The sequence below is a fragment of the Carassius gibelio genome, chromosome B13 (genome assembly GCF_023724105.1).
Source record: "Carassius gibelio isolate Cgi1373 ecotype wild population from Czech Republic chromosome B13, carGib1.2-hapl.c, whole genome shotgun sequence".
Lineage (NCBI taxonomy): Eukaryota > Metazoa > Chordata > Actinopteri > Cypriniformes > Cyprinidae > Carassius > Carassius gibelio.
The window spans coordinates 11,422,672-11,938,577 of NC_068408.1; the positions used below are offsets into that span (position 1 = coordinate 11,422,672).

At 37.3% G+C, this 515,906-nt stretch overlaps 21 protein-coding genes, 2 long non-coding RNA genes and 1 pseudogene across 51 annotated transcripts; 11 read left to right on the forward strand and 13 right to left on the reverse strand.

The window, feature by feature from the left end:
- The first annotated feature begins 591 nt into the window (after positions 1–591).
- mapk8a (mitogen-activated protein kinase 8a) lies at positions 592–10,471 on the forward strand. 3 transcript variants are annotated; one of them, XM_052572432.1, is made up of 12 exons: positions 592–815; positions 2,340–2,508; positions 2,593–2,722; positions 2,811–2,869; positions 3,055–3,193; positions 4,139–4,304; positions 5,724–5,795; positions 6,004–6,186; positions 6,490–6,614; positions 7,348–7,411; positions 8,071–8,148; positions 8,281–10,471. In XM_052572432.1, exons 2-12 carry the CDS (start codon positions 2,387–2,389, stop codon positions 8,295–8,297), a joined length of 1,155 nt encoding a protein of 384 aa, XP_052428392.1. In that variant the 5' UTR covers positions 592–815; positions 2,340–2,386; the 3' UTR covers positions 8,298–10,471. The 3 variants fall into 3 exon arrangements, with proteins under 3 accessions (XP_052428392.1, XP_052428391.1, XP_052428390.1); XM_052572431.1 differs by lacking the exon at positions 5,724–5,795 and adding an exon at positions 4,665–4,736 and having other exon boundaries at positions 593–815; positions 8,286–10,471; XM_052572430.1 differs by having other exon boundaries at positions 594–815; positions 8,286–10,471.
- An 849-nt stretch (positions 10,472–11,320) lies between these two features.
- Positions 11,321–33,321, reverse strand: arhgap22 (Rho GTPase activating protein 22). Of its 4 annotated transcripts, none has more exons than XM_052572426.1 (10): positions 32,704–33,321; positions 27,554–27,753; positions 26,057–26,144; positions 17,664–17,792; positions 16,153–16,360; positions 15,555–15,687; positions 14,735–14,808; positions 14,487–14,608; positions 13,239–14,130; positions 11,321–12,608 (listed from the first exon to the last, which is right to left on the reverse strand). In XM_052572426.1, exons 1-10 carry the CDS (start codon positions 32,726–32,728, stop codon positions 12,392–12,394), a joined length of 2,088 nt encoding a protein of 695 aa, XP_052428386.1. In that variant the 5' UTR covers positions 32,729–33,321; the 3' UTR covers positions 11,321–12,391. The 4 variants fall into 4 exon arrangements, with proteins under 4 accessions (XP_052428386.1, XP_052428385.1, XP_052428387.1 ...); XM_052572425.1 differs by having other exon boundaries at positions 31,473–33,321; XM_052572427.1 differs by lacking the exons at positions 26,057–26,144; positions 27,554–27,753; positions 32,704–33,321 and adding exons at positions 22,994–23,112; positions 23,279–23,379.
- Positions 33,322–33,471: 150 nt separating this feature from the next.
- On the reverse strand, positions 33,472–39,163 carry si:ch211-223a10.1 (uncharacterized). Its single transcript, XM_052572429.1, has 10 exons — positions 38,770–39,163; positions 37,486–37,621; positions 37,244–37,354; positions 36,993–37,125; positions 36,053–36,231; positions 35,729–35,802; positions 35,484–35,646; positions 35,298–35,380; positions 35,019–35,209; positions 33,472–34,714 (listed from the first exon to the last, which is right to left on the reverse strand). The coding sequence occupies exons 1-10, from the start codon at positions 38,879–38,881 to the stop codon at positions 34,256–34,258; spliced, it is 1,641 nt and encodes a 546-aa protein (XP_052428389.1). The 5' UTR covers positions 38,882–39,163; the 3' UTR covers positions 33,472–34,255.
- A 1,299-nt stretch (positions 39,164–40,462) lies between these two features.
- On the forward strand, positions 40,463–85,136 carry wdfy4 (WDFY family member 4). 4 transcript variants are annotated; one of them, XM_052573082.1, is made up of 63 exons: positions 40,463–40,630; positions 41,413–41,658; positions 42,942–43,053; positions 43,409–43,515; positions 43,865–44,017; positions 44,265–44,454; positions 44,945–45,134; positions 46,254–46,414; positions 47,988–48,449; positions 48,549–48,650; positions 48,970–49,160; positions 50,828–51,417; positions 51,659–51,749; positions 52,164–52,378; positions 52,490–52,572; positions 52,711–52,930; positions 53,261–53,337; positions 53,559–53,777; positions 53,867–54,045; positions 54,281–54,512; positions 54,595–54,746; positions 54,830–54,941; positions 55,057–55,247; positions 55,329–55,481; positions 56,039–56,112; positions 56,273–56,434; positions 56,575–56,666; positions 56,770–56,860; positions 56,978–57,180; positions 57,295–57,461; positions 57,576–57,698; positions 58,364–58,525; positions 58,632–58,811; positions 59,297–59,423; positions 59,573–59,724; positions 59,802–60,040; positions 60,381–60,484; positions 60,599–60,790; positions 60,976–61,088; positions 63,839–63,916; positions 64,013–64,204; positions 64,530–64,614; positions 64,729–64,901; positions 66,745–66,893; positions 67,710–67,830; positions 67,970–68,055; positions 68,167–68,223; positions 69,117–69,146; positions 72,081–72,123; positions 72,328–72,447; positions 72,545–72,662; positions 72,872–72,981; positions 73,901–74,054; positions 74,190–74,281; positions 75,265–75,477; positions 75,886–76,018; positions 78,724–78,881; positions 79,072–79,230; positions 79,327–79,506; positions 80,750–80,932; positions 81,380–81,476; positions 82,124–82,244; positions 82,819–85,136. In XM_052573082.1, the coding sequence occupies exons 1-63, from the start codon at positions 40,610–40,612 to the stop codon at positions 82,874–82,876; spliced, it is 9,540 nt and encodes a 3,179-aa protein (XP_052429042.1). In that variant the 5' UTR covers positions 40,463–40,609; the 3' UTR covers positions 82,877–85,136. The 4 variants fall into 4 exon arrangements, with proteins under 4 accessions (XP_052429042.1, XP_052429044.1, XP_052429043.1 ...); XM_052573084.1 differs by having other exon boundaries at positions 57,358–57,461; XM_052573083.1 differs by lacking the exon at positions 69,117–69,146.
- On the reverse strand, positions 69,218–70,026 carry lrrc18a (leucine rich repeat containing 18a). The gene is given in 2 exon segments (XM_052573092.1): positions 69,218–69,457; positions 69,460–70,026. Coding segments are annotated over 2 exon segments (558 nt in total). The 5' UTR covers positions 69,890–70,026; the 3' UTR covers positions 69,218–69,329.
- LOC127970497 (stromal cell-derived factor 1) lies at positions 81,238–181,413 on the reverse strand. Of its 2 annotated transcripts, none has more exons than XM_052573093.1 (4): positions 181,245–181,413; positions 179,631–179,748; positions 177,660–177,743; positions 81,238–81,358 (listed from the first exon to the last, which is right to left on the reverse strand). In XM_052573093.1, exons 1-4 carry the CDS (start codon positions 181,309–181,311, stop codon positions 81,253–81,255), a joined length of 375 nt encoding a protein of 124 aa, XP_052429053.1. In that variant the 5' UTR covers positions 181,312–181,413; the 3' UTR covers positions 81,238–81,252. The 2 variants fall into 2 exon arrangements, with proteins under 2 accessions (XP_052429053.1, XP_052429054.1); XM_052573094.1 differs by lacking the exon at positions 81,238–81,358 and adding an exon at positions 174,899–176,174.
- vstm4a (V-set and transmembrane domain containing 4a) lies at positions 88,960–96,993 on the reverse strand. Its single transcript, XM_052573088.1, has 8 exons — positions 96,778–96,993; positions 95,258–95,653; positions 91,688–91,741; positions 91,139–91,246; positions 90,923–90,956; positions 90,687–90,811; positions 90,270–90,328; positions 88,960–89,397 (listed from the first exon to the last, which is right to left on the reverse strand). Exons 1-8 carry the CDS (start codon positions 96,827–96,829, stop codon positions 89,236–89,238), a joined length of 990 nt encoding a protein of 329 aa, XP_052429048.1. The 5' UTR covers positions 96,830–96,993; the 3' UTR covers positions 88,960–89,235.
- LOC127970490 (uncharacterized) lies at positions 102,531–116,884 on the forward strand. Its single transcript, XM_052573087.1, has 2 exons — positions 102,531–102,986; positions 105,293–116,884. Exon 2 carries the CDS (start codon positions 105,415–105,417, stop codon positions 114,844–114,846), a length of 9,432 nt encoding a protein of 3,143 aa, XP_052429047.1. The 5' UTR covers positions 102,531–102,986; positions 105,293–105,414; the 3' UTR covers positions 114,847–116,884.
- On the reverse strand, positions 121,209–126,319 carry LOC127970493 (dorsal root ganglia homeobox protein-like). The gene is made up of 7 exons (XM_052573089.1): positions 126,187–126,319; positions 125,947–126,042; positions 125,325–125,425; positions 124,602–124,703; positions 122,747–122,916; positions 122,544–122,656; positions 121,209–122,235 (listed from the first exon to the last, which is right to left on the reverse strand). Exons 2-7 carry the CDS (start codon positions 126,002–126,004, stop codon positions 121,904–121,906), a joined length of 876 nt encoding a protein of 291 aa, XP_052429049.1. The 5' UTR covers positions 126,005–126,042; positions 126,187–126,319; the 3' UTR covers positions 121,209–121,903.
- LOC127970492 (DNA excision repair protein ERCC-6-like) lies at positions 128,033–143,252 on the reverse strand (annotated as a pseudogene).
- On the forward strand, positions 144,007–220,009 carry tmem72 (transmembrane protein 72). Of its 2 annotated transcripts, none has more exons than XM_052573091.1 (5): positions 144,007–144,113; positions 217,541–217,607; positions 218,206–218,277; positions 218,399–218,538; positions 218,874–220,009. In XM_052573091.1, coding segments are annotated over exons 1-5 (669 nt in total). In that variant the 5' UTR covers positions 144,007–144,112; the 3' UTR covers positions 219,263–220,009. The 2 variants fall into 2 exon arrangements, with proteins under 2 accessions (XP_052429051.1, XP_052429050.1); XM_052573090.1 differs by lacking the exon at positions 144,007–144,113 and adding an exon at positions 216,227–216,559.
- A 1,133-nt stretch (positions 220,010–221,142) lies between these two features.
- On the forward strand, positions 221,143–254,964 carry rassf4a (Ras association domain family member 4a). Its single transcript, XM_052572217.1, has 12 exons — positions 221,143–221,614; positions 221,716–221,788; positions 235,164–235,249; positions 235,356–235,431; positions 249,141–249,286; positions 251,606–251,676; positions 251,902–252,062; positions 253,597–253,698; positions 253,767–253,818; positions 253,912–254,033; positions 254,350–254,447; positions 254,527–254,964. Exons 3-12 carry the CDS (start codon positions 235,194–235,196, stop codon positions 254,594–254,596), a joined length of 954 nt encoding a protein of 317 aa, XP_052428177.1. The 5' UTR covers positions 221,143–221,614; positions 221,716–221,788; positions 235,164–235,193; the 3' UTR covers positions 254,597–254,964.
- On the reverse strand, positions 222,450–224,865 carry LOC127970025 (C-X-C motif chemokine 9-like). The gene is made up of 4 exons (XM_052572218.1): positions 224,566–224,865; positions 224,349–224,475; positions 223,215–223,292; positions 222,450–222,678 (listed from the first exon to the last, which is right to left on the reverse strand). The coding sequence occupies exons 1-4, from the start codon at positions 224,636–224,638 to the stop codon at positions 222,606–222,608; spliced, it is 351 nt and encodes a 116-aa protein (XP_052428178.1). The 5' UTR covers positions 224,639–224,865; the 3' UTR covers positions 222,450–222,605.
- On the forward strand, positions 225,731–231,024 carry LOC127970023 (uncharacterized). The gene is made up of 2 exons (XM_052572216.1): positions 225,731–227,315; positions 230,402–231,024. The coding sequence occupies exons 1-2, from the start codon at positions 226,295–226,297 to the stop codon at positions 230,404–230,406; spliced, it is 1,026 nt and encodes a 341-aa protein (XP_052428176.1). The 5' UTR covers positions 225,731–226,294; the 3' UTR covers positions 230,407–231,024.
- On the reverse strand, positions 246,152–247,447 carry LOC127970026 (uncharacterized). Its single transcript, XR_008156479.1, has 2 exons — positions 247,339–247,447; positions 246,152–246,732 (listed from the first exon to the last, which is right to left on the reverse strand). It is a non-coding gene; the product is annotated as an uncharacterized LOC127970026 (long non-coding RNA).
- A 148-nt stretch (positions 254,965–255,112) lies between the features above and the next one.
- Positions 255,113–260,519, forward strand: paox (polyamine oxidase). Of its 2 annotated transcripts, none has more exons than XM_052572215.1 (7): positions 255,113–255,470; positions 257,762–258,254; positions 258,367–258,560; positions 258,887–259,142; positions 259,227–259,339; positions 259,742–259,896; positions 260,056–260,519. In XM_052572215.1, the coding sequence occupies exons 2-7, from the start codon at positions 257,866–257,868 to the stop codon at positions 260,200–260,202; spliced, it is 1,254 nt and encodes a 417-aa protein (XP_052428175.1). In that variant the 5' UTR covers positions 255,113–255,470; positions 257,762–257,865; the 3' UTR covers positions 260,203–260,519. The 2 variants fall into 2 exon arrangements, with proteins under 2 accessions (XP_052428175.1, XP_052428174.1); XM_052572214.1 differs by lacking the exon at positions 255,113–255,470 and adding an exon at positions 256,431–256,819.
- Positions 260,520–260,732: 213 nt separating this feature from the next.
- On the forward strand, positions 260,733–265,742 carry LOC127970020 (uncharacterized). 3 transcript variants are annotated; one of them, XM_052572213.1, is made up of 4 exons: positions 260,733–260,809; positions 261,066–262,153; positions 263,289–264,233; positions 264,451–265,742. In XM_052572213.1, exons 3-4 carry the CDS (start codon positions 263,297–263,299, stop codon positions 265,236–265,238), a joined length of 1,725 nt encoding a protein of 574 aa, XP_052428173.1. In that variant the 5' UTR covers positions 260,733–260,809; positions 261,066–262,153; positions 263,289–263,296; the 3' UTR covers positions 265,239–265,742. The 3 variants fall into 3 exon arrangements, with proteins under 3 accessions (XP_052428173.1, XP_052428171.1, XP_052428172.1); XM_052572211.1 differs by having other exon boundaries at positions 261,066–261,658; XM_052572212.1 differs by having other exon boundaries at positions 260,734–260,835; positions 261,066–261,658.
- A 694-nt stretch (positions 265,743–266,436) lies between these two features.
- Positions 266,437–299,220, forward strand: LOC127970780 (zinc finger CCHC domain-containing protein 24). Its single transcript, XM_052573515.1, has 4 exons — positions 266,437–266,987; positions 269,509–269,709; positions 292,880–293,044; positions 294,874–299,220. The coding sequence occupies exons 1-4, from the start codon at positions 266,751–266,753 to the stop codon at positions 294,985–294,987; spliced, it is 717 nt and encodes a 238-aa protein (XP_052429475.1). The 5' UTR covers positions 266,437–266,750; the 3' UTR covers positions 294,988–299,220.
- A 1,147-nt stretch (positions 299,221–300,367) lies between these two features.
- ppifa (peptidylprolyl isomerase Fa) lies at positions 300,368–303,093 on the reverse strand. 2 transcript variants are annotated; one of them, XM_052573516.1, is made up of 6 exons: positions 302,858–303,093; positions 302,435–302,465; positions 302,121–302,209; positions 301,868–301,964; positions 300,991–301,066; positions 300,368–300,916 (listed from the first exon to the last, which is right to left on the reverse strand). In XM_052573516.1, exons 1-6 carry the CDS (start codon positions 302,996–302,998, stop codon positions 300,781–300,783), a joined length of 570 nt encoding a protein of 189 aa, XP_052429476.1. In that variant the 5' UTR covers positions 302,999–303,093; the 3' UTR covers positions 300,368–300,780. The 2 variants fall into 2 exon arrangements, with proteins under 2 accessions (XP_052429476.1, XP_052429477.1); XM_052573517.1 differs by lacking the exon at positions 302,435–302,465 and having other exon boundaries at positions 302,858–302,909.
- A 346-nt stretch (positions 303,094–303,439) lies between these two features.
- On the reverse strand, positions 303,440–439,256 carry LOC127970778 (zinc finger MIZ domain-containing protein 1). Of its 11 annotated transcripts, XM_052573506.1 has the most exons (26): positions 439,020–439,254; positions 409,462–409,580; positions 393,063–393,137; positions 352,497–352,549; positions 341,962–342,081; positions 336,881–336,994; positions 333,126–333,231; positions 324,225–324,260; positions 316,262–316,397; positions 315,565–315,679; positions 315,264–315,481; positions 314,742–314,937; positions 314,358–314,648; positions 314,086–314,268; positions 313,821–313,889; positions 313,535–313,700; positions 313,046–313,187; positions 312,318–312,528; positions 311,947–312,052; positions 311,680–311,840; positions 309,312–309,379; positions 309,143–309,211; positions 308,765–309,015; positions 308,345–308,511; positions 307,001–307,258; positions 303,440–306,387 (listed from the first exon to the last, which is right to left on the reverse strand). In XM_052573506.1, exons 5-26 carry the CDS (start codon positions 342,028–342,030, stop codon positions 306,280–306,282), a joined length of 3,240 nt encoding a protein of 1,079 aa, XP_052429466.1. In that variant the 5' UTR covers positions 342,031–342,081; positions 352,497–352,549; positions 393,063–393,137; positions 409,462–409,580; positions 439,020–439,254; the 3' UTR covers positions 303,440–306,279. The 11 variants fall into 11 exon arrangements, with proteins under 11 accessions (XP_052429466.1, XP_052429467.1, XP_052429464.1 ...); XM_052573507.1 differs by lacking the exon at positions 352,497–352,549 and having other exon boundaries at positions 308,771–309,015; positions 439,020–439,256; XM_052573504.1 differs by lacking the exon at positions 352,497–352,549.
- LOC127970782 (uncharacterized) lies at positions 380,842–381,727 on the forward strand. The gene is made up of 2 exons (XR_008156679.1): positions 380,842–380,918; positions 381,410–381,727. It is a non-coding gene; the product is annotated as an uncharacterized LOC127970782 (long non-coding RNA).
- Positions 439,257–465,377: 26,121 nt separating the features above from the next.
- Positions 465,378–473,868, forward strand: LOC127969812 (uncharacterized). 4 transcript variants are annotated; one of them, XM_052571930.1, is made up of 7 exons: positions 465,378–465,506; positions 465,869–465,917; positions 468,455–468,568; positions 468,680–469,752; positions 469,858–470,013; positions 471,264–471,356; positions 472,923–473,858. In XM_052571930.1, exons 4-7 carry the CDS (start codon positions 468,694–468,696, stop codon positions 473,238–473,240), a joined length of 1,626 nt encoding a protein of 541 aa, XP_052427890.1. In that variant the 5' UTR covers positions 465,378–465,506; positions 465,869–465,917; positions 468,455–468,568; positions 468,680–468,693; the 3' UTR covers positions 473,241–473,858. The 4 variants fall into 4 exon arrangements, 2 of the variants coding, with proteins under 2 accessions (XP_052427890.1, XP_052427891.1); XR_008156359.1 differs by having other exon boundaries at positions 465,869–468,568; positions 472,923–473,862; XR_008156360.1 differs by lacking the exon at positions 469,858–470,013 and having other exon boundaries at positions 465,869–468,568; positions 472,923–473,868.
- Positions 473,869–499,270: 25,402 nt separating this feature from the next.
- LOC127970792 (40S ribosomal protein S24) lies at positions 499,271–501,902 on the reverse strand. 2 transcript variants are annotated; one of them, XM_052573525.1, is made up of 6 exons: positions 501,801–501,902; positions 501,079–501,144; positions 500,793–501,002; positions 500,315–500,428; positions 499,773–499,801; positions 499,271–499,348 (listed from the first exon to the last, which is right to left on the reverse strand). In XM_052573525.1, the coding sequence occupies exons 1-5, from the start codon at positions 501,801–501,803 to the stop codon at positions 499,796–499,798; spliced, it is 399 nt and encodes a 132-aa protein (XP_052429485.1). In that variant the 5' UTR covers positions 501,804–501,902; the 3' UTR covers positions 499,271–499,348; positions 499,773–499,795. The 2 variants fall into 2 exon arrangements, with proteins under 2 accessions (XP_052429485.1, XP_052429486.1); XM_052573526.1 differs by lacking the exon at positions 499,773–499,801 and having other exon boundaries at positions 501,801–501,901.
- A 522-nt stretch (positions 501,903–502,424) lies between these two features.
- On the reverse strand, positions 502,425–510,050 carry qrfpra (pyroglutamylated RFamide peptide receptor a). The gene is made up of 6 exons (XM_052571941.1): positions 509,621–510,050; positions 508,558–508,716; positions 504,863–504,924; positions 504,311–504,546; positions 503,653–503,750; positions 502,425–503,565 (listed from the first exon to the last, which is right to left on the reverse strand). The coding sequence occupies exons 1-6, from the start codon at positions 509,958–509,960 to the stop codon at positions 503,288–503,290; spliced, it is 1,173 nt and encodes a 390-aa protein (XP_052427901.1). The 5' UTR covers positions 509,961–510,050; the 3' UTR covers positions 502,425–503,287.
- Between the last annotated feature and the right edge of the window lie 5,856 nt (positions 510,051–515,906).

Genomic DNA, 515,906 nt, shown 5'->3' on the forward strand with positions numbered 1-515,906 from the left:
TCTTTATATTTAAATATAATTGTATTTGTCCTTGTCCTTGTTTAGGTGTCTACTACAATGCATGCACAGAAGTATTCTGATTCACATTCCAAGTCATGTATTGTGTTAAATAACATTCAGAAGTAAAAAAAAAAAAAAAAAGGATTTATGATTCATTTACTCCTTGTTTAGATTAGCAGTTTTTATTGTGCATTTTTAAAAGGATTTTCATATTTAATTAATTAAAGTATCTATCTGAGTGGGTAAAATATATTTATATCCTTAAAATGATGCACAACATAGTCTAATTTTGATCAATATTAGGCTATTTGGACAGATTTTAATAGAATAGATTCACAGACAGACAGACATATAGACAGATAGATAGACTGATAGACAGACACAGATAGACAGATAGACAGACAGACAGACAGACAGACAGACAGACAGATAGATAGATAGATAGATAGATAGATAGATAGATAGATAGATAGATAGATAGATAGATAGATAGATAGATAGATAGATAGATAGATAGATAGATAGATAGATAGATAGATAGATAGAATGCTGTCTCTATGAATAGACCGGCGTGATGATGGCACGGAAGCGCGTGGGGGTTTGGTGACGTAGAGCGCACGTCGTCCGCAGTGCACGCGAGGCCTGCTGCCAGTGGAAGAAAGCGCTTTCAATACGCTGAGGTCATGTTATCGAAACCAGCAGCCGAATAAGAGCTATTAATAATCGATAGAGTCTTCACCTCATCATTTCTGAAGAGTCCGGGTATTTAAGTGGCATTTAGGATAAAGGGAGTGTTTATATTTTAATCGTAGCAGGTAAGTGAGCGTTCTAAGGTGGTTTTAATGCGTGGTATTGTTTCGACGTGGGGGAGGGTGTGTGTTTACATCACAGCTAATTTTCTTTTATTTGAGACGATAATAGGATAATGTCGCTGTTTTGAATGATGAGGCTTTTTAACGTAGAGGCTAATAAATGAGCCGGGCTCCGTGGGTTACGTGAGATCGCTTATAATGGTATTTGTCAAACTGATCACATTGCCAGAAACCCATTGTAATCGGTGTGCGTTTTCTGGATGGAATTTATTTAGGAATTAAACATAAGAAAGGCTGATTTACTTATGTGTTTAGTATGTATACTGATCACTGTAAAAGACTTGAACAAAAACTATACATTATTTCTCGTGTATCTAATTGTATCTTACTGGCCTGTGCTGTCATATAAATTCGGATATATATTATCAAAATTATAAAATGTAAATATCACTCTTTGACAACAGGCTGATTGATTTCTGCTTGACAAAATTTGCCTATTAGATCTGTGTGATGAGTAAATTGTTATAACTAACAGAAACTGGGTCCTAATGTTAAATCGCATGAAGAAACCATAAAAGTTTGTCTTAATCAGGATTTTATCCCATTGTTTAGACCGTATATAGCCTAGATATCAAGCTAACTATACAATTATCCATTTAACTAGTGTATTTTTGTTTAGCCAGTAGTCAGTCATCTTTTATTAGTGAAACTGTCCTGAATTCTGTAATTTATAAATAATTTAATTACTCAAATGTGATTTCTATTCATTTATTTTATTGTTCATAATAATACTTGTGGTTTGAAATGATTCTCTTTGGCAATATTGTGACAAGTAGTTGTGAGTTAGTGTTATTATCCTGGAAGACTAATATTTGGCTCTGATTAAAATGAGAAATTGTGTTACTTGAATAACTGGTTTGTTTTTGTGCGTGCCTGATTGTGTAAGTATTGAATATTAGCCTGTATGCCAAAAAGTGGTTGGTTTATTTATTTCTATATTTTTTCTTGCTTGATTGTCAACCACAAATCAAAGCTTGTCTTGACAAAAGTCTCTCTCTTTTGCTATGGATCCAAAATGCAGTTTATTAATGCTTTCATATTTGGACATATTTAGTTCTACTTCATTTCATCACAGTGAATTGTGCCATTTTTAATATCCCTGATATTATGCCATTTGCAGAAACGGTTAAATATGTGGAAGCATTTTTCTGTGGAAGTGGGTCATGCTGTTTTAACTCAGGTTAAGAGCTATTAGGAAACTACCCTACTCTTTTGTGGCATATTTTTTTGAGTCCCCTTGCTATGTGTGCTTGTGTTTCTAAAACCTGTATGCTCTAGTTATTTTCTTTTGGATGACACCGAGATAAAGCCCAGAGCCAAAAAGAGGTTCAGGACCACTCTATGCTGTCCTTTCAATTTATTCTGCTGTGCCAAGAAAAAAAGATCCTGCAGGAAAATCGTGTTACGCTGGTGAAGATATCACAACAGTTGCAAAATTATAGTGGATTTTTTTTTTTTGTGGTCTAGGTTTGTAAAAGTCTGCCTTGTTCGGATGCTCACACTTCGGCTTCACCATGAACAAAAATAAGCGAGAAAAAGAGTTCTACAGCGTAGATGTGGGTGATTCAACATTCACAGTGTTGAAGCGGTATCAGAATCTAAGACCCATTGGCTCGGGTGCTCAGGGAATAGTCTGGTATGTTGTATTCCACCTCAAATCAAGGACGTTAGACAGTTGCCGCATCTTTTCATCTGCTTCATGCATTCTTTTCTCTTTTAGCTCGGCGTATGACCACAACCTTGAGCGAAATGTGGCTATAAAGAAACTCAGCCGGCCTTTTCAGAATCAGACCCATGCCAAACGTGCATACAGAGAGCTGGTGCTCATGAAGTGTGTCAACCATAAAAATGTAAGTCATGACTCTAAAATGGGCTCTTAACATGTTGTATGCAAAAATAGCATAAGCCGTCTAATAAATATGCTTTTTTAATTTCCAGATAATAGGCCTCTTAAATGTTTTTACACCACAAAAAACATTAGAAGAATTCCAAGATGTGTGAGTATATGTTATATATTTACACAGTAACAAATGCCAGACCCCAGCTGATACCCAGTAATGCTTTCTCCCCTTTCTCTCACATCCACACACACCCACTCCTTCCTCTCTGCCTCCCTTACACCCCCCCCCCCCCCCCCCCCATTGCACCCTCTTTTTTTGCCACGCCCCTTTCCCGACGACAGTTACCTAGTAATGGAGCTGATGGACGCCAACCTCTGCCAAGTCATTCAGATGGAGCTGGACCACGAGCGGCTGTCCTATCTGTTGTACCAGATGCTGTGCGGAACAAAACACCTCCACTCGGCGGGGATCATCCACAGGGTCTGTGCTCTTTAGCCTTTAAACCTGTCCGCCTAAACAAAAAGACTGCCATACACAGCCAAGGTTGCACGGACAGCAAAAGCTTAATAATCAGTTAAGGTGAGAGAGGGGGAGGGGTTTCATCCCTTGGGCTGATTACAAAAAGCCAGACCTCTGCCTGCCTGACTGCCTGATTGCAGCTGCTGCTGTGGACTGCATTGCGCTGTTGAGGCAGGGACGTGTTGAGAGACGACAGGAGGGAATCGCTCAATTGATCCTTAGTAAACATCGTTGTCCTGTTTCACCTTGACTTTACCTCTGTCTTATACAGTGTACTGCTTTTGCGCAGATATGACCGGAGACCCTTATGTTAATACAGTGAATTTCGTCATGTCCCATGAATGGCGACCTTTGAACATTAAATATGCACATTTCAATTGCAGCTGAGGATAATCAAGCGTTAAATGAATAAAAATGGTTTCACTCTGACAGATCTGTGGATAGCTGATGAGAAAACAGTGGAACACTGAAAGGAAATAAGTCATCTTTTTCAAGGTTAATATTGCGGAAAGACTTTTTTTTTGAGAGTGGAATACAGATCATTAGTTTTGATACACTTTAGCCCTATATACTGTATTGTTGGTCAGTTTTCAGTTAGACAGCATCAGAAGTGAAACCAAAAATAGTGAATCAATTTGCTCACAATTAAAACGCTTTCTAAAGCCCACACAATTTATTTAATTATATTAATTATAATTATTAAAAAATCATACGGACAGCAAACATTTAAAAAGAATTTCACAATTGTATTTTTATTTTTATTAAATATCAAAACTTTGTGTGTGTTCTTCTCAGGTTTTACGTTTTCTTAGATCTCAGACTTTTGGACTGCCATTTATATTTTTACTTATTTAAGCTCATGAAAAAATGGCAAATTGAGTAATATTCTGTCTTGTGATTCTTTAGGATCTGAAACCCAGCAACATCGTGGTAAAGTCAGACTGTACCCTGAAGATCCTGGATTTTGGTCTGGCCAGGACGGCAGCTACGGGTCTGCTGATGACACCATATGTGGTGACACGTTACTACAGAGCCCCTGAAGTCATCCTGGGAATGGGATATCAAGCCAATGGTCAGTGCTGCTGACAAACTGCAGAATGCCTAGTTGGTATATCCTATGCATGCTTAACGGCCAATATCATCCTCGTGTTGCAGGTTTCATTTCACGCTTTTATAGGCCTCTCTAATGCTTTCCTTGCACTAATAGCTTTGCGGTTTCAGCACGGGGGAATTCTGTTTTTTTGTTTTCACTTTGATGAAATGTAAAGCCTGTTCAGTGTGTGATGAGTTGACAATGGCTTGGCGTGTTCATTAATTTCTTACCCAAACTATAATGAATAAAGAAAGCTCTTATGCAACAGTACAAAAATACTAACACCCCTGACTTCCTGCTTAACTGTTTTCTCTCTTTCCCTCTGCTGCACATGCTTAGTGGACATTTGGTCTGTGGGCTGCATTTTGGCAGAAATGGTCCGTCACAAAATCCTTTTTCCTGGGAGGGACTGTATCCTTGAGTCCTACAAGTAAAAAAAAATGCATCTTCGACGCCAGAATTGTTTGTGGTCATTTTGACAGTTTACTCATGATGAGCTAGACATACTGTTTAGTCCCTCTTTAGATTGGTATTAATTTAATGAATATTATTTTATATTGTGTTCTTTGTTATGCATGCTGTATGTTCATCAAACAGTGGATGGTTGTGTTTTGATTATAGCTCTTTTATTTATTTTGCATTTCACTCCCTTATTTATTTCTGTGAGGGGCAGTTTTGACTTCTGGCTAATTTGGTGAATTATTTTTGTGAATGCCACTATTTTGAAGGATTAGTTTAAAATTTTTACACTGGCACCTGCTTGTTTCATATTGTATCATATTCTAATTCTTTTTAAAATTATTGTTTTACATTGGTACAAGTTGTTTTGATATTTATTTAGCCATTGCTCTGTTCTGTTCTCGTGACAAGGAAGTAGGGCATCCTTGGTGAGCTTAAAAGATGTTTAAAAACATTTTCAAAATCTTTCCAATTCGATACGTTTAAATAGTAGTGTATATTTCGGTAGATATGTGGGATCTTTCAGGCTTACCATTACAGTAGGTCAAGTGTGGCTTGATGGTGTTTGAGAACACACCGTTCCATCGTCCCAAAAAACCTACATCATCTGTAAAAAAAAATCTATAAATCTAAATTTGTATTAGTGTGCAATGTTTTTTCCCTTCCATCATAATCAGTTAATGAGTCACCATCGTGAGTCACAACATGAGTGTAAATGGTCAGGCCTGTAATGCACTGTGAAACTCGTTTCCGGGTTATTTATAGTGTTGCCATGATTATTCTGTTACGTCTGTGCTCCATCCTCACTGATTTTCCATGCTAGACATGGCAGATCCTGCATGACGCACATCACTCTTGCCATCTGATTTCATCATCATTTTGCCTCCCTTTTTTAAGCTCTGTGTTGCATGCTAATTTCACTTTCATTTCATTTTTCAGTGGATGTATGGTCTGTTGGCTGTATCATGGCTGAAATGGTCAGAGGTAGTGTGTTGTTTCCAGGTTCAGATCGTATCCTTACCTGTCTATCGTGTGCCATCCATTCCATGGTCATCACTTCTCTTTAGTAAACACAATACTTTGTTTCCCATGGTACACTATGGCATAAGCAATCAAAATGAATTGGTTCAATGTGCAGGATTTATCGAAAGCTTTCAACATGATCATTTTAGATATTGTAGGACTGTTTATACTTTTCTTAACCCTCTAATGCCTGAAGATATTGATCAGTGGAACAAAGTCATCGAGCAGCTGGGAACACCATCCCAGGAGTTCATGATGAAACTCAACCAGTCTGTGCGGACCTATGTGGAGAACAGGCCGCGGTACACTGGATACAGCTTTGAGAAGCTCTTTCCCGATGTCCTGTTCCCTGCTGATTCAGAAAACAACAAACTGAAAGGTACATCTGCTTGAAGATTTAAATGGGTGACAATATTTCTTGAGCATTTTGCTTAATTAGGCAGCTGTGCAATCGCTGCTTGCAAATGGGCATGTCAAAATGTTAATATTAAAGATTTCATCCATCATTTAACTGACTGATTTGCTAAAGAAAAACAGCCTAATTCAAAATTTGAATCATTTCCAGTGCATGCACAGTGAGTGGCCTGAATAATCTGCTGTGTGGTTGAGGTGACATGTCAAGCCACTTGAGAACAACTGAAGTACCATTAACACTTTGTACTGGATGTGATTTGTTATGCAGCGAGCCAGGCACGGGACCTGCTGTCTAAAATGTTGGTGATCGATGCATCCAAACGAATCTCCGTGGATGAAGCTCTGCGGCACCCCTACATTAACGTGTGGTACGACCCAGCTGAAGTGGAAGCGGTGAGTTTATGCGCATTCACACACAGTAATTTCCAATCCACTGCCGTCAAGTACATATACAAGCTCATTGTAATTTTGATGAAAAGTCTACAAAAATGATTATGGATTTTGTTTCCCCAAATCTTCAAACCAAGGGTTGCAATTTTTAAACCTTTTTATCACAAGTTGTACAATAAATTTAAATAAATAAAGAAATTATTATTATATTATATAACAGTTATGCTCAGCAAAGCCACATTTGTCTGATCAAAGATCAGTAATTTTGTAAAATATTCTAACAATTTAAAATAACTGTTTTTTGTTTTTTTGTTTCAGTGTATTTTAAAATGTAATTTATTCCTATGATGACGAAGCTAAATTTTCAGACGTAATTACTTCAGTCTTCAGTGTCACATGATCCTTCAGAAATCATTAAAATTCTGCTTAATATTTTTGTTAATTCTGTTACATTCAGATTTTTTTTTGTTCAAAAGAACAGTACTTATTTAAATGTTTTGTAACATTATAAATATAATTGACAATTTTTTTTTATTTAGATCAGTTTAAGTCCTTGCTGAATAAAATTAATTTCTTTCAAAAACAATAAATCTTACTGACTTCATACTTGTCAACAGTAGTCTATCTATTAGTTCTCACAACAGTCTCTGCCCCCCCCCCCAGATAAACTCATAATCAACACATTGATTGTTTTTCTCCCCAGTATAATTATATGTGCTTCTCTTTCTCTTTTCAGCCACCTCCTCTAATCATAGACAAACAGCTCGATGAGAGGGAACACACAGTGGAGGAATGGAAAGGTGGTTTGTTTTTCTAATTTAAAGTTCACAGAGTGAAATCCGATGCAAAAGGAAAGTGCCAGAGGCTGAGAACCAACATGATTTGCCCACTGCACCCGCAGTCGAAATCTTGTCTGCAGGGGTCACCTGATTGAATAGTGTTAATAAACTCCTCAGCATGTTTAAATGTCTGACGGCAGTTGCTTAAATTAGAAAGAGTGATGTTTCTTTCTACTCATGGAGCGTGTGCTATCAACTTAAACCATGCCAGTTTCCATGACTTCGTTCATCTGTTCAACGTATGACAGTAAATATCTAAGTAATAATGCAACTGACTTTTTCAGCTGCATGACAGTAGCTCAGCTGCTTTTTAAATTTCCAATGACAAACTAGCTTTGATTCATTTTAGTGAATCAGTTCGTTTGGAGTAAAACAAAACAATTGGTTTAATATCAATCCCTTTCATCCATGTAATTAAATGCTGGTGTTCATTACCATGTTTTCAAGTTACTATAGATATTTCCCCAGATTTTATGCATCTGTTTAATTTAATTAAACCCCAATGAAATTCCTACAAAGCTTTATTTCCTTAAATGGCTTATTTAGATAAAAAATGTCTAGGCGTCTGTTTTTTTTTCTCTCGAGTTATATTCAAATAGTTTTTTCTTTGTCTTCTACAGAGCTGATCTATAAAGAAGTCCTGGATTGGGAAGAACGGGTGAAAAACGGTGTCATTCGAGGTCAGCCTTCCCCTATAGGTTAGTAAGACGATTTTCTCTTAGTCTAATGCAAATTATGTTCATTATGTTTTTAATGAAATAGATTTTTACATTTGCATATACTCACACATCATGTTTGGTTGATCTAACCGACTGTTGTGTTTCACATAGCACAGGTGCAGCAGTGATCAACGGCTCACCCCAGCCATCCTCCTCTTCCTCCATCAATGACGTCTCATCAATGTCCACAGAGCCCACCGTGGCCTCAGACACAGACAGCAGCCTGGAGGCCTCTGCGGGACCCCTGAGCTGCTGCAGATGACTATCACCTTCCCCCGGAGATTCTCTGTGTGTGGCATGGTATCAGATTTAGGCCAGTCTAATACTTTCTTTTGGGTCGGGGATGGCTTTTTTTGAGTTCCGCTCTAGATGCTGTAAATAATTACACAGTTTTATCTTTTTAGCGACAGCCCTAACAGGCTCAGCCGATGATAGGGAACTCCTTAACAAATCTCTTCTTTTATAAGCTACGTTTAGAGTATTTTGTCATGTCGTCGTAGAGTGATTTTGGAAGGTAATCTGTAAAGATTGAGTTGTGAATATATTTTCTCAAATGTATTTATTTTGAGTCTTTTTCCTGGTCAGTGTTTAATTTTCTTGGTCACTTGGGATATGAAAGTCTTTAGAAACAAGTCCATGTTAGTATATTACAATGGACATAACCATATTGCACAAATTAATATCAGCTATTTAAGTACATTTTTGACATAACTTGCCTGAGGTGGCATTTTCTGGGTCATGTTGTTGCGCAGCACATATTATTTAAATTTTGTACAGTTGCATTTAGATATAACAACTCACAACATCCAAAAACAATATTTTTTATATGTACATTGATTTATTTTACCAGGCTGTTCTTTTTTCATGAATAGTTTTGCTGCTGATTGACTGTGAAATGTGATGTGCTTGTGCGTATGTCTGTGGTGTTCTAGTTCTTGTCCTAGTCCTAGTTACCTAGGATTTCAGCACCTTTTTATTTTTATTTTAATAATTTATATTAAAAAAAAATGTTTTAGCCCTTCAAAATCTGCTTATAGAACAAGCATCGCGCTTCATTAGCTGTGATTGTATCATTGCAGTTTTGCAGTTTTTATCTAAACATTTTTCCAAACCCTGATAAGGTTTGTTGCTTGAAATTTGAGTCCGAAATTTTGGAACACCAACAAAAATTTACACTGGTTCATTTCTTTAATATTCCGGAGTTGTTAAGCTACTTATTTATTTATTTTTGTACAACAGTGAAATTAACCCAGATCTTTAGATATTTAATTAGTTTTTTTTTTTCTCCTGTCAGGTCTTTAATGGCATGTAATGTGCTGTAAATGAAAGGGACCTACTGTTTTGGGGATTGACCTACTGTGTACGTATTTGCTTTGTAACTTATGACATTGAAAACTGTGGAGCTCCACACATTATTTGATAAAAAGTTTAAGATATATCATGGAAGAGGGTTTTTTATGTTTGCTTTAGAATTTGAAGGTGAGAGAATGTTGAATAGGCCTAAGTTGAATCTGAATGTTTATGACATATGGGGTTCAGCCCATTGGATTTATTTGCCTGTGCACAGGGTAAAAAACGAAATCTTTTGCTATTACTTTATATTATTGTTGTTTTGTTTTAAGTGCTCTTAACAGTGGCAATGATATTAAGCCCTACATACTTGCATGGGAACCCTGAGCCTGCTGGAACTGCAAAAAGCAAAAGCTTTTAGGCATGAAACACAAGAGCCATTTAAAGGTCGAGTCTGAACTACCTCACACTTGATGCCATACAGCTCACATTTTACAAGTATTACTGTAACCTTGATTTCATTTTATTTATTTATTCAGAAAAATAGGAGTGTTGAAGTGTCTGTAGATTGGATCTGTGAGAATGTACTGTATGTACAATTCAACAAGTGTGTGTCTTTATTTATTCTAGACTGTTTTTTGTTTTCTTCAGCTTATGTGCAGTAACTCAAAGCTGAACAATGAACCATGTTATTTCAGACTCGACATCTATGCGAACATTTTTGGAAGGGTTCTGTCCAAGAAAAGAGAATAATAAAAATGGAGAAGAAAAGTTTCTCATCCCCAGTCTCAACGGTGGTCAGTATCTTGCATGACCTTCTTAGCACTTGATTTTGAGTCCAAAACACTGTACAAGAACTATAAGATCATGGTGTTGGGTTTATTAGACTTCACAAATTGATGCAGTTGTTTTATATTAGGGTTAGCAGATTACCACCTCAATAGAATGCACTGAAATTCAACTGTTAACATCATAACAACTGGAAAAATGGAAATAAACAGTTGGAAAATTGGTTTGCTTGTGTGTTGTTTCTCCTCCCATCATTGTGTCCTCTCCAAGAACTTATTCTTAGTTTAAAATTCTTCACCATGAACAACTTTATTTAACTTTGGAAATTGTTGCTGCTTTCCACATATATTAAAGACTTTTAAGAGTTACTTCATCCAAAAATTATCATTCCAACCGCTTGAGACTTTCATTCATCTTCAAAGCGCGGATTAAAGGAATGGTTCACCTTAAAATTAAAATGTATCCCTTTAAGGTATAAAAAAAAATTATTTCTGTCCCTCTTTTTAAAGTCCATTCCACCAAAACTTTTGATGCATTTTAATAAGTTAATAAAGGATATTTATTTGAATCAAGTGGTTTAATCCAAGTGTTCTAAATAGACACAATTGCTTATATGATGAACAGATTTACTTTTAATCTTTTATGCTTTTATTCACATATAAACACTGATCAGAAAACAAATAGCAAGCACATGAAATATAGTAAATATAAGCTCAAATGTACATACTTCTTGAGGCAATTAAGTTTGGGTAGAATGGACTTTTTTAAAATGGAAATGGAGGAATCTTTCATTAAAAAAAATCTTCATTTTTGTTTTGAAGATGAACAAATGTTTAGAAAGATGAGTGTACTCTACAAATTTATAAGACCTAAGCCCCAGAGAGAATCTGTGGGGTATTGTCAAGCGGAAAATTAGAAAAAAAAAAAGATTTTATTTAATACACAAGTTTCACAATTTGAGTTGAATTACTGAAATAAATGAACTTTGCCATGACATTCCATTTTTCTTTTTTAGATGAAACTGTGTATGACTTATGTAGCATCAGACTTTCCTTTCAATAAAGTCACAAAATTGTTTTGATGACAACGGCAATTTATTATGAAGACTGGTCAGTCTTCATTTGAATTAAAACACCCATTTTTTTAAAGCCCTCTACTTTGGCACTTTCTGCATTCAGCAATCAATTAACAGAAGAAACAAAAAACGATAACACGAACATACAGTATGTGCATACTTAAAAAAAGCTACTATAACACATTCAAGTATATGTCAGCCTCAGTTCCATCATCTATATTATATAAAGACACTCATTCATTGAGTGTTTTGAAAAACACCACCTGAGAAATAGTTCTAGGTACATTAATAAGCTTAAATAAATACTAGCCTTGGCAATCTTGCAGCTGAAGTAATCTTTTGAGAGTTGAGATTTTAACAGTTTGGATGGTGTTACCTCATCTAATCTGAAATAAAATATTTTCTTCTAGTGCATTTTACTTACAATAAAGGGATTTGCTGAAAAGAGTTTGTGTCTGTGAGGTCTGATGGTGTAAAAGTTGATCTCATCTCATCTGGAAGTGCGAGGCACAGTGTGATGGGATGCAGCTTGTACGTATATGGTGACTGGTTGTAAATGATGTAGAATTTGGATGAAAAAGGATGGTGTGATCATTCCCCAAATCCTCAAGAGACAACTCAGCAGGACATATTTCATACCATGCAGGAAATGCCATTAAAATAACCTGCCTTATGTGAGAGGCCAATAATGAAAACAGTCTGGTTAGAAATGTCATGCTTTGGTATTATCTGTGCAGGTTAGGTTATGCAAGTGATGAATGCTACGAAATTAATGGCACCTTAAAGGAATAGTTCACTTGTCATTAAGAACATTGTATGTTCCACACACAAAATGTGCACTACATTGAATTTGTATTTTTGTGTGAATTATCCCTTTAAAATGTAAGACTGAAGATCAGAGAGAGAAGTGGAACTGCTACACATGATCAAGTCGCCATAAGAAAACAGCACAAAATTACCTCTGAATTCTCATGATGCATGAGCAGAGAGATTTCCAATATTTTATCTACAACAAACACATAGTCTATCAGTGTTAAATCAGGAGGCCTGTTAGACGTCCAGTCAAATCTAGCTTGTCCTTGTTCCCAATGTAAGATCTCCCAAAGTGGAGAAGAACTCCTCCATCTCGTTCTGAAGTAAGCGGTTGCGGGTCTCTGCATCCTCACGGGCTCGCTCAGAGTTACGGAGTTTAATTTCCAGCATGAGATACTTTTTCTTCTCCTGGTCCAGCTTCTCCTCTAGCCTCTCCATTTGGTTACGCATAGTGACACTTGATTCCTCCAGCCTTAGGAAGATATATTATGTACATTACATATGAAGATTTGTTTGATTTTGCAAACTAAATTTACATTTTGGTTTGTTCTTCACCCAAAATACTAATACACTATAAAAACACACTTTTAAAAAACATTTATTAATAAATTGGTCTTTATTGTAAGAGTTAAACTCTAATAATGTCTGTATATTAAAACTAAGATAGGAGAAAATATTTTATTGTCACCATAATATGTTAAGTCACAATGTAAGAAATACTGTTTCCGGGTCCAAGCCTCTAGTTGCTTCAGATGTTTATAAGCACAATTTATTAATATCACACAATTAAGCTCAGCTTTGAAAAAAAAAAAATCACAGCATACATAACAGTCTCTGGGCTCACGATTAATAATGATTAATAAAAGATGAATCACTGTCTGGCCAACTGAGATTTCACTTTTGGCATCTGATAGAGTGTTTGGACCCAGAAGCAGTAATATGTGCGCTTCTATTTATTTATTTATTTTTTGCAACCTGTCCCTCACATGAAGTCACAGCAATAAGGGACAACAATGCAATCAGTTCAAGATGTTTTAAGTAAACTTTATGAAGCCTAAAGACAAAATACTTATCATCAATGTGCTATGGATTTCACACGTACCTTTGTATTCGAGATTCGTAGTTGGCCTTCTGTTTCTTTAACTCGTCTTTCAACTCTGTTACCAGGCTGTTAAGTGCTGTCGTGTTAATATCAGTATCTCCTGTGACGTTCTCCGCGTCTTCTCCATTTCCGTTCTCACTGCAGCCTGCACTGCTCACACACATTTCCAGTGCTTCGCTGCTCTCAGTGACCTCCGAATTCCTGTCTTCACTTTGCCCTTGGACAGACCCTCCAGCTGACCAATCCACCTTCTCAGAGTTCAGTCCAGAGGGGTCACTTCCCACAGAGTCGGCCACTAAGATCTCACAGGAAGATGTGGACCAGGGCGTGCTCGCGACGCTGGGTACGCTGAGACTGGATGAGGTCACGTTGTCGTAAGTGGACAGACGGTGTGACAAGGCTGAATCCTTGCCCATGCGCTCTCCTGATGATGTACGGCGGTGGCTGCGCAGAGAGGAAAGCCCGTTCATCAACCAGTTGCCTGTACTGGGCAAGGTAGACACGTCCACAGACGAGCCCCCAATTTTTGCAGGCTGAGCACGTACCCCTCCGCTCTTGAAGGAGTATTTCCAGGAGGGGAGGGATTTCACCTGTTTGCTGGGGCTGACCGTCACCCCAGCTTTTCCCTGAGGTGTCATTTTGGCAGTGGTAGGGGCACCTGTATTGATATCTAAAGACGTGGCACTGCCACACACACTATCTGCCACTTTGGAGATCTGGCCCAGCGATGAGCAGTTCAGCATCTCCTCATCAGAGATCCACTCCACCATGCCTCGCTGACCTGGAAGACAACTTCCTGTCTGCTCGGAGGACACTTCTCCCTCAGTCCCCACATACAGACGCTCATGTTCACTGATCAACACCGTCATCAGCTGCTGAACCTGGGAGGTTCCTAATAATAATAATAATAAAATGTAAATAGCAACACTGTAAAAAAATGTAAGAATAATCAAACTGGCTGTACCAGGCATTTGAACTTAAATGATATCAAACTGATAAATATGTGACCCTGGACCACAAAACCAGACAGGTATATTTTGTAGCAATAGCCAAAAATACATTGGATGGGTTAAAATGACAGATTTTTCTTTTATGCCAAAAATTATTAGGACATTATGTAAAGATCATGTTCCATGAAGATATTTTGTAAATTTCCCATGATTAATATATATTTGATTAGTAATATTTCTTGCTAAGACTTCCTCAGATTCCAGATTTTCAGATATTCTCAATTTTAGACGAACTCACCTTCCATCATTGAAACAGGGTCCTCTACTTTAGGCCGAAGGATATTTGGTCCAAAAACTGTTGCAAGGTTCTGAACGCTCATCTTGTTCTCATTCGCGTGTGACTGCACCTCATCTAAGAATCTACAATGAATTCATACAGTGAATACAACACACATTCATTTATCATTCATTTAAATTAATAAGGGAATTGCTTCAACAACATCGCCATGTACAAGAAAGCTCAGGAGATGTTATATATTTACTTACTTGCAAATGTACTTTAACAAATTATAATTAGCCTGAGGAAGAGTGTTCACCTGCATCACAAGCTCACTGAGTCCCTTCAGAAGACACATGGGAACAAGACACATTACAAATACAGGAAACAAGGCTTTTGGTGATGGGGCTTTTCAAAACCACCCCTTAACTATATTTTAAAAAAATGTACTTGCAGATAATATCATATTAATGAAATAAAAATCTAATAAATTGTACATACATGTTCATGTTTCTAAACACATTGTAAAAATTTTAAATTAACAGTTTAGTATAGCGTTGTGAACTATAACACAAGTCCAGGGTTTTGGTAGCATGTCTTTTATGCGTTTTCTGAGGTTGAATTGACATTTCTAATCTTCTGTCATGCTTAAGTTTAGAGTAAAGCACTCATTTCACATGTAAAGTACTTGATTATAATTTTAACAGCACTGTTTTTTGATATTACATTAAATGTTCATATATTTTAAAGTAAAGTATATTTTAGTTTGCTTGTCAGAAGAAATTAAAAAATAAGAAATTCTGAAATTACAAATAAAGATGTAGATACAGTAAGTTCCACTTATGTGTCAAAAAGACTTTAAACTTCAATTACTTGCATTTAATATAAAAATGAAATACAATACGGTAACAAATTCTATATTATAAATAGCATACAATCAAGTTTCTGAAAAGAGTACACATTTAAGTATATTCTTTTAAAATGATATTATTTTAATGATAAATACTCTAATAAAACTCCTTTTTTGCAAGGACAAGCATTATTTAATTCAACTTCATCTCTTTGAAGACTGATGTATAGCAGACTCACCACTTCTTCATCTTTTAGCAGAAGCTGTGCACAGGTTAGAAAGTCCTCATATTTGTTAAAGGGGATCACAGGCTCTGGCAACTCCCTGAGGTAAAGCTTCAGGAGGGACGCCACTGTGTGAACGTCAGTGTTACTGAAAGAAGTCACACACAGGTCAGGGGGATACACAAATACATCAGTTTAGCTTTCCTGTCTAAACAATATTGTAAACTGGTCCAAGACACTGTCAAGCACCTAACAAGCATAAACCAACCTAGATATAGAAACTCATGCAGGTCTAAACTGGTAAAGCAAAGCATGTTTAAAACATCTTAACGCTCTTTATAACACTGATATCCACATCAGTTTAAATTGTTTCTATATAATCAGTTTATTGGACCCTCCAAAGAAAGCTGTTTGTCTGCATTTGACATCTGCTAATGCTTGAGTGCTACTCAAGTGCTTCTAGTGCTACTAGTTCATAACTGAAACTTGACATTATTTAGTAGAAATATTGATAAATTGCTTGTGCTTTTCTTCATTTGTAAGTCACTTTGAATGAAAGGGTCTGCGGAGTGATTAAATGTAAATGTAAAAGGAAGTTTTGAACATGTCTCACCTGTCAAACAGAGGTTTATCCCCACAGTCAAAAGCATCCTGCAGTTCTTTGACCAGGTTGGCCTGTCCTGGCATCCTAAAGAGACCTTCCTCTTTCAGACCCTGCTCCCGTATGAAATCCACACACTGCTCCACCAGCAGAGGGGCCAGTCGGGGTCCAAACTTTCTCTCATACTGTACTGTGTCCTCCAGGCGCTGGCCAAAGATACCTACAATAATACAAGAACCAGAGAAACATGTAAAAAGTGATATTGCATTATTACATTATCAAACTGTTAGAAATCAAAATATGCAAAACTCCAAAATGTACTCTTTCAAAGACAGTATCTGCAGTATCCTGTAATTCCTTGCAATAACCTACATCGTTTCTGCCTTGTATACTACAATCTTCAGCAAGCACACACAAGCCACGGTGAGCGAACAGACAAGACAGAGCTGTAACTTCAGGCATGAGACACATGACAGATCCCTGCTGGCAAGGGCAGCAGTCCACTTCAGGCACAAGTGAACAGTGATGCATGAGAATATGAGGGTGTGTGCACACCTGTTTTTGCCCTCTTTCATTGTAATGGTAATCCAGCCTAACAGAGAGTGTGGAGAGAATGTGGCATGAGTGCAAGCGATTACACCGAAATGTATCATATTGCTTAACCCATCAATGCCCAGATTTTTCCCAGCGATGTCTTGATTAAAATGATTTATACTATGATACTTACACTATTAAATATTCAGGATTATTTAAATAGACAACTAGTCATAGCAACGTTCCACAGGTGCTCATTCCGGCAGGACCACTGCTTGTATAACTCAGACCAATGATATTTTAGTTACTGTTATAGCATTTATTATTAGTCACATTTTTATTGTCACATTTGTGACGACGTCGGTCTGAATATCAAAGTATCAGAAATTATTTAGGGTAACTTAATGTAAACACATCTGTTGTAGGCTTATAGCATCCTGTAAATCAATAACAAGATTGAGATATATTTACAAGTGCATCAAGTTTGGCTTGAGAGGTGAGATTTGATGTGTAAGGGTGATGTTGAGTCTTGTTGATGTTGTGTCAATATAATCACATTACAATGGCTTCCTGTTGCAGATATTTAATATCATTAAAATTATATTCAAACGTTTGCCTTTATTCAGAGACTCCTAAAGAATCGGTATTATATAGGCTACCTGTAAAACAATGCCTAAAGACTCTGCCAGTGCTGTTTTTATTTCTGTGTGCCTGTATGTCAGCCATGCATTTACATTTACATTCATGCATTTAGCATATGCTTTTATCCAAAGCGACTTACAGTGTATTCAGGCTATACATTTTTTACCTAACATGGTAAAAAAAATGCAGCATGATATAAGTGTGCCAGATATAGATCACACTCTACCCAAACAATATGAGAATAGAAAACCAGACGTATGCTTGCTAGTTTAGTTTTCTTGTTTTCTTGACTATCTTGCCTCATAAGATAGAATACTTAGGTTTTATTTGTGTATGTGATAAGCTACCTCCTCCAAAGGGAGCCCAGATGACACGTCTAATGGCTTTGACCCAATCCTCCATGTCATTCTGGGAGTTTGCCATGAGCAGGAAAGCCTCATGGCTGAGAGCCGATCTGTCTTTCTCTCCTGCACAGCCTATGGAGACAGAGAGGGAAAAAAAGGACAAATAAATAATTTGATTGGTACTAATAGCATCCAGTCCCCTGACACTTGAAAGGACCAATAAATAACTAACATTTCATAATTGATTAAAAGCACATAATGCTATAGTGCTGAGGCATAATATAATTCATGATTGCTGGCATAGCAACAGCACATCAGCATATCAGAATGATTTCTGAAGGATCATGTGACACTGAAGAGCAATGACTCCTGAAAATTCAGCTTTACCACCACAGGAGTAAATTACATATTAAAATATTTTTTTAAATGTTAACATCATGACTGTTTATTGTATTTTTGATTAAATAAATCCAGCTTTGGTGAGCATAAGACACTTCTTTCAAAAAAACAAAAAATCTTACTTACCCTAAACTTTGGCATGGAACAAAATATATAAGGGCAGGCCATTTTATATTTATATTATAGTATAATTATTTCTACAATAATACTGTAATATTGTAATATTATCTAAACTGAGTATGGTTGTCTTTACAATATTTTTTATAGAATGCTCCACTAGGTGGCACCAAAGTCATGGGGAAACAGCACATAGACAAAACAGTGATTTCACTTTATGACATCATCCTTCATGCCAGACATTAACCATAGCAGCACAGGAGAACAGTGGTAATTCTTTCTAAAAGCAAGGACACATGAACTGAAATGACAATTGGAGAACCCGTCTTTTGAACTTAATTTTGAGCTGATTTTTCTTCATTTATTCATTCAAATGAACTAGAGTGGAAGAGTTCAAATTCAGTTGATTCTTTTGGATGGTTTTCAAAAGCCCAGCATGCTGTGTTAAATTCCTAGCATTATGGAACTGTGACTTCTTTTCATTTCCTTCCACAAACAGCCCTCCCTCTTCATCTACCCTAAAATATCTTCAGCATAAATTCTGTTTAACCTAGTTTTTGTGGATGGATGGTTCCATTATCGGTCTGAGCCTGGCTGCAGAATAAACTGAGTATTGTCAGGTAGCTAGTGGCTGTTTCAGACGACACACATAGGACTCCCTGAGGAATGCCTGACTGTCTCTGTCTGCATGTCTGAAAGACAGTGGGAGTGGGTGATGCATTGACTCTGTGTTTGTGCCCTTGGCAGATGCAGTTCCACTCCCTGTCTCTCGCATGACAATAATCAAAGACTTGACTTTGTAGAGAAGTAAGTGTGACCTCTTCACAAGACACAAGCTGTTGATTCTATTTGGACTGACCTTTATTTCTATTTAGAAATGGGCCTTTGACTTTGAAAGTAGATTTTTTTCCTCCACATTTGCTAACTGAACTATAACAGACATAGATGGGTGTAACTCTCATGTTTAGTTCGGTTAAATTTGACCAGAGAGGATTTTTTTAGTTATCGTTTTATAACATTGGACTAAAACTTACAGACTTTGCTTCACAGGGCATAAGAACTTGCCACCTTGTTACACCTGTGGTGTAAAAAAAATTGCTGTTAAATTTCTTGCTATATTATTACCAAAAATTGGATTCAACTTTTTATTCTTTTATTTTAAAATACAGATTTTGCATTTCTTTTTGCAACAGACAATGGGTCTGTGTGTGTGTGTGTGTTTTTTGTGCAATGAATCAATATGGTCAAATTTATCCACAAACAATGTTTTGTGTTTTTCTCTCAAAGTTGAGGTGCAAAAGTTTAGATAAATGAGGCCTACGACCAACCAATTCCAAAAAGAAATACAAAACTTGTGCTAACTGACAAAAAAAAAAAAAACAAGTTGACAATTTTTTTAAACCAAGATATAACATCAGGATGCCATTTCAATTATATAATATATATATAGTTTTAATTTATATTATCATAAATCTAAAAGTTTTATTTTATATATTCTTAAATATAACTGAAATCCATATGATATTGATGTTGAATTAATGAATTTGAGTGAATCTTGCTCATATTTGTGCACTAGTGGTTGAACATTTGTTCTGGTGTTGCAGGTACATCAGCCCTCAGATTTAGGTTTGTCTTGGTCCCTAAGGCACCAGTGGACACAGTTTTATTCTGTATTCCTGCAAGGCCAAATTCAAGGTCAGGAATAATCATCACTCAACATTCACAAAACACACTAATATCTGAATTCCCAGGATTTTAGATGTCCTTGCCGCCCCTTATCTGTCACCCAAAGCTAGGCTAAACTGCTCACATCAACATTCTCCTAGCGTGCATATCCCAAACAGTGATTTTACTATAACATTCAGCATATTTCCACGGGAAGGTCATGGATATGGACTATTTCTAAATTGAAGGACTGAACAGCGATGTGCATGTTTAGCATTCCGCTGGTGGAAAGAACCAAACAATGTCATGCCTTGCAGCCCACCCTTTACATGATGCATTGTTCAAGATAAAACATGTTCTTGGAAATTTCATCTCTTCAAGAGTTTTTCACTGGAACAAGACAAATTTTCTTCACTAATGTCCCATTAGTGAAATACGTCCGTTCTATCACTCTTAAAAAAAAAAATATTAATATAAAGTAATAATTACTTTTAGCTGTATTTGAGCACTACAATGCATTGTTTTGTTAAATCTTTGCACAGTAACAAAGATTTCCCACCTTGAATGAAATCACACTATAAGAGCTCAGTCAGCAGCTTTTAGGTGGCTGCCGCATATCTTCCTCTCTCATGTAGAGCAAAATGGGAGGCAACGCAAAGCCCAAGGCACAGTGTGCGGTTTGGCCAGCAGTAGACTGGGAGGATATCCAGCACGACAGGCCCAAGGCTTTCAGATGAAGATCTATATTTTAAATCCAGCACTTTGCAGACACACTTGCTTTCAGAGGTGAAAGTCTGTGCTTAACTTAATGAGAAAACTGACAGCAGGGTAAAGTTCAGCAAAACTTTTTATCAACAAACATCCTTTTTTTTTTTTTTGCTTAACATATGTATGTAATAACATATGTCTGGCTAACTGTCTCTCTCTCTGTGTATACAGTATATAATAATAAAAAAAAACATAGGAACCATTTAGTCGAGCATAACCAATCAGAACACCCCAGCAACCACGAAGAAAATCCCTAGTAAATGCCTAGAAAGCATCCGAAAAGCACGTAAACAGCTTACATTTCCTTTAATCGTCTTCAATGTCTCCTATATTTAAACTACACAAGACCTTGAAATGCACTTCCAGATGAGAATTTGTCAAGTCTAACAACCTTTCTTTTTTTCTTGTTGTATTGTGTTGCCTGAAATTCTTTTCAGAAACACTTAGTCTGGATCTAGAACATTCAGAATTGATATGCTATCTAGTTAAGAGTGGTCACAGACACATCCTCATCTTCTACAAATAACCGAACTAACCGCTAATTGCTAACACAATGTGTGTCAATTGTGTTTAAATTCTTGGTGATTACGCTAAAACTAAATCTTTACCACAAAACCAACATCCTCTAAACATCTACCATTTGGAAACTCTTATCAGTCCTGTTGGTTTAGCTCTCTCTGTGGGGCTGCTGTCTCTGGTTCTGATTATTGCAGATGAGAGCTGCTCTGTGGTGAGTTTCTGTTCTCCTGATGGGCCCCCACGACCCCCAATGGCTTCCTTATATTCTGACAGCCATTAGCTCTTCATGTGTGGCACAGCCCAGACAATCAACACTGTATCACAGAAGAGAATTACGTCAAATAAAAAATGTGCTTTAATGTATCAATCTAATGACTTGCCATAATACAAAAGGAAACATATAAAGATGTATATATGTTGCTAGCTTTATAAAACTCTCTTTAGCAAGGCATATTTAGAGCAGGAATTCAGACCCTTTGTCTTCTCAATTCTATGTTTTATGGTGTGGTTTTAGTTTTCAGTTTAATGGTTTCAGAATGTGAAAGGTCGCTTTAGCCAGGCTTTCTCAACTGAAAAGTTTTTGTAGATAATTGCAAGGATTATTCGGAACTATTGTGAACAGTTTTGTCTTGTGTAGAAAAAAGTGTAGCACAAGTACCCCTTCATTAATATAAAATAGCGTTCTTTGTATCTAATTTATTTAGGGATATCGTTTAGCATTATCATCATTATTGAAAATGGCCATTACACTTTTAAACTCAAATCTGCAGGTGAAAAAAAACAGAGTTTCCTTTCAAACTGAATTAATGTGAGAAACATAGAATCTGCTATTTATAACTACACTTGGTTTGAAGATGGTTTGAATGGCTAATTATCAAATGGGAATAAAAATGTAAAATAGTGATGATAATATTGTTGGGGGGTGAGTGAAACAAGTTCATAGCAAGTACATATACTGTACTCATACCATTAAAAAAGTTTGGAGTCAGTAAGATTTTTTTAAAGAAATTAATACTTTTATTTGACAGAATGCATTTAATTGATTAAAAGTGGCAGTGAAGACATTTATTATGTGATTCTACAGAATTTGATTTCTATTTCAAATACATTGCGTTCTTTTGAACTACACTATTTGTTAAATAATCCTAAAAAAGCAGTACTTTTTTTTTTCAAAGCATGACAATTTCAGCTTTGATATCACAGGAATACATTATTTTAATATGTATTCTTTGTAAACTCTTTGCAAAGTTTGCAATGTTCTTTGTTAGTCGTGTTTTGTTTAACGAAGCAAGTCTGCACATCTTGGAAACTACTCAAGTACACCATGAGGAATGGTGGTTGTCCTGGTTGGGAACTGCTGCATGAGATCATGAAATCTGTAAATGCACATCAGTATGACAGAATATCACAAAGAAACATCTGTATTGTTACCATCGCAATCATTTAGGAACTTCATTCGAAATGTGAATCTAAACGAGCGAGGAAAGGGTTAAAGTGTCAGTTTCAGATCAGAGAGCAGACGAACACCTTTCAGCATAGTTCAGGCAAAATTACAGGCCCTCACATTCATGCAAGACTACCTCACCAGCAGCAGCAGCTCCCCTCCTCAGAGCCTGTTCCAAAAATACACGGCTCACAAAGCCACAGCTTCCTGGATCTTTTTCATGCTTTTGACACTCCAGATGTTACAGACCTTACAACCCACAGCTGGATCCAACATAGATGATTTACAGGTTAAAAAACAAAACTCCCATCGTCCATAAATTCCTACCTTGCTATAAACGCCGTACTGTACTGTCACCACGGTAAATCTCATCTATCGATCCATACAAGTTGCTGTTTTAATGAGGAATGTGTATTCTTACCCTTAGCATGAACAGATCGGTGCTCCTGCAGCTTGCGGCAACCGAGCCCCATGTTGGCACGCGGGCGCCAAAGAGGGCAGCGCTACAGCTGTGCCATGTTAGTCACATCTCTGGCCCTCCTGGAAGGTGAATATGCAACATAGGTGTGTGCCAGGGGCGTGCGATTGAGTAAGAGAAAACAGAGAAAGGAGAGGAAAGAAAGTGTGCATGGGACGAAGAAAGATAAACAGAATAGAAGAGAAAAAATGAAAAGAGAAAGAGAGAACGCCAAGAACCCCACAGTACCATCACCGCCAGAAACCCGAAAAACAAGTCCTCCGTCTGCTTCATTCATTCATTAAAAAAGAGTTGCTGTGTTCTCTTTTCTTCAACCTTTTTCTTCCCCGCCCCCCTGGTCTGTCAGACTCGCCCTCGCTCACCCTCATGAGCGGAGCCACCACAGTGCTCATCTTTGCCAAACACTGCAAACATCCCCCTCCAAACACAAACAGACTCAGCTAATCAATCTGTGTGTGTGTGTGTGTGTGTTTGGGGGGTTGATGTCTTCTCATGGCGGGGCCGGTTGAACATTTCTGCAAGCCTGATGCACAAATCTCTGCATGTTCCCTGGATCTTTTCCCCCTATTAAATCTAACAGCTTATTAATTAAAACTTCCCCTCTTTGAAGACATTTCGAAGACCACAAGGGGCTTTGTGTGTTACACAGATGCTTTTATTGCACATTGCCAGAAGGCTTTAGATCAGAGCTTTTAACGTACCAAACTGCAATCTTCACAGACAGAGCGTGATGCTTCTGTCAGCTGTAAGGACATGCTCAGATCAGACCTCCCTACTCCAGTCTTGCTTTTGTGTCGAGAGCAAGCGTAAATAGAGCCATTGTTTGAGCGACTGATATAAAAAGACCAGGACTTATGGAAAGCGGGTTTAGTTTGGTGTACTTAACAAAACAGCATTATATGCAGAAGCTCACTGTGTCCACCTTGCAAAAGGATTATAGCGGTGACAATAATAATGTATGCAGTACAGAATAAAAGAAAAATATTTTAATGAAGGCCAGTGCAGAATCTCAACCACTAATGCATGCTTCATTCTCAGCAGAAGTTGCTAAGACTTGCCTTTTGTTTGGCCTATTTTTAAGAGCTATTCTTTCTCTAAGTCCTAAGACTCTCGGAAACAAGGGATTTAGCCTTTATTCACTTTTAGTCTTAATTTCAATAATCTTGGATGCAAGACCACCAAGACACATCAGAGGTTTTTGTGTCCACTCTTCATGCAAAACAATCAATGACTTCTCAGTTTTCATTTTTGCATTTTTGTATTATATGATAACAGAAAGTTCAAATGAACAGCATTTATTAAAATTAGTAATAATATGTAAGATTACACATTTTTACTTTCACTTTTAATTTAAAGCACCCTTGCAAGTATTAATTTCTTTCTGTCTTTTTTTTTTTTACTTACTGACTTAAACTTTTGAATGGTGGTAACATTAATGATTTATTCATTTTCTTTCTTTTTACCTTTCATTCCATCATGTACTTGTCCATGCTTAGATTTTGCTTCAGCATGAAATTAAAGTATTAAAGTTAATTAAAGTATTAAAGTCTCAGGAAAGAATACAGACACCTCAGTCCTGAATGCCAAGTGAAGCCACGTGTTTGTGTAGGTTGAACTTTTATGCTCAGGTTTGACTGCTGTAGCAACAGCTTGTGATATTTACTTGTTGTAAATGAAAGAATTCTCTCATCAGTCATTTTATGAAGAAGACGGGAGAGAGTCTGAGCGTTGCTAAGCACCTAAATAAAATATCCTTGTAAAAAGACAACAGCATTTCACTATAACACCACCAAAGCTATAAAAACTTGACCGTAGTGGATGAGTTTCATAATGCAAACTGATTTTCATATAGCATTTCTGCATAGGATGGGAATAAAAAACCTGACCGCTAGGGTCACAGATACATGGAAATAAAAAGTCCAGCTGTCATGCTTCAAACTACTTAGAGTGTATATGATTTTCTAATACTTGACAGTTAATGATTGCTTTCAATGGTTTCAACACAAGCAGCTGTGTCACTAAATGTATCTTGAAGGTCTCATTAGGCATGTGTCACTGCTGTGGACCACACAGGAAAATGTGTATCAGTTTCACCCATTTAGACTTTATTTTAAATCAAGGACCACCTGCAACAGCTCATGTTATCCTGACACTCCATACTGAATTCAAGGTCAGCTGGGTCACCTCCTTAGCTTATGAGATGTTGGGTCAGGCTGTGCAGAATGATGAGATATCTGGAGGTTCCCAGAGTACATGTAAACAGTAGATGCATCAGCAGAATCTGTCCCACAGGAACATACTGCTGCATCTGTAGCATAACCCATGTGACGCCACGGGGTGGATTGTTTGCTTGAATCGGAATTCAGGCTAATCGTATATTATTCCTGATATGCGACACTCAAAACAAATTAGATGGATTAATACACAAATAATCCAGATGAATGACTCAACAAAAACTTTACATTGTGGGTAATTATAAAGGTACCATTTGATACATTTGACCTCAAACAGTGGGTCCAAACAGCAGAATCGACTAGTGGAGACAATGTACTAACTAATCATTTATTTCCTTTTTTGTGTGTCATACATTTTTTGGTTGAATTTTGAAAAGAGTCAAATGAAAACAATTCAGATTTTCAATAAGGTCTCAGACTCTTTAACTTTACTGTAGGTGGTCAGCATTTTGTATTGGATTTTAGTCTTCACAAATGTCCTTCATGTATCCTCAGAGGACATCTAATGCCCTCTAGTGATTGATTCTGGTAATGAGGAAGCTGTATTTCATCAGTAACAATATGGAAGCCGCTGCTCAGAGAATGCATACACAGTGCCTTATTTATTATCTTGCTTTACCATTATATTCCTCCTTGAGTGACAAGTAGGATGAAGAGTTTAAGTAAGAATATAAAATATAACATGCACAGATTATTCCTTGATGCCATAAGGCTTTAAACGCTTTATTAAATCAGACCACAGAAGATTCTGGTAAATGTAATTATCTCCTACCTGGAACTATTTCAAAAAGGTGCCGCCCAGGTTCATCAGGATTGGCTGTCAGCTCGTTGACTTGACTACCCTGCAACGGGATACATCCCTGGAGGGAAAAAGAAAGAAAAGATTTCTTTAAGCAGTGAAAGCAGGTCTGAAGGGCACTTTTTAGAACAATTTGTGTTCATTCCGAACAGTTTTCTATAATTTTAAGAAGTTGTAAATGAACCATTTCTCCTCAGGGATAACTGGAGTTTAGTGTTCCATTAGGCTACTGTAATTTGATAATTGATTTGTTGTGCTAATAAGCATGTGCGGGGCACACCTTAAGGGCAGATAAGGCAGTGAGGGATTATAGTTCTCTGTTGTGTGCATGGCCCAATTTTACGCTGTAATCAGCAATGCTGAGTCATGCACAATTAGACCCAACCACAGTCCAATGATAAATTATGCACCAGCCTCCTTTAGCTCATCCTACATTCTTCGCCCGCCCCAGCATTAACACAGCGATGCAAGTTCTCATTGCTTGACTAAAATTCCTCTCTGCCATTCAGCTGCAGTTAAATGAGATTTCAGAGGGTATGCATTGATAAGGGTAAATGCTTATAGGTTTACTCACTCAAATGCAAGCTGGGTACATTTATACAGCAGAGATTGAATTTAGCTGGGATGGAGATTGGGTGGGGGTGGAGAAAAAGAGCAGGAGCATTACAGGGAGTTTACAGGCTCTAAAGGAGAATAATGCCAGCTGAAGGATGGATGAGCTAGAGTCAGCCGTATATTCTGAGGAAAGTCATGCTGCATTAGGGGTCACAGGTCGGCCGCTCTGTATCTGCTAAATGCTTTGACTTACACTACAGCCAAGCAGGAGGGCATGCTGTTTCCAAATTAGTTTGTCAGGCTAACAGCATGCTGATGTCATCCTGGTGTAATGGAGACACTGAAGAGGATAAAGCTTTTTATCCCAAAGCTATGCTGGGAATGAAGCACTAGCATATTTATTATATATATATATATATATGTATATATATATATATATATATATATATATATATATGTATATGTATATATATATATATATATATATATGTATATATATATATATATATATATGTATGTATATATATATATATATATATATATATATATATATATATATATATATATATATATATATATATATATATATATATATGTATATATATATATATATATATATATATATATATATATATATATATATATATATATATATAAGATGCTTAAATCAGTAAGATAAATAACATATTGATTTTTTTAGAGTTATTGATCAGATATGAAATAATAAGTCAAGGTCAATTATTTTTTAAACCTATTTTTACAACATTAACTGTCACCTTGTTTAGACAACAGGGACATATTTTATTTTGATTAATGTGACTGAAAGACAATTTTATATTCCAGATAAATTATATAGTAATAAACAACCTGTCGTTATTTTTGTTCTCAGGTTGCTCTGACGTCTTCCCACTGTACCTGTGGTTTGGTTTCCTCCTCATCTTTGTAGAAGAAGAGCTGGTCAGTTCTAAGCACAAACCAGCGCAGCTGCCAGTTCTTCATGATGCTGCGCTGTTTCTTAAGCCAGCCTGCTTTCAGAGCCCTGTCTTGGAGGCTGGGGGACGATGGCCTGCTGGAGCCGCGGGAGAGCTCCCCCATGACCATGCTCTTAGACCTGGCTGGAAAAGTAAACACAAATATGCACACACATTCCAACATGTTAGGACATATTTCATGTCATATTTACAGTAGATTCCCATTTTGCTCATCTGAGTGAATTAGACTCTACTAGTCTGGACAAGTATATACACAGAAACACACATAAATATGCATAAATGCAGTTGGCAATGCAAGCAATTTGCCCACCAGAGCTGAAAACAAGATGTATCATGCATGCTTTATGACAGGCTTCTCAGTGATGCAAAAGCCAATTTTTTTAGCTTATTCATGAATTTAAATTCCCCTTATTTTGACCAGGGACAGCCACAAACCACAGCAAAGCAGATCAGATTGGCCAGCTGTTTTTGAGAGGCATGCCCAGTGTCACAAGCAGCTGCTTTATACTTGTGGGCCGGAAGAGAAAAAAAAATCTATCCTTGCTTTCCTGTGTTCTGAGAGCAGCAGGATAGCAGTAAACATGAGAGTGCACTCCCAAGCTTTCCTCATACAGCCATGTTTAGATCACTCTGGAACGCCCTCTTTTTTCCTCTCGTCTCACTGATCTTATTTGTCAAGTCATGACTGTTTTTTTTTCTTTCTAGTCTTTATCAGAGTGGCCTGGGATATTCCCTCTATGCAGTTTTTTCATATTAAGATGTATGTAAAATTAACAAATTATTTTTATTTATTTTTATTTATTTTTGGAAATCAAACCATATTACCATGTTATCAAATTTGCACAGTGAACATTCATTTTAAATAATTTTATGTATTACTTTAATTTTAATGCCAATTTAATGTTTTAATGCTAATAAAAAAGAATTGTTGCAATTATACTTTATTTATATACTAATATATAAATTTTTTTATATATTTAGACAAAAAACATTTTTTATTTTGTTCCTTCTTCGACTTAAAGTTTTTTAACATTTTATTGGAAAAGTATTCGAATATCATTCGAATATTCTAATATTATTAACAATCAAATTTCCAATATTAGTTTCCATTCTGTTAGATTTTTTTTCTAACACAAGCCAGTTCCTCAGTGACATCATCCTCCAGGATGTGAACATCAACACAAACATCAGTAATAACAATGTATTTAATAAACTGTGTGATTATGTTTATTGTGTGTAAACTGTGTGATTATGAAATTATGATTTTTTTGTGGTTTGTCTCACTGTTAAACATTCTGCCCTGCTTTATGAAATTACATATATTATTATTATTATTTTTTTACAAACATTGTATTATATATATATATATATAAAAGTAACAGCATCATGCCACATGTAAGTGAAATCTCGTAAATCAAATACTCAAGCTATAATTACACTTCCTTAAATTTCAACACAAGTATATTGTTTTTTTCTGTTGTCCAGAGTTGAAAAGGTACTGCATAACAGCACTGACCTGACTGCTCCTCAGTCTCTCTGCCTGAATGAAGGGCTGCAAATGCTGCCACTCTGATTCAATCACAGTAAGTAATGGAGGCCTCATCAGTGTTAATGTACACCTCACAGTCTCGTGGAGAGAAAGAGTGAGAGAGCACAAATGGGACAAGGAGGGTGGGGGAAAAGCCCCTAAAATCATCTTGCCCTTTGAACAACAGTCTCCAGGGACACACAAGGTGTATTTTCCTATTACCCATAAACCTGATGGCCAACTCTCAATAACACAGAGGTTGCCAAACGAGCAGAACATTCACATTCAACATCAGAATTTTCCTCCATTTGTCTGATTTTAGGCTCTTGTGACATGCTCAGTCTAAAAATAACGGAAGTCTGACCAGACCCATGCATATTTTATTCAGACTAATTTTTTTTTGGAATGACAAAATAGCCTTTTTTATGTGTCTGCTCCTTAAATATTCTTTCAGGGCTTTGGTACTGAATTTGAAGACTTGCTAAAAATGATTAAGAATTAATATCAACAATCAATCTCTGCCTAAAATGATCATTGAGCTTAAAATAGCCCTGTAATAGAGTTTCGTACAAGACATGTTTTATGAGGACACCTTGAGTATGGCACGAGGAACAGAATAGTAATTAATTTTATGTAGCTTCTATTGGTTTGGATTATTCCTTATAGTTCAACTAATCCAGCTTTATTAATAACATCTCGTAGTTTACAAAAATAAATATATGCAAGTGAATAAATAGATCCATTATGACTTAATTTTTTTTCCACTTGTACTGCCAAAAACATCTGAAGTTTTAAAATGAATGTTAACATGTGATGTATTAAAAGAAAATCTAATTAAATTGTTTTAAATAGATTTAAATATAAAATAATTCTGCTATCTATCTACCAGTCCTACGTCCTGATAACAAATTCTGCATAAGTACAGCACAAAACTGAAAGCCTATTGTCAGTCGACCAAATGTTCCTACACTAAGAGTAAAATATCAGAGAAGTCAGCAAATGAAACCTGGCAGTGTCTTTGAGCCTGCTGTGCTGGAATATGTGCTGCAGCCGCTTAAAACACAGCAAACCCAATACCCTCATCAAAAGTGACACAATCCATATGCAAGATGACAAATGCAGAGCCCAGCAGACAGACAGTGTACTTCAAATGCTCCTGTTTGGTTTATGTTGCACAGCAGGCAGAAATCAATCCACAAATAGCCTTTTACTGCTGAAGCAGACAAGTCTATTCTCCAGGAGAAATAATCAGGAAAAACCATGCAGTTATCAGTTCAACTTTAAAAATGATATTGCGCCCGTATTTTGCAGCATGGAATTGATCAATGGTAACATTGTACAATAAGGTTCAATTAGTTACTGCAATAGGTATGATAAACTAACAATGAAGTATCTTCATTGCATCAACATTTATTAATCTAGGTTAATGTTCATTTATAAATACACTAATGTCCATTCATAATACTTTATTTATACAACTGTTAAAAATCCATTAATATATGTGGACATTTACATTAACTTAACATAGTTCATAATTTACTTTATAAGCCCTGATGTTATAGCAGGGTTTTACTCATGCAGGTGAAACTGTTCGACATTCAGCTGTTATGATTTATTACACCTGCAAGTGTCGAAACTACAATTCATCATAGACCAAAAATAGCACGTAGGTAGAGTTCATGTACAGAAAAAATGGCATGGCATTATAATGTTCACAACTATTCTTGACTTGTCTGCATCGTGTACTGTACACTCTTGAAAATAAAGGTTCTTTATTGGCAATGATGTTTCTATGAAGAACCTTTAACATCATGGAAAATTTCCATTCCACAAAAGGTTTTTCATGGTAAACAAACAAACAAACATTCTTATTATTAAAATCTTGTTCACATTAAGAAAAAAAAAAAAACTGTTCTGTGGGGAAACCAAAAATCATTCTTCTACATTGCTACAAAAAACACCTTTATTTTTAAGAGTGTATGAAAAAAATCCCACTATGAAATATCAGGCACGATCAGCATGTGATCCGAATCATGACTTCCTGGTTAAGGAGTGTGACACAAAGCCAAAGACCACTTACACTCATTAACCACTAATCAAGCTGAAAGATGTTACCAAGCAACCGCCCAGTCTATTGGAGCACTGCCACGGAGCCTGAGAAATATCCAGCCCATCACTGAGCTGTGAGATCAGCGGACTGGTGGAGCAGGAGCCGGTACTGAGCGCAGCTAATGCAGCCAGAAGAGGGTGTTGCTACGGATGGGAACACAGGACACTGATGCTGAGAAACAGCCGTGAGAATTAAAGGTCTTACCTCTCCTGGACTGTCTTATCTTGGGACTTAGCATGGTGTTCATAGCTGAGCAACACTGTCCTCCATCCACATGTTGGGATCCGCACTCTACTCTCCTCCTGAGCCTCGCCCTGTTGCACCTCTTCCGCCTGCTCTGGACAGCATCTGTCTTCCTCCCTCCCTTCCCCTCTCTCTCTCTTTCTCTCTCTCCCCTTTCATGTCCCACTGGCCCACTGCACAGAGCAGCACACTTCCTGGGCCCCTCCCACTCTCATCATGCAGAGGCAGCCGGAGGAGATAGACCTCTTGCACACTCTCATAGCCCTTACCCATAATGCATTATTTATCCCACACCACCCAAATTAATTCCACTCTGGACCAGCCATTAAAGGCCTGGATGATTACACTCAATAATTCAGTGAAGCAGAAACAGAAGGGCTTCTGCCATTTATCCCCCTTCGCTGTCCCTCCTAATTGGCTCTTTAGTATAGTGACTGTATCTGCATGTGCTTTTGTGTACTATTTAGTTAGACTTCTGTATTTCCCTCCTTTACTCTACGTTAGTTGTTTCCAGTCAAGGTTTTACTCATTGCAAATCACTTCCAAAAACGAAACAAAAACAGATGTTAAAGGGTTAGTTTGGCCCAAAAAAATACAATTATGTCATTACTCACTCTGATGGGTTAAAAACCCATATGCTATATATTTTTTTTTTTGTCTACCACAAAGTGTATTTTTGAAGAATTTAAACTTGAATGTCATTTATGAAAAGAGCAGAATATAAACTTTCAAAATATAATGTAAACAACATGGGGGTGAATAAATATACAATTTTTATTTTTAGGTACACTTTTTATTCATAGCTACTTTGATAAAAAATAAGTTTCCTAAAATAAATTCTGTCACACTTTTCATCCACGTTACATGTATTGCATTTCACAACAGATGCCACAGTAACAATAATTTGACTGCAGTGAATGTACATAGTGAATATACAGTATGTCAAAGGGTTTGAGAATTCATCTAAAAAGTTTATGCTGAAAGACGCATAGTAAGAGCTAAATAAACCAAGCCTCTTATTAATTAGGAATTCAATTAAGCATCTAGAATATACTACATACATAGTCATAGTTTGTATACATTTTATGACCTGTGTTACTCATAGTCAAGTTAAAAGAGATGTTGAAAATAAATTACTATAAGAACACTTTCAGTCAAATAAGTCAAATGAATAAAAAAGTAACTTAATTACCTAAAAATCTCAGTTGTCTCTCCATCGTAGTAAACAATCCGAGTTGTACATTAGGGCTTATGATTTAGCTTAGTCATTTATGGCATTTGAAACTAACTGCTTTAAATATCCTTGTAAGTAAAAGGAGAACCAATAGTGGTTCTCAGAAGAAACATGGTCCCTCTGATACAAACACTATGAGATCAGTGTTTTTTATATTCACTACTCTAGATTAACTAAAGTCTAGCTAAAAATATGTACTTAACTGCATAAAAAAGGGAAAATTTACAAAAGCGGAGAGCTGTAAAATCACTAGAAGGTTGGTAGACTGACGGAGACATCTAAGGAAATGACAACTGCTAATGGAGAAGTGAAAACAGCAGTGCAGTGTGCATGTGCCTCTTATTATGGCCTTATATGTCAGTTAGCAGGATGTTTTCTTAAACTTAGTACTGATTACACAAATTCAATAAATGAAGAGCAATAATATCAAGTAGGGTAAAGTGGTATGAAGAACATTATTACTTTATGGAATCGAGCCCAGGGCAGTGTAAAATGTGTGATTGTCCTGGAAAAGTCATGTAGTGTTAAGTGTAAATACAGATAAAGGAGGAAAATTCTTTTTAAATGAACATCTAAATGTAATTCGGACTCCAAGTAAGCCTGCAACTATCATTAAAATACAATTGTCCTGATCGAGTCTAGCATGGGACCAAATAAACCAGCAGTTAATCTGAATTATCATTTAATCCAATAATAGATATAGAGGGAATGAAGATGATGCACTGATTCACTGTGAAAGACTTTTTTTTTTACTTCAAAATATTAAATGAGAGATCAAAATGTATAGATTTATAGTGAAAGACATTTACAGTACTTAAAATGTTTCCTATAAAACTACATAACAAATTTACAATAAAGATACAGTTATGGCAAGACAAAACAGAAGTGACCTCTGTTCAGGTAAAGCACTGTTATGAAGATTTATAATCTAGTTTTACAAACTATGGGAGTCACAATTTAACAATCTTAAATTAAGGAAATATGCCCTGTAATTAAGGCTGGAAATATACTACACAATTTTTAGACTCTTAAGAGTTTTTAACATATGATGCATTATACACTTGCTGACATTGTAAATGGTTACATAAAATATAATATTATATATAATAATAATATAAATAATAACATTATACACTAATCGACTGTCACATCGTTTCGAACATAAACTGTAACAGAAGAATGCACCTCATGGCAAGATGCATGAGAAATGAAAACAACATTTGGTCTAAGATCAGCTCAAAATATTAATCAATCTTGACATCCTTCGAATGGGTAAGATGAAGCTAGAAAATATGAATCTGTGCCCATCATGCACTCTGCATCTTTTTGTGAAAGATGTAACATTGACTGTCCAAAATCTGCTGGTAAACTGGCTTTGACTTTTAGCAACTAGTCCCAGCTCCTTCAGACTGTTATTCAAAGCAACAGCTGGACAAAAGTTACATATTCAAGCCTTTATAAACAAAAACAAGAAACTAAACTGTGATGTTGCTTTGTTATTTCAAAGTCTCTATATGTGAAAAGACTGACTGCGCTTCGGTCTTCTTTTCCCTTGAAGCAGAAAAGAGAGGATTGCGCCCAACTGTTGCCTTTTAGAAGGCCCTTTGAGGTTGTACCGTCTAAAGTAAGTGGTGGTTCCCATAGAAATGGCTTGAAGCTGCTCAACTAGCAACCATCCCACCCAGGTCAGAGAGAGGAAGTTGAGCAGAGTCAGCAGGAGGACCCAGGTTTCTCTTCCTGCCACTGAGCTCCAGTCAGACAGCTGCAAACCTGAGAGTTTCAGGTAGAGGTAGTACACCGCACAGAAGATGAAGATGAGGTGAGCCATTACCATGGACATGATGAAGAGGATGAAGATGCGGTGGTTGTCCCGTCCCACACATTGATTGAGGAAGAGGCAGTGGTGGTCGTAGTCTTGGATGCACATGTCACATAAACGGCAGTGTTTACAGTTGTCCACTTGGATCAGCTGAAAGAAAACAGCTTGTGCAGTTTTGAAATTTGTATTTTGGTGACAACAATAATAATACATTTAAATATATTTATGTAATTTTTGTACATGGGTATTTAACCATCCAACATGGTTGGTTCAACCATTCAGTCCTATAAGGAAAACATATTTAATACTGTAAATAAATGAACTTCATCTCAAAATATGTCAGCAAACAGAGTAAGATCCATTTCAAAATAGTTCCAACCCTCTCAGGTAAACTATTTTGATCAAGTAAATAAAAAAAAGGTTCAGATACAGTGCTTGTCAAATAAGATCTCACCTCACAGTAAATACAGAATCTGTCCGGGCTCTTTCCAGCTTCTATTAAGTCTCCTATGCTGGAAAACTGGGAATCAGTGTCAGCTTCTTTGAGTTGTCCTGGGTTCTGGTTTAAAACTTTCCAAAAAAGTCCAGCGAGCACACAAAAATGGACAAGTGAAAAATTTAGGAGGGTATAAGCTGGCCAAAAACGTGAGCGGTCAAGGAATAATTGACAAGACATCCAAAAGATTTCAACTTTTGAAAGAGGTTGATGACATAAGCTATCTGCAAAGGATATTAGGTACAATTTTATAGAGAAAGCAAGCTATGGAATGAATTAGGCCTGCAGTCAGTGTTCCCAGGTAAACAGGGTTTGGTAACCTGTAAGTCCAAATGAAAAAGATTAAAAAGTTCATTATGCAATCATCATCCTTTATATTAGCAGTGATAAGCAATGCAATTTCAAATTACAACCCTCTCTAACCTTTGAAAGCTGTTCAGTCTATGATATTGAGAAAGAATAACTTTTGCCATGCAGGGGAAAAGCACTGCAGAAAAGATAGCCCCATATTCACCAAGAGCTGCAGCTATAATGAGAACAGCAGCCCCGGAGAGAGACGGCAACAGCAGCATCCAGAAGTACATCACTGCAGAACAGAACATTTCATGAGTTACAGCTGATCAACATCATTATACAACAAACCAACAAAGGAAAAGAAACAGTGATACCATATGATTCCTTAGGAATCCGATCTTTTGGTTCTTGACTGAAATGCATCAAAATCCTGGAGAGCTGCTGATGTCTACATAAATATTAGAGGAAAGAAAGTAGATAATCTAATTCTGTTAACAATTTAAAACTCTGTTAATATCAAAGTAACAATAATCACAACAAACAAAAAATAAAATACTGCATGAACTGTCAGTTTTTTTTAAAATGTGCCCTACTTAAAACTGAACATTAACTGCAGTGCAAATTGATTTTAATTTAATTATTTGTAATTCAATTAATTTCCAAAAAAATCTTTACATTTGCATTGGTTCTCAACAGACCTAAATGTATTCCCTTGATTACAGAGGTCTAGAGGTGAGAGGCCAGTGTGGTTTTTCATGTGTAAAATGTGGAGTCCGGCACTCTTCAACAGTAGCCAGCACACCTCAATCATGCCTTTCTCTGCAGCCACATGAAGTGCTGTCGCCCCCTGGTGGTCAACTGCCTCTGGCGTGCATCTCTGGTTAAAGATTAAAAGCAGAAGAGGCTAAAAACGAGAAATTCAGCAAAAGGCATGCAAGGGCTTAATAATCTATAATTTTATTAAATACATATAAACAAACTGTGTTTCTGAAAGTTAAAGATTAGCTTTAAACCATATATTAATTTAAGACAATGACGCAGCAAAGCCTATTATTCCAAGTCTCTGGGATGCAACACTTAAGCTGTGTCTCATTTAGAAGGCTGCGTCCTCTGGAGGACGCATTTGAAGGCTGCATACGTCATCGGGGAAGTCTAATTTAAGAAAAGTAACCGTTGAATTGCGAAGTATAAAATAAATTATAGTATTTTAAACCTCACAAGGAATAACAGTATTTTATTATAGTTACTTTTCTTAAATAAAACATCCTCAATGATGTATGCAGCCTTCAAATGCGCCTCCGGAAGAAGCAGCCTCCGAAATGAGATGCAGCCTTAGAGTGCGGGTACATTGTAAATAAATTCTCATTTTTGGGTGAACTATTCCTTTAAGGAAAATTTAAATCTTAGAAAAAGCAGAATTTTAACTAATTAATGGCATTGTTTTGGTTCTCCCACTAGGAATAGTAGAAGTGTAAAACCTGGTTCTGAAAGTAAAAAATGAAAGAAATGCAATGAATTTCCACACTAATAGGAGCAATTTATAGCAATTTTCAGGCATTCTGCATTTTCCTATCAGTGTTTTGGTGTCCATGTATTCCAGTTGTAAGACAAGCAATGCTGTAAAGTAAGGGTGCTTACATTAGCTTTAAGGAGATAGCGGACTACGTCAGTATTGCCTGTGGAAGCTGCTAAATGCAGCGGAGTGACCTTAAAGTTATCGGCATCTGTGAAACGGAACATTCCAGTCTCCCACAGGTACTGCGTGGCAATACTGAGAAAGAAGAAGAAAGAGAGAAGAACATAAAGAAGAAGTATATTTGAGTATGCAGTACACACCAAAACAAAACTACAATTCTTATAATTCTAATGTAATAGGCCCAGTTACTTACACGCTTCCACCACCCACTGCATGATGAAGACACGTTTTCCCTTGCTCATCTACTGTGTGTAAGTCTGCACCGTGCTGCATCATTTTGTGCATGATATAAATATTGCCATTTCTGTTAGAATAACACAGTAAAGTAAGCCCTCTTCATAGGACACTGGTATAAGGATCTTTCAGGGGAAGCAAAGTTTATGATGGATGTTTTAATTAAATTCACAAACATAAGATAGATGAGGTCTCTTTTACCTGCAAGCAAAGTGAAAAGGGGTTTGTCCTGCATCACAGGCAATGTTTGGGTCAGCACCGCTGTTCAGCAGAAGCTCAGCCATTGGCCGGTTTCCATGAAGAGCGGCAAAGTGAAGGGCTGTGAAACCTCCCCATCCTGCGGAAATCAGACAAAATGTACACAAATATCATGGCACTATGAAAAGTTTTTGACTAGCCAAAAGCATGAGTCGACAATTAACATGAATATAACAGATCAGCTATAAAAGTTTATAGTTAAGTCAATTTAATTTGTATATGAATAAATAGTTCTATTAATATATATTATACAATACTTCTTCATTTTTTTTTGTCTTTATAATAGGCCATTTAAGAAAACAAAACCAGTTCCATAATGACAAATCATCCAGGACATAACATGTTTTGCTGTATTATTTGGTTTGACTTTTACAACATTCTAGCCAGTCACATTGTAGAAATCAATATTATGTAATTATAAACATGTTATAAACATTTCAAAGACTTCAAAATGTGTTGACATAGAGGTGTAATAACTAAATTCTCTTGCTGAACAATTAGCCAAGCTCTTTATTTTCATCCTGTTTCCAGCTGTGTAAATAAGTTACATGAGAAATAAATCTAAACAAATAGCTTGCACTACATACTTAAATCACAACTAACATTGATTTTCATAGAGCTCAGACGGCTCATTCCCTTTTAATCAACATTTCTCTATTTATTCATCATAATTTAGCAGTTACTGCAGCTTTCATTGTATATGTAATTTTATCGAATGTCCTTTGTTTGTTTAATGACCGTGTTGACAATTTCGTTTTACTAACAATAACTGTGTGTGTGTGTGTGTGTGTGTGTGTGTGTGTATATATATATATATATATATATATATATATATATATATATATATATATATATATATATATATATATATATATTTAAAGTACTAACGTTAAATGGTTATCAAGGTAAATTTGTCGAGGGGTAGAACATTTTACAAAGTGTAACAGGTATCGGAAACAGATCGGAAGAAGCATGGCTATTGAAACATTGCATTAAAATGTATCGCACATCTAGGCATTTTCTTTTATCGCGTGGCCATAAATAGACAATAAAGCGAACGATAGATGGGTGAAAGAATGGAAAAAAACCCTGCTTTTACTCGACGCTCCATTGACCTGAATAGGATCAGGAAGGTTAAAGTGAACTGTTAACGTAGGATCAGTACAATCTCTGTCATCATCTGTCACTGTGGATAAAAAACAGCGCCCTTTAAAACAAAAGACTGACCTTTTTGTTTCAAAACACCTCGATCCTCCTGCAATAAATGGGAAACTCGATCGATATCCCCTCGTTGAATCGATTCGAAAATACTATCGTTACTTCCTGAAGCCTGCAGCATTCTGCCACCGTGTATTTACGCCTTCTGTAGGCTGAAGAAACTCTTGACTAACTGTACGAAATTCATTATAAAGGATATATTAATTGATCAGTGCAACGGAAAAGTCTACGTACACATTAATATCCTCCCGTTAGATTATCAAACAGGGAGGCAGCGATTCTGATAAAGCGTAAATACGAGGTATTGATTGAAGGGAAACTCCGCCCTCTGGTGGATCAACCGATGAACGATAGGCTCGGTGGCCCAAAATCTCAGACAATCTAATAAAAGATAATCATCTGAAATATCCAAAAGATTTAAATTCAAAGACTGGTAACTTATATTGTATACATATAAAATCTTGAGAGAGAGAGAGAGAGAGAGAGAGAGAGAGAGAGAGAGAAAGAGATGTTTTAATTGTTTCCTTATTATGCAATCGTAAACGACAGTGATTGGTTCAGGTACACCAGCGCAGGGAAACGTCACAGATACCACATGACATAGACACTGATTCTGCTTTAGGCGTCTTGGTAAAATTGTACACCTATATAACGAAACTGAAACTAAACTATTCTAATAAAAATAAAATAATAATTGTAATAAATAATATGACTCATGTTTCCTGGCCTATTATAATCAACTTCCATCATGCGCTAAGCCCCGTTAAATTCTAACAAATTTTCCCATTCTGTCTGCTCTTTTCTAGGTTGTCAAAACGTGTTTTTAGCGTCATAGTTTCAAAGTACAAATGAATAATATACTTTAAATCAAATCAAAATATACTCTAAATAGTAGAACATTGAGTTCCATTATGCACAAAGTTGAGGTTTGAGAATATAAACTGACTGTTTATACTGACAAAAGTTTAATAATTTAAGAAAGTCATGCGCTCAAAATAAGGGACACAAGATACTTTTTTTGTCTGACGGTCTGTACTGCAAGTGTGTATTTGGGTTCATTTATTTATTTTAATTGTGTTTATTCCTAACTAAACTAGTCAAGAACTCGAATATAAAAAATGTAAATGTGAAATTAGTGATGTTAAGTTCACATAAGTTTGTGAAATGTGAAATGTGAAATGTGAAAATGATCTAAACATACGAGTCTATCAGTTAAATATCGTACGAGTGTTTAATCTATTACTTCGTTTAGTCATTAGGTGATTTTTATTGTTCTTATTTTAGAAATGTTCTTTCTATTTTTAACAGTTTCCATGTCTAGTCTAGTGCAATATTTTTGTGCAATCTTAAATTTACACATGATGTCACTGTTGCTCAACATTTTACGTATTTTCAAGGCATTACCTGAAGGGAAATTACAATTCACTTTAAACATCACAAGGCATAGACACTATTTACGTTCCCTCAAACTCGTTTTTGATTGGTCAATTTTTAATCTCCATTTTTGAAAAATATAACTCAAATCAGACGTCTTGCGTCAATGAAATCTTCTTCACTTGATCTTACTTTGTTTATTGAATTGTTGAAACACACACACACACACACACACACACACACACACAGAGAGAGACATACAACGCAAGTCCTCCTTCTCCTTTTTTCACTAGGAAGTCAGGCACATGACCAGGGGCAGCTGATGTCAGAGTATCATACTGTGCAAAGTTTAGTCAACCAGATTAGGAGGCATGTCTCAGCCGGCCACTCACTGAGTGCTGCGACATGGGAAGCCAGAGGAAAACCTACTGTCCAGCCAAACGTCTACGTACACAAGCCTAAGAAAAGACTTGAGATGCCACCCACCAAACAGCAGGTATGTGTGGAGTTACAGACCGACTAAACTTATGCCTGGGGTTCATATGGGTTTGAAATGACTCAACCGACTCATTTTGACAGCTGTTGTTATGAGGTTGCGTGCTGTCATAATTCATTTGTATTTTCCATTTAAGTGTATTCAAAGCATTTCTGTTGCTTGGAGACTCCACTTCCAGGAGGACAGTATGCTAAAGATAAAAATAAACAAGGAAGTTTGAAGGATTTTAGTTAGATAGTTTGAAAGGCATGATTTGTTTGCCCTCTAACTAATTTGTTTGTATCAGGTTTAAACATTTCAGCAATAGAAAGGTCAACTATTGTGGAGCATTAAGAATATTTACCACAGTCAAAGCTTTGAATAAAGTAATGAGATTACATTCATGTGCTGTATTTAGCTGTTGAGTGAATAAACTGGTGGGAATGTGCAGTGCAAACATGTCATCTCTATAGGAATGTGAATTGTCCTTTGTAGCAAAACAGGCTCATGTCTTGACATCACAAGATCCCATTAACACGTGAACAGCTGATTGTAAGTTACAGGAAAACCCTCCAACTTACTGCTGTCTTTTGGTAACAGAAAGAAGGCAGTTGCAGATTTGCCTTTTAGTGAAAGTTTATTGACAGATGCTTCAGTTTCAATGTTTATATATAAAGTACAGTATACTGTACATTCCTTTGCTGCTACTGTTTTATGTTTAATCTCAGCAATTAAGTCTCAGGTGTTTTACCTAAAATTATACCATTTTATATATATATATTATTATTATTATTTTTTTTAAGGAGCCAGTTGGAGAAATGGACAAAATCAATAAGGACAATGGGGAATTTAGTGCATCAGGAGAGAGTTCAGAGAGCATAGAAGTGAAAACTACACAAATCCAAAGTGACACAAATGGGGTCCTAAAAGCACATGAGGATCAAGTGCTTCTTCTGAAAGATCAACTATCTCAGCTGGGTACTATGAGCCAACAGACACCAGAGCAAAGAAACCAACAGCTCACCCAACTTCTGCTTCTGTTCATCCAGGTACAGAAAATCAGTAAGAGGAGTGGAGGAAATCTGATTATTCAGTTGTTCAAACATCCATTGGCAGTTTATATTTATGCAGCATGTATTTAGTTTACAAATATATATACATCTATTATACAAACACACACAAACACACACACACACACACACACACACACACACATACATATACACACACTACTGGTCAAATATGGGGGCTGGTAAGATGAAAATGTTTTTAAAATCCCAGTGCTTTTTTTAAATTAAACCATTCTGTATATAATACAGTAAAAACAGTAAAATAATATTTCAGTAGTAATACATTTTAACATTTAATAGTTTATTCCTATGGTGGCAAAATTACAGTTTTTCTTCAGTGTCATATGATCCTTCAGAAATCATTCTAAAATGCTGATATGTTGCTCAAGAAACATTTATTATTATTATCAAAGTTGAAAATAATCACACTGTTTAATATTTTTGTGGAAACTGTGAAAAAAAAATTTCAGTATTGAAATGATACTGTATTCTTTGATGAACAGAAAGAACAATATTTAATTGAAATAGAATATTTCATATTTAAAAAGTTACTACCCTGAAACATTGAATGTTAGTGTGTATACATATATATATATATATATATGTTAGGGTGTTTAAACATTTGATTTATAATGTATTTTGGTCATATAATGTCGTAATATCTTAAAGTTTACATTATATTAGCTACTTATGAGTGACTGGATGAATTATTTGTTCCTTTGACCGAAGCAGATTGGATCACACTGACACAGATTAAACTAAAATCTTGCATTTCCTGTTTAAATTCCAGAAGTGATCCGTCACTACATGTCAGTTTGTCTAGTTTGCTGCTGTATTGACAAACACACATGACCTACTGAAATGCAATCATGCTCACAGGCTTAGTGTGTGCACGTGTGGGGGTTTACACACATGTGACTCTTTGATTTACACTACAATGGATTCTTACTGGGATTTAAGCAACCATAGGAGTAAGGAATAAGGCACCACATCTGCTTGGAAAGGCACACAAAAGTAGGGATTGATGCTGGGAGTGTTGAAATATTTACACAGCTTAGGGAAATGAAACTTGTGTAGCTATGAAAATATTTCATGTTGGAAGTTCGCCTCTGGTTAGAGGTTTTTGTTTCTTCCTTGTGATAAGTGCTGATTGTGCTATCCGTTTACTATAATCATGATAGCCTTTGTGAGAAAGAAACATGTCATAAACATATCAAACCTAATTTATTGTGTTATTAATTATTCCACTTACTCTTTATAAGGTCTCAGAGAGCAGCAGTGTCCTTGATGATCTGGACCTCCAGGGCTTGGCGCTGCAGGTTGGAGAAGCTCTTGCCTGTCACATACAGCAGAGAGTGGCAGAAAAGCCTGCAGGTATCCAAAAATAACATTTGCAAAGGTGCAGTTGGCAGTCGCACTGGGGAGGTCACTAAAGGCCAAACAACAAATCAAACTGACATGTTCTTTTGGTGTTTGAAGGGAAGTTGCTCACTTCTTTATTTCACAAACATGCAGCGAAATAAGTTGCATGATAATGTTGACCATCTTGCTATTACTCGTGTGATGCATTTCTGTTCATTTCTTATTATGGTGTTTAGTTAAATGATTATTCAAAATGGATGTTGCTGGTGTTGAAGGAACCGAAAACCTTTCTTAACTGTTGTGTTCTGATCTAAGATCAAATGGTTTTAATTGTGCTGTCTGTTGCTTTTGTCTTTGTTCGAAATAGAGGAGGCCCGATATGAATTGGAGCAGTTTTTTCAGAGGTCAGAGGTCAGAAGCAACCAAGGATGGCTTCTGCTCAAATCAATATCTCTTTTGTCCAACAGAGACTCTGTAAGTTTTACTATTAAACCTATATTATCTTTATGCAGTCAGCTCCATAATTATATTGCTATTCTTTTAGTAATAACTACACATTTTAAAAATGTAGTTAAAGAAGGTCTGTTGCTTATGATTATTTACTCATGATGGCTGAGTAAAAATGATTCCATTCAGTATAAAAGGTTACAAGTAATAATGAATTTCTCCTAGAAAATTAATTTTTTCCTTCTATGGTTTTGTTACAAAATTCAGTGTTCTAGATGTCCTACAGTACATCTGTCATTGAAAGCATTCCTCTGTTTGACAGAGAAAAATCCTGTTTAGTCATGTTTTGACGGGAAGTTTTTGTGTTCTTTAACAGGAAGTTGGCGTTATGATCAAGATAGGTCTTCCGGTGTCGTTAGTCAAGTGTCTGTACCTGTTTGTTGCTTTGCCTCCCAGAAAAGAGAGCTTTGTCTCTCGCAATGATGTCGAAGAGGAAGTCAAATGCTCTTTTCAGGACACTCTTACTCAGGTTTTTACATGTTTACATGTGTATTTGACATGTTTTATATTATGAATCAGTTACACCAAGAATGCACAACTTGGTGTAACCATCTAAAGGTTTCCCCATTAGCACTTCCAGTTTCAGAAGCAAACTTGCAAAAAATGATTTAGTTTTTACAGTGTATGACCAAAGTTTGCATGCATATCTAAAATATTTAATGCACTGGTGTCAAACTAAGAAAAATCTGTCTCTTCAAACCTTCACCTCTGCACAGGTGATCTTGCAGCTGTGCAGGCATGTGTGTTTCGTGGAGGTTCTGCTGGAGACCCAGGAGCTTTCAAGCGTGATCATCTCTCTCACCTTACTGTGGGATCAGTGCAGCCCCTCATGGAGACAGCAGGCGTCTCGAGTGCTCAGAGCAGTGTCTGCTGCACAAGCTCACAACACTGTACCTGCACTGCAAGGTCAGCAACTACACAGACAAGCCAAATAAATGCATCTTATGAGAGCATTCTTATCAGATCTTAGTATTGTTCATAACAGATAGTTTAAAAAGATTCAGAATTAGTTTATTGAACAAGTACATTGGTGCACTATAGGTAAAATCTAATTTTGTCAACAACTAAATTCTTATATTTTAGATAAATATATACTGTAAGCACATTGTCAGATGACAGTGATTGTGATTTACTTTCACATGATGCTTATTTGAATTACCTTGTTGTCTCAGTCCTCTGATTACATAACGTTTGTTTTATTTACTGGAGATCTTCATTAATTCTAGGCAGGGCCTCAGTTAGAAAACCCAGTCAGAAAGTTTGACTGGGGACATCTTGTCTTGAAGCCACTGAGAGGAAGAACAAATCTGCAGGCTAACTTAGGAAAACTTAGTTCCTGAATTGTTGATGATGTGTATTACTATTTACACTTATTTTGGTGTTTTGTTTTCTTTAGCTAGTAACTGCATGAAGATCTGCATCCAGAACATGCATAAGATCAGCGAGAACGTCCCTGGTCATGTTCTGTCTGAAGTGGCCGTGAGTGTTTTCAGCTTTGTGAAGGACTCTTATGCCGTCAGCCCTGCTCTTTTTGAAGAATTTGAGAACAATGACGGCTATGACATCTTTCAGACCATCTTGTTACGGTAAATTCATGATTTTGGGGAGGGGGGTCTTTAATATAATAGGGGACTGTCAAAGATTTTTGCAGATGTGAAAGGCACACAACTGAAGACTTAATGTCTTTGATGCATTAACAAGTACATGTAGGTGGACCACCACCTTCAGAAAAAGCATTTGCTTACTTCATTCTTAGGTACTTTCCATTCCTTTCTGTTACTCTCTTTCTTTCTCTCAGTCTCAGCTCCCTCCTCCTGCAAGTTTCTTTTCGAATGCTGCAGAATTAAATAATTAAAGAGCTCGTAATGAGATCAGCAGTAAATTGAGCTCAATCACATTACTGATCATGCCAGATCTCTCTAACTCACTGTGTCTGCGTTTCCTCACAGCAAGGGTCACTGCAGGACAAAACTGAGCTCACTGAACAATGGGTCTTATTCAATAAAGCATGCATACGCTCTTATTTGTTCATGAAATCTGTGTGAAAACATTATTTTGTTCATACTTATATCCACCAGAAATTTTCATGTTAAAAACTGTTCTGCTGCGCACATACTGTAAGCAAGAGTGCTTAGTGAATGAGGCCATTGTTATTCAAAATGTTGAGGGCGCTAAAACGTTTTGAAAAGAAGTCTCTTATGCTCTCCAAGACTGCATTTATTTGATCAAAAATACAGTAAATATTATTAAATATTATTTCCATTTAAAATAAATTGTATATTTTCATATATTATAAAAAATATATATATTTCTGTGATGGCAAAGCTGATTTTTTTGGCCGTTACTTTAGTCTTCAGTATCACATGATCCTACAGAAACCATGCTGATATGCTGATTGATGCATTTCTAATTATTTTCATGTTGTGCTGCTTAATGAATTTGTGGAAACAGTTATTTTATTATTATACTTTTTTATTTTATTAAAAAGAATGTTCAAAAGAGTGATATTTATTTTAAATTGAATTTACATTGTTAATCTATTTACTATCACTTTTGATCAGTTTAATAGGTCCTTGTTAAATAAAAGTAATAGTTTTTTTTCTTTTTTCAAAAAAATTGTACAGACCCTAAACATTTAAACAGTGGTTCATTTATACTGTGTTTACTTAGGAAGGACATATTTACATATTTTTGCTCTTCTGCAGCTGTGAAGAGGAAGTGACAGAGAAGCACTTACTAGCCATTCAAGACCTTCTAGGCCTCATTGCATCATTCACACTTTTTGGCAAGGCTGAGCTAAAGGTCACCATATGTGTGAACAACCCCCAACCACCAGGCTTCAGGTTCGACCCCACTCTGACTAACGGTAAGCCGCCATGACAGACAGTGAGTGCCACTCTGCATCTCTGCTCCACCACCTCATGGTTACAAAACAGAAAAGGCAATTATGTCCAGGATGATGAAGTGTAGCTCTCCTCACTAACCCAGTTAAGCCAGCCTGCATCCATTCTCCTCATCCATACAGCAATTCTCCATTCATCACCATCAGAGCACCTCACTTCTGAGAGAGAGAAAAACAGCCCCTTTTTTAACCTTTATTTCATTTGGCTTCGATGTGATTTTAATTATGGTTGAAATTCAATCTTATTACCCTCTGCAGCTATATTTATTTGCCATAAACATCAGATCACCTTTTTCCAAAGAGCGAATCAGTCTTTTTCATATGTTGATGCATTTGTTGATATAGTTCTAAATGTGGTGTAACTTCTTTAATGCATTCAATTTCACACACTTTCAGACAAGCATAAGTGTGATATATAAGTGTGATACTTGATGCAGAGTTTCTCATTTGCTTGAGCTAATTGATGAATATAATGGCATCAATAATGCTGCTGTCTCACTATATACTTTTAGGAATGGCATTACAAATTCTTATAAATATAAACTACAAATTGTGTATTTACTGTATAGTATACATAAAGTCAATGAATATAAGGTTTTGCTACTCAAACATACTGCAAAGTTATTTTGGGTCAGTCATGTTAATTATATCTCAAATCAGTATTTATTAATATCAGTTTTGGAGCTGCTTTTTATTTTATTTTATTTTTGCTGTACAAAATATTTTATTTGCTTATTTAAAGGTACAGGTTTTATGACCTGCCACTAGAGGGCGCACTACCAAAACAATAACAATTGCGTGGTTTGATGACGCTAAGAAGGAGTGTGGAATGGTGGGATTTGTGTCTTCTACCCAACCGCTGACGGCCATCAATCAGCAGGAAAGATAAATCATGGATTTAACCCCTACATACAAAGTCAATGCAAAGACGTGATCAGGCTATGGATCAGACGCGTCCTCGCGCGGGTCTAGAGATGCAATGCCCTGCGTTTGGCATGTATGCTCCATAATATTAATCTTGTTGATAGTTACAATAGCATACGGTTTTTTGTAAAGATACGAGTCAAAACAACTCACCGTCGAGTAAAACACAAGCGATATTGGCATCTCTTTCTAGTTGAAGTTTGTCGCGAAGCTATTTCCACATTTGTCCGCAACACTGTTGTCATGTGGTTTCTACGTCAGTAAAGGCGGTAACAAAGCGAAACTAATGTCATTGACAGGCGACTGCACTGCCCCGTGTCACTGTTTAGAATGGGAATTTTCTCATGATTCACAAGTAGTTGAAAACATTAGAGATATTGTTAGTAATCAGCTGGACAAAATATATAAAACTAGCCTAGTCATTTTTGGATATTTTACTGCAAATATCTTACAAAATATACCTATAATATAAATGTAATTGTTTTCTAATTGTATTCACATTATTCACTGTACATTCTGTTTTTTTTTACTAGAATATCTGTGAATAAAAGCTTAATTAGTTGTCTCTTTTTTACCTTACTTTCTATATGCCTGACTGTCTTTCTATCTTCAGATTCGCCAGTGAAGAACCTCACAGCCTTCAAAATCATCCAGTCCTCCTTCTTGCGGTCAGGCAACACGGTGATCTGCAGCCAAATCCTGCGCACCATCCAGATGATCTGGTCTTGGGAAAAGGCTAACTTCTTCCTGCTGGAGTGGTCTCTGCAGTCTCTGGCTCAGCTGGCAGAGTGTGTGTGGCAGAAACCGCCACCTGTTCACCTCATTTTCTTCGAACTGCTTGAGACTGTCATCCTCCAACTCTCCTACATCCCACACAAGACAATCAGAAAGGTCCAAGCTGTATTGAAGCAGGGTTGTTCGGAGGCCTTCAACGTTGCAGCTCTGGACTGCTTCTACAGGCTCATCATGCACAGTGGACTACTGTCTGAAGTCCTGAGTGATGGAGGACTGAAGGAACAACTGTTGTTTGAGCTTAAACGAAGGGCAAAGATAATCAGAAAGACAGGTGTTGCTGGTAAGTCTTTTTTGGTGTTCTCTGTACTTTGAATTACAAAAACAAGACCATTTGAAATGCAGATGCCTGATCCTGATTTGAGATCCTATTTATTGACAGTGAATGAAGTTGAGGAGAAGTCTGATAGCTATAAGACAAAGTTGACCACCAACATCTTAAATGTGGTTGCAGCCCTGGCCTTCCAGTCAGTCAGAAACACTGGTTAGTTGAAGTAATTTTCTTCAAAACAATATTTTACACTTAAAAAAAAAGTGTAGTATTTTTTTTTTATGTTTTTTTTTTATATTTAATTGAATGTGTTATTTGTCAGTTCTTTGTAAAAATGTACTGTGACAAATGTTTGCAGTGTGTGCAGGCAATAATTAAAATAAAATATAGTTAATTACTATTCAATTAATATAGATTATTTAGTTTTTATATAAATTAATTTATAATAAATTAAAAATATATAATTTGAGGTAAGGAGTCTGAAACCCAAAAGTCATGATATTGTATCTGATCAGTCTCTTTGATTTAATAGTGTTTATCAGGGACTTAGGAATGATTCCCTATGTGAAGATCTTTCTGGATGTTGAGCAGTTCCGCCGTCCTGCTCTGTGCATCCTGGAGCAGCTTTCGGAGGTCAATCCCGAGGAATACATGAGCACCACCATTGGAGCCCTCTGCTCCTCCACTGAGAGCGAGATCAGACTCAAACAAGATCTCTTACAGGTATTTATTTCATGCTGTTTTTCAGTTTTCGCTAACCCAGATACTTAATCACATATGCCTTCTGAAAGGTTGGTTTTCCATACATACAGTATTTACGACCTCATAGTTTTTCCTGATTTCTTACGCTTGTAAACATGTTGAAATACAAGTCACAGTTTATTCCAAAGCATGATTGGATTATAACTGAGAGAACTCCTACTAAAACTAAACTGGGCTCAGGTATCATGTACCTGTCTGTAAATTCAGCTTCCATTCCTAATTCTAACAAATTATAACATGGTTAAAGCACAATGAGCCGGTGAATTTATTATATCAGCTTTTGGGAGCCTGATTCCATTATAGCCAAATTCAGATTGATTTGCTAATATACTGTTAGCTGTTAACTCAAGCTTCATTTGATTAAGCTCGCAGCCTTGTGGTGCGACACACACAAAATTATGAGGAATATCAGATCAGAGAATGTGAGAGGAATCCAATTATGCATAACTATGTTATTCAGTTACTGTACATGTCCATTTTTTAGATTCAAGTGCAGGAATACTAACCTGCAGACCATTAAAGTATAACTGGGTTAAGGCTGATGACAATTGGATTCACCCCGACCACCCTGTGAAATGTGTCAAAGCCATTCTGATTACTTCTATTGGTCCTAATTAGGTTTGGGCTTCATTTTATGACACATTAGCTCTTTGATGTATTAGCATGGTAGATTGAATAAGGGTTAATCCATTTTGTGCTAGGCTCTTCGATACAGGAGACCTCTCCCGTTTCCCTTTTCGTAGTGATGCATTGTATCCGAAACAGATATTCTGAACACATCCTGGGTATTGTAGGCATAGTAAAAACTAATTCCAGTGAAATTGCTGATTGAAAAGCATTGACATTTGAAGTACACTACTGTTCAATTGAGGTCAATAAGGCATTCTTTTTAATTTAATTTAAAGTATTAAATTGATCAAAGTAACACTTAAGACATGTATAATGTTGCAAATGGTTTTTATTTTAAATAAATGTTGTTCTTTTGAAATTTACATTCATTAAAGTATCCTTAAATAGTATCATGGTTTCAACAAGAGTATTAAGCAGCACAACTGTTTTAAACATTGATAATAAAAAGAAATTATACTTAAGCTGTAAATTAGCATATTAGAAATTATTTCTACAGATCATGTGACACTGAAAACTGTAGAAATCTTTTTAATTTAATTTAAAGTATTAAATTGATCAAAGTAACACTTAAGACATGTATAATGTTGCAAATGGTTTTTATTTTAAATAAATGTTGTTCTTTTGAAATTTACATTCATTAAAGTATCCTTAAATAGTATCATGGTTTCAACAAGAGTATTAAGCAGCACAACTGTTTTAAACATTGATAATAAAAAGAAATTATACTTAAGCTGTAAATTAGCATATTAGAAATTATTTCTACGGATCATGTGACACTGAAAACTGTAGAAATGGCTGCTGAAAATTCAGCATTGCCTTTGCAAAAAAAAAAAAAAAAAAAAACATTCTATTTTCCATTTAAAATTGTTTTAAATTGTAATAATATTTCACAATTTTTACCATATTTTTGATCTAATAAATACAGCCTTCGTAATCATAAGAGACTTAAACCCTGGAAGTGTGCTTGTAATAATCCCTTGTACCTTGCCTTTGGACAGTCTATCATGAAAGTTCTGGAAAACCCGAACAGTTGGAACGCCTTCCGCACTTCTGGAGGCTTTACTGGCCTGCTCTCCATAGTCGTGGACATGGAAGGATCTCTAATGGAGGCACCGATGGGACCGTGGGCCTCTTTGAGCCGCCACAGCCTTGTTGAGCTGCTGCTCCTCATCCTACACACCCTCGCCCTTGCTGTGCACGTGCACCCTGTCAACGCCCACTTTTTCCACACGACCGGAGTCTGCGAGAAGCTGGGTGATGCCCTGCTGCAGGTGGGCTGTTTCCAGAGAGGGGTCCCTGTGGAAACAGACAAAGAAAGCTCAGACTGCAGGACTTTCCAACAGTTTGTGGAGGCGGCGGAGAGGCCAGAACCCCAGCTGCCACCACCTTTAGGAGACTGTGTTAAACTGCTGGGATTCCTGGAGCAATTTGCTACGGGCATTAGCTTGGCTGCAGATCCATGCACACAACTGCAGGATAATAATGAGGCTGGTGAGAGTCAGAGGACAGGGGAGCCATCCAATGAGGATGAGGCGTTAAATTACACTAGGGCCGCAAGTGTCTCATTTGAGTCGACAGATTCTGGGAGGTAGGTGCTCTCAATCAATTGTATAAATTTATAGAAATTAGTTTGCTGTCTGTTTTTGTTTAGTTTATTTTTGTCTGGACAATTACATATAAATAATTCCAAAAATAGCTAAACTGCACTGCATGGTAGTTTTTTGATACAGATGTCTATACCTGACAAGTCCATAAATCATTACTGGGACAGCTTCTGCTTTGCTTTTTCTGTCTGTCTATGATTGGTAAACATGTCATTGCTTATTCAGGACTTACTATGACCTCCCCATTCTTCATCCTGGAGCTGTTAAGCTGATCATGATTCTTCTGCCTAGTATTTACTGTCCCAGTGACCCTAGTGTAAGTAAAACCACAAACATGTTCATATCTTCTACATAATTTCTATTTGGTGTGATAATTAAGAGGCAATAGGATTAAATGAACAAGTAAACAGCATAGAAGTGTCCACAAAATGCTGAAAAAAAAAAAAAAAATGCCAGTCCAGTCAGTGTCACATAATCCTTCAGAAATAATTCTTATATGCTAATTTGGTGCATAAGAAACATTTCTTATTACTATTGGTGTTAAAAACTGTTTTCAGGATTCTTTAATAAATATAAAGTTCAAAAGAACAACATTGATGAAATACTTTATACCATTATTAATGTCTTTACTGTTAGTTTTGATCACTTGCTGAAAAAAGGTATTATTTTTTTTTTACTGACCCAAAACCTGAGCATATACTACAATAATTGCAGACTTTCTTTCCTTTAGTTGTCTGAAGAGCTACAGCTGGCTGTGGCTCATCACGTGCAGACTCTGGTGAAGTCAGAAAGAAACAGGCAGATCATGTGTGAGTTTGGACTGCTGTCCACATTGCTGACTCACTGCAAACACATCCTCATCGACAATACCCATTCACTACATCTGCCCACAGTCCGGATCCTAGAGAAACTCGCATCTCAGTCCATGGATCACAAGTGCCTCAGGTCAGCGTAAGCAGATGCCAATGCATGCCTCATGACAAATGTTGAATATATGATATGATGAATGTAGGTTTACATATTTGTGTGCCATTACAAAAGTGCGTTTTATCTTAGGCAGTTTCTATGTCTTGGGGATCCTCTGATGTGCAGTGGAGAAAATCTTCTTTCTGTCTCATGTGAAGAGGCCAGCAACTCAAGTACAGTTCCTCCGAATCCTCACAGACTTCCTTTTTGGATTACTTCCTGTTTCATGGGAGAAAAAAAAAATCATATAGTTACATCTTTTGTTTGAAGAGAGTGTTTAGATTTTCATAATTTTCTGTTATCTGTTGCAGACCAGACAAAAGACTCTGAAGAGGATAAAAGAAAAACCTTAATAAAGACAACGAAAAGAAGTTTCAGTTTACTGAAATCATCTTCAGACAGTGGGACGGTAGTTCCTCTTCATAGAATCATAAGTCTTGTCTCTATCACATCGCCACGGTGCTTTCTGGCACAAAAAGTCTCCATTTCCCCTTCCTTTGTGGAGTTTGACATGACAGACAGTGGCTATGGGTATGTGTTTCAACTCCCTCAGAAAACAATCGGTTTTAGTACAATACAGGTTTGTGTCTTTTAAAGCAGTGGTTGTCATCCGGGGGCAAAAATGATTGTGGTTAATTCATGCTTTATATTGGCACTCTAAGTTACTGTTAATATAAATGTTCTTTGAATATTATGTTGGGCAATAGGTGAGAACCACTATTTTAGGTACTTTTACATTTTAGAGGTTAAATTTACCATTTCATTGCCAAATGTAAGATGAGACTGTAAGTAGAGTTGCTGATATATTACTTAAGTTTTAGTTATTATGCTAAATGACCACTAACAATTTTGTCTCCGCAGATGTCTGTTTCTGCCATCTCTTGCCACAGTAAAAGGTGTCAGTGCAGATTTCATCTCTACAGGAGGCTTGGGCTCTGGTAAGAAAATCTGTACAATTACATTGTTGCCTAAAATAATCTGAGATACAAATGAAAACCCCGTCCAAAACATGAGGCATACAATACTAATAAACTAATAAAAGATTGTTTCCAAATTGATTTATCACATCAGAAAGGTCCCATTTATTCATGTATGCATTTACAATATACAATTCTTGTTCATCTTATACAGTATAATACCCTCTTGTTTATTTCTGCAGACTGCAGAAGCTTCCCTCCTTCAGCAGGCCTTTCTTTCTCCTGCTGGTTTATGATCGGTAGGTTCAGCTCAGCCTGTGAATCCCACCCTGTGCGTCTGCTCACAGTAGTGCGCTACATGTCTCGTGCTGAGCAGCAGTTCAGCTGCCTGTCTGTCAGTATCTCTGCCACCGACGGCTGCTTGGTGATCTCCACTGAGGAGGAACCTTATCAGTTCTTAGGTGAAAATGTTCACTTCAGATGACCTTTTATTTACACTTTTGTAATAGTTTTGGCATGTATTATTTACAGTATTTATTTTATTCTACAGACATGATGGAGCCAGACGAGCAGACTCCCAGCGCATTACCATCCTCAGTGAGGTTCAAATGTTCCAAACAGCTGATACCAGGCCAGTGGCACCATCTTTGTCTGGTTATGGCCAAAGGAAACAAGAACAGCTGTTTAGCCACTGTTTATCTGAATGCAACAGCAATTGGAACAGCAAAGGTTTGTTTACATATATATATATATATATGTATATGTGTGTGTGTTTGTGTGTGTGTGTGTGTGTGTGTATAATTAACACATTTTAAATAATAACGCCAAGGTCATGGGTTCAATTCCCAGCCAATGAAGAACCTGAAAAATGTGTTCCTTGAATGCAGTTTAAATTGCTTTGAAAATAGCTTAATTGTTAGTCCGCATTAATTGACAAAATCTGTCTCTGTTGCTCTTTTTGCAGATCAAATACATTCAGCCATTTCCCGGTCAGTCATTATCAATGGATCCCTCTGCAGTCATTGACGTGTGTGGGATTATTGGCACTCCATCTCTATGGAAACAGCATGCGGCTCTGATCTGGAGGGTTGGTCCTACGTACTTCTTTGAAGATGTTTTGAGTTCTGATCAGGTGGAGATTATTTATGGACAAGGCACCAAATATATTGGCAACTACCTTGCTCTCAATGCCCAAGGTGAGAAAGTTTGCTTTTCTCTGTCCAAAAACAGTTCTGAATTCGATGGAAGTCTGTATTTACACATGAACATTCTAATTAGGAGGTGAGACGGATGTTTCAGTGTCCCAAATAAGGATGGTCTCCCCAGAGAGGATTTCCTTTGCCATAAACATGGCAGTGTCTACCATCACTACAGTAGTAGATATTAGAGACCAGTACAATGAAGTGGACTGTCGCCTTATAGCCAAAGAGGTGCTTTAATTTTCCTTTTTTGTTCATGGATTGAATTATTTTGTTTGTTAAATCAAGTTACTCTTCTATTATTTTTATTACAGATGGGGATCACATCACGTGATAATTGTACTCCTGTCTTCCTGGCTCATAACATCAGTCAGCACCTTAGTGGAACTGCTCGGACAATTGGGGCAGCCCTGGTTGGTTGCTTTGGTAAAAAGTCTACTAGCTACTTCTCTAAAGTGCTTGCTGTATAACAAGATTGCAGCATTTTTGTTTTTGTAGTGAACCTTTAATTTAAAAGCTGATTTTACACTTTGATGACCAGGTGTAAGGACGTTCAAGTCATGCAGTGCTGCAAGTAGCTTCCAGTTCATTGGTGGACCTGCTGCCATTCTGAGTTTGGTGGCAATGGCCTCAGATGAAAGCTCCCTGTATGCTGCTGTCAAAGTTCTGCTCTCTGTTTTAGAGACAAATCCTGTGATGGAGCAGGAGATGAAACGAACTAATGGCTATAAGGTAGTGCTGTCAAATCATTTAAGTTAAGACTTACAGTATAACGAATCAAAGCTGTAGATTTGATTTGTTTTGTGTTTTCAGCTCTTGTCATTCCTGCTGAAGATGAAGTCTCAGCTGATCAGCAGGAGGATTTTCCAGCTCATTATGGCCATAGTGGGCACAATGGAGCTGGGCATTGTTGCTGTTCGCATTCCAAACATCACTGCCTTCCAGGACATCCTCTGTGACTTTGAGGTGAGTTGTAAGTGATGTTTCTATATAGCTACAATATTGGTCTGCTCTGGTGAGTAAAAGAGCATTCTGAATGGCTTTAAATTAATATTAATAGAGCTGTTCAGTCATGACGTCAGTTTGTAGACTAAACCAGGAGGCTAACATTCTGGCTGCCACTACAAAGTGAATCTGGTCATAGCTAAGTCTATATTTAGTGACAACATTGTTCAAATACTTTGAGTGTTGTTGTGAAGGTTGAAAGCCACTGCGCAAATCTAATAAGATGGCACATAGAAATTCACTTTTAAGAACTGCAGGGCAGGTTTATTTTATGTTCTGTTTCTAGTTTTCCTTTCAGTTATTGCATATGTGGACTAGCCTGTATAAAAATAGCGCTAACAGTACTTTCAACATGCAAAATAAGGAAGTAGTTAACTAGAGACCTTATTCTAAAAACCCATAGGAAAATTCAGAGGGAACTCTGATGCTAATTTTGTTTCTAGCTTTCTGTTGTTTCGCAAGATGTAAAATGTTAAAAGTATTGTCATTTAAGTTCTTTTTTTATTTTATTTCTGTAGGTGTGGCAGAATGCTCCAGAAAATCTTGATGTTTGTGTTTTAAATCATTTCGTTGATATCCTGAAGTCATCAAGGTACGCTGTAGGTTACTGATGTCACGTTGTTGTGATCACATGTTTAGTGTCTGGCATAAAGTTATGTGAAACATACGGCTCGCTTCCTGTTTTTCAATCTTGCAACCATGCCAGTGCTTTTGCTGTGGATAAATGTTTCTAATAGTGAGTTTGTTTCCAGTGGGAGTCAACACAATGCTGAAGTCATGCATAGACTCAACATGATGAGCAAACTCCTGATCCTTCTGCATGATACAAGTGTGACCCGCAGGAAGGTGTCGGTCATCTGCACCATCATCAGATCCCTCCTTGAGGAACATTTCAACACCACAGACATCAAGAGGCATGTTTGTTAACTTCTGTAGGCTCTTGCATTTTTGATTATCAGACAATATTGGGTAAATCACTAAAGATTTAAGACACTGAATTAATAATGATTATTCACTCAGTTTGATTTCTTGACCTTCCTGTTTGTTCCATCAGGCTTGGACTTTTCTTAGTTCATAGTCTTTTGCCTCCGACTTTGAATGAGAAAAGCACTTTCTCTGATTTGGATTTTGATGATCAATCACAAGGTACAAATTTTTACAATAAACATTCACTTGTTCTGCTAAGAAATCTTGAAACCTTTGAAGGAAGCTCACTTTTGACACTTTTTTACACTCTTTGTGGCTCTAGGCTGGAGTCAGACTCCTGGGAGATCCGTTTGGATCAGGAACCAGTTGCTCTCTATGCTGTCTTCTCTAATCATCTCAAACATTTCAAGAATGTGAGTCAAGTTTAGCAATGTAATAACACAAAATATTGCACTCTCTATCCTTGTTTCTATGAACCCACAGACAAATAATTGATTCCTGTGTTTTACATTATGTTTCTTAAATGACAGTAACCAGGAAGAGGTATTTTACGCATTGGGATCCGATTGGTTCCTCCTGTTCTTACAGGGCCACATCCACACCAGTACAGTGCTGCTGGTGCTCACACTGCTTACTCACTTCTTATCATATCCAAACATCCTGGCCAAGTTCAGAGAGGGTGTGTCACCAGGAACATTAGTGGAGACCATGGATATGCCCACCAGTATCACAGGTAATTCCAGAGGGAATGTCAAAAAGTACCGTCATTGTCATTGTTTGTGATTGGTATATACAGCACTGCGACAATTTACAATAACGTACCAAAATAGATTTTGATTTATTTTAGACAATTTGAAGTCTCGCTCGTGGTCATTTGAATGTTTGAGCTGTATCTGTCCGGGGTTTGAAGTTCTGCAGAAGCTTCTCGTCAATCACATCCACCTGCCTCAAGTTTATGGAGCTATCGCTGCACTGCTTATAGGACAATCTGATTTCAAGGTTCCTGCTGGACAGGTAGAGGTCACATTACCTAATTGTCTAATATGCCATATTGTATCGGCATGTATATGTCATGGTTGTGATGAATTATGAGAGAGTTTATACTATGCTTTGTCTTTTGGATGGCAGGTGGATGTTGACATGATGCTTCAGAGTTTGATTGACAGCTGCAGTGTTGGATCTGAGGGCGTTCAACTATGTGCAGATGCTGCTTGTGTTCTTTTAGAGTTGGTTAAAGTTATCATTACTAAGGTAAGTGTGTCTAAATTGCTTAATTGGCATAACATAATATATATGATATATTTTAATTAGAATAGCTAAAGTCTAAAGCCGGGCACACACTGTGTGAATTTTAGGATTGTATTTGTCAGACTGTACTACAAACATGATGATTATGCCAGATTGTGCGATCTCAGTTGTCATTAATGTCAGACTGTATGACATACAAATTGTGTGCAATCTTTTTGCTGCATGTTTATGTACTTTTTTACTTTTGGTTTTACTGCTTTTTGTTTTTCATTGTGTTATTGGTGTTTTTAGTCATTTGATTGTAAATCACATTGTCAACTCTGGTTGTAGTGATTAGTGCAATATAAATAACATTGCCATTGCCATATACTTTTACGGATAATATTCAGATTTTACTGTATAGCAGTTGGAATTGGAAAGCATTTAAAACATAATAAGGTATTGCACCACCTAGTGCTCAAATGGCAATAGACTGACAGTTGCATGTCTGCTGGATGTAATCTTGTACAAATTCTTTAAGAGGCAGTTAGCATGATTACGGTCACTTATTGGAAACCGTTTGCATAATCCAGTTACATACCTTCTCTTAGCTGTGTTGTCACAGTCATTAATGCAAGACCAGTAAAACCAGCTTTCCTCAGGTTGTGTATTTGTATTACTTTAAAAAGCATGTAACAGGAAGTACAGACGGCTGGGACGTTCATTACCCGGGTAGTGTGATGCAGTTTCTCTGCCTGGTGAACAGTTTGTTTCCTCAAGATCCTCTCTGGACCTCCAATGATTTCCTTAGTTCACTGGCCAGTGCTGTTTTCCCCTTTGAAACCCCAGAGGTGAGACTTTTGGAGACTGTACCTCTTTCTGTGCAATTTAAAAATATACCTAAGAGACAAGAAGCAGCAAGCAGTTTACAGAAGTGATATTCTGCTTCTCATACAGAGCTCTACAGGTGTCCAGGGTATCAAGGAAAGTGGTGAAGTAGTGGGGGAGCCCCCCTTGCTCCGCCCCTCCCATCCAGGCAGGAAGCAGGTGTGTGACTTTATCCGCATCCTCTTGATGGACAGCCTCATTAACATTCCTGTCAAAGATGGTTTTCATCCTTTAATACAACTGCTAGAGGTAAGGGATTTTTTTTTTTTTTTACAATATTTTGTATCTATAATTCATTTAGTACACATTCTATATACATTCATGTTGTTAATATTAATAACAATACTAAATAATATCATAACGTAAATAAATTACAATAATTTACTTAATATTATTTTTGAATTATAATATATTTATTTTTTATTTAAATAATAATAATTTAAATAAACACTATAAATGCTGTTCTTTTTATGTACTTATTTAATAATAAAAGGTACTGCTATTGCAATGCAGTACCATCTGGGCTGTTAAACCAGCATCTGATGTTGTGTATACTATTTTTCCTCCATAAGGTGCCACTCTTTGCTCAGTTTTGACGATGAGATGCACATTTCAGCTCACTGGGGGATGAAATCTAGCAGTTTATTCAGTCAAGCCAGTAGTGCTTTTGTGGACAATAGTGAAGACCTTTTTTCCCCAGAAATATTTTAACATTCTGAATGTTTTGTGTTTAGTTTTCCCCAGATGGTGTCTGTCAAGAGCAAAAGCAGAGCTTTCAGACTGAGCTCCTGGAGTTTGTGATGGACATCATCCACATGACGGGACAGGAAGAGGGCCAGTCTACTCACGTGACCAGAGATGGTAAAATATATCAGACACCATATAAAACTTCTTTCACTTAATTTCTTGAATGTCAGAAATTGATTTAATCTTTTTAGATAAGATAAAATTATGCAGGGTTTTAAGGATGCTTTTATACCACACACATGTCCCGTTATATTCTCCCCTAGATCCATCCAGGACCAAGCAGGAAGGAAAAACTGCCGTTTTGGTTGAGAATGTGGCATTCTTCAGTAAAATGCTAGTGAAAAAACTCTACTCTGGAATGTTTGTGGTAGAACCAGAGAACCTCCTGGTCTTCATTGCTGAACAGATAGCAGAGGTGAGTTCATCTTCATTGTATTACTGTTTAAGCCCAGACAAACTCATATGTACACCGCATGTTTGTATTGACATCAGGCACCGGAGAGAGGTCATGGTCATCGGGAAATAACGGTCGATGTTCTGTACAAAAACTTGAACCGAGCCCTGCTTTACTTCCTGTCTCGTCCCAGACAGACTCCAGTTGAGCAGGAACTCATTATTCAAACAATTCGCGTGTTGCAGCAACATTGGGATTTGATCATGCCAACATACAATGCCAATGTCCACTTCATCAACTGCCTCATGCACTGCCTCTTCCTTATCCGCTCTGGCAGGTGGGTTTCATTATTAGTTTCACTAACCGGTTACACTTTGTTGTCCTATTTCTTTTATAAAGTATTTAAAAGAACAAATCCAACATCTCATTGGTTGTTGTATGAAAAATAATTATTATTTTTATTAATATATGATTAAAATCCAGTGTTTAACATTATTTAGACTGTATGTTTTCCAGTAGTTTAATCGCAGGATTGCAATATATCATATAAAGATGTAACATAACATCTTGTTTAATATTTTTAATTATAATATAATAAATATTAATCAACATTTTCCTAAATTCTAACTTGCTGAATAATATTTATTTATTTATTTATTTTTACTGCTGCCTTTTAGCTTTCTTGAAGGGTTTGGCTGTGAAGTCCATAAAAAATCCCCAAGAAACATAAGGAGGCATATTTTCCCACACAAGAACAGCCAGGTCACAAATTCAGCAGAAGGTCTGTTTTTATTTTTTATACTGTATATATTTACTTATTAGATTTTTTTTTTTTTCTGTTCGCCAGGCACACAAGTAAAATGAAATGTTTTGAATATGGTTGTGATCTTTCTAGTGGAGTCAGAGCTGATGCTGCTTGTGGAAAGCACCTGGAATAGAGTCATGAGGGAGCGGAGACGGGCGCTAGAGGAGGCCTATAATATCGACCTGTCTGCTAAGCCGGGGAGCAAGGAGGGCCAGGTTTCTATGGGTGATGTGAGCCCTCTGTGGGAGGAGACGGCCATGAAAGCTTGGCAGCTCTTTATAGGTCAGTCACTGTTTGTGTGTCAACATTTGAGATTACTGTCAAGAATCTTTTTTTGATCCTATTGCTTTAGGTAGGTAAGTTACATTTCACTGACATGAGAGAAGAGATTTGAGGTGGTTATTAGTAATTTACTCTATATTGCAAAATGAAAAGATGATTTTAAGATTTTAAGATTTTTCTTTCAGACTCCCAGAAGAAAAAAGCAAATAATGGTCACCAGAAGAGGGCAGGACATCTCAGCAGTGCGTTGCAATCTGTGCAGAACAGGTTTGGGAAGGAGACAGTCGGCACTCCTGAGGTAGGACAGGACACATTTTCTGTTATATTCCAGTGCCTTAATGCAATGCATGTCTAGAACCACTTTACTGAGTGTGCTGTACTCTACGAATGATATTATGGACAGACAGGAAGTGACTGGTTTAGTCGATGAGAATTCCTTCACAGGTGCCCTCACACCATCCCAATGTCACTGTAACCGGAAGCCGCCACCTACCCCGTGGCACTGTCTCAATCCTGTCTCTAAATCAATTTGGATTATTACAGCTGAGTACACCTCAGTGGGCAATGTAATTGATATTTGTTAATTTTTTCCATGGGAACACTCACTAGAACATTGCGTTTGCTGTTGAAGGTTAAAGACGCTGTTATTGTTGTTTTTCCCCCCCGAAACGCGGCCCACATCATTAGTTCCCACCGCTGAAGACGTCGCCATCTGGAAAAGGATGCACAGAGATATTACTCAGGCACAAGGGCATGAAATTGCTGTTTCTTTGCAACTGCTGCTATCTCCGTCTCCGCCTCAGAAACAGGGGGCGGTAATTATAGGCAGTCCCGATCCGATGAAAACATTCATTTTGTGTTACTCTGTATCATATCAGCTTGTGACAGCCTATCAGCTGTCTTGATGAATTGTCCTCCTCAAAAACGTGCTGCTCGAAATTTGCTGAGAGTTTTGTGGATTTTGAATTCCTCCTGGAAATTCATCATAAACACATCATGAGGTGCACACTTTATTTTAAGTTCTTCAGGTTTTGATAGAAAGTTAACTTTAGCTCATTGAAGAAAATTCAGTTTAGCTAAATGATCAGCTGAGTTTTGCTCAGTGATAGTGATAGTCATTGTAATGTTTGGTCAAAATGCAGAAAATTCCATATAGACAGTATCAACATTCAGAAATATTCATACTGCTTCATTTAAATATTATGAATATGAAAATTTCCCTAGCTATTTTATGAAAATGTGAATAATAATGTAAGTAATATTTATATGGCCCTTGCAATGCTAATTTCACTTGATATTACTGTGAAAAATAATTAGGAATATTAGTTTTACTCATAATATTAGAATTTAATTTCTCCCTGCATGAAGGAAAACCTAAGTAAATAGAAAAATAAGTAAAAAGTGGCCTTAAAAAGCTATTTTTCAAAGGTTAATTGTCTTTTTAATTGGTGTTGACTATACTTATTTGTATTAGTTATTTGTTACTATTACATCATTTCTGTTTAATGGGAGCTAAATCGATTTCAGCATTTTAAAATGTTTATTTAGCGCACACAGACTAATCCAGTTGCCTGTACACCAGAGAACTTACCCTTACAGAACGGCACAGGGCAAACTTTCCTCTGTATTCATTTCAGATATATGCTTCGGACTAATTATATCTTCATAATGGAAAGATAATTAACATAGCTAATGATCAAGTTAAGTTTATTACACATTCACCAACAGCCTAAAATGAAGCTGACATTATGTTATCATCATAGGTAGTCTTTTTCTGTGGAAAGTAATTAAAATGGAAATCAGTGCGATGTTAATTGCAGAGGGGATGCTGTTTAATGTAGCGCGCGTACAAGGCCAATAAGTTTGCTGTTTGGGTAACTGGAGTAATTAATGCTATATATTACTTATGATTCTCTAAATAAAAGAATACGATTAGGCAATGATTCAGTGTTTATCTGTCAACACGGGGCCGTAATTTATTCCTGTGTACTCCTTTGTAACACCCCGCCATTCAACAATCCCGCCATTCATTTAGCACGCACAAATGCACAATTTTTTTTTTCTAGTTTAACTTGTCACTGTTGTTCTTTCTAAGTACCCAAATTGCTTTTTTCCAGAATTTGTGTTGGATTTTCTAATTTTGTTATGGCATACAAAGCAGCGATAGATATTTAGGTGAATTTTATTGCAATCCTAAATAATAATAATGTTTTTCGATTTTTCCTGTTTACCTGCAGAAATTATTTTTGCTGTGTGCATATAAAAAGGTTTTCAGCCCTTTGGAAATTTTCATGTCTTATTATATTACAACAAATGATTAAATTTGCTTTGTTTAAAACTAATAACAGGAAAAAATTATTTCATGTCAAAAATTTTTACAAATTGGTCAAAATGCTTTGTTTATAACTATTCATCAACCTCAAGTATGCATTTAGTAGATGCGCCAAAAAGATTATGTTTTAAAAAACAAAACATAAAATGGTCAGAGATAATATTTAGAAAACATTTTCATGCAGTTATACCTTTTACAAGTTTTTTAAATATTTGTTTCAGTTTGAGCTATAGCAGAGCTGGATTCAGTACTTTAACGGTTCACCTCTAGTCTCTGAACTGCAGTCAGTGTGGCTGTTGGGCCGGCTCCGAGAGGACACCACTGTGATGATTGGTTTAATGAGCCTTTAAGTAAATCTGGATATGAGCAGGTCGGTGGTGAAGTACACAGGCTTCCTAAAGGGCTAATGCCTATCAGTACAATAAATCAGCAGGACACAGAGCATGGCGCAGGGCCAGCAGCCACCTCACACTGCGCTTATATTATACTTTAAGTTAATTAGAGCACACTGTGGACTATTGGAGACAGCTTTATTGTATGGTTAAATAGCCACTAGCTTGTTTTTCCCACATGAATGCAATTTGCGAAATGTTATTGTAACTGTGTGCAAACCTAATAGCTACAGAGGAGCGTTTAAGTACATATAACTGTCTGCTTGTTCACCTTCATAACATACTTTCATGTGCGTGCATGTCGTGTGTGTTTGTTTCCATTAGGGGTTCATCTTAGACATGGAAGCACACTGGCAAACTTGTGAGACCATATTTGACAGCATGTTGAGGAATCAAGCACAGGTTTGTTAGTTTTTTTAACCTTTAATACCTATAATGCTGTGCCCCCGGAATCCCAAGAAAAAAAAATCATTGATTTTTCTTTTGTGTTTTGTGTAGATGATGCATAGTGAGAATGATCGTATGGCCATTCAGTGGCTAAGAATAGAGGAAGACTTGCTTAGAGAGAGGGGTCTCTTCGGCCCTGGTCCAGGAGTCTTCCTAAAGAGAGGCTGGGTGCAGAACACTGCAGAGGGGCGCAACCGAACACGATCCCGAATTCGCAGGAAGCAACTACGTCGATCCAAAAGGGTGCGCTATTATCACTATACATAAAAAAATATATATTTCTGGCTGAAAATTATTGGTAATGTAATATCCTGAGCTTTAAATGAAAGAAAGATGCATGTTTTATTTTGTATTATTATTATTATTATTATTATTATTATTATTATTATTATTGATTTTAAACTATTTTTTTCAATCACTGCTGAAAAATCATTAAATGCAGATTTTATTTTTATTATATTCATTTTAATTTATAACAAATAAATATACAAAAGTTTTCATTTGTCTTCTTTATCAATGTCAGTTATATTCTGTAAAATATATATACATCTTTTTTCATTTTAAATAGATGCCAACACTGACTTCAGGCCTCATTCAGAAGCATTTTGTTGAAGAAAGCAAGAGAGCTGCAGAAGTTACTGAGGCTGATTCAGGTATCACATTTTTCTTGTCAGTTTTATGATCAGTGTTGTTACATGTTTTGTATTGGACAGCTACAGCTTTATCTGCATACTTCTTGAAAAGGACATATTCTATGTGTGTCCCAGACCCCAGGATCCTGTGCGAGGCATGCCGGGAGGTTGAGGAGGAGCACAGTTTAGACTGTCAGCATTTGACCTTTTTTCCTATCTTGAATGAGGCCTCACCTATGCCAGAGGATTTCTCAGAGCAGTGCATGGATACTCAGCTCATACTGAAGGAGCTGAAACCCACCGAAGAGGTAAGAGTGACCCATATTCACCTGGAGCCACATTCCCTTGGTACAGAAAACACATTCTTGTGCGGACAGCTGTAGTGTGTGTGTGTGTGTGTGTGTGTGTGCTGAGCATGACAGCACTCTTCAGCATTAACAGGGCTGAGAGTGGCTGACAGAAGTATTAATAAGGAACAGTAGGGGGTGATGTCTGCTGTCTTGTATTCATTCAGTCGGTGGTGTGTCCTGCTGTGCTGCGTGTCAGCCGAATTGCCCTCTCCATACTTATTAATATAGAAATGCACAAGCTTAACGCAGCCTACGCCTCAATTCCAGAAGCAATGTGATGACTGTAATTTACAGGCACCATGTCTACAGAGGCTTAGCTTTTCATTATTGCTCAAACAGGAAATAACTTCAAAGATGCAGTATTATGTGTTGTTAATTATTGCATTTGTGTGGCGGTTGGTGCTCAAGTGGGCAATGGGAGTTCAAATCCAACTTGTATAATTTCCCAATCCTCCTCTTCCCCAGAATTTGCTGTACATCCTCAACTATTACTATCAATACTATTAATTACTATTGATACTTGATTTCTTATATAAACAGCATATTTTACGTAAATATATGCATTCATGTGTTTGTATTTATATATACATATACATACTCATATTATGGAAAAAAACTTTTATTTATTAATAATAGTAATAAAGGTTTCAAATATGTTTTAACCCTTCAATTGCTAAGCCACACACAAAGATATGGGGCATCTAAATAATAATAATAATAATTATTATTATTATAATTGTTGCCCCACAATATCTGTGTGTGTGGTTTAGCAGATGAAAGGTTCAAAAAAGTACATTCGTTTATATATATCAACATTTTCCACTCCTTTTCGTGTATAATATCATTTTAGTGAAGAAATAAGGATAGTAGGCATTTAAATAATCATTAACTGACTACCTTTGGTTTCAGTCATGGCCATAGTTTGTGACAGAAATTATGGCTGGTGCACATGTAATATTTTTTAAACTATCACTGAGCACTCTTAAAAAACATCCTCTAGCAAGGTGTAATATTTCGTTGTTGTAAATCCCCAAGACCAGACAGAATTAGGACTGACTCAGTTCAAGGCTGATTCTGTTTTATAGCTCCGTTTGAAACCAGAACCCCACCAGGTGGACCATATATTTGAACAGGGCCTTAATCAATTAGCGTATTGCTATTGTTGCTGTGTCATTGATTAATTCTGGTAATAAACAGTGGGGCCCTCTCTCTGCACCGGGGAGGGGGCGCTTGCACGGAAAGGAGGCTCTGATTTGATTTGTATTAATTGTGGAGCGGCTGGCAGTACGGCTGGACCCCATATGTTTTGGGGATGCGGATCCCCAGAGCCCAGAGTCGTGGTGACTCAGGGCTGAGGCCAGGTGCAGCTGCTTGGTGTGAAATGAAGGGAGACAATACAATTAGCCATGCATAATCGAGAGGTTTCGTGCGAACTCTGCCTGCGGAAGATTGGCCCCGTTTCACAAACACCCCATCCATTCAGCATCTTGCCTTTTTCTCCCTTTAATTTTTGTCTCTCCACCGTGTTGTTTAGTTAATGAAGTGGTAACAGTGATCAATCAAGACCGGGGTGGCGCTACTTTGACACATTAGCCCCAGGGCACAATTCAGAAGGCAGGCTGCAGTGACACTTCGTACAACTGTTGAAAACTTGGCTTGACATTGTGTTTACTCATTCATTGAATTTGGCAGCATGTAAAACAAATTACAGCTTTATTTTAACCAGCTCAATGCACAGTACAGATTCCTGTATGTGCTACTTGATACCCATGCTGTCTGCTGTAATGTGTCCGTACTTCAGGTCAAAGCCAAACACTGCGTGGTGGTCGTCAGTGGTCACGTGCTGACCGAAGGAGTGCTGTTGTTTGGCAAAGCTGACCTCTACTTATGCGAGGGCTTCACGTTGACCTCCACAGGAGATGTGTGCTGTAGAATTCATCATCAGACCAAGTAAAGCTACTGTTTTCTCTCTGCATAACTCTCTACTCCTATACACTTCTGTTCAAACGTTTGGGGTTGGTGAGAGTTTTTTAAAATGTTTTTGAAAGAGGTCATTTATGCTCAGTAAGGTTACATTTATTTATTTGATCATAAATACAGTAAAAATATATATTTTTGAAATATTATTATAATAAAAAAACCTGAATATTTTAATGCATTATAAAAGTTAATTTATTTCTGTGATTGGAAAGCTGAATTTTAAATATTTTATTTTAAGATTTTCACATTTTAGGAAACAAAGAAATTTGTTTGAAATTAGAATTTTCACCAGCCTTTACTAAAGTGTTCAGTGACACATGATCTGTCAGAATTATTCCAGTATGCTGATCTGGTGCTCAAGAAATATTTATTTAGACTTTTTTATTTATTTTTATTTATTAATTTTGTGGAAACCATTATATTCTTTTATAAACATAAAGTTCAAAAGAACAGCATTTGTTTGAAGTAGAAATACTTTGTAACATTATACATCTTTACTGTCACTTTTGATCAATATAATGCATGCTTGCTCAAAAGTATTAATTATGTATATTTATTTTTATAAGACTTTGACAAAAATGTCTCATTTATTTTCAAGTTGGAAATAAGGTTTTGGAATTTGAAATATATTTAATTGTGTATATTATTATGTTATAATTAGTTATTATATTATAATTAGACAGCAGAGGAGGTAAATATAACATTAAGTTTACTGCGATGGAACAGTTTGTTTATTTAGATTGATATAGATTTAACAGCATCTTACATTTTCTATACTTATTATAGTGTGAGAGACTCATATATTTGCAACATGATGAATAAAGAGAAAAACTCAGCGAGTCCAAACTGCAAACGCTGGTCATATGATGACATCAAAGAGGCCACTTTCATGCGCTTTCTGCTTGAGGTGAGATTCACAGAGACCATAGTCATATCATTTTTTTTAAATTCACATATTTTATATTTAACTCCGTTTATTCTATTCTGTTCTATATGTTTATCATGTTTGTTACAGTAGTTTAATTGTTATATATATTTGACGCTAGGACAATGCTCTGGAGATATTCTTAAAGAACGGAACTTCAGTTTTCCTGGTATTCTTTAACAATGACCACGTCAATGCATATAAAAGGTAAAACGAGAAAGTGCTTGTGCTTCAGGCAGGCGAAGAACTGTGTGTGAGGTGAAACCGACTAAATTGATTTATCTTGATTTTTTTCTCTCTCTTTGTCCTTCTTTCTAGGCTGTGCGCTGTGGTCTCCTCATTAAAGGGAAGGGGAGAGACTGTACTTAATGTGAGGTGAGTGTCAAAAGCATCTGCCCCTGTCTCGCAGACAGCTGCCATTTCAGTTAGAGAGACTGTGATGCTTTTATATTGAAACAGACAGAGTTTTGTGGTTTCAAAGTTTCCAGAAAACACATTCTCTTATGTGTGCGGTTAACTATTGACAGGAAGACTCTCAATCCCCTAAACAATATCCAGGCACTACACTGAAACTTCAATTACTGCTTCTTCAGCACTTCCTACCAATTAAAACGGTCTCAGTAACTTTTCAAAGTCATCAGCAGCCAATACAGCTCACAATTTTATAGTTGTTAATTGTCTGCAAGGGTGCAGTAAGCTTACTACCTTTTCGTTATTTCAGATGTTGTTTTGGTTCAAATTATCATTCCTTAACTCACGATTTCCATTTCTGCTCAATTTAGTTTTATCATGTTTAGTTCCCCTGATTTTTGACATGATGAAGAGGGAATGGACTTAATATTGATGTTTCCCATCAGCTTCAAAGCCAAAGTTGTTTTTCCACAGTAAGAAATACACAGTAATTTGATGAACATATTTTTAATGATACTATACAGATTACAGAGCCAGGAACCCCTTGGTTTATAGAGAGATTCATGTATATGCATATTTGTTGTTGATGTGCAAATTCAGGTATTTTAATTTTATAGAAAATGTTTTATTTGGGAGGCACAATGAAACGGTTAGCTTAACTTTAACTTTATAACTTTAGCCTTAGTTGAAGTTAACTTTGTCATAGTTTTGTTTGATTCATTGAGATCCAACAATATTTGGTGGACCTCCTGCAAAACTTGCAGTTTAGTTCCTAAAAGTACAGGAGGAGATATAAATGTTGAGTCATTTTGTATAAAGGTTGTTCATAAAAGACATTGTGTTGGTATCTCCGACAGGTCTGGCTTTTCCTTTTTGAAAACTTGGAGGTGAGCTAGTAGTCTGCTGGCGCCAATTTTCTTGATTACCTCGATCTACAGAATTTGGCGAGATCAGCCCTGAAAAATTATTCTTTTTCCGCGACCCCTCGAACAGCTTTTTCCTTCTGCACCTCTCTAAACAAGGATGGCACAAATCTCCTTCTCTCACCAAAAACAGATTTCCAATTGTCTTTACAGAGTCTGAGTCTTTGCCTTGGTGTTCAGCTTCATCAGGTTGGGCAACACGTTTAAGCATTCTGGTATCTGTGTGAACAAGTTATCAAAAAGTCCCAACTCTGTCCGGTTTGTCAGGGTGGCCAAGGTGGGAGAAAGGCCGGATTCATGCCCAAGTTGAGAACCTGGAGGTTTCTCAGACTTCTTATTTCAAGCAATGAACCAGCAGAGGCCAGGTTGTTGTTACAGAGGTTGAGGTAGAGCAGAGATGCCAGGAGGCCAATGCTTTCGGGCAGTTCTTCGATTTGGTTTCTGTGTAGGTCTAACCAACGCAGACCAGTGAGCTGGCCAATGAATTCTGAGATTATTTTCATTTTGTTTCGGCTCAGGTCAAGTTCCTCTTTGTTTCTTCGCTTTACAAGGCATTTGGGAAGCATGGCGATGCCTACGTTGCTCAGATTGAGAGCATTTTTAGCCATTTTCAATGTGATCTTCGTACCTTTGGCTCTGCGAGCTCTCTTTCCTTTAGCCATGGAGCTGTATAGACACAGATTAATGGTTAAGCGCTTCTGAAGCATCAATTTGATTAAGTCTTAACTGAAGTCATGTAATTATTATCTCAGGACCTCGTAGCTTTAAACATGTATGACTTAATGATGGGACAGTTTAGTTGTTTGCATAGGGAAAGAGGTTTCATGTATGCCTGCAGGCAGTATCGAGGGTGCGCAGTGTCGGGCCATTGGGGAAATGAGAGGGGTGTAATGTTTACAACCGACTCACTCATCCAACTCACCCTAAAGGGATCTTTTAGGATAATGTCGTTCTCTAATTAAGGCTAATACTAGATAACAGTGGATACAGCAAGCGCCCAACACATATTCTGGGAAAAGGGTTTGTGTTCGGTCTGATTGATCCGGGGCGGCGCTAGCAAGTCTGTGTGACTGTGTGGAGAGAGTGAAATCACTACTTTGATAAATGACACTGGAAAGAAATTTAAACTCGGTCCCTTCATATCTTCCCATTAAAAAGGAGGAGTGGCTGCATTGTAAGCCCTTTGGCGACTCATTAATCACATTGGTAGATGGGCTAATATGGTTCATCCTGTTTCTATTAGACCTTTTGTTTTTGAATCCGTTGCATCCGAGAGGTGCAATTACAGAGAGCTGACCATCGGCATGATCCATCTTCATGTTGTTTGTGATTTGCTGATTCTGAACCCCTACAAACAGAGAGAAAATTGGATGGTATTGCTATTTCCGTGACATATGAAATATAATAGATGCCGTGACTACATGATTTCAGACCAGAAATTGTTACCAAAATATACTTTCTAACAGATGAATATGCTTTTTAAAATGTGAGAGTAGAGTATTCATATTTTTACCAAAATTTAAATTGACACAAATTATTTAGCAGGTTGTACCAATGATACAACAACACTTACATGTAACTAAAACAGATTAGAGTTAATACAGTTAGACACTCTCTAATAATTTGTCCTTTTTGTTTTTAAATTTGAACCATATGGCTAGTTTTAAATATATGAATACTGTGATAGATGGACGGTGTCTAACTTTGCTAGTTGTGCCACTGTTTGTACTTGTATTCACCCAACTAAATCAGTCAGTAAGCACTTTTAAAAGAATATTTATATCTTTAAACATTTATTGTTAGTGACTTATTTGATATGTTTGCCTATGCTTAATCAAGCTTCTCGACAACTACAGAAAGGTTAAAGGATTAAAGGTACAAGGATTTATGCAAAAGTGTGTAAAATCCATCAGTTTGACCCAGCCAGCTATTGTTATCCAGGATTCATTTAATCTCCCTTCTGGTGTGAAGGAAGACTTAAATAAGTTTTTCTTACTTACAGTTTTTAAATGAGGTCCCCAACTGAATTGCTTGAGAATCAGAGGAGGATCTTCAGACTGTACTCCAAAAAGAAGCTTTGTCCTGTTTAACTTTTGTTACCAAGCAACGCTTGCGCGGGGTGCCCAGAGTTTTATTGTCCTGTGACTGGAGCACGCACAAAAGAAATGGGAGAGAGAAGTGCTGCAGCCCTTGTGTTTGTACACTCCCTCAGATTACATTTTCAGAAAGTTATTTGAAGTCCAGCACATTAATAGTTTCACCCATCAGCTATGATTGAACTTTGCATTTTTCTCTCTCTCTCGCTTTCTTTTCATTTATATATGGGATTAAGTGGTGATAAATGTTTGGGTTAAAACAAGTTGATGCATGAATGTCAAATCAGCTGTGATTCTGCATGTTTAGTGGCTGTAATCTTTGTATCTCACTAATGTGTGTTAAAGAGAAAACTAACTTCCAAGGTCATATGCTTCTGTTTACAGTTATTTTACAAAACCTATAGATGGCACTATATACTCCTTTAAAGGAGGAAAAGGCATGCCTGAATAAAGTCTTAACCCTTTTTTTCCACAAGAATGTATGTGTTTCTTTTGGCCCTTGTGTCTGAAGAAAGGCGGACCCTCCTTGGTTTAAATCCATCAGCTCTTTCTATTCCTTAACCTGTTGCTATGCAACCATAGTAGTCTTGGTTCGGATGACCAGTTCAGAATTCACCGTATTCAAGGCACTTAATTCTGTAACTGCTAAGAAGTACACAACTCTGTTTGCACTGCATGTTAGGTGACATTGCAGTAATTCGAACGGAGTATTTAAAAAATAAGTTAGAAAAATATCACAATGTTTTACAGTAAAATCTTTGAATAAAATGTCTTCAAATGTTATTTTGTTGTGTTCATACAGAAAGATAGCAGCGGTTGAGAAGAATGCCCTAATTAAATGGCAGGTAATGTGTGGGCCTTTAGCTATTGCACATACATGATTATTAACCATTATTATTTGTAATATACAGTACATCCTGCATCTACAGTGAATGGCTTGAATGCCGTAATATAAATATAAACTTTTTGAATAAGTTATTTAACATTAACACAAATGCATTATTTTGTTTCATTTTATTCTATTATTGACTGTATGTCTTTTTCCATAGAGAGGAGAAATCAGTAACTTTGAATACCTTATGCATCTAAACACACTTGCTGGACGGACATACAATGACTTGATGCAATATCCTGTTTTTCCATGGATCATTGCTGATTATGAATCAGAGGTAAAACTAACATGAACCCAAACTTTAACTGAAAATCCTTAACTTTTGATACTGAAATGTTTTGTTTGTTTGTTTCATCTCATTCACCGATTATTAGACTCTGGATCTGTCCTGCCCTGCCACATTCAGAGATCTGTCCAAACCAATGGGAGCTCAAAATGAGAAGAGAAAACAGAAGTTCATTCAGAGATACAATGAGGTGGAAAATACTGATGGTAAAGCATATGCACCTTTTATATGCAACTATTCTGTAACTGAGACCTAAAAACCTATTGTTCATACAGCTGAAGTTCATAGAGTTTGTCAGTTTCACCTGCAGACATGGAGCTTTTTGGGGGGGGGATTCAGTTAGCCAATAGCAACTTTAAAACATAATGAAATAAAATAAATGCTTTGATTTACTTAGTTAATGTCATGATTACAGGTGATCTGTCAGCTCAGTGTCATTACTGCACGCACTATTCCTCAGCCATTATTGTGGCCTCGTACCTGGTGAGGATGGAGCCTTTCTCCCAGACCTTCCTCCACCTGCAGGTAAACTTCTCACCTGTTTGACTCGGATCAATTACATCACACTACTGTTGTTACAGGGCACGCAGTGCTATAGAAACTCCAATAAATAATGCCTCTTCTTTATCAAATAAAGCACAAAACACGTCAGCGTGACAACTTCTATAAAATTGAATTTTTCTAAATTGAACTTACTTGATGAAATGAGCTTCATTGTTTTTGGCCTTGTTTGGGCTTGTGTGCTCTTTTTCTTTTTTCTTTAGAAAACCAAATTAGGGTATGATTTTAATATGTATGCAAATAAATTATTTTGCGTCACTTGCGTGCAAAACCACATTTTGTTTTAAAGAATATTTATACACATGGAACCAATTGATTAAAATAAAATGTCATGCATATTTGATAGCCGGTGTAACATAATGCAAACATTAGGCTAACACTTTGCAATGATATTTGCTTTACTTGAGCAGCTTTCCTCCGTACAGTAATATTCGTAATCAGATTTGTGCCACTAACAGTATATTACTTTCATTCAATGAGGGCATTTGCTTTTACTGCAAATTACATAACTTCTCCAGAGATTTTCACCAGGATGTATAAACTCCCTTGAAAAATAAAAAGCCTGAATCAATTGCTTGAAAATGTCTCAAATCTAAGCAATTGTATTTTGACTATGATTCATATACACACATGGGGCCGTTAAAGTGTTCCAGGCAGCCTTGCTGGTAGTGGAGCTCCCAACCTTGTGCATTAAACAAACATGTATATAATGGCATGTCTTTTTTCATCCTTTGTAATTTTTATTTACTTTTTTGCCATTTCTTTGCTAAATTGTGTTTTCCTCTTCACCGTGCCACTTTGCTTTTAAATAACATTAGGAAATGCACCCTTCCTAGAGTTTCAAATTTTGGTGGATTTAATCTTTTTTTATATATATATATAGGGTGGAACATTTGACTTTCCAGAGCGGATGTTTCACAGCATTCGGAACGAGTGGGAATCTGCATCTAAGGACAACATGAGTGATGTCAGAGAGCTGATTCCAGAATTTTTCTACCTCCCGGACTTTCTTGTCAACTCTAACCAGTTTGACTTTGGTAATATATATAAGTATTAGCACAACAATTGAATGGAACTGTACAGATTATTTATATTTAAATATATATATTTTTTAATTTTATTTGTAAATGGTCTGTTTCATTAGTCATTAAATGTGTGTGTTGATAATACAGGTTGTATGCAGGATGGAACACCATTAGATGATGTGGTTTTGCCCCCATGGGCCAAAGGAGACCCACAGGAGTTCATCAGAGTACACAGAGAGGTCAGTTTCTCTGCTTCATCAAACTCAAAATAGGCCTTATTCTTGACCACCAGCATCACAATATCTAATTTTGCATTAGATTATGCTTTACTTACTATTACCCCATATTGTGACAGAAAACGAGGGTCCGTGCAATCAGAGCACACGCCAAGTTTCATGAAAACAAGCATAGAGTTAAAATGGTATCAGTGTCACCGCACCATTCATATCCAGCTAAATTTGGCGATAGTTAAATAATTTTTGCAACTGCTTTATTTTTTGCCTTTCTTGAGATAATAAGCACTTGTTGAGTTCATCAAGGAAGCCCCATTACTCTGTTTAACGCCATTGTAATTAGAAGATAACAGGCCCAATTCAGCGCAAGTACAATATCTGCACTCTCCTATAACTCCATTACTGAAGCCTGCTGGTTATTGGAATGAATGCTTTCTTTCTCGCTACGTTACGCCTGCAGGCATATAAGGGCCAGGCTTTATCAGTTCCCAATCTACAGAGCAATATTTGTATCATTTCCAGATGGCATAAAATGAGCTCTTCTGTCTGCTCGCCTCCTTTCATATGCAAATGAAGGCTAATATGGGATCTTCCACAATTCAGTGCTTGTGACTTAGAGCTGCTTTGATTATACTTGTTATTTTAAGTGTTTTTGTATACATGTTTATGTTATGTTTGGACACTTTAGCCAATTCTAAAATACTTTAGATTTAAAGAGAAAAAAAAGGAAAATGACTTTGTAACAAGAAATAGGAATACAAACTTTTGGAATATAATTTTTATATCAGATTGTTTGATCTGTAATCAGTCGCCAGGATGGAATAATATCTTTTTAAAATGCATTATTGTGCATTCTCTCTCTTTGACCTGATATTTGTAAGCACAGCTTTTCCGCCTGCACTTCCATGGAAATAAAAGTTAGGGCAACACTGATAGCATATTAGCCCCCATCCAGAACTGCTGACTGACTGAGTTTGCCCACTCTGCAGGCTCTTGAGAGCGATTATGTGAGTGCACGCCTGCATCTTTGGATTGATCTGATCTTCGGACACAAACAGCAGGGTCCGCCCGCAGTGGAGGCCCTCAACACCTTTCACCCATATTTCTACACTGACAGATATGACAGAGCGAGCATGAAGGATCCTGTCCTGAAAAGCACCGTGCTTGGCTACATCAACAACTTTGGCCAAATGCCGAAGCAGGTACACCAGTTGAGCACACGGTTTAAAAAATATTAGCAGATCCTCTACGCCTCTTTTACATTTTTAGAGAATGTTTTTGGTTGAGCATACAGATACAGACAAGCTGATGATAAGTTTCATGCTATGGTTGATAACTGATAAATCTGATTAATATTAAAATTTGTTTTCTATTTTTTCAAAAAATACAATCTAAAACAATCAAAAACTACTCTTAAATTTTTTGAAGATGAACAGAAAATAAATATATAAAATTGACTGATACGATAAAATAAAATCTCAAACAGCCAATAAACAATGAGGTGCCAATATATGCAACATTTCCAATGTTTGGTAAGGTTGATTCCTTTAATGAGATGATTTACTGTATTCTACGGTGGATGCAATACTAAAAGAGGTTTATGCTTCCAGCTCTTCACCAAACCACACCCTAGCCGTACACCTCACAAGGCTGCTTCTGGGAAAGAGACATCGGTATCCAGTCATATAACCCCCTTTTTCTTTAAACTGGACAAGCTCAAGCCCTCCACCCAGGCTATTAAAGGTACTGCTTAAATTGAACATCCACAGTTCTTGTGGTAGAGACCCCCATTTAATCATTCATAGTCACCTTGTTATTTTATTCCATTCCTCAATTATTTTTTACAAGATGGGGCCACGTCTACAGGGAGCAATAGAGGCCGCGAGGCAGAAGATGCTGGCTAGACTTTTCACAGGCTCATTTTCTCAGTCACAGCTCAGCTCGGCTCCATTCAGCTCCTGCTATTTGTTAGGCTGCACTTGAAGATACAGTCACTGAGGCTTATTTAATAATCTGAATATCCCAAAAGGATCTCTCTGGAAAATTAGATGATTCTCTTTCACTGTGTTTCTAGCACTCACACTCTATTGTCTCTCACTCAATATCTTGTTCTCACATCATGCGTTACTTTATCATTCTGATCAGTAAATCCTACAAGGAAAAATTAAAGGGCATCTTGAGAGAAATTTGCAATCATCTCAGGCTTCATTATGATTTGTGTTACTGTTCTACCGTCAGTGAGAAGGGAGATTGACTGTGTCCTCACATATGTAGGTCATTTGAAAGTAGACTACTACTCTTGAACACAGTTTTTTTTTTAACACAATCCAACATATTTTTCAGAATGAAAAAATTATCAGTTAAAATGACTTAAATGCCTTGTTCAAATTTTTTTTGAGATTAATATAATAAGAGTGTAAAAAGACAAACAGGGTCAGTTCAACATCAAGATTGTTGGTTAAATGTATAATATATATTAGTGCTGTCAATCGATTAAAAAAAATTAACTAATTAATCGCACAATTTTTTAAAATTAATCGCGATTAATCGCGATTAATCGCAATTAAAAGACTGAAACTTTTTGGATATGTAAATGTAAAATGTAAATAATTAATGTAAACTCAAGACAAAGAAACTATTTAAATTCAAAATATGATTGTTTATTGGAATTTTTGTTTAACTTGTAACACAGATTTTCTCATGTAAACAACATACCTGCAATAAACCATCAATATCCTCCAAATTAACTGTTGGCTTGAAAGCCATATTTATTACAGAAATAAAAACACAGGCATGTAAGTACCATTTGAATTTCAAAACAATCAATGCCAATAATAGACAAAAATGATTTCCATGTTGAATTCTAAGTGGACTGCAAAAAAATTCCAAAGTATAGTCATTGCCAGTGCTTTAAGTGGGCCAGTATGCACCGGTACTCAGTACCGCCACTTTCAAATATAGCTCTTGAGCGTACCGCCACCTCTCTGTGCGCCCAGAACGTGCTTGTAGCGTACCGGTACGCTCATTTGGACATCTGTTTTAATAGAGGTTTTAATCTTTTACCTGCACTGCCGATTTTCAGAGCGCCCTTCACAATGCAAGCTTCCTAATTCATCCCACCCAGAGCAGAAACTACATTACCCATTCACCCTTAAGTTATACAAGTGAATAGCGCGTGTGTCGCTTTTCCCACTGTTAAGTGTCAACATATCAACGTGGCCGGAGAAGGTGTGTGAAACTCGTTGTGAGTTATACTAAAGCAAAATCTTGAGTATTTATTGTCTGATAAACATTAAAAACTGTCTGCGGAGGTTGAGTCGTTCTGTAGCCAGCCCCCGCTGGCGGTTCATTGGCTGCAGCATCTTTTTTCTAAGTTCTAAAAAAATACCGTAGACGGCAAGGCACAAATTTAGATATTCATTTATCTAATTAATCTATAGCCTATGCACAAAAACAATATGATCTTTTTGTCCCCTTTTTGTTTTAAAGCTTGATGAAGAGAGAGAGCGCAAGTTGCTGCAGCTGCAAGGACAGTGATGCACGCGCACAGGAGTGATTGACAGTTCGCGGCACTGTGTACAAAAAATACTCCGCTACACAATTATTTCGTTTATTTTCGTTTAAGCTTATTAACGTTAGCGTTACAGAAAGGTCTGATTTACGCACTGTTACAGTCATTGTTTTTTTTGTTTTTTAAACAATGACATTTGAGTTCATGATTTTAATGTTGCTGTTTCTTGTGGCAGACTGAATGAAGAGTAATGTTTCTTGTGGCAGACTGAAGAGTAATCCGGCAGAGTTTTATACTGAAACTTTCCGTCTAAAAGTCCTTCCTTGGTCTTATCCATATTTCTTTGCACGTTGAACACACATAGGCCACAACTGGAAATAAAAAAAACTGCAACCGCGTTAATTGCGTTATTTTTTTTTAACGCGTTAAATATTTCAAATTAATCGAATGCGTTAACGCGCTAATTTTGACAGCACTAATATATATTAAAATATATTAAATTAAATTACATTAAATTAAATTAAATTATAAATTAAATTTATGCATTTAGCAAACGCTTTTATCCAAAGCGACTTACAGTGCATTCAGGCTATCAATTTTTACATATCATGTGTTCCTGGGGAATCGAACCCCCAACCTTGCGCTTGATAGCGCAGTAGTCTACCAATTGAGCTACAGGAACAGCGAGTTGCAAAAAGTCTAAGACAATTAGTATTTTTTATTATATAATAGTATTAATTAATACTCTTTTTTTTTCATTTTAATAGCAAGTTTTACAGAATTTTATGTTTTGAACTTTTCCTTTATTTACAAGTTTGGAGTCAGTAAGATTATTTTTTTGAAAGAAATGTATACCTTTTTTAAAAACATTTACAAAAAATATATACATGGCATGTCACACTGCATAACTCTGCTTTTCTGTTGTTTCTCTACATAGAGCTCACACTGGGGCCTGTTGGTCAAATAGTGTGTAGAGAAAAAGATGTATTGTTCGTGGAAAAAAACAAACTTCTCATCCCACCACAGTGGAACACATATTTCAGCTGGGGCTCTTATGACCAGACCTGCTCTTTTGGGAACTACACAACTGAAAAGGTTTGCTTTTATAATTTCCCTAGATCCATAATACGTTAAAACCATGGGCCTGCTTGTATTTTTCATTCTGTAATTCTTTTTTTAATTTGATGTTTTCCTTTTCCTGTGTATCTGAAGTATTTATTATTAAACAAGGTTACTTCTGGTTGGCTGTTAAAGTTTGATAGCTTGTTTATTACTTGTGTTTCAGAGCTTTGCAGTGTGTGAGAGCGTGTCGGACTGGGGAGATGCTGTATGTGCTGCCTGTCCCAACAACAGCACCATCATCACAGCCGGGACCAGCACTGTTGTCTGTGTTTGGGACATCTCCATCAGCAAGGACAAACTTAAACACATGAGACTCAAACAGGTCATGTTCCAGCTTAGGTGTCACAAAGCAGTTTGGAAATGATTCATGTTAAGATTTTGTTTCTTTTTTTTAATAAATGTTTATTTTCCATATCAGACATTGTATGGACACACAGACACAGTGACGTGTCTGGTAGCATCAGAAGCACACAGTGTGATTATTAGCGGCTCTTTGGACAAGACCTGCATCCTGTGGGAGCTGGAGGACCTCAGCTACATCACACAGTTACCAGAACATTCCTCTGCCGTGTCTGCCCTGGCTATTAATGACCTGACCGTGAGTACCCTCCAGAAAAAACATACCCGCTCTGAGGTCAGCCTGCATTTTTCAACTCCCAAATCTCTCTCCATCCATCTCACTCCCGCACATTTAATTTGGTTAGGGCCGTTTGGCTCGTGTTGCTGTCTGGATGACACATTTATACCGGCTCATTTGCACCCGCAGAGTGGTTTCTGAAACTCCCCTCAGCCAGCTGTGTGAAGGAAGGGTGTGCACATCCTTCCCTTCAGACCTGCTTTAATGCTTAAACCCCTTTACACAGCGTGAAAAATACCTGGAGCTAAAAACACGGGAGAAAAGTATTGATCTATAGTTACAAACCTCCTTCCATTTAGTATTACAGCAAATTGAAAGTATTTCATTTTACCCATTTATTATTATTTCTTCACACATTCTAAAGGTTGCTTAAATGTCCAAAAAATCAGATTTGAAAAACAAGTTTATAGATTTTGTGAAGTTTACGCTTACAATCACTCTTAGGTGCTTGTACATCAGTGTCATTCATCTATCATTTCCTCTGATTTTAAGGATCACTCATGGTTAAGGTTATGTTTAGGTGTAGGGATATGGTCAAGACTACATTTCTTGAGTAAAATGTTGTTCCAGGGTCAACAAAATATGTTGACCTAGGAACACATCTAACTCAGCAACATCAGGACGTGCGACACTGAGAGAGAAACATTACCATTCAAATGTTTGTTGTCGATAAGTTCTTGAATGCAGTCTTCAGTGTCACATGATTCTTCAGAAATCATTCTAATATGATGATTTGGTGCTCAAGAAACATTTCCTATTATCACAGTTTTTTATTACAACAGCTGAGCAGCTTTTGAGTCTCTTTGATGAATCAAAAGTTCAAAAAGAACAGCATTTATTTTAAATAGATTTTTTATAACAACGTAAAAGTCTTCATGTCACTTCTTTTTTTTTTTTTTGCAACTTTATTTATGATTTTCAACAAAACATTGAAATAAGTTCAGCATTTCTTACAAAAGTTGTTAACTCCACCCCCCACCCCCATCCAGGTGGCATCCCCACAAAAAAAAAAAGAAAAAAAAAATCCTAACAGTCAGAATGCGGGCATTGAGGAGACTAGGGACAGCAGTCAGAGAAAAGAGCAAGAAACTAAATTACCAGAGTCTTTATGTCACTTCTGATCATAAAATAATTACTGACTCAAACAAAAACAGTGTCTTTTGCCTGGTATGGGACACATTAATCACCATTGTGTCTTTCTCAGGGTGAGATTGTGTCATGCGCAGAGACCCATTTGTACCTGTGGACCATGAAGGGGCAGCTACTGGCCTCTTTAAACACTTCCTGTTGGCCTGAAGGAAACATTCTGTGCTGCTGTTTCACACAGAAGTATGAGTGGGACCCCCGCAACGTGATCATCACCGGCTGCGCCGACGGCATCGTCAGGGTACGGCCAGATCTTCAGAACGGGCCTCTGACTAAAAGATGATGAGGCGTAGCGTTCACATAGAGAACTTTATAATGAGAGAGTTTAAATGAGAAGTCTTCTCCAAAGACTACACCTTTGTGTTCGAGCAATAAATCTTTCCTGTAGTGTTTCCTGCTTAATAGTCAGGTAATATAGCTGCAAAATATTAAAATATGGTAACTGGGATATTGAAATGGGGCTCACAGGCTTGGCTGAGAAGTCCCACAGAAGCATTAATAGTTACATGTGCTCACTTTAGATGAGGTAAGAGCAGTTATTAAATCAAAGTGCTTCTTAAATTAGGCATCAATTGGAGCCTGGACCTGCGACATCAATGGCCGGCAGATTTGATTTATGAATATAGCTTCAATTGCATTCGATTTTTTTTCTTCTCTTTTTTTCATTAACCGTGTGGTTCTTTTGCAGATATGGAAGACTGAATATACTAGAGTACAATTACCTGGACATGAGGAGTGCTCTGTGTCTCAAGGGCATGTTTTGTCATCGGCTCCTGAGGAAGCAGGTAACACTAATACACTTCACCTTAAGTGCAGAATTTTCTCGCCTCCGGTCATAGGACCGTTATAACCCACAAGCTTCCTTAATGGCCAGCATGAAATAACAGGAACTCGCTCCTGGAATATTGGAAAACAATGTGCTTTGTGACGTCAGGAGAATCGTTATTTTCTAATATACAAGTAATGTTTGAAATTAAATAGCCAGACCAAATACTAGACATCCTTCAAAAATGCTGTGTAAATCGGATTACGTCTGTTCTTAAGTGTGATGGTGCAGCCGCCCAGCCTGAGGTTCGTTTTTGAGCGATCCGAAGAAAAGTTCATAATGATCTACTGTTTTGTGCGACGCATTAGGGCTAGCTGCGAGGAATTATGGGGCAAAGTTATTAAACATACAGCCTGTAAACACTGATGAGCAATTTTGCTGATGTAGGCATGCAATTTAGAAAGCAATAATAACCAAATCCAATTTGGTACACATTGGTTACAGCACAGCGTCAGCGCGTGTAAGTATCAACACGTTTAAATTAAATTGGGGGAACTCGTTGTAACAGTGAAGGCTTTATATTAGATGTATTTCTCTCAATTTAGCAACGTGCTGACCATAAATAATCTCTGTCTCATATCTCACTCTTGCTTTTGCTTTTCTTAGACAGCAGCTCATGGAAGTGGGAAAGACACCTGGTGCTCTGTCGAGAGTTAAACCGCAATCAGACCGACTCTCGTCGACACTGCAAAAACAACCCTGCGATTACGGCTCTTGGCATATCAAGGTATTGAAGAAAGCGTGGTCTGAAAGCTGGTTTCAAATGGATCCTCTAATGTTTTAAATGATTCAGTACATGATTAAAGGGTAGTTCACCTGAATTGTAAAATTAAGTCATCATTTACTCATTGTTTGTTCTAATGTACACTCTTCATTTTTGGTTGACAAAAGGAGATAAAAAAAAAATTTCATGCTCACGTTTGTCTATATAATTGCAGTGATCAGCATCAAACTTGAAAATTAAAAAACAATGTATACATTCCAAATGTTCTGGATGTATTCTATACAATAAATTGAAATTTAATTTATTATTTCATGAAAATTAATGACCTTTGCTGTTGGTCTTCTGTACATGACTGCATTCATGAGACTCTATTAGCATCGCAGTTCATTCCAACAAAAAGCATGCCTTTATTTTTTTATTACTAATTTATTTATAAAATTTTAAAAAAGAAGAAAAAGGGCCTACGGCTTAAGAAAAACAACATGGTGAATATTCATTTTTGGTGAACTTTCTCTTAAAGCTTCAAATGATTACCAGTGTCTTTTATTTATTTTTTTATTTTAATTTGTGATTTCAGAACACATGGCACACTGCTGGTCGGTGATGCCTGGGGCAGGGTGTACAGCTGGACCTGAGAGAGCTAGGATCAATCAATCATCCGTCAGTCTGTGTTAAAGTCGGCAGTAACTGCAGCTGAATGCAGCCACATGCCAGTGGAGAGTCCAGCTTAAGTGCTGCCTACGTATGAACTTTGCTCTCACCACTTCCAGCAGGACTGCTGACTTCAGGAGACCCACTCTGGGTCTGGTGAATTACAGGGATGACGCATTCTTTCTTGGACTGGGTGAGGCTTGCTGGCCAGGGCCGGAAACACAACACTGCTTATTTAAGAAATTAAAGATGATGCCATTTAAAAAAAAACAAAGTAGGCCCATTTGGTGGATCAGTTTTATTGTATAGTAGCTCTCTTTCTCTCACTGGACTCTCAGAAATCCAAAGTAATGTTTATTTTATAAACACCGGTATGCTGGAGTTTCAAAGCCATTCGCTTGTGTGCCATTTCATAGTTTTGTTTTTAAACTACACCAGTGGACATACTGAATGGTGTATTTTATAAAGCAGCAGGGTTCTGCTTACTAGTTGTTTTTTATGCAGGAAGATTTTTTTATACAGTTTATACTGTATATCAAGATTTTATTACTTAACTTTAACCAGCTGTAATTAAATCAAAGTAAAATTGCTTACTCGTTGTGCAGTCCTGCTATCATTGTGTGGAACATCAGGGAAAATGCTACTGTTAAAGGGCTGAATCAACCTCCTCAGCCAATTAGAGTCAGAGTTTCCATTGGCAATGTGCCCCAGATTCCCATCTTAGAGGGTGTGGATCTGTAAAACTGCATTTACACGCATTCCATGATCTGAAGTATTCTGAAATAAATGGCACTAAATTATGGCACACATGAAACAACAGTGATGTGCTGTTTTGACTGTGTAATTAATTATTATTGCTAACACTCAGATTTACCTATACATTTGCGGTTTTCAATATTTTAAATGTATGTGAAAGAAGTGTCTTTTGCTCATGCTAAACTATAATAAGTGTTTTCTGTTTTAATGTGTTTTAGGATGATTTGGTTCTCAAATCAATGTTGATATATTAATATTTTTTTCAAGATTCTTTGATTAATAGAAATTTTAAAAGAACAGAATTTATTTCACGAATTTTTGTAACAACGTAAAAGTCTTTACTGTCACGTTTGATCAAATTAATTCCTTTCTGAACAGTATTAAACTATTGATTTCTTGGTCTATGAACTTACATCAAAAAAATTAGTACAATGTACTATTGTGTTCATATTGTATTGCAAAACACTTTTGCTGCTATTGAGGTGGGATACGGCTAGGAACAGGTTTAAGGGTGGGTTAAGGTGATGGGTCAACAGTGTTACAGTTATAGATGTAATTACAAAAATTAATTACAGATGTAATCGCATGCAGGAATTTTTACAAATATAAGTACAATGTGAAACACTTGTACATTAAGGTTTGAAAACCCCTTTATTTTGGTCTGAATGTCAAATCTGAGCGGCTTTATTATATACAATTTGAATGTGGATCATTTTGTCTTTGCAGTGTGGTAAAGGACTGGAAAGAGCAGTTCTTTGTTGCTTGGTTGAGAAAACGTGTTTATACTGTGCATCCAGTTTTTTCTCCCTCAAATCACAGGCTTCAATCCACATCATACCAAACCTCATTCCAACATTAGCAAACTATGCTTTGTTGTGGCAAATGCAACTATTGTTCATTTTATAATCAGCTTCACAATGCAGAATGTATCTGTTTAGCACACCAATGCATATTTAATCTGATTAATTTCACAGACGTTGTAAACACATAAAGTTTAAATGTGTAACATAATCTGCAAGGAATGCTAATCATTCTTATGATATGAATAGCATCATTTAGTCATGACCTTGAATGATGCTTCTGTTTGCATGGAGCCAGATTAATAGCCAGTATTTTCTGTTACCCTTAATGAATCGTGTGTTTATTCTACAGAAATACTAGCAAATATAAGCTTTCTTTGAAATGTCCAATTGTACATGTGTTCCCCTGGCAGCATCCAGCAGTTGATGTAATGTTTTTGGTAGTTGTCAGGGCTACTGCGGTAGTTAAATCCATAGAACCAACACAGATGTCCATTAGGTTTAAGAATGTAGTTCACTTCATGCAGAGCAACCCATGCATCTGCAACAGAATTGCAATTTGTACCCTGAACCTTTTTAAACAATTTTATGCTACTTAAATATGTATCGTTGTCAAATTTGTTTTAGATTTGTTTTGTTTTTTTCATGTACAGTGTTGTATTAAATTTCTTAAACGCTTGGCTACATATTCAGGCTTCCTGGATTTACTTGTTGAACAGTCTCACCAGCAAAACAAACTTCTGGTCCTTCTCTGTTCATCTGCCCAGATGTGTTGTATAACTTTGCTGTGTATTAAGGGGCTATTTGGCACATGGGTGGGACTGAGTCTGGTTCTCTCAAGCAGGCAGACAGCAGGGAAAGAGATGTGATTACTGGGAGCTCCCACCAGGCCACGCTCCACTTGCCTCTCTAGGGAAGAGGGCTAATTGTTGCTCCCCTCCAACCTTTGGAGACTGTCTTCTCCTAATAGCCGTCATTAAGCAGCATGAATAATCCAGCAATGGGGGTCGGGCCATAAAGAAAACGGGGATGGGAATCTGAGATCAGCCGTTCCATAACATTATATCTCCGTTGTGTTTTGGGAGAGCAGTGTTTGTTCTCAAAATGTGGAAAATAAAGATTTATTAAAGGGGTCATATGATGTGATTTCAATTTTTCCTTTCTCTTTGGAGTGTTACAAGCTCTTGGTGCATAAAGAAGATCTGTAAAGTTGCATAGAGTAAAGTCTCAAATCAAAAGAGATATTCTTTATCAAAGTTAAGACTGCCACGCTCCACATGGCTCATTCAAACACGCCCCACATGTCTACGTCACTATGTGAAAATATTTGCGTAATGCTGCCCAAATGTTCAAGCAAAGTGAAACCGCATAGTGTTGAAGCCATAATTTCAGGGAGATGCTGTGTGTGTATATTGGCGAAAGCAAAAGCACTTTATTTGGCCTTCTGAAAGTACATGCATTTAGGTTACTTACAACAGAACAGCAACACATTTTATGGACGACCGTTTCATGAACTTAGGAGAGGAGGTCATTCTGCCTTTGCTATGATATGGTGCTTCTGAATCAGCTACTGTAATTAAGTTTTGTTATTAGTTTAAGTATTTGCTATTGAATATTCAAATGCAGAGTTGTGTGTGTGTGTGTGTGTGTGTGTGTGTGTGTGTGAATGAGTGAGAGAGGGTCACACAGCTGTCTTGATCTCTGACGCTTGAGTTTCATCACTGTGTCTGTCACATGACTCTTTTACCCTTTTGAGCTTGAACTGATTGTAAAACTAAGGACATTATTAACTGTTTTTAAATTTATTTTGAAAGATGAAGCTCGCAATTATGGAAAGACAATTCCGATGAGTGCTTGTGATGATCGGTCAATCACAATGCATTGGGTCAGTTGGCCAATCGGAGCAGATTGCGATTGTCGGAAGGAGGGACTTTGTAGAAAATGACACGGGGCAAAGAGGACCTACAATAATGCACAGTATTTGAAAATACTGAATACTGTTTTTTGAACATTAAAGCATGTCAACATATAATTTACACCTAATACACAAAATAATGATCTTTAAAAAAAGCATCATATGACCCCTTTAAAAGTCCACTGTATTCAATCACTGCAGTAAGAATTTATGTAATGGAATTGTTCGTTAAAATAGTAATAATAATAATAATAATAATAATAAATAACTGTTTGTTCCATGCATAAATTTGTTCAAAATGTAGGCTATTGCCATGTAGTGGTTTATTTTATATGGTGACTTTAAATATGAGAGTTTGAATTTAATTTCGTAACTTTATTATAATTATTTTTAATAAAATGTATCTAGGAAAAATAGTTAATGTTTACTGCAATCGGTTACTGAATCGCAAGATGAGTCCGCACTCCGCACGCAGTGTGCCAGGCGACAGAGAGAGACAGACGTTATTTATTTATTTTTAAGAAAAAAAATATAGGCCTACAACATTATAAAAATGTGAAGTCTACACAAAAATAAGAGACATGAAAATAGCGCCAGGTTTTAATAAAGCTTTGCCACGTCCAACACCGCTGGAAGGCGCGAATCGGGTATCGACGTCACTAAGAACTTAATGGAGGAAAAGAGTGGTTAAACAAACAAACAAACAAACAAACAATCAAGCAGTTCTTCATCTTTGGAGTTTAAAATAAAAGCACAAGGAACGGCATGAGCGTGAGTAAACAACCATATACATATTTGCTTAGCCGTTTCTTTTAAAGTTGCAAGCTCAGCGCATAAAACGGCTGTCGTGTAAAAATAATATCTCCCTTAGGTCGCTATAAACTGCGAAGAAAGGAGCGGTGTAAAAATTCTTAAGATTTTCTCATTTTGGAGTTTCTCTTCGAAAATAACTGCAAGTTTGGAACAGCATGAGCGTGAGTAAATAATCACAGACATGTTCCCCCTTTTTTTGTGTGCTGAAGCCTCTTTATATTTGGACAAGGGTGTTGTTCAAAACAACAAAATTGAGACCAGAATGTGCTCTGCGTTAATATACGAATCTCTGTGTAGTTTGTGGATTTCTGTCCCCTGAGTACAGCTGCCTTTCTCGCTTTGTTCTGGGTTTTTGTGGTTGCAATATCTGCATATACTGTAGCTCCATACAAAAGAGCACAGAGGCCTCTCTGAGAAAATCCGGGGCAGAAAGGCGCTCCACTGCTGCAGCATACAGTATATAAACACTCCTGCAGAACAAAAACAAAGCGGGACAGCAGAAGGTCATGGTAAGTTTAGACGAGACGAGATGAGACAGGCAGGCTTTGATGAAGAGTATAGCTGTGTTTATGCTCGACGCTAATGTTTCAGAGTGATCCAGGGCTGAGGACGCAGGAGAAACTGTATCCTTCTCTCTCTCTCTCTCCCTCTGAGCTCCTTCCTGGGCCCCTCTGCCATCCTCACGCTGCATCTGCTCATTAATATGCGCTGTGACCACATTGAAGGGGAGAGTCGCTCTCTTTAACCTTTGTGCATGCGGCTAATTGTGCTAAGTAGAGGCGCTTAATAGACTGGAAAATAATCACCATATATCTCACGAAGAGAAGCAAATGACCTTCTCAAAAGACAATAGCCATCTCAATTTTAATACATCGGTGGTTTTATGACATTAAATGTCAAACCATTTGGTCTCCTCTGAATAATTAAATCAAATAAATTATAGCACCTAGGCAGAACCATCTTGTAGCCTAACCCAATTATAATGCACTGTAAAGCTAATTATTAAGCATGATTACAATTAGTATGATTTTAATAAATGTAACCATTAAAGGGTTCATCACAGTCACTGTGTGTGGGAGAAATGGAGAGAGAGAGAGAGAAAGGGAGATTAAACTCAAGAACGGACGATAAGAGAGGACAAGACGAACTGAGATGTCATAATGTGTGCATTGTATCAATGGTGTTATGCTTATAATAGCTGTGCTCTTGTACTCATCTTGTCTAAACCTAATTGTGTAGATAACAGGTTTTAGCTGTTCAAGATATTATATGTTCAATTATATTTGCCTATTTGTAGCTAACCAATAGCATGTTTAAAATGTTTAATCATCTTATGAATTAGAAAATATTACAGATTTTATTGTTGTACTGTATTATAGTGTTTGAAGAAACAGACTATGCAATAATGCTTTATCTCTTAATCATAATATAAATGTTCATGTTTCTAATATTTACTTTAAATAAATTAAATTATTATAAACTGTTCCAAGATACATCATAGTACACAAACTGCATTATATGCATAAATATAAGTGTATTATGTATTTTGCTTAAAAATAACATACCCCATATACAGGTACCTAACATAACACACTGTAGCTAATATGTGTATTTTCAGTTTAGTAAAGTAAACTACAGCAACCAAGTTAACTGATCTTAGGTCTTATTCTAGTAATATCATCAGAGGGTTAAAAGTTCTTTAATATGCTTAAATAAACAACACAATGACGACCTGTTTAAACAGACATAAATGAGACAAGAAATCAGTGGGCTTTTTGCTCATACTGTGTCATCCTCTGCTTTTAGAGGATTAATCTTTATTTTATACAACATAGCAAAAACATACAATTGTTACATACTTTACAAAATTGCATAATAAAATTATGCATGTTTGGAGTTAAATTCATAATGCAATCCTTACTTTTTGAAAGAAAATGCTGTTGTTGTATGACAGATTTTATACTAATACTAGTACACATGAAATAACAACATCAGGGTGTAGGTAAAAATATTTTAATCTCATAAATAATTTTGGTATGAAACTCTATACTGTACATATTTACACTTGCTTCTCGACAAAGAGTATTTGGGCGTATACAGTCCCCGTGCATTGTGTTGTAGGCTCAATTTGTGCACATCCAGTCAAGTCTGTTTTCAGCTCAGGCTTCGGTTTCACCAGCTCCAGCTCTGCGTATGTCAGACTGTCCTCTACAACCCTTGGCTTGAGGATGAGAAGAGAACAGGGCGTTTCAGATATATGAAGACTACAGTATGTGGTCAGAGGAGTTTCTCTGGGGAATGTGGGGTCAGAACAACATGAAATTATAGGTATAATTTTAGGATTGTTCATAGACGGTTCTAACTAGGAGTCTCAAGTATGTTGGAACAACCACTTCATCTGATAAACATATATTTCAGATGGTCAAAGGAAGTACTAAAATGGAATGCAAACAAAGCAAATGGACAGAGCAGTAGGATAGACGTATAAATGTTCTCCGATCCCATGCTAATCACACTTATGTAAAGAAGTCTGTGTTTTGCTAATAAAGAATATATCAAGCTTATCGTTGACCAACCAGATTATAACCGGATTTCACAATACAATGCTGGACCGTAAAACATTTTCTGTTTTTTTTTTTTTTTTTGCTACTTTTCTGCATTTCAGTGATGATTTCCCTGGAAACTAATCTAATATGAATCAAGCATGTTAAATAAATAATCACGCTTTGGAAAGCAATAATAGTAAATAAAATTATAACACCCATAAATGGAAGTTGGTATAGCAATAACTGTGGCGAACATAAAGCTCAATGAGAAAGCCACATTATTTCCCTCTTGCATGTTTCTAGTCTTTGAAAATTCAATTGTGAGTCTAAAGAAAGTGTGTCATTAGATGCAAATATTATCAAATTGTGAATAAAAAGATTACACATACAAAACAGATTACTGTATAAGACAAGTAATTTATCAAGATATATATTTAGGACAATTATGATACCCTATTAGCATCACTTAATTTTTTTAAAATGCTTTATTATGAAAGAAAATAATGCTATTATGTAAAATGAGTTCAATAAGTGTTAACCTTCCTACCATTTTTGTAGGTTGTGCCCTTAAAAGTTTGGTCCTACGTGGCTTTCTTGGTACAGGTGCTAGAAAAAAATATCACAAAATGTGTAATACTTTTAAGAGTTCAACATTTGGTAACATCAAATAATTTAAAGCATTTATTAACTTTGGTTAATGATAATTTTTACATGTACTAATTTCACTGTAAATAACAATTAATTCATGTATTTTAAATGAACAAGAATTAATAATGAACAATAGTACATTAATAAATTAACATTAACCTATATAATGAAATGCAATAAATTCTCTTTCATGTTTCAAAATACCTATTTTTTTAACTAACTTAACTGAATTGCACCTTCTTATACAGTGTTACCTAATATTTTGACCAGTCATTTTTTATTTATTGTTATGTAAGGCTTTCAGTCTGTTACGTACCTTTAGCTGGGATCTGTGGTGGTGGTAGCTGTTCAGTGATGTTTCTGAGCTGCGGTTTGTGTCGTCTCTCTTTTCTGTGCATTGCAGGAGAGGAGCTGGACACACTGGTAACTGTCTCTCCTGAACTGGATATATAAAACAGAACAAAGTTATTCTTCGAATCAATCTAAGAATCAATCATTCAGTCAATCACTTAAAACAGTAAAGCAGTGGTAAATCATGTTGCATAGCTTTACCTGTTTTCAGGACACTTCACAAGATAATAACTGGCTAGATAGAGATAGAATTGAACAGGCATAAGAACATAAATAAATAATGTGTGTCATAATAAGAAAATCATACAATAAGAATAAAATAATTTTTGATGTATTTTGAAGTGCATTTTGCTCTGATGACAGTATTTTTAAAAGTATCATGTAAATGACATGACTTTAAGTTAAAAAGCTCATCACCTCGTAGTCTTCGTTTGTGCTGCAGGTGCTGACATGTGATAGTCATGGCAAAGACAAGCATACAGACCAGACCGATAGAGCAGATGAGCACAGCACACAGATACAAATCTGAGAAAGATCACAGCATAGCAATGTGGTGTAAATATAAATTCAAAGCCCTGACCTTGCAAGCAAACAATGATGCATTACTTTCATTTACACACAATAATGTATATTTTTTATTTTGTATATAAAATGTAGTAGACTTTTTAATAATGTAGTGGAAATTGGAGTTGGAGTGGAGTTATAAAGTTTCATAAACCAAAGAAGGATCCTTATTCCAATATAAGCTTGGTCAGAGCTGACCACAAAAATAAACCAAACACTGCAAGCACACTTGGTTTACACTTGGTTGAATTTGGTTTGGTCTTTCTCCACCAGTAGGGGGGAGATGTAACACACTAGCCAAAGCTGTGATCCTATCCACTTTATCAGTGATAGAGACCAAACTCCAGACTGCAATAAACAACATGCTCTTATTTTATTAAAAATAATGAGATAACAGCATACCTTTAAACATGCGCCATATGACATCAGCCTTTCCTGTGCTCGGTATATGATGTACTGAAAACATTAAGAAAGACAAGTGAAGCGTGTAAAGTAAAAATAGTTAAAAGTAAAAAGTAATAATTTTATTAAAAAAAGAAACGAACATTTTATGAGAACTTAAATCAGACTGTGCTTTTATTAACCAATGGGATTAGGTGCTTTTTTTTTTTCTTCTTTTCTTTTCTTCTTTTTTTTTTTTTTTTTACCAAACTGGTTTTCAGTTGTGGATTTTGTTGTGCTTCACATTTGTATTGTAATTTAACAATCTAAGTTTAGGGGAAAACACAATAATGAAATGTATTAACATTGTTGCATATTTGGCTCAAGGCTCAGCCCAGTCATTCTCCCCAACATCTTGTTTTCCTTGCAGATTTTTTTTCAGGGTTGTGCTTTATTAGCTTCAGTATAACCAGGCAAGGACATTTAGTTTAAAAGGAATTTGTTTTAGAGTCCTCTAAAAAATATTTTACCTTTGACCCTGAGAAATGTGGCTTTAAAACTTAAACAGCTATTCACAATCACAAAATCACATAAAGCTTATAAACAGCTATTAATACATACAGCATCCATTACATCAATGTTTAAAAAACTTAGTCTACTGTTAATTACTGTTAATACTTGTTTACCTAGGAAACAAAACTCTGATTTCTGAGAATATATGGAAAATCATATTTTCTCTCATTCTTTATTTAATTGTTTTTCTTTAAATTTTTACTGCATAGCATTTTTTTTAAACATGTCAGGTCAGAGAAAATAGCTTACAGATGTTGAGGGCACTGCTGGACAGAATTACTTTCAAAGCTAATTGTAGGATATTTAGGTAAAATGTCAAATTAGCTGAATAAAATTTACATCCTTGTATGATGAAACACAATAAAGGTTCTCACTCCCTTAAAACTTTAATTTGTGTGCCACTAGCATTACAAATATATATATATATTTAATGAAGTTTCCGGAACACTCCCTTCATTGGCTATAGCCAAACAAAAACATAGTTACATATTCAGTTATGAGAAAGTATTTTAATGTAATTTCACATTGTTAATTACTAGAGCAGTGAAAAGCACAAGGCATGAGCTTTAAACAAACCCTTCAAAAAAACCTACAGAAGCCCTGATCATCAGCATATTAAAATACTTTTTAGCACCATTCTCTATGTGTTCTGGGCCCTAACAGATCCTGTTGTGCGTCTCCGCTCACATGAACTACATTAGCACCGACTCTGCTTGAAATGAAGACCAGAACAGCTGTGACTCCATCCGTAGCAGCTATACAGTTACACATCTGATCTGCATTTTCTTTCAAGTCAAAGCCATTCTATTAAACCCCTGCTAAGCTGAAGGGTTCAGCACATTTTCAGATCTGCAGACACATTGTGCAGTTTGTGCAATAACACTCGAGAATAATGTGCACAGATTCAAAGTCAAAAGGGTGGGGAAGAGCGTACAGTATGTTTAAGTGCCGCTTTTGTTTTGGGAAAGCATTAAGTCATTTTCTGGCCGACCCTGTGGCTGTAAGTGGTTAACCTAACTCTGTGGTCCTGCTTTGGTCTATTTTATTCATGGTATTTCAGCTGGTTGACATTGTTTTGTTGTATCTTTCACAAGACAAATTCCCCGGTTTAAGTCAACCTACGACCTTCATTTCCTTTCTTATTGCCTCTTGTTTGTTTACTCTCTCACTTGGTTTTATCTTTTATTTTTGTGTCTCCGATTTGGTTAAGTGTGGTATCAGTGGTTGTCTAACCCCTGCAAAAATATCCTGTTGCTTTTATTCAAAAACACAACTTTATATATGTGAAATATAGGTTGATGTTTTTTCTTCAAGTAAATAATCAGCTACATATGCACTTTATGGAAGTTTTTTTTTATTGCATTTATTTCTCTAAACAAAATCTGCTTGAATATATTCATATTTATATATAATATATATAATATATATTTTTTTAGCTTCTAAAATGTCAGTTTAACAAAACAAAAACAAAAAAGATGCAATGGTTTGTCATGGCCAGTGATGTAGCATAACTATATATAAATTCATTTTTTGAACTTTATAAATTATAAAGAGTTACTTTAAAGAAATAGCTCATCCAGAAATGAAAATTGGGTCATCATCCACTCACCACCATGTTGTTCCAAACCCATATGAGTGTCTTTCTTCAGTGGAACATAAAAGAAGAAATATGACTTGTGCACTGTATTCCAAGCCTTCTGAAGCCTGTAATAGCTTTGTGTGAAGAACAGATTGAAATGTAATTTATTATTCACTGAAAATCTTTACATCTGCCCTAGTTCTCATTGGCATGTTTTTGAGAGAACAAAACCATTTCACAAAATTTGACTTATTCATGGACTTATTCAGTTCTCAAGTTCAACTCTCGAAGGTAAAGATTTTTCAATGAATAACTAACATTTTAGTCTATTAATCACACAAAGTGATTTTTAAATGATTGAAAGCTTAAGTATATTCTTCAGAATATCCTTTGAATTCTACAGAAGCTAGAAAGTATTTAATTGCAGAAATTAAGTAAATGATGACAAAATCTTTATTTTTGAGTGAACTGTCACTGCAAGTGCATGCAACAAACACTTATTTGTTCTCTTTATTGTTGCTAGCATCAAGCAAATGCCATTTATCACGGAAATGATTAATCCAATGGACACTGAGGCTTTGGGGACCTCTTGGTGTCCGAACACCATAGGAAAACTCATAATGCAGCCAGAGTAAATGTTTTCAATTGCATTTTTGCCAAGTCTCCTCTCTCATTCCCCACAGCATGTCCAGTTTGCTCTCGTTAACAGCCTCATGGTCTGTTTGTGTTGGCCCAGAACACATTTATAGTGGAAATGATGTATATACGTGGAAGGTGGAACGCTGAGACTTACAAACACACTGAAGCTAGCATGTAAGACAAGGCTACAACTTGAGAAATGGGAACATATACGCCTCATTTTCACGTTGATTATTTGAAATTTTATGGACCATTCGAAAACTATTTAGATTTGGGCTTTGAACTGTTGACATAATGTCACTATGTGAACCTGATAGTCGTTCTTTTGTGATGTTCTGAAAAAGCAGACCATCCCATCTGTAAAAGAAGTTTACAAATAGCTAACAAAGACCTTTGTCACCAATTGTGGAATTGGAATTGACCCTCTGTTGGGTGAACTAAAGGATTAGTGAACTGGAGGAAACAGCTGTTGTGTGGTTAGCCCTGACCGTGGCAAGACATCACTCTTTCACTACATCCAACCCAACCACAGTGTCCGTTGGCGCTAGTGATTAGTTCCTGAATTGAACATTTGTTTTGAACTCCAGATTGGTAACTTGCTTTAAAAGCTTTCACATTGTGAATTTGGTCATTTGCGTTTTGCATATTTCTGCAGTATTCTTTGCCATTTTGTAGTACAAGTAGTGCAAGTATTACTTGCACCTGTGCTTCATTTCAGACTATAGTATCCTTAAGAAGTCATACACTGTACAGTGTATTGTACATCATTCAAGACACTGCTTTAAAAATCCTCAAGTTACCTCGTAATTCCATGCTCCCTGTTCCATTCGACGAGGCCTTCCACTTTTTTCTGTGCTTCCGTATTTCCTGCACTTTACAGGTATAGTTGCCCCTGTCCTCCAGGGACACATTCAGGATCAGCAAACGGTAGATCTGACCATCCATTTCTTCCCACAAGTGGAACTTGCTCTGGGGAAAGTGTTTGCTGTAGTTGCCATAATATTTGCTCTTCTTCATGCCCATCCTGACCACGAGGTGTTCGTCTTCAGGGGTGGGGAAGTAGAGCCAGCGTAGCACCAGGACATGGCTGCTTATCTTTCTCTGAGACACTAAGCAGGACAAAGTGATGTTGTCTCCCTCCATACACATGCTGATTGGCCCAGGTTTGACGGTCACATTTAGAGCGTCACTCAGCTCTGGAAAATACATGGAGTTAAAAGAATAAAAGCATGTTTACACTTTCTCTGTATTATTGCTACTGATGTAATAACTGTCGTATTACATTAAAACAGTATATCTGATTTTGTGGTATGGACTTCGAAAAAGTCCATTGCTTATCTAAAAAGGTTATTACTTGTCATGATTTAAATATGTTGGCAAAAGATAAATAAAATAGATTTAAATCATAAAAAGAAAACAAAAGAAACTAAGAAATTGCAAATGTATTTTTCCAAAATATATATATAAATAATATTAAATATATATAATTATATACCAAGTTATATTATTTATTCCTGGAGCTTTCCTATTTATTTATTTATTTATTTTTCCCCCTATTTATTTAATTTCGGTCTTCACAGACAATCAATCATACAAAAATAAATAAAGTTGTACATAATAACCGAAAAGGTGTAGGCTGGAGCCTCTGCTTATTAAGCCTACCCTTTGTACATAATTATCAATCAAATGCTTGATGAGTGATTTCTCCTCAAATCCATGACCCCTAAAGGGTATAAAATATCTGAATGCATCTGGGCTTAATATGCCGTGCCAAACAGAAACTACAGGTGGAAAATATTTGTCTGCCTTCTTGAACTAGAGGATAGAGCAGGGAACATGACAGCAAGATTGTATCCAGCTGTTTAAAGCCTTTGTCGTGTTTATGTTGTGTCCCAATTATTCGAGTCCCTCAGGGGTCAACCGGTGCTCTGTTTTCAATGCAAAAACCACATCACAAGAAATATTTGGACATAAACAAAAAGTCTTAATGCTGATTAAAAGCCTGACCTAAAAATGTCTAGTTGCTGAGACTGCTCAGATTAATGCAACATTTTGCAATACGTTTTTGCACTGAAGAAAACTACATCTATTTAATGTAAAATGAGGTCAGTGAACAAAAACAGAAGAGCTTTGTTTACTAAGTAAAAAAAAAAATAAGCATGCAAAATTGTTTTATGCAGATGAACGATGCAGTTACATACAGTTACGAATGTGAAGCGGTTGTCTGAAAAATCTCACTGATCATGTACCCCCTGAAAGCTATTTTGCAAGTTGTTTCGTCATTGCATATTAAAAGGCCAACATAAACAGACAGTCTTACCTCCAATAAAAGCTCTAGTCAGGAGAACTATCGCAACAGCAGAGAGCTTCATTTTGCAGACCCGTAGGCTCCATAAACCCAACTAAACGTCAAGAAAAGAAAGGAGTCCCTGGGATTTTCTCTCCTTTTCTTTCTGTTTCTCCCTCTCAGTGTGTGTGTGTAATCTGAAACAGTGCGTGCTCTGTTCCCAGTTAGAAACACCCCTCTTTCCCAGTCTTTCTTTTTTTCACCCACTCTCCTTTTCTTTTTCTCTTTCTCTATCCTGTAATCACTCTCCACTGCCAGTTAAAAGTACATAGGAAATGTCATTTCCTGAGAAAACCTTTGGAAGCAGCACAAATTTTCAGCTGGACCTACAGCATATGAAAGTATAGGAGAAGTGTCTTTGTAGTGTTTACGGCCTTTATAAAGAGTGGACTGTCACAAAGCTTAAAGGAATTGTTTACCCGAAAATGAAAATTAATGTTGATCCAAACTCATATGACTTTTTTTTTTTTCTAGCGATAAACACAAAGAAGAAATTTTATTATGTAGTGCAGTTTATTTCTTCCATGCAATTACAGTGATTGTGACTGAGGCTTTTAAACTTTAAAAAAGATACAGTAATCTAGTCTGAAAAACCCACAAACTACATAACTTAAAAAAAAAAAAAAATATATATATATATATATATATATATATATATATATATATATATAAAATAATATATATTTATATAATATATAAAACTGACCAAACATATAGATACATTTCATTCTTTGTATTCTATGGAAGAAATAATGTCACACATGTTTAGAAAGACATGAGGATGAGTAAATGATGACAATCTTAAAACTTTTGGGTGAACTATCCCTACTTTGACTTAAAAATATGGCGAAGTTGTAATGTATTTTTCTGTCTTCACTGCAGAGTTCTTGTCCACCCATCTCGTGGTTTGAAGCATAATGGTTTATTGGGTAGGGTAATATGCTGAGCTAGTGCTTTCTCCTACTGACAACTCCTGCCAAGAGGAGTTGAATTACACAATGTGCTTATATATAGCAACAGAGTATAGGACTACAGCTTAACACCAGTCAATACTTTTGTCTTTAACTCTGTATTGTTCAGAAAAAAACAAGGAAACTTACCATAATCAAAGAAAAATTTAAAGCATATTTACACTATGTTGTAATGGAGACAAAGCCTGTTGTGAAATTCACGGCCAGCAATAATAAATGAAACACGTTAAACTAAATGAGCACATAAGTATGAAAATGGCAGTTATTAGTAAACTTTGATATGATGGAATCACAGTAACTTTCATAAATCAGATGTTTTCCATTTTTCAAAGCATTTTGCAAAGCACAAACCAGAGTCTCAGCAGTCTCAATGACTAGGAATTCTGTATAAACAATTTTCAACAAGGAAAACAGGACTGTATTTTACATCTTTGGCTACATTAAAAATGGAATACTAGCAAGCATTTACTCAGTTTACTAAAATATGGATTTTTTATATATAAACATGTTAAATGAAATTAGCATCCAGTTATCATCCTGAAAAGAAGTAGTTACTGTTATATAAATAATTAGTCAAAAAACATAAAAAATCACAGCTGATTCTTTTACCATATTGAAAATGTAAACCCGATTTAGACAGATTTTTTTTAATGCATGAATAAGCTTACTGTACATACTGTATGCTGCAGAAATAGCAGTATAATGTGATGATATTCCAAAAAGCATTAAACAAAATAGGAAACAGTAGTTCTACCAGAAAGACTCGGGAGATAAAATGATGTACGAAGCATACATTTATTGACAGCTCAGCAAGCACAATTATAAATTTCTTTGGCGGAAGGCCCCGTCCATGGTTCGTAATCCGAGGGTAGCGAATCTGCATTTCCTGCCTGAAGACGAAGGCAGGGGTGCAGCCAACCCCCCTGGAAAGTAAGGACAGGACCATCCTGGTGGTGGTGGGGAGGGTGGAGGTTGTCGTCGCGTCGGCATCTGCGAACATGTGTAAGTACGATGTATTATACAGGAGTATAAAGACGTGATTGGATAATGATGAAGGTAATTAGTGACGAAGTGATTGAGTCTTCCTGGCAGAACTTAGGCTAAAGCTTCCATTGACATCACTCCTGGAGTTAAAATTTGTAATTTTTCAAGCTCGTTTATCAGGTTTTTCTTTGCAAAACACCTGTTTTTTATTTTCTAATTAACCAGTTAATCATGCCAGCAAAAAGCAAGAGAATTTCAATTCATTTTGAAATAATTACATACCACATTCATTCCTGCTATCAGGACTCTACACTGACTCCATGTGGTTACAACACAGCTACAACAATGACAGATCCTCTCACATGGAACCAACAAGTAGCTATACATATGCAAATATGAGATCCACTTTATGTTTATATACTGTATATGGCTTTTATAGTTAAAGAAGATGTAAAATGGTTCACTTTTTTCACAGGCTGAAAGCTTGTGTTCTGGGTGACATTTTGCAGCAAATGTGTATAAACTGGTGAGTGTGTGCGCCAATAAAAAGGGTAAATGGATATAACTAATTTCATGTTGCCCTTAGATAACGTAAGACACAGTGATTCTTTCACTTATTCAATTACAGTTTAAGACATTGCCCACCCGCAGACCTGACTCCTGCAGCGAAATCATGCATTTCATATCAGAGTAGATTAAAAGGGCTCATGGAGAGAAGCTCTCAGTCAATCAGTAAGTGGCTTGTTAATGTAATACACGAGTCAGCGGGAGAGATGGCACAATAACACACACATCACATCAACAACATCTTAGCTAATACAGGATTCTCATGGTCCGGTCTCTACTATGGACATCTTTGTTTGATCAGTGCCGGATACAGTAAGGTGCTTGACCGACCTCCACAGATGCCTCTTAAAGTTTTTAATGTGAGTCGAGGACCAGGGGAAATCAAAAGGAGATGCTCTCTCATATCTCCGGTATATGTAGCATCTCGAGGGAGCTCTTGTTTAACTCATTTGGGTCACTCGCAAGGCAACAAAGCAACACAAAGACACCCTTCCATTAAATCACTCGCACAGTTTGTTTGTTTATTGGCTCTGCCATTAGGGCAAATTATTCTCAGTTAATTGGTTTTATAATTATACCACTGGATATGCAGAGGACCAGCATTTTGGCACTCTAAAAAAGACCCAGTGTGGAAATGGGACTGTTTAATGACCTAGACTATTTACATATTATAGCCTGTTGCTTTTCCCCAGTATCGGTAAATCGTGATGTAAATTTCTGGGAATAAAAAACTCTGGTATCATGATCTTTGGATGTCAGCGATCCTAGTTTGAAACAAGGCTTATTAGCTGTGAACTACTGAAATTCTGTAGTAGGCCCAGGGGATCAGCATTTAAAATAAGCCCATAAGATTTTAGTAAAAAAGAAAAAAAAAGCTATGTTTATAAAGGTATTTGTCACTCCGAATTCATCACAATTTAGTTTTTTTCTTCTAAAAGCATGCAGAGGAAGATCTATTGACATTTTCATTCAAATGACTGTGGGGTTTTAATAAAAAGAGGCAGAGCAGGCCCCTCAGGAGGGAGTCATTTAGCTCAAGCTTTATTCAGATGGGGGCGGTGGCTGATTAAGTCACAGACCAGCTAATATCCTTGATACAATCAATATCCGAGAACATTACAGGCGCCATAAGAAGAGCTATGCGTTATTTTCTCTCAGCTGCATTTTGTAAATGAGCCTGGGAGCAGTGATGTTTTTCTAATACTTGATGGCCTAAGTACTTTCAGTGACTGTGCTTATTGACTGTTAATTATTTGTCTTTGATGCACACAGAGTTTATAACTTAACTTAACTTAGAGTTAAAACAACTGTCATTTCAATTAAGATACAACAACTCCATCACAATTCATTTTGTTTGTATTACGTGGACTTCATATGATGACAAAATGATTACACCATTCTCCCCATCTGCCATTGGTTAGATAAATAGATAACCTCACCCCTAATCTCACTTTATTGGTTGAACCAGTGTGTAAAGGCTGTGAAGAATGAATCTAAAATATACATTTTAGGATTGATATATGTTTTACATTTATAGTTGTACATTTTTACAATTTCTACATTGTAGATTTTTTATCAAAAATAAATTAAAGCAGGAGACTTCACAACAACTACATTTCAATGCAGCTGTGCAACAATAAACTAAGAGTGCATTAAAGGAGCAATGTCATCTGATGTTATATGATGAAGCATTTAAAAATATTTGTCCAGCAGAATGGCTGTAATTTCAGTATGATCCCATAAATGTCATGATGGGTGATTCACAGAGGGAATGACCAGTGCTTGGAAGATACCACTACCCTGTTATGGGGTTCAACTATACCTGATCCCATAAGAACAGACATGCATATGTAATATAAAACTCTTTTTACAAAGAGTGAAGTACCCCACTGAGCCCCCTTAAAACGTATTTACACATGATAGTGATAGTTACTCTAATATGTAAGGTTTTTACACTGAAAAAGCAAACAGAAAATCTATATATAAAAATATAAATAATAATAATAAATACAATAGCATTTTGTCTCGTAGTATAATAAGAATTATATGAATATAAATAGATCCCATCTTTAATTGTTTATTTTATTGTATATTTACTTGAATAAAGTGTAAATCTCATTAACTTTCATATATACATACATATATATATATATATATATATAAAATAGTAGTAATTTGTAATAATTAATAATTAAGAAAAAATTATAAAATGATTAAACACTGTCTGCTACTGGTTAGTTAAATAGATAGTCCCACTCTAAAACTCTCTCTCTCACACACACACACAATATCAATAATATGAAATATCACTTCTGATGTAAAATTTATTTTATAGATTTTTAGAATGCTTTCCACTAGAAAAATGTTCTTGTAGTGTAAAAAAAAAACATTGCTTTTCATGGACAACATTTTCATGATTGGATAAAAAATAAAAATGATGGATTTCTGAATTTTAACATTGTAACAATCTCTCATGTACTCAGCTGATAGTCTCATGTTGTTTTGGTCATAACATGTCATCTTGTTCTGCTAAGGATAATTAATTGCTCAGTATCAGGCAGTGCTGTAAACTACAGCTGTGAGTGGCGAGGAAGTAGTAAGTAAGGGTGCAACAGCTCTGATGAGAGCTTAGCAACAGAGCTCTAAAGAGGAGCCATATGTGAGTGTCCATCACATTTACACACTCTGCTACAGCCAAGACTCCTGGGAAAGAGCTCACTTCACTCATGTCCTATTATAGCAGTGCCTGGCTGCAAAGTTAAGACTGGCGTGAGACAGCTTGACATCAGGGGGACGTTTGAAAATTGATTGACTGAGAGGAGGAGGAGTTGGCTCAAAAATATCCCTCCTATTGTGACCCTTCTTTTACCCACTTTTATTAAGTTAACTGGCAACAGAGACTGTCTAGTTTAGACAATTTTCTTAGATTTTAATAGCTGACAGTTAAAGGGGCTGACTGGGACTGTACTTGTTTTATATTAAGTACAATTAAAAACTGGGGTAAAAATACTGAATGGACATGTTTTAAAAGGGATCAGATATCATCTGTTGACAAGTCTAATGCACGGTTCAGCCAAAAGAAGTGAGGGACACTTGTTAATGAAGCAAGAAGCTATTTTTACTCAGTGGGCACATGTTCATCTGGTTAGATGCATGCTATTCACCATAACAACTCCACAAGTGGATGAATGTTATGCCACAAACAACAGGGTTTTTTTTTTTTTTTTTTACTACTGGCATTGTATACTTCAATGGTGCTCCAATGTAATTTTGTCTCTTAAGGCCTGACACGGCCCAACAGAATTACTGGTTTGGGCTGTTTTCATCTGCTTGACACTTGACACCACATGGTTATTCCAATACGTGTGCTGTCTCAAGCCATCATCCCATGTTTCCAGCTCGATCGTCTCTGCCTGATGCAACTGCTATTTCAGCGTGTTTCTGCTTCTGAACCCTCGAATCTTTTGCCCCGCCGGGGCCCTTGTACAAAGTGGCCTTTATGTGTGCACTTAAGGAGACTTTATATCAACCTTAAGGGGAGCCCAGCAAAAGCATTGTTGAAGAGATTTTTTTGCTGCACATATGCAACGGATAAGGAATAGCTTCTTTCTAAAGCATGAAAAAAGTCCTCCACTAAAAAATGAGATATAAGAGCAAAAGGTAAGAAAAAAGCTCAGTTGTGTTCATAATGTTATGTGAATATAGTTTATGCAAGGTATTAAATTCTAACTCAGATATTTGTATTATATAGAAATATGTAATTGGACAACAGAATATGTTATTATGTTGAAATGAGTACCATAATACAAAATGTTTAATTGGATTAATTATGTTAAGTTGGAATGTTAAACACATTAGATTCAGTTGATTTCTATTGCAATCTAACCTTAATAAAACATAATGTACATCCAGTGTATGATTGTTTTCATACTACTGAGCAAGGATGTAACCAAATGTAAAATAAATAAATAAAGGTAAATGTGTAAGAATCTATCATTGATTAGGCTGAAAACTAAGTTATAATTATAAAATCAGTGTGTGTGTATATATGTATAGTGTGTGTGTATATATGTATATATATATATATATATATATATATATATATATATATATATATATATATATATATATATATATATATATATATAGATCGACACCAAGAAAATACATTCCAGAGGTATTCTCACTGAAATGTCTAGCATGTTTCAAAGGATCAGGGGAATTTATTTTTACTCACATGTGTTTAAATTTGTAAACACACTGATGTAGGGGAAGTATTTATAGCTGTTCCTCAGCAATTAGCAAAGAATCTAGAAATAATTGCTATTAAAAATTTTTTTTACTTAATACTGCTCTGCATAAAAGACAAAATATTAAAATAATCCATATTTAGTTATATTTATTCAATTTACAAACGTTAAACATGACTTTTTGGAATATGTAACATCAAAAATGTGTAAAATGAAAATTTCTACTTGCTTTAAAACATACTAACATTTTAATCTAATCTAATATCGGAAGCTGCGTTTCCACCGCTGGAACTTTACCCAGGAACTAGGGACTTTGGGCTGGTTCTCGATTTGTTTCCACTGCAGGAACCAGGATCTAAATAAAATTCTTGCTAAAAAAAATGACCCTCAGAAAGGCCCTGCTGGTGATGTAGTACTTTTTCAAAGTTCTGGAACTATCAGGGGCGCGACTTGGGCGCTAAACATCCTGATTGGTTGAGTTCACGCAGCATTTGATTTTAACCACCATATATTCTGATCATTTTCAAAATATTACTGTGTTATTGTGTTATGAAATGTAATTTGAAAAGTATTTCAGGCGATAATGTACTCATTTAAAACTCAAACCTGTGGTTTATTTATAAAGATACTGCCTATTTAAAAATGTGTTTCGCCGATTTCAGAGACGGTCAGCTCCACGCGATCAGTGGGAGCTCAGTGCTTATGTATGCGCCGAGAGCAGTCTCTACATGGCTAGTCCTTCTGACATTTGCCGCTGGCTCTGATGTCTCTTTAGTGGTTAAACATAAAATATAATTCATTTTGGGTAAATCTAACTGGTAATCTTTGATCTCTATTTCATTTATCTATATGTTAAAATGAAAATAAAAAAGGCAGTTAAAATAATATTTCGATTAATTTGTTTCATAATGGCTGTAGCTATATATACACAGTTCCCTGAACTAAGTACATTTCTGTGGCTATTATTATGTTTAAATGTTTATTGTAAATATACAGTGAGGAAAATTGCAGTAGCCAAGGCGAGCTGATTGAGGTTATCAAGTACGCTGCTGTTTGCCGAATTACCGGATTTGTGTTGTCGCGGAAATCACACTCCCGAGTCGAACTCGCAAAGTCCAAACTACCAAGGATGCAAGTCCAAAATTTGCATACTTTGTATTGCGAAACACGTGCAGACAAACATCACCAGACTATTTGCCTAATCTTCACTGTATTTTAGACCGCGGTGGAAACGCAGAAAGCGACATGTCTGGGGGGAATATAGTTCCTGGGGAAAAAGTTCCTGGTAAAATTGTTCCAGGTCATTTCGGGGGAAATGCGGCTTAATGTTAGATGTAATGCTTGAATCAAATATTTATATAATTCTACCAGTACTACCATTGAAGTCCATGTGCAGGGTGTTCCAGTGGGACCCATTTTAGCATGTAAGCAAGTGTCAGAGAAGGTTAATATGTGATCCTGTGTAAGAATGAGAAGCAGTTTCCTTCTCTAAATATACTTCACGTGATATATGCAGAATGCAAGGCAGAGGTGCGGCTCAACTGACAAATGATCAGATTTAAAGGTCAAAGACTCAGATCTGAGAACAATTTGGATGTCAGACTTCATAATAAAATCTGAATTACTACTTACTCAGCAATAACAGTGTGATTTTCAAGAACTCTGTCGAAAACTAAAATGAACTACAAGTTTATGACATCTCTGATACTTTTGCAGGAAAGGAAGGCATTTTGATCACCTCTTAGAAGGTGAACTACTTAAATGCAAGACACCCTGTGTCAGCCATCTCAAGACTGACAGGGACAACTGTGCCCTGTCCATGAGAGTGAGTGCTTGAAATGAGCTCCCTGGAAAAGTGCCACACAGGCCAGCGGGGAAGCATGCAGGGCCACCGCAAATACTCAGATGGCCTCAATGACATATCCAGCATTGACAGCTTTATGGACGACACAGACAGGGAGGTGAGCAACCTCACTGATCGTGCCTTCAGGAGCCTATGCATTGGAGAGGAGGCCATTTACAATGACTCAGATTTTTCCTTGTCTCCTACACAACGACATAAGGCATTTGCAGAAGAAGCCCAGCAAAAGACAATCTCCCACGAGGCATTTTCATACAGCGTTCAACAATATGGTGAGGCAGAAGTACATCCTGCGATGGCCTCAACATTCCAGCATTCCTATGTGGATGTAACCCATCAGGAACAGGCTTTCAGAGAGGGAAGCTTGTCTTATATGAACAATGGCTCCAAGGAGGTGACGTGGCAGCAGAGTAGGAGCACATCTAGAGTGTCATCGTTAATCAAAGCCTTTAGTTCAGGCGAGTGTTACCAAGACAGTGGGGCATGTGACGTTACTCTGGCAAGGGATAGGTATAGAGATTTTGGCAGTGAATCATGGGACAAATCAGCTATGCTAAACATCCAAAGGGAACTCTCTGAGTTCTCTTCAGGATACCAGCAGAATTTTAAGTCAGGCCCCTTTCATTCTTATAGAAACCATTTTTACACATCTGACTTGGCTGCCGCCGTGGCACAGATGGACACAACAGTCCTGATGAAATCTTCACAAAGTAAATTCAAGCCACTGAACTCTACAAACTGTTTCTTCCATAGTGAATTCAGCCCTTTCCAGCTTTGGGAAGAGTACAACAGGTTTTCCTTCCGAAGTACAAATGTGTCAGGGTTTATGTCGGCTAAGGATTTCCCACAGTGGTATGATTCTCCCATGTACAAAGAGCTGAAAGATAACCACAGAATGCCAAACTCTCTGTGTGAAAGTAGCCGCTTCAACCAGAGACAAATTCAAGACGTTGTGGCTAGCCAGCGATCCAGGTCCACGGTTGTCCAGAAAGCCTCTGCGATTGAAAAGAGGTGCGAATCTGAGACGGCTTCCAACTATCCGCCTTGGAAGAAAAACAATAACTTTATAAGGAATAAACTTTCAGGCAACCGGCCCTCCACTGTCTCGCCAACTAATGAGAGAACATGTAGGCCAGATTCAAATTTGTTTAGCAATAACAAAGTTACACATGAGATAGTGGTTGAGAGCAACTTGCCTAGCAGTGTGACACCGTTCAACATCACTCAGCTCCTCACACCGGTTATTCACACACGACAAGAAACAGAGACGTCTGAGATACTGCAGTTTGCACACACTCCTTCTGTTTCTGATTATTCTTCCCAAGGTGAAACTGACCCTAAACTTCAGACTGATGTCAAACATCTGCGTGACAGCTATAAATCTAAAGCTTCAAGTCTGCTTTTCAACCTCAAAGACAACCGAAAAAGAGTCAAGAGTACGTACAGTCCCACGAGATTTAAAGGGCTAGAAATAACAGATCTAAATAATCAGACCTCAAAGCTAGAGGGCAGAGAATCCAGATTTTCTGATATTTTTGTATCCCAAGAAACTGTTCAGGAGAATTTGATTGGAACAGATGCACAACCCTCTAGAAACTTAATTCGAGAGCCCAGTTTAGCTCCTATCACTCCTAAAGATTATACCGATGGCTTTGGATCATATGATAATTTGAAATTAACTTCACCTCAAATTCAGGACAGAGTCACTAATAACAAATCGTTCCATGGAAGTTCAGAGGGTCGCTCTCGTAGCACAGATCCGCTGGCTAACACAGAGCTCTCAACACACAATCTTTCAGCACAGGATAAAAGCTCTCTGACTTCAGAAGGTCAATTAATAGACCTCAACAGTACTTTTATTCCTGCTAGGCCTGAAATAGCAAATGTGCTCCCAAAGGCTTACCTACCGACACACTCTCTGCCTGCTCACACATCAGAGCGATACAACCAGAGTGATAACACAAATCAAAACAATCTAAAACAAAGAAAGGACTTTGAAAGAAAAACATTTACTGAATACAGTCAAAATGACACTGTTAAAGAAAAATGTCCTTGGGACCAGATTGGTTCATTCAAGGAAACAGACGGCAGATCTGAATCACGGCCATTTAGAGGAGAAATAGCAGCACTGATTGAGATGGACAAACAGAGAAAGGCCACCGCTAAGCAATATTTTGCCAATGACAGCTATTCTGTCCGAAAGGAAACATACATGCAAAAGGTGAATGAAAACATTAAACTTGGTCGACTTGCAAAGGAGGAAGAGAAAGAAGGCAGGGAAGATACAACATCACCCAGGAAAACATCTTACAGTGAAAAATCTATACATGACAGCCAATTAAACACATTTTCAAAGTCTACTGAATCATACGGAATACCAAAACACAGTCTCCAGAACAAAACATCTCCCCTAACAGAAGTTTATGGTGGTTTACAAAGCTTCAGTGTCAAAAATGATTCTGTTAAAGGAGTACCAGAGCAAAATTCTTTTAACCCCATGGCGACACAAAATACATTTTATCAGAGAGCTCATGCACCTTTACAAGACTATAAAGGTCAAAAGAATGAAGGATTGTACTCTTATCAGCCATACAAGTATGAGCCTAACAAACAGTGGCAAATATCATCAACAACTGAAGATAGACACAATAAGGACAGTGTATGTACACAGAAACAATCAGAGATGCTTGAACAATCTGGTGCCAAGCGTTATACAATCTACAATGCAACTTCAAGTACACTACACATGCTTCAAAATGAGTTTTCCACCAACAACGGTGCACCACATCGTGCTTTGCAGGATAAAGATTCAGTCATCCCAAACATTGACACCTCACATCAAAATAATACAAGTTTACCAACTAAACATGAAGACAGGTTCAGCATTAATGATATTCTTGCCATTAGAGATAATGAGCAAGCAAGAAGGTTAAAAGATAATACATTTGTTTTGGCTAAATCAGAAAACCCACAAAATCCAATTAAATATGATACAGCTGAAAAACTAACCACAGCAGAGCCTGTAAAAGAGCAAGAACAACAAGACTACAAAGTGCAGGATATTACAAGTCCATCACCTGGTTATGTGAGAAGGGATTTTCAAAATACAAATGAAACAAATAGTAGCACTGACAGAAAAGACAGAACAATTAGTAAAGATACTGACAAAGTCACAACAAGAGTGCTTTCTTACAAGGAAAGAGGCCAAAGTAAACAAGAAATGCTGACATCCAAATTGAAAGCACATGCTCAAAAGGAAATATCAGCAATTAAAGAAAAGGGACTTGCCAAACAAGGCATTCTTGCGAGAAATTCAACAAAAACAAGAGGGACTATCAGTAATGATGTTCAAGAAGGATATTCTGTAAAGAAGGAAATCACAGCTGACAAGCTGAATCATTTGTTTCAAGATATCACTTATTCCAGTGTAACCCAGTGCAAAGAACAAATTAAATTGCACAACGATCATCCCAAGAATAGATCTCCATCATCAACGGAAATACAACCTCTTCATTTTGAAGATATTCAGAATGCAGTCTCAGAAAAGAAGGATGAGAATGTGAAATACAAACATTTGGCTATAGAAAGGCAAAAAGACAAAAATCCAGCTGATAATAAAGAGATGAAAGAAACTATGGACAGAAGAGCAACAGTGGAAAATAATGCCCATAAAAACTACCAGCCATCCAGAATCTCAGAAGATAAACAAATAAGTATGACAAGCTCAGAGAATATAAACACTGAAAAGGAATCGGCAAAGCAAAGTCATGAAATGTCACCAGATGAATCAATGTCAGGACATTTGACCGTCAAGACCTACAGAGAGAACTACACTTCCCATAATTCACCTGCACTGCATAATGCAAAACAAACAATTCAGCATGATCAGAAAGAAAGTCTGTATGGAAGTAGACAGAGTCAGTATACTTCCTCTGAAAAAGCTGTGACTAAACCTACTGATATAATCAAAGAAGACTTACATGTTAAAAGCACTGAAACTACAAAATCAAGCAGCTGTTTGGATAAAGATTCTCTATTGGGATTGGAGAAAAACACACCCAGAGTTGACGAAACTAATGTACATCTTAAAAGTAAGATTACTGCTGCCATGGAGCAGTCTAAAAATGAACCAATCAAAAATAGCTCTGCGATTACAGCCAGTCAACTGACATCCTCATCAAGTGACATGACGTTTAAAAATGGAATTCCACCTGCCAAACGACTAATAGAACCTGTCAAATCAGAGCTCACCTCAAACCTTCTAACCAATAAACTGAATGTAGATCCAGAGCAGCTTATAGATAGAACCTACAAACACAATTCTGGGATCAGTTCAGAGGTGTCATCAACAGACAATACAGTCAGAATCAACTCTGGGCCAACAAATAACTTGGCCGCACAAAGAACTAGGGAGCCAGAAACACTAAAACCTTTTAATAATGACGATGGACAAGCAATAAAAAACAATATAACACAGGAAAATGACTTGGCTAAGCAACAAAATAACACTCCACAAGTAAAGACGGTAGAAACTACCTCTCTTAACCAAATGGTGGAGAGTCACTCAAAACCAGAAACAGATGAAGAATCACTAACACAAAGAGCTTCATCTGAAGCAAAAGAAAGCTGTCAGCAAAAAGAACTCCATCAAGATGATGAAAATACAAAGACTCTGTTCTCATTTGAAAAGAATGAACTCCCTAGAAGCTATCGGAGTATGTCAAGAATGAAAGATGATTCAGAAGTAGTAAATAACACTCAACAGAAAGAGCAAATTACAGAAAGTGCCAGCTCAAAACAAGAACAAGGATTTCCCAGACCATTACAAATATCACATGACAAAAACAATCCACAAAAATCTACAGAAAAGTCTCAAGAAGTGAACTCGACCAATTCCAAACCCCCAAAATCAGCTGAAGATGCAATAAAACCAAATGTTTGCCCCCAACATGAAGTAATAGTAGAGGAGGATGCAACTCAAAAGAATAATACACAGCCTGTTTTAACACAAAATGTAGAATCCACAGCAGATACATCAAACATCACTACACCAAGCAATGAGGAACCTAGAGAGGAACCCATGATTTACAGTATTTGTGTCTCAAGCAAAACAGAAACAGTTTCAGATGATGAACCTATGATCTACACTATTTGTGTGTCAAGTAAGTGTCATATTGATGAGCAACAAAATCCAGCAAAACAAGAAGAGGAGAGTTCTGTTGAAACTGAGAAATCTGTGAAGGATGAAAGCTTTTGCATTAAAAACAAGAGAGTGGAAAATGAACATGATGTTGATAGAGAGACTGAAGTTTTTTCAAACACTGAAGAAAAAGAAGACAAAACTGGAAAGTTTGAACCGCCGACAACTACAGATAAGTCAAGCATCCAAGGGAGAACCAGTACATCATATGAGGACCTCTTAGCTAAATATGGGTTACCGGTCAGAGATCATGGTCATCTCACATCAAAACATATGCAGGATGAGAAAGAACAAAAAGAAAAGGAGACTGAAACTCACCTGTCACATAAATCAGTAAATCATGGAATGAATAGACCTCTGCTTTTCAAAGGTTCAACACAAACACATCCAGATGACTCCAGACAGGTTTCTGATCAGCAATCAACTATTACAAGTCAACCTTTAAAGGGGACTGAGAGCAAAATCAAGCAAGTAGAAGTCCAACACTGTGATACCACATCAATAACTCCTTCCAACAACAGAAAAACTGAAAAGAAACACAATACAGCAATCAGTACACCAAAACTTGTCCATTCTATAAGAGATGCTAACCTAATACAAGATCAAGATACTTGCATTGAACCATCAAGGCAAAGTAGGGGAAATGATATTGAGTTGAAGGAAAAGAAAGTTGAGGAGCAAGTGAGAAACACTGATAAAGTGCAAAGTATGAAAATGAAGGAAGATATTCTTGATGATTTATCTAATTTGAGAGAGTCCCCAAAGAAAACTGATACTGTATCCCTGACAGCTAAACAACCTGCAACAATGGATGAATCAACAAAAGCAAAAAATAATATGGTTTTAAAGGCACCCATTTCATCCATGGCAAAGGAGACAGTCAACAGTAAATTCATGGAAAGTACAGTTCCCGAAATGACGATAACCCAAGTTAAAAAGAAGCCTCAAAATGCGGAAGGTGAAGACAAAATGTTTAATGAAACTGATAGATTTACATCTCAAAAGAATAAAATACATGGAAGTGAAACATTTAACCCAAAAGTTGAGAAAACTGTGCATGAGACAAAACAAAAGGAGCCTGTAATGGCTATCAAACAAGAATCTGTCTCAGACAAAGATGCTCAAACTCTGCAAAAGTATGTAAAGGGGGACGAGAAAGGAGGGGAGAAAAGGTCACAAGAGAAGTTAAATGTTGAACTTAACACAAGTAATGAAATTATAAACAGGATGACGAAGATGGTTTTAAAAGATGGCGCTGCCACACATGTTAATAATTATAGGTATAAAGTTAGCAGTGTATGTGAGGATGTGTGTACTGTTGTAAAACAAGACCAGGCCTCTTTTGAAGTCCCAAAAATTCACTTAGAGGACATTAAAGTGTCTACAGAGGAAGTGTCATCAAACAAGGTATTCATGGCAGGCCAGAAAAACCAACATGAAAATCTGAAAGGAAAGAAAGGAGCTGTCGTGACTGAACATGTAGCTGAGAAAGACTTTACAGAGCAAAATAATTTACCAGTGAAGCCCCTTACAGTCCAAAATGAACCCAAAACTGTAAATAATATGAAAGGGCACACTGGAATGAAACATACAAATACACTTGATGTCGGAAAAGAAATCACACCACTTAAGAAAGACAGTGCAAGTAAATTAGAAAAGACAGAAATTAATCTAAGACAAGGAGCAGATGGGACTCAAGATAAAAAAGTCTATGATAATAAACAACCTGCACTGTACAGTGACAAAAGGAAGAAAGAAGACCCTATATTAAGTCTGAGTGGTCAAAATGATGGTAATTTGAAAGTTAATGAAAACAGATGTATCCTCAGAGGAAAGAAAGAAAGAAATGTTGAAGCTACGATGACAAAACAAGCTGATCAGACTAATACAAACCAGTATCAGTCAGAAACAAAAGGAAGTGCAAGATATGAACAAGAGCATGTTCAGTTAAATCAACAGGACACAAGGAAAGAAGGTATATTATCCAAACCAGAGGCTACTCAGAGGAACAAGAAAGTGACTAGACCAGAAATATCAGCCATCGCGGACTATGCTAGATTGAGAGTTATCTCTGCTGAAGACGATACAAAAGAGCTTGATATATTCCCCAAAATGGACTTTTACAAAAGTTATGAACAGCCAGTTTTAGGAGTTCATAAAGACTTGCAAGGAAATGTGTCGGATATAGGGGGAGAATGTAAAAGAGACAGTATTTCAATGGAGAACGGTCATAATCTCAAGCAAAAAACATCACAATTTAAAAAACAAACAGAGAAAGAGACGTTACCTCAAAAACAAAACCACTTGATTCCCAATACAGTTAAACTAAAACCTGTATCACTGGTAGCTTCAGGTGCACAAGATGAAGCTGCATCAATGGGCACCCAACCAAGGGCTGTAACAAATCATAAAGAACCAAACACTAAACCAACTTTCATGGAGCATCTAAACAGAGGAGAAATGAACAAAATGTATCTGTCCAAGAATCCCCAAAGTGTACCATTGCAAGCCGAAGGTACAATAAGCAGATCAAGAAAAATGACTCATGACAAAACAACTGAAAAAGGCAATCTTTCTCATTATGGAAGACAAGAATCTCTCTCAAACGTGTCATTGTCTGGCACTGCAAAAGCAACAGACATCCAAATAAATATGGCATCACCACCTGGAGAAGAAATTGAAGAACTACAATATTACACAGTGAATGCTCTTGACATTGAAATAGAGCCAAAAGAAGAACCCGAACCACCTCCTCCAAGTCTCAAAATGTCTCAAAATACAGGCTCAGCTGAAAAATCAGAGGAAGAGAAAAAGGAAGATAGCTTGTTTTTGCAAAGTCCAACGGACCACGGTAAAGTGCATGCTACAGGACCGCGATCCAACTCTTCTTCTCCAGCCATGGGGAAACCCATCATGTTCAGAGTAAAGGATAACACCATCAGAACATCTTCTGTGACCAAAACCGTCAAGCCACGCTTTCACAGGTCATTTTCTGAAGACTTCAGGATTGGCTCCCCAAAGGAACACTTGACTGGTTCAGAGAAAGAAGATGAAATTCATCCCAAAGAGTCTGCTAACCCTCCAGTCTTACATGAACCAGCTATTGCTACCCACCGGCTCCATAAATTAAAAGAGACACTCCACAACAATTTGCCCTCAGCAGAATATGCAACAAAACAAGCAAAGAGCCATCAGAGAAGGAGCCAACATTTTGAGGAAGAAGAAACTCGTTCTGTCATCAGCACAATGTCAGAGGATGTGGAGAACTGTGCAGTGAGCCTCACAGATATGGCCAACATAAGTCTGGCCTTCATGCCCAAGCATGAAAGTTACAGAGACACCTACCAAAGGCCTGCGTCTGCCTGCTACGAACGACCAGAGTCAGCCTGCTATGAAAGACCAGAATCATCTTGTAGTGATATAAGGCCACTCGGTAGACCTCCGGTGGTGCCCCCAAAATCTGAAAAAGCTCTTCGCCGAGCACAAAGACTTACAACAAGGCGTATGAAGAAGGCAGAGACCCCCAAGATGGTACCTGAAAACCAAGAACAGCTAGAGTCCAAATCAACCAGAAATGTCTCCAGTATGCCCTCTTCACCTTCAAGCATACTGTCAACACATCTAGCGGTGCAAGCTTCACCTCCTGTTTCACAGTATGACATCCAGCCAAATTACACCCCCCCTGCACACAGTACAGTTGCCCAACCTTTCCCCGTGACACAGAGAAAGCTTTTGCAAGACCCAAACTCAGGACAGTACTTCATGGTGGATGTACCTTTACCAGTTAAAACAAAGACATTTTATGACCCGGAAACTGGTAAATATGTACAGCTAAATGTCCGTCAGAGGTCTCAGGGTGCTCTAACGCAGCCAGCATCATTGGAGATGTTAAACACTCCCTACATGCTGTATCATGGGTTTCTGCCAATGGCTGCGTCTTCTTTACCACCCTTGAGCTCATCATCTGAATTGTCAACACCAGCAGACAACCAGGATACACTTGAGAGAGGTGGTGAACCATGGAGACAGAATGTTTGTCTGCAGAATAGCAACAGAGATTCCCAGCAAAACCCTGATGTGCTGTACGGGTCACATGAGCAAATTCACAATCCATCTTTGTATGCAGAAAACGGTATCGACAACATTGAAAGACACACAGATATTATAACTATGAGTGAATTAGAGGACTTTGCAATGGAGAGCACATGACGAGTAAAGTTGGTTGTTTAGATAAGTAAATACTTTATACTCAAATCTGAAGCTAAATGAGTGTATAGCTAAGCTATTTAAATGTGACTTTTAAATAAGTTAAAAGAGTTCTTAAACCTGTTTTTGATTTGTATTGATGGATTGCTGTTAAACCTCATTTGTGTTTTGTAGCTGAGGTGACCGTAATTGTGGTAGGCAGGGGCTCTTTATTGTCAAAATAGTCAACGGAAGAACTGTGAAGCATTCCAATTAATTATGTTATGTTGAAAATAATTTTGCAGTGTACTTGTTTATAAAAAAAATAAAGACCATGCCCACAGAGCACACTGTAGATTCAGGGGAAGTACATTTCTCAAGTGACTTTTTAGTGGTAATGCTATGGCGTTTTCCTTAGACACAGCCAGAATAGAGCATCACAGCCCCGCCCACAGCCTGAGAGAGCTTTGGTGCCGGAAGGAAATTTCCCATTCATTTCTCCCATTGACTTTTGGGAAAATCCGTATCTAAAGAGTTTTAGAGCATGTGTGAGGATAACCAGCTACGGCTGAACATATCATTTTGAGTAAAAAAATTAAGAGAAAATCCAAAAAAGTCAAAAGGTACAAGACTGTGTACATATTTTCATTTCGAGGGCAGGAACTACTCATCCCATAAACCACCGCGCCTCACTGAATTAGACTGAAGCCACAACTGCGAATGAGCCTTTTGAGCGACTTCCAAATCTGATGATGGCCGCCCGCGCGATCTTTTTCCTCCAGTGAATTTTATTTTATTTAGTGAATGTGCAGTAATAGCAGTTCTTTCAGTATTAATCGTGTAAATAAATAGTGTTTTATATAGGTATTGTGTATTGATTTTTATATTTATCATCATGTATTTTATATTGTGTGCATGTGTGAAAGCAGTTGACGATAATGTCAGCAACATGGTGCAGTGCTTTGTACCTGACTGCAATCAGTCGTCAACACGTCGTTGTCATTACACAAATGTTCAGTAAATACACAAAAAGGTATGCTGAGGCTAAATATTGTTTTGACAGTGGCATTATAAAATGCTTGATATGACTCATACCATATGAAGGCTACAGTAGCCTAGCTAAAGTGGACGATAATGCTAACTAACGTTACCAACCTCCCTGCAAAACTCACCAAAACTTTGTAGGTCTTGTCCCTCATGCTGGCCCTTACAAAACCCACAAGCTGACCCTCGGACACACTACACTCAACTAACGTTACATGACCCTATCTGAAGTGGGTTTCACCCCTTTGAACACTTTTGTTTTCTCCTTGAAAAACGCCATCATGGCAGCCAAGGAGATCATGATTGCACTGATGAGTCTACCGTGCAAAAACGCAACACAGGTTTTTATTTTATTTAATTTTATTTTATTTTTTATTAATGATCTTCAGTCTTCACGGACCTTCGCGGGGTTTAACCAGACGGGTACACGAGCTCCACCAATCAGATGCATCACAGTGGGATTGTGGGATTGTTCAGGATTGTGGGTAATGAAGTACTTAGCCAAGACATCGCAAATAAAAGGCATTTATCTCAAAACAAGGTTAGTGCCCCATGAACCTTTGCCGTTTATATGAGCATATACTATCGCTTAGTACAGGCGTAGCTGGTTTTAAGTCTACCATGTATGGTTACATTTTTATGGCTTATACCCCAACTGTCAATGCAGAAGTTGTATTGAATTTTTACTTCCAGCACCGGCTGTGGGCGGGACTGTGATGCTCTATAAAAGCAGAAAAAAGATTTCCAAATGGCCCACAGTATGCATGAAAATTGTACACTAAATTTGTCAGGTTTAAAACTCAGTTTAAGGGTTAATAACTTGCCATAAAACAAATTTTCTCTTGATGTGCTTTGGCAGGTTACATATTAAAAAGGGGTGGTCTGTCTTTACCTTGCCATTGTTTCTGATGTATGACTATAAAATGATTGCCTTATAAACAACTACTTGCAATGTACTACTTTTACAGTCTTTCAGAAACTCATTACATCATCATTAAAGAAAGATGTTAAATCACAATATGTTGGTTGGCTGTTGTTTTCTCACACAGATCCATTTAAACAGCTAATGCATTAAAAAAACATTAAAAAAAACATTTAAAAAATGCAGGAACTATCAGATGTTAACTTGAAAATAAGCTTCGTTGTTCTCTTTACCCCAGTGCTGTGATATTATCCTGTATTTGCGGGTTTGAGTGAATTCAGTATCTGCACAATAGACCACTCTAGTGGACAAAGGGTGCATAGCACTTTGTATGTACAAACTATATTATTCTCTAGTAAATCAATACATTATATGTTACAGATATCTTTGTATATGTAATATCTGTTTGTTTGGTTTTTAACAAAAAACTGGCTGATCATTAATTTAAAATTACTAATATATACTAAATATTCAGCACTGTGTAAGAAAACATTTAAGCATAATCAGATCCATTCTGTCTTATCTTTCCCAGTCAAAATAAATGTAGTGAGTTTGATCTTTGTTTATGTAAGTGCAGGCAGCTGTGATAACTGCACAAATGTTGACAATATCTTGACCTATGCAGGAGGCCCATATCTCAAACAACTGGAGCACCAGAGTTTGGATATGACTTCACTGACAATGTATCATTAATGCAACAAAAGAACTCATTAACTTCATACAAACAAAATTTGAAACAAATGATTTGTGTCATTATTTAGTTTAGTTTAGTGTTTTTTAGGCTTGCTTGGCCTCTCTCCAGTTAATTTGATGTAACAATGCTTCTCATAATAGAATGAATTACTGCATTGAATAATCAATAATCCACGTGCAATGAATGTTATAAACAATCTTCTAAAAATACTACTACAATAATTCTAAATTACTTAAAACCATCACAGGCCATTTGTTTCTCTGTTTGCTTGCTGTGCAGGATTTCATTTTGGAAAAGAAAAAAAGATTAACAACAGCAACAGTGTCTAAATTGATTTTTCCCAGAGCTGGGTTTTCTCAAAGTGGAGACATCTTTATCAGTCGATGCAATATGCACTTACAATAGTGTTTCTATTGTCTGAGAGAAACATACTGAGGACGACAGGTCACATATGGAGCAAACATGTTTTAGGTTTAGATGTAAGAAAACTCGGATAGTTGTGACCAGTGTTGTGCCTGTTTTAACACATTACAAGATAAACCTATTTCTCTTGCTGTCCATGATGGAGATTAAACTCAATGTCTAACTTTCCCACAAATTAACTAATAAAAATAATTTAATATTTAATTATTTAAATAGATTTGATACAACATAATTTGCACTTCAATTGACAGGATTACATGAGCACACTCCTGTCAAATTACAAATGTCAAAATTTATTAAAAAGAAAACCAAAATTAGTTCCTCAGTAAAAAAAAAAAAAAAAAATTAAGAGTTGTGTAATTTAAAGTTACTCTACCAGGAAAATAAAGTGAAGATATTAAAGGGTTACTCCACCCCAAAATGACAACTTTTCATTAATCACTTACCCCCATGTTGTTCCAAACCCTTAAAAGCTCTTTTAATCTTTGTAACATGAAAAGTCATCGTCAGAATGCTCCATCTGCCATCAGACGTGCAGTCTTGGTTATATGAAGCGACGGGAACACTTTTTGTAGGCGAAGAAAACAAAAATAACTCATCCTTGTGGCGTGGAGGACACAGAAGAGCACATGCAGCACGTTGATACAGAGAGACACAGAGGAGACCTTTGACATAGGGATTATTGAATAAAGTTGTTATTTTTGTTTTCTTCGATTACAAAAAGTGTTCCCGTCGCTTAATATAACCCAGACTGCACGTCTGATGGCAGATGGAGTATTCTGCTGACGACTTTTCATACCTTTTATGGACCTTGACACTGTTATTTACTTAGCAGTCTATGGGACAGTCTCAAGCCTCCAGGTTTTCATCCAAAATATCTTAAATTGTGTTCCAAAGACGAACAGAGCTTTTACGGGTTTGGAACAACATGGGGGTAAGTGATTAATGACAACATTTTTATTTAAGGGTGGAGTTTCCCTTTAAGTGACTCGTCCTGAACGCACTCATTTTGTCCAATCAAAGGCTCCCCAGAATGATCATGTCCCGCCCCTAATACCAAATACTTCTGACTAGCACCAGCGAGTAGCTACGCTCATGGCCGTGATGTAAACAACAGGCTACTGGAGATTAACAAAGGGACAAGCCCTTCAACAATTCAATACAAAATATATCAGCACAGAAATTAAAAAGACAGAAAAAAAAACTCTTAGAGTACATTTTGGGAATCTGTAAAAGAGCGAACATTTGACATAATAGTTTGAAACATTTAGACTTCATGTATGTATCTACTAACTAGTATACCTATTAATAAATCAACATGTTAATTATAATTTTTTACGTAAAATACTAAGACTACATGTATAAATTAATGCTTATTCAGTATTCCTATTGATGAAAACTCAGCCAAAACGCCCTCACAGCATGTTGTTCGATGGAAGTGATAAATCCGTCAATCTGACTGGCACTGCTTTTTACCTGTTTGATAGCAGAGGTGATCCTTTTTCTTTTTGCTGACAGGCAAGTTATAAAAATACACTAATTTTAAAAAAGCTAAATATGTGTGCTCCCATAACGTACCCTCTTAAAAATAAAAGTGCTTCACGTTGCCATAGAAGAAACTTTTGTCTAAATGTTTCCATAAAGAACCTTTATCATGGGACGTACCTTTCTGTTCCACAAAAGGTTCATTGTGGCTAAACAAGGTTCTTCAGATTATTAAAAGGTAAGAAAGAGATGGTTCTTTAAAGAACCTTTGAATGGTTCTTTTATTTTTAAAAGTGTAGGATTTTACTGGATGTGACGTGATCTTTAATAGTTCTGCTTTGTTCGTCACTGGGTATAACTAAATATTTAGAGAGGGCTTCTGATTTAATATTTATGTTTATGATGTCTAGTGTTTGTTTGAAAATAAAGATTAGACATCGTTAATATTTATTTAATAATATTCTATATTTATTTATTTATTTTATTTATGCATTTAGCAGACGCTTTTGTCCAAAGCGACTTACAGTGCATTCAGGCTATCAATTTTTACATATCATGTGTTCCCGGGGAATCAAACCCCCAACCTTGCGCGCTTGCTAGCACAGTGCTCTACCAGTTGAGCTACAGGAACACTATATGTCATTCTTATCTATATAATTTTAGATGTAGGCTACCTGTATAGTTCCAAATGTATGAAATCTGACATTAATAATAGCAAAAATAATTGTAACTTTAGTTTGTTTAGTATGAAGAACATTTTCAGTATATTGTTGCAGATTCAGTGCAGTCTTCCTTCTGTTTGTATGTTTCATGTTATGAGTAATAGTAATTCTGCTTATTATATGGAGATGATGCCATGCCTGCTAATTAATAATATTGCGGCCTAGTCATACTTCATTTTCTCTAACCTTATTTGTATTCTAATAGGCTAATTTTCTATTGTATTGTATTTCTATTCTATTGTTTCTACTGTGATCGTTTCTATTTCTAGCAAAAAAAAAAAAAAAGAGTTCTCTTTGTTTGAAAGTTGAATCTAAATAATACTGCAAATTTTGAACAAAGCATATATTATTGTCACCAAACAGGCAAATGCCAAGCTGCACCATTTCATCAGGCAAGACTTTTGACATTATCTGGCTCTGCTTTGTCACCAGGGTGTCACATCATGAATAATTAAATCACTACTTTGTGATAATACATAATTCAACATGAATTATTAATGCTAATGTGTGTGCAGTTTACTCAATTGTGTTATTGACTATCAAAAGTAATTTCCTGAAAATCCTCAAGGACGAGAATTTAATCAGTCCAGCTTCTTTTCAAAGGTAGTAAACAGTTGTGTTCTTAAACTAAGTTGCTTTTCAAATATTGCAATGTGTTTTTTAAAAAAGCAGGTGAAAACGTTTTCTTTTAATAACCTATTGGATATTCCATATGCTCCTACATGTCAATGATTGGTCATCCTCATATAATAGAACTTATGATCTAAAACAGTTTGGTTACATTTACATTTTTTGATATAAAGAAAATAACAAAAGAATTCCTACAAAAGTGTCAATAAGCTGCTTAAAACCCTAATGACAGCTGAGCTTTGTTGTATGCTCAGTGCATATTGTCATAATTAGCACCTGTCACATCATTGTCATCATGGGACGCATGTAAAATAGCTATGTGATATGAGAAAGTCATGATGTACTTTAAAGTAAATAAATAATAAGACCAACCATTGCTTCCATTTTTGCAGCCCTACCTCTTGTGAACTAATTAATAATTGATCATAGCCAGATGGTGTGAGCAATAGGCAACAGGAGATGTACATGATTGCCTACATGTTTAATTATTTTATAGAACATGTCAAAACAGGACCAGTGTCTGAACTCTTGCAGTCTATCATGGATGTACAGATGCAATGACAAGAGAGATGTCAGTTGCCATCACATCAGCATGAATCGGAGTTACCCGGATCATATCATAAAACATGACAAACTTAACACTTAATATACAGTTCTGTCCTTGATATTATCTTACATATATTATTTCACATTAGTACATTTATATTTCAGCATGGCATATATCTTGACACAATGCAGAATGTCTATCATCACCTGACTTCACAGTACACAAGTCAAACATCAAAATGGATTGTGAAAAATTAAATAAGTTCACATTGGCAACCAGGGAGTTTTCTTTTGCCACACAGCATGTTCAAAAGTCATTCCGCCACACAAAAAAACGAATTAAGTGCCAGGCGCCCACATACACCCGAAGAGGGAAAACCAATGGCAAGAATCACGAGTAGAAGGACGAGGAGAGGAAAAATTACAGTTGAATTAATAGTTTAACACATACACGCAAAATACACAACAAGGGATTGCACTTAACACCGTCCTGTGCCGGGTATGTCAGTGCTCTCAAAAAAGAGGCAGCAGGCATTCAATGTTTGATTATAAATCCTTCGTCCAAAGTGTGTCCTCAAATTAGGAAAAGATTAAAAAAAAAAAAACAAGACTCCTTCATTTCTTATCCGGACCCTCCTTTTGGCAGTGCAGATGTTTGTCTGGAGTTCTCCGTAGTGATGTGATCTTAGAGGTACCAGAGTTAGGACTGGAATCGCTTCCTCCCGCAGAAACAGTGCTTTGGCCCAGCCCGACCCCTGGACCTGCTCCGGGCCCGGCTGTAGATCCTGCCCCCAGGAGGTTGGCTGACTGCAGCACTGCCTCTGAATGTTCCCTGGCTTTCATCCGCAGGGCTGCGACACTGGCCGTCCGGTTACTCTGGCACCCATATGGTGGCAGGAAGGAGAGGCCCATTGGGTCAGGCACACAGCAGGAACACAATGGACTTCCTAATGAGAGCAGAATAGTGTGTCATAACGGGGCAGCTCATGTCCTTCATCATTATATGTCTTTTTTTTAAAAACAGGATTACATAGACAACACAGACTGCAGATTTCGGTTCTGATAACTATATTAACACTTCACAATAAGGTCTCATATGGTAATGCAATCTGCCTACGTTTCTAAATAAATATTCAGAGGCAATATAATATGATAACAATATGCTGTATTTTCATCCACATCAGTTGCAGTAAAAAAAATATAAAACCTATCTGACACGTTTTCATGATGACATCCAGTAGATGCTGGATCTTACCTTTTAAAGTTGCCACTTGTGAAAGGGCTTGTGCATAAGTGGCTGTGTTCAGCAGAGTCCCGGGCAGACAAGATGGGAAAAAAGGTCCGCCTGAACCCACCACTCTGTTAATACTGTGCATAAAGGAAAGAGTTTGCAATTACATCTCTTGACAAAAACAAACATATATCCTATGCGGACATTTAATTTGATGATCTACACACTTCTGCTGTAGTTCCATTGATTCTTTCTTATTTCTGCTGTGGTCAACAGGAGACTGGTTGAGGTTGCGTGCAGGAGGGGTGCCGTCATTCATTTGTTCTTTGCTTCCCTCCTGGTCTGAAGTCCCTCTCTCTGTCTTCCTCCACTTTGCTCTTCGGTTTTGGAACCACACCTAAAGAGAAAGCAGATTAAAAAAAAGGTTTGATGAAAAATCTGTTGACATTTATTCACTTTTTATTTTATTCCAAATCTGTATGAATTGATTTATTGGCGAGAGAAGGAAAAAAATATAATTCTGGCAAATATCTCCTTTTGTGCTACAGAGAAGAGAAAAAGTCACAGGAGGGTAAATAAATGACAGAATTAATGTTTTTGGGTGAGAATCTCCTCTGCTGAAACCCAATCTAAAATGTCACTTGTTAAGTTGAAGTTGTGTAAATATTAGAATTATTATTTGCACCCAGTGCTCATTTCTGAAATGTGCTGCAAAATCTAACAAGCCGGTGACTTATTTGAAACTTCACGAACACAATTGCTGAGCATATGCCGCAAAGTTCTTGTATGTTAATTGAATGAAGGTCATTGCCTATAACAACATTTAATTGAGCAATTTTTCATTATCATTTTTTAATGACTTCCTACTGACAGTCTCCCTGCTTCTGAGAGAGAACCATGATGAAGTCGTTTATTTCTCTATTTAGTGATTGTTTGACAACATCAGATTCGATTAAGTCTGTGCTCTCTAACGCATTAATCATATTTGAATGGGAAAGGTTGCATAATGCAGCCATATCTCCAGCGCCTGGCCAGCATTGTGCAGAGGTACAATGATGCGAACAAACAAAACGCCACACACATATAGCTTTCTCCACATAATATGGCACAACAGTTTACTGGCAGGACAACAATATTCACAATGTAATTGTGGCAACATTATCTCACCCCTGCACCTTCCAGCTAGAAGTCATGATCCCCCAGCACTGAATGCGCCATAATTGCACCATTAATCTCAATTTGCAGTTTGTTCTTAACGCAGCACAAGCCAATTGACACTTTAAAAACGGTGGGCGCCCACTATACTACAACAAAAAGAAAATTTATTTCCTAATAATAATGTAAGTTTAATATCCCTGCATGCTGCGACCGATTCATGTTCAGATTTAATAATAGGAATCGGGTAATCCGATTAGAGAGAAATAATTTGTTTACAATCCCTAATTTACAGCAGCGAATTCCATTATCGCGTCGCAGTCATTGGTTTTAAGCGATAGTAAGATGACCCTGGGGAACAAAAGGGAAACTATTATATTTCCCACAATTAGATCTGAGCTCAGAAGGAAACCCAAAAGCAAATCTGGAATGCAGGAAATTACATACAGACACATTGAATGCAATTACATGTGGCCAACTTGATATTACCGCGGATGTTTTGCAAGGCCGCAGAATATGAAATAGGAGGTTTCAGGTGCACGAGCGTTTTATAACCGAGCAAAATCGTTCTCGGGACGTTTGTCTTGTTCGAAAAGCACCGCATCATCTCTCCATTTGCTGGAACACGGAAATGGCAGTGCTTCTAAGCAATTTTTATACCTTAGAGACGAGGGCAAATTAGTGTAGAACATTACCACTAGTTAATTATGAATGACCGATTAATCAACCTAATCTAATATTCCACATTATGTTGATGTTATTAAAGCGCATCACGGAAATGACAGAGTGGCTTCATTTACTCTCTTTGGCCAAACGTGCTCAGAGAGCGCTTTTGTTTTTTATTTTTTTATTTTATTTTTATTTTATTTTGTGTGTGTGTGTGATGTATTCGTTACAGCTCTGGACAGTTGAGGAAAGACGTCTCACCTGGACGCGAGCCTCTGTTAGGTTGATTTTCATAGCCAGCTCTTCTCTCGTAAACACGTCTGGATAGTGGGTCTGTGCAAAAACCGCCTCCAAAGCCTCCAACTGTAAAATATATTTATACACATTTATTTCACGAAAAAATGCTTTATTATGCAGAGAGAAATGTTTAATATTTGTTGTGCATTTGCTGTGAATTAATGTCCATGCGTTGTGCAGTGTAAAACGCGCAAAAACTGCTGCCTGAAGTGATAGAAAAGTAATTACACATTTTCAAACACTTTTCAATTACTGTTTTAAATATGCGTTACAAATAACAGGCATTATTGTGACTGTTTATATTGATTAAACATTTGTTCAAAGGAAACAGGCCTACATGCTCTTCGGCCTTTCCATTGCTTGCATTTTTTTCCCAATATTCTTATGTAACCGTATTAATTGTTAACCTAAATATGTAAATGTTTTTTTTTTTTTTTGTGCAAATAAAAGAGAAAGTTTACTTCAAGAAGTATATATATATATATATATATATATATATATATATATATATATATATATATATATATATATATATATATATATATATAAATGTAGCCTATGTTTACGTACACGGCATGCCTAGTCTAAAACACTCACATAACGTTTATAAAACATTATAACATAAGTTAAAGAACAGTAATTCTATTTTGTATCCAACAAAAATCTTGCTCCTCGCTGACTTGATACCTGTTGTAAAGTGAAGGTCGTCCTGTTTCTGCGTTGTTTTCTGCGCAGAAAACCGTCATCAAAGTCTCCAGAGGCGTGATTCCCAAACCCATTTGTGTTCACTATTAAAAAGAGTAACGTGACACTTTTAAAACATAGCATTTATATGTAATAAAAATATACATTTTCCCATAGCCCTAAGTGAGACGGAAAATATGATTGCCTCTCACTTAATCGTGATGGACTAATTCAAAGGGAACAGTTGATTCATTGTATTCATCTGCTAGAGACTTGAATTATCACTTTACACAATGAGAGACCGTGACCAACAAAATGCCAGTTGAAAGGCATGACATCTAACATCTGTTCTCAGACAGACTGCAACAAAAAGTCTCAGCTGGGCGGCTGTCGAGCCTCTCGATCACGTTGCCATGTGGCAAAACTTTAAACACCATAAAACAAACCCAAACATAGGCTTATTATTAAGTAACTTTGCGAAATAACATGCACAATATGAAGATAAATTCTAGCACTATAAAACTGCCACAGAACCGCGATATACTTGTATAAAACTTGTATAAAAATGCAAAGCTAACATTTGAGATAAAATTCCATTCTTGCAAAAGAAATGAATCATACTTACATGTGTTGGTCCTGCAGCACTCTCCTTCTAACTGTGGTGGACAGTGAAAGTAGAACATGTTTCCCGGTGCTTTGCGAGTGGACAGAATATTTCTCTCTGCAAAGAAAACAAATGACCAAGCGTCAGCGAGATGTTCGCTAACTATTACTGTAATCGCATGCGTCTTAAAAAGACAACTTTGAACAATACTGATACGTTTCTGTAACCGATTTGAAGTACATAATACAAAAGCAAATGTACCAAAAGACGGTCTTTATGCACTCGCGATTCTCGTGTCTCCAGCTCAACCTCAGCAGAGCAATCGCACTCTCACAGTCAATCACTGAGCGCTTCAGTTTATCCGCTCGCGCGCGCGTAAGGAGGGAGTGACCAGATGTCTCTGTGACTGTTTAGAGCATGACAACACTCGTCTTTATAATCTCCCACGTAATTGCAATTAATCAGATTTTCGTTTTCAAGTCATTTGGATAGGTTCTCCGTGGCCAACCGGATTGCGCACGTGGTGGAAACGTCAAAATCCTCCAAGGCATTCATACTCCGAAAGTGTAACTTTAGCTCAATGCATGCATATTCCCAAATCACAAACACACGGGCACAAGCACGATGCACTTTTTTATACAGTTGCTTTTTATATTAAAAATCTAGATGACTGTTTTTGAATTTAAAATTGGCTGTCAGACCAGTAATTGCTCATTATATGGGTTAGGGGTCCACTTTATACGAGAATCCACTGGCTGTGCGCTCGCAGGTCCAAATTTTGATTTTGTTCACAGCAAGGGGTCCAAGGATTTATTTCCCACTCTCGCGTAAATGATATGCAGCGGGACCCTTTCAATTACTTTTAAAACGCACGCGGGACGCCGCGCGCAGACACCGCCGCTCCTCTGCTGCTGGAAATGAGGCTCCGAGTAGCAGCTGAAATTTTGAAGTGCAGGACGGTATTGGATGAAATCACATAAACTGCAAAAAAGCAAGTGTAATGGTGCATAATTGGTTCTCTAATAGCATTACACAAGTATAATAGCCTGTTATGGCCCCCTGCACTATTAAGTGCTTCCCTGGCGTAGAACGTTTATGATATTAAGAGGGGAATATAATGATATTTTAGTTATTAAATGCGTGTAATTAATTTATGCACCGCTGAAAATAAAGTTGGTGTTATGATCTCGTCAAAATACATCGGAAACTGGGGGACGAGCTCTGTATAACTTCTTGACATTTGTGTTATTATACGGAATGGAAATAGATTGATCAAACCTATAGATCAAGTGATTTCTACGATCTTGAGAGTGTGACTTGGAGTGTATTACAGCAGTATATGTGCCAGATGAAATGAGTGTCATAAAGCGCTCTGTTTAAAACATGTCTTTAGAGTGTAGATGAATAATTGCTGTTTTTAATTTTTAACTAACAGAATAATTGTGAATGCATGAGGCCTCGTAATAAAAAGGGAAAAGGAAAAAACTTTCAGTACCATGGTCAGCGACAGGACATCTTACGCGCAAATGCCCAGCATTAAAATAAAAAAAGTTTGAGTTATAGACTACAAACGAATGTTTAAATTATTATTATTATTATAAGCCCATTATCCACTGCATAAACGTATAAAAAGTTTTAATGAAGTCGGATTCTCGGAACAGAGCATTAAATAAATTCATAAACTTTTATTTCATATTATTTCAAAAAGCATTTCGCAGTTAGTTCCTTTAAAGATTTATTCTCTTTAGTTTGAAGAACACTAATTAAAAAAATGTTTCACACTAGCAGAAGTATTTTTTGAAAAAATAAAAAATAAAATATATAATAATTTTAATTTCTCGTGTGCTAACTCTCATTGACAAACAATATACGACGAAAGCTAATTTCTGACACATTAACTTACAAGGAATAAAAGCCTGTCCCTGAGAGGCCATGGCATTGTGATTAATGTGCAACAACAGAAAATCATAGTTCTTTTCAAAATGAGATCCAATAATGAGGTGGTGTATCTTTCGGCTCATCATCTTGTGATGCATTACATTTCCTAGATCATATTAATAAAGTATACTAAGGAGTTGATGTAGAGGGTGATCTTTATTGGGTAACTTTTAATGAATCAAATTTTTTTTTTTTTTAAATGTGTACAGTATTCCCTCAACACCATCCCTGGCTTCACACATTGCAATTGCATTAAATCTCATTTGTTCTTACTGAAAAAAACATTAAGAGGAAGGCAGAGGTATATACTCTCAAGACATTAAATAACATAGATTTTATAAGTTTCTAAATCACCTTCACTTACTAAAATGTAATGTAAACAAATTGGCAACAAACACATTTATAGGCTAGAAACCCTATATAAAATGTACATTTTCAATTATTGCCAAATTATTGGTAGAACTGAGTACAAATAACTGAGTGAATAGAAAAAGTACTGAAAGTACTGGTCTCAACAATAATTACATGAATAACATTTTCAAGAGATCCCCAAATTCAAGTAATATCCAGGAATTTTACAAAAACAAACAAAAGCATGACATCATATATATATATATATATATTTATACAATTGGAGTGTTTTACAATAATAGGGCCAATACAATTCTTTTGTACTTTTTGCAACCAACCTGGAAAGTTTTCGGAAGTTTATTGAAATGAATTGCATTTACACATTTTGTAAACTTAAAATAACTGATGCATTGAATCAAGTGTTCAAGTAAATTGAATGTTCCCACATGTGAGGTATACATTCCATTTGGTGCTTCTCAGTTAATAGCTCTTCATATGCGCTGCTTCTTTTACCTGTAGTCAGCTTTAAGCTTCCACATCCTTTGCTGTCCAGGAAGTCTGTGGAACTCACAAATAGCAATTCTCTGAACACTGGTGTTTATGTGGACGTGAGTCTCGGGGTGAAGTACTCCAGGATCTCCTCGGTGCTTGCCTGGCCATTCACCTGAGCTTGGAAGGCCACAAAGTTCCTCAGGTCAAACAAAAGCTTATCGTGTTCTGTGGGGGTAACATGAATGGCAGTAGACTCTCTCTCTTCATCTTCCTCTTGTCTTTGGAGTTGATTGAGGTGATTCCTGGCCTTCATTCTAGCAAGGAGAGAGGATGAGGAGAGAGAACCACACTCTCCTCCTGCGCTCCTTCACTGCTGAAGTGAGCAGCAGGATCCTGGCTTCTTTAAAATTGACTTCTTTATAACATCTGCAGTCTATATATATATATATATATATATATATATATATATATATATATATATATATATATATATAAAAAAATATAAAAAACATAACATGAGTGCTCAACAACCGTTTATTATTCTTTTGGGGATTCACAGGATATTGTATTGACATACCTCACATTTCTCTGTTGCTTTTGCTGTTGTCCCAGATGACAGAAGTGAGTTTTTCTTCTGCCCAAACCTTCTCCTAAGAGCAAAACGGATGTTAAAACAGCCTCATATTATTCATACAATTTTATAATGTAACAAAAATTTTGAGAACTCTCAGCGCATCCTTCAGAACCCTGTTGGCTTCAGCTTCTACAAGCACATAGTCCGGGTTCGATGCCTCCATTATAGTGTCATGCTTCATGACACTGTGTATCCTTGATTTTTTTAAGAGAACATAATAGTCACACTTTTTCTAATTTTTTTCCTCCTCCTCCTTCTCATTTTTCTGTTTCTTGTACTTCCATTTCTTCACCAGGTGAAAAATGCGACAGCCCTCAAACTTGTCGTCTTCAGAGTGCCTTGAGCTTTTTATGCTTACGTTTGTGTCTGTCTAAGGGTAACGTCTCCTTTTCTGGCATCTCACAGTACCTTTTTTTCTCTCTGTGCTTTTGAGGGGTATTTGCAGGAGAATGATCTTTACTAGTGCTGTTTATCAAACGATCAGCAGTGAGATGAGGTTCAAGATTATTGTTCTGTAACCCAGAGGCATTGTTGTTTGACAGACCGTTGACTGAGGTAGAGTTTCTGTTTTCTGACAGAGTTGTGGTATCTTGGTCTTCAACGCAAAATGCTGATGAATGAGACAAGGAGGTCTTGTGTCTTTTTGGAACCTGCACATCTGACCCTGTGCCTATGAGAGAGAGAAAAAAATTCAATATAGTTATTTATCCACACTTTCAGGGAAAAAATGGCAAATGTCAAACGACTTTCAAATATCAACTTTGCATGTTATTTATCCCAAAATGGTTAAATGTAGTAACTTAAGGGCTCATATTATTACTTTAAGATAATAAGAAGCATCTTTTTGGGGTACTTGAGGTAAAAAAGTGGTCTCTTTAAGGGTACTGCCCCAGTTTTTTTTCTGACAGTGTACCAATAAAATGTTTTTAAATTGTATCTACATTGCTTGATTTCAGCACATGTTCGCTTTGTGACATCAGCCAAATGAACAGACCTGTTCTTGCAAAGATAATCCATTCAAATTGTTAATATATCCATGAATTACCTGCAAATATTGCACTGGTTTCTGTTCCCTGGGAGCTGTCAGGATTGCTCAGCGTGAAAAGTTCATAAATGTCATTAGACTTGAAAAACCGCCTCTGCTTAGGATCCTTTAGCACTCGGTTGGTGAGAAACAGTTAGAAGATTTGTCTATGGAAAGAGACAAGAAATACTATACTTTAATACTGTAATTTTTTTTTTTAAATCATCGTTATGATACACCCTAGTTCCACATTTCCTGAATTATTTTCTTTATAGCCTAAACACTGACATGCCACAATCTCACCCTGCTGGATGGTTTATCTGCTCAACAAATGCATAGTGTCTCAGGTTAGCTCGAAATTGCAAAATTAATATGCAAACAATCCCGCTCTTCACAGTCCTTTCGAAATTCCCATTGCCTCCCTACAAATAACCCACTAGTCTATGACAGCCTTTAGCGACCAATTAGCAAATCGTGTTGATATCTAATTAAAAAAATAATGCATTTCAATTACTGTCTATTGAGCTCCTGCAGACAGAAGTAGGACATTATGGATTATAATAGTCCTCCTTACTATTATAAGCTCCATCTCAGTGCCCAATCCTAGGAAACTAACCTGTGGTAAATCTTCTCCTCAATTGTTCCAGCTGTCAGCAGCATATAAACCATCACCTGCTGCTTCTGCCCAACCCTCCAGGCACGCTCACGAGCCTACGGGAAGAGGTCAATAGTTCACATCAATAAAGATCAACGCTGCATACTTCAAGCCGGAATTGTTTACATTAGATATACAGCAAGAACATGCATTCTGGATGCCAGATACTGCTTTGGCGGACCTGAGTGTCCGTGCTGGGGTTCCAGTCTGGGTCATAGATTATAACCCTATTGGCTCCAGTCAGCTGGACTCCCAAACCTCCAACCCTTGTTGTCAGGAGGAAGATGAAGATGTCTTTGTTCTGGAAAGACACACACACATAAAAAAAGGTTGGTTTAAAAGCTCTTTAACCATCACAGAGAGCGTAAAACAGGCACGGTGATCATGTTCACCTGGTTGTACTGAGTGATCAGAGGCTGCCTGGACGCAATGGTAGTAGTGCCATCCATTTTGGGATACGAGAAGCCATTCTCCCTCACGAACAGCTCCAAGATCTCCAGCATCTGTGTGTGTGGGAGAAATGGTTTCAGACAGAGCATTGAGAACAGGATTAGTGCTAATAGGATTAAGTGAGATTAATATTACATGTACAGAAGTACCAACTGTGTGGGTTTTAGGTTCTCTCTGAAGCCAAATCTCATTTCTATTGAACAAAGACAGCTGGGTCCTGACAGACACCCTACAATGCAATAAGATCTCCTAATGAATTCTATTAGAGGGCAAAATGACATAATAACTTTATTGGTCCTTTAGTGGTGCTGCTGGAGATAGTGAGAGTGCAGCTTATCCATCAATACTGTTGGTTTATTTGCACATCTTTACTTCAGCAAAGGGCTGATGGATCTATTGGGATGGATTTGGCTAAAATCAACCATGTCAAACATATCATTGTGGTCCTGCTATTTTTTTTTTTTTTTTTTGCACTCTTTAGTAACCTGCCTGTACTTGGTGAAAAGCAAAACTCTGTGTCCCTGTCTGAACCACAGGCGCAGCAGTGACTCCACCACAATCATCTTCCCAGAGCATTTCCAGTAACCAAAGTGCTCTTCCTCGGTCAGCTGATAGTCAGGGATGCCTCAGAGCAACCACGGGCTGCCTGTGAACAGATCCGGGTGGTTGCAGATCTTTCTCAGACCCATGAGGCCTGAGAAAACCTAGAACCACAGGGTGAGGAATTGAGATTAATACACCGGATGGATATGTTAATACATTTAATGGAGGGAGAAAAACAATTCTCTTTCCTTGTAAGAAATAGGAAACACAAATCTTAATATTAATAAACCTGGTTAATTTAATGAAGGTAATTGACCAGAGCAGTAAAGTCTCTTCCTTGATGTAAATGCAGAAGTCTTTGCATTATATATGTGGCTTAATGGAGTTTGTGACCACATAAGAGGGGTTTGTAAACTGCTCTGCAACCCACAGCTTTTGCCTCCACAAAACACATTTGGAGCATTGTGATGAATAGTTTGTATAAAGGAGCATCTCCTTGCTGTGACAGTTCACACACAAAGAGAATCAATAGATCACAGGGACGGTTTTTATATGCAACAAGCATCTTCACAGCTGTATAAGGCTTTCACAACAATTACAAACAGATTCTGCATGTTTGTGACAAAGTCATTATCAGTAAAGAAAATTTATCTGTACACATATTATGAATATAAAGTTCAAAGTAAAATTTTACAGTTTTCTAACTTAATAGTTTTTTTCATTACACATTGACATAATCAGCATAACAAATGCATGAAAAGTTAGTAAAGTGAGTAGCTATACAGTCAGCCGTACTTTTTTTTAATCTTGTGAATTTTACCAGACAAAAAAATTCTTAAATCTTTTTTTTATTTTTTTTATGCTTAACTTGATTTTGAGATTTAAATTCGATTTTGATGTTTAAATCCCACTGCTACAGTTGAGGTGTTCAAACATTATACTACGCAAATTCCAGAAGCTCTTTACACATTGGTGTTTTACACATAGATCTATTACCTGCATGTCTCCAATCAGAGTCTGATGAACCTCTTTGGAGTCCAGAAAATTCTGGTAAACCTGCCGCTGATCTTCCATCAATCTGCAGAACAGGACCTGTTCAGACTTTAACTGTTCATGATTGGATGAAAAGCAACATATATTTTATAATTCAACAGTTAAAACAACAGTAGGAAGTTTCAATGTTTGCATCTTTCTGATCTTCTAGAATTGCTTGGTGACAAAGCTTGATGCTCTTGCTTCATTTAGAACTAGTTTTTATTTATTTATTTTTAAAACAGACTGGCCAAACTGTGTCTGAAATGCAAGATACACAGACAAACAGTGGAGTATAGATTTCTCTGTTATATGTACTGTATGGACACCTGTTCATTTTTGTCAGGTAAAAAAAGATTGCTTTCACATTAGCCTTCATTCTTCTCAGAAAGTACTTTCATAAGCTGTCTGGACTTTAGGAATAAAAATGAAAAAATAAATACATTAACAACAAATCAATGACAATATTGCCCCAACAAACTTGAGAGTACAAAGACTTAAAGTCTAAAATGGCTCGTGACAATAAAGATCATGTTTATAATGTTAATAATGCTTCTATTTTCAAATAAATGCTGATTTTAAACTTTATTAATCAAATAATCCTCAGTTTTCGCTTAAAGGGTTTTCATCATTGAAAATAAAAATAAATTTTTCTTGAGCAGCAAATCAGAAAATTAGAATTATTTCTGAAGGATCATGTAACACTGAAGACTGCAGTAATGGCTGCTGGATATTCAGCTTTGCCATCACATGAATAAATTACATTTTTAAATATAAATATTTAAATATATGTGTGTATATATATATATATATATATATATATATATATATATATATATATATATATATATATATGTATTATATGTATAATGTATTCTTTTTTTTTCTTTTTTTTTTACTGTATTTATCAAATAATGCATCGTTGGTGGAGATCATTCTTTCAAGACAAAATTTTTTATAGACCCCAAACTTTTAAACAGCAGCATATTTGTTTTAACGTTTTGCAAGCAAACACAGCAACTAAAATCTATTTATATTTTTGGCTAATTAACAAGCATCCACTTCAAACCACTTTATGAAAGGCAAACAAATTTGTGTGTCCTGAGGCATGTCAACAGCCGCTTGTTCTCTTTCTCTCCTTCTATCAGCAGATTGACACATTAAATATTCATAAGAGTGCTGCTGGACTCCAAGGGGGGCTGCACTCTTTTATCAATAATGTTCTCCTGATCCAGGGTTAGGCCAAATGCCATTTAGCTGTAATTTAAAGGGGTTTTCAGATCAAAAGAAAGCCTACAGTTGAACCACAACACTGCAGGGCATACAGCAAGCCTGGATTAGGGCCCATTTAAGAGGACAAAAGAGAGAGAGAGATACACAGAGAGAGAGAGAGAGAGACAGAGAGAGAGAGATGTGTGAATAAGTAGTGATAAAACATATGCTTCAGTAAAGAAGCTGGCTGCAAAAGTGTTTCATATCTTTCTTCCATCTAGACTTGTAAGGCATAAATCTTTTTTTTTTTTTTTTTACAAAAAAAAAAAAAAAAACTTTCACTCCACAATTTCATTTTCATTTTTTAAGTACAAACATTACATATAGTTCATCTGTTTATAAAGTTATTAAAAGCTGCTTGAATAATTCCAAAAGGTAAATCTTCATTATAAAAAAAATCTTAAAATCAAAAAAGGTTTTTAATCTTCATATTTAAATTCTGAAACCCAGTTTTTTTAAATTAGACGCCGAATATTTCACAAATACACAAATGGATGTTAGTTCATTTTTCATGTATATATTTTGGTGCAAAGAAATACATAATGCATAAAGTGTAAATTCTAATTGCACGATTGTAAAATCTTCTCTCATTTCTAAAATGAATATCCACTAAAAACAAAATTTATGTATGTCTGAGGCTGGTCAGCAGGACTGTACAGACGAGAGTGCCATGAGTCAGGGGTTAGCTATCTACAACCATTTAATAACATTAATAATTAGTAAAGGTTTTTATTATTGGCAGAGGAAACATCAATAGCCTTTTAAAGCAGTTCGGAAATGAAATCCATAAAGTAAGTGTGCTATTAAAAAGGCTTCCTAATAATGGCACATCTAGATTCCATTCACCATACAGCCTTCACTGTACTGTTAGAAGGTTTTTATATGCCTTTGAATTAATACAGGCACTTCTATCTCTGTGTAATATACAATGTGTCCTGCGTTCATTATGCTATTATATTTGGTGTAAATTATAGGTTTATAGATAAATAATAAGAGAATTTGAACTGCATTGATCAGTAAGCTCTGGGTAATGAGTGGTTCACCTGCAATGTAGACACATTAGCGTATCCTCCCATGGTAATGGGTATGGAGAACTGTTCCCAGCTTCCCTGGAAACAAAAAGTCAAAAAGCGACCCCAGCTCTTTGAGGTTGTTCTGCATGGGTGATCCAGAGAGCATAAAATGGTGGGGTGTCCGGAAATGAAAAAAAATTAAATAAATACAAAAATCAGTGACAATCCGATTATAAGTTGATCAAGTAATCAAAATAGTTAGACCATACCTGTGCAAGCAGTTAAATACTAGTTGACAATAAAGCCCCTTTTATGATGAATTTGGTCTAAGCTTCATTAGCTTCAGTTCATTCAATACCAAATCAAAGTGTTGCGAAATTTCCAATTGATTTTTTTTTTAAATATAGCAATCAATAACACTGGAGCTGGAATGAAGATCATTTCTTTTAAGGTCTTCTTTTTTGTTAAGGTCTTGTGTTCTTTTCAAGACCTGTGAGACTTTAATTGACTGCTTGATTTTAAAATAAAGGAAAAATTTCTTATAAAGAAAGCAATGGTCACCTGCTTGCATGCCATGGTAACCCTGGAATTTTGTGGCCCTCATCCAGGATGACATAATGCCAGTCGTACTTCCGGATGTAATCTTGCATAATGTGAAGATATGAGTTGGGAGTGATGAGAATGCCATGACTGGCCTCTATTTCTGGGATAAGCTTTTCCTGAAAATGAGGAATAAACAGAAAGTACACTCACTAGCACAACAATGTGTTTTTTGGCTGTTAATTAAATAGAGGAAATTGCGATAGGTTGCTGGTATCAGGCCCCTGGTGATAGCGTCTTCATCAGAACTAGTCTATATATGTCTGCTTTGATGTCTCACATGAACGGTCTCAAGTGTGTTCCAATTATAGAAGTGCAAAGCGACTAAGCTCTGTTCCCAGAACCACCCACTCCCCCCACACACTTTTTTTTTTTTACTTTGTAGCCAATTAATCAGGTACATATGCTCTACAGGAGTGTTAGTGTTAGCGTTGCGGCAGTATCATTAGGTGCCAACGCTGCATAAACGTTCCTCTGTCTCTCTCCAACAAGCTCTTGAGACCAACTCTCCACCTAGAGGGCAAAGCACGGACTGCCAGACAACAACCCCCATTAATCACTGTGTCAGGCAGGATGGGGAGGGGGCAGTGAAGACCAGTCACAGTAAACACTTCTCAGCCGCCCAACAGCAGCTCCTGCTACCTTAGCTTTAATTAATTTAACATTTCCTTGGAGCCAATTCGACTGCACACACTAGAATATCTGCTGACAAGAGGAAAATCTCACGCTGGCATAAACGTTACAGGCCGAAGCGACACAGTTCATCTTAATCTTGTTGTCATGTTGCTTCTTTGGATGGAAAAGTTTGGGTGTTGAGATTACATACAGGACGGAACAAAGCAGTTTACATTATGGAAGTTTAAAGAATGAATGTTCTCAGCTCCAGCAGAGTGTGAATTATATTTTTGCTGGTAAAGGAGCCCGTGTCGTGGAGGACAGCAACACGGACTGGAGGCCACCAAGTGTGGACCTCCTTTACCCACTGATGCATGACTATAGCTGGACATACAATGACCGTGGGTCCCAATCCAGCATACCTCCATGAGAGGAGAATGTGGTTACAACATTGGACAAACTTTGAGAGTTGGATTACTAGTTTCAGTACGTACTTGTTTTTTTTAACATGCGACCCGTCATCTCGTTTTCATATGGGGTAACAAAAGCTTTCAGATAATTATCATTCCCACATCGCTTTTTTCATCGGCGAAGCAAATGAATGAATGATAGATACGGTTGAAAAGTTTGGATCAGTATGACTTTTTAAAAATAGATTAAGTATACATTTATTTTTAAAAAGTCTTACTGACTAGAACTTTTCAACAGTATAATTCATTCACTCATTATTAAGCAAAGATACAGTAAATTTATCAAAAGTGACAGTAAAGACATTTACAGTATAATGTCACAAAAGATTTCTTAATTCAAATAATTGCTGTTTTTTTCCTTCAATCAAACAAAAATAAATAAGTTTCCACACAAACGTTGTAGTTTTTATTATTTTTAATAATAAGAATATGTTTATTCAGCACTAAAGTAGCATATTAGAATGCAGGAATAAAACACACATATTAAATGTGTGTGTTTGTGTGTGTGTGTGTGTGTGTGTGTGTGTATGTGTATATATATATGTATGTAAGTATATAAATATACATATAAGCTATGTTGTGAATGTCAGTTTGCAGTCTGGAATGAATGTGTTGCTACAAAAAAGGCAGTGTATTGCAAAATAATGTTAAGAAGTTGCTGTTCAGAAATTGTTCAGTTTGTTTTAGTGTATCAAAAAACAGTGTAGCTCAATCTTTCACTCAACTGAATCCATCAGACTTGTTACTGAATCACCGTCTCACTCACTGAACAGGAAGTTAATTGTATTTTCAGTGGTGTCATCTTTATTACAATGGGGCAAATTTTCATTACTGGCTTTTTATCCATACTCCTTTTTGATGAAATCCACCTACAAATGTTTTACTTGCAATTACTCACATTAACTTAAAAGTGATGAACCCCATGAGCATACGCTACAGTTCTGCTAAACTACACAGTTCTGCTCTTCCTCTCTATGTGAGTGTTCACTAAAAGAGATGAACTGACAAAATGCACTAAATGGCTTTGGGAGCATTACAGCTTGATATGATATTCCGGATTGTGAAAGCCATTGATAGCGAGCCATAATTGAGTTTGCAAACAATCAATTTGTGGATGGGCGACGCCAGACAGCTTATTGACCATCCAGGAGGGCCTCCATCCCGAGTGTGTATGGCAAGAAAAGCAAAAAAAAAAAAAAAGTAAAAAGGGATTACTTTAAACATGTTTAATAACATGTTTCATGTTTAATTTTCCACCCTCCTTGCCCAACGAACAGTCTCTTTTTCATGTCACGTCCTTGTTTCTCCTTTGATGTCGCCACTAAGAGAATTAGAGGAATATCATAATTGAAACGTCTTTAATAATTCACGCCAAACCTCTCTCCACCAGCAATCCAGCTGCTGAAATATTCATCGCAATTGAGACTCTGAGTCTGGGAGGGGTGGGGGAGATGGCTGACGTCTGTGTTTATGTGTGTTAGTGTTTATGAGTGTTTGCACACATGTATGTGTGCATGTGTGACTGGGTGGCTGATGATGATGATGATCAGGTTTTGGAAAGGACAAGACTCAAAGAAAAGACAAAATGAGGAAAGATAGTAGGACCAATTTTTATGGAAGCCCATTTCCACCTTTTTTTGATGTTATGATATGAAATAAAAATTTAGAGATAAAGTTTAAAATGTAAAAAAATATATATACATACATTATATACAGATAAGTAGATATACTGTAGATATATACAAAAAGGTTTTTTGTTTGTTTGTTTTTTTTTACTCTTTTTTTTTCATGAATACAGTAGATAAACAAACTAAAAACATATGACCATGTGGAGTCCCTTGCCTGTAATTGGAGACACGTGTTTCCAGCTTGCTGTAGCCTGTCTGCTGATACCTGGACAACAAAAGCAAACGTTTTGTCGCACAAAATGCAGCCCCAGAACAAACACAAACACAGTGGCTGATGAATTAATCATAGGGCCATTATCACTATTGATTCTGGATTAATGGGCCATAAGTGTTGCCCAATAGAAGTGCTGTAAAACACAACAAGAACACAACAGCCGAGTCCTTCTTTCTAAATCTAAAGCACTTCACCCCTCCCCCTCATTTACAGCTCAGCTTTCGGGACTCGTAACATTTCTGTACACAGTTAATGTTTCACATTGTATGCGCATGTGTAAGAAAACAAGATTTATTGATTATTTTCTTTCATTATGAGAGTATGTGTGACTTGTGTGACACATACCTGATGAGTTTTTTCCAGAGAAAACAAGGCATTTTAAATCCTTTATCAAATTCTGCGTCACTTCGGACTCTTCGTCACCTGCTTCTCTCTTCGCCTCTTTTTCCCGAAGTCTTTGCCTTTTCTACTTCCTGCAGGAAGACAAAACCACAACAGAATCATTACTGGCATCAGCTTGAAGCCCTTTGATGCTGAACATCATCACTGACCATTCAACCATACTGACCAATCAGCATTAAGCATGAGTAGCTGTTGACCAATATATATCAGCCTTGCCAATATTTGGCCTTTTTCAATTATCCCACTTCTTTTTTTTTTCGCTGATTTTTTACAAGTTGATATCAAACTAAACTCAGCTACATCCTGTTTGCCACTATGTCACATTCACTGTGTACTGTGTGTAAAATGAGTGTTCCCAGTGCACACAGACTTAACAGATTACAGGGTGTACTTCCTTTTTAAGTCATGTTTTAACTATTTCTTTATTTGTGAAACAAATTAGGATTACAGAATCAAGAAACTGCTATCAAAAGTATATATATCTTTTTATTTTAGTTTTTTTAGTTCATAATTTAGTACATATCATGTGAAATATAAATTTCACTGCAGACTGTGCTATTAACTGTCTTTATATTAAATGTGAAATACAATATCATATTTATCTGCTTTATATTGGCCAACAACCACCCTGCTCTCCATGATATCAGATCAAAAAAATTCATATTGGTCGACCACTAAAGCACAAGGCTACAGTTCAGTAGCAAAGTGACTCAAGCAGCTGTGTTGCATGACTAAAATAGAAACGGACCGCCGGCTGGTGTGGACGCAGTGTCACGTTGAACGACAGACCCCACAGACATTTCCCATACTGAAGACTTCACATAACGTATTTGATTAACAATCTTAAACTAAAACAAGTCTACTGCTGACATTTAAAACCTGACTCTGTTAAAGATGCCTCTTATGGGAAAGTTTGCAAGGTACCAAAAGACCCTGGCCTCGGTTTTTAATTTCCTAGCCAAAGAACTACAGACAGAAACCGAAGAGAGAGAGAGCGAGAGACCTTTCCCTTCCTCTGCCCCTCATTCCAGCAGGCCAGATTTAATTGACCCACTTCTGGCTTCAGGGAAAGCTACAGCAGTTAGTGGCAGTGTCGTCAGAAAGGCAAATTAAGATTGATACAGACAATTAGGAGTTTGAGCTCCCCAAGAAAGGTACACAGAGAGGAGTTTAGGGGAAAAAAATCCATCTTCATTTGGGGTTGGTCCTGTCACTCTGCAATGAAACTGTTCCCTTTATCTGGGGCTTCCGAGACTGCAATTGTAATTAAGTCAAGACTAAGCATTGGTTCAGTTAATTACGTTTCCCCCCTTTATTCCACCATTCGGCATTGCGCTCCACCATAACAGAAATGAGTGGCCGCATTCACATTTAAACCAACCAGAGCGGAGAAATATGGAGAGAGAGCGTATGCCAACTCAATTTGTTCACTATAAATATGAATGCATAAATCTTGTTAGGTTTGCTTCCGTCTATTTGCACGTTAACACTGGAATAAATACATGCATACCATAATGAGAAAATATGAATAGGCATAGAATTTGCTTAGTCAAGGAACAGCTGCCAATCTCATCAGTGGATTAGGTTATCTGTTCTAGCATACATGCTATGCAAAATAACTAAACATATGAATGGTCTTTGACTGTAATGATTGGGACCGTTTATGAAATGATGGACTCTAAGACTAAATGTACCTAATCCTTTGCCTGTAATACTCAATATATCCATCATCTTTACATTTCTTGACTTTCCTCCTTTCTGAGAGTCTTCAGCCTTTGAGCTGCTAGGGATGTTACTCTTGTCCTCCTTTTTGGGCTTCCTGGTTTTGGCCTGGTTCTTCTTGTATTCTTCAACTCTTTAAGTTGGTATTCTTTATCTACATCCACCCAGATCCATCAGCTCATCGCTCAGGACATACTCTGAACCCTCACTGTCGGACATCTGCTCCCCATCACCTTTCCTTCTCCTGGCTCTGGGCAGCTCCTTCTCCACATTGGGCCTGGCTTTGGGGTGAGACTTCAGGGCGGTCCTCTGGAGCTTATGCATTCGCTTGTGGAGCTTCTAATCTTTGCTGGAGAGCGATCTGTTCTTTTGATCTTTGCCACCTCTGTTCTGTCCCGAGTTCTTCTTAGTGATCTTCTTCTTTAAGATGGGTCTCTTCCTGCTATCTGCTAACATGGCTTTGTCAGCAAGGTACTTGTTGAATCCGGAGTTCTCGCTGAGCATAACCTTTCGAGGCTCTTTCTTCTCTTGCATTTAAATGTTAAGGGTAATAATGCACCTAAAGCTTCTGAAAGAAACTGTGCTTCAAACTTACCTTCGTCATCATCAATCAATAATTCTGCCTCAAGCTTCTGGATATTCTCTCCGTCAATCTCTTCTGCTTGGCTCTGATATTTTTTAACTGCTTGTCCTGTAAAACACAACAGGCTTCTTAAGTATTGTATAGTAAGGATTTTCAAAAACCAACACACTGAAATATTATAAGTTCTTATCTAATTAGGAAACTAAAGGGAAAATATATTTAATATAAAATATCAATTTAAAATAATAATATTAATTAAGCCTTTTCATTTTATCTGATAGATTTCCAACAACATAAAATACATATAGCGGTACAGGCTAAACCAAGCTAAATAGATAAATAAATAAATAGTCCAGTTCATGCTTACCGTGTTTGCTTTTTGTCGTTTGACAGACTCAATTTTCCTACTGATGTCTTTGCTATAGCAAGCATGAGGGTCTAACTGATCTACAATTTAGTTGATGTGTTTCAAAGCAGGTTTACATGACCTGAAATGCATTACAAACCAACAAAATTATATTTAGCTTAAATTTCAGCACTGAAACTTACATACATAACACACACTGTTTCAAGATCAATAAAGCAAGCATTAATACACCTGACGTCATCCAGTACAGACTCTTCTGGCTCGGCTTTGGCTGCTCCCTGGTTTGCCTCCTGACTGGCCCTGTCCACCTGCTGCAACACACTTTGCTCGAGAACATCCTTGTCTTACACATCCACTCCCAATCCCTGCAGCTCAGCAGCCTGAGAGTTTCGATCCACTGAATGGATAGCCTTACAGTTGATCTGGAGAAGGGCCTGGGATTTTCTAGGATTCTGTACAGAATTCTACTTTCTCTGGACATGTAGCCACTGGCTCTTGCTAACTGCTTCCTGGGATGGAAAGGCCACTGTCTTCTTGGACTCCAGAAGTAAGAGCGCTGACGGGGCTGGACAGGGGAGCCAGGGCCTGGTCCTTGTAACCTTCTACTGGCATTGCCAAATAACTGTGAACAAGGGTCGTTTAAGACTGTAAACTTTGGATATGTTTGATTACTTAGACATCAAAGTAACGTTAAACACATTTTACATTTACACAAACAGAGAAACCGTTGAATAATATAGCTTACATTAAGAAACTTACGTTTTAAGGAGTATTTTTCTGTCATAAATATATCTTTAAAGAGGTGAAAACATATGTCTTGTACAATTACACAGTCAACGACCATAACAAAAGACATACACAATAACAGAACACTACAACAGCTACTAATACACAATAACAACGCGATACACCGATTAATTTGAATTCAAATGTGGTTACAGTATATTGATATTTCATTTTAAGTTAAAAATTATTTAAAGGGTGATTTATCTAATAGTATAGGTTTGTGTGCTAAATGCTAGCATATTATTATTGTTGGTAGCCTTCAACTTAACTTTTAAAAAGCACAACAATAAACAACAAACCTTCACAACGACCCGACTCTTTTAAATGATTTATTCGTTTAACGTGAACTCCATTAAGATCTCATTTTAGGTTTGCTGTGTACTACTATCTAACATTTGAATTAATCATAGACTGTATAAAAACAGGAATAAATGCATAATTAATAACTGTGAAGGGAGAACGTTTAAGGCACCCTGTAAATGTCACCGGCTGAGGAAACATGTCAAAATAAAAGTCAGTAGCGGACGCACAGTGAAAAGACAGTGAATGTATTAATTTATTTTTTATAATAAATATATGTTGTGTAGACATTAGTAATGATAATAGAAAAAAGGCCACCAGGGTTAAATCATCTGTATACATACATACATACATACATAATATATATATATATATATATATATATATATATATATATATATATATATATATATATATATATATATATATATATATATATATATATATATATATATATATATATATATATAATAATGTAATAATAAACAGATCTGAAAACACTGTTCACGAAGCACACGCAAACATTTAAATTGTATTGTGTTATCATGAATTGTACATTATTTACATATTTTTGAATTCGAAATAATTTTATTTAATATTTAACAACCATAATTATTAGTTTATTGTCCTTTTTATATGTTTAGAAAACATTACATATCTCTTGCCCCTTAATGGACAATTTACAAGATCATACAACGCCCTCTTGAGATCAGAATTTTTAAAATCACTTCCATGAATACATGACAACCCTCTTCATAAATGTATATTTTATTATAACAATCAAAGGCTATATATTTCTCTCTTGATCAGTGTTGATTCACTTGCTTGCTTGCGTTTGTTTTAGCATGGGTGTAATGTTGGTGAATGAACTGTAGATGGCGGAAGCGAACTGCTTAATATTATCAACTCCCAAACTTCTCTTGCTGCCTCCGAACTTCTAGAGCTGCAAAGGCCGCATGAGACATCTGCAATGCGCTGTCATGTTTAAAGACTAAGGGGAAAACATGGACGTGTGACGCATCCAATAAAACCTGCAAGTATAATAGTTTTCTAATGCATTTTCCAATCCTGTTTTATCTCTTATCTCAATGGCCCTATTATAGAATGAATGACACTGTTTGTGACAAATCAAAGCAAGCGATCAGGAAAACAACCAGTCCATAATATCCTGTGCTTGGTGTCCACAACTTTGATACTTTATTACTTATTTTCCTGATGATATCATGCCAGCCAAATTCAATTGTTCTTGGTCCTTGAGTTTGCTGCCAGAGGTTTTCTTCCATATGGCAGGTTTTCCCACTTTTGTATGTTTCCTTCCAAAGGTCTAAAGGAAATCATATTATATTTATGGCATTTCGTCAACCTGGGATTACTGAGGTATTAACTGACATATCCAGTGTTTGATTAATCTTCTTTGCCTAAATGTTTTATCGTGAAATTGAATTCCTTTCTCTCTTGCCTTATTAATATAGGTTAATCATTTGTCTAAATTTAATAATTGTATTATTTTTTTAGAAGTGTGTCTTACTTAAAAAGCTCATCGGGTTTGTGATGTGATTCAAACTGTATTCTTCTGTTTGTGCTATCTGATAAATAATATTTTAGATTTCAAATGTAAGTGGTTCATTTGACTAAATTGGACTGTGCTTAGTTATCTTTATTCAGAATGAACTGAATAGGATACAATACATTCCTTTCTGACTTGTGTAAGAAACAAGTCCAGGCTTCAGTGATTAATTGCACCAACTGCTTTTATTCATATTATAAAATATTATGTATAGTGCAGCACCTGGAAGGTTTCAGTGGGATCACCCTGAGTGTTTGAGTGTGTGTGAATCTTGGGTTAGCTTGCTTTTAAAGTCCATGCTTCTGATGATGCTATAAATTAAAATGTCATTTTTTTCCAGTTTTCTTTGTAGTTTCTGACCCCTGAAGTTAGATCTTTGTGCTATATGAGGGATTCTGTTACTTCTTGGTGAAGCTTCAGATGATTATTGATAGATTGGAGGGTGAGTGCGTTGTGTAAACCTCAAATGAACCCTTTTCTTTTTCAGCAAGTTCTTAACTTAAAAACATACACCGCTACATCAGCTCTGTATACTTTACAGAATTCATTCCTAATGGCATGATTTGTCTGATTATTTTTTGGCCTAGTTTTCTATACTATGTAACAGAAACTAATGCAAAGCTGATGGTCTATGAACAAAATGCATTTATTTACACTGCATCTCAAAATAAACAGATGATTTAATTAAAATCTTAACCACGTTTCACTCAGCCATTCACACATGCAGAGGCATCTTAACCAAACACTGAAATTGTTAAAATATACACAGCACATTATAGCAGATTTTTTTTTGTTTGTACGTTGTGAATGGACTTTATAAATGTCACGTAGGCCCACTGAGCAAAAACATGAGCAGAAACAAAAGAACTTTTATTGCACATCCGTAGAGAGTTAATGCTAATGCTAAATAACAAAGAGATTTTAAGCAACATGTTTATATTGTTGCTGGTGCTCTAAACAGTTTTGTTGCAGCAAAGTAAATATTATTTACTAAAAAACTTGTTCACTCTTAATCAAACTTTTGGTGAGCTGTTAACAGAGGTATCACTGTGATCATTGTATTAGTGAGTTGAAGTCATAGGCTGCGTCTGAAATTGCATACTTTCTTTTTTCTCATGGCCATCAGAAGTATGTTCTATATGAATGTGTAATATGAATGCAATCAAGAAGTACAACATTTCTCATGATGTCATTGTCATGTGTCCTTTCAAAGTCAGATGTGTCGCTTGATATTCTTAAATAGTAAAGTGTTCATTAGAAACACACTTTCAAATCTCACTGGAAAGTTGGCAATTACTTTGTTGACATCTACTATACATATATATGGAGGTTTCCAGTTTTGGATGCAGCCTTGGCAGACTGCTTTTGCAATGAACTACTTTAATTGATTTAGTGAATCAGACTAAATTGGACATATTGGAATAACAATTTAAATTTCAGTCTGTTCTGCACATCAAACTATTGTGTGAAGATGAGAAGTATAGCAAACATGTTGTATGACTTGACATTTCGCATCCTTATTATTCTATGAACAGTGTTTACAGAAATTCACTGAAAATGTTTATAGCTCAGGATCTACAAACACCACTGTAATTCTCCTGCCATTATGAACAAATGTGTAAGTATGACAAAATCACTTAATCTCTGCTTTACGTCTTTCTGCCTCTCTGTGGATTCTTTTGAAGGTGGATAGGCAATTCAAATATTTACTCAGCATACAATGCATGAAATAGGGGAAAGCACGGAGGAGGGAAATAGAAATTGAAGTTTGAATTGCTCCAGCACAAGTCTGTACATGTTGCTACGGGGGAGAGCCTACAGCGTAGGTGGAGAAAGCTTACTCAAATAAACTATGGAGCCACAAATGAATTACCTCACACAGCGGTATGCTCTTATTAATGTTGATTGGAATCAAAGGCTGACCTGTTAAGAGGAATGAAAACTGGCTCCATACTTTGGGGATTTTTCCCTGATCTGACTTGCCTGCTGATCTGAGCGGTTTATTGAATCCTTTAAGGTGGTAGCCAATGTATTGGGCAACCACCTACGGTTGTATCAGTAAATGCTGAAGGAAAGTCCTCAGAAACACGCTGATGCTGGTAGTTCAGAGTGCAGTGCAGCTTGTACAATTAGTACTTCATTTTGTACTATGCTGTCACATTTTATGCTGTGCCCATTAATAAATGAATGAACAAACAGTGCCCCTCCACAATTATTGGCACCCTTGGTGAATATGAGCAAAGGGGATTGTGAAAATAGATCGTCATTGTTTATCCTTTTGATCTTTCATTTAAAATTCACAAAATTCTAACCTTTCATTGAAGTAAAACCATTGAAAATTGTGTGTGTGTGGGGGGGGGGGGGGGGGGTCTCATTGTGAAATAATTTTTTCTCTTAATGCATGTTGGCCACAATTATTGGCACCCTTAGAAATACTTATGAGTAAAATATCTCTGAAGAATATTCCCATTCATATTTGCATTTTTTTTAGGACACCAGGGTGACAAGGAGCATAAAATTGTCCAGCCATGACTTATAATTATGAGGAACACAAAAGCCCAATACCCTTAATCATCCATCACAATGAGTAAAACCAAAGAATATAGTTCTAATGTGCAGAGCAGAAACGATCTTTGAGCTTCACAAAATTGAAGGTGGCTTTAAGAAAAGAGTTAAATTGAAAATACCAATTTCCACCATCAGGGCAATAATTAAGAGGTTCCAATCAACTAAAGATATCACAAATCTGCTTGGAAGAGGACATGTCTATATTGTACTAATGCACGGTGAGGAGGAGAGTTTGAGTGGCTAAAGACTCTCCAACGATCACAGCTGGAGAATTGCAGAGATTAGTTGAGTCTTGAGGTCAGACAGCCTAAAAAATATATATAGCAAACAGCCCCATACATCACCTCATGTTGTTTGGGAGGGTTTCAAAAAAATTGTCCTCGCTCATCCAAAAACAACCTCCAGCACATTCAGTTGTAAGACATGACTGGAACTTGAAATGGCACTGGCTTCTATGGTCAGATGAAAAAAAGGAGATTTTTAGCAGTAAACCCACCAGATGGGTTTAGTAAAAACAGGGATAAAAAGTATCCCATGTCCATGGTTAAATATACTGCTGGATCTTTAATGTTGTGGACCTGTTTTTCTCCTGGGGTTCAGATACATGGCATTATGGGTTCTAAATACCAACATCTTTAATGTGATTTGAGGAAGAATGGAAGGGAGTGATTCATTCAGTCGCACATGCACAAAATTCTATAGGTTCTGCACTGGAAATAGTCTAGTAGTTTCAAGAGCATGTTTCAGTCAATGCAGTCTGAGCCGAAAAGACAATTGATTAGTACTAAGACAGACTGCATAGGTTAAAGCTTATGGGGCTGTCACATGATGAAAGAACGACTCAAACCTGAAGACTTGTCAGATAAGAGGTGAGGTGAGCTAATCATAGACTGAAGACCCATGTAAACAATGAATTAATCGGTTTCTTATGGCATTATAGTTTTCTATTGTTTGTAGTATGATCAACATTTGAGTAGGTACTAGTAGACATATTAGGGATTTAACATGTAACATTTTAATTATATTTGATAAAATGAACGAAATTAACAAATCACTCAAAACGATGATGATCAAATGATCTGAACTTCGCATTATTATAGCGCTCTTGAGGCCGCCCAAGAGCGCCTCATCTCAGCCAGATCTCCTGGAATTTACCACTGGTTCTGATGTCTCTGTAATAGTTAAACATGAGATGTAATTCGTCTCGGGAAGATCGAATGGGCAGTCTTTGGTTGCATTAATCTATTATTTGTTCCAGAGAAGATAGTTTTGGGCAAAATCTCATGTTTTGTAAATTCAGAGTGCTGCCTTTCTATTTTTGACTAAATTGCCTAGCAACTTTGTTCTAGTTGTTCTTTATTAAATAATATTATTAATTAAATAATATTGTATTTAAAAAAATAGGCCAAGTATTTAATGATAGTGTTTAGTATTGAGAAACGGTCCATGTTTGTGATGGTGATTTTAGTTAGGCTACATTTAGGCCTTATATTTAGCAACATTTATGCCATAAAAAGTTAGGTTAACAGATTACACTAACATTAGGTTACTTTAAAACCTTACTCTCAAGTTGGGTCAACCTCTATGGAGAGAGAAAAAAGTTTTCAAAATCATCCCCCCTCTGCTTTTTTATTTATTTATTTTTACAAATCTCTCTCTCCCTCCCCCCCTCTCTCTCTATATATATATTAATTAAGGGCATAATTTATAATTGAACTATTTAATGTAATTATTTATAAATATTATTTGAAAAGAAAATATAACTATAGTATATACTGTACACTACCATGTACCATTCAGGTCTGCAAGATTTGTATTTTTTTTATAAATTAATATTTTAATTCATTCAAAGAATCTTGAAAAAATAAATGTATCAAAAATATTAAACAGCACAACATTTGTATTTAAAAATATTGAAATTTGTTTTTGTAAAAACAATGACCAGGGGCCTGTACCATGAAGCTGTATTAGGTGGCTAGCCGGCTATGTTTCAGCTTAGTTTCCGCCAACCCTGGGTTTTAGGTACTATGAAAGTAGCTCGGCTTTAATCGGTGTTCGTTGCCATGGTATCTTGCGCTGCACGGCTAACCTGCTCCGGGGCAGGTTATGTTCTGGATTCAAGATCTCAGTCTGAAGGTGAACCAATCAGATGTGAGAGAAGTGACACATGCCTGACACAAAGTCACTCCAGTTTATCTTGCTTCAAATTAAAGGTCACTTATGCTTAAAAAAAAAAAATATATATAAAATAAAAATATAGAGTCATTTTATGATTTATATAATTATTGTGATTCATATTATTATTTATCTCTTACACACAAGCAATTTTAGTTTAACAGTTATTATAAATTATTTTAAATAAATATTAATGTATACAGATCATTCAATATAAATAAGCTGTAGTATCAAAAGACTGAACTATTTTAAAAATTACAAATCTGAACTTACATGTTCAAGTCTCTATCACTATATATTTTCAAATGTATAAACTAAGTTAACAAGTTCCACTTGTGACTACACTGATGGAGCAAGATCATTTATTTTATCAGTCCTCCTTCATTTTCCATATGACATTTAAATTTGTCATATTCTTCAATCTCTTAACCTTTAGCAAAACTTTTAACCTTTTGTTTTGATTCTCGCTGGGTCTCTCGCGAGAAGTAAATCAAACTTGCTTTGTATTGCAAGGCTCGTGATTGGCTGTTCGCCAGTGATGCCACACATTCATGTGCACACGCTCCACAAACTCAGGATCAAAGCCTGAGTTGACAAAGAAAGTTGATGAACAGCATCATGGTACCAACAAAGCCGGATTGGATAGGTTTGGTTTTGTCAACTCAAAACTAATCCTGTAACTCTGAATTTGTTCAGCTACCATCATGGTACAGGCCCCAGTAAATTAGAATATTAGAATGATTTCTGAATGATCATTTGTGTATAATTATTTAGCTGTGCATTGCATTCACTATTGTATGACATGACTAATGTTGGAGCTGGAGTTAGAATCTCCATCTCTTTCAACTCCCTGCCCTTTTAATTCAGCACTACTAAATCTTGCCAAAATTCCCACAACAGTAGGGGAGATGGAAGACCAATATGTGATTTCTTTGAAGCAAATGAGGTGGACAGTGAGTCTTTTTTTTTTTTACCTTTTGTTTACCATTATCACCATGGGAACATGATGAGTGTGATGACCCAAAAGTTCCTAAAAATCTTTTCCACCACAGATGCATTGAGCATTTGCCCACAACTGTGTGTACAAAGCAGGCACGTAACTTCGGGTGGGCTACCATGGACCTGCATTCATACCCACCCAGCTGCAATGCACAATTCTGGGGACCAATTCTAAGAGAAAATCCTGCTTACAGCCCTGATACAAAGACCAAATGGGACTTTTATTCAGATATTTAAATGTAGGCTGTAGGTTTCAGTTGTTTTAGAAGCAAGTACACAAGCAGATGGTACCAGAGATAATAGATGTAAATAAATGCCACAAATCTATCTTCTGATTTTGTGGGGGCATTAATGCTTGACTGCATGCTTTGTTTGTTTGTCATTGTCATTGTCTTCACTGGTATGGGTTTAAGAAAGTAGTCAAAAGTAAATTAAACAATATTCCTGGTTCAATAATAGCAGCAGTTCTCTAGTGATGGATCATTCTTGAACAATTCGTTCATTTTGAACGAATCTTTAATGTCACTCTAGAAGAACGAATCGTCTCAGGGAGCGAGAACTAGTCTAGTAGTTCCAAGAGCACGTTTCAGTAAACTCAGTCTGAGCTGGAAAGACAATTGTTTAGTTCATCTCTCGAGTCAAACCTTTTTTTTTTCCTTATCACAAAAACGAGGAGGCCAATTATTTTTGGATTTAAAAGAATAAATATGTCTAATATTACAAATGCACTTACATTATTTATTCTGTTACAATGTGTGTATTATTTGAGTTGTGAAACTGTTTATATTTTGCAGGCATTTTAGGGTTTTAGGCTTTACTTTGAATGGTAGTGGATTTAAAATAACTGTACAGAGAAATAGTTAGTAAATGTTTTTGCTTTTTGAAAGAAAATGAGGGACAACTTTGTACTGAACCCAGAATATTCCTTCAAGACTCGTCAAGATTGAGGCACTATAGGTACTTTTCTAGACTAATGAGAAACCAGCTGTGTTAATGTATCTGCCATATCACGTACAGATAATAAGTTATAAAATCAGAGCTGTGGGTCTGTCCAGTGAGATTTGCCTTTTTTAAGATGTCATTATATGGATCCATAGCACTCGGACATTCTAAAGATTCATTTTAGGGAAGGAAATGAGAGCCATACATCTGTAGGCATGCAGCAAAACATTTCCATTTTAATCACATTCTTCATGAGCTCCAGTTCAAGCAGGTGGAGTGTAAGAAGATCACTGTGGTATATTTCACCCTCCCACATCCCTAAACAATAGTGGTGGATCTAATATTCTTGGTTTATATTCGAGTTACAAATGCACTAAAATGCACAAATTGTTTATGTGACCAAACTGATGGACTTCCTGTGAAATAATTTGACTTTCTATTACATATTAATGATTATTAGGAACTTGATTCAAAGGAATTAATTGTTTATACACTGGGGATAATCAGTTCCTGATTGCACTATTACATTTACTGATTGGACACTTATCAACAGCCGTCTCTGCTATTCACTGGACTTGTATTAACATAATTTACTCCGAGATTGCATCATAACATGTCTTCTCTAAAGCACATGTCCCTTCGTCTTGTATGGTAATAATTAAAGTCTTCAGGCTTTGTAGGGAATGGCTGCAGAGAACAGTTTGCCATGATTCTGATGATGATAAATGGCTTGGGCCCTTACTTCATATTTAGCTTGGATGAGTTGGTAGCATCACATCCATTAGCTAAGCAGTATTGAGTTAAAATACATCTGTAAGTGATTTAGCAGTTGAAAGAACCATTACATGCTCTTCTGAACTGATGCTCACATCAGATGTGTTGACAGGGAATGAAGGTGTGGAGACCGCTGGTGTTGAGGTGTCAGTTTCAAGCAGCATTTCTCTCTTTCTGGAGTTAATCTCACAGGGATCCAGTCATCCATTGGATTTCCAAAGCCACGATCAAGCCTTGGTTTCTTAATGTAAAGGTGCATTGGCTGAAAAAGCATTTGTGAAAAGTAGCTGTAGTCAAAATAATGATTAACCTGATGAGTCGACATCTGGTCAGACTGGTGAAAGTGCCTGGAATTCCATTTGTGTGTGTGTGTGTTGGATGGGGTGATGTATGCTGTGTCTTTTCAGTAATGGCATCAGGGACCCCATTCACCGGCAGAGCTCCGGGGGGTTACAATTTCGGAGGAGTCAAAGGCCTGAGATTAATAACCACAGAAATGGGCACGCAACCAAAACACAACATGTCCATCCAGTCTTCTGTCTGAGGCTGCGTTGACACTGAGCAGGCTATGAATGCATAATTCAGTATGAAGGCAACGGTTTAGTGCATGTCAGAAGAACAACAAAGGATCTGCTGCATCCCGAAGAAAACGTTCACTCACCCTAATTGTATATGATTTTCTTTATTTCTTGGAACACAGAATATATTTGTGGGATTTATAGTTCAGTAAGTGAGTCAGACGTTGTTTCAGTAACCACAGACTGATGATATTAATGGATAATATATATTAAGGGATATATACATATAACGTACAGCATTTAGATTTTATATGTATTTATTTACTTATTTTTCAGATTTCATCTTGAGTTAAAAGGTTTCAAACTGTAAATGTGACCGATCTGTCCCTTTGCTTAAAAGCCCTATAAATATAACATATATAATTCTCTAATGTTGATAGTCTCTGTCTGTGACTCTTTTTTAATACTTTCATTGTGCTTCTCATTGTGTTTTTCTTTCTTTATTGGAAAACAGTACTATATATTTGGAGTTCAGTAAGTGAGTCAAAAGATTCAGTAACCACTGTTAGATTCAGTTTGACTGATTTCAAATTGGCAACTCATCTTTTTAAACTTCAGATCGGGTTCTTAAGAGTCATTTGTTCATGAATTAGACTACACTGGTTGTGTTGTTCCATACAGACTGCAAAGTGTACAACTCATGTAAATTATGATTTCATTTGTTGTGATGCTGGATATTTAAAAGATGATGAGCTGCTATTAATCCATTTAGGACACACTGTTCCAAGTCTTCTGAAGCCAAACTCTTTGTTTGTTCCACAGAAGAAATAACGTCATATGGGTTGGAACAACATAAGAATGAGTAAATTATGACAGAACGTTCAGTTTTGGAAGCTGCATTCAAATCAAAGTCTTTAGTGGTCATTTATTAAAGATAACTTAGATTTAAAGTGTTAGTTCACCCAAAAATGAAAGTTAGGCTGTGTTTTACTCAACCCGAGGGATCCTAGGTGTATGTGACTTTCATCTTTCAGACGACTGCTACCCCCACTGGATCCCCCAAGATCATTAGGCTAGATGCCTAATGTCTGTATGCCAGTGGATCAGAGCATATCCAAATTAGGGCTGTGCAATTAATGGCAATCGATTGTCGTGCACATCTCATCACTATAGAACTACAGCTCTGTGTAGTGAATGACGCTCAATCTGAAAGCAGGTGAAGAAGATTTACTACTAATCATGGGAGCGCTTTACTGATGAGATAAGCACAACAATCGCATGCGATTAATTGCACAGCCCTAATCCAAATATAATATAATACATTTATGTGTGATTTATGTGTAATTTATGTGCAATGTCTTAGCTACTAGGGATTGTTACATAGGGCTATACAGGCATCAAGTGGCAACACAATGATATTACAGATGATAAATTGTGCAAAATGTTTATCTTAACAGTCAATTTACAAATAATGCGTCACTGTTGTAAATTGTTGTAAAAGCAGTTCCGGGGGAATGAGGAGGTCAGCTTGACTGGATTTGTCTGAAAGATGAAAGTCATATACATCTAGGATGCCTCGGGGGTGAGTAAAACGCAGCCTAATTCTCATTTTTGGGTGAACTAACCCTTTAAGATTTAACAAATTTTCTAGTTTTTTCTGTTATTTGATCAAACTAGTGAGAGTATAACGTTAAATATGAACAAGGCCGTTGCATCTTTATTATTCTTTTTTAACAGGTCTGTGTATTAAATATGGCACTGGCACTTTTATAGTCTTGCAGACAGGCCTTATGGGCTTACAGGCTCTTCCTGTTGTAGGAAACATGCTTTCACTGAGTTTCCCTCCTCTCCCGTGTGCCATCTCCCCTTTGTGTCCAAGCTTCCCTTTATGAGAAAGAATTCACTGTGTCAACACTATTAATGAGCCATCACACCCCCCGAGACGGCAGACGCAGACTGTACATTTTGAGTGCTAAGGAATCAAATTAATCATGTTTGCTCTTGCCATACTTTGAAAGCTTATCTATGATTAAGTGCAAATGACATTGTTATATATACAGATAGATCTATTCATTGTTTTATTGTTTTTATTATTTTTTATGACTTCAAAAGGTAACACAACCTTTTTACACAGAATCACTGTTTTTGGCACCATATTTAATTTCTAAAAACAAATGCATTCAATCCCAGGATATCTTTGTGTTTACTTTAATTTAATAGGCTCAATCTGTTAAACTAAGCTAAATCTTAAAATACGTTTGCAGTGTTTAAATAATAATTTAATCAAGTTTATTTGGCTTTGAATCAAAGAATATTGAACGGCATTACTAAAGATTCCATTGGCTCGCCTCAAGCCCCTTATATTATGCATACATTCCAGACTGTGTGTAATATGTTTAGAAATGTTGATAGTCTCTGTCCATGACTGATTATTAATACTTCTATTAGTTTCTCCTTCATAAACACAAGCATGTATTACTGTTGAGGAAAATGAGTCTTCTCGACAGTATGTATGCTACTTGATGCATTACAGCAAGTTCAAGTAATTACAGGCTTTGCTATTACATTTATGAGGATAATTAGCGTTTTACAGTAAGCAAGAGAACTGGGCCTTCATCATTCAGTAGTGCTGATGCTCAAGCAGCAGTGAAAGACTTGAGAAGTTCAGTGCCCTGATATTACCTTGCCCCTCTATTATCTCTAATGAGACAAACAGATGTGTGTGGCATTGTCTTTTACAGCAGTGTGGTGACTTATTCAGCAAAAATAAAGCATCCCAACGGAGATCCCATGCATAGAGGACAGGAAATGTAACTGTGGTAGGTTGCAACACAGTAGTAGCCTAGGTCTGATGCTCACATCCTTTTTCTGAAGAGTTATGTTGTTAGGAAAACAAACTGATGCGGTGTCTTTGCAGTTTGAGGGGGTCATTGTATCTTTTCTTGTTTTTTTTTTCCTCAAGCGCTGACCTAGGACAATTAGTCTATGCCATTGAATGGGGACAGACCTGAGCTTCCAGTCAAGACTTGGGCTTTTTGTTTTCCCAGAAGTCATGAGAGACTAAGAGATCTTAGGTCAAAAGAACTGTCCACCCGTATCGGTCTGTCTTATGCCCATGTCTGCTGGTGGAGCCACTGATATTTTCTAAAGTCTGGAGTAGACTGAAGGCTTGCAGATTGACTCTGGTCCAAGGCAGAGTGCCTACATGGGTCTTGAGGTTGATTGTCATTTATTTCAGGTGGCTAAAGCAGAAAAAGAGCAGTCACAGATCATTTACAACAGACTCTGAAGTTAAGTCGAGCACCAGTCCAAAGTTCTGTCCTCACTCCAGATATTAGTGAGTATGCAGTGTGCCCTGCTCGGACTCTAGGAAACAGATGCTGCTTTTGTCAAGCACAATAAAAACCTGGCAGACTGAGATTTTGTGATATTAATCTTAGTAATCATGAATGATGAGATGGAAAAATGTGGATGTTTAAAAGAGTGCATTCTGTCTGTTTTTAGAACTGGCTTGTTCATAGTATATAACCAGTGCTTTTTGTGTGCAGTTGAACATATTGTTTTTATTTTATTTTTGACAGTCTTTTATGCTCACCTAGGCTGCATTCATACAATAAAAACAGGAGCAACATTTACAATTTAAATTAACGGTTTTCTATTTCAATAGATTCTATATAAATTTAATACACAATTCAATTTAGTGTAAATAATGCTGCATACTTTCATTGCTGCAGATGTGGACTGAGTTTCAGTGAAGGGACTAGAAACCAGACCTCAAGTATTCAGACTTCATTTGTTTCAACACAGTAAAGTCATGTTCTACAAGGTTTGTAATGTCATGCAGAATCAGGGTTGAAGCTGTGCAACCTTTTTGTAGCAGCCCATGGGGAAGACCTGTTTAACACTTAAATGAGTTTAACTAAATGCAAATCCCACCTGACAGAATCACAGCCAGTCAAACATGTCCAATTGCCTTTGTTTCTGTCATTTTATTTCTCGTGTGTGCAACTTACTGCCTTCAGAAATCAACTGCAGGTCATGTAAGACACATTGTGATCCATCTTGCATCTTGCACAAATTTGTATCAGTTGCACAATCACTGCTGGGAGAAACATAATGCCCTTGTTCATTTATCTTGAGAGGACATTGTGCAATGTGTGAAATATCAGGAATTGGAAGGATACAAAAGTCAAGAATAGTTTGAAAATGTGAACAGAACGTGCTGCATTTTTTTTGGAAGGTATGGTTCTTTTGCCTTTGACATATTAGAGGTTCATTGCACCAAGGAGTATAAAGAAATAAGTTAGTGTAATCAAACAGTTGTCATTGGAGGGAATTATTAATGCTGCTTTGAGGGTCAAGCATACATCCTGGTTTTTCAGTGTTCATTTACTGGTACATGGATGTCCAAAAATGATCACTAATGGATTCCTTTAGACAGATGTGAGACGAACACTGTGTAAAATAGTCAGCACCTTGGCAGCTTTATTTCAATAAGAGTAACTGAGAGGAGCAAAACTAAATATTCTTTCCATTTTCTTGCAGTCAGGAAGGAAATAATGTTGACATGGTTTGGATTGGCATTGCAAACAGAGCATGTTTTTGGCTGCATTCTTTGTTTTTCTTTCTCTGCACCCAACGTAGATGCTGTCAGCACCTGGTCAAGGTGCCAGTTAGGGGCAAATAGATCATTGCAAATTCTAACTGTACCTTCATTCATTCATTCACAAAAAAAAAAAAAAAAAAAAAAAAATCCTTTGCAGGCAAAACCACTTGAGTGGTTTCCTCTTCCCAGGACCCTTGTTATCGTATTCTGGGCCTGGTGACATTGCATTTGTATAATGTCAGCTTACACTGCACTTCCTAATTTACTTTTAGCAACAAGAGTTTATTTCTTACAATCTGTCCTTTTTGGCAGAGAATCATTTAGGCCTCTAGGGACTTTCTTTTTACTTAGTCTTTGTTGGTTTTTAATTGAATCCAATTTAGTGAAGGTTATGTGAACTCTGGGCCCTGCGACTTGGTGAATCTTTCAGAGATAATTGATGTTGTGATGAATCTGATCATATGTCAGATTCAGTGCTCTAATAATTGGAGGGAACTTACAAGAAGTGTGGAGGGAATAGCAGATCCTTTCTGGATAACTATGATCCAGAGTCAAACTGCAGGCACAGGCCAGTCCTTAATATATTATTTATCTACAGGGAAAAGATTTTGAAGAGACTCACTGTTGTAGGATCACTTCATAAGTATGGCCACAAGCTGCTATTCGTTGTGATAAAACGAAAGAAATAATGTATTTTACCACATTATCCTTAAAAAAAAATTAAAAAATAAAATTCAGACACTTGCACTGAGATTAGAAATCAAGCAGACTGTTTGCCCTTAACATACTTTTCATTTTTTGCTAGTGGGGTTTTAAAATTTGGTCGAATTTGATTAATTTAAAGTGTAAAAAGGGTTTTAGGTGTTCTGTGTTATTATTATAATATTAAAGAGGGGGGGGGGGATGCTCGTTTTCACTCAATATCCTGTTAATCTTGAGTACATATAGAGTAGTACTGCATCCTTCATAAATCCAAAAAGTCTTTAGTTTTATTATATTCATAAGAGAAAGATAGTCTGTACCGATTTTTCCCGGAAAAACACGACCGACTGGAGGCGTGACGTGTGGGCGGAGCTAAAGAATGACGAGCGCGAATAGGCTTTTGCGTTTGGAAGATGTGACATTACGAATGAGGGAAAACCCATCATTCCAAAACAAACCATGGCTTACAGTCAGATTCAGCCGTTTATTTATGATCCAGAATCAGATCCAGAGGCTGAAACTGAACGAAAGCAGCAGCAGCAACGACTCGCTCCGAGCGGGGCTCGAACCCGGGTCTCTGGCATGGGAGGGGACGCACTAACAAGGAGACAGAGATATTTTAAGCAGTTTTACTCACCGCCTGCGGTTCCAACACACAATCGTGACCCTTTTTCCTTGGGATTGCATCATCCTTAAGAAATAAACGATACGCAAATCCGTCTTCAAACTGGGCCTTGTGAACAAGCATCTTTGAAATCCAGGGAACAAACAAAAACACTTGCACAACTCCGTTGATGCTCTGTAAAAATAAACTCCATCTACTGGTCCCTTAATGCTGTTTTTTTGGTAATCTGTGCAGGGTTGTCTTGCCCTGGCAACCAAAAACACTTCTTTTGTGACTTTTCGCGACGCTCTCGCTCTGATCAGTGAATCGCTCTGATCAGTGAAATGTCTGTGCTGCTCAGCCTCGCTATACGGGAGCGCGCGCTCTTCCGGCAGAAGTGCGTCAGGACCCATATAAGGAAATTCCGCTCCATCTAACGTCACACAGAGCCATACTCGAAAAAAACTTTCCGAAACTTGTGACAAACCGCAAGGAGTATTTTGGGAACAAAAATACTCCTTCAAATGTACAACTTAATTTTTGAAACTTTGTCCATGTTAAGCATGGGAATCCAACTATTTAACAGTGTAAAAAACTCAGTATGCATGAAATAGCATTTCACCCCCCCTTTAAAGTTAAAATTATATTTTTAGAATTTTTTTTTTTTTTTTTTTTTTTGGAAAAAATAATTACTTGCTTATTTTAAATTTTTTATTTTTTTTGGCTTGCAAAACTCTTCATTTGGTATTATTACAGTTTATTTGTCCTCTTTTTCTTGTACATTTATTTCCTGACTTCACCTTTTAGTCAGTTATACGCTTGTATAATCTCATTGCCTGTAGTTAGAAATTCAGTTTGTTAAAATTTTTCATCTCTAAGTTAAACAATCACAATTACACTCTACCAGTTTTGCATTGGTTCATTTGATGACAACGGGTCAGAATGTGGCCAGTTATTTTGGGAGGAAACTGAAACCACTGAGCAATGCTGCATATTGTCCATTGACCTAAGACCTTCAAGGCATGAAGTCTTCAAACTATACTGTATATACTGTCATATCATATAATCTGTTCTGAATATAGTCGCCACCCTTCATTCTACCCATTGACAGCATTCAGTCCTCCAGGGCACTGGACAGTAAAGACATTTTCAGAGAAAAATGTAAAGAGTCTGTTCAGCTGATTCTGATAGAATAGATCCTGTTCATGTCAATAAGAGGTGGGAAGTTGAGGACAAATTTTCTATTGGGTTTCCAAATACTACAGATTACAACTCGCATGCTTGGACCAGATGTTTTGCCACAGGGTTAGAATAATTTTTTCATCTAGAATCGCACAGGAACGTACACATTTCTTTGGAAATGTGCCAAAAGGGCTAATATTCTATTGTAAGCATGGCTACTCATATTCACAAAACACATTTTTTCATCTTGAAAAATGAGGGGAGGTGAGTTTTATTTTCTTGGAAGTAGGTTAAATATGGCAATTGGCTGTGTCTTTGCTTTATTTATGCAATCATTCTATTGCTGTACTGTTTTCTTCAAAGAGTCTGGGTTTGGGTTTGCTGTTCACAGCTAGTTAATCAAGTTAAAATCATTCAAATGACAAGCTGAGCATAGTTTTAGCAACTGTAATGCAAACCTAGTCATTTTTATTGTGAGCTTTCAGACAATTCTACATTGCGCGTATGCAGTAATGTGAGTTACAGTTCATCTTTATTATTCTCAGACCTTTCACACAGAAAAAAAAAACATGCTGAACATGGAATTTGCAAGTAAAACTGGACCGAGAACACAAATCCATCAGTCTCTATCAGATAAGAACAAACGTGGACTGCAAGCTTTACTGATCCCATGGGGCCAGAAAATAATATATGTGGCACACTGTTCCCCCATCCAACATTAGATTTACTTTTGCTTTCTTAAGGTAGTGTATATACAATGTGTGGGGCCCTTTATGCTGAGAATATATTATTCTGTCAGCTGGTCTTTTTTCCCATGATCTACTCATGTTTAGAGTGTCAGGAGATCAATAGAGTGAGAACACATAATGTGTGAAAAATTACTACAATTTATGTTTTCTTGGTAAATTCACTGTTGAAATGCAGTAAAATATATATCTAATAATATATCTATTATTAGAAAAAAAATGTATTTGAAAATATGTGTCTGTCTATCTATCTATCTGATAAAAATGCAGTTTAAAAAGTAATATTGCGAAATATTGTTACACTTTAAAATATAATTGGTTTTTTATTTGCAGTATATTTTAAAATTCTGTTTCGCAATTGCTGATGCTATTGACTCAGCTGGGTTTAGTGAAGTGTTTCTATCTGAACACACAGTAATGCAAGTCCAATTTGTAATGCAGTTAAAAGGTTGCCCCTACTAAGCAAGCTGTAAGCCCAGCTTTATTATCCTTCACACCTTTAGACCAGCACAAAGCTCTTTATAGACAATCTCACTCTCAGGTAAACAAGCTTCTGCTCTGAGGCCCTCTTATGAGCGTGTGAAATCCCTCAGTGTTGGTGTTTTTAGAAACCCTGACGTACCGAGGCAAAGGTCAGGAGAGCTTGGAGGTCTGATACACGAGGTTGCCCCTCAGATATTTTTGTGAGCCTTGAAAGGCAACTAAACTTCCTCCCAATTTCATGTATGGAATAAAGAGAAATGTTTGGCTGGGAGGCATAAACTTTTTTCATGGAAAACCTAACTGGTTTTGTTTGTATTAATACACTTTATGTCTAAATTTGGATTTCATCTCATGCTGCAATGCTACAAAATTTCAAACCTGAATTTGTTGAAATGTAATCGTCCTTAAATGCCTTAAGTGGTTCATTATTTTCACTCACTTCTATTGAAATAACAAGAGTTGTAGAGTGGTTTCATTCCTCTTCCGGTGGTCGCTTTCTGAATTAATCACTCTCAACAGGTAACTTTCAGTGGGCGATCATGATGAATAGCACCAACTCCATTAAAGTAAAACAGCAGTGATTAATAACATCCCCAGACTTCACATACAGAGCAAGACAAATACACATCTCTCCTGACCTCTTGCCGTTCAGGGTGAAATCATAACCTTCCTCTCTTTTGCACACATACAGCAATCAAAACAAACCAAGCCTTAGGCCGAGGAACATTGCTAATGCTAAACGCACGCTGCAAGAGTGAAATTTATCATCCTTTGAATGTTTAAAGTAATTGGATCACATTCTTTGTCATGTGGAATGCTAAATACAGTCAAAGTGAATGACTTAATATAGTCAAAGTGAATGGTGACTAGGGGCTATGATGGACAAAAAGCATCATAATGCATGTGTTATGATATATGATATCATAAATACACTCCATATTCTTCTTTATTAATTTTAGATTTATTTGAAGAACAGAATGAAATTTAAGTTGTTTCTCTAAAAACTTGAAAAAATGTCTTTGTGGCATCCGTTGTCTCCATTCATTTTCATGTTGGCCACAAAATGCAAAAAGCTCTTTGTCTCAGATAGTCCCAGACTTACAGTATGAAAGTATGTAAGAGCCTATATTGTATTATATATGTCTATACTGTATCATATAAGTGATATTTTATATTTTGTGTTGTGTCTTACAGGTTGGTTGAATGATTTGTTGGTCTGTAAAGTGGGTTGAAAGTATGGGATACAAGCTTTTTGTGAATTTCTTGCAATTTCTGTTGCAAAATTCACTTTCGTACATTTTCATTTAATGTTCTTTCCTTGTATAATATGTTTAATATTATTGATAATTGCTTAACCTGACTACCACCTATGGAGTTTCATCCTCTGTAGAGACGAATAAAATCATTTTACAATTATTACTCCCATTATTGCACTTAACTTTTCATTCTATGCTGCCCCAAAAACACATTAATATGCAAATTAGATACAGTTTATAGATACATTGTATATAATGGGAAAACTCATTTATGGCCATTTTACACACATTTTGCATTAAGAAAAACCTTTAAAATGTATTTCATAACTTAGATGAGAATCATCTTCATAAAAAGTTTTGTATAAAAAAATGAATTAAAACAAAAATACTACTGTTTTTGCCTTTTCATGTCTATTCATGTCTTTTTATTTTTTTTAAACAGTACTTTTTAAAGTCCAGATTTTTTTTTAAATTTTTTCTTATGCTCAATGTAATGACATGACAAAATCATAAATTCACAAAACTTTTTTCCCCTGGTAGTCAGGAGGAAGATGAGTCTTCTAGTGTGTGCTTGGATTTGAATTTGCACAGCTGCTTTCTCTTTTCTGTTCTGATAAACTCCCTACTACAAGTTTCTCTTTTGAGAAATTTGTAGTCAGTTGTGTTTGCTACATCTCATTCTGGTTGCTAGCAGTACAGAAGTGTCTTTTCCACATATTGTAAACATCTTATGTGTTTTGCTTACAGAACTCTTCCAATGCATTCCATATGGCTTTCTTGATGCGGTTCTGTTATCAGTAGCCACATGAACGCCTTTGATATGATTAAGCAGGTCACACAGGAAGCAGTGTGTTTTTCTGAACACATCTATCATAAAGTATCTGATCTCTGTGGTCTCATCCGGTTTTAGTGTCAAGAACACAAATGAGCTCAAGGCACAGAACAACAAGCAACATAAACTGCTTTCAGTGTTCTCAGTGGGGTGGCTGCTCATTTATCTCTCTCAGTGAAGCAATCGCTCAGTGAAATATTTTCACAACTGTTTGTTCAGTGTGGGGCATTAATGGGTCATTTGGTCATAACCTGGTCTCTGCAGCTCTAGTAAAGATTTGTTGTTGATGTAAGTTTCATACTAAAATAGTTACCAGTTGTGGATGACTTGATGTCAGGCCTCAGGCTGATTACTGATCTCTGCATTAACTCAGTGCTGAGAGAGCTGCTTGGATGAAAGTGACATTCAGGAATTCACTGGAAACAGTCTAATAAAAATAAAAAAAGTTAACTATTCCACTCTGCACACTCAGATGTACTGTACTTCCTGCAGTGTTCCTGCATGTTATTGCACTATTGAATTACAATTTTGATCCTATTTGACATTTAAAATCTCTTTTGAGATTGATCAGTCTTTAATAGTATAAATACTATCAAATGTATTCAAAAATATTGCATAACCTCAATATATACACCAAAACTAAAAATTATATTAATAAACATTTTATAATAATTTAACAATATTACAATTTAATAAGATAAAACTCTTTTAAATAATACAAACACAAGTATATGTGCAAAATACTCAAAAATATTTTATACATAATATACATGCCTATTTAAGAGAACAGGCTTGTGCTAAGCATTGTGCCAGGCACAACATTTCCTTTTTATAGAATGATACTATCCAAAGAGTTCAACCACAGGGCTGTTAATCATTTAAGACTATAATAATAACCAACCTTGTGTTAGAAGTTTATTCCGAAAGTTTACTGAAGCAGGTTCTCACATTAAACTAATTATCTTGCATCTCACTAAAACAGGTGTGAATGTGACTATCGCACACACTGTTCAGTCAGTTTCATTGAACCACAATAAAACCTGTGTAACTAATATCCTCCTGCTCGCTCAGGATCAAATTAAAGTACATACTTCTCACCTTTGGAATAATAAAGCAGCAATGGTGTGAACTGCTCTCTCACCTCAGGAAATTATATCCTTGCACAGACTCTTTTTTAGGGGGGGGGGGGGGGGGGGGGGCAGGAAGTCTTTATTTAAGCCAACAGCAAGTGTGAGTTCAACATTTCTAAAGTCCATAAAAAGTATCTCCAACCTGTAGGAGATTATTTATACATTCAGCGTTTATTAAGTTATAAAATAAAAATGTAAATGCAGTGTAAATCTAAAAACAAGATAAAGAAAACATAATGCATACAGATATATTAAGTCATTCCTATGTTGTTTGAGCTGTAAAGAATTGTAATGATTACATAATGATACTTGGATTTACACTGCATTTAAAGCAGTGAAGCCGTGACAGTGCATCACAGACAGCTTCAGAAATTTGGGATAAAGAACTGCAGGTGTTTCAACATGAGAGCATTTTAGGGGGAAATTTATACTGGCTATTAATAATTTTTTGAATAGCTGTCTAGTGTGAAAGGGTATAAATTATTTGACCGTCGGGAGTGCACTTTGAGTTAATGTCTGAAAATATGAAAAACTTTAAAAAGGAGCGTGTGTAGATTTACTGCTGGAGAACATCAGAGGACGAATGTTCTTGGAATTCATTCCTCTTGTTGAGGTGAAACTGAGCTGCAAATGGTGGTAGTAACTGGACATTTGTATCTATCCCCTTAAAAGTGTCTGTATGACACTCTTGAACCTTTTTTGACTTTTTCCAGTCTTTCTAGTTTTAACATTTTTTCCCCTTATTCCCAGGAGTCTTAGCCAAGTGTGGTCTTTGCTTTTCATATTGCTTTATTATTGATTTATGTATGAATCTTATCTGGTTCTTTTTTGTCCTGTCCTTTCAATAATTTTTTTCTTGTCCCTCTCTCTTTTTCTCTTCATCCGCTCTTTCAATTTCATTTTGTTATTCATTTCTCAGTGCAGACGTCTTTTGTTTGCTCTGAACAGTGCATTTTCTTTCAGTCCAATAGTGGAAATAGTGTTTATGCTTTCCTTTGAGACATTATCTAGAACTGCACTTGAATGCTGTGTAAATCCAAGACGACTCCAAGAGAATTCAAATGTCCACAATAAAAGGTTGACGTAACTTTCCAGTTCCACTTTGCACAAAACCTTATACTGGGAATTGTCCAAGTCCACATTCACCAGAACCCCTGAGGGTTTGAGTCAGAAGATTTTGGTGAATATTATGACTCCTACCATTATTTTAAGTGTTCTCAGATGCGATTTATGTCAAAGTGGTTGAAACATTTCTTGCATTTAATTGCACAAATAATTTTGAGCACATTTAGAATGCATTCTTCGTGCTATGAGATTCAAGTAATATTCCTGGACGTCTTTTTAATAACAAGATGACTCCGCAGTTTATGGTTGTTTGTTGAAGTAATGCCATCCAAGACAAAACAGCACACCTTTAAATACCAAAGTATTCTTTGTTGTTTATTAAAAAGGTGAAATATACCAATGTGTGCTCAGTGGTTAGAAAGATCTTAACTGGTCCAACCCAATTACCTTTTAATTAGGGCCTGGAAACCTGGTGGCGTCGCAGTGGGGCAGGAAGCGATGAAGGACTAAAACATCCGCAGGCTGTTTCTTCAGACACTCATGTTTTTGCATGAGTGTGTTTTGCATGTGCATGCTTTCAGTTGTGCAAGCTGAAAAAAAAGTGTTAAAGCATGTTTGTTTTCTACATCCAAAATCCCTAATGATTTTGCAAATATTTGTGCATGAGAAGCATAATAAACAATGTTTGTGATGGTGCCATGTTGAAAAAGCACCACGGTCTGCCTTATATTTGTAGGACTAATGAAAATGTATTTGATTCTCTATTTTGGTTGGCCTTCTTTGGGATGTTCCACTTCAAAACACTGTTCATCTGGACGATTGATTCTGTCTGTTACTCATTCAGACAAACTGTTTAGTTGTGTGGTTTGGCTTTACCATTGATTTGTGATAACAAATAGGATTTCCTGGGAATATTGGACAGTTTGAAAGAAAAGGAAAAAAGTTTGGTTCTCATTGACTTGCTATGGGCCTCATGGGGTTTCTTAACAATGAGAATGTGCTGAGAAAGAACACACTTTCACTGTTGTTGAAACACTAGAGTGTAGTATTTTAAAGCAATATTGCCAGTGTGTTCTGTTTGAACCTATGCCATTAATCTACATTGTCAGATTCAATGTAAAAATGTCAGGGTTTTCTCATTGAGATATTGACATGCATAGCAGTTTCATTATGCGGACAGCCGTCTGGGGGATTTTCATGTGCCCACTGACCAGAGATTCATGTGGCTACAAAAACCAGAAAACATAATTATATTTAATATAAAATTGACAGTAATTGGTACTTACAGCCTTATGTATGATGAACCATCATGGCAGATCATTTCAGTATTGTGACAAAGAACATAAACAACCCCACCTGAAAACTTGCGAACGTGCAAAGTGCTCAAAAGAAAGCCAGAGAGGTGTTCTTATCTGTCCCATCTTAATAATGCATACTGTTATGTACCTCAAAAACTTGTTTTATTACGCAGTCCCACACCTTGTTCAGGAATCAATTTTGTTGTCTTTGGCTTCAACATAAAAAAGACACATGCATCTTGAAGAAAGCAGCCCATCATATTAAAAGGCCTGATTGTGTAATCCATTTGGCTTGTGTCTGTGTGTAATGAATACATTGTGAATCTGGAAGGTAATCAGTGTGTCTGTTAAAATGCTGAATGCACAGTAGAGCATGAATGATAGCCAAAAGTGAATGACGTAAAAGGTGTACCAGTAGCTTGTTTCTAGCCATTAGTTATACAATGGGCTCAGATCATATTAAACTGTGGGATCAGGGTAGTGTTTTGTTGAAAACCCTCCTTACGTAGCCGAACTGTTTTATGTCCTCAACAGTACAACACTGTTATGCTTTGAAAATAATCTTAATTGTAAAAGATTAGAGATTAGACATGTTCAGATGTATAATGGTACGGTATTTACAGAACCAAGTTTAGCAAGGTGGTAAAGGTGCATACAGAGGTTTAACAGAATTGGCTCTTTTTTTAGTTTGGACTGTTAACATGTTGGCTTAACAAGTTAGCCACAGTTTGTATATTATTTCATTTCATTTCATTTTTTTTTTTTTTTTAATTTACATTTACTTTCCTCTTTCTCTTCTAATATGTTACATGTGTAAAGCAAGACTATGTACAGCAGCTCATTACCATTTCTATCCATAAATAGCTCACTTCAATAAAACTTCAAAATATCACTGGCACTGCACTTTCCCTTTTCCAACTGTCGTCTGCCATTCAGACATTTCCCAGCTGTGCCAGTGCTTTTATTCCTATAAAGTTTCTTTTGTGGATTTAATTGTTTTGCTGAGCCAGAGGAATTTCATTAGGATCAACCCAGTTACTCTTTCACAACTGATACCTGCATAGACGAGCTGATCAGCAGACATATGCATGATTACATAAGTATGTTTGTGCCAGTTCAGCTCTGACCCAACTTGGCTTCTTATGTCTTTTGATTAATTTCTCTCCAAAATAAAGAAACTCAACACTATTCGACCATTCCAGTAAGAAAAACAAAACACGCATACATCTCCTCAGCAGCAGCAGCTCTGTTATAAAGACTGAAAAGTGAAATAATGAACTAATTAAATATATATAATTTGTTCTTTTATTAAACTAATGTTCCAGTATATCATGTTCCTTTGTTCCTCATCTGTCATCTTAATTTAATTCCATCTGTCATTTTGAATGGGCTGAACATACTTTGGGTTTTGATGTCCTCATTGACACAGCTTCAAGGCCTTTCTTTCAAAACTTGAGGGAATTCCAAAATTTAAGTTTGGCTGGTTGTGCATTAAGCTTATGTTTATCTTGGATAAGACAGTTAATATCCTCTGGCCTTTGTGTTTATTGTGCTGTCCCATGGTCTGCAGCATAGATTTAGAAAAGTTTGGTTGTGTTTAAGTGTCAATACATTTCCCATCTCAGTGCTTTTGTGAACCAATGCAAACATTTATATAGACAATAGGTCTTCAGGCACTGCAATTTGTGGCCAATTATGGTTGTTTGGCTCTTTATCAATATTTATTTAATAATATTTAAGGTTTAAGTTGTTAACATTTATGATATGTTGTGAATTGGCTATTTAAAATACCTTTAAAGCATTTCTTAATCACCGTTAATGTTAATTTCTGCATGTGCTACTACATTTTTAGCATTTCAAATGTTTGTAATATAAGATCATAAAATAAGATAATTTGTTATGAACAAACATGAATTAACACTGAACTATAATATATTAATTAACAATAATAAAAACTACCCTTTAAAGATTTGGGGTCAGTGAGTTTTTTATATATATATATATATATATTTTTTTTTTTTGAAGGAAATGAATCCTTTAATTGCTCAAAGGTGACTCTTTCACAGTTACAAAAAAATAAATTTTCATATAAATTCTGTTCTTTTGAACTTTATATTCATCAAAGAAACCTATTCTTAAAATGTATCACGATCAGACAGCACAACTGTTTTTAATATTGATAGGCTAATAATAAAAATATATCTTGAGCAGCAAATCAGCATTTTAGAATGAATTCTAAAGGATCATGTGTCACAGAAGAGTAATGGCTGCTGAAAAGCCAGATAATTCAGCTCAAAGAACAAAATACATTCTAAAATATATTTGCAAAGGAAACAGCCTATTTTAAAAAGTTATAATATTTAACAATATCTCTGTTTTTACTGATCACAAAAATGCAGCCTTGGGGAGCATAAAAGAATACTTAAAAAAACATGAACAAATCTTACTGAACCCCCAAATGTTTTCATGCATATTGTTCATTCCAAGTTTGTCATATCTATAATGCATTAACCACTATTAACAAATTCATTCTTCTTTTAAAATGTTATGATTGGGACCAAGCATAATATACAGTCACACATGCAAACATGACTTTGGAATAGATTTTTTGCCTGATTCACATTATTTAATTATAAACTCCCTCGGATAATGTTTCCAAATTCACATAAGACCAGCGTTACTTAGTCTAGACGGCAGTTAAGTGCTCACTATTCTCAGTGTTTGATAGGGCCTCTCAAGATTTTGAGTCATGATATCTTCAGATTGTTTTCTGTGTTGCTGCTATTTTTGAAGTAATATGAATATATGTATGAGTAACAGAGAATTATTGCTTACTTAATTATTGGCTTCCTCAACATCATGTTCTTAGCTTAAGGTGTGGAAGGGAAGCAAAAATGGGGCCCCCATCACCCCTCGTTAGCCCCAGTGAAATGGTTTTCTATTGGTCACTTCACCACATGAAATAGTCTATTGTCTTGTGAATAACTGTGATCAAAAAGAACACCAGCCATCTGAAAGAGGGATTTCACATGGTTGGAGGATGGGGAGCCTCCATCAGAGCCTGAGTCACACCAAAAGAATCTGGCTGTGCATTGCTTTGTCTGCTGCTCAGACCTCTTGCCCAACTTCTGTGTTCACCCTTGGTGGAGCCTAGAAGTGTATAATCCCTCAGACTCTTAGCTGTACTATGAAAATGTGTGGCATTAAATCTAATAACCTCCATTAACACATGAAAGACATAGTTAAATCAACCACAGGGGGCTGTTTTTGTCATATTTTGAAGGAACTCTGCAGATGTTATTATGCACAAGAACACTGTTCAATCGTTGCTTTTCCCTCGAGAAATTCAGCAGAATTATTTCTTTCTAGAATTGATTTATGTCTCTGTAGGTTCTGTCCATTGTGAGCACAATTAAAGGCATTAACTGGGCTTTCAGCTATGTACAATCTGGAAAAGTTTCAAGCGGAGCCATTCCAGAATCATTATTGCCCTTTTGAGGGAAAGCGTTTGCATGCTGTATCATAAAGGGTCATCAGATACAGAAACAACGAGTGCTTGTGATCCCCTGGTGGATTGTGACTCAGTTCTTGTCACAAAACCTTGTGTACGTTTTTGAGCACATGCTTGCAATAAGGCAAGGAGATGGAGTAAGTTAAATGGCCATAGGCCACATCGTACAACTTCAGAGAGATTGCGATGAGAAAGTGCAGTAGCCTTTGCTGTTCGTCCTCTGGGGAGTGAATTAGAGGGGTTTTCAAGCAATTTGAAAGATTAAACAAAATGTAATGCAGGGGTTGATGCAGAGATCATATGAGAATTAACCACTGTGAACTATCACTGATCGGATTGAGGGAAGTGTATGAATAATTTTTAGCATGATTCATGATTTTTTTTAAATAATTATTCCAGAGCATACTCCGAAAAACTTTTCTTTTAGTAGTAATATTGACAAAACATTATATTATTGATTGTTACTGTAGAGTAGTGTTGTTTTTGGCGGACTGTTTTCATTTGAGTTTTAGTCTAGTCTACGTGTGAAGCTGTCATTTTAGTTTTTATTTGTTTTAGTCACGTTCATACTCTTTTTATTCTAGTCAAGTTCAGTCAACTAAAAGTCTGAGCATTTTAGTCATATTTTAGTCAGAATTATCCATGACTATTTTCGTCTAGTTTTAGTTGAGGAAACTGATGACATTTAGTATTTTAGTCTCTTTTTAGTCATGCAGTTCTATTTAACCCACTACCTAGTAGTATAGACGAAACCAAAATTTTATTTTATCCAAACCCATTTCAAACAAGGTTATTTTATCATATTATTGTTACCTTATAAACTCAAGAATACATCCATTCCAGACATGGAAGATGCTCTGATTTGAATTTACAACAATTATTTTACCAACCAACCATGTTAGAAGTACACACATCGGTCCCTTTCTCTGTGTCAGACTTAACTTTGTTTGTTGGAAGTTAACCTGGAAGTGCAGCAAATTGAATGATGAGATTTGAACTTAGATACACCTGTTAGAGCTCTTCACCATTCTACTGCTGGTAACCAGGCCAACACGGTAAAAGTGTTAATTTATGTATATTTCTTTATTTGCATTGATGTCCTTCGTATTGTTATGTGTGTGTAAAACTATATATTTTTTGTGTTTCTGTTTGTATGTAGTTTTCAAGGTGTTCCATATCTATAAATAAAACAAATGGACATCAGTACTTTGGAAACATGGACTGTTTAATGACCAGCGAGTAGTTACAATAATAATGCGATGTTACAACATTTAGTCTCGTTTGGGTCAATGAAAATAAAGAGACATTTTAGCATAGTTTTTTCAATTTTGTAAACCACATTTTTATCCATTTTTATTCGTCAACAATACTGCATTATACATTTATTTATAGTCATCATCACATGACAAGCATGTCATTTTCGTCATGTGATAAAGGTTTGTCATAATTTTTGTTGACGAAAGCAACACAACTGTAGAGTGTTTTTTGCTTGTTTTGTCATAGTTACAGAAACTGCTGTTGGTCACTTTGTAAAACAGACAAACTTTTCTGTTTCTTTGAACTTGTGTAATGTATTTCCTTCCTCTAAATAGAGTAAAAATGTTTAGATTACAGTAAAAGCTTTTTAATGAATATTTCAGACAAGATGTATGTTAGTATTTGTTGATTAACTGGCAGTGAGTTCAATGGTGGTTGGTGCAATGTTATTTTCTCCAAAAATGTATAGCTATATAGATGTGACCCTAACTGTTGCTGACTTCTATGAAGTGTAAATTATTATACACCATATGCTTCATAATGCATTTTATACTTTCCTTTTTCAGTTCAAAAAACAATAATTTTGAAAGCTTTTTTTGTCTGTTTGTTTTAGAAAACTTTGTTCTGTGCATTCAAATGTTCATTTATGTTCAGAGTGACTGCTAATTCTGTGTTCTCTTGGGACTTAATCAGAGTGTTTGCCATCCTAAATTGGCCAATGTTTGACTGCTGTATTAAACAAGTATCAAATTAAGTGTAGTGGGAAAAATGGCAGTTTTTTTTAAAACTGAGGTTTTAAGTTTGATTTTCAGTCTTTAAAGAATAAATATTATTGAACAGAATAATATAATTGCATTTGCATTAGTTAATAATAAGTACTTAAGTACTTACATGTATTTAATGCAATGTATATACTACAAATACATTTACATATTTATGTACTTATAAAAACCCATATATATTATATATATATATTTGTGCTTTATAAGTACTAATAAACAGCCAATATGCTAGTAATATGCTTTCTAATAAGCAATTGTGAGAATTGGTCCTCAAACTAAAGTGTTTTGTGTGTGTGTGTGTGTGTGTGTGTGTTTATAAAGTAACAATATTGCTATCACGTTTTGAAGTGTATTCTTTATCCCCTGCGGTGAAGATAAACTGACACTCACACACAAACCACTAATCTGTCTGATGATATCTTTGTAGCTTACTTTTTGAATTCTGTATCTCATTCCACATAGTTGATGACAGGTTATAAAATGTGGCATCCTCAAATTGGTTTACACAATGTGGTTTGAGACTGTGGGTCTGAAAAAAAGGTTGTTATACATAAGTGTCAAAGTTAACCAATGACCACTTGATGAATAATTACATGCTTAATAAAGTTAATAGAGTTACATGCTTTCACTACACATGGGATTTTATGGTTTTGGAAAGTGCACATAATGACATTCCTTTTGGTTTAATAATTGTTTTGGCTTCTGTGAAGAACTTTTGTTTATTTTTGCTCCTGATTTCATCGTGAAGTCTGAGAAAGCAATTTTCTCCATTTTAACAGTAAGTGTCCTAATTTTCAAGCTCATCCAAAGTAGGTTGGTGTATTACTCTTACATGCGGTTGCTCAGGCAACCTTGAGTTTCTGTATTGTTCATTTAAAACTTTTTGTTCAGTTCACCAGCTCACCTCTAGAGACTTCATACAACTTTTGTGACCTTTTAGAAACATCAAAATTAGCAGTCAAGTAGAAATGGGTGTCGGAAGTTATGTTGAACTGAATCTTGTAAGTGTCCACTTAACTCTGAAACTTTTTTCCATTTACTATAATAATAACAAAGAAACTGTGACGTTTCTTGTTTTGTCTTAAGTTCCACATCTTTGACTTGCACCAAAAAAAGTGTCATTTTTTTGGTTATCATTCTAAAGTTTAAAAAAGAAAACTTATCACACATTATATTGTTTAGTCACACATTCCCTTTGTCTTTTTTAAATGAGTAATATCTTAATTTCATAATTAATTTGTATGTTAAAAAGTATGTTTCGTCAGTATTAGAAGCATTAAACAAATGTAATCCTACATATGAGGTATACATTTTATGCATATGACAGATGTATGAACTTGTATACTGTTCTATTAGAATGATCAGTTGTCTTTCTGTTTTGAATTAGTAACTCAAATATAAACTTGATTTAATCTCTTTTGGACCGTATCCGAGCATACGTGTTTCATAATAGATTTGTACCAGATTTTATGACTTGCAATATTAATTTATTTCGCCCTTATTCTGAATATTGATTTTGACAGCTATGCAAAGTTGTAATATGAATGAATTTCCCCTGCTGTGCAAGAGATTATTCCTTCTGAGAGAAAGGGTACAGTTTAGTTTTTATTGGGTTTCTTTCCGTTTTTAAGGGAAATTGAATATGACAGCTTATAAAATGTACAAGGCAAATATTTAATTTTACACCAAACCTCAGTGGATGTTTGGACAGGTGAAAAGCTATTCGGTGTCTCATGTAAATCAAAAAAATGCCGCCAGGATTATTTAAAAGAGCTGTGAATCAAGGTGTGAATTTTAAGTCTTTCTGCACTTCTTGACCCATTTCAAATCTGTATTTCCCTTTTCCTCATTTAACATCCAAATTCTAATTGTTGGAGACATGGGTAAAAGGTGACCTTTTTTTTTCCCTTGGTGTGAACCAAATCACAGGTATGTTCATAAGCATCCATTAGTAAAACTTCATACAGAATAATTCATAATGATTTATTTCAAAATGAACACGTAAGGGACTAAATCAAATCAATATACAGATTTACAAAAGAAAGAACAACAGATGTGTTTTAAGCTGCCATATACACAGAAGTAATGTTCACATTAAGTGGGAAAAATGAATGGAAGGACATATGCTACAGTTACTTATGTTACATTGTTGAGAATATTGGCAATTTGTTGGAATATATATATAAAATAGCTACTCTTACGTTTCCATTTAATCCTGGAAATGTTTTGTTTATTGGCATCAATGCACTGGGGCATTTTAAATGAGTAAAGCTTTGCGTCTGTCTTTATTTTTTGAAAATGGCCCTTTTCAAAGAGTGCATGATATTTTTCCAAGATGTACTTTACTGGTGGGGGGCTCTAACCCTCATCATATACACAGACTCCAGGAGAGGCACAGAGTATGTAGAGGCATTATGTTTCCTTATAGATTTTGTGCCTGAGGGTTGCGTTTGTGAGGTCTGGTTCTTTTAAAGGCTCAACGTTATGAAGTTGGCAGTAATTTAACACAAATTTTCTTTGGAGAGGTACAAGGCATTGGTATACTTTGCTATATGTTTGTGTTTACATTGTGTTTTCCTAGACAAAACCGCTGTCCAAGAGAAACATGAAACATGCTTAGATTTTCAAAATTATTGATTCATTTTTCACTGGGGGGATTTTGAGATGTTAGATTTTTTTTTTGTAATGTATTTATTGACATGTATCATGTACATGTCAGTTATTCAGCAGCTGTTGATGTTTAAATGAATAATTTGACTGTTCTTAAAACATAGTGGTCAAATATTCCACAAAAATATAAAATAAACCCACTCAAACTAATAAAATATGATGCTGAAGATACAAATGTTTAATAAATTTGGCATTACATTCATAACTACGTCTAAACAAAGAAAACATTAAGCACCAGTACTATTCACTACGTAATGGACGTCATTCAGAATCTTGTTGTTTTTTTTTCTCTTCAAAAGTCGCAAGGGTTATAAAGTGCATTGTTATATATAGGTAGTCATTACGTCAATTAGTTCTGCCTCAAGGTCTACCTCAGATGTTCCACTAACACTGCTGTTTTATAAAGATTATCATGCCTACCATGATTTAGTTTTCATCATTCAATAAATGAATTAGCTCATTATTACTTGCAGTAAATTCTCTAAGTTTTGTTAACTGACGCACAACTGTCTCTGATGTCTCTGATCATGACTTAATTCTGCTGAGCGTGAAGAAACATTTATTTTGTGACGCCGAGCTCCTTACGCACACTCTGATCTGTCAATTAACATTTGCAACCACAGATGTTTTGGTATGCACAGAATGTTGCAAAAGACACTCTGTCGGCGCACAAATGCCTTCCAGTAAAACCAATTACATTCCCCAAAGTCATTCAGAAACCATTTAGGTTATACAAGGTCTTAATTGTTCATGTTTGTTTGGCTAATTAACCCTGCCTTTCCAAAAATAAAAACAAGTGACTATTTTTCATATATGCCATACAACGTTTACATGTAATTTATGCTGCTACAGATATCTAAGTAATGAACTAGTAAAATACGTAACTAAATAGTTGAAAATCAATGCCCTTCTTTTAGTGTCAAAGCACTTGCATGCATATGAGTTGTCAGAACTTCAGTCCTGCCAATGTGAAGTCACACATTCTGTTACAGCTAAGATTAAAATATATTTCAGAGTTTTGAATGTTTGCTCCAAAATGCCTCATTATTTCAATGCCATTCTGCCTAATCCAACATAACACAACAAACAAGGAGCAAACACGACTCCAAAAATATCTCTTTACTGTTTTTAAAACGATATATAAGAAAACATTGTATATACATATCATACGTAAAAAAACAAAACAAAAAAAAACACAGTCATACATATATAATTGCACTTGGCGCTAACAGAGAAGACTACATGGGTGGCGACGGTGGTCTGGTGGTCGTTTGCAGAGTCATTTATTTGGGATGCATATTTGGCAGGTTAAGTGCTGGGTCAGCAAGCATGCCAGAGGACTATATGGTACATATCTGTGACGGTGGGCTGTCAGATTCCCTTGTCATCTGGCAGACTTCTTAGCTCTGCTGTTGTTGGGCTTTTTTCATTCTGCAATGAAGAGAAGCAAAACATTAGAATGAGAAAACAGTCATACTGTAATGCTGAAGAATTTAAGTGTTTATTTTAACTAAATGTGTTCATGACTTGTTAAGAGAAGCAGGGCATTTTTAAATAGCCTGAATCTCCAGTGATTACAACAATAAACCTAAATTCTGCTTCTGGCAAGAATGTAACAGACAGTACTTTTATAGACTGTTTGTATTTGCAACTGCATGCTGTTAGTTTTAATTGCGCTGAAGCTGTAATTAGTTTTTTTTTAAATCACCCAGAAACCATACAAAAAATCCTACATTTTCAAACAGGAGTGTAATAATTGAGCTACTAATTTGATCAAACTTAATAATGAAAAACTTAAGTTTTTACTTAGTTAGCTCAGTAAATTAGGTTTGATGGGTGTTTAAAAGTATTTGTTAATGACACACTTGATAATATTTTATTTATCTTTTTTTTACATTTATACGAGTCACATGACCCGAATATCCAAGCAGATGGATCTGTTTTGTAGCTCATTGATCAGAGGTGTTGCAATGGCAGAACCCTCCCTCACTAACTGCAGATGTACAACTTCCTCTTTCCCTTATTGAGCCGTACTAATGACCGCACAGTATGTGCTCATTAGTGTCCAGCGCCCATTCATGGGTGTTCAGCCCCAAGGAGCCATCGTTCATCTCTGGCTATGAGTGTTTTGTTGTGCAGACCGAACAGTTCACACTTTTCTCTCCCTTAGACAATGATTATTGTTTAACAGGTAGAAACACACTAGTGAAGGTAGCATCTACTGGGTTGTCATACATACATAAGTACTTTTATATTCACCCCCCTACACTTCCAGAATTCATTGAGTGTGCACGACAATTTTGTAAGCTGGGAGTGAAATGAAAGAGGAAGGCAACCAGTTCTGATCTAATACATCAAACTCATGATCAGATGTGGGAAAATGTCCTTCTTCTCATGATTCAATACAACAAAAGCTTGTTTTACTTGGTTTAGACGTTTATGATAACGATCAGCAAGAGGAACTATTAAGGCAAGGCCGCAAAGCCTGAACATGTTTTCCATTTGCAAGGCAGTAGCTGCTAATCTTGCACATCAACTTAAGTTAAATATTTCAGAGCACTATAAGCGGACAGAAACAATCAAAAGAAACCTGACAAACAAACAGGGAATGGCTTTCGTGGGCATGCAGAGATATTGGAGAAACGGGAAAGACCAGTGTTTTTAAGTGCGGTTGACTTTTTGTCAGCAGAGACTTTTACGTAAACTATTACAATGGGCCTGTGTTATTTGACACAGTGCACCATTTCATCTGGGAAAAGTAAATATAATTTGGTTAAGTGAAATAAAAGTGACTCTTTAAGGCCATTTATAGTGAGAACAAGGCTGTAAGACAAATTACACATTGTGTGTGGCCCTGTATTTCCTATCCCGTTTCTCCTTTTTCTCTGCTCCTATTTGTCAAAAGTGTTTCCTTACTTGTTCATGGCGTTCCTCAAGTACTGTTGCAGCCATTTGGTCTCTGGGTTAATGCACACCTCCTTGTTGTTCTTCAGTTTGGCACTGCGGGCGAAAAGTGCAAGTTTTCATTATATTGTTTGAATATATAGATATTTTGGTGCTGAAACTTGAACTTTTAAGACATTCAAAATGCATTATAAGCAATCAGTCCTTACTAATGTAAAGCTACAAGGGCCCATTGTGAGTAGATTCTGAATGCAGTAGAATAGAAACCCCATAGTCAGCATCAGCTGTACAATAGCAGAACAGTCGTGCATTCAAGCTCAGCCAAGCAGTTAGTTCTCAGTCACTCCTCTCTCTAATAAGTGATATTACACTGCAATCTCTCATCACCCCGATTATGCTTTTTCTGCATCTGTGTTCCCGTCTTCCCTACAGGTCGTAACAGATTGCCAGATTGTTATCACACTCTTCCTTGTAGCTCTCAGCAAAGAGATTAGATTATAGGTGTCTTGTCAGCACAGGTGAACCTTTTGTTTCAAATCGTCTACAACTGACACAAACAAATCATTAAACTCTTTCTTATGTAAAGTAAAACCTAATCAGGTTAAAATCCAATGTTTGGATTTTGATGAAGATATTTTTATGATAGAAGGACAAATCAAATTACATTTTAGGATTTTAACAATAAAAAGTAACATATAATATGATATTGTATTTCTATTTAAGTATTGAAAATCATTTATTGCATGTTTTTTTTATTTTTATAAAATCATTATAGTTGGTGTACAATACAATTTTGGGCTCAGCTTTGGTTATGTGTATTGTTGCTAAAATGCTTTCTAAGAAATGTTCTTTAGTCTTTTTAAACTCTGGGTTTTTTGCAAACATTATAGTTTGTCACATGCACAAACAGTCTGCTCAACTTGCAGCTGTTAGTTGGTGTCCTTCTCATTATCCTGAGACATCTCACAAATAAATGGCACTACATAATATCAATTCCTTGAAAATTTCAAAAGGAAGACATTCTTCATAGACAGGATTAGCTTTAATTAAAGTATGCGTCCACCGTCATCAGATCTGTATCATTTAAAGTAATCAATACTTATCTTCATTTCACAGATCTCCTCTAATTTGGTTAGCTGACTCTTTTGAACTAGCAGGAGTTTATCAGGGCCTGGCATTTGTTTCTCGATCTAGTCAGCGGGAGTTTGAGAGGGTCTGGGCTGCAAACAGCAGGTAGTAATTACTTCACAGCAAGCCAAGGCCAACAGCAAACACTGGTAGATAGTGTTACCAGCATCACTCATCAATGCAGATTTGAAGTATCAGGGGCTCTTGAGCATTGGGAATCAGGTTCTGATCTGTTCTCCAGGGCTTTGCCTTTGGCTTTTGTGTCAATTGTTGGTCGGTTTGTGATTTTTGAGTATGACCAGCTGTTTTTATCTCGCTGACCCTTTGACACAGTTTAAGTCTTTGTTTACACTTTGGTGAGCGTTTATGGTATGGAAATTAAGTGAGGTTTGTAATGGACTTTGACACGGCACTGCAATTAATCTTTGTTAAAAAAATCCAAATAAAGCAGCTGTTTTGAACACTTCACTCAACAGAAGTGGAAACATACAGGGAGGATAGTTCTCATCAACATGCAAGGCTATGGTGTGAGACTAAGCATATCATTCAAGCCCTTTACATGTGTGAGAAAGAGCTCGAAGAGGAACTCTTTTGGACGCCTATGATGCGGTTTTCCTGTACAAAATACAAATGCATCTATGCTTAAAGGTCCTACCCCCTCCCATAGCATTTCCCCCTGGATGTATGCAATTGTGAGAGCCTGTCCAACAGTATAATGCTAGACGGGAGGCCAATTCCTGCCCCATTCAGTGTCCCTTCAGTATTTGGAGATTGATGGGGTGAAGTGATGTGTTTCTGGGTCAGGCAGACACCTCATCAGAAGTCGGAAAGAGACTGTTTAGTGCAGATACTCACATGACTTGGAAGGGGCAGTTGGGTGTGTTGACGAACTTGAGCTCGCGAATGCTTCTCTGTGGGACTGTGTTGGCTGTGGAACGGCACCAGCATCTCTCTACCAGGCTGATGGGCTTGGCTGGAGAAGAATTAAGAGAAAAATGGAAGAAAAACTCAATTCAGCTGTTTGCTGTGATGGTTTTAATTCAGTGCATGTGAACGTTGAACAAAATCATGATGGATAATAAAGTTTGATGACAGTACACAATTGCAAATCAGTTTTGCCTGGCATTTTAATTGAGCAAACACCACAGATGCTTTATAAAAAAAATAGCATCCTTGACTTAAAATGAAACTTAAAAGATTTGGTTAATTTTCAAAATCCATTATGTAATAATTCTAGTCTGCCAAACTTACTATTGCAACACACTAATAACAACCAGCACAATTATCAGACACACTGGAGGTGCATTTTTCCTCTAATGGCTTTTCTAAAACGTACAAAACCAGATAGTTGGTGTCTATTATATAATACAGATGTGATTATATTATGTGCTCTATAAATTTTAACTGTGAATAAAAATACTGCATTCAGTTTATAATATTATAAGGTATAAACGGGGGTAGGCGATATGCTTAAACGGTTTAGCGTGCATTTACAGTACATTTTATGTGAAATGCTTAGTGCACTGATACTTTATTTTTAAGTGAACTAAATGGAGATTAAACTGGCTGTATGAATTGTAACGTGCGCACGTAAACACTTTATTGCAACAGTCTTCATGTTTTTGCAAATAAAGCATGCGAATTGTATGGCAGCGCGGGGATTGTTCCATTTGGCTCGGATCTGTTACACGCTCAAGGAAGCCGAGAATTCACAGCTCGAGCAGCTTTATATTGTAGCCTATGTGAAGACTGCACAGCGCACGTACGCAAACACACTAACGGACATTGCCCACTCACAAGAGGCCAAAGGTGTTAAGTACCTGCGACTTAACGGAGCTCTATCCACGTTAGTCCACTTGTAAAATGCTAATGACATCTCTGGTAATCTATTCTTATTGTCATGTAAACGCGCGAGCGAGTTACAGCCGCGCGCGCTGGCTCGATTGAAGTAAAGACTGGCGCTATCTCTGCGGTTCTGTTTTATCCTTTAATTTGTGGGTAATTGAGAGAAAACAACGAGGGCGACAAATACACAGATTAATCAACACCGTGACAGTGGCTTTTCTGCTCTCCTGACCGCATGCAAGTCAGTAGATCTCGAATATGTGGAAAATCACTTACGTTTCATGAAAACAACTTTTTTAACCAACTAGTGTGAATTACCCACGTGGGTTTTAGAAACAAAAATCCGTAGGTTATTGCACTACTAATAAATAAAACCGTTTTGAATTTAATAAACACTTTTTAAATAAAAATGCGTAAATGCAATGAAATACGCGTCGTATCTTAAACAGGTGCCCGTTACCGTAAAAAAAACGTTATTTTTTTAAGTTTGCAATATTTGCATTGAAGGTCTTTAATGAACGGACTGCGAAATAGCATACCAAATACGCATCTACGCTTTATGCACAAAAAAAAAAAATTTAACAATGTAAACATTTGCTAAATATCTGTTAAACAACAACTCACCATTTGAAACCGGTGCATGAATAACGACCGCCATCAGAGCGAATATTACGATCACTTTCAGAGCCATGTTTGCAGTGTGAAGAAGAGATCCGCACAATGTAGAATCCAGGAGCAACTGTGACAGCAGCAACCGCGTCTCTGAGTTAAATCCCCGCACAGCGTCTACTCCAGATACCCCCACCTTCAAAAGGAGAAAGTGGGTGTTCCCACGCTGATTTGTCAGCTATTGGCACTGCAGAAAGCCTCTATTCCATTTCTGGCACCAAATTTTAGATTACTTCGCTTTTTCAATGGAACTGTTTTTTTTTTTATTCATGATTTATGTAATATTTGGAGTTTGGTGGTGAATATTGTGACCCAAAACATGAGCATGCATTCATAAAATATATAAAATATTTATAAATATAGTTCAAAACATGTCCTGTTTTCAATAAGTGTAACATTTATGCAATTTCAAGAAAATGTGGATTTAACAACAAAATGATGTGTTTTTATCTATTTTAAATATTATTTTAAACACTATTGCTTCATTGCCTATTTTGCATAATAATAAAACATTGTCACACTAGTTGTCAAAAATGTAAAAAAAAAAAAAAAATCAGTCTTTTTAAATATATTTTTACAGCCTCTACTTAGTTACAATGTCTAGACATTTTTACGTTAACCCCACAAAAAAAAAATTCAGAAATTGAAACCATATTCATCATAAAAGGAAAGTCATTCATATGCATTGCATTTCTTAATGTGTTTTACTTGCTAGATTATTCACATCATTGACCTTCTCAATTCTCAAGTCTTTATCTATTTGTGTTTTCACAGTTGCAATATTGTGTATTTCTTTATTTTCTCAAATTCAGCCACAGAACCCACCAACTTATTCACAGAGTTTACCCTGACTAAAGGCAAACAGATGTAGACCTCTGGCTTCTCCAAGTTCCATAGACTAAAATAGTCGTTTACATGAATTCTGATTCACAGCTTATGTTCATAATGACTGTTTTGGAAATGGATCAATTGCATCCCTTGAATTAGCAAAATAAACAAACTTAATTTAAATAAATAAATCAATAAATCTGTGTTACTGTTTCATCTTGCTCCTAAAAGGAAACAGAGAAAGTGAAAAAGGGAGAGCGAACAATTAGTTTTATATCGGGCCAGAACTTTCCACCAAGCCTTCCAGTTAAATCAGAGTGAGGTGATGTTGATGGGGAAGGGGGTGTATTAGTTTGTATAACAGGACACAGATGTGTTCTCAGTTTCCAGGGATATAGCTATACTGTGCTAGACTTTTGTCCTGTAATGAAGTTCGTGAGGAGAGGGGTGAGTTCTCATGTAACATTACTCTGAACAGACCCAGCTCACCGGGTCAAACCTGCTGCTCAGTGGCCCATGTTTGCCAGTGCAGTGAGGGGTTCAAGTGTTGGCACACATTTAATCACGCTCACATTTAATTAAACTGACACATTAGTAAGTGGTGAGGCAGTCTAGATTTTATGTAGATTTTACTTTTGTTTTTGTCATTTTTAGTTCAAGCTTAAGACCTTTTAGCTTGTATATCTAATTAAAAAAATTTGAATAAACAGTGTTAGATGATATTTTGAAGCTTTTAAATGTTTGTGTCTAGTTTCTTGCTGTCATTCTAAGTTTTAGTAACTCTGTGTTTAAACTAACTTTTAAATGCTGTTAAAGTCTTTGAGTGCTCAGCTTTCCTCTCTTCAAAAGCCGGAGGTGAATGCAGATGTCATTTTACAAGGTGACACTGGTGGGAGACTTCACACCCACCCTGAGGTTCTGCAGGCACATTCTTAGTTGGCCAATGGATAACGGGAGACGGAAGCAGAAAGTTCTATAGTTTTCACTTTAATTCTATAGCCTCATCAGAACACTTTCTAAATGTTCAGGCAGCGTCTGATATATAGCCTGCTTTGTTTTCCTAGTCTCTAGATTTAACAACATATTCCACTCTTTGCCCACCTGTAGGTTATTTGTATGCTTTTAGTGCATGCAAATCAATTCAAGTTGTGTCTTGTAAACCATTTGGATCATAACATCCAGTATAAATTTTAATTGTTATGATCAGTTTGATAAGGATGTATATAGTGTAGTGTAGATTTTTTTTAAAATTAACTACACTGCAAAAAAGGTGCACAAAAATGTGAACTCAGAAAATACTAGTAATTTATTTTTATTTATTTTTAATTACAAATGAATTGAAAGTGTACTGAATAAAATGTTTTGAAGTAGAAATACTGAAATACTTTTGCTCTAGTAATCTTTGTTTTATATATATATTTTTTACAGTGTAGTCCACTCATAAATTATACATTTTCTACATATCTTAACATATTTATAAGTTTACATATTTTAAGAAAGCCATCATAATTGTTTAAAGCATTTGTGTGTTTTGTTCTACGGTTTATAGACCAACCGTGTGTTTTTGAATAATAGCGGATGGATTTGCTTTGCGATGATAATATTCTGGTTTTAACTTTTTCACGGTGCAGTGCTTGTGAGGAATGAAGTGATTGTACTGAATGATCTTGATCTGAATGTGCTATTAACAAGAATTGTATCTTCAAGGTTTCATTTTTTTAAAATGTTAAAAATAATCTTAAACTATTAGAACCTCATTACTCACAATAGAGCATTTCAAAGCCATGGAATAGGAATATTCATTAAGTAATTTTGGATTAAAACTCATTAACCCTTTTGATTATCATCTGACTGTAATGAGGGAAGTTCCATTTACAAGAGGTGTTAGGTCGTCCTCAGATCTTGCCCCGTCTTAGTCGCCCCCCACATGGAGCGCTGGGGCTCTTGCAGTGGAGCACCCTGAGTTAAGTAAACATGCAGCCAACAGGGGAAACCAGAAGTGTTATCATTGACACAAGAAGAGCCTTCCAGGGTCTAAATCCAGCCCTGCAGACTCCATGCCCCCCATATGCCTGCAGAGTGATGGAGTCCCTCCCAGACACACCAGCCACCAGGGCCACCATATCTATGTCAATGTTGTGTTTAACACAATTAGTTTGTATTGAAACAATTGACAGTTCATTGAATTTGTATTGAAACAATCTAAGTTGCTAGTTGTAATTCAGTTTCATAGTATTGTTTTGGCTAAAAGACATTTTGTTTTTAATGTGTTTCTTTACGGCTCTTAATATTGTTTTGTTCCATCAGTCTGCCCAAAAAAAAAAAAAAAAAAAAACTCCTAAAGCACCACAATGATTTTAAACACATGATAGAAATTTTTAACTATTAATTAAAAATAGGTCCATTATAGAATCTGTAATAGCAGATACATGGCTAGTTGTCAAACTTTTAACTTTATATAAATATTTCTTATATGTTTAAAAGGTATTTTGGTATAGGTACAACAATTAAAATGTTAGCGGCCAAAATATATTGGACATTTCCACAGTTGTCACAGTCTATTTAACAGCCTTTAGTGTTATATATTTTAATTGTATTTTTTTTATTTATTTAAATTCTAAACCATTCTGAAAAAAGTAATACATTTTTTTTTGAAAATGTGAAAAAATGTAAACATTTTGAATAAAATTGCAACATATAAATCACATGTGACTACTTAACCCAATCAAAATGTAAGCTGTTCAACCTGACATTTATGGAAAATGTCCTTATTCTGAGAACACTGTTCAACCTTTTAGTTAAAATCTCATTGAATGATTGACTTCTGCCTGAAGAGTTGTCTTCACTTTTTTTTATTTAGCTAAAGTATGATGACATTTGAATTGTTTAAGTGTTTAAAACAAAGACAACTATTAGAAAAACTCTTAGAACCATGACAACTATTAGAAAAACTATTAGAACCATGACAACTATTAGAAAAAGAATTTGGACTCTTTATTCAAAATGTTATAGTTACTAAGATACAGCATCTCCATGTGACAACCAACCCCGGTCTTCCCTCTATGGGAGCCAGATTGTAAATGTGCCCCATGATTTTCTTCCTTTATGTTGGTAATGAGTCACAGGGCAGTCTTGTGAATGGATTCTCGGCAGGATGCCTCTGCGCTGTTTGTCCTGTACATCTCGCAGTCTCGCACAGATCTCTTACTGTCAGACTGAGATGGAAATGAGGGGGTTGGCTGAAGATATGCACCTCTGAGTGGGACTAGACGACTCGATGCGCTGATTGCTGATAGTTAATCAGCCAACAACAGGAATCACATGAGAGCAGTTTCATGAATACGATTCTTATTCTTGCTTAATCTTTCCACTTTTCTTGTTCCTGTCATTTTTATAGGATTAGATCGATTATGTTATGTTTTTCACCACCTTATGGCTTTGAATAGCTGTTTAAGCTTCTTGTGGGAATGTGTGCACAACATCTGCTATGGCTCTTTGTGCTGAGAGAAGGGAAATCACATTATGTTCTATATCATTGGCTCTATGGCAACCACAGTTGATGAAGATGAGTTGAGACGAATAAAATCAGCTGATCAAGGGGAATGAATCTCCCAGCCAGTGTTTGTACAGACAATCTTCCAGCAGGGATCACTTAAAGAAATATTCTGGGCTTGGTACAAGTTAAGCTCAATTAACAACATTTGTGTCATAATGCTGATTACCAAAAAATGTTATTTCCTCTTGACCCTCATTTTCTTTATACAGCCACATGATGATGATTTTAGCATTAAAAAAAATCACTAATTCACATTTTTCTTGTAAAGTTTTCCATTTTACAGCTTTGTCATGACAAACGAATCACCATAAACCTTAAAATGAGTTATGTGATTATTCAACAGCATTACAGTTCAAGTAACAAACGTTTTTACACAAGTGTTTAAGTGTTTTTTACAAAAGTTTAAACTTCACACTTCTGCTTTTAAATCCCCTGAAAGTTGGCCACGTTCTCTTCTACTCTTGATTTTTTAAGAAAATGAGGAATGGGTTGATGATAATGTGGTAATCAAAATTGTCACATGGTTTTAGCATGCAAGAGTCTCTTCTAAAGGACTTAAAGATGACAACAAATGAAATTTATCCCTCTCTTTAGTCAAACTTGAACATGTCCACTCGAATGCTGTTTAATTGCAGAGATTGCAGTTAAACCCCATGCCACATCTTCTATTCAATAGCTGTAATCAGAATGTAATCTAGGCAACATCTGCATCTAGCAATGGGGTAGAACGGGAAACACTGTCCCACAGGACACAACGTACCGTCTAGAATCTCCATGTAGCGTTTTATGTTTAACCGCAGCCGCAAAAATGACTATGGAGCTTTGAAAGGACAACTATGTCATACACAGTCACAAAATAATGGCAGAAGAGCAGATTATTTTAAAGCTTGGGGTGTGCGGAGGGCTTTTTCCCACTGTTTTCTCATCATTGATGGTTAATGTAGAGCGATATTGTTTCTTGGCTGCGGTCTGTGATTCACTGACTAAATTTCTTTGGTATCATCCCTTTCGAAAAGGTCTCTGTTGCTCCCAGAAGTAAAATAATGTAGGATGTATGTTTACCACACTTTTAAGAATTCTGACGTGTCGGAAATTTGGTTTGGTTCTTTTTTTTCTTTGTTAAAAATAAGTTTTCAGTAAATTGCATTATTTGTATCACATTTCACAATCCATTTCCCTCCCATTTCACAGTACTGCATTTAATCTGATTAGGTTTATGCTTTAAGGGATAGTTCACAAAAAAAATGTAAATGTCATCATTTACTCACTCTCATGTATTCCAGATTTTTTAACAGAAAAAGGTTTTTGAATAATGCTTCTTTCTGAATGTCTTCAGATGCCTTAAATATAGCATTTATTGATGCAAAGTTGAATTCTTTATTAAAAATTCTAATGTGCTGATTTGCTGCTCAAGAAATGTTTCTTATTTATTATCATGGAAACCATTATGCTTGTTTTCAGAGTTCTTTGAAGAGTTCAGGATTCTTTAAAAAGTGCATTAGAACAGCATTTGTTTGAAAAACTTTTTTTGTAACAGGATAAGATTCTTTATTGTAACTTTTTATCAGTTTAATGCATCCTTGCTTAATAAAATATAATATTTTTAAACAATATTGCTTCATTGCTTATTTTTGCATAATAATAAAACATTGTCACAGCCTCTACACTGTCTAGACACATTTTTGAGCAATAGCGCATTTCATATCAGTTAATTCTATAAGGGTTTTAAGGGGCTTTTTTTCAATGTATAGGTTGAAAGCTCAGGCTTCACTGATTTTTCCATCAACGTTAAATGCCACTATATGATTTTATAGCGTTGAAAAAAAACTTTAAATATGAGGCCAATGTAAAAAGTCAACAGGATACGGTGCCACATCAATAATTTTATATAATGAAACATGTTTGAAACAACAATGTATCTCCCTTGGGCCAGTGGATTTATTTGAATCTCCAAATATCAATGGAATAATTTAAGCTTACGTAAAGCATTTTGGCTCAATGATGCGATCTCCATTGTTAACATTCTGTCTTTGCTCTAACAAGCTTGTGGTTTAAACAAGAAAGCTAATCAAAACATGCAGGGCTCTTACTCTAATGCCAGTAAACATTGTTCTCAAGGGTTGCTCAATCTGAAAGTAATGTCCCTGCCATTTTTATCAAACTATCATATCCTGTTAGTACAGAACTGTCAGGGATAAATAGTCCTGTATGATCTGTAACTGGAGATTCATCCAAAAGGTTCTAATGCATTGCCAACTTTATTATGTAAACGTTTTGCCCAATTCAAGAGAATAAATAAGGTTTAGAGAAGCTATTAGTTATATAAAAACAATAGAGTTTAAAGCGTGTGACATAAACCCCAAACACTATTCACAAGTATTTTTAGCCAATGTTACAGGTATACACTCACCGGCCACTTTATTAGGTACACCTGTTCAATTGCTTGGTAACACAAATTGACATTTTGGTAACACAAAATGACAGCAACTCAATGCATTTAGGCATTTAGATGTGGTGAAGATGACTTGCTGAAGTTCAAACCATCAAAGCATCAGAATGGGGAAGAAAGGAGCTTTAAGTGACTTTGAATGTGGAATGGTTGTTGGTGCCAGACGGGCTGGTCTTAGTTTTAAAAAAAACTGCTGATCTACTGGGATTTTCATGCACAACCATCTCCAGAGTTTACAAATATCCATTGAGCGGCTGTTGTGTGGCTGTAAATGTCTTGATGTCAGAGGTTAAAGGAAAATGGGCATACTGGTTAGAGATGGTAGAAAGGCAACAGTAACTCAAATAACCACTTGTTACAACCATGGTATGCAGAATACCATCTCTGAATGCACAACACTTCTAACCCTGAAGCAGATGGGCTACAGCAGCAGAAGACCACACCGGGTGCCACTCCTGTCAGCTAAGAACAGGAAACAGAGTCTACAATTCGCACAGCCTCACCAAAGTTGGACCATAGAAGATTGGAAAAACATTCAAATGGTAGGGTCAGAATTTGGAATAAAGAACATGAAAGCGTGGATCCATCTTGCCTTATCTCAATGGTTCAGGCTGATGGTGGTGTGGGAGATATTTTCTTGGCACACTTAGTACCAACTGAGCATTGTTTAAACGCCACAGCCTACCTGAGTATTTTTGCTGACCATGTCCATCCCTTTATGACTACAGTGTACCTATCTCCTGATGGCTACTTCCAGCAGGATAATGCACCATGTCACAAAGCTCAAATCATCTCAGACTGGTTTCTTGAACATGACAATGACTTCACTTTACTCAAATGGCCTCCACAGTCACCAGATCTCAATCCAATAGAGCTGCTTTGGAATGTGGTGGAATGGGAGATTCGCATCATGAATGTGCAGCCGACAAATCTGCAGCAATTGCGTGATGCTATCATGTCAAAATGGACCATAATCTCTGAGGAATGTTTCCAACACCTTGTTGAATCTATGCCACGAAAGAATTAAGGCGGTTCTGAAGGCAAAAGTGGGTGCAACCTGGTACTAACAAGGTGTACCTAATAAAGTTGCCAGTGAGTGTATTTCTTAAGCAACTCTGCTGTTTGTCTGACTCTGCAGGCTAGATTTGGTGTGGTGGTGACCGTGTCATCTGTTGAGCTCAGCTGATGTGTTGGTCTGTGTTGGCTGATCTCAGTTTACCCTCTCTGTGCAATGCATTTGCTACACTTTTCTAGAAAAACATGACAAACCTGCTCCATTCCCCTGAAGCATGAGCACGGCACTGAGATTTACTGTTCACCATAATCGTTCACAACTGTTCAACCGCACTCAGATGCTTGGCTGAATCATAAATCTTCAATACGATACAATCGGACACAGTCAGACACCAATGCACATCAAACAGACCAAAGTGCTCAAAGTGCCATAACATTCTCACATTTCTTTGGTAGACCGGATGAAGTATCTTTTCAGAATCCTTCTTGGTTTAATTCTGGTTGGCCAGTATTTTCATAAATGGTAGTATCTACCATTAACTTTTATATATATATATATATATATATATATATATATATATATATATATATATATATATATATATATATATATATATATATATATATATATATATATATATATATATATATATATATATATATTTTTTTTTTTTTTTTTAAACTTAATTTTTGAATTTTTCAGCTATCTGTCATAAGGGTGTTGTTGTTTTTTATTAGATACACTGTAAATTAGTCATTTTCATAACAGTTCTGCTCATAAATTTACATACAGTACTTATTGCAGAATATGCAAAGGTCATTTTGATGGCAAAATGATCTGTTAAAATCTGGGGGGGTGTAGACTTTTGAACTGGTTTATTTGACATATTTTGTCTTCTGGAAAACATGTACATATATTCTGAAGGACAGTGCTAAATTAAAATATGTGATCTTTAAATGAAGATGAACATCTCATCATTTTTTTCAAAAGTTTGAGCTCCCATAGAGCTGTAGGTCTTTTCACATTTCCTTTTTTTTTCAAGATCTTAAGAAGAATGCGAGACAACATACCAGTGTGTCCTAGGAGAAAACGAATTGGCTGAACACATTATGAGAGAGAGCACAGTTTTAAAGTCCCAGATTATAGCTCACATGCACGACTCATCCTGGGGTGAGGGAGCCATTGAGGTATGGAGCCCAGCAGGGGGCACTTCTGCTGGGTTATTGTGGGTATGAAATGGCAAGGGACCAACCGGCTGTGCCTTTGTGCCTGCTCCTTTACCTCTTCTGTTGTGTCACAAACTTTTTTCCTGCTTTGACCACTGGTTAGGCCAATCAACAGATGGAGCAGAACCAAACGAAAAGTAGTGACAGCCTTTCACTGCTGACACACAGAAAGCATCAATTCTTCACTTGATAGTAAAGACAATGCAGTGTTCCAGTAGTTCTTGACATCAGTAACCCATGGGAAGATCTGGAGAACCTGAATTCTGAAAAAAAAGAGCTCTCAGAAGTTAGAAGTATTTACTTTAGCTGTTCGTTTATCAGTAATTGGTGTGAATTACATTTAAATTTATTTAAAATTCTAACATCATCTAGATTCTAATTACATTCAAAATTATTTTCATACTTTTTGTTAATTATAACAGTTGGCCATCTTTTTTATCATATATATATATATATATATATATATATATATATATATATATATATATATATATATATATATATATATATATATATATATGAAATAACTTTTCAAAAGATTGGGGTTGGTATGTATGGGGAAAGAGGTCTCTTGCTACATTTGTTGAATTATTTTGAAATATAAGTAACAGTTTAAATCTAATAATATCAAATTAACATTTCTCGGGATTCTATAATGAATAGAAAGTAAAAACAGAATAGTTATTTGAAATATTTATTTTTACAAGCAACGTGAAAATCTTTACTGTTAATTTTGATCAATTTAATGCATCCTTGCTAAATAAAAAAGTGTAACTGACCCTAAAAATTTTTTAGATATAAAAATATAGGGTATATATATATATATATATGTGTGTGTGTGTGTGTGTGTGTGTGTGTGTGTGTGTGTGTGTGTGTGTGTGTGTGTGTGTGTGTGTGTGTGTGTGTGTGTATGTATGTATGTATGTATATATATATATATATATATATATATATATATATATATATATATACAGAATAATATATATATTTGTATATACTTCATGTTTATCCTGCCTCCATTTCTATGTCCGCGAGTCTTCATTGGTTGTTCGTTTTGTCTCTTTTTTTGTCTTTTTTCAAGTGGTTGCTCAACACTGAGGGCTGGTGTACAATTAGAATTCCCGTAAAAGCCTGAATTTTGGCAGGACACTTCAGCGCTTTTTGAGAACCTGACACCTGGCCTACAAAGAAGCTAGAGCAGGCACTGATGTAATCTTTCATATGATCGCCAACTAATCTGAATTATTTTTCTTCAAAATAAACAGTCTTTATAAAGTGTTTCTGAATAAGGAGGACTGCAGTAGCATCAAATAAAGAAGAGAAGGCTTCGCAAATTGGTTGTCATTAAAAGATTGCGTCATTAGAATGTATTTGTTTATGCAGTTTTCCAGTTTCACATTGTCTAAAAGCTGTATTTTGTCAGAGTGACGACAGAGATAGTCAGCAGGTTATGGATATTCAGGGGGGTTTTGTGGGAGTAGATCAGAGCATAGGGGTCTTTTGCACACATCAATCAACAACACCGAACCCAGAGGACTTGCCTGCAGAGAGGACACTGATTGCCCTATTGCACTGAAAGCCTGTCTGCTGCCATCATGAAGTGATGCATCCTGTTATATGAGACCAAATTCCTAATTCCCTCTAAATCAAACAGTGGAATGCACAGGGTTGCTTGCAGGGGTTAATAACAGGACAGAGTCATGGCCTGATAGCAGTCAAAATGAAAGGACATCATGGCTTACAAGCTTGTGTGTTTCCCAGAAAAGCAATATAAATGTCATAACATATCTTGATCGCTCCAAGCATAAGTTATTTGCAATGAGTCAAAACTCGTTCTGAAAGTTTAAACATAATTTTTTTACGAATAATGTTGCACGCCTGAACGCGAGAAACAACAGTCACAGCAAAGAACACAAACTACGGTCTTGCTCATTCATAAATATTAAGCGAGCTCAGACAGTGCAGACAAGTTTATTTTGTCACTGAAACTTAAAACCACAAAGCCCAACATGTGCCTCAGGCAGCGGAGTGAACAAGAACATTTCTTGCTTAAAATCCCCTGACTTCTAAGAGCAGGAAAAAAGGTTACGACTAGACAGCTCTTTTATTTGTTTGAAAGAAGGTCACAGCAGTTACTTGTAAGGATGTTTCGGGATCACGGATCCGTCTGTGACTTCTTAAAAAGCTGCTGACTGTTAGATTGCGGCAGTGGCACTACAGAGGCAGCAGAGCGAGTCTAGGTGAAGTGTGACCCAGACATACAGACAGGGTGCCGCTGTACTGCGGCTAACCTTAAGTGTCTTTCTTCATGGATCCGTGAGCCACAAAGAGTTGGACAATGACAAAAATGTTTTAATAGAGTGGCTGCTCTCTAAGAGGATCCATACTTTGAGTTTGTAGCGTTCCTCATTTGTAAGTCTCTGTGGGTCAAATAAAAGCGTCCACTAAATGCATAAATGTAAATGTAAATGTTTTCTATGCTTCCTTCTCAGATCCCTGGCTTGCTTTTAGCGATGATTTTCTATGAAAGTGTTTGATGTCTATCAATCAGTAAGTGAACTTCCTCATCTTGCCCAATTTATAAATACAAATACATATTTTAAGTATCAACTAAATATTTTGTTTATTTCCATTTAAACGTACTGTTTTCCTGTTTTTTCTTATACTTAGAATTGTCAATTCATCTCCGTTTCAATTCACAATACACGTTGTTTCAAAGCAGCTTTAAAGAAAATCAATGTTAATGTTTATATCTTTATTTTATCATGCCTTGTAGTTATGTTTATCAGATTAGATCACTTTGAAATACTCTAAATTTGTAAAAAGTAAATTTGAAGTACTTCATTTTAAGTATAAACCCTGACTTTTGCCTATTAATTTTCTGCCTGCAAACTGACAAGCGGACACACACTGAGAAACTCAGCTGCAAAATGGCTTGCTGTGAACAGTATTAAAACAAAACTATTTATTGACTGCTAAGGACACTTGTTGTAATATATATTCAAAGATTTACTCATCTAATTGTCTTCCTTTGGTGTCTTCTCTCCCCAAATATTGAAATATGTAATTCAAACTGTAATAGTAATTGAAATGGTTAAAACAAGAAGAGATACAATCCTACAGCTCCTCAGGCGAGAAACTTTAATGAATTCAGTCATCTGTTGGTAAAAGACCATGACTAATGCCACAGAGAGTTCTTGTTTTCTCGGTGAATGGGATCAGCATGTGTCAGTGCAAAGTCAGTAGAAGTGAAGAGGTAAAGGACTCTTGTATAGAGCACATCACAGTGACCATCACTAAAGACATGCTTCTGTCCATCAAACTTTTCTTTCTCCGAGCTGACACTTAAACTTTATTTACAAGCCCCGTCTGCATCATAAATCTACATCTGTTCACACTTTACAACATTTTCGTCTTGATTTCAAAGATGCAAATGGAGAAGACACATTTAAGAAGAATTGCAGATGCTCCAGCGTCCAGGCATTAGCTGTCAGTCACGGCGAGCAGGAAGCTCATTGTGCAGGAATGACCTCAGTGTGTATACAACAGCAAACATAAAAAAAAAAAAATCATCATTAGAGTCAAAAAAAAGGACTTGATGAAAAACAAAATATTTATGATTCTTGCTAAGTAAACTAATCCCTGCGGAAGTCTAAGTAGATTAATTATGTAAAGGTGAAATATTCTCTGGTGAACATTTGGACAGAGAGCAGATGTTAAATTATAGTATGTGACTTCAATTTTTTCAGTTACTTGACCTTTTGTTTCTTAATGGCTGTTATGATTCATTGGCCTTTGCCATGTGACTTTTGGTGACTGGTACTTACATAATCTGAGTGATTGTGAGTAATGCCCCCCTCAGGTTTCTGTGGTTCTTGTACAGGACACAGGTGCTTCAGACAGGAGCAATGCTTGTTTATTTTATGCCAGTAATACATATAGTAAGCTTGGGGTTGTTTCTCTGCTTGTTTCTCTACAGTCTGCACATTTTCTCTCAGTTACGATTGTCAACAGATGCCTGTCCAGCTTTATGACGGGCTGAACTCTGGTTGAGTCAGTGAAAAGAGTAAAAGAGAGAGAGAGAGAGAGGGGCAGAGAATGTTTTGGACTCAGCTGAGTGAAGGTTGTTGCCAGAGCTGTGTTTGATTAGTCGCTCCGGCCGCGCTCTGTTCTCAATTAACTTCACAGTCATTTCTTTTCTCCTTTCTTTGAGGAGTCTTTATTCTGGGTGGTTTGGAAAGACGCGTGAGGGACTATCAGCCACCCAGCATATATTCTCAGCCTCGAGAGAGGCAGTAAAAGTTTGTCATTATCTCGCTGACGTGAACACGCTCAGGTTTCAGCCGCTTGTGTTATTGTATACTTTATCAGCAGATCACCAATTTTGCTGTGCTAAATTAAAGCATGAATTTCTGGATTTACTTGCTAGACATGATCTGGAATGGTATTTTAGTATCCCAAATTACCAAGTATAATTGGATTTCCTGTAAAACGGTCTGCTTTAAAACAATCAAGGGAACAAGTCACTCATACAGGCAAAAATTCAATCAGAGCCTCATTAATATATATATATCTTAATAACACACAGTCAGATTACATTACAATTGGATTACTCTATTGATTACTAAGGACATAATCAAAGAAATAGTTAATTATTTTTATTTATACACTATTTATATATTCTAATAATTGAATTTATGCTGTTACATAAAACATTTTTTTATTTTATTTTACAATACATTTAATAAAACATTATAAAATAGTCTTTATTTATATTTTGTTATAAAATATAGCTATATGATTTATTTAAAAATCAAATAATAATACTAATTTTAAAATTCCATTTTTTTGTGTGTGTGTGTGTGTGTGTGTGTGTGTGATTAAAACTTTATTATTATAACTGTGCAGAGCATAAGTACATAACCAAAGAAATAAATAAATAATAAATAAAAAGCTTTTAATTTATACATTATGCGTTTTAATATCATTTTCATAATATCAATTTCATTTATATTTACTTTATAATATATTTTAAAACATTATAAATTAGTCTATATTTATTTATAATTAATTTTTATAATATGTAATATTTTAAATTTAGAAAAATAATAAAACATATTATTTAAAATATATATTATTTATTATTTATATATATATATCCTTATACATTAAAGTAACAAAAATTAATTGCTTAATGTAACATTTAATGGTCACATTGTGCTCTATCATGAACTCTAGCACTGCTCGTCGCTGAAACTTTATCTGCTCTGTAGATCATTTGATTGGATGTATTCAGGGTTTTGAAGAGGGAATGGCCTTTAATTCTTCTAATTAAGAGTTTAAGGCACCAGCTAGTGCCATTCCTGCAGGCGTATCTGTAGGGTGTCCAGCTGTGTGTGCAGCTCGGGGTGAATCAGTGTTCTGGCATGAGCTGAGACTTTCCTGCTCCTGTGTGGCAGGTCTCCATAAAATTCTATCCAGATTTCTCCGTGTTCTTATCATGATGGAGAGGGCCGGCATCCACAGGAGGTCCTCCACTTAACACCAATTTGCCTCCCTGCAGGTGCTCTTTGATGTGGCCATCATAGGGAAGAGGCAGAGAGCCATAAATAAGTGAACTTTCTGAGTTACCCCATCATTACACGGCCACATGGACCGGGCTGAGCAACCTTTCCGGTCCAGAGGTCGTAAACCCACCACAGGCTACACAAACAGGACCATGAAGCAGAGAAAACTTCACCTCACACTAAGTCTGACTAGCTATGACACAAACATGGAATATTTCTTAAAATATTTTGATTAGATTTGGCTTTGTATGTTGATTTGTTTATTCTTTAATGACATCAAATTATATATAACTCTGTAGATTTTGTATATGTATTTATATATTAATTTACTATATTCAAACATTTTATATATTTAGATCTTAATTATTATTTTATATATTTTGTTTTTTCAATTTAATGTTATTGTATTTTATTTATTTTTTAATATGTGAAATGTCATATGCAGTGCAATTGGCATTCTCTTAAAAAAAGCCTGCAAATAAATATTGCATGTTCACGATGACAGAAATCCCCAGTCAATGAGGAGAGCTTTCAACGGTTCCTGCCACCAATGAAGCATGCAGAGTAAAACCGTCTACAAAGAGCTTAGCGTTCCATTGCAATCAGTGCCCCTCTTGCTTTAGAAGCAACTTAAAAATCCCGTCATGTTCCCATGTCTTGAAAGGATTATATTGCCAGTTGGCAAGCAGAGGGTGTTGACAAAGGCCTTCCTTTTCAATGAGAAAGACCACTGGCCTCAGCAAAAACCCTAATTTACTCTTACCATACATTACATATTTTTTATGTTGAAAAGTGCTGTGTAATAACAATCACACAAATTTTGCTTTGTACAATACATTGTATGGATGTTCATGGTGTACAAACCCAACAGAAGTTGGCTCAAAGTCAGTGAGATTTTCCGAAATCCTTTTTTCCGCAACTGATTTAGTTATATTAAAGGGGTTAAAATTAGAATCATGTCTTTTTTTAGCTATTTAATTCCTTAGAAAGTAGGCGAAATGTGTCTGTCTGGCGAGGCTTTGTTGAAAAGTGTTGGTGTTGGCCTGCCGCACACAAAAAGAGCCCTGCTTGTTAGGTTTGAATAAAGAACACCGGAGTGAAATGCAGGGAAAGCACTCCACTGCATCGAGAGGGGTCGTCTCCGGATGCTGACAGAATTCTGTTAACCCCTGACTTGCTTTACAAAAGCGTCCTTTGTAGCAGTAGGCTGGATGTGCGTTTTTGGGGCGCTTCGGGTGAATGTAAAATAAGCCGTCTCCTTTTCTTCCTTTTGGCATTTCTTTCACCCCCCTGCTTTTATTTCACAAAGATCTTTAGATTCAATTTACCTCTGATTCATTTCTATTGAAGCACATTATAATGGTCAAGTAGTTCTGAAATAATCAGCTGTTTTCAGTTGCAGCTCCGCCTTTGAAAAGCAGGCTCAGCTGCGCTGACTTGAATCTCATTAACACATGATAAACATACTGCATAAATGTGTTTGCATAGGAAAATAGTCTAATACACAGTATTCAAAGGCACAATGCGCATGAATGAAACAAAGGTCCAGCTCTAAATTATAAATACTTCCCTTTTTTGTTATGCAAAACTCAGTTTGAGTAATCTGTGTTTATGTGAGGTAGATTATGAATCCAATTTCTGAGATCCAGCAGGACAAATGGTAAAAACAGTGACTGTGTGTGTCAAGTCCAGCCTGTAAATTTTTACTGGCCAGTTATCTGTAATTTAAACCGCAATCATGATGAAAAGTGCTTTGTATTGAGCAGCCTCACCTGAGACTCATATAAAAACACTTGCTTAGAGAAAGAGAAAGAGTGGTTTAAATATCTAATATAATATATTGTAGGTTTTAAATACAATTTTATATTTAAGACAAGTATACAAATCCAAATCTCTTTGGATTTTTTCATATAATATCTGTTAATAATAATAATGGTAATAATAATTATGTATATAAAAAAATAATATACACATTAATTGATTAATGCCGACAATTATTATATCAATTGTAAATGCAGTTTTTTATAATTATGAAAGTCCGTTGCTCACTGGCTCTGAATACACACAGGCCTTCAGACAAGTCATGGGTCACAGGAGGGGATGCTCCTGATCAAATTATTTAGGCTATGCATCAACATTCACAAACCACTGTCCACTGTTATTTTTAATAGGAAAGTATGAGCTCGTAATCATGACTTTATAAGTTGTAAATAGGAAGTTTCCGACAGCACATGAAGACAGCAGAGAAGCGCTTTCACTCAACACAGTGGAGTCGTTTTGATAACTTTGTGGTCTATTATTTTGAGTCATTTATAATATACAATATATTGCTTTACAGATCAATCACTTTTGTCGCTCAGAAATATTCACGCAATTATGCAGCATGTATCAGAAGATCTGCACTCTGGCACGCTCACTGATGTATGGATAACTGAACTAGGCTCTTGTTCACCTCTTCCAAACGAGCCAGAGAATGCTAAACAGAACGATCAAACTAGTCTGACGAACCAGGCTTTGGGGGTTAAGATATCCTAGTGTGAGCACACCCTTATTATTCTCCTGCATCACAATCACAAAAGTCTCTACCCACACATCAAGTGTTGTCCCACACCGCACTCTGCTGCGATGGGTCCCGTGATCATTCAGGTCTCTAATAGGAAGGTGCTTGTTATAATGTTATGATCAAGGCTCTGGACTCTGAGCATAACTTGTTTTTCTATAACAAACTATAAAAACGTTAATGTCCTGGCAGTGACAAATAGCTTGTTTTATATTTAATTTTATTACATTAATGTTATAAGTTGAGATTTAGGCTTCAATAAGTATTTTAACTGCTCATATGTAAAATGAACACTGCTGGAAAAAGCACCTTATTTGTTTAAAGTGTTTGCTAACCAAATGTTATTACACTTTTGTTCATATAGCAGTAGGCCTAGTAGGCCTGCAAAATACACTCATTTTGAATTAGTGCTGTCAAACAATTAATCACATCCAAAATAAAAGTTTTTGTTTACATAATATATGTAAGTTATATTTTTTGTATATTAAATATGCTTATAAATTATATAAATATATCCATATAAATATTTTCTAAATATATACTGTATGAGTGTATCAATATATATATATATATATATATATATATATATATATATATATATATATATATATATATATATATATATATATATATATATATATATATATATATATATATATATATATATATATATATTGCATTATCATCTGTGATTTAATCACAATTATATAATTATTATTATTATTATTATCATTATTATTATTAACAGATATTCTATGAAAAAATCCAAAGAGTTTTGGATTTGTATATTTCTTTTAAAAATAAATTTGTATTTAAAACATACAAGTCTATAACATGATTAAAACATGATAAATCTATACATATTTATACAAAGATATTAAAGAAACAAAGAAGATAATAGTTTTTCAAATAATGTTTATAATAATAATAATAATAATAGTTTTTCAAAGAGTTAATTAAAATTATTTTTTTTTTTTTGGGGGGGGGGGACTTAAAACTTAATTTAAGAAATATATCTGAGAAGCAAACTGTTTTGCTTCTCAGATGAATGTCTTGTTTTTATTGTAAACTACATTTAAGTGTATATATTAAATAGCACATTAGTTTCAACATATTTTACATTTTCCAACAAACCCATTTGATGTATCTCAGTTTTCACGAGTCAGATTGTTGTTTACCATTTAAGACCTGGCATGGTTTTGGAATACCTCTTTTTTTTTTTTGCATTCATAATTATCTTTTATTATGAGTGTAATTTTAACAGCACATGTTATTTAGGCCTTTATGAGCAGCAGCTGAGTGTTTGTGTGTCTGCGTGCCTCCCTGCTGTTCAGGCCTGTGAAAGCTCACCAACCCATCAGCCCTTTTCTCGCGCTCACGACCAAGCTGTGTGCCAGAGGCTGCAGAATGACATGTGCTCGGGGCACAGTGACAGCCTGAGCTCTATCTCCAGATGTATCTCAGATAAGCTTGCCACCTGGTGACAAGCAACAGACAAGTGCTTTGGTAAAAGAGCAGTCTTTCCTATGCCTTCATAAACAGCTATTGATGACAAGGCTTTAAGGAGATGAGGGCTGATAGCACAGATTGTAGGAAAGAGGTTGTTTTCATCATGGGAGACCTTAAGTGAGTTCAGTGTCTGAATTTACTGTGCAAATGAATACTGGAGTCTTAATATAGCACATTTTTTGTTTGCTAACGTACAGAGAAAACAAATGCCTTGGCTGATGTTTTATGTGTGGCTTTAACCTTTAGATTTCATCATATAGTTTTCTGTGTCTCACACATTTTTAAAACCTGTCATATTGTCAATTGTGATTAAAGATGCTATTAAAGTGAGCTCCATAAGTTACTCAGTTTTATGATCAATTCATGTAGTGATTTATTTCTTTGTTGACGCTGGCGAGAGTTACGGTTTCACAAACAGTTAGATAAACAACCACTGAGAAAACGCACTGAATAAACTTTACTGTTATACTTAACCTAAAAACAACTGTAGATTAACTCTTTGAGTGATTTACAACTTACTTATTCAAATCCAAGAAAAACAATCCTTTTCCATGCATTTTATCCAAGAACTAAAATTTAACAGAAATAGTAGAAGAAAGCCCTTCGTGCCATTTAGAGACTTGAAAGCAGTCGTTTGGCTAGGTTAAGACCTCTGACCCGTGGCTGATGCTATGACTCTGCATGAAATGAAATTTATATTCCCTTAAGGTCCACCAATTCATATTTGTGCAGCTGGCAAGAGTACGATGGAATATGTTATGAGTGTTTGTACAAGTAGGTAATGTAAATGAAAACCAATGTACATTTAAGTGTGGTAAAATTATAAAGGAACATTTTACCTCTCCAGGAAAAACTGTTGTTAATGTGTGTTCTCTTTCACTCAAAGAAAAAAGAAATCGCAAAATACTCATTTGTTTGTCAATTTTTTTCTATATTATATATAGTTAAGAATATATAAACATTTTTAACATTAAAAATATGTATTAATTAATAATGTTTAAGTGTGTTTATATATTTATTATAAAACAAGATACAGATTAAGATTTTGTGCATTTAAATGTCTCTGACTTGGTAAAGAGGTTTGCATCTATGCTATATATTCTGATATTCAGCATATTATTGCACAGAAAATCACTAAATATTCAACTTTTCTTTTAGTCACCTGCCAGACATTTAAAATAAATGTATTTTTAAACTACTGACGAGAAGATGACGATTGATCAATAATGTGAAAATCATTCGACTTAACAGACACGATGATGAACATCCACAATGAATGTTCAACATTTCACAGATGTTGTGATTTGCAGTATTGGCTGTCTGAGTGAATTTACCAGGCAGTTGGAGAGGTGTTTGGACTCCACCGTGGCTTGAAAAAGGAGATCCCTAAATGTTGGTGTCACAGAGAGAAGCCTCTGTTTGTGAACCACAGCGAGGCTTCAATTTCCCCCGTAAACTCTGGCAGCCGGAGCAGTCAGCGGGGTCAGCCATTAAACCACATTTAAAGAGGAAAGGAATGCTAAGAGACTGAGAGATGTTAGCATTCTTCTGTCTTTGACTCAGAGTGGATCTGTCGAAATCTGATCGTTTTACAGCTCGGAGAACGAGACAAGCTTTTAACACCACTACTGCTTTGCGTCTTGTCAGTCAGTGAACCAGATCCTGAGGGTCATCACTGAATGGTTAATGCCATGTTTTTTTTTTTTTTTTTGCTATGCTTGACAACATTCTCTTGCTTTACCTCTTAGAGGAGTATGCCACTGTGTGCTTCATTTACCATCATTTGTAGTTTCTAGTTCCTCACAACTCCTAAGCATACCTTAAATAAAAGGCATTAAAAGTGATCATTACCATGTAATTTCAAGTATAGATGTCACTTAGTTGTTTATAAGCATCTTTTAGGGGTCTATTGGAGACTATATAGCGTATATAAAGTTTCAGAGCAAAAGGCACCATGGGTAGAGGTTGAGCACTTCATCACATCAGGGTGGGATGAGCATGGCTGCTGGCTGTTTTATAGTCACATAAAAACCACATGTAGAAATTAGCCTCATTAATGGGCAGAACTGTCATCTTTCTTGAGTGTTGAGGTTCACTCATTTGTACAAAGGATCATTGTGGATCTCAAAGATTAAAGGGATGTAATTATGCACAAACCACATTGAACAAACCATTGATAGATTACTTTCATGGTTTTTAGACCTTTTATCTAAATGATGTGTTTGTAACCAATGTAACCTATACTATTTTGTCTTCATAAAAAAATATAATTCATTGTTTTAATGTTACTAGAAGGACAGACTGACAGATATTTACATTCTTGAACAGGTTTAAACAACTTTAAATGCCAGTGAGAGCAATAAAGATTCCAAACTGCAATCAGCATTCATATAACCATAAATTATTATGTATCTGCATGGGCCAGCTGTGCCTTTCTTAACCTGGGTGAGAGAAAAACAATTAGGCCTGGTCCCCGCGTGGAGCACTGGGTCTTGGTTAATGGCTAACATCCTGCAGGCTGTGATCTCACATCCTCCAGGGATCCCTGGCCATTATTCAAAGGGGTTGAGGGGCCGCAGGGCCAGGACACAGGTCAGGGGCCTCCTGGTGCATTGGTAAGGTAAGCACTGATAGAAAGGGACTACAAGTGAAATATCAGCACATTCTCATTTGGTGTATCCAGTGTTGGGTGTAATGTGTTACTATAATTAAACTATACTTATCCACTGAAAAAGTTAAGTAAGGGACTACTGCTCATTTTTAGGTAATTTAATTACAGTTACTTATGAAGTACTTGCATTACATACAGTAAATAATTTTAACAGTTCTAAAATCAATATTGAATTTGAAATCTAAATTTACCGTCTAAAGATAAAATTGAATGCAGAGTATTTAACCCTCTGCTCACCAGTGTGTTCACTTTCAGTTTTTCCTGATTCACAAAGAAACCTTAAATTCTCCGATACATATAAGATTAAAATCATTCAAAGAGATAAAATAAATATGTCTATAGAAAGCCAACTTCAAATCGAAAACTACAAAATGAAAGTTTTCCCCGTATCTGAGTTTTAAGTGTCTAATTTTCTATGAACAAATTCAAACCGAAAATGAATATAATCTGATTATGTAATCCATATGAAACTCAAGCGAGGTCATAGGCGGAGGTTGAACCAGCTCCAGGGTCAGGCTAAAAGCAACCAAATGTATTAAACCTCAGAAAACCTTCTCTTTAGGCAACTGCCAGACATGGGTGTCATGTAGGCTAATAACATATGTTTAATGGTACTGAATTTGTATTGAATGTGATTACAATTTAATAAAAACATTAGAAATTTATAATTAGGCTCTATAAGGTTTCCTTTCCATGGTTATTCAAACAGCAAATAAACTATAGCTAACGTTATATAGAAATTAACTGACATTATCACTTACTTCAGAGGCGTCATGTCCATTCAAAGTGAGGGGGCACGTGATTCTTCACACACCATTCTTTTGATCTTATGAATGCAATGGCCATTTATGTCATTTTTTTTAATGTTAAAGTGTTATTTTGTTACATAATCTTATGGATTTTACTAGTTTGGCTTTTCTTGCCAAATTGAAATGTATTGTTTAACTTTTCTTATAATGAATAATTAAGTTACTCATTGAGAAATTAGTAAAGTAATTTAAATACAACATTAATGATGTAATAGTAATTAATTACTTTTTGAACGTAACTTACACAACACTGGGTACATCTTAGGTTTGTTTTGGAAAAACCTCGAATATGGTATTAGGAAAGTAAATACTGTGTATGTTTTTGGAAAAGGTAGAAAGAAAAAAAAAGAAAATTGTGTATGTTTTTGGAAAAGGTAGAAGCACAAATATCTACATAATAATCAATATGTGTGACATGGCATGGCTTTTTACTGCATCTAGTGTTCATTTCATCTGGACACTGCAGAGAACTGTGTATGTTTTTGGACAATGTAGGTAGGTTGGATTTAAAACTGCAAGTTGAGATGGATTGGATAGGAGTGCCATGCTTTAAAAAAAACAAATTCTCTTTTATTTAATTTTTTTTTAATGTCTTTACAGTCTTGAAGCAGTCCAAATCATGTATAAAGTATTGGAGAGGTATAGGATATTGCGGCTTGTCAATCTAAAGTTTGGTTTAAATATTGTAAGCGTGAAGCGCTTTGTGTTTTTACATTCATAGCGTGTGACAGGCTGATTATTACATTATCACAGTCCAGCAGAATTCATGGCTGAAAAGAGAGTAGTTTTCCCATGAAGGAGACAAAATCCATGCAATGTTGGATTTGTCTGAGAAGTGTTTGGCAAAAATGCGTCAGCAGACATCCCAGATAAGACAGATGGAGAACATTTGTCAGAGAGACTTAATATGGAAATGTCTGCTTTGTAACTTGTGTTTACAAACGTTTTTATAGTCATTTAGCATTTAATGACAAAATCAGCACACATATGGTGTACTATCACAACAGTTTATCACATCTGGAATGACGTAAACACAAAATAATATGAACTGAAACACATTTGGAATATTTACTGTAACTTTTTGGGCTTATGGATATAAAAAGTGTCTAGACTCTATAAATATGCTATTAATTGCACTTTTATATTCCAATAGGTACTGTGAATAAATCATTTTGACTTTGATAAGTATGATGTGGCAGCTCAGATGTGATTTAAAACACTCACAGCTGTTAAATGTGTTTTAAAATTCATCTGGTTTCAATCAATACATACAAATTATCACCTGAAAACACCATTTAATCTTAATCAAAGCTTTGCTGACATGACCACACAGCCTTGCAGGACTTCTGTTCCTCTGTGGGAAGACACTGGGCTCCTGTGGTAACATTAAAACCACCTACTATAGGATGCAGGAATAAACCTTTACTTTGACATTGAAATAACAGCAGAACATGGCCAATGTTTACCTATACCATGTGTAATAATAGGGATTCATTCCCCAGTGGCTCATCTTTGAAAGCTTTTGTTTGTCATTCTGCTCAGCTGGGCTCTGCAGGAGTGTGAGAGAAGAGCTGCCGATGGCCACACCGCTGCCTTGGCTCCATACGCTTGTTCTTGTCTGTTTGTTTCTTTTGGCTCCCCGTCCATTTATCCTGCCGGTGCTTAAATCCGTGTTTTCAAACTTATATTGCAGGTGGGAGTTCTTTTTTGGCACGTTTTCAGTGCTCCGTCTGTGAAAACAAGAGTTTAACTGTAGCTGTTGGCTCTGCCATATTATCAGCTTGTGGCACATTAATGGTTCACCAGTACAGTATGTTCGTTTATAGGGTGCTCGAGAAAAACCTCGATGGTCTCCTTGGTCATTCCCTCATATTTGCTTGACTGAGTTTAAATGGGACTTGGATGCCAGACAGTGATTTTTTTTGTTGTTGTTTGTTTGTTTGTTTGATTGTTTTAATTTCATAATCCTGGGCATGAAATCAAAAATCTGTAAGTAATGATCTACTTTCCGGAGAATGGGTTGAAGCAACCTTATTCTGTGGAAATATGTCCAGTTTACCCCAACATAAGCAAATGTTGACGGCCATCACAACATCCGCGATCAGAGTTCACTGCCTTTTCAGGGTCAGAAAGTTGTCCTCTCGAGGAAGCCACTCACCTCTTTTGTCAAGTCATTCATATTTAGTTTCCTGTTTTGATTGTAAGAATGATTATGTTTTATGCCTAGGACATCGGTGTTCATGGCACACAGGGTTATAGAGCTTTGGGGGTTTTGTTTTTCTGGAAAACAATGCAGCGCTTTAAGAATTATGACTTTTCAAGTCTTTGTAACGGTATTCATACAATGACTGAAAGGAAGGGGAAAGTCTTTTTAACACTTAGTAATATAATAAAAACACAACAGGAACCAAATGGATAGGATAGGATAGGTTAGGTCACACTCACTTATCTGTAACAGGGTTGAGGAGTTTTATGCTAAACAGAGCATCAGTGCTTGATGGACATAATGGATTATGTTGTGTTTCATGTAATGCTTATGCAGTGACATCTCCCATCTGTTTCTTTACAGAACCATAACATTTGAAGAGCAACAATCTGTAAGCTTCTATAGACCCAGATCTCGGCTCAGAACTTAAAATATCAGGATATAAGACAAAAACATGTGCTTAAATCTCTGAAACATTTGTTATTTATAGGCTACTGCTTTAATTCAGCTGTGTTCCACTAAACATAATGTAAAGCTCTCCAACAAAACTAGTTTTACATACCAAATCTTATTAGATGACCTCGTCATATAACAGGAACCGCTTTGGTTAGGGTTACATCAAGAGCCTGAAAGCAGCAGTTCCCTTCAGAGTAAGGAGTCTGGGGTTGTTTCCAAACATAAACTCAAAGGCAATATGAGAAATTCATCCTCTTCTGATCCTTTTTCTTTCACTTCATTTTTAAAGAATTCTGGTGAAGAGAAATGTGTAATGAAAGCCATGCAGCACTCTTGGTCTGTGCCCAAACACCTTTTATGAGCCTGGTGTTTTCCATTATTTTGATATAATGCTTGCGTAATCTCATCTGTAATTTATGAGCCTAAGATGAAAAATTAACCAAACCTCTTCTGGTTATCACTGTATTTAGTTTGGATTTGGTCACTTTGCCAGTATACCATATAGACTTGTGTTCATTTAGGATTGGTAAAACTACCATTACTGTGTTGATCTCATTACACTTGTTTCAACTGTCAATGCAAGCTGTATTTTATTAACAAAGTCTTCATTCATTACACCATAGTCTTTCTTTTTCTTTTTCATTGATTTGTCACTGCTCACACTGTAGGTTTTGACTGTTCCTTTCATTAAGGGAAAATGCTTCATTATATATTCATAGCCAGTATTTGGTTTTTCAGGCTTCTAAAAAAAACCCCACAAATTCTTTTTTGTAATGTAATTTTAGATTATAATCTGTTTGCAGTCATATGAGTTACATGTTTGAGTATTATAATGTTAAATGTCCTGTCAAGTGTGGCGTAATGCCAAATTCTTGTGCAAGCCTCATCATGGTCTCCTTTCACTTTTCTTAAACTCTACATGCTGTGTTTTCATACCAAACCTACCTTTTATTTGCATGGGTGTTTCTGACATACTGTTTAATTTTACCTCTGGCCCAAAACACTTGTCTTACAACTTTTTGGGAGCATAATGCATCCTGTTTGCCATTAAACTGTCTTTGAGCAAAGTCACTCTAGGTTTACAGGAAGCAAATTAAGCTAATACATTGTTTAGGTGAGGCAGTAAAGCAGTCTGGTAAATTACCTTTCAGATCCTGATTAATTGCTACATGCAATCTGAATTCTGGACCACCACTGAGCCATGACAGAATTCACTGAGCTCTATTCAGAAATGTTCAGTCTCTAAAGACAGCCAGACTGGCAGAGCAACTGTGCTGGTGACTGCCAGCTGCCGCTGACTTTAGCAGGCTCCAGTCTGGCTCATGCATGATCCATAAAATTCACAACATACAGCCAAATGAAGTGGGTAAAAATGGGCCAGGAGGTTCCTTATGTTCAGGCTTTATTGGTATAGCACTTCAGGGTCAAGTGGGTTATTATGAGAGCGTATACTCTTTATGTGCACTGGCCGTTTTTGAGAAATAAAGATGTAATACTGGTGCAACAGTTGGTTACATGATTACAGATTACAGCTATAATTGTAATGACAGGGATTTGGCAACCTCACAGGTGAATTATGGTTTAAGAGATGTCGTACACTTGGGTCCTAATCAACTTTCTGCTGAGCTAGTAATACACTACAAATGGTAAAGAGAGAGCGTCACAGTCTGAAAAGTCTCCAAAGGGGGGCAGTGTAGCTCTCAGATAAACAGCAATTTGCTTTTACCTGCAAATTACAGCTACATTTAATTTTTTGGATCGTTTAATAAATGCACATTAATCATTGCTTTTGTTTGTGGAAGCAGCCCTTTTGTCTGATAGTTGATGGCAATTAAACTGTTGGACTGTATTACATTCTTCCACACAAAAAGCTGTTCATTTATGCTCATTAATCTCTCTGACACATCAGTCCAATGACAGAAGCCTGGCTCATTACAGTCTTCCATGACTCTCTTTTAATCCAAGACTTCAGAAGTCTGCCCACAGTTAATTGGCTCATTTATCATCACTATCTGTAATGTGACTGGTGCAAGACAAGGTGCAATAAAGAATAAACATGCAACATCTCTTCAAAATCCACTTGTTAAAGTCATTCTGTCTGGTGGGATTCAATTATTCAGACACATTCCAATATGTCTTTGCTATATATAATTGCTAGTCCTATGTCAATAGTTCTTCAGAAATACACCACCACACATTTCTGAACAAGCAAAGCGAGATCTGCTTTAGTAAAACCCTATTAGTCATTACTCAAATAAAATAGTTTAGGTTTTTTTACTATGGGTCTTCTATTTTAGAAACATATGGCAGTGATCTTTCTCTTCACAAACAAAAGTCTACGGAGGCTGTTTCTGAAAGATATGGATGGCACAATTCTGTATAACATATCATCTTGCTAATTCAGTGCTGCTCAAATTATTTCCTCTTCTTTAAGAAATACATAAGCCTATTTTTATTTGTAAGTGTATTACAGTGCAGCTTCTGGCTTAGTGAAATATTGCATTCCACATAATTCTTCTTCATAAGAAAAACGATCACAGTAAGAGAAAAGATCTATGGGCTCTTAAAACCTATTTGTTTTCCTCACGGCTAGAATCTCTCCTCCATTTCCTTTTTTGAGAGATTGATGCTACTCCTCTGACACACACGGCCTTCCTTAGACATAGCTAGCCAGGTATAAATGACTTTGGTGAAATATATACATTTTCTAAAAAGAAGATAAAACCTTTTGGTGTTCATTTCAGCTTTTAGTGCTGGAATGACATGTCTGGAAATGATTAGCTTAAAATGTTTGCGACCACTATTGAAAATTTTTATTACAAATTATTACATTTTTATTTAATAAAAACATTTAAAGAAAAAATTGATTGAGAACGTTAACATTTGTTTATTTCTAGGTTTAAGAGTGGTCTTGGACTTTTGAAACCCCCTGTGTATGTTTTGCATTTTATATATATATATATATATATATATATATATATATATATATATGCAATTTCCCTATTATATATTATATTTTTGCATTAAAGTGCAATGAAGGTTGTTAGTAATTGCTCAATTTCTGCAATCATCAGTGTATGAAATTAAAATGATATTACTTTAAGATGACTTTCATTGTGCTTGCCTTTATTTGAGTCCATCATTTATATTCCATTTGTCAGAAGAACAGATGTCTTCATTTTAAAGTAAAGCCCTGACTGACATAATGATGAGCTTACCATCTTGCATAAGAACTGTAATAATTTCCTGCACTCTTCAAAATCAGAGCAAATAATAAAAACAAAGTCAGAAGGTGCAGGAGCAGTCCTTGTTATAACAGACAGGGAACGTTTCAGATGTCAAATGCTATGAAAAATTCCTCTGGTGTCCTTCAACTCAATCTACTGGGACGTTGAGGAGTAGATGTGGTACTCTCCTTTTAACTGGAGTAAATCAGCCCTGAGATAGGCATGTGTGTGCACCCGAAGCGCTCATCTGGCTCTCTCATGGATTGTCATGATGCTAAGAACCCCTAAATGTGATAGTCTGAAGTTTAGCAAAGATTCATATTGTACGGAAGACATGCAATGCCTGCTCTTGTCAGGATTGCTGATAAAACACCGCCAATTTGTTTTATATGGTGATCTAATAGATCCCAGCTGCAGGATATTAGTCTTGTGTGTCCTTCACAAGGACATACTCATCAGCACGGCAGGTTCTGCAGTCATCCACATGGGCTTTTTCTAATCCAGCTGAAGTGCAGCGAGGGCCCCACAGAAACACCATGGTTGTCAGGCTCTATCTCCGCTCCTAGAGTTTTATGAAGCACTGCTTAGAGGAACAAAGAGTGGAGCAATCAGAAATAATGAGAGGGGCTCAGGCCAATAACTCACTAAAGCTGAGGATCACCCAGAGATTAAATGACAAGAATTTGAGCACAGGGCCCATCTAGTGTGCAAACAGTCCTGATACACCTTTGCAGCAAAGGTTTGCAATCCAAATTTGAGTAATTATGGTACATGGCACAACATATATCATTAATATCATAAGTGCACGCTTAAGATATGACTTCAATTTTGTAGACACCCCCCCCCCCCCCGCCACCACCACCACACACACATTTAGTTAAATTAAAGTGTGCACTTAAATTATTAAGGAAATGTATAACATGGTTATTTTACATCCACATGTATTTATATATTACATCCACATGTATTTATATATTTATTTTGTTTGTGTGTGTCTGAGATTAAGTGCACACTTTATGGTAATTATGATACACGTTTAGCAGATTAATAATATCATAAATGCACACTTAAGTTATGACTGCTCTTTACTTAAGTTAAATTAAAATGTTGGAATATGAATACAATTTTTAATATTATTATTTTAGATTCATGTTTGGGAAATAATTATTTGTCCGTCCGTCCGTCCGTCCGTCCATCTATTCATCTATCACTTAATAGACACTTTTTACAATTCACTTTTTTCTTAAAGACTATAAATGGAAATATATAGCAGCTCCTATATTTTAGGAAGATGTAGATGCAATTGTTAGTAATCATATTCATAGATCAACATTATTTGTTATAATGTGCTGGATTCGTTTTGCTGAACAGATGTTTTTTGTGTATTTATATAATTTTTCCCAGTTTTATTGTATTTCAAGATTTGCGTAACAGCATGAAACTATGACTTCAGTTTCTTGTAATTAGATTACTTTCTTCTTTACTAACACATAACAGGAATCAGTTCTCTTTCCCAGTATGAACTGACTCATCAGATAAGCCACCCTAAAACCTTCAGAATCCCGCTGTACCCGCAAGGGACTCATGGGTAATTTATTTTGTGATCCTTTTGGCTGGGAAATGGCAGAGATGAAATAGGTTTTTTAGTCCAGGATCAGTTATGCTCTCTACTATCTTATCAGTAGCTGTGTTTTGGAGATCCCGGCAATCGACTGTAACAAGGACAGTTTGAGATGGTGTTTCTGACTCACAGCTGGAGCTCTGTGGCTCCTTCCAGCATGAAGCTACACAGACTCCACTGATGCTCCTCCTGTCATCAGCTGATGCCACCACTCCTCTGACCTCATTTATCATCTCCCTCAAAAGGCAAAGGTCAATGTCCTATTTCTGCATCCTCGCAGTGTTTCTCATGAATGATCACACGAAACATATTCCTGTTAGTGGAGTCTGAAAATAGGGCAATACACAAAACTTTGATGAAAGCCATAGAAAAAAAGAAGAAAAAGAACGCAGTTTCCCCTGCAGCCACACAGTGTCAGTGTTGCCATCAAATTTGTTACTAATGGTGTTTCGAGGCATAAAGCTTGGGTTTTTTCACTTGATTTAGATTTAAATGAAGATACTTTTTTTCTGATCAGGTTTCAAGTTGCATGTCATATCGAATGATCTTGAACAAATGAGCTTTAGTAATGACTAAGCAAATAATTAGTGACTGCAATGCTCATGTCCACACTTCTCATTAGAAATAAAGTCAATATGAAAGTGGAACTTTTTTGTGCATAAATTAATATTTTAGTTCATTTATGTTATTTTGAACTTAGAAAATGTTTCTTCAACACTAAATCAGCATATTAGAAAGATTTCTGAATGTGACACTGAAGACTGCCGAAATTCAGTTTTGATATCACACATATTTTAAATTGTAATAATATTATAATAATCCCAACCACGTTGTAATAATCACAATGTTTGAGATTTTACCATATTTTGAGTCAGATAAATGCACTCTTGTTGACTTCAAGAACATAAAAAATATTACCAACCCCAAAACATTTGAACAGTAGTGCATTTATATTAAAAATAATAAAATAAAGCAAATTATTATTTTAACTGCTGAAATGCAACCATGGGGCTTTCCATCTTTCAGACAAACCCTTTGTGCATGTGATCTTGTACAGCATAAAAATAGAAAAAAGGGATCAGTATTTTAGTGATCAGTCATCTTGATATTATTTACTTAAAGCACAAGACCTTCTGAAAAATGAGCTTTCTCTTCACTTCATGTTGCAACAAAAGCAAATGTCTTTCCGAATGCAGAGAAGTTTGATGTTGAACAAGAATACATCTCATGAGATGTTTATAAAGCCAGATAAAATTGCCATTGTAATCAAGATTAAATGTACCCCAGTAGGCCGTGATGAATAACAGCTCCATGGCAGATATCTCATTATAGAATGGGAAACGAGGGGGAGTCCAGAAACACACATTAAACAATATGGTTAATCTACAGCTTCATATTCTCCTGTAACTTATTGCAGATCACCTCTTTTTTAAAATCTAAATATCATATTTTAACTTAAATTCTACAAATCATGATTAAATCACTGCTTGCAAAACACAGAGTTCTGTCCTCTTGTCATTACAACAGCAGGCTGGGGAATTCCAACAGCTCGCAGTGATCCCGCACATATGATTACACAATTACACATAGGGGTCTGATGAAATGTTGTGTTATAACAGACTGCTATACCATGACACCTTATCAAGCTCATTAACACCATCGTCGCCATTAAATGGTGTGCTGTAGATTTGCTTTAGAAAAGGTCTGTCAGCTTTGTGCTAGCAAGATAAATGGCTCTGTGGCATGTGTGATGTTTGTACTCCACTAAAGATACGATTTTTTTTCTTGTTGATGTAAAGAAAAATATCAAGTGCCGCAAAAGGCCTTCAAATTTCATATATCACTCCCAATGGGAGTCATTCACACCGAGCATGTGTTTATGTATGAATGGGACAAATTTCAAGGCCATTAATGTGATAAAAGAGAATGCTTGGAGAGCATGATTTAGGGGTCACTTTGACTCAGCAATGCATGTATTAGCCAGTAAGCATCAGTCTTTACATCATCACAGCTCAGTGAGGTTCAGCTCTGACTAAAATAATTATTATGTGTCCTTGCAGATAAAACCCAGACATGTTGCAGCCATAGATACAAACCAAAACCTTAATGCCAAGTATTTATATTGATTTCTGGTTTAATGTTCTTTAGGAACACGTAATTGATATTTATCTGCTGTGTTGTTTTATTCTCGTTGTCATAATGGCATATGGTTGGCATGACATAGAAATCCATCCTGTCTATTTTCTAGATGCATTTTGTTGATCTTATTGTGAATGATTGTTCCATGCGTGCATTTTAGAATTTTTTTGGACCTATTTTTGTTTAATCAAAATGTCAGAACTTGAATAGCTTTAAACAAACTTACTTGTTCCTATGTTTGTTAAGCCAACCTTTCAGTTCATCAGTGTCTTTGGTTTAGATTTTATATATATATATATATATATATATATATATATATATATATATATATATATATATATATATATATATATATATATATATATATATATATATATATATATATATATATATATATATATATATATATTCTAAATCATTTATTATGGTACCAGATTCTGTTTGCATTATTTAGTCTATATAGTTCCCATAGCATGCAGTAACATGACATTTTCACTAGCTGCAAATGTTATTTATTTTTCACTTGCACTGTTTATCATATAGCACTGGAGTGGTCAAAAGGTTAAAAGATGTTCTGGTGGTAAAGTTAATCTATGACTCTTTTTCTGCGTGCATGCATTTTATTTTACATGGATAACAGCTCTATGCTGTGAGCTTGAAAGATGCAAGTAGTACAAAGAGAGTCACAGCTAGAAATGCACTGAGTGGATACATTTACATTTGCATCTATTCATTTAGTAAACGCATTCATCCAAAGCAACAAACAAATGACACAATCAATTCATCGCAAGAAAACAATACTACTATTATGCTGTCTTAACAAAATCAATATAATAAACTAGAGTAAACTAAGGTTAGGGCTTTTTCAACATCACAGAGACCAATATTTCCAAATTCGGCTTTTAAACTACACCCACTGCAGTAAACTCAGCTCAGATCATCATATTCCTATAAGCCATATTGCCATGTCTTTCATAACTTCTTGGACTTTCGCTTGGCAGATGATAAAAAATCCCTCAAATCTCTGACTCTAATTCTTGTGATTTTATGTTTTGTTGATATATTATTTATTAGATGTTGTATTTTGTAAGGAGCCACATTCCATATATATATATATATATATATAGAGAGAGAGAGAGAGAGAGAGAGAGAGAGAGAGAGAGAGAGAGAGAGAGAGAGAGAGAGAGAGATTTGTTAATACAATTTTCTGATTAAGTTATTCATTTAGTTTTTATTGGTCAGTGAATAAATTCACAGTCTGAATCAAGAACCTAGCACAAAAATGCACACCCATACCTGGATTAATATGCAGCTAATCTGGAAAACAGTTGATCCAGGCAGAAAACAAAGGTAGCCTTGTTCTAATGTTAGGGGATTTACATTTTTCCTCTTAGCAGGAGTCAACTTGGACATCAGAGTTGTAAATTAGAGCAGAACTCTCCAAGTGTTTGCCAAGATAGCCTATTTGACTCTGGACAGTATAAGATGTATAGTACATAATGTCTCCTCCAGGGCCTCAGTTAACTGAGAACTGAAGTCATTTCATCTGTTGGTGCAGAGTCCCTCTTTTGTCCTCTGAATGTCCAGGTCAAATAGACCTAAAGACTTTACATTTCACATCTGTACTATTTTTCAATTTACTCCCACATATCCCCTGTTATTGCTGCTTATTTATGAAGATCCAGGTTGTGTTTTTTAAAATGATGAGCGGGCCAGCGAGGTATTTAACCTCAGAGACTGTGTGCTGAGGAAGTTATGACATTGATAGTCTCTTTTATAGACCATGAATTTCTCTACAATTGTGTTCAGTAATGTTGTAATGGCTGTCAAGTGTATATTTACATGTGCATTCCATGATATGGTGCATTTTGTTGTCCTACGACTTGTATTTAAAGCATTAACACAAAACACATGACTTTTCATGTTAGATATTATAGATATATTTGATATTATGGTTAACAGAAAATAAATGTCATATTTTGACAATCTATTTGATTTGAAATTTTAAAAAAATTAAAAAACACTTTTCTAGCTTAACCCCGTTTTCCATTCTGGTATTGATTTGTTTTTAATCATGTTTGACCCTGGACCATAAAACCAGTCTTGGTCACTGGGGTTTATTTGCAGCAATAGGCAAAAATACATTGCATGGGTCAAAACTATAGATTTTTCTTTTATGCCAAAAATCATTAGAATATTAAGTAAAGATCATGTTCAATGCAGTTATTTGGTAAATATCCTACCATAAATATATCCAAACTTAATTTTTGATTGGTAATATGCATTGCTAAAAACTTAATTTGGACAACTTTAAAGATGATTTTCTCAGTATTTAGATATTTTTTCAACCTCAGATTTCAGATATTGAAATAGTTGTATCTCAGTCAAATATTGTCCGATCCTAACAAACCATACATCAATGGAAAGCTTGTTTATTCAGCTTTCATGGAGAGTATAAATCTCAATTTCTAAAAATTGACACTTGTATATGTATTTTTAAATCAATAAATGTAATTAGATGGCCCCTTACTGTGTCATGCTGTCATGCGGGTGCACTGTGGTTCTAATCAATTGTGATCTGTTATGACTGAGAAAAGTCTGACCTTTGACACAGGTAACTAAAGACTGGAAGATATGGTGTCTGTTCAGTGTGTCTGCTGGAGAATGATTAACATCTGTCTTGTGTCAGGATTGGACTATGAAAGTACTGCTGCTTTCTCCAACATTAATCATCTGGATCAGGACGGGGCTTATCGAGTTGACGTTGGAGACCCCCTCCATGTACATTTACTTTGTAAAAACACATCTGACCTTGGCCAAGGACAATTTTGATTAATTGGCTGATTGGCTGAAGGTAATTTAATTTGAATATGTCCCTCAGCAGTTGTAAAGGGATGGAGGGTGGAATACCTCCTCATGAAGGTCACACTGCTCATAACCTCTAAGTGTCCTGCAACAGGCTTGTGTGCAGAAGTGTGCAGTTATGTGTGTATGTGTGCGTGTCTGAGAGAGTTTTCCCTCAGGAAACATGCCTTATTTGTGCTCTATGCTAGTGCCTATTCAGGTAATCTTTAACAGTAAAGTTTTTTTGTTGTTTTGTCCCCTCACCTTGAGTAGAGGTGGAATGCAGCAGGAACAAGCAGAGGGTGGTCAGTGTTTAGGTTTTAGTTTCTATGTTAGGCTGATTACTAGGGTAAAATCTGCACTGGGACACCCTCCTGTTTAGGCGAGGAGATTTCTAACCATGTACTGCCGTCCTCGCACAAAGTTTTGACTCGAAACTATTAATAAATTAACTATCAATAGAGAACTTTAACTATCAACAAATGTTCTAAAGGAAAAAAACCTTTTCATTTTGGCCATGAAGAGCTCAGCTTTGTGGGTTATAGTGGAATGTGCCAGCAGAGTTCTTGGCATCTCGACTGCTGCAGGTAGGACTGTGTCTTTGCTGTTCTTTCGTAGGCCATTGTTTGACTTGAAGTGCTATACATAACAAATATAAAAATATCAAGGAACATGTATAGTAGTCATTGCAATGTTTGACCTCGTGATAGAAGTGTAGAATTCTAAAATGTGTATTGTTCCATTGTTTAGGTAATGACCCATTTAATTTGAAAAAGAGAATAAATGTATATGCAAAAAAAAAAATAATAATAATAAACAAAAAAGAGTAGGGATGCATAAATGATATCCCGCCAAATGAAAAGTCCAAAAATTAAACCAATTGTTTTATGTTACTGCAATAATCCCCCAATTTAAAAATAAAATAAACAGATACCAAGCTTTTTTTTAAATTATAATGATACAATTTATTTTTAAAAATTTGTTTAATAGAATATTCAAGTATTAGATCCACATTAACCCACAATACTTAGCTTTTGAAATGTTTTGTCTTGCTTTTTTGTTAAAGTTCTATAAATAAAAAAATTTCAAGATGTAGATTAATATGAGTAAAACTAAATGGTGTTATTAAATATATGATAAGAATATTAAGAGTAATAAAAAAAATGCTTTTGAAGTATTTAATTCACAAATCTCAAGAAAAAGTCTATTCAAATGTGCTTAAGGATTTCTCAAATTTGCCATAGACTTTGCATTGCACAGGGAACTGCACAATTCTCTCATATCAAATAACATGTATTTTTTCAGTTATATTTAATTTTTGGTTTGTACATTGTATGTTGTTTTCAAAACCAGCACACCAATAGTGATCTTAGGTTAATTTGCCCAGCAGTGGTGTGTGGCAAATCTGACATCTAATGGCCACAATAAAAATTGCATTCAGCAGTTTGTATATATTATATTTAAAACAATGTGATTATCATATGCTTCAGAATATAGATTTTTATTTGTAATGATTATGCTTTCTGCAGGTCAAGTTTAATATGAGCGCTGTGTGTTTGTTTCATCAGTGCTTTGTGCAGTGGGTCTAGAGACTCAGAGACAGGGGGAGTTCAACAGCTTGGCCGTCTATCTCCTGTGAGTATCAAAATGAGCTGCTGTGGGAGGCGTAGCACCTTGTTATTCACTCTCAGACAAAGAAGGTACAAAAGCTGTACCTGGGGAACTACATTTTCAAAAGGTACACTTTTGTACTTAAAGGGTGCATATTAGTACCTAAAGTGTATATATTATTACCTAAATGGTATATAATAGCACCTAAAAGGTATTCAAGTTAGTACAGTGTACTTTTTGAAAGTGTAACACCCCAGTGACAGCTTTTTTACAGTATTTTTCAACTGTAAAGTTCTCTGAGACATTCCTTCATGTCTGTTATTTTATTATTATTTTATTGTTTTCCTAATGTAAAAATATATTATAGTAATAGTGTTTATTCGTATTTTGAATTTGGATTTTTATAGTTTCTGGGTATTTTATTTAAGAGTAAATGCTTAGAATTTTTTTCTGTTTTTGTAATAAAAAAAAAAAGTTTGTTATTTTAGTACTTTGACTTAAAATATAAATGTACATTTTTTATGGCTTTAGTTTTAGTTAACAACAATGGTTCAACAATGGGGTTACTAACAAAAAGTTTAAAACTTTTTATAAACCATACTTCTGTTTGAATCCTCTACAGGCTCTCTTCGGTGCTGATCATGATTTTTGAAGTCTCCTATTTCATCGACACTCTGTTGGCAATGTGCCTTCCGTATGTTAATTCAAATGATAAAAGAATCATGTACTTGTGGTTGTTATGTCATAATCTGTGGTATTATTGTCATTTTAATCCATGCATTATAGTAATTCATATCTGTTTTTCTTGATTGGAGTTGTCCACCTACATGTAAGATTTTCATTCTTTGGAAGAAGATGGCCAATGTTGGGGGTTTTCAGAAGTTTCTCTACTACACAATGATGTCTTTGATGTGTTTCCTGCATCCAGTGCTTGTATGGCATGCTGTAATACCAGGTGCTTCACTTTTTACATAAATTATATATTTAATAAGTAAATAAATACATGATACATTTAACAAAATTATACACATTACTGAAAAACTATTTATATGGCTAAATGTCTGCTTATTTTTTAATTTTTTTTACTAGTGAATACACTAGCATATAGACAAACTTAAATAAATTCATTTGGACTTTGTGAGATCTATAAGAAGGATTATTAGTTTTAACGATTTTGATTGGGAGTCATACAGTCTGTAAAGATACCCACTCCAATAAATCAGGCCGAACATTTTATGGACCAACATAAAGGTTAAGATGAATTTATAAACTTTTTCTGTTTCCTTGCAGGAATTATGTTGGTTGTGACTGGATTCTTTAACTTCATACTGAGCAAAAAGAAGAAGTCAGATCCACCAAAAGAGTCCAGGTCATCCCATAGAGACTCGGCTCTGTCTACTGTCTGTGTCACAGACAGAGAGGGCACTGAACACACATTCTCTTTCTTCCACATCATTTCAGGCAAAAGAGCATCTTTTTTTCCTAGCAATAGCAAACTGCATGGTCCCACAGACAGGGCTCAGACAGCGAAGAATACCCAACGCAAGAACAGACAAACAGACACAAGAAATGTGCACTTCATTGAGAGTCTCAGACATAATGATGATGAAATGGAAGAATACCATGAAGTGGAACCAGAGGATAGCACGTCTGATAAAGCACCAATGATTAGACTGTAAACACAGTGTATTGTTGGCTATTTCTACAAATGTATCCATGCTACTTATGATCTAATATGGTGAATTGTTGCTCAAGTAACATTTATTATTATCAATGTTAAAACTGAAATGATTTTTTACTCTTTTTTTTTTACATGGCTAATGGATGAAGTGTAAAAGAATAGCATTTATTTGAAGCATTAATGTCACTTTTGGTCAATTTAATGCATCCTTGCTGAACAATGACATTGTATATACAAAAATGATAAACAATCAGCAGCAGATCAAAAGAAAATACACAGTAAAAGTACTGACTAACCTAAAAAATGTTTTATGTAGTGACATCTAAATTTACTTGTTTTATTAAAGTGTATAATATCACTGAATCACTGAATTTAGAATTTATTTTTCTAAATATCTGCTCGCAGTCTTTAACATCTTTCTTTTACAAGATTGAGCTCCTGAAACAACCTTTAAACACTGTCTGCCAAAGAATTGCTTTTTATTCCAGTCTGTAAGCTTAAGGCCTGGAGCTCCTGCATCCAGTCTCAATACGTCAATACAATTAAGAGATTCCATTCATCATACTGACCCAGACAAGAGGGTTTTCAGCCTAAACACTGGACAGCAACCCCCATGCGTTATTCCTCTCCATTAACCTGTATGGATGACTTCAACATCCTGAATTCTTGAGTATGCTGCATTCATGTGTGGTGTTCTTCATGGATAAATTTTAAATTACTCAGTAAATAAATTCTTTGCACTTATGCTGTGGGTCTAATCAAATAGCTTCAGTGTTTTACTGGCATTTGTTAGAGTCGCACATGGGCACTGTTCAAAAGAACTGGAGTGAAAAATCTATGAGTGTCAGTGGGTCACGCAATAATGCTTTCTGCACCAATAATGAGAATGACTGATGCAAATAAACCCAGTAGAACAGATCATCATATAGCAAATCTTCCTTGATCTTCTATAGCTTAAAAATGCCCCTTAATGTCTCAAAAAGATATAATACAAATGTAGACAGTGGGAAATACCCATAGGCCTTTGAACTTGGATGATCAAAATAGCTATACCGTAGAATTCACAAAAGTTTAATTTTTTTATTTTGTTGTTTTAAATAGATGTTTTTGGGTCACTATTAAGATGATTAATGTTCCCTGCACATTAGTGTTCAATACTTTCTGATTGTCTCCACACAGATGAATAGCAGAAGTGCAGTTTAATGTGTACTTCTGTGGGAGGTTAAGTTTATTCATTGTAAGGTTGAGATTCATAATTTCCTGTCCATATTTAACATTATAATATTATCTTCTCTAAATTTAAACCAATTCACATGAAGTCAAAATGATATTTTAGCACAAAATATGATGTCATTCTACATCAGCTAGCTAATCTTATCCCAAAAAAAGTCTGTCATTGTTTATTTATATCATTAATCATCTGAGTAACAAATAATTATTATTATTATTTTTTCAAAAGAAGTCAGTGGTCATCAAACTGTTTAGGTTACCAAGCAAACACTATTCTTCAATATATGGGAAATAAAGTCATAATACAGGTTTTGAAAAACATACTGTAGGTATAAGTGATGACAGAATTGTCATTATTGGTTGAACCATTCCTTTAAATTTACTGTAAAGTTTACACCGAACTATGCATAGTATTTAAATAAGGTATACAGTAAGTATTCACTTTGTTTGTAAATTCAGTTCTCTTATTTGGCAAGTGCCGTCGAAATAATAATTTCCCTTCTAAAACAAATCTGTCTTCCCATGGGGGAAGTGCCTTGGCAGCTCAAAGCATCTACTTCCTCAAATATTTTATCCGACCTTTCGTGTCATATTTTCCTAGAAGATATTCTCAGACGGAGCTGAAAACAGGAAGCTCGTGCGCCCCAGTTCGTCAGACTGAAAGAAACTATCTAGCCTTGCATTTATATGCGTGCTTAATTGTTCATCAATTTAAACATTTTAACTGAAGATTTAAATTATTAAAATCCTACCGCTTAATGAAATTGTGATATGAAAAGTGTACCGAAGGCAATTTAACGGCAACCTTTCATTTGCAGCTTAATTGTCTCATAGACTAGTGATCATTATCTCACGGACATGCTAATAATGCTGTGAACGGTCCCGGCGTTTCCCAGGGCAACCGCAGAAAACTCCCGCCCACGGACGTCTCTGATTGGCTCCTGTACTCAGCGGAGTATCGGATTGGTTTACACAGCTGAAGGAGTAGCGTTATTTTGACGACGATTCCCCGAGGAAGATGCAGGGTGAAGTAGAAGAGTGGAGTGGAAGATAAGCGTCGTGTCTTACAAAACATCTGGTCTCCGTCGGCTCTTACAAAGGAACGGCGTTTCATGAGATGGTAAGGACAATGTCTACATGGAAACAGTAATGATATGTTCTCTAGACAAGAGTGTATTAATAATGGAAATGGTTTTATTGAGGTGTTTTTTTATTATATAGTTCTGCAGGTGAGCTGTATGTACCGCTGTCTTCTTTTGAAGGACACCTAGGCTTCTCCTGAAACTGTCCTCAGGTGCGTGTTTTTATACAGCTGTCAAAACCAACTGTACTTGAGTGAAACACCTGACAGAATTGTGATATTTTGTGTATGTTTCTTTACATAATGAAAGCAAATCAAAAATAGCCTATTTAAAACTTATGTGTTTTGCTGATGTCTTTCAAATATTTCCAACTTCTGCAAAATAGTGACACAGAAATCCAGAAGTGGTTAAGGGCTCTATGCCTGATATTTTCCTGCAGCAGAGTCACAGCTGGTTTGCAGTAATTGACTGGGTGGGCAGGGGGCTTATTTCTTTATGCAGCTGGAGAGCATCTCTAGACATGACCCCGTATATGTAAATCAGTCTAATGCACAAGTGGGATTCTTTCTGGTAGACACAGTAGATTGTGTTTTTTTTCTCTCTCCAAAGGCATTACTTGCCATGAGACTAAAGTGCCATATTTAATAATTCACGAGAATGGTCATAGACAGAGGTGGGGTTAGTACATAGAATATTCAAATTATTTTCCATCACTGAATAGAAGGCTTTTGTTGATTGTATTTAGGTGAATACAGGCAAATTGGGACACTTTCAGATAAATAGTGTAAATTGTATTTTAAAATTGAATGTCAAATGGCTTAATTTCAAATATATACACAAAATAGAAATATAATTACGCAAAGACCATGCAAAAACTTTTACAAGGTTTTATTAGAAAACAGCAGTACAAAAATATTAAAAACCATCTGCATAATACATATATCATTTATTTGTGAAAAATAAAGGACAGGCAGGATAAATGACAAAGAAACATAGTCTTTCTACACAGAAAAGGTCAAGATTGTTGAATTACAGTTGCTTGGGCTTTTTTGGTCCAAGGAGCATCAGACAGTCCTTCCCCTTCTGTGTGTTGAATTGAATCCTGGACAATAGAAGAGTGAAGGGGTTTAATTATTGGGGAGTCCCACAAAGCTAAGCAAGCAAAAACACATGTTCTCAACCCTAAATCAATGCACACCATTAATGGCAACATAAACACTTAAAATTCTCTAAAGATCATATTTATCTTGACTCAAAGTGTCAGCAGCCACATACAATCTGTAAAACACAAGGCTTCTAGTACTGCATATAACCAGTATTTTATTTTTTTAATTTTTTGTCAGTATTTTATATATTTTATTTTCAATATTGTTAATGTTTTAATACGCTGGTGTAGCTTTTGTAGCTATATGGTAAGCAGAGAGTCGTGAGCTAGTAAATCTTAGAATAAGTATTTTTATGCTAGTGTCTACTTCTGCCACAGAGTGGCAGTGTTTTTACTTTATATACAGTATATATATTATTAACTATTTTAGGTTTTAAATCCGTGTATTTTTTAATTTACACTTTTTTAAATGAGTGTATATTATAATCAAATAAATTGCAGTGTCATTAGAGGGCAACTGTTTGTTGACATACCTTTTCCAGCATTTTTGCAGTCTTTTCCCCTGCATGGAGTCTGGATTTAGACAAGCTTGTTGACCTGACAGCTGCAGTCTGTGGAGGAGAAACAGATTGTTTTAAATGTGTGCAAACCACTGCAAGCAATAAGATACAGAAACATTTGATCTGAGGGATTTACTCATGCCAAACTATATTCATTGTATTTATATTTATATTATTGCTTCATTAATGCTTAGACTATTGTAAAAGTGTTTTTACTAAAAGTTAAACCAGATAAAGTGAGACATTTTAGTTTTTCATTTCATATTTCTTTCTTTTCCCTATCCCGCTTCATCTGTATTCACTAGATTTTGCCATAACAGAGCTCATATTTCCAGAGTTCAGTAATATTATTTGTCTTAACATGCCCATTCAAGCCCAAATTCAAATGAAACTATTCTGATGCAAAAAATCATATTACCATGACCTGGCTTTGTGCTTCCCACCACATAAATGATCCCATGATATGCGTCAACATGAGATATTGTGTAATATCTTCACACACCATTTACAGTTACCCGGATTGCAAAATGTCCAGGAGTGATATAATTCCATGTTAATTATTACAGACTTATGTCCCAGTAATGCTGCATGGGACATTGCATTACAGTACAGTACTGAATTTCTTAGATTAATACTATATTATATATTATATGTATTATATGGTATATATCATATAGTATTATACTTGGAGGCAGAGCCATCATACACATTGAAAGGTCACATTAACTTAATTTATTTTTTATTTAAAAAGATGGCAAAACAATAATTACATCTTGCAACGACAGACAGTGATGACCAAGCATTTTAAGTAATGCAAAAAGTAACACTGAGATGACAAAAAAACAGTAAATGTAAATAAAAAAGCCATGTGAGTGTGGGTAACATGAAGGCAGAAGATGATGACAATATCAGTTTGAAGCAAATGATCTGTGGAAGGAGTGACTGCATCTGAATTACCAAATGATTTCTGCAAAAGTGTTTTAGGCAAACACTTTCTGACAATTCATCAAAGGTGCATCTTTTTCAGAGGCTGCGCTTGTCTCATGAATCTTACGTAGCACAACACACTCAGATACCCCTGAATGGGAATTATGCTTTTTTACTCACATGATTTGAACCTTGTTGCAAAGAGGATGTTTCTGTATGATCGTGTAGTCTATAATTTTTCTCCATTGCACTGAGCCAGTTTCCTCAACACACTCACATTTTTCACGACTTGTAGATGTCCTGACACCTAAAGACAAATCCAGAAACATAAAACCACATGTCCCACATCACCTCCAAGACCAATATCTGCACTGATAAGTATTAAATGCTACGGTACCTGTCATGAAGTGTAAGCAGACTGAGATTAGGAGAAGCATGCAGGCACTTGCTTGCAGAGTCCTGAAAGCCATTTCTCTGAAGCTGTGTCAATCACAAGAATGTCTCTCGAGTGTGTTTGCGCAGAACTGTACTCTTGTTCTTCTTCACTTTCCCTCCTGAAAACATTTCCTGCTTTGCCATATTAAGCAGGATCAGAGTCACATGATTTCAGGTAAATGAGAGGTGATTTCTCAACACCTGTGTACCCGCCTTGTTCGTTCTGGGTCTGGAATGCTGTTGTTCTGTTAGTGGTTGTATGGTTCAGAGAGTTTGTATTTGAACCTATGCTGTTCTGTATCCGTTAAGGATTAATTGTTCAAACTGAAGGGTTCTCACACATTGAACCATTGAATATACATAGAAACTGCATTGAAATCAGATGTGCAAACCACGTGCTTCACGTGGTATATTATATTATATTAAATATTATATTTAGTGCTGTAAAAATTATAATTTTAATGCAGGCAATTCATTTTTTCCTCACAGAGGCGAAGCTAGGGTTGACCACCCCACTCACAGCTGCTGCTTCTTTTTTCTCAACAATAATAGCATTAAGAGCATCTTTGCTGTACATCAGTGTACATCAGTCAAATGCAGATGTGATGTGGTCAGGTTATATGTCAGTAAAAACTATTTTTCTGTCCCGTCAGCCATTGTACTGTGTTCTTCAATTGCACTCACTAATATGGTGGTGTGCTGTAGCCTGTATCGTTTCATATTAAAGCAAGAAATGAAATATCATTATTAGACTGTGACGGTCACGGGAAGACCGCACATTCAACATGGACTTTAATACACACACATACTCACAAACACACACAGAGACTGTTTAGTGATAAGAGTTTATTGTAATTATTGATCAGAGTGAATGGAATACCTGTAAATGATGTGTATTGTTCCCGTGTAGCATTTGTCCCGTGATTTTTAGAGTCCCGGTAGGAAACCATGGCAGGAATTATTGGTTCCGCTTAGGGTGGGAATCTACCATGTATTAATTGAGCGAGGGGGTTTCAGGGGCAACGCGGCCGAGTTGTTGCTGTTATTTCCTGTTTAATGTGAATGATTTAATAACATCAAAGTAGATTTATTAATTATAACATCATGCCAATATGTTTCTTTTAGACGCTGTATATTTAGGTGAACATGTGTAAAGTGTTGTATGTGAGTTTGTCCCTCCCCATGGGGTAATGGTGCTGGCCACCAGTATAAATGTGAATGACTTTGTAATGGAAGGTAGTCTGTGTTTGTTGCTGCAGTGGAGAGTGTGGCCTGAGGGTTGTAGGTATTGTAGGTATTGTGGGTATTTTGTTTAGTTATTTTGAAATTGACCTTGTTGTTAAGGAAGTTATTTTTGGAAACTTATTTTGCATTTGAAATTAATTTGGATTTTTCTTTTTGGTTAAGACTTTGTTCCTTCTATTTTTTGCCATGTTTAATTATATTATTGGGCTTGGATGATTGCCCTTTTGTAAGTTTAAATAAATATTTGTTTACATTTCAAAGTTGTGTATTCATACTGCCTCTGTTTAATTTGGCTACAAAATTTGTGGTGCCTATTAGTAGGCTGACCATTACACTGGTGTCAGAAGTGGGATAGCCAGAAGAGAGCAGTAGGGATTTATTTTTTTTTTGTTTGTTTTATTTTTAACTCTCCACTGCAGTCAACAGTGGCATAGTGTCGGCTCAGAATGGCTCCTAAAAAGGTGCGGACGGATCAAGCTGAGGTGGAGGAACCCGGTAGAGCTGTTGGGGAAGGTGATGTTAGTGAAGTGGAACTGGGGAGCGTCACTGAGGATGTCTCACTTGCAGAGTTGAGAGACCTGTTCCGTTCACATTTCGCACAGCAGCAGGCTCGAGACCGTCGCCTGGAGCAAGAGGCTGACCGACAAGATGCTCGGTGGAGAGCAATGCAGCATCAGTTCTCTCTTCTGCAGCAGGAAGTGCATGTAAGGACGACACCAGATCTACGGCCTGGTGGTGATATTCAGACTGGCCTTTTATCACAACCAACAGTCCAGCGAGTGCCCTCAGTGTTACGGGATACATCAGTCAGCCGACAGATGGAATCACCAGCTGCATCTCCACTGGAAGGCCAAGGCCAGAGTCCATTGAGAATTGAGAGAGAGCCACACCTGCAACGACTGAGTGAGACAGATGACGTAGAGCATTATTTAGCTACTTTTGAACGAATAGCGATGGCGTGTCGGTGGCCAACAACCGACTGGGCAGTTAGGTTAGTGCCCCTCTTGTCGGGCAAGGCTAGGGCTGCATATGTATATATGGACATGGTAGACTCACTTGATTATGACAAAGTCAAAGCAGCCATTCTTGCTAAGTATGACATAAATGCAGAGACTTATCGGCTTCAGTTCCGGTCAACAGAAGTGAAGGAGAATGAAACCCCAAAAGAGTTGTATGCCAGACTAAAAGAAAACTATGCCAAGTGGGTGCAGCCACAGCATCATACTAAGGAGGAGATTGGGGAGACAGTCATTTTGGAGCAGTTTTTGCGCATGTTGGCCCCTGATCTGCAAGTATGGATTAAGGAAAGAGGCCCTGTCTCTGCTGCAGAAGCCGCCAACTTAGCAGACACCTTTGTGGCAGCGCGACGCAAGACTCAACCATGGACATTCAAGCGTTGGAAGGGGAGTAAAGATTCCAACAAGTTCCAACACTCCTTCCCCACTACAGTAAGAGCCATCCATGAAGGTAAGTCTGTGAGTGATAAGGTTGGTTCGGCCAAACAAAGCCCTGGTTTGAAATTTGGTGTGAATAGGAGTTTGATATGTTACCATTGTGGACAAGAAGGTCACAAACAGTCAAGGTGCCCTAGTAATGCTTCTACCCAGGTCAATATGTGTACATTTCCAAGATCTAGCGGTGTAGTAACCCCAGTTATATTGCCTTGTGTTGAGGTAGTTCTTAATGGACAAAAGGTTAGAGCACTGGTAGACACAGGAAGTATGCAATCACTGGTGCGTTCAGATTTGGTCTCTGTAGATATGGGGAGTCACACTTCTATAGCACAGATTTGTTGTGTTCATGGAGAAGAAAGGCAGTACCCCACTGTAGGTGTTCAAGTTAATGTACGCGGGCAGGCTTATATATTGGAGGTAGGTGTAGTGGATGGTTTGCCGTATCCAATGATTTTGGGCAGAGACTTGCCTGTTCTAGTAGACCTACTCAGAGATGACCATGAAAGCATGATGGTAAAAGATTGTAGTGTAGCTTTGACCCGGGCTAAGGCTCAGAAACAAAATGCAGATAGTCAGTCCTTGAGTATGTTACCTTACTTTGGAGTAGATTTGGAAGTTCATCCAGGTAAGTCGAGGAAACCTAAAAGACAAAAAAGATTAGAGAAACTTCGTTTTACTGTGACGCATTGTGAGGAACCTAGTGTAGAACAAGGGATGGCTCCAGTAGACATACCTCAGGGGATTGGATTGTGGCAGCAAGAGGATTCAGTGATTGGTTCACTATATAGGCAGGCTCAGGAAGAGGGACAAGATAAGAACTCTACCGCAGGTGGTTTAGGGAATTTGATGTTTGTTAAAGATGGTGTGTTGTATAAGGGGAAGGGGATAGAGGCTCGCATAGTAGTCCCTCAGAAGGCAAAGGAGATGGTGCTTGAATTGGGCCATTCTATTCCCTGGGCTGGCCATTTAGGAAGGCAGAAGACTTCAGCTCGGATTAGCCGACATTTTTTCTGGCCAAATATGAATAAAGATGTGGCAGAATTTTGTAGAACGTGTCCTCAGTGTCAGAAGACTTCCGGTAGAGGTCCCCCTAGAGCCCCATTAGAGTCACTTCCCGTAGTTGGTGTGCCTTTTGAACAGTTGGGTATGGATGTGGTAGGGCCATTAGAACGAAGCAAAACTGGAAATCGCTTTATGTTGGTTATGACCGATTATGCAACAAGGTACCCAGAGGTTTTCCCTCTTAAGACAGTCAAGGCTAGGACCATTGCAATATGCCTTATGCAGTTGTTCTCCCGAATGGGTTTTCCTAAAACTATCTTGACTGATCAAGGTTCCAACTTCATGTCTAAGCTTTTACGACAGGTGTACCGCTTGTTAGGTATTAAGGGCATAAGAACCACACCTTATCACCCACAGACTGACGGTTTGACAGAGAGGTTTAATCAGACACTTAAACAAATGCTGCGGAAGTATGTGAGTGAATCTGGAGCTGACTGGGATCAGTGGATTCCCTATTTACTATTTGCTTACCGGGAGGTCCCTCAATCTTCTACTGGATTTTCACCTTTTGAATTGTTATATGGCCGGGAGGTGCGAGGTCCCTTGGCTCTATTGAAGGAGTGCTGGATGGGAGGCCAGGAGGCTCCAGAGACTCAACATGTCCTTTCTTATGTTCTTCAAATGCGAGAGAGGCTGAAGAGCATGACTCAGCTAGCCCAGTCAAACTTAGCTCAAGCACAACAACGTCAGCGAAAATATTATGATCAAAAGACCAAAGTAAGAAGTTTTGAGACTGGAGAAAGGGTGTTGGTAATGTTACCCAGCGATACCAGCAAATTGCTCGCTAAATGGCAGGGACCTTTTGAAGTGGTCCGTAAGCTTGGACCTACTACGTATGAGGTTGCCAACTTGGGGAAGAGGCGCTCAAGTCGAGTACTGCATGTTAATTTGCTTAAGAAATGGCATGAGAGACTGCCTCAAGTGGCTGGTGTGTGTTTGATTCGTCAGGTGGAGGATGAAGATGAGGTGGAGGAGCAATATTTACCCCGGCCGGTAGTAGCCACAGTTGACCTCAATCATCTTTCCCCCCTTCAACAGTCACAGCTTCAGAAGATTTGTCGCCCAGGGGTGTGCCAAGAGAAACCTGGACGCACCACACTGATTCATCACAACATCACATTACATGAAGGGGCTGCCAATCGACGGAAGAGCTACCGTATCCCTGAACGGTTATTACCAGCATTGAAGGAAGAGGTGAATCAAATGCTAGCCATGGGTATTATTGAACCTTCTAGCAGTGAGTGGTGTAGCCCTGTAGTCTTAGTTCCAAAAAAAGATGGAACCCTACGCTTTTGTGTGGACTTCAGGTATTTAAATTCAGTTTCCAAATTTGACTCCTACCCTACTCCGCGAATTGATGATTTGATTGACCATCTTGGAAGGGCTAGGTGGCTGACCACACTTGATTTATGCAAAGGCTACTGGCAAGTCCCTTTGAGTGACACTGCAAAAGAGCTGACAGCCTTTAAAACCCCCTGGGGGCTCTTCCATTTTTGTACTATGCCGTTTGGACTGCATGGGGCACCAGCGACATTCCAAAGGTTAATGGACCAAGTGCTAGGTGGGCTGGAAGGATACGCAGCAGCTTATTTGGATGATGTCATTATCTTCAGTTCATCTTGGGAAGAACATCTTGAGCATCTCAAAGTGGTGTTTCATCGTATTCAATCAGCTGGTCTTACTATCAATCCCCGTAAATGTGCCATAGCAAAGAAGGAAACTGAATACCTAGGATATGTTATCGGTGGTGGTGTCATTAGGCCACAGATACAAAAGATGCAGGCAATTCAAGACTGTTCCCTGCCCCAAACGAAAACTCAAGTGAGAGCATTCCTGGGTATGGCTGGGTGGTATAGGCGCTTTGTGCCTAATTTTGCGGTTCGAGCAGCACCTTTAACTGATCTGACACGGAAGACCTGTCCTGTCCAAATTCAGTGGACTGAGGAGGCAAAGCATGCCTTCCAGGACATTAAAAATGCCCTATGCAATGATCCTGTGCTGTCTTGTCCTAATTTTGAAGAACTTTTTGTTTTGCAGACTGATGCTTCTAATACTGGCATTGGGGCAGTGCTGTTGCAAGGGGCACTGGGAGATAGACATCCAGTGGCCTATATAAGTCGCAAGTTGTATCCCAGGGAGGTGAGATACTCCACCGTTGAGAAGGAGTGCTTGGCCGTTAAATGGGCCCTGGACACGTTCAGGTACTACCTTCTTGGCCGGGAGTTCCTCCTTGAAACTGACCACCGGCCACTGCAATGGATGGATCGAATGAGAGACTCAAATGCACGAATCACTCGATGGTATCTATCTATGCAACCTTATCGTTTTATTGTCCAGCATGTTCCAGGAAAGAGTAATGCTACAGCGGACTTTCTTTCTCGCCTGCCGGCTTGAAAATGGGTGGAGGGGAGTGTGACGGTCACGGGAAGACCGCACATTCAACATGGACTTTAATACACACACATACTCACAAACACACACAGAGACTGTTTAGTGATAAGAGTTTATTGTAATTATTGATCAGAGTGAATGGAATACCTGTAAATGATGTGTATTGTTCCCGTGTAGCATTTGTCCCGTGATTTTTAGAGTCCCGGTAGGAAACCATGGCAGGAATTATTGGTTCCGCTTAGGGTGGGAATCTACCATGTATTAATTGAGCGAGGGGGTTTCAGGGGCAACGCGGCCGAGTTGTTGCTGTTATTTCCTGTTTAATGTGAATGATTTAATAACATCAAAGTAGATTTATTAATTATAACATCATGCCAATATGTTTCTTTTAGACGCTGTATATTTAGGTGAACATGTGTAAAGTGTTGTATGTGAGTTTGTCCCTCCCCATGGGGTAATGGTGCTGGCCACCAGTATAAATGTGAATGACTTTGTAATGGAAGGTAGTCTGTGTTTGTTGCTGCAGTGGAGAGTGTGGCCTGAGGGTTGTAGGTATTGTAGGTATTGTGGGTATTTTGTTTAGTTATTTTGAAATTGACCTTGTTGTTAAGGAAGTTATTTTTGGAAACTTATTTTGCATTTGAAATTAATTTGGATTTTTCTTTTTGGTTAAGACTTTGTTCCTTCTATTTTTTGCCATGTTTAATTATATTATTGGGCTTGGATGATTGCCCTTTTGTAAGTTTAAATAAATATTTGTTTACATTTCAAAGTTGTGTATTCATACTGCCTCTGTTTAATTTGGCTACAAAATTTGTGGTGCCTATTAGTAGGCTGACCATTACATAGACCCATTACATGTTCAGTGGCGGCAGCTCGCTAAAGTAATAGCAGACAAATTACCTAATAACCCAGCTGCTGTGATGTCTGTTAATCAAAGAACAAAAGAAAGAAGAGGAAATCAACAACTTTTGCAGCTTTAAAGCTGCAGCCCGTAACATAGTTTGGTTAAAAATATTTGAGCAAGTATATAACCAGCTAGTGTTCAAAACTATTCCCTTACATTAGCCTGATTCGCAGATCATTTATAGGAAATAATTACATTTATAATTTTGTTGGCGAATAGTAATCCAGAAAGGAGTTTGTGTTTTTGAAACACGTGACTGAAATTGAATTATATTCCAGTTTTAAATGTACCTCTGATTACAGATAGCCTGGGATAACACAAGATTTGTATTTTAAAGAGAACCAGTTTGAAGTAAGAATAATTAGCTTTTTGGGATAAAATAATTTCTTAATGTGAAATTCGAATGGTATGTCAGTTAGAGATTAGTCTGTTATCAGTTCTGTTTATTAACTGCTAGAGTGTCAAAAGTTATGTACTGCAGCTTTAAGGATTTTATAAGGTTTGATCACTTTATTCAATTTCTGTATATTTTGTGTACATTCTGTGTACAGATAAGTGGCATTTATTATAATGGTTTTAGAAGTTGTTATTTTTTCCAAATCTAATAAATGTTTATATTGATAGCTCTTAATTATACTGGTATGTTGAATTTCCTAGAGACATCGGTATCAGTGATACCCACCTTCAGTCATAAAAAAAGATGCTGTTAAACAAATATTAAAAATATACTGTCTTTATGTTGTCTCTACATTAATTTGAAGATTGAATATAAAAAAAAAAAATCTGAAAAAAATTAATTAGTTGCCATTTTCCTTTTGATTGACTTGTTATTGATTGACAACACTAATATTATTATTTAAAATGACTGCAGACACGCATTCGATTATACCATCTAAAGTAATATTTAAGGGTTAAAAAATAAATAAATATATATAATTATATGTACATGAGAACACAAGGTAGAGAAACACAGAAGTTATTTTTTAGGTGTTAGCTTATGTTTATTATATTAGTTTATTTTATATTAAACTGTAAAAAAAAGAAGCATTTTCTTCATGTGATCACTAAACATACATTTATAAGTATATATATTTATATAACATTTTGACAACAATAAGAATATAAAAATGTATAAGAATTTATAAGACCACGAAGCTGTGTCTTCTGACTGTCCGGAAATTTTAAAAGGGTTTAACTCATCCCTTTATTACATGTCAAGGTTAGATGATGTCCCTGTTGTAACATGTCTTCATTGTATGCCATCCCTTGGCCTCCATACACACGTGTGCACTCCTCTGAATCCAGCCTTTTCTTATGTCCTTTCTTACGTGCTTGTTTAATGCATATGAATGAACAGTAGCACTAAAGCACTTTGCAAAAGCTTTTAAGAGTATTCTCTCCTGTGGATCTCTTACTTTCTTTTCTCAGAGTCTTTAAGTATTTGAGTTTAAGACTTGACCTTCCTGGATTTTACTTTCTTTGCCTTGGCTTTTGCTTTTGTTTGTGTATGCATTTTTTGTGGTCCTTGCCGTCCTTTTGCATGCTGAAAAAAAACAAAACAAAACAAAATGAGTAGACTTAAACTCAGCAGATTAAGACTTGCATACCGCCATCATATTTAGAGATGTTTGGATTTTTGGACATGCTGTGCTGTAGTTTAGAGACTTATGCAGTAATAACACTCTCTTACCGTTGCCAACATTCCAGCAGTCTTTTGCCTTGGGGACCATCTGGACTAAGACACACGAGTCTATTAGTCTTCTGCCGTGTGACTCTAATGAAAAACACAGAGAATAATAGCACATGTAAACCCAATTCGGCACGTACATTAAGAATCTTATAAATTTGAAAAAAATGTATGTGAACTACATACATGATCTCATCCTGTAAACAGTTAGGTCCTTTTAGACTGACTTTGAAATCTGAAAGTGGTCCGTTGACTCTTTGTTTGACCTGTGGACACTGACAGGTCTTTGGAACATATTGGCTGTCCACGACTTGGACTGTATTTAGGAAAAAAGAAAATGTTAATTTATTAAACATCCATGATGTATCAAAAAATTCAGAGTCAGTAAGATTGTTGTACTTTAAAAAAAAATTAATTCATACTTTTATTTAGCAATGCATTTAAATGATCAAAGGTGACACTAAATGTTTTCGCAAAAAAAAAACTTATATTTAAAATGCTTTCATTTGTAATCATTCTATTCAACAGATAAACCTAAAAAAAAAAATCTACATATTAGAATAATTATTGAATGATCATGTGAAAATTCTGATTCGTCATCACACATTAAGTCATTTTAAATGATAAAACATTTAACAATATTACGGTTTTTGATAAAATGTATTAAGCTTGTGTGAGCATAAAATAATTAAAAAGCATTAAAAATGTTTAGAATGATAGTATATAATTAAAATATCAAATTCATGTAATTTATCGTTAAACCTGTACAGCTAGTTTTGCAGAGATGTTAGATTATATTACGTAGAATTTTGCCAACTCAGTTCTAACCCAACAGGTTCTCAGTTACTGTTATAATTCAGTTACTGTAGTTCGTCTGTTCTGATACACTCACCTGTTAGAAGGATGCTGAGGGTGAAAGACAGCAAAGCAGACACCGTCAGCTTCATGATGAAAGTGCTTCTGAGTGTAGGTGCTCAGTGACCTGCTGTCATTTTATACTCCTGTGAGGGACTTCCCAGCTCTCATGCCACTCCTGAAATTCCAGTGCTGCGTTATTACTCCCACGGAATCAAGCTATTTGAATACAGATAATAGAAAGGCATTGACAGAAGCCCACTACTGCAGAAATCTTTAAAAACTTGGTCACATTGTTGAAAGACTTCTGAAGCCATATTATAGTTTAATATATGAAACAGATTCCTAAAATGGAATCTCATTTGCGTCTTTGCCAGATTCAAAAGTGTAAAGGCAATGTCTCAAACGTCTCATGGAGGGGCAGTTTTGAATACTGCTATACAGAAAGAGATTTGAGAACTGCACAAAAATGTATTGTAATTATATACAATATGGTGTGAAAACATAAATTATATATATAATAATAATTAAATTAGTAATTAATAATTAATAATTTAATTAGTACGAGCTGGTTTTATGGTGCGTTTTTTTTCTCTGTATTAATCTGCAAAATAGCTGAGTGAAGAATTTTCACAACTTTTCCACTGAAGAATGTTTTACTATTCTGTGACCTGTCAGAAGGTCTGAAAACATGCCATGGCAAGCCTTGTGGGAAAATTACACATTCTGTTAACAGTTGGACCATGTGATTTCTTCATATTCCTGTGATTACTTTCACTTGTTCCTCCCACACAAGATTTATGGTGACAATAATGGTTCATTTTAGTTATGAATATTTTTTAAAATCACATAACACAAGGTATTATTCCCTTCTAATCACCCACTTTTTCTTGTTCTTGATATTATTAACTTGATCTCTTTCTCCTTGCTCTCTCCCCCATTATCTTGCTTATCTCTAGCTGAAAGCGTTTCTATCGAGGAACTCCACTATGGATCCTGACAAGACCTCCTATGTGAGGCTGAATGAGGAGAAAGTAATTGCAAAGTAAGATTTCCACTTTTGATACACACTGAACATTCGAAACATGCTTTCTAACTGACTAAACATGATTATATTTAGCCCTTGTTGTTAAATCATGTCCCTTTTTCAGGTCTGATATTTTGTCCCTTCTAAAAACGTACAACTGTTATCATGAGGGAAAAAGCTTCCAGCTTCGGATTCGTGAGGTATGCTACATCACAGAAAGTGAAATTAACTTCATACCTAAATCAAATCTTTTGTTTCCTGGTTAGTGATTAATAGATAGAACCTGACCAAGAGTGTGTGAGACAGCAAAACAAAAAGATCATTGTCTCGGAGTATGAACACAGAGTATGGGACGTTGGTGTAAATCCAAGTATGCCATTCTTAGAAATGCTGATTAAATGGGCCTAGATGACATATGATTGGCTGCATTATTATATTTGTACTGTAACAATTATATGACCCTGGACCACAAAAAACGGTCATAAGGGTCATTTGTTTTTTGAATTGGAGATTTATACATCAAACATCAAACCTGAAAGTTGAATAAATACGTTTTCCGTTGATGTTTGGTTTGTTAGGATTGGACAATATTTGGCAGAGATAATTTGTAAATCTGGAATCTGATGGTTAAAAAAAAATCTAAATACTGAGAAAATAGCCTTTAAAGTTGTCCAAATAGCAATGCATATTACTAATCATAATAAATTAAGTTTTTATATATTTATTGTAGGAAATTTACAAAATATTTTTATCCTAATGATTTTTGACATAAAACAAAAATCGATAATTTTGACCCATACAATGTTTTGTTGGCTATTGCTACAAATATACCCATGCGATTTAAGACTGGTTTTGTGGTCCAGGGTCACATATGGCTTTAAAAAATATGTGGCTTTATGTATCTATTAGTGAATAAAAAATTATTGTGATTATATGAACAGAGCTAGGTAGATTGCTAACAGATGGTAATCTTTCACTGATTAAAATTACATTTAATAGACAAAGTAATACACAGGGTTGCACATAAGTGGTCTGCAGGTCCGCTTGCACAACCAAAATAAAAAATGCGTCATATAAATATGTTCTGACAGCGCATTTGCGTACCGACATGGTTGATAGCTGTTAATACACAATTACCATTTTAGATCACAAACTCTACTATATAAGTTTTATTTTCAACCTGAAAGCATAAATCTGGCTATGCCATGTCGTTTTCAAGGCACAATGAAAAACGTCCCCGGTTACTCACGTAACCTTAGTTCCCTGAGAGGAGGGAACGAGACATTACGTATGGGGAAATCCATTTCCTCGAAATTATGAAGTCTGATTGAATAACTCTTTTGCTTGCAAATAGCCAATGGCGCCCTCGCCCTCACCTGATTGGCTGACAGCCATCAATATAGGTGACGGTGGGCGCCAAAACCCTCAGAATCTTCCACTGAACGAGAGTAATGAGGCTGGAAGGTTTTTCCACACCGCAGGTTACGTAATGTCTCGTTCCCTCCTCTCAGGGAACTAAGGTTACGTGAGTAACCGGGGACGTTCCCTTATCGAGTCGGTCTCTCGACATTACGTATGGGGAACAATAAAACCCCCGCCGTGTGGGAAATACTGTCCGGCCCAGCTCGCATCGAGCCACAGAAGAGCATAAGCACTAGCTCTTACAGCGCGTTAGCTCTAGGTCGGGTACCGGACCTGGTTGAAACACCTCTTGGCACAGAGCCAAATCAGCTCTTACACCATCGTAATCCAGTGCACCCAGATAAGCAACACTGGTGTGATATGGGGAAAATGCAGCAATATGTTGGTGCTTGGGAATACACTGCCGGCTTATAATGCGGGCATAATAAAGGGACCACATTAGATAGTGAATGAATACCTCAACCGCAGCTATTACAACAATAACTGACGCTGACCTGGTAGAAAGAACCACGGCTAGTGCACGCGCTAGGTAGGGCGTGCCCATAGCTTAGTCCAAAGACTGCTCAACTCCCTCCTCCTGCACTGACAGCACATGTGATGCGAACGAGGGAATGTCCAGATTATAGAATCTCGCAAACGTGTTGCGAGACGACCAGCCCGCTGCGAAACAAATGTCCTGAATAGACATACCTTTCGCCCAACCCCATGACGACGCCAAACTCCTTGTGGAGTGGGCGTGCACCCCGATTGGGCAGGCGGTTCCCCGGGAAGCATAAGCTAGTCGCACAGCCTCCACTATCCAGTGTGATAGCCTCTGCTTCGACAGCGCGCTGCCCTTCTTGGCACCCGCGTAGCAGACGAAAAGCTGCTCTGAAGTTCGAAACTGGCTAGTTCTGTTCACATATGCACGCAGGGCACGCACGGGGCACAAAGCGCACTTCTGAGACACTGAATTACTGTCCTCCTCGGGGCAAAATGCTTGAATTGTAATTATCTGAGCTCTGAACGGCGTTGAGAGCACTTTAGGCGAATAACCGCGTTTGGGTAAAAGTCTGACCATACAATCGTCCGGTCCAAACTGCATACACGCGCTGTTCACTGACAGGGCATGCAAGTCTCCCACTCGTTTCCCGCAAGCTAGCGCGAGCAGTAGCGCCGTCTTAAATGAGAGCACTTTAAGGTCGCTTAACTCGGCTGGTTCAAAAGGTGGGTTGGACAGCGCACTAAGCACTAATGACAGGTCCCAGACCGGCATCTGACGAAGGCGGGGTGGATTAAGCCGCCTAGCTCCCCGAAGAAAGCTCGTTATCAGGGGGTGCCTCCCCACTGAATGGCCGTCTAGCAAGTCACGAAAAACGGCGATAGCGGCCACGTAGACTTTCACTGTAGATGGGGTACTGCCAGCATCCAGACGTTCCTGTAGGAAGGTCAGAATAATGGAGATATCGCAACTCCTGGGGTCCTCATTTTTGTCAACACACCAGTTAGCAAATACTTTCCACTTCAGAGTGTATAAACGCCTCGTCGAAGGGGCTCTAGCCTCTGCTATTGTCTGCAGCACTCGCTGATATACTCCACGCTGATCTGCCACACATGCAGATCCCAAAGCTCTGGGTTGGGGTGCCATATGGTGCCCCTCGCCTGGGATAAGAGGTCCCTTCTCGGCGGGATCCGCCACGGGGGAAGCCGCGACATGTTCACCAGTTCCGGGAACCACGGCTGGTTGGGCCATTTGGGTGCTACCAGGATCAACGCACATCTCTCCTCCCTGATCTTCTGCAGCACCAGCGGCATTAACTTGACTGGGGGAAAACCATACTTCCGTCCCTTTGGCCAGCGGCTCGACAGCGCGTCTCCCCCCAGGGGGGATGCTGTCAGCGAGAAGTACAGAGGGCAGTGGGCGTTCTCTTGCGACGCAAAGAGGTCGATCTCCGCTTTGCCAAACAGATTCCAGATCATATTTATCGTTTGCGGATGGAGCCTCCATTCTCCGTGTACAATGCCGTCCCTGGACAGCATGTCCGCGCCGCAATTCAAGCTGCCCGGTACGTGCACTGCTCGAATCGACAGAAGTACCCTGTCCGTCCATAACAGCAGCTGTCTCGCTAATCCCTGCAGGGATCGCGAACGCAAACCTCCCTGGCGATTGATGTACGCCACCACCGCCGTGTTGTCCGTTCTGATGAGAACATGACGGTGTTTCACAAACGGAAGGAAACTCTGCAGCGCTAGATGAACCGCTTCCATCTCCAAGCAGTTTATATGCCAGCGCGTCTGGTCCCCTGTCCACGTACCGAATGCTGGTCTGCCATCGCATAGGGCTCCCCAGCCTGATAGTGAAGCATCCGTAGTGACCACTACACGTCTGACCACTCTGCCCATAGCAGCACCCTGCTCGAATATGGTCGTGCCGAACCAAGGCGCCAGAGTCTCGAGACATGAACGCGTTATGATAAGGCGTTCCGTTCCCGCTCTCCACGCCCGCGGCTTCACTCGGCTCTGTAACCAGTGTTGAAGCGGTCTCATGTGTAACAAGCCCAGTCTGCAGACGGAGGCTGCGGCCGCCATCAGACCGAGCAACCTCTGAAACGTTCTTAAGGGGATAGCTCTGCCTTGAACGAAGAGGGCTAGTGTATTTTGAATCGACTGGATTCTCGGCTCTGACAGCTTTGCGGTCATAGAGCGCGAGTCCAGTATCATACCCAGGAATGTGATATATTGGCGCGGCTGCAGTGTGCTCTTCTGAATGTTCACAGACAGCCCCAAACCTGTCAGATGGGCGAGGAGTCTGTGTTTGTGTTCCTCGAGAGCGCTTCTCGACCGTGCGATGACTAACCAGTCGTCGAGATAATTCAGTATGCGCATTCCACTGAGCTTCAGGGGAGCGAGCGCTGTATTCATGCATATTGTGAATACACGGGGAGCCAAAGCGAGCCCAAACGGCAACACTTTGAACTGGTACGCCACACCCTCGAATGCAAAACGCAGGAAGCGCCTGTGATGTGGGGCTATCTGGATGTGGAAGTAAGCATCCTTTAGATCCACTGCAATGAAGTAATCGTCGGGCTGAATGTGCGCGAGGATCTGCTTCACAGTTATCATCTTGAACGTGCGTTTCGCGAGCGCTTTGTTCAGTAATCTCAGCTCTAAGATGGGGCGCATACCTCCGTCCTTTTTCGGAACTAGAAAATAACGGCTGTAGAAACCGGAATTTCTCCGTTCCACGGGCACTATCTCTACTGCTTGTTTGGCCAGGAGAGAGGATATTTCTGCTCGTAGCAGCGGGGCGCTCTGTTCTGACACTTCTGTCATAATCACACCGCCGAAGCGGGGTGGTCTGCGAGCGAACTGGAGCGTATAGCCGCGTTTTATCGTGTTGATCACCCAATAAGATGCCGCGGGGAGCGTCGCCCACGCGCTGAGATGACTCAATACGGAAGGTATTAATGCATGCTGCGGCGGGGCGTGCGCGCCAGCCACTGGGGAAGCGTTGACCGCTATATGAGTGGCAGGTGACTCGTTCGCGGCTTCTTGCACGGGAACATACATAGTCACCTCCTCGGGTTTCCCCGAGCTTCCGCTTTGCGAAGCGTCTCTCGGAGGAGAGGCTTCGCTTATGTAGCGGGTAATAGTAGAGGGAGGAAGAAAGCTCTTTTGCTGAGGCATGTAATGCATGTTTATTGAAACAGAACATAGCGGTTTCATTCTCACAACATTCACATCTTTGACGAACTCTGGGCGGGAACGCGCCCTTTTCGCCGCGGGTCCGACGAACACGTCCCGCGCTCTCTTCCCCCTGGCACGAGCATCAGGAACGCTGCTCCTTCTTGCCAGCCGGGCGCCCTTGGATGCTAGAGGCCGGTTTCGGACCAAAACGGGGCTTCCTGGGCTGCCTCTGGCGGAATGGTGGCTCTGGCTCACGACGCTCTGCTGCGCTCGGGAACGCGCGCCTGGTATTTCCCGCTTGTCGCTGTGCCGAAGAAGATCTGGACCTCGCTGCAGGGGGGGCTTGAGACCGTTTCGGCAAAAGATGAGGCATCATCTTAGACTGCTTGACGGTCTCGGCGTATTTCTCCGACAGAGATTCCACCGCGACACCGAAAAGACCGGTGGGGCTCACCGGTGCATCCAGGAACTGCCTCTTTTCGGCATCGCGCATGCCGGACAGCGTCAGCCACAGATGGCGATGCAGGACCACAAGGCTGCTCATATTGCGGCCGATTCCCTGCGCTATCTTTTTTGACGCCGCGAGAGCGAGATCCGCCGCCGTGCGCAGCTTCCTGAGCGACTCTGGGTCCGGGCTTCCCTCATCCAGGGACCCAAGGAGCCGAGTTTGGGAGACCTGCAGGATTGCCATCGTGTGGAGGGCAGATGCTGCATGTCCAGCAGATATGTACGCCTTCTCAGCGATGTGAGCAGTAGCTCGACATGGCTTAGAAGGCAAAGAGGCGGTTTTCCAGCCGGGAGAAGACGCGAGATGGGCCGCGATAGCATCCTCGACGGGAGGCGGTCGCGCGTATCCCAATTTCTCCGCCCCTTCCACCGTCGTCAGCAGCTGGGTCCCCTGTGCATGGGCTCGGGCTGAGTAAGGGGAGCGCCATGACCGGGTGAGTTCCTCGTGGACCTCAGAGAAAAAAGGCGCGGGTCTCTGCGGGGCTTCAGCCTGGCGGCCCGCGCCGAGGAAAGAACCGTCCATCCATCTCTTAGACGGCAGCTCCTTGGGGGCTGTCCACTCCAATTCCATATCTGCCACCGCCTCCGTGAGGATCGCCATAAGCTCGGCATCCAGCGAGGCGGGGGCGGCTTCAGACGGGGCCTCGGACCACGCTCCCGGGTCTGAGGCATTAGTAGACATGGCGTCGTCCTCGTCATATCCAAACGAGACCATTTCCCGCGCTTCTAGTGGAGGGCGGGAACTGGCCTCAGAGTATGAGAGGGGATCTTCCACGTGAGGGTGGCGTGGGCGTTGGGCCGACGCCAGTACCTCGACAGAATCCGTCGACGGAGCTCTCTGCAGTCTCCCGGTTCGCGGCTCGACGGCGGCGGACGGGGGAGAGGCAGGAGATACAGGGCCACCGTTACGGGTAACGGCCAGCCTTGCACGAAGGATCTTGATGGGAAGCTCCTCACAGGCACGACATCCGGATCCTTCGAATGCCGCCTCTGCGTGAGCCCGACCCAGGCACAGCACACACTGCTCGTGTGTGTCCGGGAAATCAATGGGCCCACCACACATGCGGCAAAGAGACATTTTAAAAGTAAAATCACCGGAACGCGAGAGGGGATAATTTTCCACAATTTTCCGCTCTGTATGCGTGAATCCACGGCGAAACCAGACTCAAGTGAAGAAAAAAGATTCTGAGGGTTTTGGCGCCCACCGTCACCTATATTGATGGCTGTCAGCCAATCAGGTGAGGGCGAGGGCGCCATTGGCTATTTGCAAGCAAAAGAGTTATTCAATCAGACTTCATAATTTCGAGGAAATGGATTTCCCCATACGTAATGTCGAGAGACCGACTCGATAAGGGAACTGTGACATTCATCCACTGACGCTCTTTAATCAGCAGCAGCGCTAAATCCGTAAGCGCGTATACTTACATGCCGGGAGCCTGCCAAAATAAAAGCCTGCTGATTTTATGGTTGAATATGATGAAAATTTTTATTTATTTATTTTTAGACGCTTTTATCCAAAGCGACTTAAAATTGTGGAATACATAAAGCGATCCTTCTTAAAGAGGCAAACAAAGAAAGTAGTAGTAAATATAAGCATTTCATTTTTAGGTTTACTATAAAATAAATGTATTTGTATTTAATACTAGGTCTGACTTTTATTTTTAATAATATTATCACACACTATTATTTAGTTTATTTACTATTATTTTATTTAAAAAACTAAATAAATAAAGTGAAATAATATTATAACTATTATTAATAATTTTTTATAGTTATATTTAATGGGTCACGCTATATGCAGTGTGAGGACCAAACCAAAGCTCCAGGTTCTCTTATGAGAACCAGGCTGAAAAAATGATGTGCACCCCTGGTAATGCATGATTAAATAACCCTGCATGTTCATCCATAGTTGATGTAATGATGAAATGCTAAGAAAACGTTTCTTAAAACTGAAATTATTTCTTTAAATCCAGTGGTAATATGCTGTCTGCATGGCTTCTCAGTTTTCTGTGTAATTACAGTCACCCGACTAGTGACTGATCTTTGTGTGAATGTCCGCAGAAGACTAGAAGACTTTCTGACTGTCTATAAGTGGTAGGCTATTTTAGAAAGTACAGTTTAAAAGATGAAAAAGAAGAATTAGGGAGAATCAATAAATTATGAATCATTTATTGCCATTAAGTGATGGTTTAAGTGATGAAATGTAATTTAATCTAATGAAAAGTACCGAATTTTTGGAATCTGATTACGTAATCCAGATTTATGAGTCATTATTTCTGAGTGAAATCACAGATGTACATGCACAGTCTCTTTATCCGTTTTCACACTGATGGCCCTTGAAAGGTCATGGGAAGAGATATAATTATTTACTTAATGATCTACAAATGATTTACAATCTTTTTCTGTCAGTGAACATGACCGAGAGTACAAACAAGCTCCTAATTATTTCCAATTTTATCCCGACAAGTAACTTAACAAGTGTTTTTAATAGGTTTGTGTGATCTGTGAAGTCTGTCACATTGTTATGATCTGTCGGATCTGTTACAGTCTCTGGGAAATCCCTGCAGGCTGCTTGTGCTTTTAGAACGAGTTTGATCCAAATTTAACCTCAGTATGATACTTAAAAGAGATTTTCCACTTCTCAGACTCACGTAGTGACTAAAATAACAGTTTTTAAAATAATTGTCATTGTATGTGAATATGCATAATATATTACACTTTTTGCAACTAAATGCCATAAATGGGACAGGAAGAGTTTATTCATAAATATGCCATAATTCACATTTGGCTAGGATCTAAATGTTGATCTAAATGTTGAAATGTCTGATGACAAACCTGATTATCACATGAGGGATATCCTCACATCACATCACCACGTGATATTATCTGTATGGAGAGAGATAGAGCAAGGAAGGGGTGAGGGAGGGGCAGATGACTACAAACCGATGAAAGACATAAAGATAAAGACTAGGTTCAGGGGAAATGAAATTGCTGTAGGGAAATGAGTAACAGTGATATATTGCAGGAGCCTTGTAAAGTAAGTATTGATGTAGCAAGGTTTATAATGCTCTGGGTTCTCTGATGATAGTGTACTTCTTATAAACCAACTACTTTCTGTGTAGAAGCCCTGGCACTTGTGTACATTCATGTGACAACAGGCCTACAAAGGTAAGCCCAGACAAAAAGTGACTATATCTTCAGAGAATATTGCTGTGGGGGAAGTCGTGGCCCAATGGTTAGAGGGTTGGACTCCCAATCAAAGGGCTGAGCAAGGCATCGAACCCCCAACTGCTCCCCGGCGTCGCAGCATAAATGGCTGCCCACTGCTCCGGGTGTGTGCTCACAGTGTGTGTGTGTGTTCACTGCTCTGTGTGTGTGCATTTCGGATGGGTTAAATGCAGAGCACAAATTCTGAGTATGGGTCACCATACTTGGCTGAATGTCACTTCACTTTTTTTTTTATATATTGCTTTATACAATATCAGCACAGGTTTTTGAAGACATCCACTCAAAATAAGCTTTAAAGTTAAGGAAATTGTCTAAGATATTCAGGTTTGATTTTATTTAATAAATAAGATCAAATAAACCTTTTTAACCATGTTGTTGTGAGAAGACTGACTTGAACCTGGGACGAATTATTGACTTCTGTTAAGTTCTGTGTATTATGATAAAATACGACGAGTAAAATGTAGATGATTTACCAAGATGATTTACCATTGTCAGATTTATGTTTGAGGACTTTTAAAAACATGATAATTACTTTTCCCTTCTCAATTTCCTTTCACGTAACTTGAAGACTTTCAACATGGTCCACTGTGACCGAATAGTTGCCATTTATGTAAATTTGTCTAGTTTAACCAACCTAAACTATTGTTTATAAACCATTCCTGGCTATTGTAAGGAAGCACTTCATTGCATTTAGGTCATATTGCTTCTTGGTGTTGTTTAGACTTTAGATTTGGGAGATGAGAGATTAGCCTCAGATTCTGCAGAATGCAGCAACCATCCACAATCTATTTGCTGAGCTTATTGTACGTCTTTAGACAACTTGCAGTCAAGGTGCACCAGTTCTTTAAACATGTTTACACAAGTCAATACACTTAAGGAAAAATGAATCACTGGAACTGACATTTCGCCAGGTCGGTGCATCACTTCTTTGAAAGATTATTGTAACAAGCAGGTCTGTAAGCGAATTAATGAAAAATTCTTAACTTTTAGTAACTTAAAGTTTAAGAAACTTAACTTTTTTTTTATTTATTTATTTTTAAGCAGGGTTATGAACAAACAGAAACTATGAAACTACATGCTACACTGACTGTTTTTACTTTCCTTTCTATACAGACTTGCTGTGTAATTTCTTTATTAATCAGTATATCTGTTAATGCGTTTTCATGTTGGTATTATTGTGACAGAACTGGTTGGAAAACACTAGAAGCCACTAAAATAAAACAAACATCACGTTACGTACTGTAACTTTTTTATGATCCATGGTAATACTACAAAAGAAAACACCTTTCTTGCCAACACGTTTCCTCCTCGTCCTCAGGCAGCCGGTCAGGATCAGGGGGGTTCATTGAGCGCCCTCTGTTGGTTGTGTTTAGACAATGCTGTAAAATTATATTCAGCCAACAGAGATCGCCCATAGCCTCGGAACTGAACTTAAAAAGATAATTCACCAAAAAAGATTTTGTGATAATTTAGTTTCTCTCATGTTGTATCAAACCTGTACGAATTTCTTTCTTGTGCTGAACACAAAATAATATATTTTGAAGAATATCATTGAGTAAATGCTTACAGAATTTTGTTTTTGGTGACTCTCCCTTTAAGCTTATGTATCACAAATGTCATCTCTTGGATTGGGGATGTGATATGACTGTATATATGTGTTTATAACCACAAAGAAAAGTACTGTTGTATTTTAGCCCCTGGCCTTGTTTTATTTGCATAAATTGCTTAAGGGATAATATGGTGGGAAGCTATTCCTGATCTGTGAATATGAAAGTGTGCAGAAATCTTTATGTCTGTGATAGATAGCACTCCCGTAACATATTTAGAAGCTGATGGTAATATTGTTATTGGTCTTTTTCTCGCCTAGTCTTACCATCATACATGCTTAATACAAATCTAGATGACTTAATGTGTATTCATACATACATGACTGACTATAATTAAATAATTAGCATTACTTTATCAGGATTAAACACTCACTCACACACTAGATAGATAGATAGATAGATAGATAGATAGATAGATAGATAGATAGATAGATAGATAGATAGATAGATAGATAGATAGATAGAAAGGACATGTAAAAACAAGTCAAAATACATTCTTAAATTTTATTTTAAAAAACATAACAGAAACCATGACTTTACATTTAACATTAGCATCTTTGTACAAAAAATCTATACAGACAATAAATTAAGAAGTTCAGTTCATGAGATCCTCTTGAGCTCATCCATCACTCGTTCAGTGTTTTCCTCTCATCAACGTGACATTAGGCTTTGGCTCATTAGAGTAACCACAAAGCAGCAGGTGCACTGTCTGTCCTGCGTAAATCCTCTCCATGTGACTGTAAGTGTGTCTGTGCAAACAGCCAGTCCAGTGGGTCTTTAGAGCCCCGGTCCATCTGACTGTTGAACCTCAGCATGGCCTCGTCCAGACCCAGCGAAGCGCGGCGGGGCTGCAGAGCCCGGCAAGTGCTGCGTGATGTTGAGATAGTACCAGCTTGCTTCCCCATGGGCTTACGTCTCTGAGTCCTGGATATCCTCAAAGGACCACAAGCAGGCTGGGCAAGTTCCTTGATGGAGTTCATGTATTCCTCCAGGGACTGCGAGAGGTCCTCACGTGACTCTGTTATTGTCGGTAGAGGAGCTACAGACAAGAGTAATCTTCTGGGTTTCATCCTGGAGGGAGATGAGAGATTGTTAGTATTCTTATATTCTATATCTACACACTTAAAAAGGCCAATAACTTATATAGCAAACTGTTCTTAAAAGAACCATTGTTTTCCTTAGAGTGAAGAACAAAGAACAAAATTCCAACAAACTTGTCCACTAAGCACCAATTTTAGTTCACTAAAGAACCTTTAAGTGATCAGATCTTAAAATATTTTTTTTTCTTAGTGTGAAGAACATTTAAAAAAAAAAAATCTTTATTCCATTATCAAGAGCCTGTTGTGCAATGAAACGTGTCCACACTCTCAAAAATAAAGCATCCAAAAGGGGTCCCCAGTTTTGAGTTCTAAAAAACCCTTTTAGTGAATAGTTCTTAAAAGAACCTTTTTTTTCTTAATGTGAAGAACATCTTAATATTCCAAAAAGTCATTTTTCACTACTAAGAACCCTTTGTGCAATAGAGGGTTTCCATAGATGTTAAAAGTTCTTCATGGAAACACAGATGCCAATAAATAAAGTTACTTTTTTTAAAGAGTCTTTAATGACATTTGGAAGTCAAGAAATGTTTAGTTGTAAAGAACAGATCATTCAGTAAATCAGATATCTCAAACGTACCTGTAGGACGAGCTTGTAGGATCGCAGTGTTGATTGTTTTGCAGTGGCTGTGTCTGAGACTGTGTTTGGTTTGATCTGGTTTAGAGGCAGCTCACTGCCTTTTATAGGCCACGGCAGTAAAGGACAATAAGCCAAGGCTAATGGCACTAAATTTAGCTAAGTGTTGACCTTGCCTGCCTGACAGGAAGTGTGTGTGTGCTGAATGGAGAGTAGAGAGGAAGCTGACCAATGGGACCCCGCCGCAGCTGCCACGAATGTTTACATTGCAGTAACAATGAGGCCCTAGGAGCACTCAGCCCTCCACCTACATCACACTTGACTGCACTCACTCACAATTACAACAGCTGCCAACACAATTACAATATTTTATTTTAGTCGTAGTTATTTGTTGAAGAGCAGGTCCTCAGAGATCGATTGGGGAAAAGTCTGGTGGCCTGCAGCTCTGACCTCTGTCTCGCTTTGTGACTGTGTTGAATGATTATTTAGTTAAAGAATCACAAAAATCTCCTGTACGATTGAGGACTGAAAAATTGAGAATTAAATCAAGTTCTGTGAATTCGGACCGTAAATAGCCTAGGACTGAAATGAGATGTTGACACAAGTTCTTCCATCCATATAATTATGAAAATTTTACCATAAAGGAGTTGGTCTGAAACACATTAGTTTTGTGTTTTTTTTTTTTAAATTAATGTGTCACTGTAAGGTTTATGTTCAAATGCAGCTGTGGTAATAATATAAGATGTAAATAATAGTATTCACAAGTGAATTGTTTCCTCACTTCAGATTCACCCCTTCAGTTAAAACCAAAACTATACAGTACAGCTAAGAAAGGTGCTCATCAAATTAGGTTAAATCTTTTAATTGTTACATGTGACAATTACAGACTGTGTTACATGATCTGACAACTAGTTATTTTTAGCAGCTGTCCTGAATGAAACCTTACAGTTTAATCTCTTTGGTATATTTAGCTTTGTCAAGACAGTATCGTGCTTTGTAACGGAAGAGACTTATCTTCTTAGACCTTCTGAGACCTAGGATTAAGACTGTGATTAAGTGTCACGTTTCTGCTTGAAAGGATCATACAGTCCATCTGTCCATCCGTCCATCCATCCAGTACATTTTTAAAAATACATTTGCCAGATGTTAATTTTACTAATCTAAATCTAATATTCTTCTAAATCTAAATTCCAATCCCAGTCTTACGATTCCCAATTTGAAACGTGCAGAACTTCAGGGTGTTGTCATTCAAATTAATTAGATTTTTTCATAAGAAATTAAAACATTTATTTGAGAATGATGCATTTAATTGATCAAAAGTGATAGTTAAGATATTCATAATGTAACTTAAAAAAATATATCATGGTTTCCACAAAAATATTAAGCAGCACACCAGTTTTCAACAGTGTTAACACAACTTTTGACTTTTTCCAAAAAACGAATCCTTTAAACTTTCAAATTTGATTAGACAATGTAAGTTTATTTCCTTTAGTTGTGACTGTGGCCTATGTTACAGCACTGTAAAATTTTTCATTTAGCACTTCAAAACATGATGAAAAATAAATAAATAAATAAATATATATATATATATATATATATTCAAACTCTCGAATAATACATCTAGTACGTGCTGTATTGTACTCCTCCTAAAGTGACTTTCCATAACTTCACCGCCTCCGATTGAATATCTGCTGTTTGCAACTGCCTCTCCAGCACGTACACTTGAAACAGAGCTGAGACATGAGCCAGCAGGATTTCCTTCATCTGACAAAAGAGTTAATGATTATTATTATTATTTCTTGCAGGAAGAGGGCGAGCTGATCGTGGAGGGTTTACTCAACATCTCCTGGGGCCTGAGGAGGCCAATCAGACTGGAAATGCACGATGACAACGAGCGCTTTCGTTATGCCTGCACGAGTGCGTGGAGGTCGGAGAGCTCAGAGTCCAGCAGGTGGGTGGAACCGCCTGAATGCTGCTGCTACACCACACCCAGATGTGTCCTTTCCTTCATTAGGTCATAACTCCATCTGTTTCTCTCATTAACTCAGTTATAGACATTTTCAGGCATGGGCCAGGATTTGTTAAGTGTGTAGTGCTTTTTATGTAGGTTAAACGACTGCTCCTTTATCATTCTCAGTCAGCTCAGATTTGATCGTACTGTGCACATTTCCTAAAAAGCCAATAAATTATTACTTTGAAATTTGATAGAGTTCTGTAATTCTCTAGGGGTTGATGACTTGGTCAAGGTCATTGTTAGAAAGTTTGTTTTGAGGAACATTATGGCATATGAGTGAAACTGAGTGAAACTGTGGTAATGTGGTGTTGATCTTTCACCAACAGAGGAACTGGTTATTCAGAGTCTTGGGCTGCTACTTATTCTCACGTGCAGGAGTCTTCTAAATCATGGAATCATTTTAATCAGCTCTAACGTTCAAAGCTGCAGTGACCTTGATTAGATACTTTGAGCAAGAACATTCAGCACGTGAACACTGAAGATTTTCACTGTGATTGTATTATTGTATAGCTACAACAGATAAATCAGAGCAATCAGATGTTTCTTTTTTCAATGAAAGTTTCCAGTTATCCTTTTTAATAGAAAATCAATCAAGTTAAAGTGCCAAAGTATCTTAACCATAAAAAAAAAAATGTATTACAAAAAATTACATGTCATTTAAATTTAAATATATATATATATATATATATATATATATATATATATATATATATACTGCGTGTGTATATAAATAAATAAATATACATATAAAAAACCCAAAACTTATAAAAATAACACAAACACAAAAGACAAGCTACATAAATTAAAATGAAAATGAAATATAAAAAGCAAACCTAGTATCTCGATTGATACTATAACAACAATGGCACTTTCCATGAATGACACCAAGCCGATTCCAAAAAAGTTGGGACACTGTACAAATTGTGAGTAAAAAAGAAAATGGAAAATCTCATAAACTTATATTTTATTCACAATAGAATATAGATAACATATCAAATGTTGAAAGTTAGACATTTTGAAATGTCATGCTAAAAATTGGCTCATTTTGGATTTCATGAGAGCTACACATTCCAAAAAGTTGGGACGGGTAGAAATAAGAGGCCAGAAAAGTTAAATGTACATATAAGAAAGAAAAAAAAAGTATATATAAGGAACAGTTTGGACCAATTTGCAACTTATTAGGTTAATTTGGCAACATGATTGGGTATTATATCACATACAGGAATGCTACTGTAATGGAAATCACAACATGGGCTCAGGAATACTTCCAGAAAACATTGTCAGTGAACAAAATCCACCGTGCCATTCGCTGTTGCCAGCTAAAAAAGAAGAAGCCGTATCTAAACATGATCCAGAAGCGCAGGAGTTTTCTCTGGGCCACATATGCTCCCATCCAGACGTCATCTCTTTTAGGGAAGACCTTGCATTTTCCAACATGACAATGCCAGACTACATACTGCATCAATTCCAACATCATGGCTGTGTAGAAGAAGGATCCGAGTACTGAAATGGCCAACCTGCAGTCCAGATCTTTCACCCATAGAAAACATTTGGAGCATTATAAAGAGGAAGATGCACCAAATAAGACCTAAGACAGTTGAGCAACTAGAAGCCTGTATTAGACAAGAATGGGACAACATTCCTATTCCTAAACTTGAGCAGCTTGTCTTCTCAGTCCCCAGACGTTTGCAGACTGTTATAAAAAGAAGAGAGGATGCCACACGGTGGTAAACATGGCCATGTCCTAACTTTTTTGAGATGTGTTGATGACATGAAATTTAAAATCACCTTTTTTTCCCCTTAAAATTGTAATTTTACATGAAATTTGAAACTTCCACATCATTGCATTCTGTTTTTATTCACAATTTGTACAGTGTCACAACTTTTTTGGAATCGGGTTTGTATATAAAAAGATAGAGAAAATTCAGGATAATGTTCATCGTCTGGCTGACAACGTCTTGTATAAATTTTTCTGAAAACTCCTGTCATACGTGCACAAACTGACAGTCACCACTTATAAGCTACAAATAAATATTGTAGAAACGTAATTTCCTGTAAAGTTGCTTTGTAAGATCCATAATGTTTCAAATATTAATTACAAAAATAACCTTAATTTTCATTTAAATAACAATAAAGCTCATAATATCTAGTATGGTCTGTTGAGATGTAATAACTCAAATGTAGGCCTATGTTTTTTTTCCATTATTTTTATGATGCTTCCATTATGTATTTTAGTTATGTGGTTATTGTTTACAGGAATGGAAATGCTGAACACCAGTTTTGTTCAGAGCCCAACAACAACAAAATCAGTGCCTCACCTATACCCAGTGAGTATGAAAATGATCCATATCATTCCACACACAATAAGGGAAATATTATCAAAAATGTTATTCATTCGTGTTGGAAAATGGACAACATTGGTGGTTGTTATAGATTAGAAGTTTAAATTGAACTAAATGCATATCTAGGTGTTCACCACATTTCCAACACATCATTGAGTGCCTCTTCTTAATATTAGCTGGCTCTTGTCTCTGGTTGCTTTTCTGCTGCAGGTGCGGATGGAGCTGAGGAGGACATCCCTCAACTGCTGAGAACGAGAAGTGACGCGAGCTTCATGAATATCCAAAGAAGATCCAAAATCCACAACACTGCCGATTCACAGAGGATAAAAAGACACCGCTTCTCCATCAACGGCCATTTTTATAACCACAAAGTAATTTAAATACAACTTTTGTGTTAATAAATAAGTTTTGTTTCTTATTTATTAACACAGTTAAAAAAGCACAGTTAACCTTAGTGCACTTGAATTTGAGCTATAAAGCTTTCAACTAGAGATCTGCAATGCAGTGTCTGAGTTGGAGCTCCTCCATACTCAAAGTTCAGAACAATAGTATAAAAGTGGTCAGTGAAAGACAGCACGTCTTGTGCCTGGCAAGGGCCATGTGCTCTCATAAAGTGCCACAGCAGCATCTGTGACAGGAGGTGTCCATTGTCTAAGTGTTTATGTTGTAGATCAGTGTTGAGATGGATGCACGTGTTGAGAGGCAGTGTTTTCCTGTGCAGGCCTTCCCCTTGGCTGCACCATGTGCTTTTATTATCCAATGTCACCTGCCTCTCTCATAAATGGTTCCTGAAAGTCATATGAGTTGGCCTGGTGCCTCTGCAGATGTAGATACTGTAGATAGATAGATAGTTCGGTTATTTACGTGTGTGACAACCGCATTCTGTAACCGAACTCACATCTGTACGAACTCAAAAACAGGACTGACAACTGTATTCTGCTGCAGTGTGAACGTGGCCCTAGAGCTTTCAAGCTAAAACCACCAAACTCGGACTTAGTGTTATATCTTTTCAGACTGATCTGACTTTTTCTTTTGACAAGGAGTTCAGTTTTCATAAAACTGAAAATTAAAAAAATCAAACATCTATCTATCTATCTATCTATCTATCTATCTATCTATCTATCTATCTATCTATCTATCTATCTATCTATCTATCTATCTATCTATCTATCTATCTATCTATCTATCTATCCATCTATCATCTATCCTACCGACATGATAATGCTAGAAACATATTAACATGCTAGTAGTATGCTAACCATGCTAAAAATATGCTAGCAACATGCTAGTAACTTGCTAATCATGCCAGCAATATGCTAGTAACAGGCTAATTATGCTAGAAAGGTTATCAACATTTATCTAATCTATCTTAATTTTCAAACTTCAGGCTTTTAAAACTGCTTTAAACTCACACGCTAGGCTTTCGCAATTTTTTATCTAGTTTTATTTGCAGTTGTTACTTATTTTAGTACATTGTACATAGTACATATTAAACTGAATGAAATAAGAAATGTTGCTTTGGCAACTAGCTGAAATAAAATAGGTTTAAGGTTTTTTAAATATTTTATTTTAATTCTACAATTGTTTATTTTATTTCTGCTCTTGTTTCCTTTTTTGCTATGGTTTTTATAGCCATTGTATTGTATTTTATTGTGAACAAAAGTGTCTACTACTTACTTATCTGAATGTAACAGTTGTCTATTGACAAAGAGAAATTGATGACCACAGATTATATCACCTGTTGTATTGTAAGAACATTGTATATTTTTTTAATTGTAGCTTATATTATATTTTCCAAATCTCATTTGCCAGATTTTACACCAATTGTGTGCCATATAGTTTATGAAATATTACACAATTAATTATCACTGAATTTGATCACCTTTATACACAATTTCTTTACAGACATCAGTTTTTACTCCGTCATATGGATCAGTGACTAATGTGCGAGTGAACAGCACTTTGACAACACAGCAAGTTCTTAACCTACTCCTTAATAAGTTTCGGGTAAGTTTTCCCCTATTCAGAGGAATACCACAATCTTTTCCTTATTGTTAATTCCCTGTTCTCTACAGGTTGAGAATAAGGCAGATGAGTTTGGCCTCTACCTAGTCCATGAATCAGGGGGTGAGCCTTTTCATTTTTAACTTTACTTTTTTAAGAAGAGTCAACTGATCTCAGATTGTAATTATTATATTTTCCCCCATCTTTTGTCTTAAGAGAGAGCAAAACTTAAGGACACAGAATATCCTTTGGTATCTCGTCTGTTGCATGGTCCATGTGAAAAAATCGCTCGAATATTTATTATGGAAAAGGACCTTGGTGAAGAGATAACGTATGATGTAAGTATTTTGTACATTTCAAAGTTCACAATAGGTCATTCAGAATGTGCTTTCCCTGGCAAATTGACATTCTGTTGTTCAAATATAGACACAGTAAACAATAATGTCACTTCCAGATGCTACATATCAAGTCTAATTATAGGATCCTATCCTGGGGACTAACAATAGTACAAATATTTCTATTGCAGTCTCAACATTCATTGTATAATGAAAATGTTGATGCATACGTGCAGGTTCTCTGTGATATTATTGTTAATATTCAGAATACTCTCTGCTTATATCTCAGTGGTTAATGCAATAATGCATTGTCTTACAGGTTGCACAGTATATTAAGTTTGAAATGCCTGTTTTGGGCAGTTTTATCAAGAAATTGAAAGAGGAGGAAGAGCGAGAGATTTTAAAACTAACAAGAAAGTAAGTTTCACATCTTTGTTCCTATAACAAAACAACAATGTATTCATTTTAATCTGTGTTGTACTTTTGTTTTTCACAGATACAGTGCACTGAGATCAATGATATTGCAAAAATTGGATGGCATCTCTAATACTGCAAATTATTTGTGAGAAAATGTCGACCATTTAGATCAAAATGCGTCCTCTCTGTTGTACAGTCAACACCAGAGATCCACAGATTGCAAGGTTTAGGTTTTTCATTTTTGATGAAGACATGACTGCAACAACTAGTTTATAAATGTATAGACTACTGGTAACTAGTAATTAGCAGCTGTAAGTACTTTTACCCACAATTCTCAGGAGATACAAATTACCTATGTTATTTTATGATGCACTTATACTCTATGACTTAAAAAACAAACTACTGTATATACAGTATATTTTTTTGTTGTTGAACTCAGGACATACACACCCAACATGTTTCTACAGTAACAATATTACTTTTTATACATTTAAAAATAAAACGAATATATAAGGAATTGTGTTTATTTGGTCTCACATTTGTGTCATGTTAGTATTGTACTCAATATAGAATGTCTAATTCATAACATTTTTAATGACTTCCAGACTTTTGACAAATTTAAAGGTAATTTTGCCATTATAATTATAATAAAAATGAAAGCATATGATCCTATTCCAATACAATCTCTTATTGTTTCATTTTCATCTTAAATCATTGTTTTATTGCTTGAGAAAAAATAATGTTCTGTTTCCCTCATGTTCACAATGAGCATTTCGTATTGTTCTTTGAGTGACCCTTGCACTGAGTCAGTTCCCACGAGCTATAAAAGCTCATGTTATTGAAAGTAAGACATTAAGTCAGTGCCTTCTGGCTTGAATGCCCATGTTACACAGTGGGAGACATCCTGGGAACAAGGAACATTACATTACTCGAGGTGGTTCCCATTTCCTGGACAAGTAGTACAAGGAGAAAAGTAAACTTTGTTCTTGCGTTCACTTGTCAGTCTTTTATGCCACACAATATGTAAGCTGAGATTTTTAAATAATAGTTTGAATTGTTTTTGTATTTTTTTTTTACGTGATTTGTAATGACAACCGAAATGTAATTAAATGTATTAATATATATATAGTGCTTTTGAGAACAATGCATGATTTAGTAAAGCTTTTAACTAACAAAAACCTACGTTTTAGAACTTGTATATAAACCTTGGGAACCTAGGTCGCCATTTGTACGACCTGTATGCAGTAAACAAGGATTTTGACTGTTGTGTTTACCTTTGTAACTGGTTGGGTTACTAACGAACAACCTGATGCATGTACAAAAAATAAATAAATAAAATTATGGCATCAACAAATAGTAATGTATTGCCCCCTTCTGGCGAGAAACAATTACTGCGTTATTATACTATTACTAAATAGACTTAAAAGGCTGTAAAAAATTATTTTGGAGGTTGGGTTTACAAATGATCTTTATAAATAATGTTCATTATAAATTCAATGTCGTTGTTTTCATAGTGTTATAATTGACATTTAAAAAGTGCTTATATATATATATATATATATATATATATATATATATATATATATATATATATATATATATATATATATAATGTAAATATATACAAAGCTACTTACAGTGCAATCGAGCTAACATTTTTTACCTAATATAATACCATAGCATAATATGAAAAGTTCAGCCAAATATGTATACTATGACAAGGAGTTTAAAAACATCTATATTATTCCAAAGAGAAAGCTACGCGCAAACAGCTGAGCATAACCTGTGGACATTTACCATGGTAAAATTAATAAATTAATACGTTAAATGAATAGATATGTATATAAGACAAATGACTGACATTACTTAATAGGACATAAAATATGACGACAACATTAAAAATAATCAAATATATTTTTATTAATGAAGTATGAAGTGTTTATTATAAGGATAAACGGAATTACTTCCGGGATATAGTACGTCGTTTGTCACGTGCAGTGAAAGCGAACTTGTTTACCACATAGAGGAACCATGCAGAGAGTCATGTTTGCATAGAATAATTGAGATTATTGTCTAGGCGACGTTACTTCTCGGAGATCGTTACAGTTCTGGGAGGAGCGTTTGCTGAAGTCCCCAGCAGAGAGAAACCTCTAACGTTGGTTCGTCCTCCGTGTTTTTTTAGTCTATGGTCGTGCACGAACTGCTTCAATCAATGGCGCTACGTTCAGCTCGTGATTCTCAGATATTTATAATCGGATGCGGCATCTCGGGAATTGGTGCAGCTCAGAAGTTACTTAAACACGGTTTTCATAATGTACACATCATAGAAGCAACTGCGAGAAGCGGGGGGAGAATACGAACGGGCAGACTGGGTATGTGCAGGCTTATTGAATCCGTTTGAAATCTATGATGGGGACATTAAGCTTTTAGAATTTGTTTACTTTTATTTTTGTCATCTTATAGGATGATGGCCGTCTCTTATCATTTAATATGTAAGGACTACATGGAAATTGGTTAGCAGATTTCATTTACTTAATTATACAGATATTTATCCTTAAGCGGTACTGTAAAATTGTGTCTTTTGCAACTATGTAGCTTGATTCGTGGGCGGAGCTTAACTGCACTTCCGACTGTACAAGTTGTCAAAATGGGTCCATTATCAGTGGTTCTCAACCAGAGGCCTCAGCAAACTTATTTAATTAATAGTTATTGAAATTCCTGCAATGACAAAATTAGGTGTAGGAAAATAGACAGCTTTGTCATAATTGCAGTACAAATACCAGTGGAAATGACCTTATATTGGAGTTAAAAACTAGTAGTATATATTTTACAAAGGTTATGAGTTAAGTTCAAATTTTCCATGTGAACCCAATAAAACCACACTGTAATACAGTCAGGCAAGGGTCAACTATATGATGAAAGTACATTTTAACAGAGAGGTTGATTCATGTTCTGAGGACAAAGGTATTCTTTGGATATGTCAAGTCTGAGCAAGTTACACATTTATACAATAATTTAATAACTACAGTATTTCTTGGCCACAAATAATGGTTTGATATAATTTCTTACCTTCAGCGTTTTTGCTGTTTGTTATATATATATATATATATATATATATATATATATATATATATATATATATATATATATATAATTTTTTTGTATTAATTTTGTATTTTACTTGTTTTACTGTTTAAATTTAGGTAGGTTGCCTAATTTCTGATCACTGTTCGGTATTTTAAATGTTTTGTTGCCAAGACTAGAATGTACTTATAGAAGTGCATATCACATCATTTTTTTCCCATTTGTTCAAGGTGATAACATTATAGAGATCGGTGCCAACTGGATCCATGGCCCATCGAAGGAAAACCCAGTGTTTCGTTTGGCATGTGACTACCAGCTCCTTGACAAAGAGTCAATGTCTGAAGAAAACCAGGCCATTGACGTTGGTGGTCATCCGTTGTTTGTTCCCAACTGGTTTACCAGTTCAGGACGGAAACTGGGGCTTGAGACGATGGGGCCAGTGGTGGAGTTTTTCATGAAACTACTGGAAAGGAGTCAGCAGTTCCATGACAGTGGTGGAGAACCTCTGCCGAGCGTTGGGGAGTTTGTCAAGGCTGAGGCTGAACGACTGGCCCCGGAGGAGTGGAAGGAGGGCCAGGCTAACACTGCAGTAAAATTGGCCATGATAAACACACTGCTCAAGCTGGAGTGCTGCGTCAGTGGAACCCACACGATGGATGATGTAGCCCTGGGAGCCTTCGGCATGTATAAAACTCTCCCAGGATTGGACTGCACTTTCCCAGGGTAAGTCTCAGAGCCTTACGTGTACATTTTGAAATGTCTAAATTGCCCAATTCTAAAATGCTAAATCTTGTTTGCAAACTAAATATGTTCATGCATTCTTTTTTCCTCTTAGAGGTTACGAAGGTTTAATTGATCACATGATAAAGGAACTTCCCAAGGACATAGTCTTGTACAACAAGCCAGTGAAATGCATTCACTGGAACTACACCAAGAGTGGACCATCAGGAACATCATTTCCTGTTACGATTGAATGTGTGAATGGAGAGACATTTGCAGCAGACCATGTAATTGTCACGGTCCCACTGGGTACGTATAGATTCAGCATGAACAGTTAGCATTTAACACTTATTTGTAATCCACGTTATTGGTCTGGTAATTGCAACTAGCATAATCTGTTCACTTTAAATGCATGCACTTTTAAATTCATAAAAAGTACAGCTTTTTTTTGTCTGATTTACAAAGACAATGGATTTAGGAATTTCTCATTTTCATAATATTGCTTATAACATTATATTAGAATAATATATTTTTATATAAATAAAAAAACAATATTTTCTTAATGTTGCTTCATAACTTTATTGCCACAATATCTGCAAGACCTCTAACTCATCTGATGTGCTGTTTCATTACAGGGTACCTTAAGAAGCACCAGAGCACTTTCCTGAGCCCTCCTCTTCCACTGCATAAAATGCACTCCATCCAGAGAATGGGCTTTGGGACCAACAACAAGATCTTTCTTGAGTTCGAGCAGCCTTTCTGGGATGAAGACTGTGAATTGATCTACTTCGTCTGGGAGGACGAGACACATCTTGCTGATGTTGTTTCTGATGTAAAGATGTCCTGGATTAGAAAGTTAGTTTCGTTCACTGTGCTGAAGCCCACAGAGAGGTAAACATAGTCTTTAATTTTGCTTTAACTACTGCAATTCATGCCATAATAAATATGACATTTTTTGTTGTTGTTGTTGTGCAGGTATGGGCATGTGCTGTGTGGATGGATCGCAGGACGGGAGTCTGAGTACATGGAAACTCTGTCTGAACATGAAGTGCTGCACAGTGTCACACAGCTCCTGCGCAGATTCACTGGTAACATTTTTACTCCGTAAAAGAGGCTCTATAAAGCTTAATAGAACATTATTTGATGGGGTCCAAAAGTCTAGGACCACCATAAAAATCAGAGATCTAAATATAATATATGTATTAAATAAATAAATACATTTGTAAAAAGTATTTTGTAAAATTTGTGATATTATCCACATCAAAAAAGAATAATACAAATAAATAAAAACGAATGGTGTATAAAGGTAATTTCAGCTTGAATGCCGCTGTCATTAAAACAAAAGTTTAGGTTGATGTTATAATTTTAAAATAATACTAATAAATAAAATGCAAAAAAAAAAAAAACTATGTATATATACTATGGAACAATCAAATTTAGTATATTAAATATTACCATTAATTTATGAAATCTTTCATATCAATTTTCAGGAAATCCAACTATTACACCAAGGAAACTTTTAAGATCTCAGTGGTTCCATGAACCATATTCCTGTGGATCGTACACCTATGTGGCCAAAGGTTGCTCAGGATATGACATAGATAACCTTGCTGAACCCTTGCCGCTGAAAGGATCAAATTCTAAGGTGCAACTACTCTCATTTTGTCAATGTTTGTTCAAGCAACTAGGTTTCATTGTTTTTTTGATGAGCAGTTTGCTATATGTAGGTATTTTCTCTTTACTCTTGACACTTCTTTACATTGTTAATAGATAGTATAACATGAATGACTGTTTGTTTTTGCAGTCTTTGCAGGTGTTGTTTGCAGGAGAAGCCACACACAGGTCTTTCTTCTCTACAGTTCATGGAGCGCTGCTAAGCGGCTGGAGAGAAGCAGAGCGTCTTGCATCTCACTACACTCCTGCCTCTGGGTCATTCTCTTCTAAACTATGAAAACTGTCCTCCTGTTCTGAAGAATAAGACGGATTGACTGACATTTGCATAAGATCTGAAGAAGTCTGTGCCTTTTAAGGGGAATAGAAGGAAAATCTGAATGTAATGGCGAGTGTGGGCTACTTACGATTGTTCTGCATGACAAATGTTTAAAATGCCACCCAGTTTAATGTAATCACATTTAGCAAATGTTGATTTGTGGGTATCTTACAATCTCTAATTATTTTACAATATGCCTGTACTTTGCAAAAATGTTGATTTGTTTTTGTTGTGATCTGAAAATATTTTTATATTAAACATACCTTATACTTTGTAAAGTTTTCAGTTTTTTATAAACTTACAAAATGGAATGATTTAAAAAAAAAATAGATAAGAAAGGAAACCGTTCTTAAATTGTATGCCTACTTTAAATGTGTCCAAATGAGACTCTAAATTTGCAGGTAAAACAATAAATTCTCTGAGCAAAGAATTTACCCAGAATGAATATTCTCAACCCCGCCCAGTAGGTGGCAGTATACACATATGCACTTCTCAACTCGTAACTTAAGCCACCGAGGAAGACGATTCACCAACGCAAACATGGCTCATCTTTTAGTCAACAAAAAAAGTAAATTTTCTGAATGCAAATAACTAGTGAGTGATATATCAGATGTCCGCTAAGGCAACATCTCGTTTTAATTTTTGCCTAAACAAAAATGCCATTTTTTTTTTCAAGTCAGTGCTGTGTTTATTTACCACGAATGTATTTATGGTTGCTTTAGTTAAGCAAGCTATGAAATTGCATTGTGATGATAATTAAGAAGAGAATAATGCAACAGATACATCGTTGAAGAGAGCATTAATATCTCCCTGTTTTGTTATAGTACTGGTTCGGCCTTCGGAAGAATTCACGTCCAGTCTCGAGAAGAACTAACTGAATTAGAGCTGGCCGTCGGAAGTCAAAGCCCTGTTCAAATGGATCAAAATTTGCCATCTGCGAAAGCAGTTTCCCAGCACTTTATGAATGGATGGTTGAAAAGTGAAGATGACATTTCACCGACCTTGCAACCAGACTTCATTAAGACAGAAATACAAGTTAAAGTGGAACCTGATCAAGATGACTCTTCAGTACTTGATGTGAACGAGCTGAGAACGTTTTCTCTTTCTAAGAGGAATGTTAAAGAGGAGATGTTGGACCTTGGTCTGCAGATCTTACCAACTGGCCTAATGCCTCCAGTTGAGATGGAAGAAGAGCTTGAAATCGCAGCGAACGCACACACTTCTCCAGATAAACCTCTGAACAGAAGAACTCACCCATCAAGCAAAAGAAAAAAATGTAAAGACAAGAAAAGAACATCAAGAAAAAGAAAACCAACAGAACAAATTATACCAACTAAAACGAATTCTGATCTGTCAAGTGAAAGAATGAAATCTTTCATAATGCCGGGAAATGTCACACAACATCCAGAGAAAGCAGGTAAAGGCAGAACATCCAACAAACAGCATAAAGAAGAGCGATTTAGTTGTGAAACCTGTGGGAAAGTATTCCAGCGGGCAGATCTTCTCACGGATCATGTGAAAATTCACAGAAGACAGAAACCATACGGTTGTGATCAGTGTGAAATGAAGTTTGCCAAACCCTCTTATTTGAAAATACACTTGCGTAGACATGCCGGTGACAGGCCTTTTCCATGTAACCAGTGTGAGAAGAGGTTTTTTGACATCTATGACTTAAGGGTGCACCAGAGAGATCACACTGGAGAGAGACCTTATATGTGCCCTGAGTGTGGGAAGAGTTTTAAACGCGTTTACACACTTAACAAACATAAACGGACCCACTCAAAGGAGAGACCTTTCCAGTGCTCTGTGTGTGGTAAAGCATACAGATATGGGTACAGTTACAGATTGCATCAGAAAAACCATCTCGATTAGGGTCCATGATGTGTACCGGCATTTTTTGTAACAGTAAAAGGTTTTATATTTTTATTCCTTCCTCAAAGTATGAATATTTCCTCATGTATAGTGGAAAATTTATTTGAGAAGGCATTTTTGACCGAAATCATTTTTTTATCTATGCTTTTTAGGGTGGTTTGAAAGAATCATCTTATTTCCATAAATTATTTTATTCCACTCTTGAGGAATGTATAGTTTATTCCTGTGGTGAATTTATAATAGACAATACTCTTGCTTATTACACATTTTTAATGTTTTACAAGCGGCTTTCTGTAGCAAGCTTGCATTAAACTGAGAGGATTCCAGACCTAAGTCTCAATTCTCATTCTTACATCTTGCGTTTGAAGAAATGTCTCAGTTCAGGAGAACTGAATTTTGCACAGAGAAGGTATCACACATTGGTATAGAATAAAGTGTGTATGATAAAGTAACAACACTGTGAGAACAAACTTTTATTGAGTGAAATAATGATAGAATGGTAATGGTTTGGAAATAAAGGTAATTTCGCTATAATGACCCATGTTCTCTACATGTCTATCTGTACTATTTTTCAAAAGGTTGGGGTTGGATCTTTTTTTAGTTATTGCATTAATTCTCTTATGGTAACCCTGGCTACATTTGTTTAATAAAATTGTAGTAAAGCTTAATTTTCAGCAGCCATTACTCCAATCTAAAATGACATGTAACATGATTCTTTAGAAGTCATTCTAATATGTTGATTTGCTGCGCTGCTTAGGAAAGATGTGAGTAACTGTTGGGGTGAGTTATTCTTTCTCCATTTCTCCACCAGAGGGAGACCAAATGCTGCACATTCTGACCCCACCTGAGTTTTACTGAGCAAGCAAATGCCCAGTATGCAGCCAGTTTGATAGAACTGTTCATATCAAATTGATGACAGCACAAATAATGCATTTTTTTTATATGAAAAATTCTTCTTTTTCAAATGAATCATTTTAGTATAAAGTCTTCAGTAGTGTGTTGGATAACATGGGTTTATACAGAATAAGAGGAAAGAGAATGTTCTGTGTGTGTGCTATGGTGGAATTTCATGTAAGTGAATTACTAAAAGTGTAATTCACATGAGTAATCACATTTGTACTTTTCTTAAATTAACTGATGTCACTACAACTGCTTGTGTGTTTGTATTTTTACAGTTTTGTCTATGACGTGCCTTAAAAATCCTGCAGCGGAGGTTACAGATAAACTAAGAGAAGAATATGAATCCATTGCTGCCCCTGATTTGGAATCAGAGGTCTCTGATAGTTGTGCCCCAGATTTGACAGAAGGTCAGAAAACTGTCCTCACAGACTTTGAGTTCTCATCTGAGGAATCTAGTGATGAGGAGAGTGAAGATCACTTGAGTCGATGGAGCAAAGGAGACTCTTATTGGAGCAAATACCCTCCTCAAAACGAAACCGTGACCTCCTCACAGAGCTGTTCAGGCCCTGCACCAGGGTCTTCAGTAGAGACACCTAAAGATGCCTGGGAACTTTTCATGAGTGAAAACATCATTGATGAGATCCTGCAATGCACCAACTTGGGTGGACTGAGAGCAGCATTAGCAAAAGGCAAAGTGTGGCAAAAGATCACTAAAGAAGAGCTAAAAGCCTTTATTGGTCTGAGCCTTCTCATTGGTGCGGAGAGAAGTTGTGACGTCCCAATCCGGGAACTGTTTATGGATCCATTACAGAACCCACTATACAGAGCCACCATGTCTGTTGGTAGATATCAAGACCTTCACAGATTCCTGCAATTTGATAACAAGAAAACCAGAGTGGCAAGAGAGGCATCAGACCACATGGCAGCCTTCCGAAATGTGTGGGACCTGTTCCTGATCAACTGCAGGAAAAGGTTCATCCCGAGGGATTGTGTCACTGTGGGTGAGCAGCTTGTGCCATTCCAGGGAAGATGCAAGTTTCTGCAACACGTGCCAAGCCGCCCTACCAAGAGTGGCATAAAAATCGTTTGGATGTGCGATGCCGAGGTCCCCTACGCCATTGATGGGGTCATCTACACAGGCAGACGGCCGGGAGAGGACACTGAGGAGAACCTTGCAGAGAACACAGTCCTGAGGTTGTCCAATGGACTTCAGCAAAAAGGTAAACATTTCCTTCAAAGAATCCTAAAAACTAGTAGTTTATTTTCCATTTAAGATACTTTGTGTTAACTAACTTTCTTAAAAGCACAGAGTTTCATAGTTTACTTCTTGTAGGGATCAAACCGGCAGCCTTCTTGATACACGCCCTCAGCCACAAACACTTTACCAGACCATCATTACCCAATGACCTTGCCTTTTGTGTTTGTTTCCCATGATAGGTCTCAACATTACAATGGACAGCTACTTCACCAGTGTCCCTCTGGCAGAGAAGCTATTCGATAAAAGCTTGACCATGCTTGGGGCCCTTCACCATAAGAATCCACATGTGCCGCCGATTATGAAGCCATCCAAGTTACGAGCACTACATACCTCTGAGTTTGGTTTTTGTGGCAAAGTATTCATGGTGAGCTATGTGCCAAAACTAAAAAAGGCAGTGATTCTGTTGAGTACAATGCACACCAGCGATGCGCTGATTGAAACAAGTGCTAAAAACAAGCCGGAGGTCATTCAGTACTACAGCCGCACCAAAGGAGGAGTCAGCAGTGTTAAGCTAATGGCTGAAAATTATACTTGCAAGCAGCAAACAAAGAGATGGCCTATGCTGCTTTGGTATAACATGTTGGATATTGCCATTGTAAACTCCTACTCCATTTTCATTGCTCAGCACCCTAGCTTCACGGGAGGTGGTCATAACACCCAGCGCTTGTTCATAAAAGAGATAGTGAAAGAGCTTGTAATGCCTCAGATACATAGGCGCAGAGAAGAAAGCCCTGGATTATCCATGATCATCCTTGAGGCCATGGACAGATGTGGGATGCCCACAACATTGTCAGCTGTCAGTTCCGAGCTCCAAGAACAGAGCCGTCTGAACAGAATAAGAAAAAGATGTTATTACTGTCCATCTGAAAGAGACAGAAAAGTGAGCAAGTTCTGCAGTGAATGCAGTCGCCCTGTCTGCAAAGATCACAGTCACATGTTGGTGACTTGCTATCGGTGCATGCATTAAGCCCATAGAGAAACAGTTGCTATGTTTCTATTCGGCAGTGATGATGACTGTTCTGCTGACAAGTTTAATTTCTAAAGGATTTCTTGTAGCACTGTCATTTAAAATATTTAGTGTGTATTGTAAATATGGTTTCTTTAATTACTTGAATTTATTTAGTCTTTGATTAGTTATCTTTAATTGTACCATGTAAATATGGCATCCATACTTTAGATATAATGTTGAGTTCAAATTTCTTTCAGTTTTATGCATTAAACTTGAACATTTTGACTTATCAAAATTGAGTCGTTTACTAAACATGTATACAATTACATGAATGCTGTGCATCTGATCAAATCCCAGATATATTCTTGGGGGTAATGTTACCTGTTCATAGATCAGTCAGGTGAAGGAAGTGTTAAAAAGTGTTAGTAAATTAACAACACCACAAGGTGGAGCACGAATCAGTTTTAGATTGTAATTCGGAATGCCTCAGGTGAGTTAATAAATTGTTGGTTTTCTTTGTGAGTTGTTTGTGATTATTTAAAAACCCATCTGGTCAAGCAAAATGCATCCGTTATGTTCTAGGTGTATTTATTTCTTTTTAGGCCTTTTATTTTATTTTCCGCTTCTGTTAAATATGATTAATTAAATTGAAAACAAATGTTCATTCAAAAACTAATACCCAATGTTATTGGTCTTTTTCAGGTGTTTTTAATGAACGTTTCCCTGGGATCTGTTTGTGGGTTATCACTTAAGAATCTCACCCCTGTTGTTAAATAAACAAACCCATTTGCTTACATCAGCCTATTGGTTTCCTTAAGGTGTTTAGTTTCACAAATACCACTAACCTCTTCCATGTGAACTGGAGTCAGTTAAGTTTTGTAGGGGGATTTTCTAAAGCGTTTTAGTGGTTTTCTTTACCCTTACATTAAGTATGGTAGTAAAATACTTAATGTATAATTCAACTATACAATATAAATGCTTATAAGATAGACTGTACTTTGCTGGAACTGCATTTTTAAACATGATCTCGTTTAAAATCAGTTTAAGCTATATGAGCTATATACGAACTAAGCTATTTTTCAAATAGTTGTGTTTTTAAATAAGTTCCGTGATAAATATTAATATTCTATTGAAATGAGCTAGTAGCCAATCATCAACCGATTGTCACTGCCATACAAGCGCGTATGTTAAACAGCGCGTGTTGATTGGCCGTGTGAGACAATGACGTACGCAGACGCTACATGAATATTCAAAGAGTTCCGTTGCTGGTACAGTGCAAATAAAGGGAGATAACGGGCCGTGGACACCGGTCTAAAACTTTTTATTCTGACATATCAGAGCAATGACTTTAGTGTAATTATAAACCTGGGACACGGATCCCAGCGAAGGAATAGGGTCTGTGCTGGAAGAAGAGAGAGAAGCGCTGATTTTTTTGGGTGTGGAAAACCGGACGGCGCATTCACAGTCGATTCTAGAAAAGTTTGCCATTTCCAAAAGTAACAGTGGAAGAGTGAAAGTTACAGTAACAACATGAGCTTGTTGTCTGCTATAGACACCAGTACCTCAGTGTACCAGCCTGCACAGCTTCTCAACTGGGTTTACCTGTCTTTACAAGACACGCATCAGACGAGTGCCTTCGATGCCTTCCGACCCGAGCCCAACTCTTCCCATCCGGACCTGAACTACAGCAAAACTCCTGCCACTGACCTGAGCTCCTCTCTCAACTCCAACTATCTCAACAACTTCTTTCAGCTACAGAGGAATGAGGTAACTCGTTTTCTGTTCTCCTACAGAAGAAGTTTTTGGAGATAAGTTCATGGAAATAACGGTCCCTGCTGACTGGAATAAGATTTATTATGTAAAGCGCAGTTGACTATGCTTGACGAATGTAGCGCGCGTATAGTCTTGGTTACATTTGTACAATACACAAATGCCTTAGGAGACTTACATAATCTTTTAATCTCTGGAAACCTGAAACTATAATTTTTTAATTTTTATTTTATTTTAATTTCTATCATGTAATAATAATGAATCGTGTTTATTTATTTTATTGCAACACTATGCAAACAATGTATAGTTTGAATGGTCATTAAAATCGTGCCACCGTGCAGCTTTGCACACTCAGTTTATTGTATTTTGTAACAGCACGTGTACAGCCAAATGAGGCAGTCATCCATGAAAGTTTCTTATTTTGATCATAAGACTGCTTACATCTAATTTGTGACGATTGCTTACTGATTTCTACAGGCCTAAAATGTGTGATGTCATAATTGAGTTTTGGATAATCAAAAAGGATGCTTATTATTATTGAGCTCATTATTATCGTCGGCATTGTTATTATCACATAAAGATTTTTATTTTTTTTTTACTTTTTTTTATTTGATTGTATCATCAAAAGGAGATTGTGCCAATTTTTGAGAAGAAAATGGATAAATTAATATGTTTGTATTTTAGTGTTTTATAGTTCAAAAGTTATTCCAAGATTCAAGTGAGATTAATGTAGGCCTACTTTTGGGAACCACTGAGCTAGTTAAATATAATAGTTATGACACTTTGTATGGTAAAGGAGCGCACATGGAACTAAAGTCTGTTGAATCTTTTTGTACTCTTCCATTTATTTTTCTAAATGAGAGAATTACTTCCAGAAGCTTGAACATATGAATCCATTTTCTTTTTAATGATGTAATGACAGTGTTGTGGCTGAAACAGAGGTAAAGTGTTGATGTTTAGTGGAAAGTTTGAGGAAGGGCAAAAGTTTTATTCGTAATCAGAGTTAATAAAAACATTATGACAAGTTCTCTCTTTTTCTTCCTCCCCCTCTTTAGTTTTCATCCCCTTTCTTTTTCTCTCTCTTTTCTTTTTCCTCTTATGTGGAGGGTTAAGAATGCTTTTAAAAAATTCTGTATTACACAAAGAGCCTTTTCCCCCTCTGTAAGGCCAGAAATCAATCTACTAAATATTTACAACTATGGAAGAAGGTTGGAACTAGAATCCTAGATTTTTTAAATTATCTTTGTTTGTATAACTTACCAAATTGTCGACACTTTTCTTAGAAAGTGTTAACTGGGATTGTGTGTTAGTGGTGAATGACAGTAGTTTGAAGTGACCCCTGACTGGCTGTCCAGCTGTGTGAAGGGGTGAGGAGAGATGTCCTCCACTGGTGTAAATGTGTGTGAGAGCCGTATCCCTCAGGAGACGCATAGCCGAATTCCTTTCTGACAGCTAAAGTTAGTATTGCGGTTGCATAATTACATTGACAATAGATGATAAGTGTATGAATACATTCAGACATAACTACTGATCATCGTCATTTTTGTATTTTCACGATGTTCAGAAATTGGCATTTAAAACATGGCTGTGCGGTTTGTTAGTTTTTTGTTTACACAGAACTCCATAAATTTCCATTGCCTTTTCATATACTTCTTGTTGATCTTCGACTTCACTCCTGGTCATAACTCAGAATAACAGTGTAGCTGGATGCTTAGTTTCTCATGACACAACTTTTATAGGCCTAATATATTTTGAAAATAAACATGTCTAAAGATTTCTAATTTCATGTAACTCACGATCAGACACACTCAGTTCTAAGTTTTGAATCTAGGAGGAATTGGTTTGTGTGCTCCTCATGAATTTCTCTCAAAGGGAATGAATATCATCTGGTTGTGACCGGCCGGGATGGAAAATGAACGTCACATGTACAGCTGTAAAAGAAAGCTTATTTACAGCATTCAGAGTTGATCTAATTGATGAAAACAGACTCGTCTGAGAGATACGTGCAGAAACTGTTTATTGTCCTGGCTTGCTGAGAGCTAGATGACAGTTATCTGGATTTGCCAAGTGTAGAGTTTCAGGACTGTCCAACATGAAACTTCAACAATAACATAACCTTCCAAAGCATAACCAGAGGAAGACATCACTCAAGAAACCTCTTCCCATCCAAACCGTCTGTAGCGTGTATGATTATCTACTGTCTGATTTGCAAATCTTAAGACTCATGTACTTATCACTGGCTTTAGTGGATTATGTCGCCGCAGTTTAAGAACTGATCCTGAATTAGGAATCTCATTTATTCAATAATATGCCTAATAGAGTAAAATTCCACATAATTGAGGACACTGTTTTTGATTACATACTTAATCATATTTTGCTTACAGCTTTAGCCTATAGAGTGTATTTAAGAGCAGAATATTATGACATGTTAAAAAGACACTGTATGAATGCTTCAGTTTCGTGTTCACATTGAGATAAGCTAATTTTTGGATTGTGGATGTCCTGTTATGCTTTGCAGGCCCTGAATAATGGTTTATACAAAAGTGTGTCACCATACGGCTCTCTTAACAACATAGTGGACGGGCTGAACTCTCTAACGGACCACTTCTCCGACCTCTCCCTGTCCTCTGAGCCACGCAAGCCCAGCAAGAGACCTCCACCAAACTACCTGTGCCATCTCTGCTTCAACAAGGGACACTATATCAAAGACTGCCCGCAGGTAAGCAGCAAAACCAACTCTGCGCACCCTGGAGAGATAGAAATAGAGACATGTTGCTTCATTGACCTACTTGTCAAACAGACATCTCTCTGTCTTTTTAGTCATGTGTATCAAGCAAATTCAGAGAGCTACTGTGATGAGCACTGAGAGGTAACACCAGGCCACTGAGCAATCTTTTTTTAAACATGAATATTATCTGATTTTCCTTCTCTGGCGTCTGACAGTGACATTAGTTGATAATAACAAAAACATAAACATCAGGGATATCACACATAAAATGGGTTCAGCAGGAAATGAGCCATTCAGTCGTTTTCAGAAATAGTTTCGTAGCCACATGTGTTTCGCAGGTGATATTAGCCGTTGTTGTTCTTGCAAATGTAACTAAAAGCTTCATAAAGCAGTGGTATTGTGAAGATACATGACAATATGTTTACAAAGCAACACATTTAAACAAATGGCTAAGTTAATGTGGTATGAATAGACTTAGTGAGAAAAGAAATGCTGCAGAAGTCAGAGATGCCGAAGTGAGAATGTTTTGCCCTCGAGATAAACAGGTGACAAGTTTTAAATTTGCTTATTGTTTTACTAGGAAAACCATAGGAAATCATGAGAAACCACTCCCTGACCTTTAATTGTCTTGTTTCGACTATTGCAACAACATTCTCAGCACGATGTTTACCCTCAGGACAAGGAAAAAATAGGTCCAGGCTTCTTTAAAAACTATCTTAGTTTTAGTTTTTAAACACAAATTGGTAGTTTTAATGCAGAGCACTGTTTGTTCCTGAGTTTTTTCCTCGTCTTATCTTTCACTTTCTTCATTCCAATACTGATTTCATGAGATAAAAATAGTGTTAAACTTGCAAAAGTTCCAGAAACAAAGATAAAATACAAGTGTTTGTGAAGAAGACAGTGTCATCTTTAATTTGAAGCCTTTAGTGTTTTATAGTCTTTTGGACATTGAGACAGGGTGAGGTTCCTGTTCAGGCCCAGACTCGAGTCAGAGCTGCATGGAATGGTAATGCAGACCAGATGTGGGATTAAAGTGGCAAACCTCCCTTTATGAAAGATGATGAGGGTTCCCTGCAGACTGCTAAAAGTACTATCATGATAAAATATCTCCACCTCTTTGTGCACGGCTCAGGTAATTAACAGACTTTTCCTTTGACGCTGTCAACATGGTGCTCTGAAATAGACTGATGTTTGTTTTTATAAGGGTGTTTGCTGTCCCTGATGGGTGATGGAAAATATTGCTCATGTGTCATTAGGCCTATAACAGATTGGTCTGAAGCTGTACAGTGATATGATGTAATTGTGGATTAAATAAAAACAACATAGAATTCATTGTCGTATTACATTGACTGTGATAAAATTGTTATTGCCATTAAAGGAACAATCCACTTTTTTGAAAGTAGGATCATTTTCCAACTCCCCCAGAGATAAACAGTTGAGTTTTACCATTTTCAAATCCATTCAGCCGATCTTCAGGTCTGGTAGTAGCACGTTTATCTTAGCTTAGCATAGATCATTGAATCAGATTAGACCGTTAGCATCTCGCACAAAAATGACCAGAGAGTTTCTATATTTTCCTATTTAAAACTTTAATCTTCTGTAGAAAACTGTTTAACTCTAGGGAAGTTTGAAAATTAGCCTATTTTTTTTAAAATTTAAATTAAATGTAAAATTTAAATTAAATTTATGCATTTAGCAGACGCTTTTATCCAAAGCGACTTACAGTGCATTCAGGCTAGCAATTTTTACATATCATGTGTTCACGGGGAATCAAAATGTTTTATTTTTTATTTTTTAAAGTATAGTATTCCTTTAAGATATTAAGCTATTTTCAAAAGCAGGGCATTTCAATCTATTGATTCTAAGTGCCCTTACTATGATAATTTCTATAAAAAAATGTGTGTGTGTATATATATATATATATATATATATATATATATATATATACACACATTTCTTTTCATATATGAAGACACTTTTAAACACTGTCTAAAAAAATGTGATATGAAGTGACATGTCTTTTTTATTTAATTTATCTTTTCTCCTATATATCTTTTTGTCCACTATTTGAGTAATATTAGATGTGTAAACCTTAAAAGACATAATTTCAATTCATTTCAACCGTATTTATATTGTGTGGTTCAAAATAAACATTTTTCCAGAAACAGATTTACAGTTAACTTTGACAGTCCTAAAAATACATAATAACATATTAAATTTCCTCTCGAATTATCTTTGCTTTGAAAGTCTGAAAAGCCCTGGTCTATAGGAATCTGCACAATGGGGTTCACTAAGTTGGTATCACCCTTTCATGTTAAACAGCTTAGTGAAACAAATACTAAAATAACAAAAGTTGAGTTTTATTAGGACAAAACACCACGGGTTATAATTCTAGTCTGAGACCAGTCAGTAAATCACTGTCAGAACTGTCCTGTTTTAAATTTCAGTTGCTTGTGTGAATGCCAGTGGAAACACAAGAAAGGTCCTGTCCCCCGATAGTGTCCACACCTACTCAATTCAACACTGCTGCAATTTACCTCCCCCTGGAGTCTCACTTTCTGTGATTTACTTTCCGTTTGTCTTATGCCTCATCCATGTATTTACTCATCAGGATGCAGCGATTCCTGCCGGTAAGGACAGTTGAAAAATGATGAATGTGGTGAGTCTGAGGAAATGAATTCCTGGGTAAGCTGGTCCCCACTAAGGGTTAGTCCTGTCCAGAGGACTACATACTCCCTGCCAACACAAACACTGAGGATTTGACTTCACAGGGCACAGTGGGACCTGTGATCTAAAGCCAGCGCTGAGAATCACATTCTCATGCGTTCTCCCAGCGCACCACCTAGGTCTCCATTCGTTTCCCAGCAGACAAGGTGCAATGGGCCAAGATCCCCAATCAGGGCAGGGACCGAGTTTCAAAACACAGCCGTCCCAGGGCCTGAAGCTGGCTGTGGCGGGGGTGTCTCGGCCAGATAGTTATTGAGGAATGTCATGGCTCGGTTGGAGCAGAGTGTGGGGGCAGAAAGTGTAGTGGATATGTCTTCTGGTCTGTTCGGTTCAGACTCGCATGTGCCACCTAGGGGAAGTGGTTCTGACCCTAGCGGAGCTCCACAGGGAGCGCTAGTTAGAAAAGAACACCACCGAGCAGGCAGCTGTTTGAGCAACTCTGCTCTGCCCGGGGGCAGCTAGTGAGAGTTATGTAAACAAGCTTGACTAAACGGGGGAACAGTTTTGCCATGTCATTCATTACCCAGAATCCCGAGACCTCAAAAAGCTGTGGCCCAGTTCTACTTGTTTATATTATACCAGTTGAATATCTGATTGTTTCAGCCGATGAGGCTCAATCTACCCCTCATACAGAGGTGTGGTGGGCTTTCCTCATGGAAAATGTGTGCGCTGGAATGCAGCTGGTAGAACTGTAAGAGCCCTGCATGTAAGCTCAGCTCGTGAGTCATGTCCTCTGCAATGCATCCCTATTGCCAATGCCCTTTTTTGTGTCACAGTCTCTTAGTGACACTGGATGTCATTCACTTCAAGTATTCTGACTCCCACCCGCACCCCATCAATGTGAGTCTTGTTAGGAAATTGTCGAAACATGGTACAGGGTGCAGAAAAGAATGCCTTTTGTTGTACAGAGAAATTACTACAGGGTGACAATCATGTTTCTGTCTCCTACTTACATTTACCCTGCTTGATGTGTTGTGTTAGTGGCACTGTGCAACAAATGGGATGTTGGATGTTTTGAGTTTTTGTTGGTAAAACGTACTAGAAAACTTTATTCATGCAGAACATACCGCCATTGTTCATTATTTCACTTTTTTTTATCATATTCTTTTCTTTTGAGAAATTACTAAATGTTATAAATATTAAATATTTCTTTAAAGAAAATTCCTTTAATTTGAATTAATGTTTAATAAAAACTTAATCAAATTTTACTTCAACATGGCATGTTTGGTTGATAAAAATAACATTTTGGCAGATGGGAAAATGCTAAATTCAATCAAATAATCACACATCTTATGTATTAATTTAAACATGCATTAAAATTTAACAATAATAACATGTTAAAACCTGAACACCTATATTGTGAATTCTTTATTTTTAGTTATTCATTTTCTGTGCTTATGCACTTTGCTGTAGTAAGAGTATATACACCCTGTGATTTTGCACATTCTGAATCGCATGTAACTTAGTTCAGGTTGACCTCTGCATTTATTTTATTGCAATACAGTATTTAAGCTGTTTACATTTATGTTGTGGATTTATGTAATTAATCTCATATATGTAGGGTCTAATTAATTAACTTTCCAGTGATGCACTTCATTTCATTTTATTGGTTTTCCTTCAGCTCATGCAGCTCAATCATTATTAGCTACTATTATTGGATTTCTTTTCTATAATCTTATTCTTTCTAGATTTTTAATCTTTAAAAAAAACATTGTTAGTGCCTTGTAAATATCTTGCAGTGTTTTTCTCATCATATTCTGTCAACAATATCATTGAAGCTAAGTAGTTCAGCGTGTGCATTTTTTGTAACATTTTTGTCAGTAATTTTGTCTGAATTTGCATGGAATTCAGCGATAAACCAGATACAGTAGAGTAGACTCAGCTGGTTTCTGTAGTCTTCATATCCTTTGACGGGAAAATTGTAGATTCTCTTATGTTAATCAAAAACACATGAATGCCATTGATTTCATACAGAGCTCTCATTATTCTTTTGACATAATGCATCTCTTGTTCAAACTGTAATCATGACAATGGAATGTGTGTGTATATATATTTATAGCTTTATTTCGTCTACCTCCAGTTTCCCAAAGTTCTGTTTTTGAGTAGCTTTTTACAGTTGAAGCCTGTTTAGTATTCAATTTATGTGGAGGTTTGTTGATGTTGCAATAGGTTCTGAAATAGTTAATATAGGTAAAATATTATTGTAGTTTTACTATTACTATTTTGCGATTTCTAATGTTTATTTTTTTATTAATCTCATTATTTGCCATTTGTGATGGAGCTTTCATTCTTTCAAGTCTGTTTTTTTTTTCAGCCTAACACAAATGTTACCAGTATGTTGCATTATTTAGTTCCTCTAAGTGTTTTGGGCCACTTAAGTCTATTGATTAAAGGTGGCAGATTCAACACTCTAGAGGCTATTTTGAACAAATGGTGTCCCATCATCATCCACATGAGTGAAATCTACCCAGGCACTTCACAGTCTGCCAACTTCATTACTACCAAAGCGTACACCTTTGTGAACTTGCAAGTTTTATTTCACCGATCAGTAAGTCCGCCGTTGGTCAGAGCGAAAAAGCTTTTATGATTAGTTGTCGCTGTTATCATTATGTAAGATAGTGAAATTGTAAACATTAGCCTGGGGTTGTGTAATTTTCGGTCGACAAGAAACCTTTGTTTGAGACAAACTTCCATTACCACTGCTCCCGCCTGTGAAAGGAAAACACTCTGATGTAAGAGGCAATCACTGAGCTCTTAGGAGACAGTCACCTTCTCCTCAGTCTCTTGCTGAGATAATTACATAAACATGGCTCTAATAGGGAGCCAAAATGACAATGCATTTCCTGCTTCTTGATAGAAACAAATAAATAGCTGTAACTGCATGCATAAGCAAGTCCATTTTCAATCCGAAACTGTGTCGGGCTCGAGTAATGAGGTGTGAATATGTATTGTTAAAATGCTTTGTAATATATAGTGCGTACTTGGACATTTGACAGATCTGAGAGCGCTAGAAAACTTTTAACGACTTTATCAAAAGCCACATACATTCAGGGATGTGATATAAATCACAGAACCCTTGGTCAGATATGGATTTGTGCCTAAGTGTGCCTTTGTTGTAATGTAAACTATATATTATCTTTATCTGTTTTCTGCACAATTAATCAGGCAGTTGTTTAAATCTAAAAAAGATTTATGAACTGAGTTAAGAGTTGATTCTCTTCTGCTCTGAAACATGCTGTCAAACATTTCTGGTACTGCTGTATAACGATGCAAAACTACTTCAGAAATATTCATCTTTATAAACAATCTTTTTAGTTTTGAAATCCAACTTCAACTGACTATTTAGATAAACATACAGTTAAACATTTAACTTCATCAGTTTTGGATTTGAATTTAGTGTCATTTTGTAAAAACTGTGCAGTTAAACTGACATGGATCACATGGTTCTACTAAAAAGTAAAATGTTTTTATCATAGTTGCCTGCCATTGACTGAGTTTACTGGACTTGTTACAGAGAAAATCAGCTCCAAAGTTTTTCTACAGAGACTGATGTTATTGTAGGCAAATTGCACTTAGTAAATGAATCTGAGCTGTGATGTTGCTTCATAAATCTGTTTGTATTCATGTTTGTTGAGAACAGCTGCTCAGTGTTTCTCACAGCTTGTCAATTTGTGTCCTGGGAAACAACCAGTCTGATGTTGCAATGCACATTTAGTGCTCACAATCATTGTCCAAAAAATGTGTTTGGGTTGTTTTAATGTAAAGCATAAGTATTTCTGAACTTTAACGATTCATCTAGTTTGATTATTATTCAATAAAGTTTAAAAGAAAAACGCATCATGGTTTAGCAGAGCTGTTTTCGACATTGATAATTATGAAAATAAACTGTTTTTTTTTCACCAAATGATCATATTAGAATGATTTCATAGTAAATGAAGCATAAAGCGACACTAAAATCTGCTTTCGAAAAACATTAAACATTTTTACCAACCCCAAGCTTTTGTGATAGTAATGTACATATACATCAGTACTGTATATTTATAAATTAGAAATGAAAGTGAACTTGTAAGAAGTGCATTAGACAGTGATTGGGTGCCTCTTCACTGAAATGCATCTTAATAAGCATCAGTTTCGCCGATGGTGTGATTAGAGAAAGTCCTTGTCAGGATTTCAAAACAGTCAGCTGATGAAGGCCAGCGCTAGGGAGAACACACTTCCTCAAAACGGAAATCAAAGTTAAAACAATATGAAAAGCTGGTTTCCTGCCAGCTGCTTTGTGTTCTCTACACAGAGAATAGCAGTCTTCCTCTGACTTTTGCTGATACAACTGGAAATGTGCCTCCCTCTTTCTGTCTTTCTGGCCTGTAGATATCCCTTTGCATGAGACCTCTATAAGTCAACATTCAGAGGAGGATAATGATAACGTCTCTTCAAGTGAGAGTTGTGATCTGTTGTCCTATTTAGAAATGAGTAGACCGCAGATGTGACTGGTGTTCTGCTTCAGTTGTTGTTTTTTAAAGCATGTTTTCCTCAAAGAGATTAATGAGGACAAATTAAAGGGCACAGTGGCATTCTTAGTCTTAAAAAAGACCCTCAAAATAATGAGAGATTTCTGCTTTGTGCAGACAGGGTATATAGCTAGGATAAAGAGACTGAGACCTTCAACCCTTCACTGATGTGGACCAGAGTATTGAGTATAATTATTCAATAAATCCATTGCAATTATCTTTTTATTAACTTTTATTTGTCCAGAGTCCTTCATAAAGTTTTCAATTATTTCTCAGTGAGAGGTTGTGGTCATGTCTGGTCATGTGAGAACAAAAGTTAATGAAAGAAAACAAATATAAGAAGTGGATGTCAACACTAATATTATACAATCTGCTTGTAAAAAATGACTTGATAAACTTTAATTTGTGGGCTTTTGATTATGATTAGGAGATTTTCTGCATATTTAGTTCATCTGGGTTGTATTCGGTTCTCTGGGCCTTTTCTTACTGAGACCAGACTCATTTCTTCAAGGCATAGTTCAATAAATAAAAATGTCTTTTATTTACTCACCTCATGTCGATCCAAATCTGTGTGACTTTCTTAATTCTATAGAATACAAACGAAGAGATTTTGAGAAATGTCTCAGTGATTTTTGTCCATGTAATAAAAGTTGTAACTACCAACATTCCTAAATATATGTTCTTTTGTGTACTACAGAAGAAACCACTATATATTTTTGGGTGAACTATACCTTTAAAGTGATGTAATGTCACAGGAAGTCACCTTCTAAATTATAATTGTTCAAAGTCGCTCTTGCGTGCCACTAACTTTTAAACCATAGACAAAGCTGCCATAAACCTGCACAAGGTCATTGGTATTGTTACCAAGAGGTTGTTTGTTGTTTTAAGACTATGTACGACCTACGTTCCTTTGATTACATTGTACCAACCTAATAACTTTAGCAGAATGACCATTTGTTTGTCCTTATCTAACATGGAAACACATCCTGCCCAGCTTAGAAGAACAGATAATGTACAACCAAGAGCTCATCTGGTATCATATAAAGAGATAACCCTGACAGATCCATCCTTCTCACCCGAGTCACTAGATTCCGAACTGAATTCCATCGCTCATATTTTGACCTCAGGATGTGAAAGGGCTGATGTAGAGAGTCTTCTATTCAAAATGAATATTACTGAGCACTAACTGGCAGTGTTCTTACTGAGGGCACACGAGCACAGTAAGACGGTTTCAGAGGAATAACACAGCAAGCTTTGTGTTCAGGTCTGAATCGGGACCGTCAGGAAGGGCCTAGTGCTGGGAATGGCCAATGTTAATTAAGGGTCCTATTGTTTGTCTTTAGGATCCCCAGACATAGGGGTCAGGAAGTCAGCTCGTATTGTTCCCCCAGTGGGCAGCCGACTACAGCACAAGCGGGGACCACAGATCTTTTTTATTTTTTAATCACAGAACAGGCAATCTCCTGTTGGACTTATCTTCTATTAGCAATAGAGTCTGTTATTATGGAGGACCAGGGAAGACGGTTTTTTTTTTTTTTTGGAGAAAGTCTATAATATGACAGGATATCTATCATTCTGCAGACTGACAAATCATTGAGCAGAGGCTTTCAGGCCAGGTAACTGTCTCAAGAGCCAAATAATCATCACTTCAAACTGACCATAACTTTATTAATATTACTCCTTCCTCTTTCTTCTTGACATCAAAACATTTTTAGAAGTAATAATACATTTACAGACTATTTATTTATGCAAATAAAATGGATTTTCTGCCTCTATGGGGTGTTGTAAACATTATTTAATTGATTTAAATTCATGTTTTAAAATATATTCCTTTGACTTACATTAAAATGTTTGGCATTAGTAATCATAATGATGATAGTGGTGATGTTATTATAATTTGTGCATTTTGAAATCGGATTGGTTTTCTTTTCTCAGTTTATTTCGGACAGGACAAAGTTGCATGCATTTAATGCAGTGTTTAATTTACACAGAACCATTCATAATATATATATATATATATTCAGCATTGCAATTCCCTTAGATCAGCAAATCTAGTTCTAGATTCCCCAATGCTATTTCCGTTTATATGCAAAAATGGACTTCTTGATGTTGTAAGAATGACATTAAGAATGACATTAAGAATGAGTTAAACCCATTCTGTGGTGTACTGGTTCTTGAGCTCGGCACAAAGGGCATACAAAAGAAGCTCTTGTAGCGAGCTGGAAGGCCTGTGTTGTTGAATCACTGTGGCGGCTGGAAGGGCTCAGGGAAGTAGTGGGGGAGAGAATGACTGAGGGGGGGAAGGGCAGTATGGGAATGTTTTTACAGTCTGACCTGTGATCTTCCTTCCATTCTGCTCCAGTCCTTCTCTGACACACTGAATCTGTGTGGTTCCTGGTCCTGGAGCAGCCCCCGAAAAGTTATTTGGACACTTAGTCATGTATAAATGTCAAAATATCAAGCCAAAATGACGTTCATTTTTCAATAGATTCTAAATTAAGTCAAAAAGTATTTAAATACTTTCTTATGTTAGTGGCACATGCCCATAGTAAATGTGATAAACCATGTGGTTACTCTGCTAGGACACCTGTGTGAGTTTGACTTCACACGTCCACCAAAAATTGCAGTTGGTTAACATTCATTGCAAAAATATCTATATGGTTATTTAAGTCGTTTGTTTGAAGATGCAATTTGGTTTACTATATAATGCAATACAAGTCATACATTTCTAATTGTCCAAATACTGTACTTTTTGGGCCCACTTTACTGTGTGTACATCTTTTCAGAGATCGTATATATAGTTTTAGTGCTTGTGTGTGTGTGTGTGTGTGTGGAAGAGAGAAACTGGGAGAGAGCGAGGCTATCTGAGAGAAGACAGTGAAACCGGCTGAAATGTAAACCGATAGAGCTTATCTCCATGGCTGGAGACATAACAGACAGCCCTCTCTTCTGGACACGGCTGAGAGCAGCTCATCCAAGGAACGACATGCGTTTACATGGATATTTACTACACAATAAATCCCTTGCAGTTATCAGTCAGATAAACAGATAGCATGAGGATACAATGACAAACCACACTGTCAAACAGCTCACATGAGCACAGCCACATCCTAAATGCTCCAAAACAAACGTACGTTTCAACTAAAGAGAAAAACGTGTCTCCCTAACGAAAAAAACAGTGGTGCAATATGTCCTCTTCGCTATGTCAACCATGTGCTCTGAAATAAGATGGAAACATTTAGATACATTACCTCGATCTTTTTACACACAGGCCAATCAACCTGCTCATGTCACTCATTGCTTTGGTAACTTAATCCCATTTTGCAGCTGTACAAGTCGTTAGGGTTAGCTGGGCTGGCACAGAGATCCTTGGGAATTGGGTTTTTGGCCATTACAGATGCAATAATCTTTTGCATTTTCAGAAATAACATGGGGACGCAATCACTATTGGGAATTGGGCTGTTGTGGGTCTTGTGTCATAGTCTGTAGCAACAGATTTAGTTTGTGTAAAACTGTTGCTATGCCACCATCTGATACAGTCCACAATTCCCATCTCATGTGTCATCCGTTTTCAAGGACCACATGTTGAATTAAGAAGATGAAGATATGCGTGCCGAGAGAGAGAAGATTTCAAACCCAATCAGAACCAATTAACAGAAACTTCAGAATTATCGATGTGAGATATTTTGCCAGTGCCAGCTAGTGTTAATGCGAACCCCTAACATTTTTCCAGGGAAACTGAATACATAGAAAACATTTATCTACACATTGGGCCAAGAGAAAACGTTCTCCTGAGAAACCGAAGAACACAATGTGCTCATTCATAAATGAAACTCCCACCCGTACTCTTTTCAAGTACAACACCAATATGAACCTGTTAGCCCGGATTCAGTTTTATTAATAACATAGTTAAAACAATGTTTTGAGAGATATTAAAGGCTAATCCCGGCAAAGCGATTTCAGATATGATTCATATTAGTTTGCTAAGACAAGTAAACATGCTCTGGTTTGTTTTAGGGGATGTAGGGCTTACTGTACCTGTATTACAGCCATTCTTTTTCAGCTTGAGAATGATGTTTTTGAAATGTATTCAGCCAGGACACTGTTCCCAGAGACAGTATGGCATCATTAACATCCTTTTTGGGAAATTGATATCAGATATTTCATTAGCTGTCTAGCAGGGTAGCCAACACCATTTCCTCTGATGGACCAACACAAACTGCCTTAGTTTTGTGTGGACAGTATTTCATCTGAATATCTTGGCAAGAAAAGTACCGCAAAGTTTTGTTGAGATGTCTTTTTTTCTACTCTACAACATCAAACAAAAGAAAAAGGTTCCCATAACTTCTGGTTCATAAAATGTCACTCATAATTTGATTGCTCTCTTGACTGACAGGCCTCTGCGATAAGGAAACGCATCGTTTATAACTCTAGATCAGTAGTTGCCGCACACAGCCAACAACACGTGTCTCTGGGATGTCTTTTCCTGTAAAACTAGAAAGAAATGACCTGGAATGAAGCTCATGATCCTTGAGAAAAGACTAAACAGCTCTTAGTGTGCAGGCCCTCTCAGAACAGTCTGTTTACAGTCTCTTGATCTCTTCTCGGTTACCGCTAGCAGGTCGGTTTGACGCAGCAATATGTGAGAAATTATGCAGTTGTAGGCGCCACCAACATTCATATCTTCTAGATGAATCAGATAATTTACATCTTATCCAGATTTCAGGAAATTGCAGAAATATGATTTTGACGCACTGTTTTTGTGTTCATTAATTGGATAATTAATCTTAGGAAAAACAATGCAAATGTATTAATTACACAGCAGATTATTTGCAGATGCAGTTAAGATATGCTTTCTGTATATATTGATGATTCCTTGTAAATATGATGATTCTTCGAAAAGATTGTTTTTTTTTTTCAATTCATTTCCTTGGTAAAAAAGTCATATATTTAAAATACATGTATTTCATACTAAGTATAGTTCGAATTTATAAGCATATTTACTGACATATCGCTTATATAAAAATTATTATTCAACTTTATTTGGAGTACTACGTGTGCACAATGCACATTTCTTGATATTAAACCTTAAATGTGTTTTAATGTCACTATTGATGAGGATTGTATGATCTGTGAATACTATTGGCCCTTAAATACATAATATTTAAAGTGTACTTGCAATAGTTCCACTTTAGCACAATCAAATATACTTCAGTATATCTTTAGTTGTACTTTAGCACTACAATTGTTCAATTAAAGTGCAAGATTAATTGTTCCAATTTAACAGACTTAAGGCACTTTTCCACTGTGTGGTATGACTCGGCACGGCTTGGTTTGGCACAGTTTGCATTTCCACTGCAGTTTAGTATCGCTTTTGAGTGGGCAGGATTATTCACGTCATTATAGCTGCACCGCCTCTTACTGCCACGAATCCTTAAAAAAACTTTTTAATTCCGTGTTGCCCCATCACGCACTCGCTGGATCCCCTCCTCTACTATCAAAAAGAGGAACATCTGTAGTTCCACAACAGACAGCAAAACTTTTTGGTTGTTAAAAAAAGGTGCGCTCGTTCAAAGCGCTTGCGTCCTTGATCCTTCACTGGCTGTGCTGATTTAAATCTAGTGGTTCTTTTGTGTTTTGTTGCAAGTTCGGTGGCGCAGGTAGTGACGATTCTCTCCAGCAAATCTGTGATCAGTAGAGCTTACATGTCACGTACCATGGTTTACACAAATTTTATCATGGTTTACACAAAAGTAAAAAAGTAGCACAAAAATCAGCACTAAATCAGCATATTAGAATGATTTCTAATAACTTTATCATCACATGATTAAAATCTTAAAATAGAAAATGTCCATTTAAATTGTAATATTTTTTTCCCACAATATTGTTGTTTTTATTTTTGATCAAATAACTATAGCCTTGGTGTGAGCATGAGAGGTTTCTTTTAATAATATGTAGGAGAGCATTACAACAAATGGCCCTGGATGCTAAATCATGTCTGAATTAACACACCACCCTAGTTTGAAAGCAGCAGAGGTTAGTGGCCTCACTGACACTGCTGTGATGAACTCCTAATTAGAGGAGGAATGCCAAACTTGCTTGTCTAACCGGCACAGCGAGCCGTCTTGCCTGACAGTGCACAGAGAAAAGGTCTTTATTAAAGCCCACATTTGTTTTGACTAAATTGAAATGGGAAAATCAGTGTTATTTCAATATTAAGGTTCTTTGGGTCCTGGATTCAGGTTTTGATCTACAGTACAGGCCCACTTAGAGTGTTTACCCACATGATGGCTAACGCTTGTGTTTGATAAGCCCTCTTGAAAAATATCAGTGGTTTGCCAGCTATTTGCCTGTCACCAGTTTCAATTGAGTGCCGAGATGATTGCCTAACACCAGTTTGTGGATATGTTCATGCCTTCAGCTTTGCCAGTAGACTACAAGTGAGCTTGAAATAGTATTTTATTATTTAATCCTCCTTTATAGTTTTTAAACATTCACTTCAGCTCGATCAGCATGGCTCAGTTAACAAAGTTGGTGTCATAACTGCTGCTTTCTAATGCTGGATTGATTGTAATTCAGTGTAGCAGTGTATTCAGATTAAATATTTTTTATTTGCAATCAAATTGAAATTATTTCAGTAAAGTCAGTGTTGTACTAGTTGCAGTTCTTCTTTAGGGCTCTTGAAAAAATTGAAATGGACTTTTATTTATTTATTAATATTTATTCAGTACTATGTAGCTACTCCTGTACAACAAAAGGCAGATTGCCTACTTCCCTTCACCAGACAAAAATCTGCAATTGAGATGACTGGGAATGCTAATGGATAGATTATAGACATCCTTGAGCTTGACAAATCAGTCAAGACTTCAATCAAGTCATTTTCATCGAGAAATTATGTGAGTAATGTTGTGGGGTAGTGCGCACATTACCTATATCATGTCTCTTCGATTGTGACATTATTGTCATTATTAATGTGTTGCTGCATATCGCTTCATGTCATCTATGTGGAATTTTGGCAGGTCAGGTCTTTTGGAAATCCTCTGTGTTTTCTCTCTGAAACTGGGGAAGAGATGAACATAACAAGCACTGTGGTATGTTAATAACTAGTTTATTTATTTGTGTGACTGAATGCAATTTTGTTGCCTATAAATTAGAAGAATGCTGGATCCCAAAACATTATTTATTGAGTGTTATGTTACATTACTCAAGTGGAGGCTGCAGAATTGAGCTCTTTGCTGTTTTTGCTATAAAATCCTTTGTTTTGAGATTTTGTAACTTTTTGTTCATGACTGTAAATCTATTTGGAAATGTTGCACAAGTACAAGTACAATGCACAAGTAGTTGCTTAGGATGTTGCCCCATGAAGCCTTATCAGAAACCCTGGATACTCTATGAACTTACTTGGCCGGTTGTCATAATCTGAGACTGACTGATTCACAATGACCTCTGAATGTCTGGTAAAACACCTACTTGATGAGTCATCGTACCAAAACAGCTTATTTGTAATGATTATGCAAACCGTATTTATATATGTAAACTATAAGATGGATAGTTCCAACTATAAATACTGACTGGATGAGCTACATTCAAAGCCATGCCATCTATATTAATACACAGAGTTGTTATGGTGCTTGGCGACCATAAGCAGCTGACAGTTAAGGTTATGAACTAGATTATTGGTGTCCTGTCTTATATCTGTTTCTGCCTTTTTATAAAAGTAATAAGACACATGAGGTTGTGTGTGATTTTTATTTTAGGGAAGACATTAAGCCGAGAACACCCTTTAGCTGAGATAAAATCACTGTAATGAATGTCCTCTCATTGCTTATAAAATGCTTTATTAACCAACAATTTGCTAACACAATATAAACAAGACATTTATAAATGAATCAAACATCTGTAGTTTTTTTCTTTTTTAATTCACCAGTGTAAAATGTTTTAATGCAGTGATTGTGTATGGCTAGCTTTTATATTTAGCACTGTAGAAGATACGAATGCTTATCTCAGCAGTCAATCCTGTAAAGGAGGAGCTGCTAGTGGGCAAATTTAGGGCTCAAGCAATGCCTGTCTTTGTGTAACTAAAAACTCCTATATAGCTATGTATAATTTTTGTACATAATCATATGTAATATTTATGTCCGGCCGGATCTGTACATCTTTCACTGACCTAACCCCAGTGGTACTTAACGTACTGCAGTTTATAAATACATCTGTATGAATAAATGGGTTTATGTTCTACAGCTCGATTTAGCATAAAGGCGCTCTCTTTCACTTAACTTAGTATTTAGAGGCCAAGCCTGAGAGCTGCCTACCTCTGCATCCCCTGTTTCTTCCACACTAGTCAGTATATATGGGTTTGGTCTAGCTATATTAGTCTGGAATCTATGAAATGCCAGCTCCCACTGCCAGCAATCTCAACATGTTCAAGCAAGTGAGTGGACCATACTTTAAACCACTAACACAGGGGTGTCAAGCTCATTTTAGGTCACGGGCCAAAATGGACTATGCGTCACTTAATGCGGACTTACTTTTATTTGACAAACCTTGGTGAACCCATAGAGGGTGCTTGCATGATTCATACTCACATATCCAGGATTAATTAATCAATATTGGATCAATGTGGAATTTGACCGGAGACCTTTAGATAATGTATACTATACATACAGCAGTCATAAGTAAGGAATGTTAATTTAACAGTGACCACAATAAAGCATGTATATAGTAAGTCTTATAATTATTTATGATGATTGAGAAAATCTATGAAAATCTGCTTCGTCACGTACAGATCCAGTTTTGAGTCAAAAGTAGGAGACGTAGACTGAGTGCCACAATTTGTTTTAAAAAAATGTTTCTTTTTGCTGTAACCCAAGTTAATCCATCCTGCTGTAAAAAGCAGAATATTATGAATCTCTCGTACAGATATAATAAATGTTTGGGAATGTTTTCATCGTAATTAAATTCTTGGAAATTCGATTAGACTTCTCCACGGGCTGTATATTCGGACTGTGGGCCATATGTTTGACACCCCTGCCCAAAAGGATTCTGTAAACCCATATATTTTAGAGCAAGTGTTAGATTGCTGTTCACTTTGGCCAAATGTCTGTTGTTTAGTGTAATCTATAACATATGTTCAGTTCTAGAAAATGGAGGTCAAGGGACAGCGAGTGCTGTGATTCCCATCACTGAACGTTCGGAAGAGGAATTGTCGTATTTGTGTGCATAGTGCATCATGTGTGACTCATTTACAATGGACCGAACAATAGGAATCTTAATCAAAAGATTTGCAGCTAATTATCAGAGTAAACAGTGTAGTGGACCCCTCAGGAATGGCTAAGTTTGATCCGTGTGTGTTTGGCGAATCAATCTCTTCTCCGTTCTGGCCAACCCAAACACAGATTAGTAGAAAGTTGAGTTTTCTTCCCCCTCAACTTCGATGTGGGGTAATTGAGCACGTTGTATCTGGTGGGACTGGTGTTCCTGTGCTGTGCCGAGCGGAGTGTAGTCCCATGGGAGCCGGGCGAGAGGCTCCAGCACCGGGGCCTCCATTGTTTATACTGATGGATTCCAGATGCTGGCAGAGGGAGCAGCCAAACTCCAGGGGCCTACGCCAAAAAACCAGGAAGCAGTCCAGCGCTATCTGAAATACTTGGAAAACATTACTTAGCTTTGTAATAACCAAGAAAAGAGTGAAAGGGCCAAAATCTGCACTGAATTTTCAAATGCATTACTGGTGACCACTGGACATGTGTTGGTTTCACAACTCAAAATAGTTGTTTCAAGGAAAATGTAAGGTCCAGGGATATTTGCTTAAGAGAGTAGAGTTAGCATAGTTGTTTTTCCAAAACGTGTTTGAATTTCAATATTACTTTAGATCTGATGTTGTATGTTGTTGAAGAATGCTTTACAAAACTGTTAAATTTGGTAAAGTAGCAACAAATCTTTTCTTCTGTGTTGTGATGTATATCTGAGTGAAACGGATTTTCAAAAAAGAGAATATGTGGGGTGGGGGATTGGTTCAATGCATCGACTTAACGGAGGCAGATTTAAATGTGAGCTTTAGTAAGAAAGGGTCAGGTTTTAAGTAGACTATGTTATTTCAATGGAAGATTATAGCGAATTATGGCATTTGAATAAAAATAAGAGGTCAAAAATTAATTAAAAAAAAATGTGTTTAGAACATTTAATTTTCATTTCATGCCAACTGTAATGTACGTCATAAGCCAAAAAAAACTTGTTACAAATGCTAAAAATGTATTAAATTATAGTTAAGTTAATTAATGAGGTTCATTGTTAGTTGACACCAAATACACGAACACATTTTTATAAATTGAACCATATTGCAAACTGTTACCGGTGACATCATTATACTGCTGAGGTGTTAATGACTATTTCTTTGTGATTGGCAGCTTCCTTTCCTTTTTCTTAATGAACACAGATCCAGTATCAGCTACTCCGACACCAATCATTAATAAAAAATGTCAAGGCTGAACCCAGGTCAGCAACTAAAGCTATAACATGTCCACATAAACTTTTCTTGCTTTCTAATTTCTCCCAGAATTTGTCCGTGTCTGTGCGTGGTTGGATTGTTTTTCCTAACACTGAGGCATTGTGAGCTGAGAGATTTATCATTTCACAGCACACCTGTTCCCTCTTGTCAGTCTCTGCGATGCTGTCCTTGCATTTCGGGCGTAAAAAGAGACAGCTGCACCCACAAGAAAAGGACACGGAGAGACCCAAGAAAACACTAGCCTCATTTAGCCACCCTAGTGGGGATTAATAAATAACACCAGCGTGCACCTGACTGGAATGCTTGCTCAAGTCCGGCCGTTCGCGGAGCACTCCGGAAATCGCACACAGGCGCAGCTGATGAGCTCCACACTATCATTCTTGTGTGTGGGACACTGGGAAAGGCCATCTGCAGGCTCTGTCTTGGCCTTGGCTGAATCTCCTCATCCAGGCCAGACAGAGCTCTACTTGATCCGTTCTCACATTGTGATGCTAATGGCTCAGAGCGCAACACGCGTGGGTACATTCATGTCTGTTTACATGTGCTAAGCATTGGGATGACACATATTTATGTAAAGTATTTCGAGACAAGTCACACTTAAAATATCTAAATATCATCTAATTTAATCATTTTTAATTTCTAAGTAAAGTTTTATTAATTTAATATTTTGTTGACTAATGCAAAGACTTTTATGCAGTTTTAAGTCTGGCTTAAGTGTCCAAATAGTTTACATATTTTGTGGCCACTGTACATGTGTTTGTGTGTGTGTACATGTATATAGGAAAATATTCTGTTCAGCAATTATTAGTGTTTTTTGAGTTCAGTGAGTTAATTTTTTTTTTTTTACTTAAATCAGATATTCTGTGATATCTAGAAGAAGCATGAATTTGAATGTTTGTGGATGGCCATCTATGCAGGTTTCATGATTAGCCAAATTTTTTTTGTTATGCATTTGTGAAGGCAAACAAAAAATGTAAAAAAATGTGAAGACTAAAATAAGTGTTTGGATTTTTGTAGTCTCCTGTTGATTCTTTTCCCCAAGAGTTGACATGCATTTCCTTGCAAAACCAAACTTCAGCAGCCTGGGCCAAAGAGGTGGTTTTTTTCAATTACCTCCAAGAATTCGCTAAAACTGCATAGTCACCCTTCCAAGAATTCCTCCATTTTGCACACAGACAAATGTGGTAAATTACTATTACATTTGTGGCCTCTGTAGATCTGCATTTTCTCTCAAATGGATGGCAAGACCCTGTAACACCTCCATATTATGTTAAACTAGTTTGCTTTGCTGCCATTAGACAACGATTTTAAAAAGATACGTTTTTGAAAGATACCGTCATTTGACTTTGATTTTTTATTATTTTTAAATTGCCTTTGAGTTTTTAAAGGACAACTGAAATACATCAAATGTGAATTTTCTGTTGGAAGATTATTTGATTCTTTTATTAATTTGAAACATTTGTTTACGTTTTTATTGATTGATTTTATTTCACTTTAGCAGGCACTTTACTGTAGAAAGCAAGCAGAGATGCAGATTTGAGTGTATTTACTTGCTTTAAAAAGTGGATTTAAGTGGGCTCTTTTATGAACTCGCCCTGACCAGACCCTTTGTAGCATTTCCCGCTCTTTTAAGTCTTATCTCTCTCCAAACACTGAATCCCTATCTCCCACGTCTCTCCTCTGGCACCCTTTTGTTAATCTATATAGTCTTGATTGAAAACAGAGGGCTGATCTGAAAAAGGGATTTTTAAAGTTTCCCATGTTATACCAGTGTGGAACCCATCTGCTTCTGATTTCCTTCCCCCTTCAGTCCTGTACGGCCTGATTGGAGGAACGTCTCCAGCTGTGAGCAATGACTGCCGTACTGTGGTATTTGTCCTGTTGCGGGGAGGTTGGCTCTGCTGCGAGGACAGCCAGAATCGCCCCCCTCTTTCAGTCTCCATAGGGACCACAGCTGGAGGAATGGTGAGAGGAGACGCTCGATCTGATTTCTCTTCTCCATAAGTGTTTACAGTCACTGGATACTTCGATCTCTTCGATGTCATAAGCATTCAGAAGCTCAGAAATGTTCTGCTTAGTCCTCACAGTGTGAACCCACTGTCATTTAAGGCGGCTAGGATTAACAATGTGGGGGTCTTTGGAACAAGATTCACTTTACTGAGTGTTGACAGGCAGAAAATATATTTGGGGTGTGTGTTTTTGGTGAGTGGCTGTTTTTGTCTATTTTTGCTCCAAAAATAACTTTATAACTCGCTTGAACAGCTGGATAGTGAGGCCTTTCTTAAAAAAAAAAACCTTCTCAAAGCTAATGCATATTGCTTCTGAAGTAAACACTGACTTGTGACAGGATGGGAGAGACATATCAAACACATCAAATCAGCTATTCATTCAGTGTTGCTCTTATCGAGTCCCTTTCCTGTCTTTAAAGCTGTTTTCATTGGTCAAACAGCCAGATTGATTTACACAAACCTGCTGTGTCCATTAAGCTCGGGTCGGGTTAAAATGGTTACATTACTTCCAGAGCAATGCATTTGGGTAGAACTGTGTAAACACAAATCTGCAACACACAGGCTTCGGTCAGGATGTGTTTAGACTGTGGCATTTCTGACAACGCCATTAGTTTGTCATTTCCCTGGTGGTGACTGTAAGTAGAGCGTACTCTCCGCTGCTTTATTTCCTCTGAGATTGTTGCATTTGGAAAATAATGTGTGTTTTGTTTTGAGCAATTGCTTATTTTGTGGGAGGAATATTTTCAGAGCTAAAACAATAGGATAATAAATGTTGGGTTCCTGGGTTTGTGGATTTTGATCCGGTGGTTAGTGCAAGACTAATGTGTTTCAAATGAATTTATTTAAAGAAAAAAGTCCATCTTTTTGATTTTTATTTCACTCATATTTAACAAAACATTGTTTGTTTGTTCATATTTTATCCCCTTTCCATTCCTGCTCTTAGGTCTTAGTTCCTCTATATGACCTACAGAATGTCAAATTCACCAGGTTTGCTTCTCACTGCCAGTGTAGCTCTATTGGTCTAAAATCTATTTAAAAAAAACAACCAAAATAGCTCAGACTACTGTAAACAGAAAATCACTCCCCCTGAGACCTCTGCAGTGCTGGATATATAGAGCCTTTTTCACAGAGTTGTGAATTCTTCAAAACTGCTGATAAAATCTCTCTTGTTGAGATGGCGTAACTTACGAGTGCCTGTCCTGTCTTGTCCAGTTGCGATCCGAGGAGATCTGCCCACTGTTTGCTTTGTGGTACAGTTTAGCAGGCAAGGTGACCGAGGTTTATACAACCCTATATACTAAATATACACCATAATCTTTAAAAAAAAATTCAGAATTTGTTTTTTGTATGCTCACCAAGGATGCATTTGTTTGATCAAACATGCATTAAACAGGAAAATAGTCAAATATTATTATAATGAAAAAAAAAATCTATTTGAATATATTTTAAAATGTAATTAATTCCTGTATTGGGAAAGCTGAATTTTTAGCAGCCATTTTTCCAGTCTTCAGTGTCACATGATCTGCAGTTTCGGTTCTCATTTATATTATAAATAAAAATTGTTATTTTAAAATAATTTGTAATAATATTTCCCAATATTACTCTTCTATGATATAAAGCTTTAACTCTATCCATCCATGAACTAATACTATACTTAAAAACAGGGCATCTGGCACACACCTGAGTTTCAGACCATGGGGGAGCCCTCGACACCAAAATCAAACTCCATGTTGAGTTAATTACTAAATGTTTGAAGGAAACCAGTGATGGAAAGCAGTGGTTCTGACACTAGATATCGCTGATTGTTTTGCCTGTTCTCTGATTTAGGACCTCCCTCCCACCAGACCACCAGCATTATGATAGCACAGGGACTGGACCCATCACAGGGATGGCCTTGCGTCAGACTTTCTGCAAAGTTTCAAAGTATCGGCAAAACAACAGGCACAACCGTCATGCTTTCCAACTTTTGTCGACAGTTTTGTTGTCAGTGGTTGACTCATGGTGTTTAAGGTTGGGGAGGAGAGCCTTTTGCATGAAGTGTGTCAGTTGGCCAGTTGGCTCTGGGTGGATAGAAGCAGATGCTAATAAATTATATCACTTCTTTTTTGCTCATATGGGACCTGGAACTTCATTTCCAGATCCTCTTACCACTAAAGCAGCTTTAGGCATCTCCTTAACAGTTTGGAATAAACACTCTGGTATCCACTGATTAGCTATGCAAGATTATACACAGTTGGATGCATGGATTCACATCCTAAATCCTGTTTAGTGTCACAGCAATTTGGTAAAAAATCATATACACTCATGGAGTATGTGCTCATAATGCACTACTAGCCACTTTTCTATTCTCTTTTAGGAGAGCTGAGTCAAAAAGGAAGCAGAGGGTATGTAATAATGTTCTCTCTGTGACCAGAAAGCATACTGAGACCACACCGCAATTATCTGTTGAGGTTTGAATTCACTTACATAATTAAAATCATTAGAATTCCCCATATACAGAGTTCTCAAATGTGTGTAGTGGTTTGGAGTTTGAACTCTCCAGCAAAAGTCTGCCATACCACACATAGCATCTTGTTCAGTTTAGAGAAAAAAAAGAAAGAAAAAAGAACGGGTCACATTACAAGTTAGCAGCTCTCTGTGAGTATCAACATTTTGTTTAGATGTTTTTTCTGTGTTTTCGCAGAGCAGCATAGAATCAGTTGTGACAGGGTTTGACAGACTCGAGTCAAGCGTTTTAAGTGTGTTTGGTTTGGACAAACTTCGACCAAAATGATGTTTGTGATGCTCAAAGGAAAAACTTAGTCTCTTCTTTTCGCTGTTATAGAGGCCTAGATATTGATGTCAGCATTGACTCACTTAGCTGAAACTATTCCCATAATTTAATAATCCTTGTGAGAAAATTATCCGTTGTAAAAGGGAAAAAAGGCAATCCTATAGATTTTTAATAATTAGTCATGTCTCTAGCTCACCTATGCTTTCTACAGAACATCTCAAAATGATTATCCAATATTCCATTCTGTAAGTCTGCAACATCCAAACTTTTATTTTTAATTAATTTAAACAAACTGTGCAGAATTTTAATATCAGCCACTGATCGGTTATTGTCCATAATATGAAAATAATTATCGGCTTATCGGTTTCAGCTAGAATTTAATAAAAATGACAAAGCGGTTTACTTAACAAAACTGCACGATGATTGTACTCAATAACATCAAAGATGGCTTGATGCTTTAATTATTTACATAAAATTTGGTCAGTCACAAATGTATACAAATTTTCCACAATCCGCAGGAACTTCAAATGACTTCCGAGCTGCACTAAATCAGAACTGTTTCTGCTGATCGGACGAATGTAGATTTTCTAATCTGAGCTCACATTAATCAGACTCTGTCTCTGACATGTCCTCTCAGGCAAGACCCAAAGGAGAAGGACTGACTCCGTACCAAGGCAAGAAGAGGTGTTTTGGAGAATACAAGTGCCCTAAGTGCAAGAGGAAGTGGATGAGTGGGAATTCCTGGGCCAACATGGGACAGGAATGCATCAAATGCCATATCAATGTTTATCCTCATAAACAGGTATATCATTTGTCTTTTATCAGCTCATATAATCTGATACTTTATTACTAAAATACTACATGCAAGTTGTTATAATCCATCAGTTATCTGAGTAAGCACATTCGGTGGAATCTTCCAAGAAGTTCTTATAGATGGGGCCCAGCAGGTACCCTTGAAACTTGAGACACAAACTCAAGGCGTCCGTCTAACCCAAATACCCTTATAGGGGCCATTTTTCAGGAACTAAAATGAACACTGAACTCATCTGAAGTTAAATAATGTTTTTGACCAGAATAAAATCTGTTTGTTTGGATATTTCTATATGAAACACACTTTTAGTTTCACATATTGTAGTGTACACAATAAGGCAAGGGTTAAAGCATTATTGTTGTTACTCTTAAATGACATCTGTAGACATGTTTAACCTTGTTTTCTAAAGAAGCACTACACAGTCCTAGGCAGGTAGGCATGCGAATAGCTCTTGGGAGGGAAGCATTCACTGCATTTACCGTCACTACAAGTAGTTTTGCATCCACATGCATTAGCAGCCGTCATACCGAAGGAACCAGCTGTTGAGAAGGCCAACTCTTCCACAGGACAGAGTATTATGGTTAATTCCCTTCTGACAAGCAAATTCTTTAGCTTTTCAGTCTCACCTACTTAACATGTTTCCTGCAGTAAGCGTGTGAGATGTGCAGCGCACTGCAATATATATCAAAAGGCATTTAAGGGTTTGCAGCTGGCCTTCTTTCCCTGTAACTCAAGCAAACATATGAAAATTTCAGTTTTTATTGTTCTCTCACAATGGAAATCATTCTTCCAAGTTGTGCAGTATGGAAATCGCTCAATACTCCAGACCGTAAAGTATTTTATATCTCCAGCCTCTCCGATGGAGAAAGTATCGGAGTAGTGCCAATGCCACACTGCTGCATAAAACAGTCAGAATGTGCTCAAGAAGCATGCGTCCGGAGATCCCTGCTTTTATCATTCTCATATTTAACGACATGCACAGGGAACATGGCTGACATCTTTACAGTATGAGAGCAGACATGGAGCAGAGGAATTATATAAAGTCCTCCCCAAGCTTCCTGGGTTTTTTGGTTTTGGCAGGAGTTTGTTCTGCTTATTAAGAGCATCAGGCTGCAGTTGCCAAATTATTAATTCGCGGAGGTATTAGACATTTCCTCTGGTTATCGTTCACAAAAGCCTTTGGCTCACAAGCAAACACTCCCTCGGTTACAGCACTGTCTCCTCCCAATGGCCCGTCGTAACCTGGTTTTCCGTAATTCACGGAGCGCAACCGAGATCTACAGGAAAGAATAACAAGATTGTAAAACGATCTTCTAAAAGCAACAGGTGGTAAAACAAATAATTGCAAAAGTATTATTTGTGATCAACAGCCAAAAAGATTTGGCTCGTGTATGTCTTTTGCATCACGTCCAAGACAAAGATTCGCTATGGAGTCTTCCCTCCCATGAGTGATGGAATCCTGTAGGCACCTAAACTTGCTTGGAATCCTCTTGTATATTAATCTCTGCAAAATTACAGAGGGGCAAAAATGAAATGAAGTTTTAATAACAAAACATGTACTTCTGGCAGCGATTGCAAACACAAGAAGGACGTATTGGCTCTTGATAGCCATCCTAAACAAATTCCTGACACACCCCTGCGGTTGGTCTATTGTGGTTTGAGACTTGGACCTACGAGATCCTGATAGTTAGTCTCCAAAACCATATCTCCAAAGAGTCTAGCCAAATATAAAAAGAAATCTCCAGTTTCAACCTGACTGATGTTGTGGACAGAAGTACACATGCACTCAAAGTGTGATTCACATGTTCTGCTCCTCTCAGCGTCCTTTAGAGAAACCCGACGGCCTGGACGTTTCCGACCAGAGCAAGGAACACCCGCAGCATCTGTGCGAGAAGTGCAAAGTCCTGGGCTACTACTGCCGCCGTGTGCAATAAAGGAGGATCCCGAGGTCGTCCCCGCCCTTTCCCATCGCTTCGCCTACCAATCGCTCCAAGAAAAAGTGAAAAGTGCCAAAATATTCATGTAAATATCTCTAACGCTAGTAATGGCTTTGTGTATCAGAAGCATGCAACGCATTTATTGTGTATAATGGACAATTGAATATGTTTGGGACAGTATTTCTATCCGTATGGGACGCAGTGGATTACCTCACCATTGCATCCCCTGATTGTGTGTTTACAGACTCTCCCTTCATTCTCCCTGCCAAGTGAACTATGAGGATGTGCTGAGCACTAAAGGTGTCACGTTAGTTTGCTCATATAAGGGCCCAGTGTGCCTTTGCAGAGTTTTTGGGTCAATAGCACATCATATTAACTGTGAATTAACAGAGGGACAATGGACTTTCCATCCCTAGCTTTTGTGTCATATATTTATTTATGTTTGTGTATCATTTCGTAGTGCAATTGAATTAACTAAACTGGGATAATTTCATCAGTGTTTATATCTGGACAGGTATTGCCTAACCCCACCTCTTGCCATTAGAAACTACTGTAGAATAGGACTTTCTAAAGCTTCGGATTAGTGCGTCAGGTAGTTTATATTTTTCACGAACGTGTATGAATTGCCAAATGCGAGATGTTTTTGTCAAGTTGGTTAAATACAGCCCTGGGAGCATTTGAATGGAGTTGTTGGCAACTATGCAAAACCATTGCAGCTTATGCGGAGTCATCAGCTCCTTACATTTGGTGCGCAGTCGAATGAAGTGTGTGGATGATCGAAACAAAGCCATGGCTAGCTGACTTACACTTTTGAAATGTGATTACGTATGTTGTCAATTGTTGCCAGAGAACTGCTTCGAACGTCTTAGAAACCCATGTAAAGCTGAAGTGTTTTGGTACAGGGGTCAAAATGTGAGCTTTTCAGTCCATGTGCTAACATATAAAAACATAACTCCTGCTCTGCGCTGAGATATTTGCCTCAGGAGAAAGAGTGTGTTTGAATGACACATCTCAGATGAAATGTGCATCTGTCTTATATAAACACCGCTCAAAAAAATGTCATTTTTTCATTTCAATATTATGCAACACATTTATTTTTCAATTCAAAATGACTCATTCACATCCTCCACTCTTGAAATTAAAAAAGGTTACAAAACGTTTCCCCCCAAAGCAATGCCATAGAAGAAGAATAGTTTTTAAATCATCCATTTTTTATAACCTAAAGAACCATAAAGAAACTTTTGTGCAATGCAAAATTTCTAGGGATGTTTAATGGAACCATGGATGCATAAAGAACCTTTATTTTTTAAGAATGTTGAATTTGACCCTTGCACTAAAATATGTTTCATTAAAGAAATTTTCTGCTGTTTACACAATCATTCTGATCATATCTCAGAATGAAATCCTTAATTTTTAGCGTTTTTATTGCCTTACCCCACATGTGCATGGTTATGCACTGGCTACAAACATACCTGATGAATTACACCCAGTTTAAACTGTGATTTTTGGGAAGCATTTTCTATTTGAGTGGACAAATATATGGTTGTAAAGGGAAAAGAAGGACAAAGGAAGTGATGCTGAAGAGTTTTTTTTTTTTTTGGAGATGTAACGAGAAAACACTTTGGGTACATTTAATTGGAAGACATTTGGAGACAAACGTTTGATTGAGAATATTTTGAAGGGAGGTTGTTAATATTTGGATGGAAGTAAGTGTGTACAGGACATCATCTATGTGCCTTTACCTCTTTTTATGGCTCACACAAAGTACTAATTGATCATATTTGAGTGTGGCCCAGGATTATTAAACAATAAATGTAGCTTCACGTGTTCCAGTGAGAAGCCGTAGATGGATATTGTGAGAATTGTGTTATCATTGCGTTGTTAATCCTAGATGTACATATGAAGTTAAACGCATTTACATGGTAAATACAGTGTGCATAATTGTTTACTTATCATTGGAGTACACATATTTTCTGTTGAATATTAGTCAATGTTTCATTTATTGGAATAAACTCAGATGAAGATAGGAATCTTGTCTGAAGGGAACGTCTAGTGCCTTAACACAGTTTGGTTATGAAAAGTCAGGAGTTTTGCCAAGGAATGTCATGTATGATGCTGAGGAATTAAAGGAGCCGATTAGATGTAAACCAGCCAATTTTACTTTAGCTGAAAAAATGTGTTCGAGTTTCTGACGGGAAATTCAAGGAGAATAAACTGCCAGGGAGTCAATCATTAGATCACTGTTAAATAAAAAACAAGACTGTTTCTGCGAGTCGCTGCTTTGTTCTCTGGACGTCATCATTGTTTCTGAGACCCTTTATTTCTTGGTAACGGTGTTTTTCTGCTGTTGCTAATGGCTTCGCTGTGCGCACATTCTTACACGCCAAGGTTTACTCCAGGCCTCATTTAGGCTGGAATGAGTTCCTCTGCTTTTTGATAAACACCGTAATGAATGGCATAATGAAAATAACCAATGAAATAAATGATTACCGTGGATTCATCATAAATGCTGATCACCAATGGCTGGTACTCTACACATAATGATTTCCTTGCATCTTTGGGATCAATTCAGTTTAGTGTCAGGTCTGTACACTTTAACAGACGACCCAATGCACCACTAGATTGAGGCGTTGTTATTAAATTTGCTTTATTATTGCAAAATAGTTGCATTGCACTATATACGTGACTAAAATGATAACAGCCCTTGTTGAAGGCATATTTACGTAAATGAGCTTCCCCTGATTTCTACTTTATTGAATGAAAGACAGAGCTTGTGGTATTGACAGTGTACATGCATTTAAAACTATACAAAGTGCTTTTTGCGCATGTGTTTTTGTCTTGAAATACATATACTTGACTTTTATAGCTCTCTTTCAGTATAAACTTGTTATTTTCTATTAAAGGTATGTGTATTTTGGAAACAATATAGATAATGAAGATTTTGGAACAATTTGATATCCAGACAAGATTTTGTTGTTTTCCCTTACAAAGATACTAGTGTGTGTTTTCTGTATATATTCGATTACCATCATTATCAAGTTAGCGATTTCAAAATGTTATGATGCAATATTAAAACGTATGTGAAAAAAGGGCAAAATGCTGCGATGCAAGAGTTTTTTTCTTTTCTTTTTTTTCTTTTCTTTTTCTGTTTTACAATAATCTTTGGTTATATCCTACAGAAATATTTATGGAAGGATTTTGTTCTTTTTTTTTAACAATTCAATTCTTTTTCTTTGTATAAAATATGCAACAGAAGCTACTCTATGAAGAAAATATTGATGACTACATAGAATATTATTCAAAAGTTGGTACATAATTAGTATGCCATTTTAAAAGCCATTTTATTTGTGTTTTGTTATTCAAGATGTTATCGGTATATAGTAAACTAACCTGTTACGAGCATACGTGTGCTTCAACGTTGTTTAGAATCTTTTCGTGTCTTGCAATACAGCATGAATGTTTTGATTTGCATTTATAGGAAACTTATAACACTCGTTCCATCACAAACAGCTGTTTTTCACATAACATAGACTGACTCGCACACTGTAAGTCGTAGGGCCTTTTTACTGAGGTGTTTGATAGATGCAAAACAGTGGCAAAAAAAAAAAAAGTGACTAACTTCAGTCATTGACCATTACACTGAATTGCACGTACAAACCTTTTACATGGTCGAAATGTGTTTGTGAATCAGGCCCATACTGTATGAAACTGTGAGCTCTAGTTAGCCGTCTCCAGTTACTGCCAAGTCCAGGAATGATTTCGAAATATTTTTCTTCGTATGTAAAAAAAGAGAGAGAGAAAAGAGACTATTTTTCAAACAAGTGTGTGGGACTGAAGTTTGCATGTGCATGTTTTTTAAATAATTCGAGATTTATCATTTGTGCAATGTATTCTTATTTAATATTAATACGTTTAATTCTAGCCGAGATATCTTTTGTAGAATACACCTCTCTAATTGTTAGTCATTAATAAATGCCTATTCACTCCTGGGTTTCCAGTACCATTAATAGATTTTCTGAATGTACTGAGTTAAGTATGTTTATGTTTGTAATGTCTGTAAAATATTTGTCATCATATTGGAGTGGACCGAGCAACAGAATGTGGGACGAGATGAAATCTGTTGCTCTGCGTCCATGAAACGGCATTCCGATATGTGCCTTATTTGTTAGTTAGGAAAACTGAAGACTGTGCTTTTAGAAGTTTGTCCGATTAAAACATTGCCTATGTGAATCATGACTCCGTTTCATTTTTTTCTAATAGCACACAATGATATATATTACTGTTCAATCTGTGCCAAATATACGTAGAGCCTGTTTTTGGATTTCAACATGTTCTTTGGCCCGTGTCTGGGTGTTGGGAAATTGTATCCATTTTAAATCAGTCACGCTGAAGGCAGTATGGACTGATTAATTATTTAGATATGGTCCTTGGGAATGATGCTTGTGTAATTGAAAACCATAGTCTGAAGCCTTAGGGAACAGTTGTCATTCTGACATCACATTCATTTACAGTCGAACAGCCCCGAAGAGTGTTTCTTTCAGTTCAGCGTTCGCCTGGTCATCGCAACAGCACAGGTTTGAAGACACAGATGTGTATTTTTTTCACTCGGCCTAATTACTTGTAATGATTGTAAACACATGAGCGCTGTATGTGAACATCAGGACTTGGCGATGACGCTGGCTTTTCTCTCGAAGCCAACTTTAAGTAATTGGCCTACACATTCCAAATCCCTTAAACTTCACTAGAGGGTGGAGGCCCAAATTATATCAAGTTTGTTGCAACAATGCAGACTTAAACAGAGCGGGACTGAGAATGTCTCCATGGCAACACTGCAATCGGAGAAGTCAAACAAACCATTTGTGAGTTCAGACCCCATATGGTTTCATTTAGGAAAGAGCAGTGTTTTCCACAAAGGTTCATAATTTACTTTCATAAGGCATTACTGTGATAAGCTACACCTACACACCGTCTAAAACGGACTGCTCATTTTCATTTCAGGGTTTGTGAATGTCATCTGGCTGCAGTTATAATGTCTGACAAACTCGTATTCTCGACTGTCTCCACAGCTATTGTCTGAACATGTTCAGAAGACTCTTGCTGAAAGTTTACCATTGGAGGTGGAGAATTTTCATAGCCAAACAGGATGCCATATCCTGCTTTAGGGGGACAGGAAATCTTGTCACTTGAAATTCTAAAAAAAGGTTTAGGATCATTCTCAAGAAGATTTAAAAAGCATGCCACTCAACCAGATATACTGCTGCAGTTGTAGCCAGTCCTCGTCTAGAAAACAGCCTTGAGTCATTAAATAAATAAATAAAAAAAAAATAAAAAAAGAATTGGGCACAGGATGCAAATATCCTGGAAGAAATTCCATATGTCATGTATAATATATTTATTTAAAAAAAAAAATCCTGGGGTTTCACTGGCATAGTTCTCAGAAAGTAAACAATCTCTGTATAGCTTTTATCATAATAATAATAAAAAAAGGCTTAACAGTATAAATTTCCTTATGGCCCAGGGCATTTGATCCACAAGCAAGATTTGTAAGTAATCACCATACGTCATTTGCTTACTTAGTAAGCATAAAACACCTCAATGGATCCATAGACTGACACATTAAAATAATCATAATAATAAAAAAAAAAATATATATAATAATAATAATAATAATAATATATATATATATATATATATATATATATATATGAAATAATTTACTATAAATTACATGCATTAAGCAGTTTTGTTGTGAAACCCTTCGATCACATTGAAATGAATGCACATCCTTGGTTACTTGAGTTCTCCACAGTCTGTGATGACAATCTTCTTTAAAGTTCCTCCATCATGTAGGCCGCAGGACTCCATCACAGAGACCGTCTCCATTCCCTCTTTGACCTGCCCAAAAACAACGTGTTTGCCATCTAGCCTGAAAGAGAACGAGAGTAACATCAGCACTTGGGATGAGTAACAATAAAACCAAAAACCTTTTCACCATCATACCATTCTGTTTTTGCAGTGCAGATGAAAAACTGGGATCCATTTGTGTTAGGCCCAGAGTTGGCCATAGATAGAACACCTACGAGAGAGAGACAAAGAGAAAATCAGACCACCTCCGGAGTTAATGCATGCATTTTATAGGCAAGTTTGTCACTTTGAATAATTTAATGGTATAGAGATTCAGGCAAAAATCTAACAATCAACAGTTCCACAATAAAAAATAAGAGTTTGAAAAGCAGCAGGGGGTACTGGATGAAAGACAACATCTGGGTCGGGTAAGTTACAGCTCTCTACTATAATTACATCCAGTCATGTATTACACAACTCAACACGATTTGCCCATATTAATCTATCAAGAGGGTTTGCTGGTGTAGGATCCCCCTGGCACCAAAAATGCACTAGGATAGGCTGGCTTTGATTTGCTTAGAAAGTAGGTCATTTGCTTGAAGATTACAAAAGGATTTCTGCAACTGAGGGAGCCTTACTACCACCCTGTGGCTGTAAACAGATCCACATGCAGATTTTGCACATTTCCAGAGGCTTGTGATGATGAAATTGAGCCGAATCAGATTCCAAAGGAACTGAGTAGATACCATGTCTAGACACATGCAGAAAGAAACTATGGATTTCCACAGAATTGGATTGCCCTCCATTGACAAATTGCATTATTAAAGCATTTTGAATAAATTATGTTGTCAGCTACCAATGAGGATACAGCACCATAGTAGAACTCTAGTTATTGCTAACATTTTATTTCGAACCTTTTACAGATTCTTAAAAAATTATATGTTTCATCCTATGTGTAATCAAAAGATGTTCTCTATTTTGGTGACAGTTTATTGTAAGTATGGTACAGTAACAATAACAGCAGTGACATCACCTGGTCCAGTGTGTTTCAGCTTGAAATTCTCATCATTAAATGTCTTTCCATAAATAGATTTTCCACCAGTGCCATTATGATTAGTGAAATCTCCACCCTGTCAGCAAAACATCAATCATAAGATGGCCTTAGGACCAAACCATGTAACTCATAACCAATAAATAAACAAAACTGAAGAGATAAGATGACATTTTTATTTAATAAACAAGGGTAATGCTAAAGGGCACAGTGAACAGTAGCACTAATGGTTTACCTGACACATGAACTCAGGGATGATTCTGTGGAATACTGAGCCCTTATATCCAAAGCCATGCTCTCCTGTACAAAGGGCCCGGAAATTTGCTGAAAGACAAGAACCAATATGAGAACTGCACTGTATAAAACAGTGACATTTATATAGTTTTTTTTTTTAATCATGTTTTATACATTATACTGTATTGTATATAACGTAGAATATCTAAAATGAATTGTACATTTTTCATTTGTAATTTTTGCAAGGTCATAAATATTTTTAGACTAATGTTACATATTCTTTTTTAGATTATTATGAAACCTATATTTGCTTACCAGCTGTTTTGGGTACAACGTCAGCATAGAGCTGCAAATAAAGTACGAAAAACCTGTCTTTAGACTATTGATATATTTTAATAATACTAATAATACGTAATGAACACAATAATAATTATTATAACAACGATCGTTATTGTTATTATTCTAATTTATGAATTATTAGGCCTATATTACAAATATCGTTATTCATAAAAATACATATTAACCTAGCTACTATTAAAAATGGCCATATTTACAACAGAAACTAAGTTACTGGTGAAAACATGAATTACTCGAGTTATTTTCAATCACTGACACACACTCACACACACAAAATATTTTTTCTCGCTCTTTTCATTGTAAAAGTCTCTGATTCAAACATTTAAATGTTAACGTACATTACAAATAACGGCAGTTCAGCTTAAATGACCCATGACTTGCCTCAATAATAATTCTTCCAATGAACTCTCCGTCAGCTGCAATGTCCATAAAGACAACAGGGTTCTTCACCGGTCCTGAAACCAGTCTGTTCGCAGCGATGGCGACAGAGCAATATTTCATACGATTTTTCATCTGTAACATTCTTACTGTAGTAGTGTTGAAACTCCATCAACGGATACAGCACTCAAGGTTATAACTAGCGTACACAAACAGCACGTGACATGTTCTTCTATGGTTAAAGAATGGAGAGCCATAAGAGCGTCAAGTTAATATCAACAGCGACACCATGTGGTCTGATAAGCCGAAATACTAGTTTGTATTGATTCGGTTTAATCTATTCAATTACATTTTAAGCTTCTCTTTATCTTGTTGATCCAAAAGACTCGAGTAAAACCCCCTGTTATCTTATCCCCCATGTGCTCCCATGAGAAAGCCTTTTTTTTTTTACACATAGAAAACATTTGCCTCCCATTTCTGCTTTTCTCATTATGGTTGTTTTCTTGCAGTAATTGTAGTCCTGTGGATTATCACTGCAGGTTCTCACAGCTATGCATGCACACCAAAGGAAACATCAGAAAAAACTTGTTTCATCTGAATACATATTTATTAGATAAATATTAGGATGTCACAGCATCTAACTACATACAGTTTTGCAAGACTAAAAATCACAATTAGTTTTTTCTTTTTTTTCTTTTCTTTTTCTTCTGACCAGTTTAGAATATGAAATGATTGTACAACAGAATGTACAAGCAAAGACAACTGCGACGTTTGGTGCCAATCACCTCAGATTGTACCTCATATTCGTTTTTCATTTTCCTGATCGTGATATCAAAATTGTACAAACTCTGGATTTTGGTTACAATCTTTTGGAACCGCCCCTGGCCCCATGTCCCTATTGTCCAAATTATTTCCCCAGGATTTTCTTCATTATCTTCTGTAGCACCTTATTAAGTACACAAGAAATGGAGCAATACACATAAGCTAAATATTACACAAATGTGTCTCTTTTTATCCCCTCCCCAGATTCCTCAGTCATGTGGGATGAATATTTTACAAAAGTGAACAAATGCTTAGAGGTTCCACAGACGCTAACAAACACAGATTCATTTTACCCAATTTAGATTCTGATGGGAGGATGCAAGCTTTACAAATTCTAAATACACAATGCACATTCCCCTGGGGAAAATGAATACATTTCTGTTAACGTGTCTCTATTTATCATTTACATATGTACATGCATCCCTAATGTGCCCCTTCCCCCTTTTTCCTTCGACCCTCACTAAACCCTCACCTGTAGCGGTGTAGTGAACACACTGTCTATTTCATTTAAACACTTCTGTTCCTGCCTCAGCACTCACTGCCTCTTCAATGACTGTACAACGATAGTACGTGACAGCTCCGAGCCGACAACCTTAGGAGTCTTTAAGTTCAGTTTATGCTTATTTGTGGGAACGAATATGTGGCAGTGCATCTTTGAGAAAGGATATACAAGTGAACTACAGACAAACGCTATAGAACTTGAACCCACGTTTTCCTGTCAACGACAAACATCATTTTTGTACATAATTCTACATCAAGAAGTACAGGGGGAAAAAAAAAACGAACTGAAAACTAATATTGCAAATCATAAAAAAATAACTTAAAATGGAAACATGTTTAGACGGTGATGTTTCATCAAACAAAACACATCCCAAACAGTATTCAGGTGTACAGATGTCAGCCTTCTTCAACAGTATTGTAACATCAGTATGACGGAAATGTGGTTACAAATATCATAAATACGGACTATTATTCAAGTTGGCCATTTTGATTTAAAAACAAAAACTAAGAAATCTTAAAGAAAATCCATCTTGTACACTGATATAAAAGTTAGACTGATTTTTTACCGAAATGTACATTTTCTGTAAGAATTGAATGCATTGATGGGTACTGATAGTATATAGATTCATTATATAACTGAATTAAAAAGTAAAAATCTATATATATATAATATTCTAACATTTTCTTCATTGTTTGGGGTGTAATAACTATGATATTACCTGTAAACACACTGCTAAAAGTGAAACATACATTTGATTAAATTCTATGGGTAACTATTTAAAAATGGGCTTGTCAAAATAGGTTTGGGTCACCTTCTTCATTCAGGGCGCATAACTTTGGTAATCCATTGGCATCTTTTGAGAAATGTACACATTTTTAACAACAGAAAGAAAAATAATTACCATTATATGAACAATATATTGTGCATTATAAAATAAAACGTTAACACAACAGTTCATGAAGCTGCATTAAAACAGAAGAAATGACTGAGGAACAGAACAGTATCACTTAAAATAAGGGGCGATTGGCAACAGTGAATTTTTCAACATTGTATGCAGTTTGAAGAGGGGTGCAAACACAAGGGCCTAAGACGACCAAGCCTCACGCAGGAAGAGAACTCACAGAGAAGACAGATGACACAAGACTGACTTCCCTTTGAAATGTGAATTGCTTTCTTCTTGCTCTGTGACCGCTAGTGTGGAGAATCCACAGGACGTTGCGGGAGGAGGAACAGTCTGTCGGAAGATGCACAATATTATGGGTACAGTGCTGAAATGTTTGCAATTCTGTCTTGAGAAGGAAAAGAATGCATGCCGTGACGCCCTCTAGCATTTGTTTAGAACATGATGCATATGTCTGAAGGTGCTGGACATATGAATCGCATTACAAAATGAGGTGCAAAGCTGCGCGGTGTACTAGAACAGAACACATTCTCGTGTCCTGTGGCGTGAGGGTTTGGAGGACTTTCGCAAGGCTCCCATCATTAGTCTCTGGGATGGGAGGGTTAGAGCATTCTGGTGATTCCGAGATGAGCTTTATCCCTTTTGTTGTCTCCTTTACAGGCTTCCAGGTGCAGTTTGACGCATTCTCTTGTGCTTTTTTTGAGGGAGATGGACAGACAAACAGTGTGGACATCCTGCAGACAAGGACTTGGGAAGCCGTGGTGGTAGAACTTGGAAGAACAAACCTTCAAGAGATTGCGAACACACAGAGGCCGGTATAGGAAGAATATATATATATATATATATATATATATATTCTATTCAGGTCTTTTCACAAAAGGAAAACAAATCTGAATTAAAAATGCTACAATACTTTCCTAGTGAGCACAGGCATAGTTCTGTGTGACGTATTCATATGAACTGATTATAGCTGCACATGTATTTCCATTAGTACTGAAAGATATCACTTTAGTGCCAACCAACATGGCTGCCATATATGTGTGGAAAAGGTTGCTTGTAAAAGGGTGAGATATTTACACAAGGAAGAGGCAAAAGGATGGCTGGTTCCTGTTTGCAAAGTACAGAGTCAGTCTTCAGGTGTCTCTCGATTCCTGACAGCCAAACAAATTAGGGCCTCCACAAAAGGCCGGCCGAAAGAAGTCAGTTGTTCTCAAAAAGGGAAAGCAGATCGTCATTGCTGCTGCTGGGGAGGTCAGGAGGGTCTAAGTATGACAGCAACTCGTCTGGGTTCGCCAGTTCTGGCAGAAGCTGCAGAGAGAGACAGACAGACACTTTTATGTTAAAATCTTGCAAATGACCTTATAGAAATGTGAAAATACTGGGAAATAAACACAGAAATATACTTGGTTCAATACATGTTAAGCTCAAATGACAAAATTTGTGGCATGATATAAGAAGGAATAACAACAAAATACATTTGATTCAACCATTGTAAAAAGTAAAAATTAAAAAAAAAGGTAATAACGAGGCTCTGAGAATAGAAGAATGAACTTGGACAATTTTTGGCAAGTAGTTAAGCGAATCATTTTATAAAAGGCAGGTAAATTGAATTTGTCAAATTTAGTCTTATTTGAGCGTTATTTGTTGGTTGAGTATTATTTTAGCTATAAAGCGGTTTAAATAAAAATATAGAGAAGGCATTAAGTTGTTAAAGACATTCTAAAATTGGATATAACTTTAAAGAAAGATTTAGTAAAAGATTTGAATTTTAGAAAAAAGATTGAGTTTAACTTGTACTGAATCCAGAATATTCCATAGATTAGAACGTGTCAGAATGCTCAGTGCTTTGGACCACGACGAAAGCGTGTGGCTTACATGACTGTGTGAGAAATGTAAGTAGCACATGAGTGTAGATACTCACATCCAGAGAAGGCTCGGGCATGTCTGCAGGTCCCTGGCCACCTGCCTGCCCATCGGCGGCGGGGTTGAAGGTCATGTCAGCATGTGGGTGACTGTTTTGGCCTGGCTGCTGGGGGGGCGGGGGCTGGCGTGGGGGCTGGGAGGATGGGGGGCCGCTGTGATGCAATGGCTGAGCTGATTGGCTGTTGGGGTGAGGGGATGCGTGCATGCCTGGCTGCATGGAAGCATGGGATTGATCAGCGCTCACAGGACGAGGCATCTGCAGAGGGAGGAGACAGGAGCGATGAGTCTATCTGCATAAAGTGGATCACTGACTGAGAGAGCAGCCATAGACAGACAGAGAGCAAGACGGATGCCATGCAGATGATTCCGGAGCACATACACCTTCATTAAACTAAGGGGATTTGCAAAACAATATATTTGCCAAATTCATCTACGCAAAACCGAAGTATAACTTGGGTCTTAATACTAAGAGGAAAATAGTTCATTTACATACTTCTGGGGAGATTTAGATATTTCAAGTTCGAAATCAACACAAAAACAGACCTGTATGTAGATTGATTAGAAGAGACTTGCTCACAGCAGGTGTAAAATATGAGACGTTTATTTTAAAACACATCATGTTAGTATTAAATATAATGTTGTTAATGGCAGTACTGAAGTGGTAAGCCAATAGGAAAGTCTGACAGTAATTTTCTTAAGTTATTTCTGGAGGTGTATACGTGCTCTGATAGCTGTAGCAGTGAGGCTTTAAAAGAGATGAATTAGGGACCAAACCTTTCAGACAAAGTTTACCATACTGACACAGCATGTTACAGTTTTCTTCGACAAACTACAGCTTCATCCCTTATTAATAATAATGATATTTTAATGTAACCTGAAAGTCCAGGTAACTGAAACTTAAAATATTCAAAAAGGTTATGAAGGCTTTATACAAGAAATCCCTTATGACTGAGCAGTTTAAACCAAGTATGGTCACTTTATAAAAAGATTCCATTTTTATTTTCTATACAATGATCAACATATATACATAACGCACAGTACATTTGGTAAACATGGAAGCCCAAACCTGCATGTGATGCTCAAGAACCAATGAGATTTGTTCTAATGCCTGACACACATGTATGCGTGTCGATATCATTAAAAAATTTATAGCAAATGATGACATTGAACTGCATTAGCCACTACCTTTTTTTTTATTTTTTAAATGCATCATTTTACTCTAGTATCATTGGACCTACATTTTTTTTTTAGGAGATTGTGAGGGGGTCTCTATCTTGGAGTAAAATATGTCTCAAACATCAGCTCTTGTAGCTTGGAAACCTAAGGGTATGAAGTGATTTACCGAGTCGGGCATGCCGTGGATGAGAGGCTTGTCGGGGGCCATGAGGCTGTTGGGCATGTCTGGAGGATGTGAGAGCTGGGGTCCGTGCATGAAGTCATTCATGGGAGTTCCGCCACCAGAGTTACTGTGGGAGAAGTCAAAGTTTCCATGGCCCTGGTAACTATTGCCTGATGCATAAAACAGAGAAACAGCAATGAGGAGCGATGACCTCAGAATCACCGAAACAAAGAGCTAGAGAGGTTTAGACAGCTTGGATGGCAAACCAGCCTATTAAGAGCTCACAGGCGCAAGTTCTTCTGACTGTTACGATTGAAGGGAAAAAAATCAGGCATACCTAAACAATGAAGCTTGTAAAACGCTAAGCACTGTTTTATGAGACAGACAGAAAGGAAAGAACAGAGAATCTGAACAGGTGCTGACCTCTACCTTGGCCCCCATATTCGCCATTGTTTCCTCCGTGCTGAGGGTGGAGGGGGGTGTAGGGTGAAGGGCCGGGACCCAGCTGGGCGATCATATCCAACACATTAGGCATGATCATTTGACTGGGACTCATGGTTTTAAAACGCTTGGCCAGAGGGCCATCTGGGTCCTCCTTTATATGAATGTCTGACTTTATGGGCACTGGCCTCCAACTACACGTAGGGTCGATGGTGACCTCTTCAAACTCCGAACTGCAAGAACAACATTCATGACTGCCAATAATGGGATGTTTATAATTTAACAATCATATCTCAGGTGCGTTTTTACAGGGCTCTTACTGAATAACTGTGAGATCCAATTTTTGAGTGATAAACTTACTTTTGAATCGCATTGAGAATTCCCCACATGTACTGATCCACCTCCAGCCCTTCCAATAATGCTGTTTTACTGGGGACAGACCGAAACATATTAAACACACTGCCAAGAGGAACAGCGGATCACATTTATTTGGCTGCCCAAAACAATTCTTGTGTGGTTTGCAACGTACTTGCATACAGGACATCTCCACGTTCCTCTCTCACAGTTCAGCTGCAGATAGGACTCCAAGTCAAAGCACTGCAACAGAAAATGAAATGTTAATTCAATCTATATATATATATATATAGAACTGCAGTAACAGTGGCATGGGATTGTGGGGTTTTCGCACACTTTGTTTTGATTCACACACTTGCCACAAATTTTGCATTGATGATGTGGGAAATTCCCAAACACATTTATTTACATAACGCAAATGAGTGATAATCTAAAAGTACAATGATCATAATCAGTATTTTTGTTTTGTTGAAATGGGTCTTAACATCCTTAAAATGAGGAAAATGTATTCAAGAGGGAAAATAGCATTATATATATTTTTTTCCTAAAAAGTTTTTACACATGTGTCATATGTGACACTGGACCACAAAACCAGTGTCAATTTTTCTAAATTTTTATTTATACATTATCTGAAAGCTGAATAAATAAGTTTTCCATTGATGTATTAGAATCTGACAATATTTGACTGAGATGCAACTATTTGAAAATCTGGAATCTGATCGTGCAAACAAATCAAAATACTGAGAAAATAGCCTTTGAAGTTGTTCAAATTAATTCTTAGCAATGCATATTAAGTTTTGAGATATTTATGGTAGGACATTTACAAAATATCTTCATGGAACATGATCTATAATTAATATCGTAATGATTTTGTCATTAAAGGGGGGATGAAATGCTATTTCATGCATACTGAGTTTTTTACACTGTTAAAGAGTTGGATTCCCATGCTAAACATGGACAAAGTTTCAAAAATTAAGTTGTACGTTTGAAGGAGTATTTTTGTTCCAAAAACACCTCTTCCGGTTTGTCACAAGTTTCGGAAAGTTTTTTTCGAGTATGGGTCTGTGTGACGTTAGATGGAGCGGAATTTCCTTATATGGGTCCTGAGGGCACTTCTCCCGGAAGAGCGCGCGCTCCCGTATAGCAGAGCAATGAGAGCACAACAGACTTCACTGATCAGAGCGAGAGCGTCGCGAAATGTCACAAAAGGACTGTGTTTTTGGTTGCCAGGGCAAGAAAACCCTGCACAGATTACCTAAAGAGAAACAGCATTAAGGGACCAGTGGATGGAGTTTATTTTTACAGAGCATCAACGGAGTTGTGCAAGTGTTTTTGTTTGTTCCCCTGCATTTCGAAGATGCTTGTTTTACAAACAATGCCCAGTTTGACGACGGATTTGCACATCGTTTATTTCTTAAGGATAATGCAGTCCCAACGAAAAAGGGTCACAATCGTGTGTTGGAACCGCAGGCGGTGAGTGAAATGGCTTCAAATATCTCTGTGTTGTTAACTTAGCTATCGGCGTGTAAGCACATCAAGTAAACAACATGCGATGTTGTCATCAAACTGCACTTCCCACAAGTAAGTTACAGCTTAAAAAAAAATAAAAAATAAGACGACAAAGTGGAACTTAGTCATTTTCCAAAACCGCTAAGCAAATATATACAGTTTCAGTACATACCACATAGAGACGCTGTTGTTGCTGCTGCTCTTGTTAAATTTCAGCCTCTGGATCTGATTCTGGATCATAAATATACGCTGAATCTGACTGTTAGCCATGGTTTGTTTTGGTTGGTTTTGTCCTCACGTAATGTCACAGCTTCCAAACGCTATCAAAAAAAGTCTACTGATGCTCGTGATTCTTTAGCTCCGCCCACACATCACGCCTCCAGACGGTCGTGTTTTTCCGGGAAAAATCTGTACAGACTATCTTTCTCTTATGAATATAATAAAACTAAAGACTTTTTGGAGTTATGAAGGATGCAGTACTACTCTATAGGTACTCAAGATTAACAGGATATTGAGTGAAAACGAGCATTTCACCCCCCCTTTAAAGAAAAATCTGTAGTTTTGTAAATTCAATGTTTTTTGTTTTTTTTTGGCTATTGCTAAAAATTTACCCCAGTGACTTAAGACTGTTTTTGTGTTCCAGGGTCACATATGACAAATGTGTAAAAACTTTACAGGTTAGCTTGTTACAAGCATAAACCTCAACATTTATTACAGTGACTCTGATAAGGAATTATTATCTTAAATCAGGATTTTCCAAATTGTTCATGACAGAACTATAAGGTTTGTGAATAATTAATTCAGTCATTAAAGTTCACATGCATGACATGTGACCACTAAACAACAACAACAGAGGCCCGTGAACGTGAAAATGTGGTTAAATTATTGAAATATTCACTTATTATTTCAAGGAAACATTTTAGGTGTAAGAGGTTTAGCTGACAAAAAACATTTTTATTCTGGAAATTAATCTTTAGATTTTTATTTTCTTGGGAAAACAAGAACATGATTAAGAACACTTTAATGATGTGTACCTGCACGTGTTTGCAGTCATGTCCCCTAGCAGGGAGCTGGATCCGTCGGAATGTGATTGGACACTTGAGGGACACTTTGATGGCTGTCTGCTCTACTCCATCCTCTCCATTTAGTGTGGCATTCCCAGAGGAGGCTGCTACGCTACTGAAGTTCCTTTTAACTGCAGGAAAACAGACAAGAGACATTGCAAAGATTAGGGGTTGATGAAGATGATAATACATGGTGACAGACATCCACAGATTCCAAAGAATGCAGCATCTACTTACTTTTGGTAATGCAATGTTCGGCAGGAAGGAGCCTCTTCTTGAGGAGCCCTTGCAGGACCGATCTCACCGATGGCCTATGGACCAGCTGCAGCACGAACAAGTGCGACTGCAACAAGACCAAACATGTAACAACCCGCTCGCAAGCATCTTCACATCAGAATATCCTTTACACGATACAGTATCTGTACCATTCAGCTTTCAGACAGGAAAGCATTAAACTGATACCAGCAAATGTAGTGGGAAGGCAGAGAACAGAAGCTGCATCAAATCAGTGTTATCTGATTTCATATCACATGCTGTATAACAGCTCCCCGACACGGCCACTAAATGACAGACTATACATTATTGAAGAGCAACGGAGGAATACTCACACAACAGCAGGCTGTGACCGTTATCTGGATGGTGTTTCTCCCTGGCTGACACACATGCTTTAGGTGCAGGGGTTTGTGGGATGTTTTATTGTCGCCCCTCTCAATAGTGAGTGGGGTGGCATTGACACTGACTTGGACGGATGCGGGCCAATTGGTGTTCATTTGTCGGTCCTCATGATGATAGCACTTAAACTGCAGCTCCAGATCAGATCTGTTGGTCATGAGGTGAAGGGTGTAGTATTAATGGAACAGGCCTCATAACGTTCCAACTCATTCTGCACATAAGACAGTCTGCAGAATCTTCACACTGCTATGTTGCATTTAATGAAAGTGAATGGTGACTTTCCATAAATAAAAAAAATCTTACTGTCCTCAAACTTTTAAACACAAGTGCATGTTCTGAGGTCATGCAATAACTTTGTGTAAGAAAAAGTATACACATTTTCCTATGTATATATTCAAATCTAGTGAAAAATGCAGCATCAGAAGTTGTGCTTTTGTAGTGCTCGTCTTTTATCATTTTTGGAGACTGATAGCATTGAATCATCATTCACTTTTATTCTTTTAAAACGAGAAGCATGAACGATCTGCTTCTGCTTCCACGGTAGAAAGAGAAATATACAAGTTTGGAAAAACTTGAGCGTGTGTAAATGATGACAGAAAGATCTTAAAATATTTAGGATGTCATTGTCAAGAGCATGCACAGTTTAGAGCAGTAACATGCACACCTCCACATGAGCGTCTGGTGGACGGAGGGGCGCAGATGGAAGACGTGGTTACTGACGGCCAGGTTGTGCTCTAATCTGAAGGGCTCCAGCACCACTCCATCTCTCACAGGGAACGTCAAACGCAGCTCCTCGTTGGGGTTGGCTACAGGAACAAACATTAAGATTAGATGGATTCATAGTCTTCCCAAGTAGACCATAGTATCAGTGTGTAAGATGCTTTCAAGTTTGGCTTTCACCTCACCTAGTTTCACCCTTTCTCACCGAAGCACATATATTATGAATGAACTCTGAGTGGATGTGAAAAATGCATGAATCTCAGATAAATGTTCAATGGGGCTTTTTTTCCCACTCAGCTGCAGGTGGCAGATCAAAGGGTTCTCGGGGGTTTATTCTGATAGACTGTGACTGAGTTTGTAATATGAACAGAGTCGAGATCAATGCAATGAAACGGTCGTGTGTGGGTTTTTTTTTTTTTTGTGCGTGACTCACTTGGAGGTGGAGGCAGAGAAGTCATGTTTGGCTTCATGTCTGGAGGAAACGGGGGCTTGACATCTTGACTGGGTGACATGTACGGTATACTACTTCCTGGGGTCATGGGTGGCGTGGGGTTCCCAGGAACCGGCGAGTGGGGGTAGTTCACCACCTGCCGAGGAGGCTTTAACCAAAGACACACATGATTACTGAATAGAGTCACTAAATATACAGCAAATCTGTATATTTTACCCTGAATACAAATGGAAGATTACACATAATTGTGTATAGTTTCACCACCTACCCCATTTCCTTGATTATACCCATAACCACCTCCAGAGAAATTGTTGTTCTGACCATTAAATGGCTCTTGCTGAAATTAGAAAGAGCACACAAAATGTAAAGCAAGAAATCAAGATAGTTGCTATTACTATTTTATTTTCTTTTACCTACCAAAAGTAAACTTGCAAGTTTAAACTGAATGTGGCATCTTCCAAAGTGTGAGCCAAATTACACAATTTCCTCAAGAACATTTCTAACATTGCAAAGACCTAGCAATATGAATTTACCTTATAGTATTGGCCCATGGCTACCCCAGTAGGAGGGTACTGGCCAGAGCCCTGTTGTCCTGGCATCCTTTGCCCAGGGTAATTGGGTGAAGGAAGAGGTCTAGAAGCGTTTGGGTTAGGGTACTGTCCCTGCTGGTTGGGAAACTGGCCATTGGGTCCAAACTGCTGGCCTCCATAATTAGGCTGTGAAAATAAAAACAGTTGGTTCATCAACACAAATAGCCAATACAAAATATCTACTGAAGGTCTATTTTAACCATTGGTGGTCTTACCTCTCCTGGATAGTGCCTCTTGGTGCCCTGCATGGGCATGGACTGAGGTCTGGGTCCAGGGTAACCCTGTTGAGGCATCCTTTGGCCATGGCCACCGAAGGGCCCCATCCCTGGGCCCCTGGGCTGGTTCATACCCATTGGCGGGCCACTCATGTTGGAGCTATTCATGCCACCACCCATAGCAGCTGGGTTCATGCCTCCAGCCATGGACGGGGGCCCACGGGGCCCTGGCTGGTTCATGAACTGGTTATTGTAGCCTTGCGTAGGCCCCATCTGGAAAGAGGAGCAGACCTGTGGAGAAGACCAACGGCAGTTCAGATGAATAAGAGGACTCATTTAGAAACCCAGGGTAGGGTAAGAAGCCAAAACCAGTGAGGGTCCAACCTGGTTGTACTGGTTCATGTCTTTATTGGTCTCTTGCAGGGCTGCCACGGTTGCTGTGGCAGTAGCTGTTGCGGTGGCAGCGGCGGCAGCGACGGCGGCTGCAGCGGCAGCAGCGGCAGGTTGGGTGAAATCAGATGGCGGTCGTGTATGAGGCGGCATGCCCATGCCACTCGGAGCATTTGGCCCACCTGGGTAACTGAGCAGAAGCGATTCACAACACGTTTACATCTACATCACATCTTTCACAGTCAAAAAATCTATTTATTGGAATAAAACTTGTTGGAAGGCCACATAAGTCTTTCCTGGATTTGCACTTGGCACAGCAAGAAAGTGATATCATCCCTTTCAAGAAAAACATCCTTGAACTGAGTGTTGGCTGGGCTTTAAAACCATGTGTCAAGTATCACTAATGGGAGACTCTTCTATAGCTTATTGAATCTCCCAAAGTGATGCAAAACAACTTTGTCAAACAACTTCCCATCATCCTGTCTGGAAAGGCATCTCTAATGCTTGAAAAATTACCTTCCACCAAACCCTCCTCCTCCCGGGTGCCCTGGACGCCCATACATGCTTTGCTGCATGTAGGCCTGGTTGGATCCCCCTTTGGCTGAAAACTGCTGTTGTTGGCCAGGGAACTGAGGCGAGTTGATCCCTGGGTTGTTGCCTGACATACTCGTCCCTAGAGTATTCCCTCCAGGGTTCATGGGATTGTTGGTATTGGCCATGGGGTTACCCAAGACCTAGATCAAAAGCAACATCTGTCATGAGATCAATGTTATCATTGTTACTCTTTTCATACAGTGACACTATACGTGTGACTCACCTGACTTTGTGATGTATTGGTAACTCCCCACACCGTCGTAACTACCGACAGCGAGCCCGGGGCCTGGTTAGCATTTTGTTGCCAGGGAACACTGTCATATGGAAAGGACCCATCACTATAAAACAGCGTTCAAACAGCAATGTGAGATCAGGGGCATCAAACATGTGTTGAGAAAGAGTAAAGCTGACTCCAACACAGCCCGATAAAGAAAAGCTCCCTATTGACTAAAGAACATTATTTTTTCCATGAAAAAGAAGCTGTAATGTTTGCGAAAGTGGCCAATCACCAGCCCTGGAGCACAAAATGTTCTATTAAACAACACTAATCTAGTGAACTTCCTCAGTGTTTTCTCTGGCAATCTATCAATCTCTATTAACTTCTAGTTGACGTACCTAAATGCTAGTTATGATATCATGTTTTTATCTGCCGTTGTTCGGAACATTGTGAGAATGAATTTCATCTGCACAGCCTTCAGTGATGCCATGTTTACAGCGCTGTTAATGAAAGCTTGGTCAATGGCTTCTTGGAAAAGCCTTGTCTTCAAGATCACATGCCACATAAAAACAAACAATTGTGTGCTGGATGAGTGCACTGGGAGGAAATTCTGAGAAGGGGGCAAGACTGCTGGAAGTTTAACAGTGCTTGGAAGGGCTCAAGCGAGTGTCTGCTTAGAACAGAGTTTTGTCTGGGTACTGACCCGTGTGAGAGCGAGGGCTTCATGGAGTTCATGGGCGGCTGCAAGGGTACTTTGCCCGGTGGATCACTCTGACGATTCTTCTGATGCCGCAACAAGAGCAGCCGTCCCAGCTCCTCGCACCAGGATGACAGGAGAGCTGGAGAGAAAGAGACAGACAAAGAGAAAGAGAGTTTAGAAAGGATCTTTGACACGGAGACAAAACACTTGTTGTCTAAACCGCAATCTTGGTTATTTTATCTTCAGATTGCTATTGATATGATCAAATCTTACTGCCAAGTATTAGCACATATGACCCAAACACGTTGACAATTTCAGGTTTCATTTATGTTTGAATGTCAGTATTTTTTACAGTTCAAATCTAACCAAATGCCAAAATCGTAATCGGTTTACGTCTTTACCACTAGAGGTCACTACAATAACAGCAGCAGCACGAGCATGCTCGGGATCCTCTTTAATAGCTTGTCAGTATGCTTCTCATAAGATCATATGCTTTTCATCCGCAGTGCACTTTAAGCTGTGATACTACCACAGAATACCTGTCTTCTCCTCTCGTGAAGGGAGGATGACGGAGGACGGGGAGAGAAAGGGAGAGAAATGGGAGATGAGAATCAGTGCCGAGGACAGTAAATCATGCCGGTGATGTGTCCTGGGCTGGCAGCACTTTACTCCTGAGAGGGGTGACAAAACGAGCCTCTCGCCATGGTGATGGAGTCGGTTCGGGATGGCAGCAGCTGGCATGTGGCCAGATCCTGGTCTAATCGATTTTACACGCCGCACACGGCTGAAACACGAGTGCTGCATTTAAGTGCTCTTCATACAAACGGTCCTTATACTTTCCAAGTGACACTGTTTAGATAAATACTCAATACTAGCTGAGTCATTCTATGACAAGAGTACCATTTTAGTATCTGATAAAGTGCACTAAACACAAACAACTGCTATGAAGTGTTTTAACTTTAACATATTTGTTTAAAAATTGGGTTTCAAATGCTTAGCACTGAAACACATTTATATATACAAATCCAGGTTAACTAATCACATTACTTATTTACTTTAAATTGATCATCATAATCAAATAATCATTCTAAATCATGTTCTACTCATTATTTCCAGAATGGATCCTTTTACATGCTTGACAAGATTAACATTTGACAAATACCCCATATATTCAACTCATCATATAAAATAGAAAAAAAATAATGGTGACACTTTTTTAAAATGTTCCACCTCACCACATTTCCAAAGTCACATGTTCGAAACGCCACGAAATAATAATTTAACTTGAGGTGACACAATGCAATTTCTAAGCACCTAAAGACATTCTTACTCTGGCAGAATATTTAAAGTCATACAGCAATGTCCTTAAAAAAATAAAAAAAATAAATCACCTTTCCAAAATGAAAAAGGTGCCTGTTGCATAGAATGACTCAGAGCTGCTCACAGAGAACAAGGGAGAAAAAACATTGTCCAAAAAAACTATCACACACCGACAGAACAAGAACAAAAGCCAGGAACTGTTTCACTAGTGCTGCACCTCTAGTCTTCCTTTGCCATCAAACAGATTCTGCAAGGGACCTTATAAAATATTCTCTTTCCCCTAAGACGAATTCATACATGGAACAATACCCCTCTTTCTTCTCTAAATCGACATCACAGACAGTAGAGGAGTAAAAAAAAAAAAAAACCCTGCTACGGCTATTTGAACAGAGAGGGTGGTGTCAAGAGTAAAGAATCTCTCTCTCTCTCTCTCTCTCTCTCGGAGTCTGGTGCAGAGAGACAGACGTCTGTCTTGGCTCTTTCCTCTCTAAATCGATCAGTCAGTAATGACTATGAAGACTGCTCAGCTGTCTCCTGTGCCTTTATTGCTGGGGGAATGTAAACCAGCACAAATGCTCCTGAAAAACACACACTGCAGTCTTATTTACCACAGTCTGCACAAAAATCATTTACTCACTCTCATGTCATTCCAGACTTAACGTGTAGAAAATGCTCAAATGAGATTTGAGAAGTAAGGTGGTGGGGATTTATTTCAATCAGTTCCTCACACAATGTTGTTGTATGGAACAGTTTTTGATACTTTATGGTGATTTTTGTCATTTTTTTGAGTTGGACAGACCCTGGTTGGCATTTTTGTTTGGAAAAGGACTGTGACCTAACATCATTATTGTGGTCCAAGGAAGACAGAAGGTCAAAGAGGTTTGGAAGCACAGGAGGATATGGAAGTAATGGAGTGGAATTTTCATTCATATTTGTGCGACATTAGTCATTTAATGCCTGTATTAATAACCATTTCCGAATAAAATTCAAGGGCCCTTAATGCATTGCAGAATCGGAACTGGAGTTCTTCCAAGAAACGGTTTTAACTTATTCAATATCCCAGCGACACCTGACGCACTTTCCCTTCCGAGTTCAAACACACTATTTCAGTGAGAAAATCACGTGTGTGTAAATATATCAAAGGGGTCTGTTTCAAAGAGAACGCTTCTCACCTCTCTGCGACAGGCGTGAAAACCGTCCCAGCAGGATTGGAGCGGGAGGCTAGAATCACCCACCTACTTCAATGAGAATTATTCTACCCTGCCATTACAGAGAGCTTATCGGCCAGCTAAATCACTACCTCTGCATGCTGGCAACTGCTATTTTCTCACAAAAGACCAACTTAGAGCTCATATGACAGGTTACAGCCAGACGCCGCCTGCCAATTTTCAACTGTTGTTCCCCGCCCAGCATGCCTCCTACACGTAACAAAGACTGGAGCTCTCCTGCCTGCGATTCAACCAGTAAACTCAGTGAAAAACAAGCTAATCAACACGTCACCTTCCAGCAGCGCACAATATCCCTCTCACCTTGCTGAATACAGCTACACCACTTCTCCCGCAAACATCATCGCCTCCACCACTACCCACGGGGCCGTGTTGTCATATTAACACGTAACGTTTACTGTAACAAGATTTCTCTCATCAATATGGATGCACTGATTTTTGGTCCAATATTAAGCTCATTTGCTTCAGTAATGGAAAAGATATCATTGAGAGTACATACAATATATTTTGCATAAACCCTGCCACACAAAAAAACACCGGCAGCAGAACAAAATGTCTCAAGATTGGAGGAATTTCAAGACAAAAGACATCTAATTAATTCGCAGTAGTCACGCTTGCATAGAGCTCCTGTCGTGCAAGTAGACGACTGCGCAAGCGCAGAGGAACAGAGAAGCTTTCCTAGAATGATTTGACTTAAACTGGACAAAATCGTGCATGGTTTATTATTATTTTTCATTTTTTTAAATCCATGCTGTCCTTACATCCCACTGTATTTTACAGCATTAGCAAACAGCAGCAGAGAGGACCAAAAGGAAAGTTTCTCTAACAAATATCATCATGAATCCTTACTCACCAGTAAATCGGCATTAATCACATTTCTCTTTCATTCCCTGTTTTAAAATGCCTCTCTCAGTCTCCGTTTTCCTTTCATCTGCTTCCCTTCCCTCATTTAGTTCTGCTCGCATTGCCAGACACCTGCTCCAGAAAGGGTTGTGTTGAGTGTTAAGTTGGCAGTGGGCTACTGTAGCTCTGTGGCAATGGGCATTTCGGTGGCATGGCTGTGTGTTGGGTCTATGTCAGCGGGCATTATGGTGGCAGGGCTGGCTCACAGCGGAGGGCACCAGGCAGTGATCCCAGCAGGAAGAGATGAGTACCAACACAGAGCATAGCTCTCACAAAGCCATGCCAGACAATAAAACTGAGGTTTGCTTGCACCAGCCAGACTCTAATACAGTCTGAGACTTAGCATACTTAGTGTGCCATTTATCACAACACAGCAGCTTCAAAAACGTTGTTAAACACAGTGTAAGAAATCATTTCAGGGTGAGAACAAAGACATTAACAGTGCTTACAAATCAGTGTACAGTCTCATATTGTGTCATCATAAAACACTTAAAATGTCAATATAAATACATACTTTTTTGAAGAAAAGGTGGGCGGTGATTCCAGTGTTACTGTTAACAAAAACTAAAAATTAGTCAAACATTTGAGTTAATGTTGTTAATTAAAACACAAGCTGGAAAACTGACTCTAAAATAAACTAAATAGAAAAAAAAGGATCACAAATGTTTTTAATATGTGCCATATTCTAAAACTTGATACCCACATTTAAAATTCAGTAATATTAAACATTTTTAGATGATATCAGATATATTATTAGATGATATCAGTATATTTTAGTGTCAAAGTTAGTGCATTAATATAAAAAAGTACAAATAAAATAAAAAAAGCTAAATGACTAAACTGTAAAGCCAAAATAAAAATAAAACAGTAAAAATTCCATTACGTTTTTTAACTACAATAAAACACAACCCTCTTTAAAATCCCTAAATCCTAAATATGATCAATAATTTTAAGAGAATTCTGTCACTCTAAAAAATGACTGCACTCCAAAGTAGCAGACATCAACATTTGCTAACACTGTAAGATCTGTGCAATCCATACAAGCTCTGTGAGTCATATTAGCCATGTTCTGCTGTTTCTAGAGGTGCCAGACTGCAGCAGAAACCATCTTACTGAGGGGACAACAGCCTGTGGCTCTATAGACTTCTGGCAAAACAGACCAGAGAGACAGACACTACACAAACCAACCCCCCTCCCTGTCTGCTCTTTGTCTAGAGAAGAGGCTCTCCAAGCAGGTTTAGTAGGCTTTGAATAACTGACCAGGGTAAATCCCCAAATGATCCGGTATGTAGGGAATCCAGGTCACCCCCAGTTACCCAAATCGCTTCTGAAGCGGCCCCAAGAATTTTCGCCTGTCGCTCCTTCTCAGGTTGGCTGCTTCATCTCTGCCAGCACCCCTTCTCAGCCAAACTCTCGGTTTTACTGGCTTCAATGACTCATTATGAGCTTTTTGATTATGATGTTGCTAATAAAAGGTAGACGCCAGTGAAAGGTGGTTTGGACAAGGGAGTTGAACTAAAATCAAGAAGAAACGTCACTGTTTAATCAAAGGCTTTGTTCCAAAAATCTATTGAGCTGCCATACTGTCCTACTACCTACACAGGCAGCATCCTAAATGAAACGGGACCTCATAAGTGACTGATTCAAGAAATCTACATAAAAAACACACCTATATAAATAGCACTCTGCTAGTTGATTCCAATTGATGTTAATGTTAGCATGTTCCTAAACTAAAACTCCAATATATATATGATCAAACACACTACACGCAAAAAATCTTTAATCGATAAACTTCACTCCTGGAATTTAAGCTTACTTTCAGTCAATTTTTCTTTGATTTCATTCAACATCTTGGATTTTTCTAATAATAATTTTTCTAATTCTAAAAATATGAACGGTATAATGATGTTATACTTAAATTAAAATTAAAACAATGGAAAAACCCTTAAGATGACATGTAGAAAGAAAAGAAGCATCTTAAGCACGCAGATGATTAACATCAGTGGACATTGAACGATTAACTGCCGATTTGAACGATTATGTAATTGTGGCATCCATAATTGTAATCGCGATTAGAAATTCGATTATGTAGCCCTACTTAAAGCTAAATGTCTTATTTTCTGCCAAAGGACAAACCTTACTAAAAGAATAACACAGTCTATGTCTTATCCATTTCATACTGACAGAATACATTGGAATTTTGACTAGTGCAGCTTTGGAAAGTGGAAAAATTTCAAACCTCCTGAGGATGTCTAGAACATAAAATGTGGCTGGAATTCATAACACAAGCCATATTTTCAAATGTCCTCAGAGACCTTTTCTCTCACCCTCACTCTCAATTTGTGAATCCGTGAGAGTCTCAGACTGATGCCACAGTGAATTGGCAGACATGTCGACTGACCTTCCTGGACCACTTAGTGAAAATACGCAACCCTGCTTGTCCGCATGGCCATACTGTGTCTGCCCTTCATCCTCACCTCACTAATCATCACAGCACCTTACCTGACCTAGAAAAACCACCAAAGAGAAATCCAACAGCAGATGCTGGCCATGGGAAATAGAGACCACTGTAGGACCTGTTAAAAGCTGTTTTTATTAAAAGCTATGACATGACAAACTAGCATTTATGCAAAGGTTTCAAGTCATTCATGCAATGAAAAAAACTAAATACAAACAAAAAAAAATATTATGAATTTAGTTCAAGTTGCAGATAACCAGTTTATTTGAAAGTAATGTTTCCTCATCCTAATTTTTACGAATACCTCAAATTTATCCATCCTAAATACTTCAATCTGTTAATGCAGGTCTTTTCCAGTGAGTGTAAGCAGCTTAAAATTGAACTTCCCAACAGCCTTCATAGAGATTTGTGTAATACCGCCACACACACGCCAGAAAAATGCAGGTTTGTGAAAGGAATACAAGAAAAGACTAGAAAAACAAGCTAATAACGGTGTATACAAGGAAACAGCATGCCAGAGCTAAAATTCTCAGTTAAAAAATCTTTTTGATCTTTTTGTTTGTTTTATTATTATTACTGGTGTTAGTAATATCCATACTTGACTAACTAAGTGGCATGTGTTCTTTTTTGCAAAAAACAAAACAAAAAAAACAACCAATCAACCACAAAGTTTTACAAATTCCAATTACATGTCCGTTTATTAAAGCTGCAGTCCGTAACATGGTTCATGTAGGTACTGCTGCGGAATAGCCTGGTACCTGTGTGATTCGCCATAGACATAAACAGAGAAGAAGCTCTGGCTACAATGTTCTTCCGCAAGACTCATACAGGTTTGTTTATTAACCACAGACCGCCTGAAGTTACGCACTGTAGCTTTAAATATCTTGGCAATCTATGTCCTATATGCTTCTTATTCACAGAGTATGTTGAAAAAAGGGAAAATGGCAGCAGATTCCATTTGGGCCTGCTAATAGAGATGCTCTAACTGTAACAAAGCACTGTGTTGTGGTGAAGTCTATGGAAACAGTCTTCCCTCCACTCCCAGTGAAAGGCAGTATAGCAGGCATGTGCTCAGGCAGCACACTACTATTAACTAATGACACAGAGCAGGTCCTCACATACGAGAGGCTCACATTTTAATTAAGGCCAGCACTGAACCTGAGTGCAGTCTACACATACTCCCACAAGTCATTGTTATTAACCCCTAACTGAGGCTAACAGGCTACAAAGTGACCTCCGCTCACACCGGGTGACCTAACCATTCAGGACACTCTCTGGCACAACACACACCCACACACAGTCAGATTAAAACACTTCACACAGATTTCCACAAACACAACCACAGAGTAGCTGCTCGAACAGATGAAAGTGATATTTCTCATTTGAATGCATAAATAAACGATCAGATCGTTGTCTGCTTCTGTCAGTGACAGATGTAATGCGCCTCCTACAGCGCAGTAACATCCGCACAATGGGCGCTCGCTGACTTTCTGCTGTCTTTTTGAGAGAATCCAAACAGCTTGATGCTCTTTTGAATTGGAAGCGAATTTAAAGCACAGTGCATTGTCGCAACAGATTCGGCTTAAATGGGAATGAATGACTGCAATGAAACGGAGAAGAGCTGACAAAGACTGGCACGTGACAAGGCAGCCCTAGAAGTGAGTGACACATGGATGAAGGCTTTGTTTTAAACATAAAACAGCGCAAAATGGGACGTCATTCCTGTTCAATGAGCTGCACAGTCTGGAGAAAAGCTGAAAACCTGAGCCGTAAACCTACAAGATGATGGGAGAAAATCCCAGGATCATCTGAGATGACAGTGCTGCCCATGCGTCTGTGAAACAGGTATGGATGCTCAGTCAGAAGCCAATGACCCCCCACAACAAAGGAAGCACATTAAAAGTGTTTGCGTCATCGTGATTCATCTCCTGTGACTGCGTACGAATGAATAAAAAAAGCTGAATGAATGCCCAGGGTGATGATGAAGAGAGAGGAGGAGAGAGAGCTTTCCACTAGATGTGTTTCACAAGCCAAACAATGCTAAAACACAGAAGAGTACCTGTGTCACTCTGACATCTCCTGCAGGTGGTGGTTTCTGTAGGGTTCAAATTCAACATTTTACTCAAGGGGGCAAAGAAATATTAAGACAAGATAGTATCAGTAAGCAGAGTTGACGTCATCAATGGGTGAACTGATGTCCTGGTTGAATTGATGGGACTTAACGAGACTCTTAACCCTGGTTCTGCTCCGGCCTGCTGTGCGAAACACTGACTTCTCATCTCAGTGGATCTAAATATCAATGCATTTGCTGAAATATTCCAGGTGCTTGCACATTTGTCAGAAATCTCAAGCTAAGCAACTCAAATGTAATCTAGAATTATGGTTTTACACAATAATAGTATTATTTAAAAAGTGAATGTTACATTTAAAAGCATTAACGAAGAGAATTTGATTCTTTTGAATGATTCTAAAATGACATTCCAACATCTACAAATCCAAATATGTCCAAAAATACACCACAGTCTCTCATGACACATCATTTTAATTACAGTTGGAAAAATGTGCTGACGCTTCATATGACTAACACATTTGTCACTGTATGAGGAAACATCTAAATATCAAATTAGTCATATCAACAAGTATATCGCTACTCAACCGTCAACATTTTTTTCCTACAGACTATGACTACCCTATATTACTAATGGAAACTTCATAACAGGTCTTTATGACAAGACAATTCAGGCACAGACGATTAAAACGGTGATTGTGATGATTTAGAGGATGAATGTGATACACCGTTCATGTGCATCAATCTTAGCTGTTCATTCATATCATTGGTTGTGTATTTCTACAGTAAACTTACCAACATAATTTAAATTAACCATTTTCTATTTTAATGTATTTTAAAATGCTATTTATTCCAGTCATGTCAAAGCTGAATTTTTGGCATTCCCCAGTCTTCAGTGTTGCATGATCCTTCAGAAATCATTGTTATATAATAATTTGGTGCTCAAGAAAACTTTCCTATTACTATCACAATTGAAAATTGCTTATCACAGTTAGCTCAATATTTTGTTGAAAAGTATTATACTTTTTTCAGGATTCTATGATGAATAGGATGTTCAAAAGACTATTTGAAATATAATTATTTTGTAACATTATAAACTTCTTTACTATCACTTTTAATCAATTTAATGCATCCCTGCTGATCATTTATTTCCAAAAAAAAAGTCTTACTGACTCCACTCTTCTGAACGGGGGTGTGTAAAATGTTTCTGAAATTACTACAAATATATAAGATTAAAAGATCAGCATGCAATGATTTAAAAAAAAATTCTTACAATAGCCATAATTATGAATATTATTAATTAATAATATAAAGAATTAATATTTCTCCAGCTAACACAGTTCACTAGCCTGATCTCTATATTACCGTCTTTGAAAACCTCTCATCCATTCAGAATTTAAAATCTAAACTATCCTATCACAAGCTTCAGCAGTAATCGGACAGTTTATGGTTTGTTTCGTTTGTTAACACAGCCCGCTTCTTCAGATGTTTACCTTGCATCCACTTTGTAACTAAGGGCAACTGTAAATGTTTGCACTGGGGCATTGGCACTTTATCAGTGTCTGTGGAAAATTCATGATATGCATTTGCTAGTTTGCTTTTCGCACTCAGTTGAACAACAGCTAAAGCTGTAAAATATAACCTGTAATGCATGTTATTTCTGTGACTTCTCTTTTGTAACCTAAGCCAATTACTGTAAATGCAGCAATTCATAACACATTAAAGTCTATTTTACTACTTCTATAAATTTAGTAATTATTCATTTTATACATAAGACAATCAACACCCATAAATCAATCTAATATCCAAATACTACCTTTCAAAAAAAAAAAAATGCATGGAGAAAACACAAAGATGGCTTACTGTCTTAACCTAAAGACAAACTAGTGTAGTTTTAGACAGCTTAGGAAAATTTAACTAGCGTAAATCATTAGTACGCCAATGTGTTAATATAACATTTGCATGTTTATTTAAAGTAAATCCAGCAAACCCAAACGACACATGGCAAAGAGCACCGAGCTATTAAAAGCTCCTCACCACTGAGGATGAAGTTTCACACATGAACAGCAGGATCCTCATTTCAGCAAACTGCTGTTTATTTCCCCATCAGCACGTACTCTGAGGCCGAGAGCTTTAACAAAACTTCACAGGAACCTGTAGACTTTGCTCAAGCAGTATATTATCCTTACGACGCTTTAACTGCCGCCCTGTAGCAGTTACAAGAAACAACTACTTACTATAAATATCCAGGGATCGTGCCTAGACACTGTTGTAGAAACACAAGAGATGAAACTGTCTTTCTAAAAATACAGGGGCACAGACATCACCCCTACCCAACTTACAGAAATCTCCAGGTTCATTCCCTCACAAATCGGCCCATCCAACAGAACCTCTAATGCACTGCAAAGATACACTCCCCTGCCCAATGATTTACAGCGCCATAAAAACCTAACACACACTCTCAGTAGCCACTACAGAGGAAGAGACTCTCCATGTAACCGGCTGGAGCCATGCTGTCGCCAGGCTCATGTCAACCCGCTAAAGGACTGACACAAACACTGTGCCTCAAGTAGGTCAGCTCTCCTCCTGGAGATAATCAAGCCCACTCTGACCCTCTATGTGTGAGCGTGTGTGTGGGAGAGAAGGAACTAGGTCAAACGCAGTCAGTTGTTACGACTCGATCATGTGCAGGACTTGCGCATACACCTGCCTGCAACTCGCCCGCATGCACTCCGACCGTCACGTGACTTACCAACGCTTGCGATCTGGCTCTCATCGCAGTCTTCTCATTGCAGAGAGAAAATGGGATTTTACCAGCAGGCGAAGACGAACCCGTGAGAAATCTACGAGCTTTTCTGTCTATCTCTGTCTGATTGTCTGGGACTCTCTCTCTCTCTCTGTTTTTCCTCTCTTCTCCTGTCCAGCGACTGCACAATGCACATCAATTATTCAGCGGCGGTCTCTGGGTTTCCAGTGCAAAGCCAATCACAGATGGAGTTCTGTGCTAATGGGCTCCTGCTATACCTGGCTCCTCTGCTCCAAGACGTAGCCCACAGGGAATCAGGTTAAGCTCTTCGAAACTTCAGACACACACACATACAGAATGACAAGCCTGTAAAGTGTCTGCAGTGCAAAACCACAAAATAAACAGGAAACACCGTTGTGTTTCAAAAGGGTTAAAAAAAAAGAAGCAAGAGAGAGAGAGAGAGAGAGAGAGAAAGAGAGGGACGTGGGGGCAGGGAAAGAGATGAGAGAAAGAGGAAGAAAAAGCAGAAAATGTCCTCTCACCTCAGATGTATGGTGTCCTAAGTGATGTCCACATGCCTAAAACCCTCATTCATTCATACAAACCCACGCACACACGCGCACATCCATGCAATGCGACGGCCACTTTGCCAGAGGGCGGTGGGGCAGGGGGAGGGGAGGCATGGGTGGCTCACATTTCAAACTTGCAAAGAGGGGGCGGGGCCTATTGTGGCAGACGGGCTGTATCTTGGCCCTCAACCAAATCATCCAAAGAAAGACTGAAAACAAACAACACGCTTAGATCAATTCGGTTAAAGCTGCATTGGCAGCCCTGCGATTACTGCTATCAAAGCGGGTGAATCCCATTCATTGGTGAGCTAATCACATGACACTGATGTATAAATCCATCAGACACTAATTAAGCCCGGGGCTGGTGGGCGGCCCTCCTGAGTGCCGTGCGAGGGTGAAATTAATGGAAACCGTGTTAGCTTTTAACGCTAAGTGCCTAACTTGACACTTGCTAACACTGTTAACTGCACACATCAAAAAGTGTTGAATATCAGAAAGGGATCCAGCACTTCCCCGGGCTGTCAATAGTGTGCGTCATTAATGAATTAATACATAGCTGTTCTACAGTCCTTGAATTAGCGTCAACTAATCTTCAAAAAAAAAAAAAAAAAAACTTGTATCAACAGCAGGATTTTTCTTGACACTGCACAAAAAAAACCAGCACTGTAATAATTTCAAGTGACATCAAATTAGCAATAATTCATTGAAAGCTCCAATGTACTGTAACCACAAAGACTTACTATGTAGCACGAAGCATCAGTACCTCAGTGTGCGTGCCATATCCCTGACTGGCATTGAAGCGCTGTGTGTGACAGATACCTTTAATATCAATCTACGAGGGGATGAAATAACTCAGAGAAAATGAGAGATGTCAAGGCTACGGGCTACATGAAAAAAGAGGTGAAGAGCCAAAGCTGGCTCAAACAGGAACTTGAGCTTCCTTTAACTTTTACTGCAAAGCAGTGAGTCATAACCATCCACCAACACAAACACATCACTCCAGTCATTCTCTGTCTGCAGATCTCAACTTCACTACTTTAGAAATGAGCAATCTTATAAATAACCTGATGCTTTTTATGCAAAAACCTATCATAATACAGCATAATTGTTTCACATTACAAGCTACAATGAAGTAATTGGCTTGTTTCTGTTAGAACAAAAAGTTTAGCAGATCCGGAGCATCTAAAAGTAGCTGAACTGTTGCTGAATGATTACATCAGAAGAAAAGAGAAGAATCTTGAAAACAGACTTAAGCCCAAAATTTACTTTATGTCTCACCTCACAATGTGTGGATTTTATCTTTTCATAAGTATTTCTCAACTGCAATATTCTATCCAGTATATCATTTAAATATTTCTTAACTAAAATGCACACATTTACATACTGTACCTGAATTTTTATACTTTTTTTTTTTTTTTGGAGTTTGTTTCAATTTATATTATAATCCAACTAATAAATAACTAGCTAATCAACAATAGTCATTATTTATTCACACTTGCTTGGCATTGAAATTGTTGAATTGCTTGGTAATTGTTCATTCTGGCAATACTGTAGGTGATTGTGACCCACTAACGATCTCTTCTTTGATGTTGCAGACTCAAAGCCACAGTGATCGTCTGAAGTAAGCGTATGAAGTGACAACTGTACGCAGATAGAGGTAGGCAGGGTTTGCGGTATATCAAACCAACGGGGAGGTCCCCGGGCTTAAGTTTCTTGTGTATTTGCACTCGTGTCTTCTCTGTAAACCCCGTGTGTACATGACATGTGAATTACGGCTGGGTGCTGGAAAGTGATCCGTCACCCTCGACATGGCCGATTGGTGGCTCTCCTGACGTGCCTTCCAGCTGGGCTGATTTACAAGCTGCTGACAGACGTCCTATGTAGAGGAGAAACATTCCTCACTGTTGCGTTGAGAGATCCATTTCAACCCATTGGCCAATTTCATACTTCAGCCAATCTGCTGCTCAGAGAACAGTCGTGTGTCAACTTTACTTTTGACGTGCAACTGCGTCAAACAACTGTATCTCTACATTTAAAAAAAAACAAAAACAAATCCAAAAAACTATCCAGGCCAAAACCTTGAATATGGTGAAAGACCTTTCACTAAAATGCAATTAAATGTGGGCACCATCATAACCTTGTTTTAGTCCTCAAAACTGTACAAATAACTGTTATATGGGCTGAATCAAAATGAATCAATCATAATATAATTATTATAGAAAGCGACTTAAACTATTTGTTAGTGTGTCAAAAATGACGCAAACTATGGAATTCTTATAAACACTAGTTAAAGATTTTAGAGGGGAAAAACAAAGCATTGTTCAAATTCCTGTACTTAATGTCTTGTGCGCTTGGTGCCAAATCTGCTCAATAACAGACTTTAAAAACACTTGAATTGAGACACACCTTGCAATTATCTTGTCGCAACATCTCACTCTGAACAATGGCACACTATCTCTGCTCTTGTATGCAGGCACAAACGTGATTTGGAAAGTTGACTTTTTTTTTCAGGACAATTTTTAAGTAATAGCAGGCTTTCTGAATGGGGCCGTGTGAATGAGAAACATGTCCTTATAGACAAACACATTAGCTGTCAATCTCTCAACTAACCTGCTCTCGATTAAATATCAGAACGACACATACAGAGGGAAGAACTCGATTTCGATCTAAGTGAGGAGACTGTTGTGACTGACAGGATATTGTTGTAATTCTGTCAAAAGCAATTGTGATGCTGTATATAATTAACATATGTTCATCTTAGACAAGGTATTTAGCATTTCTTGGTACAGACACAACTCTGTGCTTTAAAGAGGGAGATTTTAGACTAAATAATTATCCTACTGCACTGGGGGTGGGGTGCCACACAAAGCCTGGTTAAAAAGTCTGTCAGTAGCATGTAAGCAGAGAAGATCAGACTCAATAAGAGCACTCACGCATACACACAAACAGATGCAAACACACCGTGGACAGATAATTCCCATAATCACAGATTAATACTGCCGGATAATCCCGCTGACAGAGAGGTCAGCACTCATAAAGCAGCAGACTGGACTTCATCTACACACACACACACACACACACACACACACACGCACACTGCATCTCACATTCCTGAAGATCAGCTGGTGAAAATGCACAATGTGCTTCCGGCACTGATTATATCATTTTGTCAATGCACTTTTCTAATCAGTATGTTTACGATAATTGTATAATAATATTCATAAAAAAATAAAATATATAATAGTATATCCTTATAATAATAATTATTACTAGTCTTACAGAATTAATGTTTTCACATTAAATGTTACACATTTTCAATTTCTCCTGTTTTATACTGTATAAATGTATTATTTAAATCTAATTACAAATGTTTTATTTATTACTCAGCATTAATTAATTAATTATATATATATATATATATATATATATATATATATATATATATATATATATATATATATATATATATATATATACATACACACACAAATTATTTTTACTATTTTTTTAACATTTTACTAATTTATGTTGTTTTATTGATATTCAACATTTCCAACTAAAACAAGACATATACTGATTAACTGTTTTGCAATAATGATAAATGTCTGCTCATCAAATTTAGAATTGAAAAATACATGCCTCAAGCAAATGTGTTAGATTTGTCTACATCGCATGTCAAACAACAAAGGAATCCAATTGAGCATTTTATAACACTATAACTGTTGAAATGTAACATTAACAAGAGCTCAAAGCATAAATATATGAATTACTTTACTATATCCTACAAGACATCAGCTGGTATTTATCCATTGCAGGTACTTAACATTCTTTTACGAGAGGCAAATAGAAGTGTAATTCTAAGTGTAAGTGGATGAGTTTTGGCCATCCTCACAGCCAATCGTCAGCTGCATTGTGTATCACAGAGAGAGAAAAACATGACGGATTCATCCTGCAGCAGTGACTGCCTCTCCGCAGCCGCCTGATTGTGCATTGATCGTGTAATGTGGGAGTGTCTCGCTTCTCTCAGGCTCTGAGCGCGCCAGACACACACTGAACTCCTGTGTGTGGTGTCGGGTGGCCGCCCCTCTGTCGCCATCCTGCCTGTCACTGGGTTTTCGCTGGGGCTGCACTTTCTCTTAAAATCCCTGACCTGACGTGCATATCTCTTCTCTCTCTTTTTTTTCCTTTTGCTCTTTCTGTGTGTGTTTCCGTGATGGATGTAGACAGATAAAGAGAGAAAGAGTGTGTGGCATCAAGGAGGACAGAAAATGAGAGGGACGGAAGATGGGTTTATGAGCCCTGCCACTGTCGTCTGTGTGTCTGGGGTGGCAGACGCCCTTATGATAGAGGTAAGATGGATGCCCCCATGATGCACTGAGAGAGAGGAAGTCTGAGTCATATCTGCTTCCAGCCATGTCTTTATCAGCCGCTGCTCTAAATGCAACCACTGATATAAACGCTGCTTGATTTGAAATATAGGAGATATCAATGAAACGGAGAAATATTTCAGCTATCAAACAACAAGTCATGGGAGCCTTACTAACAGCATACTGCCACTATCTCGGTTGTTTACTGCAAAAAATACATTTGTTAATCAATATTTTTGTCTCTTTTTTTTAAATCCTTAAAACAAGTTTAATTACTGGAATTAACTTAAAAAGTAAAATAAATAAATAAAAGCATGTTATTGTAAATTATAAATAATCACTGTTTTGTTAACTAATAAAATAAAATAAAATAAAATAAAATAAAATGTTGTTTTGGTGACTAACTGCATTTTTTTTAAAACTAATTACAACTGAAAAAAAGAAATAAACCCAAAAACGAATAAAAAAGACAATAACAAAAGCAACACATACTAAAACTAAAAATTAAAACTACCAACAGTTTATAAATACTAATGTTTTAAAGTATATAAAGACAAAAATATTAATTAAGAAAAATTATTTTTGCAGTGATCTAAAAAGAGAAATATGAACAAAAAAAATGTTTCTGGAAGCCCAAGGTGTCCCACAGTAACCGTGATTCAAATGGACAGTTTATCTTCATTCTCCACAGCGAGCCATGTCAGGCCTTTCTCAAATGAAGTACACTCACACACCTCAACCCCGGCGCTTGCGGGCCATCTATCTCTGTTTGGCCGATGCCCGTCCGCAATTCACTTTGACAAATGTACAAGAACAGGACACTCAGCTTTGGCTGAGAAGGTCAGGATTTCAAACAGAGCTGATTACAAAGCAATGCTGCTCTGCTGATGGATGATTCTTGGAAAGTGAACTCTGGCGGCTTATCAATGCATTATTCGGGGGTGCTTCTGGCACGCCGAGAGCTCCATGTGTAAAATTGTCAGGAAAAGACAACCTCGGCAAGTTAAATCGTCTTAAGGAGATGAGTGAGTGTTGGACAAAGGAAAGTGAAAGCATGCTAATGCATGGCCATGCGCTATGATTGCATAATGCCGCAATTAAAAGATTTCCTGTCACATCGCTAAATGAGAAATGTGGATTCATTACAGGCAGAGTGTCTGTAGCAATGATGAGTGAGAAGAAACATCGCAATGAGAGAAGCGCTTCTCACCTGCCGACTTAGGGGTGAACTTGTCGCGGTTGGCCGCACACACGGCCAGGAGCCGATAGCCGAGGTCCAAGTCAAAACCCTGCTGCGCTGCCACACGACTTACAACCTGCGGAAAGAGACCATATGAGCATTAAAATGGGTCTTTTTGTACTCATGCTGTGCTTCATCTGCATGTGCGTGTCCATTATTCGCATTCATAGGAGAGGTGCAAACAGAGTTCTCCACTAAAAGACTGAAGAAAAATCAAGCTGAAATGTTCTAAACACACTCTTTAGCATTAAGGCTATTGAATTTTTCAATAGTCTACATGAGCTACGTGCAATTAAGCTTCCTTGAAATTCTACCCCAGACTCCCATGAGAGAAGCAAGAACCAGCGGTACACTCGCATAACCCGGCTACCACCCCCTCTTCCTTGTACACCAAATATCTCTCCAAAAACTACTCATAAAAGAGCAATTTCCCTTTTTTAGTGCAATCATGTCAAATATTTATATATGTGCATGAATAATGCATTCAAAGATAAAACAGCCACCTCCACTGATGCAGAATAGTGTTAAGATCATGTTGATATTTGCAGGGCACGATTGATGAGCTTTCCCCAGAGATGTGTGTGACTGGTGTGCAGACGTCTGTGTTTGTTCTCTGAATACCCTGATCCACAGAGACCACAGCCCGCACTTGGCCCCTTGAACTCGCAGCTCCAGCTTCTTTCAAAGCATCTTGTGATCTTTCGCAAAACAATTCAAAAGCGTGTAAATAAAACCCTAAAGCCACATGTAAGACGGAGATCGTAGGTGACAATGTTACATAACTCTGGCTTTACCTGAATCTCTTAAAGGGACTGAACACCCAAACATGTCATTTACTCACCCTCACATTGTTTTAAACCTGCACTGACTGACTTTTATCATAGAACACAAAAAGAGAAGTTAACCAGAATGTTCAAGCTGCTCTTTTCCTTACAATGAAAGTCTGTGGTGACCAACTTGCTATCAAACTTAAAAAATGACAAACTACTACCAAAAAGTGCCATTACAGCAATCCATATGGAAACTGCGGGGTATATTCCAAGTCAACTAACGCAGTAACTTTGCGTAAGGGACCAAGAAAACCTTAGGAATAAATAAATAAAAACGTTTTTTATTTAACATATTTTCTTTTTTTGGAGCATTACAGCCCCTGGTCCCCATTTACTGAAAAATAGCTGTGGGAAAATTCTGCCAAACGTCTTATTTATATTCCACAAAAAAGTAATATGGGATTAGAACATCACAAAATGTGAGTAATTATTGGAAATCTTCTCCATTAAAATGATACAACAGGAAAGCTTAAATATTTTAGACCACAGGCTGACAAAAAAAAAAAAAAAAAAAGTGTTTAAAAGACCCATTTTTCATTTTAAAGTTATGGGTTTGAATTGCTCTGAATAACATTCAATTTGAAAGAATTCATTTTGTCTCCCCTTTCACGCTCTATTATTCTATCCATCAAAAAAGACACAACCAATATAAAACGAGAGGCATTCAACCTTTTGTAATATCTGCTGTAAAATCTGAACGAGGCTGCACATGATCTTTAATGACTCATGTATCACACTGCTGCAGCTGTGCGCTGCATTTATCCACTTACTAACCTTCTCAATTCTTAACACCCGGCGCTTGACGTGCAGTTTGCGTTCACATGGGGTGCAAACGTGACTCTTCTTAATCATAAATTGTCATACATCTGCTACCAAGACGGTGCAACAAAAACGACAAATCAAACCTGTGCTGACAGATCTCTATTCATGATTTAATGGTCAAATAACAGCTTAACGGGATTCTAGAATGGCATCTATGAAACTGAAAATCCAGCCCAGTTTTTGTCCTCCAGTTTTTTTTTTTTTTTAGATGTTTGGACAGGCAGCGCCGCTGCGCTCTTGCCAGACTTTAATTTCCCTTCTGCAGCTGCACTTGCCAAACGCAGCAGCCAGGCTTGCTGCCACGAGGGCTGGTATAGATTCCACTGGCGTTTAGAAATGCATCCTCTCATAAGCCGTTTCCACATAATCTCTCTTCTCAGAATGCAGGCCTAAAATATTAAGTGATTCAACAGAAAAAAATATCAGAATCACTGAGCCACGCAAATCTCCTCGGTTACAGTTTTGTTAAAGGGCTGGGGGCACACAAACAGTGATAGACAAGAAAAAAAAAAGCCATTTATTTCTTTCCAGAGTGAGGCCCATAACACTGCAGATATGCAGGGTTTACAAGAAAAGACAGTGGGACAGCAGAGAAAGTTGTCATCGCTAAAGCTACTGACAGTTTGGAGATGTCATTTATCATTTGGCTGAGTGCTGATATTGCGCAGCTGGGAGACAATGGGAGAACAGCTCCATATGCAGGTCTGCGGAGAGCAGAGAGCTACCTGCTGCCTGAGGGGGAATGTGTAAGACATGTCCACATCTGTCAGCCAACATTCTTATCTCCCCAGTTCTTTCATCTCTCCACCATCCTCACCTGTGGGGAGAAGAACCTCTCCGCTGCTCTCTGAGGGACCCGCAACGCATCAGACAAATTAATTAGAATATACAGAGCACAAACATACTGTGCATCCGTTTGGAGTGAACGCGTGTGGTGTGAAGACGGTGTCTAGGGACACACTGTCATGTACACAGGACACCAACTCCAGAGAGGGAGGCTGAACCAAACTCAGGCTGTCAGAGCGGTGCAGCAGCAGCACCAAGGTTGTCTGGAATACCTGGAGAAAGCTGTCCGTTAACATTCCCATTCATCTCAAAGACAGTAGCTCGGCTGCTGCAGAGACCCATGTCCACCCATGTTAATAATTCATTAAAAAGCAAGAAAAGCTGCAACAGAGTGCATGAAGACATCCCACACTTTTATTTACTTTTGCTCAATTAAGTGCATTATCCGGGTATTTAAAGTGCACTTTTCAGTGTAACCACATTTCTTACACTATTTATACTACAACATGGCATAGAAATCTCAGGACAGCGTTTTACAAACTTGAAAGACAATATTTGGAGGTCCTCGTATCTAAGCTGACTGTATATTTACTTCTGGTGCTTCAAAAATATGATATCAGTCTAATGTTTGGCTTTTTAATTAAGTCTAATAAATGCAATTATTTGAAGGCTTACTGTGGCCCCCGGTTGAGAAGCACTGATCGGGACAAGTGCCAATTTTTGAAAGAAAAAAATGTAAAAATCTCAGCAAAGACAACTGATGCAAGTCTGGCTAGAACAAGCATATTCTGAGAGCCTCCTAGTAAATCAATACATGAGGAATTCAGATCACAGAGTGGGAGTGGGGGATGAAATAAGTCCAGTGGAAATCAATGGGAAATGTCTGTATGCCCACGAAAAGCACCTGGACTGGAGACCTGAATCAGACTGAAGGTTCTAAACGCTGGCAATATGCCATAATCAATGATAGTCATGGAGAATGTGGGGCGAGTGTCCTACTGTATGTTCCGCACCACTAGCACCAATAAACAGAACTAAATGTGAAAAGTTTAGCTTACTAATGGTTTAATTAGACCTGATTCTGCATGGTGAGATAGGAGAAGGTATTTTCCTAAAAAAAAAAAACCTTAAAAACTAGCTTCAGGCAGAGGTTACAGGAGGGAAGAAGAGAAACAGAGAGAGAGAGATCAGTGGGTGGGCAGAGGGACACGTGAAGCGTGACTGTTGCTTTAACCTTCGTCACCGGCCCCTGACATGAGGACAAGACTTCAGCAGCTGCTGTCTTACCGTCAAGCATCCCATAAGGCTTTGCTCAAATGGCCGCTGGAAGGCTCGTGGGTCTCCACACCAGTCCAGTAGCTCCGTCGCCGCTGTCTGGAAATTGGCCGGATTCTGTAAGTGCTGTTCGAACAGAAGACATCACAAATATTACAACATTAAAATCTAGAGGGTAAATCAATATTTAAAAACATAATTTTTGGAACAAAAATAAACACTGAAAATATTCAATATTCAACACTGTTGTGAAAACATGACCATGATACTTCAACATGAGATGTTATCATCACATAAATATCACATAAAAATCATAATACTCTAATCATACTAAAACTTCACATACAGGGATTCAAGATAAAATGTTTATCCACCTAAAAAATAATCCCACTAAATGATGGTTTAGAAAACTTAAAAAATGGAGAAAAATATCTTTTATATTGTATTTTATATTATATATTATTTTATAATATACCAAAATTTTAAAATATTTTCTAGAATAAGTTCCACAGAAGAAAGATCATACAGGAAATTCATTTTTGATATACAACTTGATATTTAATAAAATAAAATTGAACATCATAATTTTACAACTATTACTTTACTAATATATTTATATTAAGACTGCATTTAAAAACTCTGAAACGTTTGTGTTCTTAATTACCTGCTGAGGGACAAAATTTATGCTAAATTTATGTAATTTTTTTTATAATTTAGACTTTATTCTACTCTAGAATATTTCATATTTCTTTAAACGGACAGAAGCACTTGAAAACCTGCTGAAAATATTTAATGAATATAATATTTAACAACTTTTTAGAGCATGTGAACCAAAATAACTATTCAGTAATCCAATTCTGCTCCTTTCTGAATCATATACCATATTCCTTATACATTTTATGGCATATTGACAACCAGTATTCAACAAGGGGTGGTATTTGGATCTTAAAGTGGATATTGTTTTCAGTCAGCCGAGTGCTCCAACTCCTCCTGCCCTTTGACTCGGTGCATCTGCACAGCTCTGCAAGAACCCAGCCGGTAACCCAAGGCCTCCTGGTCTGAACGCAGCTGTGCATTCTGGGACAGATCCACCCTCCTGACAAAGAGCTCAGTGTGCTTCAAGGCCTCCTCATACACCGCAGTGCGTCCTAATCCAGACTCTTCATCATCTTTTGTCCACTAAGATGTAATAGATCTGCACGTCTGAAAGCAATAGTCAAGCAGAGCCAGCCAATAAGGCGAGCACAAGAGGGGGGGCTTTGTGGCAGAATTGAATGAGAAGAGGCTTATTCTCTTTTCCCTATGATTTTTTTTATTTATTTATTGAGCAGCGAGGTTGTTTATCCTCCCCTCAGGACCCAAACTCTCTAGCGACCAGTGGCGCACAAGACATGACAAGAAATTTAAACAAACGAGCAATCTGTACACCCTCTTCAGAGCGTTTGCACGTTTAATGCTCCGGCGCTGTTTGGCCACTCCGAGGAGGAGACTGTGCACTTTGAAGACCATTATACTCCGACGGACACCTCCTCTTCCCCAGCTCACAGCGAGGAAGCGGCATTGTCTTCCGAGGGCGGCAGAGGTCGCCATTTGAATGAGCGAATTTGGTGTGTGTGTGTTGACAAAGAGCTCATCTGACAAAGAGCCAATGTCTAGTGCCGCAGAACCCCGCTGAGTAAATCCAGCACAGCATAAGGGATATGCGGGTAGAAAATGTTCTCCCTCTCACCGCAAAAAGCTGGTGGAAAAGAATCTCCATTTTGAGGGAGGCAATTCTTTGTTTAAGCCAGACATTCTGGTCTCTGGCTCTTACCACACGATTATCAGGAAAGAGAGGAGGGGATGGAAAGCTCGCTGTTGTGATGGTGGGCACTGGGAGCCGTGTGTCAGCAGTGAAGGGTTTTTGGCAGGATCGTAACACAGGTGTGAAGGCAACAGCAGCCAAATCTCAGCACTCCACCTTTCCCCTGCTAAGCATGTGGTGTCCAAACAGAACCTCTCCACCTCAGGGCAGCTCTGTGTGCTGCGATCAGTCACTCCAGAGGCATTAAAGTCATGTTGCTTGACCAGGCCTGGACATGTGCACTTCTGATCATCTATTCTACAATTTCACTGTATTACACTCGATGATAATGGAAAATATGATTTTCTTGCTCTTTTTTTTTTTTTTTGATGTCCTCCCAGTCCAGTTTTAGGAACTAAACTGCAAAAAATGTATCATATGTCACAACCATAAGAATATCTACACACACACATATACATGGAAAAACTGGAATATGTTAAGTTTATGTATTTCTAGGCCTATTTTATATAAATGCATATTTATAACATTTAAATAATTTTTAATTATTTTATAAAAAATATATTATTGTATCTGGTGCAGGAAACGTGATCAATAGTATTAAAAATATGATAAAAAGTATAGAATATGACTAAATTGACAGCATTTTTAATTCCTAAATTAAGAAAATATAACTCAAATTAGGAAATTTTATGGAAAGGAGTCTTCTAATTATTCAGACCGCATTCAATACTTCACTCAGACAAAAGACCAAAAAAAGAAGGTCAGGATCTTGAAATCTTAAGGCCAATTTCTCTCATCAGCTAATCTGTCGTAGGAAATCCCTGAGCACGAGCTCATTTCATCAGTCCTACACGGGACATGGACCACGAGTAACCGCCTCCTCCAGTATCAGAATACTATTCAGCAAATTTGTATTCATGTTCCATGTGAATGATAATTTCTTCTTAAGGAGAAAAAAGAAAAGAAAGACTGTCTAATTAAACAGAGTCGCTGTGCCATGTTTCACTTATTATTTCTAATCATTAAATTCCTCCTCATGCTTTTGATGGAGAATGAGCCAAGAGAATTGCTCTGATCATCCGAACGTTTACCATGCGTTCAAAGGTAAACACTGTGAATGATGAGAGTTTTAGTTTTACTTTGCAGAATAAATTGAAGCTCAACAAATAGGAAAAAGAAAATGGGGACACTAAGTTCAGACGCCACAATTTTACTTACTGTTCTTAATATTACTCCACTGAATTGTTTTGTTTAATATACAGTTAAAATGAACAAAAATGTGTAGGAAGAACTGATGTGGGTGAACCTGTGATTCGGTTCAATGCACCACTTCGACTCGAGTTGATTGTGATGTCAGTCTGCTCCTCTCAGACAGAAGAGGATCTCATTTAGTGTGATTGACAGCTATTGGCTGCCGACTGCTCAGCGTGCGGGCTTTAACTGCTGGTGAGGAAGCCCGCGATGGGAAAACAGAGGAAGTCTGTAGGAAGGGCTCTGTAAATGAAAGTCAGATGGCAGTGCAAGAGTCTGGCAGTATGAGGATAGAAAAAAATTCTAAGAAGGCAAGAGAGAAAATGGTCCGTTTGATCGACATTACAATCACAACATGCTGATGGCTTCATGTGGGTGTAAGTCATGGGATTGGACATAATGTTTTACACCACTGTCATTATAACCAACTGAGTAAAGTTGAGGGGAAGAATCGATTGTATGACAGGCAGGCGCATGATTGAGTGACAGGATGACAGAATGATGAAAAGAGGGAAATGGGACAGAGAGGAAAGGAAACACCCTTATTAGATTGAAAGAGTATCAGGCTTTTGACATACTGATGTCACAAACAAGAGAATTAGAAATTGTCAAGGTACTGGCATTTCCATATAAACTAGAGGTCATTCTAATACTGAAGTTTAAAATTGTCTACTGTGTTCTGTGCAAAACATTATTACTGTTGTTGCTGCAAAAAAAAACGGACTAAAATATTATGTGGATATAACATGATAAAGCTTACTTTTAAATTTAAATACAGTCTCTGCTCAAATTGAGCTCACTGGGACAAAAGTCCTGGCAGCTAAACTGCCGACTCTCACCACACTAAATGTGCCATATCAATATGATTAATGAGCAGAAATCGATTGTGTTTTGTCTTTAGCGTTAATCAGACTCAATCTGCTATGCAAAACAGTGTCATTTGTAACCAATTAAACAGGCTCAGAAATTCAAAGGATTCTTACATGCTGTAGACATGATCTTATTAGCGCTAAGACTTGCTTAATTGATGCAGAGACGGCAAAGCCTAGCGGAAATCTGTGTGGACATGAAAAATGCTGAACTGTCTGTAATCTACAAGTTGGCATGCCAAATATTTCCATAAATCTGTCGAGAGATGCAAAATGTCACACCTACACAGCACACTGCAATTATTCAAGTCGAGATTCACAAGACATAGCCTTGGGTCATACCTACTGGTGTGAAAGTCTGGCTATAGTTGTCATTTTTTTTACTTTTTCAATTGTCCTCTTTGATATATTAAAACAAGAGGACATTTGAAGTGGTTTTCACAAACTGAAGTGCTCTTAAATCAATCAAATCTTTGTTTTAAATGCACTGATACCCACTCGTATGGTTTAGGGTTTAGAAACACTGTTTAAAAGCATGAGTCTGTGACTCAGCAGTGAGTTGATCTGATAAATCAAAAGGGGGAAAAGTCTTAAATTTAGGAACAGGGTTAGGTTTTGGGTTAACCTGTAGTCATTATACTCTACCATTCAAGATTTAGTGTTGGTAAGACTTTCTCATGTTTTGGAAAGAAATGTCACAAAGGCTATATTTCTTAAAAAAAGGAAATAAAGTAAAACAGTAATATGGTTATCAATAAATATCATTACAATCTTTTCTTTATTTACTGAAATGACAAAGCTGAATTTTTAGCAGCCATTATTAGTCTTCAGTGTCACATTATCCTTCAGAAATCAAACTTTTAAGCAGTAGCATAATTAGTTCAATTTAAAAGTAAAAGAAGCCTATGGAATATCTGCATTTGGACAGCTAGGTAGTGTGCCTGTGTTTATGAACACAAAAACAAACGCCGGAAAATAGGGGATGCTTGGAAAACAGCCGAGGAGGACAACAGGGTTCAGACTCCAACCATATTGGGCAACCTGATATGAGCCAAGCTAATGGAAAACTACAGATCGCCATCAGAGAGGCAGTGGGAGACCCTGGAACAATAAACAGACAGACGGACAGACGGACGGTCATTGTGTCACTGTGGTTCTTTTCTCCTCACCTGTTTGATGCACAGCAGCCTGTCATTGGTCTGCTGTATGTGCCTGTCCATCGAAGGAATCGAGTTCATCTTGACTGCTGCCTCTTTCTCTCTACCTGGAAGCCATTAAAGTTCTTGTCTCTGAAAAATGGACAGACAAAGAGGAGTGTGTCAGGCTGAGAGAAAAACGGGAAAGCACTTCAGCGCGAATCTGTGATCTCCTCGCACGCTCAACGAGGCCCTGAAAGATACTGAGCACTCAGATGACATTTCAGTAGTGGGTGAGGAGCAGCCGTCCCATCCATCTTTCATGTTGACAAAGTTGCTCCAGTGTAACTGTGGCACTCCTCTCAGTTTCTTACAAGTACAACTGTGATCTTCAAAAACAATAAACAGCACAACTCAGTGAGGATGGAGCAGAGAAAGTGTGTGTGTGCTGAAAAGAAGAACTGTGACCAATTACACTCCAATCAGACCTCTGCAAATGCCTGAACCCCATCAGTGTGCCTATTACACGCTGTTAAAGGTATCAGACCTTACATTCAAGGTTATCAATTTAGCCGCTGCAGGCTGATTTACAGTTGCGTTCGCTGGCAAATAAACACAAGGCCCCGTGGCCAGCGCTGTAACTCACTGAGCCGACATGTGGAAGGATTAATTGGTGAGGAAAGGGAGCGTCGAGACTTCATCTCTCATCTGGCCACTTCACCGCCATCACTCTTAAAATTCCAAGGCACAAATGTGAAGAAAAAAAAAACAGGCAGACAGACAGAAATTCCCCCAACATTCACTGCAGCGGTCTGATAAAACTCTCTTCAAACACTTTGGCTGTGTGTGTGACAGGACGGGGAGCGTCTCTGGCTCTCAGGAGGGTTAGATAGTGCCCTATATATGTTAAAGCAGAAGTGATGTCGGGACAGGTATTAAAAGTGCTTTCTTAAGCTCGCATAAAATGTTTAAACACGTAAGTCACGGATGAAGCGACACAGGCCTGGTACCTGCATAATGGAAGTGTGCTAAACTCACAAACTCAAACTCATACAAAAGCATGACTAGCTCTCATTTTAGCTAAATAAACTCCAACTAATGTGCAAAAGATGGAAAACATTTCAAAAAAATTATATATTTGTATTAAGTAAAAAATAAAAAAATAAAAAAATATCCCAAAAAGAAAATATTGTTGTCTGTAAACTAATATTTAAATATTTAATTATCTTTTTCAACCTATTACCACATTCTTTTTTTTTTTCTTTTTTCAAAGCATAAAAAATGATATTTTCTTAGATTCTCTTATTCTCACTAGGGCTTCATCTATTTGATCAAAAATACTGTAAAATAGTAATATTACATATTTAAAATAACAATCAACAATGCTGAAAAAAAAACCTTTGAATTGAAGATCATGCTTGAAAAAAATACAAATAAAATAAAAGCTGTATTCGTTCTAAACAGGTCATACTGTATATGAAACAGTTTTTCTTCACAAATATACACACACACACACAGGAAAACAATAACATATGGATATTTTTTTTTTACACTATAAAGCACAGAACTAGAAACAGCAAGGGCGTATAAAGCACGAGCTGATGTTTTTATACAATGAAAATCGCTCAAGATACATGTGTCTGCCATTAAGTAAATGCGATGCTAATTTGGCAAAATGCTCTGACAGGATCCGTGTGTGTGGCTGCAGTGACCGTCAAAGGCCAGCAGGTGTCTCTCTCTCTCACACACTGCACTCCTGCCACCCTGACCACCAGCACCACCACAAATAACTGCTGAGTGTTTCTTTAAGCCTTTACAAGCGCTACAAATCCTCTGCTCCAACCCACTAACAGGGAACGCTCAAACCAGAGGCTCGCCTGTCTGACCTTGTGGCTATTGATTAACCATTTCCCTCCTTACCCCTCTGTCACTCTCACCTCCAGCTACCAGCGGTGAGAGCACGAGGGGGGGGGGGGGTGCTCTCACTCTCCTCCTCCTCCTCCTCCTCCTCCTGGTGAGGCGGCTTTTGTTTGGTGTGCAAACTCTAATCTATGGGCTTCAAGAGAGCGATGATGACATGAAAACATCTTTACAGCAGCAGCTGAACATCCTGATCGATGACGTCAAAGAGCCGTAAAGCAGAGTCCAAAGCTTGATCACGCATCCCTCTCTCTCTCTCTCTGTCAGTCTCTCACCCCTCAGGCAATGAAGGCTGGAAAAACACCAGTTATATAACACACCAACTACCTCAATGAAAACAAACTCTTGTTCTCATTATTCAAAGAGAAGCACAAGCTGGCCATGGAGTCATTCCAAACGAAAAGTTTAAAGTCAGATACTTGGCCATGCTGGAAGAATTTCACAGTATTTAACTGCTCTTGGACTCATCTAACTCAAATCACATTTCTTTATATAAAATAAGAATAATTATAAGATGAAATGCCCATTATGTTTCTTATTAGCTGAATAAATAATAAAATATGATCTTGCATGTGTTTCTGTGTGTGTGTGTGTTTGTGTGTGCATGTGCGTGTTTATTTTGCCTTTTGTTCAACATAATATCTCCAAAACTGCACTCTTATTCTTAAAACATGCTACAAAAAATTATTTGACAAGTGTGAATTACAAAAATATTGATAAAATATTGCACACACTAATCACTTAATTATTTTTTAATTAACCAATATCTGTTTCATAAAACACAATATTTTATGGAATTTACACCACACCTTAAAAAATGACATGAGATGACATGAGGTTGATATCCAGGTTTTCAAAAAAGAAAAAAAAAAAAAAAAACAGAACCTTAACAACAAAATAAACAGTAGGATAAATTATATGATAGGAACAAGACTAGACATAATTCATATCGTCAGAACAAAAACAAAAACAAGAGAGTGAAGTATAAAAAAACACTGTGGAAGGCCGTTGTGAAAGGTGGGGTCAGATAGAGGGCTGAGAGAGAGAAGGAGAGAAAGAGAGAACTTAGTTTGTGCAGAGAGAATTATCTCTTCATAATCAGACACACACTGCATGAGCGAGTTCTGCATTTCCACTCACGCTTGACTCCCTTTTCAAGGCAGCTCTCTATAAATACCATCAGTCGCTCTCTTGGGTTACGGACAGGGATTGAGAGACTGATACCAGCCTGGAACACAATTCAAGAACAAGGCCAAGCTTAAAAGACTGATCATAATTACAGCTCATGCACAGATCAGACCAAGAGATCTTTACAAAGCAACTCGACTCGTTCACGTGACGTAAACTTCTCATTCGCCAGGACAATAGTTTCACAACTCAATCAGCATTCAATCTTTTCAACCTCAATCTAGCCAAGAGCTGCCCACTTTTAGGAAAGATCTGTCTGAATGAGATGCCAAATCACCAATCAGGACTGATCCTGGAGTCATTAAAGAGACAGAGTACCCAAATTGTCACAATTAAACCTTATGTTGTTTGCAGAACTCAAAAGAACATATTTTGAAGAATGTTGATAACAAAATTTGACATCTTTCCTCAAAGCATCTTCTTTTATGTTCTGTAGTAAAAATATGGAAGACTATACACTTTAGCTCTATGCTAGTAACCTTCTATTAGATATTTTAACATTTCCCAAAGAATTGCTATCTCTCATCTGTCAGACTAATTTAGTTATTAGTTCTCCATTGAAAACAGCTCATTAAACTCATGTTCATTTCCAGGTGGGCTGGTGCACTCTTGACTCTAGGAAAGTTGCGTGGTACTAGCCAATCAGATTGGAAATGGCCATTTTGGCCAGGTGCACAAAATGCCTCAGGCGGTCAGTGCACGGACTGTGGGCGGTCTGTGGGTGGAACTTATGGGACTCACTTTCAGCTTGGCTGATCAGAGTGCAGTCATACTAAAGACCAGACACAGGGAAGTTTCTCAGCACCTGTCGGTGTGACCACCACGGCTAAGTGGCAAAGAGGCAAGGGTCCACAACAAGTGCATCCACGTTTGGTGCCACATTCTGCTGTCTTATCAGTTCAGTCACCACCAACTAACTATTGGACACTTACACTACCAATCAAACGTTTGGGGTTGGTCAGATTTTAAAATGTTTTTTTTTTTTAATGAGTTTCTTAAGCTCACTAAGGCTACATTTATTTGATAAGAAATAAAGTTACAATTTGTGAAAGATTTGTTACAATTTAAAGCAATTGTTTTCCATTTTAATAGATTTGAAAATGTATTCCTGAATTTGCAGCATCCATTACTCCGTTTTCGTTGTAATATGCTGGTGTTTTTCTGCTAAAGAAACACATATTATTATCAAGTACATTTTTTATTAGTTAATATATTTTATTATTTTCTCTATAGACCCGACTTACAGCATTTACTTTTAAAACCTATAAAACTTTTTGAGAATTGCTTTGCATGAAATTCAATTCAATTGCCACTGTATATCAAAAGTACAAATAAACTCAATAAACAATACATTTTCATCAAACTCCAAAACCTTATATGTAGATAAAACCCCAAAACCGTGACAAACATGCAAACAGGGAAAGACAAGCAAGCAAATAACCATATTGTTGTAGCTCTGAACCCATTTTGCTTGTGTGTGTGTGTGTGTGGCGAGGAGCAGTGAGCTGGACAGTGGCTCCTGCAGACAGCACAAGGCAGCATTTGTTATGTGAGTCCAGAAAGGCAGCGTAAAGGCTCTCCACTGCTCTCTATTGTCCTGACCTAAAATGTGCGGTAATCTCCTGAGCAGTCTCTCTAGCACCATATGTGTGTGTGCTGGCCTCCTCCTGCCCCCATCTCTCCGTTTTTCCCTCTCTTTCTCCCTTATTCTCTCCTGCCACTCAGTGTGCCCCTCCTCCCTCGCTCTCTTTCTCTCCGGAACCCAGGCTGCGCGCTCCTTTAACAGGCTGGGGAATGGATTCATTTCATCTAATGTGGTTTGGTCTGAAGCAGAGCCACTCACCCTGAGCAAGAGGCTCCCCACTGCAGTCATGTGTTTTCATACAAGCCAATCAACACGGCCGCACCGGCTCACCATCTTCCCCCACCGTCGCCCTTCCTCTCTCTTCCTCTCACGCTCTCTATTTATTTCTTCCACTCACTCTACCTTCCTCTAACTCTCAAACAGACTCCCCCTTTCCGCTTTCCCCCCTCCCTTTCTGCCTCCCCCTCCTTTTCTTCTTTACTCTTTACATCTGCCTGAGGCTTTCTGTTTCATTCTGGTCACAAGGCACTTAGCTACTGACTCGAGTCTGCTTTTCTGTCCCTTCAACTCTCACCTCACCTCATCCTCCACGATATCACAGTCCCCATCCTTCCCGCTCACTTTAATTTGCTCTTTCTGTTCAAGTTTCTCTACCCGTCTCTCTTTCGCTCTCATTATTTGTTGGTATCCCTGCTGGAACAGAAGGTTGATGTGGCCCATCTGTGAGCTGATGGGAGAGGGGAGGGCACATGTACAGACAAACCACCCCCTCCAAAAACTCCCCTCAACTAACAGACTATTCTAATTAGTGGTCAGCCATTGTATTTGTGACATTAGCTAATATGGTCTATTTTTACGGTCTTAATTCGCTGGGGCATATTTTTAGCCAAAAAACACTGTATGGGTCAAAATCATCGATTTTTCTTTTATGATTAAAATCATGCTCCATGAAGATATTTTGTGAATATCCTACTGCAACTATATCAAAACCAAATTTTTGATTAGTAATATGCATTGCTAAGAACTTCATTTGGACAACTTTTAAAGGTGATTTTCTCAGTATTTAGATTTTTTGGGACGATCAGATTCCAGATATTTAAATAGTTGTATCTCGGCCAAATGTTTTCCTATCATAACAAACCATACATCAAAGGAAAGCGTATTTATTCAGCTTTCAGGCGATGTGTAAATCACAATTTTGATTTTCGAATTGACCCTTATGACTGGTTTTGGGTTGCAGTGTCACAAATGTATTATAGCAACGGCTCTGTGTAGTAACAGCTGCTCTATGTGAAATCACGCACCTGATGGAATTAACCGCTGATTAGAGAACCGGCTTTACTGATGAGATGCGCATTAACGATCGTGATCGGAGCACCCCTAGTATATATATTAGCCCTACCTATAGGGCTAACCACAGGTATTCTCATGAATGCTCACATCTGAAAACATTAAACACAGTGATTCTACACATGCTGTATTTTTTCAAAATTTCTTTACACCTCTGTAGAAGTGGAACGACCTCAGATGGTTTGACTTTGCCCTTGAGTAGCTAAATGAAAAGCACATCACTAACAGAGGGCGAGTATGGCCGCCCTGAAAATAATGTCAACCCAGCGTTTCCTGTGTGCAGGGAGCAAAATGGATCCTGGCCTCATACTGATCTGCTGCACAGATAATATCCACTTTAATTTCTCACCTGAGGGGAAGTTCTCACAAGGGAGCTGCTGACGCCAGGCTGGGGATGTGACAGCCATTTTTCATCAGCTCACTGCATGATGCCAACACACTGTAACCTTTTTCTACTAATCTGGGGTCAGTTTAGATTTGTTTTATTGTGTATTACTGTGGTTTATTGCTAAATGTTCCTCCTCAGTGGCCATTTAGACACCCTGAACTTCACTGCAAGGAAACAAGTACAACATCACTCTTTAAAATCAATTAATTACCCAATATAAAGAGAGTAATGAAGAAAATGAACTCTTAAACAGGCAACTATCCCTGCAGCTTGTGCACTTCCCAAAACAGGCAGTCAGTTTTGAAACTGTCCGCAGCTGTTTAACTATTTGATATTTGAGAGCGTTTGGCGTCTATAAATATTGAACAGCAGTACGGTGCCAGGGGGCTCTACAATGGCAGGTATGTGTCACCAGATACCCTAGTACAATCCCATCATTCCATGTATACGTTGGGGGGGGGTTTGTGAACTCGCTCTCACTTCTGCGCTCATTCCTCGGCGTCTGCTCACTTCAGCTCTGATTCACTGCGCAGGGCAAGACCAGAGCTGAGAAAAACTCCAGCTATCTCAGATAAGAGCTCTCTGGGTCTGTGTGGCGCTCTGCCCGTCCAACCCGAGATGGCAACAAATCACTGTGTGTGTAAATCACGATTTAACCCTTCGCCCTTATCAACACACTGCCCAGGATTGCCAAGCATGCCGGTTGGTGCGTGTGTTTGTGTGTGTGTGTGTATGTGTCTTTGTGAGGTTAAGCAAAAGAATGTCCAGCATTCCTAACAATCTTCTCTCACCCTCCTCTGGCTCATCCTGAGATTCTCTCATTTGTCCGAGATCGCTAACTGCCAGGTCTGGACAGCCTTGTGTAAGTAAACCAGGAAGTGTTTTCACCCCACAGTGGGTTGGAGTGGCAGGGGCAGTAAACCAGCTCAAATCCCCCGCTGCCTACATTCCTTCACTTCCTTTTGAATTATATGATGGACATAAAGTAGTGGTTGTCAAACTAGGCAGCTAAACAACTGAAATGGGGTGGAAACAATAAAAACAAAACTGTTACAGTTTTAAGCTATGTACAAGACTCCTGAAGTAATTTACTAATCCATAATTTTGCCAAAATACTGTTTTTCCATTACTTCACTGAAAATAATTGTTAAAAGGGTCATATGATGCTTTTTTAAAGACCATTATTTTGTGTATTTGCTGTAACAGAATATGCTGACATACATTATTTTTCAAATACCGTACGTTATTGTAGGTCCTCTATTCCCCACCTCTCTCAAACGCATCGTTTTATACAAAGTCCCTCCTTCCGACAATCACAGTCTGCTCTGATGCACTGTGCACTGTGATTGGCCAAACATCGCCAGCACTCGTCAGAAATCTAACGCCCCTTTCCATAATTGCGAGCTTCATCTTTCTGAATAAATGTAAATACAGTTAATAACTTCTTTAGTTTTATCATCAGTTCAAGCTCGAAAGGGGAACAGAGTCACGTAACAGACACAGCGATGAAGCTCGTATGTGTTTGCAGTACACAAGCCACAGACAGTTAAGACCATTGACTCCACTGTCTGACCTTGTCACTCTCTCTCTCTCTATCTATCACACAAACGCACACACGACACGCAAAACTCCAAATTTGAACATTCAATAGCAAATACTTAAACTAATAACAAAACATTCTTACAGTAGCTGTTTCAGAAGCGCCAGCTTGATTTCTGCAAAGTCAGAATGACCTCTTCTCCTAGGTTCATGAAACATTCCATAAAATGCATTTCTGTTCTGTTGCAAGTAATCTTAAAGATCCCTAAATGCATCTACTTACAGAAGCCTTTTGCTTTCACCTATATACACACACAGCATCTCTCTGAAATGACTGCCCAAAAGTGACAACCCAAGAAAGTAAAGTAAATGGTCTCTCATTTGTAGGTTGCATTGACACCTAGCGGTGGATGCAAGTGAAACAGTATAGCAGTACCTCATTTTTTTTGCTTCTCACCTGAAATTCATGCAATAAACATGTTTTGACAAAGATTTAAATTTGTTTGTGGTCTTTATAACCTCCATCAAAATGAGGATTGCAATTATGCACCCGAAGGCATGGGTTGAAGACCCAGTCAGTGACGTCACAATATGCTAATTTTTGTTTAATTCATACCTATGTAATCACAATCACCAAAATGTACTTTTTTTTTTTTACACTGAAACTTGAAAAAAAAATATATAGACCTACCTACCGACACTTTAAATTATTATTTTTTTTCTGTTACTTCAAACCAAAATATTTTTAAGGACGGCCTTATCATGGGTTTAATATCAAATAAATGCAGCCTTGGTGAGTGTAAGAGACTTTAAAAAACACTGACCCCAAAAATGATTAATTAGAATTATTACTTTTTATTATGTAATTAATAATAATTCTTAAAAATCTAATTATAAAAATGTAATTCAATTATTTATTAATTTTTGATTTCATTATATATAGATATAAAACAGCAATACTCAACCAGTAAATAAAATCAATGAATTTCTGGTTTTGATTTACAGACAATAGTTTGTCTATCACTGATATAAAGCCAAATCAAAATACACTAGTTCTACATTTGTTTCTGTATATTTTTCAATACTCCAGGCTGTGGTTATGAATGGATGGTCAGTAAGTCTTCAAAAATCAGGTCACAGTGAGACACATGATTGTGAATCTTATGTACTGTTCCCATCTAAAAATATACCCTAATGCACATCAAGGCAAGGAAGCTACTGAGCTTCTCTCAGAGCATAAAAGACGCCTTCAAATGGAGTCAGAAGCAGAGTCGTATGAGATGAATGCTTGTCATGTGAAAGTTACAAAGATTTCATACATTTACATATCAATTTAGTTTTTTAAAAAGAGAAATCAAAACTTGGCATTAACATGGCAAGTGTTGGAAGTATACTACACCAATTTATTATTTCTGTGGAATCATTGAAAGAAAATGTGGTCTTTCATAAGGATGCATAAATCCTGAGATTTCTAATTTAGGGAGACAGCAGAGAGGAGGAATTCCAGGCCAGGCATTTTAGAACAGGAAAAAAGGAGTGTAATTTACGTTCTTGCACCGTTGGTAAAAGTGAATGGCTGTATTTCAGGCTGGGGGAAGAGGTATCAGGCTCTGTCTGTGAGCTTCGAAGAACAAAACCATGAGTGAGGAGTAGAGCTGACAGGCCGGTGTAAACTAAACCCTGTAGGCAGCAGCTTGGCTGTTGGTGGACACCTCAGGGCTCTTACTGCTGAATAGGTAAGCTGAGAAATTCCATGGCCTTCTGTTTCAGGCCTGCCCTAAAAGTGCTGAAACATCAGCAACTGTAGTCTACCACTGGGCTCAGGACTCAGAAGCTCTTTCCCCTATGTCAGAAGATCCAAAAATAATACATATTTCAACAAATGTGCCAGGTATCAGTGCTTTTTTTAATGTCTAGAGAAAAGACTCAGAAAATAAGAAAATAATTAATTTTTCTCACTTATATTTCATGTATGCAAAAACTTTGTCTCTCTTTAAAAAAAAAAGTGCATCCAAATGAAACCTGATTACAAAACAGTGCATTATGTCGAAGACGTTTCCCATGATTTATACAGCAAAATCACAAGTGAGAAAAACAGAGTGATTTAAACAGCCACACGCTTGCATACAGTAGAATACTGTTCACAAGTGAGACTAGTGTTTCTCAAAAATCTCCAACATCTGACCTCCTGCTCAGCGGCTCCTGCTGTGCCAGAGTTTGCTTCTGTTTTATAAGACAAATCTAATTAGTGTGAAACTCCAATTAAAAGAAAATAATCTATTAGAGGCAAAAAATGTCTCCAGGAATAGAACTTGTCAATAACTCTGCTACTCGGTATTGGTTGGTTTAAAAAAATATGGTGATGAACCCAGCTGACTGAAAATACAGTGTTTTAATTATCTCACTCTCTAATTAAACAGACTGATCAATGGCACAGCACTTACAGCTCATAGCTGCTACACCTGTTTACAAGTGCACTATGTCCGGGGGCTAGAGAACCGAGTACAGCTGGTTAGAAAAGAGGTTTTACTGCTTAGAAAGCACTCAAGATTGCACAGCCAAAGGGATCAATCTGAAATTGATTGACATCAAACTCACAATTAGCACATAATCTTCTGGCCAGGCCCTGTCCGCGCAAGCAGTGATTGGCCCTGTTGGAAAAAAATTAAAATAAAATAAAAGCATAGTTGGTCAGAAACACAGATCAACCACACAGATCAAGATCAGTATCATCAACTAACCTGTGAGAGCATGCTACAACAGAAATATTTTCTTTTTTACAACTTTAATATCAGGGCCGTGGATAAATGTTTAATCTGTATAATTACGGTTTTCTATAATATAATTTATAAAATATAATTCATAAATATATCATGTACACATAGAAAAAAAATGGGCATTATTGTGTGTATACACTCACTTATCAATAAAATTATAAAATGAAATGCGATGGATATGAGTGATACAAATGCCTTTCTACCATAAATGAAAAAAAACCCCATTAAGCCTCATTAAAAAGTAAATACAAATTAATAATAATAAAAAACAACGAAAATATTAATGCACACACACTCAACCCATATTTTAGTTCTCTCTCTCTCTCTCTCTATCTCTATCTTCAGTATTCCTGTGGTAGTATCTTCTGGCAAGGGAGAAATGCAGTACATGAACAAAACAGGGCTTGAGTGCTTTTGTCATCCGTACATGCCAGCAAAGACAGAAACGAGCACACAGAGGGTGGAGGCAAAGTGTCAGACGTTCACAAAGAAAATCAACTTGTGCAGTGTCGCCTGGAGCACGCAGTCGCACACGCAGCGGGCTAGAATCAATCCGGCCGACTGCGCCTCTGCCCCTGTGGATTAAGATTTAAATTGAGGCCCATCTACGCTGTCACTAAAATGGATATTGTATCCTTCATGCAGGATGTAGGGAATTATGGCTTCCCTCTCTCCCCCCTTTACTGCTCTTGACAGATAAGTGGTGCAAGCAAAGCTGCACGGCACAGGTGCTGCTTTTCAAAGCCAGCGGTCGCCTTCATCTGGGCACGGGCAAATAGAGCATGGGATGGCCGGGGTCTGCGAGGGACGCTGTTCCTTTTAAAACCTCGCATGCTGTGAACCGGCTCAAATAAATATCCCCAAAGGCATCCCTCGTTCAAACACACTCCTTCAAACAGCGGCGAGACAAAAAAAATAACACCATCATGGCACTCAAACACTCTCTCTGACTCGCTCTCTCCCATCTTCTCTACTTCCTCCCCAACCAATTGCCTTAGTGTGGCCAGGGAGTCGGTGTAACCAGAAGGTCACTGGTGGGTAATTTGTTTTTAGCTATGCAGACAAGCCTCACAACACACACGGCCAGGTAAACCAATTACACCCTGACATGAATTGCCATGACAAACAGCCTCCGCACACAAGCGCCGCGGCCATTAGCAGTCACGCCACTGTCCTCCCTCTTGGAAAAGAGCCCGTCCCTGACACCCAGCCCACCTTGGTTAGCTCTTTCTCATTAGCCAACCGGGAGATCATTAACCAACACCTACTGTAACCAAGTCAACGGTTTCTATTTGATACACAAAGCCATTTAAATCAACCAAACGGATTGACAAATGTTCGTGCTAAAATAAAACGTTAAGCCCCGCCCATTTGGCAATACCTTTATAATTTGGATTCCCAGAATTACAGCCAACAGCTTGAAAAGAACATCCTTTCGGTATTCAGAATATGAGACGAGATAAATACAAGCACAGGATGGATTTGGGCTGGATTTCATGGCATTAGCGATATGAACTGATGCTATTTTTCCTCATACGATTTTTTTCAATAAAGCTCTTCAGACTTTTTTTGGTCTGTACATAAGTGTGTGCGTGTGGGTGTGTGCGCGCGCTGTCTGGTACCACCTCGTGAAAACAACAGCTTTCTTGGCATTCGTTAAAAATCCTCCAGAGAAAAAGTCGAGCTATGCCTGGCAGCCACAGCTTTATGGATGCGAGCAATTTCAGCCGCATGTTTGCAAAACAGCATGTCATCATCGCTGCTGTTAATCAAACACACTCCCTCATCTACCCCCACTGCACACCCGCATACTGTCCTCTCTCTCGTGCTCTGGGCTGCCATTTGACTCATGGCGAAGGACTCCTAAGTATCCATGTTAAATCTGTTACCTTGCATCCCAGCACCCCCCACACGCCAATCCTCCTTGAAATTAATTACATGAGTGAGCAGCACTTTTACACTTACTAACTGCCCATTTCTTTAGTCAGCTCGGGAGGGCTCTCCTGTACTCCATTCACTGGCCCTGAAGCAGCCCTCGGCCTCCCCTGCCAGTTACTATGGCAACAATGTTCTTTCAGCACTTGCAAAATAATGAAGACAATGTGTTTTCCATTTAGATTAGTTTTTGGCGCGGTGGTGATACAGAGTGTCCATCTTAGCACCTCTTTCACGGCTGATACGATACAATAAAAATGGCTTCAAATGCAGGTTTGCCTCTACTATCGGCCAGATAGCTGTTGTACGATACAGGGGAATTTTTTTCTTCTCTTAACACGACGGTTTAATTACTCGCTAAGAGAGTGGAAGATCAAGTCAGTGTGAAGGGAACAAAAGAGGAAGATGGTTCACCAAGATTTTTCAGTGAATTAAATCGGTAGAAAGATTCAATCTTATGTCAATGTTTATAATTTCACATATTAAAAAAGAACTATCTTTGTAAAAAAAAAAAAAAAAGTGAAAAACCTATTGGGAATGATTCATCCATGATGTTCTCTAGATTTTCTCTTTTGTTGTTTAACATGTATGACAGACTGCAGGAATATTAGACTGCTGTCACTTTAAGAGCTCTCCGAATCCAATATACAGGTACATCAAAAAAAAAATTGAACATCATGGAAAAGTTCTTTATTTTTTGCAATTGAATAAAAAAAAGGCTATCTTTCTTATATTCTAGATTAATTGCACACAAACTGAAATATTTCAAGACTTTTTTGTTTTAATTTTGATGGTTATGACTTACAGCTTAGGCAAGTAAAAAATGCAGTATCTCAAAAAATTGAATATTGTTACAAGATCAATCAAAAAAAGATTTACGAAACGGTTTAAGATCTCCAAAGCAGGTTTAATTATGCACTCAATACTTGGCTGCGGTTCCTTTTGCATGAATTACTGCTTCAGTGCGTCGTGGCATGGAGGCGATCAGCCAGTGGCACTGCTGAAGCGCTATTTCGGAAACTTCACACTGGACTTTGGGTTCTGTGCCTTTCCAGTCTGAAAAGATGTCCGTCCAGTTCTTTTTCTCCTTACCCCAGTTGAAATGCTTCTGACATTTTTCTCTGGTTCAGGATTGGCTTGGTTCTAGGAATGTGACAGCTGTAGCCCTTTTCTTGAAGACGTCTGAGTGTGGTGACTTTTGATGCTCTGACGGCTTCAGTCCACTCCTTGTGAAGTTCTCCCAAGTTCTTGAATCGCCTTTTCCTGACAATCTTCCCAAGGCTGTGGTCATCCCTGTTGCTTATGCACCTTTTCCTACCACACTTTGTCCCTCCAGTCAGAGGGTGTAAATGATTGTCTTCTGGACAACTGTCAAGTCAGCGTTCTTTCCCATAACTCTGGTTGCATGTTCTAAACTAACCCAAGAGGTAATCTAATTTTTTGAGATACTGAATTTTGAATGGTCCAAAGCTGTAAGTCGTAACCATCAGAATTAAAACAAAAAAACTCTTGAAATAATTCAGTTTGTGTGCAATGAATCTATAATATAAGAAAGTTAGCAAAAAAATTACAAAAAAATACCTTTTCTATAATAGATTTTTTTTTTAAGATGCACCTGTACTGTTACACATGTTTTCTTTCACTTAAGACCATAAATTATTGTTTTTACAAGGATACTTGCAAATATGGGCATTTAGACACATAGGTCTACAGGTTTGTGTATTTAACCGTTTAAGTCTTTAAGACAGAGCACATATAGCGAAATTAATTCTCTTTCGCTGTTGACTGCATTTCAATCAATTAAAATCACATTTTTTAAATACCGCAATGCTTAAAAACACATGCAAACTAAGTTTTCATGACCATATAGCACAGTCCAAAAACTCTACCAGTTGACAAACTTCTACCAGTTAATCATATTATTATAATGATTTTAAAACAAGTTCTACACTGTTTTTTGACTGATTCGTTTAAAAGAATCGGTTCACTCATGAATCAAAAGGTCATAAAAATTGTTTAGTATTAGTACTTAAAACAAAACAAAACCTGTTCTGAATAAGAACTCTACAGAGGACACATTATCTCTATGCAACAGTTTGCATAAACATCCACACCCTTGTAGGGATAGCAGTTAGCAATGCTGCTATAAAATCCAAACAAAGTTCTTCCCTGGAAAATCCTTCCCCAGAAAAGGGCCTTGGGCAGACCCAGACGAAAGCCACTGCTGTGGATGGAAACAGCACAGTGTTTACAGTGGAAATAGTGAGTCTGGGACATATTCTTCAAGTCCCTTTTCCACTGTTTATAGAAAAAGGAGAGGAACAACACTTCCTGAGAGGAAAGCCAGCTTTCCAAGCCCAAATCAAAATCAAGCGTTTTGACAAATCTGTAGAAGGGGGAAACGTTTTCCACACGTCTACAAGCTCACAAAGCAACAGGGGTGTCAACGATAGATCTCTAAGTTATCCTTTAAAAATCTAAAAGCATTCAATTGTCCTAATAGAGTTGTGTCGCGCATGAGCTGCAGAATTTATGAGTTAGCAGCAACAGTTTATCCATAAAATGTGCGGTAATAGACATTTTTAGATCTTCTCTAGCATGCAGTTATTGAGTTGCGTTTGGCCCCTCTCTGTTTGTTTCTCGCGGTATCTCTGGCATGATTGAAATAGAAATGCAAGGAAAGCCACTCTAGCCCTTAATTACATGGAGATAAGACAATTAGCCAGTGAGCACGACTTCAAAACAGCTTCAAAAAAGACTTGTATTTTGAAACTGCCCAAATTTAGCTACATGAAATGCGACTGTTTAACACAGAGTGCAATATCACAACAATGTCGTCATCGCTAGCTAACACTGACACTTTGTGTTTGGTTGTACATGGTTAACAGGTCTGTTTGATCCTGGAAGAGAGAGGATGTATCTGTAAACACTATTTATTCAGCTTTGATGACGCAGTTTAGCATCAAAGCGTCAGTGGTGTTCCACTGATGTCTGAAAGCCAATGTTGCAACCCTCATGATAGAGATGACACGCACGCGCGGTCGACGCCGATGCACGGAGGCTGCTTCTACACAGATCACTTCATATGATCTCAGCCTTCATCTACGAACCTGCTCTAAAACATGCGCGCACAGACGAGTGTGATAATGAAGTCAGGCTGCCACCTGCAGAACGAGGCAGCTTGCATTCGAGATCAACGTCTGTTTGAGATGCTGCCTTTTGAAAGAAGGAATGTGAAATCCCTGCAGCTAGGAGCTACACAATAGTGGAAACATTATTTTGTGATCACATTACAAAGGCTACTTTTACACAGCCAGTGTTTGGGATTGAAAATTGAGTTTACTAACAGGTGAGACTCTAAATTGTCCTGTTCCCGATTGAATCAGTTGATTGAGTCAGATCAGTCACAGAATGTGGGAACATAACTGTATTTCCTCTAAAAGAGAACTGACAACTGTATTTTGCTGCTGTTTGCATGTAGCCAAGGAATAAAGCCTCAAACAGGCAAAGGGGAGGTGGAGTCTGGTGATATTGCAAACGGCAAGCAATTATTAGCGATCGACAGAAAACCCAGCTAATTGGCTTGCTCAGCTCAATACACAGCATGTATATTTAATGAGGCACGAGTGCTCATCTGACCCCCCCCCCCCCCCCCCCCCCCCAAAAAAAAATAATCACAAGGGAAACAACGGTCAATTTCACATGCAGTAAATAATCATTTGTTTATTTGAGTTGCTGCTTATGTTTTATTACATAACGATTGAGCTTTTCATGTTGGCTATTGAAATTCTTCTATAATTACTGCTGCAATGTTGTTCTGCAAGTTTAGTTTTTTTTCCACGCTATTCTAGACAACAAATGGCCGTGGGCCAGAGTTGCTTTATCACTTTGTACATTTTTAACAGTTAAATGTATAATACAAAATAAAGAAGACCGCATATAAAATTGCATAAAGTATGTCATTGTGAGATCTTATTTTATAATCTTGTACTTTTTTTTATAAATAACAAATAATTCGTAAAATTATAATACATACATTTGCAAATCTTATGTCATTATAATTTATTTAAACAGTTTAAAAATAGAGTTTCTATTTTAAAATATTTCACTTGTGTCTTTTAGATATTAGGCAAAAAATCTTTATGATCAAATCACTGGATCGTCATGTCCACAGTTTGTCTCGAAGCATAACTTCAAGCGATCAACGCCAAGCACCAGGCCTCACTAAGTACCCAATTATGTGTTCAGTGACCTCAAAAGGAGGTGTCACTAACTCTAGCATTAGAGAGCCAAAGCTGTTAAGACTTCAGAGCAGGGCAAAGGCCTACCGATGTTAAGTGCTAAAGAAACCTTTAGTCTATTTCAGCTTTCATACATGCTCCCAGGCTTGACAGGAGAGAGGATCGTTCACCTTGCCTTAATAGCATTAAACACCTAGTACATGAATGTAAAAAGAGTCCAAGGTTTAGCTATAAAATGGCCACTGTCAGACAGACTGGCCTTGCTCTGGCTCTGTTCAAAGACTCATTGTTCTGCACGACAAGCCTGGTGGAGAATGTGTAAAGAGACGCACAGGGAGACAGTGAAAAAGAGGCAGGTGGAGGGTTTGATTAATGTGGCCCTGGCTGCTGCCTCCTGCCACACGCTGCCTGGGACAGGCTGGTGGGAGACCCCCACAGCGCAGCCTGCCAGCCCTCACAGAGACCACCAGGTGAGCCCCATTCATCATCACCCATCCAACACGGCCAGCCCCAGCCCGGCGGCCCTACCCCAACCCAACCTACTCCACCGGGGCCCAAAGCGTTCCAGATAGGGCATCTGCTCGCAGAGGGATCATGTCTCAGAGCGTGTCTTGTGTCGTCCACCTGCAACAGTGGGGAAAGACTATCCCACTGGGCGGATCGCATGCGTCTGTGGTGGGGCTGCGAGTGGGACAGGGTGGTTATGGAGGAGCACAGGCCGGCGTCCAAACCAAACCAGAGAGATGCCGAGCCTGGCCAAGTCTGGCACAGCGACCGCTCATTAAAATGCTGCTGCCTCGAGACGAACAGCGCTGACTGATGTCATGAGGTCTGCACTGCCATAAGGTCACACGGCTGCCCACGCCAGATCATTTACATGAGTGCAAAAAAGACTCGAGGGGCTGAATCTAGAGAGTGAAAAATGAAGCATACATGACAGAAAGGTGAATAAAGATTAAGCTGCGTCCAGTGGACAAAACTTGCATTATTTTGCTCTCAAGATTAACTATTTTACCTCCGCTACATTCTAATAAGCCCTCTCGTGAATCTAATCAATGAATCAGCCAAATAGATATCGACAGCCAGGCCTCAGAAAGAATATAATATACAGGTGCATTTAGCTGCATTAATTAGTTTACAGAAATAATCAATAAATTATCTCGGTACCATTAGAATAAAGACATTGCAAAACAGATTTTATTTTTTATACGTACAACAATAGCTACTGATCAGCAGCAGGTGTGCGTTTGTTCATTGTCAGTGGTGATGCCGACGAACGCATGAGCAGTGGCTCTGTCGAAGTCCTCGGCACTCTGTGCAAACACAAAAGCTCACCCTGAGCTGCTAAAAGCTGTTGACAGCCGGCCAAATACCAGACACACAAACTGAGGAAAACCATCTGGATTACCTAAATGAATTCTATTTTCTGATGGTAGACAGACTGGGACAGTAACGCCAGACCTAATCTTTTTTATAATCTGTATCAAACGCTGAGAGAGAGGGGGAAAAGGGAACAAATGGGAACACTTGCGTAACAGAAAAAGATGCCTGATTTTATCCTCGTACTGGACTAAACTGGACAGCCTAGTTAAAGGGGTAGTTCCACCAAGATGAATAGTCTGTCATCATTTACTCAAAGATGTATGACTAACTTTCTTCTGTGGAAGAACATTATTTTAAGAACACTGTGGTCCAAACAAAACTGAGCCCCATTGACTTTTATTGTATGTACAAAAATAACATTTTACAAAAGATAACCTTTAAGTTCCACAGAAGGAACTAAGTCATCCAGGTTTGAAGCAACATGAGGATAAGTACATGATGACACGATTTTAATTTTTGTGTGGACTAATCCTTTAACACAGATATGTAACATTTACACAGACACCTCATTTCCAGGCTTTGCCATTACGCACACTGCACTTTATCAATGGACAAATGCATATTCATTTGTTTTTCTTTCCGTTCTTAAGTCTTTGAAGCAGAAAGGTCAAACAATGGAACAATGATGACATTCAAATCCCTCTTACACCGTCATAAAGTGTGGCAGAATAAACAGCCAGAGATGTGAATCAGCTTCAGTGCAAGTTAGAAAGGTATTTTGACACAGAGAGAGAAAAAGAGAGAGCGAGAGAGGGGGAAAAATTGAACATTGATTTTGCACACTGCCCTCTCTCTATTACAAGAGGCTGATCAATATGCTTGACACTGTGCAGAGGCAAAATACTGCTAGGCCTGCATATCTGCAGCGAGCATGAGGCCTGTCTGGTAATCATTCTTCTCTTATTGCCTCTCTCCCCACCCTCAACTCTGTTTAAGTGCGACCACACACACATGCAGAGGCAAACACTTACACTTGTCAGCACAACAGACACAAAAATACCATGCAGTTAAAACATTTATATTGTGAGGTTGTTGTTTTTTTGCACTCTAATTATATTTGTGAGGTTGTTGTTTTTTTTGCACTCTTATTATATTTTTATATGCAATATTACAAGACTAAAATGGCTCACGATGTGATTAAAAAAAAGGCAATAATTTAAACCAATCCATTATTGTCTCTAAGCAGATTAAAATGTAATGCAACAATACATCTAAAAATAATAAACTTTTTGTAAAGTAAATTGGCAAATATATTGCATACATCATCAATACTTAATATAATTCCCAGTCCTTCCACAGAATCATGTATTAATTACATGATTGAAATATGCATGAATGAAACAAATCCATGCATGTCAGCTGGAGAAACTGCAAAAGGGTCCTAAAAAGCAAGACACAAAATACATTAATATCTATTCTCCTAAAACAATTGAAATCAAGTATTTTTTACCACACTTGCTTTCTTGATTCAAATGTAAATCCTACAACATTTAATGAGATTTCCTAAAATAACAATTTGCCAATGGCTAAAGAAAAATCCAATATATATACATTTATCTTGTTTTAGAGTTATAAGATTAATTTACAGAAAAATAAGATGGAAAATTGGAAAGTGCACATATCCCTGTGAACCGATATGGCATGTTCTCTGACTATGCCGCCATCTTTTCTCTCTTTCTTTTTTTGTGTGCAGGAGAATGTGTGTGTTTTTGTGAGTGGAGTGGGCTCACATGGATCAATAGAGCATGAGCTGCGAATCCAACATCTACTGGCCAGAGCACAGAGGGTCAATCAGCCCAAAGCAGGGGTCTACAACCCTGTGTCACAGAGCTCTGCTCTCTTCCTCTCACTCACTCGCCATCTTTACCTAGCTATCATCTGAACCTCTAACATGTACATCAACAGATCACAACTTCATGAAACTCGTTCCACTCGTTTCGCTAATCTGTTCCCTCTGCAGCTTCAATCATTGCCTTGGGATTTTAACGATCACCTTGTTGTACATTTGATGAATGAAACATCAACCTTAACTGAGGGATCAGTTAGGAAGCTTAAACCCAACACCATGATTTCCAAACCCTGCCCACTGGTCTAAACGCCTTCTCCATATCAAATATATGGCTGTGATTGTGTTATATTTTCATACACACTATGAACTGATACTTTTCCTGTTGCTGGAAGCTTATGTTTCTACTGGTTAGAGCACAATGTTAGTCTGTGTCAGCACATGGGTGTTAACAGACACATAGGTTCATATTTTTGGCCTCTGGATACGGTGACACCTGAGGCTGTGTATGTGTCTTTAGCATAGGAGTGAAATAGTGAGGGGAGTTCAGGAAATAAGGGAGTTCCTGTTAACTGAGGAACGTTGAGTGAGAGAGAGGCCTCACGCCACTGAGACTCGCATAACTGAGCCGCACATTACTGCTTAACCTAGATAAATAGTTTAAAAAGTCTTATAATATAGGAATGATTAACACTATAATACATGATAGGCCCAATGTAACAGCTTAATATAAGTGTTATACATTTATCTATAATTATTGGTATCTCGGGGTCTGTAAACTAACTTTAATAGCCTTAAAGCTGTAGTGTGTAATTTCTGTGCCACCAGCGGCACTAAACAGAAAATATAATGACTGCTTAACCATTTCCAAACCAGGTTTCCTGAACTTTCCCTCAGCCCTGCATTGTTCAGATAACAGGAAGTCCCATCCGGACCTCAGGTGTTCAGATGAGCCAGAAGTTGTCATGCTCAAACACAGACAGTGTTTTTTTTTTGTTTAAGGAAGTCAACATACAGATGTGTTACTTATAGTTGTTCTTGCCCACCAAATAAAGTATTTTGGCATCATTATTTAATCATATCAAATTCATTTTCCAAAAATATGGTTTGACTTTGTCATGCTAAAAGGAGCACTACAGCATAAAATGCAGAGGTGCAAAAATAAACACATAAAAATCTAGAAATTCCCTACACATTCCGTGTCAATTTCCATGAGAACTGACAATATTTTCAATATTAAAATAAAAATAAAACATTGTATAAAATATAATAAATCAAATATACACTATTGGTCAAAACTTTGTGGAATTAAAAAAAAAAAAATTCATACATTTATTCAGCAAGTATGCATTAAATTGACCTAAAGTGAGTAAAGACTTTTGTACTTCTTCAGACAGATAATAATAATAAAACATTTTTTTTTTTTTTTTTTAAATCAAAAATGTTACTGACCTCGAATTTTTGAAAGGTAGTGAAAGTTTTTTTTTTTTAATACAGTAAGCTTCCAGAAAAAAAAGTGCCTTTCTAATGGTGTCACGAAAGGGGAAAATGTGTGCTGAGCAAGGGTAAGCATACCTATGACTAAATTCTTCAGAAGTTGACTGGCGGGACTGTTGTCCAAGCCTGCCCAGAACATCAAAGGCAGTCATTACATAAAGTGTCTGAAAAGTGTCTCCCTCTTATCTTAATGAGGCTCAGACTTCAGCGAGATGATGTTTCAGATATCACCTGATGCTACAGTCCCCACACATACCACTGAATCCAAACACAACAACCAAACTACTCAGCCAAGTTTATACAAATCCAGCAAAAGTGTTTTATTTTGGGCTTTTAAAGGGATTTGATTCTTATAACAGAGTTGTGAGGATGTCTGTTCTGTCTTGTTTAGGTGTTAATCATTTTTCTTACTCTCAGAGAGGTCTGAGCGTGCACCTCAAGCTCTGGTCATGTCGTGTCTACGTCTGGTTGTTCAAACTTGTATGAGCCTCATACTTTCAATGAGGGTTTTATGCAACCGACTTAGCCAAAGCTTTACCTGGACAAGCTCCCAAAGCAGCCCTCCGCCTTCCATCAAAATTCATACCCTCTTCATTATGATTTAATGCTCCTCGCCAGATTCTCTAAATGAATCCTACACAAATAACTTGGCCATTAGGTCATTTAATATCCTGAGTCTAAACGTGTGGGGCCCCTGGGATTCCACTCTTGTCTAGACATATGGAAGCACTCACACATGCACTAGCTCACGCACACATGTACACAGAATGCATGGGTCCCTCAAGAGCAGCAAAGGCAAAAGGACCTGAAAAAAAGATAATCGGGCATGCCTTGGACACCACACATTTATCGAGGCAAACAGGGCATCATGCATACCCCTAGGTTCTCGTACAGTTACCCAGGATCATCTCTTCTGGCAACATTTCCTTGGATACAAAGTGGGGACTTGAGCAGTTAAGGGGAGAAAACAAAGAGATTTGCTGACGGACATATTGTGGGAGGCTGGGGCCCCCAAACTGATTCTCCCTTCCACACACACATGCCTCCCAAGTGTAACCTCTGAACCCTGGCAGGGGCCCAGCACACAGTGCCATGGCACAGGTTGAAACTTAAGCTCCTGTGTTGCCATTCAGTAAGGATGCAGAAGACAATTGGCCGAGGAGCTCTTCCCAGACGCATGGTTCCAAAACCATTTTGGTTCCAAAACACAACAAACACCATAAAAAAAAATAATTTAGTTCCCACCAAAATCAGTATTGTATCTGGTCAATTTTGAATTTTACACAGAATGCGATATCTGCCGATTTATTCTGTGATGTTTTCTCCCCATCTTTCCAAACCGTGACAAATGCCAGACTCCCTTCTCTGCAGAATGCGATACATCCGCTCCACCAATCACAGCGCACAATTCCACGCACTGTAACCAGTAACTGACAAGCTATGCAATATCATGTTCATAATTACAGATGAATCACCTAAGATTATGAATGCAATATTGCATAGTTGACAGCGATCTTACTGCCCTGTGTATTAATTGCCACTCCATCTGAAAGCACATGATGAAAATTTACTACTAATCACAGAACTGGCTTTACTGACAAGATGCACAGGACAAATCGCATGCGATTTATCGTGCAGCCCTAAAAAAAAAAAAATTATAATAATAATTTTGACAGCTTTGATGAACCTTTGATGGTTTCTGCGGTGGGGAAGAAATGTAAGCAAGATTAGTATTTTTATTTTTTTTCAACAGTTTCAGTATGAAAAATAACTTTTACATCGATTCAATGGATTTATTGCATTTTGGGGGGAAAAAATTACCATTATTATTATCATTATTAGTATTAAATCTTTGAAAATCTAAATCTGGATTTGTATTTTTTTATGTTATTATAACCTAAAGATGCTATGTGAAAGTTTGAAACAGAATATAGTTATTTTCATCTTGCCACTTTCTTGGTAAAGAAAACACATTTTTACTAGGGCTGTGCGATATGGGAAAAAAACCTATTGCGATTTCTTTGATAAATTTTCCGATTTAGATTTTATTCACGACTTTGACACACACAGACTTTCTTTACATTCATAGATGCATCAGTGTGAATTTGAAACATATTTCCAATTGAAAACTAATTAGAGCTTTATTAAAAAGCTGTAACAGGTCTCTAAAACAGACATAGGGCAAAAAAATAAAAATAAAATCCAGTGTCCAGGGATTTTTTTTTTTGCCATGCATTGGTCATAGAGCTTTTTGTGGCATTGGCTCAGATATCGAAATAGATTTGCTGCACCACTGCATATACAGTATGTGTATGCAGTGCAAAAGCAGCACAGACTCATTTTGCTTTCGCACAAGACACGTTTGCAGTCCACTCCTACAGTAGACTTTAATTATATGCATTTATGGTGTAATTACTACATTTCTGTGTCAATCCATGTTTAGTTTTTTTTTTTACCATGAATAATGCACTGTCACTTTAATTCAGTGCATGCAGCACAGCAGAAATAGACTCTGTGCAAAAATGATCGCTGCACTGCTGCAGACTCAGCGCTTCCATAGCACATTGCCACACCACAATCGTGTGCAGTGTGAACGCTCTGATCCGTTAACATGGGCGCGGAAAAAATATGCACTGCAGATCCGTTCCGTTTGTATGCCCGCTGGTCTGGTTCATTGTATCCATCTATCTATCTATCTATCTATCTATCTATCTATCTATCTATCTATCTATCTATCTATCTATCTATTTATACACATGTACGTACATACGTACGTACATACGTACATACATGCATACATACATACATACATTTATTTATTAGGGTTGTGATGAAACACTTATGCCACGAGATGAGACACTAGACTGGGTTCATGAGAACGAGATGAGACTAGATGAGATTTTTTTTCACTTTTTTTCTTTTTAAGAAATCCTCAATGATTAAATATATAGGGAAAATAGTCTTATTCAACTGACACACACAAAAATAAAAAAAAAATGAAATCAGATTGTACTTCATGAAATTAAACATCTATTTTTATACATTTTATGCAAGTATAAACAACATGTAAACACTGCAAAAGGTTTTGCCACAAACTCAACTGACAGGCAAGTAATTACACAAAATTATAAATTGTAAAAATAACAATAAATAACACAAATATCACTTAAAAGTGAAAGTCAAATGCATATTAGATGTTTACGTCATCATTTAAAGAGGCGGCAGACGCCGAAATACGTACATATATATATATATATATATATATATATATATATATATATATATATATATATATATATATATATATATATATATATATATATACACACACACACACACACACATACACATACACGTACATGTACATATATATATATATATATATATATATATATATATATCCTTTAAAAATTCAGATATAAAAATAAATTAATAATAAAAAAAAAATTTGGTGTGTAATTCATGCATTCATTTTTTTATATGCAAAGTTGGCATAAAATGGAGGATGGAAAGACTACAATGCAAAATACATAAAAAAAAAACATAAAATGTAAAAATATAAAATCCGCAAAAAAAAAAACACAAGAAATCGAATGCGAAAGATTAGCACTATTATTTAGATGCTTTTACTAAAACTGGCTTTTTGACACAGTGTCTCAATGCAGGAATGTGGAGTGATTTTCTCTGCTTTTCACACCTTCATAATAAGCTGTCTGATGCTTTGTTAACAGATGAATAGATTTAAGATGACACAGTGAGGGGAGGAGGGACAGACAAGCGGAGGAGTGACAGTCAGCTTGTCCTCTGCATTGCACTACGTCAGGAGAAGCGCTGTTTGGTGGTTGGTCTTCACGTCGACAGAGCGCCGCGTGTCAGCTCAGCGCCCGAGCAGGCGGAGGGGGGGAACAAAGGCTCAGTAAAGGAGGCTGGTAATGATCTGAGAGCCTGCACAATGTCTGCAGAAATTCCCCTTGATGCAGAGAGCAGCCACCCAGAGCAGGCCCCTGAGAGCCGGGTTACAGCGAGAAATATGTCTCACAGTCTCTCCGAGAGAAAAGCAGGCTGTGAAAGCGAGAGACAGAAGACAGGGAAGGAAGATCCTCTTTTAGACAGATCCAATTGCAAGTGTAACCATCAGAAGGGTGCTTACTTATGTAGAACAGATGACATAAACCCTTTCAGAAAGCTTTTAACAGATAGCCAGTGAAGAAATGAATAAATACACAAAATCAGATCATTGGCCAGTCTACTTCTGCCCATCCAGTGAGGAGGGCAGTGTGAAGCTCCTAACGACAGAGGGAAGTATAAGGCTCAATATTGATATGACCTCATTATAAAACAACTAGTGGATTAACGGTAATTAAAAGGAGAATGCAGCACGTATTGCGATGCTACTCATTACCTCACAGGGAGTACATTTAACTAACAAACATTAGTGCACAGCTTTTGCACTTTGCACTTCTAACAGTGCAAACTATACAGAAAGGATGAATGCATGTGGACCACTTTTTGATGATGGGAATTAGCCTATATAATGTTTTATTTCCATGGTTATTCAAACAGCGAAAAAATTATATATAGAAAGTGACATTATCACCAACTTTGATCTAAGGGTGGGCGATATGGAAAAAATATCATATCACGTTTTTTTATTTCTGAATATCACAATTCACGTTTTTAAATCACAATTCTTTGTCATGTTGGTTTTACTATTTTGCTAGTTGTCTGAGCATTACAACCAAACTAATTTCCCTATTATAAAGACAAAGCCTTTTTGAAGGTAACCCTAATAATATATATATAAAAAATAAAGACAGCTATTTAGGTGGGAAAAAAAATCGTTGTTTTTAAAAAACAAAGATAAAAGAATGTCAAAGATACACATTACAACTACGCATAATATACAAATGAAACAAACAGTGCTTTATTTTCAGGTACAATTGCTGTATTTAGCAGAAGCATTCAAGAAATTGAATGAACAATTATAAAAATTAAAACACTGATTGAATTGATTCCTAAAGCAGCTGTATTACATTTCTTCAGTCAAGAGCAGTGAGAGATTTTTCTATTTTGTTAAGGGAAAAGTTCACCCCCCCCCCCCCCCAAAAAAAAATTCTGTCAGCTGTCTGTCAATTCTGTCATAGTGTTTTATTTTTATACCACCATTTACTCACTCAAAAATGGTTTTAAACCTGAATGAGTTCTTCTGAGCATAAATGCTATTTTGAGGAAAGTGGAAAACCAAACAGTTGCTGGTCCACAGTGACTTCCATAGCTACTATCAAATTCAATGTGGACCAGCAACTGTTTGGTTACCCACATTCTTCAAAATATATTATTTTGTGTTCAGCACATTAAATAAATTAATAAAGGTTTGGGACAATGTTACAGTGAGTAAAAAATTGACAAATTAAATTTTAGGGTGATCTATCCCTTGACAGTAATGACGGTAGGCAGCATGTTTAATAGGCCTACTGTCCCTTTATGACCTGCACTTATATAATATACAGGCACGTATACGTTTTTTTCTCAACTGTTTACTTTCATTTTAGACATAACCAACTGAGTCTACATGTAAACCTTGTGATTTTTGACAGTATTAGCGCAAAAGATAACTTGGTTAAATAATCAGGTGCTGTTTGACGAGCTTTAGCGCGCGCGTTTCGGGTGTATGCAGTGCTCAGAAAAAGCACAGGTCAGACCAGCGCACGAATGAAACATTTAAAAGCACATGCAAATAATGAGAGAAACTGTACCGCTGAGTTAACACTGCTGTGAATGCATGTGGTGTTGCACAGTATATGACGGAGGCGCCAGAACTGCAGCTGATAGAATGTGCGCTGTAGCCCGATACTACGATATTTCTTCAAAAGCAGATCGTGGAGACATTTCTATCATCCACGATCAAAAGTAGTCATATCGCACACCCCTACTTTGATCTATTGCAAGTTTAAGCAGTATCTCTCTCCAACAAAACCGATTGCACTGTGAAATGAATCTCTTACTTACAAAGAGTCCGGAGTTCAGTCAGAGAACAAACTCACACTCAACAAAACTGATGAGTTTCAGCGATGACTCATCTGAACGCCTCTGATTGGCCACTGCATTCCTAAGCTCAACTGAATTGTGTGTGATTGTTTAAAATGTTCAACACTGAAAAAACGGCTAAAATTAAATATGGGAGCATTTTTGTCCAGTTTACTGGCATTTTTGGCCAAAGTCCCCATGGCCAGGGGAAAGCTAAGCCCCAACCATACACATGAACCGTATCTGCAGCTGCATAAAACATGCACCTAAAATGAAAATTCTGCTTTATCTGCTAAATCACATCTGCAATTTTCAAATTAAATTTAAGTTGTACGAATGAATGGGCTATAGCCTATGTGTACAGTGTCCCCACAGCCCTGCAAAGTGCATGATATGAAACAATTATCTGGGGAAATGACTTCGTTAGCTACTACATTTATATTGCTTTCCACATCGAAGAACGTTGTGTTGTTTCTATTTTAATGCACTTTTAAAGTTTAAATCACATTAAAAGCTTAGTTTGCACATTATGAATAAATGATGATGCACTTGTATATTGTATCTAGTATCTCTTCATCGATTAATCGGTCATATCTCTACTATTAAGCAATCGAAGCTGCTAATCTGCAGTTTTTATCAGGTTTTACACAAACCATTCTTTAAATCGTCGGCTACTTCAAGTGGTGACACTTTAAAGCCTTTGAGCAAATATGAAGAGACAACTCAGCTTAATTCTTCTAAGTAGTGGTGGATGAACTAAACGGAGTTTAAATAAGTTAATTAAAGCAGCAGGGATAGGCCCTAAAGAACAGACTGAATAGATGTTTAGTCCTTTTTGTCGAGGTAATAATCCAAAGTCCTATCTCTAAGCCCCCTCTCCTCCCTCAGTTCGAACCCCTATTCAAACACAACCAGCCCAACCCCCTCATAAGAGCAATCTCTTGCTTTCTGCTCTTGTTCTATTTCTCACTTTGGCATGGGCATCTCCGGTGCAATATTTTTGGCTAAAAGTGATTAAAAACTGCAGAAAATGAAGGCATTTGAGGTAATGAGCATGCGTAAGCTGCAGTTTGTGGCCACAGGAGTAATTAAACTCCCACACGGCATCTTGAGGGGCTGAGGAGGTGCGCTCTACTGAGGCTACTGTGGGCTGCTGGGAGCCGCGCCGCACAGTGCTGCGTGGGGCCTGAGGGACACTAACAGATGAATCCCTGTCATTAAAAAGGATCACCCGCCTCACGGGAATCGGCTCCTTGCACTCAAAACATATCTCTTAAGGAGGAAAGGGCTATCACAATCTCTAGCCCAAATGCAAACATACACACAGAAATGCACCCGATCTCCCCTCGCCGGATTTATGTGCTCTGGTTTGTCATCTATTTTCAGGCTTATGTTCCCTGTCCTCAAATAAAATGTAGGTTTACATTGGTTGGGACACAACTTACTTAGTTCAGCAATCCACAACCATGGGTACACATATCCCTGGGGGTCTTAAAAAGAATGGTTCACCCAAAACTGAAACTGGACATGATTTACTTCATTTTAAACCTGTATGCATTATTTTATTAAATTATATTAGATTACACACACACACACACACACACACATTCTTCAAAATATCTCTTTAAAATACATAATTGTTTAGAATGATATAAGGGACCAAGACAAGGTTTTCATTTTTGGAAAGATTTAACCTTAAAACAGAAATTATGAAAATATTGACATTATTATTATTATTATTATTATTACTTTGTTTTTATTTGTATTACAATACATTATTAAAATACCTTAAAAAAATATATACTAAATACATTTTTATAAAATTATCACACTTCTACTACTACTACTAATAATAATAATAGTTAATATGAATAACACTAATAATATTAATAATATTATTATTGATAACATTAATAAAAAGCAATAATATTACATTTAAAGCAATTCTAAAATAACAGGCTCTATATTCTCCAAAGAAATGTTTGTCATGTCAAAGTTATTGTACACTGCGGTCTTCTTTCTCTATATGGAAATGAACATATGGTAGGTCAAATGCATGGTGCCCTTTCCAGCTGTCTATCTATACATAGATGAAACATCCATCAGATTCGTATTCAGGCAGCAGCTGTGCGTCTAATAATTAAGACCGATCAATGCAATGTAGATTGCGCTAACATTTAAACGATAACCTTCTCCGCTAAGCGCACCAAACACAAGCCGATTCAAGATTTGTGTCAAAGCTCAAAACATGGCGCGTATTTAGAACATACTGAGGTGCCGAGATAAAAGAATGTGTTGTTCTCCATGGCTTTTCAATGAATGGGATAAAGCCCTCTTAAAGGGGATTTGGCCTATCAGGAACATCTATATCTAGAAGCTGATACAGCCACAGAGATTGTAGATCATTTTTCATGTACAATTCTCCTTTGGCTCAGACAAGCAGGCAGGCAGGAGAACAGCAGAGGGCAGGGCGATCATGATCGCTGCATCCAGGAGGAGGGGAAGGGTGACGAGGGCACTGTCCACCACCATCACCCCTCCCCACATCCACGGCTCCGCCTTGGGCCTTCCTTCCCAGTTGCTCGGCCAGCTGAGCAATCAGGTCAGCCGGCTCTTCCTGCGTCCCCCCTGGTCAATTGTTCCCTCTCCACGCCTCGTGTGCGGCCCGCAGCTGTGGCAAAATGATGTCATAGCTGATCTTAAGGCAGGCAGAGTGTCTCGGTGTAAACATGGAGCGGGGGTGGAGGGGCTCTGACCACAGACAATGAGCCGGGTGAAGTTGTGCCAATATTTCTGATGATCTCTGCACTTCTCACAGGAAACGAAAAACAAGAGTTTCCAAACCCACGTTTCCATATTTGCCATTCTTTTCTGGATTCAGCATCAGGTGGGTTTAGCACAAGTCAGCTTCAGAATAAATAAAAAAAACAGCTTTTTATACTATTGCTACAATCAATACGCTCTCTCAGAGGACTGGTTATTGGGTTGGTGCACATATCTGCTGCAGCGGGACCATTCTGAAGCCATTATTTTCACTAAATCATTTCTCTAGGAGATAATCCAGGCATTAGCAATGCTTGGGAGCATTTAAACAAGCAGCAACCCGGCCATTTGTAGTCTGTCTCTCGGCGAACAACTAAGCGCATACAGAGACAATATTGTTGTAATGCAATATCCACAAACTCTCAGCCAGCGCATTCAGGAAAGCCACACTCCAATAACGCAAGTATAACAGAGCGGAAAATGTAAGTCAGCTCCTTCCACTTCTGGGGTGATTATGATGCCACCGGCTCCAAACAAATCAATGGCTGCTTCTGAACATGAGAGGATTCCTAAAGTACGCGGAAAACAGTTTGAACATGTTACAGAGCATGTGGATTTGGAGTCCAACAAGAAAGAGAAATTCAAATCCAGCAGCCTGCCTTTGGGAGGAAAGCACAGACTGCTGGGTTTGTTATGGATATTGTTTGGAATTCCTCAAAGGAAAACGGGCGGTATGAATGAAGCTTGAGCTGCTTTTCTGATCCTGGAGTAGCGAGCGTATAAACAAGCAGGTGATTTGATTAGGTGCGTAATCGAGTGAGTACAAGAGGCCGCACTGGTCCTTCTCACACCAACACTTAACCGGCACACTGACAAGCTTCCTGTGCTCCTAATGAGAGGCTTTTGAAAGGAGCTTGTACTTCAAATATACACATGTAAGCAGCGGTGGGATTCTGGGAGTCTTTCTTTTGTCTGATCCTTGTTCTTAGGTTTTCATGTGCACAATTTGAAAAATATATAACACAACTATTATTGATACCAACAGTGGAATTGCAGCCAATAATTTCAACTGATAATGTGGAACAGTTGGAATGTGGATTGTGGAAATGTGCCTCAAGACCACTGGTTTTATTCATTTGATGTTTGATATACTGTATAATTCTTTGACTGATTACAGTAATGATCCAATCAGATCAAGAATTAATTTTAAAAAATTGTGCAATGAAACGTTTCTGATTTATCAGAAAATAAAAAGAAGACATTGTCTCAAGCTGCCTTTATGCATTGTAAAATCCTTCACTGATTGTAAGCTTTTACATAACATCTATTTTGGGAAGTTATTATAAATAAATAGAAAATTATAAAAATATAATAATAATTATAATAAAAAATAATTAAAAGGTTAAATAAAAATATATTTTTTTTTTCAAACAGAGCCACTAAAACAGAAAGATTCCAGTTCCATTTCAACTCAAGACACCACCATCTTATGTTTCTATAAAATGCCAGGATTACCATAGTGGATTCATTCCATGGTGCATGACGCATTATTTGTGATGTTAAATGATGCACAGAATGCTGTTGCATCATTATCATGTCCTGGATACTCAAATTAATCAAAAAACTGTTTTAGAGAAAATACACGTTAATCATTGAACTCCATTCCTTTTACAGCCATCTATTTAATTTTTATCTGATTCCTTAAACAAACAGAGAAAAGCATCAAATGTAACACACCTTGTCAGAGCAAACACATTAGTAGCAAGGAGTCCACAATAAAGACATGATACTGTGAGTATGATCTACTCCTGCACCTGCTCCAAGCTCTACACACCCCTTTCATAAACAAGAGCTTCTCTTTTAGCACTTTACCTTGGAGCGCTATTGTGCAGATTGGTTTTGAACAAATCTTTCAATGATATCTGCCATCTTTCCATCCGTGTTGAAATCCAATCACACGGAAATCACTGAAGAGGCAAATAAAGGTGCAATGATATGATAAACGCAAGAAAAGGCTTTCTAAATTGGCAAATGTTCTGTAATTTAGAAGTGCACACAAGTTATTTGTCCAAGAAATTCAACAGGATCTCCAAACAATCTCCTCTGCAAACAGAGGGAGGAAATAAGCTTCACTTGGCGGGTTTTTCCAGCTCGATAGGGCACAGAGGGCACACAGTAACCAGCATGTTTCACCTCATTTCTCCAGGGCCCAAGGAAACACAGCTAATGATGTAATGAAGTAAACAGCGATTTACATCTGCAGAGCCTGTGCCTACACAAGATGCCCTGGCAGAAGCGAATGAGATCATGTCTCGGCCTGCTCCAAGGACATGAATATTTACAGTTCAGACTGGAACAGGGCTGTAAATCACATAAAGAGCCAGAGGTAATCTACAGACCCATTACATGTCTTACTGTCCAAGGGTCAGTTACCGAAGTCTTAATTCGTGACATTTATACGTTACTGTGAGGATCAGTGTTGGGATGGACCTAACTGAAGGTAGCGACACTACTAACTAAATTTTTCAGCAGCTTGGTTGTGTTCAAAACAGTAGTTTTTCCAGTATCATGCTACTTTTTCCAGAAACTAGTGGTGTTGCATGACAAAACGAGTGCACTGAAGCAAAAATGGAACATTTTCATTCCAGAACATTTCAGTGATTCATTCATCCGATTGGTTCATGTGTAAATGAACTGGTTCCTAAAACCTTTTTCTAGTTTTATTCGGTTAAGTGTAAATTTATATATTCAAATTTTCAAATTGAGACCTTATACTAATTAAAAACTAGATAGTAAAGTTTGTTTTCAAACTTTAAGTTGGCTTGAAAAAGCCTGGCCAGAAAGTTAGAAAAATGTAGAAAGTTTGAAAAGCTTAAAAAGTTTTAAAAATGTAAAAGTTTGAAAAGTTAAGAAGATTAAAAAAGAAAGTGATTAACATATTAATAGCATTATAAGCAAGTGACTACCATGTCGTTAGCATGATTAGCAAAGTTGTTAACATGTTTCTAGCATGTTGAGAGCATGATTTTAGCATGATTAGCATTTTGCTAGCATGTGACTAGCATGTTTCCAGCATGATTAGCATGTTGCTAGCATGTCGCTAACATTTTGCTAGCATGATTAGCATGTTGCTAGCATGTTTGTAGCATGATTAGCATGTTGCTAACATGTTTCTAGCATGATTAGCATGTGGCTAGCATGTTGTTAGCATGTTTCGAGCATGATTAGCATGTTGCTAGTATGTCGCTAACATTTTGCTAGCATGATTAGCATGTTGCTAGCATGTTTGTAGCATGATTAGCATGTTGTTAACATTTTAGTAGCATGATTAGCATGTGGCTAGCATGTCTCTAGCATGATTTTCATGTTGCTAGCATTTTATTAACATGATTAGCAAGTGACTAGCATGTCGTTAGCATGTTTGTAGCATGATTAGCATTTTGCTAGCATTTTGCTAGCATGATTAGCATGTTGCTAGCATTCCACTAGCATGTTTGTAGAATGATTAGCATGTTGTTAACATTTCGCTAGCATTTTGTTAGCATGATTAGCATGTTGCTAATATGTTTGTAGCATGATTAGCATGTTGCTAGCATGTCGCTAGCATGTTTGTAGCCTTATTAGCATTTTGCTAACATGTTTCTAGATTGATTAGCATGTTGCTAGCATGTTGCTAGCATTTTTGTAGCATGATTAGCATGTTGTTAACATGTAACTAACATTTTGCTAGCATTATTAGCATGTTGCTAGCATGTTTCTAGCATGATTAGCATGTTGCTAGCATGTTTCTAGCATGATTAGCATGTGGCTAGCATGTCTCTAGCATGTTGTTAGCATGTTTCTAGCATGATTAGCATGTTGCTAGCATGTCGCTAACATTTTGCTAGCATGATTAGCATGTTGCTAGCATGTTTGTAGCATGATTAGCATGTTGCTAACATGTTTCTAGCATGATTAGCATGTGGCTAGCATGTCTCTAGCATGTTGTTAGCATGTTTCTAACATTATTAGCATGTTGCTAGCATGTCGCTAACATTTTGCTAGCATGATTAGCATGTTGCTAACATGTTTGTAGCATGATTAGCATGTTTCTAACATGTTTCTAGCATGATTAGCATGTGGCTAGCATGTCTCTAGCATGTTGTTAGCATGTTTCAAGCATGATTAGCATGTTGGTAGCATGTCGCTAACATTTTGCTAGCATGATTAGCATGTTGCTAGCATGTTTGTATCATGATTAGCATGTTGCTAACATGTTTCTAGCATGATTAGCATGTGGCTAGCATGTCTCTAGCATGTTGTTAGCATGTTTCTAGCATGATTAGCATGTTGCTAGCATGTTGCTAACATTTTGTTTGTAGCGTGATTAGCATGTTGTTAACATTTTAGTAGCATGATTAGCATGTGGCTAGCATGTCTCTAGCATGATTTTCATGTTGCTAGCATTTTATTAACATGATTAGCAAGTGACTAGCATGTCGTTAACATGTTTGTAGCATGATTAGCATGTTGCTAGTATGTCTCTAGCATGTTTTTAGAATGATTAGTATACAACTAGCATGTTGCTAGCATGATTAAAATGTGACTAGCATGTGGCTAGCATGGCTAGCAAATGACTAACATGTTTCTATGCTAATCCAGGTAAAACCAGTTGATTCAGTTAGAAACCAGCTAAGACCAGCGTGACAGTGGCCAAAACTACTTTAAAACCGTTAAAAGCATGTTTTTGACATGATTATCAAGTTACTAACATGTTGTTAACATGTTTCTATGATAATCGAGCTAAAACCAGTTGATTCAGTTAGAAACCAGCTAAGACCAGCTTGACAGTGGCCAAAACCACTTTAAACCATGTTAGAAGTATGTTTCTAGTCTGATTAGCAAGTTACTAGCATGTTATTAACATGTTTCTATGATAATCTAGTTAAAACCAGTTGATTCAGTAAAGAAAACCACCTAAAACCAGCTAAGACCAGCTAAAGCCAGCTTGACAGTGGCCAAAACCACTTTAAACCATGTTAGAAGTATGTTTCTAGTCTGATTAGCAAATTACTAACATGGTATTAACATGTTTCTATGATAATCTAGCTAAAACCAGTTGATTCAGTAAAGAAAACCACCTAAAACCAGCTAAGACCAGCTAAGGCCAGCGTGACAGTGGCCAAAACCACTTTAAAACTTGTTAGAAGTATGTTTCTAGTCTGATTAGCAAGTAACTAGGATGTTGTTTTCATTTTTCTATACTAAACCACCTAAAACCAGCTAAGACCAGCTAAGACCAGCTAAGGCCAGCGTGACAGTGGCCGAAACCACTTTAAAACCATGTTATAGGCATGTTTCTAGTCTGATTAGTGAGTAACTAGCATGTTGTTAGCATGTTTCTATGCGAATCTGGCAAAAACCAGCTAAAAACAGTGGATTCAGTAAAAACCAGCTAAAACCTAGCTAAGACCAGCGTGAGAGTGGTCAAAACCACTTAAAAACCAGTTTGGGAGACTAGCCAAAACAACTGATCAGCTTAGGCTGGTTTTAGCTGTATTCTCAGTAGAGAGTTTTTAAGGTTTGCCCTGGTAGTAGACAGCTTAAATATATTATAAGCCTTATTTTTCAAAAGTTTGTACCCCCGCAATGAAAGTCTATGGGATTTAAGGTGGTTTTGGTAGTCTGGTTTACGAAAACCATAAGCCGAATCAGTTAGAAAAGATATAGCAACCCGAGTCAGACCAGTCTGAAGGTCTGACCCGAGTTTGGTGGTTCTAGCTTGAAAGCTCTAGGAGGAGATAGTGTGTAAAATTTGGCTCAGAAGAATAATAATAATAACTAGAATTAAAAGTTAGTGAACTAACTTTGATGTTGGCTTGGCCATCTTGGCCATGGGGCAAAAGAGCCACAGTACTTGTGTGCCCAACATTCTTGAGTTGTCCCGCTGCAAAAAAAATACCATAAAAAAATACACCTGCAACAGTCTTTTTCCATGGTCCCTTGCTTTTTTCTTTTTAAATAAAAAGCCTAGGCTATGATAACAGCTACAACAGGGTTGTCTAGTTGAATGCGAAATAAGTCATGCAAAAACCATAATCTCCTAAATACCATTCAATTTAATCTTATTTTAATAGTACTGACAAAATATTTTAAGTTATCACACATTACTGAAAAATTAAAGAAGGGACACTATATATAGTATACTTCGGCGAGTCAACAGCTAAACAAAAAGTCCTGTTTCATTACAAAATACTGTAACTTTTATAAACTTTATACTATCACCACAAAATTGTAATTACTATTTATTATAAAATAAATATTTCATAAAACTGAAACTTAAATATATTATTTCTATAGGCTATACAAAACAGAAAAGAAAAAAGACTAAATAATAAGGCTGAATAAGCTGATCTATAGCATGTTAAATGGTGGTTGCCTGTCTATGGATGGTACACCCCAACCACTAAGCTCACAGAAGTGGTTTGACCCAAGTCCTCAGCAGCCAATGACATTGACCTCTTCAAACTGATTTTTAAGGTGTACTTCAGTGTATTTCACGTGAAATACATGTTAAATACCCGCTGATTTTTCACTTGTAAACAACACTATTTAACACGTTAAATAATATTGGATATAACATTGGAGTAATATAGTATTTTAAGAAGCTCTTAAAAATATATATAAATGACTTTACCATGTTGTGCAGCGCCGATAAATAAATAATATTAAATACGTGTTGTCTACGCATGAAATACACGTATTTAACGTGTTGTTGACGCGTTAAAATTCACGTGTATTTGACACTCTTGGCCTTCCATACACATTAGATATAATGAAAGGAGACGTGAAAAAAGGACATCGCTTTGTTTGGATATGGATTACTTTATCACAGAATATTTGTTCGGGAGCACTTGTTTAGTTTAAAAGTAGACATGTCAAGCTTTCTATAGATATAGATATATCTCTCATCTCTTCGTTGAGTATTCATGGAGTTACAGTTTATTTTAATGACGTGTTTGTAAATGAAGATCATCGCAGACCAAGGCTGCAGACAGCACACCTTGTTTGTTATCTTTATTTTATAAGTGCCCAAAGTTTTGTTGTTATTATGTTTGTATCCAAAAAAAGTAGTCCCTTTACAGAGACACGTTGAAATTCACGTGTATTTGACCCTCTTGGCCTTCCATACATTAGACGTGAAAAAAGGACATTGCGTTGTTTTGATATGGATTACTTTATCACAGAATATTTGTTCGGCAGCACTTGTTTGTTTTAAAAGTAGACATGTCAAGCTTTCTATAGATATATCTCTGTCTCTTCGTTGAGTATTCATGGAGTTACAGTTACTTTTTTCCCCTCGATGTCAAATGATATTTCGTTTTGCACGGCTCAACAAACACCTGGATTTTGCTCTTGTTTTGTTCTAATGAGTGGATTGTGTGCATTAATATTTTAAGAAGCTCTTAAAATATATATATAAATGACTTTACCATGTTGTGACGATGGATAGCAATTGATGTGACGTTCAGAACTTCAGCCTGACAGATAAAATCTCACAAGCACATATAAACACTCATTTTCGTGTGTATAATATATTCTTCTAATTGTTTTGTGCCGTTTCGCTGCAGGGTTTTAATGTGAAAGGCTGTGAATTCTCTATTTAGACTTGTTCAGAGAAATACATCGCGAGCTTGCGGACATTTGGCTGCCGCGAATATATCATCCCAGCAAACATTGGTCCGACGGCGACGTCGTGTGGCCGGCCAAAAATAGTCGCGGTAGGACGGCATAAATCGGTAGAAATACGTAACGCAGAAGATTTCCTAAAAATGCATTCAGATATGTTTGTACACGTTTATAGTTCTATGGGGTTTCATGTATAATTGTTTCTTTGACTTTTAGATAAATGTAGTTCAATATTTACCCGTGTTGTGAATCGGTTGTGAGAGGACGTCACCTAGTGACGTCATTTACACGTGCGTTACACGTCCATCATGACCCTCTGTGAAATCCTTGTGGAATATGCAAAAGCTGTGCTTACACCTTGATTAATACTGCAATATTTAATTAAAGTGCACCAAGTAGTTTTTAAGAGGTTTTAAAGAGGTTGTGAATAGACGTCCACTGACGTCTTTTAAACGTCTCGTCATGGTTTGTGAAAAGATGTCCAGGCAAGACTAGCAGGAAAAAATATATATATACAAAGTAAATATATTCACTTTATCTTGTTTAAAAAAAATTATAATCACAAAGAGCCCAGTGTGATTAAGTGATTGCAAATCAATGCTGCAATTTAGTCATTATTTCAACCTGTTTTATGTATTTGTTGTTATTATTTTTATTGAATCTATGCATATACATGTGAAACAGATATATACCGGGTCACAATTTCGGTCTGAGTTGAATGTAATTGCCAAAACGGTGCTGCCAAGATAGACACAAAACATACTGATGTTTTCGTGATATTACAAAATCCCGCGATAGGATAGATTATCTCGCGAGATCTCGCTTTCTCTTCCGGAAGTTCCCTTCCGGAAGTTCCGGTATATTGAGCAGGCAACCACGAGGAGGAGAGGACTCGAAGAGGACTGAGATGTATCGATATAAATTATATAAAATCTACTGTTGTGTAAGTACATTTTGTATTATTTGATTAACGTGCTTGAGTTTTACTTGTTTGACACGAAGGAACCGAGAGAAATGATGCCCACCTTGTCAACTGAAATTCACTGAGTATGGCTAAAATTAGCTAACGTTAGAAGGCTAAAAGTTACTTATATTGATGTAATTTTTATTGGCACGCTTTAATTAATTATTCAGGGGACATCACAGCCCTCCTGTCTTATCAGAAATGTCCTGTTCACTTTCTCACAGTTACACTGTGAGTGTTTCTCAAGGGCATCACATTAAAGCGTAACACCTTTTGTACTATAAAAATAAAATCTAATGCTTGTTGATTACATTTTTTTCCTAATGTTTCATTTATGATTCATTCATCTTGATCCAAGGGTTTTTTTTTTAGCTGTAGACCATAAAGATATTTTGAAAATAAGTGCATGTCATTTATCTCAAATGTTTTATTTTATTTATTTTAAAAAGAAATGTATTCTCTTGCCTCAGATGCTGTGAAAAGGTGGAGACTCTGAAGTGGATGCAGCAATGACAGAACACCTGAAGCTCGCTCCAGGAAGAGATGGGGGTGGAGGTTACAAGAAATGAGCCAAACAACTGTAGTGTGTTTAAGGGATATTTCACCCAAAAATGAAAATAGTCATAATTTTCTCACCCTCATGTTACGATCATAATAATTTTTCCTACAGTGGCAGTTAATGGATTGTGAGATCTGCTTGGTTACAAACATTCTTCCAAATATCTTTGTGTTTATGAGACAACTGTGTAAGTCAATGACAAGATTAAAAAATAATTGATAAAAAGAAACCATATTTTAACATTCTAGTAGAAAACATTCTCAGAAATGTAATATTTGAATTCATGTCGGTTCTATACAGTATAAAATCATTGACACCACATTGATTTCATAAATAGCAATGTTTTCAAACATGTTTTATGATGAGGGTCTTATGTTTTATGATATTCTTGTCACATGACAACAATGGCTCCTGCAAGGTGTTTATGCCACATGTTCAAATATTACTAATGTTCTTAATATTATATGATTAAAGTATTTTAAAATAAATGCAATTAATATTGATTTATATTATATATAAAAAACATTAATAAACAAACACTGCAAATATAAATTTTTAACAATAATAATGGACTTTAAGATTGAGTATTTCAGCACTTTTTATTCAGTGATGGCCCTCATTAAATCATATTTCTGATGAAAAAAATGGTAGGCCTGTAAACTTATTTCAGAAATCCAAAATGGATACAAAGATAACATTGAAAAACACATTTTTAAATATATTATCATCTTGAAGATTCTTATTTGTCATTGTCCCAGTAAAGCAAACATGAAAACAATATCGTCAGAACACAGAAAGGTATACAGGTTTGAAACATGAGGGTGAGTAAATGAAAGAATTTTCCCTTTATATAATAATACAGTATTTTTGTAATTAGTATTTTATTTTGGTTAACAGATGCGAAACTGTTCAAAAACAATAAAATGTGCTAAATCAGAAAATGCTTCTTTTTTTTTGCATATGTCCACAAATAATGTGTTATTGTTAGTGATGTACACGTGTTTAAGATGTTTTATGGATGTTCATGTCTGACTGGACCGGTCTTGAACTTCTGTCAAGATGTGTTAAACCTCACGACATAATTGATTGCCTTTCACGATGTTACACAGTGGGTGTGTGATTATTTTATATGCAGGCTTATATATATATATATATATATATATATATATATATATATATATATATATATATATATATATATATATATATATATATATATATATATATATATATATATATATATATATACACTTAAACTATGCAGCAACGCATTTAAAAATCCAGAAGACAACGACGTCCAGAAATCGGCGCATTTAGACGTCCAGGGACGTGCAGAAAAGACGTGCAGTTCACGTCAAAAAGACGTCAAAGACGTCGGTTCAACTTTCATTTTGGAACTATTTTTCAACCATGACGGGACGTCTCGGATGGACGTCTTTTCACCGGTCAAAAGACGTCCGATTGTTTGCTGGGATGTTACTTTAAACAGTTCAGAAACATCTGAATTCAGCTATTGCTGTGTTCTAACGTGTGGATTGCGTGCAATCGTCGATATAATTTAATTATAAAAGGTCTTAAATAAGAATAAATTCGCTCTTTGTGAGCTCCGTGGAGACAGCCTGAGCTGAGCAGCCGTGATTCTTCTCTCTGATTCTTCTGACTGCTCTCTGCCCAGACATCAAGTATTCATAAGCTGTATCACGCTGTCAAATTATATTTCATTTTGCACACATAAACAGTTCAAAAACACCTGAATTCTGCTCTTGTTGTGTTCTAATGGGTGGATTCGTGCAATTCGCTGTGATATTATTTTTGGAAGCGCTCATTTCTCTCTCGTCTTTCTCTCTGTTATTTGGCCAGAGACATAATTTACGTTATAAAACGTATTCTTAAAATACACATTTCTGTTTTAATAAATGGTCATATTAAATCATAGCATAACACATAAGTAGGTACAAAAATAATCAGTGATGCATGCGACCCTTTTGGTCTCAGTGTAGCTCCCTGCTTTACCATGCAACGCTGAGCAATCGCTGCGATGTTCAGCCTGACAGATAAATCTCACAAGCACATATAAACACTCATTTTCATGTGTATAATATATTCTTCTAATTGTTTTGTGCCGTTTCGCTGCAGTGTTTTAATGTGAAAGGCTGTAATTTCTCTGTGGACTTCAAGTGTTCAGAGAAATACATCGCTAGCTCGCGGGCAGTTGGCTGCCGCGAATATATCATGTTATTACTTTAAACAGTTCAGAAACATCTGAATTTAGCTCTTGGTGTGCTCTAACGTGTGGATTGCGTGCAATCGCCGTTTTAAAAGGTCTTAAATAAGAACTAGAATTAAAAGTTAGTGAACTAACTTTGATGTTGGCTTGGCCATCTTGGCCATGGTGCAAAAGAGCCAAAGTACTTGTGTGCCCAACATTGAGTTGCCCCGCTGCAAAATTAATACAAATAATAATGCCATAAAAAAAAATACACCTGCAACAGTCTTTTTCCATGCTCCCTTGCTGTTTTCTTTTTTTAATAAAAAGCCTGGGCTATGATAACAGCTATGACAGGGTTGTCTAGCTGGATGTGAAATAAGTCATGCCTATTTTTCTCGTGTATGTATTTCACAGTCCTGCCACCGTCACGTTGTGGGCAACGACACACAAGATAACTGAAACAATGCATTTTAAATCAAGGAGATCATAAGGGGTCCAAGCACAATGGTTTGTATAGATGATGCAGTTACACACTGTTTAAAATTGTTTAATTTGTACTGTATGTTCATTCTATTTATTTATTTGTGCTATTTACATAATGTTTACATTTTTTTTAAGTTTGTTTATGTTAATTTAAAATAGCACTGCATAGTCTTCACTGTAAGATAAAATACACAATCAAACCAAAATGTATTCAGACACCTTCAACATTTCTCACATAATCACAGTTTATTTGCTGTAGTTTAGAAACTGGTAATAATATATGACAATAACTCAGAACAAATTCATATTGATAATTTCGGATAACTTTGATAAAAAGATATGTAATGGAATCAACCAAAACTTCAGACAGCTGTCAGTATGACAATATTTACACAACTATCAATACTTTGTTGAACAGTTACCAAGCAAGAAATGCTTAATTTGGTTCAGTCTGTGGTGTGAAAAGGTTGCATTAACAATTAAAGAAAGAAACACTTAAGCAAAACATGGGCAGGTCCTTAATTATTATTTTTTTAATCAATTTCACTGGTAGCCTACAGTATTAAGAATTTGTGGGTATAATATTTCACAGATCACTATTTTGCTATACTCACTTACATAAATGAACTAGTGGCCTGCACCCACTAGTAAAACAATTCTATCTGATTTTTGGATTGACTTTGGATAAATTCTTGTACTACAAGGTAATTCAGTCAAGAGCAGTGAGTGATTTACTTTCATTTTCATACATTAAAGACTCTGTCAGCAGAGCTAGTAAATTAGGCGCGGTCCCTTTAAGAGACAAACGCATCCATTATGATGATACACATCCGATTTTTTTTTGCAACTCTTTACTTTCACTTAAGACATAACCACATACTTATTCGAACACACTTTCCAACACGGGTATTTCGACATATTTTGTATGTATTTGTTGTCGGTACAAAAGCAAGAAGACTTTGAGACGCGTCTCTGCTTGCCCTGAACAACACCGCGCTGCTGAATTGAGCTCTTTCGCTTTTCGCTCTTTTTTCTGTTTATTTAAACTGCGATTTGAATTTGTTCTTTCAGGTCCAGGAGGAAGTCAACGTCCTGAACGAGAGCTCGGTTCAGTGTTGACGCGCGGCTCTCTCTCGTGCACACGCGCCATCAGCTGCTCAGTCCAGTTTCCCGCAGTGCGGGGCTGAAGCGCGAGTTTACTGTGACGTTCCGCCTGATGATTCAGTTAGAAACCAGCTAAGACCAGCGTGACAGTGGCCAAAACTACTTTAAAACCATTTAATATATTATTCAAATTGTTTTGTGCCGTTTCGCTGCAGTGTTTTAATGTGAAAGGCTGTAAATGTGTACTTCAAGTGTTCAGAGGAATACGTCGCGAGCTCATCTGTGATGTTCAGCCTGATGATTCAGTTAGAAACCAGCTAAGACCAGCGTGACAGTGGCCAAAACTACTTTAAAACCATTTAATATATTATTCTAATTGTTTTGTGCCGTTTCGCTGCAGTGTTTTAATGTGAAAGGCTGTAAATTCTCTGTGGACTTCAAGTGTTCAGAGAAATACATTGCCAGCTCGCGAGCAGTTGGCTGCCGCGAATATATCATGTTATTACTTTAAACAGTTCAGAAACATCTCAATTTAGCTCTTGGTGTGTTCTAACGTGTGGATTGCGTGCAATAGCGTTTTTAAAATGTCTTAAATAGGAATGAATTCGCTTGTTGTCGGCTCCGTGTAGACAGCCTGAGCTGAGCAGCAGTGATTCTTCTCTCGTCTTTCTGACTGCTCTCTGCCCAGAAATAAATTATTAATGAGCCCTGACCCCTGTAATAATCAGATATGTTGGTTTAGCTTGTCAGTTTGAGGGAAATTGTATTATTTACTTGGTAAAAGTGAAACGAAACCCGACTCCTCCCTTTAATCTCGGTTATTGCAACTAGGGGCGCAATTTTTCTCAGACAATGTAAGTCTATGGGTAATGTATTTTGACATTTAAAAATTAATAAAAAAAAAAACTTTAAGTCTGATCAGTCTGAAAAGATATAGCACACACCACCGCTCTATCCCGCAGGTTTCTGCCGAGTTTGGGGCTTGTGGCTTTAAAGCCCTAGGAGGAGATGCGTTCAGAATTTCTGTCAGAAAAATAATAAGAAGAAAAAGAAGAAGTTTAAATAGCATAACAGTATGTTGGCTTGTTGCCAAGCCAACATAAAAATAAAAATAAGTTTAAATAGCATAACAGTATGTTGGCTTGTTGCCAAGCCAACATAATTAAAAGTTAGTGAACTAACTTTGATGTTGGCTTGGCCATCTTGGCCATGGAGCAAAAGAGCCAAAGTACTTGTGTGCCCAACATTGAGTTGCCCCGCTGCAAAATTAATACAAATAATAATGCCATAAAAAAAAAAAAAACCTGCAACAGTCTTTTTCCATGCTCCCTTGCTGTTTTCTTTTTTTAATAAAAAGCCTGGGCTATGATAACAGCTATGACAGGGTTGTCTAGCTGGATGTGAAATAAGTCATGCCTATTTTTCTCATGTATGTATTTCACAGTCCTGCCACCGTTGCGTTGTGGGCAACGACACACAAGATTACTGAAACAATGCATTTTAAATCAAGGAGATCATAAGGGGTCCAAGCACAATGGTTTGTATAGATGATGCAGTTACACACTGTTTAAAATTGTTTAATTTGTACTGTATGTTCATTCTATTTATTTATTTGTGCTATTTACATAATGTTTACATTTTTTTAAGTTTGTTTATGTTAATTTAAAATAGCGCTGCATAGTCTTCACTGTAAGATAAAATACACAATCAAACCAAAATGTATTCAGACACCTTCAACATTTCTCACATAATCACAGTTTATTTGCTGTAGTTTAGAAACTGGTAATAATATATGACAATAACTCAGAACAAATTCATATTGATAATTTCGGATAACTTTGATAAAAAGATATGTAATGGAATCAACCAAAACTTCAGACTGTCAGTATGACAATATTTACACAACTATCAATACTTTGTTGAACAGTTACCAAGCAAGAAATGCTTAATTTGGTTCAGTCTGTGGTGTGAAAAGGTTGCATTAACAATTAAAGAAAGAAACACTTAAGCAAAACATGGGCAGGTCCTTAATTATTATTTTTTTAATCAATTTCACTGGTAGCCTACAGTATTAAGAATTTGTGGGTATAATATTTCACAGATCACTATTTTGCCATACTCACTTACATAAATGAACTAGTGGCCTGCACCCACTAGTAAAACAATTCTATCTGATTTTTGGATTGACTTTGGATAAATTCTTGTACTACAAGGTAATTCAGTCAAGAGCAGTGAGTGATTTACTTTCATTTTCATACATTAAAGACTCTGACAGCAGAGCTAGTAAATTAGGCGCGGTCCCTTTAAGAGACAAACGCATCCATTATGATGATACACATCCGATTTTTTTTTGCAACTCTTTACTTTCACTTAAGACATAACCACATACTTATTCGAACACACTTTCCAACACGGGTATTTCGACATATTTTGTATGTATTTGTTGTCGGTACAAAAGCAAGAAGACTTTGAGACGCGTCTCTGCTTGCCCTGAACAACACCGCGCTGCTGAATTGAGCTCTTTCGCTTTTCGCTCTTTTTTCTGTTTATTTAAACTGCGATTTGAATTTGTTCGTTCAGGTCCAGGAGGAAGTGAACGTCCTGAACGAGAGCTCGGTTCAGTGTTGACGCGCGGCTCTCTCTCGTGCACACGCGCCATCAGCTGCTCAGTCCAGTTTCCCGCAGCGCGGGGCTGAAGCGCGAGCTCACTGTGACGTTCCGCCTGATGATTCAGTTAGAAACCAGCTAAGACCAGCGTGACAGTGGCCAAAACTACTTTAAAACCATTTAATATATTATTCTAATTGTTTTGTGCCGTTTCGCTGCAGTGTTTTAATGTGAAAGGCTGTAAATTCTCTGTGGACTTCAAGTGTTCAGAGAAATACATTGCCAGCTCGCGAGCAGTTGGCTGCCGCGAATATATCATGTTATTACTTTAAACAGTTCAGAAACATCTCAATTTAGCTCTTGGTGTGTTCTAACGTGTGGATTGCGTGTAATCGCGTTTTTAAAATGTCTTAAATAGGAATGAATTCGCTTGTTGTCGGCTCCGTGTAGACAGCCTGAGCTGAGCAGCAGTGATTCTTCTCTCGTCTGACTGCTCCCCTCCCCTAAATGTCATTGCAACTGTAGGGGCGCAATTTTTCTCAGACAATGTAAGTCTATGGGTAATGAATTTTGACATTTAAAAATTAATAAAAAAAAAACTTTAAGTCTGATCAGTCTGAAAAGATATAGCACACACCACCGCTCTATCCCGCAGGTGTCTGCCGAGTTTGGGGCTTGTGGCTTTAAAGCCCTAGGAGGAGTAGCGTTCAGAATTTCTGTCAGAAAAATAATAATAAGAAAAAGAAGAAGAAGAAGTTTAAATAGCATAACAGTATGTTGGCTTGTTGCCAAGCCAACATAATAAATTCGCTCGTTGTGAGCTCTAAGAGACAATGCCTCCAGCAGCTGACCAGCCGTGATTCTTCTCTCGTCTGACTGGTCTCTGCCCAGAAATAAATTATTAATGAGCCCTGACCCCTGTAATCAGATATGTTGGTTTAGCTTGTCAGTTTGAGGGAAATTGTATTATTTACTTGTATTTTTAACCAATGTAAAAGTGAAAGTAAACAAAACTCCGGGTATTGCAACCAGTAGGGGCGCGATTTTTCTCAGACAATGGAAGTCTATGGGTAATGAGTTTTTACATTTAAAAATTAATAAAAAAAACACTTTAAGTCTGATCATTCTGAAAAGATATAGCAACCTGCACCGCTCTATCCCGCAGGTGTCTGCCGAGTTTGGGGCTTGTGGCTTTAAAGCCCTAGGAGGAGTAGCGTTTAGAATTTCTGTGTCAGAAAAATAATAATAAGAAAAAGAAGAAGTTTAAATAGCATAACAGTATGTTGGCTTGTTGCCAAGCCAACATAATAATAATAATAATAAGATTAAATAGTAGATCAGTAAGTTGGCTTTTTCAAGCCAACTTAATAAACTACTCCCTTAAATAGCTTCAAATGTAGCCATTAAATTCAAAAAGTGAGACTAAGATGTAGTTAATTTCTGAAACGAAGTAACAGTTTCAAAGCAGCTTCCTCAACACAGGTTTTCTACATATGATTCATCTCAAATCAAGATTTATCAAATGAGATCATTCTGCTTTGTGTCTGCACCCAGAAAACTCAACCTCCCCGATCTGCTTTTGCGCTGTAATGTTATTTGTCTCAGCTCTCTTCAATCCCCTTTGGGGGGTCGATTCCAGCGCTCATCTGTCTGTACAAGCAAGGTTAAAAGGACACATGAGGTGTCGTGGCGGGAGTTCGCTATGGCCAAGCACAGAGCCTGAGAAATCAAGTATATTATTTATGAACCATTCGGCAATTGATTACACTCACCTGGGCACAGGGTGAAGCACGCAAGGTGCACGTAACACTGGTGGCCCTGCCGGGAATTCATTTGTTGTTCAAACTGCCACAGTATCCTTTATTAAACCATTAACATGGCCATACCACCGTCACAAAATCAACATTGCCAGAAGGTTAAATTACAAAATTGAAACTGCAAACACTGCTAGTATAATTTGTTTGTTTGCACTGTTTTATGCTATAGGCCTACTACTTGGGCAATGCAGGTAATAATAGAAGCACACCAAAAAATCTGTACTGAACACAATCTGCATGCCTGGATTTACCCATAGCGTGCGTGGTTCTAGGTGTCACTACAGACTAGGGTTGTAAAAAGGTGAAACATTTCAGAAATTTTGGAAACTATCCAGGATTTTTTGTAATCTTCCAGGCATTTTTGGAAAGTTTCTGGAAATTTTCCACCCCTTTGCAACCCTAAGACAGACTACCACAATCTGACATACTTTACTGGGACTATTGATCCACCACAGCAGAAAACTAAATCAGTTCTTTAAAATGACAAAATTAAGATTGTCTACACATATGGATTTTTAGAAAGTTCCAATGCACTTCTCCATTATTTGATTCTCACATAAAGAATTACAATCAATAAAAAATGTAAACAAAATTGAGTTTACCACCAGCCTTTTTTGAGCAGTAATGGTGTAATGGTGCAATGTTAACTATCTTAAGCGAACAATGTACATCTTAAATCCTATTCTTAATAAATATTGGTCTAATTTTACAGTTAAAATATGTTATGCAATATTGATTCTCAAGTAAATTTCTCTTATTTTAAAGGGATAGTTCACTTGAAATCACTTAACTTCGTGTTATTCCAAATCTGTAGGCCTTATTACCGATTAAATAAAACAAGATATCTTGAAGAATGTTTGGGGTCTAAACAAAATTGAACCCAACTGAATAAATTATTTTAAAGTATGGACAAAAAAATAAATAAAAACACCACACACACAAATAAAAATGAAGTCTGGTAAAACTAGATTGCGGGTGGTTAGTAAATAAGACAGAGGTGAAATACTGCACACTGCCTTTGAGAAGAGCAGCATAATGGTTTACTAATAATACATATAATACGTATCAGAGGAACAGCATACACTCTTCTGATTGGGTTTTTAGAGATTTTAGAGATGTGTGGTTTCTAAAGAAAATAAAAAATAATCTGATTTATTTAAAATGCTAGTTTTGTTTACTTTTGCCACTCATAGGCAGACCAGATTGACCCCTGCTTCTGTTCTCTCTGAGCTTTCTGCTACTGTTTGTAGTGTAAGAAGCAGTCAAATTAATCACCGAAATCATGAACCCATGTCAAACATGTGACCTGGTATGAAATCATTCCTATTATAGCAAAAATAATCCTAACCGCATAGTCCAACTAAATGACCTTTTGAATCATTATTAAACAAACATCCTGATGGGCAACCTACTAGTGCTCTGGAACTGCCTGCCATGCATGCACACAGATTTGTGGGTTTGTTGTATGATACAGAAATTTATTCCTGCACAAATTATAAAAGACTGCCACGTTTCAATATTAGATCTAAATCAAAACATGATTAACTTATTACGCCTGGATGTTTTCCTGGCTGCGGCAAAAATCTCAAGGACTTCATAGAGATTTCTTTGATGGTCTCAGTCAAATGGCCAGTGTTTGGTGTGCCGTCTCAGCTTTGCTTCTGACATTCGAGGGTTGGAGCTATTTTAAGGTGACCCCAGTGCCTCTGGCAGGTCCACCACACGCCACTGTACAGCGGCTTCCATAGAGCTGAAGAATGGCTCCATTATTCCCCCACAAACATATATACTTTCACAGAGACCCACCCACTTCTGTCCTGATCTCACTGAAACCCACCACTATCGGAAATTCCCTCATTTTGTGAAGGTGCGAACAAAACAGTACAGAATGAATAACTAGGGTGAAGGATGAAAATAGACCTTTTTAAGAAAACTAATGAGTTTATTCATTTATCTTAAATATTTTACCTTTTATAATGCATGCAGCAATTAATTAGCCTTGGAATTATTTAATTATTTTAGAAGACCGATTTTCCTTTGGTGAATATTGTGTCCAATTACAAAACTAAATGATTCATAATCTTTCAGTTCAACAAAATAATTGCCAGTCACATGCAAGAGCAGATGGTAAGTTTTCATAAAATCTTTTCATAAATAAGACTTATAAAGTTCCTTTATTGAAAAGGATGTTAATTGTTTACTTAAGCAAACACACACACACACACACACATATATATCCAGAACTTTCCAACAGCTATTCATTTTGTCTGCAGTAAATAAAAATCAACTGAAAACCATATGGTAGCTTTGTAAAATCTTTACAAAGCTTAAAAAAAAAAAAAAAAAAAAAAAAATCTGTGTTTCATCATTCTGCCATTCGTTCTGCCACCAAGTCAAACATGAACCCATCCACAAATATATAGCCTGCCCTCTGTGTTTACGCAAATGTGTGTTTGTGTATGTGTGTGTGTGTGTGAGCATCAGGAAATACCAGGCCAAGCATTCCAGCTCGTCAGCACCTCTGGCCCTCATGTGACTAGAGATACACAGCCCAGATTGTGTGTGCAAGTTTGCTCAAGAAGCATGATAAGAAAATTAAGTAAAAGTGAGGGAGCGGGAGGGCTAAAGGAAGGATAATCTGATATGCATGACTTGTGGTTTCTCCCAGCGCCTCTCTTTTCTTTTCCCTGGCAGAAATGGCAGTTTGCATCCATAATTTACAGGCTTCTCTTCTCCCTCTTCTCCTGGCAATCTGGCCTTTATGGCTCCGCCCCCTTGCAAACTCATTAGCAGAATGTAGATGCTTCAAAAAAGATTCACCTTCGAGTTTTTCCATGTCGGTACACAAGACCAGACAGAAAACAGTGAACATATTAAAGGCTTAGAATGAAACACTTCATACAACATGTGCTGTATAGACAAAAGTCTGCCTGCTAAAACTTTTTTTTTTTTTCAAAGAATCTCACGTCTCAGTAATTGTGCCTGGCTTTAATAATAACGTAAAAAAAACTGACACTGACGTTGTAAGGGGGAACAACAAAGCAGCGAGTGATTTGAGAGGCCCCGCTGCTAATTATGACTCATGTTATACAGAGCGTTCTGCTGCTGCTCAAAAACACTAAATAAATTTGTCGTTTGACTGTGCTCGAGAAATATGAGAATCTGCCACAATAGCGTGCATGCTTTCCAGTTTTTAGCACCAATTACGCCATTCGAGTTAATTCGGGAAAGTTGTTTTTGAAGATAACACCATGCGAGCGGCACGTGTGTGTGCAAATCTGCGATTAGGTGAACAATCATTAGCAGAAATGAGCAGTGAAGGATCATCAGTCAGAAGTGCTTACCGGAGGATGCAGTAGATTTCTTTGTTCAGTGTTTGGCAAATTCACTCACATATCCTCATCAATCACAGAAGTGATCTGGAAATTTAAAAAAACAGAACACATTATATTAATCCTTTGCCAAAGTAAATGGTGTGCACGGTTACATATGTTGTTCTCAGTATTCATAATCCCCTGTTCTGCACCTTCCCTGCTTGACAATGTCACAATGTACCATTGTGATCAGTGGAATTTATCAGCTAGTATAGGAGACAATCTAACCATCATAGTGATGATAGAGAAAGGCAAATGTAATATTTTTCATAAACAGCCAAATTTAGCCTTATTACAAGGAAATAACATAAAAAATGCTGAGTATGCTTTGCCATTTCATGATGTCACAACCAGCATACCAAATAAAAAGTAAGGCTAAAAACGCATTCATTGGTTAAGGAGCTGTGGAAAAAGCTGACTTGCCTTCGGGGTCCTGATCACCCTGTCAGGGTTTACAGTATGTTTCAATAACGACAAGCTGACTGTAATTTATACCTTACTTAATGTATTCGAAGGAGGCGTGGTTAGAGTAACAACAACAAACATTTATATCCTGTCTAGACCACAACACAGATTACCTACTACATAATAAATCACACAATGAGATTTAACATCATACAGCATCTTATGAGTTTGAAAGTCATTTTGCAACTTTTAATTTACACCATTTAATGTTCTGTAAAAAACAGACAATTTGCAGGCAATTTGCAACTTGCAGGCAAACCCTGGAAGCTTTTATAGCACTACTGTAGCAAGAAACGTACAGTACTAAATTGTACAGTCAACATTTTTCACTCCAGCTCCGTTATAACCAATAAACAAAATCACCCGCTATTATTATTTAATGGACACATCCTCGACTCAAAAAGTCAGGGTTCAAAGAAAATCCAGGATTCCCCATTGGCACAGACTACACATGTGCGCTCTTCAAGTAAATACGATAATTCTGACATGACTTGAAGGCAGCAATAATCTGCTCATATAAAACTTTGTGTCTCTGTTTATCTTTCTCATCAGCTTCTACAGCTCCACCATCCATATCCTGTCATGCAACTGTCACGGAGTCTGAATAAATACTTCTAATCTAAAGGGAAAAAAAGTGACAATCCGTCTGATTCTGGCCTCGGCATTGCGACTGGAGTGCAGGATCTACTAGGTGTGTTTATTGCTTGAATTCCTGCTATCAACCCCTACGGATCCATAAAGCTGTAATTTCATATGAATATTTCAAGTCAGCTTTTGGAAAAGCAAAACTACTGATATCCTAATAGGATCATGCTTTGACTATTAATGGACTCGTTTATCCTGACTGTACTTCTAATACCCACATACCACGTTTGATACACCAGAATATTGTAATTGAGTCAGGTCACAGTGACTACAGATACCAGAATGATTATGATAATAAAAATAATAGCAACTTCCACACAGAATGCTATTAAATTACACTCAAATCTGGTTGGCTGCTGTGACCCTCTCATTTATTTTCTTATTTCTGAGTCAAATTAGATTGGACCTATCCTTTTAATTAACAAAATGCTCTACAGTACTTCCATTAAGCATTTGAGAACAGATAAAACTTAAAATGCACATTAACGTCCTACTCGGATAACATTCGCAAGTGTTATTCCGGACACGATGCCCAAGGACTTCCCGAAATAAGGTTTAGACACAAAGATGTTATAGGTTATTCCTTAAGGACTGCTACTGCTCCAGATTTCAATGGGCTACTATCGTTTTAATTGGTACAATTAGGTTATCAAAACCCACATCTGATGAAACATCCAGCATCATATATATATATATATATGGAAAAAAACTATACATAAATACATAAAACAAATAATAATAATAACAAATGCATGTCTTTCTGAAACATTGAAATAATAATTAGTCAAATTTTATTATAACAACTAATAATAATGAATACAAAAACTCCTGCATGAACATGAGACTGTGACAAAGCGAGCATCAGAAAATATGACCTTCAGGCTGGATGACTGATCTGGAGTCACTCAGCATGAGAGAAACCCATGAGATGGACTGATACTAACAATAAAGGAAAGACACAGTCAGGATACAGGAGGCCGAGACAGCAAAGGCTTGATTAGCCACACTTTCACGGTCACGGAGCACAAACTGAGAGCCGTCTATAGACGACCTCCTCCGGTTCTTGGACTGCAGTGGCGCTCAGATGGGCTGCTGGATCGGGGTGCATTGTCTGTGCTCCACACTCATTAGCTGAGTCAAGGAGGGACTTACTGGGGTGTTTAGCTCGCCGGGTTTGTGTGGCAGCTCAACAAGCTCTCCCAGCTGGAGTACGGCTCTCACATCACAGCTGCACACTTACAATTAGTGCAGGTGCAGCAGAGGAAAGACCAGGCACAACACAGACAAACACACAAAGATAGAAAACACACACTTACAGAGGTGTTGCACACCACCGATGAGGGCTGTTACATGTAAAACAAAGCACTGATGACTCAAAAACCAGCTCATTATAAAAGTACAACACAATACAAGAAACGCAGATTCTGAATTTAGTGGGTTTTCTCTGGTTTTGACATTGAAAAGTCAAGATGTGCATGTTTTGCCTAAATGGTTATGACCTTTACATGATAAAAGCATAATTTAAGGCATATACATTAACTAAGTTGCACATCATTAAGAATAATCAGGGTGATCAAGCAAGCAACTGAATTAAAATAGATTTTTTTTATATGAAATCGTCTTTCATTTGCATGTTCAAATACACTTCTGTTTTTCCTATCTGAACCAAAACTAGCATTCCATTAGGAAGCTAAATTGTTCTGGATGAGATAATGCACCAACTGCATCATTTTCCAAATATTTGAAAAGAAAAATAGAAGCCAGGCTTGTTTTCCCCCTCAATCTTATATTGATCCAAAGAGCCTTGCTTGCAAAACATTATCACAAAACTGAGCACGGAAACAAATTACAAAAGCAGCCATTGATTTGCGAATCGTTTATTAAGGGGAAACTAAAAGTGAAATGAATTCCAGCATTTTAAGCTTTGTTCCTCAGGCACACAGTGAGGCAGTGCAGAAAGCTGGAATGCCGAGGCTGTCTTACATCTGGAGTCGTCTCTGATGCATGCCATAAAAGATGCCATTAAGCAGAATGGGCCGGCAAAACACACAACATGCAGATCTGAATAATTCATTTAGGGCTCAACCCGCTGGAGGGACATCTTTCTTTTCCCCAATTGGTTTTCCGCATCAAAATCTGAGCACATATTTGCTCTGACTGAAAAAAAGGCACAACACAAGCATTCTGCGGACATACAAATTAGCAAGCAGGTGTCCTCACATGTGGTGCAGACCTTTATTTTTCTCTGTACAGTTCAATAGAGACTGCAGACTGTTGTCTGCCTTATTAGGCTCTTTTCCAGGGGCAGTGGGTAATGAGACTTCACACAGACAATAAAAAAAAACTCACAGCCAATCACATGAGAGTGATGCAAGACATCTGTCACCATGTTTTCCGCAGCTCTAATTTACTCAGTAACTGTAGTGGGCAAGATACACTCTAAGAGGGTCATCAGTGAAGAAGAAAAAGCTAATGTCAGTCTGCAGGGTAACAGTTACATGCTTTTCCATGTTATAGGGCACAGATTTTGATAGGTCGATTTCATAGAGTTTGTACACACACACACACACAAATTATAATTTTTAGACATTTTAGAATATATATATATATATATATATATATATATATATATATATATATATATATATATATATATATATGAGTATGATTATTAAATATTATGTATTATTATATGATTCTAAATATGCTAATTTTTTTATAATAAATATTCATTGCATGATCATTTATATTTATATTTATATATATATATATATATATATATATATATATATATATATATATATATATATATAAACATGAATTATAACAACTAGTGTAGCTATTGCTCTAGTGATGGTATTCAATATTACAAGGATTTTTATACACTTATAAATTGTTCAAAATATATCTAGCTAATCGATCCATGTATTTATAATAAAAATAAATGTATTATTATTTATAATTATTATTATTTTTGTTGTTGTTTCAGTATTTCAATAAGAATTTCTTATTTTAACAGAGAAATTGCCTAATATTTCCACGTTTCCCACGTCTATATAAATCCAGGATACCACAGATGAGTTTCAATCTAAGGAAAAACCTTTTTTTTCTCAATCAAAATGCCTTTTTGTCTGAGACAGTGGTAAACAAGCGGGAAAAACACACATTTAAAAAGCAGATTGACTGAGGTGATGCAAAGTGCAAATGTGTGCATATGAAACCACAGAGAGCCAGGAATAAAATCAAGAGAAAGGAACAAGAATTACGAGCAAAACTAGTCCCACAGTGTGTCTCAAGCAAACCAAGCACTGTAACTCTACGTTTCAGCATTATAGCAAAAGATTTTTAATTACTTTGCTCGGCAGCTGGAAAATGCCACAGTAGCCCAAAAGTTCACAAGGCCCCTTTCATTCAAACTCCAGTTATACAGGCAAGTGTCCAAGCCTGCCAACCACTAAGCATTCAGCTGGGCTTCCACCAGCGGGCCAAGTCGAGCAGACAGCCACAGCCATGCGCACAAGAGCGAGGGGCTTGCTGACACATCCACAACCCTGACACAGGACAGAAAAATGCACAGGCCCACTCCAGCCTTTTCTTTGTGACCGAGCTTGAACGTACCCAACAATTACAGAGCTATTTTCTCTGGAAGGGCAATTCCCTTATTATTGGTATCCGCTTGTCAAAGGCTCTCCCTGTCAATCCTCAGCAGGAGCCTCCCAGTGGTCGATGGGAGATGATTGAGTGTAACTCGACAAAAATGAGTGGGATTCCGGTTTAGGCAAGCAGTGTTACTCTGTGCTGATCCACCAGCATCAGACAGGAGGGAAGCGGTTTCCCAAAGATTAAAAAAAAAAAAAAATGGTGACTTGAGCGCTAGCTTGTAATTTCCAATACCGCCAGTAAAAAAAAAAAAAAAAAGTATGACAGTCAGTATGACAGGAGTATTAAATGGAGGGAATAGATGTGCTGATGTGGCATTCAAACTAATTTTGTCACACTTCACTTTTACACACTATTTAACCTTTTCTGTGTCACAAGAAGTCCCAGTCTTCTCTACTTGGTGGACTATTTTTGTCAGGAAGATAAAACTGGAAAAAAATCTAGAAGGAAAAGCATCTACAGGAACAATTTTTACTGTGAGGAAACTGCATGAAATGTTTCTGAACAAACCTTAATAAAGCTTCTGTTGAAATAGGCATCCACTGCTCACACAGAAAAATTATTTGGTGCTTTTGGAAAACAGCTTCCACCCTAGTTTCATCACCTCACTCTCCCTTTGTTAGAGCTCGGAAATGCCTGAAGTTAGGAATGAAAATACTGGCATGTCCCTGCAGCTCAGTGAGAGAGAATATTTCTGCAGCTGCGGAGTGAAGTCAGCACATCAGAACAGAGCCAGCAGGCCAGGTTTCCTCCACAGATAGCCATGTTAACCTAAAGAACATAAACACCCACCTCACGTTTCACCACGAAAGCCTGTGTGCAATGAGGTTACAAGGCAATCTTTAGGAAGCACCGAACGTGATGCTTCAATTTCTGACAAAACAAAAAAATGTGTCATGTATGTGCCTTCCAAATGACATCTCATGTAATGTGAGATTGGATTCGGGTTTGCATGTTCACACTCGCATTTACACGAAAGCTAGAAATCTGTAGAACCAAACGTCAATGAAAGGCTTTGAGAAATGCATGCTGGGAGCTCCATCAAATATAAGACAACAGCAGGTTCAGGACATCAATCTAACCTTCGGCATGCAAGAGGCACTGGCAGTCTGACACAAGAAATCTCTCAGCATTGTGCTCTGATTTGAATTCAGCTCCCAGATGTCACTGATACTGGACTAGATTTTTCTATATATATTAATTTAACAAAGTAAAATATTTCCATGGTAAATAATTAAAGGTCAAAAAATAAAGGTCAAAAATGAAACAAAAAACAGTGAAATTATTTCTAATATTTATATATATTAGAAATATTAGCGCCATCTGCATGCTAGGTGGCGCTGACCAACATTGCATTTTTCCTCAAATATGTGTTTCGTATATAGATTTAACATCGTCCGCCCCACAATATACAGCAATAAATTAAGATAAAGTAGTACAGAAATAGAAACCATATATAATGCTTACAAGAAAACATCTTAAAATACAAACAGAAGTAGCATCAATCCACATTTAAAAATTTGTGTACGTTATTTATTCATGTTTTTGCTTAAAACGATCATCAAGTGCTTGTAATAACTTCCGGTTGTGATCTATAGTTGATTTTGATTCTATAATAGGCAGACAAACACTCTTTGTATGTTTAATAATGCCCACACAGCTTATTGTCAAAAAAAATCTTAAATAAAATGTATAAATATACCATAAGCTCCATATAAAACACATACAGAAAATATATAGTCATAATCATGTCTCTTTCATATTTCATGATTAGAAATATATTTTAAAAAAATGTTTTAATATGGAAGATCTAGAGAGTGACTCATATAACAGACACTACAGATCACATAATTCAGTGGAGAATTAATAGAAATTATATTAAGAACATGTGACAATCTGTTCTCAGATACCGGAGATAAAAAGAACTCGGCATCCACTCTCTTCTCTCTTGGAATCGCTCAGAATACTCTTCTTCAGTGACTATGTTTACATGCAGCCAATAACCCGTTCAAAACCGGGATATTAGCAATAACCCGGTCATGCACACCGGCAAAAACCCGGATATGCTCATATCCCGGTTTTTAAAAACCGGGATATTATACCTGGGGTACCCCTTTTCTAACCCAAATATTTGGTCTTGTAAATGCGTTTCGGCATATCCCCATCAAAATGTGTGTTCTGCGCATGTTCTATTCACAAGGAATCTTGGTCTTTTGAGTCTTTGGATACAGGAAGAAGAATCGGAAATGACGCATATTGCATCTTACGTCCAGACGCTAACAGTGCGTCGCCGTTTACATCGGGATATTGGCGACTGATTACACATTCCATGTATACAGGAGTAACTCTCTCTGCTCACGCATGTAAACGGGTTATGCCGAATGTTTCAGAAACCCAAATAGTGACCTTAACCCGACCAGAACCCGAATTTTAACAGCTTGTAAATGTAGTCACTGTTTGTTTACACTGGTTTTTGAAACCGCGCCACCACTCTTTGCCTTTTTGAGCAACAGCAGCAGCTTCATGCATGCAATCTAAGCTCAAATCTTATTGGATGGCCCATTTCATCGCAGAGCAATGGGTGTGATGAAAGAAATCGACACACAGAGGACGGAAAACAATCTTCACTTTTTCGCGCCGCAAATGAATGTGCCCGATGTGAATAACCCCATTGGGATCTTTTGTTTCGATTCAAAAGCATTATTGCGCCAAACATTAATGCCAAATTATCGCGTTCAGTGTTAAAAGCACTTAATGTTGAAGTTAGAAGACCTCTGAGTCAGAACAGATGTTTTCTGTAGATGACGGCGGATTCAGTTTCTTCACGTCACTTACATCAGCAAGGGTCAGACTCTTCTTTCAATTCAATTTAAACCGCATATTATGTTGCAGCTTCTAATAAAGCACCCCTCCAACCGTTGAGTGGCTTTTTGTACTCAAAGTCAATTTTTACTTGCATTTGGCACGAGTGTTATTTTTGGAGCCTGACCGTATACGACAGGGCTCATTCTCAGCACCATGTGACCATCTATCGTTGCTTACACTGTCAGCATGAGGTGCTCGAGAGATATAACTACCGCAAGCCCTGGAATGTGATCGTTGCCATTGGATGTGGTGGTATCATGACCTTATTGTCATTCCTTTCTGCTTTCCTATTAAGTGAACTGCTCCCAGTAATTTTCGATGAGTCAAGCTGCCTGACTGACACACTCCAATTAGGCCCTGGCTAGCACGGCCCTTAACTCCAGCACACGCTGTACTTCAGGCACGCACGCAGCCGAACCTTTTTAGCCAATGACAGAAGGGTGACGGTGATGACATCGAGATGGCTTGCCTGGAAGCCTGTGGGCCGCTCTAAGGAGACAGAAATATCTTCCTTTGACAGACATGGATACATGGTGCTACGCGTGCAGCTGTCTAAATGTTGCCTCTTTTTGTATCTCGCTGGCTCTGGCGCTATCTTTCTCTCTTGATCCCTCACTCACTCACTTGCCCTCTCTCATTCAATCAACTTAAGCACACTGACTTTTTGTCTGCAGCGGAGGCGAGGGGTCAGCTTTCGGAGGCCAACCTTTACACACAAGCATTTGAGATGGATGAGGTTGGGGCAGTTACTGGAGCCTGAACACAACCCACAGACAACCTCAGACGTTCTCAATTAATCAGGTCATGGTGGAGGGAATAACTCACTCTCTGGTATCTGGGTCTGGACAGTACAACAATCTGCTTCAGCTCATGCAGCCATGTAGCTATTTGCCTCTCAAAACAGTTGAAACTGTGCTTGTGCATGTGTGAAATATCTGAGAACGTCAGCGGATAGCTTGTGACACTTAGCATTACGACACATTCAGTTATAAAGGTTAAGTATTACAACTTGGCTCCAAAACTCTAAGCAATCATATTAATCTTCCAAAAATGTATTCAAGTTACACCCCCTCCCCCGAAAAAGAAAAAAAAAATCATAATTTTATGATAATTATGCGAATTCCCCCCTTGATTCTCATTAACATGATCAATACATCAATACAATGTTTTTTGATAAGTTAAAGGCAGAAAATAAAACTCTGCCAAGTATAAATATTTTACTATTTAAACAATGTTATTTTTCCAAAAAGTCATTTTTCTTTCATAAGTTAGGCACAAAATAAAACACTACAAAGTATACTTTTTTATTAATTTTTTTTTTAATTGGAGAAAAGAATTGAGATAAAATGTGCTTAATTGTAATGAATTAATGTCAAAGCAGAAAAAAAAAAAGTAAAATGCAACAAACAAAAATTATAAATTTATAAAACAATTTAAAACAAATAAAAAATATATATTATTATATATTATAATATACAATTCTATAATATAAAATAAGAGCCAAGAGGAGCTACCTACTTGAACAACTGTCTTATTCCTGCCATCACTTCCATTCAAAGAGTTCTTGAACTCCTTAAATATAAGCGAAATTCCACACTGTAATCAGAAGTTTAATAGTCAGAGACCCTCTGCTAATTAAACCCATATCAGAAGCCCCTTCTCCTTCCCTCTCTGTGCTTCATTAGCACAAGCACAAAGGCCTTAAACTCAGTCTGGATGTCTTTCAAGCTCTCCTCCTCTGAAGGTGTGGGGCTACAGGAGGCCTCGCTGGAGACGGAATCATTTTCATTCAGCTCTTGAATGCTCTGCTGCTTTAAAATGCATACCACATTCCTCTTTCCATGTAGACATTCAGAGAGATCCTTACTGAAACTATAAAATTTCCCCATCATCTCAGAACTTAATTGCTTTGTTCTGAGAGAGTGAACACTGCCCCACATCTGCATGTCCTTCTGGGGGCCTTGAACCCAAGGTGGCACCAGGACCCAACCTGGGGAGTCCGAGAAACTTGGAAAATCCATCTCTCTTTATGGAGTCTATAAAGAGCTCTGAGTTGGAAGAAGAGAATGAAAATATACGATTGGAGGAGTAGTATGAGTATGCTGGATGTAATGCGTCGGAATGACTGCAGTCAGATACAAGTAAAATGTAGGTTTGTCAAATGAGAGCTTCCAATCTGGTGCACACCGCCTGCTACGACGGATCACACATAAAAACTGGAAGTGCAATAAATACACATTTTAATGTTGGTCTGGGCAGAATCATAATAGGCTCAGATTTTCTATCCAACAGACTGCATCCGTAAATCAACTCCAGATAGTTCTGCCAGCAAGCAACACAAACAACGTAAACGCCCTAAATCACCAGCAAATAAATGAGAGAAATTGAAATCATCAGTGCAGCTGGATGAGACAGTGTGTTCTGATAATTCAAGGCTTTGTTTGAGTTCAGACTCCACCCCAATAGTTCTCAAACTCTTCCAGGGATTCAGACCAGAACAACTACTAGGAAGCCATTGGCTCCAAGAATGAAAGATTTTGGGTCCAAGTGACTTTTTTTAGATGTCTGAGGGAAAACAAGCTGAAGGATCAATTCACATTGTAGTTTTGGTTGAATATTTCTAAAAACCAAACCAATTCTATAATATATATATATATATATATATATATATATATATATATATACATATATATATATATATATAAAATTAACACCACTTTAAATGGTGCTCATTTCATTTTATATCCAAAAGAACTTAAAAATTGATTCAGTGAATGAGTCAGTAATTGCTTGGAATGATTCACTGGATAAATGAGCCTGATTCAAACCACCGTTCTGAATCCTTCTTACTGGCTCAGTAAAAAGAAGGGGGAAACAAGAAAAAAGGAAAACAGATTAATTTTGGATCTTCATAGATTTTATACTGTCTTATTACAATCTGACAATATATAATATAAAACTGATCTTTGACAGTCTCTATATTAAAATGATGTTCCTATTATGCCAGCCAGATTTCTCTTATGCATATGCACACCAAGAGCCTATATCTCATACATCTCAATCTGTGCAACACTGTGTGCTAGAGATAATATCTGGAGACGCATTCAGATAAGTAATTCGCATATCCTGTGCAGATGAATAGTACACAGGTTTGTAATTGTGTAAGCAATGCAGTGATTTGTTTTTGTTCACTCAGACCCTGAGGGCTGGCACTCTTCACACGGCACAGCCCGGGACTGCCAGGGACTACACAATTTGTGATCTTATTCAAATGAGCACATTGTTTTCCTGTTTACTGACATGAATTGGGGGGGGGGCACAATTCAACAAGATTAAATGATTCAGAAACAATCAACTTCTGCGTGAAAGTAGCATTTGAAATGTATTGCTCCAATTATTGAGAGCCATTAATGCATGTGTCCACTCTTGATCACTGTATATTACACTCATTCATCATGGCTGCATGGCCTGGCAGGCTAACAGAAAACATCTTTTGTAATCATATAGCTTCCTGTCAAGGGTAGCAAACACGTCTGTGCATTTAATGATTCAGATGTTAGTTTTTATTGGCGAGGAACTAACAAAGGATCTCTTGACTGCTATGGCAACATAAATAGATAACAATCTCAAAGGTTTTTTTTTTTTTTTTTTTAAAGTAAAGTCAAGCTGTTTTTTCCACTGTGAATGTGACAGAATGTGAAATAGTGAATAATGTTCTAGCTATTCTTTTCCACACAAATCACAATAATCAAAACCTAAAGCTTTGAAGTTCCAAAAAAGACACATTTCTCCAGGGAGCTGCGTTTCTAAAATCAATAGGTTACAAGACTACATGCGTGCTCAAATGTATAATGTATCCTTGACTATCAGCTTTGGCATAGTGTCAAACTCTGACCGCTATCAGGATGCAAGCTGTCTTTGGCATAAATGCAACACAGATGCACAGTACTCAGCCTCTTCACCTCCAGAAGTGAGATGAAGAACATCCCAGCCTAAGCTTTCATTTCCCTTCCACACAGAAAAACATATTTCCAGAGGAATCACCACATCTGTCCCGCATTGAACAGTCAGTGCTCTTCATGAATGCACTTTTGGCATGGATAAAAGGGATATTTCAGCTTGTTTCAACACCTTCCATTCTAAAGGGGTGTTGAACTTAATCTGAGCCAACAATGAAAAAAAAAAAGTAAAGTAACTTGATGGCAGACCTCCATTAACAACAACAAAGAGCCAGTATATAGGCAATTCTTGGCAAAGCTGTATTATTTGACTGAGAGCGAGGCTAATGTATTATAGTAGCAGCTTTGTTTCATAGTTTTTTTTTTTTTTTTTTTGGTGATAAATCTATTTTTGGTTGACGCATATAGGGTACGGAGATTTACAGTCAAACAAACAGAATTAATAAATAAAACTTTCATAAGTCAGGTTCATTTCTGTGAATCGATTCATTCAATCGAAAATGGAGTTTGTTTTTAATGATTCACCAATTCATTACCTAAAAGGAACTCAGAGAAATATTAACTTAATTAGGCTGTTTTCTAGTTTATAAGATCTCTTTTGTGTAAATTTAAGTTAATTGCTGTGCCTAATTAAGATCATTGATGTTTTTGTGTTCGATAAACACTTGCACAAAAAACAAAAACGCAAACATGAATGAATAGAATCACAGTTAAACTAATGTTCAGACGTTTGGGGTCACTAAGATCAGGGTCTATTTTAATACTTTCATTTAGCAAAAATAATAAAAACGTTTATAATGTTACAAAAAATGATTCCTCACATAAATGCTGTTCTTATGAACTTTCTATCCATTAAAGAATCCAAACAAATTATCGCATTTCCACAAAAAATATTAAACTACACAACGGATTCAAAAATTGATAGGAAATGTTTCTAGAGTGATTTCTAAAAGATCATGTAACACTTAAGACTGAAAGAATAGACCTTAGTCAGGGTAGTGTCATGTTTTTGACAGGAAGGGAAACAAGTCTGTGAGGGATACAAGTACAGGGCGTTTAATGGATTTGTATTGTTGATTAACAACATGACGAAACGTCTTTCTGGAAAAAAAAATAAAAAAAACAATAAAACAGTTTTGACAAAAAAAAAAACGATGTGATCTATGACTTATTCAGTGTGTGTCAATTCAATATGGCATCGATACTGAAGGTATTTGGCTTTAATTTGGCTATATTAAAATAAAAAGGTGTTTTAACGTGTAGCAATATTTTAAAATATATGGAGCCTTGGTAAGTATATAGTTCGTTCAAAAAAATATATAAAAAAATCTTACCAACCCCAAACTTTTGAATGTTAGTGTATATAATTTAAAAAGTTATTGTGCTTAAAATAGCTTTAAAGTGGATTCTTTTTCTTAGTAACTTGTAGTGTAGCTAACTACTTCAAATTATAGCTTCACTATACCTTAAATACTTAAAGCACAAGTAGATTTCAGCTTGGAAAACTACAGTTTTAGTACACTGCTACTACTGGCCAATGCTCTACTATTATCATCGGAGAACACAGTAATTCACAGAGGTAAAGACTACCTTCCCACAGATCGAAAAGAGAAACATAGAATTGGGAGTGTTCTTCATCACAGATGTGTTTTTTTCTTCCTGTAACTGCGGAGGCTAGATATCAAAGAGAAGAGAATCCTGGGTGCTACAGGAGCTGGGATGTTGATGTTAATTCCTATGGTGTGAGCTAATCCTAAGAGTGCTGACATCCTTTTTCTTTATCAAACACACCATGTGGCTTGTACACATGCCCAGAGAAAACTTCATCGTCCAAGTTATTTCTTACTGTGGTGCTTTATCATGTGGTATGGGAGACGATGAAGACAAATATCACCTGAATCCCAAAAATCTTGAGCCTAGATTTAAAAAAAAAAAAGAGAGATGGCTAGACTTGAAAATTAATGACCGTGTCATTCTGCACCACTAAATAATGGCAGTTTTCAAACAGGTTATCAAACTGTGCCACTGTTTGGTCAAAACGAATGCCCTGCCCTTAAACTCAATATTTGGGCCAATGTTGTTTTTTAGGGTTGGGTTGTTCAAATGGTGTAATATATTACATTTAAATTACTAAATTACACACTTAAGCTTTAAATTACATTGTAAAATATATAAATATATAAATAATGTGGACAAATTGTTCTCGAAAAAGTCAATCACTAGCTACTTTGGCATGTTTGAAAAGCTACACAAAGGAAGAGGCAAGTCAAAATGTTGAAAAATGAGGGCGGAGAACCAAGTCAGCCGAATTTGAACGTCAAGATTAAAGGAAGAAGAAAAAAGGGAAGAGAGCGAAATGGAGAAAGAAGGCAGAGAGTATAAAAGAACAGTTAAAAGAAAAGAAAGTATTTAATAACAATTATAAAACATAGATTGAAATATTACAACTTGTTTTAAGAGATTTTAAAGTGAAGCTTTATTAGGGATGAAAAATTATGGGGGAAAACATCTTAATAATATCTTAAATCCATTCATCTTATTTGAAAAATGTTTAGATTATTTACTGGGGGGTGACAATCTTCTATTGTCAAAATGTTATTAATCTGCATTTTGATCTTGTTTCCCAGTAAAATATCTAACCAAGATAACTTTACTACTAATATATCATATAAACACAAAATAATAAGACTTGTTATTAGAAAATTCTCTTAAAAATTTATTAAGTACCAAAAAATGATGAAAAAAGTTTTAATATCAAATATACTTATCGTTTTTAAAAATCCTTCGATATTTTACTGGGAAACAAGATAAATGCAGATTAATAAAAAATTTAGCACTAAAGAACACAAAACCGAAATGAAATGGCAAAAAAGTGAAAAAGGAAAAAGCTGTCGAGACCCCTTTCAGGAAGTATCGCCCCTTCTTTGCTATAATAAGGTTAACTCTAAAAACATGTGCAGAATACAGTCGCCCTTCATACACAGCAAAGATAAGGTCACCTGCTATCACATCAAGGCCCCCATCTCGGTACAAAGCAAGTGTAAAATTACAATTACACCTTAATGAATGGCATATTTCATTACATACATGCTGATTAAGAAGTTTCGGATACAACCCTGGCTGTGATAAGCATCTGCTTCAGTACCACGGCAGACTGTTCAATCCTCAGAGCTACATGTTGCTTCGTTCTGATAAAGGGAAAGAACGCCAAGAGCATATGAGTATTGGAAAAGTGTAGTGTTTGCATGCGGTTCTTGCACTGCTTTCAGAGCAGGGCCTCTCTTGTGCTGCGGTGTCAGTGTTCCAGGTGGAGTGTGGGAGGAAAGGCTCGTCTTCTGGCTTTTGTAATGGGCACCCGTCTCCACAGGCTGACGTGAGCGCGCTAATCGCTTTAGCTGATCCCGCTCGGCTGTGTGTGAGGCAGATGTTTGTCAGGCCACAGCACTGCTCAGCGTTCACACTGCACTAAGCAAGATTAACCGCCACCTTTATATATTTATTTATTTCCCTCGTTCCCTCCTTGCCCCCGCCTGCCCCAATTCTTAATCCCTGACTAAAAAGCTAGTGGTGGGGGGTGGGGTGGGGTGTAGTGCTATATTAAAGCATTGTGTAAAGCACCCACCGATCGTTTCACAGAAATTTGTTTTCCTCCACAAATTTCCAAGGGCGGCGTTGGGGAGAACAGCCAAACATGCAATAAGACAAATGTTTACGAAACAGCAACGAGGCCGGTCCATCATATCGACGCGCAATTCTCTGAGGACGTGGAAATATTTTCCTGGTGTAAGTCAAAAAATAAGAAACATCTGAAGTGAAAAATTCAAGCCCTTGTCATTTGATCTCCTTCCCCCTTTCTTTCTTCTCTGTTGTTCCATTATGCAGGTGCTGGAGGCCTGAGGGTACGAGGCATCCGCGGGACTGGGCTGTGTGCAGATGCAGCTACCCTGCGCATAAACACTACCAGACGCGCATCCAGCCCGGCTCTGCTCCGCTGTATATTACTCACAGGTTTCCAATTTGGCCAAATCAAGCCAGCATGTTCCTCTCTGCTCGCTGCGCTGCCTTGAAAAGGCAAAATGGTACGGAATATCTAAACAACTCGCAGCTTATGGCAGAGGACGGGAATGACCCGCTGCCGGAACAGAGGACAAAGTGCAAAGGTCAAACGTTATCCAGATGTTATGTACTTTGTTCTAAGCCACTTGAAATGCTGATACTATTTGGTGATTTGGCATGAGTTAGAACAATAATAATAATATATAAATATATTTTATACCTTACAGAAGTTTCAAAAATAATGAAACCATATTTTTTTTATAATTATATATTTTTTCTTTGTTATACATTTTTCTCCGATTCCTTTAAAGATTTATTTCAAATATTTATATCTGTGCCAACATATTTCTCATAAAATCACACGTAATCTAATGATTTTTCACCTTAATGCCAGAGCTAAAAGAAACACAAGATTTGTTGTAGGGTGTTCAGGTATTCATTTTCCGCGTTCCGCTCCATCTTGCGCAAAGCCATATACTTTGGCCTTAACTAAGAGTGGTGACTCGGTGAGTACTTTGGACAAAAAGGCACAGGAAACACTGCCTTAGTCAAAAACAGTACTAATCAAAATGCAAAAAAAGGTACTAAAAGCAAGACAATAAATTAGCTGTACAGATAAAACGGACATCTATATTCACAGCCACTGAAAATGAACAAAACAAAAACACTGAACCATGAAATTTCAAGACAAACAACTTCAAATGTAAAGGCATGCCGACCTGTGTGTTCTGCAAGCTGGGAGTAACGTCAGCAACCCCCCCTCCCCCTCCCCTCCCTTCATATAGTCCGTGGGGAAGGTCCCTCTGCAAGCTCCCGTCTACACTAGGGTCCACTGCACCTGCGAAAAAATAAAAGTCACATTACACCTTCAGCTTGAAATTAGAGTATCCTCCCAGGACCGCTCTCCAAACCAGAGTAATTCACTTCACACGCACACCCCTGACGGTCTGACATTTCCCGCTCTACTGATGTATCCTGCAGAGGTCTGGTACGGCATGCTTTGTTTGTGTTGCGCTGGGGAGTTTCCAGCGAGAGTGACATCAAATGCAGCCACCCTGGGGTGTCTGGCAGTAGAGACTCCTGCTATAACCCGCTTCCCTCTGCGTCCTACAGTAAAGGTTTTCATAGAGCTGCTTTGTCGCTCCTAATCCAAAATTCATTACATATAGCAGTTACCACACTTTAATACGATACGTTTCCTGAACAGCTGAATGAGCTCCTTCAAAGTTCGCTGGGAGGTAAGGACAGTGTAAAACAGAGGGTAAAAATGGACAGCGATGCTTCGTGAAATTGCAAAAGCATCATAAACATGTAGAGCGGTATGTGTCAGCAGCAAATCTAATTTACTGACCTCGCAACTGATCGCACATTGCCAGGTAAGCCAATTAAGTGCCTATTAACCCTGTACAAGTGATAGGGGTGGAGGATCTTTGGTTTCTTGGCATGAACGGCCACCCTGTGACAGAGTTACTGGGCTGCTTTGTGAGTGACAGCGACGGGAAGGTCAGCCGGTAATGTGCCGCATGAATGTGCAAGTGATAATGACAGGGCCCTCTCATCATACCCGGCTCGGATAACTGCTAACTGGATTGGATACCCAACCGTCATATCTCTATGAGCATGATACACATATGTTCTAAGCTGACGAGAACAGGATCAGCGGATGACGATGTACAGCAATGCCTGCGATGGGGCAAACACTGGAACACGGAGTCTCTGTTGTGCTGGTCAAATTGCAAAAGTAAGACATAAGGAAAAGAGCCAAGTTTCTAACTTATCCACGCAGCTGTTTCAAAGCAGCTTTTTGGACCTCATCTAAACCAAGAGGTATCCACATGCTCACTGATATGCATATAATTTGGACATTTCTACATTGTGAGTAAATTACACACCAATGCAACTAAATTTTGCAACAGGTGACTACATTTCTACTGATTGCAATTGGCTGATCAATTGAGTGAGTTAGATGCCGAGAATAAGTTTTGCACAGATATATTTTCACTCACCGACACTTGAACACTATGCATGTGAGTGTTTCACTATTCCTATGGATGTACAGCTTATTCTCAAGCATCAAAAACTGACTTGCTATAGGTAAATGCTTCTTTCTTGTTTTTTTCTTCCTGAAATTTTCCATTGCTTTGTTAAATCAGTTAGAGTGAACATAGACAGCATGATTAATATTCACTTACCCAGAAGCCCATCGGACCTTAGTAAATATTTATATTATTAGTTGCAGAATTCACAGTAGTGCATTTTTTTAAATCAGAAATACTGAATGACAATATCTCAAGTAATAGTTCCAAGGAAAGGTTCCATTTATTATGAGGGACATTCATTCATAAATTTTCATTCATACTTTAGAACTAAAAGATGACAATCTTTTCATGTAGCTGCTTTCAAATCATATCACATAAATGTGCCTTTTTGTAAAAGCTCTTCTGTTTTGTGAAGATGATTTTTATACATTTATAAATGTTTATTTACTAGCCATTGGCAATTCTATTACCAATGTGTGTGTGGAGGGTTGACTTCATAAAAATTCGAAACTGACATTGAATAAGCAGTTTCGAGTCATAATTAGGGACCAGAATATCATTTGTGAATGGGTTCTTTGACTTGTGGCAATTAGCAATGACCTACTAAACCAACAAAATACCCTAAAAACCACATAGCAACATAGAAAACACACTCTGAACACATTAGCAATCACAAAGCAACATCATGGCAAACATCCCCAACACCCTGACAACATGCCAACAACTTTTGGATGGGTAAGTGAACTATACGAAATCAGAGCAAGGATTCTACTTTAGCAACTACTTTAGTCTTTGTGCAAGTGGAACAATTGACCATTTTACAGAAACACAATTAGAGGCTGTGAAATGAGTACTTGCTTCATTCCAGGAGAGGAAGATTGCCATTTCTGCATATTTGAATCCACTAGAAGGCAATCACTGAAATATGCAAACATTCATGAGAAAATAAATGTAGTGGAAAATTTGGTGCATATCTGCAATCAAGTTTCATGTGCAGATCTAGGAAGAAAGAAGGGAGCTAAGGCAAATCCAACTGATATTGAGTATCAACTGTTTCTCAATGAGGTTTCAAAAAACCCTCAAAAACATGCTTGAGTAATAGCATGCATTTCAAAACGAGACAGATTATTGGAAGTGTCAATACAGTAACTGATACAGAGAAAACATTTGAATATGATCCTCTGTGATTACACTTTAAGAGGTGCTATATACAAGTCATTTTCCACTCATAAGCATTGGAAAAGTGCCTTTCAACTGCTTTCAGGCCTGTTCTGACAAATTCATGGACAACAATTGGGGGGAAAAAACCATACTAAACACATAAAATAAAAAGAAATGAACCATATAATTACCTTTTATAATGCCAAGTATTTGCCAAAGGGATTTCCTTGCATTGAAAGAAATAACAGTAGTATAATATTTTTTAATGTACACATAATATCTCTAGACTTTATTTAAACATCCACGTACTCTTTAACCTTGCTCAATTCCACTGATTTGCTTCAACCCTTCAAAACCATGACCTTTCTCCAACCTCTAAATGCTGTGAACTACAGTAAACGACACGCTCCTGCATGCACGTAATTCTCTGCATTCTAAAATTCAGGGATAATTTTAAAAGAACCAGTCATTTTCGCATAACACACCCTCAATTCAATTTAAACAGACAACTAAATGTTGAGTCATGACATGCAGAAAGAAAAAAAAAAAATCAATGTAGCCAGCAGTGCAAACAGTTGATAATTGCGAATGGAAGTAGGGGAGTGCAAACATCATTTGTTAAGGTGAAACATTACAGTTCCACACCACAGACAAGAGTCGGGTGGCACAACCCTGCCAAAAGCAGTAATTGATCATTTACATGCAAATAGAGAAAGCAAAAAATGGACTCAATCTAAAAAACAGTGAGAGTTTTGAAGTGCCGCATCCGCACAGGCATCCAGCAAAATCAATTCACACTCTGTTTTCCCCAGCTGGAGATAATGTGCCACACTATGGGTTGTCAGATACTTATCAGAGGGAAATTAGTTAGGGAATGCCCCCCTTCCCAACACAAAAAACAAACAGGTCAAGCGTTCCACCTCACTCCCAAATCAGTGATATCATCAACTGGAGCTCCAGAGTAAATGTCAACAATTGAAATGATTTCAGCACAGTTCCTTCCAATTGGTCATTTCGAAAATGTCCTGGGGATATAGCAGAAACCGAATGCTGTATACGAATTAGTCCTTCTGTTGTGTAGCCACTTCTGCAGCAAAGAATGTGTCAAATCTTCAGGGACAATCTGATTAAAACACTTATTTTTCTTGCGCTTTAAAATACAGGCTAGATTTCAAGATTTTACATCTGAGAAGTTTAACAAAAATGTGTCATTTAACTAGCTTTTTGTCTTATACACTTCACTTAAGCTGAAAGGTGTCATTTCTCCATTAACAATTCCATTAAAAATCATTAAAAGTGTTAAAATACTTTCAGCAGCTTAATATGCAGAGACAACAAGACAACCACTCGCAGGATGAATCTCCTGTGGCACTATCAAACATCGCTTTGCTTGTCTCAAAATCCCAATCAGACCAACACAGCAACACCAGTTCAGCCAACAGAGAGAGTTTGGGGGCAGAACTATCTGCTCATCAACCAATAAAAGACAGGGGAGTCATTATTTGTGATTCTAGCAGTACAGAAATAACCAACTTTACCTTTAATGAAGCAGACAACCGTCTTCTTCTAAAAACTACTTTGGCTCAAATGTGTGTGCACAAGCAGAGCCCAAGTGGATCAGTACTAGTTGCATTAAAATGATAATGAAAATACAGAAATGCATTCAATGCCCAAGCCAGATGTTCATGCCAGTCAGAGAAAAGCCCACCCAGATACAGATAGAACAAAAAGAAACTTGGATTTTTGTTTAAGAGAAATATTTTAACATACTCTTTTTACTGTAATATTAAACAATTGAATCATTTTCAAAGAAGCAAATATGATTTTCTCATTTAAAAAGATATTCAGAATATTAAAAGATAAGTGATTCAAATTTTTTTCAAATGTCTGTCAGTGGCTAAAGTTCTAATATCTGACTGTAACTCACATTCATGTTGGTTAAGTGACCTATATCTGTCATCAGTGTGAACAGACCGTCGCTCTGAAAGGAGCTACACAATAAAGTCACACACATTATCCACAATCTAAAAATAAACAACATTATTATCCCATATAAAATTTGTTGCAGACAATAAAACAACCATTTTAGAATCTTTCTGTCATTCTGTTTACTTTCTTTTTGGATGACAGCAGCGGCTAATAGCAAGTTACCACAGTTTTACCACATGATAATTTAGTGGAAACTGTGGTTACAATTGTAAATTTTTGTAAGGACATGTATTTATAAACCCTATATTTGTGGGAAAGTCCATCATGTAAAACGAAGACAATGTCTGGAATTTTTTTTTTTTTTTTTTACTAATTTTCTATCACTGACAGTTTAAATTTCCCTCAAATTATGCTTGAACCAAAACATATCTGCCAAAAGATGTCCATCCAATAAACACACAACTACAAATAGTGTCCTAAATCAGTGCTTTCCAAACTGTGGTACACTGAGTGCCGCAGCATGTACACTATGGATGGGCATTTTTGGTCATTTTAGTCATTCAACAGCTAAACCAACCAAGTTGTTTTACTTAAATGTTATCTGTTCTCCATTATATGACTTCAGAAGACTTGAAAAGCATCGCACAAGCCATATGGACTCCATTTATGATACTGTTGATTTGTCATTATTACACAGAATGACAGATCTTAGTATTCATTGACTTTAACTGTATCGAAAAAAGACTTTTTTTTTGTCCTGCTGATGTCAAACGAATTTGGAACAACATAAGTAAATGGTCATTTTATTGTGGGTAAACTACTTCTTTCAAAGCAGAAATATTACTACTGATGACAAAATGTGTATACTTATTGTGGCTCACAGCTCTTAAGTTTTCACAAAGCTGGGAAAAACATTAGAGAGAAAATTGGTAGTATTAAGATATTCTGATATGATTGAATGTGGTTATTGGCCTGAAAAGTTAGACAACCATTTGATTATAGGCCATTTGAGATCTCTGTTATTTTGATGACTTTTTACATGTCAAAAAGTAACTCAAGAGCCCAAAGTCTCTCATCCATTTAGGCATCATGTGCATACTGAGTCAAATGTCAGAGATATTCAAAACAAACATGATAGGAATATAAAAATCAGACTCCATTTTAGCTTCTCCATTCTCTCAGCTCCATTTAGCCCTGTCACATTCACATTCTGTTTACCGCTACTGTAATTAACAGAGGAATCTCTCTCTGACTGAGACTCTGCATAGCAGTAAAGGTACATTATGCAGCGTTTTGCTATGCTAATCCAGGTAATTTGCTTCATGCTGAGCACACTTCCCCGGTGTCTTGATTAACGATTCATTTTCCTACATTAGTAACCTGATCAAGATATGACACATTGCATCTCATATATTTGTTCTTAGAAAAGAATGTTTTTCTTGAAATCATTCATTTGCTCATAGATTGTTCAGTTGCCGGCAAATCTGCCCATTCGGGAAGCCATTGAGCAAAGCCCATATAAGCTTCTTTAAAGCAGATTGGAATGAGTGAGTGGTCAAGTCCTCCAACAGTCTTTAGCCTGTTTTTTGGGGATAACAGTCAGATACACATGGCCTAGATATAAACCAAAACATTGTCAAACCAAAACAGAACTAGAGTCCATATATATTCAGCATTCAAACAGCAGCACTTAAAAATGATGATCTCCAAAAATTCTGCATGGTTAATACAGTGAACAAACAATACTATGTAGACATACTACATCTTCTGAAGTGTGCAACCAGCTCAGGAACCATCTTATTTGAAAAGTTGGAAAAATGTGGAAGACCAAGTCAAAACTAAAACCTCTGCATGTGTCTCTTGCTCGACAAGGTTACAATTAGCCTATTTGATCAGAAATACAATAAAAACTGTAACTTTGTGAAATATTATTACGGTTTCAAATAATGTTTTTCTATTTCCAGATATTTCAAATGTAATTTATTCCTGTGGTGGTAAAGCTGAATTTTAAGCTACCATTACTCCAGTCTTTAGTGTCTAATATAATGATTTGATGCTTAAATAACATTTTTTATTATCAATGTTAAAAACAGTTGTGCTGCTTAATATTTCAATCTTTACTACTAACGTCTTAACTGTCACTTTCGATCAATTTAATGCATCCTTGACTAAAAATGTCTTTCCAAAAAAGAAAAAGAAAAAGCACATACCTAGGAATGCACCTGCATACTAAAGTGCAAACTTAATCAATAGTTAAAATCAATTTCAGAACATATTCTGAAATGTAGTAGAGGAATTCGGACTTAGCCTAGAGCTATGTGCTCATTCACGCGAGAGTCTTTATGAATAACACTCGAGGGGGATGCCGGAGGTCTTATCAAGGGCAGAGTGACGGATGATGATAGCAGCAGCCCCTTATTACATCAACTGACACTATAAAGACATAAAGCGCATTGAGCTATTATACGGAATAACTAACGCAATAGTTCTGATCATTCCATCCTACGCTCGCTGCACGCGAGGAACAAGAAGAGAGAGAAAGCAAATTTTCCCAACAAATCTTTAAGGCAGAATTTTTATATTCTCCATGAAGCTTGATGATCTCTTGCTCACCATGCTAGAATACTGATCCGTCTAAGTGGAATCATGCTGTTTGATTCGTTCATTTGTATGCCTGTCAAAGGGAGCGCTGGAAATATCTAATTTTCCTTTGAGCCAATACCTCATCCGTCAATGGGAACAAAAGGTCAGACACATTACAGTGGTCTGATTGAGTGTGTTCAAACCCAACCGCTGCTTGTGTGAGATGAACAATAACATCCCTCAAACAGTAAATATAATTCATTTCAGGGTCTAAATGGAAGCATGTCGCCACAGGGGGAAGAACAGAGCACTGGAAAATTAAACGTTCAATGAAACACTCTAAAATACTCACAATTAGGCATATTTCAATATTCATCCACTAAAAACAACGTAACAACTCTGTTTGGTGTGCTAGGTCACATTTCAAGACATTTCACAGTACTAAATTATATCTAGGAGCAAAATTTTGGGAAAGCTACTTTCACACTATAAAGCTATAGTGGTTTTATCTCAATGCAAGCTAATAACAACATTAGCTGATCACACTGAAGCTACTTAAAAAGCCAATCTACCTAAAAGACCCATGAAAAGGAAATACACCAAATATTAAAAAAGATTCATATATGAAGGTTACATTTCAAATCTCTCAACTAGGATCAAAATTCTGGAAAGGTTATTTGATACTATAAAACTCCAGCGCAGTTTATCTTACAACAAGCTAATAATAATATTAGCTAACTACACTGAAACCGTTTAAACTGATAACCTTCCTTTAGGCCAGTGACATGGAAATACACCCTATGCATCTTATTGAGAATGATTAATCTATGCACGTATCATTTTTTTGAAAATGAAACAGAATGTAACTCCTCAACCTTTTTGTGAGAGGACAGACTTCTCTCAATTTATAATGGACTTCTCCAATCACTAAGCCCACTTAAACATGCCCTTTTATATTTTGTAATTGACTGCAAGATTGCATTCAGATCTGCCTTCATCCAATCAAAAAAATAAATAAATAAAACCACTGGATCGAACCAAGGCAGCGTCTTATATGTTTTCCTTTTTTAATAATCTGTTTTGAGTATGTATATGATTCTTCCTTCTGTCTTTTGCCAAAAATGACCTTGGAAAAAAGTAGTTTGTTTCTGGAAAGCTACACTACTTTGAAAGCAGCTGCTCGACTGTCAGACTACTAGAAATTCAGTTAGGACAGTTTTGTCTTTTGTTAGTTGTGCTAGGATTGCTTTTGAACAAAACAGAAAATGTAGGGAACGAAATGCTCCATTTTCTTGTTTGACGGACAGAGCTGAATCCCTCGTGTGCTCTGACAGCACAGCGGATACCAGTGATGATGCAAGCCCAGACCTCAGGCCCAGCTACAGTGAGTCACAGAGCAGAGCAGGCTGTTCGGATCACAAAAACTTGTCTATTATTACACCACACATGTCACAACTCCCAGTGGCCCCCCAAGAGCCTGACACACACACCGAGACAGCTGCAGACACTTATACATAAACACATCACCCAATGAGAAAAGACAGAGATAATAAAGAGCACACTTATATGGAAACATAGGCAACTCAATAAAAGCACTTCTGTATAACACTTCTTATTGTGCATGCTCTTGTTTACTATGAAAAGCTGCAACTGAAACTACAACTGAACAAAAATTTAAATAATAAGATAATATGAAAAACTTTCCTTTGGGACAAAAAAATATAGATTTTCTTTAAATTCTACATGCATTTTCCATGTAATAACAGTTCATAGTGACTTACCATGGCTCTTTTGCTCCAAAAGGAGCAGCTTAAAAGTAATCCATAAAACACATGCGCTATATTTTGAGTCTTCTTTAGATATATAACAGCTCTGTGCAAAGTACAGACTAAAATTCAAGCCGTTAACTCAAGGAATTCTACAACCGGATGATTCAATTAGTAAACTGAACTCTGATTCATATATGAATCATCCTGATCCATGAACCGGATCAACTGGCTCACTGAAAAAAGAACCAGTTCAAACAAATGAATCATTCACTGATCTTTTTTTTTTTTATAGTTCAACTAACTGACTCAGTGATCCGGTCACAGCAGTTCTCGAATTAACACCTCACTGGAGGGGAAAATGATCGGTGAATAATGACTTTGTATTGTCGCTGTACAGCTGTGTGAATATTCCTGAACATTCCCCCTCGTGTGTCGCACAGAAAAAAGAACAACATAAGAGGCGGTAAATAATGACAGAACTATTCCTTTAATACAAACACGGCTGCAATGCTCCCTAAGAGACACACAAAGAGCAAGAGGCGCATACCACACGCAGGTGCTCGGCAGCAGAAGTGAAGGTGACCGGACGAGAGCGGGCGAGCAGGGCGGCTCTTACTGAGCTGAAAAATGAATGCAGCAAACGGGCGGTGCTTTAGGGCCACTTTCCAGCACTATAGACCAACAAGATCAATTACCGAGTGGAGATGTTTCTCAGCGCCACAGTGAGCGGCACCTTAATGAGAGAGGTTTCCATTACCTCCATAAATGGCCTAAGAGAGACGCACTGATGAAGCAAGAGTCGTAATAGCCTTTCTCTCTTTTCCTCCCTAATGACACTGCAAGTGGATTACGCTGCCAATCCAGCCATCCGCTGTGTTTATCATTTATGTAAATAACGTCAGCGTCGCTGACATGATGTGGGGAAGTGGCTGATCGCAAGATGAGGGTGTGGCTTCCGAGGCTTTTTGTGAGGTGCGAGAATATTATCTGCTCGTTTTGACATGCCACGTTAAGCAGAATCTGTCTACGTTTCAAGCATGCAGCTGTTTTAAGTGACAGTGCGTGCACATGTGTGAGGAAGAAAGCGAGTTTGTGTGTTCTCACTTTATATTCAGGTGAGAGTAAATGCCTTCCACTTCTGCATCAGACAGGCTTTTCTAATATGCACCATCTGACTGAAGAGGGATAGAAAAAAAAATACATCAGCAAAAATATACACAAGTGGCAATAATCCTCTGCCCCCAACACTTGTGCTGTGCAATAAGCAAACTGAGCTTATCAGGAGCAACCACCACTCCTTTTAATAGTCACCATGATGCAGTGCTTTCAGGCAGGTTTCTGTTCCTGCTTTTTTTAAGAGCTTTACTAAGTGTGTGAGTGTGCGTCCTGGTCCTCTTGCTTTTCCATGAACGGTACATCTTAGGGATGAAAATAAATCATTTCATTGTTTTGGCAAAAAACCAGCAATCTTAGCCAATTATATTCAACACCATTTTTTACAAATAAACAATATATACACTAATACATCAGTTAACCAAAATATGTATTTATTTATTTTTTATTACATTTTTTTTTTTTAAATGAGACCTCCACAGTTGCAAATATTTTGAAGAGGAAAAATCTAAACCTTTTTTTTTATTATTTACTTATGGAAATGTACAACTTTCAACTCCATTTCCACTACTGAAGTGTAAATATAAAATGCTATTTTAAATAGCATTTTAATGCCATTTAAAAATACACAAAGTTCACTAATTTTTAACAGTATTAAAAATTGTAATGAAAATCTTTTATTTACACTAAGTAGTAGGGATGAACCGAATATTCAGCAACTATAATTATTTGGACGAAAATAGCAAAAAAATTATTATCTAAATAAATGTATTTAATGATGTTGTGATATCACTTGTGTTTTATCAACAAATGTTTGCATGCAACATCTCTGTATGTGGACATTTTCACATGTTAAAAAATGTTAACATAGGCCTATGTATGTGGGTGTGCGTGTGAGAATTGTTTTTATTAAAGATATTATTTTTATTATAGAAATCATACTACAGTACATTATTATTGATCAGCCAGTTCTAGTCCTATTACAGGTGAGGGCAGTGTATCCAGGTTTTTGGACAGTCTCATTACTTGGGCACACAAGTGCATTAATGCACTTCCTCTTGTCTGTTTTTACAGGCTCCACTGAATTACTTCTGCGGCGGTTCGATTTGTGAGGCTGTTCATCAGGCAAAACACAATGTGCTCTGTGTGCAACTGCGCCAGGAGTGTCAATGACGAAGGCTGCATTAGCAATTCAAAAGACAAAAACCTAATAAACATCCGTTGTCAGATGCAACTCTCTGACATACTGAGCAGCATGCAGACTGCAGGCTCTATGATTCAACTGACCTTATGCAATCATGACCCATAGGAAACAGCCCAGATGAATAAAATCGCAGCATAGAGCATAATCATATTGCATCTGCTGTAGGCTGTGTCACAGGCAAAAACCTCAAACCCAAAAGAGGAAGTTTACATATAAAACCATCACCTATTGAGCAGTATGGAGAGAAAAAGCTCTGCAGTTACACTGGTGACACCATGCTAAACACAGAATGTTTGCGGGAGGAAAGGGATTATGTAAATATTAGCTGTTGACACAAGAGTGCAGCTATATTTCAGCAAACTGACAAGCTGAGCTGATGAGGAACAAGCGATAACAAAATCAGCCATGGACGCTAATGTCAACTGATGTAAATTGTCCCTCTCCTCCTCCTACTGCCCAAAGCTACAGTTCAACCCATGAACAGCAGGCCCATCATAATCTAGAAGACTATATTCATCAAACAACGTGCATACACAATGTTACAACACAAACATTTTATTAACATTTTACACATTTTATTCTAAAATTAAATGTACCTGGCTTTTACAATCTTTACAGACATTTTTAAAGGGACAGTTGACCCAAAAAGAAAATTCTGTCATTGATTACTCACCCTCATGTCGTTCCAAACCTGCAAGACCGTCGCTCATCTTCGGAACACAAATTAAGATATTTTTGATGAAATCTGAGTGCTTTCTGACCCTGCATAGACAGCAAGGGAATTACCACGTCCAAGCCCAGAAAGTCAATGAGAACATGATTAAAATAGCCCATGTAACATCAGTGGATCAACCTTATGAAGCTACAAAAATACTTTTTGTGCTCACGTATTTCATCAAAAATATTGTCATTTTTGTCTTACGGGTTTGGAATGACATGTTGTATGGAAAAACAATTTTTACAATAATAATAATAATTTGAGCTAGGGGTGCGCGATAAATATCATCCAATAACTGACTAGCTGCGCAAATCCACGTTCATTATCAGCATTTATTTGCACAGCTAGTCAGTTAACAATGGCTCCATGTAGAAACAAGCTGCTCTATGTGAAATCACACAACTGATATGGAATTTACCGCTGATTAGAGAACCAGCTTTACTGACGAGATGCGCATTGATTATCGGACGATATTTATCGCGCACCCCTGATTTGAGCCATATTTTGGCAAGTGCAATGTTCTAACTGGATGAACTATGCCATTAAAAGCAACACAAAATGATTCAACTGGGAAGTTCAATCATGCAGAGTAATGTTTAATCAGGGCTACAATGTGGACAAGGGAGGATGCTTCTACTGCTTACCATTCCTTCTCTTAAAGCCAACACGGAGGTCCCTAAGGCATTGGAAATCAACGTCCGTGCCACAGTCACTCCGGCTCTACCTGACAGACACGCATGGCACTGCGCATCCAGACAACTTTGACGTTAAATTCAAGCTTGTTAGTATACATCAGCCAGCCACTGCACTAACCGCTGCTCGATATCCAGGGCGCAATACTCACCATTTCATGCTAAAGGCCAAACAGAGGCAGAACTCCGTTTGCTCTTCAACGGAATGTTCTAGACTCTGCCCCAAGGCCACTCAGGACATTATCATGAGAACTCACAGGAAAGGCCATTGTGTTTACAAGAGGCAATTTCCTCCTTCAAATCCTTTTGCATTTCCCTGTTAATGCAAATGGACCGGACGCTGCGCGCCTCCACGAATGGATGAGAGCAAAGTCGACTCCGACTTTTAACACCAGGGATCCGTGCAGTGCAAAAAGCACTTACGCGATAGTAAAGCATGATTTATCTATGAAAATTTAAAAGCCCTCTTGGTCTTGCAGAAGATCCTGGTAGCTCCTCATAGATACGAGAGCAAACAAATGGACAACATCAGCAAGCGCCGCAACCAGCTCCTCAACCTCTGGTGAGGTAAAGGTCAAACCGTCACTGTATCGCTGGAGGAAAATGAAGGCATGTTAAACACAGGCTGATAGTTGCCCAACAGTAAATTGTGTAAGACAGGAGTACTTAGTCACGTCAGGAGCATGTTTGAAAAAAGTCAATCATGGCATTTGCTGTCAAATATTTTTCTGTAATGACCACTACACTGTATAATTGACTGTTGCCCCTGCCAAAAAGTTTGGTATGAGGCTGTACTAGTTTGCTTGACTCTTTGGCCTCACATAATGGTCACCATGGTCATAATCACGAACCCAACCCTTTTAGCGATACATGACCATCAGCTTCACCCTGTCACAATAAAACCGACGGATTGTGCATAATCCCTATTCAACGCTGAAAAAATCTGCTACAGAAACAATTTTAACTCAGAAATGAGTGAATTTCAAAAACAAAGAAACTGAAAGAAACAGTGACATTGTGAAATAAAAAAAAATAGTACATTTTCTTGTAAAATGTACTCAAATAATCTTATTTTCAACTTCGAAAAATTCTATTTTACAGTGTTTATTACTTGGCTTTCAGACGTCAAATGGTTGACTTTAACCAATGACAGAGATCCTGTGTCAATGTTCCCTACAGACATTTCTTTCTAAGAGCTGCCTAATTATTAATCAACACTTTACTCTTGTAACATGAAACACTAGTAACGAGAAAAGTAAGACAAGTGCTTTAATTCCCAGCATGGGCAAAATTAACCAATTTAAATGAAGAGAATCACGACAAACCACTAATGTATTTGACCAATATAAATCAAATTGAGAATTCAAACCGGTGACTGATATTTAATGTGCCACCAAAATACAGAAAGTGCTTTGAATTATTGATAAGCAGGGAGCAGGATGATTTTAAACAGCTCTACTCCTGCTATCAATCATTCATGTGCTTCCCAGAGAAAACACTTCACTCCCTCAAGTGTCAGATCTCACTTGAAGGTGGAGGACCTATGCTCCAATATCGCACTTCAATTGAAGGATTAAAATAAACCAGACAATTAGAATGGATCATCCCTAAACAAATTGTATTGCAATTGATAGAACAGATCCCTGGGTCAAGGATTCTAGCAAATGCATCGGGTGTGGATTAATAAACAACTTCATCTCTTTGACAATCAGCGATTTACAGCTGCACTGGGAAACATTTGCCAGTATGTCTAATTGCAACCTGACTAAATAACAATTAGAGCCAGGCAAATATTTTCTATTAGGTCATGCCTACGGTGAGCATAATCAAACTTGCACCCACTCAGACTAATGGAATACAGACTATCTCTGCGCAAAGTCCTTTGGTGCCAATCGCCCAATTAGTGTCTGCATGCAAGTGCTTTCGGGCCTGGTATCACAACATCAGAGGCTGGCAACCCTTTCGCGATGGAGTCTACCTGCCAACATTAGAGCTGGTTATTGTCTTCAGGAATCCCTGAAACCTCCTACAAACATCTGGCGATTCATCAATCAGCAAAAATTATCTGAAGGAAAGGCATTGATGATAATGTCATAATTTGTCATGGGGATTCTGAGGACTACAATTTTAGTCACAATAGTTAAAATTTTAGCAAAAGCTTATTGTTATTTTTGCTAGAACGCTACTCAGATCACAAAGTACCACCAACAGCCAGAAGCACTCTAAAGGTTGCAGAAATAGGGTATAGTATTATAGAAGTAGCAGCAGTATATAACTGTTCAATTATTTAGGTTTATTAAAACACAAACACACACATTCATTCATTCATTCAGCAAGGATTCATTAAATTGACCAAAAGGTGACAGGAAAACACTATTAGAGTTACTTTCTTTTGAAATTTATATTGAAGTAATCTTGAAAAATAAATTATCTAAGAAAGCTTTCCACAAAAATATTAAACAATTGTTTTAAACTGCAATAGTAAGAAATATTTATTAAAGAACCAAACAATATTAGAATGATTTTAGAATGATCATGTGACACTGATGACTGGAGTAATGATGCTGAAGATTCAGCAGTGCCATTAAAAGTGTAAATTAAATTTTAATCAAATAGTAAAACAGTTATTTTTATTTTCAATTTAATGTTTTTCTACTGTATTTTTGATCAAAAGCAGCCTTGGTGAGCCTAAGACTTTCAGTGCATAATACTAGGCTTAGTTTAAACCATCCCATGTTTTCTCTTTAAGTGGAAAAAGTTATGTTTTCAGGGTGGGACACATCAATGATTTGGGGAATCCCTTGTGAGGTCGAGGCTTTCCTTAGACGTCAACAGTAATCCTGGGTTCCAAAGCTGTGACTAATCTCCAGTCCTTTCCCTGCCCTTTCCTCCTCTCCATCCATCGATTTCGTCTACAGTCTGCAATGACATTTCAGCTGAATTCTGTTATTGCTTCTGATTGGTCTCTATAACAACCAAAAGACCTTTGATTGAGGATAACAGCTAAAGCACTCTTTTTGTGCAGCGTCAGTGTCAGCTTTGAGATCATATCATACTGTACTTAACACAGAATACAGAAGAGACTTCTAGTGGGGCTGAAGACAGATTTGGCTAACTTAGAAATCATATCAGACAGGAAATATGATACAATTATTGACAAGTGCGCACCACCCGCCTGCTATTCATGGCAGAATGACTTCAAACTATATTGGTCAACAAGTACAACTTTTTCATGCGAACCAACCACATCACAGTCGGTCTTAAAAAGGTTCATATTTAGTGGCCGTTGTATCACTTTAATTGTGGTGACAATTTATAATCTGATTCATTATTAGCAAATAATATGTTATTATTGAGTAAATGACTGGAAACTTATATTTACCTTAGCAATAAAGTCACAATAATTTATTACACACCCTCTAGACTTAACAGGTCTGGGCAGCGTGTATATAAACATGGCTTTAAAAAGCTAAAATGGCGGTAATAGAGCACAGCTAATTATCCTTGGAGATGTTTTTGACAGAAATCCCTGTGCCAGTAATCTGTCTTGGCTCTCATCCAGTCAATCTTATTTATTTGATTTCAGTCACAGTCGAAGTAGAGTACAAGGAGCACAAGCACAAGTCACTCAGTAACAGCACACAAAAACACAAGTAATCGTTCACAACTTCATACATTTGACCTTGTTTGTCATTAGCAATCACTAATTTAAATGAGGCGTTATAAACAGGCAAAACTTGAAGCTTAAATTGTTGTGATCATATGCAAACAAATAATGCCATATACAAGTCACAACATACCACAGTTTGACCATGATTAATGACCAGAAAAATTTGAATGCAAATCTTTTTTTGTAAAATACATGCAACAATTTAAAATGCAAAAATCATGTAGACATGAGCCACATATTTCCTAACTCAAAGCCCGGAAATATGTCCTACACAACTTCATTGTGTAAACAAAATAAATGATGAACCTTTGTGTGCTTCAGTAAATCAAGTCGATAAATTGTATATTTTATTTAAATGTTGATCATTTTAAGACATACATATATATTTAAAGGAGGCGCGCTGATATCGCATTTGGTCTCGTTCTGTATCGCGTATATTGTCAGTGTCTGCGCTAGTTTGTTTGGCTTGTTGTGGAGAAATTAAAGAAAGTGTGTCCAACTGAATTAATTAAGTATTTTGGTAGACGGGTATAAAAAAGCTTAGTTTATCACGCCAGCAGACGCCATCATGTGAAGGACTCCTCCCGTGAAGACCAAAGAGTGTAAAGATAAGTATCGCTTTTTATTTCTCTTTTCCTACTACTTGTTTTGCGTTTTGATTCAATTTTTAGAACCATTTCTTACTATGTGTAGGTAATTTGTTGTTTTTTGCATGTGTGTTTGGCATTGTTATTTTTAGGATTACTGATAAACTACTGTTGTTTGATTTGTATTTTTTAATTATTTGAATTTTAGTTAAATTTTGTCTGAATTTATTATGTCTGTATAGGTCTTTTATTAAGGGTTATTTAATTTGATTTATTTTAATACTTCAACAATCAAACGGAGTGGAAATGAGATTATATAGAGAGAGAGAGATGTTAGAATCATTATTATACTCTTATACCTTTTGTTCTTTAATATTTAAAATTGTTTTGAAATTTTGTTGTATGCATTTGTCATTTTTAACTAATTTATTTATTTTTAAAATCTGTAGAGGTAGTATTTATAAGGTTTTAGCTTTTAGTTTTGGATCGGTTTTTAGTTATTTTAATAATACAACTGATTGCTTCTGTTGTCCTCATTTGTAAGTCGCTTTGGATAAAAGCATCTGATAAAATGACTAAAATAAATAAATATACATTTGTATTTATTTTTGCGTTAGCAAATTAGCAACAAGATTGTTAGAGGTCTACCATGTGTTAACCGCTACATAATACAACAGACATGCGTTTGAAGTCTTTAGTAATGAGCTTATGCAAACATGCAATATTGATCTTTCTGCTCTTCTTTTCTGAAAGCCTTCTATAATAATTTCATAATCCATTGGGACGTGGGCATCTTGCCAAACATGTGTCATGACTTAATTAGCTATCAGAGACAGAAAAGACTGCACCTGTGACTGACAGGCCCGAATGCAATCTGTCTGCACTGTCTTTCACTGAACAATACTTTGTGGGGAAACTGAATAAACAAAATGTCAGATTCACTTCGGAGATAATTCACAGAAGCCTTAGCGAATGATCAAATCCACGCTCCTTTGAGAGCTGCATCTTTCCAGGAGGCAGTTTTAGGGCGTCTATTACTGTAATGGGATATAATCATTAATCTTCTCCTCAATTGTCACGACCAATTTGTAGAACTGATAAACCATTGAAACAAGCACGATCCAGATTGATTCTGCAGCTATTGAAATACACTGAAATCTAGTTCACAAAGATAATATCCAAGTGTTTAACTAAAACTCCAAAAGCACTGGAGATGCAATAGTTTTGCCAAGGACACATTCATCACCATGCACACAAAGTCTTCCACACTTGTGACAGCCTACTGACTTCCTCCAACATCAATATTTTCCAGAAGAGTTTTCAGCTTGAGTTGTTAGTCTGTCAGACAGGCAACTGTGAGAAATTCCAGCAGTTTCTCCTCCCTCATACTACAAAAGTGGAATTGCCCATCAGAGCACAAGCTTCCAGGAACCTAAAACCCTCCCGGAGTACAAACATATTAAAGTACATATAACTAACTTTCTCTGGTAAAGTCAACTTGGGATGAAAATTGTGTTCACCGTTTTAAAACAGTTAAGAGAAAATGCAGAAGTAGTGATGTACACACACATATATATCCAATACCATATCTAATATAAATTAGACTTTAAAAAATCCAATACCATTTCCTAATTAATTGATTAATAAATAAAATGACATATTATTGCCTGATACAGTAAAAATACCTCTTACAGTTCTAATCAAAATTAGCAATAACCCGCAACATTTCAGAAAAAAAACTTTCCTTTTAGGCTCTAGTTTAAGAATCCGTCTTACTTTTCAATCCCCTTTGTAATGACATCTTTTCACAAGCCAATCAGCTGAGATAAATACTGTCCTGCCCTGTTTTTTTCTCACTGAATATCCTGTTTCACTCTGAAATACATCACATTATAGAAAAAAATAGGTTGTAAACAGAATGTCACATTAACTTCAGGCAGGACGCTCTTTTGATGTCAGCAGCTGCACCCTAAAGTTGACATCACCTGCTTGAGGCCTTCATTGTATCAATATAGAACTAACACTTAAAGCCACGTTCATTATACCCCTACCTTTAACAGCAAGAAACATATTTCAGCTGACGATTCTATCTTTATGGAAACGATAACAGACATCTTTTTCAAGAACATGACTTTCTTTCTGCCTCTGTGAACAAGTAACAGAATAAAGAAGATCTGAAGTTCTCTGATCCCGTCTAGCGTGTTACTGACAGCACATCAGCTCAGAGTGACAAATGCCTGCCGCCACGCATGATGCCAGCCACGAGTGGCAGAGGAGCACGGAGATGTTTATCAGACAACAAGCCAAGCTGATCTTCAGGACATGATGTACTTTGTCATGTTTCTGTCAGCTGAAACCAGTTCTGCTAGTATGCGACATCCTCATCTAGTGATTTTCATCCCGTTTTTTCCCCAATTTCCAGTTGGCAAGTTATAAAATAAAAATCTGCAATTAAATAATTTGTATTTTAACCAACTCCTTTGAGACAATTGTTGTGTAATACATTTTTGGTTATAAATATTATATAATGAGGCATTATCTATATAAAAATATGCACTCATTTTCATAAATCTCCAGAATGGAAACATGAATACTGGACGATTCCAGATTCAAAATACCTTAAAGTAAAGTTTTCAGAGGGAATTTTGGATGTCTTTTATTACTCCTTACGTCAAAAAAATCCTGTCAACACCCAGAAAAATGCATGTTTTACCAGATTTTTAGGAATATTATATAAATCAGTTGAAGCTGATTTATACTAGAAAAAAAACTCACTTTGAGAAAATGGCCTTTGAAGATTGTAATTTAAATATACAAATGCATGAGGTCTAATAAAACAATTAAATGTGCATTTGGGATATTTCTTTCCACTAATCTAAAAGAAGACATGTTACAGAAACCAAATGGCACAAACTCTCAAAATTGACTATAGGGACAAAAAAGCCAACTTTTCTTTATTGAACAAACAATTCTTACAGAGGCACACAATAACTGCATGAAGATGAGCGTGAGGCAAACAAACAAACATCTTACATTTGCTAAGGAGAACAACTACCCCCTCCATTAATTCAATAAAAAGGCTTTTAGCCATCATAATGATTTACAAAGTGACGAGTCAAACAGATTTACAGCGACAGCCTGAAAGGAACCCAGCACAAATACAATTACTATTCACGTGACTGCCACCGCCAACCCCCTCTGCTCACAGGAGGCCAAGAACGGGAAACACGCTAGTACGAGCGCTCTCAATTCACCCCTTTAAAAGAAGCCACCACCAAACAGGGTGGAGAAAAAGGCTGCCATTGTGAAAGTCACTTAAAGTGACAGACACTTGGAACGGCGGTTTGCTACAAGCCAGCCGCAATCATTATTCAATATCAGATGAGCTGACGAACCATAGCCAGAGGGCAGTGACGTGTGGTAATTCTTTAGACACCAGCTGCAGCTAACAACGCAGGGCACACCATCTCATTATTGGGGTCAATCCTAGACAAAACACTGTTGTTCTTCTGTCTAAATAAACCATTTTTATTTTAATATAGAGACAAAAAGCACAATTGACCTTGATGGAATGACACTAAAATTGTAATTGGGACTCCACTGCTCTTTATGAAAACACGCTGAAATCTCCCAGAACATTTTTGGCCATTTAATTCCAGCAGATTCTCAGAACACACAGAGAAATAAAAAATATTTATATTCATTCAAATATTATTATAGAAAGACAATTTCTGGACACAGTAATGTGCTAAACAAAATGTTTTAAGGATCAATTCCACACTATGAAAAGTATAGAGTTGGCAAACAATATTAAATATTTATTTAAAAAATATTTTAACATTTTGCAATTAAAAGTCTGGAATAATTCATTTTTTCATGTTTTCGAAAAGCGCCATTTATTTGACCAAAAACTCAGTTAAAAGAGTAATATTGTGAGAGATTAAAATTTAAAAGGACCATTTGACATTTTAATACATTTAACATTTTTATTAATTCATTTGAGGGCAAACTTTTCTCCAGGCTTCAGCGTCACATGACCCTTCAGGAATCAGTGTAATTTACTGATTTATCGAATAGTATTTCATTTTTTTCTGTAAAGAATGAAGAGTGCAAAATGGGCCAGCATGTTAAATAAATAAGCTTGTACATTGCATCTCTTTGTTAGTACAACTTGCCATCTAATTAATGATACTGCGGCACATAAGCAGTGGCCCCTGTGCACATGTTCAACTGCCTTTACACTTCCCACCTGCCCACTAGCAAACAAGCTGCTTCGCCTTCTGCGGTTGTCTATAGTTGTGGCATGACGCAGGTTTGAGGTTTGCGCTCTCTTCCTTGAAAACAGATCTACATAAATGTTTGTGTGGGTGTTGGCAACTATCTGGGTGGGAATTCTCTTGCAGAGGAACCCCTCAGGGCACTCCAGATTGAGTTTCCTCTGTTCCTGTGTCCCAGAGTCAAAAGAATTCCAGAGAAAATTAGACATACAGCCATGTGCATGAAGCCAGCTTTAGAGAGCTAGAACAGGGTAATCACAGCAAGCCAACCTCAATAACGCTCAGTGATATCGATTAGACGCTCGAGATGTCCTGAAAAAGGTGCTTTGCTTTCCTATATCTTTGATGGCGACAGGAAAAAAAGATCTGCATGTTATTCCCGGCCTGCTGTTTCTCGTCTGATGGCCATCGTGAAAATCTGAGCTGGCATGTGCCATCCGTCCCTGGTGACTACTTACTGTAGATGTAGGGTCAGGAGCTCTCAGAGCCATCCTCTGAGGACACGCACCCAACGTTCAATGCGCCACCGGCTCAATCTAGCTAATAAAACAACAATTCACTCTGATGCTCAACATCTCACCCAGGGCCACAGCATCATACAAAACTATGGGGGAATGTAACGGACGCCGTGCCGTCTTTAAAGCATGCCAGATTAATATGCCAGCAGTGGGTTAATGTGCAATTAAAACATCTCATGTGAACACTGTTTGCTTATGCATCAGCAACAAGCTCACTACAGAAAGATCAGATTAACGATCTCAGCAGCCACTAATGAAACATTGAACATGTTTATGAAAACTACTCACTTAGAAGCTCCTAAAGCTAGCAAGCTACTTTGCTGCCTACACGGGAAGCTGCTAAGGGAACATTCGAACCATGATGGAACTTTATAAGGTTATTTGCAGTGATATTATCGATAACTAAAACTACAAAAAAATTGGTTTGAGTATTTTAAATAAATCTGAAATAAAAAAAATATATACTAAATATTAGATGAAGAACCTAAATTGAAAATGACAGTTAAATTCACAACTAACTGTAGTGTGAAGAATACTAAAATTACTACTTCAGAAATAAAAATTATATTTAAAAATAAATAAAGATAACAAAATTACTAAAACTTTTCATTTTAATTACATTTAAAATAAAAAATAATTTCAAATATTAATAAACAATAAATAATGCTACAATAGTAGCATTATTGAAACATAGGCAGTGACTAGAATCACAATTTCAATACAGTTAGCGTGTTGCTAAGCTAATACTACCTAAAATTGGTCTAAGAAGGAAAATTGTCATGCTCTCAATCTCATTGTCATTCCAAACCATTAAGAACACAAAAAGATGATATTTAAAAATGTTTTAGCTGCTTTTGTCCATACAAAACAACATTAACTTTCATTGTATGGACAATGTCATCTGCGTTCCATTTGGAATGACCTGAGGATGCGTAAATGATGACAACTTTAATTTTTTTATGGGCATTATCCCATCAAGGTTACAGATACTCTCCAAAGTCACCACACTGAATTCTGGAATGGAACATCATAGAGCCTTTGTCCGTTATATGGCAAAACATATTTGTTTCTTTCTAGCTTTTGTTTTTAAAGAAACCATATTTTATGACACACTGAAATGGGACTGCTTTTAAATCATAACACCCAAAAGGCTTATGCTGTTTGTCAACAGTTAATTAAAAAGCACTGAGAGACAATGACAAATACTGTTTGAAGATGATCCCTGGCAAGCCCCACACAGTGTATCATTGCTGTCTCTGGAATACACGATTAGTTTAATCTCATTACAGCAATGATAAATGATCAGTGCAACAATGGCTTCTGTTTTCTCAGAAGATGCGCGCAAGAATGAGGTATGAAAAATCAGGGTTTAGTTTGCGATATCACTTACTCTTATCGCTCCACTGTTAGCTGACAACTTTATTGTGGTGGTACTCAGACAACACAAAACTTACCGTTTCAATTTGTTACAGCATAAATAAACCTCGGAGTACTTCAAGTGAAAAAAAAAAAACACCTAATTGCTTTGGATTTCAAAGAAACTTGTCACCGTTAAATCAATTCTACTTTCCCCCCATGACAAGAATCACCACACCTGGCATTTTACAATACTTGCACTCTGGGATTTGTAATATGGTTCTTTATCTGAACAGCCCAGGTAGAGAAATTAAAAGACATGAGCTCTTAAGAGTGTGAAGCAGTCTGGTTAATATCTGCAGCGGAGAATGAGAAGGAAGGGCACATAGTGGCCACCAAGAGTGTGGATTATGAAACAGTCATTAAGAGTCAGGGCACACAGCACTTACCTGGGAAGTGGTGCTTGCCATTGCATGCCAATTTGAGCCTGGACATACACACTTACACAGCTCTGGATTTATCATGCTCTATCTGGCGCCGAGTCTGCACTAGCACTCCATGAACGTCTCTCTGTTGCCTACAGCTGTCACCTCATGAGCTCTGCACGGAGGCTGTGATGCATGAAGTGTATTTGTGGAGCAAGAGGTGTGCTCTCAGATGGAATACATTTTCATTGTGAGATCTGCCTTGAACGGTTAATAAGTGCTAAAGAAAGCTCTGGGCCGTGCGGTTTTGTGATTTTGACACAGCAGAATCCAGATAATAACAGGTTTCAAACAAAAACATGGAAAAGCATGCATATGCATATGATGGGACAAAAAAAATAAATACCGAAAATTGCTTAATGTAGAGAAAATGAGCTGTTTTAACAGCATACTATGCAAGATTAATATGATATTACACCATACCAGTGTTTCCTGCACAATTATTTGACAGTAGCGCTCTGCCGCTGCTGAATCTACACTGTCTAAAAAAGTCATTTTACCAGAGTTATGAACTTGCAATCTGAAAATAATGAATGAGAGGGTTGGGTATCACAAAATAAAGCAAACATAGTGTCTTTTGAGTATTATTTCTTATCACATACAGCACAGCCATTATAATCTGATTCTCACATAGATCAAAAAGACTCAAACTCAGTTTGAATCAGACTCATGTATCAGTCACTGAATCTGTTAACGGTGATACCGATTTAAAGTAGTAAGATAAGCAGTCTCTTACTAAACCAAAAGCCATCAAAAATTTCTGATTTTAAAGTCCTGTCTATGTGTTGAGTATACTTAACCTTTTACAAAGCTAATTATGAAATTTGACTGAATCAGTATAAAAACTGACTGGCTGATTATAAAACATGTGTGTGCCTGCTTATAGGAATGGACTTTTCATTGCATACCTCCAGACAAAAAAAAAAAAAAAAGAATAAATATATGAAATTGTCACATTAAAGATATTTATAACAAATCAGAGGTCAAAAATTTAAACTCAAGACTTCATCCTTTTTTCTTTTTTTATATAAATAGTGTCAAGATAAAATAAAAACTTAGCCTATTACTTTAATTCTATACAAAAAGAAACTTCTCACCTATTCTCTACCACATTCCACATTAACAGGTAAAAGTGACATATGAAATCATGGTAAATAAATGAAGCACTGAAATATGCCTAAAAACAGTACTTCATTTGTTACTGGAGGAAAGAGAAGTGAAATAGACCCTGCCTATAGAAACCATTTAGTCTCTTACTGAAAACTAAATTTACAGATTACAGTAACAACCCTGAAACATCATTAAATTCGTGATTCAGACAATCTACAGTACATCCTCATCCAAAAATAACCAAAAATAAAAAATAAAAAATATCAATCCAAGCGTTTAAAAGAGAGTGAAAGTAATAGGAGAATAATCAAATGCATTTTTACTGTTTAATATAAATTCACCTTTTTCCTGCGACACTAAGGGATTTGGTGGATCTAGTATGAATTTCATTCACCACCGTCCATTTGTCATGTTCTCCTGACAGCTCATAGTTGCCTTTCATTTAGTCTCACCTTGTGCAAATGTCTAATCCAAGGTTATATTCACGTGTCATTTGGCGCAGGCAACCGCAAATCCTCCCTCCCGTAAAAGGCGAATTTTGAATGAGAAATAATATTTATCTTTCCTATGAAAACCTAATGAATTTACTTTGTCAGAAAACATGTATGAATCCCTCGGGCTGTGTTGAACGTAATTGCGAGTCCCTCTCAGAAAGAGAGTGATCACTTGCCGGGACGGAGGGAAATCTCCCGCTCGCAGAGACAGACAGCTCAGACACGGTGACAAGGTCCAAGGTTTCCACATGATGGAATACATGGCAGTATTTCAATGAACGCAGATGCATTGCAAAGCCTGAATAAATGCATACAGATAAACTGCTAAAAAAAGCACAAACGCAAAATTTCTACATATCAAAAAATGTATTAAATCGCTTTCGCACAACAAGTTACTTCTGTCTAATATTTCAAGTACTTGAAACCAAGCCCTGATTTTGCGTCTATAGAATCAGTTTACTTAACTATGCACATATTAGTTTCTCGAAGAGAGATGGATCTCTTTAAGAAAGTAGCAAGACTTAACAGTCTAGCATGGAGAACATGGCTCACTGAATGTACACTAATTTGCCTCAGTCAAAAGAAAACAGGTTGAGGACAATATGTTTGTTTTGCTTAAGCTGGATTTGCACGGCACACAGCGGCAGCCAGACTTCAAAGTGCTGCAAGCTTTTATTGGCACTAAAAAACGAAGGTAATTGCTTGTGATCATGCAAAATTGTCAGTGTGTTGGAGACATTTTGTGCTATAGTGCCAAATATCAAGCCCTCGCACTGGAAAAAGAGTAGCTGGGTGTCATTTTTGATTCAAAGTACTTGCTCTCGCCGACAGAAATGGGATACAGCCATTGTGACATCTTCTGCGTTCATTTTTCAAAGAGCGTCAAATCAAACATGCATGAGCCCGTGACAGTGTGGGCCTGAAAGTCCCTATCTGAGGGGTAAAGCACTTAGAATGGCACCAGCTAGCTAATGCTTTTCACATCACATCCCAGTGCATCCTTGGTCACATTGTCAGCTCGAGAGTCAGAGGCAGCCTTCAACAAGCTTTCATCTTATGCAGCCTGGAAGCAGATTCGGTCCCACGCCACGCTCTTTGCAGATGCATGTAATTAAAATCAAAAGTCCCTCTCCCTCTGGTTCGCCGAGGTCACGAACCACAAGATGAAACGGAGCAATGTACCCGTAAGTCTGCATGGAAATCACAAGTCATGCACTCCTATTGTCTGAATAATCTGTGGTTCGGAGGCTATACTTCATGTTAGCGCATTAACCCCGATCACCACAGAAACGAAAGTGCACACACAAGTCAAGCAGGCGGTTAGAATATGCAGACGTAATGTGAACCGTTAAAAAAGGCCATCAGTGTATTAACCATAATAAATGATCCACGGTGCAGCATGTGGACTCAAACAAAGCCTGACTCGGGTTCAAGAGTGGGTGTGTGTGGGTGGTGGCTAGACGACTGTTCGCTTCATGATGAATGAACATGGACCAACTTTTCCACCACAATAGTGTGCTAACAGTTAAACGTAAACCTGTCAAAACACTGATTAGTATTTTTTAGCTGGTAAAAAACCTATTGTGCCTTATTCTGTCTTTAAGAATGCAGTACCAAAGTCATTTTAACCTAATTTTGCACTTAAGCCTGCAAGAATACACAATGACTCTTTTTAGGTGCCACTTATCAAGTTTCTAAACCTAAATCAACTTTTGTTTTGTGATAAATTTGAAGTAGCACTAGAAGTGGGTGAAACAAATATATTATAGTACATTGAAACATACAAAGTTCTAAAAATGCCTGATTTTTGTTTGTTTGTTTTGTTTGAAGGCTTTCCTTCACTCATGCAAATGTTTTGCTCCACAGCACATCTGATTACTCAATGCTGGTGCTGAATAAAAAAAAATTAAGTTCACAATACTTTGTGTATCACAACTCATAAGAGAACCCTTTACGTACGGTATTGTGACCCAAGTATCATGATAATGTTCTGTAGCGGGATCACTCACGATTCCCACCCTTAAATCGCCCAGTGAATTAGAAGAGCTTTTGTCACACATGCCAAGAATTTGAATGTGAAAAGAAATCATCTAGACTACGCTCCTAAACTGGACAACCTTGAACACATTTGTTAGGCTAGACACAATAGAGACACAAATGTGCATAAATAAGCAGCGATGTGAGCAATTATGACTAGTAAACCTGTTACTGAATAATTTGCGTGTAAAATCTGATCAATTTTGACAATGTTAATTCATTCAAATGACATAACTGACAACTCTCTCTATTTTGGCATGTGCAACTTTTCAATGATCTTATGGAAGTTTAATCCCACATTAAGCTCAATTAAGTCCTGCGCAATACCTCTTTAGTCCCGTTGACAGAATGACTTGAGCACTGTCTGTGCCTTTACATGACTACGGCTAAAGACTCTGCCCTTGGTAATGATGATCCTCAACCTGGGGCCCCCGTCTGAAGAAGGGAGGAAAATAAACGCCTCTCCTCTCCTAGACACATTCTCCATTCCTGACTCATACAAGTTGAGCCACTCATAGAAGGGGACATCACACTGATGGGTAAATCTGTGGTGTTTTAAAATACACCCCCAGGAGACTCACCAAATGAGACTCCAGTCTTATTCGTGGGTTCATATTTAAACATTTGCCAACAATAATTGGCCTTAACAACATACCTCCTCCAATAATGTTAACATGAACCAACACCACAATTTAAAACCAGTGAGTCGAGAGCTCAGTACTTTCACCTTTGCTCGAGGAGCAATCCACCCTGAAGTAAGGGGGAAGTTTTTAACATTATCAGTACTCACACAGCCATGTAAACATTGACTGTGATTGTACTGTACTAGAGAGGTGACCAAGCAATTGTCATCAACAGCTCTGGCTGAAGAATCATGCTGAAAACATTAAGTTTCTGTTTTCAACAAGCATCATGTCCACCAAAGAAAACATCTACTGTTAGAACTTAGTTTGGAGACAACAAAGCCTATGTTCATGAAAACAATGACAATTTACTGTAAGCTTCAATTGTTGCTAGGAAGAACTTTGGCTACCTTTATAGGCTTTTTGTAGTTTATAGGCTTTTTATTGGCAATAGAGTTACCGAGAATAATTCAATATCAATCATTTCAAAATCAAAAGCATTAAGATGACAATTTATAAAGTATAAGCCAGGCTTCATTCAACATCATGTAGGAAAATATGATCTTATTATCCAAGGCTGAAAGTTGTAAAATTACTAACTGTAAGAATCTCATGAATAAACGGTTCACTTACTAATACAAAAATAAATAAATAATACATGCATTAACAAAAAATAAATAAAACTACTGTGCTTTGTTGGGTAGTTTACTTCTTAATGTAATTACAAATTTTATGACTAAATCAGAATATGTTCACTTCTGAATTTTGATTAAAAATACAAACAAAAGCAACAAGGAACTTACTTCTTTAACATCAGCTTTATCATCTTATTTCTGCCTCGCTGAATAGTGAATCGTAAATAAGTGTATCAAGTGCAAATTAAGTTTCCTTAGATTAAACAGTAAAATAAACTAGTAAACTTTTATGTGAACATGTATAATTCGAAAGCAATAACTACATTACACAATAATACGTATCTGCTTGAATTTATTTTTTAATGTATGATGCTTGTTTTACAGCTACATGGGTACAATCAGTAAATTAGACATTTATGAAACATAAATTTATTACCGTTTCCTGGTATCTAACGTAAGCCATATGTAATCATGTAATCCACAAGTAAACTGTCATTTCATTAAATAGCCTATATGTAAAAATGCAATGGTTTCTAATTACAAACACTTGATTTTTCTAATCTTATTACGAAATCCAGACCACATAGTTGGTAGCCAACACCGCGTGTGTCCTCAAAGTCTGCTACAGTGTTACATTCAAGCATTCACGGATTCCACGATTCGAACGAGATAAAAATGTATAAGCGGTTACAATGAATAATCGTGCTTCCGAACGCGGTTGTCCTGTTACTAGAGCACAGCACGAAACATCACATTTCAGCACATGGTTGAAAGCCTTGTTTCCTATCACTTATCAAGAAGCCACTATTATATTTTTCACCTAATCAAAATGACCCGGCGAATTTAAATCGCATTCGTGCAACCAAGCCAACCAAACGTGCCCATCTAAGCGTGCCAACCAACCGTCCACCGAATGACAGTGCCCTCTTCATCTGAACAATGCAACACACCAGAACGATACGCTGAACGGTATGTAAACGGTGGGCTTCTCCGATTCAGCCAAATTCCGCGTTCCTCTGAACGCCACTGTCCAGGAAAAATTGCTCAGTAGTGCTTTGCTTCGCAAACACAAAGCCGTATCGCCAACGGTTCAGTTAGTGCAATTGTTTCCTGCGCAGAAATACATGTGTACACATCTTAGCGACACTTTAAGTGACTCTATTGTTAGCTGAGGTTGGAGCTAGCGCGGAGGCTACGGATTCATTTCAATGCAATGCATAAAAAGCTTCCCAGCGAGCGAGGTGTGAAAATGATAGGAAAACACAAACACAACTTACTTTCAAGTCCAATCACAGCACGGCGCCGAAAATCTCCTGGATTTGAAGTTGCGATCTGATTTCTCCCCTCACACTTCACAAACAGTGAGAGAAAAGCGCACGGCGTTTCGTTAGTGTGACTGTCTGAATCAACTAACGTAGTGCACGGCAAGTTGAAGTGTCAGATTACACGGGCTATTCTATTACCACAGAGCCATGCTTGCTGGTTGCTGACAAAATGTGTCCCAGAGTCGCGTAAAGCGCTCGCGCCTTTGGAAAACACCAGACGGCGCGCGCAGATGAACGGACTGGATTTACACGCGAGCGCCAGTTGTTTGCTGTTCGAATACTACAACATGTCGTTTGGCTTTATTTCATTGTCATTAAACCACGGTGACCACAATGCCTTTCTTTCCAGGCAGGTTACTGAAGAATACTTAGTAGTATGACTAAAGATATAACATGTATCAAATATGTAAAGTGCAATTATTGTTATAATGTACATTTTGCACTTACTAATCTTTAAGCATGTTAAGTAAATAAGAACTGCAGCAAAATGTGATCTTTATTTTCAAGCTCTAATTATGAGTAAACATCATATAAACAATTAATTAAGCATTACGTTTATATTGATGCATCTAGCAGACACATGCATATCGAATTTTATATTTGATCATTTTATACTTTTTCCTTTCTGCACTTCTAAAACATAAAAAAAATATAAAAATAAGCATATATTATTATAATATGCACATAGGCTAATAATAATGATAATAATAGTCACAATAATAATACGTTATACAAATCCATATTTTTTTGTATTTCACTTCAAATCTAAACGGTTCGAAGTTATCTGATAGAAATCTCCTCCCCAAACACAAGCAAACGCGCCCCCATGTGAGTCCTCCTACTTCCAGTGAATAAAAGGAACAGCTCGTTCCGTATTTTGCGATTCGCCGATGGAAAGCTCTGAATAACAAAGACATGTTTGAGAGCAGCAGCGCCAGGCTTGGCTGAGTGGTGACGTCAAGGAACAATGACTCTTCCAACAGTGCTGAGACAGAGCGCGCATCTACTGCCTCCTCTGCTCTCCTCTGCTGTCCTCTGACCGGGGGGAGGCCGCCGCGGCGCACCGCGTGCGTCTAGTAGTGCATCACACGCAGCGCCGCGCTGCCTCACACCACCGCAACAGAATTCCAGCATGTCCCTATGACTTCTGTCCTAAAATATGGAGATATGCAAATACTCTGTCAGAGATTTTACATATTTTCTTTTTTTTTTTCCTTACAGGAACAAAGCAAATTGCTCAATATCACAAGCGGTGTTAATATTTTTTATATAGGCATGTTTTCAAGCAGTTTATAAATCTGCAATGAAACTGTAAATTAATTTGTCAAAAAAATACAATCTACATCACTGTTTGCAAAATTAATGGAAAAAACTTGTTCAAAAGTTTTGTATGCTTGTTGAAAATAATTATGACGTCCCCCTCACCACCCCATTTCCCTTTAAACATTTCAATCCAATATAGTACAAAATAATTTTAATTGAAAGCCAACATTGAAATACATAAAACATAATATACAATGTATGTCGCAAGTGCAAATTTATTAATAAGTAGAAGTTGTGTGAATGTTTCAAACCAAACTGAGAGAAACTGCTTATATGATCTCACATCTGTCACCCGTTCAGTTATTTTTGTTATTCATATATTTATTAATATTTGTATAATTTTTTTGTTTTAATTTTAACTATAGTCAAAGTCTTTGTAACTTTGTTGTCTTGTAATTTTTTTATTTTTATGCATGTTTAAAGTTTTTGGTTTCAATTTGATATACTGCAGTAAATTAAGATAAATTAGTTCAATAAAGTTTTTAATGTTATTTTATACGTTTATCAGTTAATGTTTTTTATTGTTTTAAGTTAAGTTTTAGTTAACTATGCTGTACCCATTAACACGATCACTAATCAAATTATAAATCAGATATGAAAAATGACCTTTTCATATATGTCTATAAATCTACTTTCCCCTCAGGAGGATGGTGGTCGTATGATAGTGATTTAACCCCTAAAGCTCAACCGATGGTGTGACAATTGAAACCCCGTCAATTCACAGAACCCATTGCTTTGATTATAGGAACATTGTGACATATTTCTCAATAGGGCGTCCAATTTTTTTTCCCTGCCATCTGTCAGTTATATCCCAACAATCCTTGACCAGTGCTTTCAGAGAAAGTGTTTGACATCCTTAGCATCTGCACCGCACCACTGCTGACATTAATGCATGGGGCCCATTCTCTAAACACTTTTGTCTCAAGGACACTTGCTCCTGTACAGTTATCTAAGCTGGCAGGGATAAATCTAGCAGATGACATCACTGGTCACAGGCAGTCATTCATATTTATTTCTGTCCCGTTCTAGGAAGAAGAGTTCACGATCCGCCGAATGACAATTTAAGTGCTGCAGTCAATGTCAAAGCACCCTTTTTCTCACATTCAGATATTTTCCATTAGTTTTCCAGTTGCTGTTTTAACCACACTTCCTTTTCAATCCAGATTGGCTAGTTCAAATATCTTTTTGTTGACATGCACTTCTTCCTAAGGTCTCGAGGCACTTTGTCAAGGCCTGACTTTCAAAGTGATTTAACAGATGCTGTTTGAATTTGTCGATAGGATGACTGGTGCCTCAGATGGCTTTTGCAAAGATGGATATCCCTGTGTAACATCAGTATCAAAGCACGGCGTTAGTAATGCTGAGTACCACAGTGTCTATTGTGATATATCTTTTAAGCTGCTTATAATATCCTGTGTTCTGGGCCATTAATCATGTTTTTGTGAAGTCCTTCAGAGATGCCATGGTTCATGCGAACAAAATCACGAGCAGTCAATGAACAGCACACTTCAGTTCAAAGCTGGTTGTTGTAAGGGTTCTTAGTGTTCGTGGATAAGCCCTCAACTCTTACATTCTGAGACAATATGACCAGATGGCTGCCAAGAAGATGGATGGACTTTAGGTGGAGTGACTTCAGCTTGACTGAACCTCGGTATAATTTCATACACACAGATGCAAGAAATCAAGATAGAATTTATAAGGTCTAGGAACGTGCTGGACAGGGTTGCGCAAAATTCAGAACTGAAAAACAGGCTCCCTTTCAATTCATGAGTGTGAATTTATTTTTGTGAACTGGTCACATCCCACAGGAAGCTGAACTGGAATGACAGGAAGAGGAATTTACATAATCTATTATATATGTATATATACCCAGTCATAAGTCGCGTGGGTATATATGGCAATAGCCAACAATATATTGCATGGGTCAAAATTATCATTTTTTTCTTTTAAGATGAAAAATCATTAGGATTTTAAGTAAAGATTTTAAGTAAAAATCATGTTCTATGAAGATATTTTGTACATTTCCTATGAAAACTTAATTTTTGATTAGTAATATGCATTCCTAAGGACTTCATTTGGACAACTTTAAAAGGCAATTTTATGAATATTTAAGATTTTGTTGAACCCTCAGATTCCAGATTTTCTAATAATTGGCCAAATATTGTCCTATCATAAACCGTACATCAATGGAAAGCTTATTAATTCAGCTTTCAGATTATGCATACATCTTTATTATTATTATTATTATTACCCTTATAACTGCTTTTGTGGTATAGGGTCAAATATAATAAATGTATACAAATAAGAAAATATAAAATGAATTCTAAATAAAAAATGTAAAAACAACATTGTAAAATAAAAAAAGGATTAAACAAAATATAAATATAAATATTAAATATAAAATTAATCAACATATTAAATTAAGTGCAAATTTTAATGAAATACTGTATATAGAAGCACACACTTTCAAGTATTGTTTTTAAAGTTCTTCCAAAACTTTCAAACAAGGATCTGTCAGCATTCACAAGCTAAAATACAACGTTTGTCAATTAATTGAATTTCACATCATTTAAATTCTGCTTGCTTTTTACAATTCAGTGGCATTGAAATTTCAAAACCATGCACAATTCAGTTCTGGCAGGTGTCAATATGATTACATTATTAGCTACTTCCCTCTCAGATGAAAAGCCAAACGAAAGGACAAAAACAAAAAGACAGATAATTCGGACACATATCCCCATTTTACTGCACTTTTCGACCCAGACTGACATGAGCTGGCATTCCACGGAGCGCCACAGCTCAGCTTATTCCCTGACAATCACAGGGGAAATGATTGATGCTGCTGGGACTTCATAGCTACATGATGGAAGGAGAGTTTCAGTTCTGCTGACATAAGCTTTCACACACAGACTGAGCATTCACAGATTATTTACAGCTCCTTTACACAGCGCTCTATCGCCCTCACAGACCTCCTTAGAGGAAACACAAGCGACTGTGCCAAAGCACCATTAACTGGGTAGGTGTAAAGGATATTACAGAAGTGTAAAACAGACAAAGAGCGGAAATGCAGATCAAGGGCATATAAATGAGCGGCACTGAGACGTTACCGCAGCGCACAAAGATCAGCCCACATGAAGAAAGGCAGAGGTGCACAATGTATTTGACAACAAGACACAAGAGAAATCTGTTTAAGTACACTATTGATTCCCTTTAGAGTACAGCCACTGAGAGGAGAGGCGGGAGAGGGAGAAAAAGAGAGGGAGAGGGGGAGTAAAACAGATGCATCTGGTTCTCTGTTTGCAGAAGTGGAGGAGGAACTCACTCCGAGACTCTCTCTCCCTCTTTTATTTCTCAGAAAAATGTGAGCCACGGTGGATAAAGCAGACAGCCTGTACCCCATGCTGACTGGCCCGACTGGCTTTGGAGAGGGTAGAGGCAATCAATGTGAGCTCACAATAGAGCGAGAGCATTCAGAGATCTAACTGCTCCCTCAGGCCATGTAGGAAGGAAGAGAAAGGAGGAGAAAAGAGGATTGAGAGGAGGGGTATGGATGGACATAGAGACTAAGTTAAGGTTTATTTGGAACTTAATGAAGAGCCAACGCAGGACGTGGTTTATTTTGTTTGGATAGGACAGGCCCCTGGTTCGAATGGTGGAATGCACACATTATACTGAACCCTGAGAGTTTACAGATGCACACGACGCTAATTTTTAATTTAGCCAGTTTATAGTAGACATGCCTGTGTGTGTTGCTAAGTGTTTGAATTGCAAATCCACAAAAGAAAAAAAAATGAATTTATGCCACTCCCTAGAGGCTAATTTTAGCATTTGAACTTGGAACAGCAGACGAGCAGCAGAGAGAGTGAAGTTCACCGTTGTATTCGGTTTGAATGTTAATTATCCCCATTAGATAACATGAGACAAGTTGCTGGAAAATCAACTTACTCAGTGGCTCTCAGAGTAAATTAAGAGATGGCCAAATTCCCTCTTGATTCAATGCCTGCTGGACTTATTCCGGAAAAATTCATCTGCCAGCACTAGATTTTTTTGCCCAGTCTAGCTCCTCTGACCTCCAAACAAAAATAAAAAATAAATAAAAATACAATGCTTGCTCAAACTACACATTATTGTTCACCTTTAACAGAAGATGTTTTCTGCTCTTCAAGATGGCAATAATCAAATGATAGTGCTGGCGAAACTAAACAATTTTACATCGATCCACATAACCCATTTAAGTCTATTGATTGTTGGTTCTTAAATCAGACATTCTCTAATCTCTCAGATACGCCACATCTATGAGCAGCTTTTTAATATCGAAAGCTTTTCTAACAGCCTTTGACATTCGCTTCAAATCGGTCGGGAGTCAGTTTTAAGTTAAAATGTTAAAATTTTTATGCAGCGCATCAGAAGATAGCATGCATACATTTTTACCACAGTCGATGTGTGTTGGTAATTGTCAGCAAATGAGGAAAACGCAGTCTGATTTTGCGATTACAGAGTGTAGAACAAACAACAGAAAAGTGAAAATATAAAAGGGAGTTAAGGTTTAATTATGCTCTTTGCATGTTGCATAAACACAGCAACACTTACATCATATGATCACCAAATGAGTGCATAAGGATTTTCATTGCTGTGTAAAACAGTCTAAACTGCACTGCAGGAAAATGAGCCTCTTCCTCGGGAAATAAATGAGTCCTTGTCTGAGAATGACCAGCATTTTCTCAGAGCCTTTAGATGTGTATCGTATTACTGGAGAACTGGCATGAGCAGACAGGTTGAGACTGAGAAATACCTTCCTGTTCATGACATCATGTAGAGAACTTCAGAGGACAAGAGCTTTAGTTTAAGCATGCAGTGTCTGTATTTGTGATTCATAAGGGATATGAGAGGAGGGCCGTAGGCTACGTATACATGCTACTTTGATTTTGGATTTCCATCTCTCTCTCTCTGTGGTCACTGAGGCAGAGTGACACCTCTCTCTGTTTAGCCGGATGTGATAGACCTCTCTCAAGGTTTTATTCTCTCTTCTTAAACCTCTGAATAAAATGCCCATGAATATTTGAATAAATTGAATGTGTAGTACAGCTGTAATACTTTCAAAGAACTGCTAAGCTGTTACAAAGTGCTTCTTCTTTCTTTCATCATATTGTAGCTTGTCTAGGACACCAAGAGAGCCAATACTGACGCTGCTGTACCCTCAAAATGTGCACCGTGATCAAAATAAATAGCAGGATTGTGCAAAATTGTGCAGAGATTATGCATTTGAAGAATTGGCTCCTTTTCAAGTCATGTGTGTGTATTTGAATTGATGTGGCCACACCCCCTACAGGAATTTGAACTGGAATTGGAATTGGAATGACAGGTTGAGGAATTTACTGCATTGTAATTCAAACAATGCAATGATGGCAAAAGTGTTCTTTTTAGCAAAGGTATTTTATGGAATATCAAAAAAGGTATTTTAGAATACTTTTTATACCTTTTTGAAATAAAAGGTATTTTATGGAATGAAATTTAAGAAATATGAAAACATAAAAAGAATGCCAAAATTTCTATAGGTAGCAGTTTGAATCTCAGACAGACAGACAGACAGACAGACAGATAGATAGATATACAGATAGTCTTGAGAAGATTTGTGTTTCTAGTTAAAAGTTATTTGAATTTCTTTCCATTTCAATTCTGTTTAATGCAACCTCTTTAAATTGAAATTAAAATGCAACTTTTGTAATGCTATCTTAACTCAAATTCAGGAGTTTTATTTAGATTTTGAAGGGCGCACAACGCTGAACTCAAACTAAATCTGACTTTTGAATACTCTGAAAGACCTAACAACTGCAGACAAGTTCAGATACCATTAATACAAAACGTTAAAACAAAAGCGATAACCTTCAGACAGAAGTCCTGGACTGGGTCTCGTGAGTCCAGGCATGTTTCACAAGCACAACAAGTGGGCGCTTCAATTGAGCAATTAGAAGACGAGTGGCATGAAAACATGCTAATGAAGTTAATCCTTCAAAGAAGTGAAGGCTCTCAGGCACTGATGACAGGGATGCTAATGCCTCCCACTGACTAGGTTGGGGGAGAGGAGCTACACAAAAGACTGTTCTGCAGTCTTTGAGATTGTGTCATTGTGTGGGCTGAAATTAACTTGCACTCAATTCCCAATGAGGGTGGTCTTCCCTCTGTACACGGCTTGAAAATGAAAAAGGGAGCTGCCTAACAGATCCCACGTAAGCCGTAATAGATAAGTTGTGTAAGGCACAAGAGATATGACATGGTTTAAATATATTAATGCCATACCATTGTTCCATTTTGATTTTCTCCTGAAGAATATGTCTGGGTGCTAATTCATTCGTTATGACTGACCTGAAATTTCTAGGATGAGGCATTATATCATCATGTACTCTTAAGTGTTATTCCTAAAGCACTAGTTAACTGGGCAAATGGCACAGCAGTGGCATTTGATTGCTTTATAGAGTATCTATGACTCTTTCTGTAGCTAAACACCATGATTCCACTCTATGCGGCGGCTACACATTGATTAAACTGTTTGCTCATACATGTAAATGAAATGAGTAGGCCTCAAGTGCAGTTTAAATTGAATAATTTTATCATTAATAGTCAAAGCTTGCATCTAATGCTGAGTCAATGGTGCTAAAAGCTTGCCATTCTCATTAAGTCCATCCTAATTAACATTTTCTTTTAACCATAACATGCTCTCCCAACAGTTTCACCCCTTCAGTCTTTAAATCTGCCTCCAGGGCAATGCCATTTGGATTGTGCCATTGATACTACAGAAAAGACTGACATCTGCTGGCTAAGTGTCAGTAGCTAATGTGAGCAGGTTGAGGTTAGAAGAGAAACACTGCTTTCTGTTATAGATTTATGGTTGTGAAATTCAGTTGATGCTCGGTGTTTTTAAAGGAAGGTCATGTGCCTGGAGAAAGCTATCTGTTAACATTCCCATTCATCTTAATGGTAGCTGTTTGGCTGGTGCAGGACCTGGAGGTGGAAGTATGTGATTGGAAATCTGTCATCTTTGCTCATGGGACCACAGAAGTGTTTGATCCAATAACCTGAGCCACAGACGACATGTGACTTATCACTCTGGAGCTGCATTACAAAATTCATAATGATGCTGATTGGCTGATGGAAGCACAAAAATGTGCATAGCGTTCACTTCACTAAGAACCATTGCAAGATGTAAGCAGAATACTGTGAAACATAAGTGTATTTTGCACTTTAAAGAACCCCATAAAAATAGATGGATTGGGGGCTGGTGAAACAGTTACTAGTCTATAATGAAATATTAGCAATACATGTTTATTGCTATAAATGCAGTAAATACACTGCTAAATCTGAATGGTCGTCAACAGATAAATGGCATCGTTAAGATGCCTACCATTATTACAAGCTAAGAAAATATATCACCTAATGTTTGCTTTCCTCATTTATGCACTTTTGCTTTATGTTTAGAACAATTCAATTAATGTAAGCAAACTTATGTGTCATGCAGGAAATAATTTAAAGCAACTATTTTTGTACTACATTCTGTATATATATATATATATATATATATATATATATATATATATAGAGAGAGAGAGAGAGAGAGAGAGAGAGAGAGAGAGAGAGAGAGAGAGAGAGAGAGAGAGAGAGAGAGATACACACGCCCAAGATATGTCAGATGTGTGTTGAATAACATCCAGAATGTAACTTATTAACTCTCTTTGCTTCTCTAGGCAACAACATTAAGAATAAATAAACCTTCTTTGTCAAACAGTCAATAGAAGCATATGTGGTATGCAACGCTCATTCCTCAGTCATCGTTGTGAATTTAAAGGCGTTTCCCATCAACACTCTCATGGGAGCCGCAACTGTGCGATTCTAAAAAACTTTACACAGTCTGAGCTATGTCTAAACACTTCATAACGGGAGGTTAATCATTGCAATATCATTAGATATTCGTTCATGTGAAAAGACTTGAGCGAGGGGTTGCTCTCCACACCGCTGTCAACACTGTTTGCAATGTGTCACCAGGCAACAGCCGAAGCAAACAGCACACCTGGCAGTCCTAAAGTTTCAACAGGAAACCACACAGCACTTGGGAAAGCCCTCCCACTGCACACTAATGTCTCTTTAATCAAAGATTTGTGCACACATCTAACTGTATAAAACACACACAAGCAATATCACACAAGTAAATGTGCTGTTGCGCAAAATGTTGAGTGCTGTGCAGATATTGCATATTTTTTTTGTTTTTCAAAAAACAAGAAACAAATACAGAATACTTACAATTGTAGACACAACATCGCCAGATACTTTGTTTGCTTTCATTACATCAATGAAAACGGTTCCAATTTCTCCAAACCATCCGTCTCCAAGCAGCAAATAGTTGTGATGTGTAGATTTGAATGGATTGCCTGAATGAATGATTCAATGATACACTCATAATGACAGTCCCCAACACTCAGAATTTCCTTTCTTATTTTCATTCAAGTGTTCTCACTGTAGTGGGCTCGAATGGCTCTCCCTAGTGAATGAGTGAGTGATTTTAAACGCAGCACTTTTTTGAGCGAATTGGTTGAATGAATAATTCAGTGACTCACTGATAAGACAGTCCCTTGTTTAGTAAATCAGAGGATTTGAACTAATTGGTTGAGCGATTCAGTGACTCATTCATAAATACAATCCCTTGTCACCACCTATTGGCATAACAATATAGCCAGGAGACGCATAAACAGTAAAAAAAATAAAATAAATCCACACAGAAAAAAACTGGGCTGGAAGTAACAACTCTATATAGAGCCAAATTATATATGTTTATTCCCACCTGCACTCATTCAGAAGACTATTTGCACAATTAATGCTTTGATTTGCATCATTGCCAAAGAAGAGTGTGACGTTTTGTCCATTGATTCTCTTCCACACTCTCCTTCTCTCATAAGCCTATCAATTTATTGTTATTGTTGACAGTTGAACTGAAGCTTCTGTATTGATTTCTCACCCCGAGAGAAGATAAGGTGGAGAATCGAGATGGATTCCATATCTATTATCTAATGGAATTCCTCCTCTTAGAGAGGCTATGGATTTTCTGCCACTGAATCTCTGCAAAAAGAAGGAGAGGGACAGAGTGGCCCCCACAGCCCAGAATAACTCCCTCATGGATGGATTAAAGTGTTCAACACAATGCAGCTGAGAAAAGCAGAGCCATACCGGGACTGTAAAATAAGGTTTTTCTGAAAGGGAACTGCTCTTATCATAAATGTTTATTGACCTGAAGAAGGTTTAATAGCCCAGCTAGTTCATGTACTTGAACAATTGCCTCAGCACGAACATACAATATTTGCCATGGCCTACGCTGGTCTAGGCTCATCTACATGACTCTGAGGTGGAGGCTAATAAAAGTAGAGCGTGATTCCTCCACGCAAGCATTTGTTGATGTCATCCAAGCAGAAAATTCAAAATGTACAGTGCTAAAATATAGGTCAGGTTCAGCTTAGCTATTCCTGATATCCACAGCAGTGTCGTTGGAGAGTAATATATCCCAAGTCTGGTGCTTTTCTTCATTGCATACTCTCTTTGGACTATGAAAATATCATTGCATTCGAAAGCTTACAGAAGTATTAAGAAACAAAGTGGATTCTTCACATCTTACCCTCTGAGTCAGCCTGAAAAATACAAAGCTGGAAAGAGAGAGGGAGAGAGGGGAAAGAGCACAGATTTTCCAAATTGAGGTTTGTAAGAGAGATCCATCAAAGCCAAAACCTGTAAGCTTAAACGCAGTGTCTGATGCTGTGGGGTTCAGAGAGTTCTCACACATTTAGATGGAAGATTATTAAGGTACAGCCGAAGCTCACTACTACTGTCCGTATGGCCACGGTTAAAATCAGACTTATGACATGACGCCTTATCAGGGCAACAGGAAAGCCTCTAAGCTCCTTGTTTTTAATCAAAAACAGATCAGTATAGGCTGACCTTCTGTGGCAAATGACTCTGTATATCATTTTTAATATCCTCAAGGCAGCGGATAGTATTTCGTCCCCTCGCAAGAGGTGCTCCAAGAAACAACTGGCGCCATCGTTTTATGTCCTGTCCTTTTTCTCCAGTTTGAGTTTAATGGACAACCTCCTATAAGAGCTGTAAGTCCTTATTAAAACTTGTTCATCTGATAAAGAGGTGATTTGGTTTCTTGAGAATGCCAATCAGGTTCACACTTGAGTTAATTATGGAAGATGGAAAGTTTTTAATACCTCACACATCGTGACAGTTCTTCCAGTGTCATTCAACCTTTTTTTTAGTATTAGTCTCTGGGAACTCTTACCTTAAAGGACATGGAGGCAAATGTAATTTTGGTGGCAAATAATGTAATTTATTATACTTTGATGAGCCAAAAAAAACAAAACAAAAAAAAAACGAAACATCTATTTCCCTTCTTATTGTGGCCATTGTACACATATGTTGATGTATCTAAATAATCTAATTTAACCCTAATTATTTAGTAATTAGCTATTGAATTTGGACTTGTAAGCCTCATGTTTCTTTAAATTTGCATTTTATTTACTTACTTTTATTTACTTTAAATTTTATTTGGTTTTATGTTGTATTATATTATATTATATTATATTATATTATATTATATTATATTATATTATATTATATTATATTATATTATATTATATTATATTATATTATATTATATTATATTATATTATAAATGTTGGTCATAAAGGAATCAAGTTTTATCTAAATTCAACAAGTAATTTTTAATAAGAATGCACATACTAATAATACATGTCATTCAGAAGTTTGTGGTTGACAAGATAATGTTAAAGATAACTTGAGTCTATTATGCTCTGCAAGGCTGTATTCATTCGATAAAACATTATAACAATTTAAAATAACTATTTTAAAATGTACTTTATTCCTGTGAAAGCAAAGCAGAATTTGTACAACAGTTTCAGTATCACATTATACTTCATGAATCATTCTAATGTGGTCATTTGGCACACAAGAAACATTAATTTATCATTATCAATATTCAATACAGCTGAGCACTCAAATTCTTTGTGGAAACCAAGATACTTTTTAAAGATTCTTTGATTAATTTATTTAAAACGAATCTTTCATAACAATATAAATGTCTTTACTTTCACTTTTGATCGATTTAATGATTCCTTGCTGAATAAATCATATCCTAAAAAAGTCTTACCGACCCAAAACAATTTAACGTTAGCATATTTGGACTGAAGTTTTGGACTGAATACACTTTCATGAATCATAGGACGTTTTATAAAAATTTGAGGTGATTAGAAAACATGGCTGTTTAGCCGATGTTGTGTGTTTGCTGAGTGTGACCTCTGACCCTTGTAGTGCCCCTGTAGTCACTCCAGTAACAAATGCAACAATGAAACCAAGGCCCCATTCCAGGCTAAATCCATCCACACAAGAACTGAGAAATACAGGGAGGTCCACACCACAGATGTTGGAAGCCAGTATCAATATAAAGCAAAGTACATTCAGCATTTTTTGATTTTAAAACAGGTTGAATGGACTGAGCACGCTGCTATGACATTTGGTTTCTAGATTGGTTTAGCTGAGTCTCTCTAGACACAGCCAGAGGCCCTAATGGTATGAAATGCTCCTGCCCTTTTGATAAATGTCAGCCGCTCTATCCACTTTTAAAGTGGTCTTCTGGAAGTGACCTGGTCTCCTAACAGATAATAATATCCATATTCACAGGCACGTTTAAGCTGGAGAAAGTTCAAAACTGTTGTAAGTGATCCTAAGAGTGTAGCTTCTTCATACTACAATGTATTATTTCAATTTTGTGTGTAATATTTATTCATCAACAATGTGTTACTGTTACGTTTAATAGAACATTAGTGTTGTGGGGTTAAGCAGTATTTTATTTATTTATTTATTGTTGCTAATGACATCTACATCTTATAGCTGAGATTTCTCCTCTGCAATTTTGAGGTCTTGACTGTGCAATATTTGTGCAGTTACATTCAGCATAGCAAATGTTTATATGAGACAAATAAGTATTTTGGAATATTAATTATATGCAATGGCACACTTTAATTAAATTACATTTTTGCTGCTTTAGAAGACCTGAACCCACTACACATCTGGTTTAGCTGCATTGCATCGCTTGCTCACCGCTAGATCATCTGCAGTGAATGCTGATAAAAATAAATAAATAAACTAAGCCACATGACATTTTCTCACTAGGTTTCTTTTCTTGAGCAACACACATACTGCAGTGTTCCTCAAATGGTGCTATTATTCACATTACTTCTACATCTGGATGTTTTGCTGCAACTGTAAAAAAGCTGAATAGATGTTGCTTTCAGATGTACTGTAGCTAACTATTTTCAAACACAGTTTTACAGAAAATTGAGAAAATATGGACATTGCCATATGGACACTGTACCAGCAGAAAAAAAGAACCATATGTTACCATATGGCAAGCCTTACCACAATGGAACAGCAGTAATTGCATTTCCTCATGGGAAGTTTTTTTAAATAATGGAAGTGTTTACAATAATATAATTGTATTTATGCACAGGAAGCACACTAATTATATATGTTTCATTTATTTGGAAGAAATTGGCTTTAATTGTCTAGCAGTAAGGATGAACTTGGATTTTAAGACCAATAATTTAAAATAAAGAACTGACTCAAGCTAAGCTTGTAAGAACACAGTAAAGAGATATTATTTACAGAATGCTTTGAAACTTAAGACAAACAATGCTTTTCCTATTGCAGTACAGACCCATTCAGTGTCAGAAAAATATTAAATAATATCAAATGATTGAATTATAGCAATAAGGGAATTTCTTTTATCCTCCTAACCTTTGCATTTTACTGTGATTTTTTTTCACTCCCCAAAACACCCATCTACATTGCAAGATTAAAGCAGCTAGAATACCATTATTTCAAATATAAATATAGTTTGTATAGTTCAGTTGTCCCACATTACATTACAGTACATTACAATGTTTTTTTTTTTACTTTTTTACTTTTTGAGTGTGAACATCTGCCCCAGAGGCAATGTTTGCTAAAAAAAAATTGTAGATTAGCCAACCACACTGATATTCCAAGAGTTATCAATCTACTTAGTGGTTATCAAATTCAGCAAGGCCTTAAATTAGTCCTAAAGAGGGCAACCACACTTCTGTTTACATCTGCACTTCATCATGTGTAACTGCTTTATTTTGCATCCTGGAAAGAAAAGCAGACAGAGACTGATTTGCAGGCAGTCTTAACGGGACAGTGACGAATAAGAAAGCTCTGTGGCTAAGGAACAAAGCCATGTTAGCACAGCAACCTACACAAACACAGCGAATCAATCAGGCCATTCCAGTGGTGAGTTTTTCTTCTCTGAGTAAAAGAATATGTCTATGTTATATGCTAATACATCTGAGGGTGAGTGTATATGTGTAGAGCTGAAGCTTTAAATCAGGTGTCTGTCTAAGGCCCTTTCCTCTCTTTGCTGCTCGGAGGCAGAGGAGCCTGTGTTGGCACGTATTGAACGGTTTGATTCAGGCAGAGGTCTCCTGGGCCCCGGTCTGATCCATTACTCGCTCTTCTAGTGCACAGCAGAGGACAGGCGGCTCGGAGTGAACTGATGCCTTGTAACACGCTCCTGCCTGGTTTCCTTAACAACAAATCACCCTCAGGGCCCTGCGAGTCTTTCAGTACCTTTACCATAACTTCATGGGGCTGAAACAGAGACGGAGGCTTTCAAGAGAAAGACATACATTGGCAACATAGAATCACACGGCCTACAATTTGGGCTTTCTCCTTATCTGATGTCTGTTTTATAATACAACAAAGCTATCATTGTAGAAAAGCGAAAAACTATTTGTATATACAGTGGCCCAACAAAGTATTTGAACACTTTAAGGTTGTCAGATGCTAGTAGAACATGTTTATTGTTAGATGAATGTTAACTGGACACCTGTGTGAACCTGACTTTATACATAAACACTAAGATAAGCTGGTTAAAGATCACGGCAAAAAAACGTTTTGAAAAAAAAAACATACTTTTTTTTGCATTTATAATTTCATGGTTAATGTTAATTTCAACATACACTTTTTTTATTAATCAATTAATGTTTTTTTAATATACTGTTTTACACTGCCAAATAAAACTTTGGGATCAGTAGGTGTTTTTTTATTATTATTAGTACAGTTTTAGTATTTAGTATTACAAAAATATTTAAGCAAAAAAATATTAAGCAACACAATTGTTTTCAATATTGATAATAATAATTTTTTTAGCAGCAAATTAGCATATTACAATGATTTCTGAAGGATTGTGACACTAGGATTGTGTACTTATCGGATATATCTCAATGTATAAATATAAGAGGGACTCACTTCTAGTACTCTGAATGTAAGTATCAGCATATCACAGGGATTGGACCTTGGGCCATTATTAGTTATTTTATATATTAATAATATTGGGAATAAACTTGTGCATTCAAGTTTTCATTTATATGCTAATGGTGATTTACTCCTCTGCATCAACATTGGATCAGTCATCTTCAAGCTGATTTTGATGCAGTTCAGCATACACAGAGCAATTTAAAACTTGTTTTAAAGTGGAGAAATCGAAACTTTTGATGTTTACATAAAAAAAATCTGCACTTTCAAACTCATGCTCAACTACTACTCTTCAAGGTTAAGAGATTTAAATAGTATCTAAGTATAAATAATTGGAATTTTGGGCCTCATATTCAGTACTTTGCGAGAAAAACTGGGCCTTTTTTTACAGTCAAGAGTTGTCTTTCTTTAGCAGCAATGAAGAGATTGGTAGCAGTAACATTTTTGTCAGTGTTTGATTATTGTGATATTATATATATGCAGACACCCAAAGATTGCTTACAGGCGTTGGATTCAGTTTATCATGGAGCATAAAGGTTCATTAAAAATTCAAAAGCCCTTACTCATCAATGTTTATTGTACTCTCAGGTTAGATGGCTGGCGTTGGCATCACACAGACTTAAGTATTAGTACTTATTTATATATAAAATAATTTTAGGTAGGGGTGCTCCGATCACGATCGGCCGATCGTTAATGCGCATCTTGTCAGTAAAGCCGGTTTTCTAATCAGCGGTTAATTCCATCAGGTGCGTGATTGCACATAGAGAAGCTGTTACTACACAGAGCCGTTGTTAATAGAGAAGATGCGCAAATCCACTTTATTTTCAGCGTTTTTTGGCGCATCTTCTCAGTTAACAACGGCTCTGTGTAGTAACAGCTGCTCTATGTGAAATCACGCACCTGATGGAATTAACCGCTGATTAGAGAACCAGCTTTACTGACGAGATGCGCATAACGATCAGCCGATCGTGATCGGAGCACCCCTAATTTTAGGTTTACTTCCTTTTGTACTTACAACAGAATATCTTTCAAAAGGGTGTAAATAATTATGGGTTTCGCTCACAAGACTATCATATTTTAAGCATCCCTAAAGTTCATACTAATATGGGACAACGGGCATTTAGTTATGCTGCTCCATTTGATTGTAATCAACTACAAGATGTGTTATGCTTTAAAGAGTTGGTAACACTAAATTATTTTAAATGTATTTTAAATTATCTAATTGAAGAGTTACCTGACTGTAAATGTTTTGAGTGATTTGTGTATGTTTCTGTGAATGTAAACAAATGTATTTTGTTTTATGTGTAACTAAATGTGCTGCCTATCTTGGCCAGGACCCTCTTGTAAATGAGTTCTTAAATCTCAAGAGTTTTTAATTTCAAGTTAAACATAAACATAAACTAAAGACTGCTGGAAGTTCAGCTTTTCCATCACAGAAACACACATCATTTAAAAATAGGGTTCTTATTTTTTCAAAATATTATTGTTTTTTATATACTTTAGATCAAACAAAATTCAACATTGGTGATAATTAGAGACATTTTTTTAAATGTCCAACTTCAGAAACATTAGTGTAAATTATTATTATTATTATTATTATTATTAAGCATGCAGTAACAATTAACAAATGTATAAATTAACTAAACCTAAATGACTAAAGGCTGTAAAAAAATATTGTAATATAAACAATGAAACGGAAACGTGTTTTTTTTAAGTATATTTTCCACAAAATTACACAGTGGTGTTGAATTATTAGACAATAAATTGTGAAATAATTTAAGTGCATGCAGTAAAATATACTCTTTTATTCATGGTTAGCCAGCGGCCATGTAATACTGTTGTCTGGTATCATCCTCATTGTTCATTTATAAAAAATACCTTGGCTCTGAATGAACTTTGAGATTAGTTAGAGATAATGATCATACAACATTCCGTCTCTCTAAATTATAACTACTGAGTCAAATTTGCATTAGCTGTTGCCTGCTATTGGTTTAAGGTGTATTTATACTGAACAAAATTATAAACGCAGCACTTTTGTTTTTGCCCCCATTTTTCATGATCTGAACTCAAATATCTAAGACTTTTTCTATGTACACGAAAGGCCTATTTCTCTCAAATATTGTTCACAAATTTGTCTAAATCTGTTAGTGTGTAGTTCTCCTTTGCCGAGATTATCCATCCACCTCACAGGTGGCATATCAAGACAACAATTAGACAGCATGATTATTGCACAGGTGTGCTTTTAGGCTGGCCACAATAAAAGGCCACTCTAGAATGTGCACTTTTACTGTATTGGAGTGTAAGGGGAGGTCCGAAAACCAGTCAGTATCTGGTGTGACCACCATTTGCCTCATGCAGTGCAACACATCTCCTTCGCATCTCCTTGATCAGGTTGTTGATTGTGGCCTGTGGAATGTTGATCCACTCCTCTTCAATGGCTGTGCAGTTGCTGAATATTGGCAGGAACTGGAACACACTGTCATATACGCCGATCCAGAGTATCCCAAACATGCTTAATGGGTGACATATCCGGTGAGTATGCTGGCCATGCAAGAACTGGGATGTTTTCAGCTTCCAGGAATTGTGTACAGATTCTTGCAACATGGGGCCGTGCATTATCATGCTATAACATGAGGTGATGGTTGTGGATGAATGGTACAACAATGGGCCTCAGGATCTGGTCAGGGTATCTCTGTGCAATCAAAATGCCATCAATAAAATGCATACGCCTGCCCATACCATAACCCCATCGCCACCATGGGCCACTCAATCCTCAACATTGACATCGGCAAACTGCTCACCCACACGACGCCATACACGCTGTCTGCCATCTTCCAAACCGGAATTCATCCATGAAGGGAACACCTCTACAAAATGCCAGATGCCATCGAATGTGAGCATTTGCCCACTCAAGGACGAACTACAGTCAGGTTGAGACCCCAGTGAGGAAGAGTATGCAGATGAGCTTCCCTGAGATGGTTTCTGACAGTATGTGCAGAAATTCTTTGGTTATGCAAACCAATTGTTGCAGCAGCTGTCCGGGTGGCTCGTCTCAGACAATCTAGGAGGTGAAGATGCTGGATGTTGAGGTCTTGGGCTGGTGTGGTTACACGTGGTCAGTGGTAGAGAGGCTGGTTGGATGTACTGCCAAATTCTCTGAAACGCCTTTGGAAATGACTTATTGTAGAGAAATTAAACACCTAGAGTCCGCAGCCAATAACAACAATATGAGCCGTGTCTTTAGTCTGCTGCGCCAAGCCTGTAATGGCTCACGCATCAAGACAGCCCTGGTGAAAGATTCTGATGGCAACCTTTTAGCAACTGAAGCAAACTGCCTAGAACGCTGGAAAGAGCACTTCAGCCTCCTTCTGCAGCAAGGTACCTCCCCAGCTGATCCCGCCATCTTATCGGCCGTTAACGCTGCAGTCCCTAGTGCTGTCTGCAGTACAGACCCTGTGACACCTGAGGAAGTCAGAGCCGCTCTAGAAAAACTTAACAACAAGAAAGTGTCACAGTGTCTGGGTTGTGTTCCCTGGGTATCCACTAGATGTCCTCCTTACCCACGGTGTCTGTCACTTTATGAACCACACTCCTCACATCCTCTGCTTAATTATTGCACTCAGCTGTCACTAGTTACCTATCATTGCACTCAGTCATTAGCGTTTGTCTCTCCTAGTGTGTATTTAACCCGGTCTGTCTTAGTATGTGTCACGGAGTCGTTGTGAATTCATGTCCGTCAATCTGCCTTGCCCGTGACTTGTCTTCTTGTTTTGTTTATGTTTGGATGGATGTTTTGGTTTCAACCCCTGCTTGGACTGTTACTCTTTTGGATTACCCTTTAATAAAGACTTACCTGCAATTGGTTCTATCTCCGTGGTTTCCAGTATCACCGATCATGACAGAAAGCCCCCGGCATATGTGCAATAACTGCTGAGATGCTAAAATCAGGCGGTGAAAGCATTGTTGAGTGGCTTACCCACATATTCAATGAGGTGTGGGAGACAGAGAGGCTTCCCAGCGACTGGACCAGAGGAGTCATCTTGCCCTTCTGGAAACGTAAGGGTGACAGGCTAGTCTGTGGCAACCACAAAGGCATTACCCTTCTCTCCATCCCCGGCAAGCTCTTTACCAGGATCTTTCTCACTCGTGCTCTCCCAGCCATCAGAAGCAGCCGCCGTCCCCAGCAGGCTGGCTTCATGCCTAACCGCTCCACAACAGACCAAATCTCCGCCGTTCGCTTGCTGATATAGAAGACCTATGAATTCTGTAAAGATCGCCATCTTTACATTGGGTTCACAGATCTGAAGGCTGCCTTTGACACCGTTTGACACACTTCACTGTGGAGTATCCTACACGCCCTTGGAGCACCACCCAAGATCGTTGCCCTGTTCAAGTTTCTTAATAGCAATGCTCAGAGCTGTGTCCGCATCAACGGCAGAGACTCAGACTGGTTTCCCATCTCCAGTGGAGTTCGCCAGGGCTGAGTGGCTGCTCCTGATCTCTTCAACTGTATCATTGACCATCTGATGTCCAGGGTTTGTGAGCGGGTCCCCAGAGTGTCCTTCAGCAATTACCACCTGACTGACCTGGAGTACGCCGACGACACCATCCTGCTCAGTACGTCCTTCAGCCAGATGAGAGATGCTCTGGGCATATACAGTGAAGAGGCTGAGAGGCTTGGCCTCCAGGTGAGCTGGACGAAAACCAAGTTCATGTATGTCGGTGATGGACCGTATCCACCTTCCCTGCGGCTTGGGAATGACATTGTTGAGCCTGTCAATAACTTTGTGTATCTTGGATCCATAGTGACGGATAACGGGGACCTAAAACCAGAGATTATCAGCAGAAGAGCCCTGGCTGCGTCAGCCCTGCAGTCTCTCTGGAAACCACTCTGGCGGAACCAGAGGCTCCGGATTTACAACTCAGCAGTACTCTCCATCCTGCTTTATGGCTCGGAGACTTGGCCCTTAAATAAGATACTTGCTGCAAGATTAGACGGCTTTGACGGCAGGGCTCTCAGAACCATCGAGAACATCAGGTGGCCCCAGCGGATTTCCAATCAAGTGCTTAGAGCCCGCACGTGCCAGCCCAGAGCATCCTGCCTGGCTGCGCAACGTCGCACCCGCTGGTTTGGCCATGTCCTCTGCCTCCCTCCTGACCATACGACGAGAGCCATTCTCCAGTTTGATCTGAGGGCTGCAGGCTGGAGACGACCACAAGGTAAACCCCGCACCCGATGGCTTGACTTCATTGTGGGTGACCTCCAACAACATGGAGTTGCTATGGAGGATGCAGGGCAGCTGGCACAAGACCGTCAGCAACTGTAAACTGTAAACAACTTGTTCATCTGGTCGGCTCAACGCACAGGGATGGGACGGCCCCCTACCCATCGCAGGAGCCAAATAGATAGATAGAAAGAAATTAACATTAAATTCAAGGGCAACAGCTCTGGTGGACATTCCTGCAGTCAGCATGCCAATTGCACGCTCCCTGAAAACTTGCAACATCTGTGGCATTGTGCTGTGTGATAAAACTACTGCACATTTTAGAGTGGCCTTTTATAATGGCCAGCCTAAGACACACCTAGACAAGGCAAGGCAAGGCAAGGCAAGTTTATTTATATAGAACATTTTGTACACAATGGTAATTCAAAGTGCTTTACATTAAGGAAAGTAAAATAATCATAAAAATAAAACAAGGAATTTCAAAACTTATTATTGAAAATTATTCAAAAATGTATTTAAAATGATTTTAAGACTTGTATTTTAATTTAATTTAATTTCGAGTTGCAAAAAATACAGTGCAATTCATAAATTACAGTGCAATCAGTTCGGACATCACACAGTGTTCATTCAATAAATGCACAGATAAACAAATGAGTTTTGAGTCTAGATTTAAAAGTGGCTAATGTTTTAGCAAATCTGATCTCTTCTGGAAGCAGATTCTAATTGCGGGCGGCATAATAACTAAAAGCAGATTCCCCTTGTTTTGTGTGAACCCTTGGTATTTCTAACTGACTCAATCCTAATGATCTGAGTGGTCTGTTAGGTTTATATTTAGTGATCATATTTGCAATGTATTTCAATCCTAGGTCATTGAGTGATTTATAAATGAGTAAAAGTGCTTTAAAATCAACCCTAAATGTAATGGAAGCCAGTGTAAGGACATGAGGACTGGTGTGATATGCTCAGATTTTCTGGTTCTAGTAAGAATTCTGGCAGCAGTGTTCTGGATGAGCTGCAGCTGTCTAATGGTCTTCTTGGAAAGGCCGGTGAGGAGACCATTACAATAGTCCACCCCGCTGGTGATAAAGGCATGAACAAGTTTCTCCAAATCTTGACTTGAAACAAAACATCTAATTCTTGCAATGTTTTTTGGATGATAGTATACTGATTAAATTACTGCTTTGACATGGTTACTGAAACTAAGGTCTGTCTCCAGAATCACACCAAGATTCCTGTCTTGTTTTTTAGTCGTATGACCTCTAGTGTCAAGGTATGCACTTCAACTTTGTTTCCAAATGCAATGACTTCAGTTTTTTCCTTGTTTAACTGAAGAAAGTTCTGGCACATCCAACTGTTCATTTCATAAATGCATTGGTAGAGGGTATCAATGGGGCTGCAGTCATTTGGAGATAAGGCTAGGTAAATCTGGGTATCATCAGCATAGCTGTTATTTTTGATTATTTGACTTAGTGGGAGCATATACAGGCTAAACAAGAGCAGTCCAAGAATTGAGCCCTGTGGGACTCCGCACATCATGGAGGTCTACTTAGACTTATGCTCTCCTATTCTCACATAATAACCTCTCAATTCTAAGTATGACCTGAACCATTTGAATACCATCCCAGAAAGCCAGACCCAGTTTTCCAGTCTCTGTAGAAGTATGTTATGATTGACAGTGTCAAACGCAGCACTGATATCTAGTAATACCAGCACTTATATTTTGCCAGAATCATAATTTAACCAAATCATAATTTTACCATAATTTATTATCTTAATGAGCGCTGTCTCTGTGCTGTGATGCGATCGGAATCAAGACTGAAAATTGTCCAGGTATCCATTTGAGTTTAAGGATTTGTTACATTTTCCTTTTCTATAATTTTGCCTATAAAAGGAAGATTAGATATTGGTCTATAATTTCTCAAAAAGGTGTTATTAAGATGTTATTCAGAAGGAGTTGGAAAAGCCTCAGAAAGAAGTAAGGCATTCACGACTTCTAAGAGATCAGCTTCTAAACAGAAAAAAGATGTGGGAAGTGTTTCAAGGTAGCAGGTAGATGATTTTAGGTGCTGCACTATTTCTTCCAAAGTTTTGCTATCAACTGCTTCAAAAATAGACAAAAATAAACACCTGTGCAATAATCATGTGGTCTATTTCTTCCAAAGTTTTGCTATCAACTGCTTCAAAAATAGACAAAAATAAACACCTGTGCAATAATCATGTGGTCTAATCAGAATCTTGATATGCCACACCTGTAAGGTGGATGGATTATCTTGGCAAAGGAGAAGTGCTCCCTAACATATATTTAGACAGATTTGTGAACAATATTTGAGAGAAATAGGTCTTTTGTGTACATAGAAAAAGTCTTTGATCTTTGATTTCAGCAAAATGGGGCAAAAACAAAAGTGTTACATTTATAATTTTGCTCAGTGTATATTATGGATTTCAATGTTAATGTTCAAACATTTTAAGAATAAAAAAAGAACTGTGTGAATAAGCATGATGAATTACTTCTCAAATGCAACTGGAACGGAAAGCATCATTAAAGAGAGCACATGGGTCTCCTAAGCATCCAAAAAGCTCACAGGGCGCCCTTCCCAGTACCCCACACACGTTTCCACAGCAACTGTGCGTCATGTGGTGGTATTAGAATGGGATGGAGTAGTCAGAACTCCTCCTTGCAGTGTGTTCAGGTTTGGAGGCCCTGAACAGCTCTAGGCCTGTGGGGAACCAGTGGGAAGAGATTCAAGAATGGTCTTCACAGCCCAACCTGTTACATCACATATCTTTGGCAGGGTCTCAGGTGAACATCTGCTTTTACTAGTAAGCTCAGAACGGCTCTGGTTGTTACAGGACACACACGCTCAGTATCTCACACACTCACTTCTCTCCTTGGCAACGGGTTAATAATAATATTCCTGCCACATTTTTCACGTCTGTTTTCCATTTCTGCACGCTGATTGATGTCTGATCATAAATGAAGGTATTTCTCATGGTTTTATGTATGTTTTATTTCAAATTCTAGCTGGAGATCTCAATTTATCATGTCTACTCATCATCGGGTAGCCAATATGTTGAAGCAGACGGGAAGCAATATAAAATTCTTTCAGCATGACGTACAACCTGTAGAACTAACAGTAGAATCATTTGTGTTTAAGAGTGAATTAGCTGTGATTAACTAAAAGGGATATGTTGCAGACCCCGCCCTGGAAGTCCACTCAACAGATGAGAATTGTCTTTTTGTAATGAAGAAAGAGAGGAAGACAAGAGTTTTTAGTCAAGTGGTCCTCTTTGTTGACTGAAGACGCGCCGTAGTCGCCAAGGCAACTCTTCCCTTAACTGCAGCTAAGTATTTAGAAAATGCAACTTTGTTCTCTTTACTATACAATATATATCAATTCAATATTTCTGTGACCTGAACTCCACGAGAGGAATAAAATAGAATACAATAAACTTTCTCTGATCATTTACTCACCCTTATGTCTTTTTTAAAGGGGTCTACATAATGTACATTATTGTATCTCCTCTATGTCCCGCCTTTCTGAAACACAATGATTTTTACAAAGCTCATTGTTCTGAAAAGCGAGGTGTGCTCTGATTGGCCAGCTATCCATGTGTTGTGATTGGCTGAATGCCTCAAGCGTGTGATGGAAATGTTACCCTGCACAATGTACCATGTTCATTGCTCTCTACTCCCTGAGCAGGGGAAATCTGCTGAAGTTTACTTCACTTCCGAACATTCATTCAAGCATCTTCACACACAGACGAGTGTTACATCATATACTTCTTTAAATAATTTAAATTCACATCCTTTGAATGGAACATATACACTTGGAATCATGGCGGAATATCTGGTGATGTCCACTTCACAGGGCAATTACGATCGAATAGAACAATAAGTGATAGTGATAAAAGGACTATGATTGGGAAACACTGTCTTACAATACTGTGATGCCGTGTACCACCATGACAAAACAAAAATAATATTACCCATTATAAACTAGACATTTGTTGCATCCAGTAGGGACATAATTACTGATTATAATGACTTAAGGCCCGTTCACACCAAGAACGATAACTATAAAGATAACGATATTAGCGTCCACACCAGCGAACGATATTGTCTGTGTATTCTAGGCGGAAGCGCGTCTGCTGCTTTAAATCCTCGAGGTCATTACAGCAGGATTGATTCTGATTGGTTGGCAATTGTTTTATTGTTCATCAGAAAAAAAAATCGATCAGAAAGTGATTCCAACGATATAGTTTCTCTTTGCCTTTAACATTATAGTTCTGGTGTGGACTTCGCTACACTCAAAAAAATGAATCATGGCATAGTTTATAATTATGTATTTGTATCCTTTTGATTTTATTTAAATAATAATATTTTCAAAATGTATGTAGGCAAATTGCTTAGAATCCATGTAAATTTGCCCATTGTGAAAACTATTTGATTTAATCAGTTAACAATTATGAATATGGTTTAAAATATATCTAGCTGTGGAACGAGCCAGATCATATCAGTTATATTTTATGAGATTGGTTTGCATATAATTTATGGGCAATGGAATTGTTTAGAGGCGGAAATGATCCATACTCCAGTCGGTAGGGAGCGGTACGGCACATACACGTGTCTATGGCAATGCACATGAAAAAAAAAAAAAAGCAGCAACCAGCGCGCGCGCGGCAGAGAGGCAGTTGAAAAACCACCGTTCTCCTCGCCATCTTACATCGGATCATCTTCTTGGATCAAGCTGATTGCAAGGCAAGTTACATTTGTACTCATCGTATAAAAGTTGACTGCTTTCAATATATATGTGTGTTATTACTGCTGTTGATATCGTATTAAACTGTATCAATGCACTGACTATCAATCTGCATTTATTCCACTTATGTTAGCTAACTAACTTGCACATGGTTCTTATAAAAGCTAACTTTATCTACTTTCCCCTTAAGCTACTTTTTTCAGTTAGACAGTATAATTAAAAGTAACTGGGATGCGTATTTATTTTTAGTTTAACGTTATATTAATTTCCGTATTTTCTGACCTGAGTAACATAACTAGACCTTTAGCCACGTGCATAGCTTAAGTTAAATCCGAGAGGAAAAATGGTGTTTACTGTTTAAAGATTAAAATAGCGATGTGTCGTTAAACGATTACTAAACCAACTGCAATTTTAAATGTATTTATATCGTACATGGATAACTTCCAACAGTTGGTCGTGTGTTCTATGTGAGCCATGGTTTTACCCCGTCTGTGTCTTTTGCTGTTGTTCTGCTCTTGTTCTGTGGTTTAACGTTTGACGGCAAATAAAGACAGTTATAAACTACTGCAATTAGTAAATGAGAGTACTATTCTAATAAATCTCTAAAAATATAATGCTGGCTTTGTAATTTCATAATCAAAAGTATGCTTTTGTTTCTAACCAAAACCATTTTTTTCCCTTTACAGATACGTCAAGCATCTTTTCTTACATCTAAATGGTGGGACAACCTCCTAGACCTTGTATGTATGCTACAAAGATGGTTTTTTAATACATAGAAGAATCAATACATCTGATTATGAACAATTAATCTCAGTTTGAATGTTAAATGATTCAACATAAAAAAAAACATAACATACATAGTTAAAAACATAATTAAAAACATATTTTACAGACATGAACAGCCTAATATCATCCTGCAATCAACCAAAGTTTCTTATAAATTGGACCTATGTAGTTATTTCATTGTTATAAAAAAGTTATTAATAAATTATTAGTAGTAGTAGTAGCTGTATTTTGAATTACAGTAAAATCAAATTATTTATGTTGATTCTTTAATATTTGGATGTAACTGATTTTTTTTTTCTTTTGTCTTTGTTCACAGATATGTGAATGTGGCCATGCAAAGTGTGTGACATTTCATTATCTACCCGGTATGAATTGTTAAAACATTTTAGGCTGAAACATTTCCACTATGGTCGCAATTGCCGGTATCCCTGTCTATATGCAGATTGCCCATGTACATTCACAAGTTGGAAGAATCTTTTGAGTCACACATATCAAACACACAGGAAGTTAACAGCAGCAAATGTTCAGTTAACTACATTCTTTTGTCAGACGTGTGCATGTAAGGAAATTTTAACTGAAAAGGAATACTTTGCTCATGTAAATCAACATCTTAGGCAGTATGAAACCGTAACTTGTATGTTTGAAGGATGTAAGTTTGAGACAAACATATATGGAACATTTCACTCGCATAAAAATCGTAAACATAATCCCTACACTCTAAACGATTTTAAGGCAGGTATTGTTAAACTCGCTGCTCAGTCAGACGAATCTGGTAGTACTGTAGATGAAAGCCCCTCATCTTCTGCGGACATAGATTTTGTACCTCCGTTAGATGCAGATAGTGAAATAGATACTTCAGATGACCTGCCGAAATTAGTAGAACAAAAAATAGCTGCAGTTTTGCTGAAGTTGGAAAACATTTTTCATGTGCCATCTACAGCTATTGATGAACTACTAGATGAACTACACTTCCTCTTAAGTACTGTGTCTGTGCCTGTAACTTGTAGCAGTCTTTCAGATTTTTTAAAAAACAAAAACCTTGAAGTTGATAGCTTAATTATTAAGGAACTAGCTGATGTACTGTGTAAATCTAACCCTTTAGTAAAATCAATAGGGAAAGATGGTCCCCTTTCTACAACTTATAAGAGAAAAGAGTACTTTAAGGATTTGTTAAATATTGTTGAGCCAGTGGAGTTTATTCTGGACCAAAAAAAGAGCAGGACATTTCAGTATATCCCATTACTGCAGTCTTTACAGCAGCTACTTGATTGTACTGCAGTGTTAAACGGTATTATCAGTAGCCACAGAACACAGGAAACTACAGACAAGTTAGATAATCAGCAGTATTGCTCTATAAGAGACGGTTTGTATTTTAAGGACAACACTTTCCTGTCAGGTGATGAGTTGCGAATTTGTTTAACTTTGTACATCGATGATTTTGAGTTATGTAATCCCCTGGGTACATCGCGAAAAAAACACAAATTGTGTAGTGTGTACTGGATTCTGAATAACTTGCCACCAGGCTCTCATTCAGCACTGTCTTCCATTTATTTAACGGTTTTGTGCAAAAGTGACGATGTAAAGGTATATGGCTATGGAAAAATTCTAGAGCCACTTTTACAAGACCTTTGTACTTTAGAAGAGCATGGTGTTTTCAGCTCAAAACTTGGGAAGTTTGTCAAAGGAACAGTCCATAGTGTTGTAGCGGACAATTTGGGAGCCCACGGATTGGCTGGTTTTGTAGAGAGCTTCTCTGGCCAGTATATTTGTCGATTTTGTACTGCTCAGAAAGTAGATATTCAAACAAGGGATGTTCATTCAGGTGCTTTTTTGCTTCGAACAAAAGAAATACATGAAGCACATGTAAAGTCTGCACAGGAAACTGACACAAATTGCTTTGGTGTGAAGAGAGCGTGTGTTTTAACAGAAAAACTTCAACATTTTCACGTTAACACAGGCTATCCCCCAGATATAGTGCATGACTTATTTGAGGGTATTGTCCCTTCTGAACTGGCACTATGTTTCAGTGTTCTCATCTCTAAGAAGTATTTCAGTCTTGAATGTCTTAACACACGAATCGTCAAATTTCCCTATAAGTGGAGTGACAAAAAAAATAGATCTCAAGTTATACCAAACAGCTATTCATGTAAGAAGACAATAGGTGGCAACGCCCATGAGAATTGGAATCTAATTCGATTGCTTCCATTTCTAGTAGGAGACTTGATTCCAGAGGATGAGCTTGCTTGGCAAGTGATATTAGACCTGAAGGAAATTGTAGAATTAGCTGTGGCACCAGTTCACACTGATGAGACAATTGCTTATCTTGATGTCAAAGTGTCTGAACACAGACAGAGACTACTCGAGCTTAACCCGGACGTAAAGCTTTTACCTAAACACCACTATCTTGAGCATTACCCGCACCTGATTAAGTGTTTTGGGCCTCTTCTAGGTTTATGGACGATGCGATTTGAAGCTAAACATAGCTTTTTTAAACAAGTAGCTCGACACACAAATAATTTCAGGAACATTGCACTCACATTGGGAGCCAAACACCAGCAATTCATCAGTTACCACATATATTCATCCACACTCAATACATCAAATTTGGAAGTTTCAAATGTCTCTACAGTCCAGGTTGATGTTCTGAATAAGGAAGTTGTGTTGGCTCTCAGGCAGAAGTATCCAAATATCAGTCAAGTTCACCTTGCAAAAAGTGTCACCACTAGAGGAATTAACTACAAAAATGGAATGTTAATTGCATGTGGTTCAACTGCTGGAATGCCAGAATTTGCAGAAATTCTGCAAATGTGCATAAGGGGAGATGAGCTGAGTTTCATTGTGCGTTTATTGTGTGCATGGTATAGAGACCACTTCAGATCTTTTGAGTTGACTTCTTCACCAGGTAAAGAGGTTGCCCTGGTTCAGCTTGAAGAACTGACAGACTGCTATCCACTTGTGGCCTATACAGTTTGTTCCAAACGTATGGTAACCCTGAAGAGACACATCGTCATCAAAGGTGTTATTTATAAGACTTTCAGTACCTTTTTTAAAAGAATGTAGTAACTTTAACATCAATGTTTTATTTGTTAATAAGACAATTCCTATGTTTTTTGGGTCTGCATTCTAGATTAAAAAATCAGGATGGCAGGACCAGTTAGCTTCAGAGTCCTGTTTGGAAGTGAAGATGATGCAAGAAAACTAACCATTAAATCCGGAATACCGTCTTCTGTGGATGAATTGTCTTTTGAAATTAAGACCTTCTTTGGAGTAACAGAGCAGTTTAGGCTTCAATACAAAGACGTAGACTTTGGAAACGAATTCATGAACCTCTTATCAATTTCTGATATTCAAGATCGCAGTACTTTGAAAGTGGTGTACTTACCTTGTGAGGCTACCACCTCCACAATATCCTCAGCTCCATCCACTAAAGATAACTGCTCCACAATCCCAGTTACTCCCTCCAATATATCTTGCAGCTCCTCATCACAAGAACCAAGTGATTCAGCATCTGCTGACTCCTGTAGCAGCAACGATACTGTCATATTGTCATCTCCTGACTCCCGGTCTTGCACTTGGCCTAAAGATTTTGTAGTGCCACGATTTTCATATTGTGCCGAGATGCAGCTCCAGAAGGGAAATGATGAATTCAATGCAAGTGGAACTCTCCTATCTCTTACGCCCAAACTCAGATCTGATATTCTTGAAGGCATTGCAGAAGAAATAATCAAGTATACAGCATATCCAAAGGACAATCAGTTTGAAAAAGTTGCTGAGGCCTTGATAAAAACCCATCCATGTTTGCGTGAGAAAGGAACTCGGACTGGGTGTTGTGGATGGAAGCACTATATTAAGATAAAGATGATGAACTTCCGAACCAAGCTTGGCCGAGCTGGACACCCAGAAGTCACAGTCAACTCACTTAAAAACAAACAGAAAGGCCAGGGAAAACCAGCTGCAAACATAAAAAAGCCACGGAGGGCAGAGGTTAATTTCTGTCCAAACCATCCGAGAGGTGAAACCAATGACAGCCTGGAGGTGGAAAGGGTTGCTCTATTGACCGAGGTTAAAAAAAAGAATAACGAGACCATTATCAAGGAAAAGATGCAGCGTACCTTCTCATACCGACGACAAGAAATTCTTCAGGAGCCAATGATTACAGAGGTCCGAAACAGATGGCCAGCATTGTTTGAAGTTGAAGAAGTAAGTAGTTAAGTGTTGTTTGAAACGGAAGTGCAGATTTATACACTAACACATCTTGTTTAAGGTGAAATATATTCTTTTGTGTCCTTTTTCATCTTTTTTCAGGTCAACATGGAGTTCATGCGTATAACAACTGTTCCGCTGATATCAAAATTCATTGGTCAACTGGACAAATACACTGATGGCCTGATGAAGGTGTTCCGTCACAAAGGAGGATGTGCAGGACAGAAAATCCGCACCATAATGGCATTGACAACTAAAGTAAGTGTGTTTTTATTTTTTGCATTTGTTTTCAACTGGTTACTCATTTGACTTGACAGGAATTCAGAAAACTCTTTCTCACACATGCGCACACACACACACACACTTTCTCTATCCCTCTGAGATACCAAGAACACAATCTTTCTTACACATTAAATACACATTTATTTGATTTATTAGTGAGGACATCTCAATCTCTCTCACACACATGCACACAGTCTTTCTGTTTCTCTCTATTCTAATTACAGAAATTTATTGGCATTATTGTTTATGCACAATATTTTTAAAGCATTATTCATATAAATAAGTTGCTAAATAATTAAGATTGTTGTCTGTGTATGGTGTTTTATAATAGTGTATTAGTTTACCCAAAAATAAAAAAGTGTTATTAACTGAACCTCATGACGTTCCAAACCCATAACTTATCATCGAAACACTACGGAGCCCCGCACATGAAATGCAAGAAAAAAAGCACAATTTAATAATTAATTCCCTCGATTTGCTAAATCGTGTGCACAATTACATTTTTTTTTCCTGCATGTCATGTGCAGGGCTCTGTACAACACAAATAAATATATTTTTTATGAAATCTGAGAGGTTTCTGTTCCTCCATTGACAGCTACGCAACCAACACTTTGACATTTCAAAAATGTTATCAAGAGATCATAAAACTATTCCATATGAATTGAGCAGTTTAGTCCAAAATTTCTGAAGGAATTAACAGATAGAATTTAGGCTTTTTTTTCACAAACAAACATTCATTAACTCACATCAGTTATAGTAAACGGAAGCTCAGGAATTTTTGCGTTGATGTGCGAGAACCAGTGAGGTTTGTTCTAGTGTGTTAAGCAGGTTCGGTTGATCTTCTGTTTATGTTTGCTGATCAATGTTTATACAAATAAAAGCCTAAATTTAGTCTGTTCATTAAATAATGCGATCATCTTCTTATGCTTCTCTTTAGAAAATTTGGACTAAACTGCTCAATTCATATGGAATAGTTTTATGATCTCTTTATGAATTATTTGAAGCGTCAAAGTGGTGATTGTGTAGCTGTCAATGAAGAAACAAAGTTTTAAGATTTCTTAAAAAGAGATCTTCATTTGTGTTCTGAAGATGAACAAAAGTTATGACAAAATTTATGACATAATTGTACATTTTGGGTGAACTACCTCTTTAAAATGTAGCCTTACTTGAACTATTAGTTAATAATTAATGACGTTTTTTTTGGGGTCTTCTTATGCTTGTTTGAGAATGAAGACATAAACACCAGGCGTGATTGTATCCTGAGGTGCCTAAGTGTCTACCTCAACGAAGACATTGAGACACTTGTCAAAGAATATGTGGTAAGTGTGTGTCAAGCTATTCTCTTCATGTTACAAATTTCAATTTTCATTGATTATGTTAATTTTCTCATTGGTATCACAGTCTAGCTTATGCCCTTGTGTGTAGTGTGCAGCGAAAGATTAAACTATGCAGCAATCAGTACAGAGCATGATTGATCAAACTAAAAATGACCTGGATAAAATGATCCAGATGGTATTACAAAGTAAGGAACATATGAAATCAGAATCGTGAAACACTCACATCATTATGCTGATCTCAGATTTGGTGTAGATAGGAAAATTAAAGGGTTAGTTCACCCAGATAGCAAATTTATGTAATTAATAACTTACCCTGATGTTGTTTCAAACCTGTAAGACCTCCTTTTATCTTCAGAACAAAGTTTAAGATATTTTAGATTTAGTCCGAGAGCTCTCAGTCCCTCCATTGAAGCTGTGTGTACGGTCTACTGTCCATGTCCAGAAAGGTAAGAAAACCATCATCAAAGTAGTCCATGTGACATCAGAGGGTCAGTTAGAATTTTTTGAAGCATCGAAAATACATTTTGGTTCCAAAAATAGAAAAAACGATGACTTTATTCAGCATTGTCTTCTCTTCCGTGTCTGTGTAAGAGAGAGTTCAAATCAAAGCAGTCTGGATATCCGGTTCGCGAACTAATCATTCAGTTCACCAAATCAAACTAAATCGTTTTAAACGGTTCGCATCTCTAATACGCATTAATCCACAAATGACTTAAACTGTTAACTTTTTTAATGCTGAATCACACGTGCGCAGTATCATCAGCTCCTAGGTTCACGAATCGGACGCGTCTGACAGAAACGGTTCTTCACTCATGAAAGAGTCGGTCTATTGTTCATTATCTGGCTCGGCTCGGTGTTCATCTTCAGTTCTCTCTTCACAGCAGTTCAGTCAGTGTACTGTTTGAGTAAATGAATTACTCAGGGATATTGGTTTGTTTGAACTCAGAGGGAGGGTCAGCCACATTAAAAAAGTTAATAGCTTAAGTCATTTTTGGATTAATGTGTATTAGAGATGCAAACCATTTAAAACGATTCAGTTCAATTTGGTGAACTGAATGATTCGTTCGCGAATCGGATATCTAGACTGCTTTGTTTTGAACTCTTTCTCACAACAGAGGGGAAGAGAAGACAATGCTGAATAAAGCCGTCGTTTTTGCTGTTTTTTGGACCAAAATGTATTTTCGATGCTTCAAAATATTCTAACTGACCCTCTGATGTCACATGGACTACTTTGATGATATTTTTCTTACCTTTCTGGACATGGACAGTAGACCGTACACATAGCTTCAATGAGGGACTGAGAGCTCTCGGACTAAATCTAAAATATCTTAAACTGTGTTCTGAAGATAAAAGGAGGTCTTACAGGTTTGAAACAACATCAGGGTAAGTTATTAATTACATAAATTTGCTATCTGGGTGAACTAACCCTTAAATAAATTATTCATGGCAAAACAGGAACACAGTACAATTATCATTTCAATTACATGACTTAATCAATAGGAAAACTTGGAACACATTGGGAACTTATTTTCTTTGTTTATCTTCCAGGACACTGAAAGTGTGGAGGCTGAGTCTCTCATTGCACAGACAACAATGGGCATCTATGTAATTCGAGCGGAGGGCACTGGTCCTGAAGAAGAACCTTCAGATGTTGGTGTTGTTCTTGAAGGAGTTGAAGTTCTGCAAAACCTGCCAAGTGTCACACTTGGATGTGTAATGCTTTTTGGACTAATTTATGCCCTTAACTTAAACTATCCAAAGGACCTCAAGTGCACATTTGAAGCATTTCAGAAAATCCTGATGGAACTGGATACAACCAAGCTGTCGCCAAAAGTTCAGGGACTGAAAATTAAGATGCTTCAGTGAATCATTGAGAGATATGCTGATATTTACATTTTTCCCCTTGACTTGCACTTTTTCTACTCGTTAGAACCACCACCCTATTTTTCCAAATTATTGCATGTCACAGATTTGTGAAAATGTTTGTGTAATGTTAACAAGTGTTGTCATTGAATCAGATTTGATCTGATTGTTATGTCTACCTCAAGTTTTGCAGTTTTTTTAAGCACAGTTCTTGAGGAAAAAGTACTATGCCTGCAGTCTGTTAAAATCCTTTGCATTTATTTGTTATAGGATGATTGTGGCAATAATAATAAGTAGTGCAATTAACCTTGGTTTGTTAGGTAAAGAATGAAAGTACTTTTTTTTTTTTTTTTTTTTGAGGTTGCACACAACACAGTATAAGTGAGCACATACTGTCTTGCTAGCTCCTCTTTTTGCTGCCTTTTGTGCTTGTTATTTCTAAAATAAAAATGTGAAATGAAGTGACCCTGTGGACGTTCTTTTTTGTGTTGTATATTGTGATTGGGAGGGGAAATAGTGATGAATAAGTAAATACAAATTTATAAATATGATTTTAAAATACATTGGGTTTATTAATACAAATTACTTAAATGTGATGCATATTAAGTAAAATAGGTTTATTACATAAAAACACATAAACCCATTTCTTATTAATTTAAAATAAATTGGATTAATTGAAAATATTACATAAATCTAATTGTTACTTGTTTTATTTAAATAGGAATTACATATATTTATCACATTAAGTTTATTAATACGTTTAAATTAAAAATACGTAATCCAAATGGATGGAAAATTTATATGCAATCAAATTACATAAATCTTATTTATAAGGCCTAAATATTTTTTTGAGTGTATTCTTTAATATTGAGAACTAATTTTAGAACTATATCTTTATCGTTATCTTTATAGTTATCGTGCTTGGTGTGAACGGGCCTTTAGACTGTGTTTTTACACTAATTTTATCGGTGACCGTGATTTTACAATGTACAACATGTTCCTAGATCAACATCCTTGTTGATCCTGGAACAACATTCCAATTAACCAATCAGAACTGAGGGATAACTTTTCAGGAAATATCTGTTTTAGGCTTAAAATCAGGGTTAAGTGCTTATAAACCTTTGTTAATCAGCTATCATTTCACACTGATTAGTCTTTATTTTTGGACATTAATGTTGATATAGGAACAACAAAAGATGTTGATCCAGGAGCATGTCTTACTTGGCAAAATCATGGCAACCTATTTTATCACGCCGCATAAACTTGTCTTTCACAACTAAACACAGTGTCTCCACAACATGGCACCTGTGGCAACAGTGAGAATAAAAGTTATGCCTTCTTCTGCATGAACATTTGTCCGTCTGTCCATCCATCCATCCATCCATCCATCTATTAACCAACTAAATTTCGACCAATTTATTATAAAAATTTTTTTTATTTAATATAATTCCAATTAAATTATATTGCATATTAATGTTACATATTGCCATAATAAATATAAAAATTACAATATTAAATTACATTTTTGAAATTCAGATGTTGGTTGCTGCACATTTGAATTCTTATGTGAATGGCTGTCAGTAGGAATGTTAATTATTGTTGGCAGATGGTGTGGTAAAAACAACATCTGCCACCAGAGGCTAATGAGGTCATGCTAACCAACATATCTATAATTTCTAGTTGTGCCATCAGATAATCAGTGTTGTCATGATGTAATTTCTTCTGTTAATTTTGTCGATCACTGGCTAAGTTTGCTTCCAAGGTGGTTAACCTCACTTATAGCACCTTAATAATAAACAATACTTTTTCTACAGTTCTACTTCTTCTCAGAAAGTCAATAAAGCCTGGACCCTGCAATCACAGTAAACACTTTCTTCAGCATAGAAACCCTTCCTTGAAAGAAGCCTGCGGTTCCATTACAGACACACAGGAAATCATGATATTGAAGGAGCAGGGAAAAACATGGCGTTTCTGCCTCTGCAGTCCTGAAGTCTGTGCCAGTGTGAGCCTGTGGGCTCATGATGCAGGACTTTTTAAATTAAGAATTTCTCGCTCTCTCTTTCATAACACAAATTAGACCTAAGTCAGCTTGTTTTTGCTGACTGGTACAGCCATAGTCGGGGTCCAGAGGAGATGTAAGTGCACTTTTCACTGGCGGAGATAAGAAACCTGGGGATTTTGAGCAGCAGTGCTGCGGTTCTCCATCAGCTATTCTGCTTATATCGAATTGTATTCTACACCCAAGTTAAGATTGTGAAAGCGGAAAAAGCTGTTTGAGGGAACATCTGGGTTAGGTAACCACGATGATCAACAGCATATGTGTGTACGCTGTGCTGAAAGAAATACATCAGCAGCCTTAAATGAAACTGAATCTCTGTCATTACTGTAAGTACAAAATCACAGAACAATTGCTAAAGATTAATTTAGTACAAAAGGTATCATCACACTAGGATAATAAGAAACAAAAGAGAAAAATGTGCCATGCGGTTTCATGGAAACAGCGCTAACGGATTTAACCTTTCCACACTTTTCCTGAAAACCGCTCAGTGTGTGATTTCCTGCTTTCAGATCTTTCACACCCTTAAAACTGCTGTAATCCATCAGGCGATAGGTTTCCATTTTTACCTGCTGCTGATAAAGAGAAGCAGAAGTAGCCGTGCACTGAATCGCAGGGTGGGTAACTGCTTCAATCTATGGGGCCAACGGGTGTGAATGCAAATGGCCCCTCTGTAGTCCCACTCCGGTGATCAATCCTGGCAGGTAGAGCTCCAACAGGAGCCTAATGTATTCAAACTAATTAAAACGCGCCAGCGGGAAACTCCAGAACCCTGCTATTAAAACAGATACTTTTAAATGCAGCGCAATTAAATTTTCCATTGGCACACATGGCCCCGAGACCATCTGCACTGGTACCGAAGCTCTCACCCTCACAAGAGTCGTTTGAGATCGAGCTTTCTGAAAACAGTTGCATCGGTCGTCGCAAGGGACCGGCAAGCTCCGCTCTAATTATTTCATGACACTTTGCCTCTGTTTAAAGAAACGTCTGCGTGAGTTTTCTTGATTACGCGGCCGAGCTCTGGATCATTAATCTAATAAGGTAATGCACAGAATATTAGCAAATGCCATTCTTCTTTTGAACCTCTCGGAGTTATTCGCTGTGTCAAATGTTAGCATTTTTTAACACAAGGGGATAAAATGAAAACGGAATAATTCCTGCTTCTGTTTTGCCCAGTTTTGTTTTGCTGATGATCCAAATGAAGGCACTGTAAGCCAGGCTGCAAAAAGGAGATAAGAATGGCTTGAAGCTTATGACAGCACTCTGATCAACACTACAATGCACTCCTCTAATTCAGACCCAACTGCAAACACATTTGCACTCAAAGGCAAAACCCACATGCATTCAGCTAGTGTGTGACATCTTTGAAGTCGCTGACATAACCACAGAGCTGCATCCCTGATGTACATTGTACTGATGGGGCAGTACATCTTTGAATGGTCTATTCTTCAATGGTGGCAAAACAATCATACTGAAGTAATACATATAATAACTCTTAGAGGGAATAAAAATGATTGTCTTGGTTATTTTACAACAAGATACCTGGGCAAAGTCACCTAATACATTATATATGTGTAAAATGATTTCACATTTGACTAATGTTGTCTTTACACAGAGCTGTTTAATGCTGCTCACAGGTGGCATAAATGCATTTACACAGCAATTACAATTGTATATTTTGGGCTGAGATGGGTCAAAGCATGCATAATTCAGTCTGGCTGTATTACAGCTGTATAAAGATGCCTTATAGGGATAGACAATTTTAGGATGAGCAAATGATGACAGAATTTTCATTTATAAGTGAACTATCCCTTGATTGTGATTCAGATTTATTCATTAACATAGTCATTATCATCTTGACTTAGCAATCAGATCAAAACTGATATGATAGTTTAATAGTCAAAATCTGTAATTCTGGTCCTCAATGCTGATTGGTCATATAGCCATGTCTGATTTTTGAATGAATCCTTCAGTCTTAATTTCTGAATGAACTTGTTGAATCATGATTAAATCGATTTGACAGCACTAATATATATATATACATTTAATCTAATAAGGTAATGCATATTTAATGCATATGACTGCACTAATATACATAAACATACATGTTTAAATATATATACACACACACTGTTAAAAAAAAATCATCTCAAAATGATGAAAAAAATAAATGTGTAGAATAACAGAAAAACATTTGTGACATTCCTATTAATTCTAAAACACAATGCAATGAAGTTTTAGAAATTCAAAAATACTGGTAAAACACAAATAAAAAAAAAAAACAGAAAAATTCCTTCAAATTATAGTGTTTTTAGAAAATATTTTTAGAGTGTAATTTGGAATTTACTTAATTTTGTACTTAAGTAGACAATATAAAAATAACTATTTTAAATTCATCAAACATCAATTCAAAATTAATGCAAATGATTTATAATTAGAAAGTGCTGGATATTCTATCCTGATGTTTTATTACAGAAGGCTCTGATAGCAGAGTCTTGTCCTGCTGTTTATACCGTGCAGTTGCCCAGCAGTGGTCTCACAACAGATCGCTTCTGACCCGTGAGCCCCTGCCAGCCGATTTACATAAATCACACTCCAGATCTGACCGTTACTAGGCAGCGCAGGCAAACAGAGATTCATCCTGAAATGGAAATCAGGCCACCAACCCAGAGAGCATCATGCTACTGTGACAAATGTGGCAAGGAATGAATTTAACTACTTCCTGCCCACCCTTGTCCAGGTTAATGCTCACGACAATGACCGCAAATCGATATTTCCCACACAGTAGAATTAAAATAAAACCAGCCTTGCTAGAAAAGTTTGCATTCAATCATCACATCCTTGGCACATCCATTAAAATAAAGTGATTTTAGTGTAGCTTGAAGCAGAGTACCGGATGTATCAAATGAACTCGCCGCCGCATTACCATACGTACTTATGATGAAGAGCCTAAATAGAGACGTGCTGAGACATAATAATCCTTTAAGCGAGAGAATGTTAATCGGGGAAGCAGCGATGTTGATATAAAAGCTCTGAACTGTGGCTGAAAGGTACAGCTGAGAATCTCAATATACTCAGTCTCTTCAGTGTTGTGACCCAGGGAAGCGGAGGTCATATTATTCCTCAGCTTCTTTAATTGCTATTTTAAGGATATCTCACTCCTACACCAGCCTTCCTGTCAGAGGCTTTGAAGTGGAACATTGCAATTACACAGGAGAAGATTTTACCAGGCTAATAGTGATCGGAGGTGTTTTCTTGCTACCTGCACTTTACAGCTCTAATATGGTGACTAAAGGGTGGAATGTTCTTGTTTACAGTCCCGCAGGACAAATATAGAAGACTGATAGGAGAAAAACTGCCCATTCTAGCCATTTATTCTTAAAGGAAACTGATAGATTCATAGCACCAAGGAGAAAGGATGTGATTTATTCTACCAGCTACACACAAATACAACTTTTTCACATCATATAATTTGCTCTGCAAGTTAACGTCCATGTAATCAGATTCCCGTTGTTAGCTAAGAAACGGGTCGCATTCAGTGACTATTCTGTACTCTTGGCTGATTAAAATAAACTGTACAGCTCACTATGGCCAGTCGCCCCTAAGCAGACATTAAGCAATGGTGGCTTTTCAGTAATATCCAATTTCCAAAGGTGTCACACATCACAAAACCATCAGCCGTCTAAATGCCCTTGAAAACCAAACAACACACTCTTATAAATAAAGCTTCTTTTTCAGCATTGACGGTTCCATGAAGAATCTTTCACATCCAATGAAACTTTTCATTGCACAAAAGGTGGAACCTTTAGTGGAAATATGTTCTTTAGATAATTCCAACATTCTGCAGACTAAGAATTTAATTTATTTGTTTTTCACTGCAAAAAATAAATAAAACATTTTTGGAACCTTTAAGAGTGTATTACAATAATGCAGTTTCATGCTATTCAGAATGCATTTGGGTGTGCTTGTATTTTTGTCTTTTGTTTTATTCTGCTACGCCACAGACTAAAAATAAACCAAGTATAGACTGGCAAATAGTCACCATGATTGGAATGAACTTGGACTGACATTGTGGCATGTGTGACTCTGTGTGTAAGGTCAGTTTGTTGTTGATCACACAGGAAAGCCACATGCACACACCCCTGGCACTGCGCCCCATACTGACACCACATCTGTTTACATACCTCCACCTCGTTCTACCGCTTATGTAACTGTGTGTAAAAATAACAAAAAAACAACTAAGCCATTATTTAGGATTGGCAGTTTTGTCTGTATTGACCTGTAGAATAATAAACAGTTGTGAACAATTTCTGATGCATCTAAATGATTCACAATTCAATGCAGGATAAATAATGCACAGTTGTTTTATAATGTAAAACATTTTATTGAAATTATTAAAAAAAAATTAATTCTCTATATTTTTGTTGATTTCAAGTTTTTAGTTCACAGACTAAAATAAGTGCATAAGTATTTCATCATGCCACTCAATGTTATGCAACAATTTTAAACCATTTAGCTGCAACATCATGGTCCAAAAATACATGTTTTCTGTTTTAGGCTCTCATGCATAAGTTTCCTGGAGAAAAAAAACAAAAAAAAAACAAAAAAAAAAAACACATGGACACTGCGACAATATTAGAAACAATTTCCTCAGGCAGTTCTAAAACGCTTGAGCACTGACAGCATGCAGTTTCGTGCCTGGCATAGTTTAATGATTTATTCAATCTCGGTGCTAGATCTTTCGTCTCAACAATTCCTGCAACACTTTGCATGTCTTTTCATTCCACGTCTTACTTACACATTTGTTTGATGAAATAATTCAGATAGCAAAAGATTACACTTGGTCAGGTGACTTGCATGCTTAAACCAAAGCATTTATTATTTTAGCGCATTTATTCGGTCAAAACAAATGTTATCAATTGTATGCAGCACAACAAATAGGAAAGCAATTTGACGCAGGATACTTTGAACCGGCACGGCCCTCAGGGAACAGTAATGTGGAGGGAGAAAAGGACAGCCCCAGTTAATTCTGGGAGATTTCACAGTCAGCAGCCTCTATGCTCTCTGCTGCCTGCGAGGCCACACTGCTCTGATAAATATGTCATTTCCTGGCTGATAGGGCCACAGATGGAATAAGGTTTGTATTGGGAACACATGCGCTGCATTTTGTCACCCACTGCACTAGCTGATAGAGGACAGCCCAGGGGAAGCAACCTGCCAATTCATTTTCTCTCTGCAGATTTTTCATCTCAAAGAGGACGGGTATTTTCTCTGGAAAGACAGGGCAATATAGCTTAAAATGAAAAGGCTTTTAATAACTTCTTCCTGTGGAATGTATGAATCGCCATATCAGCATAAAGGCAGTTCAATCATCCGTGTGTGTAGACAACAAGAGAGACTATCACCAATACTGAGTGGAACACATGCTATTTTTGCACGCTTTAATCCACGTTAGACGCGTATTTTACAAAACCACGGCTTCTCAAGAAAATATCAAGTCAGAAACGGAGACATTTCATCAGTCCGTTCCCATCGCTCTGTCATTGTTTTACGCTGGAGGCTGTCTAGAAACAGCACAGATTTGCTCTGCCTGTCTGACACAGCGTGGCATTGTGTGAACTTCTGCTGTGAGTCTCTGTGTGGCGAAGAAACAACGAGAGCTGTTAGGAAGCGGAATGGGAGCTGTCCACTCCTCTGTCACATGTACTCGCATTCGCAGGCCCACTCATGGGTAAGACAAGGGTAAAAGAGTCCACTTGCAGCTGTGCAAAAAGGCCAGAGGGAGGTTAAGCACAGCTGCCTGGGTGACACGGCGTGATGGGAATATGTGGTAGTGTAGGGATCGGGCTGAAGAAGCTCCCTGGAAGTGTTATCTTTAAGATGTGCTGAAACAAAATCTCCAGACGGCATTAAACCTAAAGACTGAGCCGTATCCCAGAACGACCGCAGCTAAGTAGAGCTAAGAGACACAAAAATCAAGAAAGCTCAGAAGAACTGCACTGAAATAAAATAATTAAAAATTGAGATATAATATTTTATGCATTTAAATGTCTGGATAAATAAAATAAAATGTTACAATATACAATTCATATATATATAAAATTCTGATATATAATAATTATATCTTGAAACTTGAAAAATATATAAACTCTAAAAGCAAGAAAGTACCTACAAAAATTTTACCTCTCAAGCACTTGAATCTCTTTTTTTTAAGTTTTTTTTTTTTAGACATTTAAAAGAAATTAGACAAAAATAAAGAGTACTGATTAACAATGCTTTTTAAGGAAATAACCTCTTCACATTACATTTTTTTTGTTATGGCAGATTTGTCAAAGCAAGACATTTTCATCAAATACTGATTTTAAGAAGTCTATTTATTATTACTGTTTTGGCTTTGGCTATAAATAACTTGTCATCCAAAATATCTGAACCAGTATTTTATCTACCAGTGTTCAACATGCTAATTGTTTGTTTCCTCTCTTTCTTCACCAGCCACCAACAGATCAGCTGCAAAAAAGCACTACAAAAGCCTGCATTTATTACACACACGCGTTCCACTGCCTGTCCATCTCAGGCTCCCCCCGCTCCCCAGCCCCCTCTTCCTATCTGCCTGTGCAGAGCATCTGCCGCCCAGAGAAGAGGGGGAACATGGGAGCACATTAGTCACCAGATGTCACCTTTTGCTGCCAGCCCTATCGAACAGGCAAGCAGACAATGCAGCATGCATAGTGAACATCTGACTGGGGCCCTCTTCAGCAAGACAGAGCTCACTGACTCGGAATGACAGCTCCGACTGAACGGCCCCAGCCGCAGTCTATGTCAGGAGTGACACCTACAGTTCTCTCTGGATATCCGCGCTGACTGTCACACCGCTGGTGTGATAATACCACTAATTGCTGAACATTGTCTTTAGTTGATCTGATTTATGCAAAAGCTCACTTTTTTTTTTTTTTTTTTTTTTTTTACAACTCTGAAATATTTTTTTCCAGAAGAATCTCATGCAGGATGAACAGGCTCTCCACAGGGACTCCAAGCGTCAGTTGTTGTGCCTGAAATAGTAATGCCTGCAGGCACTAAATCATGCATACATTTCAGATCCATTAAGAATGTACAAGGTGCACTTTCTTCATAACTCAGGTCTGTTGTACTTCTGTTGAAAATCAGACAAGTGGAAGTTTCTTATTAGATGTTTTGTGTTCCTATTAACTACTTTACATTGGCCAATTAAAGGGACAGTTCTCATAACAATTACAGTACTTTCATGATTTACCATCTCTTATTATATTATTATACACACATACAGTATATATTTTGACAATATTTACATGTATTTATATGTCTACATTTATAGTCATATAATTTATATTATAAATAAAGATATTTAATATATAAACATAATATCTTTTTCTGAAATATATACATGAATGTGTGTGTATTTATATATACATAATAAAGATACACAGAACACACACATATATTAAGCAAACAAAAACTTTTATTTTGGATGGAATTAATTGTTTGACAGCACTAATTATATTATTATATTATATTATATTTGTACTTTTGAAATACATATTCATGAAATTGATCAAAAGTAACAGCAAAGACATTTGTAATGTGACAAAAAATGTATATAAAAAATGTTTTTGGAGTAAAATTGGAGTAATAGCCACTAAAAAACTTTGCCATCAGTGGAAAATATTATTTTTTCAAATATATATAATATATTATCCTTTTAATATTTTAAAATATATTCAAAAGGAAAACAATTATTTAAAACTATCACATTTCACAATCTTACTGTTTTTACTGTATTTATTTTATCAAATGGTCTGCTCATGGTCTCAGCCAACCCAGCTCATCACAACATCTCTATACAGCTGGGTTTGTCAACCATAACTACTTAAAGGACAGCCAGGAACCTTAGAGTTGTGCTCGATAATCAGTTAAGCTTCACAGACTGTATTGCTACAATGACCCAGTCCAGTCCTGCAGATTTGCCAAATGCAACATCAGAAAGATTAGACCCTTCCTATCAAAGCTAATGCACAACTCCTTGTCCAATGCTCTCTTGGTGGGCCTTCCTGCAAGTACTATCAAGCCTCCGCAACTTATTCAGAATGCAACAGCGAAAGTGGTCTTTAATGAGCCGAAAACAGCTCACGTTACACCTCTCTTCATCAGTTTACACTGGCTAACAGTAGCTGCTCACATCAAATTCAAGGTACTGATGTTTGCCTACAAGACAACAACTGGCACCACACCAATATATATAAAACTCGCTGGTTCAAACGTAAGCGCCCAAAGAGGATCAAATTCACGATCACAGAGAACTTTTCCGGGACTGTGCCCAGCTGGTGAAATTGGCCTCCCTATCTTGATTCGAACGGTCTTCAGCCATTTTCAAAAAACACCTAAAGACACATCTTTTACGCCAGCACCTGACAAACTAATACTAGCACTAACCTATTCTCTTCCATTCTATTAAAAACAACCTTGCTATGTGTACTGTGCTAGAATAACTGAGACTCGTCACAGCACTTGTATACTGTTGCTCTTTCGTTCATCTGACTGCTTCTATTGTTCTCCTCATTTGTAAGTCACTTTGGATAAAAGCTTCTCCTAAATGATTAAATGTAAATAAATGCAGCCTTGGTGAACTTAAAAATCATCTTGACCTCTAACTTTTGAATTATTCCCATTTGTTCATCAGTTCATTGAAAGGTCCAGCTAAGAGATATTATTGATGATAACATTTTCAGTGAATAGTGACAGGACAAGAGTGGCCAGGATATTCCATTAAACTCACCTGTAATGTTCCTTATACAAGACATATGTGTTTGGACCATGATGATTAATTCCTGGGAGATCTCTATGAATGTGGGTCCAAAATGATATAGAGAATAATCTGGGGTTTTGCTTCCTGTGAGGCGTCTAGACTCACATCGTGAAAACGCTGCTCTCCTCTGATGCTTTTGAAGAAACATGAGTGACCTGTGTGGTTGCCAGCTCATGAATCATAACCTCATAAATGTTGAATATTGCAGTGCGTATGGCAGAGAGTTATGAGACCAGGGTCTCCGGTTCAAATCCCCAAAGCGTTTCATCCACAGCTCTGTCCGCAGCTGATGCTATAGTCCCAGTCTGGGCGGACAGTGTTCACAGACGCTGTCGAATCCAAATACGGCCAGCGATGTATTTTAACATTTTGTCATGAATAATTGAATGGTCAGTAAGTAGTCAGAAGTTTGACCACCCATCTATCTCCACATCGCATGCATATATAAACAGTGCTTTTTTATAACTGCGCTCTGGTGTGAACCTCACTGTGGCAACAGTGCACGTTATTTGATTCAAACAAAGCTTTTAATTTCTTGTTTTGATACATAAATGATGATTTCTTTTTAAAGAATGACGCGTGGCTGTGTATTAAACACAAGGGTAGTGCAAAATAGCTTGTGTTGTTCTGTGGTCAGGCACTCCAGCAGAAAAGGAACCGTAAGGTCAATGGCTATTGATTTGCTTCCCGCACCCAGCTTGTAAGCTGCAGCTGTGTCTGCTAAACAGCATCACTGGCCTCTAATGCTGAACTAGAGCAGCATCACTCAAACACACACGTGAGACTGGGGCTAGTTGTCACAAGGATTGTATCACCAATTCATAATTCGATTATGCAAATGTAAGTGTGACAACCAGCCCCAGTCTATCCAATAAAATGAGACGACGGAATCACTGATGATGTGTATTATGAGATTTCTCTGCTTAATTTTACATTCATGGACAAACAGAAGCTATGGAACCACATCTTTCTACTCTATGCCACACAATCCTCTGTTCCTAATAACATGACGAGGAAAAAATATAAGATGAAATCTATTATTTTCCATATACATCAACTAATCCAGCAGATGTGAGGTTTTTCAGCACAAAAATCAACACGTTAGTGCAAGAATCTGCCTCTCCCTCTTGGCAATCGATAGTAAAATTCCTCATTCTGTGCTCGGGTAAGTAAATGGAATTGAAAGTGGGGCAGAGGGTATTAATGCAGAGGGAGGAATATCCATTTTATCACGTCCTCCCTGCAGGCCCTGTTGATAAAAATGACAGCGGGAGCGCATTACTAATTCCACCACTGTCACAGCCCATAGTCACTTACCTTGCAAATGAAGTGCAGTAATGACACCTGCCTGGCAGTCAGAACACAGACTATACTTTCAGTGACACAGCCTAATGCTGAAATGGATCCTGGGAACGCATGGGCCTAGACCTGCAATGACATCCATGTACAGTAACACATCAGTGCCATTTGCAGTCGTCTTTAATGTACATTAATATAACATACATAAACAAAACTACCAACCTGAAAGTCATGTGAATGCGTACTCATGCTCAGCAAATTGTTGCTTGTGGTTATCATTTTGAATACATCTTGATACATCTTTTTCTAACCTTGTAATGAGAATCATATTACTGAATCGTGGATATGTTTCTAGTTTATTTAGTTACTCTAAACAAATTAGAATTAGAATTGTTTTTGACTTTCAAATGAAAAGAACACTTTTAACTAGTTTGTTTTACTGGCGCCCCCTCTTGTTAGTTTCCTGTAATTTGTTTGTAAGAGGCAAAATGCATCACAAACTTGACAAATAAATCATTTTGGAGTCAGTGATTTATTGCCCAGGAAAAATAATGGAATCCATTACTGATGAATCGTATTTGCTAACACATATTAGTGTGCTGAAATTACTGAATGGAAGGTCCATTACTGAATTCGCTTGAACGTGCACCTTACATCATGCATGCAAAATTTATGATTGAAGGGACTACTGTCATATGACTTGAATTTTGCCAATGATAGTTTACCATGCAACAAAGAAGCAACCCCCACACCTATGAATTAAACATGGCACAAAAAGCGGAACATTTAATTGGATCTGAAAGCCAATTCTGAAGCCCTCTTATCTCCACATTTAATGAATTAGATTTTGTTCACACAGTAATGAAATTATTTCATCTATATTTGATTAAAAACCAGTTGGCATACAAATACAGAAATGCTTGAAAATACACTTCTTTTTTTTTCTTCTTTTTTTTTGAGGTTTTTGTATGGGGTGAGGAATTTTCATATTCTGAGTTCACTAAAATGCATTTAAGGAATCCTTAAAAGGAAAAATTCACTCAAAGAGGGAAAATCTGTCATTATTTGAAGCATTTGAATTTAATAATTACAGAATTGATACAGGCATTCTTGTTACAACCCTATATTATGGGATTTTTTTGTAAAACGCAAATGAGAAAATGCATGCATACTCCTCTTTACTCATCATACTCCTCCGCTATTCACAGATAATTACATCTTCTTGTGAGCTGCTAAGGAGACAACAAAATCAAATAATGGATCAATGAGCAATTCTTTCGTTCTTTTCAGTGAATCTGCTGATTCAGTTCAGTTCAATTCATAATGCTCAAGTTCAACTCCCTGACTTGATCAACAACTTGCTGAATCGATTTTCACACAATGCAATATAATACAACTTGATTAAAGACTAGAAATGAAGCACATCGTATGAACTAATAATATGGTATTTTGTCAGTTTTGGAGATTGATAAAAGAGATGAACTGAACACTGATGATTCAATAGCTGATACAGCCCTGACTGGGTTGAATGAAGATGACTTAATCCCTGACAGCTGATTGAATCATTTTCAGTCAGTCCTCAGCCTCTGATTAGCCTGGAGATAATCGGCCACAGGTAAGTGACAGACGACCGGAGATGCTAGCTTGTGTGATAACAACAGCCTCAGCTCAGTTAAGAGAACAGACTGATGCAAGCGTTAAAGCTCTGGTTTGAGATCGTTCTCCTAGAAGCCCATCACTAGGCTTCCCAATCATTATATAGAGTAAAAAAACTTGTTCTTGGATCATTCCTTTACATAATCAGTCCACACAGCATCCAATCACGCCACCGCTCGGCAATCTGTTCAACAAAATATGGGCCCTCATCCAGGGAATCAAATTTGTCATTCTGGTTGGACCAGCAGAGCCGGTTTCTCAGTCCATCCCAGCCTCCTTTAGTGACCTGAACATCTGCTGGCCCTGCTGAAGCCACGATTCCTCAGTCACTCCCTCTCTCTGCATGAAAACAACAGGGACGTATCATCAGAGGGAGCCAGGAGAGTCCTTTACAGTGCAGATGCTGCCGGTCCGCTGCATGCTGCGATCTCATTCACACTGTTTTCCTGCACAATCAAGCGGGTGAGATGCACACACTAACACATCTCTTTTCAATAGTGTACCAGGAGAGGCTTGAAATGGGAAAATGTCGGTCTGGAGGAAAGAAAGAAATAAGATGCATGATTGAAAAACATGCACTCAGACATTCATTTCAAAGCTGAGAGAGAGGAAGGGGGAAATGATCTGCTGACCAAAAGCATCAAAGCTGCTACGTAGCAACACCAGCATATGTATCTACTTGGCGCAAGAGATGTGAAGGGGTCTGTGGGGGATATTGGGGTTGTTTTCTTCATGCCTCATGCTTTTTTTTCTTTGTGTTTGGGAAGAATCGCAGCCTGAGTCGAGCTTGGGATTCAGCACACATGATTAGAATTCTAGCAACCCTACATGGCCTCTGAAGCAAATCATTTGCCAGGTCCTGAGGGGGGTTAAAGGCAACACATTTTACATATTAGTACCTAGCAACTGACACAATGTAGAGATGGTGATGCTGATACAACAGACTGCTGCTTAGAACAGCAGCAACACACATAAAACAAGTAGCTAAATGTTCAAATAAAATAACACATCTTTAGCTCTTAAAGGTACAGTTCATGCACAAATGAAAATGATGTAGTTCTAACTCTTCTCGCAGATTGTTTTATTTATTTATTTTTAGTGTTGTCATATGATTAATCGTGATTAATGGCATGACAAATAATACAAAATAAAAGATTTGTTTACATAATATATGTGTGTTTTGTGTATATTTATTATGTATATAAATGCACAAATATACAGTATATATTTTGAAATATATATAATTGATATTATAAATAATTATATGTAATATCTAAACATACTATATTTTTCCGAAACATATGTGTGTATTTATAGACATAATAAATATACACAGAACAACACATATATTATGCAAACAAAAACATTTATTTTGGATGCAATTAGTTATTTTTTTTAAAGTATAATAAAATAAAACACCTTCACACATTTTACAAGATTCATTATGTAGTTCTAACCACAGAACAGAATCATAGAGACCACTACAAAAAAGAACAGAAATAGCCTAGTGTGATGGACAGGCTGACATTTAGGTGATTATTTACAGATAATCTTGCCCTCCCACACAACTCATGTCTAGCCTACGTTCATATGTTCATGTCCAGAATTGAAAAATGACCAGTCCAACATGGTCTCATAACTTATTCATGAGGTGGCAAAATTCTATATCATTTGATTCAGTTTGTACACACACACATATATATGTGTGTGTGTGTGTGTGTGTGTGTGTATTTTGCCCATATACAATCATGGTTAGGTTACGAGTTGAGTTTGGTCAGGGTTAATTTTAGTGGTATATTTTGTTTGACCCAACACATCAGTTCTTACAACTTAAGACTAGGCTGGATGTGTCACATTTTGCCAAAACAAATGTGAAAACCAATTGCATTTTCCCATTAAGAGCGTTAACATACCAATTTACAAAATGTGCATATAATGGACACTTTACTCTTCTATGAGGAATTGTACAAGTGTCGGATGGACTTGTTTTGTGATGCTTTTATGAAGCCCTTTGTGGTGGCTCTTTTTTTTGTGAGCTTGTATTTAGTGATTGTTCAAAACTTTCCACTTTGGCATTCAACTGGAAAATTTATATATATATATATATATATATATATATATATATATATATATATATATATAAATGTGTTCATAGAGAAAACACTGCTTTATGAAAGACAGAGATGTCTGGTTCACACCATAAAGTGTTGCTGATAAATTACATAAATCAATCATTGAATTTAACAGGACATCAGTTGAACAGATCCAAGTAGACCAGTGATTAATTAAGTGCTGATATTTCCCTCAAATCCACCGCATCCTGTTTCAAGTGCTTTATTTGTGAATATAAATCTTGTTTCTCGCTTTAATTTCATAAACCTCAAGTTGATTTAGGAAGATCTTTGTCAAAGCATTGTTTGGATTGACATGAGGTAGTGCGGTAATCACCTCTGCCAAACCTCAATGGTGAAAGACCATTACAAGCTGAGCCATGTGTTCAAGCATCAAAACCTGGAACTGACTTTGTATCCCGCTTGAAGAGGTGCCGCTGAATTAAGGATGACATCTCATTGGTCTTTCTGGACAAATACCAACACACAGTTTGACGCACTTCAACAAATATGGACACATTGACATTGACACACTCTTTGGCTAGGACATGTCCCTGGTCTGTAACAAAGGTACAGCGGCAAAACATTTATCTCAGTTTCTCTTTCTATCCACAGAAGCCCCTGGAGAAGAGCAGGCACAGCCCCACCATCTGCTAACTGCGTCTGGAAGAGCCAGAATGGCTGCCAGGACCCAGGTGACAGAACTGGCCAACACAGCCTCACAAATCCATGCATGATAAACCTGCAACTGTACCTATTACCTTCTAATTCTATTCTATCCTGTTCAACTGGAGCAAGGAGAATAGTGTTGGAAGACCATGGTATGAGGTCCTAATTGGTACGTAGGATGTCAAATTAATATTCACGGAAACTTGAACAACCTTGATGCAACAGAAAAAAGCTCTACCACATGTGTAATGTGTACTTTCATCTACATTTACCAGTGGTTTTTATGGGAACACCAGACAGGAGAGCATTAAAGTCTGAAGATTATAAATGAGTCTATTTCCCTAGTATACTTAAGAGAGGAACAGTTTACCACTTAATGCATAATAGATGATACAGGGCAATTTAGGAGGATGCCAAATGTGGATCACAAATTCACATATTAACCACCAAGGGATGGTTTTTAAAGCTGAAGGACACCCCCCCCCCCATCTTCAGATGGCTAGAAAAATAGATAGCCGCATCCTAAATTAACACTGCGTCATGAGCCCTGAGCAAACCAGCTACAAAGTGAATCACAACATTACAAACTTTGATTTGAAGCAAAAATAAAAAAAAATAAATACGAAAGTCAGACAAAAAGAAAACAAGTACAAAACTGTGAACTTGTGTTTAAGCATTTTAAATGGCAATTTAATTTAAAATACTGTAATTTAAAGATGATGATTATTTTTTTTTACACATTAAAATATTTAGGCCTAAGTAGTTTTCACTATAAATTCTACCATTGAATTTGATTATTTCAAAACTAAGGCTTCAACAAAGCACATATCGATTAACAACCAAGTGGCTCACACCTCACAGTAGGTCTGTCTTTAAAGCTTTATAAGTTATCTTTCAAAATCAATGGCCCTATGTAAAAAATGCATGAAATCTTTACGTCTGGAAGCTGAGAGTTGCATTCTATTAGTTGAGCAAATGTTGCCATGTCGGGCTGATCAGGATCAACCAGAACAATATTTTTTTATGCTTTTTGGGTACATCATTCAACCTAAGTCTTACTTATAGTTGTCTGCATATTCAACAGGATTAGAAATACACACATTTTGAGGTGCAAGAAAGAGTTTAAGAAGGCAGACAGCAGATCTTTTTGTACTTTCAACTTCATTAGGAGCATCTCTCCTCTTGCAGCTCTCTATTTCCCCCTTTATCATCTTCCCTTTTTTCTGCCTTCTCCTCACCCTCTGAGCATCTCTTTTCACCTCTATTGGCATGGATAAAGCAATCTAATGTAGGACTACTCCTATGAGTTCTCTGGCTTCTGCACCTTTGCAAAATCATCGGGGGATGAAAGGAAGCAAGCACAAGAAATTGCAAAGAGAAAGAAGAGTGAAAAACAGTAAAGATAGAATGAGAGGAAAAAAGAGAAATAGGGGGCGGTGGGGGCCTGGGAGTGCACGTCAGCGCTGCTGAGAAGAACCTCATTTTCCAAGACCATCTGTTACCAGTCCCTGAGCTGAAAGCTCCATTTATGTCATTCTTACCACTGCCATACAAGCAACGCTTCCTCTTCTACTGCTGCATACACCACAACTCCAGCTCTTTCATCAGCATCTCACAATCACTGTAATAATTAGAAGGCAGATTTATGGCCCAAGCATAACATACTACAATATTTAAGCAATATCACATGAGAAAGAATACTGTTGTTCTCAATATGACTGAAATTTAACTGCAGGTCATCACAGCCATGCTGATTTTTACCAAACTGTTCCATTGCAAGTGCTAAGTTGCTTTTGTACAGCAAGCTGGAAAGTTTATATGGAGTAGTTTACATTTTACACACACATTAGCCAGTTACTTAGTCTATTCCCATGTCACCAACAAACATAATATGAATTCCAAACAAAGCCAGTGCAGATTTTTCACAGCGCCTCTCCAAGAAAAGTGCCGTTTCTGAATGAATATATTTTTGTGATTTGATTTGTTTGAGTGACTGATTCAGTGATTCGCTCAGTGAAAGGGTGTGTTTTAAAGAAATTAATAACTCATTCCTAAAGATTTGATTCCTCCATGAATGAATTACCGCGGTTTGATTGAATTGGGTAAATGAATGGTTCACTAACTCGCTTGTAAAAACTGTTGTCATTACCTACTGGCATAACGTTATAACATGCAAAATGAGGCACTGAAGATACCCACCACTAATACACGGGTGCTTTTTTTTTCCTTTAAAAGGATTGTAAATCAATAAACTACACAACTATCAGAGTGGTCAGAAAGCTGTTCTCTCAGATTGCATTTTTGATAATTCACACGATTTTTGGAAATGCAGTCCAGAATGAGTGTGTTTGGAATTTGCAAACATGGAGAAGCAATACAAATGGTAAAAAAAAGTCTCAGTGCTTTTGGACTGAATATCAGCTAATGAAATTCAAGGACTAGAACTAAAAATATTAAATAAACCTGTAAAAAGTCGGCATTGTACAGAAATACCACAATATGATTCATAAATGCATTCTGAGACGGATCTAAAACTGTTTTATTGCTCTGCTCTGTTATCTCTGATTTAAAGCATAAAAGATTCAAAGCAACAGCTGCCAGAACTGTAAATCTGTACATTTTTACAATAAAAGTCTGAAGTGCAGTGAAGGAAACATAAGAAACGGACTGACAGCAAATACCTCAGGAACAGAGATGAAGCACTGCAGGGGGTTAAGAAGGAGGCACGGAAAATGGAAAAGGCCAAGCGTGCTGTGTTCAAAGCACTGCCTAAAAACAGTAGTTTACCTGGCTGCCTCTTTCCTATCGATGGGTGCTGGATTGTTTGCACTATACTGTGACTGAGTGAGACTCTCCTTTAATCAATTTGTGGGGAGAGCACGCTGTAACCTTTGCAGTGAGATGCTGGGTGGTCAGGAGATATCGAACGCAAGGGCGCCCACACACTCTACATGTACTGAAAAGGTGTCTGGTTAGACTAACCTGGTAACCTAACACTGCACTTCCCTGTATATAAACGCATAGGTTATAGATATAAAAATACTGTAGATGTCTTGTTTAGTTGTGCATGCATTTTAATGAGGTGATCATGTTGTCATCTGTCCTGAAATGCTTTTGCGGTTAAAAAAAATTAGTAAATGTGAACTAACACAAATTTATAATTTCTGATTATTTCTGAAGGATCATGGCACTGAAAAATGGAGTAATGCACGATGAAAATGCAGCTTTGACAACACAGGAATATATTATATTTTAAATATTCAAAGTAAAAATAGTAATCTTAAAATTGTAATTATATTACAATTTAATATATTAGTTTTACTGTAATATAATCAAATAAAGGCAGTATCCGTGAGAAGAAGAGACATCAACTTTTGAACATGTATACACTTCTCAATGTCAAAAATGACCCAGTTTACCTAAAATTACATTAGTTCACAATTATTTGGATCCTCATCTTAAACAAAAAGTTCTAATCTTGCAAAGTGTCTCTCACTAATAGTTTCTAACTAGTCTGGCCTTGAGAAGCAACCCCATGATGACTGTATGTATATTAAGAAAATAACCAACCAATCTATTATGATACCTGCTGATATGTACCTGACTGAATAGTAAAAATGTACCAATTATCAAAGGTGCAAAGAGGCTGGTGACTGAAAACACAGTATAGGAAAGTCAAGGAGACTTCATGTTTTGTTCTTCAGAGCGCACTGAGACAGACACCAAGGACGCCTCAACTCATTCGACCTACTTAAGAGTTGGTCAAAGTAAAGTGTGTCATAAGCTCAGTTTAACTTTTCAGCTTGTTAAATGCAGGCGATAAAGATCTGCTATCATATTCTTACTGCAATGGTCACATCTCAGCATATACAATGAGCTTTTCCTCAGGATCAGCCATCGCTGTACCCATTATTAAATCTGCGACCTCAAAGACAACCATCAGCATGCATCTTTTGTCATCAAGGACCTTCTGTTTCTATGCAAATCTCTTTAAAAGGTCGTGGACAATGTGATGACGATGCTAAATTGCAACTTTTTGCTGACCGTTTGCTTTGAGCGGTTAAGCAAATTAAACAGCACCCCGATGAAATCAGACTTCTACGGATGCATGAGAACGAGTGGCTTTCACACGTGGCAGCAAAACCATGACTAACTCGACGTGCGAGTGTGTACCATAGACAGTAAAAGAAATGGACACAGCGACCCCATTGGAACTCAATTGAGACAAATGAAGCCCAGTTTTAGCGTTTTTTAGCACTTCCGTTTCTGACGCGCAGACTCAAACGAAGCTTGACGACGTCAGCAACCTGTCTGACAGATGTAAATCTTCTAGTGGCTGTGCGTGCAAACTGCCATCGTTAATCTTGCAGAGACGGCGAGCTTGAGCGGGGAGTTCTTTGTCGTGAGTGAGCAGGAGTAAGTATTCTGATTAATTATTTTGTATAGTATTTTAAAATGTAACGGCAGTACGCCATGTTAAGTTAATTGCCTGCGAGCTTCTCCTCCTGTCTGTACGGTAATGCGACAGAGAGCCGAGTGGTTATGACGCAATCGTTAGCCTATTTTTTACAAAAACTGTTTATACGGGGCCATAATGTAACATAGAAGGTAATGGAGCCCTTTATACATTGTTGTGTATCTTTAGAAATAAATAATGGACAAACAGAGTCTTTAAACGCCTCAGATGTAAAGTTATTCGCTGTCAAAGTGACGCCAAAATGAATGGGAGTCAATGGGAATGCTAGTGAAGTGAAGTTCTGCTAAAAGATGGCAGCCCCCACCCGACTTCAACTTCCGGTCGAGTTCCTTGCCCCTTGGTGTGTACAGAACACAAAGCTAAAGGAAACGCCGCTATTGCCACATACAAAGAAACATACAAGAACATGGGATACAACAGAAAAACGAGAAATAATTAAATGTGATATTAATTATATATACGTTCAGACGTGACATTCGTTTAGAAAAAGCAAACTGGCAGACGCCAGGTTCGCAGACGAGGAGAAGCAGGAGTGTTTTGACATATTAAATGACTGCAGACAGTGGTGCGTTCCCCGCTCTGCATTCAGCCCACGTTTCCGGAACATTCTGCGCGCGCTCCTGTGGCTCTGCCTGACCCACCGCCAGCCCTCCTCAGATCACATTCAAAGTGATTGTGCTGTTCAATATTTCATTGACATCAGCCTCAAAGATTGTTGCTACAGTGACACCAGAGATAATTATTTTTTACCACAGTCTTTTTTGAGATGTTTTTACCCCCTCCTCTCTCTGGCTCCAGCCATTCCTGTGGAGAATTGTTCTGCATAAATCAGCTGGCGGAATATTGAATCAGCCTCACCACAGGGAATGTGTTTTTGTGTGTGGTATGTGTGACTGATTATTACGAAGAGTCAACGCGCAAAACCAGGCAAACAGCGCCGCTCAGTGGACGCTCTTAAAAATGTTAAGAGATCGTTCAGACAAAACATGAGTATTTTGTCAACATTTAGTCTCCAACCCCTTCATATATATATTTCTGGCCAAAATATATTTTTAATATATGCTTAACATTTTTTTAAACGTAAGCTGTATTTTGTTTCATGCTTCATGCATTGTAAAAATCGTATAATGATAAAACATAATAATAGTAACTTTAGTAATTTAACCTATGTATTTATTAGGCTAATATTTCTAGAACTCTAATTCAAATTTTTAGATCAACTATTAATTTCAGTTTTCTGATGTACTGTTGTTGAATCTGACTGATGTATCACAAATGATCTGCCTCATACAGAAATCATATAGCTCTGAAAGCAGCCATAAGCTGTGTCAAAATATAATTACTGCATATTGCCAAAGGTGAACACATCTGCCAGGCAAATAAATTTTATAATGCAATGAAAACCCTCCGAGATCCTTTGGGGAAACACTATTGCTATCCACTGTGATTATGTGCATATTTAATAGCTTTTTAGAGGCATGCCAAAGAAATACTCTTTAGAAAATGTTGAACAGGTCTTGCACGCGTGTTGCATAATATCCATAAAGTTAAATAAATGCCAGCATTCAAACCTCCGATCAAAAATGTGTGTGTGTTGGGGGGGGGGGGTCAATTTAGTCTAAATGCCAAAGAACCCTAAAATCAACTGTAGTAGATCTCTGTAATGTAATGAGACCAATTAGTGTAAAGAAAGGTCACATAATGCACAATATTCATATGTATCTGAGCACAGTGCACACTTAGTAAGCGCTTTGCAATGCACCTGTGCATGTTGTCAATACAATATTCCTTGGAGAAGTGCAATGCCCTGAGGAAGGAACACATAGAGGCATAAAATTCTCAGATTTCCCCCTCCGGTTCACTGTTTTTATGAATCACAAATCAGTAGGCCAACACAGCTCTCAGCAGACAGGAGCCCTGGGTTACTCTGGTTACATGGGAACCCTGAAGACATCATTTGCACAAGACTGTCAGAGCCTGTCCCCCCCCCCCCCCCTTCACATCAGAAGACCTTGAACAGGTCGGTGCCATATTTGCTGCTGATCAACTGTACAAAAACATAATAATATCTATCTAACATAATATCTACACAGATTTTAATTGAAACGAATTACACTGTAATAAAGAACACGCCCTAATTGTTTCCTAATTGTTCTGCCAGACCCAGTTCCCATAATTATATAAGAATACCTCAGGAAAAAAAGTTTGAATCTTCAAAGGACCGACCACAGGCTATAATGCAATAGTAAATCTGTAGTATGAGCTGACAATTGCTCTGCACTGCAGTCTTTAGTTAAGGTTGACTTTAATAAAACTGGATTGCACTTAATCATCAATCCAGTATGGACAGGGGTTTGGGAACCTTTTTTGACCAAAGAGCCATTTCCCCCCCCCTTTTTTTTTTTTTTGGTTATTGCATTTTCCCAAAAGAGCCACAGTAAAAATAATATAATATTTTATTTTTTAAAAAAACATGTTTTTCCCCAATAGAAAAAAACCCCCAATACATAACAAGTTGTGATATTGAATGAATTCTGCAGAACAACGCACATAGGGCTTACTTACATCGACTGCTTTTATGTGACTACTCATCAACGCGGGTATTTTGTCTTATTTCTGTCATAGTATATCTCTTATTTACATCGTGTCATTGTTTTGTTATGGGTAGATTCGCAAGCAGGTAACATCTGAAGGGTGACTGGATTTTAACTTGAACATCTTATTGTTCTTTGCCTTAAGGAAATCCACAGAAAAGTCTGTAATTGGCTATAATGCTTAACAATATATAGAAACTTATGATGCTTCACTTAGGCTTGACTTGCTTTCATTCGGCCCTCTAGCACCTCAATAAAACCGCACATGGTTTATGAAGTGTGTCGGCATAATTCAAATTTATCTGAATTGTTCTAGGTTGAATGATCTTTTATTGGTGAGCTATTGTAGCCTAATATACAATATAATATAGAACTGGTCTTTTTCAGTTATAATACGAGCTGGTTGTAATTATTTTGGTTAATGTCTGTTTCTCAGATTATAAACAGTGTGCCCCCCTACGAAAACAAAATGCTCCCTCCCTCGATCCAGAAGGGGCCGGCTTCACATCAGACAGTAAAGGCTTCACATGGGTGTTGTCAGCATCATCCTAGCGCCTCATCTCAGCTAGTGTAAATGGACAGGTGCCAGTCCGTGCCAGTAACCGCCAAGTTCTTCACGGGAATTACGTTTAGCGTAGGTAAATACATTTATGTGGTTAATAAAAAATTCACTGCAATTGTACTTTTAGCACAGTAAACTGGTATACTTAAGGCTGATTTTTTACTTCTGCATCAAACATAAATAAGAAACATATATAAGTCGCATTTATTTAGAACCAAGAGAAAGCATTACCGTCTACAGCCGCGAGAGGGTCTATGTTTTCAGTGTATACTACAGGATCACTGAGCAGCATAGAGCGCCCTCTCGCGGCTGTAGACGGTAATGTTTTCTCTTGGTTCATGTCAAATTAATTTTGATAAATAAGTAGCACCTGACTCGCAGGACCAGCCAAACTATGAAAAAAAAGTGCCACTTATAGTCCGGAAAATACGGTTCTGTGTTCAGCTAGGACACTGCGCAAAAAAATCAAGTCAGAATTCATTTTTTTCTTTCACTCCATACTGTTATTTTGATATTTAGTTTTATATCAAACACATCCTGCTCTTTAATTTCTCATTCATCCACGTTTCAAATAATGTCAAACTGTCTGCCCAATAAAAGCTGCGCTGATTATTATACATAAATACAACACATTATAGGGCATAAAAGGTTTAAAATGTTTATTTTCGTCATTACCATAAACAAAAGTTTTAAGTTGTTTACTTTAATTCAAAGTATTTTATGCTCAAAGTAAAATAAGTAATGTGTTATATTACAATTTAACACAACTTATTATATTGTAATAATATATTTGAGCTGAAGATATCAGAAGATGCCACATAAATCAGATATAGTGGTATCAGGTTATAAGGTTTTACTCTGCAGGTATAGCTGGCTGTTGTAAAACAATGGTTGTCACAAGTTCTGGGGAGCCTCTGTTCTGGGGCTGTGATTCTCCAAAAGCTTCGTAAGCCTATGCAGTTAGTAAAAAACGACTTTAAGTGTGATCCTTCTATTACGGTCCGTTTTCCAAAAGCAATGTAACTTTTGTAGCACTTGAAAATCATCTTAGATCTACGAGTGCTCTGGAGTAATTGCACAGCCCTAAATGCATCGTGAGAAGACAGACTTATGCAGCCACCCGCAGATTACACCTTCAACTTTATTCAAATACAATATGATTATATTATAAAGTTCTGATTGCTTTGTTATAGTTTATTATACTGTTTATGAATATATAAATTAAATAATTAAAAAGGGCAGAAAAAATAGAAATGCGAATCTAAATTTAAAAAAAACTGGGTGGTTACAAATCCATCAATGACTTACTGACGTGCACGAGAACCGATGTACTGGATCCGGAAATAACATCTCTATATAGTTATACTAGAATAAACATCTTTGTGTATATTATGTAAAGCATAATATTATACATATAAATCTAATATATAATTATTATATCCGAGTTGTCTGATATGCAGCATTAACATTTCAATAAACAAGCGTGTGCTACAATTAGGAGCCAATCATTTCTTCTTACTATTCAGATCAGCTAATTAGCTGAGGCTATCAGCTGGTCTTAATGTGTCAGATAAGGGAGACATACAAAAAGTGCAGAGCAGTGGCTCCCCAGGCCCCCAGCTGAGAAGCACTGCTGTAAAGTGTAATGAAATCCATACAGACTTAGATATTATATTTAACATCTGTATCAATCATTACAGTCCCGTGCTACTAAGCATTAAAGCAAAAACAAACTTTGCATTTCTGATTGAGGACTCAAAGACATTGTGATCCACTTTTTTTAAAGAATTTATTTGTTGACAATGTACAAGAACATTTTCAGGCCGATGGTCTTCCCTGAAGGTCTTACTGTGAAAGGAAAGACAAAACATTCCAATGAGTTTTCTATAACATTTCAACACTCAAACTACAAAACTATTATACACAAACTACCCGAACAAAAACCCCAAGTATGTACATCAAGGACAAGTTCTCACTTCAAGGGAAGACAGAACTGAGGGAGGGATTGTTTCTGAAAACTAGTTTACCTCAAATAAGTGAATGCTAATCACACACAACATGCTACAAATTAGTAGTGATTTATAACAGTCAAATATGATGACTGGAACAATTCAAATACAAATTCAAACAGATCTTTTTATCTGTGTTAGAAACACAGGATCCTTAAAATATCTGCAAGTGAGGTGAGGCATTGGGACTGAACATGCAAGGCACTTCAAGTAAGGGGTAAAAAGTGGATCACATCAGCACACCATGCCGATTTCCATTCTACCTTCTCCTGAAACCTCAAGCCTTTCACTTCTGTATACATCCCAGGGAGGCAAAAGAGGGCAAAAGATTGGACAAAGATGAGAACTTTCAACTAACACTATCACGTTCTAGAGTGTCTCTCCGAAATAGACTTTCATGGTGGGTATGTAAACTAAGCCCCACAAAAACATGAATTTGTAAACCATTTCAGAGAGCGATTACAAATATAGCTTTATTCTACTTTACTACATAATCCAGCACTTCACTATTAGTGAGCACACTAGTTGCACTATTCGAGTGGGATTAAACCGAGTTGCCTGTAAGAATTACTTCCAATCACATACTGGTCAATAGCATTAGCCATTAACATAGCAGCTAAATGTTTGGAGTTAACTTTACAGATCTCTCCTTCCACAGCAGTTAGTCTACTTGTGAAAGTGTTTACCTTCTATAATCCAGATGGACATTTGATAAAGGAGGAAAGATGACAAGTTACACATCAAAACCCAAGACAGAAGTAAACCGAATCCTCTGGAAAACTCAAAACAATAAAATTAACATTACCTTCTTGCCAGAAGCACCAACAGAGGCTTTCTTGGTGCCTCTAACTTTCTTCATTCTGTTCTTGCGTTCCTTGCGCTGCTTCCTAGATGTCTTTTTCTTCTCATAAAGGCCATGCTGAGGAAAAGAATTAATAAAACACAATGTTCACTTTTACTAATGCCACTCGGTTACTCATATCTCTCCCTCTATTATATATATATATATATATATATATATATATATATATATATATATATATATATATATATTAAATAAACTATAACATATGCTATAACTAATGTTATATTTTACATTACAACTGCAAAAATACAATATTTAGATCTACAGATATCTTTATTCCTTCTTAAACATTAAACTATGCGTTTTCATTTCTGATTAATACCGCACTTCACTCCGAAACACGCATGCATATTTAAGTCACAGCCTTTCTATTTAAATTAAACTGATCATGCAATCCTACATGCATCAAGTAGCATACCCTTTGCAGCCTGTATTTTGGCTCGTTTTTCTTGGCGTAGTCCAACGAGTCATAGATCATGCCGAACCCTGTTGTCTTGCCACCACCAAACTGAGTTTTGAAGCCGAAGACAAACACTACATCTGGGGTGGTTTTGTACATTTTTGCAAGCTTCTCCCTGATCTCTGTCTTGGGGACTGTTGCTTTGCCTGGATGCAGGACATCTACAACCTGAAACAATAATGAAAACGTGAATAAGCCAACTAAGTTACATTAAGCTAGCAGACAAAAATTGCTTCAGACTTACCATTTGCTTCCTTTGAAGCAGCCGGTTTGTCATGAACTTTCTGGTCCTGACGGTGACTGTCTCGTTCTGCAATTAGGAGATATTTGTTAGGAACTTTAAAGAAGAAATAAAAACAGTATGCAACGGTTTAAATATATATATTTAGGTTTAATCTATGATCTCTGCTGATTTTTAACTTGGATGAAGCCATTTCACAGAGAGCAGAAGTGATTATTGTTGTCATGGCAGGCACATTTCTTACCCTAACCAGTTAACTTACTTGACAGCCATGTACTAAAAGTGTTTATTAGTCGTATTAACGGTATTCAAAGGGAAACGTGAACATCTTGTATAGATGCAGAGCGAAACCTGTGTTTAGACACTCTTGCATGCTACCACGGTTAGCACTTTAGCTAAATGGGCTAAATACAAAATACTAGGATCAATATTAATTGTCCAATGTTGTATAGTTCCCATTCCTGGTCTACGGATACACATATATATCCGCAATGTAACATTTTAAACCTCCTAGCCACTGCTAAGAGTAGCACGATGGTATGAAACGAGACGCCAACATTTTACAGTCTCCCGAAGAGGTCTTACTCATTATATTCTCTAAATGTAGCTATATATTGGTTATAATATACATGAAGCGTGCTTTATGGCAACAATGTCAATATAATATCGCTGGATGGAGAAGATTAAATCGGATTTTCACAATCATTTGTCCACAGTCGACTCACCATCTTAGCGTTGTTCGCTCAGGGACGAGGAAAAGAAAGAAAGACCTGTAGGTGTCCGAGAATATGCCTGAGCGGCGGTACAGTATATTGAGGTACTGCCTTACTGAAAATCGATGATAAATAAAATGTGTGTTTAAAAAGATTTCAGAAAATGTTTAAAACATTTTTATATAAGAAATAGAATGTTTTAAATATTTAGAAGTGAAAAAGTTAAATAAACACAGATCAATAAATTCACATTTATTAATCGTAAGTCACGACCGGTTGCTTTGAACGAAAGTGTTTTAATGATCTGAATCAAGTCGATGTGAATTAAACAATTTGTTAATATTTCTAAACGTTTAAGTAAACAGTTGTAATTTGATTGATTTTATAAAATTCCGACTTCCTACAGCTAGGGGTCAGTCGCGCACCTTTTAATGAGCTCAAGATAAAATATTCATTTAAATTTACCCATACACCTGAAGCTGAAACTTATTTATGCTAACAGTACTGTTCTGTTTTAATCTGTCAATTTATTTAACATTTTTACAGGATTTAAATCAATGTCACATTGTCACTATCACACTTTTACTCTATTGACTGATTTTACATTTACTGACACAAACCACACAGACGGGATAATGAAACCAGTGTATCTGAGAGTACAGTTTATTTAAAATAAATAAAAACCTTTGCAGAAATGTAATGGTCTGTCATTGTCTTGGAGACAAAAAAAATCCTGAATGATATCTATTTTTTTTCTTCTTTTAAATTATGTTTTTTTCTGAACTTTCTATTAATGAAAGTTTCCTGTGCACAATAATATTAAAGTAGTTCACTTTCAGAATAAAAATCCTGTCATAATTTACAAACACCCCACTTGTTCCAAACCTGTATGAGTTTTTTTCCTACTATGGAAGTCAATGGTGGTCATCAACTGTTAGGATCCCAACATTTTTATAAAATATCTTCTTTTGTGTTCAATAGAAGAAAGAAACTCAGTTTTGGAACAAGTGGGAAGTTAGTAAATTATGACAGAATTTTTATTATTAAGTGAACTACTCCTTTAAGGAGCACAACTGTTCACCACTGATAAATAAATAAATAAATAAATGCATGCATATATACATACATACATAGACATACATAAAAAAAAAATCATACTTGAACACTAAGGATACTGTAATTATTTCTTAAGGATCATTTGACTGCAATAATGTATGCTGCTAATTCAGTTTTGCCATCACAGGAATAAATTACATTTATTTGATAAATTACAATAGAATAAATTACAATATAATAATTGTAATAATATTTATCAATATTAATGTTTATCCGGTATTTTGAATAAATAAATATGGCATTGGTGAGCATAAAAGACATAAAAGATCTTACTTTTGAACAGTATATATTTGATGATAGATAGATAGATAGATAGATAGATAGATAGATACTCCAGAAAAGACAGTGATGTTTGCATGTTTGTTCTTGCAGATTGTACTTGATCAACTATATGTATTCACGACAGAGATGTCTTCTTCTTGTCTGGCAGACTTACAAAAAAGTACCTTGTCCTTAGTCGATTTGTCCATAACATCGACACGTTGACTGGACCGCCTAATGCAAAAGGAAAAGGTGGACATGGACATGCAGTTCTTCTGGAAGTTCTCATTCATAAAAGCATAAATAATAGGATTGTTGAAAGAATTAGAAAATCCTATGGCCTGTGCAACAGCAATAAGCGTATTGACTGTGATGTCATCATATGTTTTGTTCAGGTAATCTGGAAACAAGAAAATAAAGCTGAATTTTCAAAGAAAACACACTGTAATGTGCACAGATATATTACTGGACACTTTGGTTTTCTTACTGTATTCAAACAGCATATGAACTGTATGAAAAGGTGCCCAGCAGACAGTAAACAGCACAACAATGGTGACCATCATCTTGATGGCTCTTCGCTTCTTTCTGTTGCATAAAGAGGGAGGATTGCATAATGAGTAATCATTAGCAGTTTTTAGATATTCAATCCCTTATACACTACCAGTCAAAAGGTAGTTGGAATAACTATTGTTTTTTTTTTTTTTTAAAGTCTCTTGTGCAAAAAATATTATTATTATTTTTTAAATCTCATTTACTCCAAACTTTTGAATGGTAGTAATCACAGTTTACAATTAAAATTATTAGGTAACAAAAATGGCTTTCAGCATTGATAATATTAAGAAATGTTCTTGAGCACCAAATCATCAAGTTGACACTGAAGAAATTCAGCTTTGCCATCACAGAAACAAATTACATTATAAATGACATTATTATCAAACAGTTAATTTAAATTAAAATAACATTTCACGTTTTCACTGATTGGTGAGCATAAGTGATATCTTTAAAAAAACGTTACAAAAAATCGGAACTATTCCAAACTTATACCGGTAGTGTATATTATAAAGAAAACACTATAAAACAAGAAATAGAGTCAGTCAAATACAGCATGCGCTGAGAAACATAAAAAAAAAAAAAAAAAAAATGACCTGGATATTTTGCAGACCTCTCTTTGGTTCATGGTATTGAGGACTGAAGAGTCTCCAACTTGTTTCCGAATCCAGAGCTCAATACCAATTCTGGTGTAGAGTAGCAGCATGGCTGCAAGAGGCAGGAGGAAGAGAAACACTAGAATGAAGGTTGCATACTGCTTCCTATGGGCACTCGAGCTCCAGCACTCCTGACAGCACACATGATGGAGATCATATAAAAAATCATATTTCACCTGAACACAGAGGAAAATAACAGAGAGATTTGAAATAACTAATCAGAATATGGAAACCATTATCAAAATAGCATATAAAATGGACCAGTTTTATTATGTGAATAATCTAAAATATATATACTTTTTGCCTTGGACCAGAAGTCACTTGACACTTGACAGCTTCTAAGTTAATCCCTGGGGAAATCCTGAAGTATAATTTTTTAATGGTAATACACCCACAGACTGCATGCTTAGTAATGTTTCAGCAAGTTGGATGGGGATGTTTTGAATGAAAAGCTTCAAATTAAATATAGCTGCAAAAAAATCTGATTAGTACCTCTAATTGTTGAACAAAGAGCATTGGAGATCCAACCATCATGGCTGCAATCCAGACAACCCCTAAGAGAGAATGAAAACTCAGTTATGCAGATGCTTTATGCTTAGAAGTGGAAAGTAAATTATGCATGATCTAATACTTCAAAAATAATATCTACTGTATACACACACATAACACTTTTGTTTTTGCCCCCATTTTTCATGTGCTGAACTCAAAGTTTGAAGACTTTTTCTATGTACACAAAAGGCCAGCCTAAAGCACACCTGTGCAATAATCATGCTGTCTAATCAGCATCTTGATATGCCACAACTGTGAGGTGGATGGATTATCTTGACAAAGGAGAAGTGCTCACTAACACAGATTTGGACAGATCTGTTGATAGAAAACGTCTTAGATCTGAGTTCAGCTCATGAAAAATGGGGGCAAAAACAAAAGTGTTGCGTTTATAATTTTGTTCAGTATATTATATATATAAATAAATATATATATATATATATATATATATATATATATATACATGAGTTTCAAGCACCTGTATAATATATATATATATATATATATATATATATATATATATATATATATATATATATATGTATATATATATATTATACAGGTGCATCTCAATAAATTAGAATGTTGTGGAAAATTTTGAAACTCATGTATTTATTAAATTCAATGCACACTAATCTCAACAAATTAGAAAATGGTGACATGCCAATCAGCTAATCAACTCAAAACACCTGCAAAGGTTTCCTGAGCCTTCAAAATGGTCTCTCAGCTGGGTTCACTAGGCTACACAATCATGAGGAAGACTGTTGCTCTGATAGTTTTCCAGAAGACAATCAATGACACCCTTCACAAGGAGGGTAAGCCACAAACATTCATTGCCAAAGAAGCTGGCTGTTCACAGAGTGCTGTATCCAAGCATGTTAACAGAAAGTTGAGTTGAAGGAAAAAGTGTGGAACTGCAGCATTATGAGGATCGTCAAGCAAAATCGATTCAAGAATTAGAGTGAACTTCACAAGGAATGGACTGAAGCTGGGGTCAAGGCATCAAGAGCCACCACACACAGATGTGTCAAGGAATTTCCTGAACCACAGACAACGTCAGAGGCATCTTACCTGGGCTAAGGAGAAAAACTGGAATGTTGCCCGGTGGTCCAAAGTCCTCTTTTCAGATGAGAGCAAGTTTTGTATTTCATTTGGAAACCAAGGTCCTAGAGTCCGGAGGAAGGGTGGAGAAGCTCATAGCCCAAGTTGCTTGAAGTCCAGTATTAAGTTTCCACAGACAGTCATCTGCTGGTGTTGGTCCATTGTGCTTTTTGAAAATGAAAAGAAAATTTGTCTTTTTTGAAAAGGAAAATAAATTTTGGAGCACTTCATGCTTCCTTCAGCTGACCAGCTTTTTGAAGATGTTGATTTCATTTTCCAGCAGTATTTGACACCTGCCCACACTGCCAAAAGCACCAAAAGTTGATCAAATGACCATGGTGTTGGTGTGCTTGACTGGCCAGCAAACTCACCAGACCTGAACCCCAGAGAGAATCTATGGATTACTGTCGAGAGGAAAATGAGAAACAAAAGACCAAAAAATGCAGATGAGCTGAAGGCCACTGTCAAAGAAACCTAGGCTTCCATAGCACATCAGCAGTGCCACAAACTGATCCCCTCCATGCCACACAGAATTGAGGCAGTAATTAAAGCAAAAGGAGCCCCTACCAAGTATGTACACTAAATTAACATACTTTCCTGAAAGACCAACAATTCACTAAAAATAAATTTCTTATTGGTCTTATGAAGTATTCTAATTTGTTGAGATAGTGAATTGGTGAATTATATATATATATATATATATATATTGTGACGAGTCAGCTGCCTCCTCCCTGATTATCACCGGCACCCCGTCCTAAATCGCCGCCCTTCACCAGGCTCCCGACTGGAGTGGGTGTGTGAGAGGAGGGGCGCTGGACGAGTCAGGGCCGGCGGCGTGTGATGGGGCACACCTGAAGGAAGTGGAGCCTCATTACCGCCGCTGTTTAAAAGCCCAACGCGCCTCTCCTCAGGAGACCGGTCTCTTCCCCGTGCATGCACACTGGTGTCCTCGTGGGTCCAGGAAGGGTGCGTTGAGGGACTCCCGCGCCACCAAGACGTGAGCTGCCGGACCCGCGATCCGGATGGGAACCGCACCCGTATACACGGCCGACGGGCCAGGATGCCGGGCCGTCCATCCCCTACCAGCGCCGCGGCCAACGAGAGAGACGCGGCCGCTAGGAGAAGCCGCCGCCCCTCGCGCCCCGGACCAAGGAGGGGAGCGCGTGCGGCCGCCGGACTCCGCCCCTTGCCTGGACCCTCCCTCGATGAACACTGCCCGACCTACACAAACCCTGCAGCACGACGAGGACACCAGATCCCCTGTTATTTTGGACACTTTCCCCCTTTTGGCCACTTTTATTCCCTTTGTTTTATGATTTCTGATAATAAAAGCCTCTCCGAGGCCTGACGCCACGCCCACTGTGTCTGTCTTGTGCTCCTCCCGTGACACTGGTGGAGAATGCAGGCAGGCGGAGCCTAGATAGCGCAGTTGGGAAACGTCTGGTGACGTCACTCCCTCTCGCTTGCAAACGTTCGTGAGAACCCAGACTGGGACGGAGGAAAACTGGGGACAGCCTCCCAGCCACACAAGGGGTAAGTGACTTTTCCATTGTCATTTTACCCTGTGGTTGGTTGAGGCTGTCACTAAAACCCGGTTTCTCTGTCCCTGTTCTGGTGCGCTGCGAGAGGGAGGACCGCCCGGAGAGGAAGCCCCGCCCACTCCGACCGTTTGGAGCCTGGTTGAGGATGGTAGCACTCCCGTGTGGGCGGCGCCCTGATGACGGGGATGTCGCTTGGGAGGGGGAATGTGACGAGTCAGCTGCCTCCTCCCTGATTATCACCGGCACCCCGTCCTAAATCGCCGCCCTTCACCAGGCTCCCGACTGGAGTGGGTGTGTGAGAGGAGGGGCGCTGGACGAGTCAGGGCCGGCGGCGTGTGATGGGGCACACCTGAAGGAAGTGGAGCCTCATTACCGCCGCTGTTTAAAAGCCCAACGCGCCTCTCCTCAGGAGACCGGTCTCTTCCCCGTGCATGCACACTGGTGTCCTCGTGGGTCCAGGAAGGGTGCGTTGAGGGACTCCCGCGCCACCAAGACGTGAGCTGCCGGACCCGCGATCCGGATGGGAACCGCACCCGTATACACGGCCGACGGGCCAGGATGCCGGGCCGTCCATCCCCTACCAGCGCCGCGGCCAACGAGAGAGACGCGGCCGCTAGGAGAAGCCGCCGCCCCTCGCGCCCCGGACCAAGGAGGGGAGCGCGTGCGGCCGCCGGACTCCGCCCCTTGCCTGGACCCTCCCTCGATGAACACTGCCCGACCTACACAAACCCTGCAGCACGACGAGGACACCAGATCCCCTGTTATTTTGGACACTTTCCCCCTTTTGGCCACTTTTATTCCCTTTGTTTTATGATTTCTGATAATAAAAGCCTCTCCGAGGCCTGACGCCACGCCCACTGTGTCTGTCTTGTGCTCCTCCCGTGACAATATATATATATATATATATATATATATATATATATATATATATATATATATATATATATATATATATTTGTGCGTGTGTGTGAAGGATAATGGTTGTCAGAAACTACTCACCCAGCATTCTGTATGCTCTTTGTGGTGTGCACTGTCTTTTTATTTTCAGAGGGTGTACAATCCCCTGATACCTCTCCACAGCGATGCAGGTCATTGTGAGAATGCCAGTCACAATCGCAGCGGTCTGAACAAAGGGAACTGTCTTGCACACCAACGCACCTACAAATGATTAAATGTTATAATTAGAGAGTTTACTTGCTGAGTCTTTTGCTTTAGCAAACTTTAATTACAACCCATCAAAGTTTTTGACTGACGAGTTGAAAGAGAAGCCAACTAGAGCCTACATCCCTTCATATTTGTGGCTTGCTTAGATGGGGACACTATCCAGCGATATCGTCAGCTTGATACTATTTAAACTAAACTGAGCTGGATGATGACATCACTGAATTCAATGATGAACTACCTTTATCTGAAAATTGAGTGTTTACTATTGTCATTTTGCATTATTGACACTGTAACAATCTGTATTTTTAAAAACACTACATAAAGGTGACAATGTGATTTGTTAAGATATATTGCGTTATTTAAAAAATACGTTGAGATTTTTAGTCTCTGAGTTATTGTGGGGTTTATTGTCAATAATTTCTAGATGGTGTAACTATTTGGAAATTGTTAAATTAATTAAGCCTCTTTAAAGGGCCAAAAAAAGTTTTAATATAGGTGATTAATATTAAAAAATATATATGTCAGCCAATTCAAAGACAGTGAGACTTAATCAACATGCAAGAATATACTTTGTTGTCCTGTGATGGATAAAAAAAAAAAATAATGGCTGGAATTTCAGAGTCATTAAATCAAAACATCATTTTTTTTCTGAAGATAAGACAACATGTAACCAAAGATTACGTTTCGAAGTGCTTGGCATATGTTTTTAAACTAGGTTACTACAAACTAGAAAACTTTTCTCTCTTAGAAGAAATCCTTACGATACATTTGGCTCTTGAATGGATTTATCATTAGCAGATTCACTGGTTGTCAACAGAAAACTGAAACTTGCAGAACATATTGCAAGCGCACTAAACGTTTTTTTATAATATAACAATGCTTTATAATTTACACTCACCCCCGAACCATTCAGAGGAGATGTTTTGCAGCAGAGTGAATGGGATGCAGAAGAAAGATATCAGAAGGTCGCTGACGGCTAGAGAGCAGATGAAAATATTCGTGGCAGTCTGGATCCCGCGCTTTCTTAAGACAATATAGACAACCAGACTATTGCCAATGAGAGCCAGAAGGAAAATCACCGTGTACAAAATAACAAAGGCCGTTTTGGCGCTGGCCGGTAACTCAGGGATGTAAACCAACGGCTGAATATGATACGTCTCAATAAACTCCTGACGAGTAAGATTGTAAAATTGCAGTAGTTGCTCCAACACCTCAGGAGTAATCTTCGTTTCACCCATGTATAAAACTTGTCTTCAAAAATGGGACGACAGAAATCAAAGTTTTACAGGGTAGACTGAGAAGTCAGTGCTGCTCTGCTGCTGTTTCGCGTCTCTCTCTTCACACACTGAAGCAGAATCAGCAGCAGCAGCTCCCTTGATGATGAGGATTTTATATGACACACCTTCGACTGTCACAGAACCTATAGTGAGGCGCCTGCTTTAACTCTCATGAATGTGTGTGAAGGCGGATCACTAAGTTTGTGCTCATTAGAATCCAAAATATACACATCGTATACAATACCTGATCACTTGCACAATATGATCTTAAACAAAAACAAAAAACAAACACTTTTTAACCTTTGCAGAAAAAATATATAAAACATATATGAAACATACTGTATAATGATGAACAAAGAATAAATGTGGTAAATAAAACTACTAAAAATATTATATTTATGAATAAAATATTATTATTGTTTATTATTGTTGTAGTATAACAATTCTGAATAGATTTATTTTTGTCATATTTACCTTCATTGCGAATTGTATATTGTCATTTGATTTGAATCTTGAGACATGCTTTACTTTGAAAGAAAGAAAGAATGTAAGAACGAAAGAAAGAAAGAAAGAAAGAAAGAAAGAAAGAGAAAGCTACATTTTTATTTGTAAATCAGTGAAAGATTAACTCAGGAATGTGGTATTTATTTATTCAATTAGTCTGTTATATCTCATATTGTAAGAATTAGAATTAATTCAATTGTTTAAACTAGAGGCATCAATCCATGTGCTGATAGGACAGCTTAACCTAAATGTAACTTCATACAAGTTCAATTTTTTAATTTCTTTAACTTGTGGTTGTTTGGCAATGCAATCAATATTCAATAGAGATTTGGCTCAAGAACCTGTCCAAATCATTACTGTTTTTCCACGAAAGATGAAATTAAGCAAACGTATCAAGACATCTGGCTCAAGATACAAGTGGAGAACTCCAGAGGGGACACAGATGTTGACACATGCTGGTGCTCCATAATCAATTTGAATTAATGTCTGTTTGATCTGGCAGCTCACAGAAAGATGTTTTTGCTTATATATGCATCTATTTTGCTCCACTTATTTTTACATGTATCCTCACCCAACACTCCAGTCTCAATCTTATATTTACAACTGACTATAGTAATGAGTCAGACAATAGTTATTTTTTAATCTAAAAACCAACCACATATTTTTACGGATTGTTTTTCTTACTTTATATAAATGTTAACTTGATGAATAGGCCATTGTGCTTTTATTGTATTTGTATTTGAACAAATTTAAATGTATGAAACAAATACTTATGACAATTTTAAGACAATAGCTGTGAGAATGTAAATGCATCATTTAAGATACAAATGAGAATGAATCCATTATAAATCAAGGCAAAGATCTTCATGTTTCATCAGCACTTGGTGAACCTATGCAGGTTGAGGTCTTGAATGAAGACAAATATATTGAGTGGCTTTTATCTCTGGGGTCTGTGCTGAGGTGAGTATTACCATGGAATCAGTCAACTCATGTCAGACTTTCACAGTGGAACCTTGACAACCACCAAGAGCAGCTTCATTCAGTGCATCATTAGTGGTTCTTTGTATTATAGCAGAATCTTTATTAGGCAGGGCACTGAGTGGAACTCTGAGAGCTTTACAAAAAAAAGATGACATCCTCTAAAGGGCACTTGATAAGTACTGTATCAACAGCCATTTCTTGTGTATTATATTCAAACATGAAAAGATGACACTGCTGAACTCAGCTACACGTAGTTGTAATCAACCATAATATACATGGTGAAATGTTTATGAAACATTTCTTTTGATATTATATAGCTCATTATCAGTGGCCGAAGCCAACTGAATTTGGGTTAAAGTGGATAAAAAAATATGGCAGTAATAGCAAGCACCACACATTTACAAAAAATATTATTTTTATTATTTTTTTACTTTTATTTAGCAAGAACACATTAAATACAAACCTGATTTAAAAAAAAGTTGGGACACTGTACAAATTGTGAGTAAAAAGGAATGGAATATTTTACAAATATCATAAACTTATATTTTATTCACAATAGAATATAGATAACATATCAAATGTTGAAAGTGCGACATTTTGAAATGTCATGCCAAAAATTGGCTCATTTTGGATTTCATGAGAGCTACACATTCCAAAAAAGTTGGAACAGGTATCAATAAAGGTATCATCCAAAGATTCAGAGAATCTGGAACAATCTCTGTGCGTAAGGGTCAAGGCCAGAAAACCATACTGGATGCCTATGATCTTCGGGCCCTTAGACGGCACCTCATCACATACAGGAATGCTACTGTAATGGAAATCACAACATGGGCTCAGGAATACTTCCAGAAAACATTGTCGGTGAACAAAATCCACCATGCCATTCACTGTTGCCGGCTAAAAAAAGAAAGAAGCCATATCTAAACATGATCCAGAAGCGCAGGCGTTTTCTCTGGGCCAAGGCTCATTTAAAATGGACTGTGGCAAAGTGGAAAACTGTTCTGTGGTCAGACGAATCAACATTTGAAGTTCTATATGGAAAACTGGGACGTCATGTCATCTGGACTAAAGAGGACAAGGAAAAACCAAGCTGTTATCAGCGCTCAGTTCAGAAGCCTGCATCTCTGATGGTATGGGGTTGCATGAGTGTGTGTGGCATGGGCAGCTTACACATCTGGAAAGGCACCATCAATGCTGTAAGGTATATCCAAGTTTTAGAACAACATATGCTCCCATCCAGACGTCATCTCTTTCATGGAAGACCTTGCATTTTCCAACATGACAATGCCAGACCACATACTGCATCAATTCCAATATCATGGCTGCGTAGAAGAAGGATCCGGGTACTGAAATGGCCAACCTGCAGTCCAGATCTTTCACCCATAGAAAACATTTGGCACATCATAAAGAGGAAGATGCAACAAAGAAGACCTAAGACAGTTGAGCAATTAGAAGCCTGTATTAGACAAGAATGGGACAACATTCCTATTCCTAAACTTGAGCAGCTTGTCTTCTCAGTCCCCAGACGTTTGCAGACTGTTATAAAAAGAAAGGGGGATGCCACATAGTGGTAAACATGGCCTTGTCCCAACTTTTTTGAGATGTGTTAATGCCATGAAATTTAAAATCAACTTATTTTCCCCTTGAAATTATACATTTTCTCAGTTTAAACATTTGATATGTCATCTATGTAGTATTCTGAATAAAATATTGAAATTTGAAACTTCCACATCATTGCATTCTGCTTTTATTCACAATTTGTAGTGTCCCAACTTTTTTGGAATTGGGTTTGTACATCAAAAGTGAAAGTAAAAACATTTGATATGTTATAATAGATTCATATATATTTCAAACAGTGCTATTCATTGGAACATTCTATTCATAAAAAGTTAATATATATATATATATATATATATATATATATATATATATATATATATATATATATATATATATATGTTTATATATATAAACTGGTATTACGACACCTGTCGGGCCGGGGCTAGTAATGCTAATGCTAATTAAGGTTGATATCGCTGCAGCACTATAACTTGACATTTTTTTAATGACATCATCGCCCTTATTTCTTCTCATTCTTTTAATGCGTGTAGGTCATGTTATGGAATATTTTTACCTAAATTTTTGCATATGGCTCCTTTAAACATTATATCAGAGCACAACACTGTATTATGGCTGAAAGCATCTCTCCATTGTAAATTGCTACAGAGCAGTTTGAGGGCAACAACAAACTGTAGCACTAATGAGAAGTCTTCTGTGGGAGTGTGTTCAGGTCCTGCTCTGCTGTCTGAGGGAGCATGGGATCATGAGATGGGTATTACTAAACCTCAATGGATGCTACAAGAGCAGATCATTAAATCACTTTCTATTTTGTATGAAGCAATGTGTTCAGATTCATTTAATTTGAGGTTGCAGCGCATTTGTACTTGTATTAATTATGCTATAGTATTCTGATGAGCCTTCAAGGGATTAGAATAAATTAGAATAAATGAGTGATCAAAGTGCTCTTGTGGGTTTGGATCTGAAAGTGCATCTCATTGTTTAACATAGATGAGGATCATTACTGTATGAGTATAATCAGCGAAGGAAAATCAGAGAAGGAAGTAGGTGTTTAATTAGTTGACTGCAGAGGAGTGAAGACTTTTATTAGATGAAATTATTCATCTAAAGAAAGGCTCTCTCAACAGTTTCAGTCTTCTGAAAGAACTGGATTAGACCGAGAAGCCTCTATAGACTGCTACTGATTGAACATTATTTCTTGTATTTTTTTTTTCTAAACATACATTTCAACAAAACTTTATTTATATTCAAGGGAAAAAATTATTCTGTGTTCATTGCATCAATTTTTGTGTAATCGAAAATATGAGAATATGTATTTTTCTGTATTAATATGTGTAATGATCCCTGTCCTTATACAATATATCAAATCCAAATACATCCTCAACTAACTAATGCTTAAGGATTCAGTGATGAATACAACGGCAGTGATAAAACAAAATAAATAAACTGACTCAACTAAGTGTTAAGTGATTTTTTTGACTGAATGGAATATTTGCAGGAAATGCTGTATTATATTAAAACATTATTATTAATATGCATAAAATCAATTTATTACCTCTCTATCATCTTGCCGGTATGGCAATGGTTGTAAAAAAAATGATCCTCAGCATTATTCTAATAAATGCTCCTGACAGTCCTGTCATCATTATACTGTACTGTCTATTAAACCCAAATATAGCCATAGCTCCAGTTCTTGCTTCAAGCAATGAAATGAAATCTGAATTCAGAGCTGAGCGCTTCTACTGTCACTGTTCCCAATAACACCTTGGCCTGAAATAATATGTAAACACAGGTCAGTGGAATATAGTTGTATTTTAGACATGACATGACATGGAGGAACGATGGACAAACTACTAACCAAAGTTTTTAAAGACTAGTTCTACTCCCAGGTCTTTCAATATGTTGATTGGTTTGTTTCTTAATTGGAAAAAAAAACAGAGACATTTAGCATTACATCACTTGCCCAACAAGGCAGCCTCTTCAGTGAATGGGTGCCATCAGAATGCGTTCAAACAACAGATAAAAACTTCACAATGATCCACAAGTAACTGACAACTCCACTCCATCTTATGAATCAAAAAGCTGCATGTTTGTAATAAATAAATACATAAAACAGTTTTATCTTCAAACTGTTCCTTCCTCTAGTGTAGTCATATAATATTGCTTCAAGCGAAAAAGTCATCTAATATGCACAGAGCAAGAAATATGGCAAGATCAAACACTGTTTACAAGTCCAAACCAATTCTAAACAAACAAATCAGTGGATTTTGATGTGAGAGGAAAACGGGGGATTTAATTTTTCATTGGAGGAAGCATTATTATGGATTATGGACTAAAGCAATGCTTTGAAGTTAAGATGCCTCGATGGTTTTTTTTTAACAGCTTTTTCACTTCACAAGACATTAATTGATTTACTTGTTGATTATTGTGAGGCTTTTCTTAGCTGTTTAATCTCTCATTCTGACAGCACCTATTAACTGCGGATAATCCATAGGCGAGCAAGTGATGCAATGCTAAATGAGTAAAAAAAAATGTTTGTGTACATTTTTCTATGAAACTAAACTATGAAGCCCAGCAACAACAAGAATTGTCCATAAAAATGTGTTTTTTTTTTCTGTCTGTGTAATGATATACAGACACAATCCACTATGCCCTATGAATGTCAAGATGCTTGTAGATTTGGATCAGTGATGTAGAATGTATTTTTATCGTATACGCAGGATATATCTGGAAACATTTCTCAACAGCTGTCACTGCCTTCCAACCAAATATAAAAGGATGATATATGGTTTAGCTGAGAAGGCGAGAAAGTGCTTGTGCCCCCAAATTTATGGAATAGCAGCA

Excerpts from the sequence above, each read along its gene's own strand:
- LOC127970792 (XM_052573525.1), bottom strand. Across the intron at positions 501,003-501,078 it reads TGCTTCAAAGGAAGCAAATG|GTTGTAGATGTCCTGCATCC; the intron begins GTAAGTCTGAAG and ends TTATTGTTTCAG. Across the intron at positions 500,429-500,792 it reads CAAAATACAGGCTGCAAAGG|CATGGCCTTTATGAGAAGAA; the intron begins GTATGCTACTTG and ends TCTTTTCCTCAG.
- wdfy4 (XM_052573082.1), top strand. The coding sequence starts at position 40,610 with ATGCCACCCACCAAACAGCAG. Across the intron at positions 51,418-51,658 it reads GAGTCGACAGATTCTGGGAG|GACTTACTATGACCTCCCCA; the intron begins GTAGGTGCTCTC and ends TTGCTTATTCAG. Across the intron at positions 76,019-78,723 it reads CTCCACCCAGGCTATTAAAG|AGCTCACACTGGGGCCTGTT; the intron begins GTACTGCTTAAA and ends TTCTCTACATAG.
- arhgap22 (XM_052572425.1), bottom strand. The coding sequence starts at position 31,515 with ATGAACACCATGCTAAGTCCCAAGATAAGACAGTCCAGGAGAG. Across the intron at positions 17,793-26,056 it reads CCTTTTTGAAATAGTTCCAG|GCTGTGCAGGAGAGAAAGAC; the intron begins GTAGGAGATAAT and ends CTGTCTCCATAG. Across the intron at positions 14,809-15,554 it reads TGCTAAAAGATGAAGAAGTG|GGACTCAGTGAGCTTGTGAT; the intron begins GTGAGTCTGCTA and ends TGTCTTCTGAAG.
- mapk8a (XM_052572431.1), top strand. The coding sequence starts at position 2,387 with ATGAACAAAAATAAGCGAGAAAAAGAGTTCTACAGCGTAGATGTGGGT. Across the intron at positions 4,305-4,664 it reads AATGGGATATCAAGCCAATG|TGGACATTTGGTCTGTGGGC; the intron begins GTCAGTGCTGCT and ends GCACATGCTTAG. Across the intron at positions 7,412-8,070 it reads CACAGTGGAGGAATGGAAAG|AGCTGATCTATAAAGAAGTC; the intron begins GTGGTTTGTTTT and ends TGTCTTCTACAG.
- LOC127970493 (XM_052573089.1), bottom strand. The coding sequence starts at position 126,004 with ATGTTCTACTTTCACTGTCCACCACAGTTAGAAGGAGAGTGCTGCAGG. Across the intron at positions 124,704-125,324 it reads CGACCTTCACTTTACAACAG|TTGGAGGCTTTGGAGGCGGT; the intron begins GTATCAAGTCAG and ends TATATTTTACAG. Across the intron at positions 122,236-122,543 it reads ACAAGTGGCAACTTTAAAAG|GAAGTCCATTGTGTTCCTGC; the intron begins GTAAGATCCAGC and ends TGCTCTCATTAG.
- LOC127970778 (XM_052573505.1), bottom strand. The coding sequence starts at position 342,030 with ATGAACTCGATTCCTTCGATGGACAGGCACATACAGCAGACCAATGAC. Across the intron at positions 336,995-341,961 it reads GGCTGCTGTGCATCAAACAG|CACTTACAGAATCCGGCCAA; the intron begins GTGAGGAGAAAA and ends CTGTTCGAACAG. Across the intron at positions 308,512-308,764 it reads ATATGGGGGCCAAGGTAGAG|GCAATAGTTACCAGGGCCAT; the intron begins GTCAGCACCTGT and ends TTTATGCATCAG.
- paox (XM_052572214.1), top strand. The coding sequence starts at position 256,633 with ATGGTCGTGCACGAACTGCTTCAATCAATGGCGCTACGTTCAGCTCGT. Across the intron at positions 259,340-259,741 it reads GCTCCTGCGCAGATTCACTG|GAAATCCAACTATTACACCA; the intron begins GTAACATTTTTA and ends ATCAATTTTCAG. Across the intron at positions 259,897-260,055 it reads TGAAAGGATCAAATTCTAAG|TCTTTGCAGGTGTTGTTTGC; the intron begins GTGCAACTACTC and ends TTGTTTTTGCAG.
- LOC127970025 (XM_052572218.1), bottom strand. The coding sequence starts at position 224,638 with ATGGCTTTCAGGACTCTGCAAGCAAGTGCCTGCATGCTTCTCCTAATC. Across the intron at positions 224,476-224,565 it reads CTGCTTACACTTCATGACAG|GTGTCAGGACATCTACAAGT; the intron begins GTACCGTAGCAT and ends ATTTGTCTTTAG. Across the intron at positions 223,293-224,348 it reads TGCAACAAGGTTCAAATCAT|ACTGCAGCTGTCAGGTCAAC; the intron begins GTGAGTAAAAAA and ends TCTCCTCCACAG.
- LOC127970497 (XM_052573093.1), bottom strand. The coding sequence starts at position 181,311 with ATGGCTCTGAAAGTGATCGTAATATTCGCTCTGATGGCGGTCGTTATT. Across the intron at positions 177,744-179,630 it reads AACTGCCCCTTCCAAGTCAT|TGCCAAACTGAAGAACAACA; the intron begins GTGAGTATCTGC and ends TTTCGCCCGCAG. Across the intron at positions 81,359-177,659 it reads TTGAGGAACGCCATGAACAA|AATGAAAAAAAGAGAAGAAA; the intron begins GTAAGGAAACAC and ends AACCACACGGTT.
- ppifa (XM_052573516.1), bottom strand. The coding sequence starts at position 302,998 with ATGTTACAGATGAAAAATCGTATGAAATATTGCTCTGTCGCCATCGCT. Across the intron at positions 302,466-302,857 it reads TTGGAAGAATTATTATTGAG|CTCTATGCTGACGTTGTACC; the intron begins GCAAGTCATGGG and ends CTTTATTTGCAG. Across the intron at positions 301,067-301,867 it reads GCTGAAACACACTGGACCAG|GTGTTCTATCTATGGCCAAC; the intron begins GTGATGTCACTG and ends TCTCTCTCGTAG.
- LOC127970020 (XM_052572211.1), top strand. The coding sequence starts at position 261,157 with ATGGATCAAAATTTGCCATCTGCGAAAGCAGTTTCCCAGCACTTTATG. Across the intron at positions 261,659-263,288 it reads ACAACATCCAGAGAAAGCAG|TTTTGTCTATGACGTGCCTT; the intron begins GTAAAGGCAGAA and ends GTATTTTTACAG. Across the intron at positions 264,234-264,450 it reads CAATGGACTTCAGCAAAAAG|GTCTCAACATTACAATGGAC; the intron begins GTAAACATTTCC and ends TTCCCATGATAG.
- tmem72 (XM_052573090.1), top strand. The coding sequence starts at position 216,490 with ATGAAGAGCTCAGCTTTGTGGGTTATAGTGGAATGTGCCAGCAGAGTT. Across the intron at positions 217,608-218,205 it reads AGCTTGGCCGTCTATCTCCT|GCTCTCTTCGGTGCTGATCA; the intron begins GTGAGTATCAAA and ends AATCCTCTACAG. Across the intron at positions 218,278-218,398 it reads CTGTTGGCAATGTGCCTTCC|TTGTCCACCTACATGTAAGA; the intron begins GTATGTTAATTC and ends TCTTGATTGGAG.
- rassf4a (XM_052572217.1), top strand. The coding sequence starts at position 235,194 with ATGGATCCTGACAAGACCTCCTATGTGAGGCTGAATGAGGAGAAAGTA. Across the intron at positions 235,432-249,140 it reads TCCAGCTTCGGATTCGTGAG|GAAGAGGGCGAGCTGATCGT; the intron begins GTATGCTACATC and ends TATTTCTTGCAG. Across the intron at positions 253,699-253,766 it reads TACTCCTTAATAAGTTTCGG|GTTGAGAATAAGGCAGATGA; the intron begins GTAAGTTTTCCC and ends TGTTCTCTACAG.
- LOC127969812 (XM_052571930.1), top strand. The coding sequence starts at position 468,694 with ATGGCAGGACCAGTTAGCTTCAGAGTCCTGTTTGGAAGTGAAGATGAT. Across the intron at positions 469,753-469,857 it reads CATTGTTTGAAGTTGAAGAA|GTCAACATGGAGTTCATGCG; the intron begins GTAAGTAGTTAA and ends ATCTTTTTTCAG. Across the intron at positions 471,357-472,922 it reads CACTTGTCAAAGAATATGTG|GACACTGAAAGTGTGGAGGC; the intron begins GTAAGTGTGTGT and ends TTTATCTTCCAG.
- LOC127970780 (XM_052573515.1), top strand. The coding sequence starts at position 266,751 with ATGAGCTTGTTGTCTGCTATAGACACCAGTACCTCAGTGTACCAGCCT. Across the intron at positions 269,710-292,879 it reads ATATCAAAGACTGCCCGCAG|GCAAGACCCAAAGGAGAAGG; the intron begins GTAAGCAGCAAA and ends ATGTCCTCTCAG. Across the intron at positions 293,045-294,873 it reads ATGTTTATCCTCATAAACAG|CGTCCTTTAGAGAAACCCGA; the intron begins GTATATCATTTG and ends TGCTCCTCTCAG.
- si:ch211-223a10.1 (XM_052572429.1), bottom strand. The coding sequence starts at position 38,881 with ATGCTGCAGGCTTCAGGAAGTAACGATAGTATTTTCGAATCGATTCAA. Across the intron at positions 37,622-38,769 it reads AGGTGTTTTGAAACAAAAAG|GATGGGGAGGTTTCACAGCC; the intron begins GTCAGTCTTTTG and ends TGATTTCCGCAG. Across the intron at positions 34,715-35,018 it reads GATTCTGTATTTACTGTGAG|CTGATCCAAGTGGACAACTG; the intron begins GTGAGATCTTAT and ends GTTTTCTTTCAG.
- vstm4a (XM_052573088.1), bottom strand. The coding sequence starts at position 96,829 with ATGAAGCTCTCTGCTGTTGCGATAGTTCTCCTGACTAGAGCTTTTATT. Across the intron at positions 95,654-96,777 it reads GACTAGAGCTTTTATTGGAG|AGCTGAGTGACGCTCTAAAT; the intron begins GTAAGACTGTCT and ends TGTATTTTCCAG. Across the intron at positions 90,812-90,922 it reads GTGAAGTGTCCTGAAAACAG|TTCAGGAGAGACAGTTACCA; the intron begins GTAAAGCTATGC and ends TTATATATCCAG.
- LOC127970023 (XM_052572216.1), top strand. The coding sequence starts at position 226,295 with ATGGCTCCTAAAAAGGTGCGGACGGATCAAGCTGAGGTGGAGGAACCC.
- qrfpra (XM_052571941.1), bottom strand. The coding sequence starts at position 509,960 with ATGGGTGAAACGAAGATTACTCCTGAGGTGTTGGAGCAACTACTGCAA. Across the intron at positions 504,547-504,862 it reads TCTTTGTTCAACAATTAGAG|GTGAAATATGATTTTTTATA; the intron begins GTACTAATCAGA and ends CTCTGTGTTCAG. Across the intron at positions 503,751-504,310 it reads GAGGTCTGCAAAATATCCAG|AAAGAAGCGAAGAGCCATCA; the intron begins GTCATTTTTTTT and ends TTTATGCAACAG.
- LOC127970490 (XM_052573087.1), top strand. The coding sequence starts at position 105,415 with ATGAGCTCCCTGGAAAAGTGCCACACAGGCCAGCGGGGAAGCATGCAG.